Here is a 576,716-nt window from a genome sequence, read left to right on the forward strand (position 1 = left end):
AATTTGCCATTTAGCAGCTGCAGTTATTTAATTCCTGAACTTCATGTTTTGAGACAAGCCTTTATCCAGATTCCTTTTTTCTAGCAATGAAATTGCCACAGCTCTCAGAATAATGGTGACCTCCTGAAATGTGTCCCCTTATTGCCTGCTAGCTATTTCTGGGTGAAAATCAGCCTTTCAAAGAGGTGCAATACAAAGTCTAAGCACTACTTGTGCTTCTCATTTGTCCTTAAAATGTGGACATGTGCTATCTCTTTGCACAAGAATTAAAGATATCTTCTGTAATTCAAACTACCCCTCTCCTTACATCCATTTAATTCTTGGACCGTTGTGTGATGTAAGATTCAGTTGCCAAATGACAAGATTTTGGCTGTCTCAGCTTTTTGTGACCATCTTGAAACATGTTAAAAGAGGCTATTTTTCTGCATTGCACTTTCAGGGGAAAAAAAAAGAGGGGGCTCTAAAAGGTGTTGAAGTTCTGACAGTGAAAATAACTATTCACTTCTGCACATGCAGGCCTTACATATCTGTCAGTTAGTGGTGGCTTGACACCAACATCACATAAGTCACCAAAAGCTTTCACACACTACCAACCCAGACAAGACTTAAATTCATAACCAGTAGATGAAAGGTTGTGAGATTAATTTTAATAACAGATCTCACTGCATGTTTTTCATGGGAAAAGGACAAACGTTTAAACTGCCATAAATATGGTGTATTTTTCCCCAAAGACTAAAGCTGCAAACCACAATGGCAACATTAAACATTAATGGAGGGAATTAGTAAAATAATATGGTGAATTAATCAAAATATATCTCAGAGTAATACATCAATGTCGTAACCATAAGAATTCACTGTTATGAAAATATTCAAGACACTTCTAAAATGGGGGAACCAATAACTGTGTGTGTGTGTGTGTGTGTGTGTGTGTGTGTAGTCAAAATTAGGATATAGTTCCTTAAGGCTGCAACTATGCAACTAAAAACAATACTAACTTAATATAACTGCATTTAATTACATATCTTTTCAGTACGCATTAAAATTAAACAGTGCTTCCTTTGTGTTTCTACTCCTCTGCATAGCATGTGGGTCCAGATGGCTCTCAAAGACTGTAATTTCTGGGAATTTTAAACAACACATTCTTATTCTGTAATAGAAGGCATTTGATCCTTCATTTGATGTTGGTTCCCAGAAAATCCCCACCTTTAAAAATTCATGAGAGGATTTGAGTAGTAATCTAAACAGCTGGTCATTTTCCTGCTCAGTTCACTTAAATCTAGCCAAAAAGGGGGCGGGGGTTACACAAGGTCAGGTCCTAATAAAGACAACAGAGTGTGAAATTTCATTTGTAGAACTTCTTAAAATGTCAGGATTCTCAGATAATGTGGTGGTGCATGAAATGACGACAGTGGTAATTATATTAGCTGGTCTGTTGACAGCAAAAATTTTCAGTTACCTGTAGGCATTAATTTGCTTCATCCAGTTAAAAATACATTACTTATTGGGGACTGGATATCTCAAGGGACTGTTAAGGTGATATGCAGCTTTTTTCCTTTAGCTGACTGGTTTTAACCTGACCCTGATTGGCTATTATCTATCCAGTGGTCTATATGAAATATATGGATGGTCTCATTCCAGGTCAGAAGGATTAACTGCGAATATCACAAAAAATGAATTGCACCATTGTTGGCAGTTGGAGGAAAGAAACCAAGAATGACCAGACACAGAAGCTACGTCTACACGTGAAGCCTACATCGAAGTAGCTTATTTCGATGTAGCGACATCGAAATAGGCTATTTCGATGAATAACGTCTACATGTCCTCCAGGGCTGGCAACGTCGACGTTCAACATCGACGTTGCGCAGCCAACGTTGCGCAGCACCACATCGAAATAGGCGCTGCGAGGGAACGTCTACATGCCAAAGTAGCACACATCGAAATAAGGGTGCCAGGCACAGCTGCAGACAGGGTCACAGGGCGGACTCAACAGCAAGCCGCTCCCTTAAAGGGCCCCTCCCAGACACACTTGCACTAAACAACACAAGATCCACAGAGCCGACAACTGGTTGCAGACCCTGTGCATGCAGCATGGATCCCCAGCTGCAGCAGCAGCAGCCAGAAGCCCTGGGCTAAGGGCTGCTGCACACGATGACCATAGAGCCCCGCAGGGGCTGGAGAGAGAGCGTCTCTCAACCCCTCAGCTGATGGCCACCATGGCGGACCCCGCTATTTCGATGTTGTGGGACACGGATCGTCTACACGTGCCCTACTTCGACGTTCAACTTCAAAGTAGGGCGCTATTCCCATCCCCTCATGGGGTTAGCGGCTTCAACGTCTCGCCACCTAATGTTGATGTTAACATCGAAATAGCGCCCAACATGTGTAGCCGTGACGGGCGCTATTTCGAAGTTAGTGCCGCTACTTCGAAGTAGCGTGCACGTGTAGACACAGCTAGAGAGTGTCTTTAGAAGTAGTCCAGCCCAGGACTGAAAGATATTAGGGGGAAGCTTGCATTGCCACTACCTATGCTGCCCCAGCCTTGGGAGAGGTAAAAAGAGGACTTAATCTCTAAGGAGCTACAGTTATTTAATGACTGCATAAAATACCTGAAAATATGCTGCTACTTTATGGCCTGTATGTACTGTAGTGACACAACTTGATGGCATATACATGTATGCCTGATATGTTATCAGAAATTATGGGCCAAATCCTGAAGCTGTTAGTCCGCTATTACTGTTAATTACCAAGATTTCGTTGAGGCATTGAGTGAACAGGATTTCCTCTTGAGGAAGAACTTTCTAAAGAGTAAGATTCTCAGGTTTTGGACCTATATGCTTAACTGTGAAGGCAGAAGTGATTTAAAACAGCTTTACAATTTTTGTTTAAAAAGAATTGTTAAGATGTGTAAAGTGTTAACTCATATTAACTTTCTGTCTAATAAACACAATGCCAGTTTAAAGTCAGTTTCTACGTACTCAGCCTCACAGTCTGAAATGTGTCCTGTGCATTTTAATGGTTTCCCTTTTGCTACAGAAAACAAAGGTATAAGGCAACTAAAATATTTGAATAACAATATGTAAATATTCCTTTCATCCTCTGTTGTTTATTGTATTTCTGTACTTCTTCTCTAACTAGCCATTCTCTTCAAATTTGCTTAGATTTAATGTCTTGCTCGTCCTAAATTTTCTTTCAGTATTTTTATAATATACCATTTGTTTAAAGATTCCCCAGGAGAGTTTTATCTGCATGTGTTTCCTTCTCCCTCATTTCATTTTTGCTTCTTTGTTTTCACTCCATTCTTTTCTCCTCCCTATTCTGTTGACTAGAATTTTCTTGTGTCTTTGAAACCTGGAAACTATAAGATCTTTGGCAGATGCTGTGCCAATATTCAGAAAACAAAAGACAAGGGGAAAAGAAAAAGATCATGATTTGATTTAACAGTGATTACCATAAACATACATGTGGTACTGCATACTCAAAATCTAATTACCAAAATGAATGGCAGGAGCAAATTTCTTGATAGTTTGGGCTAAATTTATCAAGGGAATTCACATGAAAGAACATCATTTGTCAAAGCATCTTCTTTGTCCTATCTTCCAAGGGACTCTGGCGGGAAATATTTAAAAAGTAAACAGGAGTGGATTATCCACTTTCCTTGGTATCATTTCACTGCACCTTTCCTTCAGCAAACAGAATGGGCTATTGTCTGTCTTCACAGTGATCCTCCAGTGAAAGATGGAAGTGCTGATAGAGCAGAGACAATTTAATTTGCCAGAAAGAATATTTCCTTGAGAAAACTGAAAACTCCTTTTTGAAGGGAATGTGGGTTCCATGGTCCTACACTATTTGGAACAAGTGGCCGAGCTGGTTATTTGAATTGAATGAGTGGATATACAAGAAAAAATAAACCATCTTTTTAATGTTAAGATGATAAAGAGTTAAATTCACAGAGTTTAAAAGAACTCAGGATTTTTAAAATCAGATAGATGTCATATTTTCTGACTGCTGCTTGATGGATTTGATACAAAGGAGCTTATATCTAGCATGGATCATCAAGGACTTTTTAATCTACTATATAATTTGTTTGACTGTCTGTCCATCTGTCTGTCTGTAAGTCTGTTAGTTCAAGAACTTATACTGAATGGTAAGAGCTAGGACCACCAAATTTATATGCACCTTCCTCTTATCATACCTTTAAGCAAGCTAAGGGTTTGATTGTCCGACGACAATGGGATATGTCTGGAATTTGATTTTTTCTCATAAAATGGAAAGGTAGGGGTTTGGTAAAAGGTACAATTATACTTCAGAATGACCACAGTGAGGCAGAAAGTGGCCAGAGGTGAGGACCAGGACAGCTATAACCCCCATTGGACCACCGAGGGGGAGAAAGGGACAGCAATCTATTATATATTTCAGAGGGTTTGTCCATGTGTCTTTCTGTTCCCCTACCGAGGTATATACACCCCTTCCTCAGCTGTACCTGCTGCATCTGCAGTGGTCATGGGCAGGTGTTTCTCACTTGGCTCCAAGCTGCTGCAGTGAAAGAGAGGACTGGTGTTGTCCTCTCCCCAGGGCAGCCCGCATACTGAACCCTGCATCCCCAGCTCCACCCCAGGGCAATTATTTAAATGAAGAAACACAAAATTTATGAGAGTTAAAGAGCCAGGCAATGCCAGGTAAATCTTATAGTTTCATTCAAATATAATAGTGGCTTATGGGTAAATAACAGAATAAATTTCATTTACTAGAATGAGGTAGAAAATTTTATTGAAGTAACACAAACTCTCACATCGGCTTTCAAAAGTGACTAGTGATTTTGAGGAGTTGGGCCTCCTACACTGGAACAGCTTCTCAGAGGGTTGGTGATCAATATTGTTTGCAAATCAGGGCATTTTTGTGTGTCTCAAGCTAAGCACCAAGAATCAAAAGTCGGTTCTGAAATCTTACACTTTATGCCTTTGTCATCTTAAAATATGCTTAATGGAATATGATGGCCTTGCCCTGTCTAAAAGGTGTGTCCATGACTGACCTTAACAAACATGTCTTAAAGCTATTACAGTGTTACAGGCCCGTTGTCTCATACTAGCAGTTCATTTAAGTTCTATTCAAGATGCAATATGTAAAGAGTTAACTGATACATTTTAATAAAATCAAGCAACAACTGAAGTAACACATTTTGCTCAGAACATGAAGGAGAGATGCTTATGTAGGTGATAAAGGATGAAATAAATTAGGGCAAGTCACTTTTCATTAAGGAACTGCTAAGCAAAGCAATGTATTCAAATACTTGCTTTGTTAATAAGCAGGCAGTTCTGCCCCGCCCCCCCATTCCCTCCATCATTGTTAAAGTATAAAAAGGTTTTGTTGATCACTTTTCTTGGAAAACAGTCTCTTTTTGAACCTGAAAGAACATGATGTGGCATATCATATCCACGTGCCTCTGTCATGCAGTATAAGGTTACCTCCTATAATGTGATGATGCTGGGTGATGTGCCAAGACACAGAAAAGGGTAACATAAAGCTTCAGAAGAAGACTCTTAAGATAAGGATGTTGTCTTTGTGGACACTCACTTAAGAGAAACATTTCTATACCTTAAAGCAATTTGATCCACTTTCATCTCCCAAATGCAGCAACTGCTTTGCTTAATTTCAGCTACTTAAGATGCTGAATGAACTTTGTTCTTCTTTGTAAACTGTTCACATGGAGTGGCTCCCTCAAAATGTAACAAGGTCTCCAACACATAAGCTAGCCAGAAAAATTTCTCTACCAAGCTGTGTTTGGGCCAAATGCATTTCACACTCAGAGCTCAGTAACATTGAAAGAGCTTGAGCTACCAATTTTCCCATACTATTTTGTTTTAGAAGTTTAGTTTATCCAGCGTCAGAAAAGTTATTCCTCATCCTTATACTCAGAAAACCAAGAAAGGATTAGATTTATTCCCAGATCAAAATAAGGTGTACAGTGTTCACCACCACAAAGACAGCTAGAGATACAGAGGGATGTGCATTTTCCAGAATATTTCTTCATCTTCTGCTTCACACGACAGAGCCCATGTGGGTGCCGAGTGACTAAGCCTGCCTTTAAAATGAGCTTAAACAAGGAAGATTTTTCCTGCTTTGTGGGCAGATGGCATGCTTATTACAGAAATTCTCAAGTGGCTCCTCTGCTAATTTGGATGTATGGCAACGGAGAGTGAGTTACAGTCAAAGACTGGACTCTTGATCTCTTTGTGTAGAGAAGTTATATACCAATCTCTTTACCTCTTACATGCAGAGATTTATAAAGGGAAATTTTCTGTAGTACAGGGAGTTTTCCATTATGATGAACTAGTAGTTTAAATGAAGTAATGACACACCATTAGACTAAACATTATGAGATCGATTCAGTAATCACTCATCTCTGGCACATTTACTGTAAAATTCGTTGGAACTACCCTGCAGTTCCCAGGATCCATTACCAAATCCCTGGAAGGGGAAAAAATAATTTAAAGGCTAAATCCATTCTCAGGTAAGTAGTGGCCGCCCAATACTGAATCCTCAATAATTTGATAAGCTCTTGGTAATGACGAATATACCAATTGAAGGTGATGAATTGCAACTGCTTTAGACAAGTGAATCTACCCTCTGTGGAGATGATTGCAGGCTTTGAGGAATTGCATTACTCAGTTGCTTAGTCACAACTTGATCTTTTAAAGCTCAAGTAAATCTTTTCTGCTGTCTTCAGAGAAGGAGACGGAAAATGGAGCAGTAGAAAATAAACACTTGGGCTCCACTTTATCTGAACAGCTATCCTTGATGAATTAATTTATCTGGAATTACCCATTAAAGACTCAACCCTACAAGCTACTGAGCACTCTGTCTCTGATCCAGCATGAGTTTAGATTTGCATTTATGCATTGTTTGGGACTTGTTAGATCAGAGCCAGATGGGTCAGCACTTTTCAGGATCAAGCCCTAAAATATCTCACCTCTGAAATTAGTTCCTTTACATTTTTCTCTAAAAGCTTAAAAAAATGCAATTTATACTTTGTGTTCAGTGTAACTGAGTGACTAACACAATGCAAGTATGTATTTAACAAATTCCAATCTCTTTTCCACTCATAGCATGGTGCCCACAAGCAGATGGTGACTTCTTCTAAGGTTCCCATTATTTGAATTTAGTCAGCAATATGATGGGGTGCAGTCAGAGAAGACCCCTTGGGAATATTCTCTGGTATGTTGATGATTCCACTGACTCCTGCCTTCATGCTCTCTGGGGCTCCCTACCACCTTATCCTGCTTGCCCAGGTGATTTGGCCTCCCTCAGCCAAGGCAGAATAGGGACTACACCTCCCTAGCAGAGCAATGCAGATCCTGATTTATTTCAGCTCTAGGAGGATGTAGTTCCAAGGTACAGTACCCACGAAACCAATCCCCAAAAGGGATCAAAACCCCAAACACATCCACCTGTCTGTGCAAAGCTTTGCACAGACAGGGCTAATCGGTTGAGCCCCCTTTAACAATGAAAGGGACATATGCACAGTGGAGCCCCCATATAATAATTACATTGGGCTTGATCATAAACAAAAGAGTTGTATGAAGCACATACAATAAACTCTTTCATATTTAGCATTCTGTATCATAAATCTCAAATAACCAGCATTTTAACCATAACTATATTTTAGTTACATTTTCCATAAGTACAGTATAGCAAAAATAAATACAATAAATACAGCAAATAAAGTATAAGTTTACAGGGTACTAAACTAGTGTTGTTAGTAAACAAAGTACATATTTGTTTGCTTCTTAATATCTAATCTGGTTTTTCTTTCGCATTACTCATTGCTAGGTATGCCTCTCTATTATCCAGAATATTTGAATATCTGGCAAAGTCCCAGTCCTGGGGCTGCCAGCTATGAAAGAGTTTACTGTATGGTAGGATTTAAGTGGTTATGCCTGAAAACACACAGATTAAAGTAGTTACCAAATGGAACTACCTGTGCATTTTCTTTTCATTTTAAATTCCCCTAAGAGATTTCCAGCAGTCAGATTTTTACCTTAAAGAGCTGTTTTCATATCAGCTAAATCTTCATACCAGATCTGTTCTTTTATTCTGATTTGTGTCTAAGCCTTTCATAGTTCTTTGTTTCCTCTTTGGATGTGTCAGGCAAATTCCAAAGCAGGCTGAAGATAAAGAACTGGTATCTTCCTAGTGATTATATAGACATTTCACAGTGCAGAAGATCTTTTTTCTATAACACACCCCCACAACCTCTCATGGAAAAACACTAGATCAAAATGGTTATCAATACCAGGCCATATAGTCACATGTCTTCCTGGCATGAACCATTTTCTAGACATACAGGACAAACAGGGCTGTGTATAAGTCATTAAGTTGATCATCATTGGAGTTGGAACAAGAGTAATGGCTATCATTAGAACACTGAAAACTATAAGCAGATTTAGATTTTATATTTCTAAGTTCACATATAAGAATGATACATGCACCAAAATAGAATATATATAGATCCAGCAGATTGTACCATTAAAATCGATAGGTTACAGGAGGTATCCTGTCCAACACAACTTTGAGTTACACATATTTGTATTCATAAACCAACTTTGCTAAAGCATGGAGGAGGGGGATGTCACAACAATTACATGCATTTTTTAAACAAAAACTCTGTTGGTGGTTAAACATTTGCTATAAATATTCAATACTCATTGCACAAAACTGGAGCTATCGCTTAGTTGTGACTAGTGGTTAGATGAGTCACATGTTATTGTTTCTATTCTCTGACTGGTTGAGTGTAACTCATAACCAGGACGATGGTGTAAAGATGCGACTGCAGCTTTGGATTTTTCAGAATGAGAGAGCAGGATTGAGAAATTTTAAAATAAATTAAAATAATTTCAGGGCTATCTAGTCTTTCCTTAAAGCATTATTACTGGGAAAATTAGGCTCCTCTAATATCTAGAATCAGGGGCAGACTTGATTTTTTTTTTCTCATCAAATTCTCCCCAAGTAGTTGGGTGTATGTTTATAGTCCTAGTTGCAAAGTTGGCTAGCAGCAAATTACTCCATTTTGGGGGCTTCTGGGGAACAGGGAGGGCATTATGGTTAATAACTGCACAGGTCTGTTTTTGTGATATTCATGGAGCATGGAAGCTATATGTTGCCCTGTACTATGGACTGTGTCTCTGACAAAACATAGTCCATAGTAACTGCAGGTCTATCCATGAGGGTCTAGCGCTAAAGTGGGAAATAATTGCTGATGGAGAGGGCACTCCATGAATTTGGTGAGTGGTTGAGGGCTGCACTTTTCCATTATATTAATGGTGGTGGTGCAGGGTCTAGGATGGAGGTTGCATATACAAAGGAGTTCAGATTATTTGCTTGAGGTTCAGGAGAGGACAAGGGTTTTGGGAGAGAGTTTGGGTAATGGGTGGAATTATGGCCTGGGGCAGTGTTGTAGGAGTTTGGATAGTTACCTAGGGCAGGAGGAGATTGTGAGCTGGGGCAGAGGCTTGGGGTGCAGGATCTGGTAGGTCATATGGGTGAAAGAGCAGGGTTGCAGAGGGTTTGCTTTACATGGGGCAGGAGGGAAGGGCTGGGGTGCCAGAGATAGGCTCTGACCAGCAGAGGCTTACCTAGGCAGCTTCTGCTCATCAGCCCAGTAGGTCCCTCAGGCAGACTCTCCGCCTGCTGTATTCCAGCATGCTGCTCAGGGTTGTGTGCTTCTCTGAGCACTAATGCGGGGCAGGGGGGCGTGAAGGCAGAGGTTTCTTGCATTACCCCCACCCCCAACACAATCTTGCCGCTCCCATGGGCTAGTTTCCTACCCATGGGAGCTCCTTGTCCTGCAAACAGGCAGTTCTCATGCTGTGAGATCAAACTGGTAGCACAGGCAGCATGCAAAGCGTCTCCCCTCTCACCCACCCTGGCTCACGACGGTGCTCAGAGAAACACATGGCCCCCACAGCCAGCATGCTCTGAGTGGCACGCAGGGGAGGGGCAGTCAGGGTACCAGACTGAGCCTCCCACTGAGCCAAAGACTGGATGTGGTGGCTTCGCAGGCTGAATCTGGCCTGCAGGTCTTAGTTTTCCTGCCCTTGGTTGAGAGACAAAGCATGTAGTCAGATCCTTGTCTGACTTGTTTTGTCTCTGTGTTTAGGCTAAGGAGTTTTACGAACCCCATCCCATTGCTGTTTAACGCCCTAATACTGCATGATACTTAAGTATGTGCTTAATTTATGGAAATGTAACTTCAGTAGGATTTTCTCATCCAAATACAGATGAGTGCAGTCTTGAAATGAAACTGTCTGTAAGTATAAATCAACCACTTTAATGTCTTTGGAAAGTTAAAATAAAATAAGTGTAAGTGTGGACAAAGCAACTTAAAATTCACATTCAAATGATAAATTGGCTAGGGTATAAAGAATACAATATTTAGAAAAAGAGTACACCACCAGACAGTTGAGATATGAACATTTATGTCAGCAAAGATCTAGTTCATAGTCAGTGATTCTGTCTTGAGTCTTCTAAAAGTTACAAGCTACAAAAAACATAACAAATGCTGATTGGACATGATTCTCATAAGAACTACATATACCCCATGGGATCTGGAAGGAATCTGCTCAATTGCTGTTGCCATGATACCAGCCTGTACCCATTTTCACAAGCCTTTAACTATCTTTTAAGTAAATGAAAAGTCACTCTAGGGATATTTTCAGATGAATTTCTATCCAGTTCTATCTGGGATCGCAATTCTAGCCAGTGAAGGTAATGTCTGTCTCACTGTATCCTTCTCAAGGTATTGAAATAATATGAAAAAGACACAGTTATAAACTTTCTAGACAAGCCAGAAAGAGAGAGAGAGAGAGAGAGAGAGAGGATTCAGATTCAAGTGGGTAAGAAACAGAGAATTTGAAATGTAAAATGGATGAGCTGGAGGCAAAACAATAAACTTTTTTGTAGGTTTAGGAACAGTGATTCATATGTGGCCAGATTCTTGATCAAAATGTGGCCTAAGCTTTTTATCATTGAATCAATTACTCTAATGGGAATGGCTATAAAATGATCTGCTGGGCCTAAAAGAAAGTAAATTTTCTCTTTTAAAGTTAAATTCTGAGGCAGCTCCTGATGCTCCTATGAAAGTCAGCCTTGAAACGTCTTCCTTTCTGTGTCATGATTAAACATATTTTCTTCTGCCTGTGGAATATCAGAGCACTGCTGCTCATCTAGGCGACAGTCAGCCTGAGAAAGCTGCATGTCTGGCCTTGATATTCTGTATAGATTTCATTTTCCTTCCTGCGTTGGCAAATGGTTGACAATCATCTAATTTCTCTCTACACTCAACTACTAAAGTGCCACAATGTTAGACTTTCTGTAATTTGTAATTTTTGTAATTTTGTAATTCTCAATACACTCATAACCCCTTAAGGCTTTCCGAATCAGATACCTCCAAACAGAGATAACCAAAATCATCCTTCTGTGACCCTTGCTCCAAATAACAAAAGTTTTGCCAGCAGGAAAAGCTAAACAGGCTCTTGATTACAATGCTGTTTGGGAGAAATCACAAAGTGGTTGCCATTGTCAATGTTAATTTTGTGCGTATATTTTTTATTCTCAAACCTCTAGAACAAAATGAAGTCAGTAGGGCATGCCATTTCTGATTAGATTTTGATCTGCAAGTGGGAAAATCTGGCTGCAGAGCAGCTGACCCACCTACTTATTGCACCATTTGATACATCAGATAAAAAGGCTGCCCACAGCTTCAGCATGACACATAATGGTGGTAATTATACATTCAGTTATACATAGGCTCATAAGGATAAGAATTTAATAAATGTGAAAGCCGTCAAGGTGATAAATCAAGAAACTTGCACAAAGCTAGATTTTCTCTTTGATCTGCAAATACAAAATCAAAATGAGAACATTAGGAAGCATGGCTTTCAAGTAAATTGCTTCTCTGATAGCAGGCCTGTATGTAGACTTAGCAGGGAAAAAGGTAAATTAAGTACCAAGGCAAATGCTCTCTCCTTGAATATTTATATGGCTTATTTTACCATCTTTCTGACACTACTGGTGTTATGGAATCAGACAAATGCTGAATGCTGTAATGGTTGCCCTTTAAAATAGAGGTCACATAATCTAAAACACCGCTGCTAAAGGATGCCAACAATATAGCAAAATTCAGTTCTACTGAAGAATGCTTGTAGAGATCATCTGTCCCCTTGGTAGCAACCTTACTTTCTTAAAGTAAGTATCCATTTATGCTTTTGCATGGGCCTCACCTGCAATGAGCAGGTTCAGCAGCCATGTGGAAGTTACCTTTTTGATTGTCATGGGTTTTAAAATATGCCAGTGGAAATTGTGCCTTTGAAGTTACTGCATTCCAGTGAAACTTGTAGAACGTGGACCTATATCTATCTCATAGAACTGGAAGAGACTTTCAGAGGTCATCAAGTCCAGTCCCCTTCCCTCACAGCAGGTCCCAATCACCATCTTTAGCAGATTTTTTTTCTTTTTTTAATCAATTTGCCCAGATCCCTAAATAGTCCCCTCAAAGATTGAGCACACAACCCTGGATTTAGCAGGCCTATGCTCAATGAGCTGTCCCTCCCGCCCAGTGTGTAACCTGTGTTTTCCATTAGAGTTGCAAAATGTACTCTCCTCCCCCCTGTGTTAGGCCCACTCCATGGACAGGTACAGATAGGAGGACCTGTTGGTTTGTACCTGGAAGCAGCAATAACCAAGTAATTTGAGTTCACAGGGACTGCAACAATGCTCTGCTCTTGCACAAGCTGTTAAATATGAAGGGAAGTGGGTGAGAATCCTTATACTACACATACAACTCATTAGAAGAATATGATCAAACGTCTGAAGTAAAAGGCTGAGTAGTGTATATATGAGTCAAATCTGCTTGTTGTAACAAGTTCACATATGGTGAGATTTGTGTCTAAGAATAGTGGAATAGTAGAGAACCATTTCAAAGCATTGCAGTATACACATTATGGCTACGTCTACACGTGAAGCCAACATCGAAATAGCTTATTTCGATGTAGCAACATCGAAATAGGCTATTTTGATGAATAACATCTACACGTCCTCCAGGGCTGGCAACGTCGATGTTCAACTTCGACGTTGTGCGGCGCCACATCGAAATAGGCGCTGCGAGGGTACGTCTACACGCCAAAGTAGCACACATCGAAATAAGGGTGCCAGGCACAGCTGCAGACAGGGTCACAGGGCGGACTCAACAGCAAGCCGCTCCCTTAAAGGGCCCCTCCCAGACACACTTGCACTAAACAACACAAGATACACAGAGCCTACAACTGGTTGCAGACCCTGTGCCTGCAGCATGGATACCCAGCTGCCGCAGCAGCAGCCAGAAGCCCTGGGCTAAGGGCTGCTGCCCACGGTGACCATAGAGCCCCGCAGGGGCTGGAGAGAGAGCATCTCTTAACCCCCCAGCTGATGGCCGCCATGGAGGACCCGGCAATTTCGACGTTGCGGGACGCGGATCGTCTACACGGTCCCTACTTCGACGTTGAACGTCGAAGTAGGGCGCTATTCCGATCCCCTCATGAGGTTAGCGACTTCGATGTCTCGCCGCCTAACGTCGAAGATAACTTCAAAATAGCGCCCGACGCGTGTAGCCGCGACGGGCGCTATTTCGAAGTTAGTGCCGCTACTTCGAAGTAGCGTGCACGTGTAGACACAGCTTATAGCTCCAGTTGGAGTGAATCTCCATCTATAGCAAAGATGTTCTGTGGAAAATAAACGAGGATCCTATGTCAAGAACAAATTGATATTGTTCTTAATGCAAATGGCTACTGAACCGTGGCTGGCCATGAACAAATTCAGTCTGGAAAATACAAGACAAATCCTAGACATCATGGGATGAAGTTCTAGAACAGCCTCCCAAAAAGAGAAGTGGAGTAAACAATTTAATTAGCTTTTAGAGAAAATGGGACAAAGTAATGAATGCAACTGAGTGTCATGGTTGTTAGTGACGGTAGGGGACAAACTCACAGTACTGTGGCTCATGTCCAGTTTATGTCATATGTTCCTGAAGATCATGCTACAGGGTTTCAGCCAGCCACTGACTGTGATCAGGAAGGGATTTTTAACCCAATGTATTCTGAGAGGAGTTTTTTAACTCCTTCTACTGAAGCATCAGAGATCAGAAGTCGGACAGGATTGGCCAGAACTCTGAAGTTGTACCAAACATTCCCCATTTCTGGTGCTTGGTTGGTTGATTATTGTTCATTTGCTAAAAGCCTAACTCAGCGGTGGCCAACACGTGGCCTGTGGGCCAGAATCTGGCACATAAAGCCTTTTCATCTGGCCCACAAAGCCAGCAGTGGTGCGATTATATCCAAGCTGGCAACGTAAGTGTGGGGCATGGGATTATCAACCTGTGGCTCTGGAGCCACATGTGGCTCTTTCAGGAGATATTTGCGGCTCTAGGCAATACCGCTGCTTACTCCTTCTTGGGCTCCATGCCATGTTAAGATGAAATAATGGAACTAAATTTAATTGGTTTAAGAGCTGGCAGGCCAGAGGGAGGGGTCCTGCTGTAAAAACCAAATAAATTGAGTCCCATAATTTCAGTACAGCAGGACAGTGAGCCGCCTGCACTACAGGTGAGGAAAGGAAGTAGGAGAGCTGGGGGTGAAGCCATGCAGCTGCTCTGAGGAGGAGGCAGCAGTGGCCACCACAAAGCAGCAGTGGGGTGGAGAGAGCAGTGTGGTGAGAGGGGGAGCAGTACCAGCACACGGAGCTTGTCTTCTGAGGTAGGTTAATCCTGGGTTTGGGGCTGAGAAGGGGTAAATCTGGGAATGGGGGTGGGTTTGGGGCTGAGAGGGGTTAAGCCTAGGGGTGGGGCATGGATTTGGGGCTATTTTGTGTTTGGCCAATGGAACATGTAAAAACATGTCATGTGCCCACCCCCAATGAATAAAGCTTGGCCATCCCTCATCTAACTGATCACCAAATGTGGGGTGAGGAACGAGATTTACCCAATATCAGGTTAACAGTGACTCAGGGGCTATGTCCACATTACAAAAATAACTTTGAAGTTGCTTACTTCAAAGTACAACTTCGAAGCAACAGACTTTGAAGTTGAGCATCAACACACACCCTACTTCAAAATTAACTTCAAAGTTAGTTCCTAGTGTAGACACACCTAGGGAGTTTTTCATCTTTATCTGCAACACAGGGCTGCAGGTAACTTGCCAGGATTATCTTGGTATACCTCACATAGACATTTACATGCATCCAGCTCTGGTGGATTTCAATACCTCCTGTTCTTTGCCGGTGACACATAATAATCTAGTCATCTTTGGGCTGCAATACTTCAGTCTAATTTTGGTTATTGAGTTTTATTTGTTGTTGCTGAGAAGTGTTGGGAGGTCAGACTAAATTATCTAGTGGTCCCTTTTCGTCTAAACCTCTATGATTCTATGTCTGTGTCAATGCTGATCTATAAATTCAACTGGAAGTAAGAAATTCTAATAAAGAATAATATCTCCATTGTTCAAGATAGTACAGGGGACATATGTCCTTAACCCATGTTACATTCTGAGATCCTTATTTTTCATTTGTACTATAACTGATACAGAAAGAACACAGCAATGAAAAATAGCCATGAAATATGTGGTGTTAACGATATTAGTAATGCACATGCAGCTTCCAGAATACTGTAGATAAGGGCTGGAAATATCAAACAAGAGTAGAGATAAGGGGGAGAAGAAAACAAGTGTGATTCAAGAAATAAAGGACGACTATTTCTTATCATCTGAGAACATTTCTATGCAAAATGTATAAGATGAGGGTCCTCTAGCTGAAAAGTACATTTACAATACAAAGTTAAAAACCACCTAGCTGTATTACAATTCAAAACCAAAAAGACACCCTCCTCAAAAAAGTGAGATCTGTATCAAAGATGAGAAAATGACAATTAGATGTTAATTCATGTTCTTGCAAATAAAATTGAACCAGGAAATTACTGATTGTACCAAACCTGTGGGATCTGCTTTATTACACAATAGAAAAGCACTGAATATGTCAACATTCCAAGCTAAGTATCTAGTCAGAAGAAAATGGGTTTAAGAATGAGGAAGCAAATCCAGAATGAGAATTAAGCTGTGATTTTTTAAAAATGTCAGGAATGAACCCCCCAAGTACACTTGCATTATTTCTGCTTGTGGTCACACTACACCTGAATAAACAAGATAAAAAGTGTTGCTTAAGAACTCTGCCATTTGAGTGGGTGCATTAAAATAAAGCAAAGACTAGCATAATAGGCTTATGTTGTTAGCTCAGTGATGAAATATAGCAATCCAGTTGCTCAGATTGTGTGGACTGCATGCCGGTGTTGTGTCCATTCCTGGAAGGCAATTAATTACTCAATAATGCTGTTAAGGATATAAAATCTCTCTGTACCATGTTTAGATGTTACAGCGTAGCACAGGCTGCCATGAGCTTCATTACAATGCTTTTCATTAATGTGTCTTCTCCTATGGGTCATTCATCTCCTCTAGACAGACCCCCAACTTCCATCTCCTACAGCCTCCTATTCCACAATCACTGGACTGTTTGGCTATGGATACACTAGTATGTTTTTCCTGCAAAACCCCAGTTTTGTCAACAGAACTCATGGAGTGTGCACTAACAAAATGGCATCTCAACAAAACACAGCATTTTTGCTGGCTTTGAGGCATAATACTGCTGTCAACAGATTCTGTCAACAAAAAAAGCTGTGTAAATGCCCTGAGGGGGCCTCTGTCAACAGATAGGACATCCACAACAATGCGCAACCCTGTCTGCTGTGCTTCTGGGTGCCTGTTTTGTTGAGAGAGCAGCCAGGCAGCCCAGCTGCTGTATTGACAGAATGGATCTCTCTCCTGTTTTGCTTTTGTGCATGGCCGCACTTTCTCAACAGAAGTTTTGTCAGGAAATCTCCTCCAACAGTGACTTCTGTTGACAGAGTGCTGTAGTGTAACCATAGCCTTATTGTTCTCTGAGGACTGACTGCTCGGAGAATGCAGGCCTGCATTATTCATACGTTTAAGCTTTCCCTTCCCCAATTTTTGTGTATTTCATTGCTTCATAAAAACGGTGGGTTGATTAACATTTGCAATTATGTTTACCAATGAATAGAGAAAATTGCATTTTATAAGATACGATTTATTATGTGCCTAATACAGTTGTGGTACAAAACACTTGATAATTGTGCTTGCAGATAGCTTGCTGATTCCCTAAGGTGTCCAATTCCAGCCTTGATGCACCAGAGTATTATGTAATAATCACTCTCTTCACATGTTGAAGATGATGAATTGATTTGCTAATATAGCTCATGTGGGAAAATGCCATGATCTTCCCAAGTTTTAATCTAGTATTCATCTAGCTATGAAATGATAACTAGTAGAAAGCAAGTTTAATTTGTGGCATGACAGTTAGTTTTTTGAATGTTCACAAACTGACGTGCTCAACCCAAAGTGGCCCAGCTCAACCACGCAGAGATTCCAGCTGACATTCAGTCTGAAGAGAGCCCTCAACTAGCACTCAATTTTCATGCAAACTTTGGAACAGTGAATTGCTCTTTTATTCAAACATTCATTACTAAATATACAGGTGTAGAAACCTGGTGTGAAATCATACTTGTGGCAAAAATTACATCCTTTTCAGTGAAATTATCTGTTTCCAGACATAGATGCTAGTAAACATATGGGCTGCATCTACAATGGCAAGTTGCTTTGAAAGATTTTTTGAAAGAAGGGGGATCTTCTGAAAGATCCCACGAGCATCTACACACAAAGTCCATTTCTACACATGCCACTTTTTGGCATGTTAATAAACAACCCGAAATAGACTAATGAGGCATGGCTGCAAATTCCCCGTGCCTCATTAGCGTAAGGTCACAAGATTTGGAGTCTGGAAGATGCTCTTCCAGACTCCGAAACAATGTGTAGAAGCATGGCCCCCAAAAATTTTCAGGAAGAAGGCACCTCCGGAAGGAGGACTTCCTTCTGGAAGACCCCACCCCACCCCAGGACCTTGCTGCTACACGTTGTTTGGGAGTCTGGAAGAGCATAGGGAAGGCATAGGGAATTTGCATCTGTGCCTCATTAGCATATTTCCAGCCATTTATTATTGAAGTGTACTGATGTTTTAAATAACAATATCCTTAGATCTTTAATGATCAAATTGGTATGAAATCTGAATACATCTGTTTTAAACTTGAACTGCTAGTTAGCTTTCTTGTAACAATGCTCTCTGTAATGGACAGCTCAGAGATAACCAAAAGGCCTGTAAGGTTACCTAAGTCTCTCCACCAGCGGCCAGACACTGCTCCAGGTTTTACCCCCCCAACCTGTGTCGAATATCACGGGACCTGGTCCAATGAGGTTTTCAGGGTGCGTGAACGAGCTGCGCTGTTCCCAGGAAAGGATGACAGACCAAGGATCAACTTTGCCACAAAGATTTTATTAATCAAGAGCCAGGTTTCTCTTGTATTATGTTACTTTCCTTCCTATTTATGCTTGTTTATATTTTGTATTTTGGTTGTTGTAGAAATACAACTATTAATTCCCTTATTCCCTAAGCCTAGCACAGGATTTGATGTTAAAAAGACTAATAGCCTTTAATACACTGTGTTTCTGCAACAATCAATTCTATTCTAAACCCCCTTAACTTACTTTGGGTCCAATGGAATACACAACGAGGTGTTCTTCTTCGTATGCTGTAAGGGAAAATATATCAGAACTGTATATAGGTATTACTCTCTATCCATATGTATTTATATATATGTGTATATGTATATATGTGTATGTATATTATTTTATATGTATTATTTTATCTATATGCCAGGATGTTTATACTGGTAACGGGCTTCCAGTTATGTATATTGTTTATGCCTGATTGTTTATCCTGGTAACGGGCTTCCAGAATTATTTATGTGCCAGGATATTTATACTGGTAACGGGCTTCCAGTTCTATTTATATAGGATATTTTAGTCTAAAAGGACTACAATATAATAGATGAGACTATATTGTCTTCCCTTCACCTTAGCGTCCTATCGCCCAAATGAGTGGGTAGTTTGACTAAAAGGACTACAATACAATAAACTAAACTATATTGTATTCCCTTCACCTCGGCGCACCCGCGCTCTCCTTCCCTTTAAAGGGCTAGGTCGTTCTACCCCAGGTCCCAGCCACCTAGGGGAACAGATAATAATTTAATGTGCCCAAGTGAGATTGCCCTGCTGGCCAGGCAGGGGGCCTCTAAAAGCAGCCGCGGGTCTAACCCTCTGGTCCGACTACTACCTTAGGACTTAATGAACACAGCCTCCTGGAACCGCCTATGTCGCCTCCGAAAGGACCTTTACTGCATCGTCCCAGGCGTGTGTATATAATACCCTCGTCAGGGTCAAAAATAGGTACTGTCTCCTCAGACTAATTTAATAGGTACTTTTGCCTCCTCAGGCTCTTAATACCCTGCAGGGGTTTAAATATTGGGGTTTTCCCTTTACCGGGTTATCCCCTAAAGTATCTTTACATGTATATGTATTTATACGTAAAATCCCTGGTATCGGGGTTTCCCTTTACCGGGTTATTCCCTTAATGCTTCTACCTCAACTCAGGCGAGCTCTACCTGGAAGAGGGAGCAAACAGTTCTGAACACTAACAAAGACTATTGTCAATATTAAATCTATACTAATCTTCTGCTATGAATGCAAAATATAAAGGCTAGGTCTGTTATGACCGCCTCCTGTGCTTTACAAAGTGACTTAGGGAAACAGGGTTACAGAATCTAAGGCGCGCCTATTTTAAACAATGTTAGAATTCCTAGACCTGCCATAAAAATAACAGCAGCAAGGAATGACTACAAATAATGTTACTAATAACAATACAATGGACAAAATAAAGAATATTAAACCCAACTCCATAATAATTAATTAACTAACTAACAATTAAAGAACTAACTAACCTAATACACTATGAATATGTGGAGGCGTGATGTTAAAAATACCTAGCCCTCCTGCTCTGTCTATCCGGGCGCCGGGCCCGTAGGTCTCCTCTGGAGCTAGGAAAGGAAGCCCTCACGGTGCACTTTTTTGGCAGCCGCAGCAGGCAGACAGGAAAGGCAAGGAGAAAGAAGAGGTGGCCAGGGGAAAAGGCCAACGTGGTACACAAAAACCCCTGGCAGAAAAAGCGGCTGCAGTTCCGCCGCCGGCCAGCAAGCACTGGCGGCGTAAGCAGCGAGGCCACTTGCGCGGCTCACCAGGCAGGGCACCAGCCGGCGTGGTCTGCCCGGTGAGCCTGCCTCAGGTAAAGTTCTGAGGGCTTTGAATGATTTCAGTTCAGTCACTGGATCTCTTGACTGGAGCTCTTCAAAAAGGCTTCGCAGCTGGAGCTCTTCACAAAGAAGTTTCTGCGTCCCACGGCGGCTGGGGAGTGTCGATTGACACGGCGGTCCGCTTCAGCTCTCCGCGTCAAATCTTCAGCTACAAGCGCAGTCCAGCTCTGAACGCAGTCCTTTTGGGGTCTTCCGTCCGCTCCTCTTCTCTCGCTGTCCCCCGGCGGACTGAGGGAGCTGGGGCTGGGCTCCAGAATTTATACAGCCAGGGCGGACCTGGTTGAACACTCACAGGTGTCAGGTCCGCACCTGTGTTGCCCCAGCAACCAAGATGCACCTTCCATATACATATTCATGAGCATCCTATTTTGCCCTATCAGAACTCGGTATTTTAAACCTATGCTCATGAATAATCAATTAGCTCATGCATATGTATTACCAACGGGTAACCCTAACGGTTACTCCCTATACCTTGTAATGAACCTATGTCACCTAAGCACTTTAGCACTAATTTATGAAGTAAATCTTTTTATATTTTAGTTCTGTTTTAAAGCGGATTGATGGGGAAGACTGTCAATAAAATAAAAATGAAGCCTTTTAATTTAAAATGCTTAATTTCTCGAGGCTATCTGGTAAAGCGTAGTGGAAGGCACACACAAACCTCACAGCCCATGGCCAGGGACATGTTCTCTAGAAAGAGGAATTTACAACTTCTTGCAATCCCAGTTTTATCCAGTTTTTCACCAAAGACACTTAATTTAACCTTGTTACCGTCTATGTTGTAGGATGGACAGCCATGTAATTACTTAAGGGATTATATTCATATTACTGTAGTATCCTAAACATTTAACGGCTTTTATAGTTGATCAAATGATAAAGTAATGCTAAAGTGGAACTGCCAAGACCTCAAATGTGCTTCAAGGTCATAAGTATTAGTCCTGCTACAGGGCTAAAGAGACAACACACCATAAAGTAAAAAATGTGCCACAGCACATGCATGTCCTTACTAGAATATGAAAGTGCTATGTTGCTTCCCTTTATAATCTCTTAGGGCTTGTCTACACTACCACGCTCCATTGAAGGAAGGATGTTAATTAGGGTGTTGGCAGTTTACTAATGTAGTGCTGCGCTGCATACGGAGCACTCCATTAAGCAAATTCTCCCCTGCGGCAACTGCGAAGTTTTAAACTTCGAAGTACTGGCTTGCGTGTAGCCATGGCTCACCCGCCAGTACTTCAAAGTGCCAGGGCAACTTCAAAGTCCCTTTACTCCTCAAAATTTTGGATTCAAAGTTTACATAAGTAAACTCCAAACACCCTAATTACCATCCTTCCTTCAAAGGAGGGTGGTAGTGTAGACACAGCCTTAATGTTGGCACATTACAAGAGTGAACAGTACAGAATGAGAGAGGTCAGGGCATACTTGGACAGTGAAGGGGAGGTGTCAGAGAACTGAGGGAAGGATGGGGATGAAGGAGCTTGGGAGGCAGGGAAAAAAGGTATCTCAGGGTAGGTGGAGGTATTAAAGTTGCAGTGCTAGTAGAGTAGGGGAAGGAGGAGGAGCCAGAGGAGGATGGAGAGGTCGTGGTAGATTTTGTTCATTTTATCTTTGAAGATGCTGACTGGAGCTTGTGAAGAGAGGGAATATGGAACAATGGAGGGTGAGATTAAGTATGCAGATGAAAATTGCTAATATGCAATGAGGATGGTGGTCATGAATGCTGGCAAGAATGGAGCAATGGGTAGCAGGTTCCTGTGGAAAGTGAAGTTAGATCTTGACTAGGCATGACCCACAGAAGATGGTGCATCTCAGTTCAGTGCCAGCTCAGCATAAACACAGTTCAAAGGGTTGTTTGGTAGGCTGGTGGATACACACACAATTTATGGTTATGTAGATTCAGTTGGTCAAAAATAATGTCGTAAGAAATGTGCAGGCACACTTTTCAAGGGTTGGTTTATGACTAGGTTTGCTAGCTGCCTTCAGGTTGCAAGTGGACTTAATTCCAGTAGTCCAAGCTTATTCAAGAGTAGACAGTCTCTTTGCTCAGATTTTATAAAAAGGGAGAGGAGGAGAAGGCTCACATGGTGCTTAATGGATACATATTTTCTGTGTGCCTGTTCCCTTTTGAATGTTAGTTACACTGTGCATCCCTCTCAACCATAGCCCCCACCTTTGTATTTGGAACCAAATGATGTATGTTTGGCATTACAATAATTGCAAGTGTCCTTTGGAGGAAAAGTCATTTTTATTTACTAAATAGAATGAATGAATAATGAACAGTACAAGAAAATTGTAAAATAATTAGGAAGTGGTTCAAAGGTGCTCATTTACAACTGAGGAAATTAAATATGCAAATACATTATTATCACAGAGGCAGTTAACTGACAATGAGTGAATAAAATATTGTGCCTCTTAATTCATCATTGTTTAAAAGGCACCTGTGAGTGCTATCTGAAAAAATGACAATTCTGAGAAATGCAGATGGTTGCATTTTGCCTTCTATCACTTATTTTTTTACACTTTAATTAGATGTGGGGAGGGGTGAAGATTTCTTTTCTGTATGAAGAAGATATTGGTAAGTTAAATAGTAAAAAAAAAAAAGACTAAATAAAGGCTTGGAAGCCATAATTTTTTTTGTTTCTTTTATTATGTCAACAGGAAGTGCTGGTATCTTCACCGAAAAAAATCTAAATTTGGAATCTGAGCAACTAAATGAGTTCCAGTTTACCGCTGTGTTTCAATACTAGATTGATTAGTGTTGCATAATGTTGTGGCATTGCCAGGTCACAATACACATTCAGGAAGGTTTCACTGTCTGTGTCTCTTAACCAAATACACAAATGATTTTCAAAGGGGTTATGTTTGGTTTTTTTCTTGTTTAAACAAACTATTGTAAAGCTATAACGTTAACAGTACTGAACTTGATTGATTTCTGAGACCCATGCACAGAGGCCATCCTCACTGCTAGCAGAGATGGAGAAGGCAACTTCCTCCATAGCAGTAGAGCTCCAGGCTCCATGGAAAACCCTGTGGGAAGAAAGGGATTCACACATGGCAGATGTGTGTAAGAGGGAAGGGTAGGTAATGACTTCCTTAATGTACTAAATGCCTTAGTGCTCAACCTCTGGCTTTGTATCCTTATACTATCCATTCCTGCAGGTTCCCGTCACAGGCTGCTGCAGCCTGATTAGTCTTTCTCCAGAGTGGATCTAGTAATTTAAAAGTGAAAAGCCTTCCTGCTTGCCAGACCTATTAGCATAACATTGAATCTGTGAAAGAGCCATTGAGTGGTAATAAAGTCATTTAACAGGCATGTGTCAACCCATATTTCCAGCTTCTGAATCTACAGAACAAAGTGGACAAGTCAAAGGGTAGAGACCAGACAAATTTGGGTCATCTGTCTCCGAAGTAAAAGGGGTTGGCTGAGGGTTAACCCTAGCCTTTAAAAAAAAAGGTACAGAAACATCATCTATGTCTACACTTGCCCCCTTCTTCAAAGGGGGCATGATAATCAGGGTGATGGGAGATTACTAATGAAGTGCTGTGAAGCATATGCAGCACTGCATTAGGCAAATTCTGCCCCGTGGAAACTTCGAAGTGTCAAACTTCAAAGTGCCATCAAAACAAAAAGTGCCAGCATGCCACGTAGCCCAAAATTTTGAGGATTAAAAGCACATTGAAGTAGCGCGGGCACTTTCAAGTGCCTACGGCTACACAGCATGCTGGAACTTCTAAGTTTGACGCTTTAAAGTTGCCACGGGGGAGAATCTGCCAAATGAAGTGCTGCATATTCATCATAGCACTTCATTAGTAATCTCCCATTATCCTGATTACTAAGCCCCCTTTGAAGAAGGGGGCAAGTGTAGACAAAGCCATCTACAAAGAAACCTAAAACTACACAATTCTTGGGAGGAGTTGGCAATTTGCTTGGATTGAGTATGAAGCATAATAGAGAAAGCCGAAAGGAAGCTGCCCCACAGATGACCCTTCTCTCACTGAGAACAACAACCCAGTTTGGTACATGGAACTTTCACACCATGTATCAAACAGGGAAGGCAGTGCAGATTACAGCAGAAATGAAACACTACAAGATTGCAGTTTTAGGCTTGTGTGAGATGAGATGGACACAATCCGGGCAGGTGCGCCTGTTAACAGGTGAAACCCTCATCTACTCAGGACATGAAGAAGACAGTGCACCACACACAGAACTTGTGGGCTGATGTTATCAAGAGAAACATCTGGTGCTTTAATTGAGTGCATTATCATCGTGCATCATCACAGCCAGATTCTATACCAAAGTGCAGAAGGTACTGATTTTGCAATGTTATGCAACAACCAATGAAGCAGTTGAGGAATGTAAAACAGACTTTTATGAGAAACTACAAAGTGTTGTGAACTGGACAACAAAGAAGAATATCTTGATTATGATGGGTGACTACAATGAGAAAACTGGAAGCATAAATACAGGCAGAAAACAGCCCATAGGAAAAGAAGGTCTAGGTAACAGCAATTAAAGTGGAGAGTGCTTCAGTGACTTTTGTTCCTTCAACAGATTGCTGATAGGTGGTAGTGGTTCTCCACACAAAAGTATCCATAAGGTCACTTGGGTTTCACTGGATCACCAATCAGAAGACTAGATGGATCACTTCTGTATCAGCAGTTGTTCCTGAAGATCAATGCAAGACATCCATGCTAGAAGAGGAGTAGATGTAGATTCACACCGTCATTTGATCACAATAAAACTCAATTTCGAGCTCAAAAGATACAACAGAATAGTGACCGAACTTAGATTGAGATTCAACATGGAGCAGCTGAAGGATATAGAGACAAGACATGGTTTCTAATTGGAGCTGTCTAACAGATACACACTGCTGACAAACCTCATCCCAAAAGATGCTACAGTGGAACAAATTTGGGAAAACAACAAAACAGCCTGGAAAGAAACATGCAATAAGACATTTGGAAAGAGGACAAGGTGCCACAAAGAATGGATCACAGCCAAAACTCTGAGAAAAGTGAAGGAACAAAAGGGCAGAGAAACAGCAGCCAACAACAGCAAAACAAGAGCGGAAGCTCACAAATTATATTCAAAAGCCAACAGAGAAGTCAAAAAGTTGGTAAGATGGGATAAGAAGAACTTTGTAGTAAACCTTGCACAACAAGCCAAACAAGCTGCAGTGTGGAGAAACTTGAAAGAGCCATATGACATCACACAGAAGCTAGCTGGGTCATGGCATACAGTGGATCAGCCAGTACAGGATGAGGAGGGGCATGTGCTAACAAACCCAAGTGAGCATCTCAGTAGATGGAAAGAGCACTTTGAAGAGCTACTGAACCACCTTGCCCTCTTGGAACCTCAGGAGTTATCACCTGGACAGGTACGTCTACAAATTAACAACAACAGACCTACAAAAGAAGAAATTAGAAAAGCCATTCCTCATTTGAAAAGTGGAAAAGCACCTGGTCCAGACAACATCCCCCCAGAAGCAATCAAGACAGATAGGCTACGTCTACACGTGCACCCAACTTCGAAATAGCTTATTTCGATGTTGCGACATCGAAATAGGCTATTTCGATGAATAACGTCTACACGTCCTCCAGGGCTGGCAACGTCGATGTTCAACTTCGACGTTGCTCAGCCCAACATCGAAATAGGCACAGCGAGGGAACGTCTACACGGCAAAGTAGCACACATCGAAATAAGGGAGCCAGGCACAGCTGCAGACAGGGTCACGGGGCGGACTCAACAGCAAGCCGCTCCCTTAAAGGGCCCCTCCCAGACACACTTTCATTAAACAGTGCAAGATACACAGAGCCAACAACTAGTTGCAGACCCTGTATATGCAGCACGGACCCCCAGCTGCAGCAGCAGCAGCCAGAAGCCCTGGGCTAAGGGCTGCTGCCCACGGTGACCACAGAGCCCCGCAAGGGCTGGAGAGAGAGTATCTCTCAACCCCCCAGCTGATGGCCGCCATGGAGGACCCCGCTATTTCGATGTTGCGGGACGCGGATCGTCTACACATCCCTACTTCGATGTTGAACGTCGAAGTAGGGCGCTATTCCCATCCGCTCATGGGGTTAGCGACTTCGACGTCTCGCCGCCTAACGTCGATTTCAACTTCGAAATAGCGCCCAACACGTGTAGACGTGACGGGCGCTATTTCGAAGTTACTGCCGCTACTTCGAAGTAGCGTGCACGTGTAGACGCAGCCATAGTGAGACATCAGTCATCATGATGTATTTGGGATGATCTATTTGGAACGATCTATTTGGGAAAATGTGGGATACTGAGGAGATCCCATAAAACTGGAAACATGGCTACATTATTGAACTTCCAAAGAAAAGCAACTTGAAGGAATGCAAGAACTGGAGAGCCATCACATTACTGTCTATTCCAGGAAAAGTGTTCAATAGGATTCTTTTGGAGAGAATGAAGACAGAAATTGATAGAAAGCTCATGGCAGAACAGTCTGGCTTCTGAAGCAAGAGATCTTGTACTGACCAAACAGCCACTCTCAGAGTGGTCATAGAACACTTGAGTGGAACTCCCCCCGTACATAACCTTCATAGACTTCTAAAAAGCCTTTGACAGTGTTGATAGAGACACTTTATAGGAACTACTGCAACACTATGGCATCCCATCCAAAATTATTAACCTGATCCATTCAATGTATAAACCATCAACATGCCAGTTGTTCATAATAGTGTCTTGACAGAATTCTTCAGAATACTCTCAGGAGTGCGACAAGAGTGCCTATTTTCACTTTTCCTGGTCTTGATCACAATGGACTAAATTAGAAGCTGGGTAACAGATGGCCATCAAAGGGGCATTCAGTAAACACTTTTCAAACAGCTAGAGGACATTGATTTTGCTGGTGATGTTGCTCTCCTTTCACAGTGACATGAAAGCAGGGAAGAAAAAGGTTTCAACACTAGACAAGACTGACTCACTGACTTGAGTGACCATTAACAAGGGAAAGACCAAGGTAATGAGGCTCAACCAGTCCAACAACACCATCATCACACTGGGAGGGGATGACCTGGAAGATGTGGAGCAGTTCACTACTTGGGGAGTATTATGGGCAGAGAAAGAGGAACACACAAGAGTATTACTGTCAGGAAAGGAAAAAACAACAGCTGTGTTCAAGTCTCTTTGTCCCATATGGAGTTCACATATAATATCTGCAAAGACAAAACTGTAGATCTTCAACACAAATGTGAAGAGTGTGCAAGTTGCAAGACTGATGTAATAAAAAGCCTTCAAATCACAAGCTACAGACATTCATAAATAGATGACTGCAGTACATCTTTCACATCAAATGGCAAGACTTTGTCCCAGATCAGGAGATTTGGAACACAGCAGGATAAGAACCACTTGGGCTACATCTACACTAGCACACTACATCAAAGTAGCCTACGTAAGAACATCGAAATAGGCTACTTCGACAGGTATCGTCTACATATCCTCCAGGGCTGGTGGCATCGATGTTCAATGTCAAAGTAGTGACGGAGAACTTTGAAAGGAGCTGCCCCGGAAGGAAATGCGGAGCTTCCACATACACAAGTGCTCCCTGTCGAAATAAGGGGCCAGCAAAGCCCCAAGCCGCTCCCTTAAAGGGCCCCTCCCAGACACACTCGGCCTGCACAGCACAAAATTCACACAGTGACAACCAGTTGCAGATCCCATGCATGCAGCCCTGGGCTAAGGGTTGCTGCACGCGGTGACCATAGAGCCCTGCAGGGGCTGGACAGAGTATCTCTCAACCCCTCAGCTGATGGCTGCCATGGAGGACCCCGCTATTTCGATGTAGCGGGACACAGATCGTCTACACATGCCCTACTTCGACATTTAATGTTGAAGTAGGGCATTATTCCCATCTTTGGATAGGAATAACGATTTTGATTTCTCTCCACCTAATGTCGATTTCAACATCGAAATAGCTCACGGCATGTGTAGACGCGACGTGTACTATTTTGACATTGTGCCAGCTACCTCGAAGTAGCCGCTAGTGTAGACACACCCTTGGGCTATGTCTACACTAGCCCCAAACTTCGAAATGGCCATGCAAATGGCCATTTCAAAGTTTACTAATGAAGTGCTGAAATACATATTCAGCGCCTCATTAGCATGCGGGTGGCCGCGGCACTTCTAAATTGATGCGGCTCACCACTGAGCGGCTCGTTCAGACAGAGCTCGTTTTTGAAAGGACCCTGGCTACTCCGAAGTCCCCTTATTCCCATCTGCTCATAGGAATAAGGGGAATTCGAAGTAGCCAGGGTCCTTTCGAAAAGGAGCCCTGTTTGAACGAGCCGCGCGGCGGCGAGCCACGTCAATTTCGAAGTGCCGCGGCCACCCGCATGCTAATGAGGTGCTGAATATGTATTTCAGTACTTCATTAGTAAACTTCGAAATGGCCATTTGCATGGCCATTTTGAAGTTTGGGGCTTGTGTACACACAGCCTTGATGTTTAAATCAAGAGAAGTAAGTGATGAAGGTTAGTACACTCTTTCAGAAAACCATCCTTCAGCATCTGGGGTACTCCTAGAGTCAGCTAGAAGTTTTGCCCAGGGACAGAGTGAAGTGGAGGAGACTTGTAGATGACCTATGCTCCATTTGGAGTACAAGGGTGTATGTCAAGTAAGTCTGAAGCTACTGACAAAAATATTTGCACACTACTGAAATACGTCTACAGGATTTGTAGAACTGAATTTATGGGCTAGGGGGTCTGGCTCACCATTCGACACATGTGACCAGAAGATACTTAGGTTCATATCCCAATTCAGTTTACAGAAAGAAAGGAAGATTCAGGGCACATGGCAAGGGCACTCAAACTGAAGATGGTACCAAGTCATTGAAACCTTCATTAAAATGAATGACTGACAAACATTAAAAGCATAAAGTTATCAGAACATACTGCAATTCTAGTACTCCATCTGGTAACATTTGTAAGATAAAATATTACTTAGACTAGCATACTTACACCCCTTCCTGAACACCTGATGTTACAAGATGTAGGACCAGCCTCAGCCCGGTATACCTGATGAAGGTGGAGGTCCCAGCAGTTAGTGTGGGGTGGCTAAGCTAATAGTTGAAAAAAGGTAGAGAAGCCAATCAGTGAACAGTGAACAAATCATGATTGAACAATGAATGTTGAACCCCTTTAGCTCAAAAACATGAATATTTTATAGGGCCTTGGCACTGTTTGATTCTGGCCCAACCTACCATGTCCGCATGTTATTTAGCATAAATAAACCCAAGAAAACCATGTTCCCGTGTGTGGAAGGTAAGCAACTTAACCGTATGGGTTTCAACCTTAATAGTTTAATTTTTTTAAATAGTTCATTAATTTGTTGCTGAAGATTATAAAATGGCATCTCTAAGAAATCCTTGCACAGATTTTTTAGATGCACAATCTGAGTACTCACCTTTATCCTTAAATACTCAGATATTGACACACACATTTTTAAAGTAAATTTTTCAGATTTATACTTTTCTAAAGTACACATTTTAATTTTAATGACTGTAGTACATAAAAACCTTCCAAAGTTTTTCTGTTTTTTTTTTGTCCATCCCTACTTTCCTTTCACGGGTTTGTTACAGAAAGCCCTCAAAGGGATAACTTGCCTTTTTGTATAGCTAACTGGATAGATGAGTTTCTCTTTCTCTACTTATATTTGATGAATCAGTTTTAAGATAAACCCCCCAGCATCACACACACAAAAAACATTACCTTAGTAAGATATAAAATCCTTTGCCATGCCTAAAATCTTTGGAAACATATTTTTAATATAAACATATGTTGAAACTTCATAAACATGTCTATTATTATGAAGATTACACATAATAAATTAATGTCCTTTTTTTCTAAAAGCAATGAACTTTGTTATGAACACACTAAATCACTCTGACTTCTTAATTTAAAATAATGTCTTTATTTCAGGGTGTTAAATATGTAGTAATCTGGAGTGATTACTTTATGAAGGCTTAAGAGTGCGTTTAAAATATAAAAAGCAGCTTAGACAGACAGATTAAGAAAATGTAAAACAGAGAAGAGCTGCATCAGGTATTCAGTAATATTTAAAGCTGTATTCAGGAGGACAACTGACTTGTTCTTACTACAAAGTTTTTGCTGATAAATCTCTGACAACTTCAGGGTATATAAAAAAAGTGTGACTGACATTTTTTTATTCACAAATTTAGTGCTTTTAATTATTTATCTTCTGCATGTCCAGTCTTCAGAATCTGGTATGCAATGGAAAACATTTTCTTTAAAAAAAAAAATTAGAGGAGTGTTGTTTTTTTTCTCAAATGTCATTTGCTACATTTGAGTTCAGGGATTTGTCTGTTAGGGAAGAGAGGCAAGGAGGAAAGAGAAGGTGGGGGAGGGAACAGGACCTGGGCAGAGTGGGGACAGGCTGGGGCAGAGAAAGGGTGGAGTATGGATGGAGCTACAGGCAGCAGAGCTTGCCTCCACAAAAAGCAGTTTCACCCACCACCAATAGATAGGAAGCTTCTGAGGCAGAAGCTGGGAGGATCTTGGACAGGCCCAGCACTTCAAGCCTTCTCCAGATCTTTTGGGGAATCTATGGAAATGTCCATCCACCAAATACCATCATCTAGCTGAACCAGCCAAAATCATTGTGGGCTACGTTCTGCCATGCTTACTGACATAGGGCTGTAATGGGGCAATGCATGTCAATCTGGGGCATGGCTGTTGGCTCTGTGTAGGGTTGGCATGCTTTGTCACCCAATCATTGGGATTCCCTGTTAAGTGGGTGATTTTGGCCAAGTGGGTCACAGCCCCGTGAAGGAGTCATTTTAACAAATATTCCATGAGCTCTGGGTGGCAAAATAAACAAACAGTCTGGAGCTCTGAAGCCTCCTGACTGGAGTAAAACAAACCACCACCTGGAGCCTGGAAGACTCCAGGGTGGGGCATGCAATAATGCCTGGCAGCAATAAAGCTACAGCTCCCAGGTGGGATAAACAGTCCAGAATCGTAAAGCCTCCCCAGGCAGTCGCACTTGGAGAATTAGACCCCTGAGCAGGCCAAAGCAGCAAAAAGCGTGCAGTCCCAGAGTGGGGAAAAGTAAGCAAATATTCTAGAGCCCCACAACCTCCTGGCTGAGGCAGCAGCATCAGTACATGGGCAATTAGCATCCTGGGTAGAACAAAGCAGCAAACAGTCTTCAGTCTCTGTACAAGGTAAGAAATCAAACAGTCGGCATGCCTTACTTCCCTCTGGGCTGGGACATAGATCGGATAGCAGCCTCCTCAGCAGGTGGCAGCTTGGTCTCCCAGGCAGTCTTTACAGTTAGTCTGTATTTTCAGGCTTGACTTCCAGGAACATTGTAGGAACCTCTGCAGGAATTGGTTTTGTGAGTCTTTCCTTCTCCATTTCACCTCCCAACTGAGCTGTTCTACCTTCTTTTATCTGGATTCTCCACCTTCATATGCACAGCAGGGGAAAAGGGGCATTGCCTCCTGGGCCCACCGTGATTGGTCCACCCTCATGAGTGACCCAGTACTGGTTTGGCACGATCCATCAGAGAGACCCACTGAAGTCAACAGAAGTCTTCCCATGGCTTCACTGGGATTTGGATAATGCCTAGGGAGCACGTAGTCTAATTTTCTGAAGTGGTACTACTTATTGGTGGAAAGGGTAATAAACATGAGAAAGTGTGGCAAAATATAACTATTTAATTTTTATTACTACTACAGATATTAGCAAGCACTTTTTAAAAGATGCTGTTGTAATCAGAGTTGGTGCAATAAGGCAAAACGGTATTCATAGATACTCCTGTGTATAAAAATTTTCCTGAGTGGTTTTGCTAGTATATATAGCAGAAGTGGGACAGCTCTGTAATAACTTATTACTATTGCATTGTGACCTGGTTATTGGGGTGTTGTGTTAGCTTAATTTAAACCAAGTGTTTGGAAAAACAAGTAAGTAATGGGACAATGATTTGAGGTAGTCACCTATTTGCCAACACTTAAGGAATAACACAGAGCCATTAGCTCTGTCATTCCTTCAATCCCATGCAGAGCATACTAGACCTACCTGTCAAGTGGGGTTTTCCAAGCTTGTGAACTGAGAAAAAAGGCCTTGTCTACACTGGCAAGTTACAGCACAGTCGATCTGCTGGCAGCGCTGTAACTCCTGAGATGTCCACATGGGCAGGGCACTTAGTGAGCACTAACTCTGCAGTTGCTGCACTCTAGGGAAATAACCTTGAAGGAAGCATAGATCTTGCTATAGCACTGTGCATGGTTCCAGCTCGTCCCTGCACTGTGTGGCTCCGGCTCAGCTGCACATCACCCCTTCCCCCAGCAGACTTAACCCCTCTGCCCTCTTCCATGGCCCAGCCCAACACCAGGCTTAACCCTCCTCAACTTCCCCGCCCCCAACCCTAGGACTTGCCTTTCAAGAAGAGCTTCAGGTGCTCCTGCTGCTTCCCCATCTGCAGAACATGCATGCCCACCAGGGAACTGTCTCCCTGCCCTCCCTCCCGATTTACATGATGTTTGAGTTATGTGAGGGTGCATGGGAGCAATCCCACATCACTTTTGCATGCAGCTCTCATAATTTATCTGGATTTTACACAAGTGTAATGAGGTGACATAACTGGGGAGCTTCTTGGAGGGTACAGTATTACATTTATCGGTGTTACAAAAGAAGAATTGTATGCATTTTTATCTTAGATGTATCCAGAATAAAACACATAGTAGCTGCAGATGCTCTCCTCTCCTAATTACAACACAATGACAGTGCAAAAGAATTCCAGAAGAAGGAGTTTTATGAAGCATGTAATGTAATTTGATCATTACAATGTACCACCAAAGTTTTGTTTCTTTAGGTTTTTTGTTTTGTTTAACCTCAAAAAGTTTCTTAAATTTCGGAAAGTTTCCCTCAAGCATAGGAATCGACATAACTAATCAAATCAAAACAAAAAAGCAGACCCGTAGCACCTTAAAGACTAACAATATTATGTATTAGGTGGTGAACTTTCATGGGACAGACCCACTTCTTCAGATCTGGAGAATCCTGATAACTGTTCACTGAGAGGGAGGGAGTTTTAAAAAGAAGATAGAAAAAAAATGAAAGAAAAAATGAAAGAAAAAACTGATGAATCAGCTAAAGAGGGCAGAAGGAAGGCTGGGGGGGAAGGGAGGAGAAAAAATCCTCTGCAAGTGTCTGTTATGTTAAGTGGGATGGCTGTGGTCACTGTGAATGTCAAGGGTGGGGAAATTAGTCTTTAAGACGCTACAGGACTGCTTTTTTGTTTTGTGAAGATACAGAATAACACAGCTACCTGTGTGAGACTAATCAAATCAGTGGCCCTTCAGATGCGGCACCCTGCCTCCGCTAATAGTAGCAAAAACTTATGAGTAAGAGAAACACAATCATAACGGATAGACACGGAATGATGATTTCAGGCCCAGGGTCTCAGATATGACGGAGTGGAACTTCACACACCTGAACTGGAAAAGACAGGTAAAAGCCACTGTAGGACAGCATTCTGCTTCAGTGATGGTAGGGATGTAAATTTGGGGCACTGTCATTTGCACTGGTTTCTAGTTGTCCCCTTGAAACAGTTTACACCAGCACAGATTGCTAAAGTGATGTGGTCTCCAGCCACACCTTCTTCCATCCTCAAAATGCTCTTGAAGTAACCCTAGGCACTGTGGCTGGGATATCTATAAGCCACTATTTTATACTACACAAGGTAGGGATTCCTTATGCTTATGGAAGTTTTAGAGCCCTTTCATGTCATGGTAGAGCACAAAGAGACCAGACCATAGAGTAAGCTCTGGCCTTATGTATCAGCAAAACTGACAATGATCCATTTCTTCCTCAACATTTTGCCTCTTCCTTTACTTTTTTTTTTTAAATACCATTGCATCAATTATTTTTCTGCTTTATTTACATGAATTAGGATTCCAGCTATGTGTTGCCATGAATATGTTTGGAGGAGCTGAGAAAAAGTGAAGATGTTCGGTGACCATCGTTGGCACAGTTTCACAAGCGAAAACTAATTTGATGGCACACCCTATGCCCTGTTTTTTTACCTCACAAAACTGCCACAGAACTCATTTGGACTGCCCATGGTTAGAACACTTGAGATGCAGTGGCAGACATTTGTGGAAGCTGGACTCACATCAGTGTGATATTTATTCCTCACTTTCATAAGTGTTAATATGTTTCACCAATTTCAAATGATAACAGGTGAGCGACATACATAAAATTACAAGGAAAACAGGTCCCCATTTAAGAAGCAATGTTTGCTGGCAAACAAGAACAATATGTCTTCTGAAATAATATAATATATACTGAACTTCAACTTCAGTTGCCAGCCGTTGAAAGAAACAATTAATGGTTCGGACGATGGAAATTACTGACCTATTCTGTTGATTATATACATTTATTATAAGCTGTGCTATAAACACACCTGCCATGGGAAAAGTCAACTTTCAATCCAGAAAGAAACAACTAAGATGCATTATTTTTTCTAGCACGCTAGAAAAATACTTTTCATAGAAATAAACACATTTTACAGATTTTTCTTCTTTGCTTTAATAAAATAAAAAGTGCATAGCAGGGTGTCCTCTAACTAACTGGTTTTTGAAGCTGCAAGAGAACATTCCATATATGCCTAGTAGCCATTTCGTTTAATGGGATTTTTATTAGTGTACCTTCACTTGTTATTTAAACCACGGGGGTCTATGCAGGTAAAGGCAAGATTTGAACAGAGAAGAAAACTAAATGCAGCAATTTTATTTAAAAATAAATTTGCATTCATATTTATTTATTTATATTACATTTTCCTAAACAATTTGATGAAACTTCAATTATAAGCAAGGAAAAAAAAATTCAATCTGTGCTTTTAACCACAAAAGACAATGTACTAGTTGAAAGCTTGTGCACATGTACATTTAATTAAGGAAAGTCAGCAGACCACACTATAGAAGGACATTAGTTTTGCAACTGAAGCATGGAAGAGAGGCTAACCTTCCAAAATCATTGTTAGCAGCTGTGAAGCGGGGGGCTTTATTCTCTCATGCTTCACCGTACCACATTCCAAATTAATCTGTATGGGGGCTATAAGAGGGGCCATATAAAACTAGCAATAAGATAATCTGAAATATTCCACATGGAAATGCTATGATTCTTCAATTTATGCAGTTGCCATTCCAATTAGCTTCATTTGCAATACCTGAAATTAAAAAAGGTAATTTAAAGGCCTCTTTTATCACTATCATCAGATAGATTGTGTTGCATTTTAATGATCACTTTTCCCTGTGAAATTCACTGTTTTTATCTTATTTGTCCTTAAGATTCCCTTATAACATGACACATAAAAGTGCACTGTAAAACTGCATTTTTATTATTATTATTACTATAATAATAATAATAATAATAATAATAATAATAATAATAATAATGTTATGGAAAGTTTCAGAAGGAAAAAATCAGTGAAAAAGGAAAGGTGCACTTTGTTCAGAAGATTATCTTTTAATTAATAGTGGATTCAAATTAAAATAATCATCCTAAATCTCTCTTCATTCCACACACTGATCTAAAATGTAACTGTTTTGTTTGGGGTTGTGGGGGAAGACTTGATCATTTCTACAGTTCACTGGAAACCTTATTTAGATTGTAAACTCTTTGTGACAATAGTTCTTTACTATTTGTCTCTACAGCACTTCACACAATGGGGACTCAGCCGAGGCCTCTGTGCCACTGTAATGCAATTAATAAGAATAAAAACAATAACAACAATCACCATCATCTCAAGTGAAAAACCTGTTTGTAGACTTTTCAACTCCCCTCCCCCTTATTAAATCTTGCAGTGAAAGTGAAGATGGAACCATACTGGGCAAAAAAGAGGGACAGTGGAGTGGTGATGTTTGTGACATTGTTATAGGCTAATTCTGAATTGGGGACAAATGGTAGCCAATCATTCTAATGGGTAAATAAATAAGCAGCATGGGTTCTGAGCCAGGACCTGCTTGATCCATTGTATCTGACTGTCGGTACTGGGTTGATAAGCTGTAGAGATGGATGGAGGGTATCCAGTTGTAGAGTGTGGTATTGCAATAAAATTCAAAGATTTTGAGATCATGGGCAGGGTTTCCATGACAGTTATTTCATCCATTTAAGATAATGCATCTGCCATTCCTTGTTGTGAAGGGTTGGCAATCATGAAATTGAAGCACGTAAAGAAGACAGAATAGAAACGTTCACTGTTTCAGATGCTGGATTTTCTTCAGCAACTCCACATGCTTGTGACCAATAATAACTTGAACTGGGAACTTAGTACCTTCTGGGAGTTGCCACCACTCTTCATACACAACTTTAATAGTCAATAATTCTTTATCTAGAATGTCATACTTCTGTCCTAGTGAAGTGAGTGTTTGCACTTTCAAGGTACAATGGTGAAGCTGACCATTGGGGCACTCCACTGACATCATTTGATCCAACTGTCACTGAGGCTTGCAGGGTGCTCTGGACCAAACTTGTAAAAGTCAACATGGATGACTGGGAGAGGCTGGAGCAGCCTCTCACTCTAGCTGTGTTCTTGGAAACCCACCATCTCACGCCCACCAATAAATCCTCAGTCATGGATGGCCTATTGCTTGTGCTGCAAAGTCTTTGGCTCAGACCCTGTCACTGTCAGGGTTGAACCTTGGGCAGGGTTTAACGCCCACCTTGCTCACCTTGCTATCCAAGAAGGGGGACCTCCATGAACTTTAGGACTGGTGTCACTGCTCAAAATAGACTACAAGGTCATAGCAAAGGTCAACTTGCTGCATCTGAGGTCCATGCTGGCAGATGTGTTCCACTGCAACCAGACCAACACCATGCTGGGATGTACAATCTTTGATAATCTGTATTGGTCCAGTATCAGAGGGGTAGCCGTGTTAGTCTGGACCTGTAGAGCAACGAAGGGTCCTGTGGCACCTTGTATTGGTCCAGAATCTCTTGGACCTGAAGTATAGGGATATGTTGTCATGAATCCTCTTGTCCCTGGGCCAAGAGAAGGCATACAACAGAAGGAACTAATGGGATCTCCTGGACATTCTCCAGGCATTTGGGTCCCAGTTTGTAGGCTTTCTACAGGTACTGTACACTTCCATGGAGTCTCTGGACAGGCTCATCTGAACCCTGTCTGAGCTGTGCAGGGGGTACATTAGGCTGTGCCCTGTCAGGCCAGCTGTACACTCTGGCAATTGATCCCTTTCTGTGTCTCCTCTGCCAAAATGGTTGGAGCTCTGGGAGTCAGAGTTGCAGCTAGTCCTGTTGGCATAACACTGATGACATTCTACTTGTGCTCCAGGACCCAAGTGACTTGGTGCAGATGGAGACCTGCCAGGTAATCTACTGAGCAGCCTCTTTTGCCCTGGTCAACTGGGTCATGAGCTCTGGCCCAATGTCCAGGTACAGGTGATGGATGCATGCCCTCCCACCCATGCTTCAAGACAGCCAGTGCAGAATGAGTCCATTGCTCTATCTTGTACCGTAAACCCACTGACCGCTACGCCTACCTTCATGCCTCCAGCTTCCATCCCAGACACACCACACAATCCATTGTCTACAGCCAAGCACTAAGATATAACCGCATTTGATCCAACCCCTCCAACAGAGACAAACACCTACAGGATCTCTACCAAGCATTCTTGAAACTGCAATACCCACCTAAGGAAGTGAAAAAACCAGATCAACAGAGCCAGACGTGTGCCACGAAGCCTCTTACTACAGGACAAGCCCAAGAGAGAAACCAACAGAACACCACTAGCCATCACCTACAGTCCTCAGCTAAAACCTCTACAGCGCATCATCAGGGATTTACAACCCATCCTGGACAATGATCCCCCACTTTCACAGGCCTTGGGAGGCAGACCAGTCCTTGTTCACAGACAACCTGCCAACCTGAAGCAAATCCTAACCAGCAACTATACACTGCTCCACAGTCACTCTAACTCAGGGACCCATCCATGCAACAAACCTCGTTGCCAGCTCTGCCCACATATCTACACCAGCAACACCATTACAGGACCTAACCAGATCAGCCACACCATCGTGAGTTCATTCAGCTGCACATCTACCAATATAATTTATGCCATCATGTGCCAGCAATGCCCCTCTGCTATATACATCAGACAAACTGGACAGTCTCTACGTGAAAGAATAAACGCACACAAATCAGATATCAGAAATGGCAATATACAAAAACCCATAGGAGAGCACTTCAGTCTCCCAGGCCACACAGTAGCAGACTTAAAAGTAGCTATCCTACAGCAAAGACATTTCAGGACCAGACTCCAAAGAGAAATTTCTGAGCTACAATTCATCTGCAAATTCGATGCCCTCAGCTCAGGCTTAAACAAAGACTGCGAATGGCTGGCTAAATACAGAAGCAGCTTCCCCTCCCTTGGTGTTCACACCTCCAGATCAACTGCTGGTAGTAAGCCTCACCCTTGGTGACTGAGCTAACCTTGTTATCCCCACCCTTGCTCTGGCTTATTTATACCGGGCCCTGCAGATTTCCAAGACCAGCATCTGATTAAGTGAGTCTGTGCTCACGAAAGCTCATGCTCAAAACTTTTCTGTTAGTCTATAAGGTGCCACAGGACCCTTCGTTGCTGCTCTATCTTGGCATTTACCTTTCTGCCATGCATTCTTCCCAACTGGAGAACTGACAGGATTTGAAGACCAGAATGGATGAGTGGCTGTGGAGATGGGCTGGACTGTTCTGGTTCCTCTTCCTGTGGCAGAGGGCACTAACAGTGAACCAGCTACTCCTGTTCATGCTCTAGCACCATCTCAACAAACTGTGGATGGCCCTGGGGATCCTAGGCCTGCTCTACAGAATAGTTCAAGAGTTCTTCTAGCCACAACTTTTTTGGATATCTGCAGGAGAGACTAGGGCCCAGTTTGTCTGTACAGCTAGGTTCATGTCTTCTGCATTTCAGCCCTTCAGAGTCCTTTATGGTGCAGATAATCCAGCATGGAGCATGTTGGCACTCGTCTTTCTCCTCTACCTCCAAAAATTCTGATATAAATGGCTGCTCTTTTTTTTCTCCACCTGAGGGGTTTTCCACAAGACCTCTCTGAGCTGTTGCTCATCTACTGTTATGTCTTCTAGACCTGGGAACTCTTTTTTGGTGATCAGGTGCATAGTGAAAACGCACAGAACCCCTGCAATAAAATCCACATCTTCCTGCGCAGACAGCAGAATCACCCTCAGTGGACTGGAGATTGTTCCTGGCAGAAACCACCAGGATAGGAGACCTCCTGGCCTATGATGGGGGATTGGTTGGATCCCCAAGCATTTGGCCAGTGCATGGGGATATCCAACATTCAGACTCTCATGAATGTACTCCAGGAGAAGCACTATCACACACCTCTCTCATCTTGCTTAAGTGGGTCCTGCAGGAGGGTGCTCCATGTCCACCCCTTACCCCAAGTCCTCTGGTCATTTTTATCAGCCCTCTGCCCCACAAGCTCCCCCCGATCCCTGCCTCCATCCCTCCATAACCTGAGTTAGCTGCTTACCCTCCAGCCAGTTTGCTTTCCAACTGTGCCAAGGGAGCAACTTTACCTGATTGTTCTCCATTTGTCCCATTTCCTATCCCTGGGGTCATACCCCAACACCAATGGGTACACTTGTGTAAGATAAGGAACCACAGTGAGCCAGCCTCTCTTCCATCCTGGTTCCATAGCCTGCTGGGGATAGCTGTTGGTGGCTCTTTCATGGAGAACAAGCATGGGCATGTATCTGGCACAGTTCAACACCATCCCTGACATCTGCCCCATCTGCAGAGATTTGTATCATCCACAAACTTTACAAGAGGCCTCCCTATGCCACTATATAAATCAGTGATGAAGATATTAGAGAGAATTGTACCTGGAACTGTGGGACTCTGCTTGATTTGCCCTTTCAGCTTGACAGTGAACCTCTCTCTGGAAATGGTTTTGTAAACAGTTATGCACCCACCTTGCAGTAGATATATCTAAGTTGTATTTTTCTGGTGTGGTTATGGGAGAGTCATATAAGACAGCAGCAAAAGCTAAAGTCAAGAATTATCACACATATTTTAAAGATATGAAAATATGAAGTTTTTGGAATTAATTTGAATAATACAGTAGGGATATAGAACCACTAGCATGATAGACAGTGTGATAGTGCTGGCCTCGTTCCTGGGCTCTGGGCCTCTGTTCAGTCCATTAGCCCCAATGCCAGGATGCTGTTGCCCTTCTTGAGAATGGCGGGTGGTAGTCTGGGGGGAACCCAGGCCCCACCCACTCATTCCAGGTTCTGGCCCAGGGACCTTGTGCGGCTGCTAGTGGTGGGGTAGGGCTCCCTTCATTATGGACACCGCAGCTCTTCTCCCTGGGCCACTTCCCCAGAGGATTCCATCCCCATCCCCCTACCTCCTCCAGGTAGTGGCAGCAGCAGCAGCAGCAGCAACAGCAGCTCATCCATGCTCCTGGATTGGTTACCCCTGTGTGATCAGTCCCTTCCTGCCTCATACCAAATCTCAGGGCTGCCTGGGCAGGGGCCTTAGCCCATTGCTGCTGAACACTCCTCCCTTCCTCTTCTTCTTCTCAAGCCTCCCTCGTGCCTTGCTTCTCTCCTCTTGCCTCCTATGCTGTCTTCTATCACCTCCCCCTCCCACTGGGCAAAGGGGTTTTCAAAGGCTGTGTTAAGTGGGGCCAGCCACCCCCAACTGACCCAGAGCAGCTTCCTCCCCAGCTGCTCCCACTCTGCTTATTTGCCAGCCCTGCTTTTCCCTCTTGTACCCGCCCCCCACACCAGCCTTACCCTGTCACAATAGATAGATTAATAATTCAACTGGAAAAAGGAATTTAAATTTGTGAAATCTAGCACCTAATGGTCAGACATAGAAGGAAGTAGGAGTACTTTCTTCTAGTAAGCTGCAGAACCCAGTTCACTAGACATCATAAGAAAAGAAAGGGAAAATAGCTACATTTATTGAAATTCATTATTCTGTTATCATATTCCCATCAAGGATGTCTCTTTTGACTACTTAAAAATACAGATTTCCAGAACTGCTGGTCCCAACAATTCAGAAATCATTAGCCTGGCACCCAAAAATCATGAGACTCACCTAAAACAATGAGGTCAAAAGCATTGTTTAAAAACTGTTGGTCAGATCCTACTGACGAAAACAGAAAGGAGAATAGACTTTGACCAGTCAAGCATAAAAATCTAATTAGGTAGGCCACTGATGAATGTGAGCAGTGATTAGTAAAAAACCATAAAAACTAAGAGTGAAATTATCTTTTTAAATACATCAGAAGAGAAAGACTGGCAAATAGTGGAGGGAAGTCAAGAATTAGATTAAGCCAAGTATGCAAAAGACCCCTATAATGATCTAAAGAATTCCCTTCCCGGTTCAAACCATGTGTTATTGTGTTGAATTTGCATATAAAAGAGAGATCAGCAGCCTCTCTAACAAAGTATTGTGAAAATTCCTCTTCAATAAGACACAGACTCTTAAGTCATTAACAGAATGGCCCACTCCATTGGCTGTGTTTACACTATAAAAATAACTTCGAAGTTGATTACTTCAAAGTACAACTTCAAAGTAAGCAACTTTGAAGTAGAGCATCTACACACACCCTACTTCGAAGTCAAACTTCGAAGTAGGGCATTACTCCATTCCTGGGAATAAAGATTTTGAAGTTGGGCTTCCTACATTGAAGTTAACTTTAAAGGGAAAATGTGCATAGACTCTCTTCTGGCTACTTTGATGTAGTGACTAACTTCGAAGTTAACTTCAAAGTTAGTTCCTAGTGCAGACACACCCATTGTGATTACAGACGATATTGAGGAAATCAGTCTCCATACCAGATTCCTAGAGAAAAACTAATGTAACAAATGTTTGTTTGTTTTTTAAAATAAGTGTTGAGAGAGGTGATCCTGCCAATTACAGACTAATAAGCCTACCAGGAACATTGACTGAAACTATAGTAGAACACAGAATAATCAGACACATCGATGAACACAATGGCCATGTCTATGCTTGCATTCCTTTTTCAGAGAGACATGCAAATAAGGGAAACTGAAAATGCAAATGAGATGCAGACTTACATATCTGGCACCTCATTTGCATATTCTTCTTTCGAAAGAAAAAAAGCAGTGTAGACTCAGCTCTTTCGAAATTAAAACCCATCTTGGAAAGAACCCTTCTTCCCTTAAGAAAAAGGGGAGTAGGGGACAGACCACTCAGTAAAATTGCCCTGATCTGTTTATTCCTTCTGAAGTATCTGACAGTGGCCACTATTAGAAGACAGAATGTCTAATATAGCAGGAGCATTATTATGTTCTAGATTAAAAATAAAAATAGATTTTGGCTTCTTTTTAATTTGCTTTCTGTTTTCTTTGTCTTTATCATACAGTACCTTCATGTTTTCAAGCTGAAATTTTTATGTAATCTCTTGATTTTAAGCAGGTGGGAATTTACAAAAACGCCACTTATTTTGTGACTCTCAGTCGAAAGATAAACACTGAGAACAATGACATTTTTTAAATGTTTATATAGCATTGTCTGCTTCATGCTGATTCCTAATGTATGAACATGAGCTAGGAAATAGCATTCTTTACGAGCACAGTAACAGCAATTTACAGTTCATCAGATATGTCAGCCCTGAAGCCCCCAGTTGCACCAACACTCTGCAGTATATTGGTGTTACTCTCCTACTTCTGAAATAGCATAAAACACCTCAAGCACTCTGGATCAACAGCCTCTTTTTAGGTACACCTAAAACAGACAACAGTGTTCTAAGATGGCAAGTACACTTCTGTAACTGAGGCCATTGGGGGAATGTGGTTTAGGAAGAATGTGGCTACCCAAGTTTCAAATTTGTTTAGATCAGTGTTTACCAATTAATACCCTGGCTTCAGCAAAAGCAAAAAAAAAAAAAGTCACAGGATATTTTACAGGTTGCATGTGTTCATGACCTTTATTTGTGTCCGAAATAAAGAAAATGAAGTGAGGCTAAAGTTCTTTCCAAAATCCAGTCTATCAACAAGTGCTGCAGGAAAGCTGAAATTAACCTTCCTGGCAAATGTACAGCCGCGTGCGTGAAACAGGGATGTTACTAGGTACAGTAGTGTGCAGCTCAGTTTGGTCACCGTGGCAATGAAAATGGTCTTCCTGGATGGTGGTTCATCTAGCAATACTGAATTCAGTGGGTGGTAAAACAAAATTGTAGGACTTAGAGATTCACACAGAGGAAGGAGGGAAACAGGGAAGCAGTCTGTCAGCAGGGAAGAGTGGTGATCACAAATAAGATCCTGGACTAGTCAAGGGAAAGCTATGCTCCAGAAAACATAGTAGCCCATCTCCACTTCTTGCTCACTACTTGCTATCTCAGATACACCTCTGTAGTTAGCCCTATAGTTGAGAAGCAACTGGGGTCTTTTTGTTTTTGTTTTTTTGGGGGGAGATGGTTGTGTGCCTATTTTAGGTCCTGGATCAGATATTAGGCATCTTCCTTGTGAATTGCTTTCTCTTTCGTATCACATTCCCCTTTTCCCATTATGTTTCATAGTATAAACACAAGACACATAAAGGTGAAGTGTGTGTGTAAGCATCCCAGCAATTTGCAGCATATGCAAAATAAGATTTAGGTACCATGGTCTGCTTACATACAGCACTGCTTGCCTCACTTTCACAACATGCAGATCTATGCAAGATCAGAGCCGCGAGAGATTAGAACAAAAGTCTAAATGTTTTCTTGTCGTCCTAATGCAGGTGAAAACAAACAAACAAAACAAACAGAACAATCAAAAGAAATGAACAAAAAACTCAGAGGATTTCCTGACTGAGGACCTGGGAATTGGATCCATTATCTTTACTTTGATTCATCATTTACGTAGAACATCATCGTACTTCATGGTAAAATATAACAAACCACAGAGACTGAAGTTCTGCTCATATCTCTTGCACCAATTTTTTAAAAAGTTTTGTTTAGAGACATATGTGCTCATGTAGCAGACCTGTGCTGCTTTTAGTTCCTTTATTGATTATTATTACAAATCATTTCAATACATTTGGGCATTTTTCTTCTGAATTTACTAGTTCTGCTACTTTTTTCCAAGAAGTTGCCTGTTTGTGACAACACCGTTAACTTCTGAAATCAGCAAGACAGCATTAAAATGTCAAGGGATTGATCTGGAAAGGTGCTGAGTCCCATTGTAAAATGTGTAATGATCTCAATTCTCATTAGATTCCATAGCCAAGATTTTCAAAAAGTGATTGGTGATTTGGGGCGTGTCCATTTGTGGGTGCTCAATATCACATACCATAGGGTATCAGCACCATTGACCTATTTAAGTCAACATACTTACTGCAGTGTCTTACATGAGATAAGGTCAATGGGAGCTGCTCTTCTTATTTTGGTACCATAGGAGTGAGCTCGGAGATTGATTTATTGGGTCTACAGCAGATGCAATAAAATGGTGGCTGATGGATTACTTGCTTCAGCATTGATCCACTGCATAATGTAGACAAGGCTTTTGACACTGAAATATCTTAGAATTTCTGATACTACCGTGTAAACGGTAAAAGTTTCTTTTTCAGTTAAAACTACTATATTGGAAGGGTTATAACCAAGCCAGATTGATATTAAAGGTGTAAGAATTTAGCCCTACATCTTCAGTGTAGTCTGAAAACTATAAATGCAATCTGCTGCAAACTTGTCATCTGGCAAAGGTTCCCTGAAAGATAGGCAGGTAGGCAAAAGCTGGGTGCTTAAATGTGCAAATGGAAAGGTAGTGGAAATATTGGGGAATCATCAGATGAGTGTAAAGGTCATGGTGGAGAGAACAGTAGAATGATTTCTCATCAGAACAGAGAAGATTAAATTTAACAACCTTAAACACCAAAACCGCAATTCAATACTTAATGCTATCAGGAGGAAACATCACACAATAAAAATAGCATCTTTATATGGGATTAACAATAGCAGATAGAACAGGTAGTATATCGTTTCCTAAATAGATTATAAACCATAGATTATGGAAGCAGCATAGCAAAAGCGGCATTAAAATAATCCAGATTAAAAATAACTAGGACATGAACTCTTTCATAAGAATTCAATAACTATGCATTTTTTAAACAAAACACACAGGAAGGAACAACTCAGCTCGTAAGTATCAGAGGGATAGCTATGTTAGTCTGTATCCACAAAAACAATGAAAAGTCCCGTGGCACCTTATAGACAAACTGATTTATTGGCACATCTGACAAAGTGGATCTTTGCCCATAAAAGTTTATGGTCCAACAAATCTGTTAGTCTATAAGGTGCCACGGGGCTTCTCATTCAACTAATAAGGAAGAATGATCTATTTCTATTAAAATACCTCATAATGTTGGTCATTTTAACTAAAAATGGATTTGATAAACATATGTGTTTTGTTCTCCTTGATGAGAGCAATAGGCTAAGTATGGTTCAAGATAGCTACATCTTTCAACAGGAAGAACTTTACTCTTCTTGTAAAATCCATATAACAGAGGACTTGAATTCAAGATTTTCCCCCATCTTTGCTGTGTTTGTCTGAACAAGGCAGTAACCCAAGAACCTTTAACATTTATCTTACTTTTAGATCGTATATAATTTATTATAAAGTTGCTGTGAAAAAGAAGAGCCAAGAATCGGTACGGTTGAATTCCAATGGATCTGTTACTGAGCATCCGTTACCCCAGTTTTTGCCCTTTCTGCCTGTTGACATTTATTGTTCCTTTTTAAAACCATTAGCAAACTGCAAAGCACAGTTACGGCTCCTCTGCTGGACACAAAGGGCACAGAAGACCAGGACGAATCTAAAAGGGTCTTCCCTGATGTGAGTCTGCAGTAGGTTTGGAATTCATAACTATTAAAATGTTTAGTATGACAGGAGCTGAGTTTTTGAACTAGATGATTCTCCACATATTCAGAGAAGGTACCACATTCCTGGGTTAAAATTTGTAGCACTTTTTAGGAAGGTTTTAAGCTCCCATAAATACTAGGACGTGACAGAAACTTTATTTTAACAGTATTGATCTAGAATGTGCAGCCAATAAATAAATATATTAGTAATTAGAGCTATTCTATAATCAATGGTAATGTGACGAATTAGGGATAACAGAGTGTCGTAGTGTTGAAGTGTTCGTTCTAAAGCCAGAACCAAATCAAAATGCCTAAGGTCCTTGAATTTCAGGGGCATTTTGCTTTACATGCCTATCTCCAAAATGAACTCCATAGTTACAGAACAGATGACACTGTGAAGTCTTATTTTGTAATTCCTAATGAGAGATGGTTCTTGCAATAGACCAGTAAAAAAAAGGTGTAAAACACAAAAGTTAATACCAGTTTGTTTTCAACTTCTTTTAAAGTCCCAGTCAAATCAGCATTTTATGAGTTCTTAGTGCTTTTAATCCAGACCCCAGTTAAACTCTGACCTGTATTTTACCTTCATCCAGCTCTGAATCTGGATCAAAACACTGTTTCCTCCTTTGCCCCTGTTGAGTTTAAGCTCAAATACAAGGGCCACATCTACATGAGAAGTAACTGTCAACAAAAGTGATTGTCGGAAGGGATTTCCTGGTAAAACTTTCGCGGACAGAATGAGTCTACGCATAAAAGCAGATCGACGGAGCAAGCCACTCTCTCAACAGAGAGCAATCAGACTGCCCAGCCCTCTCTCGACAGAACGGCTGACCGGAAGCTTTGCAAACAGGGCTGGCGAGTGAACCTGAAGCTCTCGCTCTCTCAACAGAAGGGTTCTGGCTTTTCTACACAGCGGTTTTCTTAAAAAAAACACTGTCAAGAGAGGTGTTATATCTGAATGGGGAGAGTAGAAAGCTGCCGGCTGATGTGCCGGGCTTTGTCAACAAACTGTTGACAAAGCACATTTTGTGTGTAGAGGCTCATGGGTTTTTCTGACAAAAGCCCTTTTTTACTGGAAAAACCCTCTAGTGAAGATATAGCCAAGGGGTATAAAGAACAACTAAGAAAAACTTTAAGCAGTAAGGCTGGTCCTGTGGTTAATGAACTATTAGAACTAATAACTTTTGCATTTCGTTCCAAGCTTGACAACAGATTCTCTGTGTGATCTGAATTTCTCTCTTATTGAGTTCCTCGTCTGTAAAATAAGGAAATAATGTTTCTTTTCTCCACTCATTGTTTGCCTTTTCAGTTATTTAGAGTAGGTATAGTCCTTTCTTCTGTATATGCACAGCTCCTCAGGGCTAATAGATGCTACTATAGTACAATTACATAAACAATATTAATCAATTACATTTGTTACTTGTTGAGAATATGAACATATATGAAACCCATCAAAATGTTAAAATTATGTGGTACAACCTGTACAGTAAAGACGGAAAAGGAAGAGAAATGATGAACTATATAGCAAATCAAAATACCATATTTACCAAGACAGAAAAATGTACTTTGATCATTAAGAAGGTAGTGAAATATTTTGGTCACAGTTACAAGGAAAGGAAAGGAAAGGAAAGGAAAGGAGATCATATTATGGACTTCTGATGTAGAACACTAGAGCTCATAGACAGAGGATAAATATCTGGACCACTCCATATTTGGGACACAAAACTATACTTGTTTTAGGTTGGGGGCTGGGAAGCCTTAGGTACCAGGGCATTTATTTGCTAAATAAACCTAGAAATGAACATGTATCATCACAAAGAGCAATTTTATGATCCAGAATGTGGAGAATTGAACTGGTCTGATTCAGAAGGATTAGATGAAAATGCGATAATGCTAGTGGCTTGAGCACAAGCAGCTTGCATTCTGAAATGGCAGAAATGTTTTCCCAGAGTGTGGTAGTATGAAAGTATTAGATTAAGTAAAAATGAGTCTATTAAGGGGCTGGTCTAACATCTGTGAGTCTGTGTGGAAGTGGATGGATCAGAACTAGTTAGTACATTGAAATAGAGGAAAAGTACAGATAATATGCCAAAAATTAAAATGTCACTGAAAAAAAGGTTCAAGAAGCAATCAACATGGTCTGAAAAGGAAATGTTCAAAGATCTGTGGGTTACAAAACCCCACTATGTTGCAGGTAGAAAGGTTCCAGACGAGCAATTTAGCCAGAACATATAAAGGCTAGAAAGCAATCAAGGCAATAAAAATGAGAAAATACATGCCAGCTAAATAGGGTGGAGTGTGAAGAAAGTATCTACAGAGCAAACAAGCGATAAGAGAAATATGAGAGGAAGGCAGCTCATTAATAAATAAGGAAAAAATAACACCTCAGAAATGAGTGCGAAACTATGGCACTTTTGTAAGATCTGCTTTTTTAAAGAGAAAAAAAAGCGTTAGTTCTAGGAAAAAATGAAAAAGACCTTTGGACAATTAGAAAGTGCTAATGGCTTTGAATATGTATCCTAGTGTGTTTGGGGAATTAGCTAATGAACTTACTGAACCACTCACAATTGTTCTTTAAAGGCCACAGAGAAAAGGGAACGTATCAGAGAAAGAAAAGAAAAGAAAAGAAAGTTGTGTTACCTAGTTCCCAGAAATATAACTTAATCCTTTGTAAAATAATGAAGAGAAAAATATATGGGCAGATTTGTACTTTAGAGCAGGGGTGAGCAAACTTTTTATGCCATCCTTGCAATTAGGAGCCCCATGCCACCCCCCGCCCTCCCCGCCTCATATGTCTAATTCAATTCAAACTGATGGAAATTTCAGTTACGTTCATATGAAAAAAAATCCTCATGTAAGAAAATAAGTATGTAGAAGGCAAATCTTTATTAATCAGTATATAAATGTGAATACACCTACATAAAGCAGTAACATATTTCAATGTTTTTAATGAGATGGAAGTTAACTTCAAAGTAAGGGAAGCTAACTTCATAGTCACTACTTCATTCCCAGGAATGGAGTAGTGGCTTACTTCATAAAATCATAGAATCATGGAGCTGGATGGGACGTCAAGAGGTCATCAAGTCCTACCACCTACTCCAAGAAGTATCAGCTCCAACTAAAACATCCCAGCAAGCCAGGACTAAAAAACCTCTAGGGATGGAGATTCCACCACCTTCCTAGGCAACACATTCCAGCGCTTCACCATCCTCCTGGTGAAATAGTTTTTCCTAATATCCAACCTACTCCTTTCCTTCTGTAATTTAAGACTATTACCCCCCTTGTTTTGCTATCTGTCACCACTGAGAAAAGTTTCTCTCCATCCCTTTTAAAGCACCCTTTCAGGAGGTTGAAGGCTGCTATTAAATCACCGCTCACTCTTCTCTTCTGCAAATAAATAAGCCCATATCCCTAAGCCTTTCCTTATAAGTCATATGCTCCAGCCCCCTAATCATTTTTATTGCCCTCCACTGAACGTACTCCAATGCATCCACAACCTTTCTATACTGGGGGGCCCAGAACTGGACACAATACTCCAGAGGTGGCCTCACTGGTGCCGAAATAATATCTTCTCTAAATCTGCTGGAAATGCTTCTCCCAATACACCCCTATATGCCGTTAGCCTTCTTGGCTACAAGGGCACATTGTTCATGCATATCCAGCCTCTCTTCTACTGTAATCCCCAGGTCCATTTCTGCTGCACTGATACTTAGCCAGTCAGTCCCCAGACTGTAACAATGCTTGGAATTCTTCCATCCCAAATGCAGGATTCTTCATTTTAACTTGTTGAACCTCATCTTTTGGCCCAATCCTCCAATTTATTTAGGTCACTCTGAACCTTATCCCTGCCCTCCAGTGTATCTACCTGTCCCCCTAGGTTAGTGTCATCTGCAAATTTGATGAGAGTGCAGTCCATCCCCTCATCCAGGTCATGAGTAAATATGTTGAACAATACCAGCCCTAGAACCGATGCTTGGGGCACTCCTCTTGAAGCTGAGTGCCATCCAGATATAGACCCATTGATCACTATCCAGTGGGCCCAGCCATCTAGTCAGCTTTCTATCCATCTCGCAGTCCATGTATCCAATCCATACTTCCTTAATTTATAGGCAAGAATGTTGTGGGAGACTGTATCAAAAGCTTTGCTAAAGTCAAGGTATATCACATCAATTGACTCTCCCATGTCCACAGAGTCAGTTACCTCATCGTAGAAGCTAATCAGATTGGTCAAGCATGACTTTCCCTTGGTGAATACATGTTGACTACGCTTGATCACTTTCCTCTCTTCCAAGTTCTTCAAAATGGATTCCTTGATGATAAGTATCTACGGAATAAGCCAGGAACTCTGAATGTTTTGCGGAGAATAAACAAAGATAAAAAAGGTTGTTATATACAGTTATACAATGAGAGATTTAAAGGAATAGCATACAATTTTTGTAAGTACCCATATTGATTTCACTAAAGTACGTAATAGTGACTTTCAAACAATTGCAGAATTAATGCAGCTTTTGTTGACTCTGTGAAAACAGACTGAAAACTGACTGAAGCAAAGATGGAACAGTGTACAATGTCCATCAATGTGCAGCGGGATGTGAATGGTATCACTGTTACAACTGGCCTAATTTAATGTGCTCATTAATGGTCTAGAAGAGTTGGCAAACCAGCACAATAATTAAATTCGCAGACACTATTAAACTGGGAGGTTTTGTAAACATCAGTGTGTCCAGAGAAAGACAAAGGGAACTACAAGAGTTAGAAATAGGGGCCAAAAATAACAATTTGGGATGCCGCTTGAAAAAAAAATCAAGCTTTTCCATTTCTGTATATTTAAGGTATGATAATATGAGAGATTATTACCTGGAAACCAGCACTGATGAAAGAGATCCAAGGAATGATAATGGACAGTAAATTAGATATGGGTTTGCAAGTAAATTTGCAGCAAAAAAGATCAATGTGATTTGAGGAACATATGGAGAATGGCATCACTTCATAGACCAAAGATATATACAGTCCCTCTGTGTATAATTCTAATCCAGTTGCAGCTAAAATATTGCATTTGATTTTGGACACTTAATTCTTAAGAAGATATAGGCTACAGCTACAGTTCATAGCCCTGCTGGGGCATGTGGTGAACATGTAGCTGGCCGCAGGAATGAAAACACACATCATCCATACTGCAGTGTGTAGGTACACTTATAAATGAAAAGCTCTGGAAAAAGTGAGGGAGAAGAAAAGCCAGAGTCTTTAACTGCTACGATGAAAGGCTGCTCCAGAGGGGGCGAGGGAAAAGGAAAAGATTGGGTCTTTCCCTCCTCTGTCTTCTTCACCAGAGTCTTTCCTAGCTGCTGGAGTCTTTCCCTATTGAGGAGAAAGAGCTCCAGCAGTGGAGTGTCAGTGGGACACTATGCTGCTGTGTAGGTGGGGAGGCATAGCTTGGGCAAACAGAGAGCTGGGTAGGGCACCCAAGTACTACCCATATTCTTCAGATGTGTCTTTACTTGCCTTGCCTAAGCCATGCCTCCCCACCGACACTGCTGCTCATACTTGTGTTTTGTACACTAACTCTATTGAAAGAAACATGTAGTGTTGATGACCTATAAATAAACTGAAGTGAGGCAGAAAAGAGATCCAAAAATAATTGAGATGCTGGAGTGACTCTTAAGTGATTAAATATTAAAAGACCTATATTTACATACTCTGGATAAGCAACGACTTTCTACAAGTGTTGGAAAGACAGGGAAAGGAGAGAAAATGTTTATCAGTGAAGGAGGCATCGTAACTAGTTGTGATGGTCTTCGGTTGGGTGATGGCTGGTGAAGTTGCTTCATCTAGTGGTCAGGGCACAGGCACATGGTTTTCAGGGGGTTGATGGTAACTAAGCCCTGTCCCCCAGCCCCCCACTGACATCTGACCCTAGAAACTTTGAGGGCTATCACTGATAGCCAGAGGAGCATAGAGTCATAGTATCCTAGGACAGAATGGGACCCTGAGAGGTCATCTAGTCTAGTCTCTTAGACACATGGCAGGACTGAATATTATCTAGACCATCCCTTACAGCTGTTTGTTTTGCTCTCAAAAACCCCCAGTTATGGAGATTCCACAGTCTCCCTGGGCAATTTATTCCAGTGTTGGCAGGTAGGAAGTCTATCTTGAGAGAAAGGAAGATTTTCCAAATGTTCAACCTAAACTTTCTTGCTGTAATTTAACCTCATTGCTGCTTCTTCAGTCTGCGGACGTTGAGATAAACATTTTTTTCTCTCTCCTCCTTGAAACAACTTTTTATGTGCTTGAAAACTGAAATAATATCTCATCTTTTCTCCAAACTAAACATTTTTTTCAATATTCCCTCATAGGTCATCTTATTGAGACATTTCATCATTTTTCTTGCTCTTCAGATTGTCTTTAATTTGTCCATATCTTACCTGAAATGTGTCACCGAAAACTGGACAAATACTTCAATTAAGGCCCAATCAGCGCGGAACAGAGAGGAAGAATTACTTCTTCCACCTTTCTTACAAGGCTCCTGGAATGAGATTTGCAGTTTTTGCAGCAGTGTTACACTGTTAATTCATAATTTGCTTGTGATCCACTATGATCCCCAGATCTCTTTCTGTGGTACTTCTTCATAGGCAGGCATTTCCCATTTTGTAGGTATGCCTTTGGTGGTTCTTTTATTTTTTAACTCAGTGGAATACTTTGCATTTTCCCTTATTAAATTTCATCCTATTTACTTCAGACCATTTCTCCAGTATGTCCAGGTCATTTTAAATTTCAGTCCAAACTGCCAAAACACATGCAACTTCTCCCAGTTTGGTATCATCTGCGTATTATGTAAATCTATAGCACTCACAAAAATATTCAAAATAACCAGACCCAGAACTGATTCCTTCAGGCTGCATTTGATAGTCCCTACCAGCTTGACTGTGAACCATTGATAATTACCTTCTGAGAATGTTTTTTCAACTATTTATGCAGTTATTTTTAAGGCTGCCCTCCCTGGGCCATTTCTTATCACTCCCTGCAACTGGCTGTAGGTTCTTATCTGTGTGAGGGCATCTTGAAGTATGTCCACTCACCACCAGCTGGCAGCTGCACGTTGCATGAAAACAGTCTTCCTCTTGCAAGCAGCAGCTGCCTCCTTTGTCACTAAGGCTCGCCCTCCAGGGCCCAATCAGTCCTAGGGTTTTCCTCTGCAGGGAGTAGTCCAAACAAAGTAAAGGGTAAGTAACAAAAGTCTGAGTCCATATTAAAAGAAAAAGGGAAATGCAGAAAGTTGATTTTTCCACCCCTTTTCTCTTCCTTTTACATAGCAAGTAAAACTCACTGGCCTGAGAATAATCTCTATCTGCCAACCTTTGGCCAATGAAGAGGATTCAGAGAAAAATACTAGAACCATCAGTCAGAAAAAGGAGAGTCAGCAAAGGAACTAATTAAGCTGTAGCCTCAATTGTGCATTCCTGATCAAGGTGCCCTGACTCACCACAGCGATGGCAGTTGACTTCACCTATCTTGCTGCAGTTGATGGCTACATGGCCAGTTTCACCACGCCTATAGCACTTAACTTTGGTTCAGTCTTCTGGAATATGTCCAAACTCTCCATAAGAATAACACTTCTGCTCGTCTTCATGGTCACCGTCATGAGCCAGATAGCCAGGTTTGCCACAGTTTTAGCAGCACTTCTCTATCCCTCTCCATCTCTGTCTCTCTGTCTCTCTCTCTCTTTTTGGCTCCTTGCAGTCCTCAGCAAAAGGGCCACCTCTGCCACAGTCATAGCAGGCTTCATCCTCCTGAGGATCACTGTGCTTAGCAAGATGGCAAGTCTCCCCACAGCGATAACAGATGTCTGGGAGAGAGGAAGACACGAAGTGGAAGCCTCTGCTATGGCTTTGCATCCCACAGCCATACAATTCCAGTAGGGCATTCCTGAGCCCAATGGCCAGTACCTCCACACTTGAAGCACTCATTGCTGCTCATCACTGCAGTTTGGTTTCCTGCAGGTTCCCACCCCTCCTGCAATAGGCAGCACATGAGGTCCACGGTGGTCCTGGCTCTCTCTCAATCCACCTAGTTACTTCTAGGTCCTCACTGCCTGCGCGACATGAGTTAGCACAGAGTAACACACACACCCCTACTCACTTGCACCCTTCCCTTCCTTTCAGTGTATTGGCACTTTTCACAAAAGTATCACCAAGCACTGAAGCATTAATTCATTACTGCAATGATTTCTTCTTTAAAGGCATAATACATTCAAATATATGCTTAAGGCCTCAAAACATTTTCAGGCAAATCTCTCACAGATTATTTGTTCCAACACATGAAGATAGAACTAAGACTCATCCATGTTGTTGATACTGGAAGGTGTGCAAAGTGACCTCATTTCAAGTTTCTGACAATTGCAGCTTCGTAATCCTTTGGGATTTGGTTGTTGTTGTTTAACTTCTGTTGATTTTGATGGAATTGCATATTCTCGACAATATGCAGGTATCTGACTGCTGCGTCTTATGAGCTTAAAGAGTCACTGTGTTCCATGAGTGCAAAGCTATTGTCGTTTTGCCTTTTGAGTAGCAGGATCTTTGGAATCTGGAATGGAACTCCTTTTCTTCTGACCCAGCATTTGATAGCAAGGAGGAAGTGGCTTAACTTCCATTCTGTTGACATGACTGAGAAATAATTCCTTTCAGTAGGAAGATTGTACTTTCTAGTAAAGTTGGGTGGGAAATGGTTTGCTTATCCCACAAAAGTTTTTTAGATTTAAAAATTTTTCCTAACCTCAATCAGAATGAAAAATTGGTATCTTGAACATTTTTGCGGTCAAAAATTTGATCAAATGGAAGGTTTTGTTTCAATAATTTCAGAATATTTAGTTATTGATCTTCTCTATCTTTCTTTTTGTATAAATTAAAATTTCAAATCAGTAAATCATTTTGAAATGAAAAAGAAAATATTTGATTCTGAAAATGTCAGTGTCCCTTTTCAGCAATTTTGAAACATTTAAAAAATATATTTTAAATTGGAAGCTTCATTCAATAGTTGCCCTTTAACTGGTTTGGCTTTGATGAATCTCTATTTTCTATTGAAAAAAGCCCCAAAATATTTCATTGGAAAATTCTCAACCAGCTCCACTGATCACACTGTCTAGTTACTTGTCAAAATGGTTGACTTGTGCTTCCATGTTACCACCAAAGACTCTGAATAAGTTTCACTCTTTTTTACAGTTCCCTTATTATCCTCAATTTGTGGTTGTTGCTTTCTGCAAGAATTTTGTGAAAATGTGAGCATTTTTAATTCTAAAATTATAGCCCTGTTTTACACTGTCTACATGTGTAATGGAGTTATTTGGTGGCAAGTGATAAAATCTGTTTAGTAAAATGAGAAATTGCTAAACTGATGGTTCCAGTTGAATAATGTCATTCAGTTTCTTTGTAAGTGTCAGTGGCAATTTGTGGTAAAAGATTATCAGATAATGAAACAGCATTTTACTGTAATAGTATAAATCTACTACATGTGTATTTAACTGTCCATAGCTACGTCTACATGGAGATGCTACATCAAAATAGCTTATTTCGATGTAGCGAAATCTAAATAAGCTATTTCGATGAATAGCATCTATACATCCTCCAGGGCTGGTGCCGTCGATGTTCAACGTCAATGTTGGGCAGCACTACATCGAAGTAGGCGCTGCAGGGGAGCATCTACACACCACAGCGGCCCAAATCGAAATAAGGGTGCCAGGAACAGCTGCAGACAGGGTCACAGGGTGGACTAGCACTTCCGGGGCAACAGCAAGCCGCTCCCTTAAAGGGCCCCTCCCAGACACACTCAGCCTGCACAGCACGCGGTCTGCAGAGCCACAGGCACGCACACCCCATCGAAGCAGTATGGACCCCCAGCAGCAGCAGCAGCAGCCAGAGGTCCACACACCCACCCGTGCAGGAGCAGTGCTTGCCCTGCTCAGTGCTATGCAGGAGGCAGCCGATCACCTTTTATTCGTGGAAGAGGAGCTGCCCCCAGGAGATGAGGAAGCAGCCCCAGACCTTGCTGCCCTCCAACCCCGCCTCCCCGGCTGCACATGCCGCCGGCTGTGGAGCTACCCCATGAGCACGGACTGGTGGGAGCAGCTGGTGCTCGGCGAGCGGGACAATGAGCGCTGGCTCCAGAGTTTCCGTATGAGCCGGCAGACATTCCTGGAGCTCTGCCAGTGGCTCACCCCTGCCTTACGGCACCAGGACACCTCCATGTGATGTGCCCTCACAATCGAGAAATGGGTCGGCATCACTGTCTGGAAGCTGGCCACTCCAGACAGCTACCGATCCATAGGGCAGAAGTTTGGTGTGGGCAAGGCCACCGTCGGGGCTGTCCTCACGGAGGTAAGAGGGCCTGGGTGGGGGAGCCCTGGGGTGGAGGGCCAGACACACCCTGCACACCCCTCACTGGTGCTCTCTCATGTCCTTCCCCTGCAGTTCGTCTGTGCAATCAATGCCCTGCTCCTCCACAGGTTCATGCGGCTTGGGTACCCGGATGCTGCCATCGCGGCATTTGACAGCCTGGGCTTCCCAAATTGCTTTGGGGCTCTGGATGGGACCCATATCCCCATCCGTGCCCCGGAGCACAGCGGAGGATGCTTCTTCAACAGGAAAGGCTACGATTCGGTGGTCCTCCAGACCTTGGTGGACAACCGGGGCCACTTCCTGGACATTTATGTTGGCTGGTCTCCACTTTTTCTGCTGAACAAACATGATAGACAGATAGATGTATCTATCTATCTATCTACCTATCTATCATGTTTGTTCAACAGAAAAAAGTGGAGACATAACTATTCCCTAGTTCCTATCCACACATGAGTGAAAGTCATGCCTCTTCATAATTCTTCAGAAGTTGGAAGATGTGAAAATACATGTTTTTAATATTTCAATTCCTGTGTTCTGGTAAAATTAATAAATGCAACAATTGTTTAGGTTTGATAGACTATTCAATTTCCTGGTGTTTACACGAGTAACTAAAAAAAAAAAAGCATTGATCTGTTTGAGTAAGAGAAGTGTTGGCAAAGTAGTATGATGTAAACTCTTCTCTTGACCCATGAAATGCTTGTAAGATTATTATAATTTCAATCTGAAGTCCTTGAGATGGACACTTCTTTCTGCATGTGGCCTGAAATCTATTAACTTAGATCTCTAGGGCTGTGTCTACACGTGCCCCAAACTTCGAAATGGCCATGCAAATGGCCATTTCGAAGTTTACTAATGAAGCGCTGAAATGCATATTCAGCGCTTCATTAGCATGCGGGCAGCAGCCGCGCTTCAAAATTGACGCTCCTTGCCGCCGCGCGGCACGTCCAGACAGGGCTCCTTTTCGAAAGGACGCCGCCTACTTCGAAGTCCCCTTATTCCCATGAGCTCATGGGAATAAGGGGACTTCGAAGTAGGCAGCATAATTTCAAAAACGAGCCCCGTCTGGACGCGCCACACGGCGGCAAGGAGCGTCAATTTCGAAGCGCGGCTGCCGCCTGCATGCTAATGAAGCGCTGAATATGCATTTCAGCGCTTCATTAGTAAACTTCGAAATGGCCATTTGCATGGCCATTTCGAAGTTTGGGGCACGTGTAGACACAGCCTTAGAATGATGAAATATTCTGTATGAGCAAATTTATGTACAGTACATCTCTACAGGATCGAATCCTATTACATTTGTTTATGGCTGCGTCTACACGTGCACGCTACTTCAAAGTAGCGGCAGTAACTTCGAAATAGCGCCCGTCACGTCTACACGTGTTGGGCGCTATTTCGAAGTTGAAATCGACGTTAGGCGGCGAGACGTCGAAGTCGCTAACTCCATGAGCGGATGGGAATAGCGCCCTACTTCGACGTTCAACGTCGAAGTAGGGACGTGTAGACGATCCGCGTCCCGCAACATCGAAATAGCGGGGTCCTCCATGGCGGCCATCAGCTGGGGGGTTGAGAGATACTCTCTCTCCAGCCCTTGCGGGGCTCTGTGGTCACCGTGTGCAGCAGCCCTTAGCCCAGGGCTTCTGGCTGCTGCTGCTGCAGCTGGGGGTCCGTGCTGCATATACAGGGTCTGCAACTAGTTGTTGGCTCTGTGTATCTTGCACTGTTTAATGAAAGTGTGTCTGGGAGGGGCCCTTTAAGGGAGCGACTTGCTGTTGAGTCCGCCCCGTGACCCTGTCTGAAGCTGTGCCTGGCTCCCTTATTTCGATGTGTGCTACTTTGCCGTGTAGACGTTCCCTCGCTGTGCCTATTTCGATGTTGGGCTGAGCAACGTCGAAGTTGAACATCGACGTTGCCAGCCCTGGAGGACGTGTAGACGTTATTCATCGAAATAGCCTATTTCGATGTCGCAACATCGAAATAAGCTATTTCGAAGTTGGGTGCACGTGTAGACGTAGCCTATGTGTCTAGTCCAGGAAATCACAGTGAACCGCAGAAATGGTTTGTATTTTTCCATCTAAATATCTTGACAAAAATTATTTTGCTGGAAAAAATTCAGTTCACTCAAATCAATGTACTTTCTTTTAGGTCAGTTTGACATTGATCCATGTCTTCCCTAGTTGCCAAAGTGACTCACAGAAGTAGTAGTTCAGATGTACTTCATTCTTCCCTATGCACTGGGTTGTTTCATTGAATTACATCTCTAGTGGTGCACCACAGTCTCACAGTGGGCTGGACCACCCTGGAGCATTAGGATTCTGTGGGATGGTCCACCCTGGTGCATCAGTGGTGGTCCATGGCCGTGACAAGTCATGGGACATGTGGAGCCCAACCAAAGCAGAAGAAACAAGAAACTAAAACTAGTACTTCCATGAGGCACAGGGTAGACTTTCAGAAATCTCTGTTCCATGAATAAAAACTGATCTATTGACTTGTCATCCTGATTTCAGACAAAAACAACTGAAATTTTGGGATAGAAAATCTGATTTTCAACCAGCATGAGTGAATGGAATTCTATGCTCTTGACAGCATGGACTATCTGCTACTATACATATGTGTCATCCTTAGCACAATTGGGTTCTAATCTTATCAGAGACCTCTATGCCCTGCCATAATATAATTAATAAATTAACACATAGAGTCTAATACCAAACCCACTAAAAACAATGGATAAGGCTGTAGTGGGCTTTAGATAAGGCTCATAAATTTTGAAGCCCAGTATGCAACTTCAAGCAGTGCTCTAGTATTACAGTTTTAAATTGTAATACTCTACTGTTAAGGAACTACATGACAGCACAGGGCTTCTGAGTGGGTTGCTTATGGGAGGAGTTCTGAGTTATTGGCTTAATACCAAATTCAGAGTAAAGGAGCAATGGAAAGTAGAACAAATTACTACACTGAGGGCTTCTCTACACTAGTCCCCTACTTTGAAGTGACCATGTAAATAAGCCCAAGTAGTGAATAGCAGTGAGGTGCTGTGCTTTGGGAGTAAGGGAGCTTCGAAGTTGTGCAGGTACTTCGAAGTGCCCATGGCTACATGGCTTGCCAGTGCTTAGAAGTTAGCAACTTTGCCATTCGCACAGCGAGAATTATGCTAATGAGGTGCTGCATATGCAGCGCAGCACCTCATTGCTATTCACTGCTCAGGCTCATTTGCATGCCCCCTTCGAAGGAAGGGGCTAGTGTAGACAAGCCCTGAGAGTGTAAGGGCCGAATGCTAAAAGGTGTTCAATTGCGGTTGGTCAGTGCTTCACATCCAGGCACTCATCACACTTATCAACTTACAGTGTGGAAGCAGGTGCTATATGCTTGAATTTAGTTATGCAGCTCTGTGGTGTCAATTGTTTATACAAGCAATTAACTTTCCTTTGATGGCAGAAATTTTTCTTGTATCACAAACTAAATAAGTATTGTATGGCACATGTTAAAGTAATATTAACAATGTTGATTTTAAAAAAATGCTAAGTTTCATAAAAAAAATGCTAAGTTTTATTCAAAATTGATGCCAGGACACAAGATTATCTAGACTTATATTATAAAAGCTAGCACAAATTTGCTTCTTCATTTAAAAAATAGAATATTGAATTACGTTCTGATAAGCTTAGCATTTCTATGTAAATTTTCAGTGTGGTTAAGAATATTTTTTTAGGATTATACGACTAATACCTTGGAATCAAAGTTAGAATGCATTTCTCATTATAAGAGAAATATAAAGTATTTTGCAGGGTAAACATAACTGACCTGTTTTCCTTCTGAACAGTGAAGGATTAGATACCTCTGAGTTCATGACTCATTCTTTAATATTCAGTTCAATCTACTTTTGCTTTATCAGAACTGCAAAATACTTTTCTTACATTTTCATTTTTGTTGATTGCTGATCTTTCTGAGAAACGTATCTGAAGTTCTTTGTGTCCCCGGTTAAGATACAGTAGATGCCCCAAAGCTGCACTAGTTTCTGGACACAGTACACTGTCTGAGCAGAACAAAATTGAACCACAGAGTACACAAGATTTGTTTTGAGGGATATGCATTTAGGTTGTACAAAAACACTTAATTTAGCACTTTATAATGATGGTGAAGGCAAGCTATTTACCACACTGCAACTGAAGTTCTTCAAAATATGCAGTCCGTGGGGATATTCATAAGCCTATCATAAGCAACTCTTCAACAGCAGTGTCCATTGGCTCATGCCTGCATCCAGGCCTTCTGATGAGTAGGTGTGGGAGAACAAAGAGGGCAATTGCCCCGGGCCCAGCCATTCAAAGGAACTCAACACTCTCATCTGCCACCATGGCTGCTGCAGCTCTGGTGGTGGGTGGAGGTCTGGGCCCTTTAAATCATCATCAGAGCCCCAGGAGGTGCACTGCAGAGGCTAACATGGCCTGCTCCAGGCAGCAGAGGGAAAGGGCAGTCCTGGCAGCACTGAGGGCAGGCCGCTGTAGCCCCACCCCTTCTGCTCAAGCCCTGCCTCTTCTGGAGACACGGAGATGCCCCTCCCCACCCACCCACACACCTTGCCCAGAGTTCCAGTGAGTCTCTCAGCTCACCTGCCTGCATCTCCTCCTGCTTCTCCCCAAGGACATAACGAGTGGGATGGATCACCCCCACCAATTCTGATTCTAGCATGAGACAGGTTGACTTGAGTGGAGGGGAAGGAGAGCACAGTGTGAATACCCATAGGGATTTCATGCCTTGAAGAACTCCAATATACCCTGAGCAGATAACAAGTGAGTCATCTCTTTTTCAGTGGAGATTATCCAGCCTGATTTAGTCCCATTAAGGTGTTTGAGTTTGACTTCCATCATGGAGGTAGTAATTATACCTGAATTTCTTCACTGCTATTAGCTACCCTGCCACTACCCCTAAGCTCTTGGTTAGACTGATTAAAAACTGAGACAAATTATTAGTGTACGTGTTGAGATATACCTAGGGAATCTTTAATCTCTGCTTCATCCTATTCAGTGCTTTGTGGTCCCATTGCTTCTTTCCTTGCCTTCTTCTTACTTATTTGGCAACAGAACCTATTACTATTGGTTTTATTTTCTTTTGCAAGGTGCAACTCTGCTTCACTTATGGCAGTTCTCACTTTATCTCTACACTTGCTGACCTCCAAGAGATAGCTTTCCTTGCTGATCCTTCCCATTTTCCATTCCTTGTAGGCTTTCTGCTGTCTCTTAATCACTTGTTTGAGTTACTTGCTTATCTATAATAACCTGCCTATTGCCCCCTTAGTCTGTTCTTACCGATGTATAAATTCCTAGGGCTCTTGAGAAAAACACTAAAGGGCAAGGTTATAAGCACAGACAATATTCTTTCCAAAACAAAGAATTTTTTATTAATGTGACTAATAATCCCTAATACCGTATGTTATAAAAATCTTAAACAGGGCAGAAAACATCATACACAAATCCCTATTGTAAGTGTAAAGATCATTCAAAACATAATTGCATATTGTGTGCAAGATTAAGGATAGCATTTGTTACAAGTGACCAGTTTGCAACAACTCATTGAGAGCAGTTCTTAAGTTATATTTCAAGTTTTACATATGAAAAATAGAATGAACACACACATGCACATGCACACGCACACACACACACACACAATTCAATCATACGCATACTAAATGCTAGTGTTAAACTATACTACTCTAAAGCTATGTCTACACGTGAAGCCTATATCGAAGTAGCTTATTTCAATGTAGCAACATTGAAATAGGCTATTTCAATGAATAACATCTACACGTCATCCAGGGTTGGCAACGTCAACGTTCAACATCAACGTTGCACAGCACCGCATCGAAATAGGCGCTGCGAGGGAACGTCTACATGCCGAAGTAGCACACATCGAAATAAGGGTGCCAGGCACAGCTGCAGACAGGGTCACAGGGCAGACTCAACAGCAAGCCGCTCCCTTAAAGGGCCCCTCCCAGACACAGTTGCACTAAACAACACAAGATCCACAGAGCCAACAACTGGTTGTAGACCCGGTGCATGCAGCATCAATCCCCAGCTGCAGCAGCAGCAGCCAGAAGCCCTGGGCTAAGGGCTGCTGCACACGGTGACCACAGAGCCCCGCCGGGGCCGGAGAGAGCGTCTCTCAACCCCTCAGCTGATGGCCACCATGGCGGACCCCGCTATTTCAATGTTGTGGGACGCGGATTGTCTACACGTGCCCTACTTCGACGTTCAACTTCGAAGTAGGGCACTAGTCCCATCCCCTCATGGGGTTAGGGTCTCGCCGCCTAACGTTGACGTTAACATCAAAATAGCGCCCAACACGTGTAGCCGAAGTTAGTGCCGCTACTTCGAAGTAGCGTGCATGTGTAGACACAGCTTAATAATTAAAAACTGGCATGCTTGCTTTACAAGTATTTTGGCAACCTTTAAAAATCCAGTACCAACCATAACATTGGAATTATGATTGACAACTCTGACCTTTTAAAGCAAGTTATGACTGGTACGAAAGGGCTGTTCATTTAACTAATAGTTCTGTCATCCTGCACTGCACATGCTCAGTAATCACCAGTCTGGCGCATGTTGGCATTTACTGAAGAGTTGTGCTACTGCTGATTACATACGCACACACCTGAATCTTTTCCAGGACACAATTTTATCCCTACATAACGTCTTACAGAGTATGAATACATTCATTTCTCAACATTATCAATAACCAGCATGTGCCTGCTTTCATTTAAGCTCTTACATGATGGTTTTTTGGTGAACCAGAATCATGGTATTCGTGCAGTCCCCTTCACAGCTGGGATTGAGGCATTGTAGTGTCATAGTAGACCTGCTATAAGAGCTCCCAGGTCTCTATTCCTCCTAAAAAAGGCAATAGCTACCAAAAGACACTTTGAAGATCAAGTGCAGATTGGAAGAAAAGGATGAAGATTCAAAAGGTGGTCCCATGAGGACAGAAAGAATGAGGTTCACCTTCTAGGCAGGGACTGGCTCAAAACTGAGGGAAAATATACTTTTGATACTCTTCTGGAACTTTGCTGCAGTGGAATGAATAAAAGTGGAATAGACTTGCTCCTCTCTAACTCAAAACTTTGCTTCCTGCATAGTTCAATCTAATACCATGAGTTTTATATTGCCTTGTGACACTTCTGCTTTCCTATAAACATTTCCCAATAACTCTGAAAAGTGCCACTACTACTGAAAGCATAAATTGACCTTTCGAAAACCTGCTCTGAAGGTCTCCCTGAGTCTATGTCAGCACAGCAGCGTTACTTTGGAATTAGCAATTCCAGAAGAGACCTTATCTCTAGTGGGACAGAGTGGCTGCCCACTGACCCACAGGCAGAGGAAACCCTCTAGGACCCATTTTAGACAGAGTCCAACCCTCCCAGTCACGTCACTGGAAGCCAGGAACTGGGGCCAGGACTATAAAAGTCCAGCCTGGGGCTCAGTCTACCTCCAGACTCAAGAAGAACCAGAGGTCTGCCAATGCTCTTTGCGTGGAAGGGTGAAGCCTGGCTAGGACCCCCAGGAGTGCCTGGCTTGGAGGATGGGCCTGGACTGTCAGCCATGCCTGACTCAGAGGACTGGCCCAAGCACCTGTACTGACCTACACTTGAGGACTAGCTGGGACTTCTGGACCTGCAAGAGACTGAAGACTGGCCTGGACCACCCAGACCCCATCTGGACATGAACCTGGACACCCTTGAGCCCCCAAGAGAGTGGTCTGATGCCCAGATGTGTACTGGGAGTGGCAGGAGAAAGGAAGGTGGTCCAGAAAATAGTGAGGACTGTCAAGGGCCTCAAGTCAGCATGTTGCAATATGGATCCTCACTGACCCTTGCAGCAGACTGCTCTGCCACTAACAGACCCCCGGGCTGGGACAAGTGGAGTGGAGGGACTGCATCCCCACTTCCACCTACCTATTGGGTGACAATCTCCCCCTCTGCACCACTGCAGGCGAATTGCCTACACCCCTCCTGAACAAGGAGACAAACTGTTTTCTACAGGTTACCTGGTTATACCTATAAGTGTTTGTTGCCCTGCCCTGACCTAGGTGCAGGCCTCCATAACTTTGTTGGTGGCCCCATCTGAACCAAGGCTTGGGTGCCTGAACAAAAATAAACTATTGACTGTGTTGTTTATTACCCAACCCTGAACCAGGGACAGGGACTTTTCTGTGTGTTTGCTGCCCCCATCAAAGCCAATGCCAGGGATCTAAAACTTCTAAACTGTGTTTGTTGCTGCTTACCATGAACCAGGCCCCCGGCTTCTGAACAGTTGTGACTTTGTGTATCTGCTGCCCCACCCTGACCTAGGGCTGGGTGCCTGGACTAACTGGGTTTCTTTGCTGCTGCCCTGCCCTAGGGCTAGGACCCTTGAACTGTATTTGATTACCTGTCACCTACCTGGAGCGCTCTCTGGAGTGTGTGGGTGCCTGTAAATTTACTGTAAATTTAGTAAAGAATAAAATTGCAAGGCACATAGAAGAGCACAAATTGTTGGGCAAAAGTCAGCATGGTTTCTGCAGAGGGAAGTCGTGTCTAACTAATCTATTAGAATTCTTTGAAGGGGTTAATAAACATGTGGACAAGGGGCACCCAGTGGACATAATATACCTAGATTTCCAGAAAACCTTTGACATGGTCCCACACCAAAGGCTTTTATGTAAATTAGGCGGTCAAGGGATAGGAGGAAAGATCCTTTCATGGATCGGGGATTGGTTAAAAGACAGAAAACAAAGGGTTGGAATAAATGGTAAATTTTCACAATGGAGGGGGGTAACTAGTGGTGTTCCCCAGGGGTCAGTCCTGGGACTGATCCTGTTCAACTTCTTCATCAATGATCTAAAAAATGAGGTAAGCAGTGAGGTGGCAAAGTTTGCAGATGACACCAAGTTGTTCAGGACAGTCAAAACCAAAACAGATTGTGAAGAACTACAAAAAGATCTCAGCAAACTGAGTGATTGGGCAGCAAAATGGCAAATGAAATTTAATGTGGGTAAGTGTAAGGTAATGCACATTGGAAAAAATAACCCAAATTATACGTACAACATGATGGGGTCAAATTTAGCTACGACAGATCAGGAAAGGGATCTTGGAGTTATAGTGGATAGTTCTCTGAAGACATCCACGCAGTGTGCAGCTGCAGTTAGTAAAGCAAATAGGATGTTAGGAATTATTAAAAAAGGGATAGATAATAAGACAAAAGATATCATACTTCCCCTATATAAAACTATGGTATGCCCACATCTTGAGTACTGCGTACAGATGTGGTCTCCTCACCTCAAAAAAGATATATTGGCATTAGAAAAGGTTCAGAAAAGGGCGACTAAGATGATTAGGGGTTTGGAACGGGTCCCATATGGGGAGAGGCTAGAGAGACTGGGACTTTTCAGTCTGGAAAAGAGGCGATTGAGGGGCGATATGATAGAGGTATATAAAATCATGAATGGTGTGGAGAAAGTGAATATAGAAAAATTATTTACCTTTTCTCATAATACAAGAACTAGGGGACACCAAATGAAATTGATGGGTAGTAGGTTCAAAACTAATAAAAGGAAATTTTTCTTCACACAGCGCACAGTCAACCTGTGGAACTCCTTGCAGGAGGAGGCTCTGAAGGCCAGGAATCTATTAGGGTTTAAAAAAGAGCTCGATAAATTTTTGCAGGTTAGGTCCATAAATGGCTATTAGCCGGGGTAAAGTATGGTGCCCTAGCCTTCAGTACAAGGGCAGGAGATGGATGGCAGGAGATAAATCACTTGATCATTGTCTTCTGTTCTCCTTCTTTGGGGCACCTGGCATTGGCCACTGTCGGCAGACGGGATACTGGGCTGGATGGACCTTTGATCTGACCCAGTATGGCCATTCTTATGTTCTTATGCCTGGGTTTGGGGGTTTTGGGCCTGGGTTTGTCTGTTTATTTGGCGTTTGGAGTGCTGAGCTCTGTGTGTGTGTGTGTTTGTTTGAAAGGCCATGTGCTCAGGCTGGCCATCTGCTCAGTCTGCGTGCCGATTGGCTGAGCGCTCATCAGAGGGAGGGGCTGTCTCAGGTAGGCCAGAGCTCTAAAGCCCTGCTGGCAAGCGACCACGGAGCTTGCGAACAGGGTGGTTGCTAACAAGAGGGAGTTTTGAGAGGGGAGTTTAGAGGGGGAGCTTAGAGGGAGCTAAGAGACCCGCTGCAGCATGAGGAGCAGGGGGGGCGAGATCAAGGGATATCAGTGGTGGGCAAGTGGTTTGGGGGCATCAGGTACAGCTGTGAGGATGGCAACACCCACAGGGGCTGCTTGCGGAGCGCTGGCTCAGATTGCATGGCTTCCAGGCCCAGTCCTGCACTCCTGTATGTGTGCACTGCACCAGATCTGTGGAGCTCCAGGAACAGCCATAGCCAGATGAAGAGTTAATAGCTTCGGGTAGGGCTCAGGGTGCAGCTGAGCAGCGAACAGGGGGCAACAGCTAACAGGGAAGGGAGTTTGCCTCTGGGCAAAGCGTCCTAGAGGAGCTTGGGTAAGTGTGGGATTTGGGGGGCTATATGGTGAGCTGGTGGGTGAATGTCTGTCTGTCTGGGCAGCTATGTTACTTTGCAGAAAAGGGCAGTTTGATCAGCTGCCTGTGTGTCTGAGTTTGTGTGGTGCAGAGAGGAGCAGTTTGCAAGGTGTGAACTGGGGGAGTTTCCTGCCAGGTGAGCCTTCAAGGGCTGATTAGACTGGAGGCAAGGCTTTGAGCCAGGCCTAACCAGCTAGCAGCTTTCCCTATAAGAAGGGAGCTCTCAGCGAACACTGTGAGCAGCGACCAGGGGCAGCAGCTAACAGGGAAGGGAGTTTGCCTCTGGGAGTTCGCCGAGGGAGGAGCCCCGTGTTTGTTGTCCTGTTCAGGTATGGTGTTCGACCTGTGTCCTGCAAGGCACCACTATCAAGAAAAGCAGTCTTTGAAGAGAAGAGCCTGAAGAGCAATGGTGAAAGGTGGACCTGGGGGCACTGAGAGCAGCTGGGGGGAGAGGGGTCAGTGCAGTGAGGAGGGCGGACATGGGAGCAGATGGGGGTAGTGGGTTGGGGAGGGTCCTATGGTGATGGTAGCTGGGGGCGGGGGCAAAAGGTGGGGAGGAGGGTCCCGGGGATATGAGGTCATTGCTCCACAGGGAGCTATGGTGACTCGTGGTGACAGGGAGGTATGAAGTAGTGGGATCCTTAACCACATTCTCCACACCCCACTGCCTTGTGGGTTGTCCTGGGAAGGAGCAAGGCTAAGGGAGTAAACCCTGACAGAAAATCCAGAGGGGAGTCCGAAGGCGGTTCAGTGTCAACTTCTGGCACTGTCCTGGCAACTCCTGCAGCTGAGCTGGTACCAGACGTGGAGGTTATCCTCTCCTTTGGACTATATCAGTAAAGCTGAGAGGGGGACACTGGTGTCTGGGCAGCCCAGAGTCTCCATAATAAGTGCCCAGGATTGCTCCTGGAGAGGTACTCCGGCATCGCTGAACAGCGTTGCATCAACATAGGAGGCAACAGACAACGGTTATAAGCTCTTGCTCGATTGGCGTAGAGAACGAGCCCCAGGGGTTGCCTTCGACGGTGAGAGAGATCCTCGCATCTAACTGGACAGTCACCGCCTGCCTCAAGCTGAGCATCCCCCAGCCAATGGGGTACTGTCCCACCACAGTTCACCTGCCTCGCTGAGTGCGTGAGGCTTAAGGTTCCTGAACCTGACAAGTGACTGGAATTTGGGCACCAGGCAAACCAATAAGAAAATCAACAAGAAATGAGAAACATCAACAATTTAAGCTTGCTTGCTGGAATGTGCGGACCATGCTGACCAGCTTGACTGAAGATCTTCAGGCCATCAGTGACACCCAAAAGACCGCTGTCATCAACGAGGAACTGAAGAGGCTCTGAGTTGATATCGCTGCACTGCAAGAGAAGCGACTCGCAGATTCGGGATCTCTAAAGGAAAGGGACTACACCTTTTCCTGGCAGGGTAAAGCTCAAGAAGAACCCAGAGATCATGGTGTTGGCTTTGCTGTCAGAAACACCCTTCTACAAATGGTGGAATTAGTCATGGGCAGATCAGAAAGACTTCTTCAGATCACGCTTCAAACTTGCGCCGGTCCCGTCCACCTGATCAGCGCTTATGCTCCAACCCTGTACGCCACACCAGAAGTAAAAGACAAGTTCTATGATGTGCTTAGTGCTGCTGTAGCGCAAATACCTGCTCATGAACAACTGTGCATCTTGGGTGACTTCAGTGCAAGAGTTGGAGCTGATTGGGCCTCATGGCCTTCCTGCTTAGGACACTTTGGTGTGGGAAAAATGAATGACAAATGGACAGCGTCTCCTTGAACTGTGCACGTACCACAATCTGTTCATCACAAAAACATTCTTCCAAACGAAGCCACAGCACAGAGTGTCGTGGAGACACCCACACTCAAAGCAGTGGCATCAACTAGACGTGGCCATCACTAGGCATAATAATCTCAAAAATATCCTTCTGACACACAGCTATGATAGTGCTGACTGTGATACAGATCACTCGCTAGTTTGCTCCAAGCTCAAGCTGAGACCCAAGAAGCTGTACTGCTCTCAACCTGCTGGAAGGCCCCGCATTGACGCCAGAAAGACAGCAAACTTGGAGAAAGCTGAAAAGTTCAGAGAGACCCTCCAGGAAAATCTGCACAGCGGCCCTGGGGGCGCCAATGTGACAGCCAAATGGCAACATCTGAGGGATGCAATTTACAACACGGCCTTGTCGGTGTTTGGAAGAAGAGCTAGAAATACGAACGAGTGGTTTGAAGCTAACTCCGATGAGATGATTCCAGTCATTGAAAAGAAGTGTGCTGCACTCCCGGAGTACAAACGCTCACCGAGCCAGAGTACCCAGTAAGCACTTAGAGCGGCCAGAAGAACAGTACAGCAGACAGCCAGGCACTGTGCCAACAACCACTGGCTCCAGCTATGCAGCTGCATCCAGACCTGTGCTGACTTTGGTAATCTCAGAGGAATATACGAGGGTATGAGGAAGGCATTAGGACCCACCCAGAACAAGATGGCACCTCTGAAATCCAAATCTGGTGAAGTCATCGCTGACAAAGCCAAACAGATGGAGCGCTGGGCTGAGCACTACTCTGAGCTGTACTCACGCGAGAACGTTGTGGTTGACTCAGCCCTCGATGCCGTCGAGCTCCTACCAGTAATGGATGAACTGGATCAGGAACCAACTGTGGAGAAACTGAAGAGAGCCATCGACAGCATTGCAGCAGGAAAGGCCCCTGGTCAGGATGGTATACCACCAGAGGTAATCAAGTGTGCTGCAGACACACTCCTGGAACCCCTACATGAGCTACTGTGCCTGTGCTTGAAAGAGGGTGAGGTTCCACAGGATATGCACGATGCTAACATTGTAATGTTGTATAAGAACAAAGGAGACAGAAGCGACTGCAACAACTACCGTGGAATCTCCCTCCTAAGTGTCACTGGTAAACTCTTCGCTCATGTCACCCTTGGCAGACTCCAGGAGATTGCTGAAAAGGTGTACCCTGAATCGCAGTGCGGATTCTGCGCAGAGAGGTCTACTGTTGACATGGTCTTCTCTCTAAGGCAGCTGCAGGAGAAGTACAGGGAGCAGAGGCAGGCACTCTACATAGCCTTCATTGACCTGACCAAGGCCTTTGACTTGGTCAGCAGGGATGGTCTGCTCAAACTGCTCCACAAGGTAGGCTGTCCTCCATGGTAACTCAAGATGATCCAGTCTTTCCACGAAGACATGAGAGGAACCATCCAATATGACGGCACTTTATCGGATGCTTTCAGAATCAGGAGCGGCGTCAAACAAGGATGCATACTTGCTCCAACATTGTTCAGGATCTTCTTCGCACTCTTCCTGAAGCATGCCTTTGGATCTTCAACAGAGGGCATCTTTTTGCACACAAGATCTGATGGGAAACTGTTTAACCTTGCAAGGCTGAAAGCTACATCTAAGGTGTGGGAAGTCCTCATCAGAGACATGCTGTTCGCAGACGATGCTGCTGTACTGTCTCACACAGAAGTCCAGCTTCAAAAACTGCTGGATCAGTTCTCCAAAGTGTGCAAGGACTTTGGGCTTACCATCAGCCTAAAGAAGACAAACGTACTCGGTCAGGATGTTGCTGAATCCCCATCAATCAGCATTGACAACGATACGTTAGAGGTCGTCCACGAGTTCATTTACCTTGAGTCCACCATCACTGACACCCTGTCGTTGGACACTGAACTAAATAGGAGGATCGGAAAAGCGGCCACAACTCTGTCCAGACTCAGCAAGAGAGTGTGGAATAACAACAAGCTGTACACTCACACCAAAATGCAAGTCTACAGAGCCTGCATCCTCAGCACCCTCCTTTATGGCAGCGAGACTTGGACCCTGTATGCCCGCCAGGAAAAGAGGCTGAACGTCTTCCACTTGCGCTGCCTCAGGTGCATCCTTGGAATATCATGGAAGGACAGAGTGACCAACACCGCCATCCTCGAGCAAGCTGGAATCCCAACCATGCACACCCTCCTCAGGCAGCGTCGGCTCCGCTGGCTTGGCCACGTCCACAGGATGAATGATGGAAGGATTCCAAAAGACATCCTGTATGGTGAGCTAGCCTCTGGCAAAAGACCTCCCGGACGCCCCCAGTTGCGCTACAAAGATGTCTGCAAGAGAGACCTCAGAGAGGTAGACATCGAGCTGGACAACTGTGAAGAACTAGCAGACGACTGCAGCAGATGGAGGCAGGGGTTACACAAGGGCCTTCAGAAGGGCGAGATGAGGATCAGACAGCTAGCAGAGGAAAAGCGAGCTCACAGAAAGCACACTAAGGACTTGCCAGACACCCACCACATCTGCAAGAGATGCAGAAAGGACTGTCACTCTCGTGTGGGTCTTCATAGTCACAGTATCACAGGGGTAGCCATGTTAGTCTGGATCTGTAGCAGCAACGAAGGGTCCTGTGGCACCTTATAGACTAACAGAAAAGTTTAGAGCATGAGCTTTCGTGAGTTAACTCACTTCTTCAGATGCTGACCAGCATCTGAAGAAGTGAGTTAACTCATGAAAGCTCATGCTCTAAACTTTTCTGTTAGTCTATAAGGTGCCACAGGACCCTTCGTTGCTGCTATAGTCACAGTAGATGCTGTAAATGAAGCCGTCAATTGAAACTATAAAGGGTCCGATCCATAGTCTATGCAGAATGAAGGATGCCTACTACTACTACTACTACTACTACTACTACTACTACCTGGAGCAAACCTGGGCTTCCAAACTCTTTGCCTCTCACATACAGGGCTGTGTTTATCAGGTTATTGCCTTGAGAGGTTTGTTTTAGTACCCACTATAGTGGGGTGGAGTGGCCACTCACTGACCTGGAGGTGTAGGAATCCCTCCAGGAGGCTGACCCAGATACATCTGAAATAGTTGATTTTGAAAGAGCACATCTACATATAAAGGTTATGTCTACACTACAGAGATCTTTCAAAAGGAGCCCTTTTGGAAGATCTCTTCCAGAAGAACTTCTTTCAAAAGCGTGCATCTGCACACAAAAAAGCAGATTACAAATGTGATCTCCTCTTTCGAAAGAAAGTGTCCACACGGTCCTGCTATTTTGAAAGAACGGACCATGGATCAACAAATCATGTCCCACGAGGAATGCTCTTTCGCCAAAAAATGACCTGTGGAGAGCCTATACGTTTTCTTTTTAAAGAAGCTTTCAAAAAGGGGCATTCTTCCTGAAACAGAAAAGGAAGAATGATTTCTAAAGGAGCACCTCATTCTTTCAATTTACTTTTGAAAAAAAAACACTTTTTGGCTGTTTTACACATGCCACTTTCTCTGAAAGTGGCATGCTAATAAACAGCACAAAATGTGCTAATAAGGCATGTATGTAAATTCCCGATGCCTCATTAGCATAAGGTCATGTGATTTGGAGTCCGGAAGAGCTTTCAAAAGAGCCCCCTTCTTTCAAAAAATCTTTTGAAAGAACTTGCTTGTGTAGACACAGGCAAAATGTGTATTGAAATAGTGCTCAGCTATTCTGAAATACAATGTGCACATACTATAGAGTCTATTTCAGAGTAGACCCCCTTTGAGCACTTTATTTTATTTCAGAATATTCCCTTTCTATACAGTCCTTATTCTGAAATATCTCTTTTGGAATAGGCACTATTCCTTGTAGAATGAGGTTTGCAGAATTCAAAATAAGCCATCCACTATTTCAAAATTATTTGAAAATAGCACATTTGCTGTGTAAATGCTCGCAAAGTTATTTCAGAATAGCAGCAGTTATTTCAAAATAAGTTTGATGTGTAGACACACCCTCAGATCGCAGCCATACTACAGTGATCTTTCAAAAGAAGGTCTTCTGGAATATCTTCTTTCAAATAAGTGTGTCCACACATAAAAAGCAGATCGAAAGATTGATCCACTCTTTTGATAGGAAATGTCCACATAGGCCTTACTTTTTTGAAAGAAAGGCCCAGGGATTGAAAAATCTGGCACCATGGGAACTGCTCTTTCGAAAGAAGGGCCTGCAGAGCAATCTACACATCCTTTTTTTAAAAAGAAGCTTTCAAAAGAAGACACTCTTCCTGATCCAGGAGCAGAGGACAGCTTCCATAAGAGCTTCATTCTTTTAATTTTGGATTGAAGGAGCGAATTTTGTGTATACTCACGCTTCATGTTCTTTCAAAATAGGGCCCAATTTTCCAAAAGCCCTTGCAAGTGTAGATGCAGTCTCAGAGTGTCTATAATCTGGCTGCATCTGAAAACCTCTTTGGTAATTTATACGATTCTGAATAGCTACAATACTCTGCGGTAATGTTTACAATGCTTTACCAAAATGACATAAAATAAAAATTGTAAATAACTGCAGACTGAACAGAATTTCTTCTGTTCTGTAATATGGAGAATATACTCAGGAGAATATTTGTTGCAAAAGACAGTTGGGATATTGAGACCCTTTTACATTTAATTATGAATCTAATGCAAATACATTAAGATATTCAATAGTGAGTGTTGACTGACATTTTAAAAAATAAATGCAATTAAATATTAATTAATAAGTTTAAAGAGATTCAAATACAAAATCTTCACTTCTAAAATGTAGGGCATCATTTCTGCTTAGCAAAACTGAGAGTTTCTATGGTTTAGTGATCAAAATTGATCTTGTTTAGACAGACATTGTTTTCTGCTGTTTTCAGAATAAGTAAACTGAAGGACAAAGGGAATACTTTCTCATACCATAAACATCTGTTGTAAGAATGTTCTATGTCAGAATATTTATTATCTCTGCCTCTGAACCAAAAAAAGCTGTCACTGAACTGATAACAGTTGAGATTTTAATGGCTGCTTCTTTACAAAATGATACCACAGGAGAGATTTCATATTGTCTGAAGTTTGAAAATAAGTTCAGTTTGCTGTTCTAACTACTTTGCTGTTGCAATATGCTGGGTGAGTCGAAATGTTTACTGGGCCTGAGTCTCCCCACACAAGGGATTGGCAACCAAAATAGCAAGAAGAGTCATTTTTTTCAAATTTGGTAAAAACTCAATAATTCAAGATCCGCAATGCATGTGAATACAAGACCGTCCTTAACAAAGAACATCAAACCATATTTTTCGTAACCCCTATTTTAACAACAGCACACACACAATGATTTGAAATGGGATACACGTTTACTGCAGGACATTCACAAATTTTTACATATTCTATTTCCTCACACTTTTCATGTCTGTATTTATACTACTATCTTCCTGACTTTCACTCCTGAACCTATTTTAATTGTGTCAATTTTGCTTCACATTTAATTTCAATTTTCTTTCTAAAAATGTGTGTTGCCTTTCACAGCCTGAATGCCACAAGCTCCCTTTTCCTTTTCAAAATCAAGATGTTATTACCAACACAATCAAAACACAGATACAGTATCATATCCCATAATGCATTGCACATATTAAAGGGGGAGGTAGCCAATGTTTTGATATCACATATAATTTACTATTTAGATATGAGGTGTTCATTGTTGAGTTTTTAGATAATCACCATTTTTTGAATAATCAGGATTTTTTTTTGCTTTGAAATTATAGCCTTGGGAGCCATAAAGAAGTCCCCAGAGAGCTGCATGCAGCTCCAGAGCCGCAAGTTGCAGACTCCTGCCCCACACCTATATAACTCCTAACTTCACCACCACATTTGAGTTATATAACTACATACAGTTACATGAGAAGCAACTCAAGTGAAGTAAATGAAGTTACACTTGATGACTGAGGGAATTATCCCTATTCTCAATAGTATTTGGCTGTATGCTGCTATGCCAGCAAAACAGCATTTATCTCTTCAAGTGTTTATTTTCTATCTAGCTCAGGAATTTATGTTACACCCATTACCCAAGTATTAGAGCATCAAATAATTTTAATGTATTCATCCTCATGTGCAGAGAGACAAAGTGGTATGTCCATAGCCACACAGGAGGCCTGTGCGAGGAGAGGGGGATCAGTTTAAGTCCCCTAAACATAAAGATAGAGCCATAAATACCAGACCTTCTTTCATTTTTGGTTTCATGTAGAAATGGGGTACCACTGCACTGTGATGAAAGCTACAAATTCTCCAACCTGGCCAAAATTAGATGGACTGGTCTTGCGTAATTTCAAACTCAATTTCCAAGCCAATGCAACACAGTTAAATTTAGATAAGCAGCCATATCACTTGATTATCAGCCAGTATTTTGAGAGCCACAAACAGAAAAACAACTTTAAATTCTGAGGTCAGGGACAGGAATGAGCTGGGCCATAGTATTGATTTCATATGTTGTTCAAGGTTGATAAATAAAGGCTTCATTACAGATGAATGAAAGACAAAATATAATTGTAGGAGAACTAACAAGTACTTTACATGTGAAAGATTTGCTTCTGGAGTTTAATCTACAGTACTTACTGTCATTCTCTACAGTATCCTGTGTGCCTCAAAGTCTGTATTTCTCCTCATAGCACACCTCTGAGATAGCAAAGTATTAGCCACTTTCAACAGAGGGAAAAGTGAAATGTTAGATACTTTGGCAAAATTACACAAGTAGTCAACAGAAGAGCAGAGACCTGAACTCCACACCTGCAGGATCAAGACCAGTTCCCTGCCACCAGAACAGTTTTCCCCTCTGCTCTTTTTGCTACAAAAGCTTTGGACTCCCGAATGGGACCCTGGGAGGATCAAAGTTCTAGATTCAAATGTAAGCCCCAAACTTTGAATGAGATACTGCAGCTAGACTTCTGTGTTCTTGTGAAGTTCTGGATGTTTGCACAGGTCTATTAACTTGTTTAAGAATTGGGATTTAAAAGAGAAATGGTCAGTTGCAAAGTTTAAAAAATCACGTTGTCCAAAAGATGAGGATTAAAATGTAAAAATAAACTGGAAAAAAGTATAATAAATTAGGGGAATGCAAATATTGCTGATTGAAATAAACGTATTACACACTATAACTACATAGCAAAATATTTCAGACTCTTACTAAATACAGCAGGGTGGGAAGGCCATTTCCTGCCAAATCAAGTCATCATATTTCATTTTTGTAACATTTTTTCCAAGGCTTGTTGAGATTGCTTATCCACCCCTTTCTAGGTTGTCTGACTGGGGTAAATGCTCTGCACCTAAAAGGTGTAGTGAGCTCCCTGGTGTGTCTGACCCAGTTTTATGAGCATTTGAGCAGTGTCAAGTCCATTTTTTTTCTCGTCTGTTAGATGAAAAGAAACTTTTCTTCCTGCATAGATCTATCAAAAATTCTTTCTTCAACCCCAACTGCAACATTATAAAGGTGACAAAGAAACAAGGTCCACATGCTTAGAAAAACCGTAAAGGGCAATTGTATACTGTGCAATCTGATTCCTGATTATAACTTAAAAAAAGAGAGGAACTAGTTTTACAAAATAAAATCATTTAAGCCAATAACTTTTCTTCTCTTCTGTCTACCTGAAGACATCTCATACTAACTCATAACAACATATCTCCAGTATGGATCAACCCTCCTACCCCAGCCTTTCCTTCAAGACAGAAATTCTACTTGATTCCTGCTCAAATTGGTGGGCTTTAAAGTATTCTCAGAAGGAAGGTCAGGTGTTTCCTGCTATTTCACAATGGTTGTTGGAAGGAAAAGTGTAACATCATAAAACAAGAGTCATCACACATCATGCTGGGCTGTTAGCTTCCTCTTAAGTTCTTAAGTCCAACAAGTTTTAGCTGAAGTGCATCCAGCAATGTCAGATACATTGGTACAGCATGGAGAAGGAATCCACAAATGATTTGATGGCTAATAGTCTGTATTATTGTAATATTTCCTTAACTGTGTTCAGAGTTAAGGGAAGAAAAGGCACAACTTCTCCTTAGCTTAAAGCAGAGGGAGAACTGTCCCACATTCTTGGCTTGGCTTGGGCTGACTGAGCTCTCTCTTTTTTCAACTTAACCACTCTAACCATTCTAATAATTTTCCTTGTACTACTGCTGTTAAATTCAATGTTTGTCAACAATGAAACTTTCTGTGACTAAATTCATCTCAAAATCACAAGTAACTTCTGCTCATGCTTGCATATCTGAAGGCAGAATTGGTCCATTTCCTTAAAAGGGTGACAGAATTTAAACTTTCATTGCCAAATTGTGAGCCTTCAGTCACTGAGGCCGTTTCTACACAGGCCACTTTCTCCAAAAGTGGCATGGTGATACACAGACCGAAATATGCTAATGAGGTGTGGATGCAAATTCCCCATGCCTCATTAGCATACGGTCATGTCATTTGGAGTCCGGAAGACTGTTCTTCTGGACTCCAAAAAGCCATTTAGAAGCACGTCCCTGGGCATCTTCCAGAAGGAAGTCCTTCCAGAGGCCCCTTCTTCCTGAAAAGGCCCCTCTTCTAAACGGGGCCTGAAAATTTTTGGGAAGAAGGGGCGTCCGGAAGAAGGACTTCCTTCTGGAAGCTCCCCTGGGGCTGCGCTTCTACACGGCATTTTGGAGTCTGGAAGAATGGTCTTCTGGACTCCAAATCACGTGACCATATGCTAATGTGGCATGGGGAATTTGCATCTGTGCCTCATTAGCATATTTTGGGGTGTGTATTACCATGCCACTTTTGGAGAAAGTGGCCCGTGCAGAAACGGCCTTCAGGTGCTCCCTTCCAGAAGGAATCCAGAAGAAGGTGCCCCATCTTCCAGATTCCATACTTCGCTGCAGAATCAGGAAGAGTCTTCCGGAAGAAGGCATGTGTAGATTCTTCCAAACCACTTCTTCCAGAAGAAGTGGTCCACCATGGTGGCATCCCGTCAGAGAGCAGAGATGCTCTAGGCGACCTCAGTGGGCCTGTGTGGTCTCTGGATCTTGCGGCTTTTAAAGTCGCAAGGACCCAGACATCCCAAAGCAGGAAGCTGAGACTGTGAGACAGGCAGCCCACGTAGGGCTGCCAGCCACACTCTCCCAAGGCCCCGTGCAACCCATTGAGCCGGGACTCCAACTTGGCTCCCAAACAGAGGGCACCGTCATGGACTAAGCCAGAGCTCCAGGACCTCCTGGGGCTCTGGCGTGATGAAGAGGTCCTCTGGGACACCAGTGGGCACCAGAGGAATGCTTCAGCTTTCGCCCACCTTGCCCAGTGCCTGGCTGCCTGTGGCCACTTCTTCCGGACCCCTGAGCAAGTGAGGTGCAAAGTGAAGGAACTGTGGCAGGGGTACTTGCAGGCCCAGGAGTGTGCCCACAGATCTGGCCATGCTGCAGCCAGCAGCCCGTTCTACAAGGAGCTGTGGGACCTCCTGGCAGCAGACGATGCCTTGTCACCCTGGGTCACAGGGGAGATGGCCACACCAGAGCCCCCTCCCTCACCAGAGGGGGAAGAGGGCCCTGCCACTGTTGACGTCCCATCTGGCGAGGAGTCCTCAGACGGATCCCTCGTCATCACGCTGCCGTCCACCGCCAGCAGCCAGGCCTCCTCCTGTCAGGCATCACCTGACATGCACAAGACCACTTTGAGTAAGTGAGTGCCATGGCAAAGCCATGGGAGGGGGCACACTGGGCTCCACTGCTGGGCCCTGACGCCCTATGGCCCATCCCTGGTTGAGTCCCAGGGTGTACCCATGCCTGCGGGGAGCATCTGGCTCCCTACCCCATGGAGCACCCCACAGAGTGTGCCGAGAGCCCCTCAGGAAGCACGGCTGTGCCCAGACCCCCCCGCCATGGCAAGCCCCCCAAGCCCTCAAGCCCTTTGCTGGGGTGGGTCACCACAGACAGTGCCCCAGCCCCGACACCATGGCCCAGGAACCAGCATAACAAGTGCACACGGTCCCACGTTGTGGTATCCCCGGTACACAGCTGTCCCATGGGTCTGGCAAGGGGGCAACCATCCATGGGGGCCAGGGCCATGCCAGCCAGGGTCTGGATGTGGCACTGACTCCCCCCTCCTCCCCACCCACTCCCTTTTACAGCGGCATCATCCGAGGGGCAGGTGAGCCAGATGAGGAGCCCGGGGGCTGCCAGCCCTGTCCAGGCTGGAGTACCCAGAAGCCCACCAGCCGGGCCCAGAGCAGCCCCATGGTGTGGCACCCACGGGTGCACCGCACCAGGCACCGGGGCTGCAAGGAAGAGGTCGTGGCCTACACTACAGCCCTTCACCAACAGAACACCCTTGCTGAGAGGCGTCTGGCCCTAGATGAGACTGAGCTGCAGGGGAGGTGCGTCACATGAGGGAAGGTGGTGGGGATGCTCTGCATGGTGTGCAGGGTCCTTGAGAACCAGCCCCCAGCATCTCCTGCTCCTCCTCTGCTCCCCCCCAGACCCCCTGCTGCCCTGCTGTCCCTCTGAGGCCCTCCAACTGCTCTGCCAAGGTCCCCATGCTGCCCCCCCACATTGTCTCCCCCTCTGGCTCCTCCACTGGCCCCTCAGCTGCTCCTGTCCCACCAGCCCATGACCCTGAGGCCTTGGTCACCCTCCTGCCCCCGGGCCTGCCTGTAGCTGCCCTGAGGGACCTTGTGGTGTGGCTTGTGGCCATGGCAGGCCCCATGGAGTGTCCCCCAAGCTGCAACCTGGTCTCCCCCTGCAGCCCCTCTCCTGAGGCTGAGCCAGGAGCAGACGGGCCTTATCTGTTGGTGCTTACAGCCCAATCAGTGCCCCGCCAGGGACCACGCACCTGTCGTGTGAGTGGCACTCACAGGCACCAGGGCTCACAGCCCTACACCCTGTCCCTTGATTAGGGCCCCCACCATCTGTGTTCCGGGCCCCATCCTAGTTCAAATGCCCCTGCTCCTTTACCCCCATATGTATAGTTTAGCCAGTTTTAGGTTAATAGAGCTTAGTTTTATTATTTTCTAGTTACTATTTACATTGTTTTCTACTGTTCTATGTTATAAGTGAAATACATATCTACATTTTGCACCCCCCGTGTCCCTGATTATTGTGGGGAAGGGTGTGAAATAGGGGTGTGTAGGGTGTGCACGTGGAGGTGTGTGTGGGGGGCATGTGGGGAAGGGGCAGGAGTTAGTAGCCCCCCCGAGGTGAATACCTCCTGGTGTGCTTCATGGATCTGGAGCCTGTCACAGTTGAGCTGCCTGTCAGGGGTCTCAGTGGGCTGCTGGTACCAGGAGGCCATCTCTGCCATCCAGCCCTGGGGCAGGGTACCCTCATGTGCCTCGATGAGGTTACGGAGTGTGCAGCAGGCAGCCACGACCTGCGGGACATTCTGCACCCCCACATCAAGGTGTGTGAGGAGACACCTGAACTGCACCTTCAGATGGCTGAAGGTGCACTCGACCAGATACTGGGCCCCTGTAAGCAGAGAATTGAACATCTCCTGGGAGGGTGTGAGGTGGCCTGTGTATGGATGCATCAACCAGGGCTGGAGTGGGTAGGCCGAGTTGCCCACATGGCAGAGGGGCATCACAACCTTCCCAATGAGATGTTTCTACCAGCACATGAATGTCCTGTCCTCCATCCTTGCGGAACAAGGCAGAGTTCCGCAGGACCTGTGCATCGTGTGCCCTGCCCAGACAGCTGATGTAAATAACCGTGAACCTCTCATTGGCATCCACCACCTCCTGGAGCACTACTGTGTGGTACCCCTTGCGGTTGACGTATCAGCCACCACTGTGGTCCGGGGACCTGATGCAGATATGTGTCCCATCGATCACCCTGAAGCACTGGTGGAATCCAAGCTCAGTGAAGCCCTCTACAAGTGTGTCCAGGTCCCTGTTGTGCACCAGCCGCCGCACCAGCACATGGTTGATGGCCCTCACTACTTGCAGGGGAATGGGAGCAGGCATACTCGTGGGTGTATGCAGGGGGGTTCCTGCCCCCTTCCCTTCCCCTTCCACCTCCTCCCTCCTTACCAGACCCCCTCCCCTGCTGGCGTACACCTCCAGTAGCAGGAGTGTGGTATCCCTGCTAGGCTAGGCCTGGCTGCCCCCTGGCCTGGCCCCCTCCCACTCCAGTGCCCAGGGTCCCCCCAGCCCATAGGCCCTCTCCCTCCCTCCCCCCAGTGGGGCAGGGCCTGGGGCAGGGCTTACCTATAGGATGACAGCTCTGATGGTGGATGTGCCCACCCTGAACTGTTGCCTGATGGACTGGTAACTTTCCAGGGTGGCCTGTTTCCAGATGGAGATGGCTATGCGCCTCTCTGGGGGAGAAGGCCGACCTCATCCAGGTATCCTGGTATCGGAGCATTGTGGCAAGCCAGCTGCAGATCTCTAGGAAGGTCTCCTTCTTCATCCGAAGGTTCTGCAGCCAGCAGTCCTTATCCCACTCCCCCAAGATGACCCTGTCCCACCAGTCCATACTGGTGGCGTGGGCATCTGTTGCCACAGAAGGCCAAGGAGGGTGGCCAGGAGGATGGCTAGCCTGTGGCTGCTGTGGATCCATGACTGCTGGTCGACCTGCACTGGACAGGGACCTGGGTCTGTTTTGCTACACACAGATGTGACAGGCCTCAGCAGCTTGTGCAGGGAGGGGTTGTTTGGGTGGGGACCTTTTAAGGGCCATGTGGCCAGCAGCCCCAGAAGGCCTCCCTGGCCATGTGACCCCCTCCACACTGTGGACGTGCTCTTCCGGAAGAAGGGGCGACTCTTTTGGTGACCTGTTTATTGTGTAGATGCACTTTTCTGGAAACTGATCCTCCGGAAGACGTCTTCTGGAGGGTCATCTTCTGGAACAAGTGGCATGTGTAGAAACCAACTGGGAGAGGAAGAGGGCAGCCAGAAAAAGTGCTTCATGCTTCTGATTTAACATTGAAATAATGCATTTTGTGTGTAAATGCTCCGCAAGATTTTATGAAAAACCCGGGCTTTAAAAGAAAATTGCTATTGTAGATATAGCCAATGTGTGCACATGAGCAATTCCTTGTACTTCAATGGGATTGGTCACATGAGAGAAATGAAGAAGATGTAGTCACAGTTGTTCCACTTCTAGTCCCTGCCTCTGATTTTTATAGTTAGCTGAATCAATTTTCAAGCAAACAAAAGGTTTTCTTTTACTGTCACTTCCAGAGCAACCTGGGATCTTAAAATCAAACTGTGCTTCTTCCTGCTTCAAACAGCATCTCCAGCCATAAAGATTCCAGAATCAGAATTTAACTGGCAAATCTGCTGATGATGGATGAGACAGAATAGAACAGAGCTTTTTCTTTTTTTTTTTTTTTTTTGCAATACCCAAGCAACAGTTTACAAAGACACTTTTTCTGAGGAAAGCCTTTTTGCAGTCAGTGCATAGGAACTTATCAAAGTTGTCTGTGTGTGTGCATGTGTATTACTGAAATGTATTCCAGGAGATTATTGTCATATTAACCTTTTACTAACTTTTCTGTTTAAAGACTAACATAATAATTTATTAGGTGATGAGCTTTTGTGGGACAGACCCACTTCTTCAGATCATAGCCAAACCAGAACAGACTCAATATATAAAGCACAGAGGTCCCAAAATTGTTATCAGGGATGGCAAATCAGGTAGAAGAGAGGAAGGGGTGAGAGGTGGGGAAGTTAAGTGTTAGGCCAAACATCAAAGTATGTAAAAGAGTCCTTATAATGGGTCACGTAATTGCTGTCCATATCCAAACCAAGTGTGAATGTGTCAAATATGAATGTTAGTTCTGAATACTCTCTCTGTAGAGATCTGTTAAAGTCTCTCTTCTCCAGAACACAAGCTCTCAGGTCTTTAACAGAATGGCCCACTCAGTTAAAGTGCTGGCTGACAGGTTTGTGTAGTTGGAGATTTTTGATGTCTGCTCTGTGTCCATTCATTCTTTGGTGAAGAGTGTTTGCAGTTTGCTCAATATACATAGCATCTGGGCATTGTTGGCACATGATGGCATATGTGACATTAGTTGAGGAACAGGAGAATGTGCCCCTGATTCTGTGATTAATGTGGTTAGGTCCAGTGATGGTATCTTCAGAATAGAGATGTGGACAAAGTTAACTACAGGGCTTGTTGCAAGGAAAAGCTCCAGGATTAGTATTATTGTGGTATAGCCTGTGGTTGCTAGCAGTGCCACTAACCTGGCAGTGTAAGTTGTCCCCAAATTACAAATGATTGTGGGCAAGAAGAAAGTTACATAGGTCAGACACCAGAGTTTCCAAAATAACCCAGACATTATAATCAAGCTAGCTGACAAACAGGGTGCTGTTGTCATCATGAATAAGTCAGACTGTGAACAGGAGGCAGTCAGACAACTCTCCAACACCATATTTTACAGATCTCTCTCCTCTGATTCCACTTTAGAATTCTAAAAGAAGTACACTACTTGAGGAACTATCGTCTTCTACTTAGGACCTTATTTACTCAGACACTCCATCTTAGCCTCAACCTGGATTATGCTATTTTTTTCCTAAAATCCACAAACCTGGAAACCCTGGACACCCTATCATTTTGGGTATGGGCACCCTTACTATCAGACTATCCACTTATGTAGACTTCCTCCTCAACCCCTATACCACCAACACTCCCAGCTATCTCTGAGATACCACTGACTTCCTGAGGAAATTACAAAACATCGGAAAACTTCCTGAGAACATCATCCTTGAGAGGCTCTTTACACTAATATTACACATGACGATGGCCTACAAGCAATCAGAAATACTATCCCTGAAGTTACCACAGCTAACCTGGTGTCTGACCTCTGTAACTTTGTTCTCAAACACTATTATTTTCAATCAGGGGACAAATTATACCTCCATTTTATATGCATACTGGGCAAACTGCAAACACTCTTTGCCAAAGAATAAATGGAGCAGACATCAAAAATCTCCAAATACACAAACCTGTCAGGCAGCACTTTAATGGAGTGGGCCATTCTGTTAAAGACCTGAGAGTTTGTGGGTCTGTCCCATGAAAGCTCATCACCTAATAAATTATTTTGTTAGTCTTTAAAGTGATACATGACTGTTTTTTTGTTTTAATAGAATACAGACTAACACGGCTAGCTCTCTGTTACTATTTAACTTGTCTGTTGCTTCATTTGCATAAAATGAGGAATTATATTCTCAAACTAGTTATTTTTTTTAAAGTTTCAGGTGCTATCACATTCACAAAATTAGGTGTTATTTTTATAATTACAAGGGATCAGAAAACATGATTGCCATAGCCTGCACCAGGGTCAAACAGTTACCAAAAGTAAAACATTTAATGGGATAAATTCAAAATAGAGATGCAAAGAGGGTATAAAATAAATGCATATAGAGTGCCCAATCCAACAAACTCCCTTAAACACTTCTATAACTTTAAGTATGTCAACTACATTTGAATTTAAAGAGACTATATGTGAGTTTGGAATGGTTGCTGGATTGGAGTCTTAGTGATATTTGAGGGTATAAATGCAAGCCAGAATTCTGCAAACAAAATAAGTGAACAACTCTGCAAATCCTGGCTCATATGAGTAGTCCTTACTCACAACAATAGCCCAGTTATAGTCTCTGGGATCCCTCATTAAGTAAGATTTACAAGACTAGGTCATAAGTGATGTGTAGCTCTCAGGAGCAGTGGTGGGGATGAGTAGGAACAATATGACTGATATACCAGAGCTTTTGCACATACTAGTGTGTGGAGGCCAATGGAAAAGGATTTCACTGTCATAGCAGAGAGGGCCTTTAAGAGTCAGGCAGCAAAATCCAAAGGAATCAGAGCACAGAAAGTTAAAGAAACCTTTGAAGATGCTAAATCCATCACATGAAGGCACCACATCAAGAGCCACAAGATTGTCCAGAAAGTAAGAGTTGCTATATGGGAGAAACATATTAAATTACAGTTCTGCTTGATCTTTAGTGGAGTTGCTTCAGGGTGACACTGGTTGAAGCTCTGAATATTGTGTTTGAAATAATATGATATTGGAACCATTTTATAACATGTAAAGAAACATGAGGAATATAAATCCAATTCTGTTCCTAATGAAAAGAATGAGTACATTCTCATTGATATTAATATTTCAGAATTAAGCCCTTATTGATCATATATTAATCATAGTTGTATATTCTGAAATCAGCAATATATTATACATATAAATCCTCTATCATTAACATTAGCTGATAACATCAGCTAAAGAACAATCTAGTGGTACACTAACTGCCCCATTGCTAAGGTGGTACAATAGGAGCAGAGAATCAACCTACACCTCTAACTGCAAATTTCATTGGCTAGGGGAAATTCCCAGCAGCTTCCTATGCCTCCTATTCTGCAGTGTCAAGGAAAGGTAAGAGTACAGTTCAAGGGAAGGGAAATAGCTGTTCACATTCCTATGATATATATCAATATTTCATGCTAGTTTTACAGTGGTGTTAATAAACTTGGGTGAAATGACTCCTATGTTCAAGTGGTAAAAAATACCCTGTTTTTTAGATGGGGAAATCAAGTTCTTTAGGTCAAATTCTGGTCAGCTAAGGGTAATTCAGGTAAGCTAATAATGCATAAGTTTGTGCTATGCAGGGTGAATTTTGACTCAGTAAGGCTATGCTTAGACTGTGCCATTGTTTTGCCATAATTTCTGCAATTTGCACAATGCAAATTGTGTAAATTATTTTGAACTTCCAGATTTCAAACTTGGAGCCATCCAAATGGTGCCAAAGTTTGAAACAAGGGTCTCTTGAAAGTTCTATTACCCCTCTCACAAGGATAGGTAGCAGAACTGGAATAGCACAACCAGACTAGCTGCTCTACTTCAGGTGCTGCAAAAAACCACAATATTGCTATTTAGGGATACCTTTGCATCCCAAAATAGCACCCACAGTCTAAACACAGCCTTGGTGTAATATGTTTAGCTCTGCTGATATGAGCTGAACAAGATTTACCTCAGCTGAGGTCTCTGGCAAATATAAATACTATTCACTGTTGTAATTTTGAACTCCTGTTCCTTTCTCAGTAGCTATGTCTGCACTAGCCGCTTCCTTTTGGATGGGGCATGATAATGAGGGAGTTCAGAAAAGTTTTAGGAAGAAGGGGCTTTTGAAGTCCAGTGGGTCCTTTCAAAAGGCCCCCGTCTACACAGGTGGGGTGTGTTCCTAAAGCAGCACTTTTGAATCGTGCGTGGCCACCATTATGCTAAAGAGGCAGTGCATATCCATGGCAGTGCCTCATTAGCATCTTCTGAATTCCCTCATCACCTTGTCTCTTCCAAAAGGAAGAGGCTAGCGTAGACTTAGCTAGTATGTGTTAGGTGCACAAAGAATGAGAGTTCAGTGCCATCTTTTTTATGTATGTTTATATGCATGTGTATTTGTATATGTATGTTTATTGTGTTGGAAATTATTTGGCTTGGCTTGGGTAGAAAAGAAGTTATTTTCATCTTACTTATGTGAGGCTCAGGAGAAATTGTATCACAAAGGTTGTGTACTGATGTTTTTTATAATAATAAAAAGGCTATTCATACCAAAGGCAAAATGTTTTGTTACCCTATAAGCTTCTTATACTAACTGTAAAGCTGCAATTTCCTGAAATGAGTAAGAACCATTCTATGATCTTAGTATTAACATTTTCATTCATTCCTGTTTAAATTGTAGTATCCATAACCTATACTTGAAAGTAATTTGTATCTGACTGAAATTGAGAAGAGTGGATTGGAAAAACGTTTCAATCAGGTAAAAAAACCCTGAAAACAGAAACCACAGGTGAATTCTGAACAGTACACTTCGGTTCTGTATGATGACAATAAATCTCTTTCTTAGGTGAAGCCAACCATGTAGGTATCCGTTCTACTTTAAATGAAAAAGATGTAACATAACAAAATACATGTTGTGAAATAAACTTGCATGAGACCAAAATAGCCAAACAAACAAGTACAACAGAATATCAAAGCCAAATACATTTTAGAGTAGGTATAATTGGAATGCATGACAAGATCTAAAGAATACACTCTCCTGTTTATTGTTCAGAATTTAAATTGCTCCAACCAAGAAAACATTCTCTGTCTTTTCTGTGGTAATTAGAAGGATGTCTGTGACTGTTTTTAAAAATCTTTTGGCCAGATTTTCTGGTATACATACTCTGGCTGCTTTGTGAGGCTCTAGCTCCTCAAACCAGCAATGAACTCTCTTTAAGCTTCAAGATAAAACACATTCCTGGCTGTTTTGTCTCATAAGAGCTGTGTCTACACGTGCACACTACTTCGAAGTAGCGGCACTAACTTCGAAATAGCGCCCGTCGCGGCTACACGCGTCGGGCGCTATTTCGAAGTTAACTTCGACGTTAGGCGGCGAGACGTCGAAGTCGCTAACCTCATGAGGGGATCGGAATAGCGCCCTACTTCGACGTTCAACGTCGAAGTAGGGACTGTGTAGACGATCCGCGTCCCGCAACTTCGAAATTGTGGGGTCCTCCATGGCAGCCATCAGCTGAGGGGTTGAGAGACACTGTCTCTCCAGCCCGTGCGGGGCTCTATGGTCACCGTGTGCAGCAGCCCTTAGCCCAGGGCTTCTGGCTGCTGCTGCTGCAGCGGGGGATTCATGCTGCATGCACAGGGTCTGCAACTCGTTGTCGGCTCTGTGTATCTTGTGCTGTTTAGTGCAACTGTGTCTGGGAGGGGCCCTTTAAGGGAGCGGCTGGCTGTTGAGTCCGCCCTGTGACCCTGTCTGCAGCTGTGCCTGGCACCCTTATTTCAATGTGTGCTCCTGTGGCGTGTAGACGTTCCCTCGCTGCGCCTATTTCGATGTGGTGCTGCGCAACGTCGATGTTGAACATCGACGTTGCCAGCCCTGGAGGACGTGTAGATGTTATTCATCGAAATAGCCTATTTTGATGTCGCCACATCGAAATAGGCTACTTCGATGTAGGCTTCACGTGTAGACGTAGCCAAGAAGAGGGGAATGCCCAGGCTTAAATATAATGTGTATAATGTTTTATGTTTTTTTTGTCCATCTCTATATCATTTTTCCAAAAAAGTAAAATTAGAAATTCTGGGGCAAGAAGATACTGTGATCATAAGCAGATTTTGGGTCTTGCTCATGCTCAGAAGTTGTAATGAAAGTCTGTATAAATGGAGGATGTTCTTATCAGCTTGGATTTAAATTGTAACAGAGAGGAAGCCGTGCTAGTCTATACACTATCAAAAAAAAAGCAGTCAAGTAGCACTTTAAAGACTAGCAAAATGGTCTGAAGAAGTGGGTCTGTCCCATGAAAGCTCACCTAATAAACTATTTTGCTAGTCTTTAAAGTGCTACTTGACTGCTTTTTGTTTGGATTTAAATAGTGTCTTAAAAATCAATTTGTGTTTAGCTGGTACAGTTTCCTTTTGAGATTTTTCTTCACAAAGACTGAATTCTTTTTTTCTACTTCTCTCTGTCTACATTGATTGCACCCTATAAGATCAAATCCAGTTGTTTGTGATTATGATATTGAAAACTGCCTGGATTGGGCCTCCTTTGGTGCATGTCAAGTCTCAAAACAGTCTCCTAGTAGAATAAAGAAGACTGACATGAAAATGGCATCTCTTTGCTCTTTAATAAAAACTGGAGTGGGAGGGTTAATCCACTTCTCATGCTCCCTGGAGACAGCACAAGGGGAAAAAATTGTTTGCTTGATTTTAAACTCAGGGGTAACTGATCTTGGGAGTTTTTAACATGTGAGTCACATTGATTATAATTTCAATGGATATCTACTTTTCCTCAATGTTTTCCCCCCCTTCTACACTGAAATCAATGGCAAAACTCCTATTGACTTTAATGGTAGCAGAATCAGGCCCACACATAGGAGCATCAATTGTTTCATCATTCTTCATGAGTTTGGGGTGGAGGATCTGTCGAGGAAAAGCTCCCCATAGCACTTCAAGGAGGAAGCAATTAGATTTGGGATTGCTGCAAAAAGTATCCCTCAGTATACAATTTCTCTGGTCTTCCACCCTGCGCCATGAAATCTACCAGTAAACGTGAGATTACTTCAACTATTGAGCTAATGTGACCACTGTGGTGTCCCTCTACAACTGGATCATATCTTGGGGAGGGCAGGATAGTAATTCTAATCCAGCATATTGTTGGGCATTTTATCCAGAGTATTTTATAGCCTTTTTCTCACTGGCCCATGGAGTTGGGATTTTCTATGGAAGGAAGGAGGAAAAAAGGAAGGAAGGAAAGATCTTGTAATAAATTCACCCTACAGTTATCTAGTTTAAAGTAATTCTTTCAAAGTAGAATTTGTTTTCTGTCTTCAACAAAAATGCATATATTTCCTGTAACCTCAACTAAGGAGATAATTAAAACTGTCTCATCATCACTGCAAGGTTATATAAATCACAAAGGGGATTATAACATATTGAAAATCAGAATGGGAAAATGAATTAAAGTGAATAAAAGGATCTTAATCAGGGCCATTTGTGTGTTATTTACTGAACCATGAACATCATCTGCAATATTTCAGATCCTATTGGACTCACTCAGAAGAGCTCAAATCCTTAAACAAGGCTTCACTCCAGAAATGGAAATCCTAAAACTATCTTTTTTCATGCTAGAAGGTAATTATGGAATAATTTTATGATCTCTTGTCTGAATCATTCTGATTTTCTTCTTAAATCTGAGTAGAAATGGCTTTATGCAAAGACAAACAAAGTGGGTGAGGTAGTATCTTTTATTGGACCATTTGCTGTTCATGAGATAGACAAGTTTGTGAGCTTACACTGAGCTCTTCTTCATGACTAGGACATTTAGATAGGCCATGTCTACACTGAAAAATTAAGTTGACCTTATTTAGAGGTCAGCGTACAGCTGCCAGAATAATTATATTGCTTGTGCGTGTTTGCACTTAGCTCCTTGTGTTGGCAGTGCATTTCCTCCATAGGAGCACTTGTATCAATGATAACAGCAGAATAGAGCATTGTGGGATGGTCCCTGAAATCTAATAACAATCGACACAAGCAACACAGTGTCTACTCTGACACTGTGCCAACCTAAGTACACTGACCTTGACCCATGGAGTTATTAATCAACATAGCAGGGCTGTTATGTCAGCGGGAACAAAATGTAAGTCTAGTGACTTCCATATTTAGATTGACATAAGATGCTTTGTGTTGTCTTAATTCTGTATTGTAGACCAGATCTCAGAATGTCACAGCTAAATATAGAATGGACAAATTATTTAACATCAGTAGTTAACACATATTTCAAAGGATCATTCAAGGTGAAGTGGCTCATTAACACTCCTCCAGTCAGAGGAAGAAAAGGGCAGAGGGAGCATTTGGGGGTGTGAGCGGGTTATAGATTACTGTAATAAGCCAAGATCTCTATTGAGTCCGGGATTTTAGTGTGTAGCAAAATTATGAATTTAAGCTCCCAGGCTCAACTTTTAAAAGTGGAGATTTTCTTTGAGGATGAGAACTGATGGATTACATTGGGTGCATCTGCACTAGGAGCTAACCTATAATTTAACTTCAAAGTTAGGAGCTACTTCGAAATAGCCTCCAGAGACTCAACACACATTTTCCCTTACTTCAAAGGGAGACTAACTTTGAAGTCCTTACTCCATTCCCAGAAATGGAGTAGTGCTCTACTTTGAAGCATGGTGTGTGTAGATGCTCAACTTCTAAATCTGTTACTGCAAAGTTGTACTTTGAAGTAAGCAACTTCAAAGTAATTTTTGTAGTGTAGACATGGCCATAGAGTGATTGCTTTGTCGGAAATATTCCAGAATATCAGGTTATGAATTTCTCCAGAAATTCTTCTTCAAGGGGGTTTGCACAGTAGCATCCAGGAAGTGAATTTCTTGTGTGGACTGGTCCAAGCTAAGGTTGATGGTGGGGTGGAAACTGTTGAAATCACGGTGGAACTCTTCAAGAGCCTCCTTCTCATGGGCTCAGATGATGAAGATGTCATCAATGTAGCGCAGGTAGAGGAGGGGCGCTAGTGGATGAGAACTGAGATAGCGTTGTTCCAGGTCAGCCATAAAAACGTTGGCATACTGTGGGGCCATGTGGGTGCCCACATTGAAAGGAGGCTCTTGAAGAGCTCCACCATGATTTCAACAGTTTCCACCCCACCATCAACCTTAGCCTGGACCAGTCCACACAAGAGATTCACTTCCTGGACACCACTGTGCAGATAAGTGATGGTCACATAAATACCACCCTATAACGAAAACCCACAGACCACTATGCTTATCTACACACCTCCAGCTTCCATCCAGGGCACACTACACGATCCATTGTTTACAGCCAGGCACTAAGGTACAACCGTATTTGCTCTGATCCATCAGACAGAGACAAACATCTACAAGACCTTTACCAAGCTTTCTTCAAACTGCAATACCCACCTAAGGAAGTGAGGAAACAGATTGACAGAGCCAGACGGGTACCCAAAAGCCACCTGCTACAAAACAGGCCTCGTAAGGAAAACAAGAGAACACCAGTGACCATCACATACAGACCCCACCTAAGGCCTCTCCAGCGCATCATCAGTGATCTGCAACCCATCCTGAGCAATGATCTTTCACTCTCACAGACCTTGGGAGGCAGGCCTGTTCTCGCCTACAGACAGCCTGCCAACCTTAAACACATCCTCACCAGCCACTACAAACCACAAACCTGTGGCTCTAGGCCCGGAACCAACTCCTGCAATGGTCCTTGCTGACAACTTTGCTCACATATCTACACCAGTGACATCATTACAGGACCTAACATCAACCATACCATCAGGGGCTCCTTTACCTGCATATCTACTAATATAATATATGCCATCATGTTCCATCAATGTTCCACTACAATTTACATTGGCCAAACTGGACAGTCTCTATGTAAAAGAATAAATGGACATAAATCAGACATCAGGAAAGGTAACGTACAGAAGCCTGTAGGGGAACACTTCAATCTCCCTGGACACTCAGTAGCAGATTTCAGGGTGGCAGTCCTGAAACAAAGAAATTTCAGAAATCAAATGGGGAGAGAAATCTCTGAGCTGCAATTTTTTTGCAAATTTGACTCCATTAACTGTGGATTAAACAGAGACTGGGAGTGGTGCACAGCTTACAAAGACAGTTTATCTGCTTTGGGTGTTGATAGCTCCCCATTAGACACTGACAATGGCTCACATCTCCCTGTCTGATCTGACTTGTTTTTTCCTCTTTTGATACCTACTATTGATAATGGCCCATTTCCACCTTGCCGAATAGACCTTGTCAGCTCTGGCCCTCTCTTTTTCTGGGACTCCACTCTTTAAATACCTCTCTGACCGCCCCCCCTGCCACCACCACTACTCATGCATCTGATGAAGCAGGTCTTTGCCCATGAAAGCTTATGCTCCAAAATATCTGTTAGTCTATAAGGTGCCACAAGACTTCTTGTTGTTCTTGAAGCTTTCATAACAGGGAAATTTACCCTACCCTCTGAGATACTACTGAACACTGATCCAAAAAGCGTAATTGAGTACTGTGATATTGGGGATTCCAGTCTTCACTCCCTTCTAACTTACAGAGATAAATCTCAGCAGTACATTTTTTACTGGTTTCCATGTAAAATCATTGCTCCTAGGAGGAGAATCAGGCCTTTTATGTTTTGAATGAGATGCAAAACTGAGATTCATTGTTATTTTGATTACTGAAAATCCCATAGTACTTGTCATCAATGTAGAGTATTCTCTAGTGTCTTGGCCTACTTTTAATACCTTCTAACTAACAATTTTTTCCCTTGTTAAAAAAAAATAGATAAACTTTTTTCGGCCTTTTTATCCTTTCATCTCTCTACATTCAGTTTCTGGTAAGAATGATCTACTTATACATTGTGGACATTTTGGTATGTTTGAATGAAAGGTGTGATGTATAGATACAATTCCTTATTAAATATATTAGCTATTTCATTCTGGCACATCTTTTCTTCCTTCCCACATCTTAAGTACAATTCCCACATACTGAAGTAATTTGTTGAACAGTTCTTATGTATCATCTGTGGTACATATGATATATTGTACATTAAACATAAGTACTGTGCAGGAAGGTAAATGTTCCACTTTACACATTTACATATTTATAATAATTATAAAATAAGGTAGAAAATACCAAAATGAAGACATGGCTTTGAATTTCTATGTAGACTATCACATCCATATGTTTTCCAACTAATTTAATATTTTTGTTTATAAAAACTCTGACTAGTCCAGATCCAATGGAGCAGTGTTAATAATAGTTTATTTAGTTCTGCACTTTTATTCTCTTCTTGGCTGCGTTTACACTACAGCAATCTTTCAAAAGATGTTCTTCCAGAAGATCTCTTCCAGAAGATCTTCCTTCAAAAGAACCCATCAACACTCAAAAAAATGGATCAAAAGATCGATCCACTCTTTTGATTGAGAGCATCCAAACAGCCCCTACTCTTTCAAAAGAATGGGCCAGGTATCAAAAAAGCTGTATGCTTTTCTGAAAAAAAGGGCCCATAGAGTACCTACACATGCTTTTTTTTTAAAAAAAAAAGCTTTCTAAAGGAGGCACTCCTTCTGATTAGGGCATGAAAGAGGGCTTTCAGAAGAAGAGATTCATTCTTTTGATTTCAATCGAAAGAGTGCATTTTGTATGTGGATACTCTGGCTGTGTTCCAAGTGAGGCTTCTTCCAGAAGCAGCATGCTAATGAGCTACCTGGAAGAAGCTAATGAGGAGCAGATGCAAATTTTCCATGCCTCATTAGCATATCGGCCTGTGGTTCAAGGTCTGGAAGAAGCTCTTCCAGACTCCAAAGTACATGTAAAGATGCACGGCCTGCAGAGATCTTCCAGAAGGAAACCCTCCTTCGGCAAGCCCCTTCTTCTCCAAAACCCTCCTTCCAGAAGATCCCCATGGGCTTCTTCCAGACCCCGAACCATGTGCCGATATGCTAATGATACAGAGAAAATTTGCATATGTGCCTCATTAGCATCTTCCAGATAGATCATAAACGTGCCATTTACAGAAGAAGCAGCATGTGGAGACACAGCCTCTGTGTGTTCTTTTGAAAAAGGGCCTGATTTCCTGAAATAACTTGCTAGTGTAGTTTTGGCTTTTGTGAGGAAACTTCCCATTGTACACCTGTATCATTTCCATAAAAATGTAATAAATTTTATATGCCAGGCGAGCATCATAGAGTAAATATAGCAAAGTTAGCAGACAAGTCTTTTTACCTTCTAATATGTATCTTGAATGTGAAATTGCAGGATAGTAAAGTACCTTATTGTGTAAAGGTATAACTGAACTGAAATGAATGATGCCAACTTGGCTATCTGCTCATACAAATTTGTGGAAGCAGTTACTTTATGAAGCAGGTATTTTCTAGATACCTGAAGCAAGTTCAAATGCAGGGGGTGTAAGGATTACTTTAAATAATCTTCAATTTTATTAAACTTAAGGTAATGATTTTAAATATGGATCACACATTCTAATCCTTACATACTCGATTAATCTCTGAATACATTAGGAATTCTAAATTAGATGACTGGTTGCTGTTACTTCGCTCCAGTGTAGATGGTGAGTAGTAGTGATATTAGGAGTACAAAAACTGTCATGTTTTATCAGACCAATGATTCATCTGCTCAAATTTCCTGTCTTTTTTAGTGGCCAAAACCAAGTGACTTAGAAGGTTGAAGAAACACTGCATTGGAGAGTTTCTTTCTATCCTCCCACTGATCTCTGGTACGTAATGGCTTCTATTCTTTATGGTATATAATTTATATATAGTAGGTCTAAAATAAATGCACGTTATAATGTAGAAACTTTGGAAAAATATGTGTATTTTTTAAAGATGTACGGCGTATTCCATCACTAGTCTGCAACCACTGCATGGTAACTACCATGTAATTGAAGAATCAGTAGCTACAACAAATAAGTGAAGAACACTTATATCTTATTTATGGCCCATAGTTTCCGATGCAACCAGGTGCTTTGATAGAGAAAAGTGAACTTCTTTTGTCATTAGTGATTTTAGGTTATTTCCCTAGGGTTATAACCTGTAAAATTTTTATTTATAACATTTATTACCCTCATTTCCTTTGCTCATTGTTCCACTTCTAAGTAAAACACTGCAGCAATTTTGCATTTTATGTTTGAAACCCTCCTGCCGACCCACCACACCACCCATGTCCCTCTAACTTCCAAGTATTTTAGGAAAGATTTCATTGCAATTCAGTCCAAAATGAAAGTAATTTAATACTGCTTGATAATAAGAGATCATCTGGCTTCAGCAAGGCTTGCATGATGGAGTTTAATAAAACATTTGATGAAATCTTGATTAGACCACACAATGCTTGGTATTTGGGAAACATCAAGCATGATTTGGGCTTTTTATATCATTCTAACCCTAATGTCCCTTGTGCTGAATGAAATAATCAGCTTAAATGCATGTACACTAATGATGTGTTTGTCATGAAAACACAGTACACAATTCCTTCATCAATGTCACAGGGAAGTACAATTGATATAATTCACTGCTCGTTACTAAATATTTTGTGATGGGATGCTTTTAAGAGCCAAGATACATTTTAAACAGCCCTTTGTTGTATAATTTCTATAGACTATTGGTGCTTTGTAGGGTTTTGCCCTTAATACCTTTGTTATATTTTGTTGTATATTTCAGTGGGAAGTTAAATGATACATAATTATTTTTAATAAGCAAAGGCCTGTTTAGTTAGAAAAAGGGTGTAAGCTCATGATTGTTGTGGAAAGCAGTACTCTGGCTCCTCAATCAATAGCCATACATATTAGTATTGCAGTACTGTACATGTGTTATTATTATATGATGAAATATTAGTAATAAGTCTTTTCTCCATCAAGTCGGGGTACCCTTGACATCCATGGGAGTAAAATTGGGCCATTTTGACAACTGGACAGATGTCAAACTGTTCAACTAAAAGAAGCGTTAACAAAAGTGATGATTAAAGCTGGTTGAAAACTTTCAGGAGAATTTTTTTTTTTTACAATGGAAAAATCTGTTAGTCAAAATCTAAAATTTCTGCAGAATGTGTTGAAAAAAATTGACATGAAACATTTCAGTAAGATGTAAATCTGCCATTTGACTTCATCAGAATAGAATGTTTTCATTTACCATTTCAAAATTACTTCTGTCTACATCAGTGTTTCCCAAGTTTATTTGCCAACGAACCCTTTTAAACTTGAAAGCTTTGTGGAACCCATAATAACAGTCTTACATATGGTGCTGAAAAAGTAGACCACAAATGAGTAGGGATAATAATGAACAAATGCTAAACAAGGTCATGAGATCAACATTAGCTTATTGCATGTATTTCAAAACAAAAATCTCATTTAATGTGTACAAAGAATGTAGCTCACAAAGCTAATATGCATTATATTGGCAGTGTTCAAAGAGGAGAGCATTTTTCTTCTTTTTGTGGCAAATTCTCTTTATATTTAGTTTAATACTGGAAAATTGGAGTGGTGTATCTGGCGCATCATTCAGTTGATTTCTGTATTTTGTTTTTGTTGCTGTGTAATTCAAAAACCCATTTTTGCACAAGTATGCGCTGGCTAAAGGTAACAACTGATAAATTGCATGTCTCAATAAAGCTGAATATTCTTGACATTAAGGCATCCCAAAATGTAATCAGAGAAACTTCTTTAAATTTTTGTATTAATTGGCCTTCTGAAGTGATTGAGTGAGTATGGGGATTTATAGTGGTTTGTAACAGGTGATTGCTCCACTGACTGCGCACACAGCACTGAATAGAAACATCAATGTCTCCACTCTCTGGATAAGTTGGCATTACACAGGGACACTTGCAATAGCAAACACAAATGCAAATTGTTTCTAATAAACTCCATAAAGACTTAAATATTAATATTTTAATATAAAAATGTTATTGTAATGTAATTTTCTTGCAGAACCCTTATTTTCACTTCATGAAATCCTGGGGTTCTACAGAACACCATTTGGGAAACACTACTCTATATTTATTGTTATATTTTTATTATACAAGCTGATTTATTGGCATTTCTCTGGTCCTTTACTCAATTAAGTTTTCTTCTGTAAATAAAGGGAAAATGTACATGCTTTATTTAAATGAGTGTATATTTTCAAAAATAGAGTGCTGCTCTTGTGAAGTTAATTTTTCTTTGGATTTCTTAAAATATGTCCATTTAATTTTTTAGTAAATTGTTTAAATGGGAATTCAGTCAAGGGTGTTTTCTTCTTCATCTCTATAAACTCTTATCATTCTCTATGTACCCAATTTTTTTTCCCAATCACATTTTCTTCTACTTTGCAAACCTTCACCATTGATTTTGCTGGTCAAAAATAGAGCACTGCTCCAAACTTCTCCATTTTATGTCTTTTTTTTTGAGCTTTATTGAGAAGCAATCCTACTCCATCATCATCATCATTAACCATGGTCTCAGTGCTCAGGGCTCTTTGTTGTCTGATGCCTCCCTCACTTTCCTTCCATCTTTCCTTGTCCAGTGCAGAGTAATTTAGTTTCTGTAGACCAGCTCCGCACAAAACTATTATATCATCTACCCATTCTCTCTGGAGTCTGACTCTTCTATTTGAGCTGCCCACTATGCCAAATACCACAGTCTTGACTTTTTGATCATTGTTCTCTCTGCAGATATGCTTGAGTAGCTGTAGCTTCTGTTGTGTAACCTTTTGGAGTAGGTTCTCTTTCAGCTGTATCTTCCTATATAATTCCTCATTGGTGACCTTCTGCATCCATCCTGTTCTCAGGACCTTTGTATAATAATGCCTTCAAATGCCAATATCCTTCTCTTTGAATCTTTCATTATCTCCCATTTCTCACATCCATACAACATGCTGCTGAATACACACATTTTCATGATGCTCGGCTTCATCCTTAAAATAATCACTTTGCTTTTCCAGATTTTATCCATCACTTTCAAACTCACTCTTGCTGTCATTATTCTAGTCACTATTTCCATCTTACAATCTAGAATATACATCATTTTGCTCCCCAGAAACGTGAACTTCTCTATGTTTTCTTGTTTGATCCTTTCTATACTTATCTTCCATCTTATTTCCTTATCTCCAGACACCGATGTCTTCATTTTATTGGTGTTCATAATCATTCCATACCACTTCCCTTCTTCATTTACCACTTGCACCATTATTGCCAGCTTCTCTTCATCTTCCTCAAACCTCAAGTTGTTAATTCTCATCCCATGTACCAATATCCCTTCTACCTTTTCCTTGGTCTTGTCCATTGCCCTTCCTAGGTGCGTGATGAAGATACTTGGCAATATTGGATCTCCTTATCTCATACTCTACTCATTCTAAACCAACTTCTCAACTCTCCACACTTTCTCACCTCTGCCTCCCCATGTCGTTAATATCTTTCAACAACCATATCAGTCCGCTATCCACTCCATATGACTCCAAAACCACCCAAATCACTTTCTGATCTATACTGTCCAATGCTTTCTGAAAACTGATGAAGCAATTGTAGATGTTCTTTTGTCGAGCTTTCTCCACTATCAATCTTAGTGCCAATATCTGATGAATGTTACTTCTGTCTTTCCTGAATCCCACCTGGTCACCTGCTACATGTTTTATATGTGATCTCAGTCTCTCTGTCAGTATCATCATCAGCACCTTGCCTAAATGACTCATTAGGGCAATCATTCTGTAATTCTCCGACATGCTTTCTTTCTATTTTCACTAGCACAGATCTTGTTTATTCTTTAGGTGCCTTCCCCTCTAATTATTTTGCCTTATCCATTCTGGCTGTTTTTCTTACCTCCTTGCATTTCATTCTAGATTGATGTTCCTCCCTCTCTCAAAAACATTCCTTTTGTTCTTCAATACTCTCTTCTCTTGTCCACCGTCAGTGTCTCCAGTGCAATCCACTTTTTATTGGTCTTCTTCCAGAACCATCTGCTCAATTGCCTCTTCTATCACTGTGGCTATCCCCTCAACTGACTAATCTAGTTCTTTCTCTGTGACTGCATTCCTAATCTTTTCTTTGAGCATTTCTCTGTACACATTCCCTATTTCTTCCTTGCCTAGCCTTGTCAAGAGTCTTCATTTCTTGAGCAGTGTCTTATACTTTTCTTGAGTTTCACCTTGATGTTTGCAATCACTAGACTGTGGTCTGAGTCCATATCCACTTCATGGAAAGTTTGGCACTGATGTACTGATGTTACACATCTTCTTCTCATCAAAATCATATCTGTTATGTTCTTGGACTTCCTGTCGTTTGATTGCCATGTCCACTTCCTACAGTTCTTCTGTTGGAATCTCTTGTTGCAGATCACCATCTCATGATCCGTAGCAAAGTCTAGTAGTTTCTCATCTCGTTTGTTTCTTTCTCCATATCGAAACCTTCCCATGACTGTCTCCCAACTCACATTATCTGTTCCACCTTTGCATTCCAATCTCCTCCAATGATCAACACATCTCTCTTCCATATTTCATCCCATGCCTTTATCAGGTCTTTATAGAATATTTTGATCTCTTCCTCCATGCCGTCCAATGGGGGTGCATACCCCAAATGACTGAGATGTTGAACAGTTTTGCTTCAGATCTTACTACCTTCACTTTTGCACTCACTGGTATGTATCCAACACTGCTCCTCTAGCTCTTTTGCTAAGAAGGAATCCAACTGCTGCCTCATGCTTGGTTTCATTCCCTGACCAAATGACTTTGCAACTGCACATCTCTCCTGATGCCATCCAACACATCTCCACCAGGCCAAGAATTTAACATTAGTATCTCTCCATCTCCTTTCAAAGCAGCTCTAACCTTCCTGTCACTCACAGAGTACAGATGTTTCATGTTCCAATTCACAGTATATGCATTAGAGGTAATTTTCTTTTCATAGCCAACTTATCATCCAACCCCAAACGCTTGATTGTTATCATAGACCTTGCTTATCCAGGTGATGTCTGAGTCAGCATCTTTTTATCAGTTAGTCATACTGGCATCAGATTTCATTCGTATTGTTGGTTTCTGATCAGTGCATCAACACCCATCTGACAAGGCCTCCTCCTTTATGCGGGCTTCGAACTGGCATGGAACCCCTAGAGGCTTCATGGTGGAGTTAATCCTACTACAGGTTCATCCTATTTCTCTGGTTCCTCTTGGTTCAGTCTGTTTCAGTATTCACTCAGCTATGTCCATTTTGAGGACTGTACTTGATAGGATGATTCTGTCCTTTTTCAGTTTGGTTTTATGAGAATCAGTCTCATTCCAGGCACATGCTGTCTTCCAGCAACCAACAGATACTTATATTGCTTGAAGTTACTATGAGAAGAAGCTCTATACTGAATTTTGTGGGCCTAGCTCCTAACATTTATGAGATCTTGATAAAACAGAGAGGGCTTTTCTACACTACCACCTTCCTTCGAAGGAAGGATGGTAATTAGGGTGTTGGGAGTATACTAATGAAGTGCTGTGCTGCATGTGCAGCACTTCATTAAGCAAATTCCCCCCTGCAGCAACTTCGAAGTTTTGAACTTTGAAATACTGGCATGAGTCTAGCCATGGCTCACCCGCCGGTACTTCAAAATGCTGGAGCATCTTCGAAGTCCCTTTACTCCTTAGTTGCTCTCTACGGTCTCTGGGTCTTGTGGCTTTTAAAGCTGCAAGGACCCAGACAGCCTGTGGCAGGAAACTGAGTGTGTGAGACAGGCAGCATGTTCAGGGATGCCAGCTACACTCATCTGAGGCCCTGCATCACCCGCTGAACCCTGACCTGGAAAGATGGCCAGCTGGACAGCACCCTGCACCATCCTGGGGAGCCCTGGGAACCTGGACAAGGGCAGCCAGGACCCTGACCAGGCTCCCAAAGGGATGACCCCCTCATGGACTGAGCCAGAGCTCTAGGACCTCCTGGGTTTCTGGAGCAATGAAGAGGTACTGTGGGACACAATTGGCACTGGAGGAATGCCCCTGCCTTTGCCCACCTCGCACAGGGCCTGTCCACCCATGGCCACCCCTTCTGGATCCCTGAGAAGGTCCAGTGTAAAATTAAGGAGCTGCAGCAGGGGTACATGTGGTTGCAGGACAGCATCCACAGATCCAACAGTGCCCCAGCCAGCTGCCCCTTCTACAGGGAGCTACAGGACTTACTGGCTGCCGACAATGCCTCACCACCCTGGGTCACCAGGGAGATGGAAACACCTGAGGCCCCTGCCACAATGGAGGGGGAGGAGGACCCTGCCACTTTAGACATCCCATCTGGTGGGGAGTCCTCAGACAGTTCCCTCATTATAGACCTGCCCTCTGCCATTAGCAGCCAGATCCCTTCCAGTCAGGCATCACTCAATCTGTTCGAGGCTACCTTGGGTAAGTGCACACCATGGCAAATCCCCAGGGGGAAGGGGGCACACCTGGGCCCCAGTGCCAGCCTCTTACTCCAGATGGCTTGTCCCTGGTCAGGGCCTGGGGGCATGCCTATGCCTGTGGGTGATGTCTGGCTCCCTCCCCCCATGAAGACCCCCCCGAGTGTGCTGAGAGCCCCTCAGGCAGCATGGTTGCACACAGCCAATCCACTCCCTGGGTGACGACCCCCTCCCCATGGATGAGTCCCCTAGCCCCCAAGCCCATTTCCAGGGTGACCCACCACAGACAGTGCCTCTGCCCTGGCACCATGCCCCAGGGGACAGTGTGATGAGTGCATGGGGGCCCACTTCACAGCAGCCCCTGGGACACAGCTGTCCCATAATTCTGGGGTGAGGTTAACAACCTCATGGGGCAGGGTCATGCCACCCAGGGTCTGAAAGTGGCAATGACCCCCCACCACCTTTACAGCAGCACCATCCAAGGCCTGGTGGAGGTGGACAAGGAGCCTGGGACCCACCAGCCCCATCCAGGCCGGAGGATCCAGCAGCCCACCAGCCAGGTCCAGACGTACCACAGCCCCCATGGCACAGTGGTCACAGGAGCATCGGACCAGGTGCTGGGGACATGAGGCTGAGGCCGCAACCTACTCTGCAGCCCTCCTCCACCAGAATGTCCTGGCAGAGAGATGTCTGGCCCTCAATGAGGCCCAGCTAAATTGGAGGCAGGACACATGGGGGGAAGTGGTGGGGATGCGCCTCCTGGAACACCTTGCAGGTCTGGTCCCCATTGCAGTTGAGCCACCTGTTGGGGGCCGCAGTGGGAAGCTGGTACTGGGGAGTCTGGGTCAGCCATACAGCTCTGGGGCAGGGTACCCTCACATGCCTCAATGAGGTTCTGGAGTGTGCAGCAGGCAGCCACAACCCACAGGACATTCTGCACCCCCACAATGAGATGCATGAGGAGACATCTGAACTGCATTTGCAGATGGCCAAAGGCACACTCCACTGGATGCCTGGCCCATGTGAGCAAGGTGTTGAACAGGGTGTGGGGTGCCCCATGTATGGGTGCATCAACCAGGTCTGTAGGGGGAGTAGTCTGGGTCACCCATGGAGCAGAGGGGCATGGCGACTTCCCTGATGGCATGCTCCCCCCTCAGCATGAATGTTTCAACCTCCATCCTGAGAAACAGTCTCAGGATGGATTTCCAGAGCTCAGTATCATTTTTGGTTGGTCCCTTTCCAGTTCAAAATTCTGAATACTGTTATTTAAAAGGCTTGAGCACCAGGATTGCAAGTTCTCAACAGACATCTTACCTTTGGTAGGACAATATGTCATCAGAATGTTGCAGTCAGAAGATTACCCTAGAGAGTGAAATCAAACACTGCTTGCTATTACAATAATGGATGCTATTGAAAATTCAGCATTTACCATGTTAGGATAATTTACTTTACCAAGAACAGGAAACACAACAATTGTTTCAGTAAAGTAAAATACATTGGTAAGGTAATTATGAAGGATTTCTGATCCTATCCAATGTCCACTGAAGTTAAGAGCTTCCATTAACTTCAAAGAGCTTGGATCAAACCTTCCTTGATAACACCTTCATATCTGTTAGATTCAACTTGCAGTATTAGTACTCTTTTTGTATTGAAGCCTAATCCAAGCTCCAGCTGAATCATTCAGCCAGGTCTAGCACAAATAAATATGTATGAAAAAGAAGCTGTGCTAATAGTAGGCATCCTTCAGTCTGCATAGACTATGGATCACGCCCTTTATAGTTTCAATTGTGGGCTTCATTTACAGCGTCTACTGTGACTATGAAGGCCCACATGAGAGTGACAGTCCTTGCTGCATCTCTTGCAGATGTGATGGGTGTCTGGCAAGTCCTTAGCGTGCTAATATACTCTGCAAAATATGAAAGAAAGAGTTTGTCCATTTTAAGATTTATTATGGTGGGGAGAGCCGTTTCTAGAAATCATCCAGTGCTTCTGAATGTTAGTAATAATATGCATCTGCATTATTGTTTTGGGTATATATTTATATTTTAAGTTCCTTTTTTACTTGACAGTCCCAATATATTCTTGCGATGAAATAACATAAAATGACAAATGATTTATTTTTGCTGTATTCCTACTGTTATAATATTGCATAGAAAAAATATTGTTGCATTATTTTTACTGTGAATGTTGTTGTTCATAATTTGTAAGTGTTTATCCCTGCTGGTAAAAGACCAGGCCAACTGAAGGGGCAGGGGAGAGGGCAGTTGCCCCAAGGCCTGGTGATTCAAAAGGGCCCACGGCTCCTGGTCACTGCTGCTGCTACCACAGGACAGGTGGAGGCCAGAGTCCCAGGCCCTTTAAACCATTCCCAGAGCACCATTCAGCCTGCTCTGGGTAGCTATCAGAGGCTGACTGAGATGGTGGGGGCCAAAACATTCCACTCTGGGTGACACTGGCCTTCCATCTGTGGCCTGACCCCTGACCCCTGTCCGTCTGCCCCCCCCCCCGCTTCAGAAGACACGTGCCCCATAACTGTAAATGGTAAAAATGCAATAAAAAAATCCTAAATATGGTAAACGCTCAAAATGCACAGTTTTGAGTTGTGCGTAACTCACATTAATGCAAGTTAAGCACAACTCAAAATCATGTTCCCCTGGCCCTGGCTCAACCCCACTCCAGCCCTGCATGGCCTTGGTTCAACCTCCCCAGGCCTTCGTTCAAATCCCCTGTGACCCAGCTCACCAACTGCGCATGGCTCCAGCTCCGGCTCACCACTCCCACCCTGGCTTAACGCCCCACCCCCGGCCCCATGCAGCCCTGTTTCAACCTGCTCCACCCTGGTTCAAACCCCCTGGCAGCCTGGCTCACCACCCACACCTGGCTCTGGCTCAACCCCACCCCCACCCCAGTTCAAACCCCCATGTGCAGCTCCAGATCACCCTGCCCAGCCCAGTTCAATACCTCTGCATGGCTCTGGCTCAAGTCCACTCCCTTCACCCCCTCCCCACCACTGCAGCCCTTACCCACACTAGGCTTAACACCCCCCACCTTCCGTCCATGGGCCCAACAGGCAGCACCAGGTTTAACCTTCCCCTTCTCCCCAGCACCATGCCCCAGGGGCCAGTGTGGTGAGTGCATGGGGACCAGCATCACAGCCACCCCCGGGACACTACTCCCACCCCAACTCCAAGACATGCCTTTTAAAAGGAGCTCCAGGTGCTCCTGCTGCTTCCCTGGTTGCAGAATGTGTGTTCTGCTGGGGAGAAAAAGCCACCCCCCGCCCACAATTTACGCTAAATTAGAGTTAAGCAAGTGTGTGTGGGGATGCAACCCTCGTGTAACTCATGGGACTAGTGTGTCTTTTTCGAAAGGGCTTGGTGTTCCACTGCGGTTGTTTGGAGTATTGGCTTCAGCAGAAGCAGAGATTGACCAATACTGAATACATTTCAAAAAATCTCATCCCAAAAGTCCAAGGCTACATCTACACTAGTGAGTGTTTTTGAAAAAGTGGGTCTTTTCCAAATAACCCCACAGAGCATCTATTCCTAAGACATGTTCTTTTAATAGTAAATCAGCAGAACGCAGGCTTTTTTCAGGTGTCCCTCTGTCTCTCCCCTGTGGAGATGAGAACCTTTTTAGAAAAAAAAAAAAACGTGCAGATGCTCTGTGGGCCCTTTATTCAATAGACCAGTCCTCCATGGTGCTGGCCAGCTGGAGCCTAGAGACACCCTAGCCAGTGCAAGCAGAGCTCTATGATCTCTGCTTCTAGCCACCCATAAAGGCACAGGGAGCCCTGGTAACCCCATGGCAGGCAGAGGAGAGCATGTGTGTAGCCCAGGCAACACCTGCACTCCTCTAAACCCTTTCAGCTGCACCTAGGAAGCAGATAGCAGCATGGCCAACAGCCAGCAACCATGAGACACCACAGACCTCTCCCAGGGAGTGGCCAGAGGGCTCCCAAGAGTCCCCCCAAAAAACTCTGGGCCCCATTGTGGACAGAGCCCAAGCTCTGGGATCTCCTGTGCCTGTGTGGGGAGAAGTCCATGCTCCTCAACTTGACAAGGAAGAGGAGGAATCCCCCTGCCTATGGCCAGCTTGCAGCAGGCTTGGTGAGATGTGACCACCCTTCTGAGACTCTGAACCAGTTCCAGTCAAAAGTAAAAGATCTGCTCCAGGGCTACGCCCAGTCCAAAGCTGCTCTGACAAGGTCACAGCCTCCTCAGGGGCAACTCCATCTCCAACCCAACACCCTTGTGGGCATAGCAGAGGAGGACTCCTGCACCTGCAGGACAGCTAGAGTCAGGAACAGAGGAGGAGCAGCCTGAGACCTCAAGCCTGGTGCAGCCAGAGCTGAAACCATCCTCTGACCCAGAGTCTACTAACGGGACCGTTGTCATTGCTGTGTCCTCAGTATCCACCAAGGCACATTGAGCAGGGTGTCCCCAGAGCTGTCTGAGGGACCCTCCTGTAAGTACCACATTGCACACCCGGGTTGTGGGGGGTCTGCCCTTGCCATGGCTAGAAGCAGGTCAGCCACACGAACACCAGCCCAACAACAGACACAGCACAAAAGGCCATGGTGCCTGGCTCATGGCCATGCCATCAGTTCACAGTCAGCACCCACTGTCATGGATAGTGCTGCGAGCTGTACATATGGGGAGGGGAAGTCCAGACTATGCCCAGTGCATGCACCTCCCATGCTGGGACCCCTAAGTGCCTGGAAACTGCCTGGGTGACAAGCACATCAGACGAGGTTCCGGGAGGGCACAGAATTATACCCAATCCTACTGGCACTGTGGGATCCCTGAGCGGCAGGGCCTGCCATGCAGGGCACACTAGCCTGCACTCCCAAAACATCCCTGTCCCTTGGCCCAGAGGTGGGAGCTGCTGCCACCCATGGGGGATGACATACCATCTTTCTCTCCCCTCTCATCCATACAGCTGTGCCATCCAACAGCCAGGCAAGCCCCACCAAACTGCTGGGGCCGGCCAGCCCTGTCCAGGTTCTGGAGCTACGCAGTCCGGGAATGGTGGAAGAAAGGGCTGGTGCACCACCACCTCAGCCAGGGTGGACCACACCCAGAGGGCCCATTGGCACACTGAGGATGACACCTCATGGACATACACAGCTGCCCTCAGGCACCAGAATGAACTGATGGAGTGGTGGCTGAGGGTGGAGCAAGAGAAGCAGGCATACCGGATGGAGGCATGGGACAAACTCAGATCATACCTCGGCACCATCATTGGCATCCTGTGGGAATAGTCATGCCAGCCACCCATACCTACAACCCCCCCCAACCCTGCAGCCCTGGCCCCCTTCTGACATCCCCGCAGGGTTCACGGTCATCCCCCACTGGCTGATGGCCACAGTCAGCCCTGCCATGGAAGCTCCCCCTACCCTCCAGACCCCCTGCTCCCACCTACAAATCTCAAGTCCACTGACCCCTCTTACACCTCTACCTCCCTGTTCCCCCAGCCCTAAACACACAGCAGGAAGGGATCCCGCAGTTGAGGCTACTCAAGGTCTTGCTCTCCCACAGGGTAGAGACCTCCCACCCCTTCCCAGGACTCCACCCCCATCCAAAGCGCCCCCCATCCAAGTTGAGATGTCCTCCACTCCCATCCCAAGACACCCCCTCCCCAATGTACATAATTTCCCAGAGTGGCACTCTGTAAATAGTTCTAAGTTGCATTTATTTTTACACAAGTTCAACTAAGTAAATGTTTGGTTTGGCAATACCTCCATGTCCCTTGCCATTATGGAGGTGATGGGTGGACAAAGGAAGGGACCGTGGTGGGGAGAGGGTAGGGCTGCAGGCCTGGGACCCTGCTGAGGGTTTCCTGGGGTGGGGGTCATTGGGGTGTTTTTGTGAAACATACCTGTAGGGCCTTCAGAATCTGTGCCCTGTCCCTGTGGGCCTGGTGGCTATTCATATCCTAGGCCAACATCTGCCATCCACCTTGGAAGGAAGGCTTCCTCCTTGCTCTCCATGATATTGTGAAGGGCACAGCATGCCTCCACATCTTGGAGGACATTTATTTCCCCCATATCCCAGTGGGTGAGGAAACAGTGAAAACATGCCTTCCGCCTGTCAAGGCACATTCAACTGGTGTGCGCACCTGACTGAGGCAGCTGTTAAAAAAGTCCCAGGTGAGGGCCAGGTGTATGGTGTACCGCCTCATGAGCCAGGGAAGGAGTGCATCCCAGGGAAGGCTGTATCCCCCATGATGCACAATGTCATGGTGCTGCCCCCCACTGCCAGGTCATGGTGCCAGATGCAGGTCCCCAATTCCATCCCCTGGCAGAGGCTGAAGTTGCAGAAGACCCACTCATTGTTTGTCCGGCTGACCAGGTGATATACATGTCAGTGAAACATTCCCTGTGGTTAACCAGGCCCTGCAGGACAATGGAGTGGTACCCCTCCCAGTTGATGTATCATCTGGCACTGTGCTCCAGGGCATGGGTGGGGATGTGGGTCCCATCAATGGCCTTGAAACAGTTGGCGAAGCCCAGATAATGAAGCTGGCCGTGATTATGTCCAGGGCACTGATGCAGATGACCCTTCAGAGCAGTATGCTGTTTATTGTCCTCATGACCTGCAAGGGATGGAGACTGAACACACATGTGAACATGTGGAGGGGGATGTCCCTGGGCCCCAGCAAGCTCCCCTGTCCCCACCTAGCCACCTTCCCCCCCACCGAACCCTCCAGGTGGCCCCCCCATGACACCAACACACTGGCAGTAGGCCTGTGCTGGGGTGGGATGGCACAGTCCCCCAGAGATGGACATTCCCTTGCACGCCCAACCCCAGTCCCCAAGGATCCCTTTCGACCCCCTGGGAAAGATCAACAACCTGAGCATGCCTTACCTGCATGAGGACAGCCCCAGAGAAGGATTTCCCCATGCCAAAATGGTTGCCCATGGAGTGGTAGATGGCTGGTGTGGTAAGCTTCTGGGTGGTGATGACTATGCACTTCTCGAGGGGGATGGTGGGCTGCATGCAGATGTCTTCTCTGCTGAGGGTGGGAGCAAGCCAGGTGGACAGGTCCAGAAATATCTCCTTCCTCATGTGGCAGTTCTACACCCAGAGCAGGTCATCCCACTCACCCACGACAAAACGGTTCCACCAGTCCAAGCTGGCGAGGTATCTCCACACCAGCCTGATCACCCTGTGGGGAGGCCATTGGCAGGGCACTGAGTTTATGTTTCTCTCTCCAGCTGTCATGTCTGTCCCGCCGGAGGAGGTAGAACACTACTGCCATGATGGTGAGCCGTAGCCTGACCAGGCAGTGGGTTCGGTGCACGGACAGGTACTGCTGTGGGTCCTTGGCTACCCGACAAGGGTGATGACACTGACCAGTAACTTTTGGTCCTGCACTGGGTCTGCTTCGCTTTGTGCAGCTTGGCACTCCTCAGTGTGTGCAGGGAATGAGTACTTGGGAGGTCATGTGTGGCTGGGGCTCCCAGATGGGCTTGCTAGCCATGTGACCCCATCTGCAACATTTCCTACCTCATTCTGTCAAAAAGGGCAGCTGGGGCTATGTGGCTGCTCTCTTTTGACAGAGTGGATCACTTTTTCAATCTGCTTCTGTGTGTGCACATGATCTGTCAATAGAAGTTTTTCCAAAGGGTCTCCTTCAACAGAACTTCTTTCAATGGATTGCTGTAGTGTAGCCCGAGCCCAAGTCTTTGATTTTACTCTCATTAAACTCAATGATAAAACTCCTAATGACTTCAGCAAGCGGTGGGTCAGGCAGTAAATGCCAAGATGAAGACTTTCCAAAATGGATGCCTGATACTAAGCTCCCAAGCCCTTAAATAAGTACCCAAGATTTTCACATTCACTGAACACCCAGCAATTCCAACTGAAACACTTTTAAAAGAGATTCAGAGTTCCACTTATTTTCTTCATGCTAAGCCACTATGCTTTTTATTATAATTCACAATTACTTTTGAAAGCGAGCAGCATAAATGAGAGAATTTGATTACCAAAGGTGATTAATTAGATTTATATTCATATTGGTAATGAATCTAAAGTGTTTGGACAGAAAATATGCCACTGACAGCTTTGCCAAATTAATTGTTAGTTGAATTCAAAGGGCCAAAGGTGAATGCATCTTTTGACCTACTCTTGATCTCATCAGTGCTAGAACTATTACTTAATTGAAGTGTAAAGCTTTGCCATTTTACATATGCATCAAGATGCTGCCAGAAACTGACTATAGCATATAACAATCTGGGAAGGGGCAGGGTAACACAACCAGTACAAGACATAGTGCTGTGATTTTGTTCTGTTCTCAATGTATATCAACTGTAAAATGTTATTTGGAAACTTGTCCATGAAATAAAAATTTCTCTGCTTGCTCACAGCACCAGCAAGTAGAAAAACAGGATCAAGCATTTTTTTGAAAGTGATGGTTTGTGACACCAAGGCTACGTCTACACGTGCACCCAACTTCGAAATAGCTTATTTCGATGTTGCGACATCGAAATAGGCTATTTCGATGAATAACGTCTACACGTCCTCCAGGGCCAGCAACGTCGATGTTCAACTTCGACGTTGCTCAGCCCAACATCGAAATAGTCGCAGCGAGGGAACGTCTACACGTCAAAGTAGCACACATCGAAATAGGGATGCCAGGCACAGCTGCAGACAGGGTCACAGGGCGGACTCAACAGCAAGCCGCTCCCTTAAAGGGCCCCTCCCAGACACACTTGCACTAAACAACACAAGATACACAGAGCTGACAACTGGTTGCAGACCCTGTGCCTGCAGCATAGATCCCCAGCTGCCGCAGAAGCAGCCAGAAGCCCTGGGCTAAGGGCTGCTGCCCACGGTGACCATAGAGCCCCGCAGGGGCTGGAGAGAGAGCGTCTCTCAACCCCCCAGCTGATGGCCGCCATGGAGGACCCGGCAATTTCGACGTTGCGGGACGCGGATCGTCTACACGGTCCCTACTTCGACGTTGAACGTCGAAGTAGGGCGCTATTCCTATCTCCTCATGAGGTTAGCGACTTCGACGTCTCGCCGCCTAACGTCGAAGTTAACTTCGAAATAGCACCCGACGCGTGTAGACGTGACGGGCGCTATTTCGAAGTTGGTGCCGCTACTTCGAAGAAGCGTGCACGTGTAGACGCAGCTGAGGAGATAGGAATAGCGCCCTACTTCGACGTTCAACGTCGAAGTAGGGACCGTGTAGACGATCCGCATCCCGCAACGTCGAAATTGCTGGGTCCTCCATGGCGGCCATCAGCTGGGGGGTTGAGAGATGCTCTCTCTCCAGCCCCTGCGGGGCTTTATGGTCACCGTGGGCAGCAGCCCTTAGCCCAGGGCTTCTGGCTGCTTCTGCGGCAGCTGGGGATCTATGCTGCAGGCACAGGGACTGCAACCAGTTGTCAGCTCTGTGTATCTTGTGTTGTTTAGTGCAACTGTGTCTGGGAGGGGCCCTTTAAGGGAGCGGCTGGCTGTTGAGTCTGCCCTGTGACCCTGTCTGCAGCTGTGCCTGGCATCCCTATTTCAATGGCTACGTCTACACGTGCACCCAACTTCGAAATAGCTTATTTCGATGTTGCGACATCGAAATAGGCTATTTCGATGAATAACGTCTACACGTCCTCCAGGGCTGGCAACGTCGATGTTCAACTTCGACGTTGCTCAGCCCAACATCGAAATAGGCACAGCGAGGGAACGTCTACACGCCAAAGTAGCACACATCGAAATAAGGGAGCCAGGCACAGCTGCAGACAGGGTCACGGGGCGGACTCAACAGCAAGTCGCTCCCTTAAAGGGCCCCTCCCAGACACACTTTCATTAAACAGTGCAAGATACACAGAGCCAACAACTAGTTGCAGACCCTGTATATGCAGCACGGACCCCCAGCTGCAGCAGCAGCAGCCAGAAGCCCTAGCTAAGGGCTGCTGCCCACGGTGACCACAGAGCCCCGCAAGGGCTGGAGAGAGAGTATCTCTCAACCCCCCAGCTGATGGCCGCCATGGAGGACCCCGCTATTTCGATGTTGCGGGACGCGGATCGTCTACACGTCCCTACTTCGATGTTGAACGTCGAAGTAGGGCGCTATTCCCATCCCCTCATGGGGTTAGCGACTTCGACGTCTCGCCGCCTAACGTCGATTTCAACTTCGAAATAGCGCCCGACGCGTGTAGACGTGACGGGCGCTATTTCGAAGTTAGTGCCGCTACTTCGAAGTAACGTGCACGTGTAGACGCAGCTCATGGGGTTAGCGACTTCGACGTCTCGCCGCCTAACGTCGATTTCAACTTCGAAATAGCGCCCAACACGTGTAGACGTGACGGGCGCTATTTCGAAGTTACTGCCGCTACTTCGAAGTAGCGTGCACGTGTAGACGCAGCCAATGTGTCCTACTTTGACGTGTAGACGTTCCCTCGCTGCGCCTATTTCGATGTTGGGCTGAGCAACGTCGAAGTTGAACATCGACGTTGCCAGCCCTGGAGGACGTGTAGACGTTATTCATCGAAATAGACTACTTCGATGTCGCAACATCGAAATAAGCTATTTCGATGTTGGCTGCACGTGTAGACGTAGCCCAATTGTGGCAGCCTAATGAAAGGGTTTGTAAACAAATTTAATGGCAATGTTTGCGATGTAAACTTGATGGGCTCTAATGTGGATGTTAAGATATAGCTAACAGCTAGGATATGTAGGTGTAGATTCTGATTTGAACTCCTAGAAAGCCCCCTACATATGCATTCTTTGAGGATCCATGAACAACTTTGACCTCATACTCTGCCACCTTAGCAAACGTTGCCCAACATGGAGTTTTTATCTTAATTATATGTTCCTCTTATGCCACTATGGCTTCAATTTGAGAACCCCAGTACTGAAAAGTAGCTCAGTCTGCTTGTTAGGCTCCCATCACCACAGTGAGGAGCAAGTCATATCTCAGACCTTACCATATGCCCATAATAAGGTGTGTAGATCCACTAACTCAGGAAGGGAGACAGCTCCTTGCTTCACCCTTGCTCTATAGGTAAGAAAGCTGCACTAACCCCTTCCTAGCTGATCTTACTTTCTTTAGCTTACTGGATGCATTAGCCAGTTACGTTAGGAAGAACATAAGGCTCCATATAGTTCCCGCCCTTATCTAGCCATTTCCCTCCCACATGCATGTGAGAGGGAGAAGTGTCCCATCTGCAGTGATGGTTTTCCAGTATAGACTGTTCCCTGCAATATGGATAACAAGCTCGGGAGAGTGTATGGGTTCCTTGTGCCACATTACTCTCCTTCACGATACATGGCAAAAGTCCCCATCTGGCCTCTACGAAGTGAGGAGCAGAATGCAGGAATTCTGCGAATAAAATAACTCCTGAACTTCTGCGTCTGTGTAGCTATGTCTACACGTGAAGCCTACTTCGAAGTAACCTATTTCGATGTGGAGACATCGAAAGGAATAACGTCTACACGTTCTCCAGGGCTGGCAATGTCGATGTTCAATATGGACGTTGCGCAGCACCACATTGAAATAGGCGCAGCGAGGGAACGTCTACACGCCAAAGTAGCACACATCGAAATAGGGGTGCCAGGCACAGCTGCAGACAGGGTCACAGGGTGGACTAGCACTTCCGGGGTAACAGCTAGCCGCTCCTTAAAGGGCCCCTCCCAGACACACTCAGCCTGCACAGCACACGGTCTGAAGAGCCGTAGGCACACAGACCTTGGGCGACGCAGTCATGGATCCCCAGCAGCAGCAGCAGCAGCAGCAGCAGCAGCAGCAGCAGCAGCAGCAGCCAGAGGTCCACCCAGCCGCCCCTGCAGGAGCAGGGCTTGCCCTGCTCCATGCCATGCGGGAGGCAGCTGAGCACCTGCTTGCCACACAGGAGGAGGAGCAGCCCGCAGGGGAGGAGGACTCAACCCCCAACCCTGCAGCACCCCGACCCCCCCCGCCTCACACTCCACTGCCTGTGGAGCTACCCCACCAGCACCAACTGGTGGGAGTGGCTGGTGCTTCAGGAGTGGGACGACGACCGCTGGCTCAGGAACTTTAGGATGAGCCGGCAGACATTTATGGAGCTGTGCCAGTGGCTCACCCCCGCACTCAGGCACCAGGACACCGCCATGCGGCATGCCCTCCCTGTGGAGAAATGGGTCAGCATCACTGTCTGGAAGCTGGCCACTCCAGACAGCTACCGATCCATGAGACAGCAGTTTGGCGTTGGCAAGGCCACCGTCAGGGCTGTCCTCATGGAGGTAAGAGGACCCACGGGGGGGGTGGGAGGCAGCCCTGGCAGGGCAGGGGGGCCCTGGCAGGGGAGGGCCACACACACCCTGCACACCCCTCATTGGTGCTCTCCCATGTGCTTCCCCTGCAGGTCGTCCGTGCCATCAACTCCATGCTCCTCCACAGGATCGTGAGGCTGGGGGACTCAGATGCCACCATCATGGGCTTTGCCACCCTGGGCTTCCCCAATTGCTTTGGGGCTCTGGATGGGACTCACATACCCATCCGCGCCCCGGTGCACAGTGGAGGACACTACATAAACCGCAAGGGCTACCACTCAGTGGTCCTCCAGGCCTTGGTGGACAGCCGGGGCCGTTTCCAGGACGTTTATGTGGGCTGGCCTGGCAGCACCCACGACGCCCGCGTGTTCCGGAACTCGGGTCTGTGCCGCCGGCTGGAAGCAGGGACCTACATCCGCCAGCGGGAGATCCCTGAGGGGGACACCACCATGCCCCTCTGCGTCTTCGCAGACGCGGCATACCCCCTCCGGCCCTGGCTCATGCACCCGTACATGGGCCATCTCTCTGCCAGCCAGGAGCGCTTCAACCAGCACCTGAACCACGTGCGCCAGGTGGTGGAGCACTCATTTGGCCACCTCAAAGGGCGCTGGAGATGTCTCCTCACCTGCATGGATGCGGGCCCCACCAACATCCCCCAGACTGTGGGTGCGTGCAGCGCCCTACACAATCTGGTGGAGAGCAAGGGGGAGGCCTTCTTTCAGGGCTGGGCTGTGGAGGTCAGCAGGGCCGATGTGCAGCCACCCGCTGCCCCCAGTCGCCAAGTGGACCCCGAAGGGACCCGGGTCCGGGAGGCCCTGCGGGCCCACTTCGATGAGGCCATGGGGTGAATGCTCGCAGGCCCCCCACTGTACGCCCCCCCTTCCTCCACAACACTCCCTGCCCCTACACCCACACCACGGAGCACCCAACAGCACACCCCCCCACACACTTTTCCTGGACAAATAAAAGCACGCACTTGTTTGTAAAATCAAACTGGTTTTCTTTGTACTGTTATTTTAACTAATACTAAACTATATACAAGAACTTCTAACTATAACTGAATATTAAATAAGTATGCATATATTAACCAAAAAAACCAGGGATTACAAGGAAGGGGAGAACTATTTACATGGGGGGGGAAGGATCAGACTGGGCAAACGGGGGGCACAAATAAATAAATCCAAACTATATACAAGGGGGAGGAGGCCACGTCCTGGGCCCCACGCCCCTATAGTCCGGCACTGGGGGTGGGCGGCTGGGAGCCCCGCCTCTGCCACAGCCCTGTCCAGGGCTGGCTGGGGGCTGGGCGGACCGGCAGATACGTCCAGCGAGTCTCAGCTGGCCCCAGGTCTCCCTCGGCAGAACGGCCCTCGGTGGTGGGTGGCGGGGCGACGGCGGACGGCGCGGCGACGAGCAGACCAGTGGGTGGCGCGGCGGGTGGAGCACTGAGGGCGGGCGCAGCGGTGGCCAGCACGGCATGGGGGGCCAGGTAGTCCACTAGCCAGTTGAAGGTGTCCATGTAGGCCTCCCATGCCTCTTGGTGCCAGGCCAGCGCCCGCTTCTGGAGATGGAGGCGACGTTGCTCCACCCGCAGGCGCTGCTTCATGACCTCCAGCTGCCGGCGGTGGAGGGCCAGCAGCTGGGGGTCCATCACCGTCGGGTGGTGGTGCTGGGTCCGCTGTCTTGCCCGCCGTGGGGCCGGTCGGTCCTCCGCTGAAGGGCTGGCCTGGAGCGATGGCCCCGGAGGGGATTCCGGGACCACTGAAGCCTCGCCAGCGCTCTCCGGTCCTTCCGATGGTGCAGCTGCGGAACACAGGAGGGGGGAAAGAAGAGTGGAGACAGGCGTTAGTGTGGGCCCCAAGCCGTGCCCCTTGTCCCCTCACCCCTGTGCTGCAGGTTCGCCATCCCCGTCCCCGGGAGATGCTGCTGTGATGGGGTTCAAGGGTCCCCCTGCACTGCACCCCGTCCCCCGGCGGCAGTGACTCTCACTTCACTCAGCAGGGTCTGACAGGAGAGGTTTCTTAGGCAACAGATGCCCAGTTTCTCCCAGAAGTGACAGCACCAGCTGTCGGAAGAGACAGTCCTTCCAACCCATCCTGGGGAGAAGACCCCAACGGGTGCCCCTCTGGGGTGTAGCTTTCCCGCTCCTCAGGCTGGCTGCCTTCCAGCTCTCCCTTCCCCTAGCCTCTACCTGCGCCCCCCGCCCCCGATTCAAAGCCAGCTCAGCTCCTCCCTCCTCTTTGTTCAGGGCAGAGGTGTAACCTGCCAGTTGTAGCCCCAGGATCATCCTTAGCCACTGGGAGCTATTCAGCTTGTTGCCCATATCTAGCCTGAGACTCGCATTTGCACTCCCCCCACTCCATCACATGCTGCTGCTGCTGCTGCTGCTGCGGGGTGTCCCACCCCCTCCTCCCGGGGGACCCTAGAGGTTCCGCTCCCCAGAGCCCCGGGGATGGGGCATGGCACTGTTGTGCTGGGGGCGGGGTGCAGGGGCTGATGCACTCCTGTGAGGGACATGGCACTGCTGTCCTTGGGACCATGGCTATCTGGGCATATGGAGGGCCCTGGCCACATATCTATTACCTCCACCCCTCAACCCCGGGGGTGTACACCGGGGGGGTACATACCTGTAGGTCCACTCCCACGGTCAGGGGACACCCAGGGGGCGGACGCCCGGCTGCTGCTCCGGGATGGCAAGAGGATCTGGAGCCAGGTGTTGGTGGAGGAGGAGTCCCCCTCCTCCTCCTCCTCCTCCTGCTCCGGTGCCCTGGGGGTGGGCTCCGGGGGGGCCCCTGGGGTGTGGGGCTTACCTCCGGGGTGGACTCTGCCTCTGAGGCCTGCTGGGGCTCCTCAGCTGAGGTATCAAGAGTGGCCAGAGGGGAGGAGATGTGCCGGGGGCCCAGGATGTCCCTGAGCTCCCTGTAAAAGGGGCAAGTGACGGGGGCGGCCCCAGATTGGCCGGCCGCAACCTGGGCCCGGGTGTAACCCTGCCACAGCTCTTTGACTTTACTCCAGACATGGTCCGGAGTGCGGGCAGGGTGACCCCGGGCGGCCAGGCCCTCGGCCAGCCGAGCAAATGCATCCACGTTCCGCCTCTTGCTCCCCATTACCTGGAGCACCTCCTCCTCACTCCAGAGCCCCAGCAGGTCATGAAGCTCAGCCTCCATCCAGGAGGGGCCCCGCTGCCACTTCCCGGCCTGGCTGCCAGCCCGCGAGCCCTGGCTGCCCTGGCTCCCCCTGGGGGGTTCCCCTGGGGGCGCCGGGGGGGCTGCCAGGTGGCCATCGCAGCTGGGGTGGCAGACAGTGGTGGCTCAGAGACGTGCAGGCTGGCTGCGTGTCTGGGCTGCCGCCTGCACGTTCTCTCAGCTTCCTGCACAGGAAGGGAGGGGGCGGGGACCTTTAAGGGGCCGATCCACACGACCACCATTGAGCTGAGGGGCTGGAGAGAGCATCTCTCAACCCCTCAGCTGATGGCCACCATGGAGGACCCCGCAATTTCGACATTGCGGAACGCGGAACGACTACACGGTCCCTACTTCGGCGTTGAACGTCGAAGTAGGGTGCTATTCCCATCCCCTCATGGGGTTAGCGGCTTCGACGTCTCGCCGCCTAAAGTCGATGTTAACATCGAAATAGCACCCAACACGTGTAGCCGTGATGGGCGCTATTTCGAATTTAGTGCTGCTACTTCGAAGTAGCGTGCACGTGTAGACATGGCTTGTCTGTGACAAAAGACAAAACCTATGCAAAGAGCAAATACAAGAGAAGAGGGAAAGAAACCCAAACCCTGAGGACCCACAAATCTGTACCCACACACCAAAAAAAAAAAAAAAAAAGAAAAAAGAAGCCCTCAACCTCCAAAGAGAAGCCTCAAAAAGGCAGTTCATCTCCTCTTTCAAAGAACATAGAGGTAGAAATTAATTACCTGACTGGTATGCATTGCCACTCACTTTTCAACTTTCAAACAATATCACTAGGAATGTTTTCTTTAGTGTTCAAACTAAGAGACAGAGAGAGAAGTGTGAATTCAGGGATCTGAGTCTGAGGTCCTAGGTGACCCATTCCTTCCCTCATGCTTTTATAGCGAATACAACATTGTCACCATAAAGAGTCATTTTAGAGTATCTGCAGTCTGATTCTTTATTTAGACTTGTTTTACACCAACCTAAGCTAGTTAGCATCAGTGGCATGTCTCCTGATTTATGCCTAAGTACCTGAGAGGAGAAACAGACTAGAGAGTTAATGCTTGGTCAATCATAATAAAGAGGTACTTTCAGCCTGGATGCTTTAATATTAATTTATATAATTATAAATAATTTTAAGCACATTCAATGGTTATCTTGTATCTGAGCCTATTTCTCAGCCTCATTCTGAGATGTCTTTCTTCTGGCCCAGTTGTGTCATTTCTGATGTCCTTAGATCTATTTCAGATTTCCTAGCTGTAGAAATGGTTAGATGCTACTCTAAAGGAAAAAACAGTACTTCAGCCTCTCTTCTACTCTTCACCAGACTGAAGACTCACACAAAGGCCTCAAAACATATTCATATAACAACCAATATGAAGTAAGAGCTCTCCAAACTGACAGATAGATCACACTAACCAAAGTTTTCTCCCAAAATGAGAGAAATTTAAGGTAGAAATTGATATTCTGTTGTAGATATGACACGAAAGCTGTGTCTACACGTGCACGCTACTTCGAAGTAGCGGCACCAACTTCGAAATAGCGCCCGTCGCGGCTACACGCGTCGGGCGCTATTTCGAAGTTAACTTCGACGTTAGGCGACGAGACGTCGAAGTCGCTAACCTCATGAGGGGATCGGAATAGCGCCCTACTTCGACGTTCAAAGTCGAAGTAGGGACCGTGTAGACGATCCGCATCCCGCAACGTCGAAATTGCTGGGTCCTCCATGGCGGCCATCAGCTGGGGGGTTGAGAGATGCTCTCTCTCCAGCCCCTGTGGGGCTCTGTGGTCACCGTGGGCAGCAGCCCTTAGCCCAGGGCTTCTGGCTGCTTCTGCGGCAGCTGGGGATCTATGCTGCAGGCACAGGGTCTGCAACCAGTTGTCAGCTCTGTGTATCTTGTGTTGTTTAGTGCAACTGTGTCTGGGAGGGGCCCTTTAAGGGAGTGGCTTGCTGTTGAGTCTGCCCTGTGACCCTGTCTGCAGCTGTGCCTGGCACCCTTATTTCGATGTGTGCTACTTTGGCGTGTAGACGTACCCTCGCAGCGCCTATTTCGATGTGGTGCCGCGCAACATCGAAGTTGAACATCGACGTTGCCAGCCCTGGAGGACGTGTAGACGTTATTCATCGAAATAAGCTATTTCGATGTTGGCTTCACATGTAGACGTAGCCCATGAGAACATAAGAATATCTATGTGCTGGTCAAATCAATGTGCCATGCAGCCTACCCTCCTGTTCTGCAACAGTGGCTAGTACCAAGTGCTTCAGAGGAAATGAAAAGAACAGCACAATAATTGAGTGATCCCTCTGCTGTCATGCAAGCTCAACTTCTGGCTGTCAAAGACATAAGCATGAGTTTGCATTTCAACTTCACTTGTGTAGTAATTTCCGTTGTACTTTTGAGGTTAAAACACAAGTTTATGCTTGCGATACTGCAATTTACACACACATGCACACACAAAACCTTAATTACTCACTTTTATAATAATTCCCAAAAAGTCAGGCTTGAACTTGCTGTTGCTATTATTTGCTGTCTATTTATATATCTTTTATTTTTTAAATAAAGCTACCTATTTCCCAAAATATTTCAAAAGATGTTCTCAGCAGGTTTTTTCCCCCCATAATTCTAATTTTGCTCAAGGTTTTTTATCACATCCATCCCTATGTTATTAGAATAGCATTTAGTACCTTCTATTCTATACATCTCAGTGCAGTAATTCATTGTCACAGTGGAAAGAATAGTTCAGCACATTAACTACTTATATGTCATAGATTAAGCAGATACAGTTATTCCCCAAGGGCAAAGATGAAGTATGATATGTAAATAATATATCTTAACTGAGTGAAACTTCCACAAGAAGTTGCAATGGCTAAGCATATTAGCGTGAAGATGTTTTAATGGTACCTTATTGTAAAAGTGATCCTAATGTTAAAGTCTTTTTTCCCCCAAGGCTGAAAAATGATCCCGTTTCAACCCTCTTTTTTTTCTATCCTTAGTATGTGATTCATACAGTATTTCTTTTACAATGAGTTATAGGAAACACAAAGGGCCATATCCCAACTCCGTGGCATGGTTCTGGGTAATTAACATCCCTATCACATAACAGGAATGATCATCAGCTATCTGCAGTTCAGAGCAAGTAAAAATGTGATAAGTATTGTCAGAATGTTTTGTTTCTTTCAGAAATGTTGACTGCTTCGGTTGCTATTACAGAAGGTGATGATACATGTATATCACTGGCAAAGGCACTGCAAGGTTCTCTGTGGAGTACCTGACACATTAAAGAGAGATGTAAGGGGCTATCTTTCCTAGCTGCCTGTGTCAACCCCAAGTCTTCTTTTTCGCCTTGTACTGCAAAACATAAGCTCACTGACAATGTACCTGGTTGCTTCAAGACAGACTTAATCCAAATGAAATGTGTCATCATGCTACTCAGAATCACAATGCTGGCATAGTATCAATGGTGGCTGTACAGTTGTGCAGAAGTTGGTGGGGAGGAAAACCTGGAAGTCTTTGGGCTTTTAGCTCTACAGCTAAGATGAAGCCTCAAGATGTATCTATATAAAACAGGGTATGGTCCCTAGTAAATAATAGACACAAAGCAGAACTCAAATAGTCAAGGGCTTGGAGTGGGAGGGGGAGTCTGTGCATTTCCATGTGTGTGTGCGTGCACATGTGTGTATGTGTGTGCATGTGTAAGCAGTTTCTTTTTTGAGGAATGTGATTCTGTATGTTAGACCATACAGATGGTTGACGGCTATCTTTAGATTCAGGTTATACCTGAATATACCATCGTATGTTCATAAATGCAGACCCTTTACTCCATTGACAGCTGAAAAAAGATCCATGGGTGAATGTTTTAAAATACAATGCATCAGATTTTCAGCTAGTGTATAGTGGTACAGATCTGAAGATAACAGACCATAAACTATTTTGCACTAGGTTAGGATCTGTTGAACTTTTACAGATCATTTCACAGGTTCCTCACACTAACTAAAGCCATGTTACTTAAGAACAATGTCAGAGACTAAGTTAGTTTTAGGATTTAAAAATAATAGTGCCGTACATATATTCTTAAAAGCTGAGGTCCCATCTCTGAAATCAAAAAGCCCATATTTTGTCACACCAAACCCCACTATAAATATCATATTGTTTTTAGATACATTTCAGTCTCTATTTTGCTCACTTCTTATCATATCAGTAAAAACACGTCTCCTTTTTTGTGTCAGAACTCTCATGTCATCAAGTCTGCCATGTTGAAAGGTATAGACATTCAACCTGTGTGCATTACTCAATGTTGCAATTATGGGGCTAGAGAAGAGGATAATTTTGATGTTGATGTGGAGATGGAAACAGAGATGTATACACCATAATATTTTTAATCACAGATATCATAGATTTATTTAAAAATTTTACCTAACTGGGGTAACTATCCCAAACTGCCTGATGGAATAGTTCTACTCTTATTCTCAGTTGGCACCATGGGATTCTAATCCTTACATTGGTTCAGGTAACCATGTTCCCTCTATACCCGCTGGCTTGCCCAGAAACTCTGACTGAGACATCCATACCACAGAAGAGATTAGATGAACCACAAGCAGCATATGACAGAGGCAAAATCCACAGCGGGTTGTGCCCTGCTCAGGAAATATATCCAGGCAGCCTGCTGAGTTACACAGACCCTATGGAGACACCTTTTAAGCATTCAACAAGCCCAGAACTTCACTGAGGTGTGACAGTTGTAAAACAAAACCTCCAAAATTAGATCTTTTGGATGAGAGGTAGAAGGTGAAAATTACACACACAATAGTTTCCCAATTTTCCCATGTTGGAAAATTTCATACAGAACCCCAAAGTAACTATCAGCCTAGCCCCTGATATCAACAGAGACCCAGCAACTAGATCAATGGTTCCTAAACTTTTTCATAGAATCATAGAATCATAGAATACTAGGACTGGAAGAGACCTTGAGAGGCCATCAAGTCCAGCCCCCTGCCCTCATAGCAGGACTAAGTACTGTCTAGACCATCCCTGACAGACATTTATCTAACCTGTTCTTAAATATCTCCAGAAATGGAGGTTCCACAACCTCTCTAGGCAATTTATTCCAGTGTTTCGCCACCATGACAGTTAGGAACTCTTTCCTAATGTCCAACCTAAACCTCCCTTGCTGCAGTTTAAGCCCATTGCCTCTTGTTCTATCCTCAGAGGCCAAGATGAACAAGTTTTCTCCCTCCTCCTTACGACATCCTTTTAGATACCTGAAAGCCACTATCATGTCCCCCTTAATCTTATTTTTTTCCAAACTAAACAAGCCTAATTCTTTCAGACTTTCTTCATAGGTCATGTTCTTTAGATCTTTGATCATTCTTGTTGCTCTTTTCTGGACCCTTTCCAGTTTCTCCACATCTTTCTTGAAATGTGGCACCCACAACTGGACACAATACTCCAAAATACCACAGTTTTCTTTCAGCTCACCTCTGTTGCTGTGCCCCCAGGCTGGGCCTCATAGTTGAGAGCAATCCCACCCTGCCAAGACACCTGCAGAAATGTAGCAGGGGAGGGGAGGGGAGGGGAGGGGGGCCCTGGCGGGGGAGGGCCACACACACCCTGCACACCCCTCATTGGTGCTCTCCCATGTGCTTCCTCTGCAGGTCGTCCGTGCCATCAACGCCCTGCTCCTCCACAGGTTCATGAGGCTTGGGGACCCGGATGCGACCATCGCAGGCTTTGCCACCCTGGGCTTCCCCAGTTGCTTCGGGGCTCTGGATGGGACTCACATCCCCATCTCCGCCCCAGAGCACACTGGAGGATGCTACTTAAACAGGAAGGGCTACCACTCAGTGGTCCTCCAGGCCTTGGTGGACAGCCGGGGCCGTTTCCTGGACATTTATGTGGGCTGGCCTGGCAGCACCCATGACGCCCGGGTATTCCGGAACTCGGGCCTGTGCCACTGGCTGGAGGCAGGGACCTACATCCCCCAGCGGGAGATCCCTGTGGGGGACACCACCATGCCCCTCTGCGTCATCGCAGATGCGACATACCCCCTCCGGCCCTGGCTCATGCACCCTTACACGGGCCACCCCCTCCGGCCCTGGCTCATGCACCCTTACACGGGCCACCTGTCAGCCAGCCAGGAGCACTTCAACCTGCGCCTGAACCACACACGCCAGGTGGTGGAGCGCACATTTGGGCACCTCAAAGGGCACTGGAGGTGCCACCTCACCCGCCTGGATGCGGGCCCCACCAACATCCCCGAGATTGTGGGTGCGTGCAGCACCCTCCACAACCTCGTTGAGAGCAAGTGGGAGGCCTTCTTTCAGGGCTGAGCTGTGGAGGCTGGCAGGGCCGATGTGCAGCCACCCGCTGCCCCCAGTCGCCAGGTGGACCCCGAAGGGACCCGGGTCCGGGAGGCCCTGCGGGCCTATTTCGATGAGGCCGTGGGGTGAACACTGGCAGGCCCCCCACTTCCCCCCCATCCTCCACAACACTCCCTGCCCCTACACGCACACCACAGAGCACCCAAGAGCACCCCCCACCTTTCTTGAAAATAAAAACACACATTTATTTGTAAAACCAGATCTACGTTGAACTCTCCTTATTAATATCTTAACTAACTATTTACAGGCCGAATAAATATTATATATATATATATATATATATATATATATATATAATAAGTCTGATAACATGAAAGAAAAAAAGGGGAAGACAAGGAAGGGGAGAACTATGTACATGGGGGGGCAGGTATCAGCATCATAACAACAACATAACAACAGGGGTCTAATCGAAACTATTTACAAACGAACGTAAAACTGAGGGGAATATATACAAAGAGGAAATGGGGGGCACGTCCTGGGCCCCACACCCCCTAATGTCCAGCGCTGGGGGTGGGCGGCCGCGATCCGCGCCTTGGCCTCAGTCCTGGCCGGGGCTGGCTGGGGACCGGGCAGACCGGGAGATAAGGCCAGCAGGTATCAGCTGGCCCCAGGTCCCCCTTGGCGGAAGGGCCCTCGGTGGCGGGTGGCGGTGCGACGGCAGATGGAGCAGCAGGTGGAGCAGCGGGTGGAACAGGCAGGGCGGGCAGAGCGGCGGCCAGTGCGGCATGGGGGGCCAGGTAGTCCACAATATGCTCAAACGTACGCATGAAGGCCCCCCGTGCCTCCTGAAGCCAGGCCAGCACTCACTCTTGCAGTTCAAGGCGCCGCTCCTCCACCCGCAGACGCTGCTCGGCAACCTCCAGCTGCCGACGATGGATGGCCAGCAGCTGGGGGTCCGTCACCGTCCAGGAGTGGGTCTGGCTCCGCCGTTGTCCCCGCCGTGGGGCTGGTCGGTCCTCCGCCGAGGGGCTGGCCTGGAGTGATGGCCCCGGAGGGCTCTCCGGGACCACTGACACCTTGCCGGCGCTCTCCAGTCCTTCCAATTGTGCAGCTGCGGAACACAGGGGAGGAAGAAGAGTGGGGACAGCTGTTAGTGTGGGCCCCGAGCCGTGGCTCTTGTCCCCCCACCCCTCCGCTGCAGGTTCCCCATCCCCATCCCTGGGAGATGCTGATGATGACGATGATGGATGTCCCACCCCCTCCCTCCGGGGGACCCTAGAGGTTCCACTCCCCCCAGCCCCGGGGATGGGGCATGGCACTGTTGTGCTGGCGGGGGGGCCAGGGTCTGATTCACTCTTCTGAGGGACATGCCATTGCTGTCCTTGGGGCCATGGTAATCTGGGCATGTGGAGGGCCCTGCTCATATATGTTACCCCTGCCCCTCAACCCGAGGGGTGCGCACTGGGGGGGTACATACCTGACGGTCCGCTCCCATGGTCAGGGGACACCTGGGGGGGCGTACGCCTGGCTGGAGCTCCTCGAGGGCAAGATAATCCGCAGCCCCCCATCACTGGAGGAGGACTCCCCCTCCTCCTCCTCCGGTGCCCCAGGGGTGGGCTCCTGGGGGGACCCCCGGGGTGCAGGGCTTAACTCCATGGCAGACTCCACCTCCGGGGCCTGCTGGGGCTCATCGGCTGATGTATCAAGCGTGGCTGGAAGGGAGGAGGTGTGCCAGGGGCCCAGGATGTCCCTGAGCTCCCTGTAAAAGGGGCAAGTGACAGGGCCGGCCCCAGATCAGCTGGCCGCATCCCGGGCCCGGGCGTAACCCTGCCACAGCTCCTTCACTTTACTGTGGACATGATCCAGAGTTGCGGGCAGGGTGACCCCGGGTGGCCAGGCCCTCGTCCAGCCGAGCGAACACATCCATGTTCCGCCTCTTGCTCCCCATTACCTGGAGCACCTCCTCCTCACTCCAGAGCCCCAGCAGGTCCCGAAGCTCAGCCTCCATCCAGGAGGGGCCCCGCTGCCGCTTCCCAGCCTGGCTGCTGGTCTGGGAGCCCTGGCTCCCCTTGTGGGGGGTGCCCTGGGGGTGCTTTGGGGACTGGGGTGCGGCCATCGCAGTGGTGGGCGGCTGTTCTGGCTGCAGAGGAGTGTGCAGGCTGGCCGCGTGGCTGGGCTGCCGCCTGAACGCTCTCTCAGCTTCCTGCACAGGAAGGGAGGGGGCGGGGAGCTTTAAGGGGCCGCTGCACACGGCGACCATCGAGCTCAGGGGCTGGAGAGAGCGTCTCTCAACCCCTCAGCTGATGGCCGCCATGGCGGACCCCACTATTTCGATGTTGCGGGATGCGCAACGACTACATATTCCCTACTTCGACGTTCAACGTCGAAGTAGGGTGCTATTCCCATCTCCTGATGGGGATAGTGACTTCAACGTCTCTCCGCCTTACGTTGATGTCAACTTCGAAATAGCGCCCGCCACGTGTAGCCGTGGCGGGAGCTATTTCGAAGTTGGCACAGCTACTTCGAAGTAGCTGGCACATGTAGACGCGGCCCAGCACAGCCAGTACAGTTATCTTGCCCCTACTGTGAATGCTCATGACAGTCAAGGCTTGAACTCCTTAGCCACATGTGAGTCCACAACCAACGAGCTTGTGCAAGCTCAAGACATGGTCACTGGACACAACAGACCACCGAGACCACACTAGAGTGGGAGGAAAAACTCTCACTAACAAAGCAGGAAATAGAGGAAAACTAGAGCATGGTTCTGATCCACCTGGTGTAACCCAATGAATCCCTTGATAAGCACTTGATGTAGAGACAAGCTGTATAGTTTGGGTCTCCCCCCCACCACTCACACATACACACAGAAGATTTTGTTTTATCTAAATTAGTTCAGCTATTCTTGTCTTAAATATTGACTTATGGGTGAAACCAGACCAAAGTAGTCAGCGATCCTGTCAGCACTCTTTCTGTCACTGGGGTGATCCTTCTAGGGAGTGTAAAGAAGCCAAGGTATTTGGAAAGCAAGCTGAAACAAAAGGAAACAAAAGGAAAAGGAGAGCATAAACCTCCCTTTGCCAAACAGGAGCCCACATCACTTCAACACAGGAGACCACACATCTGGAGAATGACTGGCTACAGTTCTGCAGTGTAATATCACTTCCCAGCCTTTGTGGCTAAAATCAAGCGTTCTCTCTATTCTATTGTTAACGGAGTTGTTTATTTCCAAGTGTAAGATCTCCATTTGTACAAAATGTAAAAGCTAGCACAGGGAGGTTAAAAAGCTGTTCTGCTGTAATAGAGTAATTTGTTTGTTGGCTATTAAATGAGAATGCTGGGATTTTAATTCTACTGTTTGGTTTCCAGCATCTACTATAATTAATTTTCTCTTATTTTGTTGCTATAGAATCAAATGGAAACTAATGATGTGGAACCTAAAGTTGTCAAGGCAGTGATGAGCTTCCTCTACATGGCAGGGAAGCTCCTGCTTCTGACAAAATGGCAGATGACATGAGTGGTTACCGGGAATGGTGGAGTTTTTGCCTGGTGGCTATGTTCTGCATGAAATAGACCACCTAGGGCCTGCAGTTCCAAAGAAAAACAGCTTCAAATCCCTTCCATGCTTTTCCCTGTGCTCTCTTTGCCAACTTCATAACATGATAATTGTCCTCAGAATTCATTTTCTTCAAGGACTCCTTTTAGAAAAGCTACAAACCTGCAATCTACTTAGAAATATTTATTGCTAAGAACATGGTGACGATACAATAGAACTGAAAGGAAACCCCACTGAAATGAATGTAGGGTTGGATTGTGTTAATGGTTTGGATGAAAATCACCATTTGGTAGAGGAGGGTTCTGAGCTAAGGTAATTGACCACCCAAGTAGATCCGTAAGTCAGGGCTATAAAAGCTCTTTGCCATTTCAATCACTGTACCATTCTAAAAAATATATTATTTGTAAAGATCCTTTTTATCAAACAGTATGAGAAATAGTAAATATTAGCTGTTGGCTTTTTAAATGATTTTTTTAAAATCCCTTTTAAACCTTTAAACACCCTGATTTGGTTGGTTTTCTCTCCAGTGTTGCTACAGACATTCCTGGGAAGGGGAGAAGAGTTGATGCAACTTCCTGGCAGACCTTATTAATTGAGCAGAAAGGCTGGTTTAAAAGCAGAGCTCCCCCCCCACCCCCGGCCCCACAGCTGCCCTCTCATTCTGCTTCTCTCTCACCTACTCAGACACCCTCTATCCCTCTTGTCCTCCATGAATGTGTGATTTTTTGGAGCATAAGCTTTCATGGGCAAAGACCCACTTTGTCAGCTGCATTGGAGTCCAAGGCAGCTGACAAATCAGGTCTTTGTCCATGAAAGCTTATGATCCAAAAACTCGGTTAGTCTATAAGGTGCCAGAGGACTTCTTGTTGTTTTTGTGGATACAGACTAACACAGCTACCCCTCTGATACTTGCCACCGGTGCTTTCTGGGCAAGCAGCCCATTCCCAGAGGGCTCAAATGTAACTTAACAGTATACTAAGGTGCAACCTATGGCTCAAACAGTCACAGTTCCTTCCCTGTTCCCTCCTTATGCTGGCATGGTGGGAAGAATGTTACTTCAGTCTTTCTTATGCAGGGCTAAGCAGGATAGTAAGTGAGGAAAGGGAGAAGTTAATCCCCTCCAGCTCCCACGTACATCCAAGTAAGTGCAGCAGTCTAATCTATAGCCAAAAGCTTCGTTAATGTATGTTTGTTCTTATTTCAGCAACAGAGCTAAATCCTTACCTAGGTCTGCAAGAGCAGCAGTGAGGAAAAGCTGTGATTGGTATTTTTTAATGAAAATGGTGTTTAGGTATCTTAAAAGAAGCAAGAGTGGAATCAAATAAAGGCACAAAACTCAGATCTTTTTCAAACCTGCAGGGCCTCTTTAAGCCCTTCTGATGTCACTCAATTGGGTTCCCTGGCTGCTAGGCCCAGGGAATCACTGTCAGTGAGCAAATCACCCTGCCAGGTCAGCTGAGAGGTGGTGGTGGTGGCAATGAACACTTCACCTTGAAGGTTCTCTCCTGCTCATCCTTCCCACTTGGCAACAGCCCAAGCAGGCTATTCTCTTATCTTTAGTGAAAAGTCCTGGGGCTGGAGCTGGGGCTAAGGTAGCCAGATCCAGCCTGTGGCTGGGATTTGGGGCGGTCTTGGGGCTTCCAGACATTGGAGCTGTACTGCCCATCACTTGGAAAGTTGGGGGACTTTGTTCTGCCCACCCAGCGCATGAAGGCTCAGAGGGCCATGCATCCAGCACTTGGCAGGTTGGAGGGAAGGAGCTACAAATCACGTCTTATGTTCTGGGGGACTGGAATTGGCAGCCACAGGGATGAGGTTTCTGGGCTTCAGCAGGCCCTTGCACAGCAGTGTAGGTACTCAGGTGGGAACTAGCCTTCCAAGATGGTGGGTCACCTGCCAACCATATTAAGAATGTCATTGCATCAGTGACTATCTTGCCTAAGAGCCATTGGTGGATTTATCCTTCTTTAACTTATTTAATTCTTTTTTTTTTTGAACAACGTTATAATTTTGACCTTCAGAACAGTCCCTGGCAATGAGTTCCACAGGCTTACCATGTTTTGTATGAAGACATACATCCTTTTTTGCTGTTTGTTCTAATCTTGTTGCCTTTTAAATTTCTGCTGCCCAGTTCTTGTGTTTTGTGCGGAGGATAAATAACACCTGCCTGTTTTCTTTCTCTATACAATTCATAGTTTTATGGACTTTTATCATGTTGCCTGTTAGTCAGCTCTTTCTACCCTGAACAGTTGTAGTCACTTCAATGTCTTGGCACATGGAAACAGGTCCATATCCCCAGTCATTTTTGTTGCCCTTATTTGCACCTCTCCTGACTCTAATTTGTCTTTTTTGAGTGGGATGTCCATCCTTGTAAAGGGGAAATGCCAAAGAAACCCATCACAGTAGCACCAAACTGCAGAAAGAAGAACTACAGAAAAATGAGGAAGCTACTGGTATGAAAACTGAAAAGAAGAGTCACAACAGTAAAACATATTCAAACAGCATGGATATTATATAAAAATACAATAATAAAGGCTGAAGCTAAATGTATATCACAAATAAAAAGAACATAAGTGAACCAAAAAAATGCCACTGTGGCTAAATGGTAGAGTAAAAGAGATGGGTAGAGTCAAAAACGTGTCCCTTAAAAATTGGAAGTCAAACCCTCCTGATGAAAATAGGAAGCGTAACGGGAAGTGTAAGTGAAAGTGTTAAAGAGCAATACAGTTGGCCAAGAAAGACTTTGAAGAACAACTAGCCAAGAACACAATGGCTAGCAGCAATTTAAAACAAATACAGCAGAAGGGAGAAGTCTGGAAAACTCAGTGGGGCTGCTGGATGATCAAGGTTTTTAAGGAGCGTTTAAGTCAGACAAATCTGTTGCGGAAAAGTTAAATGAATTCTTCATCCTAGTCTTTACTGTAGAAGCTATAGAGGAGATCCCCACATCTAAGATGTTCTTTATAGGTTACGTATCTGAGGAGCGGGCACAAATTGAGGCATCAATACAGCAGGTTTTACAACAAACTGACAAATTAAACCGTAATAAAACAATAACACAAGCTGGTATTCACCCAACAGTTATGAAGAGACTCAGATATGAAACTGCAGACCTACTAATTGGGGTGTGCAACCTAACCTGAATTCAAGCTACAGAGAGCACATATCCAGGGTTGAAAACAATAGGAAATGCAGCTAAATGTTGAAGAAGAGCCTTCCCCCTCAATCTAGACTGGTGCTGCCAAAAGGATGACTGAGAACTCCAGCCCCTCTGCCAACACTAGTTCAGTGAAAGCTTCCCTTTCCTCCCTCAGTCTATTTTAACCACTGTTATTATTGCTCTGTGATTGCGTATGTGCCACTCATCTGTTTTGCAATTTCATTATATTACTCTGTTAGCTCCTGGGATTGTGGCATGTGAGTGGCACAGTGATCAGTTTTACCACATGGTGCATACCTACCCCAATACAGAATATTGATATTACAAATTATTGTATTAGTGATAATCAGATTAGTCATTCCATGTGAATCTTCAGATTACCACAAAGAACAGTATTAATTTCCCTTGGGAGGCCATAAGCTGCTCTCCACAGAGTTCCATCTGGGAGAGAAGAGGTTCAGTTATAAAGACTGGAAAGGACGTTCTTTACTGACTCTGCTGGGCATATACAGGACCATGTCATTTTATTAGATCCTCTAGTATACGGAAAAATGAAACATAACGCATACTGCCTGGTGCCATTGCACAGGGTTGGATGTTCTTCATGCAAGGTTGGATGGTGATGTCAGGGCTGAGAAAGAGAAGAAGAAAAGAAAAGAAGAAGAAAAAGGCAGTTAGCCTTGCTCCCCCTGCATTTAAGAAGACACCCAAACCAAGTGCCTTTGGTGCTTAAGCTCACAGTACCAATCAATGAAATGGACCAGGGCAAACCACAGTGGTGCTCTGACCCCACACACTGAAATTTGGCTAGGCAACCAGAGGGGCACACACCTCAAACCTGAGTGACTCCATTCTCAGTAAAAGCAAGAGTGTCCAAAAGGCCAAAAGGGACCATGGTGAACAGGTAGTCTGACATCCTGCATAACACAGGCCAAGGATCTTCCCCAAAATAATTCCCAGTCCATCTCTCTCTCTCTCTCTCTCTTTTTAAGGAAAAGCTCATTTTCATTTTAGAATGGTCAGTGATAGAAAGTCTACCATGATCTTTGGTAAGATGGTCCCATGGTTAATTACTCTCACTGTTAAAATTTTGACCCTTATCTCCAGTCAGAATTTGTCTGCCTTCAACTTCCAGTCATGGGATTGTGCTAGATCTTTCTCTGCTAGACAGAAGTGCCCACTACACTTGAATCGCTTTAATTCAGGAACCTTTGGGAATAGGCTACACCAGATTATGGAATTTTCCAGACCATGAGGAACAGCCATTGGACAAGCACTTCACTGAACTTCTGATCCCTTTAGTGGGCATGAGGTGGAGCAGCAGCACGCAATGCAGCTTCCTTCTCCTCCTGCCAGGGTCCAAACAATGTGTGTTCCCGGTCATGGACACCAGGATAAGGGAGATTCAAATGTATTAAATAATTGTTCCTCATTTAGGAATGTATAGACTATAATCAACTCAACCCTTAAACTTCTCTTTTATTGAACTAAATAGATGAAGTTCCTTGACACTGTCATTGTATTGTATGTTTTTCTAATCCTTAAATTACTCTCATGGTGCTTCTCTGAAACCTCTCCAGTTAATCAACATCCTTCGTGAAATACAGACTGGACAGAATTCCAGGAGCTTCTGTGTTAGTGCCAAATACAGAGATAAATTAAGATCTCTGCTTCTACTTAAGATTCCCTGTTTATGTATCCATACATTACATTAATCCTTTTCGCCACAGTATTGCATTGGGAGCTCACATTCAGCTGATTACCCACCAGTACCTCTTTTTTCTCAGAGTCACGGCACCCTTTCCAGATCACCTCACTGCATAAGTATGACCTGCACTCTGTTCCTAGATGTATAGATTTACATGTAGCCATATTAAAATGTGTGCATAAACTGGATGCAAGTAAACAAGTGTCAAAGGGGACAGTGCTTCTTGCCCAGCTCCAAAGCTGATGCTGTCATGTCCAGGTATCAAGGTCACAAACACATGAATGTAGTTTTCATTCAGTCCTTGATTACAGGCAGCTGGGACACTTCAGGGTTCTCTAGCACTCCAGCTCATAAGCTGGCAGCTTCTCAGCTTCAGTCAACTCTGCCCCTTTCCTGTAGCAGCCGTCAAACAGCTAATCTCATAAGATTCTAGCTCCTTTCTCCGGGGATCCATCATGGCTACATCTACACTAGCATTCCTCTTTTGAAAGAGTCATGCAAATGAAGAAAATTGAAAATGCAAATGAGGCAAAGATTTACATATCTGGCACCTTATTTGCATATTCTTCTTTCAAAAGAGCTTCTTTTGAAAGAAGAAAAGCAAAGGAGACGTGGCTCCTATGAAAGTAACCCCCATCTTGGAGAGAACACTTCTTCCTATTTTTTGAGGAAGGATGCTTCATTTGCAGATGAGGTTTACTTTCGAAAGAGCCGTGTCTACACTGCTTTTCTTCTTTTGAAAGAAGAATATGCAAATGAGGTGCCAGATATGTAAATCTGCACCTCATATCCTTTTTTCATTTTCCCTCATTTGCGTGCCTCTTTTGAAAGAGGAATGCCAATGTAGACATAGCCCATATGAATCACCTCCACTCCAGTCTGTCTGAACCCTGGGAAAGTAAAGCCAATTTTAATAGTTCCTACCTAGAGTTCAGCTTATCTCTTCCTTCTTCCAGCTGCCTATCAGCCATCCTTCTATAGGCCTACTTTTAGGTACATTAGGTTCATCTCAGCTGTGTCTACATTAGCAAGTTCTTTCAAAAGATTTTTTGAAATAAAAGGGCTCTTTTGAAAGATCCCATGGAGCATCTACACGCAAAAAGCTTCTTTCAAAAGTAAATCAAAAGTATCTGACATTCCTTTCAAAAGCACACGTCCTTTCCTGTTTCAGGAAAAGCGCCCGCTTTTGAAAGATTCTTTCAAAAGAAAACTTGAGTAGATGTTCTGCAGGCCCTTTTTTTCAAAAGAGCAGTCCTCACGGGGCCTAATTTTTCGATACCTGGCGTATTCTTTCAAAGGTGTGGGGGGGCTGTGTGGACGCTGTCTTTCAAAAGGCCACATTGGTATTTGATCGGCTTTCTTGCGTGTGGCTGCACGCATTGGAAAGAAGTTCTTTTGGAAGAGGTTTTCCAAAAGGGCTTCTTTTGAAAGATCTCTGTAATTTAGACATAGCCCTCCAGGCCAGATGTGCTGGGCTGAGTCTGTCCAGAGAGACCAGCTACCCTATGACACCAAGTGATCCAGGTCTGTCTGTCTCAAAGACTTGCCCTCTTCATTATTTATCACTCCCCCAATATTTTTCTGCTGATTTTATGTTTTCTTACAGCTCATTAATAAAAATATTAAATGGCGTAGAGCTATCCCTTGAGGGACCCCAACTAGAAACACAACCTTGCCATGATGATTCCCTGCTTAAAGTTACATTTTTGAAATATGTCAGTTAGCTGGCTTTTAAAGCTCTTCTTGTTAACTTTATATATTTTTTCACTTTTAATCAAAGTTTCATGTGATACCAATTAGGTAAGTACCAAATAACAACACAAAAAAATTGACGTAAAATGTAAATATTTTAAGATAGGAGCATGGGAATTCTGTGGCTAAAGCTCTGTATATATTGAAATTAAAGCCAATCTCATTGGCTTCATTTGGGCAGGGAATCTATGATATTACTTTGATGCTACAGATGGACTCTTCTTTCTCATTACACTTAGTAAACATAAATGCACCTTAAAAAGCAAGACATGAATCACAGCTCCCATGAGGACAGTACATGGAGGTGCATCATCAGAATGAGAATGAGCAGGTAACAATAAGAGGGAGAAGTCACAAGAAATCTCACCCCCCCACACACACACCCTGTTGTGCCCCATGCACAGGTCTTAGTCAAAATCCCAGTCCTTGCATTTGCTGAAGGTAAGTACTGCCTAAGGCAAATGAGAAAAAACAGTGACTGTTGTTCAGAATGGAGGAATCTTACACCTCAGTCTTTGAATGGGTGGAACCTGGATGGTTGCTTCAGTAAGCTTTCATTGGGATGATTCACGTCCCTGAATCCCTTGAAGGGAGCAGTGGCTTATATATCTTGCACTTCAAGGTATTTATTTATCTTGTACTACATGTAGTGAGTTTGAAGAGTTCACCTTAATTCCCCCATTAGACAATAGTGTATGACAAAACATCCCAGTACATAGCTGATCATCACCAAGCAAGACGAAGGGTCTCCTTTACTCCCAGGACTTCTGTGTCACACAGCATAATGTATTTCTAAGGGTTAAACTGAGCAAAGCAATGAAGCTCTGACCCAGGGATCGATATGAAACTTACATCTCTAGCACTGTGAGGCTCTTAATCTTCATGTACAAAACGCTGGCCCTCATTTATACCAAAATAAAAGGTCATTGATGTGTTCTCAGAGAAAGATTGGCAGCATTCCTAAACACCTACATTCCTAATCCTTACATTCTTTTAATGAGCAGGAAATGTGCAAGAGGAAGCTTTTTAGACTTAACAATGAAATGAAAACATAAATGAAAAAAGAAGAACAGGAATGTAATGTGGGACAATATCTTCAGAATCTAAGTTACAAAACTTCTTGGAAGAAAAACTTTTGTATCCATATTCTTTTTTGAACCAGTGACATTTTGAACTTATCTTGTGCCTACACGAGCTGCTTTGTTCTAAGAAAACAGACATTGCAGCACGCTCTAGAATTAAAGACTATTAAAACACTTAGGCCGTGTCCACACATAAGGCACTTTAATAAGGCACTTTAGAACAAGTTAATGAGGCACTGGCATGCATATTCAGTGCCCCATTAGCATAATGGCAGCCAGTCGTGCTTCAAAAGTGTTGCTTTTGAAACGCAGACTGGCTGTGTAGACCTGGGCACTTCAGAATAAACCCCACAGTTCAAAATTCCCTTATTCCCATTCGTTTTGCATGTCTGTGCCTCATCAACCTGTTCCAAAGTGCCTCATTAACATGTCCCTTCCGAAAGGGAGGGGTTTGTGTAGACATGGCCTTAAAGTTTAAAGTAATATTCTTCTGAACAAATATTGTGACTCTAGACAGTTTTAATCTTGTTAAATAAGAAACTACACTTTATTTTTCATGCAATCAGTAAATCTCTGAATCATAGCCAGGATATTTGTGTGCTCTTGACAAAATGGTATGATTAAAAAAAGCAAAAAAGCAAAGCAACATGATAAATGATTATGTAACAGTTACGTTAGCAGTGTTTGTAATGGGTTGCAAATTCACTCTATTGGGAAAACCATAAAAATGCTCCTACTTTCATAAAATCAGGACTAACTTTTCAACACCTTCTTCCTATTATTCTCTTCTCACCCATAAGAGTTTTCCATGAGCAGGGATTGGGTTAGAACTTCAAATTCTGATGCAAAAATTTAGAAGTGGAAGAAATACACTGGGCAGTTTGATGAGTTTTAGGACTGGGATGATACGTTGCCACATACTGCTTAATTTCTGGTTGATATCACTGCAAAGGCTTCACTGGAAGAACGTTGTACTCAGTAACTAATACAGGACAAAGATAAAAGGAATTTGTATACATGGCCTTTATTTTATACAGTGCACATAAGGCTATAAACCTCTATTTAATCCACACACTCAGTTTGTCTTAGCCTTACTAGAAGATCATGGACAGAGCACAACTGACCATACCATCTACAAAATAAAACGTGTCTGGCTATCTGCATTTAAGCTAAAGAATAACATGGATTTTGAATAATTCTAATAATGAATTTTAGTGATCATGAAGAGGGGTAGTTAAAGAGTGGAAAGCAACAGAGACAAATGAAGAATGAGAGTATAAAGGAATGAGAGATAAAAGAAGAGAAAGAAAAGCTGAAAAGCAAGTGAAAGGAAGAGGCATAAGGAAATAAAGGGAGATAAAGGGGAACAAATTAAAGTGGGATTTTTACAAGTTTTTTTCCCCACTTATGCTGGAAGCCATTCACCATAATTAGTTAATATATGAATTCATTCATTATACTGTTAATTTCATATAGTTAACAGTAAAGCCCAGATTGCATCTTTAACGTACAAGCTTGTGTTGGAACAGTAAATGCTCACACTGCCCTTGAGGAAGCTTTAAGGAGTTCCACTATCTCCACAGTACACAGAAGAAGGGTGAATACTATGTGAGGCTAACGGATCTCGCTCATAGGCAGGAGAGGATGAACCTGCAACCTGAGGGGCTAAAGCTATGTTCACTACTGCATAAGCTAAAGCCAGCTGCCTCTCAGCCAAGGCTGCTGAGCAGAGACTTAACTCTCCCTTGTCTGTGATCTCAGTGCCTCTGGGATTACCAACTTCTCTCAGCTGAGGAAGTTTGTCCTTAGCTTCTGAGACCATCCAGAAGTTCAGCCCAGAGGAGCCTCCACTTATATGGCAGACAGACCTGGTTGGTTGGCAGGATGAGATAAACTTACAACCATAGGGTCTAAACTCATGTGCTCTACCAAATGAGCCAAAAGCCGGCAAGCTGTAGGGCGGAGATTTCACTCTCCCTTGTCAGTGGTCTCAACATCTCTGGGGTTACAACCATATCATTTCTTTGAATATATCCAGACAGATCTGCAGGTCTCTGTAGTGAGGGGAAAGAAGCTGTGGTCCAGCTCCCCATCCTGTTCAGCATGAACTGAATCCCAGCAGGACTTAGGACTTTAAGCCATCTTTGAAATATTCAGGCTTCATTTCTTTGACAATAAAAAACTATATGGAGCCAGTGGATATATTGTTTAAAAAGCACTGGACAAAAAAAGGCATTAGGAAATAGTGCAAAATTTCAAATCATTCTGAGACATTTTCAGTCTAGAGGTTTAGAAAAGGAACATAATTTCATTTATTCACTACTTTTATTGACTTTTTTTTTTAAACTGAGGGGTGTTTTTCTTATCTCCTCTTCCTAGCTTCACCCTTGGGTTTTTTTCCACTATCTTATGGAAAAGATGTGAGAAAGGAAATCGATAAACTAAAAAAAACCCAAACAAACATCAATAACAAACAAAAATATTGATAATGGTTTTAATTTCTGAATTGGTTTCCAAAGAAATAATAATGTTTGTGAACAGTTTTGAAAAGATTCTGAAAAAAGTTCAGTCAGTTCTATTGTTAAATATATATCAACCTTTCTTCCTGACTCACAGCATGTGAAAATCCCATTGTCATTTCAAATAGAAATAAAGAATCAATGAAAAGGAAAGCTCAGCCATCTAAAGAAGTACATATTGTTAAATGTACATATTTTTTATATTCTTGCATACACACGCACACAAAACACACACATATATATGCAAACAGTATATACTTTATATATATACATATGTATTTCCATGAACTGTGTATGAGCGATTTGGGTGTCACTCAATGTATGAAGTCATTTTGATGAAAATGTTCAATGATCTGATCACTTCTCATCACGTATTTTAAAGGTTGTGCATTGCTTCCTTCATCTGGACTGCTGTCTGTGGCTACATCTACACTAGAGAGTGACAGTACTAGTTTTCAGAACAGGAAGTCTGGATGTTTCCCTCTCTGTTATGTGTTACTTGACAAATGAATTAAATTGAAACAATAGCAGCTGCCAACTGGCCATTTAGGTGGCAATCAGATGGTAGCTAAGGCACAAAATATGACTTGTCTTAAATTTCATCTTTTTGTTTGGTTGTATTGCTGAGCTGCTGGGAAACAAAATGCACTTATCACCCTTTAAACTAAAACCATCCATAAAAAGTTAACATAATCAATTGTGGTTAACACAATCACAAAAGAAATCCAGCAACTGGGCAAGGATGACTTCTGAACAAGCAGCGCACCTAGTTTACAGCCCACAGTTCTGTGACTATCAAAATATGAATTGTCCTCCCTCTGATGGCATCTCTGCAGAGAATCATTTTCACCCGAAACTAATCTTTACAACGTTACCCTCTTAGTGCTGTCAGGGTCACCAACCCTTCTGAACTGCTCTGGATGTTTGCCTCCAAAGGATACAATGCTTCATTGACAATCTAGAGCAGGCATTAATAACTAGACATGCTGGAACATAAATCTATTCCCGTAGGTGACCGTGACCTAGGCCCAGGGCTAGACCTGAAGGATGTCTACTAATAGGTGAAATTGCTGTTGCTGTTGCTCCTGCTTTTTAGTCAGAATACAGAGGGTCGCTACTGACACCTTTTCAGTACCACTGATTTTAGGTTAACTATTTTAGGTTAAAAGGAGATGTTGATCCTTTTATTCTCTTGCTTTTCTTGGTTTTTGTTTGTTTGTTTTTGTTTGTTTTGTTTTTGTTTTTATAACAGTAATTTATGGCCTATGTCCAAGAATACGATACTGCAGGACTCTGTGATGGCTATCTTTGGGGCTTCCATCAATCAAGAAATTCATGGAACAGAGTGTTGTTTTAATGGATTTGTTCCATGCCCCACAAGAGTAGAGGTGTTTGGTAAGAAAAAGGGACTTGGAGGCAGGAAACTAAGTTTCTACTTCCAGCTGCACAAGTGAGTGGTCTGTGAGATACCGTTGGATGTTACACAGGGCTATTTTTTGAAATGATACCCGTGTGCTCATAATTTGCATTCAGTCAATAAAATGGTCATCAGTAACAAAAAATCATTTTTAACTGATTTTTGTGATGCTGAGTACCCACAGCTCAGATTGACTCAGCATCTCTTATTTAAGTGACTAAATGTCATTTTAGGTACCTGACTTCCAGAAATAAAATTCAATGATTTAGTCTCAGTTTATTCATCTATAACAAGGAAAGGATAATATAATGGCTATAATATTTATCTATATTACCTCAAAGTGGTGTGATGACACTTAGTCAACATGAATAAAGTGGTTTACGTGCATTATATGGAAGATCTGAAATATATTAATAATATAAAGAGACCCAACTTTTCACCAGTCTCAACATTTTGTTGTAACACTACATCGTGTCAGTCATGATGCTGTGGTAACATGGTGATGCAAAAATGTTTTCCGAAATCATGTAAAAAGTAATAATCCTGCACTCAGTTGTGGCCTGTAAAGTGCTTTCTTCTTCAGGAAACCACACATCTATGGCTAGGTCATGTTCACCATATATATGCTCACTGAAGGCAGTGGCACAGCTCACATAATAGAGCAAGCCTCATACACGCACAGATCTTACAGAGCTGGAAGGGACCTTGAGAGGACACCAAGTCCAGTCCCCTGCACTCACAGTGGGGCCTATCACCATTCCCTGACAATTTTTGTTTTTAAATCTAACCTGCCCAGACCTTTACAAGCCACCCTCAAGGACTGAGCTCACAAACCTGTGTTTACAAGGCCAATGCTCTAGCCACCAAGCTCTCTCTCCTCCCTTAAAGGTTGAACTCTAATGGCTTGGGAGCAATTACAGTTGCTTGGCTTTTTGCAATGCAACTTTACCAATGAGTTTGGGTTTGTCCTCTGCTTGTGTTGTCAGAGTCGCAGGCCAAATAATGTTCTTGAGACTAGGATATATAAAAATCTGCTTTAAAGGCTTCTCATAACATTTTGCATATTTTCCACTCTTATTTTATTATGTGCTTTTCTGCTCTCCTTCTCTCCTGGTGAAACTCAGCAATGAACAATAATAAGGATGCAGAACCTATTTTTATAAGTGTATTGCAGTCCTGCCTGTGTGATGAAGCTATTAATTTAAAATAGCTTAAAATGCTAAAAAATCACCAATTGTTAATGTTATGCAGTTTGTGAAAACTACATTTACCTCTCAGCTTGTCTCCCTGCATGTAATTGCTCATTGCTGTATGTCGCCTTGTACCTCTTAGATTTCCATATAAAATGAGACAATAAACTCTGATGAAGCTTTGGTTCACAATTAATTAGTACAGTAAGGGGTGTTGCTTTTGGCTTTGTCCTGGTTAGTAAATTGTAATATAACACCTATTTCTTATTTGCTCCATGTGAGGCTTGGCACAGCTGGTTTCCTTGACAGGAAAATTTTGCTCCCAAAGTAATTTTAGAGCAAAGCTGATAGGGTGATTTCAGTGCTAAAAAGGAAAATATTATGACGAACACCCAGGTGGTTAAAACTTGTGTTTATGCGCAAGTAATCTTTTCCTGTATGAGTTATTTATGGTAGTCTTGTATCAAATATTTATCCTCAACTTCTCTAGCAAAGAAGTCAGTCCCAAAATCTTCCAGGGCTTCATTGTCATAACTTAGTTTTTGAATGAGGAATGGGTAGTAGCCCTCATTACTCCTTTGCTCAACTCTGTTTGTATTCTGACTCCAGCAGTGAAGGAAAGAAAAAGCAGTCAAGTAGCACTTTAAAAAGACTAGCAAAATGGTTTATTAGGCGAGCTTTCGTGGGACAGACCCACTTCCTCAGACCAAGCTGGTCTGAAGAAGTGGGTCTGTCCCACAAAAGCTCAGCTAATAAACCATTTTGCTAGTCTTTAAAGTGCTACTTGACTGTTTTTTGTTTTGATAGTGTATAGACTAGCACGGCTTCCTGTTTGTTACTATTCAACATGAAGGAAAGAAGTGAGAGTATTTGCATGATATTCCCTGCTGAAGTGGGGAAATATTTTGATCCAAAAAACATTTTTAGTGAAAAATGCAGCTTTATTGACACTGAAATGCTTTGCAAATTCATAGCGGTTTCACGGGATTGTTTGTTTTGAAATAAAAAGAGTTCCAAAAATGTTTCATTTGGATTTTCTTTTAAATTAAAACTTTCATTTTGGGGAGTATAAAATTAGTTTGAAAAATTGTGTTTTCAGATGGATCAGTAATTACTTGTTTCAGAGCGGCCATGTTATTCTGTATCCTCAAAAACAACAAAAAGCCCTGTGGCACCTTATAAACGAACAGATTTATTGGAGCATAGGCTTTCGTGGGCAAAGACCTGCTTCATCATATACATGAGGTTGGGCAGCTTCAGAGGAGGACCCCACTCTTTAAATACTCCTCTGAAAACTGCCCCCCCCACTCATGTATCTGATGAAGTGAGTCTTTGTCCACGAAAGCTTATGCTCCAATAAGTCTGTTAGGCTGGGGCTACACTACAGTTTTGTTGACAGAAGTCACTGTAGGGACATACTTCCCAACAGAACCTCTGTCGAATGAACATATACACACATAATAGAGTTCCCCCTGTCAGCACGCTGTCTTGCCAGAGAGCGGCCAGACTTCCCAGCCCTCTGTAGATAGAACAACCAACCAGAACCTCTGCAAACAGGGCTGCCCAGTGAACTGGAAGCCCTCTCTGTGTCCCACCGGAGCATCTACACTATCTTTTTGCAACAGAATCTGTTGAAAGAGGCATTATGCCTCGTACAGGAGCTACTTGAATCTCCTCAGAAAACTGCTGCGTTCTATTGACAGTTTCTCGACAGAATGCATCTGTAGTGTGGGCACTCCATGAGTTTTGTTGACAAAAACTCTGTAGTGTACACACAGCCCTAGTCAATAAGGCGCCACAGGACTTCTTGCTGGTTTTGCAGAAATTACCTTTTATTATTTTTCAAAAATGAGTAAGACAGATCCATCCTACTCCCATCTCTACTGCCCAGTGCAAGGGGGGTGGGTAGAGAAAAAACAAGAAATGGGAAGGAGGGATGGTCTCATGCTGCTCTTTATCCAATTTTCATTGGATAATATAATCTCCTACAGAAAATGCTGTTATGTTACACATAAACATTAAAGCTCCTTTAAGGTTGCTTTACCATTCTTTTTGTCTTGCCCACTTTATCCCTAACTTTTGCCATTTTACTATAAATAGACCAGACTTCCTGCACCCATGTATAGAGTGTGATGCTGTGGTAAATGATGATGTTCATAGATTCTTCCATTTCCGTGGGTACTAATGTCACACTGGATAGGTCTGTCACACAGACAACCCACCATTAGGTTTACATTTAATAATATTTCTGCAACATTATTATTTCATATCAGAATTCTGTATTTAAAAAAAGCAACTGAGGACTCTCTTGGCTTACCTATGTACTTGAATAACGTGTGATATGTTACAATGGTATACATCTCTCTATGTGTAATGCCAACAGACCTGCAGTTGCTAGCACCAGGGATAGAACCTGTGAGTATAAGGTCTAGAGTCCTACACTCTACCACATGAGCTAGAGGCCAGCTAGCTCTCAGGCTGCAGAGCAGAGACTTCACTTGTGCCAGATGAGGTCTTAGTGCATCTGGGTACTACATGCTTCCCAGGGCTGAACAAGCATATCCCAAGCTTCGGAGACCTTCCAGCAGTTCTTCCCAGCCAATGCACTAGTTGTAACACCAGCAGACTTTGGTTACCAGCCCCAGGAATAGAACCTGTCAGCTTGAGGTCTAAAGCCCAGTACTCTACCACATGAGCTTATAGCCAACTCACTCCCAACCAAGGCTGCAGAGCAGAGACTTCACTCAGCCCAGATGAGGTCTCAGTGCTTCCGGGTACTACACATGGAAAATAATTAATAACCATATACAGTACATTTATGCAGATGTCCCTTTGATGGTTATTTACGATCCTTTCTTATATGTGGTACCAACAGTACAGACTTCCACTGAACATGTTTTAAAGTTAACTTAGCGATCAATAGGGTCATCAAAGCAAAGTGAACGATAGCATAGGTTACAAGATCATATGTGCACAAAAGCTGATGATGTGCAAAAATGCTTCAAATTCTAAAAGAAGTTCTTAGGGTTATAGTCCTGTATTGTTCTCGAATATGTACACAGAGGTTACAAAAGAAACCAAGGTTATTAATGTTTTACATCAGCATCTGGCAGCAGACTCCAAGCTTTTCAAAGTAGCCTCATGGTGAATTATTTGTAGCATTTTTCAAAATGCTTCTTTTTCTATTTTCATTTGCTACACCTAACAACTGACTAGTACAAGGAAAGGCTCTTTTTACCAGCCAAGAAAAGGCAAAAAGAGCTACTGACAGACGTATGGAGGAATGAAAAGCAGCAACACTGTGTCAGTCCATTTGAGAGCAGATGAATAAAAATACTGAAAAGCCAAGTTAGTAATATTGTCTGACTATAAATTATGCAAAGCATGACATTATTCAAGATTAGTTAATGTAGCTCTCACACAGCCTCTGGGAGTTTTAAGGAACCAGTTTTCCCTCTAAAATAGTCTAGAAACCTAGTAAAGCATTTTTCAAGCTCATTACCAGCCTGGTGAATGTTAAAGGTTGGTACATTGTCTATCCTGAGTAAATCTGAATTCCAGATTAATGAAACTGTGTGGTGCTAGGGATTTTGTACATTTCAGCTTGTAGAGTATGTTATTAAAATGATAAATAAATAGCGCAGATTGTCAGGAGAACTAGATTCCCTCCCATCTCTACCACAGACTACGTGAGGGCAAATCCCAGAGGGACTGATTTTGCAATGGACAATGGATATCAGACTTATTATGGGAAGGTTGTTTAAATCCTAATGTTTGAACAGCAACCAGTTCTCCATAATGAAGACTTTGCTTTGTTATAAGAAATTATTCAAACAACATATTCATGACGCCTAAAAAAACTAATTGCAATATTTAATTGCTTTTTAAAATATACTGGCTGTTATTTTCAATATGAAAACTGAGATGACAAGTTCCTTTGAAGATCTTAATATAAGCATTTCATGCTATTATAGAGTAAGGATTGAAATACTTAGGAAAGAAATCTATTGATTAATGATGCTGATAGCTAGACCATTTATCAGTATTGAAAAATGTCTAGAAGTTTTTAATGTTACATAAAAAGGCAAAGTACAAATGTTAGGCTATTGTGCAAATCCTCAACAAAATGAGATCAAGACCAACCCAAAAAGAAGTTATTAATGAGATCAAAACTAAGAAAGAGCATGGGCAAAGAGCTCCGAACAGATAATAATAGTTATTTTCTTATAAGAAAAATTCCAGTATTGAAGTTAACACTGTGGCTTCTAAGAAATATCCTGGGACTGCTGGAGTATGAGCTGTAACATCCTTTAAGAAGTTATAGACTGCTCTCCCCTTCACTGGCTCCACTAGATTGACCTGGGTAGAGAGCTGTAGGTCCAGAATCCCACCGTTCCCTACATTCTATAGGAAGTCTGGTGCCCTATTTCACTAAAATTTCCTGCTGTTTGTTCTGACAATCTTGTAGGACTGAATTAGGGTTAGCCACCACTCCTTGATGCAAAGGGATAGTTGGACTGAGGGGTCTTTGTGCTTGTGCCCCTTGCACAGGGATGTAAGAGGACATAGACGCCCTAGACTCTTGTCTAAGACTGCATATCCCAGAATGTTGTGATTATTTCAGAATCTCAGCTTCCACTGAATGAAAAATGTAAGTTTCTATCACTCCTGAGTTTAGGAAAAGCTTGAAAATGTGCAGTAAGTACAACTGATGAAGGATCAGTTTGCTTGGAAGGTTATTACACTTCCTTGCCTCAGCAGCTGTTTTCCTCACATACTTAAGATATGTGAGCTATCTTTGTAGAGTTACTGAAAAGAGGGCATGGCTGATGCATTATTTCAAGTGATTTCAGCTGAGAAACGTAATCAGTTAGTCTGCTCTAGTGTTGCATGGGTGGAACATAATTGAAACTGTTTTGGTCACAGTTGGTTGCAAATGCCTTTGACTACTGCATTTGGCCATCTTAACTGTATCAGCGTTTAAGGCACCTTTGAGTTTTGCGAATGATTGTGCTTGGACTTTTGAGCAAGTATCATCTGAATACTTGGTTTGTGGCACTGGGTGAGTGCATAAGTTGCCAAGTACCTGGGGCCAGCATGGAATTTTGGGGTAAGACACTTGTTGTCTGTTCTACTTGCTAACTCTGTTGGCCATGTACATTCAGAAATGCTTGTTGCAGAGGAGAAGGTAAATGATGTTGACTTCTCATGCTACCAGACATCTTGATAATCTGAGTAAGAATTCTGTATGATAGACCCTGTCATATCCTCTGTCCATGTCCAGAAATATGGCTCCTATCTTTAAGTTTTTCCGAAAATATTTCTTAATGAATGTTGCCAAAGCTAGAAATTTATCACATGTGCTCCAACATTTCCAAATTCCTGTTAGCCAAAGACTGAATATCAGCTCTGCTCCTGGGCTGACGTACTGACAAGTTTGATGATGCAGCACCTGGAATGGCATAGTCAACAGCTTTCAGTATGATGTGAATCTTTCCCCAGTTTTGAGACAGCAATGACTCTTAACATGTCTAAGGACAGGAGAACATGCCTTCATGCTGTTAGTACTTGCTTTCTGGAAGGGAGATGTCTCTGCCGCCATTATGCTGGGTAAGAGACACACCTATTTCCTAGACCTGGAAGAGACCTTCGGGGTCACTGAGTCCAGTCCCCTGCCCTAACAGCAGGACCTATCACCACCCCTGACAGATTTTTTTTTAAATCTATTTGTCCCAGATCCCTAAATGGTCCCCTCAAGGGCTGAGCTCACAACCTGGCATTTAGCGAGCCAATGCACAAACCACTGATATCCTTTGGTATAACAGCAGGATACCAGCTGGAATGGGGTCACAGGGCCTCTTGTTATGGCATGCCTAAAGCTCCGGATTACCTTAATCTAGCCCTATACCTTCTGAGCCAGCCACTCTCCCTGCAGATGTGGAGAATGTTGCCAAACAAATGTAGAAGGAGAGCCGTGTCTAACTTTCCAAAAAAATATTTAGCTTTTTGTTCTCTTCTTGGACAAAAGTTTGTTCTGAGAACATTGTGACAGGTTTGCACTCCAATATTCATCTCTCAGCACAGACATTACGTCTGAGCAAGTAGGCATAATAGAACACTGGAGTCAAGATCCACCAGGTGGCTCAGAAAAGAAGGGTTTGGTTTCTCATCAATGCACATTTTCACTGGTGTTAGTTGGAAATTTGTGTGTATAATGAGAAGAGAATAAATTCCATTATGGTAAATTAAAAACCTCTTTTTTTTAGCCAATATACTTTGGAAAGGGAAACATCTGTCTAGCAGTCTTTTTAAAATGCTGGACATTGTTCTTCTGCCAGTTTTCAGCTCTGTTTCAGACAACTGTTGCTCTTTTATATTATGTGTAACTGACTTCAGTGTACATAGCAAAAGTTGAGAAGCTAACAATCTTGGAGACCAAGTCACCACTCACAGATCGGATCCAATATCAACATTGTGTATGTAAGTACAAATTTCCTCACTGGTTGACCTCATAGCTAACCTAAAGTAGGAAGGCAATATCTGTGATGTGGATACCACTCAACTAGATTGAGACCACCAACTTATTAGAATAGGGTGCAGAAGAGAAGAGCCAGTAGCTGTGAGTAACTAGTAACCTAATCAGAATGGAGAAATTTTGCAGTCCTTACTGAAGCAAAGCAGCTCATGACATCAGTGGGAATTCTAATACAGTAAGAACTTCAGAATTTCACCTTGTTTGAACTAGCAACCTAGATTTTCAAGACTCCATACCTTGTCAAAGTGTATTGTGGAAATTTTGTCTCTGTCAGAAGTTCATTCCTGAGCTCATCTTTTTTTTTAATTTATTTATTTATTTATTTATTTTTAAATTTGGTGTAACTCCCTTTCAAAAGCAGAAAAGTAGAAACAGTTGAAGAGTGTAAAACATAGAAACATTTTTGTATCATGAAAAGAAAAACACATTCCAAACTTAAAAGTGCTCAGTCCTGAGATTTTGAAAAAAAATAATGTTAGCTATTCTAAAATAACTTGAACTTTCTCAGTTGTCTTTCTGGGAGGAGAAGAGGTCAAGTTGGATCTGCTTGGAACCACCGCCAGTTAGCTTTGTGTTTGAGACAGTATATGAACATGAAATGAATATAGGGTAAAGCTGTGCATGCACGCAGCTGATTTAGATAAATACTCACTTACCTATATGAGAGACCAAAGCATAAATTAGTCACAGGTTGTGTACTTGAAAATTCACGTCCCTTAAAATATACAAAAAGTTTGCAGCTTTGCTAATTCTCTTTGTTAAAAAGTCAAAGGAAGTGAGGCAGACATAATGGCTGTGTCTACACTTGCATTCCTCTTTCGAAAGAGGCATGTAAATGAGGGAAATTGAAAATGCAAATGAGGATCAGATTTACATATCTGGCACCCCATTTGCATATTTTAATTTTGAAATACCTTCTTTCAAAAGAAGAAAACCAGTGCAGGCACTGCTCTTTTGAAAGTAAATCTCATCTTCAAAAGAATCCTTCTTCCCTTAGAAAAAGGAAAGAAGGATTCTTTTGAAGATGGGGTTTACTTTTGAAAGAGCAGTGTTTACACTGCTTTTCTTCTTTCGAAAGAAGATATTTTGAACTAAGAATATGCAAATGAGGCACCAGATATGTAAATCTGCACTTGATTTGCATTTTCAATTTCCCTCATTTGCATGCATCTTTTAAAAGAGGCATGCAAATGTAGACACAGCTAATGTGTACTATATGCACACTTCAATGTTGTCATGTATAATGTAATTCATCCGTTGTGTACCAGCCACAAAAAGCAAATACAATTTAATAGAAAATTGTATCTACATTCTCAGCTGATGCCTCACACAATAGGGAGCCTAGCATGTCTTACACTGGGACTGCCGTTATCCAGGGAAGCTTCTATATAGACTTGTTTTCTCATCATGCTCACAGGAAAATGTCAGCATGAAAGTTTCTTGTATTTTCTTCTAACTACAGTCATGGGAAGTGAGAAGTTAGAGATGGAGAGGAGTCACCTATTCCATCTTCTTGCCCACACAGACCCAGTGCCTAAGGTACTTTTACCAGTGTTTCCTCCAGTCATAGTGTTCGTGCTTCATATGTGGATTTAGCAGCTTTTTTTTCACGAATTTCAAACACTGCCTCATCTTGTGAGTGCCAGATTTTCAGTGTCTGATATAGTAAGTCGAATGTGAGGCTATTCAGTGTCATGTGCCTACCAAACAGTAAAAATATCAAAATCATGCATCCTGTGGTTATTCTTCCAGGCAAGTTGTTCTTAGTTTCTGAAGGTGTTAGTAATGCAAATCCAAACATACATTGCATCTAAATCCACATGGCTTCAATTTAAATCAGAGAGGTTTAAGTATCTTTTTTGCAATGGAAATTGAATTGCTTATCTCCTAAAATACGCAAGCAATAGGCTGCTGAAAGGTTCTAAAACCAGCGATACAAAAGTAAATTATAGGCTATGGGGATAACTCACTATTAATGTATACAAATAAAGAGCTCTAATAAACTCTGTTTTCTGGTAGGAACTGCATTCTTATTTATCCCACACAGTACTTTCTTCATTGTACAACTGTCAACTTGCTCATGTTGGGTGTCTCTTCCTCTTTCATATTTTTGTAGGCTAAAAATGATCTGCCACTGGAGACCCTCTCTTGTCATGACAGAAGACTTTTGGAAACTCAGCCTTCTAGTTATGAGTATTAATTTGCATTCAAAAGGAGAGCATCTGGCATGTATCTGAAATAATAATTATCTTCTTCTGACACATTTATGAGTTTTCTCTTCATTAATTTTTATCTAGGAAGCATTCCAGTTCTGGTAGGATAGTTTTAGAACAAACACCTGGTTTTTACAACTCTTATTGGAATTCTTCAAGGTATGAGTCCAGAAAGAGCTTACATTTAGTTAGGTGACAAGTTTAACCCTTTGCACCTTCTTTGAGAATGCCCTGATACTGTCTCTTCCAATAGTTTCTACAAGAGAAAGTTTACTTTTATATGTTTATATCTCCTTACCTTACATTATATAACCTAGTGCTGCTTCTTCTAAGACAGAAGATGTAGCAAGTGAATCATGGTATGGAAATCACTCTGTAAAATCTCAAAGGTTTAAAGTCAAAAATTATCCCACATTCATTGTCTTTCCTGCTGGAAAGACAAAATGAATTTACAGCCTTTGAATCCCTCTGTAGCCAAACATCTACAGATCTCCCTGTATGCTTGTTAATATCCTCTTTCATGAAACCTTGAAATGTACTGCTATTTATTTCTTTCTCTGGTGGTTCACAACAGCTGGTAGTGGCTATTAAAGTTGCTGAAGCTAAGTTATTCCCTTAGTGAGTCAAAAGTACTATGTGAAAAATGCAAAATAGTTGTTTTGTGAGCAAAACAGATTTTCGCAAAATTATTTATCTTCCCATAATATATATAAATAGTCGATAAAATTCTTTAGAAACTACCGTAGAAACAATTTTAAACAATGACACAGTGTACTTTTTTTACTTCATCCACCTTGGAAAATATACTGAAAATAAAACCTCTCATAAAGGAATGGTCAAATAAAAAAGAGAACATATTAAAATGACATGTCTTAGTGCTACAGCTTTGTAACACATCAAAGCTATAATAGCATCTATCTATCTATCTATCTATCTATCTGTCATCCTGCCTACAAAAATATGAATTAAAAATATTATGTATTTGTAATGAAGCACTGAAAAGTTAGGAAATGCCAGAATTTAAATTACACAAACAGCCTTAATTCAGTCCCCTTGTGTGTATGAATTATTGTAATGTATTGGCCATCGAGTTCAAGGTAGAGCTAGAAATATAGCTTAGATTGCCCATGTCCTAGTTTAGTGCTTTAGCAATGAAAACTTGTCCTTTGTCTTATTGTAACACTCTGGCTACGTCTACACGTGAAGCCTACATCGAAGTAGCCTATTTCGATGTGGCGACATCAAAATAGGCTATTTCAATGAATAACGTCTACACGTCCTCCAGGGCTGGCAACGTCGATGTTCAACATCAACGTTGCGCAGCACCACATCGAAATAGGCGCAGCGAGGGAACGTCTACACGCCAAAGTAGCACACATCGAAATAAGGGTGCCAGGCACAGCTGCAGACAGGTTCACAGGGCGGACTCAACAGCCAGCCGCTCCCTTAAAGGGCCCCTCCCAGACACACTTGTACTAAACAGCACAAGATACACAGAGCCGACAAAGAGTTGCAGACCCTGTGCATGCAGCATGAATCCCCTGCTGCAGCAGCAGCAGCCAGAAGCCCTGGGCTAAGGGCTGCTGCACACGGTGACCATAGAGCCCCGCACGGGCTGGAGAGACAGCGTCTCTCAACCCCCCAGCTGATGGCTGCCATGGAGGACCCCACAATTTCGAAGTTGCGGGACGCGGATCGTCTACATAGTCCCTACTTCGACGTTTAACGTCGAAGTAGGGCGCTATTCCGATCCCCTCATGAGGTTAGCGACTTCGACGTCTCGCCGCCTAACGTCGAAGTTAACTTCGAAATAGCGCCCGACGTGTGTAGCCGCGACGGGCGCTATTTCGAAGTTAGTGCCGCTACTTCGAAGTAGCGTGCACGTGTAGACACAGCTTTTGTGTCATGGGAAAAATATGTTAAGAATGCAGAACACATGATCATCAATTGTTCTCCACATCCACTGATGGTGAAAAAAGAATTAAGTGGCATAATTTGCAGATGGAGAGATTTAGGTTACATAATAAGAAAAAAATGAATTGAAAGGATAATTAAATATTGGAATAGGTTACCAAAGGAAGTTGTGGATCCTGGTTTACAATGGAAAGCATAACCCTCACTAACATGAAAAGAGTCAAGTAGAGTTAGAGAGCTCAGTTAAATAACCTGGGCTGCACCTTGTGTGTGGTCCAGCCCTAATGGCTGAAAATTTTCAGCTGGGGAAGAATGAGGCTCAGAATGAAAAGAAGAAGTAGGTAGGATACAGGGGCAGAAGGAGACAACATGTACGGCTTCCCTATACTTACTGCCGGATCAGTGCACCAGTGGTCAGTCTTCCTGGGTTCAGTTTAGTGGGTCCAGTATTGAACTGCTAAATCAAATATAAAGGGTACCCTGACAACCCCAGTACTCCTTAACATCACACAGAGTATGGGAAGTTGATGGGAGAGTTTCTCCTATTGATTTGCCAGCATGGGGATGGCAGAGAAATTCAATATAAGGTATCTCAACTCCTGCTACACTAGTCTCATAACTGGAATTACATATCTTAGGTTGACTGTCTCCTGTAGTGTACCTCTAGCCATAGTCACTCTCTGGGATTAGATGGAAGGAAGGCCAGAGGGCAGTCAAGCTGCACAGTCCTCACCTGAGTACAAGAGGCTTTTAAGGGGCGAGGTGTGACATAGAAAAGTCATTACAGGGGAGTAAAATCTGGTGGGAAGCCAGGAAAAAAAGGCAGGAATTGGACTGTAGTGAGAGAGCACAGAGAGGCATTTAATCAAGAGAGATATAAGGTCAATCCCAAGGAGGGCAGAGTTCTGAATTTTATATAGATACATGTGTGTGTGGTTGCGGGTGTGGGTGTGGGTGTGTGTGGGTGTGGATGGGTGGGTGTGGGTGCTGGAATTTTATTAGGTTTTGGAGGAAGAGTTGAGAGTTTTGGCCATGAAATAAGGGTGAATTGGGAGGTTGCAGGTGGGGAGGGGCAGAAGACTTAGAAGAAGCTGAGGGGAAAAAATAGCAATGAGTTGGACTCAGCAGACTTGGTTGCTGTTTATCAGGTCCCTGTAATGGAACCCAGTGTAGACAGAGGGCCCAGGTTGCATAGGAGCCATCAGAGAATGGAGTGTGATGAACGTGAGAAAGGAATAAGAACCAATAGAAAGCCCTGAGAGGAGGGTGTGAGGATCACAGGGCTTGGATTCGGGACCAAAAGTCCTTTTAGAGAAGATGTTTGGATTGCTTATTTGTTGGACTCTCTTGCCTTAAAAGAGCGGAGTAAATTGTGAACTGGCTGGAGGCTTCACTTATGGGAAGACAGACCATTGCAGCAAGATAATGTCTATCAAAGGGAGGTGCCAAATGTGGAAAGAAATACCACTTTACACCAGACCACAAAGAGAGGCTTGAGCTGTGAGTCAACCCCATCATACCCTGATTGCATATTTTTAAGAATATTTTGGACAAAAAACATGTTATGGAGTAAGCGACCAGGGAGCTTTGCGACCGGGTGCTGGCAAACAGGGTGCGTGCTAACAGGAGGGAGTTTGGAGAGGCTCTCCTGGAGGAGGAGAAGGAAGGAGCAAACTAAAGCACCTTGGGGTAAGTGGCTGCTTATATTTGGAGGTTTTGGGCTTGTGTGTTTGTTTGGAGTTTGGAGTTTGTTTGTTTGGAGTGCTGAGCTGAGTGTTTGTTTGTTTGTTTGAAAGGCCGTGTGCTCAGGCAGGCAGGCAGGCAGGCAGGCAGTTGGAAGCTGATTAGGTTTGAATTGAAACACCGTGTGCTGATTGGCTGAGCTGTAGGCAGAGGGAGGAGCTATCAGGGAGGCCGAGCACTTAAACCCTGCTAGTAAGCGACCAGGGAGCTTTGCGACCGGGTGCTGGCAAACAGGGTGCGTGCTAACAGGAGGGAGTTTGGAGAGGGAGCTTGGAGGGAGCCAGTGACTTCTGTTGCCCTTAAACTAAATCCTTTATAACAACCTCTATCTGAAACATTTAATTAACCCTCATATATAACTAGAGTAGGAAATGGAGGCAGAAGCCCAGCAGCAGAGTGGGGGCTATCCTGTTTATTGTGTCGAGTGCAGTATGTATGACTACCTACCCTGTGGGCGGGTGGCGTATGTGTGTGCTCGATGCAAGGAGCTCCTGGCCCTCAGAGACCGAGTGCGTGCTTTGGAGGCCAGGGTGGCTGAACTGGAGGAGCTAAGGAAGGCAGAGGTGTTTGTGGATGAGACTTTCCGGGACATAGTAGGGCTGTCCCACCTCCAATCTGACAGTCCTGAGGCTGTTACGGAGGATGAAAGGCTCAGGGAAGGAGAGCAGTCAAGGGGAGCAGAGGAAAACCATCCCGTAGTTGGGACCCTCCTTCCAGAGGGTGATGTATCCTCTCGTGCCGAGGATACTTCTCCGGGGGAGGGAGCACCAGCTGTTAGGAAGAAGCAAGTTTTAGTAGTGGGGGATTCGATCATTAGAAATATAGATAGTTGGGTTTGTGATGACCGGGAGAACCGTATGGTGACTTGCCTGCCTGGTGCGAAGGTTGCGGATCTCTCGAGGCATCTAGACAGACTTATGGGCAGTGCTGGGGAGGAGCCGGTCGTCGTGGTACATGTTGGTACCAATGACATAGGGAAGGGTAGAAGAGATGTTCTGGAGGCCAAATTTAGGTTACTAGGAAAGAGACTGAAATCCAGAACATCTTTGGTGGCATTCTCTGAAATGCTTCCAGTTCCACGCGCAGGGCCAGATAGACAGGCAGAACTTCAGAGTCTCAATGCGTGGATGAGACGATGGTGTAGGGAAGAGGGGTTTAGATTTATTAGGAACTGGGGACACTTTTGGGGTAGGGGGAGCCTATACAGGAATGATGGGCTCCACCTAAATCAAGGTGGATCCAGACTGCTGGCATTAAACATTAAAAAGGTCATAGAGCAGTTTTTAAACTAAGAGGTGGGGGAAAGCCGATTGGTGCGGGGGAGCACCTGGATCGGACGGAGACTTCTCTTACACGAGGCTCCATAGACAGGGATTCCCTAGAAGTTAGTCAGATAGGGAACGTGGGAAATAATATATGGGCAAGATCAGATGTGAAACAATCGTGCATAAAAAAATCCAACGCGTCTGTGAAAGGCGGACATATAAATAGTGGTAGTTTTCTAACATGCTTTTACACTAATGCTAGGAGTCTGTCTAATAAGATGGGTGAACTGGAGTACCTCATATCAAAGGAGGAAGTTGACATAATAGGCATCTCAGAAACATGGTGGAATGAGGACAATCAGTGGGACACTATCATACCGGGATATAAATTATATCGGAAAGACAGAACAGGTCGTGCGGGTGGCGGAGTGGTACTATATGTGAAGGATAATATAGAATCAAATGAAGTAAAAATCCTAAAGGAATCAAAATGTTCCATAGAATCATTATGGATAACAATTCATTCCTCTAATATGAATATGGCATTAGGAATATATTACCGACCACCTAACCAGGACAGTGATAGTGATGCTGAAATGATGAGGGAGATTAGAGAGGCTATCAAAATAAAAAACACAGTAATAATAGGAGATTTCAATTATCCCCATATTGATTGGGTGCATGTCACCTCAGGACGGGATTCAGAGATTAAATTTCTTGATGCCTTAAATGACTGCTTCTTGGAGCAGCTAGTACAGGAACCCACAAGGGGAGAGTCGATTCTCGATCTAGTCTTGACTGGAACGCAGGATCTGGTCCAAGAGGTAACTGTTACTGGACCGCTTGGAAATAGTGACCACAATATAATAACTTTTAATATTCCTGTGTTGGGAAGAACACCGCAGCGGTCAAACACTCTGGCATTTAATTTCAAAAAGGGGAATTACACTAAAATGAGGAAGCTAGTTAAACAGAAACTAAAAGGTAGAGTAATTAAACTAAAATCCCTGGAAGCTGCATGGAAACTGTTTAAAGACACCATACTAGAGGCCCAACTTAAATGTATACCCCAAATAAAAAAACACAGTAAGAGACCTAACAAAGAACCACCATGGCTAAACAGCCATGTTAAAAAGGCAGTGAGAGAGAAAAGGGCAGCTTTTAAAAAGTGGAAGTCAAATCCTAGTGAGGAAAATAGAAAGGAACATAAACACTCCCAAATTAACTGTCATAATGTAGTAAGAAAAGCCAAAAAAGAGTTTGAGGAACAGCTAGCCAAAAATTCAAAAAACAATAGTAAAATGTTTTTTAAATACATTAGAAGCAGGAAGCCTGCTAAAAAAGCAGTGGGGCCCTTGGATGATAAAGATATAAAAGGAGCAATCAAGGAAGACAGTGCCATTGCGGAGCGATTAAATGATTTCTTTGCTTCAGTCTTCACGGCTGAAGATGTTACAGAGGTTCCTAAATCTGAGCCAGCCTTTTTAGGCGACAAATCTGAGGAACTCACTCAGATTGAAGTGACATTAGAGGAGGTTTTGGAATTAATTGATAAGCTGAATAGTAACAAGTCTCCAGGACCAGATGGCATTCACCCAAGGGTTCTGAAAGAACTCAAATGTGAAATTGCGGAGTTATTACCAGTGGTTTGTAACCTATCCTTTAAATCCACTTTGGTACCAAATGACTGGAAGACGGCCAATATAACACCAATATTTAAAAAAGGCTCTAGAGGAGATCCTGGCAATTATAGACCGATAAGTTTAACATCAGTACCAGGTAAATTAGTAGAAACACTAGTAAAGAGTAAAATTGCAAGGCACATAGAAGAGCACGAATTGTTGGGCAAAAGTCAGCATGGTTTTTGCAGAGGGAAGTCGTGTCTGTCTAATCTATTAGAATTCTTTGAAGGGGTTAATAAACATGCGGACAAGGGGCACCCAGTGGACATAATATACCTAGATTTCCAGAAAGCCTTTGACACGGTCCCACACCAAAGGCTTTTATGTAAATTAGGTGGTCATGGGATAGGAGGAAAGGTCCTTTCATGGATCGGGAATTGGTTAAAAGACAGAAAACAAAGGGTTGGAATAAATGGTAAATTTTCACAATGGAGGGGGGTAACTAGTGGTGTTCCCCAGGGCTCAGTCCTGGGACCGATCCTGTTCAACTTGTTCATCAATGATCTAGAAAATGAGGTAAGCAGTGAGGTGGCAAAGTTTGCAGATGACACCAAGTTGTTCAGGACAGTCAAAAGCAAAAGGGATTGTGAAGAACTACAAAAAGATCTCAGCAAACTGAGTGATTGGGCAGCAAAATGGCAAATGAAATTTAATGTGGGTAAGTGTAAGGTAATGCATGTTGGAAAAAATAACCCAAATTACACGTACTACATGATGGGGTCAAATTTAGCTACGACAGATCAGGAAAGGGATCTTGGAGTTATAGTGGATAGTTCTCTGAAGACATCCACGCAGTGTGCAGCGGCAGTTAGTAAGGCAAATAGGATGTTAGGAATTATTAAAAAAGGGATCGATAATAAGACAAAAGATATCATACTTCCCCTATATAAAACTATGGTACGCCCACATCTCGAGTACTGCGTGCAGATGTGGTCTCCTCACCTCAAAAAAGATATGTTGGCATTAGAAAAGGTTCAGAAAAGGGCGACTAAGATGATTAGGGGCTTGGAAAGGGTCCCATATGGGGAGAGGCTAGAGAGACTGGGACTTTTCAGTTTGGAAAAAAGGCGATTGAGGGGCGATATGATAGAGGTATATAAAATCATGAACGGTGTGGAGAAAGTGAATATAGAAAAATTATTTACCTTTTCCCATAATACAAGAACTAGGGGACACCAAATGAAATTGATGGGTAGTAGGTTCAAAACTAATAAAAGGAAATTTTTCTTCACACAGCGCACAGTCAACCTGTGGAACTCCTTGCCCAAGGAGGCTGTGAAGGCCAGGACTCTATTAGGGTTTAAAAAAGAGCTTGATAAATTTTTGCAGGTCAGGTCCATAAATGGCTATTAGCCAGGGATAAAGTATGGTGCCCTAGCCTTCAGTACAAGGGCAGGAGATGGATGGCAGGAGATAAATCACTTGTCTTCTGTTCTCCTTTTCTGGGGCACCTGGCATTGGCCACCGTCGGCAGATGGGATGCTGGGCTTGATGGACCTTTGGTCTGACCCAGTATGGCCATTCTTATGTTCTTATGTTCTTATGTCTAAGTATACTTGGTCCTGCCTCAGTGTAGTTGGAGAGACTAGATGACCTCTTTAGGTCCCTTCCAGCCGTGTATGTATATGATTCTATTATTCTATCATGATTACACACATGAAGAGGGTGAAGTAAAGTTGTGTTGAGAAATTAAGGAATTTCTGGAGTGGCATTTCATAACTTTTCATTTAGGAAGCACGTCTTTACCCACAGAAGTTTATGCTTCAAAGTATCTGTTAGCCTATAAGTCTCCACAGGAATTCTCATAACTTTTCAGTTCTTGACTTAGAAAATGTAACAGCCTTTTAAAATCATTTTATGATGGAATTTCCTAATTTTTAAGAAACACAAATTGAAAAATCCATCAAGACAATCATGCTTATGTCTTACATGGGATATCAGCAGGACCACAGCCAAAGTGTTTGGGAACAGACTGTCCATCTTGAACAGAATCTACTGATGTTCCATATGAAGGCATCCCTTGTCCTATATGCAAGGTTCTTGTTTAAACCATTAAATATACAAATATACCCAATCAGAAAAATATACACAAATACACATCTTTGCTCCACTGATAAATGCGTTTATTAACTCAGTGGACCCAAAGATTAAGAAATTCATCTTTGCACAGAACAAGGCCTGTGCATTTGTTAAGTTTGCTTAAATCTATTAAATTCAAAACACATTCTATTTTCCAGGCAATAGCTGGCTTGACTTCATTTCAAAACCAACTTACTAGGCACAAAATACACAATCAAAGCACATGCATCAACTCTATGAGACAAAAAATGGCCTTAACTTTTTGTTAGCTCTTCGTTTAAATACACAAAATACATTAAATATAACTCACTTCAAAAGGATGATGCAAAGAGAACCAAAATTAAAGGCTCAGTTTGATGTCACAAACAAATGTTTCTGGCTTCAATTACAAACAGAAAATGTTGCTTTTAAAAGATGTGTTCTTCCCACCAAAACTGTGTTGAAACACAGTTACAAATTCCGCTTTGTTGTCTCTGTTTCAGTGGCTGCCACTGGACTTGCTTTGTATGGTCATTTTGTTTCATGCAGCCTTGTGTGGGACTTAGTGTTCTGAGCAGAAGCACAAAATCCTGCATAAGTAAACACTCATAGTTTTCAAACTGTAAAATGCAGACAAATGGAGCTGGTGCAATTAGAAAGACAAGCTGTCATCTTTTAAAAGAGGCTTATGGTGTATCAATTGGAGGCTAGGAAAACTCATATATTTGGTGTTTTTACAATGTTCAATAAATGTACACACAGCAAATTATAGATAAAATAAGTCCAATTTATTAGAAAACTCAGAAGTTAATACTATCATGCAACAATCTCGTCTAGCAAAAATACGGTCATATATTTCTTGGTATGGCATTCTTTGTCAGCAACTTACCACCTGAAGTTTTACCGCTATATATATATATATATATATATATATATATATATTATAGTAGTGCATAGCAGACAGAACTCGTTTGGGTCCTATAGATCTGTACAACCTCTGTAAAAGGTGCAATTTTTCAGTGTTTGTTAAAATTATTTCCGGTCTACCCCAGTCAGAAATTGTGGATGTTCCAGAAAAAAAAAGCATGGGTACAGATTACAGCTTCTAACACTGGCACACTCTGATTTGGCAACATCCTTCATTCAGCAACACTGGAGATGCTCCTGGACCAGTGAGCCAGAACAGGAAGACAAATCATACCGGACACTCAAAATACATACATGTTGCACCTCTGGCCCTAGCCTCCCTGCTTCAGCCTCAGCCATGGGGGTGGAGGGGGAAGGGCAGTGGGGCTGAGCCTGGAGGTGGGGGGCTAACACCGGAGCTCCAGCATCCCCCCAGGTAGCTGACAGGGTCAGGACTGGAGTACCAACATTCCCCATGGCAGCCACATAGGGTTGGGCTGGGGAACAATGTCCAGAGAGCCAATGAGGGCATTAACCTCCGCTGGCCCTGCAAAATCCCTTATTCAGGACCACTGAGGTCCTGCACCTGCCAGACCAGAGATGCGCAACCTGTATATATTTTTAGCAGAAAACTGGTTTGAGAAGGTAATTTAAAAAACAAACATCCAGGCTGAATACCAGCTATGTGTTCTCCACTTAGTGTATATTTCCATTACATTTTTTAAAATATTTATTCAAGACATGTTACTTTAAAAAGTCATGTTGATTATTTCAATTTTCCAATCAATTCTTAACAAAAAATCACATGCAATTGCACACAATGTGATGTCATATTCCCTCATTGCATTGCCTTCATTCCCTTCCCATGGAAAGCAAACAGCCATTTTTTCAGAAGGATAGAAGGAGAAGTAGGGAATCACAATAATACACATCACATACAGTGATAGAAAGATGTGGCTGGATAGATAACAGAACACAACTATGCAGACCTTTCTAAAGTTCTATTGAAATGGTTGTGTAAATTTTTAGATCAGAAATTATTCTTATGAATTCAGAAAGGTTTAGTTCTTAGGGCATCCATTTTAGTTATGTTCCCAACTCCTTGAAAGTCCACTGTCAGTGCTTGTGAAGACTGGAAGTTTCTATGGATTTGAACATATCTAAATCACAATGAAAATGTTATCGTAGGCCATAGTCTTTTAGACAAACACACATTATATCTCTCTCATGGATTGTGTAATGATATTTCTAGCAAAAAATAAACTAGCATTAATGCAATGCTAAATTTAAGAAATCAAGGCCTAAATCGTTAAAAGTGAACAGGTTTTTCTGGGTGCCTCTGCTTTTGGGAACTGAGCTTGAAATATCTTAAATTATTCAGTTCTTCAGAAGTGCAGAGCACCCACACTCTGATGGTCAGATTCAGATCCATTTAAAGAGTCTAAAGTTGGCAACCCAAAAGCTCAGGACCACAAAATCACTATGTAATCAAAAATTTATACCCAATTCTTCAAAGTCAGATTCTGAATGTATAAAGGAAAAGCAGAATTATGGGTAAACCCTCAGTCTTAAACACAGAAATTTATGCTTAGCTCTGAAAATATGGCTTTGGTGTTTATATTGTTATAATACGTATATTAATTCAAACTGTATATAAAAATAATATAAACCAGAACATTTTACATAACTTTATATATAAAATCAGGTAGTTACACCTCTAAATGCTATTATGGTGAATTGTGGGGTACATAACAAGGTGTGAAAGGAATTTAAATTTCTTACAGGTACTATTGTATTGCCCTTCAGAGGGCTGGGCAGGGACAGCTTGGGGGAAGGGGTTGAGGGGGTGTGATATTACAGTACCTGTAAAAACAAAAGTGTGGGGTGGAGAGGAGGGAGGCTTAACGTAGGGGGTTGGGTGGGTGTGCAGAGTGCAGGAATTGGGGCTGGGGATGTGGGGGCTCAGGGTGACAAGCTGGGGTGAGTGAAGGAGAGCAGAAGTCAGGGTTGGGGGCAGGAGTGAAGAGGGAAATCAAGCAGTGTAGACGTGGTTCTGCTGGCAAACTGCCCCCTCTTCGTAGGCGGCCCCTTATGCCTTCTGGAAGAACCCTTATTCCTCAAACATTTGTTTGTAGATGTGGCCTCTAGGAACAGTGTTCAGCACATATTATGCATTGAACTCCTAACTGGCAAAATAACATGTTTGTTTGTTGTCTTTTCTTCTCAATGACAAAATCTTCACTGATTCAGTCACAGATTTGTTGAAATTGTCTGATGCCATTCCTACTTGGGCTGGTGCAGCTGAACATTTCAGGGCTATTCCTGTGAGCATGGCTTGCTGTATTAAAAGAAGGAGGTACACCAGTAGATTGAATTAGCTTACACTAAATATTTTCTTATGGTCTCCCCTAAGCACAGTGATACACAACTGAAATATCATACCTTTAGAAGTAAAAAATGGGGTGAAGGCATTGAGTATAGTGAGATTATTTTAATTAAAGTAATAGATCTCTAGCTTTGTTCTATATTTGCCATCCCAGAAATAGTATTTTGGTTCTGACTAGCTTGAAATTTCTATTGTCTTTTCTTTGTATTGCCTTTCTGTTCTTTTTACCTCTCAGATCAATATTGTTAGTGCAGAGACAAAAATCTCCTCTAGACATATACCATTTGCAGGGTGGGATTTTCAAAAATCCTGAACATTAGTCTACCTCTGGGCCTGTGGGTGGATGTCAGCGTGAGCTTTAGCAGTGATGGCCATGAAAACAGTGGAAGGCCAGCTGTGGAAATTCCAGCTATAAAGTTTTAATGGCTTTAATGCATGCTTAAATTGAGGGGAAAGATCACACTTATTTAGCATAATTTTAAAACCATCCCATCCAAGTTTTAACAATTAACATGAATGATAACTTAGTTTGACTACTTCTTGTCTACAGGTCACTTACATTCTGAATATTCATGCTTGGGTTTCTCATATGCAAGGAGGACTGGCTTCTATACCAAATGAGAACCAAAAATCCCTCATTTATTGCAAAAGACTACTATCATTCATTTCTGAGGTGATTGTCAGTGCACACGTGTCTTTGTGGTTTATATTGGTTTGTCCCTGCTTCTAAGTTACTGTTCAACAACCTCTTCTCTCTAAAGTTATTCAGAAATGAAGATGGAGGTATTTGGGACATTTGTCAAGAATGAAGTCACAGCATACACCTTGGCAGGTGTGCCTTTGGACAGTTGAAGCAACACACAAAAAGGGCAGAGCAAAAGAATCTCTTTGTCAAACACTATGACTGTGTCTACACGGGCACAAATCTTCGAAATAGCCATGCTAATGGCCATTTCGAAGATTACTAATGAGGTGCTGAATTGAATATTCAGCACCTCATTAGCATTAGGATGCTTCCAGCAGTGGCGCTTTGAAAGCACGTGGCTCAGTGCAGCTACACAGGGGTCCTTTTCGAAAGGACCCTGCACCATTCAAAGTCCCCTTATCCCACTCGCTGATCGGAATAAGTGGATTTAAAAAGGTGCGGGTCCTTTCAAAAAGGACCCCTGTGTAGCTGCACTGAGCCATGCACTTTTGAAAGCAACGCTTTCGAAGCACCACAGCCAGAAGCATCCTAATGCTAATGAGGCACTTAATATTCAATTCAGCACCTCATTAGTAATCTTTGAAATATGGCTATTTCTAAAATTTGTGCCAGTGTAAACACAGCCTATTAGGAGAGGAAAAATTTATGGCATCTTACAACATGGAGGTCATATAAAAAAATATTCCATGAGGTAAGTGGATGCTTGTCCATGCCCTGTGTGATATCTACCATTGTGAGAAGGATTCAGAATGTTATTGAAATCTCTTTCTTAAAACTAAACGTTTTAGTGGAAGAAAGACTGGAGCAAATCTGAGTTTTCATGAGCACAGACTCACTGAGATCCAGACTAACACGGCTACCCCTCCGATACTGGAGCAAATCTGTTTCTCATTTTCTGACAGTTCAGTGTTTGGCCAGTGCTTCCTTGCACAACATTAACAAAGATTTAAAATATCCGCAACTGTGATTACTAATAGTGCAGATCTAGGGTTTTTTGTTTGTTTGTTTGTTTGTTTGTTTCATATATTTATGAGGAAGTGAAATGTAACAAATAACAAAGGGCTGAAATGGAGAAATGGTGCAATTTAATGGGCCATAATTCATCTTCTGTGCCTGCTTTCTACTCCCAGCTCTGCCACTGACCCACCATTGCTGCATCTACACTACAGTTCTGTTTTGAAAGAACGTCTTTTGAAAGAGAACATCGAAAGATGGTCTTTCAAAATGGAGCGTCCACACACACCAGCAGGGACCAAAGGTTGGTCTGTTCTTTTGAAAGGCCTCCAGCACAATTTCGAAAGACAGTGTCCACACATACCAGGGCAGTCTTTTGAAAAAGCAAGGGCAGGAAGTGCCACAGGTGGGGTCACATGGCAGATGAGCCCTTCCAGGGCCGTCACCTGCCATTCCCTTAAAGGAACACCCCTGCTGTACCTCAGCCTGCACACTCCGAGGGACAGCAACCCTGTCTTCAGGCAGTGCGAGAGTGAGCTAGAGAGAGAGACATAAGAGGTGGCATCCCGGGCCCCCCTGGACCCAAAGCAGCACCCCGCCTCCGTTGCAGCCATGGCCAGCACCCTGGCCACGGTCCTGGCTGCCATGCTGCATTGGCTCTGGGTGGTCACCACAATAGCCACCCTCCTGGACGCCATCCTCAAGGTGCAACATCCCCAGCTGGTCCCCTGTGTCATTTGCCACATGTGGAGCTTCTCCACAAGCTGCGACTGGTGGGATCAGCTGGTGCTGGAGGACTGGGACGACGACCAGTGGCTACAGAACTTCAGGATGATCAATGGGACATTCCTGGAGCTGTGCCAGTGGTTCACCCCAGTCCTCCAGCACTGGGGCACACATCTGAGGCTGGCTGTCCCCTGCACAAAAGGATGGCTATCACCCTATGGAAACTGGCCACCCCGGATAGTTACTGATCCATCGACCCCCAGTTCAGGGTGGGCAAAGCCACCATCGGGGCCGTCCTCATTGAGGTAAGCTGTGCCCAGCTCACACCTAGACTGCATGTGGCAGAGTGGGAGACAGCCTGGTTACAGGCAGCATCAGGAGAAGGATGGGCACACCGGGGACAGAGGCGTGGATGGGGATGGGCAGGCACCCCGGGGACAGGGGTGGTGATGTGGATGGGCACAGGTGGGCTCCCCAGGGACAGGGGCGGGGAGGGGGATGAGCATGGGTAGGCAAGCCACACCCCATCCCATACTCACAAGTGCGCCCCCGTATGCCCTGCAGGTCATCTGGGCAATCAACAAGGTGTTCCTGAGGCAGCTAGTTCGCGTCAGGACCTGGACGACTCCATCTGGGGATTCCAGAAGCTGGGCTTCTTCCACTGCTTCGGGGCCCTGGATGGAACTCACATCACCATCCAGGCCCCGGAGCACAGCCGCGGAGCCAACATGAATCTCAAGGGCTACCACTCTGTGGCCCTGCAGGCCCTGGTCAACTCCAGCGGCTGGTTCCAGGACATCTACGTGGACTGGTCTGACCGTGTCCACAGCACAAGGGTCTTCAGAAACTTAGGGCTGGGACATCGTATGGCTGAGGGGACCTTTAGCCCCCTACAGGAGCTCCCCATCAGGGACATGACGATGCCATCCTGCATTGTGGTGGACGCGGCCTACCCCCTGCAGGCCTGGCTGATGGGGTCATCCACTGGGCACATGCAGCCAAGCCAGGACCTTTTTAATGAGCGTGGAGTGGTTGTTTGGCCTCCTCAAGGGGTATTTTAGATGCTTCTACAACAAGCTGGAGGTGGGCCTCCCCAGTGTCCCAGTGGTGGCCAGGGCCTGCTGCACCCTCCATAACCTGGTGGAGGTGAAACACAAGCCCTCTATGTAGGGGTGGGCCGCTGAGGTGGAGCGCAGGTATGAACAACCTCCTGATGCCCTGTGCCACCAGGCCCAGCAGGACGGGGTGCGTGTACGGGAGGCCCTGTGCCAGGCCTTTCAGCGGGGAACACGATAACCCCCACACCCTGCACACTCCTCCCACCTGCACCCTGCATACACATTCCCCCCCGCCCACACTCTGCATCACATGCACACCCACCAGCACACATGCGGGGGGGCACAGGGTAAACCATAAAAATAAACCATTTACTATGAAAAAACTGTGCCCCTCATTATCTAGGGGGAACTATATACATGTGTCAGGGAAAGGTGAATGGGGAGAACTATTTACATGGGATGGGGGAAGGTGAATGGGGAGTCAGGGTCAGGGGCCTCACCCCTCCATGCGGCTCGATGGCCGGGAGCTGGTGGCAAAGAGAGGTAGGGGCCTCAGGTTGGGCACAGTCCCAGCACCTGTGCCAGGCTTGTCATGGGGGGCAGGGCAGGGGCTCGGCCTCCAGCTAGCCAGCCCTCGCCAGCAGGGTGTGGGTCAGGTGGATGAGGCTGGGTGCAGGGATGTAGTTTGGGAGCAGGTCCTCCAGGTTGGCCTCCACGGTGGGGGGGGGCACTGTGGGAGAGGCAGGGGGATGTGGGATTGGGGCGGGGGGGGAACTGCCAGGAGGGAGGTGAGGGTATGCACGGGCAACGGGGGCATGGGGGATGGTGAGGGGGCAACAGGAGGCGTTGGTGCAGGAGTGACCTGCAATGGAGCAGCAGCAGGGGCCAGGTGGCCGACTGCAGCCTGGGTGAGGGAATTCAGGTTGGACCCCACCCGGTCCCATGCCTGCTGCTCCATGGCAAGCCACTCCTGCATGATGCCCATCAGCTCCCTGAGGGTGGCTGTGTGGGCTGTGTCCCCTGCCTCATCCTCCCCAGCCTGGTGGTGCCAGCGGAGGAAACGGCGGTGACTTCAAGCTGGCCCTGTCTGAGGCCTGAGCCGCTCCCCCTCACCCTCCGTCATTGGGCTACCTGGGCCCGTTGCGAGGCTGGTCTGGCTGCTGGCTGCTGGAGCTGTGGAGACAAAAGGGGAGAAGAATGGGCTATTAGGCCTGGTGAAGGACCCCCGATCCCCACCCCTCTCCCTCCCACCCCATCCCAGAGGTTCTGCAGGGACCGCATCCGGGGCTCCCCATCTGGGTTGCAGGAGTGCTGGCTCTCCTCCACCTCCCTTGGTCTCTCTGTGACCAAGTGGCCATGGTACTGTCAAGCCCGCATGGTGCTGGGTGCCACACTTTAGCCCTGTGAGGCCAGGGCGGTGGGGCCATCTGGCCCACTCATGCCCTGGGGCTGATGTCTCTCTGGGCGGGCCGTGGCCCCCAAGGGTGGGACTGTATGACCCCTCCTGAGGCCCTGCAGCCACAGGCATGCACGGTACATACCTGTAGGTCCCTCTAGGATCTTTGGTGAGGCATGGTCGGAAGGGGCTGGGCTGGATGGGCCTGAGGAGACATTGATGACGAGGGGCCCTCGCTCAAGCCCTTGTCATCACTGGTGTCCTGGATCCGTCGGGGGCACCTGTGGGTGGCCAGTGGTCCGAGCCAGTCTTCCCCCTCGGTTTCCATCCCTGTCTCCTCCAGCTCAGTCGGGGGGTCAGCAGCGTCCAGGTACACAGCGGGGTTCCTGCCTCCTTGGGCCCAAGGAGGTGGTCAAGTTCTTGAAAGTAGGGGCAGCTGGTGGGCACTGCCCCTGACCTCCCAGCCACGTCCCAAGCCCGGCAGTATGCCTGCCAGAGCTCCTTGACCTTGGACCTCACCTGTTCCAGGGTCCGGGGGGGTGACTGCGGCAGGTTAGGACCTTGGCCAGGTGCTCGAATGCCTCAGCATTCCAATGCTTGACCGCTGGCTGCTGCAGGACCTCCTCATCTTCCCACAGGGCGAGGAGGTCCTACAGCTCGGCCTCTGTCCAGTAGGGGGCCTGACACTTGAGGGGCTGTCTCCCCTCCTGGGGGGACTCCCCCCCGATCCCTGGATGGGGGTGGGTGGGAGTCCTGGCTGCTGGCCATGATGCTTCCCCCAGGGTGTCGCGGCTGGGCACGGTCTGCGAGGGAGCATGGGCTCCCTGCTTCCCACACGCTCTCAGCTTCCTGCCTGAGGGTTTCTGGGAGCCTGTGTGCTGAAATGCAGCTGGATGCTGGCGCCATAGAGCTCCACTTGTGCTGTGAGCGGCACCGCCCCCTGCCAGCTGATCGTGGCCATGGAGGACCCACTCTTTTGACAGAGTGGGCCATGGAGCATCTACCCTTGCAGTCTTTCAAAATTATCTTTCAAAAGAGGGCGTTTTTCCCATCCTGGGAACAGAGGACCGACTTCGAAAGAATGGGGGAGTTCTTCCTAAGTTAATTTCAAAAGAGCACCATGTCAGTGTAGACGCTCCACGGCTTCTTTTCAAAGAACTCGATCTTCCGATCCTAATTTCAAATGTACTTGCTAGTGTAAACGCACCTTATGTGACCTGTGTGAACACTTCTTATTTTTCTGTTTGCCTTTCTGCTCTTTGTCTGTCTGTTTAGATTGTAAGCTCTCCAGGACAGTTGTTGTCATTTACTTTGTGATGTATGGTGATCAGTACAATGAGCCATTGATCTCATTTTGAGTTTACTAGCCATTACTGTAATACAAATGAATGTGTGTTCAAAATGGTAGAAGTATGTTAGGTGCAGAAGCAAAAATAATGGAGTCAAGGAAATCAAGGAAGTGATATGATTATAGTTCATTTTAAATACTACAAATTGTAAAGAAAACAACAGCTAATGTGTGGTACTTACAAGGACAGATTGGGAATTTTCTACTTCAATGACCTTCCAGTAAAAATCCAGTTTGAGCATATTTGAAATTTTCCTTCTGAAAATATTAATTTTTCTGACAAGTTTTTTACTTTTCTGTCCAAAAAACTAATATGAAATATTATTTTCAGGACAGATCAACCCAAATCAGAGTATTTCATTTTCTGTAAGTAACCCAAACTAGTTCATTCTGAAGTTGAAATAAACATGAACCTGAATTTTCCTAGAGCATTCTTAAAAATCATTTTGTTCGCTTCAAATGTTCCACCCCACCGCTTCCACCTAATATTTTAATCTTCTTGGCACTGCAGTGCAATGTAGACCCAGCTGGTTGAGTTCCAAGTTAAATTGGATGTCATATGACCCTAAGTGCACTTTGCCTGAGATAGTCGAACCAGGGAACTCAATGTATCCATTCTCCTCATATCCCAGGTTCAGAATCATGACATTAGATTTCTTCATTTTATAACCAGAAAACTTTCCTGATCCCTTGTCAGTAATCATTATGCTACAATAACTTCCATTTCTCACAGTAAGTGTTTTTTCTGTGTACATAGATACAAAATAATAATGTTGATGTTGACCAGCTTTTTTCATGTACACATTTATATGTATTTATTCAGTTTGTGAGACGGTTAGATCTGGGCCAACATTTCTGAATCTAAATGAAAGAGAAACACAGATAATAAATAACAGTTCCTAGTTCTACAAATCTAGTTTGCACAATGAACCTTCAAACAAGTTTATGTGATAACAGGGTCAGTTGATGCACACATACATGGATCTGGCTCTAACCCACTGGAATAGTGGGAACTAAGAATTAACAATACCCTTTCTATGATGTATATGAGACTCATAGGAATCTTTTTGTGGCCTTTCCCTTAGTGCAACCCATACACAGCCCCCAGGGCTCATTGCTGATGGTGTATGAAACAAGTACTTCCACTCAATCCAGTCAAATGCTTTTCCTGTTTCTGATTAGTCCTAGTAGCAGAAACATCCAAATCTATCACCATGCATATACTGTCCATTTTATGTTACCCCATATGAATCCATCTAAGTCTTTATCAATAAGGATCAATATTGCCTATTCCAGTCAGACGGTCTCATAATTTAATAATGAGAAATGTCAGCAGGTGTAGTATTCATCTATTTGATGAGCTCCTTTAAAATATATTGTGAAAGGAACATCATACATAGGGGAAATAATTTCCCCAGGGGAAAATATTATTAAACACTGAAAAAGGTTGTTCTTGGAGGCTAACGGCTTATAAAATTTTGCTGTGAACCATTTGAGCTGGCAGCTTTACCTGATAGAATGTTTTTTTTTTATTTACTGTATTAATTAGTTCTTTTACTTCTATGTTCCTACTATATGGCTCACATTATATTGAGGATAATTTAAGTAATTTTAAATTGTTGAGCAGCTCTGAACTTGGCTATTATTAGAAAAATGGTTCTTATGGGATGATTTGTTATAGAAAAAAATTCTTACTTAACCTCCCCGTTAATTCCCCAAATAACATCAGGGTTTTTTACTGAGGATCTTTTTTTTTTTGCAGTTTTTTTTAATCATATAGGTTAGTACCTTAACCACTGGTTTCACAGAAGAAGCTCAATATACTACCATTCTTTAAATTGTCCTATTTATCTCAGACTTATTGATTTCCACTGTAATGATTTTTAAGAGTATACTTTTCTATTTATGTTTTATATGTTAGTTCTTGTGTTACTTTTAATGGAGCTTGAAGTATGGAGGGAGAAGCTTTTCTTCATGCGATGTTAGGTAGATTAGTTTGATTCTGAAGAGACCTTTGCCTCCACACTGCCCACACGTCTATATCTTTTGGTAAATGTGTGTGTCTCAGTATACTGCACCATGGCATGTGGAATAGAAATGGAATCACATAACATTGTTTTCTGTTAACATTGATCAAAGGCTTCATGAGAGTAAGGAAAAAGGACTATGCCCAATAGCTTGTCTTTGTCTCTGCATCACATAAAACCCTATGCTCAGGACACTGACTGTTCTTCCCCTGTACACACACATTGATTTGACCTCCAGCTACAGATTTAAAGAAACAGTGCACATGGTATCAGAGGCTGCATGAGAGCTCAGAATTTTTACTATCCGTTCATGGTCAGTTTTCCCACCACTTCATCAACTGTTATCCTTAAACAACGAAAATGCTATAAAATTGATAAGTATAATGTGAAAAATATTATTCTTAATGACCTAATATAAATCTGAATCGATACCTTTTACCCTACTGTTGATTCAGTCAAGAGTTAATAGGGTCCCAGATATTATGGCATTCTTGGATTATTAATATCTCCTATGCTTATCTCTCCCTTTCTTCCATTCAGCTAAGGAACTATTTTAATGGCAAATCCTAAGGGCCAGATACTCAGACTTAATGGAGCTACACTAATTTATAGCAGCTCAAGATGTGACTCTCTATTTTGTTGCTTTTTATGTCTTGCTTTCTGCTATTAGCGAATCATAGTTTCCATTTTTGCAAATGTATCTTCAGTAACAGAAATTGTAAGTGAACATTTTTAAAAACAGAAATACCATTTAAACATAGTGATTTAAAAATGATAAAATAATGATTTGACCTTTCCCAATTTAAGAAACCCCATTCCAACAAAGGATTTCAGTGAGAATACCCATGTACTAAAAGTTAAGCATGTATTTATGTATGCTGCACTCATGCACTAAAAGTTAAGTGTGTGTGTAAATACAAAGCAGGAATGGCACATAACTCTATATTGTTTAACATCCCTGTGACTATGCATACCTGAAATGTACACAATCAATTTCCCAATACAGTGGTTTATCTTGCAACAAGCTTAGGCTATGCCTACACTACAGACCTAACCACAGCTCAGCTATATTCTGACAGCGTAAGGTAACGCACATTGGGAAAAATAACCCCAATTATACATGCAATATGATGGGGGCAAACTTAGCTACAACAGATCAGGAAAGGGATCTTGGAATTATAGTGGATAGTTCTCTGAAAACATCCACGCAGTGTGCAGCGGCAGTCAGTAAAGCAAATAGGATGTTAGGAATAATTAAAAAAGGGATAGAAAATAAGACAAAGAATATCTTACTTTCCCTATATATAACGATGGTATGCCAACATCTTGAGTACTGTGTGCAGATGTGGTCTCCTCACTTCAAAAAGGATATATTGGCATTAGAAAAGGTTCAGAAAAGGACAACTAAAACAATTAAGGGTTTGGAACGGGTCCCATATGAGGAGAGGCTAGAGAGACTGGGACTTTCAGTCTAGAAAAGAGGAGACTGAGGGGCGATATCATAGAGGTATATAAAATCATGAATAGTGTGGAGAAAGTGAATACAGAAAAGTTATTTACTTGTTCCCATAATATAAGAACTAGAGGACATCAAATGAAATTAATGGGTAGCAGGTTCAAAACTAATAAAAGAAAGTTTTTCTTCACACAGCGCACAGTCAACCTGTGGAACTCCTTACCAGAGGACACTGTGAAGGCCAGGACTCTACCAGAGGTTAAAAAAGAGCTTGATAAATATTTGGAGGTTAGGTCCATAGATGGCTATTAGGAAGGGGTAAGGTATGGTGCCTAGCCTTTTGTCAAAGGAGGGAGATGGATGGCAGGAGACAAATTGCTTGATCATTGTCTTTGGTTCACCTCCTCTGGGTCAGCTGGCATTGGCTACTATCGGCAGACAGGATACTGGGCTAGATGGACCTTTGGTCTGACCCAGTATGGCCATTCTTATGTTATGACAGAAGATACCTCTCCTGCCTGCCTAATTAAATCACACCCAATGAGAGTCAGTATCTATGTCAGGAGGAGACCATCTCCTACCGACTTAGTGCTGTCCACACCAGCACTTTTTTTTAGTGAAACCTAGTCTGTCTGGGTACTGTTTTAAAGTGCTAAAATACACAAACCCTACATTACCTGTTATCCCACATGAGAAGTTTCCCTTCATTTTAACAGCAAATTATATAAACTTCCAATTCTTGTGTCCATCACTACCTCTCAGGTGGCAATGAGCAAACACAATGAATTGCAATTACAAGGACTAAAGCTTTGGCCAATTGTAGCGCTCACATCATTAATAGCAAGCCCATACTGAATACTTGCTTTGCTTAAATGCACTACTTCAATAACTTCTCCTTAAAGGTTCACATTCTAAAAGCCAGCCCGAAATGCCTTATGTTAAATAGTGTAAAGAGCCAGAATTTTTTATTGATGATTCTCCACTACAGTGGATAACAAGCAGCTTTCTTGCAAATTGTTTCAGCAACCCATGAGTTGATTTGACAAATGGACCCAGGACTGCCCTGTTATTATGGAAACAGGTGGTGAAAATCTCCTGCTTGTCAATCTCCCTAAGCCAGGTGGCCTCCAGGATATCAACTGAGTTCTGGGCCAAGGATCTCCTGTTGCTTTACGTGTGTCTTGCTGGTATCCATTTCTCTTCTGATTGGCCAAATGCCATTCTGCAATAAAATAGCTTTGCCTGGAAGGTTTTACATGGATGGGTTTGGTGAGGTGGGTGTGTTAAGACCTAGTAGTATAGCAGTTCTTACACTCCACACACCAGCTGCTCTTAACTTGAGTTCACTCAGAATTTTTTATGCTTCATATTTTTTAGTTCTTTACCTGTGAGATACCTACATAGCAGAAATAATTAAGAAATGAACTATCTGTGGCCTCATCCCCAAGATGGTGGATTATACCATCACTTTGATGGCAAGAAATTTACAGTATGGTATTTTACAGCTAACGACGATTGGCTTACCCTTTTGAGCAACTATGGAGGTGATTATATAACACTTTTTAAAATAATTTTATATGCCTGTTGCAAGTGTAACATGTTATTGGATCAAAACAAATAGCTACTGCTACCACACTGTCATAAAATGTTGCACAATTACAACAGATAATAAATTGTAAAAATTAATTTATTAAGACTGATTTTCCTCTCACACACCTATAAATCAGGAGTAATTCCAATAGAGTCAATGGTAAAACTGGCTGGAGTAAGTGGAGAATAATGGCATGCTTAGCTTTCGGTCACTGGGGCTTGAGTGCAGCTCAAGCAGACATACTGAAGTTGAGGGTAATCTAGCTAGTGTATCCTAGAACTTTGAAGCTTCCCCAGCCCTGAGCTCCCCCAGGTGATTTACTGAGCAAAAATGGTTTCCAGAACCTCATCACCGTGATTTCTTTAACATGCATCCAGATAGTAACCAAAAATGGGTTAAAAATTAATCTCTGCTCTGAATGGAAGTAACTCTACATATTTCCTCTATGCCATCTTATTTGGCTTTATTCTGAATACACTCATTTGATTTTACTTATGAAGCAACCTAATATTTAACATAATAATGTAAGAATTTGGTCCTAAATAATTTCAAACAAATATGCGTTAAAAAAAATGTAAACCGCTTGTGGACAGATGATGAAAAGGAAAAAGGTAAAATTCATCAAAATTGTCCATTATGAGTTAGTCACCCAGCACTAATTATCATCAAAGATTTCCAGAAATCCATTTTGAGAAATACTAAGTAGTTATAAAAAATGAATAGCACAAATACTAATTCAAACTGTAAGTCACCTCCTGTTAACATTTATACATTCATGGTTTAAACTGCTACTGTAAAGTTGTTGTGAATTAAAACTTGAAAGTTTAAATTGAAAACTGGCTTGTATGTTCTAAACAGTTTTTTAAAAATGTAATGGTAGTCCCAGGATTCCACTTAAATGGTTGTTTCCTATGGTGTAATTACCAGTGAAGAAGAATAACGTGGCTAAACTACACTGAGATTGAATTTACAGCTGATAATACCCTTCCAGGGCTGCCCTACTTTGGAGTGCATTGTTGGCTGAATGGCAGGTTTGGAGTCCTCTAAGGCTATATGATTTAAGTCTCAAAGATCTCCAAAGACTATTGCATGCATAACCACCTTTCCAATGGAAAGAGGATTTTTAAACAGCTTAGGGACTTTGCTTTAAGATTAAAATAAGCATAGACTTCAATGATTATTTTAAAATATCAAACGAGAATTAACATTTATGTGCAGGACAAAGTTACCAGTTTCCTCTCTTCATGCCTTCATCCTTTATGTATCATAAGAGTCCTATAGCCTCTTTCCTGTTGCCTGCAATAAACCCCAAATTCAGTGCTGTCTGCAATTTTCTGTTTGTCTATTTATATATGTATATATTTTATTTATTAATGACATAGATCATTGCAAACACAATAATAACAATAATGCAAAAACAAAAAGCAGTCAAGTAGCACTTTAAAGACTAGCAAAATAGTTTATTAGGTGAGCTTTCGTGGGACAGACCCACTTCTTCAGACCATATCCAGACCAGAACAGACTCAATATTTAAGACACAGAGAACCAAAAACAGTAAGCAAGGAGGACAAATCAGAAAAAGATAATCAAGGTGAGCAAATCAGAGAATGGAGGGGTGGGGGGGAAGATCAAGAATTAGATCGAGTCAAGATCAATTCTTGATCTTCCCCCCCGCCAACCCCTCCACTCTCTGCTTTGCTCACCTTGATTATCTTTTTCTGATTTGTCCTCCTTGCTTACTGTTTTTGGTTCTCTGTGTCTTAAATATTGAGTCTGTTCTGGTCTGGATATGGTCTGAAGAAGTGGGTCTGTCCCAAGAAAGCTCACCTAATAAACTATTTTGCTAGTCTTTAAAGTGCTACTTGACTGCTTGTTGTTTTGATAGTATATAGACTAGCACGGCTTCCTCTCTGTTACTATTCAATACTGCAAAAACTATCTTAGGACAGCATCATGTGTTATCCTCATTTAGGATCAGGGAAGGAATTTAGAAGTGATTTTTAAGGTAGAATCATTCAGTAAGAACTCTATAGAACTAAGAGGACCTGATACCTGCTGACCTCCAGATATTGGTGTGCAGGTGAATGTAATGAACTGTAGGTTGCTGTAACTTGGATACTCAGGATCTAGACAAAGGTAAATCTAATGTAATAGTGGTCTGTTTTTCTTGCTATACACATCTATACTGGTCCCTCAGTAAGTAACTTCTGCCAACTTAGATAACTCTGCACTGTGAAGCTGTGTCCAGATTGAAGAAATCCTCAGGCAAAAGATAAGCCAATTGCACAACTCATTTGCTTTTCTCTAGCCAACAGTTATGTTGGGAGAGGCTTTCACAAAATTTGGCCCTTCTACACAGTGCCAAATGTCAGGAGAACCCCCTCTGTCGACACATCCCTTCTTCCTTGTGGAACAAGGATGACCAAGGTGGCAGCAGAAGGCTCCTGGAGCAGTAGACTTCTGTCGGGAGACGTCCAGGCTCCCGACAGAATCCTGCAATCTAGATATAGCCTCAGAGTGAGACAGGTTCAAACTGTGTTTCATAAAGGTGAGAGAGAGTGAGTTACATACTGTCAGGTGACTAGTAACAGAGAGTAAGCTGTGCTAGTCTATATACTATCAAAACAAAAAAGCAGTCAAGTAGCACTTTAAAGACTAACAAAATAATTTGTTAGGTGAGCTTTTGTGGGACAGACCCACTTCTTCAGACCATATCCATACCAGAACAGACTCAATATTTAAGGCACAGACAATTGTCAGGTGAATGCATGTCTCCATAGTGAAGTCAAAGTTAAATCTTAGGGGTTCTTGAGAAAACATAAGTCAGTCCAATGTATCATGAGGGTCAAGGGAGGATACAGTCTATGTAGCCTAGTCTTACAATATTAAAAATCTATCCTCAATCAGACTCACCTCAGAATTTGAGCCAGAAGATCCTGGCAGTTTCTTTCTTAAACTTTGTTTGACTATCAAGCCCTTCCCATGATGTACACTGACAAAGAACAAAGCACATACTAAACTGACAACACACTCCATGTTAGACTGAACTCCTACCCCTGCTGCCATAAGCTATTTTTTCAGTTGGGTCTAAGTCTTTCCTATCCTGGATGCCATTAGTTTTTGAGCTATTAACAGTCTAGAGACAGCTTGAGAGTCCAGACTTCAGAAACTTTGCGGCTGCTGTGCTGTCAATAGAATGATGGCATAAATCCAACCCACTCTATGCAGCTGGTATAGAAGACATGGTTCCATTCACCCTCATGATCTCTGGCTTCCAGAAACAGGCCTCTTGACATCTTTGTCAGCTATTATCAATTAGACCAGTCCTCCTGAAGCTCTTATTTGCATGAGGGAAATAGACTAGGGTATAACCAGTCCAGGGTGAGGAGACCACAGTTTCTGACTTGTGCTGTGAAAGTCTCAGCTCCATTTCAGGATCAGGGTTCTGACTGATTGCAAAAGGAAGAGGAAAGTCCACATATGATTATTTTTATGGATCAAAGAACACATTCAAGCTCCTAACCAAAGAGCTCCTATAAACTTAGGAGCATGGCACTGAGAATACAAGTACTGCAGCTGCTGAGTGTGTTTTTATATATTAGAACATTTTAAGATGGTGGGTGTTATCACAAGCAAATGATTTAACTACAGTCAGCTGTCCCATAAGTTGTTCATAATTACTGATTTTGCTTTTCAGATGAACATAATAAAGTTCTCAATGTAGTTCTTTCAACTGCTGCAGCAGTGCTGACTCTTCAGTATTGGATAGTTCAATCACATAGGCTATTTTCGTATTCCGGTGAAGCAAAATATATATATAAAAAAGGAAGCTACACAGAGGTAATGTCTGGTGTTATTATCAGCTCAATTTCATTTGCCTCACAGTGATGGCTTGGCTCTTTGAAAATCTGAATTTTTAATCACATTTCGAGCAACAACTGCTGTGCTCATATTTCAGTAACTTTTCAGTAATTTTTTCCTTCATATTTTGCTAATTTTCCACTTATAGAGCAGAATCAATCTTTTTTTTTGTAAAAAAAGAGTTAACATGATATAAAAATATCTGAGCTTGCTTGTGCAGAAAATATACATTGCCTAAAGAGCAAAGCAAAGGAGGATAAGATTGTGAAAAGTCTGTCTTGACAGAAAAACTGATCTACACTATTTAGGCTCTCCTAGCATAATGGTGCATGAATGTAACCCCTGGGTGAGTGAGACAAGTCCTCTGTGGTTCCAGTACATACAGGGTGAATTGTTGTAGCCCCCAAACAAAAACTTCAAGTCTTGAGGTATAACTATTCATGTTTTTATTTCTGGAGGTTCTCCTTGCATTGCTAGGATGTCAGCTACCATCTGTTTCCTCTCCCTCAGTAAATTAAACTTTGAAAAAAGTCTCATCCCAATACAGCAAAATATTTTATCTGTTAACTCCATTATAATATCTCAATATCAGTGACCTTGGCTGGATTGCTGTGTACAAACAAAGTTCAAACCTGTTCTATTAAGATGGATTATGTGGGGCAAGTTATGTTGGGTGCCACATGAGATTTGTCCTGTGTTTCCAATTGACAGTATGGGAATATGTATATTTTGTTCTCCCACTTACATATGTTGGTTACAAACATAAAAGAGAGAGAGAGAACAAATATTTTATTTGTAAAATATCAGATCTAAGGGCTATGTATTATTACTTCATTTTGTTCTGTTTGAACAGCACCTAGTACAATGGAACTGTAATCTATTATTATTATTATTATTATTATTTATTATTATAAAATTCCTACTTCCTTTTCTATTAAATGTGTGACAATGGGGTAAAACATTGCAGAATTTTACTCAGAGGTGCAAAATGAAATTCAGAGAGATCTGGATTCATATTAAGCCTATGTGAATGGGTTTTGATGTAAGTTCAGTAAAGCATGTGCTTTGCCTTAAATTCATAAGGATTTATCAGGAAGTCACATGGAATAGATCTTGTAAGCTGCTGAATGCCTTCTATTCTCAAACCCTCTCATAAGACCATTCCTTTCAAGGAAAACTCTTAGGAGAGCATATTTTGTTTTGCTTTTCTTGCGACTCCCATCTCAACTTATTTCCTGTCTATGCACGGTTTTCTTTTGAAATTTCCATCATCCCTTACTTTTGTTGTTGTAGCGGTCTTTGTCTGAGAATGAACCGTTTCTAACCTTCAAATCTGATTCTAGTGCAATCACTTGGCCAACTGTTATAACCACTAAATAAAAAAGCAGTCCTGAAGCACTTTAAAGAATAACAAAATAATTTATTAGATGATGAGCTTTCATGGGGAGACCCACTTCTTCAGATTCTCCAGAATTTCCAGATCTGAAGTGGGTCTGCCCCATCAAAGCTCATCACCTGATAGATTATGTTTTAGTTTTTAAAGTGCTATGGGACTGCTGTTTTATTTTGTGAAGATGCAGACTAACACGGCCACCTCTCTGTTGTAGAACCACAATCCAATCTAGGTGAATTTCATACTAAAATTGACACATTAGTCCATATTTTAAAGTATGTTTAGTGCTCATGAAAGCTGCCAGATTGAAATGCTGGAGTCTGAAATCTTTCATTTATCCATAGATAATTTAAGGATCAGGCAGCACATGATTTGACTGGGGACTTTTTGTGGGGAGAGGATAGGAAAGGGAGATTAAATCCAGGATTACAAGAATATTACAGTTACATTTTAGGGTTTTTTGTTAATGCTGTTACTGGAGCCACTTGTGAAGGTGGTTTTCTATAATGAAGAACACAATCATCTTACCCATAAGAGAAGTGCTACAGAAGTCCAGTGAGAAGGATTTGGCCCAAACTGCTCTTTTCTATGTTTCACTAAATCTGCTTGCACTCATGTACTGTACAGGATCTTAAAACAACATTAAAGTGAAGTGACAACCAATCACTACTGGAATCAATGTACATTTCAATGGGTGTTGTGCTTGTGCAAGAACTGCATGATTTGGCTTGAGAAGTAATAGAATTCCCAGTTCTTCCACTTAGCATGGAAGCAAATTTTAGACTTGTAATAACCTGTGGTGTTGCTGAGTTTCTGATGCGCAAGCATCTTTAGGGAAGCTGTAGTAAGCAGCTAGGGAGTTTTGTTTTCTCCCTCAATCCTCTCTGACAAGCATGAATTCTTGAAGTAGAACTGCTCTCTGAGAATCAGAAAGTAGTGCTTAAGCTGAAACATCTAAAAAAATGGTATGTGTCCAGTGTTTGTGACTTCCTCTGATCAAGGAGTCATTTGTATAATGTAAAATATACAAGGAATAAGTCCAGACGCTATCACTGTTAAGATGAGTTGCAACATCTGCTATCAGCAGAGGGGTAATAATTGTATACAAGTTATATGAGCCTAGCCAACAGATCTACTCTGACAGTAAGACTATCCAACCAATACTACTGGAATAGACTGGAATCTTGGCCTCACTCCCATTGACAGTAAAACAGGTAATTTTCATTCATATAACCTACAGTGAAAATGGTTTCATTTGAATGGCTTTACCCCTAAATATTAAAAAAATAATACATTTCTGACTTCATGTCTACAATATGTATACATTAACATCTTTCTTTCCTGGTATTCATCACTTCTTCCCCCTACTCTCTGAATCCCACTACTGGTTGAACCTCTCTGCTCTGGCACTTTGGGATGTGACCAGTGCCAAACATGAAAGTTTGCCAATCCATAGCAGTTCAGTATTGTCCAGTGGCAGTACCAACACTTCCATTGCTTCCTGGGCAAATTTAGGGATAAATTGCAGCTAAATAACAGCACAGAGCACTGACAGCCAGGACTGGTGGCTGTAAACAAACTTTATGGGACCATGGAAAACTCGGCCACGACAAAGATAAATGGTCTTTCAGCTAACTGAGATCATGCCAGTTTACGGGTGCTGCCAGACAAGAAAATCTTGGGTTAGAGAAGTTCAACTGTACTAAAGCTCAGTGAATTCTTGATTTTATCAGTTAAGTGGAAAAAATGAAAAATCCAAGAAAAAATGTGTTCATGCCAAATTATAATTTCCCTTGCTGTAGGGAAAAATGAAATTTTAATTTGTTTCAAACAGCACACTTAAACATTGTTTCAAGATGATATTGTAGAATCATAAAATACTAGAACTGGAAGGGACTTTGAGAAGTCATCAAGTCTAGTCTCCTGCTCACGTAGCAGGACCACACACAATTTAGATCACCCTAATAGACGTTTATCTCACCTGCTTTTAAATGTAGGGGTAAATTACAACTAAATAGCAGTACAGAACACTGAGGCCAGGACTGGTGGTTGTAAACAAACTTTATGGGAGCACGGGAAACTTGGCCACAACAATAAGTGGTCTTCCAGCTAACTAAAATCAAGTCAGATTACAGGTGCTGCTGGACAAGAGAATTCCAGTGATGGAGATTCCACAGCTTCTCTAGGCAATTTATGCCAGTGTTTAACCACCCTGATAGTTAGGAAGATTTTCCTAATGTCCAACCTAAATGTCCTTGCTGCAGTTTAAGCCGATTGCTTCTTGTCCTTTCACCAGAGGTCAAGGAGAAATTTTTTTCTCCCTCTTCCTTGTAACACCCTTTTGGGTGCTTGATACCCTTTTAGGTACTTATTTTTCAAAAGGCCATTTTCAAAACAAAATGTTTTAAACTGAGCATTTTTGAATTATTTTTACGGAACAAAAACATCAAAACAGCATGTTTTAAAATGTTGAAATTATGCATTTAAACATTTTGACTTGTTTTCTGGGGGGTTGGGTATTTTTTTTTAACTGAAACTATTTGCAAATTCAACCTAAAATGTGGTCCCTCTCCCCCAAAATGCATTTCTTGTTGGATCTGATATTCACTGGAAAAAATTGCTCACTTATAATAATAACTAATTAATGAGTTATTAAATAATGTCATTAAGATCTTAAAAGGTATACCAGGATCTGATATTTACACCCATGTTCGAAGGATCTAATGCCAATGCTTTGTCTAAACTCTACTTTCTTAACATTTTCCTATTCAGTATTTTAATTTAGAGGATAAATTAAATGTTGAAGAGCCATTTATAAAGCTACAAGAAACAGCAGCCATTTTAAACAAATGAACATGTAACAGGCTTACAGCACTGTAACAGCAGGATAGAAGAGAGAAATGTAAAAATAGACACTTCAAAAAATTGTTTATTAAAGCCCTTGTCTCCACAGCAGGAAATAAAAAGGAAAAATACAGAAGCAGCCACCTTAAAAATGATTTATTAAAAAATGCATCGCCAGAGATATACAGAAAGAAAACACTTTACCAACCGCCTTAAAATGAATTTATTCAGCTGCACCCCAGCAGGAAATGCTATAGAAAAAAATAAAGCTGCTACTGTGCAAAACATAAAGAAAAGTGTTTCCAAACAAGGGGAAATTACAAAGATTCTCTTTAAATAAATTCCTAGGAAATGTTTGCATTGTATTCAAGACTTGTAACAGCTCTACTAACCAAAACTTTTTCTTACATGACACTGGGCACTCTGGGCTTGATCAAGCCATGTATTTTAATCATGTGCTTATATTTAAGCAAGTAAATAGTCCTTTTGCATCTTGTAAAATTAATCCCTATTGATCACATTTTGTCTTGCAACCACTCTTTGCAAGATCACTTTTCATGGGCAGGATAGAATTGCCTCCAAAGCTGCTGTAATCTGTGGGTAATGAAAATTGTACATGTGGCCCCTCTTCTCAGATTTGCCTCAAATTATCTCACTGAGTCCCACAGCTTGGAGCAGCTTTTCTGCTCTTCTTACCCACTTGGGGTCCTAAGTTCCATTTTCTGATTCTTGGTTCCTCACTCCCAGGAGACTCCTCGCAGTATGCAAAACACAAGTGGTGCTGCCCCTTGAGAAAATGAGTAATGCTACTACCTGGCAAGGTTTACAAAACCTACTATACTGGAAGCTATAAAGTAAATCAACATGACCTTCATCAGCAGGACAACACACCCAAAATAACAGTATAACAGAGGACGAGTTTATTGAGAGCAGGAAAATACTATTTGGTGAAGGAAAGGAATAAGGACATAGACAGAGTTGCAAGTAATTAATGAATCACCAATTCCCCATTGAGATTCACCTCAGCTGCACAGCTGCCTGGCTGCATGACTTCCCCATTAAGCCCCTCACAGGGGCTTAGGGCTGTAGCTGGCAGATGGATGTCTCCCAAGCCCTGACGCTGCCACAGCTGGCAAGGAAGAGCCAGCTGTGGCATGGAGCTGCTGCAGCAGAGGGAAATGGACCTCTGCAGGGATCAGCCCAAGTAAACCCAAGCCCCAACTCTCTGCTTCACCCTGAGCATCCTCCCTCCCCTGAGCACCCTCCTGCATCCCAAAGTCATCCTCCTCAGCTCACACCCCAAAGGCAGCACACCCATCCATAGCTCTTATATCCCAACCCTTTGTCCCAGACCTCAGCCCCTCAGCCCAGAGCCAGAGCCCTCACACCCCTTCACCCCAAGCCTCTGACCCAGCCCAGAGCCCAATCCCACACTCATAAACTCTTGGCCCCGCTCCCACCGCATGAATGGTTTTATGTGCACCGATATGAAGGTAGTGTGTCGCACATCACCTACATGTCACCCATCAACTCCACCCGGGCGCACATGAGAAACTGATTCTGTTCAGAGGTGGGACAAGTTACAGGAAACGCCACTCAACACCCATTACTTCTCTGAGCCCTCCTCCCCTTCCTTCAAGGGTGACCAGACAGCAAGTATGAAAAGCCATGGTAGGGAACTGAGGAGGTATAGATACATATATAAAACCAATCCCCCAATAGTGGGATAGTCCTGATAACACTGGGACATATGGTCACCATACTGCTGGTATGGTGCTGCTGGCATCTCCCTAAGGAGATGATATGCTGAGGTAGAGTCCTCAGACAAGGGCTGCACTTGTGCCTTACACAATAAAACAGAATCTACGAATTGTCCTTTCCTGGCTCCTACCAGGTTCGCTGATTGGCTTGTCTGGAGTCCTCTGGAGGTTGCTGCTGGCTGGAAGTAGATCTTGTTGGGCTGGATCTCAACCTCTCTGTCATCTGCATGACTAGAGCTGCCCAAACTATGCAACCTTCCCATATCAGTTCAAATTCTCTGGATCAAAGATTCCTTTAATGGGATATTGGAGTTAGAGACTCACTGAGCTGCTCTGCTTCTCTCCCTAGCAGTTCTTAACCTCAAATGCCCCAAACCAAACTTTTCCCTCACTTTCTGCATCACACTGACCCCTTAATGGAGGCTGAACAGCACGGGGTTGTCATTGGTCCAGTAACCTGCTTGTCCAGATTACCCCATGACAAATCCTACCTCTGGGCATCAGCAGGAGTTTCCAACCCATTCTGTCCCCGGCCCTGGCTCCCTGCCTGGTGAGAAGTGGCATTGGGGGCTTTGATAGCCATTGCAGTTTTAGTCTCTTCGGTCAGGTTTCATAACTGCTCAGTCCAGAGCTCCAGAAGCTGGCAAGGCCAGGTGGGGGTTATGTAAGCGATCACTTCAAATTTTTACAGGGTATCCTGGTCGTCTCTGCAGACTAAGGGGCTCTGAAAGGAACTGTGTGATTTGCATCTTTCAGCAATCAGTCTGCAAAGAGACAGCTGGTCTATTTCAGTTGCAGACATGCATTCTGAGATCACACATGGTATTCAAAGTAACATTTTATTTACAGTGGAGGCAGTGTAGTCTAGTGGCTAGCTAAGAGATCTCTTCAGGCCTGATTTTACTGATATGATGCTCATTCAACTGACACTAGTGACATTATTCCTAATTTACATTTGTGTGTAACTCATTGTAGAATCAGACCCCTCAGTAGAATCCCAGCTGTGCCCTGACTGTGTAGATTTGAATACATGCATCAATTCATGGTGCCTCAGTTTATTCATTCTTATAAATGGGTATAGCAATTATTTCCCAACCTCAGAGATGTTGTAAGACTTCAGTATTTAGGATCCTGATTTCTGTGTATGCATTAGTATCCTCTCACTTGCCCCTGTGTTCAAACTCTTTTGAAGCTAGAGTCAGGTTTTCTGCTTCACCTGTACGAAGGTAACTTAAAGCACCTTTAAATGTGCTGCTGAGAATTCCTCTTGTGTCATTGTTATCCTAAGACCCACTTTGCCTTGTTGAGGCAGGCTTGGACCAGCAGAGGATGTGGCCAGAGTGTGCTGGGCTCCAGCAATCCTGAGCCAGGGGAATGGCCACAGGGCTATTCCTTCTAACATAAATTAGGACAGCTCTTTGCTGCACCAGCTACTGAGAAGGTGTGAGGAAGGGGATAAACCAGACACCAGATTTTCCCAAGATGAAAAGTTTGTGGAAACCTGACATAACACCATTTCTGCTCCAAGGAGCACAAGCACACATTGGGATCCAGCCCACAAAGTTACAAGAGACAATCAGTGTAAGATCATAATTTTGAGGAGTAAACCTGTCTCAGCAGTTTTTTTAATGGGAAGTGATCATTTTCCATGAAAAAAAAAATTTTTGAAAAATCCTCATTTTTCTATGGTTTTGTGGATTTTTAACCCCTGAGCTCTATCTCCAATCCATGCTGCTAAACCCGTTGAGAAACCAGTGCCAAAAATCAGTCTCCACTGATTCCTGTTGATATCCATTATCCTGGATGTCTTGCACATATATTTAAGAACAGTCTATGTCTGTGTCTACACTACCTCCCTGCTTCAAAGGAAGCATGGTAAGTAGGGTGATGGGAGTTTATTAATGAAGTGCTGCGGTGCCTATGCAGCACTTTATTAAGCAAATTCCTCCCACAGCAACTTTGAAGTACCGGCAGGTGAGCCACGGCTAGACGCGAGCTGGCACTTCGAAGTTTAACACTTCAAAGTTGCTGCTGGGGTGGGGGAGGGGTTTGCTTAATGAAGTGCTGCATAGGCACCGCAGTACTTCATTAATAAACTCCCACACTGGTGACCATGGAATAACTGTTAGCTCAGAAGTTATAACATTTGTCTCAGAATGGGGAGGTCGCTGTTACTTTCCTCTCTGGTTTGAAGCAGGGTGCTGTCTTGCATATTCTGTGGTCTCTGATGCTTTAAATGTAATTGCTGATGGTTTTATTTTGGTTTGCTTTGTTTTTTTTGCCAGCCAGCCCCATTTAGCAGTCAACCACATCCAACCAGTAGAGAAAACAAATTCCAGAGCTGATTACTTCACTAGAAAGACCGTAGCACTGTCCCCATCAGGTGTTTCCTAGTTAAATTGGGGTCTGAGATCTTAAATGTCTCAAGTGGTCTCAGATATCATGTGGAGACAGAGGTGACACTTGGGACCAATCTCTATCTACAGGCTGAACCTCTCTAGTCCAGTACCTCAGGGCCTGACCAGTGCCCACTAGAGAATTTGCCAGACAGCAGGAGGTCAATATTTTCTAGCACATTACCAACACTGCGACTGCTCATTGGGGTCTTAGAAGACATTTGGGTAAATTGCAGCTAAATAACAGCACAGAACCCTGAGAGCCAGAACCAGTGGCTGTAAACAAACTTTATGGGACCATGGGAAACTTGGCCACACCCACAAAAAGTGGTCATCCAGCTAACTAAAATCATGCTGGATGAGAGAGTGCTGGATTAGAGAAGTTCAACCTGTATGTCGTGGCTACCTGAAATTATTCCACAGTGATGCTGAAAGTTGTGAGTCTGGCACAGTTATTTCTGTATTTACTGAAGATTTTTATGTTCACAGATATGTTAATGGTAACATTTGCTGAAAATACTGCAGAATGAGGTGAATTTAACCCAGAAGGTCCCTCCATCTCTTCACAATTTTTCTCTCCTGGGCTACTATAAATCTGTGGCTTTCACATTGGTAAATACCTTCCCTAGCCTCAGACTAAGGACCCTACCCTGCCTTCCCTATGGAAGCAAAACTCTCACAGGATTTAGCCTGTGAAAGAATGGCAGGATGCAGACCCTTAACGCAGGATACCTTTACTAATAATTCGGGTGTTTGAACTTTTATTTGTAACATTTTTAGTATACTAAAAAAAAATTTGCAAATGTTGAATGTTTTTTCTGCCACCTACTATTACACTTCCAAATTTTGCACGTGCATTCTAGAGTAAAATGAAATGAAAGCTCAATAAGGTGAATGTTCTTTCTCAGCTGAAAGACCTTTTACATCTCTTTTTTTGAAAAAAAAAATCCAGATGCTTCTGTCTCTGGGAAATTAAAAACAATCAGCTATCTAAGATAAAGATAATAAAATGTCCTATGTAAAAAAGAGGATTTTTAATATTAATATGTGCCTTTTATGCCACTTCAGCTGTCATTCTATCTTTAATTTCATATAAACTATTTGGAGCTGATTAACTAGTATATAATCTCTGCCAGCCAAACACATGGAAAGCTGGTGGTATATTTTTAATCATCTATATTCAGAGCTGAAAATTAATTTTACTTTAATTTTTTTAAAGATACCCTGAATTTTTTTTAAAGATTCCCTGATTAAAACTTAAGCAGCCAAACATCTTAGGCATTTAACTTCAGTGTTGTGTCCTCCTCCATCAGAACAAAATTGGGCATTTTCCTATGTACAATAGAGGGAAAAAAAGCAATTACTATCAATCAGTGACTAAGCAACAGATTGGAGTATTTAGAAAGACTCATTCATACACAGATTTGCAGCAGTGTTCAGCTTCTCTGATTAGATTCCATAGATTTTAAATTGTAGCTAATTAGGCTGTCATAGGTTCATTAATGGCTCTACTGATTCAGCACTCCCTCACCTGCATGCATATTAAAGCTCATTAGCTCCCTTGTCTAAAATACCACCTGCATTAATTGTTGCTGATGCACTAGGACTCTTCAGAAGCCTCTTCTGACAACCAGTCTACCTACCTGTAATACCCTTTGCCCCCCAAAGCTCTTCAGCAGATCTAGCACATAAAGTTCATGGTATTTCACATGTGGTGATGCTGCAGCTATTCGGAGGGCAGTCATGCCTGTTTTCTGCTTAACAGCAGGAAATAAATAATTAGCAATGACTGCACAGTAATGTTGAGCACAAGACCAGTTTATTTTCTCCTGAGCCTCTACTTTGTGTTATGTAACTATTTAATTTTTGAAGTACAAACAAAATGCTAAGGAAGACACAAATAAACATAAATCATTTGTTAGGTCTAAGAAGAGTAGCTGACTGTAAGTCAGGAATGGCCAACAAAGGAGAAATCTACACCTGTGAGGCGATGGAGCAACATCACAGGGCACACACTTTGGCTGTCTACACTGTGACCTAGGGCCGACAGTTTGATGCAAATAAGCAGTCTTGAAAATGCAAAATAGTGGCTTATTTGCATATTTGCACAGCGAATGTGTGTATTTATGAGGCTAATTAGCATTTTGGCTGCAGAAATCAAGCAACGTAGACCCGGTTCCGCGGGAAAACCCCACCTTTGTTGGCAACCCTTTATGCCTGATTTTTTTTCCAGGAAAAAGGGGCTGCTGACAAAGGGAGTTTCTGTTGACAGAACCAGGTCTACACTGCTTGAGTTATGCTGCAAATACGCAAATTCACCTCATGAATATGCTCATTAGATGTCCAGTTATGCAAATGAGTCTTTATTTTACATTTTCAAGACTGCTTATTTGCATCAAACTGTCAGCACTAGGCCTCAGTGTGGGCACAGCCTTTAAGTGTTTGTTTCCTTAGAATAGCATGCTCAAACTTGGTATTAATGAAAACACGATCAGAAGCTTGTTGCTCTCCTGGCTACATAAGAAAAACATCTAAAATACAGTAAACCCCCAAGATATGTGAGGGTTGCATTCCATGCAAGCCTCCCATACCCTGAAATTCACATAGGTCGGGGGCTCCGGCAGTGAGTTGTGGTGTTGGAGGGCGGGCAGGGAGGGTTAAGCCTGGAGTGTTTTAGGTCAGTGGTGGGTGTGGGGGGTGGAGCTGAGTTGGTTTCGTGGGGGGTGGAGCTGGGTCTGTGGGAGTTGGGCCCAGGGTGGAGGGGGAGTTGGATCCAGGGCCACGGGGCTTTGGGACAGGTTGTATGGTGGTAGCTGGAACCAGGGACTGCAGTGGTAGCTGGAGTCAGGGCTGTGGCAGAGGCTGGAGCTGGGACACGTGGTTGTGGTTGAAGCTGGGGTACACATCAGTGGCTGGGGACACCCCCCGCCCCCGGCAGCATTCAGGGGAAGAGATGGCTGCTGCCAACTCTGTTCCCCTTTGACAGGGGGATCTCCTCCCTCCTGCTCCTCGGCGGCTGTCTGGGGCTGGAGCCTCCAGGGTCCCCCTCCAATTGCGCTAATGTGAGATACTCGCATGTTGAATGTGGGTATCTCCAGGGTTTACTGTATACATCCTAATTTGACCTTTAGATTCTGATTGACAGCAAAGAGAAATATCATGGTACTCAGTGCTAAGCAAGGGCAGGTGTCACCCTGGGCATAATGAATGCTTTGGGCAACTTGCTCACCCAGAAGAAAATGAAGTGATTATGGATGGACAAGTTAGGGTCTTGGGTTGCTTGGCAGGTCCACATTGGTTTTAGGGCAATAGTATGACTTGAGTATCTCGCACCTGGAGACAAGAGGAGAATAAGATAGTACTGCCAACACCAGGTAGCTTTACACCATTTGAATCATGAAGACAAGCTGGTGGAACCAGCAGAACAAGCTCCACAGCGATTTTCATAGGTGCTTTGGAAAGGTGGAGTCTATGCTCCCCACTTTCCACCACCAGAGCCATTGAGAGTTGTCAGCAGGCCTGAGGTGGGGGGAGCTAAGGTAAAGGACAGTGCCTTTGCTCCTACTGCCTCCAGCTGGCCCCTTTGTTTCTGTGGCACTCTAGTGTCTGCTATAAGTGGGCTTCAGGATCCATCCATCTCTGGAGGTCCATACTCTGTCTGAGTCCTGTCACAAGGCTGGAGAGTGGGGGAAAGGGTCTTCTTTTGCTCTTTTCTCCCCAGATGTTTCCTTCTTCCCTCCCTTTCCCACACTCATGCAGGAACAGTATGAAAAAACCATTGCCCTTAATTCTAAAACTTGTCTTCAGGCACTGATCTTGTTCCAAGGCTAATCAGATTTTACTAAATGTTTTGGATGAAATCCTTCTCTTGTGTCTGGCACTGCTGCAGCTTGTGTTCACATTTGATTATGAAAAAGAAGCAGAGTCAGTACAGATGGGGGTAATGACAGAGTCTCAGGTATTTTTTTTCCTTCAGATCCACATTTATAACATGGCCCAAAGTAATGACTGTTGGCACTGACTGACACCTTCGCTGGCTGTCACAGGAGGGTGACCAAGAGCAAGAGCTATGGTATAGTCCCAGAAGAGGCACATTAATGAGGGCTGTGCAGATGCATTGTCAAGGCTCCATTATTTTTTAAGCCATCCTGCAGGTTTCTGCTAGTAGGACATCTTTATGGCCACAGGCTTTGGTAATACTTTTAAAAGTGACCCCTGTGTAGTCTTTCTTTCTTCAAGCACTAGTAAAGGGTCTTTGAGGGTCCCACAAGCATGGACTGCAGAGGCTGTTGAATACTGGTAGTTTCCCTAAAAGAAACTCTGTAATCCACAATCACAGAAGCTTCCAGCACTGCACAGAAACTACTTTACTATATATCTTATAAGCATATAGAAAACCAAATTGTCAACCTGTACTATGTCAGGAAAGCATAGTCTCTGACAAAACATAAATGCTGGGTTATAAAAAGATGGCACTATGTAGGTGGTAATATGAAGTACTTGCCTGTGTAGGCCTGGGGACTATTTAAATATGGTACATTACTGGTTCCAGCTGTTCATTTCACAAGCACACACTCCTGCAGCATTACAGGAGGGAGCCAAATGACCCATCAAGCCAAGGTAAGAGCAAGAGGCTGTATAGGATGTTCCACTTCTCTCCATATGTCAGCCTCCGAATCCACAAAATAACTGTTGGGAGAAGAGAAAAAAGTGGGAGAAGCTAAGGAAGAGCAGATGTACCTCTGTTTGATATTGATCCCCCTATAGTCTTGGCCTAAGCATCTAGGCAGAGTCAGCTCTGCTCAGAATACCATTTACTTTTCCTGCACACACTTTTAGTTCTGCTGGAGGTGTCTGAGGTCAGTCAGTGGCTTCCAGCCAATGGTAACTTGGCATCAAGGAAGCAGTGATGCTACTGCTGGACTAGGTGTGTGTACACATTGTTGGGACCAGTGATTTTGACAGCTCCTTGGTTCACAAAACCTAATGTGGTCCCACCTCTTGTCCCTCCTCCTGTAATCAGCGCCACAGAAAGAAGGGTATGTCACATCAGAAATTCACCTCATCCTGGATCTGATCAAAAGCGCTTTGAAGTCAATGGAAGGACTCCCATTAACTTCCACAGACTTTGGAGCAGGTCTTTAATCCTGCACACTCTTTGAGATATGTGATTTTGCACCTTTGACTGGGAAGGGAACAGAAGAGCCTCAAATTTCATCTTCTTTGAAGAACAACATTCTCACCAGCGTATTTGGAAAGCAAAGTACAGTTTATGGGGTCAGCTATGCACAGCACAAACAAGTTCTAATGCACATCATATTGCTGTATTTACATTAAATTAACTCAGTAGATCCCTGCTTTCCATCCCTTAAAATGTTTTGTCCATATATTTTTGAAATGGCAGTGTTAGCTAGGAAAAAAAAAATCCTCTCCAGTTATTGCTGCAGCATCTTTTATGAGGCTTACACAAAAGGGAGTGCTAGCAGCTTTGGAGACCTTAAAGAAACCTGACCTAAAGAACAGGCCTTTGAAGTCTAAAAACCATCTATAATCCACTTTTACTTAGTCTAACAGAAGAACCATATTTACCATGCTCATGTCATTATAGATTTTATTTTTTTGTTCTGAGTACGAGGTGTATGATAGTCTGGAGATTATCAATTTGTGATACATTTGAAAGTTGGCTTTGATCTCCTCAAAGCTACAATCTCAGCTTTTGAAGGAACAAAGAGATAAGAGAAACTAGAAACCTAATTTACATCTGATACCTCTGGAAAAAAAAAAGAGAAACAGAGAACTAAATAACTAGAAAGCCAAAAGTCCTGCTCTGTTCACTGCAGGGTCTTTGTAAAATTGCTTGTTTTATAGCCAGAGAGACATCCAACAGACTGTAGTGAGATAAAACCCAGTAACTCAATTATAGCCATGGGCAGCCTTATTCTTTATATGGCTCATAAAACTAGGATTTGTTTTTAATGATGAACTAGAACCTGTATCTCTTCTAAGATGTAAGCCAGAAGCTGCACAACAGGGGCATTTATTCAGACTTCAAAAAGAAGTCAAATGAAAACTGGATGTTAATTATAAAAGAAAATATAGAAATAACACTCTGCTAAGAACTATGTTTGAAAAGCGTATTTTGATTTTTCTTTTGAACCTGTTTCATTCTCTTTCTTAGCATGTTGCACATGGCTCCACCAATGAGTCTAGCCTCATTGTGACACAAACACCACAGAGATTTTTTCTTCACCACTTGTTTGCATGAGAGGCTCTGTCTGAACCAGTCTGAAAAGCCAGTGAGGTTGCCTCATGAAAAGATCTCCAGAAACCTCATGCCTTTTGTGACAGCTACTAGAAACTGAATGAGTCAATGAGCACTTTTTTGACCTGGCCTTCTCCAATATAAACACAAAGCAGCATCAGCATAAGCAAAACCAAAATCCCATCCCCCAGCATAGCATAATGCCATAATGCATACACAGTTCTATCTTGGGTAGTAACAGAGAGAAAGCCGTGCTAGTCTATATACTATCAAAACAAAAAAGCAATCCAATAGCACTTTAAAGACTAACAAAATAATTTATTAGGTGATGAGCTTTCGTGGGACAGACCCACATGATCTGAAGAAGTGGGTCTGTCCCACGAAAGCTCATCACCTAATAAATTATTTTGTTAGTCTTTAAAGTGCTACTGGACTGCTGTTTTGTTTTGATAGCTCCGTCTGGGGGAGATGACAACACAAACCAAATGTGTCAGAGGTTAATTTTGTTGCTTATTGCACAATTGTAAGGCATTCACATACTACAGATGGTATAAAAACCTGCATGGAACAGAACCAGCAAATCACCTACTTAATGATATCATTTATTGATCTCACAAAGCAGCTGCTCATCTGTATGGGAAAAGTCTGCTGAATTCTGGGAAGAGTATAGAGGACTGGATGAAACCTTGGAGCTCCTCACTACCTCTCTTATGTCAATGGGAGTTCTACCATTAACATCTATGAAGCCAGGACTGTACCTACTAAAATTAAAGGTGAAAACTGGTGTGGGATAAGAACAAAAGGGAAAAATTGTCAGAGAAAGGGTGTTTATTGTTTAACCTAAGCAAAATACTTATAATTTATAAGACGTACATTTGTAACCACCATGATTGCTTCACTGATATGAGGTATCTCTCTTCATTTATTTGTGTGCACTTTACATTGCGCATTCCCTGGGATAGCGCCATGTCTTCCACCATGACTCGTTCAGCACTTAACACCAACCATGACCTGGCAGTGCTACAGTATTATAAATAGTATCAGAAAAGCATTGCTGTTATTTAATATAAGATAAAATAAAAAAATTATTACAGATACTAAACTAGCATGGATTCCTTGGACAGCCAAATACCCCTGTGGTTGGATTCCATGATAATTGACTATTTCAATGACCTTTGGACTGCTGAATGCAAAGGTCGTCTGATGTGAATAATGGACTCAAGATTCTCATTCGATCTCTCCTGCCCAATCAGGTTTTGTGTTTCTTTCCTTCTTTGTCGGTCTTCTAGCAGGCAGCCTTCTGTCTTCATTATCTCCTCTGTTCTGTTGCATTCCAAGGATATGCTTCCCCTTCGTCCAACACATCATATGGTACCAGCTCTTATAAACGCACTGATATGCCTTAGGCTGCGGCCTCACTAGACATTCATTTCAAAAGTGATTTTGAAATGAGGGGCAATTTCAAAACAAGCAGGAGAGTGACTACACAGAAATTGCTTGTTTCGAAATCAACTTCATAATTAAAAGGTGTTCATTTCAAAGTCATTATTCCACCCCCATGTTGGAAATAATGCCTCCTTTCAACACTGATTTCAAAATAAAATGTATGTAGTTGCTCCCCGGCTGCCATTTCAAAATGAAAAGTCCTCCACAGAGCCAGTCCCTCCCCAGAGCACAGAGACACCCTGACCAGCAGCCAGAGCTCTATGGCTGTCAGCTATGGGTGCCTTAAAGCTTCAGGGACACAGAAGCCCTGTGCAGGAAGCTGAGAGCATTGCTGGCAGACGTAGGAAAACAAGGTGTCAAGACAACACTCTGAAGCACCCCCCAGAAAGCAACACCCCTCCGTAGTCGGACTGATGACTAGCAGCCAAGACCCCCAGGGTCCCCATGGAGCCAAGGGTTCTGGGCGGCAGGGCTCCCAGGTCCCTGGGAAGCCCCCAAAGAGGAGGGGGGCCCTCTGGCTGGAAGCTGAAGTCCGGGACCTGCTGGCTGTCTGGGGGGACGAGGACATCCTGCTCAGGACAGAGAGGCGGAAGAGAAATGCAGAAGCCTTCGCCTGCCTTGCCAGCAACCTCGCTGCAAGGGGTCAACCCCTCAGGACCCCCAGCCAGGTCTGCTCCAAAGTGAAGGAGCTGCGGCAGGGCTATGCCCAAGCAAGGGACTCAGCCTGGCAACCAGGGGTAGCACCGGCCACCTGCCCCTACTTCAGGGAGCTCCACAAGTTGCTGGGACCCAGGGAGGCTGCACCACCCAAAGAGACCCTGGAAACGGCAGAGCCGGAGTGACAGGGCGAGGAGTCCCTGCCACGACCCTCAATGGCTCCCCCACTGCAGGCCTCGAAGTACCTGCTGGCACGAGGGACAGTGAAGGTGGGAGCAATGGACCACTGTACATAGCCAGGACCTTCGAGGGTCCTAGCCGGGCTACCTCCACCCAGGCCTCCCTGAACCACCCGAGGAACCCTCAGGAAGGATCGGGTGTGGGGTGCCCTGGTCATGCTGGGGGGCAGTCCACGAAAGAGCCAACATGGGCCCGGGCACATGGCCATCGGCCAGGGACCCAGGGATGGCCATCATCACTGCCGGGGGCAGGGTTATGCATGCAGGGGGTCCCCATATGGGGCCATGGTTTGCCATGAGGGTCATAAGCTGGGGAGGGTGGGGAGGGCTGGGGCAGCCACTCTAATGGCTCCACATTGATGGACCCCACAGCAGATGGGCCACCCCAGAGCCCCTCACCACAAGCAGGGTGGGATGGTGGTGGGGACAAGGCTGCTGGCCCACGGTACCTGGGCTGGTGACTAACAGGGCACCATCCTCTCCCTTATGTCTTCACAGCCTCAACATCTGCCAGCCACCCCGGGCCCCTGGACATGCCCAGGAGCCCTGCAGCAGCTGAGGAGGGTGAAGGGGCGACGCCTCCCCAGACTGGGCACCATGGTGGGAGGAGCCACTGCCGCAGCCAGGCAGATGATCTGGTGGCAGCCCACACAGCTGCATGGCAGGAGCAGAACCACTTGCTGCAGGAATGGCTCTCCATGGAGCGGGTGGCCTGGGACTGGGTGGCTGGGTATCTTGACATCCTGACCCAGGCCATCGCCAACCACCTGGCCCAGCTACCCACCCCATGGATGGCTTTTCCCTCAGCCCCGCTCTGCTCCAGCCCCGCCTCCTCCCCGGTTCCCTCCCCTGTCATGGCCCTCCACTCTGCCCCAGCCTCCCCTTCTTCCCCGTCCCCCCTCTTCCCTATCCCTCCACTTGTCCCCACCCCCCTCTTCCCCAGCCCCCCCGCACCCCTTCCACCACCCCCGCCATTGCAGCTCTGCTCCCAGCTGTCATGTCCCTGGCCAAACGGCAGGAGCTGCCACGCTGGTTGTGGCCAGGCAAGCCCTGCCTGTCTGTGGCTCCCCCTCCTTCTCCCCATGAGTCTGAGCCCCTAGATACCCCATTCTGGCCCTACCTTCCCACTCCCTTCCCAGCCCTGCCATGGTCCCTGGACCCAAGGTAGTAGCGTCTCCAGGGGCCATTGTGGCTCCCAACCAGCCACTCCTACCGAGGATTGAGGCCCCCACCTCCCCATGTAAATAGTTCACCTCCACCACCCATGTAAATAGTTCACCCCTGTCCCCTCCCCATGTAAATAGTTACGTGTTCTTTTTTTTCCCAGACATAACAGTTGAATTTATTTAATGGTGATATGTGTCTTGCCTCGGGCGGGGATGGCGTGGGCAGTGCATGCGAACAGGGGTGTTGGTGGGGCGGTTGTGGGAACGGGTAGGTTGCATGGAGTGGGCCAGGCCAGGTCATGGGGGCCCCCGGGCAAAGGCCTCCCAGAGGGCCTCCCACAAGCGCACCCTGTCCTGGTGCACCTGGCGACATGGGACTGCACCTGGTGGCTCATAGGCTGCGTCTACACGTGCACGCTACTTCGAAGTAGCGGCACCAACTTCGAAATAGCGCCCGTCATGGCTACACGTGTTGGGTGCTATTTCGAAGTTGAAATCGACGTTAGGCAGTGAGACGTCGAAGTCGCTAACCCTATGAGGGGATGGGAATAGCGCCCTACTTCGAAGTTGAACGTCGAAGTAGGGCACGTGTAGACAATCCGCGTCCCGCAACATCGAAATAGCGGGGTCCACCATCGTGGCCATCACCTGAGGGGTTGAGAGACGCTCTCTCTCCAGCCCCGCGGGGCTCTATGGTCACCGTGTGCAGCAGCCCTTAGCCCAGGGCTTCTGGCTGCTGCTGCTGCAGCTGGGGATCCATGCTGCATGCACAGGGTCTGCAACCAGTTGTCGGCTCTGTGGATCTTGTGTTGTTTAGTGCAAGTGTGTCTGGGAGGGGCCCTTTAAGGGAGCGGCTTGCTGTTGAGTCCGCCCTGTGACCCTGTCTGCAGCTGTTCCTGGCACCCTTATTTCGATGTGTGCTACTTTGACGTGTAGACGTTCCCTCGCTGTGCCTATTTCGATGTGGTGCTGCCCAACGTCGAAGTTGAACGTCGACGTTGCCAGCCCTGGAGGACGTGTAGACGTTATTCATCAAAATAGACTATTTCGATGTCGCTACATCAAAAAAAGCTATTTCGATGTAGCGTGCACGTGTAGACGTAGCCATAGTGTGGCACAGCCTCGGCCACCCAATGCTCCACAAAGAGCTCCTGCTTGTTCTCCATGAGGTTGTGGAGAGCACAGCAGGTGCCCACAACTGCAGGCACACTGGGCCGGCCTACCTCCAGGCGCATCAGGAGGCACCTGAAATGTGCCTTCAGATGGCCGAATGCCTGCTCAACGGTGTTCTTGGCATTTTTGAGGTGGGTGTTGTAGAGGTCCTGGCTCTCATTGGTGTGTTAGCCTGGCATGGAGAGAATAAGCAGCACCAGTGATGATGCACAGGGGTATGGTCACGTCCCCCACCAGCAGCTCCCATGGGGGAATGTAGGTGCCCTCTGCCACCCTGCAGCCAAGCCACGAGTTCTGCAGGACACAGGCATCGTGGACCCTGCCTGGCCAGCCCACATAAATGTCTATGAAACATCCTTGGGCATTCACGAGGGCCTGGAGGATGACAGAGTGGTAGTTCTTTCGGTTGATGTTCCATCCCTGGCTGTGTGGTGGGGTCCAGATGGCAATGTGGGTGCAGTCCAATGTGTCAATGCAGTTGGGGAATCCTAGCTATTGGAAACCGGCCATGGCAGCGTCCATGACTCCAAGGCGGATCAGGTGGCACAGGGGGATCCTGTTGATGGCAGCGACAACCTGTAGGGGGTAGAGGGCACAGGCGCTCGTGAGTGTGTGGTACCATATGGGGGACCCCCTGCCTTCCCAGGACCTCTCCTCCCTGGGACCCCACTCCCTGGGAGCCCACCATGGGTGTATGGCCCTGGGTGCTTTATCTCAAGGAGGATGACCCTGACAGTGGCCTTCCCCACCCCAAATTGGTGGCCAACCAAGCGGTTGCTGTCTGGGGTGGCCAGCTTCCACATGGTGATGGCTACTGGTTTCTCCAGGGGGGAGCGTGGGCCACATGTGGCTGTCCTGCTGGTGAAGTGCTGGTGTCAGCCAATGGCACAGCTCCATGAACATGGCCTGAATCATCCAGAAGTTGTGGAGCCACTGGTCTTCATCCCACTCCCAGAGGACAATGTTGTTCCACCATTCCCTACAGGTGGGGTACCACCAGAGATGGAGCCAGGGCTGGAACAGGGGGTGTTCCAGATGCACTGTGGGGGGAGCCTGCAGGAGGCTGGCCATGTGTCAGCAAGCACGTAGCCTTCTATGGCATACTGTCAGCATGGCCATCAGGCTGGCCATGATGTCCAGGGTGTCCCTGTCAGTGAAGTGCTGTGGGTCCATGGCAGGCAATGGTTGTGGTGGCTAACCAAGTCTCTGCCAAGTGCTGTGCTAGAGGTCGCATGCTGCAAGCAGCCAGGGTCCTCAGCATGTACACGGGGGGGTGTATTTAGACAGGGCCCCTTAATAGGGTGTCTGGCCCGTGCTCCAGGAAGGGCTTGTCGGCCATTCGACCCTGCCCTTACCATTTCCTGCCCAGTTATTTCAAAATGAAGCTGTGGCTGTGTAGCTGATCCACTTCGAAAGAACGGGGCATCTCTTTGACGTTGCGGATTGCAACGTCAATCCGCGTTTTGTATGTAGTCACTTCCTTTCAAAGCGTCTCACTTCGAAGTGACTGATAGGGATTACCCCTTTTGACATCACTTCCTAGTGTGGCTACAGCCTAACTGTTGCAGGACCTATAAACTGCCATCTGAGGCTTGAGACAGCTGAAGTCAGTTGGAAGTACTTTGTCTCAATGGAGAAATTGTTTTATTTGTTTGGTCTTTCATTTTTGTATAAGTATTCTCCGGATTTAAAAATACGCAGTCTGAAAAATCCTTTTTCTAGCTGCATCTCCTGTTCGGAAGGGGAATACAAATACACCTGACCGCAAAAGCAAATGAGGCACAGATTTAAATATCTTGCACCTCATTTACATATTGTAGAATGAGCTGGCTTCTGGAAAAGCCATTTCCGGAAGCCAAAGCAGCCATGAGGCTGGGGTTCCTTCAAAAGGAAACCCCATTTTCAAAAGCTCTTTTCTTCCTAATATTTTTTTCAGGAAAAAGGGTGATTTTGAAAGCAGGATTTCCTTTTGAAGGAACCCTCTCCACATAGCTTCTTTGGTTTTCAGAAATGGCTCTTCCAGAAGCCAGATCAAGTGGGAATATGCAAATGAGGCATGAGATATTTAAATGCACATCTCCTTTGCATTTCTGATCGGTCGCATTTGCATGCCCTTCTGAAAGGGAGGAGCCATGTAGATACAGGTCATGTATGGCCATATGTTGCTTTAAATTCACAAAATATGAAAATTATTATAAAGAATTAAAGTTCATGAGCTTGATTCTTCACTCACTGCATAGTAAATCCAGAGTAAGTCCAGAAAGGTCAGTTAGCTTCTTACCTAATAATGCCATTTCGCCTAGGCATGTACAGAAATATAAACTGAGTGTAAAATGATTCCATTCTATTAACATTAGTTATTAGTAACCCCTTTTCACTGGTGTAAATGACTACCACATACAGAATGGAAGAAGAAAGTTGTGTGGCTTGAAAGCATGTCTCTCCATCCAACAGAAAATGGCCCAATAAAAGCTGCTACCTCATCCATTTTCTCTCTATAAGGTTTAAGACAGAGGACAAGAAAGCAAAATGTACTTTCACCAATGAAGCTGAGAATAGTGACTATGGGCTGGTTTCTTGGATCTATGTTGATGTGTAGCAACTGAGGAGCTGGGCTGTGAATTCCGGGGGAACAGAATGAAGCAGTTATGAAATGCAAATAATGGCACATCATTTTATCTAGATTAAATACTGAAGGGTTTGATCCTTTGTGACTAATTGCCTTGCTTTTGGTGGAAAGACCTGCAATGAGTCTTAAGTGTAGTTTGATTTCAGCCTCTTTTGGGGACAGGATTATTCCTAATGGATTATACAGTATCCCTTGTGTCAATTTGTCTTAAACAAAACCAGTTCCCCCTTAAAAAAATATTAAGGATCATTTCCATTCAAAGCAATTAAACCTTTCCATTGCGCCTATATTCCATTTCTGCTGGTTGATTTCAGTCAAGCATTAAGTATGCAGACAAGAAATAATGAAAAGTTTATCTCTGAACACACAAGGGGAAAGAGAAGCTGAGGAAAATCTCCTCTTAAGAAATAAAGACCTGCCATGGCGTGGGTTTAACATTTTCTCTTAAACCCACCAATTAGAGGCATCTCTGTGAATTTCCCTACATCTGTGGGTTTAATACAACATACAACCCTTCCAGCATAATTTTGTTTAGGTAAATATTGAATATTTTCCTGCATACTTTGCATTTGTAAGAAAATAACTCCTGGTAATCATTGACAGACAAAAGCTGTGAGTTACGAGCTCTTTCCTGAATAGAATAAACACAGAGTTGGTCCCTTTGGTGACTGAAGTACTTGGTTCTGATTAGTTAATTCATCCCTTCTGATTTTTTTTATTCTTATGTGTTGTTTGCTGCTGCACTTCTTTCCTCTAGCTCCATTGCACCAAAAGCTGAACTAGTCCAGCAGGCAGCCTTTTAGTTTGAACAGCCACCGAAACGGGAAGGGTGCAGTGCAGCAGAAAGTTAGGTGAGCTTTATTCACACCCCCTGTACTAAAACAGATTATCCACCACAAGGACTACAATGTGTGGACCAGGCCTTCCAGAATCAAAATGCACTCACCTCTTCCAGGAAATGAGCATTCTCTTCCAGGGTATCTCCCAATACCCCCTTTTTTGAGTGATGGCTGATAAAAAATACACCACAGAAACCTGTACTGCTGGGTGGGGACCATGCACTGGTGAGTAAGGGATCGAAAAAGACACAAAAAATCAGACTTCCCACTCATCCCTTCCAACAGGATTAGATCTATTTAAAGTTTTGCTCTGAGTGCAAAGACCTACTTGGGAACTACCAACAGCATTAGCCTTCCCAAAATAAGTTAGAGGAAAGAAGCAGTTCTGGCCATTTGACCTGAGTGAATACTGTGTGTGTGCCTGATAATCTTAGGGCCAAGTTCTTCCTTCAATCATACATATCCACCTCCTTTGAAATCTGTGGACTTGCGTGGGTAGTCCATGAAAACATTATTTTAGCCTTTAGAGATGATTTTAAGTAGACTTCTGCATTCCCTGAACAATCCTACTACACACCTCTTCAAAACCGCATCTGCTATGATACCCACACAAGATCAACCAACCAGTAATGGGCAACCCAAGAAGCAGTTGGAGTTAACTGCTTTAAATATATTATTTACAAAATAAAGATACATGAGTAATCTGGGCTCATGCATCATTGTTATCCTCATCTTCCCCATCCATCATCTGCTGCCTCCTATTTTTGTTACTATCACTTGTCTTGTCTCAAATTATAGATCATAAACTCTTTGGCTGTGGTTACACTGCAGCACTAAGTTGACAGAAGTCACTGTTGGAAGAGATTTCCCAACAAAACTTCTGTCGACAGAGTGCAGCCACACACAAAAGCCAATCAGGAGAGTGCTCTGCTCTGTCCACAGAGCAGCCAGACTGTCTGGCTGCTCTCTCAACAAAACAGGCAACTGAAAGTACAGCGGACAGGGCTGCGCATTGTTGTGGATCCCCCGTCTGTTGAGAGATCCTAGGGTGTGTCGACATGAGCCCCTTCCTTTCAGAAGGAGCATGTTAATGAGAGAGTTTGGAAGATGCTAATGAGGCACTGCCATGAATATGCAGCACCTCATTAGCATAATGGTGGCTGTGGCAATTCAAAAGTGCTGCTTTCGATTGGTGCACCACCCATGTAGCTGGGGTCTTTCGAAATGACCCCCCAGTCTTCAAAAGCCCCTTCTGCCCATTTGTTTTGGGAAGAAGGGGCTTTTGAAGTCCTGGGAGTCATTGCAAAAGGTCCCCAGCTACACGGGGGGCACGCCATTTGAAAGCTGCACTTTTGAATAGCTGTGGCCGCTATTATGCTAACAAGACACTGCATGTTCATGGGAGTGCCTGATTAGCATCTTCCAAACTCCCTCATTCGTATGCCCCTTCCAAAAGGTGGGAGCTCATGTAAACACACCCTTACACAGATGTTTTGTTGACAGGAATCTGCTGACAGCAAGCATTATGACTCAAAATTTTGAGGCAGAACGCTGCCAGTGAAGGTTCTGGGTTTGGTGTATAAACACTCCATGAATTTTGCCAATGAAATCTCTCTGTAACCATAGCCTCTGAGTCAAGAATCTTGTCCTCTGTGGTGTTTATGCAAAAACTAATGAAACATGGTCTCTGACTGGACACCACTGAATGGGTGCATCTACACTAGCCGGCTACTTTGAAGTAGCTGGCACAACATTGAAATAATACGTGTTGCGTCTACACGCACTGTGCGCTATTTCGACATTGAAATCGACGTTAGGCAGCAAGACGTTGAAATCGCTATTCCTATCCAAAGATGGGAATAGCGCCCTACTTCGACGTTCAACGTCACAGTAGGGTGTGTGTAGATGATCCGTGTCCCGCTACGTCGAAATAGTGGTGTCCTCCATGGCAGCCATCAGCTGAGGGGTTGAGAGATGCTCTGTCCAGCCCCTGCGGGGCTCTATGGTCACCGCGTGCAGCAGCCTTTAGCCCAGGGCTTCTGGCTGCTGCTGCTGCAGCTGGAGGTCCATGCTGTGTGCACAGCTTCTGCAACCGGTCGTCAGCTCTGTGGATCTTGCGCTGTGCATGCTGAGTGTGTCTGGGAGGGGCTCTTAAAGGGAGCGGCTTGGGGCTTTGCTGGCCCCTTATTTTGACAGGGAGCACTTGTGTATGTGGACGCTCCGCATTTTCTTCCGGATCGGCTCCTTTCGACATTCTCCATTGCTGCTTCGACGTTGAACATCGATGGCACCAGCCCTGGAGGACGTGTAGACGATACGCATTGAATTAGCATATTTCAATGTTCTTACGTTGAAATAGGCTACTTCGATGTAATGTGCTAGTGTAGATGTAACCAATATAAATAAAAATAAGTACATATGGGCTGCGTCTACACGTACACGCTACTTCGAAGTAGCGGCACCAACTTCGAAATAGCGCCCGTCGCGTCTACATGCGTCGGGCGCTATTTCGAAGTTAACTTCGACGTTAGGCGGCGAGACGTCGAAGTCGCTAACCTCATGAGGAGATAGGAATAGCGCCCTACTTCGACGTTCAACGTCGAAGTAGGGACCGTGTAGACGATCCGCGTCCCGCAACGTCGAAATTGCTGGGTCCTCCATGGCGGCCATCAGCTGGGGGGTTGAGAGATGCTCTCTCTCCAGCCCCTGCGAGGCTCTATGGTCACCATGGGCAGCAGCCCTTAGCCCAGGGCTTCTGGCTGCTTCTGCGGCAGCTGGGGATCTATACTGCAGGCACAGGGTCTGCAACCAGTTGTCAGCTCTGTGGATCTTGTGTTGTTTAGTGCAACTGTGTCTGGGAGGGGCCCTTTAAGGGAGCGGCTTGCTGTTGAGTCCGCCCTGTGACCCTGTCTGCAGCTGTGCCTGGCATCCCTATTTCGATGTGTGCTACTTTGACGTGTAGACGTTCCCTCGCTGCGCCTATTTCGATGTTGGGCTGAGCAACGTCGAAGTTGAACATCGACGTTGCCGGCCCTGGAGGAAGTGTAGACGTTATTCATCGAAATAGCCTATTTCAATGTTGGCTGCACGTGTAGACGTAGCCATGAACAGTAGCAACATAGTTTCATCATAGACCTGGAAGAACCATTGCTTGTGATAAGATGGTAATTCATTCTTCAGTGATCATCAAATGTGCGTTGTTTTTTGTGATACCACCACCTGTCCTCTAGGGACTGCACTGAGACAATTAATTCCCTTAATGTAAACTACTAAAACATCCGTGAATGTCAATAACTGCCAGACACTACCAACTTGATCTGAATTTAAACTAGTGACCTAAGGCAAACTCTATACATGGATCATCACTAATGCTGTAAACCATCCTATTACTTTATTCAAACCTCTGAAAATTAGGTTCATAACAAAATGCTGCTGTAATCAACTGCATTGCAGAAAATGCAGGAAAAAAACCTCAGTTAGAAATAAATGATGATTTATCAAGGTGTCAGGTGTCATGCAGTGATGGATGAACTGCAACAGATTTAGAGCTTCAGCTCATCCTAAAGTTTGCATCATTATCAAAAAGCTTATCTTAACACTTTTGGTTTTAGAAATGGGCTGAAAATCCCAGACTGTCAGACTGGTACTTCAACCCCTCTCTTTTAGTCATTCTGTTCCTCAGTCTCTTGATGCAATCCCCTATGCCAACAGCACTGTACCCTTATTCGTCCATCAAATTGCTGGGTCCGTGACTCTGTCCTCTGCTACCTCTCACCCTCAACCTCCCAGGAGAGTCAGAAGGATGGAAATTAGCTTTTATCTCCTATACATTTTAGAGAGTTTGTCTCTCTGTCTGTTCAAGAACTCCTAAACAGTGAGAGCTAGGACCACCCAATTTGATATACAGCTTCCTTTTATCAGAACTTAAAGCAGTGTAGGGGTTTGGTTGTGCCATAAAAACAGGACGTGCAAGGAATGTAATTTCTCTCATAAAGCCAAAGAAGAAAAGAGACAGAATCAGCAAATCAAGTACAGTCCTCAAAAGTGACATAATGGAGTGAATGTTGAAAGAGCTGGAACCAAGATGAGCCAGAAATGTAAAATAAACCTAGAATAGGATTGTCCTGTGGCACCTTATAGACTAACAAATATTTTGGAGCATAAGCTTTCATGGGCAAAGACCTGCTTCATCAGTCTTTGCCCACAAAAGCTTATGCTCCAAAATATCTGTTAGTCTGTAAGGTGCCACAGGACTTCTTGTTGTTCTTCAAGATAGTGACTAACACAGCTACCTCTCTGATACTAGAATAGGACTGGTCTTAATAAACCTTGCAGAAAACAGATAACACAGCAACATTTGGAATAGTGCTGTTTCTGGCACTGCTAAATCAATGCTTACTGTTTGAAAACTGGAAGAAAATGTTATTGGAAACCAAATTAACTACAGGTTGAACCTTTCCAGTTCAGCATTCTCGGGACTTGACTGGTGCTGAATGAGAGTATTTGCTGGACCACGGAAGGTCAATATTGTCTAGCTGCATTACTAACACTTCCACTGCTTACTGGGCTCATAGAAGACATTTAGGAGTAAATTACAGCTAAATAACAGCACTGAACACTGAGAACCAGGACTGGTGACTGTGAATGAAATTTATGGGACGATGGCAAACTTGGCCAAAACTATAATAAATGGATATCTGACTAACTAAAACCTTGCTGGACCATGGATGTTGCTGGATGAGAGAGTGCCAGACGAGAGACATTCAATCTATATAGTCTTAAGATAAAGAAAACAATACATTTGATGGAATTCCCATTTTAAAAAGATTACTAAACAAATTAAATAGACAAATTTTAACAATCCCTTTTCTAAAGAAATCCAAACTAATAATTAGCTTCATAAAAAGAACACCATAGTTTTGAAAAACACAATTATTTAAATAAAGCACATACATTTTCCTTTTATTTTGTAAAAACACCCACCCCACCTTAACTGAGCTAAGTCCCTGAGCAAGGCTGAGTAAATCTGCTAGTTATATTTATATGCCGTAATTCTTCAGTTAGCCCAGTGGTCACAGAATCTCAGTATACATGGAAAACTGATAGATAAGCTATATTTTATGCAATATTCCATTGTTCCTCCTTTGAATTCTAATAAGAAATAAGTAGAATTTTTAGTGCTGCTGAAAGTTATTTTACGGATGCCACAGGGGACTTTATACAAAACCGCTTCACCACAGGTAGTGGCAATCCTGCCAATCCTGTATCTGAGCCTCACAGTGGACCACCCAAAAGTCAAGAGATTAAGTTCTGTCTTTATAGGCCTACCTAAGGAATCTACCCAAAAAGGCTGCAGCCTGTGATGCAGTATTTTTGTGGTAGACATTTTTCAACATCCCTCATTCCTTATGAGCCAAATTTCTCTTACAAAGGACACTGGAGAGCAATCAGATGATAATGTCTTGGTAACTACCAAACAGGATGGATTTATATAAGCGACCTAAGGCAAAAGGCTTCGAGTTCAAACGTCAATCACGTGAGATAAACCACCCTTCCCTCAGCATGCTACTCTATTTAATCATCATCTTACACTGGCTATGGTTACACTACAGTAATTTGTCAACAGAAGTCACCGTCAGAAGAGATTTCCTGACAAAACTGTTGTTGAGAGAGTGCAGCCCTACACAAAAGCCAATCGGGAGAGTGCTCCACTCTGTCAACAGAGCAGCCAGACTGCCCGGCTGCTCTCTTGGTGAAACAGGCACCTGGAAGCACAGCAGACAGGGCTCCCCATTGTTCTGGATGCCATGTCTGTTGAGAGAAGGCCCTGCAGAGAATCCACACAGAATTTTGTCGACAGAATTTGTTGACAGCAGCATTATGCCTCACGGCTGAGAGGAGAACATTGCTGGCAAAAGTGCTGAGTTTTTGTGTGTGGATGTTCCACCAATTTAGTTGACAAAACCGGGGTGTTTCCCCTCACATAAGCAAAGATTGCTGAGGGTATGACACATGATCAGCAGTATAAAAGAACAGCACAAAATGGATGAAATCAGAAAGGCTAATGCACAAAATGAACTACACCCGACAAGGGATTAAAAAGGAAATAAGAGTTCTTTGAATGCATTCGGCATATGAGAAAGAAAGGGGAAAGGGCTGGTACTCAGCATGGTGGGGAAAGAGAACTAATATGTGATGACATTAATAACGCTGTGCGTTTTAATGCTTATTTTTCTCCAGTCATCACTGAAAACGTTAATGATGACCAGATACTCAACACAATTAATATTAATAATCATGGGGAAAGGATGGTAAGGCAATGTACGGAAAATGTAAGTTAAAAATATTTAGCTATGTTAGATGTATCCGAGTCAGCGGGGCCTGATGAAAATCACCCATGGATACATAAGAAACTAGTTGAAGCAATTTCAGAGCCATTAGTAATTACCTTTGAGAATCTCTGGAAAATGGGAGATGTCCCAGAAGATTGTAGAAGCACCTATCTTTACAGGGGGAAACAAAGAGGACTGGGGGAATTATAGACCAGTTGCTGCATGGAAGAAAGTGCAGAAATTTGTGGAAAAAGTAAATGAATGGGCAGCATTGTGAAATAGAAAGGTGAGGACTTCAATGGGGTTACATGCTCAGAGCAAGTGGTCCAAAGACAACGGTAGCAGCTGTATTTTGTATAGATCATAACATGGTGATGTGGTGTCAGGGAGACAGGATAGAAGGAGGTTGCAGTAATGAAACAAGAGGTACTAAACAAATATTTTGTGGATTGGTGTGGATGGAAGGGTCAGATTTTAGTGGTGTGGCAGAGAAAAATGTAGAAAAAGGGTAACATGAAAGTGAAAAAAAGTTAACACTCCATTCCTGTTGTGCTTTTCTGTGTAAAAGCATTTTTATTAATAACATGAAATTGACAGTCATTTAGTCCATGATTTGATATGATCACAGATGTCTAAGATTATGATTTTAGAAAATCGTACTGTGCATGTGGTAACATGTCTCCTAAAGCAAGCTAGGATGTCTAATTAAACATTAAGTACTTTGCAGGAATTCACCAGTGTTGTTCACCAATGTGGAGAGGATAACGTGGAGGATTCTTGCAAATCATATATGCTACGTCCACACTAGAACGATCTGTCGACAGAAGTTAGTGCTGGAAAATATCTTCCAACAAAACTTCTGTCTACAGATCATGGCCACACACAATAGTGAATAGCTCTGTCAATCTGCTTTGCGAGCAGAGAGCAGCTGGACAGCATGGTCACTGACTCAACAGAATGGCCACCCAGAAGCATAGCAGACAGGGCTTCCCACTGACTGGAAGCCCTGTCTGTTGGCAGAGCCCTCCCCGCAGCAACCAAGCTGCAGGCCCAGCACGTGAAACCATGTGCCCAGCAGTATGTCCCACTGAGACCCAGCAGGCAGCCCCTGGCACAGGCTCCAGCCCACTGCCAGGCCCACGGGAGGTCGTACTAGCCACAGGGCCTTAGGAGTAGGGCAGCTCACACACACTTGCCACAGCTGGGAGTGGGCCAGTGACATGGGCAATGGCCTGACCCGACACAGACCACTGAGGAGTGCACCCGTGGCTCTCAAATCCCTAACCAAACTTTTACAACTACAACCTTACAATAGGAGTAATGTGAGCAAACAGCCTAACTCGTTTCAAGACGGAGCTTGATAAATTTCCAAATGAGATTCTATGACAGGTTATCAGTGATAGCAGAGGACTGAACGCAATGAACCTCCTTGCCAGTCCCACCTCCTGTATTTCTATATGATAAAATCAACAGATTCCAGCAGTCGCCCTGGGAGCAGTCACCTCCAGCAGTCACTACCCTGGGAGCAACATAGATCAATCACACTTTTAATAAATGTTGTAGGCCACCAACAAAATCACAACTGTTATCCCCTTCTAGATACTGCTACAGGTCCTCTCCTCCATTCCTGTAGGGCAGGATAAGCAGCACATGCTGATATTTATATCACAGACAGAAAGAAATGTTCCAAAGAATGGCGACTTTTTGTGAAAGAGAGGGCATAAACCAGAAAAAGGAAACTGGAAATAATCTAGCGTGCCTGAGTAGGTGCATTCCGCTTGATCGATATCTGCCATTGTCAGACACGTTACGGCTATTTGCAACTGCACATTGTCACGTGCTATCTAAATGAATCGGAAACAGAACCGAAGCAAAATATGCAAGGCAAACGATGTCTCACCACCATATCTCTTAATTGCTCTTTTTTCTTCTATTCTTTAAATTGAATACATTTAGAGACAAATCAGTACACTCTGGTTTTAAGCTTTATTATTTAAGCTGTTTGAAATTGCATCTGCACCTCACAGGCCTATTTGCTCTTTATCAAAGCGCATGCTGAAGTGTATTCAAATCAATACCAACATACAGCAAAACTCATTGGAAGGATCTAGTAAATAGCCAATACCATATCATAAAAAACACACTTACTTTAATCTGTCCTGATATTCCTCTGTAGCATGTGTGGAAAAACATGAACAATGATTATGATGATGACAATAATACACTATTTATAAGATGTAGCATAATCCTTCTCTTAAACCCGATAGGTTATTTAAAAGAGTGAGGTTGCTACTAAGAGATCCAGTATTCTCTTCTCATCTGGTGATACTTTGCAAACATACAGTAGGGAGGTATAGGCTTGTAACAAAATGCCATCCCCCCACCACACACACACACACACTCCACAACAACAACAACAACAACAACAAAAGAAACTAAATAGAAATTGAATCTCTGGATTGCTATCAGTGGAGCAAACAGAAGAAAGAATAATTGTATCAGAACCTGCAAGAAAAAAAAAGGTGGTAGTAACCTTTTCAGTTTAGAGGACTAAGCCAAAACTGTCATCCTGACCCTAATTCCTTGCTGTTGTGATTGCTGGGGTTTTTTTTTCTGTTGTATGTGGAGACAAGAGATAATGTGACAAAATATTAGCTAACAAAATAATGTTCTTTGTATTTCCTCTAATGAATGAGAAGGGGCTCCTTTTTCTGTGGATCTAAAATACTTTGCGATGTGTTCTAGACCAGTGCTATGTGGAGCCATTTCTTTAAAGAGGAATTTTTAATTCCTTTCTTATTCTGCATAGGATCCACTTTAGCAAAACTTTCTGCCTTAGATTAATTACCCTGATCTAATTCATTTAGTGGAGGACAGCTGTGGTACGTGGGTTGCCCACTGATGTATTGTGTTAAATGATGCCCATCTGTCATTGCAGCATATCAGCATGGATTCAGTGTCATCCACTTCATTGGTTCTGCTGAGATGTGAAGTACAGCTACAATGTTTACTACTGTTGTTAATTTAATATCTACACCTTTAATAACCTGACTGCTGTCATTCTCTGAACAATGATACATGATGGTCAGTGAAGAGCCAGATAGAAGGCATTAACTTGACAGCACAGCAGACCATTTGGTACAGTTAATTAGAGCACTTCTGGGCAAATTTGCTGTTCTGGGTCTTGCAGGGTATTCTCACCATGAAATCTGATATTGAAAAACAAAGGTAAAAGAATCACTGTTAACACTTATTCTGAAATGTCTGATCGTTAACCCATTTTTTGACACAAAACTTAATTATTTTAATGCTCATTATATCTTTTCACAACCTGTCACAGTCTCCTGGTTTTGCTACAACATTCCTCTTGCCCCCAGTTCCCCTCCAATGTTTCAGTATGTTTGTTTTGTTCCCTTGGAAACAGAACACTGCAAATATAGTGCACAAAATCTAAATATTGTAGTTGAAAATGTTGTGATTACATGTATGTTTCCCAGGATCTCATCGTTTGTGGGGCTCTGAGAGTGCATGCTATACCAAGTTATTTCCCCTGCTTTTTTTCAAAAAAATATTTAACAGCTGTGAACATTCATGGATGAAAAGATTGTTATCTATAGGCACATTTTAATATTGATTACAGATTTGGAGACGATGAAATAATTTTTCACCTTCTTAGGAAATGCTACAACTCCAGGTATGTGTGATGTCAGATAGTCTAAGAGACAGTCAGATTTGTACAGGGAAGAATGCAGCATATTGGCTACGTCTACACGTGCACGCTACATCGAAATAGCCTATTTCGATGAATAACGTCTACAAGTCCTCCAGGGCTGGCAACGTAGACGTTCAACTTCGACGTTGGGCAGCACCACATCGAAATAGGCGCTGCAAGGGAACGTCTACACGCCAAAGTAGCACACATCGAAATAAGGGTGCCAGGAACAGCAGCAGACAGGGTCACAGGGCGGACTCAACAGCAAGCCGCTCCCTTAAAGGGCCCCTCCCAGACACACTTGCACTAAACAACACAAGATCCACAGAGCCGACAACTGGTTGCAGACCCTGTGCATGCAGCATGGATCCCCAGCTGCAGCAGCAGCAGCCAGAAGCCCTGGGCTAAGGGCTGCTGCACACAGTGACCATAGAGCCCCACAGGGGCTGGAGAGAGAACGTCTCTCAACCCCTCAGCTGATGGCCGCCATGGCGGACCCCGCTATTTCGATGTTGCGGGACGCGGATCGTCTACATGTGCCCTACTTCGACGTTCAACTTCGAAGTAGGGCGCTATTCCCATCCCTCATGGGGTTAACGACTTCGACGTCTCACTGCCTAATGTCGATTTCAGCTTCGAAATAGTGCCCAACACGTGTAGCTGTGACGGGCGCTATTTCGAAGTTGGCGCCGCTACTTCGAAGTAGTGTGCACATGTAGACGCGGCCATTGTTTGTATAGGAAGAAGCATATTGGACCAATTGTTCTATTTGGCGTGAAGGATAAAAAAGGCTTAGGTGACAGAAAGCTTGGAATGCAGTGCTGGTCAAAGGCAATACTGATGTTTATGTGCCATGTGGGACTGGATCTGCCTTAAACGTATGACTGCCTGATTGTGTGTAGCACAGGAAGTGTGAAAGAGACAGCAGAAACTGTGTGGCTGATACAGAAAGGGACACTGTTTTCATTAATATGTGCAGTGGTTATATATCTACATAAGTGTAGACCTGCCTTAAGTAATTCTTAATTTTCTTTCCCTGCCCTACCACATTTATTGCAACAAAAAAGGCATTTAATGCTTTTAGTCATTGTTGCACTTTCTGTTATTATTGTCCCTCTTCACTGAATAATAAGCCTACCTTTTTCCCTTGTCATCCTTTTGAGGAGCATAACTTTCATTGACTTTAAGCAGGTGGGTCAGTGGGTCTCAGGACACAGGTTTCTGTTTTTAATTCTGCCACTAACCTGCTGTGTATCTCAGTGTCTGTATCTGTAAAATGGGAATAGGAATAATAGCCTATAAACTAATCCTAGGCTTTTTGAAGATCCCACCCTACATGACTGGTTGGAAAAATAAACATCAAAATTTTGGCCATAGTTCCCATTAAAGTTAATACATCCAGATCATCTATGTGACATTAAATACACTTTGACTGCAAGGTCCGTCTGGTATTTCACCTCTGAATTGCCAAAGTTCTGATGAAATGGTAGAACTATAAACTATGCCTCATGTTCCATGAAAATACAGATGGCGGAATGGGTGGTAGCAATAAAGGGATTAAATGTGGTTATGCACACAAATTAAGGGGGAAATAGATTTCTGTCTTGTTTTACCAAGAAAGATCATTGTGCTCCTCTTGTATGTAATTTGAATGACATTCTAAGGTACACAGGAATTGCAAAATTCTTGACTCAGAATACTACTGCTATTCTTTTCATTGAAACAATGAGAAAATATAAAATGAAAGAAGTAGGTGTGATTGGCGACTTCAGTAAATTTGGACATTTTGCCAGTTCCTCAAAGCTTAAAGGTCTACAACAAAATGATAAGGAGAACTGAAAGTAAAAAAGGAAACTTTTCTTCAGAGAGTACATCCTATGTCCAGGGCTGAATCTCTCCCACATAATCAGCAGAGTTTGCAATAACCACACAATGAGCTTGAAAAGGCAGTGAAATTGTATAAGTATCTTAAATATAAATTTTAGGTAACCATTCATCTCAACCTCCCTTTCTACTTCCATGCATGGATACTAATACAAATGTAAACCTCAGTCCTGCAGTTAGTGCAGGTAGACTCCGTTGACTTCAGTATGATCCAACACACATAGGCTGAGTCTACACAAGTCAGATCTTCTGGAAGAGGATCTTCTGAAAGCTCTCTTCAGTAAGATCATCTTCTGGAAGAGAATGTTTACACACAAAGCAGTGTCCAAAAGAGTTTCTAGGTCTTCCAGAAGATTGTGTCCACACATGCGTGGACACTCTTTCAGAAGAACAGGGCAGGAAATGCCTCAGATGGGTCGCAAGGTCTGAAAGCCCTTCTGGAGCATCAGCTACGTAGCCTGTTAAAGGGCCCCCACAACAGCCTGTCCCTGCACTAGCTGCTGAGGCCTGTTGTGATGCTCCCAGCATAGCTCACCATCTCTCTGCTCCTGCAACAGCCAATGTCCTGGCCATGGACCCCAAAGTCCTTCATCAGCATAGGTTCACGCTGACAAGGGTGCTGGGTAGCCTCCTAGCCACCCTCCTCAGCCTGCTGTATGAACACAGGATGAGCTCTGATGGCCCCGACCCACTCTGCCCCTGCCAGGCCCCCAACAGCCCATCCCCAAGTCTGTACCCATGCCGCCAGCAGTGACTGGTGGGACCGGGTGGTCATGGCACAGAGGGACAACGAATTGTGACAGTTCACACAGAAGAGTGAGTTCTGTGAGATATGTGCCTGGCTGCCCCCCTCCTGCTTTGCCACCAGGACATGGGGATGCAGCCAGCCCTCCTAGTGGAAAAGTGCCTAGCCATCACCATCTGGAAGTTGGCCACCCTGGATAGCTACTGCTGTATGGAAAAGCAATTCTGGGTGGGCAAGTCTACCGTCAGGGCTACCATACTTGAGGTAAGCCACATGCTGGGCCCCAGCCTGCCTCAGGGAGCAGGGAGTGGGTTGTCAGGCAATAAGGACCTCAGGAACCCAGAGAGGATCCAAACAGAGGGGCCAGAGGCCCACCACAAGGAACCCCAATGCCACACCCATACACAGCCTGCTCCCAGAGCTGCACCTGCAGAGGGAGGAGCATAGGGAGGGATGGAGGGAAGGAGTGGAGGGCTGCAGATGGATCCAGGATACCCTTGGGCATATGCACGAGTGTGCAAGCTCTCTGTCCCCTGCAGGTCACGAGCGCTATTGGCAATATACTTGTGTGGTGGCTCATGCACCTCGGGGACCTTGATGCAGCTGTGGTGGGTGTAGCAGAGCTGGGGTTTCCCCAGTGCTTCAAGGCAGTGGATGGCACCCATAACCCCATCAGGGCCCCAAAACTGACGCATCTGCTAATATTAGTAGTAGTAGTAGCATCCTTCAGTCCACATAGACTACGGATCGCGCCCTTCATAGTTCCGTTTGGCATCCTCATTTGCAGCGTTGTCTGTGACTGTGAAGACCCACACGAGATTGACAATCCTGGCTGCATCTGTTGCATATGTAATGGGTGTCTGGCAGGTCCTTGTTGTGCTTGCTGTGGGCTCGCTTCTCCTTTGCTAGCTGTCTGATCCTCAACTCACCCTTCTGAAGGCCCTTGTATAGTTCCTGCCTCCTTCTCCTGCGATCGTCTGCCAGCTCCTCCCAGCTGTCTGGTTTGATGTCTACTTCCCTGAGGTCACTCTTGCAAACATTTTTGTAGCACAGCTGGGGGCATCCAGGAGGTCTTTTGCCAGAGGCTAGCTCGCCATACAGGATGTCTTTTGGGATCCTTCCATCATTCATCCTGTGGACGTGGACAAGCCAGCGGAGCCGACGCTGCCTGAGGAGGGTATGCATAGGTGGGATTCCAGTTTGCTCAAGGACGGCAGTGTTGGACACTCTGTCCTTCCATGATATTCCAAGGATACGCCTGAGGCAGCACAAGTGGAAGACATTCAGCCTCTTTTCCTGGCAGGCGTACAGGGTCCAAGTCTCACTGCTGTAAAGGAGGGTGCTGAGGATGCAGGCTCTGTAGACTTACATTTTAGTGTGAGTGTACAGCTTGTTGTTATTCCACACTCTCTCGCTGAGTCTGGACAGAGTTGTGGCTGCTTTACCGATCCTCCTATTTAGCTCAGTCTCCAAGGACAGGGTGTCCGTGATGGTGGACCCAAGGTAAACGAACTCGTGGACGACCTCTAACGTATAGTTGTCAATGCTGATTGATGGAGAAACAGCAACGTCCTGAGCAAGTACATTTGTCTTCTTTAGGCTGATGGAGAGCCCAAAGTCCTTGCATGCTTTGGAGAACTGATACAGCAGCTTCTGAAGCTGGTCTTCTGTGTGCGACACGACAGCAGCATCATCTGCGAACAGCGTATCTCTGATGAGGACTTCCCGCACCTTAGATTTAGCTTTCAGCCTTGCAAGATTAAACAGTTTCCTGTCAGATCTTGTGTGCAGCAAGATGCCCTCTGTTGAAGATCCAAAGGCGTGTTTAAGGAGGAGTGCAAAGAAGATCCTGAACAGTGTCGGAGCAAGAACGCATACTTGTTTGACGCCGCTCTTGATGCTGAAAGCATCCGATAATGTGCCATCATATTGCACGGTTCCTCTCATGTTTTCGTGGAAAGACTGGATCATATTGAGTAACCGTGGTGGACATCCTATCTTGTGGAGCAGTTTGAACATTCCATCCCTGCTGACCAAGTCGAAGGCCTTGGTTTGGTCAATGAAGGCAATATAGAGTGGCTTCCTCTGCTCCCTGCATTTCTCCTGCAGCTGCCTCAGAGAGAAGACCATGTCGACGGTAGATCTCTCTGCGCGGAATCCTCACTGTGATTCAGGATACACCCTCCCAGCAATCTTCTGGAGTCTGCCGAGAATGACATGAGCGAACAGTTTACCAGTGATGTTTAGGAGGGAGATGCCACAGTAATTGTTGCAGTCGCTTCTGTCTCCTTTGTTCTTATACAAGGTTATGATGTTAGCGTCACACATGTCCTGTGGAACCTCTCCCTCTCTCCAGCACAGGCACAGTAGCTCATGTAGGGGTTCCAGGAGAGTGTCTGTGGCACACTTGATTACCTCTGGTGGTGTACCATCCTGACCCGGGGCCTTTCCTACTGCAATGTTGTCGATGGCTTTCTTCAGTTCATCCAAAGTTGGTTCCTGGTCCAGTTCATCCATTACTGGTAGGAGTTCGATGGCATCGAGGGCTGAGTCAACCACAATGTTCTTGTGTGAGTACAGCTCGGAGTAGTGCTTGACCCAGTGTTCCATCTGTTTGGCTTTGTCAGTGATGACATCACCAGATTTGGATTTCAGAGGTACCATCTTGTTCTGTGTAGGTCCTAATGCCTTCTTGATGCTCTCATATGTTCCCCTGAGGTTACCAAAGTCAGCACTGGTCTGGATGCTGCTGCATAGCTCGATCCAGTGGTTGTTGGCACAGCGTCTGGCTATCTGCTGTACTGTTTTTCTGGCTTCTCTGAGCGCTTGCAGGGTATTCTGGCTTGGCGAAGGTTTGTACTCCAGGAGCGCAGCGCGCTTTTTTTTGATGGCTGGAATCATCTCATCAGAGTTAGCTTCGAACCAGTCATTTGTCTTTCTAGCTCTTCTTCCAAACACCGACAAGGCCGTGTTGTACATTGTAACCCTCAAATGCTGCCATCTGGATGTCACATCGGCACACCCAGGGTTGCTGCGCAGATTATCATCGAGGGTCGCTCTGAAGTTTTCAGCTCTCTCTGAGTTAGCCATCTTTCTGGCATCAATGCAGGGCCTTCCAGTTGGTTTAGAGCAGTGCAGCTTCTTGGGAATCACCTTGAGTTTGGAGCAAACTAAAGAGTGATCTATATTGCAGTCAGAAGGACATTTTTGAGGTTAGCACGTCTAGCAATGACCACGTCTAGTTGATGCCAGTGTTTTGAGCGTGGGTGTCTCCATGACACTCTGTGCTGTGGCTTGGTTTGGAAAAATGTGTTTGTGGTGCGCAGATTTTGGTACGTGCAAAGTTCGAGAAGACGCTGACCATTTTCATTCATTTTTCCCACACCAAAGTGGCCTAAGCAGGAAGGTCACGAGTCACGATCAGCTCCAACTCTCACATTGAAGTCACCCAGAATGCACAGCTGTTCGCGAGCAGGTATTTGCGCTATGGCAGCACTAAGCACGTCATAAAACTTGTCTTTTACTTCCGGTGCGGATTACAGAGCTGGGGCAAAAGCGCTGATCAGGTGGACAGGACCAGCGTGAGTTTGAAGTATGACCTGAAGGAGTCTTTCTAATCCACCCATGACTAACTCCACCATTTGTAGAAGGGTGTTTCTGATGGTGAAGCCAACACCATGCTCCCTGCGTTCTTCTCAGGCTTTACCCTGCCAGAAAAAGGTGTAATCCTTTTCCTTTAGAGATCCTGGATCTGTGAGATGTGTCTCTTGCAGAGCAGCAATGTCAACTTGGAGCCTTTTCAGTTCCTCATTGATGACAGCGGTCTTTAGGGTGTCACAGGTGTTCTGAAGATCTTCAGTCAGACCTGTCAGCATGGTCCACACATTCTAGCAAGCAAGCTTAAAGCTTTGATGGTTTCCTTTTCTTGTTGATTTTCTTATTGGTTTGCCTGGTGCTCAGCTTTCTGGTCACTTGTCAGGTTTGGGAACCTTAAGCCTCACGCACCCAGTGAGGCAGGTGAACTGTGGCGGGACAGTACCCTATTGGCTGGGGGCTGCCCAGCTTGAGGCAGGTGATGACTGTCCAGTGAGATGTGACAATCTCTCCCACTGTCAGAGGCAACCCCGGCACTCGTTCTCTACGCCAGTGGAGCAAGAGCTTATAACCGGTATCTGTTACCTCCCGTGTTGGTTCACTGCTGTTAGCAATGCTGGAGTACCTCTCCAGGCGCGAGCTTGGGCGATTATTGGGACCCTGGGCTGCCCAGATGCCAGTGTTCCCCTCTCGGCTTTCCTGATGTAGTCGAAAGGAGAGGATAACCTCTACGTCTGGTACCAGCTCAGCTGCAGGAGTTGCTGGGTCAATGCCAGAAGTTGGCACAGAACCGCCTTAGGACTCCCCTCTGGATTTTCTGTCAGGGTTTACTCCCTTTCCCTTGCTCCTTTCCAGGATAACCCAGAAGGCAGTGGGGCACGGAGAACTTGGGTACGGTCCCACTACCTCTTGCACCTCCCTGGCACCACACGTCCCCAAAGCTCCCCGGGACGACTCTCCTCCCCACCCCTCTGCCTCTCATCGGCTACCATCACTCCCCAAATCCTGCCTCCCTGTCCCCTTTTCCCCCATCCACTCCCATGTCTCCCAACTGCACCACACTGCCCCCTATCAGTTCCTGTTGCCCCCAGGCCCCCCTTCCCCTGGCCTCTCTGCACCTGGCTACACGCTGCTGCAGCCCCACGTCCTCGAGGAAGGCGCCGATCTCGCAGCCCAGCCACACCCTGGGTCCCAGCCAAAGATACCAACTCTTCATCTGGCTACAGCTGTCCCTGGAACCCCACAGATCTGGTGCAGCGCATGCATGCAGGGAGCACAGGACTGGGCCTGGAAGCCATGCAATCTGGGCCAGCATGCCGCAAGCAGCCTCCGTGACTGCTGCCATTCTCACAGCCATACCAGATGCCCCCAAAACACTTGCCCACCACTGACATCCCCCCCCAGCTCCTCATGCTGCAGTGGGTCCCTCAGCTCCAGCCAGCAGGTGAGGAAGATGCTGCCTCTTACACCTGAAGTAGTAACTAGCTCCCTCTAAGCTCCCCCTCTAAACTCCCCTCTCAAGACTCCCTCCTGTTAGCAACCACCCTGGTCGATGCACCTGGTTGCATGCTCCCTGGTCGCTTGCCAGCAGGGCTTTAGAACTCTGGCCTACCTGAGAGAGCCCCTCCCTCTGACTACCGCTCAGCCAATCGGCACGCAGCCTGAGCACATGGCCTTTCAAACAAACAGGCAGCTCAGCACTCCAAACACCACACAAACAGACAAACCCAGACCCAGAACCCCCAAACCCAGGCACCCACACACTCCAGAGAGCCACTTACCCAAAGGTGCTGTAGTTTGCCCCCTCCTTCCCCAGGAGAGCCCCTCTCAAAACTCCCTCCTGTTAGCAACCACCCTGTTCTCATGCACCTGGTCGCATGCTCCCTGGTTGTGAAATGTGAAATACTGGCACAAATTAATTCAACATATATAATAATTTTAAGAGTGAGATTTAGAGGAAATGCACTAAAAAAATACACTAATAATGTTTGCCCAGGCAAGTATATCAGTATCCTGTGCCACATACATAATACCTAGAATTCTGTGCCTTCTCTGTCAGGGGCACAGCACAGAACACGCACCCCGGGGCAAAAGGGTTGCTTAGGAGGCTTTAAGCCACCTTTGCATCTTCCTGATCCCAGACACTAAGGGGCTCCTCATATAACTTCGGCAGCCCTGGGAGTCTGCCTAACTTATGACAACCTTCCTGTGACTATCTTGGGGCCACAGCACTTTCAGGTCGAAAGGACCCCACCTACTTTGAAGTCCCCTTATTCCTATGAGCAGATGGGACAATTTCAAAGTGCCGTGGTCACCTGCATGCTATGTATGTATTTCAGCGCTTCATTAGTAAACGTCGAAATGGCCATTTGCATGGCCATTTCAAAGTCTGGGGCTAGTGTAGACATGGCCCTTGTGTTAGTATAAGTTTTTGCTCACAAATATACTCCAAGATAAGAATTGTTGTGTATTTCCTAATGAGCCCTAGTCAAATTGACAGCACTACAAAAAGACTTCATGCCCAAGAAGAAAAAGATAAAGTTAATAGGGATAATAATGTTTTGAAGTTTTCAAGAGAAAAAAGTACTAGATACTAAAAAGCAAAAAACAAAGAAAAATCATTTCTGAGGGCTGGATGCTTCAGAGCAATTATGAAATGATCCATTCCCAATCATCCAGTCCCAGCTATCAGCAGTCAGAGGTTTAGGGACATCATAATAGAGAATTGCATTCCTCACCATTTTTGCTAGTATTTTTGCTAGTGCTAATACATCATCTGAGAGGAGTACCACTCAGTTGTACTCGAGGTGGTAGTGGATGTTGGGGACCAGTTCACCAATGTCTATGTTAGCTGACCCAGCCAGGCACATGATGCTCGCATCTTTAGGAACTCCTCCCTGTGCCACCAGATGGAGGTGGGTACATGCATCGCCCAATAGGAACTTGTCATCGGCGACATCGCCATCCCACTGTGCCTGGTAGCCAACCCAGCATACCCTTGCAGCTGAGGCTGCTGCACCTCTACATGGGGCACCTGACCCCACCCCAGGAGCTCTTCAATGCCCAGCTGGGATACACTCAGAACACGGTGGAGTGCCTTTGGGTGCCTAAAGGTGAGGTTCAGATGACTCCCGCATCGATGTTGGGGTGGAGAACTTCCCGCAGATCATGGCCACCTGCTGTGCTCTCCACAACCTCATTGAGGTAAATGCGGAGACAGAGCACCAGGATGGCCTGGCCCCGCCACTGCAGGGGAATGAGCAACCCTCTGCGGCTCCCAGCTAGCAGCTCCACCAGGATGGGATCCACAGCTGGGTGGCTGTCCAGGAGGTCTTCACCAGTGGGGACCTTTGAGCTGGGCCCACAGCACAACCCCCCGACCTCCCAGTGAACAGGGACACAGGGGTGCCAACAAAAACTGTGTATAGGTAAATAATGAACTATATATAACGTACTCTATCAACAATAAAACTAGGTTTGATATAAAACAAGGGAGTGGGGTCAACTATTTACAAGAGAGCATCTGGGCAGTGGGGGCATGACAGCCTTGGTGGGGAAAGGGATGGGAGGGGAGAGGGCCCCTACATGAGGCATGGGCTGGAGGCCATGAGCCCTGGTGCCCATGGCTGCCTCTCCCACCCTGGATGCATGGTCCCCATTGGGACCCTGATGGGGCTGGGAGCAAAAGGAGGTAGTGGTGGGCAGCCTGTGGCATGTCCTTGGTGGGAGGGAGGGGGAAGGTTCCTGGGACAGGGGGACCACTATGGGGCCCACCATGGCCAGAAGCCAGGCCCCAGGTCTCGCAGGGCCATCATGGGAAGCCCCAAGTGCAGGAGGACAGCTAGGGCCTCAGGGTCTGGGGTGGCTCGGGTCTCGGGGCAGCGGAGGGGGTGGGGGGGCAACTGGGGGTCAGTGGGGTGATGGGTGGAGGGTGAAAGAGGGGCAATGGGGGCAGTGGGAGGAGGGGCAGGAGGAGGTGGTGGGGGCACAAGGGAGAGAGCCACAAGGTTCCTGCACACCTGGCAGAGCATCCAGACCACCTCCCCCCATATGTTTCAGGGCCACTAAAGGTCCTCCACCTCCAATACCAGGCACTTCTCTGCTATGTCATGTTGGTGGTGGAGGGCAGCCACATACGCAGTTGCCTCCTCCACCAGCATTTGGTGATGGATCCTCCACACCTGACAGGCTGCAGCCACTCATGAGGGTAGTGGCCCTCCCTGGGGGACTTCCCGGTCCTCCAGCCTGGACACTGTTGGAGGGCCCTAGGGTCCTCCGGCGCCTCTCCCATCACCGGATGGAGCTGCTGTAAGATAACTGGGGGAGTCCCCTGGCCCTGCTGGGCACCTCCCCCAGGCTGAACCCGGGATGCCCTTGTAATACAGGCCATGGTCCTGGCACAGTGTCCTGGGCAGCCTCTCACCTTGGGAATACAGCCACCTGTGAAGGGCCCTACTTGGGAACAGGGCACCAGGTAAGAGGGGTGCAGTCGGGCACAGAGGGATCCCTGCCCATGCAATGGGTAGGCTAGGAGTTGCTGTGCACCCTGAGTTCCCCACTGCGTGGACCTTTGTGTGCAGGGATGCCTGAGGGGTGTGTATGCAGGGTGCCCTACAGCTTGCCTGCGGTCCCAGGGAGCAATCTGGTGTGGGGTAACGGGGGAGCATGGTAGGGGCCTCCATGTGCTTCCACTGGGGGATGCACCATGCTACACACTTACCTGGGGTGACCTTGTATAGGTCTGGTGATGCCCAGCTGGCGGTCACCTGGCTGCTCGGCTCTGAGGCCATGGCTATGACCAGAGACCCCTCAGGGAAGGAGTTGTCAGAGGGTCCCTGGGGCTGGCTGGTAGGCTCACCCACCTCCCTGGTCTCTTTGGAGGACTCCCCATCCCCCCCTGCCCCGGTGCAGCTGGGGTGTCCACGGCTGCCCCGTCCATGAGGTGGCAAGGTGGGGAGGTGTCATCCCCTGCCAGGCTGTCCCACAGCTCCCTATAGTAGGGACACCTGGCAGGGCCAGTCCTGGAGCGGTGGCTGCTGTCCCTGGCCTGCACATATCCCTGGCGTAGTGCCTTCATCTTGCACCAGACACAGTCTGTGGTCTGGGCAGGATGGCCATGGGCAGAAAGAGCTGCGGCCAGGTGGGTGCATTTCACCTGTACCCCAATGTGTCCCTTAGGATGTCTTCCTTGGGCCAGAGTGCAAGGAGGACTCACAGGTCTGGCTCCATCCAGGCTGGGTCCCTTCTTTTTCTGTGGCCCCTCCCCTTCCGGACTGCCATCACCTGCGTATCCAGGGCTGCCCTGTAGGTACAGGGGGGCTGGCTGCTGGCCATTCAGCTACTGGCCATCGATTCTTGGGTGGCAGCAGGCTGGGTGCTGCAGCCCAGTATGTGCTTCCAGCCTCTGCAGCCCCTGCTTCCTGCTCCAGGGTCTCTAGGTCCTTTTAGCTTTAACTGCTGCTGAAACCAGACACCATAGACAAAGAAGGGGGCTCTTCTGAAAGAGCCCATGGAGCATCTACACACACAAAGCATTGTTTTCAAAGTAAATTGAAAGAATCCAGTGCTTCTTTCGAAATCACTCTTCCTTTCCCATTTCAGGAAAAGCACCCCCTTTCAACACATTTTCTTTCGAAAGAAACTTTTGAAAGTGGGTGCTCTTCCTGAAATGGGAAAGGAAGAGTGATTTCGAAAGAAGCACTGGATTCTTTCAGTTTACTTTGAAAACAATGCTTTGTGTGTGTGTAGATGCTCCGTGGGCTCTTTCAAAGAGCCCCCTTCTTTCGAAAAATATTTCAAAAGAGCTTGCTAGTGTAGACACAGCCACAATGTTCTATCTAGGTACATTCCTTTGCATGATCAAGGTCTTGGTTTGCTGTATTCTTTTGTCTTTCAATACATTCCAGACAACCACCCTCATTCAAAAATCCCCAACCATGCCCTAAACACTTAGCATTCATACAACACTAATTCAAAGAAGTCAAGTACTCTCAAATCTGGATATTTTGAGTCAGTTTGAAATCTCAACCTTACCTTTTCCTCTTTATGCTTGGATCTTAAAAATGCTATTTTTTAATCATTCCACATTATATGCAAATTAATTCACAGAGATCCTGCCCCATGGGAGACAGTATAGTATCTCCTTTTATTCAAAACTTCTTCCAGCCTCATAGACCTACAGACTTTAAAGTCAGATTGGACTATCATGATCTTTTTCTCTGACCCTCTGCACAGTGCAGAACACATAAACTTGCCCACCCAGCCCTGTAATAAACTCATCACCTCTGGCTAAGTTACTAAAGTCCAGCGCTACAAATAGACAAACGTTCTTACTGGAATAGTAGGGGGAGGGCATACCAGTTCAGAGGGGGTGGCCTGTGAACACCCCACATGCACTCCACATGATTCTGTCCTGTCCCCCTCCCCTCCTTATCCTACATTACCTGATGGGGGAGAGGAGCTGGGAGCAGTTTGGCAGCCAGGCACTGCTAATGTTCTTCCCTTTCCTTGCAGCCCTCTCCCAGCACAGAAAGGATCAGAAGTATCAGTCCTTCCTGGTGCCCTTCTGCAGAGCTACTGTGCTTGTGTACAGAGCTAGGGGCAAGGGGTGAGAGTTCTGCTGCTTTCCCCAGAGGGAGGTGCAGTGGGGAAAGGAGCAGTATGCCAGCAGCTACTCCAGATGCCATAGTGCCCCAAGCCCCCCCCACCCCCAAAATTCAGCCCTGTGCACAGAGATGTGGCAGCCAGTGTAGTGGATGCGGGTGGCTGGCAGGCAGTCTTTTGGGTACCCCATACTGCCTGTAATATTACGAGGATTCTCGGCACAGCTGAGAGAACCAATCCCGGGCAAACTGCCTAAAACCGGCCCACTTTCAGCCCAGGCTGTGATTTCCTTCTCACTAAGGCAAATCAAACCAGCCACAAAACACCTCTGCCACCTCTGCTGGCCAGTCAGAAGCTATATAAGCAAACCCACAGATTCTCCAGCTGCTCTTAATGCCCAAACCAGCAACTGTCCTTACTCATGTAAGGGGCTATGAAAGTCTATTACACCAAATCCACACAGATTCTTCCAGGCCCCAAAGAGACTGGCCACATCCCCAGGTCAATATATACTTAGATCTTACCCGAAACAGCACGCTGGGCCAATCCTTTAGAATCTAAAATCTAAAGGTTTATTAACAAAGAAAGAAAGAACAGGGTGAGAGAGAAAAAATGTTAAAGTGGTACATTACGGACATTAATTAATGCTATAGATGCCGGATACAGTTGAAGGTATATGGTGCTTTCTTAAGCGTCTCTGAAAATACATCCTTTTAAGGGATGGACCATCAGTTACATAGGCTTACTTCATGAGGACTGAAGAACAAAGATGGTTGATGCCAGAGCAGTGTTTATAGCCTGCTTTGCGGAGGGAAAAATTCCCTTTTTCTTCCATAAGCACTGGAGAGTCACCTGCTCAGGTTGTCTGTCGTGGCATCTTACCTTGGTTGCTGGGTTAGCCAGCATATCCCAATCCATTTCCAAAAAATGTGGAATCGACATCTGAGTATCCGGTCTCTGTTCCTTTGTTCACCCCATGTCACCTGACTGGGGAGGTGATCACACCTCCTATTGTGAATCTCAACACTAAAAGATTTCTAATGCAGATATAAAACCAATATCTATAACTTTACATACAAACCTGGAACAGATATACAAGTAGCATGAACAGACTTAGGGCATTACCAGCTTTCATTAGACAGCTCACTTGGCCCACCTGATGCAAGATTTGGTTCAAACCAAGTAGAGTGAGCACAGAAATAGCTTTCATAATTAATTTAAATATCCAGTAATGCCAAATTGGCTAAAAATAATTTGCTGGTACAGCATACAGCAACATACTGGCCCACCTGACCCTTGCCGAAGTCCTCAAATCATGAATTAAATGTGTCATGTTACAAAGAATCTAGCATGTACTCCAGCTTAAACCTTCAAGAGGCTCATGCCCCAGGCTGCAGACAAAGTGGGAAAAAAATAAAAGCTCTGGCAATCAAACAAGGGAGAAAGTCCTGGTGGAACCAGAGAAATGCAGAGGGGTGAAAATAAAATAATATTTAATCATGAGTTTAATAGAAATAATAATTGATGTGATCATGACTAGGGCTATATTACAGCGATCCTCATTAGCATGCCAGCAGCCGTGGCACTTTGAAATTGCTGCGGGTCGCCGCCGCGTGGCCCGTCCAGACAGGGGTCCTTTTCGAAAGGACCACAGCAACTTCAAAATTCCCCTTATTCCTAACAACAGATTGGAATAAGGGGATTTCAAAGTTGCCGGGGTCCTTTCAAAAAGGAGCCCCATCTGGATGAGCCGCACAGCAGCAAGCCGCGGCAATTTCGAAGTGCCACGGCTGCTGGCATGCTAATGAAGCACTGAATATGTATTTCAGAGCTCCATTAGCAAACTTCAAAATGGCCATTTGCATGGCCATTTTGAAGTTTTGGGCTAGTGTAGACAGGGCCAGGGGCTCCAGAACTTCCACACGAGGAGGGAGACATACCTGGAGCTCTGCAGCTGGCTGGGCCCCGCCCTCCAACTTCAGGACACCCACATGCAGTCTGCCCTCCCACTCAAGAAGCAGGTTGCCATCACAGTGTGAAAGCTGGCCACCCCAGGCTGCGACTGCTCCATGGTACAGCAATTCAGAGAGGGCAAGTCATCCATTGGGGCTGTCCTCATGGACAGCAGACCCAGCACAGGGAGTGGGGAGCTGATTCCTGGACAAGGGGGACACTCAGGGACTGGGATCAGGGGTGCAAGGGGTCAGGTTGGGGGGTGGAGAGTCCTAACTCTGGGGGACCGTGCTGCCCTACCTCCCCACAGGCCTGCTGTTGGAGGGGCAACCTTGTGGGGGCCAGGCTCAGAGGGCTTGAGGAGGCAAGAAGGGGCCTGGAGAGGACAGGGGAGCTTGCCAGGACCAGGAGAACCCTTTCATGCACTCATGAGTGTGTTCGCTCTCCCTCTCGCTCAGGTCATGAGGGCAGTCAACACCATCCTGCTCCAGAGAGTCATCCACATTGGGGATCTAGACCTGGTCACTGCCGGATTTACTGTCATTGACTTCCCCCACTTTTTGGCACCATGTATAGGACCCATAGAACCATCCATGACCTGGACCAGAGTGTGGCCCACTATATCAACCAGAAGGGCTACCACTTGGTGGTACTGCAGACCCTGGTGAACCACAGAGGATGGTTCAAGGACATCTACGTGGGCTAGTCAAGCAGAGCCCACCATGCATGGGTCTTCAGCAACTCCATCCTCTGCTGGAGGTTGGAGGTGGGGACCTACATCCCCCATTGGGAGCTTGCAGTCAGGGACATCACCATGCCATTGTACATGGTGGGGGACATGGCCTACCGACTGCAGCTCTAGCTTATGCGGCCATACACAGATCACACAGACCCCACCCAGCACCTATTCAACAGCTGCCTCAACCAGGCACACAATCCCATGGAGTGCGCCTTTGGCTGCCTGAAGGCTTGGTTCAGGTGTCTTCTCACCCACCTGGACATTTGGATGTATAGTGTCCCCCAGGTTGTGGGGATGTGCTGTGCCCTCCACAACATAGTGGAGGGAAAGGAGGAAGCTGTAGTCAGGTGTCTACTGGAACGGTGTTCGGACATCCAATCTGCTCCATTTGATGTCAATCACCTTGGCCATGTGCTTATGCTGTCTTTGGACAGCAGTGTACACTTTGCAGTTAGTCAACACTGCAGACATCAGAGGGCCCCCAAGAACCACAAATCAAGCAAGGTACAAAGGAATGGGATCCATATTTATTGTCAATAGCACAGAGGCTCCAACACCCCCATGAGACTCCACTATGACTCAACAGTTTACATTGGTACATGCGTATGCTGTGACAATGGATGCAACTTAGTTGATGACAAGGGGGCTCTGTCATATCCTAGGTCACTCGCCACAGCCCCTGTTACACACACGTTTATACACAGGTATAAATAAGTTATGTGGACATTACATATCCAGGTACAACCTCTAATTGTAATAAGTCAACCCCCTAATCTTGCCTATTAACATGAGCAATCAAAACAACACTATCGATCATGCTTCTTATAACATCCTGTTCCTGAACTTGGGTCAGAATGTACCTGGTACAAAGCTGTTATCTATGGGGAGGATATGGGGAGTGGATGGTACTGAGCAGAATGTGTTCATGTGTATCACTGAGTGTCTGATGCTCGTGCTTTTAGGTGTTTTTATGTGCTTTTAGGCCCTGTTTCTTATTAGCACTGTCTCTTGCTGCATTCCTATGAGCACAATCTATTTAACTCACAGTTTTTGCTTTAACCCTCCATTATTCAGGTTTTAGGCTTTTAGCTTTGCTGTATGTTAACAAAGCATTGGCTGCTGTTTGGCATTAGTCCTTTAGCCTTACACCAAGTCTGAACCCTTAAAAGTGGCTGGATGCAGGGAGCATAGAGCTCCGCTTGTGATAGCCAGGGTGTCTCCCAGCTCCAGCTTACTGATTCCACGGAGCACCGCTTTTTTGACCCACCCCCCACCCCCCCGTGCCTCTACACACATTTTTTTTTTTTCCCAAAGTATCTTTCCGAAAATGGAGATCTTCCTCATCTGAAAGCAGAAGAGTGCCGTCGGAAAGAAGTTCTATGTTTTTGTGATTTAATATCCATATAACTCATTTTGTGTGTAGGTTCTCCACAGGTTATTTCAAAAGAGCCACGGCTTCTTTGGACAAATCTCTCTAGTGTAGACATAGCCCATATGTTTCAGATTCCAGTGCCAGCTCCAGGTGGTATCAAACACTTTTCCCTTTTATTTCAAAAGATTTTGTCGCTATCTTGGTCATATCTATTAACATAAAATATACAATTTACTGGGTTGGCTTGGATCACCTTGAAAAAAACAAACATAATTAAATCTATACCAGCAAGAAAAAAAGTTCAGCAAGAAAGAATTGCTTTGTTTTTTTAAAAATTCTTATACATTAATAATAACATCACTGTGCTATATGTGTAAGCATATTGATTTTGTCCATCTCATATGGGCAGAGCAAAAAATCCCACTTCAAAGTACAAATGATGAAAGTTCAGATTGACAAGAAGGAAGAATGACAAGAGAAAAATGATGTTGCGTATTGATTTCTTTCATTCTCTTCATCTTGATAGCAATGGGGATAAAAATCCCTTAAATATAGCTTTAAAAACAGTATCCTGGCTAAATTTTGCTCCTTGATTTGTACAGGAAGTCAGTGACAGCCATCTTGGATGTATATCTATATACCAGGGCTCAGCAACCCCCTCCCCCCCACACACATACACACCACCATGTATGCCAAGAGTAGCTTGTGAACTTATTTTCATCAGCACACAAGGCAGGAGCTCAGCCCTGCCCTTCCTCCCCTATGCATCCAGGAGCTTTTTTAAAGCCAGCCCGCCTGTGGATTGACAAAAGACCAGCTCATGATATCAACCACCACCTAAATGGTAAAGCTCTGCATCTTAATTTATTTATTAATGAAGCTGTTGCAACTAGGACTATTAGTGACTTTAAAAAGTATCACCAGTACTCACTCAGAAAGGCTGCTGACCCCTGCTATATACACTACCTCACTATGAAGGGGCACAGCCTCTGTGAGCATAATTTAACATAAGTCCATTATTGACATCAAGGAAACAGTTCTGTTTTATGCTTACTTAAAACCAGGTTTAAATAGTGTAATTTAATTTGTAGAAGATTTAAGCAGGATCTTTTTTTTCTTTTTTCTTTTTTTAACTCCTCACAACTTGCAATATACCTTTGACACAATGACTGAGTCTTGGAGGAGTGTTTTCAACTCTGTAACATACTGGTAATACTAATTCCATCTTTACGGAATCACAGGGTATATGTTACATGACGTGAGCAGATTCTATCATTTTTTAAAAAGATCCTGTTAATGAATCTATTGTGCTATAAAAATGAAGTATATTTATAATGATGTGGAGTACATTTCCTTTTCCCTGGAATATATTTCTGATATATGCCATCTTTTTGCTCTTTGTGATTAAATATACTGCAAACAGGAAAATTATTAAAGGTTAAGTACTGTATTTTTCATTATAAATTTTCACTGCAAGTAATGAAAACTGAATAAGCAGATTAAAAACTGATTTAAAATTAATCCACAAATCTCTTCTTCAAGAGATTTCAAGCTTCAATTAGTAACCCAAGATTTAAAGAATTCATATTCAGCACACCAAAATTTATGTTATGGTCATAGCTGTTGTTGCAAATAACCTGGATACACAGGACATAAAAATGGAAATATTCTTTCTTCAATGCTGTTGTAAAATGGAACTTAATGAATAAGAGAAAAAGAAATTGCATATTAATTAGCATAGACTACTATTGGTAAGTAAAAGAGTGCAGTTACACTAACTTACAGCTATAAAATGCCACTATCTAAATTGTAATCTATTATAGGTGAGGGCTTAGAAAGAATTATAACAGGAAAAAGTTGGGAAAAACGGTTTGTGGAACACATTTGATATTATATGTGATATGGCAATACTGTCAAGGATTTCACTGGGGCAAGGATATAGTAATTTATATAGTTATAAAAAGTCTATTGTATAGGAAAACACATAATATTCATGGTCATTACTGCTCATTTGGTATTAACCTTGAAGTAAAGAAACCAGTCTCTGTGCATTCACTACTTGTTCATTACCATAATATTTTTTTTCTGATAAGAGCCCCACAAATACAATAAGTAGAAGAAGAAAACATATATCTTTTTTTTAAAAAAATGAAATGCCTCTTTTTCAAAGGTCTAAATAATTAAGTGAAATGTTAAATTCAAATTCTATGTGATCACCTGTCCTGCAAGAATTCTTTGTTCATCTTCAACTATTTAAATGGTTCTATGTACTATCTGCAGATATAGGTTCTTTCTGAAATCAGGTTCTCTCTCTTCTGGAAACATCCATCATCCAGCATGACCATGAGATGAGGGGAGACAGCAGTGGCTGGTGCAGGACACCCCCACAGAGCTAGGAGCCAGATCCCTCACCATTCCTACAGCAGTACGCTGCCGCCCCACAGAAGCACGGGGCTGGGACAGAGCCCCTGCCAGTATTGTAGCACCATGGGGACCAGGACTGCAGCCCAAACCAGTTTTGTTCTGCAGAAGGAGAGGGCGGGCGGGGGGCAGGATCTGGGAAGCTGTTGCAGGGCTGGGAACTGGAGCCCCCTTCTGCTCTGGAGCAGCCAGTGGGGCAGGGGCTGGCTGTAGTCCCATGGCAGCCTGAGCTGGGAAGAGAAGCTGCAGGCTGGAGCTGCAGCCCCCCCGGATAGCAGGGCTTTCTGCCTGCACAAGCCCTACACCTCCCCTCATCCAGCCAGTTTTCTTGTCCAGGACAAGTTAGATTCTGAGCATGCCAGATAAGGGAGATGCAACCTGTACTTAAAGAAATGAGGGGGAAACACAAAGTCAAATGTTAAACTTTTTGAATATTTGTGGGAAATTATTAAAAACTGCTCCAATATTTTATGATCTGTAGAAAAACACTTCATTACAGATGAGTGCAGTGAAATTCCTATGTATCAATTTTTACTAGTGTGACTTGCTGCAAAAAAGAAAATGATATGAGCAACAACTATGTAATTTGTCTTGCAACTTCTTAGGGGAAGCATTCTAAATGAAATTTTAACTGTTTATGAAATACAGTGCAAACTGCTGATGAAGAAAAACATGGTACGTGGTTATTTACTGCGTGGAGAGCAAGTTAGGAATCTGCAAATGGTATGCAGCATCATTGCTTTAGAATGGTTAGAGAAAACTCATAACTGATGAGTTGCAGTAGATTTCCTTCAAAATCTCTGAGTCTGAAAATGAATCTATAGTGATGTGTAAGTAATATAACAGGATCTACTTTGCCTACTTAACATTTCCCATGAGGAAGATGCAAATTGAGTGCAAAGACAGATTTCTTCTGAAGCTCTTCAAAGTTTTCTCCAGCATGTTATGAATTTGAATTTAAATAGTTGAAGATGAACACAAAATATTATAGGTTTTCCTATACCATAGGCTTTTTGTTTTTCAGTAATTATGTAAGTAACTGTGTTTTTTCTGTTTTCCTACCAACTTTTAGCAATATCCTACAATACAGATAATACACCTAGAAAATAATTAGCATGCTTACTGCATAAGTGCTCTCCCTCCCATTCTTAATCATATGAGGTCAATTATTTTTTATACTCAGGGACAATGTTGGGATGTAAAATACTTTTTCTTCTCACATCCATCTGCTTTTTTCAACCATTTCCGGATACTGAATATTCAGGAAAACACTAGGAAAATCTCACTCTGCAGGATACAAATAAATTGCATAAAGTCAACTGAAGTTATTCATATTCTGCAAGAAAATAGGATAAATGCTTATCAATTACAATCAATATGTCACGAATTAATCACAAACTTCCTATGAAATACATGTTCCTTAATAGGTAAATTAGGTTACATTTTGCTCTGAAGACCAACCCAGTCACCATCATTTATTCGCACCTGTGTGGTAGGGAAACTCTTGTCAGAATTTGGCCCAAAGATCTAAAGATGCAGCTGTTTTGCTCACACAAAGAGAGTAAAAGATTTTGAGGGTAAAATATCTGAAACAGAATAACATTGACCAGGCTTTACGCAGTAGTGATCATCCCAGTGCAGAAGAAATTAAGGAGTGAAGTGGAAATGGCAGAAGTCATATTACTAAGGAATTAGAAGCTTTGTCTGAAGATAAGGAATGGGAAAGTGATGGAAAATTGTCCAGTTTCTTTGCAACATAAAGGAGGCTGATCATGAAAAAGAAATTGGCAGACCCTGAAAAGGAAAGTAATGACAAAGAAAAACTGGTTTACATGAAAAGGAGAGAAGTGATAAAGAAGAATCAGCCTCGCATGATGACAGAAAAAACAGGGAGAAAAATGGCACACCACAACTTGATATACCAGATCCTGCTTTATGGCCAGCAAGCCTAAACTCTGCCAGTACTGATTGTACAGATTTGAATGAGCAAGCCAAAACTGAATATATGATGTTTCTAGTAAACAGGTAGAAGTGACCCTTCTCAAGTCACACCGTGAAAGAGTGCTCAAGAATGGCGAGGAACTGAGTCTGTACTGGTTAGTTTACTTGAAAGCAAAGTATTCTGTCTCTGTGGCAAAATACCTGAGAAGAATGCCAAATCATTTCTTGTGCTTTCTGACTGCAGTTACTGACATAATATACTGGAAAAGGCCTCACAGAACTGTTTATGAAAGTTTTGAATGAAAATAAAATAAAGCTTCAGGATTTCCATGGTCAAAGTCACAACAATGTTGTGAATATGAAGGGAAGAAACATTCGCATCCAGGGAAGGATCCTTGATCTGAATCCAATAACTTTATTTATCCATGGTGGCTGCCATTCCCTTAACATGATTTTGGCAGAGGTAACATCATCTTCTTTAGATTCAGTATCTCATCTCAGAGAACTGCAAAGGATACAAATCCTGTTTCCAGTATCAAATCTCAGGTGTATCTTCACAGTCACTGTCACAAACCATGAAGCCCCTAAGTAACACTCACTGGGAGAGAGCGGTACCTAAAGCCAGTGAGGTACCAAATGACTGATATTTATGACACCCTGGTGAAATTTTGTGGTCAAGTAAAGCCAACTCTGGAATCCTATACTAGGTGCAAAGCCAGTTAAACCAGATCAGTATTTTTGGTGTCAGTTGTGGTTTAGGATGATACACAGTTCCAAGCAAATGTTGTAAACAAACCATTACAAACTCAGATGATGAGCATCACAACTGCTAATACCCTGATAAGATTTTGTAGCCGTGTGCAGAAACCACAGATCTGAAGGCACCTTCACTGCTGCCAAACAAACAGTGGAAACCTTAAGGAGATGAGCCTGTGTTCAAGGAAACTTGTATTCATCAGAAGATGAAACAGTTTGGTTAAAATGGCAGAGCTTAAAAGCTTGGAAGAAAAATTCAAGAGAGAGGGGCTTTCTTGGTTGTTTATTTTGTTTTTTGCCTGCTGATTGACACTGCCTAAGTGTCCATCAAAGAAAGGTTTGGACAAATGAAGCTCCACAAAAAGACCTGGATGGGGAGAGAAGTTACCTATGACCTTAATAAGCTGCTAACAGAAAAATGCTCCTAAAAATTGTACTGACCTTCACCAGATGGTAATATATGGGAAATATTCAGACAATGATAAAGACCTCTGAGTCAAACTGTACAACATCTCTCTCATTTTGCTACTTGGGAAGCACACTCCACTCTAAGTTTTCCAATTCATTCAATACCCTTGGGAATTCTACTCACACCACCAGTTTCAGTTCTGAGTGGTGAGTGCAGCTTTTCAAAGCTCAGGCTCATTAAATTATATCTTCCATCAATGATGGCTTATGAGAGATTGACATCTTTTACTATTTTATTGTTTGAAAATGTCATTGGCCAATCTTTGTCTCTCTCTCTCACAGACTGCAAAGGTGAAAGCAACGTGACCTTTGGAACTAAAGGAGTAGGCTCACTATTCTAAAGTTGTCACCTATTGTGGCACTGTTTAATGCTGGTCTACTGAATGTTGGTCCACATTTCGCTTACTTGAAATTAGGGCATTTCAGTTATTCTTAAAATTAAAAACAGATTCTGTGAACACAGAGTAAATTAATTTGTATGTGCTTATCTATGGCAGGAATAAATACAGATTTACGGTTCCTAGCATGGTCCAAATTAATGATGGTCATGCATAAAGTGATTAAATAAGCTACAAATGCAATAAAAAATAAAGGTATTGAAAAGTTTAGCAAATGAAGGTGCTCCAAAGATGCTCCTCTCCTGGAGTGTCATTTGGTCTTAGGCCTACCTTGCCAAGAATAAGAAAAAGAAGGTAGGAGAGAAAAGTTCTTATGGTTACAATGGTAAACTGTACAATCATGGATCCAGACCAAAGAAACAAAACAAATGTACACCTTGTGTCTACCAGCATACCACTCACAAGAATATGCAAGATGGAAACACTGTTTCAGACTACTTTTGGGAAACACGTGAAAAATATGCAGAAGGAACTAGGATTTAAATCAATGTCCGCATTTTTTTTTTACTGTAAAAAAAAAGGCAGCCTACAGCTAAAACTATAAATACTATATTTGTGTGCTAAGGTCCCCCAGCTCCAGCAACCACATGATTACATCAGAATTTCATCTTTCATTTATAATAAAGTGTGTTTCAAGCCATCATGGTTGGAGAAGAAGAGTTGGGGCAAGCCTATCCTTGTAACACTACATTAGCATAGCTGTACCAGTGTAGCTCCACTGCTATAGTGCTCAAGTGAAGATGCTCCAGTGGGAACAGTAGAGCATCTCTCATCACCATAGTTAATCCACTTCCCCAAAAGGAGGTAGCTAGGTTTACACAAGGGCAGAGGAGTTGTAGGTTGGTATAACCATATCACCTTTGTTCATACCTCGTAGGCTACGTCTACACGTGCACGCTACATCGAAGTAGCTTATTTCAATGTAGTGACATCGAAATAGTCTATTTTGATGAATAACGTCTACACGTCCTCCAGGGCTGGCAACGTCGACGTTCAACTTCGACGTTGGGCAGCACCACATCGAAATAGGTGCTGTGAGGGAATGTCTACACGCCAAAGTAGCACACATTGAAATAAGGGTGCCAGGAACAGCTGCAGACAGGGTCACAGGGCGGACTCAACAGCAAGCCGCTCCCTTAAAGGGCCCCTCCCAGACACAGTTGCACTAAACAACACAAGATCCACAGAGCCCACAACTGGTTGCAGACCCTGTGCATGCAGCATGGACCCCCAGCTGCAGCAGCAGCAGCTAGAAGCCCTGGGCTAAGGGCTGCTGCACACGGTGACCATAGAGCCCCGCAGGGCTGGAGAGAGAGCGTCTCTCAACCCCTCAGCTGATGGCCACCATGGCGGACCCCGCTATTTCGATGTTGCGGGACGCGGATTGTCTACACGTGCCCTACTTCGACGTTCAACTTCGAAGTAGGGCACTATTCCCATACCCTCATGGGGTTAGCGACTTTGACGTCTCGCCACCTAACGTCGATTTCAACTTCGAAATAGCGCCCAACACGTGTAGCCGTGACGGGCGCTATTTCAAAGTTGGCGCCGCTACTTCGAAGTAGCCGGCACGTGTAGACACGGCCTGAGTGACACAGTTTTACTAATGGAGGTCTGTAGTGGAGACCTGGTCTTAGAAGCCTTGTTTTCCTAAGCCTGAGGAGAAATCTGAATCTATAGCTTCTAGGTTAGTGAGGGAGATGATAAATGCTCCATGCAGTTCTTGGTGGTGATCATGTTAAATCCTTACTGATCTGAAGGCCCTGCCATCACCAACCTAACAGTGGGACTTTCATATCCAGGTACCCCTCTATCTCCCTTTTGTTTTTATGGCCAAATCTGATTAACTGCTCTTCTTCTCGGGCAGGGGAGCCCTGAGAGACAGTATGGCTCTCCTGAGATTCCGTGGGCCACAGCCTTGATGCCCATGTCAGTGAGGAGTCTCTGTACATATAATGACTAGAGTATGTGGGAGCTGTCCTTGGATTTAAGGCAGCATGGCCTACCAGCTGGAGTCACTAGTACCACCCGCCAGCACACAGAGATATGGCCTAGTGACTGACATCAATAAGGATGTTCTTCTGCGCATGGCAGCATGGCCTAGTGGCCAGAGTCAATGGGGCTGCTTTTCTATGCAGTTCAGTGTAACCCACCAGCTGGAATCAATAGGGTGTTCCTTCAGTGTCAGGCATGTGAGCTATCAGCCAGAGTCAGCAGGATTGTCCTTCTCTGTACATCCGTAAGTCCTGCTGGCCAGAGTCAACAGTGCTCCCTTTTATGCAGAGCAGGGTATCTCGTGGCCTCAGCCAATAGGATGGTGGCCAGAGTCAATAGGGCTGTCCTTCTGTAGAGATCTCTGTGGCCCCATGGGCAAGAAGATGGTGGCCTACTACTCAGGGAAAGATTATAGTTACATTAGAGGGACCTGAGCCATCCCTACTCTACTGAGTTCCACCTCAGGGCCCTATCACCAGGGAGCGTAATCCACAGCTGGGTCACTGGGGATCCCACAAAACACACAAACTATTCCTAGCTCCACAACCAGATCAATGTCTGATCCCCTGGGACTACTTCCTACCCTGCTTCTCTTCTCCCCCAGAAGGGGAGGGGCTGTAGGTGGAAGGGGTGGGGCAAACAGCCCTCAGCAATGCCTGGACCACAGCACCCACCCCAACCCTAGCCCTTAGTGCTGTCCGGGGTGAACTGCATGGTGCTCCAGCAGGGAATATAAGTGCCCAAGTGCGCCACACCCATTTATGTCATCAGGCTTTGGGCCAATTGCTTCCTTTGCCTGCCCCGCTCTGTTCGTAGGCCTGCTGTTAAGTATGTGCTTAAGTAAGTTCATGTATTGGGGCCTATATCAGTGGGAATTACAGGAACACAGCCCTTTGCAAGAGGCTTTGACATCTTCCTAGGATGACTCCCTTAGGCTAAAGTTTCATATACTTTTAAACTGTTTAAATAAAATGTGTGTTTTCTTTTGCCTGTGCTATAATGTAATAGCTATACTGTTTCATTCCATATTATATAGACTATAGAGAAATTACTAATGCAAATCTATATATTCTCTAGTTAGAAGGGTAACTGCTATTGATGATAAAGGGAAGTCCCTGTCTGGGAGGAAAAAGGGAAATAGACTGTATTTCTTCGAAAGTGGCAAAAATTATATTTTGCAATATCAGTTCTTCCTACCGATCCTTCCCTCCTCTGCCAATCCATGGATAAATCAAGCACTTCCTAAATGTTTGTGCCAGAAGTTACATTCATTCTTACTGCTTTACAAACCTGTGGGTGGTCCTTGCTGTCAAGATCTTTTTTCCTCTCTCTCTTTCTGCTCAAGGAGGTGTTACGTGGTGTGGTCTTTATTTATTTATTTATTTTCAAAGACAACTGGAACTCTAAAGAATGATTGTCAAGCTAAAGGACTAACGACGATGACGTTGACATGAATTATACTGCAGGAAGATTTTAAGCAGTTCTAAGGGATACTGTTTTTAAAGAGCACTGAATCATTTTACCTTTCCCTGTAAATTCTGATCATCACAAGCCTTCTTCTTCCTTTGACCTAACACTTGTGCATTTCATCTTACCCAGGATTTCCAACAGATCAAGAACATTGATTGAAATCCTGGAATCTACCACTGGTTCCGTTGCCCTTTCATATTCTGACAGAGAAAAAAAATCCCATTTCCTGATGTGCTGTTTTCTGTGCATAAATGATAAAAGAAATTAAGATTTGTAAATGTTATTTATTCCAAGAACTCGGGAAGACATAATGGAAATGAATACAAATAAGATACCTCTAAGCAAGCTCTGTACTGCAAGTATGGAAAACACAGGGTACCTCATTATCACAGAAATAGACAGCAATATATGCCTAAGGTGGTAATGGTTCTTTTTAAGGTCTCTTAAAATTCAAACACAAATGTCAAACTAGAATGTCTTTCAAGGAAGCAGTGCGTTACTTGGAATTTATTCATACAACTTTTAAGAAGTATCCCTCAGGGAAAGAAAGACTCAATTTTTCATTGGTGTAGATAAAACAGAAGGCTATCTAAGGTGTGAGGAATGTATGGCACAAAAAAAAGTAATGGAAGGCCATGCAAAAGGTGTTGAATCTGGAAGCAGGCAAATCTCAAAAGGTTGATATTCATTTTGGATTCACTTTAACCTTCTAATGTTCTCTGTATTTCACAGCCTGAAATACAACCTTTGTGTTTTTTAGCAAAGCACTGAAAGCTTTATGATTTTAATAATGGTACTCAAGAGCCATTTACATGAATGCAGATCTTACAGGTGGGTGAACACATGGTTTATGTGTTGTGAATAATTTGCGGCAACCTTGTAAAAGTAATTTACCTAATCAGTAGAACTGAGTAGCAAGGGCACCATTGTAACAGCACTAAAACTCCCCACCATCTCACCACAAACTAAAATACTAAGGGGTAAGAAGTTGTATACAATGAAAGAAGGACAAGTGTGACAAGTTTTCAAAGTGAGTAGAAATTCTAAAATCCTCATATTCCAGATGTTCAACTGGAGATTGCTGAAAGATATCTAGTTTCCAGGAAGCGGTGACCATAGATATGTGTAAAGAATAAGAAAAAATAATCCAGTTTACACATGGGTAACAATAGTTTCTAAATTAGTTGTTATCACTCCAGAAAGAGATTTTGAAGACACTCTGGATATTTTAAAAAGAGTCACAAAGTCTGGCAGAATGTTAGGGGCTGTTAGGAAAAGGATAGCAAAAAAGGTTAAAAAAAAAACCAGTAATGCCATATAAATGGATGGTGTGTCTACATTTACTAGTTTTGATTATTCCCTTTCAAAACAGATATAATAGAATTGGAAAAGGGACAGAGAAGGCAACAAAGATGGCCAGACAGGTATGAATCAGCTGGCATACAGGGAGATACTTAGCTTAAAAAAAGAGAGGGCCAGGACAGAGGCTTATCAGATCCTGAATTCTATGGAAAAGTGAATAGTAAAGTGTAATTCACACTTTCCTGTGGTACAAGAGCCAGGGGTCATGTGATGAAATTAATAAACCTCAGATTTAATGCAACAGATCCACCAACAGCAATTTACAGTCCCAGGGTGGAAATCAATGAGCCCACTGCCCCAGTCCTTTGGCCACAATCAAAAGTCCTCTCCCACCTGCCTGGAGAAGCCCCATGCACCCCCTCACCACTGGAGCTCTGGCCTGGCTGCATTGCATCCTTCTGTTGCTTCCCTGCCCTACACTAAACCTGCCTACTTCAGGAAAAGCCACAGCAGTGTCTCTTGACTGAAAGATATTTTTATATGCCCCATGAACATTCTGGGACTAAGTAACCCTGTCCTAAAACCTACATGGGGCATATCAAGTCACTTCTTAGCAGAGCTACTCCAGCAGTGACTGGGGGCCCCCAGGCCCGTTTATATTTCTGGGACCTGGGCAACTGGCTCCTTTGCCCATCCCTGTTGGTAGACCTGAATACAAACTGTGGTCAGAAGTCACCACTGCTTTGTCCTGACACATATCTTGCTCAGTCCAGTGAAATAACCATTCAGGTGTATGGGTATATTCTGCCTCTATGTTGCACTGTCTCTGCATAGATAGTCAGCACAGCAGACTCCAAGAGACCTCCTCTAAGACCACAAAATCAAACAAGGATTAAAGATACTAAGTCAGGTTGCTTCTTAATGAAGCACAGTCCTAGTATTCAGTAGACCGCACCAGACCACTAACACATGATGCCCTTTGAGTCAATCCTAAATCTCCAACAGCTAAAAAAACAACAGGAAAAGATAAGGTTGGATCACTCCAACTGCTTTGTCAAAGACTAGACACTGCTGTAGATAGACCACTGATTCAACCCAATATGGCATTTGTTATTTCTGATATTCTTAATGAGGCACTATTCACCTTACTCTCAATTTGGCCTTGAGTAAGATACTATTCAATGTAAGGGTGGAAAGATCAGACCTCAGGCTGTGTCTACACTAGACATAGCAGTTGACAGTGGATACGAGATTTTAGCTATGCCAATTGCATAGCTAAAACTGATTTTTAAGCCATCGACTTCCATGGCTGTGTTCACAGAAGAAGGTCGACAGGAGTGCTCCTCCCATTGAACCTTCTTAATCCTCGCAGCTTGCAAGGACTTACAGGGTCAATGTTGACCCCAGAAATCATTGTTTTGTGCATGTATGAAATGGCACCCCAGAAGATAGATCCTGAGCAGGATGATCTTCCAAGGTAATGTAGCTGTAGCCTTAGTGAAAATAATATTATATTTATTCTTAAACATTAACTCACAATGAACTGATTAGCATGTGTATAAACCAAGAGCTTTAATGGTGGCATTTTCATTAACTATACTGCTGAAATGTGCAGGTGTTCTGCATTCTTTGATGGCTTTATTTTGCCTGTAAAATTTTAAAACTTGCTTTAATATTATGCACTATTACACTCTCTAAGCGCTCACGATTTGTTTGAAAAACTAGTAAAAAAGTTAAAATGAAAAACAAAATGGAAATTAATCAATGATTAATTTACAGTCAGGTGACCTGCTACTACAAAGCTGTGCACACAGAAAATATTTCTTATTCTCATGAGTGCTACTGAAGCATATTTCATTTTCTGTCTTCTTTCTATTGTACTTTTAAATCAATAACACTTTTATTTAATCAAAAATGAACAAGTACTAATTATTATTTGGACTATTCCAGGACCAAATTGTTAGGTATTCATTTTCAATTCCATGAGAAAGTAATAGAGTAAAAACGAGCAATATTCAATCTGTTATTTGTTACTGGGAAATTACTATCTCATGTGCCAAAGACTGAGCTTGTATAAATTGTCCTTGCAGAGACTATTGCACATATCCAGCAAATCACTGAACTATATGTGTAATATTAAGCATGTGAGTAAATATATTGATGCTAAGCACATGCTGTAGCCAGAGGCTGGACATAACCAAGGCATAGACTAAGTTAAAAAAAAAAGTCCCATATTAAATCCTCTACAGGATTTAGTAGCACAACCCTGTATTTTTTAATCTGAGTTTCTATAGTACACAATAGGAATAATACTAAAACTGCATCGCTGAAGACCATGACCAGTGTAGAACAGAGACGATAAACATGACCAAGAGGTAGTTTTGAACTACTGAGAAAATTAATCCAGGCAGTTTTGTGCCATACGTAGCCAATAGTCATTCCAGGGGCCATCAGACCACAGCCTCAGAGTTAAGGACAAAGATCAACTTTATTATCCACCGAGCTTTGTAAAATTGATTCTGTAAAAGGCCAAAATAACTAAATTTGCATAAACATTAGCAGTTCAATTTACTCACCCAATTATCACTACAGGATAGGGAAGATACACAAGAACTGAACTGGCTTACATTAGCCATGAAAATAGAGAATGACCAAGTGCTGGATTATAGTGCTACAGTTCATCTGAGTACAGAGGAGAGCCAGAGGGGGGTAATTTCTATCTCAGTTTCATGCTGGTAACATGGAAGAATTGGAAATATTGTGTTTTTTATTACCAAGCCCTGTGTCTACACGAGTCCTTTCCTTTCGAAAGGGGCATGTTAATGCACGGGTTCAAAAGATGCTAATGAGTCACTATATTCATTGCAGCACCTCATTAGCATCTTTCGAACCCGCTCATTAACATGCCCCTTTCGAAAGGAAGGGGCTCGTGCAGACCCAGCCGAGATGTCTCAGTTGGTGGATTACTCCTTAAAAAGGCTGAGTCGCAGAGAAGAGAGCCAAGCAATCTCTGAGATGGTCCAGATCAAAGGTGAAAGTAGGCTGGTGCTCTCCTGTGCTCTGCTTTGATAAGAAATGGGCCAGTAGTGGGGGGCAGATTGTGTTCCCAACCTGGTTTCTGGGGGGTCCCACTGTTCTGACGTACATACTGCTGCTCTGCACTAAGCAGCAGGCATGTGAAAGACTGCCGTCAGTGGAGGTTTGTGTACTCCTAGACAGGCTCCTCGTGTGGTGTCTGCATCCTGGCATATCTTTCTACCTCCTCATCATGTTGATTGGATTCCAGGGAGTGTGGGCACGTGCCACCCCTGGGGTGGAAGAGGGGGTCTCAGGTAAGTGGGTCTACACATGGCTTTCACTTGTTTGCCTGCATTCAGTGGGTGACCCTGCACAGTCACAGCTCCCTTGGCAAGGAACAGGGACCATCAAAAGTGGCAACCAGAACTGCCTTAGACCAGCCCTGAGTCTGAAGACTGGGGCTTTCCCAGACCCTAGTCCCTGCCCCCTATAACCCTTGCCCTGAGTTTGCCAACCCTGATTCCTGCCCCCGGCATCTCAACTTCCTGCTCTGAGGCCACAACATCTCAATTCCTTTCCCTAGACCTTCCTACACTCATTTCACGCTGAAATTTATTACAGATACTGTTATATCACAACCCTCCCCTACAGCCTTCTGCCCTGAGAGCCCTCCCCCTCTCAGGTTGTGATTCGACAGTACGTGTAAGAAATTTAAGTTACTTTCACTCCATCCAGGTTGATGAGAAGAGCAACTTTTGATTCTAATTTGACTAAAGAATCTGAAGTGAGATTAGTTATTTCTAGACCTCATCAGTTAGGGGGCTAATCCAAAGCTCATTGAAGTAAACAGGAGTCTTTCTCTTTGTTTCATTAGGTCTTGTGTCTTGGACCTGTCCTTCAGAGATAGGGATCAGGAAAAATGTTTACTGTATGCCTGACTTTGCTTTCATTGTTTCTTGGGTATAGTATCAGAGTGTGAAATAGGTGAAAATGCTTTTTAAATACTTGCAGATTTTGTACAGGTTGAACCTCTGTGATCTGGAACTCTCTCATCCACCAACATCTATAATCCAGCATGATTTTAGTTAGCTGAACGACTACTTATCTTGGCCAAGTTTCCCACAGTCCAATAAAATTTGATTGCAGCTACCAGTCCTGGCTCTCAGTGTTCTGTATTGTTATTTAGCTGCAATTTACTCATCAATGTCTTCTAAGAATCCAGAAAGCAGTGGATTGTGAAGTGCTGGTAATGTGCTAGACAATATTGACTTCCTGTGGTCTGGCAAATTCTTTCATGCGGCATTGGTCAGGTCCCCAGGGTGCTGGACAAAAGAGGCTCAACCTGTGCCTCTATCTCTGGTTTGAATAAAGCATTTCTCTCTACTTTGCACCTCAAAGTATTAAGGGCAAAGTACAATTAGCTAACATGCTCTAATCCTCCTGTAAATTTAATCTGAAATACCCTTTTGATAAGCAATAGTTGTAGAAATCAGATTATAACTGGTTTAGCCATATCATTATAATCTACAAGTATTTCAGATCACTGATGAAAAATAATTTGCTGCAAGACTGGTATTCCCACTGACTCCGTGACCATAATTGTGAGTATTGCAGGTATCTAGCTTGGAGAAGACAGGGAGTAACAGCAATGATACCCTGTATACAAATGGGTTACAAAAAAGTGTTAAATTAATTTTAAAAGGGGATGGTAACAGAGGGGTAACCATGTTAGTCTGCTTTCTAACAAAACAAACCAGGAGTCATGTAGCACTTTAAAGACAAACAAAATAATTTATTAGGTGATGAGCTTTCATGGGACAGACCCACTTCTTCAGATGTCTGTCCCACAAAAGCTCATCACCTAGTAAATTATTTTGCTAGTCTTTAAAGTGCTGCATGTCTGCTGGTTTGTTTTGTCTGAAAGGGAATAGGCAGTACAATATATGTAATAGCTTAATAAACCATAATCTCCAGTACCACTCTTAGCTGAGGTGAGATGGCTGTCAAGAAGGCTCCAGAGCATTGTCAACCATTTATTTGACATTTACTAAAAACAGCTTAATGATAATGACATTTTAGCCCTGTGCGTGTTGAATATTTTTCATTAAAATGCTTTGTTTAGTTGGATTTTTCATATATCTCTCCTATTCTCTTTTTTTCTTTTTAGTCTATTTGCTGTTAGAGGAAGTAATCTCAAACCTGTATAGTGCCATTGGAAGAACACAATTATTATCGTTATAAAACATCTCTGGATTTTTTTTTAAAAAAGTAAGTAATTAGAATTTTGTGGGATTATTTTTCCATTTGTTACAATGACAGTAAGTCATTAAGTCTAAGATAACTGTTCAGATGACTCCATATGTCTATGCCAAAGGTCATCCTGGAAACAAAATCATATATTATTATGAAACTGCAATTTATAATGCATATGCCTCTCAAAAAATCTTTAGTAATGATCTTCTGTAATGAACATGATGAATTCGATTTTCAGAGGAGTTTTTGTCTCAACATCTCCCTGCAAAACAACCAGAACTCATGCAGTGCAATAAGGATGCTGACAAATTAAGATGTAACTGGCTGTAAATTACCTAAATAGGCGATAGAAGGATGATGTTGAGGCTAAAGCCATGTGCACACTGGAGACCTTAGTGTAGCACAGTAGTATCACTGCAGCTGTGCCACTGGTAAGTATCCCATGCAGCCACTCTGTGATGATGGGAGAGAGTTTTCCCATTGCATAATTAATCCTCGCCTCCTACAATGGTGGGAGAAGGTGTTCTTTTCATACCCCAACAGACCAAAGTTTTACTGGCAACCTTGCTAGTGTAGACATAGCCTAAAACACTGAACAAGAAACCAATAGACTGGGATTCTATTTCCACTGCTACCGAACATAACTTGTGCAACTGTTAGAAATACAGATGTTGATGGTTAGGCCTAGTGGTTAATCTGGGGAGCAAGCCAGAGATCAGTGTCCAAGATCAGAGTTGGAATACGGCTGGAGCTGGAGCAGAGCAAGAATATGCACACACTGGAACAGAAGCAGGAACAGTCTATGAACATCGACAAGGAAAGGGGGATATTCTGGTAAGATAGCAATGCTGAGCACATGGGAGTGGCTGCTCTCATTGGGACCCCATCACTGGCCCATGAGTCACATGGTTAGATATTTTTCTGTGGGTTGGCTGAGTCCTGATTGATTGACATGGAACCCTTAGGTAATCAGTCCCGGGGATGACACAACAGGCCCAGAGATGGCTCATTACTGCAACTTTAACAGGTCACTTAGTTCCTCTATGGCTTTTTCACCATAGAATGGGGATAATTATTCTTCTTACCATGTAGGTATGTCTATATTGGAGTTGGACATCAGCCTCCTAAACATGGAATGTAGACTCACATTAGTTAAAGCTCATGTACTAAAAATACCAATGTAGATGATGCATTTGGGTGGAAGCTCAGGCTAACAGCCCTACCTTGGTCCCAGGAGGTCCAATGGGCTTTGCAGCCCGGGTTGAACCTGAGGCACAGCGGGTAATCTGCAGTTTTTGGTGTGACAGTTCAATTATTTCTACCCAGCCAGAGACTCCCACTCCCAGCATACCCATAGGGTCATTTTAATGGTAGATCTCTTGATTTACAATGACTGGCATTGCAGTAAGAATTCACTTGCTGACCTCTGAGAAATAGGTGACTGCACTTCCTGTTCGGAGGTGGAAAAAGCTCTAGAGTCCTGGATGCTAGTCCATGTGTTACTTAATATTCAACAGACACCTTTAATTTAAAGAAAGAAAGAAAGGAAGAAAGAAAGAAAGAAAGAAAGAAAGAAAGAAAAGGCCCCATAAAAAGGGACGTTAAATGATACAGGTTATGTCTACACTACAGCGGTCCTTTGAAAAAAGTTCTTCTGGAAGATCTCTTCTGGGAAAAAAAATGATTTTTGAAAGATCGCAGCCACGCACAAAAAAAAATCAGTCTGCTCTATTAAGAGAGGGAGGCCACACAGCCCTGGGAACTCTTTCAAGAAAGAGCCAAGAAACACTGCAGATGGGGTCACATTGCTGTCAAGTCTTCTGGGAGTTCCGGCCAGGCACTCCCTTCAAGGTGCCTTCCAAACACCCCCTTCCTGCACATACTGAGGCATGCCTTGCTGCACAAAGCAAAGACGAGCCAGTGCAGGAACCAGAAGCTGAGAGCTGAGAGCTATGGACCCACAGCAGCTCTCAGGCTGGCACTGGATCCATACCATGGGCAAGCTGCTGGACACAGTGATTGCAGCCGCCCTCCTTCTCCTCCAGTGGGACAGACCTGCCGCTGAAGCCGAGGACCTGAACCTTCCAGTACCTCAGCCACTCCCCTCCACCCAGGGCAATAAGGCAGGTTTTGAACTACCCTGCCAGCTCAGACTGGCGAGACCTGCAGATGATGGGCGAGTGGGACAACATGCATGAGGAAGAACACGTTTGTGGAGCTCTGCACTTGGCTTGCCCCCACCCTCCAAAGCCAGGACACCTGCATGAAGCCCGCTTTCACCCTCGAGAAGCAGGTCACCATCATAATACAGAAGCTGACCGCCCCAGACAGCCACTGCTCTGTGGGACAGCAATTCAGGGTGGGAAAGTTGACTGGTGGGGCTGTTCTCGTGGAGGTAAGGAATGCTTGGCTCACAGACCTGACATGGGGAGTTGGGGAAGAGGACTTCTAGGCAAGGGGGATCCTCAGGGATCAGGTTCAGGAGTGTGAGGGGTCAGGGCAGGACGGATGGGGAGGCTATCCCTGGGGGACCATGCTGCACTACCCCCCAACAGGCCTGCTGCTGGGCAGGGCCTCTTGGCTGGGGGAGCCTAGAGAAGAAGGGGACTGGGAGGGGAAAGAGGAGTCCACTGGCCATCACCAGATTCACTGCTCTCAGCTTCCCCCACTGCTTTGGCACCATTGATGGCTCCCACATTGCTGTCCATGCCCTGGACCACAGCATGGCCCACTGAATCAGCCAGAAGGGCCTGCTTCCTCTCTCTCAGATTCCTGCCATGGGGTTTGTGGGGCTCCCTGAACCTTTAAGGGCAGCCAGAGGCAGAGAGCATAGAACTCTGATTGAACTGGCCATGGCGTCTCCCAGCTTCAGCTAGCCAGCACCATGGAGGACTCCTCTTTTGAAAAAAGGGTCCCCAGAGTGTCTACACCTTTTTATTTTATATTTAGCTCTATATTTTTAATTACTCTTTTTCTGTAACTGTCAAATGTTGGATTAAGTTGCAATCCTACACAACACGGTAGATTTTTCTTATCAGTTATATTGATTCCATTAGGAATATTAAATGCTGTATTTCCATAAGGTAATGTTTGCTTTGTGCATGTAGAGCCTGAGTCTCATCTTACTCCTACTCACATGAATCAGGAATATCTCTGTGAAAGTCACCTATGCCATACTGCTGTGAGATGAGAATCAGGATTAGTAAAACAGGCCTAACTCAGCAAATAACCCAAGAATATACTTCATTATAAGCAAAGGACTGTTCTCATGGGTTTGAAAAGAAATGCTAAAATAACTTGAAAAAATGCTTTGTAAACACTGATGGTATACAGCAATGTATATAGCTCAAGAACCTCAAACATCCACTGAACTAACACCTTGATTTTTTAGTTCTAATTACTGAAGTACAGTAAAACGCCAGTAATCTGACATACTCAGGACTAACTGATGGTCCAATACCCAAAAATGTCAGATAAGCGGAGGTGGGGTGTCATGGAGGGGGAGGCCACTGTGGAGGCTGCTTGGGCCTCTTTTGAAATGATGGCAGCTGGCTCCCTGGGGCAGGCAGCAGGATGCAGGCTGCTGTAGAGTGGCTCCCCAGGGCTGTCTCCCTAGGCAGGCAGCCCGCGCCAGTCCTGGGGAGCTGGGATACAGCTGGTCCCAGGCCAGAGCAACTGCCAGCTGCAGGAAGAAGAGCCCTGGTGGCCAGGGCATGGAGCCTCAGTCATCCCAGGCAGGGAGCCCCCATCAGCCCCTGGGCGCAGAACCCCGGCTGATACTGGGGCCCAAGCCATGGCCAGCCCTGGGGCACAGGTCCCTGGCTGCCCTGGGCTGGCTCCCTGGGGTCAGCTCCCTGGTGGTCAGCCGCTGCTTCTGGGGTGCAGAGCTACTGGTGGGCCTGGGGCATGAAGCTGCCATCTGCCTAGGGGTAGGGAGCCCAGGCTGGCCCCAGGTGGGGAGCCCCGGCTGGCTAGGGACAGTCTGCCAGCTGCCTCCTGGCCAGTTACCTAGAGCTGGGTTCCTGGGCAGGCAGCTGCTGCTGGCTCAGTCAGGGAGCCCCAGCCAGCTTGGGCAAAGAGCCACTGCTGGCCCCTGTGGGGCTACTGGCTGCCCAGGGTGTGCTGCCAGCTGTGCTGTGCTGGGTGAGATTATCCAACCCCCAGTTATCAAACGTTCCATTTCATCCCATGCTGCCTTACACGGTGTCGGATAAAATGGAGTGTTGGTTAACTGGTGGTCGGATAACTGTGGTACCATCTTTATTTTCTACATATTGGAATTTTGGATTTCCCATATCACATCAAACAACTGGTTCATTAAATCTGTTGTTCTGAACCCAGCAATGGCCAATGATAGGTGCTTCACAGAAAACCAAAACTTCCTTTGCTCTGAGTTCCAGCATGTCCCTGAACAATTGGGCAAAGCTGTATTGATGTCATAGAATCATACAATCATAGAATGCTAGGACTGGAAGGGACCTTAAGAGGTCATTAAGTCCAGCCCCCTGCCCCAATGGCAGGACCAAGTACTGTCAAGACCATCCCTGATAGACATTTATCTAACCTGTTCTTAAATATCTCCAGAGACGGAGATTCCACAGCCTCCCCAGGCAATTTAATCCAGTGTTTGACCACCCTGACAGTTAGGAACTTTTTCCTAATGTCCAACCTAAACCTCCCTTGCTGCAGTTAAAGCCCATTGCTTCTTGTTCTATCCTCAGAGGCCAAGAAGAACAAGTTTTCTTCCTCCTCCTTATGACACCCTTTTAGATACCTGAAAACCACTATCATGCCTCCCCTTAATCTTCCTTTTTTCCAAACTAAACAAGCCCAATTCTTTCAGCCTTTCTTCATAAGCCATGTTCTCTAGACCTTTGATCATTCTTGTTGCTCTTTTCTGGACCCTGTCCAATTTCTCCACATCTTTCTTGAAATGTGGTGCCCAGAACTGGACACAATACTCCAAGTGAGGCCTAGCCAGAGCAGGGTTGAGCGGAAGAATGACTTCTTGTGTCTTGTTCACAACACACGTGTTAATATATCCCAGAATCATATTTACTTTTTTTGCAACAGCATCACACTGTTGATTCATATTTAGCTTGTGGTCCACTATAACTCCTAGACCTCTTTCATCCATACTCATTCCTAGACAGTCACTTCCCATTGTATATATGTGAAACTGATTTTTCCTTCCTAAGTGGAGCACTTTGCATTTATCTTTATTAAACTTCATCCTGTTTACTTCAGACCATTTCTCCAATTTGTCCAGATCATTTTGAATTGTGACCCTATCCTCCAAAGCAGTTGCAACCCTCCTAACATGGTGTTATCTGCAAACTTACTAAGCATACTTTCTATGCCAGTATCTAAATCGTTGATGAAGATATTGAACGGAACTGGTCCCAGCACAGACCCCTGTGGAACCCCACTTGTTATACCTTTCCAGCAGGATTGAGAACCGTCAATAACTACTCTCTGAGTATGGTTACCCAGCCAGTTTTGCACCCACCTTATAGTAGCCCCATCTGAGTTGTATTTGCCTAGTTTATTGATAAGAATATCATGCGAGACCATATCAAATGCCTAACTAAAATCTAGGTATACCACATCCACTGCTTCTCCCTTATCCACAAGACTCATTATCCTATCAAAGAAAGCTATCAGATTGGTTTGACATGATTTGTTCTTTACGAATCTATGCTCACTGTTCCCTATCAGCTTACCACCTTTCAAGTGTTGTCAGATGATTTCCTTAATTACTTTTTCCATTATCTTTCCTGGCACAGAAGTTAAACTGACTGGTCTGTAGTCTCCTGCATTGTTCTTATTCCCCTTTTTATAGATGGGCACTATATTTGCCTTTTTGCAGTCTCATGGAATCTCTCCTGTCTTCAGTGATTTTCCATAGATGATAGCTAATGGCTCAGATACCTCCTCCATCAGCTGCTTTTAATCAGACCCTGGTGACTTGAAGACAGCTAACTTTCCTAAGTGATTTTAACTTGTTCTTTTATTTATTTTTTCTTCTAAACCTACCCCTTTCCCACTAGCATTCACTAGCTGTGTCTACACGTGCACTAACTTCGAAATAGCGCCTGTCGCGGCTACACGCGTCGGGCGCTATTTAGAAGTTAACTTCGACATTAGGCGGCGAGACGTCGAAGTCACTAACCTCATGAGGGTATCGGAATAGCGCCCTACTTCGACATTCAATGTCGAAGTAGGGACCGTGTAGACGATCCGCGTCCCGCAACGTTGAAATTGCCGGGTCCTCCATGGCGGCCATCAGCTGGGGGGTTGAGAGACGCTTTCTCCAGCCCCTCAGCTCACTGGTGGCCATGTGGAGCGGCCCGTTAAAGGTCCCCTCCCCCTCCCTTCCTCTGCAGGAAGCTGAGGGAACGTGCAGGCTGCAGCCTGCACACGCGGCCAGCCTGCACCACCCTCAGCCCCACAGAGCTGCGATGGCTGGCCGGCAGCCCCCCCAGCACCCCCAGGGGACCCCCCCAAGGGGAGCCAGGGCAGCCAGCCCAGCCAGAAGGGCAGCCAGGCTGGGAAGTGGCAGCGGGGCCCCTCCTGGACGGAGGCTGAGCTGCGGGACCTGCTGGGGCTCTGGAGCAAGGAGGAGGTGCTCCAGGTAATGGGGAGCAAGAGGCAGAACGCGGATGCATTCGCTCGGCTGGCCAACGGCCTGGCTGCCCGGGGTCACCCTGACCGCACTCCTGACCACGTCAGGAGTAAGGTCAAGGAGCTGCGGCAGGGTTACTCCCGGGCCCGGGTTGCGGCCAGCCAATCTGGGGCCGCCCCTGTCACTTGCCCCTTCTACAGGGAGCTCAGGGACATCCTGGGCTCCCGGCACACCTACTCCCCTCCGGCCACCCTTGACACCTTGGCTGACGAGCCCCAGCAGGCCCTGCAGCCGGAGTCCACCCCGGAGGCAAGCCCCGCACTCCGGGGGCCCCCCCCGGAGGCCACCCCCGGGACATCGCGGCAGGAGGAGGAGGAGGAGGGGGGATCCTCCTCTGCAGAATCCGGGCTGTAGATCCTCCTCCTGCCATCCCGGAGCAGCAGCAGGGCCTCCGCCCCCCGGGGATCTCCGTACCATGGGAGCGGACCGACAGGTAGGTACCCCCCTCTGGTGGACACCCCTGGGCTTGAGGGGCGGGGGTAAGAGATATGTGTCCAGGGCCCCCCACATGCTCACATGGCCATGGCCCCAAGGACACCAGGGCCATGGCCCTCACAGCACTGCATCCATCAGCCCCTGCCCCCCCCACCCCGCATGACAGTGACATGCCCCATCCCCGGGCCAGGGGGGAGCGGAACCTCGAGGGGCCCCCGGGAGGAGGGGGTGGGACATCCCGCAGCAGCAGCATGTGATGGAGTGGGGGGAGTGCCAAAGGGAGACTCAGGCTACATATGAGCCACCAGAGCCGAGGAGCTCCCAGGGCCAAAGGAGGATCCTGGCGCTACAGCTGGCAGGTGACACCTCTGCCCTGAACAAAGAGGAGGGAGGAGCCGAGCTGGCTTGGACTTGGGGGGTGAGGGCGGGGCCCACAGATAGAGGCTAGGGGAAGGGAGAGCTGGAAGGCAGCCAGCCTGAGGAGGGGAAAAGCTGCATCCCAGAGGGGCACCCCTTGGGGTCTTCTCCCCACGACGGGTTGGAAGGACTGTCTCTTCCGACAGCTGGTGCTGTCACTCCTGCCAGAAACTGGCCATCTGTGGCCTAAGAAAGCTCTCCTGCTCTCAGACCCTGCGGGGTGAAGTGAGAGTCGCTCCCACCAGGGGACGGGGTGCAGGGCAGGGGGACCCCTGAACCCCATCCATCAAAGCAGCATCTCCCGGGGACGGGGATGGGGAACCTGCAGCACAGGGCTGGGGGGACAAAGGCCACGGCTCGGGGCCCACACTAACGCCTGTCTCCATTCTTCTTCCCCCGCTCCTCTCCTGTGTCCTGCACCTGCACCATCAGAAGGACCGGAAGAGAGCGCCGGCGAGGCGTCAGTCGTCCCGGAGAGCCCTCCGGGACCATCGCTTCAGGGCAGCCCCTCAGCCGAGGACCAACCGGCCCCATGGCGGACTAGACAGCGGACCCCGTGCCACCAACCGCCGACAGCGATGGACCCCCAGCTGCTGGCCATCCTCCGTCGGCAGCTGGAGGTCACAGAGCAGCACCTGCAGCTGCAGGAGTGGGCGCTGGCCTGGCGCCAGGAGGCATGGGGGGCGTACATGGACACATTTAACTGCCTAGTGGACTACCTGGCCCCCCATGCCTCACCGGCCGCAACATCGCCCACCCTGCCTGCTCCTGCAGCCCCAACACCAGCTGCTCCGCCCGTCGCCGTCCCGTCCGCCGTCACCCCGCCACCCACCGGCGAGGGCCGGAGCGCCGAGGGACCCCTGGAGCCACCTGACACTCGCTGGCCACCGTACCTTCCGGTCCAGCCCGCTCCCACCCAGCCACGGACCAGGCTGCGAGCGCGGCAGGGCTCCCGGCCGCCAACGCCCGGTGCCGGGCTATAGGAGCAAGGGGCCCGGGATGTGGCCCCCCCCTTGTATATAGTTGGACCCTGTTTTTTTCGGGCCCCCGTTTGCCCCGTCCCCCCCATGTAAATAGTTCTCCCCTTTATCCTCCCTGGTTTTCTTTTTATTATTGCGGACAGTTGTTTCTGTGTATTGTTTTATTTTTGTACATATTGCTTTTGTTCAACGTTTGTACATAGTTTTTGGTTTGTGGTTCACATATTTATTTACAGTCATAAAAAAAAAAGCTTTGGAAAGAAAAAAAAAAGTTTACGTTCAGCCACAAGTGCGTGCTGTCATTTGTCCAGGACAAATGGGGGGGGCGGTGGGGTGCTCCATGGTGTGGGCGTTGGGGCAGGAGTGTGGGGGAGGAAGGGGCGGGCAGTAGGGGGCCTGAGCAGAGTTCACCCCGCGGCCTGTTCATTGAAGTGGGCCCTCAGGGCCTCCTGGACCCGGGTCCCCTCGGGGTCCACCTGCCGACTGGGGGCAGCAGGTGGCTGGACGTGTGCCCTGCCGGCCTCCGCAGCCCAGCCCTGGAAAAAGGTCTCCCCCTTGCTCTCGACCAAATTGTGCAGGGCGCAGCAGGCACCCACAATCTGGGGGATGTTGTTGGGGCCTGCATCCAGGTGGGTCAGGAGACATCTCCAGCGTCCCTGCCCTGCCCTGGCCTCCCCTCCCCTGCCCTGCCCTCCCCCCGTGGGTTCGCTTACCTCCATGAAGACAGCCCCGACGGTGGCCTTGCCGACACCAAACTGCTGGCCCACGGATCGGTAGCTGTCTGGAGTGGCCAGCTTCCAGACAGCGATTCCGACCCGTTTCTGCACTGTGAGGGCACGCCGCATGGCGCTGTTCTGGTGCCTGAGTGCGGGGGTGAGCCACTGGCACAGCTCCAGGAATGTCTGGCGGGTCATCCTGAAGTTCCTGAGCCAGTGGTCGTCGTCCCACTCCCCAAGCACCAGCCGCTCCCACCAGTCGGTGCTGGTGGGGTAGCTCCACAGCCGCCGGCGTGTGAGGCAGGGGGGGGGGGGTGCTGCAGGGGTAGGGGTTGAGCCCTGCTGCCCTGGGGGCATCTCCTCCTCTGGGGCAAGGAGGTGCTCAGCTGTCTCCCGCATGGCACGGAGCAGGGCAAGACCTGCTCCTGCTGGGAGGGCTGGGTGGACCTCTAGCTGCTGCTGCTGCTGCTGCTGCTGCTGCTGCTGCTGCTGCTGCTACTGGGGGTCCATGACTGCGGCGCCCGGGATCTGTGTGCCTATGGCTCCTCATACCACGTGCTGTGCAGGCTGAGTGTGTCTGGGAGGGGCCCTTTAAGGGAGCGGCTAGCTGTTGCCCCGGAAGCGCTACTCCGCCCTGTGACCCTGTCTGCAGCTGTGCCTGGCATCCCTATTTTGATGTGTGCTACTTGGGTGTGTAGACGTTCCCTCGCTGCGCCTATTTTGATGTTGGGCTGCACAACGTCGAAGTTGAACATCGACGTTGCCGGCCCTGGAGGATGTGTAGACGCTATTCATCGAAATAGCCTATTTCGATGTGGCGACATCGAAATAGGCTACTGCGATGGAGGCTTCACGTGTAGACGTAGCCACTGTGTTAGTCATTCCTTCTTCAGACTTCTCAGTGAAGACAAAAACAAAGAAGTCATTAAGCACCTCTTCCATATCCAGGTTTCCTGTTACTGTTTCGCCCTCCTCACTGAGCAACGCGCCTACACTATCCTTGGTCTTCCTCTTGCTTTTCATGTATTTATCAAAAAGTCTTCTTTTTTCCCTTTATGCCCGTAGCTAATTTGAGCTCATTTTGCGCCTTTGCGTTTCTAATCTTGCCTCTGCATTCCTGTGTTGTTTGCCTATATTCATCCTTTGTAATTTGTCCCAGTTTCCATTTTTTTTTTTGAGATCATGCAAGATCTCCTAGTTAAGTCAATGTGGTCTTGTGCCATATTTTCTATCTTTCCTATGCAGCAGGATAGTTTGCTTTTGGGCCCTTAATAATGTTCCTTTGAAAAACTGCCAACTCTCCTCTGTTGTTTTTCCCCTCAGTCTTGTTTCCCACAGGACCCTACCTACCAGCTCTCTGAGTTTACGAAAATATGCCCTCTTGAAATCCATTATGTCTATTTTGCTGTTTTCCCTTCTACCCTTTCTTAGAATTGTGAACTCTGTAATTTCATGATCACTTTCACCCAAGCTGTCTTCCACTTTCAGATTCTCAATCAGTTCCTCCCTATTTGTTAAACTCAAATCTCGGACATCTTCTCCCCGGTACATTTTTCAACCTTCTGAAATAAAAAAGTTGTCTCCAATGCAGTCCAAGAACTTATTGGATAGTCTGTGTGTTGCTGTGTTAGTTTCCCAACATGTATCTGGATAGTTGAAGTCCCCCATCACCATCAAATCCTGGGCCCTGTATGATTTTGTTAGTTGTTTAAAAAAAAACCTCATCCACCTCTTCCATCTGGGTAGGTGACGTGTAGTAGACTCCTAGCAGGACATCACCCTTGTTTTTTACCCTTTTTAGCTTAATCCAGAGGTTCTCAACACATCCGTTTCCTATGCCCATCTCCACCTCAGTCCAAGTCTGTACATTTTTATTATATAAGGCAACACCTCCTCCCTTTTCCCCCTGTATGTCCTTCCTGAGCAAGCTGTACCCTTCCATGCCAACATTCCAATCATGTATTAGCCCACCAACCTTCTGTGATGCCAACAATGTCGTAGTTGTATTTATTTATTAGCACTTCCAGTTTTTCCTGCTTATTATCCATACTTCTTGCATTTGTATATAGGCATCTAAGATACTGATTTGATCTTGCCTCCCAGTTTTGCCCTGACCTTCCTTTTTCTCTGCCATTATAGCCCGTGCTCCCTCCCATTTCCAATCCATCTCCCAGGTCTCCATCTTCTCTACTTACCTGTGGGCTTTGCTCCCCTGTCCCCGTTGAACCTCGTTTAAAGCCATCCTCACTAGGTTAGCCAGTCTGTGTTCAAATAGGGTCTTCCCTCTCCTCAAAAGGTGAACGCCATCTTTGCCTAGCAGTCCTTCCTGTAATAGCATCCCATGGTTGAGGAAGCCAAAGCCCTCCTGGCAACACCATTTACGCAGCCAGGGATTCACCTCCAGGATGCACCTGTCTCTGCCTGGGCCCCTACCTTTGACAGGAAGGATTGAAGAGAATACCACCTGTGCCCCAAACTCCTACACCCGTACTCCCAGAGCCCTGTATTCAATCTTGATCTGCTCAGTGTCACACCTTGCAGTACCGTTAGTGCCCACATAGATGAGTAACATGGGGTAATAGTTAGAGGGCTGGATAATCTTTGACAACACCTCCATGACGTCTTAGATATGAGCCCCCGCCAGGCAGCATACCTCCCAAGATGAAATGTCAGGGCAACAGATGGGCGCCTCTGTCCCCCTCAGAAGAGAATCGCCAACCACCACCACTCTATGTTTCCTCCTCACAGTGGTGGCAGCTGACCTCCCAGGCGTGGGGGTACGAGGCTTCTCCTCTGTTGTGTGGGGTGATTCCTTGTCTCCTGTATCAAGTACACCATATCAACCACTGTCTTTCAGCTTTGTAGATAAAGCAGACTCAAATGCTCCAATGTTGAAATATAGTTCTTGCTATGGCATTCCATAACTACACAAAACTGACTGAATCACCCTGGTTCAACTAGTGCAGTGGTTCTCAACCAGAGGTACATGTACCACTGGAGATATGCAGGAGTCTTCCAGAAGGCACATCAACTCATCTAGATGTGTGCCCATTTTCACAATAGGCTGCATAAAAAGTGACTAGCAAAGTCAGTACAAATTAAAATTTCATGCAATGACTTGTTTATACTGCTCAATATACCATACCCTGAAATGCAGGTACAATATTTACATTCCAATACATTTATTTTATAATTATATAGTGGAGGGAGAGAGTACACAATTTGTCAGTAACAGCGTGTTGTGACACTTTCGTATTTTTACGTCTGTTTTTGTAATCAAGTAGTTTTTTTAAATGAGGTGAAACTTACAGATACGCAAGACAAATCAGACTCATGAGAAAATTACAGTAGTCAGGAAAGGATGAGCTGAACTAGCATGAGGTCTATCTCTTGTATTCTATTCACTGAACAAGAGTCAGCAAAATGGCTATTATTACCCTATTAGCACATAAACATGTATTTCAGATTTCCACTCTACTCCAAAATATAATCAAGAAATCACTTGTAACTGTTGCATAACAAAAGTTTGTGTGACCTGCTGCATGACAACAGTATTCATAAAATCTCCGTTAGATAAATATTCCCTTCTACTGAGCAGTTAAAATACTACCATTATTTCATGTTTCAGCTGTAGTTTCATGTGGATTCCAAACCATTATAGGCACCAGAGAGATTGTTAAAACTCTACTCAAATGACATAAAAGCTTCTGCCTCAGGTTCACTGGTGACTGTTGTAAACAAGAAGTATCTTGAGAACATTATTCTTAATTAAAACATGGATTAAATGTATAGCAGAAAAGATTGCAGGGATTTGTTTTATTTTTTTGGAGAAATCTGTTGTGCATTTCAGTCCATGGCTTTCACCTGCAAAAAAAAAAATGAACCTCACCATGGCATCCAACTTAGAAATGTACATATAACAGTACTAATTAATAATTAATTCTAGAAAATGTCTCCTATCAGCCTTCTTATAGAGGTATTATTCTGCACATATCAGTGTTTCTCTTACATTCTATGGAGATTTGAAAGACTTTGTGTTGCTAAATGACTCTCACAAATGGCTTAAATTCTGAAATGAAAATGTGTTTATTATTATGATCATTGTCATCCTTATTAATTAATAATTAGGCACATGCAAAGTGGTGTAGATAACATGGGAAGGAATGGAGCCAGTTTCTTTGACGTTAACAGTTTTTGCAGACAGAGATCCTGATCCAAAACCCATTGAAGTCAAGTCCCATCAATATCAATGGACTGTAGTTCAGCCCCAAAGGGGAAAAGAATATATCATAAAGCATAAGGGTTGACACAAACTACCAAATAAGGGAATCTTACATCACCCAGAGCAAGCAGAAGAGGGAGCTAGAAGACAGCACTGTTTACCAAAACAAATAGACCGGGGGAGCACTCCCTCCATCTTAGCAAAGCTGTGATGGACATGGATAGCAGGTTATATACTGTGCAAACCTATTGAAATTAGTTGGGTTGGAAACAATAGAGCTCAACATGGTTTAATGTAAGCACAGTTTACAACTGTATTCTCACCAAAAATATTTTAAAACATCTCATTTCAATACTCTTTTTAAAAATTATATGTTTTCTTTGCAGAACTGCCATTTACAAAAAACAAAAGGGAAAGATGACATGCTTATTTTTGAAGCTAATCTCATTAGGTCAGTTGTTAAACACTTTTTATGTATATGGTCCTGGGGAAAGTAATAAGTTGCCATTGTTCATTCAGACACGGAGGACCACTTCACTCCTGAATTCATTCTAATTTTCCAAGAAACTGATCAAATGAATCCCTCTTGCTGAACAAATTAAAAATATTATCAGTCATGACTACAAAAATTAATTAAGAAATGCAGTGAATATAGGGACAAAGATTAAAAATGTATCTCCCTTAATTTTGAGTCATTATATTGCATAATCACTACCACTCTTGTGATTGAAGGCACTCTCAGAAAATCATGCATAGCATTTAACAAGTGGTCTGATCTAGACATCAAAAATGATTAAAGATTGAAAACCAAGACTGATTCCATAAAAGATGTGAAAACACAGACTGATCCAAGCAGCTCTGGAGATGTTAAAGCAGTGGAGTGGATGGAAATGTGTGTGATTCTTTCCAAATCTGGGGACTGATCCTGTAACCCTGATTCGTGCACATTCAGGCCAGCATACTAATTAAGGGTGAAATTCATCCCATGCAGGTAGCCAGTGCAGAGTCCTTGCCTAAGTGACACTTAGGTCCTATTTTGAGGCCCCTGTGTGGGAAGGAGGTTGGGCATCATTCTAATGTTGGCAAAGCACTTTAAGATCTTCAGGTGAAAAATGCAGAAATGCAAAGAGTTTCTGCTTGTGGGAAATAAATACTGTGGGGGATAATTTGGGCAAATTTTGTGGTGAATTTGATGGCACCCCAAATTATAATACTGCGAAGTGAAACAGCACAATGAGAAGGAGTGAAGCAGTTTCACAGTGTTGATACAACACTTCTGGGTCTCCTTGGAGAAACAAACTGAACATAAAGGCAGAGAGAAGGCCATCACCATTCCTACCCTTCCTCCTTCCCTCTCCCCACCCCTGCCTAAAGGCCTATTACAAAACAGAAAGCATAGCTAATACAGATGATGTTTGCTGAAATATAAACTAGGCGTAAGTACTGAAGACACCAGTGTTACTCCAGGTTTATGCCAGTTTAACTGAGAGGCGAAAAAGGCCCATTGAGTATAATTGAATCAAGGAGTTTCCTATTATGTTCAAATGACTTTCACAGCAGGGAACTCCCGAGAACACTAAGGACAGACATGCTTTTCAAATACTAATGTTTATAAGGGTATTTTGTTCTTGGTTTTTTTTTCCCCAGCATTTAAGTTTTACTGTTTAGTTGAGATGTTTTACAATTCAGCCAGGATTTTATTTACATTACCAGTGCTTGATGGTGAGATTTTCTTATTAATGATAAATGGAATTCCAGGACAACTCTGCTTCTTTCAGTTTGTTTTCCTACAGACATTTATTTCTCTTCTCTGTCATGTCAGTCGGATCACTTACCATACTTTTGTCATTTATATTCAATCAGGTGTCGAGTTTGTTACTTATTTTCTACCATAATCTCTGTCCACATGTCAACTGAGATTCAGGGAAGTTTGAAAAAAATCTGAAGATTAAAGATAGCAGAGCAGGCAAAAATTGAAATAGTTACATATTTCTGGGGATGTGTCTAAGACCCTTCCAGACTATTATTCTTTGAGGCAGTGATTCAAACACAGAGACAAAACAGCTGAAACCAAAGTTAGAAAGTAATTAACATTGTGTTTTCCTTTTTAATTGAAAAAGAAAATGCAGTTCTGGTTCAGCAACCATGATTCCATATTCTGTGGTTTTTTGTGGGTTTTTTTTTGTTTTTTTTTTGGTAAAGCCTCCTCATTTGGCTGATGGAGATAGTGGGTTATGCAAACCTGAGTTAATAAGCAGAAAAGTATACAACAAAAGCATTAGATTTCCACTCCTAGAATCAAAATCTACTTTTTCATATAGGTTAGAATACTGGCCCATTCATTTTACTGTCACAAGCAGCTATGGAAAATATCCCTTATTGCATTTGTCAATAATTCAGTGTATAGTTGATTTCTCCTCCTTACTTAAGCAATTTAACCTTAAGTTACAATTTTAAATGCATTTATTTATAGCACCATTTTCGGATACATTTTCCAATTTTCTGGATTGATTGATTTATTTTAATCTCCTTTTTTTCACTCATTTAACTTATTTGTTAATATGTTTTTAAATAGCTCCCTTTTTCCTCACCAACGTCTCATCCCCCCAAAAAGAGAGAAGAGATGCATGAAGGTCACCAGTGAAGATTCATAAACCATTGTGAATAATGTCAGAACTATAATTTAATTAGTAGCCCATCTGTCACTTTCTGTTTGACGAGCACTAAATGTCCAATTATCATTTAATATCTGCTCTAATCAGTTCTGGCAAATTTCGCAGGCACACAAGAGATGACATTAATAGATGGAAGTGAAGCTACTTTTGCCACATTATCGGAGAGAGAGAGAGAGAGAGTGAAAAAGAGCGTGTGCAGTTTTGACTTATGATGGGTAAGGTATGAATTCATTCCAATTAGTAGTAAAAGACATTTCATGTACACTGTGTTGCTGTATGTTGCTAACTAAAGCTTCTCCTTCTTTCAAGAATTTATCAAAATATTTATTTATTTATTTTGGTGCACGTGGAATTTACATTCTGGCATATGCCTAGAAATAACATACCCAATACAGAACGTGCTCTATCTGGCTATGTCTAGATTAGAGAAATCTATCGACAGAAGTTTTTGTCAGATGACATCTTCTGAGAAAATTTCTGGCAACAGATTGCGGCCATACTTCCAAGCGGATTGCAAGAGTGATCTGTTCTGTTGACAGAGAGTGGCCAGACTGCTCAACTGCTCTCTCAACAAAATGGCCACCCAGAACCACAGCGTACAGGGTTTCAGGGCTCCATTTCCTTTCGAGAGCCCAGCCGAGATGCACCCATAAAGGGCCCCACCCAGACACCCCATCACTGCCCATGCTGAGACATGCCTACCTCCACAAGGGACAGCACAGCTTCTAGATCAAGACTTGGACTCTTCCTGGGAGACATGGCTATTTCCAGTGAGCCATGGTGCCAGAGCAGTCCCCGGGCTTGTGCCGGCCCAACATAGAGGTGCTTTGGCATCTGCTGCATCTCCTGATAGCTGTCTTTCTCTTCCTCAGGGCTGGATGGTCACACCTGTGCCATGCCCCCACATGCACAGGTAGACCTGAAGGCACCACACCAGTTCTGAGGCAGTGGGATGACCAGCAGAGGCTCCAGAATGTGTGCATGTTAAAGGACACCTTTCTGGAGCTCTGTGCCTGGCTTGCCCCAGCCCTCCGGTGAAAGGACAACTGGATGTGGCCTGCCATCCTCGTGAAGAAGCAGGTCGCGATCACCCTCTGAGAGTTCAACAACCCCAACAGCTACCACTTGGTGGGAAACCAGTTTGGCATAGGGAAGTCCCCTGTCAGGGCCCTCCTCATGGAGATAAGGCATGCCCAGTCTGCAGTGCCTGAATGGTGGGGTGTCACACTAAAGGGGGACACTCAGTGTTAGGGTGCAAGAGGAATGCTTGGGGGGGGCAAACCCCAACCAGGGAGACCATGATGTCCCACTCTCACATAGCCCTGCTGCTGGAAGGGTGGACTCATAGGGGAGATCCTAGACAGCCCAGGGGGATGGAGATCCCCCCCAGGGCCCAGGGACTCTGTCCCTCAATCCCTGATGTATTTGTTCAGTCTCCTCCCATCCTGCTGTGGAGAGTCATCCACTGGGGAGACATGGATGCAGTTGTGGCCAGATTCACCACCCTGGGATTCCAGAACTGCGTCAGGGCTATTCATGGGACCCACATCCCAATCCATGCCCCAGAACATAGTGCAGCGAAGTGTATAAACTGAAAGAGATACTTCTGCATGGTGCTGTAGTCCCTGGTTGACCAACATGGACAGTTCATAGACTTTTCGTCAGGTCAGCACAAAGGCCAGCACACAACACCCATGTGTTCCACAATTCTGGCCTGTGCTGGAGGATAGAGGCGGCACATCTGTCCCTCATCATGAGCTGGCAGTCAGGAACTTGCAGATGCCACTGTGCATCATGAGGGATGTGGCCTGGCTCACGAAGCCTTACACCAGCCAGCTGGGACCCAGCCAGGAACTCTTCAATACCCACCTCACCTGGGCCAGAATGCAGGTCAGGTGCACCTTTGGCCACCTTAAGGCATGCTTCAGATGTCTGCTCACCCACCTAGATGTGGGGAAGTACAATGGCCTCCAAGCTGTGGCCTTCCTCCTGGCGATGGGGATGTATGACAGCCACTAATATGAAGAACCAGGCACAGCACCAATACACCAGGCTTATCAAGACAGGACGCGTATCCAGGAGGCACTGAGGGACAGCTTCTCTCATGTCCCCTAATAACCCTCCCCAGGGCCCTCCAGCAGGAGCATCAAGCCCACAGCCCTACCTCATCCCCACCACAACTCCTCCCTTTGCACCCTCACCCTTCCCTGAACCCTGCCCAATAAACATGGATGCATGTGTGGTGAACAAAGGACTAGTTTACTGAATCAAATAAAAATGTGTGGAAAAGATAATGTAACGACAAACTACAATAAAGTGAAGTGCAAAACCAATGAACTATGTACAGTGGGCAGATTAGGGACAGGTGTAGGGAGCATCAGAAGTTGGATGGAGGAGTTTTGGACAGGGAGTGAGGGAGCTTCAAAACATGGAGGGGGAGGAGGTCCACAAACGTATGGGTGAGTGGGACCCCACATGGCATCAGCCTCAGAATCCCCTTCTGCCATGGTTAGTGGCCCCTTTCAGAGCTGGGTTGGGGCTGAGAGCAGGGGAGGTACAAAGGATGTGGGCTGCAGTAGGGTCTGTGTGAGCAGAGGGAGACGGGGGTCTGGGGAGCAGGAGGGGTTGGGGAGCACTGGAGGCAGGAAGTCTAGGATGCCCTACAGCATGGTTTCCCAACCTGGGGGGTGTGCCCCTCTGGGGAGGGTTGAAGAAATTCCAGAGGGAGCATGAGGAAACCAAGCCCCCTCCCTCATCATTTGTCCCACCCAAAGAAAAAACCAATCTTTACTTTTGGTTCTCAGCCCCTGCCCTTTTACGTGGGCTGCCCTGCACAGCTGCTATAAGAAGAAGGCAGCCAGTGAAGACCCATGTGGCGCTAGCTGTCTTCTGCAAAGGTTAGTGGGTATAGGTTGGGGATGGGAGGGAGAGGTGGAGGGGGGCTGGTGGTGCCTGCCTTTGGGGGAGAGACGGGAGGGGCTCAGGTGATGGGTCGTGGATGGTGGGCTTGCGGGGCTTATGGGGCTTGGATGGCTGGCCCCAGCATCATGGGGCTCAGGCAGCTTGGGCTGGCAGGCAGGCAGCTGGTCCCAACAGTGCCTGGCTCAGTGGCTGGCAGGCAGGCAGCTGGCCCTGGCAGCACTGGGCTTGGGTGGCTGGCTCTGGCAGTGTGGGCCTTGGGCAGGTGGCTTGGATAGCTGGTGGCTGGCTGGCTGGCCCTGGCAGCACAAGCAGCTTGGGTGGCTGGCCCATGTCTGGGGCAGCTGGTGAATGGGCATCTGGCAGGTGGGTGGGTGGGCAGCTCTGGCAGTGCAGGCTTTATGAGGTTGGCGGCTGGCATGGGCAGCTCTGGCAGTTGTCACGGTAAAGAAGAGGTGGGAGGGCATGAGGGTTTCTCAAAAATCAAAAGAGGGGGCGTGATGCTGAAAAGTTTGGAAACTACTGCCCTACAGGATGGCCGGCAGGGTCTGGGTGGCAAGGGCAACACGGGGCAGTGGAGGCAGCGGGGGTGGGGGGCAGCAGCTGCAGGGAGCTGATCCTTCATGTTGTGCCAGATGCCAGTGGCAGCATCAAAAGAGCCCATGACTTCCATTCCCTGTTGTCCTGCATCTGCCGCTCCATTAGCTCCATCAGCCTCCAGAGGGCAGCGCTGTGGTCCCTCTGGAGGTCCTCCTGTATACAACATCACCCCCTCCAGCTGTGGGCTCACCCTGATGGCTGAGTAGGGAGCTAGTAGACAAGTAGGGTTCCAGCTACACAGGGGTCCTGTCATGGGTGGTGGGTGAGCCGGGAGCAGCCTGGACCTCCCGAGGGCCCCCACACATACCTGTGGCTCATAAAGCTGTCCATGGGAGCAGATGCTGCCTCTCGCCTACGGGCATGTCTGTGTGCCAGGAGCTGCACTCCTTGGCATGTCTGGGGTCAGGCTGGCACTCTGTGTCTATCTCACTCCCCTGGGGCTTGTCTGACCTCCTGTGAGGCTGGCAGCAGTCTGGAATCTGTGCTCAGGGACTGTCTGCTTGGTCCAGCTGGTACACACTACCTTGTACATGGTTCCACATGCCAGAACTGTAGCGTGAGGTCCTGCCCAAGCTGGCTGGATGATGATCACAACATGACCCATCTGCACCTGATCCCCCATCCCCCCACACACCCTGGTGTGTGTGACGTATGGAGTACTCACCAGAGGGACTCTCACCCAGCTCTGAGGATGCCCAGGAGGTGGCCTAGCTGGTGGGGACTGGCTCCAGGTTGATCATAAGGGTGCTGCTGCTCACCTCTGAGGTTGTGTCTGCCTCCAGCTCCAGTAGAGGTTGGGATTTGGAGGCCTGATCCTCCTCCTCTTCTGGGGGCTCCAGCTGTGGTGTGAGGGCCTCCAATGCTGTGTTGATGGTGCAGGTTGAGGTGATGTGTTGTCCCTCCCCACCCCAGGATTTCATGGGGCTTCTTCTAATAGGGGCATGTGGCAGGTCCTGTCCCGTAAATTTGGGCAGTGTCCCAGACCTGGCTGTAGCCCTGCCTGACCTCCTTTAGTTTGCCTGGACCTGCTCCATGGACTGGGAGTGGGTCATCCCATTCCACCAGGGCAGCGGCCATCTGAGTGTAGACAGGGGTGCAGCCATGCTTTGCCTTAGGGTCCTGCCGTATGTCCTCCTTACCCCATAGGTCCAAGAAGGCCTGGACCTTTGGCCTGGTCTAAGAAGGGCCCTGCCTCTTCGAGCCCCAGAATTGCTCCTGGGACTCCTCAGTCTACTCCCTTGAAGGCCCAGAGGGGTATCAGGGAGGCTGGCTGGCTATCATCTGGGATGGCTTGGATAAAAGGAGTGACTACAAGGTTGTGGGGGAATCACAGATGGTATCTCTGTGCTTCCATGCTCTCAGCTTCCTGCCACAGGGTTTCCTGAGCTCCCTGTGGCTTCAAGGAGGTGCTGGAGGGAGGGACCATAGAGCTCTGATTGCTGTAAACAGGGGATATCCTGGGGCACCTGCACGGCACCCTGGATGCCTTTTGTGGAGGTCCCCCCACTCCATCCACCAGAACATCAAGACCCATATTTTTTGACAGATCTCTGTCAACACAGGCGTTCTTCTTCATGGGGGGTGGACTATGTCTGTCGACAGGATGCCTTTGGCAATCTGGAGGCTCCCCGGGTTTTGTTGCCAAAACCCTCTATTGTAGACTTATCCTCTGCCTATACTTTCACAATCTCTCTCTATAATGTGTCCATGAATTAGTTTGTACATTCTGTATATGTATTCCGATTGGATGCAGACATGAACAGAAAATGCAATTGATCCACAGGGTGCTTCATAAAGAAAACAGATGGTGAATTAATATTAGGAGTTGCTGTTTAATTGTAACACAAGATCCAGTATCGTTTAACAAAAGATTCACTGACATTTCTAACTGCCAGTCTAAATACTTCCTTTTCTCTGGCAAAGACAAAATACGAAAATATATACCTTAATGAAAATTCACTGTGTGTTTTAGGCAAATATAGTGCTTATGTTTTAAAGCTGGCTGTTGCCTGCATTTATTTCCACATCATGTTACTAGGCACATGAAAACGTTCTGATAAGATCGATGAGCTTTGAAACAAATATTGATGACATCATAAAATGGACTTCTTCAATGATAACAAAAGGTTAATAACATGACTTGGACATACCTAGGGTCAAGGGCAGAGCAGCCCATTTGCATTCAGACTCCAGATCAATATTGGAGCAATCTTTGAAAAGGGCTTTTGTCTTGACAAGGAGCTTCCTGTAATGAGATAGTGCTTTTCATGTGACATTTTAGATTTAGTTCCCACCTCTGATGCTAAGTAAAATGCTTCAGCATTCATAACAAATAAACACCCACTGAAAATGTTTGTAATGTGGCTGCTTAGGTTGGCTGCTTAGCAGCTAACAAGATTGGGGAGTAACTTGGCAGGCCCACTGTAGTGGGATTTCAAGTAAAGCCTTCTGTGATAGTTTTTGGGTGTATTTCTAGTTCTAAAATGTCATTTCTGATACATCCATATTTCTACTAATAAGATTGAATCTGAGATTTCACAGACTGCAGCTTGAATTTAGTAAGAGCTTGTCAGGTGGCTGTGACCCTGCTTGCCCCTTCGTTATTCTACCCAGCCCAGCACACATTATAGCATGGAATATTTAGAAAACAGAAATCTGCTCTTTGATAGCTTGGTGGTTCATCTCCAGTGCATGAGGAGAAATTCTCATTATATACATCTCTGTGTGTATCTGATGACCTATAACCACTAACAACCTGCTGCGCTTATGAGGCAGTTATTTAACTGCCAGCTTTTAAAACTGGTGTCTGGAAACTTGTGAACAAAGAGACAACAAAGGGGTTTCTGATAAAGAATAGCCAACAAAAACACATAGACACATAAAAAACCCCTAATATTGCACCAGGGGGAAGAAAATGCAGAAGAAGGAGGTTTAGAGTGAATAGGCATAACTGATCCTGAATTCACCCGCTACCTTTAACTCCCACAGCTCACAAAAGTCTGATCCTGCCGTAGGTCTCTGCTGTAAGAAGCCCTGCAGGAGAGCTATGATATACAGCTGGAGCAAAATCCACAAAGCCATTGATACAAAAATGGCTAACAACAGTGCTCTGCAGCCTGGTCATACATTACCTTCCTTCCTGAAAGAGTTCTTTAACAACCATTTAGGAAGTGGCAGACCAGATCAACTTATTTGCTAAGGGAGTAATTATGCACCAAAAAAGTGTGGTCAGACGCCTGTAGAGCTGATATCAGGACACAAAATAACGAACAACTTGAGTTTTTTTTTCTTTTAATCAAGATGGAGAACCTGACTTCAGATATTTTTATAGTGAAGAAAAAATCTTGATACAGAGAGAATCTTGTAGCCATTTATGATTACATTATATGTTACTCCCTTCCTATTTACGATCATGTAACATCCCTGTGACCACCTACAGCAAGGCGGGGTCTAGCCTGTGGGGAACTGTGGGCAAAAGATAAGCAAATTGCACAGCACAATTTTCATATCTTTTGCTGATAGTTTGGTTGGAAGAGGCTTTCCCGACATTTGGCCCATCCACACAGAGCCAAATAACAGGAAAAGCCCCTCTGCCAGTACATCCCTCTTGTCTCATGGCATGAGACATGTTGGCAGAACACATCGCTTTCCTGAGAGTGGTCTCGGAAAAGCAGACTCATTGTTTGGACACAGCAGACTTCTTCTGAGAGAATCTCTGGTCTCTCAGAAAAAGTCTGCAGTCTAGACATAGCCTGACAGAAGAATAATTACAGTACAACCTCAGAGTTTTGAACTGACTGGGCCACTACATGCTTCATTTAGAACCAGAAGAAAAAACAATCACGCAGCAGCAGAAACCAAAAGAAATACAATTAAATGCAGTCCAGTGCTGTGTTAAATGAAAAATACTGAAAAAGGGTGAAAGTTTAAAACAAAGATTTCACAAGGTAAGGAAGCTGTTGCTGTGCTTATTTCATTGAAACTGAAATGGTTAAAAGAAGTAGTTTTTCCTCTATGTAGTAAAGTTTCAAAGCTAATTAAAAGTCAATGTTCAGTGGTAAAGTGTTGAAAAACAATAACCTTTGTTCAGAGCTATGAACAACCTCCATTCCAGAGGTGTGCATAATGCTGAGGTTCTAGCGCATAAGGAAGTCAGTCTTTTTAAACTGTTCTGCTGACAGTTCTAGTCCTTCAGGGTAGTTTCAGTTTCCTCTCCTCTTATGTATCTGTGGGGACTGTTGGAGGTAAGTAGACAATCTCCTTATTTGTCCAGCTGCTTTCACGGGTATCCAAATTGCTGTTTACAATAATAAGCCTGGGCATCTGTGGAAGCAACTAGAAGCTGAAAACAATTCTGTGTGACCTGCCCTTTCTCAGATGGAAGATGACCTGGAGGAAGATTTCAGGGAGATCAGACCTTGGAGTCAGCACTTTCTTAAGGGTTGGGGCCCTGCTAGGAAATTGCCTCCATGAATTACTGCCCATGTTGGTAAGGAAAAATACCTTGCTCTTACTTATGGACAATATGAAATGGACTTGGGAGCTGGCACTGGTTCCTTTTGGGATAATGAGACAAGACAAGCCTATAACATGCTTTATATTGATTTAACTGGTCAAGGGCAATCTTATGGAAAAGCATAGGGTCTACCTTGACCAGGTAAATCACAGTAAATGACAGTCAGCTACACCTACACTAAGTAAAAGCTCATGATTAGGTTGGGGGTAGGTAACATGTATTAGCTGGAAACAGCTGAGCCAGCCAGTTATACTAGGCCAGCTGCACAGGGATATGTTCCCAGCTTTCAAGAAGCTGAGATGGTAGGTCTAAAACACACTCAGAAAGACAGATTCCCCTAAGGGAGCTGTGAGTTCTAAGGCTCCCTTTGTCAAAGCCACTGTCTAGCATTCAGTAACAGAGAGAAAGCCATGCTAGTCTATATACAATCAAAACAAAAAAGCAGTCAGGTAGCACTTTAACAACATAATTTATTAGGTGAGCTTTCCTGGGACAGACCCACTTCTTCAGACCATAACCGTACGAGAACAGACTCAATATTTAAGGCACAGAGACCCGAAAACAGTAATCAAGGTTGACAAATCAGAAAAAAATTGTCAAGGTGAGCAAATCAGAGAGCGGGTGGAAGGGGGGTAGGGAGTCAAGAATTAGATGAAGCCAAGTATGCAAAAGAGCCCCCATAGTGTCCCAGAAAATATGCATCCTTGTTCAAACCACGTGTTAATGTGTTGAATTTGAATATGAAAGAGACTTCAGCAGTTTCTCTTTCCAAAGCAGAGTGAAAAATTCTAGTGTTCAGTAACATAACATAGCTCTTTTGGGTGCATTACTAGTGTACCACTGTCACAATTGTTTTTGAACGCTTCACAGTATTTGAGGGTTTTGTTTTTTTTTCTTAAAACTCAACTGGAATCCACATGATTCTATGAAAACCTTGACTTTGATTTTTCAACGTCTCATCCTTGTGGTTGAAGGGCTGAAAACTTGAACTCAAAAGACTCAAAGAGGCAGAAGGCAAATAACTAACTATGTGAAAAGTCAAGTAGTCCTGTAGCACTTATCAAATTTAGGCATTAAATAGCAAGCTTTCTACTGAGCTGGTAAACCCAGAGTTGTGAGTTCAATCCTTGCCAGGGCCCTTTAGGGATCTGGGGCAAGTAGATTAAAAAAACTTTGGGGGATAGTGATAGGCCCTGCTGGGAGGACAAGGGACTGGACTTGATGCCCTGTGAAGGTCCCTTCCAGCTCTGTGAGGTAGGTGGTATAGGTCCACATGAGTACGACTCACTTCTGTAGATTAGGGACTAGACAATTAGAATCCAGGTTTATATAGTAGGTAGGGGAAAAGGGAGTTGGTTACCTATCCCTAATAGGACCAGTGGAAGAAGCTAATTAAGTTATGTGTTGCTCCTGCAAATATCAGAAGTAGGGAAATTGTACTTCATAAGATAATTGAGATCTTGGTTAAGGCTTAACTTCAAAGTGTCTGTTTTCCACATGATTTCTAATTAAGATGTCCTCTGTAATCCTGAGATAAAATCCTTTTGTATAAAAATGGCTACTACTAAATCTTGTATTGAATGTTCGAGGAGGTTAAAGTGTTACCCTATAGGTCTATGTTTATTCCAATCCCTAATGTTGGATTTATGTCTATTTATTCTTTGGCATAAAGACTGTCTAATTTGTCTAATGTATATGGCAGAGGGGTATTGCTGGCACATGATGGCATATATCACTTTAATGGATGTGCAGGTATGAGCCCCTGATGGTGTGGCTGATGTGAATAGGCCCAGTGATGATGTCACTAGCACAGATACATGGACAGAGCTGGCAAAAGGATTTGTTGCAGAGATAGACAAAAGGTCTGTCCTCTCCCACAGATAGCCACCCAACCACAAGAAAATACTCACCAGCAGCCACACACCATACCACTGGAAACACCAACAATTTCTCCTTGCCGATTCTAGATCTCTTCTGCAGTGTATCAAGTTCCTTTTGATATCTATTCTTGTCCTCTACAGTACTAGTAACCTATCCCATCTGGGCATCAGCTGCACATTTTGTCAGCATAAGCTCCACTTCAAGTTATTAATAAAAATATTGAGCACTCTAGAATCTTCAATAAAATTTTATTCTCGCATAGCAAAATAACACCAAATTCTTCACTTGGGGCTGAAACCAGCAGTCTTGACTCAGCCAAAACTCTTGTTTTGGTCAAATACTTTAGTTTTACTTGAATAAGGAATGCAGGTTCTGGGTCATTCTCATGAAACCAACAATCTCTCTCAATTTAATTAACAACCATGCCCCATAAGGAAGACCCTTTAATACCAATTGTCAGCCACACGATTCTATGGAGAAAATCAGAATGGTAAGCTACATCACTTACAGTGTAAAAGGACAACTATTTTTATGTTCTTAGCCTGTAATTTACCTTAAATAGCTCAATAGTGCATCCAAATTATTTCGTATTTGCTAAATTGTGGTTATAGTCTGAAAACAGTTAAGGTAGTTTAAATAAAAATACTTCTGGTGGAATATGGGTTCTCTAGTACAAAGGAGGAGAAAATAAGGAGAACTACATAAACTAATGTAGATTTTCTATATCTATGGCTCTAGTTAATTTGAAGACCTTTGGATTAAATAAAGAGGTGTCTGGGTGAAATATAGTAGCCTGTGATGTACAAAGGGTCAGACTAAGTGATCTAATGGGCACTTCTGAAGTAACTTATATGAAATTATAAGGCTGTGTCTACACTGGGCCTTAGTGCCAACAGTTTGATGCAAATAAGTAGTCTCAAAAATGCAAATGATCGCTCATTTGCATATCCACACAACTAATGTGCATATTCATATGACTGATTTGCATTCCCATGTCAAAAATCAATCAGTGTAGATGTGGGTCTACTGACAAAACCCCCCTTTTTTGGCAGCTCCTTATGCCTGGGAAAATTCGGCATAGACACAACCTAAAGGTGACCAGTGAGGTTTTAGCTTTTGGATGATTACTGTGTTACTGATGATGGTGGTAATGATGATTTATTTGTGTTGCAGTAGTGTCTAGAAATTCTGAGTCATGAACCAGGACTACTTTTATGCTAAGAGCTGTATAAACACAGAAGAAAAAGACAGTCCATGCCCCAAATGGCCTCAATGAGGGTGAAATTTATCCTTACATAGAGAGCCAGCTTCCTAAAGTGTTAGGTACTGCATAGGTTTAGGGAGGGCTCAGTTGAAGTGCAGGCTCTCTGCACAAATGTGAATTTCAATGAAAGTTGCTGCTGAACAGCATCACTGAAAATCAAATCACTTCTGTGACCCTCCATGTTCCAACCCTTTGTCTCATTGGCTTCACTGAGATTTTTATGTGCAATCGAAAGGAGAATGTGCCCAAAATGAAAATCCAAAAAAATATTCATCTCCTCATCTTTACTCTTTCATACATTTAGAATTTCATGGAAGGGGAGAGCAGCCAGCACTGGGTTGCTCTTGCTCAGTAACAAGTGCATAGCTCATTACCGAGGAAGTTCAGAAACTATTGCCTCTCACTCATGACTGGAATTGTCAGGATGCCTACTAGCAATGGCTCCTTAACTAGCCGTCAAGTCATCATCATTACAGTGGCAGGAGTGTTTAACTTTTAAAGTGAAACTCAACCAACATTTCATTGTTGTAATGGACTGGAAAGTGCCACAGGCACCAAAAAAAACAACACAATTCCTCCTCCCAGCTGCTTGCAACCAAACCTTGTGTTATAGCAGTTCAATTTGCAACTTAACCAGTGTGTTAGGCTAAGCGGAATGGGGCTTGGGGAATTTCCTTGCTGCATGCTGAGCTGTAATAATATTTAAATAAACCTCTAGACACTAGTTCAAAGCAGACCCTCCTTCTTTAAAACTCTGAATGGACTCCACCTTAACTTTACTACCAAACACAGATCGCTCATTCCCTCATCCCTTTTTGGTGACTATGTCTCTTTTACCCCCTTCAGTTCATCTACCCTTTTTTCATCCCTCTCTAGTGACTCTGCTTCTTTGCCTCATTTATCATGAGGCCATATTAATCAAGTGCACGTGATACTTGGGTAAAGCAAGTCATTTTTGGTGAATCTTGGTTTGGAGAAGCAGTGATGATGGTTAAGGAAATGTGAGGAATGGCTGTCCATACAATGAGAAGCCACAAATGGGCGGTGATTCCTGACTTGGAGCAGAGAAGCCTTGTCCCTCTTAGGTAGAGGGAGAGCACAAAAACGGGCTTGGGAGGATACCTTTGAAGACTAGAAGGAAGATAACTAGGAGCTATAGAAGTGGCTGGGTGAAGACAGCTCTTTAGCTCTTTAAAAAGTGTGATTTGAATGCTACAGGTTTTTGGTTTTGTTGTGTGGTTTCTGGCTTGCCAAATAGATTCTAAGCGGGTGGATATGGATTACAAATATAAAGATAGATTGATCTTCCCCTTCTTACTACGTCAGGTTTGGATGCCAGCAGAGTCTGAGACCTCTGTCTGCTACTCCAAACCATGCATGAGTGGTTCCCTCCTCACACTCACAGCTGCCACATGGTGCTGTGGCTATCATTTTAAGTGCTGGTGGGAAAGATAGACAGATATGTTTGGGCTGGAAAAGAAATTGTGATTGTCATGCTCCTTTTCATCAGAACTATACCAAGAAATCTTCTGAATTGAAGAAAGGTTTGGTGAGATTCCTTGTCCCTTGGTGGTCTTCTGCTTTTCCCAGTCATTACAATAGATTAGTTATATAATTCCAGAAGTGTGTTGGAGTCTTTCTTTATAATGACCTGTTAAACAGGGAATATTCCTTCCATAACCCTACTCAGATCTCTTCATGTGCACCACAGTGGATGGAGCCTTCTGATAGTTTGGAGGCTAGGAACTTCTGGGGTCCTCCAAAGCATTTTTTCCTCCCCATCCACCTTCCACACACACATTACATATTGATATTAAATAATGCTCATAGTGGGCAGTTTGCAAATTTTGACCCTCACTTGTTTGAAATTGGAGGTCAGAGATAAAGAGACGAGATGCTTCAGTACTTTAAATATTGAAGCTTGCATACTGAATAATAGGAAGCTAGTGTTGTCTGCATGACTCTTGTGGGAAAAGGCTCTTGAGCAGTCATGTTGCTGCATTCTACATTAGCTGTGACCTGTAAGTGGCTTTCAAGGGTAACACCAAAGGAAGTGCATTACGGTAATTCAGCCTCCAGGCAAAGATCAAAGCAGAGAGATGGGAACATATAAATACTCTTTCCTAGCAAATGACCAGCTGCTTCTTGAGCTGTCTGCCTAACTCCTTTCCAAATGAGGTAACAGAAAATAGTGTAATGACATTAATGAAAACAGCAGAACCCCTTTAATATTATCCCAGCCTTTGGTACTACGTACTGGCCGCAAAGTATCTACACATATGTTGGCTTCTCAAGTTCCGGGCAGAATAGTTGTCACTTTTTGCTATGATAACTACTTGTTGCTTAACAAAAGCTATCCTTCAGACTGTATTTCTTGGACCTGTCTCATCTAATCTGGGTAGCAACAGACAAGTACAGCTAATTCAGTGAAATATATAACTAAGAAAAGTTGATGCCCTTCTTTTATATGTACACACACCTTTTCATTTCTGAGAACTCTGCCTATCTGGCGTGTCCACAGCCATTTTCAGTTTGGGTTCAAAGGACACACACAATGTGTTCTCACATGAATCCTTTATTTCTTCTTTCTTGTGTTTGTTAATTTCAAAATCAAAATCAGTTAGATGGAAAGTGCATTCTATGGAAAAAACATGACATGTTCCATCGTATCCCAAGTTCTGTTAGAATTAGTGGCTTTCTTAGTGGCTTTCTCAAGACTGAGGTCAAGAATATGTGGAATCAGTCCATTGAGCAACTAAGCAAATATATTTTGTAATTAAGTTCTTTCCTAGTGTTCCTCCTCCACCAAGCCAATTCTGTCAAACACATGACGTAGACCAAGAGAGGGAAACTAAAGTGTTTATATATGATGAATTACAGTATTCAAAATTCCATAGGTCAGGTCTATTTGCACATTGACTGCAATATGGTTTCCTGTGTTTGCTTTTTGTCTGTCAAAGATACATATGATGGAAATGGAGTTATTAACTGGCATCTGTTAGTAGCAAGGTGAGTTATTTGATGGATTCCCTTGCTTCCCATGCAGCTATATTCACAGAGGAACATGAAGAATTAAGTTTTCAAACAAGTTCTTCAAAGGATAAGGCAATCTTGAATTTGGATGTTCAGATCAGGACATTGACAAACAATTGCCTGTTTAGTGTGCTAATCAGAACATCTTGGAATTTGAAAATCCTTTTGAAAAGTACACACATAACACAAATCACGAATAAGGTATACGCATATTCCACAAATAATATAATACCACCCACTTTAAATGGGTAATGGACTCATGTTTCCTATTAATGCTTGCCACCTGGAGTCCTTGTAGTCCTTCATTCAATCCTTTAGTCTGCTTTGTAGGACTCACTCCATTGAGGTAGAGGTTACTTCAGCTACATTTGAAACGTTCCAAGTTTGCCAGTTAGTTAATTTGCTTAAAAGCTCCTGGAGAAAATACTGGGGTTGGTTACATTTTTTGTCACTAATCAAGGAACATGTTTACAGATACCCCTTTGGTTTCACATGCCCCAAAGAATGCAACATACATTAGATCCCACAGCTAAATTGGAGCCTGTAAGAGTTTTGGCTTGTTTCAAAGCACAACTAATAGAACTGCTCAGGTATTTTTCAGTTAAACTTTTTTGTTAGAAAATATAGGTTTGTCAAAACCAAAACTTTTCAGGGGAGTATAAATAGTTTTAAATTAACTTTCTTTAGACAGGTTTCTCAGGTCCAGGATGGAATTTCTGGTCACAACCAGAGGCAGAAAGAGTTACCAACTCGAATAGCCACAGTTCAATAGCTACAGTACTAATGCAGGACACCTAGGTTCAGGTACCTGATATGATGGAATCAGAGTTCTCTAACCCCTCAGCTATTAGCATTTCTGCATTAAGTCTCTCACTAAGGTTCCAGTTTCACTAATTTTTTCAAAGGGTCTAAGTTTTGTTCTGATATAGAAAGATGCCAAATGCCAGGATTTTCAAGTTGTTCATCAAATGCAGTTGTTGTGTGCTGACCAGCCTTAATAAATATCACATGCATAATACTTAGCTCCAGCCACTGATAATTTTGTAAAAAATATAAATGAAACATCAATAATTCTTTCCACTGAAAAGGGAACATAAGAAGTGAGAGGTAGGGTAGTGAGACCATTGGGACATGCACAAAAATATGTGTCTAAGGTCCTCCAGGATTTTTTTCTATGTTACTGTACAGTTTTACTTGTTTTCACACTTCATGGACTTCAAAAACTCTGATGAGCTCTTCCTACTACTCACCTAAGACTTAATATTAGAAAAAGAGAACTGAAGTGGTCTTATAAGGCTTCATTATTTTTGCATAATATACAGTACTGAAGTACTTTTATTAGTAAATTTTGAATTTTGAAATAAATAATGAAACCAAAACTATGTAATAAATGAATGTTTGTTTGTGTTGCATTGTGCTTGCTTTTTATTGTTTTTCTTCACATGCTTGTTCATACAGAAAATTCAGTAATTAGCAATGGGTCCCTCAGTCATTATGTGAATTAGTGAGGCTCTACTGTGATCTCTTTATTAAAAATTACAAATTAGTACAGGAGAAAAAATGTAAACTAGATGATTGCACATTGCTTGTATGTTGTGATACATAAAATGGAAAGTGAAAATGGAAACTTTCATGCGACTTCAAATTATACAAAAACCGCAACAAATTCCATCCCAGTAATGCACTCTTCCCCTGTAACAAGGCACTATTGTTTAACATATCTCTTTGTTTACATTACTTACATCAATTTTACCCTTTGACCAGGTTCATATCCCAGATAAGCTGAATTTTTTTTGCGAGTAGATTTCCACGGGGCTGGATTGAACACTGTTAGAAATTCCAAATCTTTTTCATCTACTAATTTGTAGTTCTTTCAATTGCAATACTCAAATTTATTTTTCCTTATATTGTGCTATTGCCTTGCTCCATCATCTTCTAGATATCTATATATTTAATGAGGGTTGGTTTTTTCCCCTCTCCCTTTTAAAATACATGATGGTTTCACTGTCATTATGGTAGAAGCTTTCTATGAAGCAAGATTTGCTCTCCCCTACTCTCCTATCATGGCTCCTACCCACATCCAGCAATGGTGTCTGAATTCTATCCAAGAACTAGTTAGTTCTGTTTGTACTGTAGAAGATTTTGTGATTCCCTTGGATGAAATCTATGGCCAATAGAACAGAAATAGAAATATTGGTCATTGCAACAAAAGTCAATTCAGTATGCAGAGATCCAAGATCAGTGGAAGCTGAATTGCTTCTGTTGTCTGCACTGGCAGATGATTAACAGTTATTAATTGAATCCCCACACTACAAATGTTTATGTCCTCGTCAGGACGAGGAGTTTTTCATGGATCACACTTATTTCAGATACTTCTGTCCAATAGCTTTGTGGTTTTTCAGCTATCAGTGTTTTCAGATACATAATAATGAGATCCTGGAAGCTATTCACATAGTCCATTATAATAGTTGCTGGAAGTAACCTTCATACAGCTATGTCTGTACTAGCCCCCCCTCCCCTTTTGAAAAGGGATGCTAATGAGATACTTTGGGATATGCTAATGAGGCAGCGCAATGAATATGCAACACCTTGTTAGCATAATGCTGGCTGCGGCGCTTTGAAAATGATGCTTTTGATCACGCGTGGCTTGTCTACATGGGGTACTTTTCAAAAGGACCTCCACAGTTCGAAATCCCTTTATTCCTATAACAAAATAGGAATTTTGAGGAGTAAAGAGACTTTGAGGGAGCGCGGGCACTTCGAAGTACTTGCAGCTGACCCATGGATACATGCAAGCCAGCCCTTCAAAGTTTCACATTTAGAAGTTGCCATAGGGGAGATTTAGCCTAATGAAGTGCTGCATATGCCCCACAGCACTTCATTAGTAATCTCCTAACACCCTAATTACCATGCCCCCTTTGAAGTTGGGGGCTGGTCTAGACACAACCTTGGGGTGCATCTACGTTAGGAGTTAACTTCGAAGTTAGGCACTACATTGAAGTAGCCAGCAGAGAGTCTACACCCACATTTTCCCTTACTTTAAAGTCCTTACTCCATTCCTGGGAATGGAGTAGTGACTTACTTCAAAGTTTAACTTTGAAGTAGGGTGTGTGTAGACACTCAGCTTCGAAGTTGCTTATTTCAAAGTTGAACTTCAAAGTAAGCAACTTCGAAGTTTTTTCTAGCGTAGACACAGCCTTGGTGTAGCTTCCTTTTGCTTGAGCAATTCCATCTTGGGTGACCTTTGCCTCACATTGTGTGCAGATGTTATGTGGACTGGAGTCCCAGGGACAGTCTTTCTCATCAGCCCCACTGCATGTCTGTGACTAGTTTACACCAGGACCACTTCCAATTTTTAAGTCACTTTTTTAGAAAAATTTTCTCAAAGAATTGAGAAGGATCAGGTTGGTGGCTGGCAATTAACACCAGTTTCTGCTTCCATACTTTGTCTTGTGTTTATATCCTGGTCTATAGTTTCATCCAGTGTGTTATCCTCCTTCGTCGGTGGGTTATGAAGTCCACCCACTAAGCCTTTCATAAACTGACCCAGGAGTCTCACAAGTCTTATCACTGGGCATTGACAGTTTCAGACTCAGTACAGCAAGTTCTGCTTCACTTGAGACATTTCTCAGCCAGGGCAATGCAAGTACTCTCCATAAATCCACACAAATAAGGAGACAGGTGTTCCTCCTGCTGTTGCCTATTGAATTTTCAGAATCCAATATATCAATGAGTGGAGATTTGATGAATATGAAATATATAAAGGAGAATCTCTTTTTCTTTAACTCATGCATTGTATAAATTTATTTTAATATTAGCTGATATATATATACACATGTATACATATGCTAATATTAAAATAAAATTATATAATAAATAAAATAATTTTTGTATAATATTTATTTATATAATAAATAAAATAAAAAAATAAATAAAATATATATATCAGCTGGTCAAATCCCTGTCATATCGATTTTAGCCAAACAGTCTATTAAAATCACAATCTGCTGATATATATATATATATATATATATATATATATATATATATATATATACACACATATATATATACATATGCTAATATTAAAATAAATTTATATAATAAATAAAATAAAAATTTTATATAATATTTATTTACATCGAAATTTATATAATAAATAAAATTAAAAATTTATATAATATTTATTTATATAATACATAAAATAAATAAATAATATATATATATCAGCTGGTCAAATCCCTGTCATATCGATTTTAGCCAAAGAGTCTATTAAAATCACAATCTGCCTTGGAATGCTGCTGGTAAAATAATTCGGGATCACAAGCCAAAAAACATTATGGTAGTGTGCTGTTTTCTTACCAGTCCATGCATTCACATACTGAAACAACTTAAAGGCTGTCAAATACTCACCAGTTCGAATTTCATCTTCATGACTCGTAAATTCCTTCTCAGGCAAAAGAGTTTTTGCCATATTAAAGCCACTCCAGGCAAACAGAATCACAGAGATTTAATTCAATACTGCAAGTACCATTTCCAGCACCCACAGGGGCCATGTCTACACTAGCCCTCTCCTTTTGGAGGGGCCATGTTAATAAGGGATTTTGGAAGATGCTAATGAGGTGCTTCTATGAATATGCAGAACCTCTTCAGCATAATGACAGCTACACACGATTCGAAAGTGCCATTTTCTCAATGCATGCTGCTCGTGTATACAGGTGCCTTTCAAAAGGACCCCTTGATTTTGAAAGCCCCTTCTTCCCAAAACCAAATGGGAAGAAGGCACTTTCAAAATCCAGTGGTCCTTTCAAAAGACCCCTGTCTACAAGGGCGGCGTGCGTTTAGAAAGTGACACTTTGGAATCATGCACGGCTGCCATTATGCTAATGAGACACTGCATATTCATGGCAGTGCCTCAGCAGCAACTTCCAAAATCCCTCATTAACATGCCCCCTCCAAAAGGAGGATGTTAGTGTAGACAGGGCCAAGCAGGACAGAACTTTCTACTACATTACTCAGGTCAAATACATCTGTCAGAAGGGATTTTCCAGCAAAACTTCTGTCTACAAATTGCATCTATGCATAAAAGCAGATTGAAAGAGCAATCTGCTTTGTCAACAGAGAGCAACCAGACTGCCCTGGGGTGCGTCTACACTAGCAACTAACTTCCAAGTTAACTTCAAAGTTAGACACTACATCGAAGTAGCCAGCAGAGAGTCTAAACACACATTTTTCCCTTACTTTGACGTTTATTTCAAAGTTTACTTAAAAGTAGGGAGCCCAAATTCAGAGTCCTTACTCCTGGAAATGGAGTAGTGCCCTTCTTCAAAGTTTGACTTTGAAGTAGGGTGTGCGTAGACACTCAACTTCACAGGTATTTTTGGTAGTGTAGGCACAGCCCTGACCATATCTTGACAGAATGGCTATCCGGAAGCTCTGCAAATAGCCCTGCTCGATGACCCGGAAGCCTTGTCTGTCAACAAAAGGGCCCTGGGGCATTTACACATCTGTTTTGTCTACAGAACGCTGTCAGGAGAGGTGATATACCTGAACTGGGAGAGGTATAATGCTGCCAACCAATGTTCCAGGTTTTATTGGCAAACTGTTGATAAAGAGCATTTTGTCTGTAGGCATGCCATGGTTTTTCATGGCAAAAGCCCAGTTTTTCTGGGAAAAGCCTCTCATCTAGACATATCCTGAAATAGCAGTTGCTAACAATTTGAAAATACTGTCAGACAGCTGCTTTACATCTCCAGTAAACCTGGGTACCAAACTAGTCATCTGAATAAGTTAATATTTTCTGAAGTGTGCCCTAACCTGCCCTTTACCAGTATCTATTTTTACAAGATCTTAATAACTTCTTAATAATAAACCCCACCTTTTTCATGTTCAAAATGGAGTTTACTTTCTCAGACATCTTTCAAGTTATTTACAACATTATTTCCTCTAATTTATTAAAGGGTCTGTTTTCACTTTCTTTTACCCCCTCTCTGAGACACATTGTATCTGTCATTCTCTTTCCAGTTTCACTAATTTTAGTGCTTTTTTGCTTATTTGCCTTTGTATTTATTTTTCTCTGCAAGCCTTTGCAGATTATATTTTACTATTATATTTCCCATTCCTTTCACCATTTCCATTACAGATGTTGATAATGTCAGATCCCTGGGCAGTATCTTTCGTAACCATAGTAATTGTTTGTCTTCCCCTGTTTTTTTCTTTTTTTTCCTCTGAGAGGAAATTTAGTAAGTCCTTATTATGGCAACACAAGCTCATCCATACCACGGTCCTTTTAAGCTTATAGCTTTTAAATATTTCTTTCTATTGTATTTTATTTTCTAGAATTCTTAATACTTCACGTGTTATGAAAAATACTTTTTGGGAGAGAGCTACATTTTTTTAGAACAATTCAGATAATCTAAAGCTCCTTCTTCATGCCTAAGTTTTATGCTGCTCAGACTTAAGTATAAGCACACTTGCAGATTTACCCAGCATTGCTCAGGTCCTTAACTCAAAGACGTTAAAAACAGATGACACAGGGAGTTTTGTGAACTGGGGTTCATACTCAAATTCAACAGATTAACACTTGGTATGAACGAAGGCAGCAATTATCTCACGCATACAAGGACTGCTTCCCCTCTCGTGTTGCTCGTAATTGTCTCAGGCAAAACACTTAACATCCCCCCACCCCACTCCCCCCTCCTTCTGTTCTATGTATTTGATTTGTCAGTTCTTATTGCAGTTTTTTTGGACCTCTGTGCTATATAACTGGATCTGGACTGTAAATACTATAGATCTGAAGAAGTGGGTCTCTCCCACGAAACCTCATAACATAATTATTTTGTTAGACTTAAAACTACTACATGACTGATGTTTTGTTTTGTTAGAATACAGACTAGCACAGCTACCTTTCTGTAACGTACCTCTTTTCTGTAAGAGAAATAATCCTATTCTAAGTTCATCCTATTTTTTTCTGGCTCATTTTGATTCAGTCTCCTTCAACATTCTTTCAGTTATGTTAGTGAGGACTGTACTTAATTTGGTGATTCTGTGTCTTTTCTGTGAGGTTTTATGAGAAGCAATCCCATTCCAGACACATCCCATTTACCTGGAACCAACCAAACCCTTACTTTGCTTTAAGTTATGATAAGAGGAAGTTATATACTCAACTTGGTGAACTTGGTGAATACTTTTACCATTCAGAAGGAGTTTCTGATCAAATAGGCAAACTCTCTAAAATATGTAGTAGATTACTTTTTTGGATTTTGATTTTTAAATTATTACAATTCAGGTGGAAGTGGCAACTTGAGCAATTTAAGCTCTCAAGACATTCACCTCATGTCTTCTTCCCCATCCTTCCTCAGTGCATTAGCTAGCAATAAGAATCACTTCTGAAACTGCAGAAGTTTATATGTGCCTCAGTGAGGAGTTTGAGGCCACTTGTAAATGAGCAAGCCAACAGCAGCTCAGCTATACCAACGCAGCTGTACTGCTGTAAGATTCAGAGGGGTAGCCGTGTTAGTCTGGATCTGTAGCAGCAACGAAGGGTCCTGTGGCACCTTATAGACTAACAGAAAAGTTTAGAGCATGAGCTTTCGTGAGTTAACTCACTTCTTCAGATGCTTCCAGTGAGTTAACTCACGAAAGCTCATGCTTTAAACTTTTCTGTTACTCTATAAGGTGCCACAGGACCCTTCGTTGCTGCTGTAAGATTGTTTCTGTAGCTGCTGTATGCCAACAGCAGAGAGCTCTTCCATCAGTATAATTTAACCAGTTCAGTGAGTGGTGGTAGCCATGTCAACAGGAGAGCATCTCCCAGCAAAACAGTGATGTTCATGCCAGCTCTTCTGATGATGTAACTTATGTCTTTCAGTGTACGTCTCCACTTCCTGCAGGTCCCATGCATCACGATTGATCCACCAGAGTTTGGTTTTGCTGTGTTAGTGAAAACGTGGAGTAAGGTACATCGGTGGAAGCCTGGAAAGCCCTGATCTACACTAGGGTACAAAATCGATCCTGATACATTGATTCTAGCTATGCTAATGGCATATGGCAATTGTGTATCTGGAATCAAGTTTGCTCCCTAGTGTAAACTAGGCCTTAGGGTGCAGAGGGTTACACTGTTGAGTAACATAATCTTTGTTGACTTAAGTGGTAATTTAATAGTAGTGTAACTACATTTGACTATTCTTTCTCTCTCCAGAAACCCATCTTGTTAATTTCATGATCAGTTTTGTTGATCCTGTGGAGCTAAGTTGCTCCTAGAGAGTCATTAGAGGGTCTGCCTTTAAAACATTGGGCAATGGATTTTCAGCTACCAGGTTCACTTTGTGCCATATGAAACAGGTTGAAAATGGCCTCGGAGAGTTACATAGGGCTGATCTTCACAGACATGGAGGTGGACTAACTATGTCCTATACCTGCTGCCTTAAGCACTTAAGAAGGAAGTAGAGGGCAGCCAGGGCAAAGCTGGAGATGAGCAGGGAATTGACGGAGATGTGATGGTACCCTACACCTGATTTTCCAGTGGTAAACCTGCTAATGACAGCAATAGATGTAAGAGTTACTTTAACTTCCTCCAGCACTGAACACCTAAGGACAAGGGAATTTGAATGGGGTCCTTATGGCCACCAATTTTCCACTAAGGAAAATCAGGTCCTAAACATTTACTACCTATAGTAGTGACACCTATTGTTGCACTTGTGGGCTGCGTCTACACTAGCAAGATCCCGCAGAGTGCCTACACTGAAAAATGATCTTTCAGAAGCAAATCAAAAGATGTGGCACTCCTTTCAAAAGTGCTACTCCACTCCCCTTTCAGGAAGAACATCTTTTGAAAGCAGACATATGTAGACACTCCTCAGAGCCCTTCCTATGAAAAAGCAGTCCTCATGGCACATGACTTTTCAGTCCCTGGTCCTTTCTTTTGAGAGAGTGTGGTCTGTGTGGCTGCTCTGTTTAGAAAGAACATATCACTCTTTTGATCCACTTTTTTTGTGTATGGACACACTCTTTTGAAAGCAGTTCTTTTGGAAGAGATCTTCCAGAACAGCTTCTTTTAAAAGATCTCTGTAGTGTAGCCATAGACATGATGGGTACGTCTACACTTTCATTCGTCTTTTGACAGAGGTATGCAAATGAAGTGAATCAAAATGCATATAATGCATACATATGCATATTTGGCACCCCATTTGCTTATTCTAATTTCAAAAGCACTTCTTTCGAAAGAAGAAAGCCAGTGTAGATGTTGCTCTTTCAAAAGTAAACCCCATCTTCGAAAGAATCCATCTTCCCATTAAATAAAGGGAAGTAGGATTCTTTCTAAGATGGGTTTACTTTCTAAAGAGCAGTGTCTACACTGGCTTTCTTATTTCTAAAGATGCTCTTTTGAAATTAGAATATGCAAATAATGTACCAAATATGCAAATTTATTTCTCATTTGTATTTTTGATTGGCCTCATTTGCATACCTCTTTTGAAAGAGGAATGCAAGTGTAGATGCACCCAATGTGTCTTCATATGCAAATATGAGAGCTACCGCAGTTATCGTAAATGCTATGGTAGGATAAATGTGCATGTACAAAAGGCTCTCACACCACTGACACTATCTTCTGCCCATAACACAACACTGAAAAACCTGTTAATATGCTTAAAAATAGAAAATAAAAAACCAGAAACCACACCCAAAGCAGAGCTTTGTCACCCCAAGGCTACGTCTACACGTGAAGCCTACATCGAAATAGCTTATTTCGATGTTGCGATATCGAAATAGGCTATTTCGATGAATAACGTCTACACGTCCTCCAGGGCCGGCAACGTCGATGTTCAACTTCGACGTTGCTCAGCCCAACGTCGAAATAGGCGCAGCGAGGGAACGTCTACACGTCAAAGTAGCACACATTGAAATAGGGATGCCAGGCACAGCTGCAGACAGGGTCAATGGGTGGACTAGCGCTTCCGGGGCAACAGCTAGCCGCTCCCTTAAAGGGCCCCTCCCACATACACTCAGCCTGCACAGCACGCGGTCTGAGGAGCCATATAGGCACACAGACCCCGGGCGCCGCAGTCATGGACCCCCAGCAGCAGCAGCAGCAGCAGCAGCAGCAGCAGCAGCAGCAACTAGAGGTCCACCCAGCCCTCCCGGCAGGAGCAGGGCTTGCCCTGGCCCATGCCATGTGGGAGGCAGCTAAGTATCTCCTTGCCCCAGGGGAGGAGATGCCCCCAGGGCAGCAGGGCTCAACCCCTACCCCTGCAGCACCCCGCTCCACCCCCCGCCTCACACACCGGCGGCTGTGGAGCTACCCCACCAGGACCGACTGGTGGGAGCGGCTGGTGCTTGGGGAGTGGGACGACGACCACTGGCTCAGGAACTTCAGGATGAGCTGGCAGACATTCCTGGAGCTGTGCCAGTGGCTCAGCCCCGCACTCAGGCACCGGGACACCGCCATGTGGCGTGCCCTCCCTGTGGAGAAACGGGTCGGCATCGCTGTCTGGAAGCTGGCCACTCCGGACAGCTACCGATCCGTGGGGCAGCAGTTTGGTGTCGGCAAGGCCACCGTCGGGGCTGTCTTCATGGAGGTAAGAGAACCCACAGGGGGAGGCCAGGGCAGGGCAGGGGGGCCAGAGCAGGGCAGGGCAGGGGGGCCAGGGCAGGGCAGAGCAGGGGGGCCAGGCCAGGGCAGGGCCACGCACACCCTGCTCACCCCTCATTGGGGCTGTCCCATGTGCTTTCTCTGCAGGTCGTGCGTGCCATCAATGCCATGCTCCTGCACAGGCTCGTGAGGCTGGGGGACCCACATGCCACTGTTGCCGCCTTTGCCACCCTGGGCTTCCCCAACTGCTTCGGGGCTCTGGATGGGACTCACATCCCCATCCGCACCCCGCAGCACAGTGGAGGACGATACCTCAATCGGAAGGGCTACCATTCTGTCGTCCTGCAGGCCTTGGTGGACAGCCGGGGACGTTTCCAGGACATTTACGTGGGCTGGCCTGGCAGCACCCACGACGCCCGGGTTTTTCGGAACTCGGGCCTGTGCCGCTGGCTGGAGGTGGGGACCTACATCCCCCAGCGGGAGATCCCTCTGGGGGACACCACCATGCCCTTCTGTGTCATCGCAGATGCGGCATACCCCCTCCGGCCGTGGCTCATGCACCCGTACACGGGCCATCTCTCCGCTAGCCAGAAGCGCTTCAACGAGCGCCTGAACCGTGCGCGCCAGGTGGTGGAGCGCTCATTTGGCCGTCTGAAGGGACGCTGGGGATGTCTCCTGACCCGCCTGGATGCGGGCCCCAACAACATCCCCCAGATTGTGGGTGCCTGCTGCGCCCTGCACAGCCTCGTGGAGAGCAAGGGGGAGACCTTTCTGCAGGTCTGGGCTGTGGAGGCCGGCAGGGCACACGTGCAGCCACCTGCTCCCCCAGTCGGCAGGTGGACCCCCAGGGGACCCGGGTCTGGGAGGCCCTGCGGGCCCACTTCGACCAACAGGCCGCGGGGTGAACTCTGCCCAGGCCCCCTACTGCCCGCCCCTTCCTCCCCCACACTCCTCCCCCAACGCCCACACCATGGAGCACCCCACCACCCCTCCCCACTTGTCCTGGACAAATGACAGCATGAACTTGTGGCTGAACGTAAACTTATTTTTTGTCTTTCAGAAACTTTTTTTTTTTTGGTCAATAAATATGTAAAACACAAACCAAAAAGTAGGGACAAACGTTCCACAAAAGCAATATGTGCACAAATAAAACAATACAACAAAGCAAACAACTGTGCGTCATCAAAAAAGAAAACCGGGGAGGAGAACGGGGAGAACTATTTACATGGAGGCGACGGGGCAAACGGGGGCACCAAAAAAAAAGAGTCCAACTATATACAACAAGGGGGGGGGCATGTCCCGGGCCCCTCGCCCCTATAGCCCAGCACTGGGCGTGTCCGGCCGGGAGCCCTGCCGTGCCTGCAGTCTGGTCCGCGGCTGGGCGGGAGCGGGCTGGACCAGAAGGTATCGGTGCTGGTGAGTCTCAGGTGCCTCCAGGGGTCCCTCGGCGCTCTGGCCCTCGCGGGTGGGTGGTGGGGAGACGGCGGACGGCCCGGCGACGGCCGGAGCAGCTGGTGGTGGGGCTGCAGGAGCGGGCAGGGTGGGCGATGGCTCGGCCGGCGCGGCATGGGGGGCCAGGTAGTTGACAAGCTGGTTAAATGTCTGCATATAGGCCCCCCATGCCTCCTGGCGCCAGGCCAGCACCCGCTCCTGCAGCTGGAGGTGCTGCTCCGAGACCTCCAGCTGCCGGCGGAGGATAGCCAGCAGCTGGGGGTCCGTCGCCATCGCCGGTAGTAGGCGCGGGGTCCGCCGTCTAGCCCTCCGCGGGGCCGGTCGTTCCTCGGCCGAGGGGCTGCCCTGGAGCGATGGTCCCGGAGGGCTCTCCGGGACAACTGAGGCCTTGCCAGCGCTGTCTTCCGGTCCTTCGGATGGTGCAGGTGCAGGACACAGCAGAGGAGCGGGGAAAGAAGAATGGAGACAGGCGTTAGTGTGGGCCCCGAGCCGTGGCCTCTGTCCCCCCCGCCCTGTGCTGCAGGTTCCCCATCCCCGTCCCCGGGAGATGCTGCTGTGATGGATGGGGTTCAGGGGTCCCCCTGCTCTGCACCCCGTCCCCTGGTGGGAGCGACTCCCACTTCACCCCGCAGGGTTTGAGAGCAGGAGAGCTTTCTTAGGCCACAGATGGCCAGTTTCTGGCAGGAGTGACAGCACCAGCTGTCGGAAGAGATAGTCCTTCCAACCCGTCGTGGGGAGAAGACCCCAAGGGGGGGCCCCTCTGTGATGCAGCTTTCCCCCTCCTCTGGCTGGCTGCCTACCAGCTCTCCCTTCCCCTAGCCTCTACCTGTGGCCTCCGCCCTCGTCCCCCAATTCCAAGCCAGCTCGGCTCCTCCCTCCTGTTTGTTCAGGGCAGAGGTGTCACCTGCCAGCTGTAGCGCAAGGATCCTCCTTTGCCCCTGGGAGCTCTTCGGCTCTTGTGGCTCATATGTAGCCTGAGTCTCCCTTTTGCACTCCCCCCACTCCATCACATGCTGCTGCTGCGGGGTGTCCCACCCCCTCCTCCCGGGGGCCCCTCGAGGTTCCGCTCCCCCCTGGCCCGGGGATGGGGCATGGCACTGTCATGCAGGGTGGGGGGGGCAGGGGCTGATGGCTGCAGTGCTGTGAGGGCCATGGCCCTAGTGTCCTTGGGGCCATGGCCATGTGAGCGTGTGGGGGGCCCTGGACACATCTCTGTTACCCCCGCCCCTCAAGCCCAGGGGTGTCCACCAGAGAGTGGTACCTACCTGTGGGTCCGCTCCCACGGTCCGGAGATCCCCGGGGGTCGGAGGCCCTGCTGCTGCTCCGGGATGGCAGAAGGAGGATCTGCAGGCTGGATTCTGCGGAGGAGGAGCCCCCCTCCTCCTCCTCCTGCCGCGATGTCCCGGGATGGCCTCTGGCGGGGGCCCCCGGGGTGCGGGGCTTGCCTCCGGAGCGGACTCCGGCTGCAGGGCCTGCTGGGGCTCGTCAGCTGAGGTGTCAAGGGTGGCCGGAGGGGAGGAGGTGTGCCGGGAGCCCAGGATGTCCCTGAGCTCCCTGTAAAAGGGGCAAGTGACAGGGGCGGCCCCAGATCGGCTGGCCGCATCCCGGGCCCGGGCATAACCCTGCCGCAGCTCCTTCACCTTACTTCTCACATGATCCAGAGTGCGGGCAGGGTGACCCCGGGCAGCCAGGCCATCGGCCAGCCGAGCGAACGCATCCACATTCCGCCTCTTGCTCCCCATTACCTGGAGCACCTCCTCCTCGCTCCAGAGCCCCAGCAGGTCCCGCAGCTCGGCCTCCGTCCAGGAGGGGCCCCGCTGCCGCTTCCCAGACTGGCTGGCCCTCTGGCTGGGCTGGCTGCCCTTGGGGGGGGTCCCCTGGGGGCGCTGGGGGGGCTGCTGGCTTGCCATCGCCGCTGGGTGGCTGGGTGGCTGAGGGCTGTGCAGGCTCGCCGCATGTGCAGGCTGCAGCCTGCACGTTGCCTCAGCTTCCTGCAGAGTCAGGGAGGGGGAGGAGACCTTTAAGGGGCCGCTCCACGTGGCCACCAGTGAGCTGAGGGGCTGGAGAGAGCGTCTCTCAACCCCCCAGCTGATGGCCGCCATGGAGGACCCGGCAATTTCGACTTTGCGGGACGCGGATCGTCTACACTGTCCCTACTTCGACGTTGAACGTCGAAGTAGGGTGCTATTCCTACCTCCTCATGAGGTTAGCGACTTCGACGTCTCGCCGCCTAACGTCGAAGTTAACTTCGAAATAGCGCCCGACGCGTGTAGCCGCGACGGGCACTATTTCGAAGTTAATGCCGCTACTTCGAAGTAGCGTGCACGTGTAGACACAGCTCAAAAGTGAGAAATTCCAAAGTCTCCATTAGATACTACACCAGTGAAAATTATTTTAAATAGCTTAGCTACCACAGTAATAGGCTGTAGTATAAAACCCATAGTAGATAAATGTGTTTTTAATAGTGTACAATGTAATTATTCCTATTGAGTCCTCCGCATCAACATGTTATCCTTGCCATAAGGTCAGTCAATTTATTTTGAATTCTTTTGCTGCAGTAGTGGTCCATTGTATCTTTACAAACTATTCAGCAGAAGCACTCAAGTATGATGTGTTATATTTTCCAGAAATCTCTACCAAACTGAGTAAATTACCATTATGTTCAGTGAAGAACACATCCAACAGCCCCATAAAACCAAAAGATTCTGTGCCAGGAAAAGGGTAATTGAGGTCAGACACTTCAGCATGTTTCTCTGGTGCTAATTTCTATATTAATAATGCACGGCTTTTCTGCGTCTGTGCAATTATGCAGCTTGAGCCTGGACTCAACCTCCATCCATGTGCTGTAAGTAATGAAATGGTCAGGGGACTTTTCATGTTGCTTCACAGCATCATCTATGGTATGCCAGTAATTGTGGCCAGAAAATAAGAACATAAGAACATAAGAACATAAGAATGGCCATACTGGGTCAGACCAAAGGTCCATCAAGCCCAGCATCCCATCTGCCAACGGTGGCCAATGCCAGGTGCCCCAGAGAAGGAGAACAGAAGACAAGTGATTTATCTCCTGCCATCCATCTCCTGCCCTTGTTATGAAGGCTAGGGCACCATACTTTATCCCTGGCTAATAGCCATTTATGGACCTGACCTGCAAAAATTTATCAAGCTCTTTTTTAAACCCTAATAGAGTCCTGGCCTTCACAGCCTCCTCGGGCAAGGAGTTCCACAGGTTGACTGTGCGCTGTGTGAAGAAAAATTTCCTTTTATTAGTTTTGAACCTACTACCCATCAATTTCATTTGGTGTCCCCTAGTTCTTGTATTATGGGAAAAGGTAAATAATTTTTCTATATTCACTTTCTCCACACCATTCATGATTTTATATACCTCTATCATATCGCCCCTCAATCGCCTTTTTTCCAAACTGAAAAGTCCCAGTCTCTCTAGCCTCTCCCCATATGGGACCCTTTCCAAGCCCCTAATCATCTTAGTCGCCCTTTTCTGAACCTTTTCTAATGCCAATATATCTTTTTTGAGGTGAGGAGACCACATCTGCACGCAGTACTCGAGATGTGGGCGTACCATAGTTTTATATAGGGGAAGTATGATATCTTTTGTCTTATTATCGATCCCTTTTTTAATAATTCCTAACATCCTATTTGCCTTACTAACTGCCGCTGCACACTGCGTGGATGTCTTCAGAGAACTATCCACTATAACTCCAAGATCCCTTTCCTGATCTGTCGTAGCTAAATTTGACCCCATCATGTAGTACGTGTAATTTGGGTTATTTTTTCCAACATGCGTTACCCTACACTTACCCACATTAAATTTCATTTGCCATTTTGCTGCCCAATCACTCAGTTTGCTGAGATCTTTTTGTAGTTCTTCACAATCCCTTTTGCTTTTAACTGTCCTGAACAACTTGGTGTCATCTGCAAACTTTGCCACCTTACTGCTTACCTCATTTTCTAGATCATTGATGAACAAGTTGAACAGGATCGGTCCCAGGACTGAGCCCTGGGGAACACCACTAGTTACCCCCCTCCATTGTGAAAATTTACCATTTATTCCAACCCTTTGTTTTCTGTCTTTTAACCAATTCCCGATCCATGAAAGGACCTTTCCTCCTATCCCATGACCACCTAATTTACATAAAAGCCTTTGGTGTGGGACCGTGTCAAAGGCTTTCTGGAAATCTAGGTATATTATGTCCACTGGGTGCCCCTTGTCCGCATGTTTATTAACCCCTTCAAAGAATTCTAATAGATTAGACAGACACGACTTCCCTCTGCAGAAACCATGCTGACTTTTGCCCAACAATTCGTGCTCTTCTATGTGCCTTGCAATTTTACTCTTTACTAGTGTTTCTACTAATTTACCTGGTACTGATGTTAAACTTATCAGTCTATAATTGCCAGGATCTCCTCTAGAGCCTTTTTTAAATATTGGTGTTATATTGGCCGTCTTCCAGTCATTTGGTACCAAAGTGGATTTAAAGGATAGGTTACAAACCACTGTTAATAACTCCGCAATTTCACATTTTGGCAAATGTATCAAATATTTTGCAAGAAGAGCAGACTGCTTTGATTTCAAGTAAATTAGCCAATCTTGATTTAGTTTTTCATGATTCTCAAGTGCTTTTGCAAATTATGACTTTGAGAAGTGTCCCTTCTGCTTAGTTACTGGAAACGCCATAGCCTTGTTTTTTTTCAGCCTGTTCAAATTTGTGCAATCAATATTGGAAGAGTTTAGCCTTACCAGTCATAAAGCAGGATTTGATTAATCGATTTGTGGTGTGCAATTTTTCCCACTGCTGTTTCTGCCACCATCTGAGGCTGATTCCTCTTGATCATATGCAGCAAGGGGCAATTTTGGTGAGAAAATATCTGAAACAGAACAGGAAAGACCAGGCCTTAGGCAATAACAAAATCTTCCCAGTACAGAAAAAATTGAGGGATGAAGCCTAAATGATGAAAGTCTTATATCTATGGAATTGGCAGGTTTACCTGAAGATAAGGAACGGAAATGTGAGGAAAGTGATGGAGAATTGTCCAACTTTCATTGTGGCATTAAGAACAGTGATGATAAAGAAGAATGTGGCTCACGTGAAAAGGAGAGTAATGACAAAGAAAAATCTGGTTTACATGAAAAGAAGAGAAACAGATAACATTAGATAGAGCAAAAATCTATATTCCAAAGTCTTAGAAAGTTATCAGATGTTGCATGTTAAGTATGAAAAAAGAAGTAACAATATTTTGTTTGTATTGTTGCATAATGGTTTGATAGATACCCCGGCATCACATTAAATAATTTAATCTGTCACTACTTGTACTTTTCAAGGCTTAAAAACAATTACATATCACAAGAGTCACAATATTATAGCATACCTGTCACTTCATTCTTACATCTCACTGACTGACTGGCTATGCTCCACCTTCTCATATATTCATGAGGGCGTGGCTAACAATATAGTAGTATGTTTCAGGAAAATATAGTTCTCATAAAGAATGGAAAGTTCCAAGAGACTCTGCAAAGTCCCAGAAAATTCTAGAAGGTTAGTGAAAAATGACTCCATTTACAGAATACTTGAAATGTTTTACCTCAAATTTCTGTTTTTTCCTTTTGTCACTAACAGCAAAAACAATGCCCAGATCACCTGCCCCAAAATCTGGCCCTCATAGCAGATACATAATACTTCCAATGACACTTAGATTAGGTTTGCTAGGGTGTTCCATTTACTAGGCTATGATCTTTGCATTACAGTCTTCCCCCACCATCTGAGGGTAATTCGTTCCTGAAAAACTCCTCTTAGGGCAAATTCTTGAAAGTCGAAAATGTAATTACTGTTAATTTCAATGGGAAAAATTTTATGCATTCCTGAGCCCCAAAATTTACACCCATTTACACTAAAACAACACCAAATCCCATTAAAATGAACACAATTACTTCAATAGTTAACATTAGTTATCATAACACAACCTAACAAGGCATTTTCCCTTCATTAGTTACTCTACAATATGTCTGTTTACCTGCAGAGGCGAAAGTTTGTACTCCAGGAGCGCAGCGCGCTTTTTTTTGATGGCTGGAATCATCTCATCGGAGTTAGCTTCGAACCAGTCATTTGTGTTTCTAGCTCTTCTTCCAAACACCGACAAGGCCGTGTTGTACATTGTAGCCCTCAGATGCTGCCATCTGGATATCACATCGGCACCCCCAGGGTTGCTGCACAGATTCTCCTCGAGGGTCGCTCTGAATTTTTCAGCTCTCTCTGAGTTAGCCATCTTTCTGGCATTGATGTGGGGCCTTCCAGTTGGTTTAGAGCAGTGCAGCTTCTTGGGAATCACCTTGAGTTTGGAGCAAACTAACGAGTGATCTGTATCGCAGTCAGCACTATGGTAGCTGTGTGTCAGAAGAACGTTTTTGAGGTTATCACGTCTAGCGATGACCACATCTAGTTGATGCCAGTGTTTTGAGCGTGGGTGTCTCCATGACACTCTGTGCTGTGGCTTGGTTTGGAAAAAGGTGTTTGTGGTGCGCAGATTGTGGTACGTGCAAAGTTCAAGAAGACGCTGACCATTTTCATTCATTTTTCCCACACCAAAGTGGCCTAAGCAGGAAGGCCACGAGTCACGATCGGCTCCAACTCTTGCATTGAAGTCACCCAGAATGCACAGTTGTTCGCAAGCAGGTATTTGTGCTATAGCAGCACTAAGCATGTCATAAAACTTGTCTTTTACTTCCGGTGCGGCGTACAGGGTTGGGGCGTAAGCGCTGATCAGGTGGACAGGACCAGCGCGAGTTTGAAGTATGACCTGAAGGAGTCTTTCTGATCCACCCATGACTAATTCCACCATTTGTAGAAGGGTGTTTCTGATGACGAAGCCAACACTATGCTCCCTGGGTTCTTCTCGGGATTTACCATGACAGAAAAAGGTGTATTCCTTTTTCTTTAGAGATCCCGAATCTGTGAGACGTGTCTCTTGCAGAGCAGCAATGTCAACTTGGAGCCTTTTCAGTTCCTCATTGATGACAGTGGTCTTTAGGGTGTCGCTGATGTCCTGAAGATCTTCAGTCAGACCTGTCAGCGTGGTCCACACATTCCAGCAAGCAAGCTTAAATATTTGATGGTTTCCTTTTCTTGTTGATTTTCTTATTGGTTTGCCTGGTGCTCAGCTTTCAGGTCACTTGTCAGGTTTGGGAACCTTAAGCCTCACGCACCCAGTGAGGCAGGTGAACTGTGGCGGGACAGTACCCTATTGGCTGGGGGCTGCCCAGCTTGAGGCAGGTGGTGACTGTCCAGTGAGATGTGACAATCTCTCCGTCGGAGGCAACCCCTGGCACTCGTTCTCTATGCCAATCAAGCAAGAGCTTATAACCGGTATCTGTTACCTCCCGTGATGGTTCACCGCTGTTAGCAATGCTGGAGTGCCTCTCCAGGAGCGAGCTTGGGCGATTATTGGGACCCTGGGCGGCCCAGATGCCAGTGTTCCCCTCTCAGCTTTACTGATATAATCCAAAGTAGAGGATAACCTCTACGTCTGGTACCAGCTCAGCTGCAGGAGTTGCCAGGTCAATGCCAGAAGCTGGCATAGAACTGCCTTAGGACTCCCCTCTGGATTTTCTGTCAGGGTTTACTCCCTTAGCCTTGCTCCTTTCCAGGATAACCCACAAGGCAGTGGGACATGGAGAACGTGGGTACGGTCCCACTACCTCTTGCACCTCCCTGGTGCCACATGTCCCCAAAGCTCCCCGTGACAACCACCTCGCCTCCCCAGAACCCTCCTCCCCACCCCTCTGCCTCTCATTGGCTACCATCACCCCCCAGATCCTCCCTCCCTGTCCCCTTTTCCCCATCCACTCCCATGTCTCCCGACTGCACCACACTGCCCCCTATCAGTTCTCGTTGCCCCCACGTCCCCCTTCCCCTGGCCTCTCCACACCTGGCCACACGCTGCTGCAGCCCCACGTCCTCCAGGAAGGCGCCAATCTCGCAGCTGAGCCACATCCTGGGTCCCAGCCAAAGCTACCAACTCTTCATCTGGCTACGGCTGTCCCTGGAGCCCCACAGATCTGATGCAGCGCGTGCATGCAGGGAGCGCAGGACTGGGCCTGGAAGCCATGCAATCTGAGCCAGCACACCGCAAGCAGCCTCCATGGGTGCGGCCATCCTCACAGCCATACCAGATGCCCCCAAACCACTTGCCCACCACTGACATCCCTCGATCTCGCCCCCCCCGGCTCCTCATTAGGTGAGATGAGATGATTCCAGCCATTGAAAAAAGCGCGCTGCACTCCTGGAGTACAAACATTCGCCAAGCCAGAATACCCTGCAAGTACTCAGAGCAGCCAGAAAAACAGTACAGCAGACAGCCAGGCGCTGTGCCAACAACTACTGGATTGAGCTATGCAGCAGCATCCAGACCTGTGCTGACTTTGGTAACCTCAGGGGAATGTATGAGAGCATCAAGAAGGCATTAGGACCCACCAAGAACAAGACGACACCTCTGAAATCCAAAACTGGTGAAGTCATCACTGACAAAGTCAAACAGATGGAGTGCTGGGTCGAGCACTACTCCGAGCTGTACTCACGCAAGAACATTGTGGTTGACTCAGCCCTCGATGCCGTCGAACTCTTACCAGTAATGGATCAACTGGACCGGGAACCAACTGTGGATGAACTGAAGAAAGCCATTGACAACATTGCAGTAGGAAAGGCCCCGGGCCAGGATGGTATACCACCAGAGGTAATCAAGTGTGCCACAGACACTCTCCTGGAACCCCTACATGAGCTACTGTGCCTGTGCTGGAGAGAGAGAGAGGTTCCACAGGACATGCGTGACATTAACATCATAACCTTGTATAAGAACAAAGGAGACAGAAGCGACTGCAACAATTACTGTGGCATCTCCCTCCTAAGCATCACTGGTAAACTGTTCGCTTGCATCATCCTTGGCAGACTCCAGAAGATTGCTGAGAGGGTGTATCCTGAATCACAGTGCGGATTCCGCGCACAGAGATCTACCATCGACATGGTCTTCTCTCTGAGGAAGCTGCAGGAGAAATGCAGGGAGCAGAGGAAGCCACTCTATATTGCCTTCATTGACCTAACCAAGGCCTTCGACTTGGTTATCAGGGATGGACTGTTCAAACGGCTCCACAAGATAGGATGTCCACCACAGTTACTCAAGATGATCCAGTCTTTCCACGAAAACATGAGAGGAACCATGCAATACGATGGCACATTATCGGATGCTTTCAGCATCAGGAGCGGCGTCAAACAAGGATGCGTCATTGCTCTGACATTGTTTGGGATCTTCTTCGCACTCCTCCTTAAACACGCCTTTGGATCTTCAACAGAGGGCATCTTTTTGCACACAAGATCTGACGGGAAACTGTTTAATCTTACAAGGCTGAAAGCTAAATCTAAGGTGCGGGAAGTCCTCATCAGAGATATGCTGTTCGCAGATGATGCTGCTGTCATGTCACACACAGAAGACCAGCTTCAGAAGCTGCTGGATCGGTTCTCCAAAGCATGCAAGGACTTTGGGCTCTCCATCAGCCTAAAGAAGACAAATGTACTTGCTCAGGACGTTGCTGTTTCTCCATCAATCATCATTGACAACTATACATTAGAGGTCATCCACAAGTTCATTTACCTTGGGTCCACCATCACTGACACCCTGTCCTTGGAATATGAGCTAAATAGAAGGATAGGTAAAGCAGCCACAACTCTGTCCAGACTCAGTGAGAGAGTGTGGAATAACAACAAGCTGTACACTCACACCAAAATGCAAGTCTACAGACCCTGTATCCTCAGCACCCTCCTTTACGGCAGCGAGACTTGGACCCTGTACGCCCGCCAGGAAGAGGCTGAACTTCTTCCACTTGCGCTGCCTCAGGCGCATCCTTGGAATATTGTGGAAGGACACAGTGTCCAACACTGCCGTCCTTGAGCAAGCTGGAATCCCAACTATGCACACCCTCCTCAGGAAGCAGCAGCTTCGCTGGCTTGGCCACGTCCACAGGATGAATGATGGAAGGATCCCAAAAGACATCCTGTATGGCGATCTAGCCTTTGGCAAAAGACCTCCTGGACGTCCCCAGCTGCACTACAAAGATGTTTGCAAGAGAGACCTCAGGGAAGTAGACATCAAGCCAGACAGCTGGGAGGAGCTGGCAGACGATCGCAGCAGAAGGAGGCAGGAACTATACAAGGGCCTTCAGAAGGGTGAGTTGAGGATCAGACAGCTAGCAAAGGAGAAGCGAGCCCACAGCAAGCACAGCAAGGACCTGCCAGACACTCATTACATGTGCAACAGATGCAGCCAGGATTGTCACTCTCGTGTGGGTCTTCACAGTTACAGCCGACGCTGCAAATGAGGATGCCAAACGGAACTACGAAGGGAGCGTTCCATAGTCTGTGTAGACTGTAGGATGCTACTACTAACTGCAGAGACAGGGGAATGGAAATTGAAGAGTGCTTGGGAGGGGGGGCGCAAAGCCAAATAGCTTCCCATGGCTTCAGAAGCAAGGCCGGTGCAATGGGGCGGGCAGGGCAGAGCAGGGCATGGGGAGGCACGGAGAGGCAGCCCGTCCTGAGCGCAGCTTAGGTTAAGTGGGGAGGGGGCAGTGTCAGTGGCTGGCCGCACGGGGAGCTAGGCAGGCACAGGAGGCCTCCAGTTGGCAAGGGGCAATGCCTCACTCGTGCAGGGCCGCGTGGCGAAGAAGTCCCACCAGCAGCCGCCAAGGCGCTAAATGCAATGGAACGCCACAGGTGGCAAGCGGCGCCCGAGGCACAGCTAAGCAGGGTGGGCAGCGGAGGCCCCTTAGCCTCCCGGGGAGTGAGCGGCAGGGGCAGGGCCAGGATGGGCTGCGCGCCCAGCAGCCACATCTCGCAGGAGCACCTGGGAGCCCGCGGCCGCCAGCTGGGCTGGGGCACACCGCTGCTGCAGAGCCAAGGCGGAGACCCAGACCAGCCACAGGTAAAAGCTGGCCCAGGGGCTCCGGGAAACCGCCACCTGGAGCTGCGGAGAGATGCGCCACAGCCTTTCTCCCACTGCATGGTGTCCGTGTCCCACTGAGGCACACAAAATTGAAATCGGTCCTCGTAAATTCAAGAAAATGCCTTATAAGATGAGGTACGGGTTTTAAATCAAACTCCTCACAAACCTGAATTCTCATAACCCAAATGGGTGAATCTTGGGGTATGACTGTATTGGATTGAGAGAAGTCCGTTGAGAGCAAATCTGCTTCTTTCTCAGCACCAAGTCACAATGTGATATATTTGTGGATAGAGGGAATAAAGATGTCTTTTTAAGCTTTTAAAGGGGATTTACATTGAATGGAAAAAAAGAAAAATCTCAAAACCTTTTACAAAATTATTTGGTGCCCTCCCAACCGCTGATAAGATGTGTGAGTTTTTTTTTTGTTGTTGTTGTCTGTCCACAAGAGCATGAGTTAAGGAGGGAGGTCCAGCTTTCACTTGCATTATCTGTCTTTTGTAAGCTTAACACAGAACAATTCCCTGAGCAGAAGGTGGAAAATGCTCACTTTTGTTGCTAGAAATTGTATCAGTGGTGGTCAAAGAATGAGAGAAGTCGGAATACTTGATAATTTGCCTGCAGTGGTGCTTGTACTCCTTGGGAGTTGTTTGAATTAAACACTGCCAACCAGGAAAAAATCAATAAAGTTGTTTAAATGGTTTCACAGGGGCCTTTGTGATGATTGAATATTACTCTTCTTACAAGACCAATAGCTTCCTGACCAGTAAATACAGTTATTTAGGCTGGGTTCAAATGATGGCTGAGGGTCTTCTCTGTTTACTTTTTTTTTTAACTAACAAATAATTTTCACTTCCTTTTTGTAACTTATGTAGACTAAATCAATACATTTTCCAGCATCAATAACATTATGTTCAATATTAGTTCCCTTTATCAGTCACATCTACAAAAAATGAAGGACCAGAATTATGCCAGATTTCTACCAGGTAGACCCAATTAATTTTAATGGGTTGAATGATATCCTAATGTCTGCTGATTGATGTAAAGAACACTAAACTTTAGTGGTTCTCGATGTATGGAATAATGTAAGGTTTTATTAAGTTAAGGTTATTTTAGTCTTTCGATAATAAATGTCAAGCTAAAGAGCATCCTAAACAAAACCTTGTATAGGATATTGCCTTGAAAAAAGTAATAGATCAGAGGCAATCTGCAATGTGTCTGCTTTCATAGGCCATGTCTACACTCGCCCCAAACTTTGAAATGGCCACGCAAATGGCCATTTTGAAGTTTACTAATGAAGCGCTGAAATGCATATTCAGCACTTCATTAGCATGCGGGCGGCTGCGGCACTTCGAAATTGACGCACCTCACCGCCGCGCGTCTTGTCCCGACTGGGCTCCTTTTCGAAAGGACCCCGGCTACTTCAAAGTCCCCTTATTCCCATCTGCTCATAGGAATAAGGGGACTTCGAAGTAGCTGGGGTCCTTTCAAAAAGGAGTCCTGTCTGGACGAGCTAGGCGGCGGCGAGCCGCATCAATTTCGAAGTGCCTCAGCCGCCCGCATGCTAATGAGGATCTGAATATGTATTTCAGTGCTTCATTAGTAAACTTCGAAATGGCCATTTGCATGGCCATTTCGCAGTTTTTGGCTAGTGTAGACATGTCCAAAAAGAGGTTTGAAAGATCAGTCCACTGTACCAAATGATTGTTCCGTTCTTTCAAAAGAGCACTGCTATGTACACCTGAGCACTCTTTTGAAAGAACAGGCCAGGAAATGCCATGGATGGGGTTGCAAGGCCAGCAAGCCCTTCTGGAAGTGTCAACCAGGCGCTCCATTAAAGGGACTCTCCAAAACACCCACTCCCTGGACATGCTGCTAAGGCCTGCTGAGCTTTTCACAGTGAAGCTGAGCTTGTGCCTGGTTCTGACCCTCACATCACAGATCCATGGACCAACAGAAGCCCCAGAGCTGCCTGCTCGCCCTGGCAGAGCTGCTGGGCACTCTCTTCATGGCCACTCTCCATCTGTTCTGGTGGCTGAGCCCAGTCTTTGGGATTCCAACCCTCCAGGGACCCAGCTGCCCTGCCTCCTCCCCTGCCCCACAGGGTCTGCCAGCCTTTCTGGAGCTACCCACCTGCTCTAACTGGTGGGACCTCCTGGTCTTGGCCAAGTGGGCTGACATCCACTGGCTGCAGAACTTCTGAATGAAGAAGGACACCTTCATGGAGCTCTGCAGGTGGCTTGCCTCCCTGATCCTCTGACACCAAGATGCCCAGATGCAGCCTGCCCTGACCTTGGAAAAGCACGTAGCCATTGCCATTTAGAAGCTCACTACCCCAAGACAACTACTGCTTCATGGGGCAGCAATTTGGGGTGGGCAAGTCAACTGTTGGGGCCATCCTCCTTGAGGAAAGTCATGCTTTGCTCGCTAACCTGGTACAGGGAGCAGGGAGGAGGCTGCTGGGGAAGAGGCACCCTCAGAGGCCAGGGCTGGGGGTGTGAGAGGGTGAGGCAGACGGGCAGGAAAGCCTGGCCCCAGGGTACCATGATGACTCACCCTCATACAGGCATCCCTGCCAAAAAAAGGCAGGGTGAGAGAGGGAAGGGAGAGGATGGGTGAAGGAGGTATGGTGAGGGGGAGCTGTGGAGCCCACGAGGACCATGGGCACCCCTTCATGCACTCATGAGTGTGCTCACTTTCCGTCCCCTGCAGGTCTTGATGGCAATCAATCAGGTGCTGCTCTTGAGGCTAGTGTGCATTAGGGACCTGGATGCAGCTGTTGTTGGCTTCACCAGCCTATGCTTTCCCCACTGCTTTGGTGCGATCAGTGGTACCTACATTATCATCTGAGCCCTGGACCACAGTGCTGTCAGATATATCAACCACAAGGGCTACCATTCTGTGGTCCTGCAGGACACAGTGGACCACAGGGACTGGTTCATGATCATTTGCATGGGCTGGTTGGGCCAGGCCCATGACATGCAGGTCTTCCACAACTGCAGCCTCTGCTGGAGGCTGGAGGCAGGGACTTACATCCCACAGCAGAAGCACATGTTCAGGGAGCTTGGTGGACAACCAAACCTACCCTGTGCTTGATGGGTGACCCAGCCTATCCCCTGAAGCCCTGGCTCATGGGGCCATACACAGGCCACCCCAATACATCCCAGAAGCTGCTCAACAGCCATCTCACCCAGGCATGTACGTTTGGGTGCTTGAAGACGAGGTTCAGGTGCTTCCTCATGCACCTCAGGGTTGGGCTGTAGAATATCCACCAGGTCACGGCTTTCACCCATGGGCCCCAGTGACCCCTCCCTGGGCACTCCCTGCTGGCTCCTGGGGCCTGCAGCCCTACTCCATCTCCCCAGGATCCCTCTCACCCCTCCATCCCTCACCCTGTTCCCCACAATAACAAGGGACAGGGAGGTGCTGAGACAATAAATCACATTGGCTGTGTCTACACGTGCACGCTACTTCGAAGTAGTGGCACCAACTTCGAAATAGCGCCCGTCACGGCTACACGTGTTGGGTGCTGTTTCGAAGTTGAAATCGACGTTAGGCGGCGAGACGTTGAAGTCGCTAACCCCATGAGGGGATGGGAATAGCGCCCTACTTTGAAGTTGAACGTCGAAGTAGGGCACGAGTAGACGATCCGCGTCCCACAACATCGAAATAGCGGGGTCCGCCATGGCGGCCATCAGCTGAGGGGTTGAGAGACGCTCTCTCTCCAGCCCCTGCGGGGCTCTATGGTCACCGTGTGCAGCAGCCCTTAGCCCAGGGCTTCTGGCTGCTGCTGCTGCAGCTGGGGATCCATGCTGCATGCACAGGGTCTGCAACCAGTTGTCGGCTCTGTGGATCTTGTGTTGTTTAGTGCAACTGTGTCTGGGAGGGGCCCTTTGAGGGAGCGGCTTGCTGTTGAGTCTGCCCTGTGACCCCGTCTTCAGCTGTTCCTGGCACCCTTATTTCGATGTGTGCTACTTTGGTGAGTAGACGTTCCCTCGCAGCGCCTATTTCGATGCGGTGCTGCCCAATGTCGATGTTGAATGTCGACGTTGCCAGCCCTGGAGGATGTGTACACATTATTCATCGAAATAGCCTATTTCGATGTAGCGTGCAAGTGTAGACGTAGCCATTGTAAAATAAACCAGAATGTTTGCAAAGAGATAAAGAGTCTCTGAACTTAGTAGGGGTGGGAGTATGTGAACTAAGTCGGGGGGAATTCCTGGGGCAAGGGTGGGGACACTTGAACTAGGACAGGGGCCTGGGATGTGGGTTGAGGGGTCTCAGTCCTCAGTGGGAAAGGAAGCCCACAAGCCACAGTGGTCATGGGCGTGGTGTAGGATCCCTTTCAGGGCTGGGGTTGGGCCACGAATACAGGGAGGTAGGGGTGTGGGTGGGCAGTGGTATCTGCTTCAGCAAAGGGGATAGGGGACCGGGGGGCCTCCCACAGCTGGGCCTGCTCTGGTCATAAGCCATTCAGTGAGGCCCCACAGAGTGGCAGGGGGAAGGTTGGGAGGGAGCAGGGCTGTTCAGGCCATGGGGGTGGCAGTGGATAGGACATTGGGGGGCAGCATGTGGGGCAGCTGGGGGTGGGTGGCAGCACTGGCAACTCTGCAAGGACCTGCAAATAGTCCAGATCATGTCCACAACCTCGCCCCAGGTCATATCCACAACCCTGCCCCAGGCCTCCCAACAACAGGCGTGGCACCCGGAGCAGCTGGTTCTGCTCCCACAGGATGGCTGTGTAGGCAGTGGCCTCATCTTCCTGGCTGCGGTGATGGTCCTTCTGGCTGCAGGCTTGTCCAGCTGCTGATGGTGGAGGTGACCAAGGCAACTTGGCCGCCAACAGGGGACTGCCGAGCTCCATGTGGTGGACAGGGCTCTCCCAGCTGTTGATGGTGCAGCTGCAATGATGGAAGAGGAGAAAGAGAGATAGTGTGTCAGCCCTGCAGCCCAGTCCCGTGTGCCATTCCCCCTGATGCCTTTGCGCAGCAGCTGCCACTTCTGGGCTGAGGGATGGGGATGTCCCAGGCAGAATGGCTTGTGTGCCCTACACAGTGGACCCTGCCACACATGGTCCCTGCCTTGCCTTGGGGATGGAGCTGACTGGTGGGGGCCCCCACCCCTCCAGGGAATGCGCTAGTGGGCAAGTGGGGCTGTCTGCCCACAGAGCTGTCCCCACATGGATGACAGGTGAATCAGGCACAGCCTGGCCTTTCCAACCCCTGCCACAGGCCTCCAGCATGCACTGCTGTCCATGGGAGCAGGCTGCCCCCCCACTCCAGGGCATGAAAGGCACCAGGCACTTATTGGACAGTTTCAGGGGGTGTCTGGGACACGCAGCTGGAGGCTGCCTGGCTGGACAAGCCCAATGGGATGGTGATGATGAGGGTCCCATCAGATGACTCACCATCATCCAAGGGACTCTCAGTCTCTGGCCGTAGTTGACTAGGGTCTATGGAGGGCCTGGTGGCCCCGGTTCCTCTTTGAATGCTGTGGCAGGAGGCTTCTTGGCCACCATGTCAAGGATGGTGGATGAGGGGGAACTGTCCTCTGTCCCCAAGGAGGCCATGTATCTCCCTGTAAAAAGGGCAGCTGGATGGCCCTGCCCCCCAAACACGTTGCACTGTCCTGGGCCCTCATTTATCCTTGCCACAGCTCCTTCACCTTGGAGCAAACTTGCTCCAAGGTGCATACAGGGAGGCCTCAGGCAGTGAGCCCCGTGGCCAGCTGGCCATAAGTGGGGGCATTCCTCCTCTTGCCCATAATATTTCAGAGGATTCCCTCCTGCCAGAGCCCCAGGAGGTCTTTGAGTTCTGCCTCGGTCCAGGAGGGCACGCTTTGCTTGGTGCTCAGGGCAGGCTCCTGGAACCCCTCTCAGGGGTCTGCTGGTGGCCCCTGGGGGTTGTGGGAAGGGTGGCTGGTGGCCATGGATGTAGTCTTGGCTGCAGAGCATGGTCATGAGAGTGTGCTGCAGGAGGCTCATGTCTTTGCTGCCAGCATGCTCTCAGCTTCCTGCCACAGGGTTTCATTGAATCATAGAATCATAGAATTCTAGGGCTGGAAGGGACCTCAGGAGGCCATCAAGTCCATCTCCCTGTCTAAAGCAGGATCAACCCCAACTAAATCATCCCAGCCATGACTATGGCAAGTCGGGACTCAAAAACCTCTAAAGATGGAGATTTCACCACCTCTCTTGGTAACACATTCCAGTGCTTTACCACTCTCCTGGTGAAATAGTTTTTCCTAATATCCAACCTACACCTCTCCCTCTGTAACTTCAGACCTTTGCTCCTTGTTCTGCCGTCTCTCACCATTGAGAACAGTCTCTCTCCACACATTTCTGGGTCTATGCAGCTGTAAACACATCTGGATGCAAGAAGCATAGAGCTCTGCTGGTGCTGGCCAGGGTCTCTCCATGACCGAGCTGGCCAGTGCCATGGAGGACCCCTCTGTTGGAAGATGGCCCCATGGAGTGTCTACACATACTTTCTTTTGAAGGAGTCTTTAGAAAGAAAGTGCTCTTCCTGACCCAGGATTGAAAGATGGCTTCCAGAAGAGGGGCTGCGTTCTTTTGATTTGGTATTGAAAGAGAGCATTCGGGCCATTTTTACACAGGCCACTTTTTTTGAAAGTGGCATGATAATACAGAGCCCGAAATATGCTAATGAGGCACGGATGCAAATTCCCTGTGCCTCATTAGCATACAGTCACATGATTTGGAGTCCAGAAGACCGTTCTTCCGGACTCCAAAACACTGTTTAGAAGCGCAGCCCCCAGGGGGTCTTCCGGAAGGAAGTCCTTCTTCTGGAGGCCCCTTCTTCCTGAACATTTTTGGGAAGAAGGAGCCTCTGGAAGAAGGACTTCCTTCTGGAAGCTCCCCCAGAGCCCCACTTCTACACAGCGTTTTGGAGTCTGGGAGAACGGTCTTCCGGACTCCAAATCATGTGACTATATGCTAATGAGGCGCGGGGAATTTGTATCCGCACCTCATTAGCATATTTCAGGCCGTGTATTACCATGCCACTTTCAAAGTAAGTGGCCTGTGTAGAAATGGTCTTTGTGTGTAGATGCTCCACGAATACTTTTGAAAAAGGGCCAGGTTTTCTGAAAGAACTTGCTAGTGTAGATGCAGCAAGAAAGAAAGAAAGAAAGAAAGAAAAAGAAATTTTCATACTTGTGAGGAGAACTGACACAATTCATAAAAGTTTTGTCTTTTGTCTTTTTTCCTACCATTTCTTATTAGGCTAGTTGAAAGGATATTTCAGTTTGAGCTGGCAATTGTTTTTTTCTACTAATATCTGCTACTGTTCAAACACCCTCACCAAAATTTCTGGTATAGCCCTCTCCCTTAGGTCTCTGAACCAAATCATGGAAGCTAGAATTGTTTACAGTAGCCAATATACTTAACAGAAGTCAAAAATTATCAAATTAAACCATGCTAGGAAAAGTGTTTAATGGGGCCCCCAGGATTTAGTTATATAGTTTAGTTACATAGTATATATATATATATATATATATACAGAGCGACAGAGAGAGAGAGACAGAGAGAGAAAGATCGAGAGAGAGAGAGCTATTAATAATATCACTATGTTACACAGGGTGCGTCTACACTAGCCGGCTACTTCAAAGTAGCTGGCACAACATTGAAATAGCACACGTCACATCTACATGCGCTGTGAGCTATTTCAACATTGAAATCAATGTTAGCTGACGAGATGTCAGGTTGGTATTCCTATCCAAAGATGGTAATAGCGCCCTACTTCGACGTTCAACATTGAAGTAGGGTGTGTGTAAATGATACATGTCCCGCTACTTTGGAATAGTGGGGTCCTCCATGGTGGCAATCAGCTGAGGGGTTGAGATGTGCTCTCCAGCCCCTGCAGGTCTCTGTGATCACCATGCACAGCAGCCCTTAAAGCACCATATACTTGGATTTCCTGTGGCAGGAAGCTGAGAGGGTGCAGACAGCAGCACACGCACGTGCTAGCCCTGCACGCTTTCCAGAGGCCCCGAACATCCAAATTCAGCCATGGCATCCAGCCAACCCATTGAGCACCCCCAGGGTTCCCCCCCGAGGGAACTCAGGGACCCCCGGCAGACATACAGGGGGGCCAAAAAGCAGGGGGCCCCTCCAGCTCGGAGGCTGAGCTCCGGGACCTGCTGGGGCTCTGGGGTGAGGAGGAGGTGTTCCACGTGATGGGGAGCAAGTGGTGGAATGCGGAAGTGTCTGGCCGAGGGCCTGACTGCCCAGGGTCACCCTGCCCGCACTCCAGATCAAGTCCGTAGCAAGGTGAAGGAGTTGCAGCAGGGTTAAGCCCAAGCCCAGGACTTGGCCAGATGGTCTATGGCCACCCCACTGCTTTCCCTATTACAGGGAGCTCAGGGCCATCCTGGGCCCCCGGGACACCTCCTTCCCCGAGGCCACGTTGGACACCACACCCGAGGAGTCCTCACAGGCCTTGGAGCTGGAGTCCAGTCCAGAGGCCAGCCCCGCATCCTGGGGCTCAACCGAGAAGCCACCCCTCAGGATGGCAGAGGAGGGGTCCAGCAGTGAGGAGGGGGGCTCATCATAGACCTCCCCTCCCAGAGCACCAACTGTGGCAGTGGATGGTCAGGTACGTACCCCACAGGGCACACGCCCCCAGGCCACGGGGCAGGGGCACGAGACATGACCAGTGGCCCCCCTACCGCCCTAGCAGACCTCACCCCGCAACTGCCCAGCCAAAGCATGGTCCCAGGACGGCAGCATGGCCATCAGCGCCCATAAGCACCCATACCCAGGGACAGCACTGTGCCCTAATCCTGGAGGCGGGGGGACCATGCAATGGGGCCATCCAACAGGGACACCACACCCACTGATGGGGGATGGAGACTCAGCATCCAAGGGGGGCCGGGGGGCATGGGCCAAGGGCCAGGGCACAGTACTAACAGCCTTCCCCTCCGTCTCTCCCTCTCCGCAGCTGCACCATCCGAGGCACCAGGCAGCCAGGCACCCTCCATGGTCCCTGAGAGCCCACCGGATATCAGGCACCACCAGCACTGCCATCCTCTGGGGAATGGAGGTCCCCACCTCCAGCTGGCGGCACAGGCCCAAGTTCTGGAAGATGCAGGTCTCGTGTGTGCAGCCAGGCCACCCCATGCAGACATCCTGGAAGCAGCCCCGGCTGTCCACCATGGCCTGCAGGACCATGGAGTGGTAGCCTCTCCAGTTGATGTATCTTCCCCTGCTGTGGTCCGGGACACAGATGGGGATGTGGGTCCCATCTAGGGCCCCGAAGCAGTTCAGGAACCCCATGACAGCGAATCCGGTGATGGCTGCATCCAGGTGCTTGACTCAGATGACCCTCTGGAGCAGCATGACATTGAGCACATGGGACACGAGAGCCCATGAGGGTGTTCAGGGTGCTCCAGGACCCTCTCCCCCTCCTGGGCACCTCCCCATGCACCCCCCGCACCCACCTCCTCCCTTCCAGGGCACCTCTCTCCCCCTGGCCCCACACCTGGGCCCCCTCTGTGGCCCCCCCACCCTCCCAGTGCGTGCATGCCCAGGCCTCCTTACCTCCATGACGACAGCCCCGACTGTGGCCTCTCCCACTCCAAACTGGTGTCCCACAGAGTGGTAGCTGTCTGGAGTGGCCAACTTCGAGACAGCTATTAAGACCCTCTTCTCGACAGGGAGGAAGTGCCACATCCGGGTGTCCTGGTGCCTCAGTGCAGGGGTGAGCCACTGGCAGAGCTCCAGTGAGGTCTGCCAGCACATGCAGAAGTTCCATACCCACATGTCATCATCCCATTCACCCATGACCAGCTGCTCCCACCACTCGGAGGCAGCAGAGCACCTGGCGAGGGAGGAACAGGGGAGCCTGGTGGTCAGGGGTGTCCCCGTCTGCCCCTGGGGAGGGCACCTCTGCTAGGGGGTGCTGTGTGGCCTCCTGTGAAGCACCTAGCAGGGCCCTTGCTCCCGGGGTGACAACCTGGAAGGCTTCCAGGAGCTGCTGCTGCTGGGGGTCCATGGCTGCTGTGTGTCGGTCTATGAGAGTGTGGCTAGAGGACTTCGTGCTGTGCAGGCCAGGTGTGTCTTGGAGGAGCCCTTTAAAGGAGTGGCTTGCTGTTGCCCCGGAAGGGCTAGTCCAGCCTGTGACCCCATCCATAGGCTTTCCTGGCCCCTTATTTTGAGGGGGAGCACTTGTGTGTGTGGCCGCTCTGCATTTCCTTCCAGGGCGGCTCCTTTCGACATTTCCTCATTGCTACTTCGACATTGAACATTGACAGCACCAGCCCCAGAGGATGCGTGGGCAATGGGCATCGAAGTAGCCTGTTGCGATGTGGTTACTTCAAAATAGGCTACTTTGACATAGGCTGCGTCTACACGTGCACGCTACTTCGAAGTAGCGGCAGTAACTTCGAAATAGCGCCCGTCACGTCTACACGTGTTGGGCGCTATTTCGAAGTTGAAATCGACGTTAGGCGGCGAGATGTCGAAGTCGCTAACCCCATGAGCGGATGGGAATAGCGCCCTACTTCGACGTTCAACATCGAAGTAGGGACGTGTAGACGATCCGCGTCCCGCAACATCGAAATAGCGGGGTCCTCCATGGCGGCCATCAGCTGGGGGGTTGAGAGATACTCTCTCTCCAGCCCTTGCGGGGCTCTGTGGTCACCGTGGGCAGCAGCCCTTAGCCCAGGGCTTCTGGCTGCTGCTGCTGCAGCTGGGGGTCCGTGCTGCATATACAGGGTCTGCAACTAGTTGTTGGCTCTGTGTATCTTGCACTGTTTAATGAAAGTGTGTCTGGGAGGGGCCCTTTAAGGGAGCGGCTTGCTGTTGAGTCCGCCCCGTGACCCTGTCTGCAGCTGTGCCTGGCTCCCTTATTTCGATGTGTGCTACTTTGCCGTGTAGACGTTCCCTCGTTGTGCCTATTTCGATGTTGGGCTGAGCAACGTCGAAGTTGAACATCGACGTTGCCAGCCCTGGAGGACGTGTAGACGTTATTCATCGAAATAGCCTATTTCGATGTCGCAACATCGAAATAAGCTATTTCGAAGTTGGGTGCACGTGTAGACGTAGCCATAGTGTGCTAGTATAGACATAGCCACAGTGAAAACCCTTGAGCTAATTGATAAATGAGTATTTCTGCATGTAGTATTGGTAAAACCAAATATCAGACAGCTGCTCCCTTCTGTTAGATAGGCCCAATTTTGCAGATTTTCACACTGAGCACAACTGCAGCTTGGCATTTTTGAAAACCAGGGCTCAGATGTTGAACTGGTGTCAATTATTGAGCCTATTCCATGGTCCACTAAAGTACTAATGTAAAGAGCATTGGATTTAGCTCAAACACAGCAACTTCTAGAGTGCAAGATGAAGGTTAATTTTTTCTGCTCCTGTAGGTGTTTGCATGTCTGGAGCCTTATTTTGCTTTCCTCAGTGGTTCCCAGCCTTTTCCTGGCAGGGACCCATTTTAACAATTCAGAAAGACTTGGTGACCCAAAGCAATTCAAAACTGAGGGTGGGGAGATGAGAGCCGTAACTAGCTAATTTTTTGCCTGAGGCAAGAATATAAAATTGCACCCTCTCATGTTTATATATTCATAGTAGTTATTTCATAGAAAAGAGGAAATGCATTATAATAATAATAATAATAATAATAATAATAATATAACACTACATTTATTATAGTTTATTATTATTTTATTACCATAGTTGATCTGAGATGCAGTGGCCTCATCCCCAAACTGCTCCCCCAGTTCCTCCAGCTTAAACCCTACACTCAGAGGCTGGAGTTGCTGCGGGGAAATCACACTCTGGGACTTTGGGGGTTGAGGGCGGTCACACTCAGGAGTGGTGGGGTTGGGGGCTGGGGCAGAGTCCACACTCCAGGGCTGGGGAGCCTGGGGGGTTCACACTCAGGGGATGGGCAGTCATACTCAAGGGCTGGTGGTCTGGCGACTGGTGGAGTCACTCAAGGGCTGGGGAGTCACATTCAGGGGTTGGGGTCACATTTGGGAGCATCACACTTGGGCTGGGGGGACTTGCAAACATAAAATGAAAACTGACAAATCAACTACGTAGAACAGAAGGGTGGGCAAAAGGATGAGGGGGGGCAAAAATTACTATTAAGCAGCTTACTGCAATGGCTACAAATATCAAAGGTGGGGAAGCTGTCCTTGTAATGCATAATTGTTTCTGTATTGACAGAGATAGCTGCTGGATGTAGCAGCGCTAAGGAGCTGCAAATGGCTTCTTTAAGACTGACATGCAGCTCTGAGCTGCTGGTGACAGTAAGAAATCTAATCGTGATGTTTGGGTCCCAACCCACAGGTTGGGAATCCCTTCTTTATACTAATGTAAATTAGGAGTAACTGTGCTGAAGCTGGTGAAATGTCAGTAGTGTATGTGAGGTAAGAGTTAGGTCTCCTGTGAAATAAAAAGAGGTGGATCCAAAAGAGGTTAGAGCCATCAAAAACTAGAGTAGAGGCTTTCTGGCAAGATTTCCAATTTCACATTAGCCTCTAAAGTGCCTGAATATACTCGAAAAACATCATTTCATAGGGTATTTTCTCACTTTATTTCAAGACTCTTACACATCTGAGAAAGTCAGAGAGATGCAGCAAGAAAAATAAATGAAGAAAAAATTACCCAGGGTTTCTTTTTAATATTAATAAATAAAGTTGAACCAACTTAATTCATGGAGAGAGGAACACTTGTGTCACTCCCTATTTGATCTAAACCAGTTCATCTAATAAGTTTCTTTGCAACATATTCTGTATATGTGTGTCACAGGCCCTCTGCTGGAAATGCAACAGCCTTACTGATGTATATAGACTTGTCTGCTGTACTGTGCAACATGCTGGAACTGGTTCTTCAGCTGGCTTGTAGTACTGAAATCCTGAGTTCTAATCCTATTGCTTTCCCTGTGTAGTTAAGAGAGGACCTTGTTTTTGTGGCCATGGATTCTTGAATTCTTCAACATCCTGCTACTAACTATTATGTTTAAAGAACTTTACATCACACACTACTTAATAGTTCTGCATTTGAGGAAAGTCCTTTTCATTAAAAATGACTATGTTGATTATTTCCCCTTCCAAAGTTGACAATAAATTCAAATATTAGGATTGTCTTATATGTGACATTTGCTTTCATAAGCCTTGCAGTTATCAGTAGCTAATCCTGTAGAGAAACTAATCAAGGAAGGTGTTACACAAATGCAAAACATATGATTAAGGAGGGGGGGGAAGGCAAATCTCCTGCAAAGAACTGAATATTGTAATGAAATTGCCCCTGAATGGAGATGTGAGGACTTTGAGCTCAGTTTAATTAGGCCACTGAGTGGAATCCCCTAAGCTTCACAAGAACTGAACAGCTAATAATCAGTGTGTTCTTTACTGATTACTAGCTAATCATGTCCCAAACACAGCCCTGGTCCCCTCTCTCATTATGAATATATTTGCAAGCTTTCTGTTAATCCCTGCACTTTCATGGGCACACAAGTCCTAATCAGCTAACTTCAAGAGGTTTAACAACCCAGTATCTTTAAAAGCCCACCTATTGTTTATGGAGCAAATATTTGCATCTTTCTGTGTCAGGGTGGTAAACACTTGCTTTGCTTGTGTGGAATGAGAAACCAATTATGCAAGTGCAGCAGATTTTGCTAGTCAGTTTTCAAGAGTTAATTTTCACTTTCAAACAGTTGATTGTAGTGCTGCCTTCATGTATTACTCAGCTCTATGTGCAAAACTCAGTAGAAAACACATTTGCATACAGAATTCTTTAAATATCTTGTCAGTGGCTTCTTTTGCACAGTAACTACTGCAAACAAAAAACGTTTACATGTTCAGCATTGATGGTAATAAAGTAGCAATTAAAACTTGAGTCCATTCATAAGGCTGGATATAAACCCCTCTGAAAGTATTTGTAAGATGTTTATTAACTTCAGTGAGGTCTTCACCCCAGCCTATAATGATTCACAGAACTAATTACAGAGTGAACCTCTCTAGTCTGCCATTCTCAGGACCTGACTGGTGCTGTTTGAGAGAATTTGCTGGACCCACAGGTGGTCAATATTGTCTAGCACATAACCAACACTTCCACTGCTTACTGGGTTCTTAGAAGACAGGGGTAAATTACAGATAAATAACAGCACAGAACACTGAAAGCCAGGATTGGTGGCTGTGAACAAACTGTACGGGACCACAGGAGACTTGGCTACACCCAAGATAAGTGGTTGTCCAGCTAACCAAAATCATGCTGGATAAGGGATGTTGCCAGACAAGAGAGTGCCAGACTAAAGAAGTTCAACTGTAAACTGGTTACAACAAACAAATGATCTCTGAGATTGATAGAACATAAATATAAGGTAGAAAATGTGGGTGACTGACACTAAAGTCAACTTTGAAATCCCCTTATTCCTATCTGCTGATTGATATCTGCAATTTCAAAGTTGGCAGAGTCCTTTCAAAAGGGACTCCTGTCTGGACAAGCTATGCGGCAGCGAGATGCAGCAATTTCGAAGAGCCATGGCTGGTGGCTTGTTAATGAGGTACTGAATATGTATTTCAGCACCTCATCAGTAATCTTTGAAATGGCCATTTGCATGGCCATTTCGAAGATTTGGGCTAGTGTCGATGTAGCCATTAACTTCAAAGGGCATTGGACCAAGCTCTTGAAAACAACAGATCAAGGGGGATGGGATGCAACTCAGGAAAATGACTCAACTTGCTGATGCCGCAATTGTGTTTTAGTTATTTTTTGGAATTAATTTTCTATTAACATTCCTTTGGACAGGACCACAGCTTAGATTAAGATCTTTTTTGCTCTTATTACAATAGCACAGAAGTACATGATGGATTTGGGAGTATATTGAACATAAATGTTGGAAATCAATTTCATTTGGATTGACTCAGTATGATATTTGCATCTTTTACTAAAAAGTTTAGTTTTCACTTATTGGACTGCATTTGGATACAAGTATGCCTATAAAACTAAACTGACAGATTAAAATGGGTATTGATAATGATTTTCCTCAATAAGTAGGTAAAACTCAAGTAAATCAATATTTCAGTAGAGGTTTTTAATATTGTTCGTAACTTATGTTCTGTCAAACAGAAGAGAAGTTCTTTGTATATTACCATGAGAAAAAGGTAGATAGCATCTAACTATCAGTCTAGATATTTATACCAGACTTATCACAATGTGAACAGAAAGCTAACAACACAATGCTGTTTTACTGTTTAGTAAAAATGTGTCTGTTAAAATGAACAGCAAATATATACCTAAGAAAAGGCTTGAAATGATACCTTCTGCTTCTGTATGCATAGGTAGAGCTCTAAATTTACCCCAGTAAGAACAACCTATTTTTTCTTGTGTATGTATGTATTTATTTAAAATCTATCTGCTCATATAAAATGTAGTCATATAAGATCCAGTGATACTAGGAGACAGTTATGATCAATGGAAGTCTAGATTAGACAAATGCCTCAGGAAATAAAATTATATCTGAGCAAGAATTTAAGATATGCATGAAACGTTACTTAAAAGGTATGTGGATGCTTTGCAACAACAAAACCATCATGTAATAGGGGGATCAGCCCCTTTCATGGCCTTGGAATACAAGGGCAGTGAGCAGTTGATTCTGCTCGAGAGAGAAGCCCAGCAGGCGTGTGTTGGGAATGAGCCAACAGCTGAACTGCACCTCATGATACACGCAATCTCTAAACTGGCCGACAACTCTCAATATAAAAGAGAAACAATGAGAAGTCCTGTGGCACCTTATAGACCAACAGATTTGTTGGAAACCCACTTGGTCAGATGCATGCATGAAAGCTTATGCTCCGATATATCTGTTAGTATATAAGGTAGCACAGGACTTCTCATTGTTTTTGCAGATATAGATGAACATGGCTACCTCTCTGATAATATGAAGTAGAACTCCAGTACATGAGAGGCTGGGGATAAGCTAGGTGAGAGTAGGCAATATGCTTTCCTATAACAAGAGCAGGAGGCTCCAGGCAGGTGGGCCCATTTGAACCTACATCAGACAGCAAGTTGTGTTACTTTGGCATATTTTTCTTTCTTTCCTTGTGGATCTAACGGCTACGGCTACACAAGAGAGTTTTGTTAACAAAATGAGAGCTTTGTTGACAAAACTGATGGAATGTCCACACACACAAAATGCATTTTGTTGACAGTAGGTCAACAAAAGTCTATACTTCAGCAACAACCTTCTGCCTTCCCCAGCTGAAGAGCACCTTTGTCAACAGATTCTGCTAACAAAAAGCTGTGTGGATGCTCCAGGGGCTCCTCTGTTGACAGGCAGGTGTCCCAGGACACTGGGCAGCCCTTTGTGCTGTTCTTCCAGGTGGCTGTTTAGTCAAGGCAGCAGCTGGGCAGTCCAGACACTCTCTTGACAGAGTGGATTGCTCTTTCGATCTGCTTTAGTGTATGGCCGCACTCTGTTGACAGATGTTTTGTTGGAAAATCTCTTCTGACAGAAGCGTCTGTCAACAGATGATTCTAGTGTAACCATAGCCATTTTAGAAGACTCCTGAAGAAAGGAACAGAAACATCATTTGGTGTGACTATTTGAGTTCAGCTGGCAATTAGAACTTTAGCACGGGCATATAACATACTAAGATGGGGGCAAACTTTCCACTGTAGATCTTGATCCCTATTTGGTACATTTCACACTTTGAAAGTTTTCGGATCTGGGACCATGCTTCAATCTAGCCTAGAGATACAGACTAACTATGGCACATGAAATCCATGTTTGGATTTCAATGTACTCAGATGTTTTACTCTATCCCTTAATGCTTGTCCTAGGAGTAACACTTTATTCTTCTGTTAGAATCTCATGCAAGAAGCTATGACTTGCAATTTAGGGATCATTAGGTCTAATTCTCCATTGCCTCACTCCAGGCACAGTCATTTATACCTTCACAGAATCTATGCAAAATGCTCCCGAATCAGGATGATTTTTTTTTAATCTTGACTTTACTCTCACAGTACTAATATGCAGCTGGTGTAGACTAACAAAGCCAAACTTGAAACAGCTGAGGAACTAGCCCACTTTGTACAGGTAAAATTGATTTCACAATGGTAAATCAAACCCCATAAGTGAGCATATCTATGAGGATTTAATTTCAAATGTAAACCTAACAAATCGTAGTTCCTGTTGTTAGAGACTAGACATTTTGTTAAAGAAGGAACAGATTTTATCAGAACAAGTAGAGCAAGAATTATTTTTTTTTCAGTTCAGCATTACTTTTGTTGCCTTGTAGAGTGGCATATTGGAGATGTGAAAAGTTACACGAGGTAAACACACATCTTCTCCAAGAAAAAGGAAGTAAAAAAAAATTAGAGGGTAGGAAAAAAGTGTAAAAGATTTTGAAACCCCTTTTTATCAATCAAATTGGATTTGACAGTATGCAAACATGGATGTGATCGTGTTTGTGCCAAAAAAGCAGCTGATATACCTTCTACTGAAAAATACATCTGACTACACATCAATGAAGTAGGGAAATCACTGGTCTAGCAGGTAAAATAATTGCAGTGCATGACAGCCAGATCACACAATGAAACAGAATCAGTCACAATACTGTTGGATAATATATAAATAAACAGGCATTATTCTATAAATAGGAATTGATTGATTGATTGATTGATTTGCTCCAAAGTGCCTAGAAGCCCTAGTCAGACTCCATTTTCTTATTGTGCCAAATGCTGCATTCTTCTGAGGCTTGAGAGAGCAAAGAAACTCTGTTTTACAAACCATTCAACAAATATTCTAAATTGTCAGAACTGAAATTGTGGAATGGAGGCAGTCTCAATATTACAGAGAATTTTCAACTCAATCCTGGATTTCTATTGTTCTTCCTAGCTACAAAACCTATTGTGACACCTATGGCAATTTCTTGCTAGCTCCTTGAAAATGGTTACTGAAGTTTAAGCATCTTTAGTGTCCATTGTACTGAACACAAGTTTTATATACAATTGGGAGGCAAGAATTCTATATAAATTCTCTGGAGCTGGTGAGGGAGAAGATGTGTAGAACACTTTGGATGACCAAATGAACAATGTTCTAGACAAGACTGGGCTCTTGAAGCAGTATTTATAAAGTTGTTTTTCTAGCAAATGTGGAGGGACAGGTGAATGCAAATCCCCCTCCTGCAGTTTTGTGGTGCCCAGCCCTTAAAAATTATGCCCTCCAGATCAGGCCTTTTTCTACTGATCACCCATTATGACTACATCTCCATGAGAGGTTTTTCCTGGCAAAACTGGGCTGTGATTGGAAAGAAGACAATTTGTCTATACACAAAATGTTCTTTGTCAAATGTTTGTCGACAAAACCTGGCACATCCATTCGCAGCATTATGCCTCTCCCTGTTCAGGTATAATACCTCTCCTGACAATGTTCTGGCAACAAAACAGCTGTGTAGATACTCCAGGACCCTTTTTGTTGACAGACAGGGCTTCTGGCTCAAGGGCAACCCTGTTTGCAGAACTTCCAGTCAGCCATTCTATCGTGAAAGGGCTGGGCAGTCTGGCTGCTCTCTGGCGACAGAGCAGATTGCCCTTTCGATCTGCTTTTAAGCATGGATACAATCTGTTGACAGAAGTTTAGCCGGGAAATTCCTTCTCACAGTGACTTCTCTCGACAGAAGCTTCTCCTGTAGATGTAGCCTTCATGAGCCAAGATCAAAGACTCAAACTCAGGCCAGTCAATGGGGTGGAATCGGGGGGAGCAAGGAGGCAGTTGCCCCAGTACCGGGCAATTCAAAGGGAGTCAGGGCTCTTTAAATAACTGCTGGAGCACTGCATAGCATGCTCTGGGCTGCTCTGAGGGCTGCTGGGTCAGAGGAAGTGAGGCATGCTACAGATGGCACTGAGGCTGGCTGCCCTCCACCCTGCCACTTCTGCTTGAGGTCCTGCCCCTTTCAGGAGCTTGGAGCCAGGCTCCCCATGACACACTTTGCCTAGGGGCCTGGAAAATTGGGGTTGGAACTGGGATGTCCTCTGATAAACTCAATAGGTGGACAGGTACTTTGTGTTGTTTTAAATATATATTTTTCTATAATGCTTCAACTTAAAACTTAATGCTTTCTCTTCAAAGGCTATGAAGAGTTCAGTGGCTTGCAGTTATAAATTACATAGGCAAGCACAAGGTGAAAGCACTGGCCTGGTTAGTCAGTCTGGCTCCTGGGGACTATTACAGTCAGAGCAGGGAACTGTGCAGCCTGAAAAAACAAGGCAGGAGACAGGTATGGGACTCTGCCCTAGACAGGTGGTGGCTGAAAAGCCAAGAACCTAGAGTGGGTGCCCTAGGTTTACCATATTAGTGGTACACAGGTGCAGTTGCCTTGAACTGCGACTCTTGCATGATCAATTCTAAAGCCAGAAACATATGTCTTTTATCTCTTTCATACCTTTGTTGTGTCCTGTCTGTCTTGCAAATTGTGGACTGTGAGCTATCTGAATTAGGGATTACCATCTTTGTTATGTGTCTGACAAGCACCTAGTGCAATAGCACCCTGATTCTTGAATGGAGTTCTTAAGCTGTACTGTATAAATAATAATAAACTTTGTGTTAATTATCAATACATCTGGGAATTTCATTCCCACTCTGCATAATTGTTGCGTTTTGTTTTAATTTTTATCGTGGAAATAGCTTAGAATTTCGTACCTGAGTATTTGAAAAGATAGAACACCTTTGCCATACACCTTTGCATATATTAGAGGATAGATTGTATATCATCATCTAACAACAGTTATAGGATGAGCGCACATGAAAGTCTATTATCTGTATAAATTTGAATCTAAAACCTAATATTTTCAGTTTGAAAAGTCAGTAACTGCACTGTGCTCTAGCAAGCACTATTTTAACATCTAGAGTGAGCACTATTTTGTGCGACTTATGCAGGGGGCCTCACAGATGATATCTAAGAGCCTTCAAAAATAGTCCAGGATGAACCTTTTTGTCAAACAGTTGTTATCTTGGCCCAAGCAAGCTTGTAAGTTATATGTTGAAATGACTAATCAAGCAGATTGTTTCTAGTTTCTCAATTGTTTGTTTTTTTTAAAAAAGGGGAATCAGAAAATTTAAAAACTTTACATTTATGGATAATACCTTATTGAGAGTAAACATGCAAGAAGTTTGAGGTTATTGGGACACTATTAAAATATAAATGAAATATTTATAATGAGCCCAGTCTAATTCCCATAGAAAGGGACATGTAGCCCCAAATGCCTAATGCTACTAGTAGCATTGACTAGTAGCATGGAGGCTGAGCGCATTTTTTTCTAGCTCTGTGACTATGACCAATCAGTATCTCCTTCTTTTCCCGGGTCAAGTGATACGGTAAAAGGTGATTATCAATTCTACTCCACTGCCCGTACAGGCCACTTGTGGATCTTCTCAGGCTGCCACTTTCAACAATCCTGTCTTTGGTCTTCAGCAGCAAGCGTTGTCTCCTGCAGTGTCCTCCTTCAGTTGATTATGTCTTGAATCTACAAATACTTACACACAGTACTTAACCTTAAGCATAAAGCATCCCTTTGATTTCAACAAAATGACAAGAGTGCTCAAAGTAAAGCATATACAGTTTGATTTCCACATTTAAGAAAGCAAGGCCATTCAGCAAACCATGCAGCAAAACTATGCATTCTTATGCCTCCTGGGGGTTTCACTTACATTATTTCTAAAGTAAACATTACACAAGTGTAAAATTATGGCACCAGTTCTCCTGACATTTCCACATAAGCTGAGGTGTGAAAGCCTGAGTAAACCCATTAATTTACAGGAATGTAAGTGAGAAAAAATCTCTATAAGAAACTTATAAAATTTCATTAAAAGAAAACTTAATAATAATTAAGCTAACAATTATTTTTGGGTTTGATTTTAGAAAAAAATACAATAAAATCATGATTTTTCAGAAAAAGAAAGAAAGAAAATCCTCTCTGTATACAAAGAATACAGAGAGTATTTATACCAATAAAAAGATTACTGTATTTTCTAAAAATGTACTTCACATTTTTGTAGCATGTATAACTAAATCTAAAGGGGTAATCCAAAATTAGATTTTTAACTGGAAATAATGTGTCTCTGCTGTAAGTCTTTAAATAAGTAAATAAAACCTAGAAAGTGAGTATATTAAGCAATTGATTGATGTGCTGCTTTGTGATGTTCACCAAGCCTTTCTCTTGAGAAATTTTACTGGTTTATTGGAATTAAATTTTCAAAACATATATTTCTGATGCATAACAAGTCTGTTGCATTACATCAGCCAACTTAGAAAAGTAGAATCTGTGAAACACAGGTCATTCAGAAAGGCTACTAGTGGAGAAAACTCTAGAAGACACATTATAGGAATCCAAAGTTATACGAAGGTTGGACTACCACATAGATGATGATAAAAATTGGAAAGAATGCATCATATACTTACATCATATATTTTCATATTGCTTAAAATATCTACATGGGTAGTGTCCAGACCTGCAAAATCATAATTTTAACTAGAACATTCAAATAGCCATTAAAATTATTTTTGAAATTCTATAATCACTAATAGTGCTGCAGGTGCACTAAGACTACTTTACTGTACTATGCACACTGAACCACATGCCCTTCCGGTTGTTCAGTTACATATGTAATATAATCAGGATAATGAAATAAAGAAATAATATCACAAGACCATGCAACTAACCATGGCAACATAATTATGAAGCTTCAGTTCACAATTTGAAATCCACTCACCTCTATTTGTAATCTTTTAACCTGGGATTATGTGTATAAGGATCAAGTTTTCTTAGAAAAGAGGGCAATATACTGGCTTATATTTTGAAAGCCAAATGGACACTGACTAATGGGGGAAATATTATGACAAAATTCCCAAATGAATATCACCTAGAGAAAAGATTTTCCCCGTGACATATTACACTGTCTGAAACCATGATTTACTACTGGTTTAACCTCTCTAGTCTGGCACCCTGAGAACACGACTGATGCCAGAGAAACCAAGAGAATTTGCCAGACCACAGGAGGTCAATAGTGTCCGGCAGCATTACCAAAAGTTCCACTGCTTAGTGATGTCTTGGAAGACATTTAGGGGTAAATTATAGCTAAATAACAGCACAGAACACCGAGAAGCAGGACTGCTGGCTGCTAACTAACTTTAAGGGGCCACAGGAAATTTGGCCATATCCAAGATAAGTGGTCACCCAGCTAACTAAAATCATGCCAGATTATGGATGTTGCTGGATGAGAGCATTCCACACCAGAGAGGTTCAACCTGTAATGTGGTGATGCCATTCCCAGAAATGATGCAGACGAAGTGCAACCTAAAATTAAACCAAACTGCGAGAGGTAGGGAAAACAGAAGGAACATAAGAAAGCATAAAGGTAATAATAAAATTTAATCAATATATTCAATACTTCAAGAGAATAAAAACCCGCCACATTTAAACAGGGGGATGGTTTTTTGCACAGAGAGGCCATCTCCAGTTCATCCAGCTGCAAAATGGGTACCTGCTCCATCAGGCAATAGCAATTGAAGGCAGTTAGATGTGATGCTGGCTGTATACTGTTGGCTATGGAACTTATGCACACTGGTTGCATCAGCCCAGTGAGCCATTGGCTCAGGGGAATTCTGACTTTGGCAGATTCTACAGGAAATTGCATGCTACCTATTTCCCTCATAATTGGACCCCATAGTACATCCAAAGACTGTCAGAGGCCATGAGTTGTTCTGCTGTCAAAAATCTGACAAGTTATTCTCTGTTAAACAAAACCGGCATGTGAAAGTAAGGGATACTTACAAATGACAGGCCAAAGCCATGAAATTCTATGATACAGGAAGGAACTTATGCCTGATTAAAACCATTTATTTTTTGTCACTTCAAAGGCATCTCCATGGGATACCTTTAATCTTCTCTAGCATCTGAAACACATGGCTCAACACGGTGTCTTTGTAGAAGTGACCGTGAAAGCACACAGCAAGTGAAGAGAGAAACAGATTTATCAGGATGCAGAATATATATTGCCGTCTAAGTCAATTATTGATGTAAAATGTAATGTTGGACTTAGGGAACAGTGAGAAAAAGAAATGTTATTTGTTTTAAGAAATCCATCTATTTGACTCTTCTGTTGCCTGCTTACAATTGCCCACCACTCTGAAAGGTCTTGGATTGATGAGAAAATGGGGCCAATTTTTAAATCAAAATTAAGTATAAAATTACTTAAATGTGTATCTATTAATGTTCATTATGCTTATGTTGCCAAGTTACAGGGTCACAAGACATAAACAGATCATTAAAGAAGTCAGAGATTTGTACACTTCAGGTGTATCTGAAATGTTCTGGTCTGGAAACCTTACCAAAACAAATTCAAAACATTTCTTGGCTCTCTTCTTTTGGAATCACTATGGTATTTGCAAGGTATTTCTTCTTTCCAATTTGGCTGTACAAATAAGCTAGTTAATGTGAACTGATTTGTATTTCAACTACTCAAAATACATCACACAACTTCAAAATGAAGGTTTGAATCATTTCTCACATTTTCTGACTTCATGCACCCAAGTTCTACAAAACTTTCCATTACAAGAGTTATAGTTTTGTGCTTTTTTTGTGTATCCTGATAGATTTCATTGGTTTATAAAAACTTTATTAACCTCTGCATTATAATAATGCAGATACCATTTGAAGGTAGAAGATAGCTTCAAAGCAGGGATTGATTGTGTCAGCTTTGCAGTATTATGGGCATGTATTACCTGAGGACACAGGTTAATCATTTGAAGTAGAATATAAGGAGATCATTAAAGTTTTAAACACTATGCACCACAGTTAATGACCGTGATTTTTTTCTGCCTGTATATTAATAGCAGAAAAGAAAATGTATTATATTACTCTTACAATGATAAAAGGTAAGGATTTAGGGAGATGTTAGCTTGATGGTCTTGTACATACTTTCCCAGGGTGAGAAACAGCAAATTATATGTGTGATAAATGATCATAAATGAGCTGTCCTCAGGTATACCCATATGCATGTAGGGGCTCATGGATTTTCCGCTTATATCCGTATACTAGAATCACCATTCCCATTATAGACCAGCTGTAAAACTAGTTGCAGCATTTGGTGTTTGCATTGATTCATTTTTCTTATTTAAAGAACTACCAAGATAGAAGAGAACCTTTTCATCTCTTTCAAATTAAAACAAAACAACACCACCAACAACAAAACACTTTGCACTTGGCAAAATTGTGGAGAGAAGTTAGCATTTTGTTAAGAACTTATTTTTTCAAGGTTGCAGTATCTGAGTCTCAGGGAATCCTGGGATCGTTCATGAGCTAGTAATTACAGAACTAACCATACGCTGAATAGCAGGGTATTTGTTACAGTGAAATTCTGAATTAATCTTGTGATTCTCCAAAGCCGAATAAAAAAATGGATTGCTGTTAGTTACAGTTAGCAAGCCTCAAATAAACCATTCTTCATTTTATTACATGCAGGATTTAATTGAAGTACTAACTAGTTCTATAGTGTGACTATGGACGATAATTGATTTTTTCTAGGCTTTTTTTTCACTGAAGCTAGAGCTTCTTTATGAAGAGACAATCCCAGGTGGGAGCTCCACAATGCTCCAGCTCCACTAAAAAGTGGTGAGCAAAAAGAACCTACTTTCAAGAGACAAAGGTTCAGGGGTGAAGAGACATCTTCATTTTTCCTTTGTTTTACTCAGATGGTGAGGATTTGGGGTATTGATCAAAGTGCCAAAAGCATCAAATCAGCAATTAACTCAGCAACCACATGAGGCAGCACACGCACCAGGTGAGGATGGAGTAAACAGACTTGCTGCAGTAATCTTGAGTAACCCATAATCTCATTGTGACTCAATTTCTTTAGCTATAAAATGAGGATAATTATTATTATCTACCTAATTATTATCACATTATTATTATATTATTGTTAGTATTATTTATTATCTATTATGATATATTTATAGGTGGAAGTTGTTATAGAGGCAAAAAATAGTAGGTTAGGTTAGGTCCCAATACATTAGGGCCTCCCAAGGAAAAAAAAAAAGTTATACGGGAAGTAGAAATGGTTTGAGGAACTAGAATAATACTTTCACTCCAGAAGCAATCAAAGAAATCTGACCACAAAATGGCACAAAGCTTTGGTGTCTTGCTGTGTTTATCATTAATTTGGATACACAGGTGGCCACAATGTCAAAAAAATGCCACCTTATAGCTTCAACTGGTGAGGTCAAATACCTAGTTGCATTGATCCATGCTATCTTCTTATATATTCCCAGGTTAGCTGCAGTTCCCTTTACCTGGGGCTAAGTGAAGTTGGTAATACGTGGATCACATACCACCATCGACACATCACATGTGGTTTGTAAATTCCACTGGCCACTCTTTACTCCTGAACATAATTCCAATACCTTACTGAATGGGGAACTGCTGTCTTAGGCTGTCTACATGGTAGTGCTATTTTGGGATACCTTGGTACCCTGAAATAGCTACTGGATGTCTTTGAAAGGTGCCCATTATGTCAAAATATTTTTCAAAAATAACGAGTGCACTATATTGGCATGCCTATATAACTTGTTGCAGGAGGAGTAAGGGATGCCCCAAAATAGTGTTTTATTTTCACATTTGGCACTGTTTAGACAGTGCCAAATGCTGAAATAACCTATTTTAAGTTTAGGCTTCATGTAGACGTAGCCTCAGAGACCATCTCATCTCCTAGAACCCTCCAAGATACTCATCAGAGATGATGCAGCCCTACAGAGACAAGATTAGCCTATTGGTCACTTGATCAGTCTTGCAGTGATACTCTGGCTTCAGAGCTCCTCATAAGAACAGGTCACAATAAGACAAGTCTGACTGTATTCAGACTGCTGTGTCAAATGTGGTTTTGATAAAACCTTGCCCTGAGAACCGCCTGTCAATGTAAATAGAAGCGTATTTAACTGGAGATAGACATCTCCTAGAACTGGAAGAGACCATGGGAGGTTATCTAGTTTCATGCTGTCACCTGCCCTCTTGGCAGAGTCACACATCATCCCTGATATCTGCTTACTCCCAAACCCTGAATAGCATGCTCAAGGATTGACCTCCTAACCTTGGTTTTTTGCAGGGCAATGCTCAAGCCACTGAGCTACCCATTCCCCTGAAACTCAGAGCACAAATTCACCTATCTCTATAATCCAGACTCATGGGGCGCAAACTCAACTGTGGCTATGGACTTTTCTTTCTTTATCATTTTGTTTGGAGGTTAGGTGCTAGGATTATAGGTGTCTGTTATATGTTTAAGATAAACAGAATTTCCAGATCTGAAGAATTAGGTCAGTCCCATGAAAGCTCATCACGTAATATGTTATTTTGTTAGCCTTCAAAGTGATACAGGACTGCTTTTTTTGTTTTGGGAACATACAGACTAACATGGCTACTTCTCTGTAACTAGGTAGAAACAGGTCATTATTTCCATTCATCTGCCCTCCTCCATGACCCTGAGTTTCATAAGAACATAAGAACGGACATACTGGATCAGACCAAAGGTCCATCCAGCCCAGTATCCTGTCTGCCAACAGTGGCCAGTGCCAGGTGCCCCAGAGGAGGTGAACCAAAGACAATGATCTCCTGCCATCTATCTCCAGCCTTTGGCTAAAGGCTAGGGGCACCATACTTTACCCTTGGCTAATAGCCATTTATGGACCTAACCTCCAAAAATTTATCAAGCTCTATTTTAAACTCTGTTAGAGTTCTGGCCTTCACAGCCTCCTCCAGCAAGGAGTTCCACAGGTTGACTGTGTGCTGTGTGAAGAAAAATTTTCTTTTATTAGTTTTGAGCCTACTACCCATTAATTTCATTTGGGCTGTGTCTACACGTGCCCCAGACTTCGAAATGGCCATGCAAATGGCCATTTCGAAGTTTACTAATGAAGCGCTGAAGTGCATATTCAGCGCTTCATTAGCATGCGGGCGGCAGCGGCGCTTCGAAATTGACGAGCCTTGCCACCGCGCGGCGCGTCCAGACGGGGCTCCTTTTCGAAAGGGCCCCGCCTACTTCGAAGTCCCCTTATTCCCATGAGCTCATGGGAATAAGGGGACTTTGAAGAAGGTGGCGTCCTTTCGAAAAGGAGCCCCGTCGGGACGCGCCGCGCGGTGGCAAGGCTCGTCAATTTCGAAGCGCCGCTGCCGCCCGCATGCTAATGAAGCGCTGAATATGCACTTCAGCGCTTCATTAGTAAACTTCGAAATGGCCATTTGCATGGCCATTTCGAAGTCTGGGGCACGTGTAGACACAGCCTTGGTGTCCTCTAGTTCTTATGTTATGGGAACAAGTAAATAACTTTTCTGTATTCACTTTCTCCACACCATTTCATAGACTTCTTTCTATTTTAACCCTCATGCTCATGTCTGATAGTTGCCAGTATTGGTTTAAATCAGTTTTGTGGTTAATCAGTTCCATAATATAAATCTAGGTAATGATTACTAACCTACAGTATCTCTAGAAGAATACCTGAAAGGAGTGGCTTTTTAAAAGAGGGCCATTTAAAAAAATCCATGCAGAGGATGGTAAGCTACATACATAAACCTTCATTTAATTCTTCACGCATTCATCTTCTCAGAGTAATGAAAGATAGCTGTAAAGCTTCTAACATTGCTAGAGAAAATAAAAAATATTAGGCTTTCAGATGATTCTTTAAAAAACATGATGGTCCAGAGTCTATCATTCTTATTTACGTAAAATAGTACTTTACTTCAGAAATACCCCCATTGAAATCAATGGCATTACTCACAGGCAACTATTCCTTACTTTGAGGAACCGTGGCAAAATCTGACCCAGAATAGTGCTCTCTTTTTAAAAAAAAAATGAATGTCAGCACTAAGCATATGGTCCATGCTAAAGGTGAGAGAAATAAGACAATCAGAAAATAGTGCTCTCCTTATAAATAGTGGTTCAAACACTGCACAGACATTCTTCTGAATTTTTAATTGTTTAAACGGATAATTTTTAAAGTTACAGTCAAGTTATATTACAAACAGCAATAAATGGATTTATATTCTTTGTGATTTCTTGAAAAGAAAACACTCCAAGACAAAAAATGTAAAACTTGCAAAAATATTTTATTTCTTTGCAAATGTAATTAGCAAATTCTGTTTACCCATTGAAATGGTCTTTGTCCTGTTCCTCAGCCTCCAGTAGCTGTACTGTCTTTCAAATATCTGTCAATTATTTACTAAAGTTAAGGCGATGATGATTGTACTATAAAACTAGTCCTCTTTAATATATTTCATCACCCTCTGTAACTTAAACAAACTTTCCTAAACTAGCAACACTTCAGCAGTTTGAAATTTCGGGAGAACATCAAGTCAGAGGAACTTGTAGCACATAAGATCTGTGATTCCCTGCATTTAAGAATATGCTAATTGTTTTCAGTGGTTTCTATCCGCCATCATAATTATTATGACAAGTGTTAATACTATTCATCAAAGAGTACATACTGAATGTACCCTTTGTTGCTACCATGGGAATATTTGAATGCATAAATGGTATCATTATTCATTAGCTGAAATGAGTGACAGAGTATTTTATACCATACATATTTCATTATTCAGCAAGTATTAAAGGCTGAGTGAAATTCAAAAGGAAAACTTTTAATGATAGCTAAAATGTGACTTCCAACAGATCAATCTTCTTATATCTTTAACTGACTCTACATTAGATCACCTGCATTATCGTCAATAGCATAACTTAGTTAAAATGTCATATTTTACATTTCATTTCCCTGATTGATTTCAGCCCTTTAGAAGTAATGGCAATATGATAGGTATTGCAGCACTGCAGGCTGTGTAGTTAGAACTGGAGGTTGTTTTTTCAGCCGTGATTGTTTCCTCATAAAATAGTAACATTTGAGAACTTGCCTGCACCAATAAACATAACTGAACAATTATTTATCTTTAACAATACATTATGTAGTTTAGAGATGGAACCATACTCTCTGTGAAGGATGCTGGCTGATATAAGGGATTAATGATAGCACCACTCTCTCCTTTAAATCTGAATCCAGTGGAAGTTGATGATAAATGCATGAACCCACAGGCTTTATTCATTTTTCCTTGAAGTCAATGGGCTATTCCCATGTGCAAAGATTACACCTACAGATCAATGTTACAGCCATCTAGGCCTCTAAGAACACACCTACATGCCCTTATAAACTGTATTTATGGTAATGGCCAAGATGGGTATAACTCACACAGGAGATATCTGCTGGACTTATGTGTAGAGTGCGGCTAGGACCTCCCTTTTCCTGGAGCCACTCAAATGGGCTAGGGTCTGGTCTATCTTGGAAGGAAGACTCTGCCCAAATCCACCTGAGGAGAAGATATTGTAAGTGACCACAGCAAACAGTTCTCACGTTACTTCAATCTCAGGATACCATCACAATACCTGCTGTGAATATAGCCATGATGAGCTCTCCAGTCCTTTGTGAGAACCCTATGTAACCCAGACACAGTCCTGTCCTGGACTAGTTGGGTGTGAGGTGGACTGTCAGGGCATTTCCTCCCTCCTCATTCAGGAACTCTTGCTCAAAGGGGCAGACAGTGTTCCTGGTAACCTTTTTCTTTTCTTCCCTTGTACATAAAATGAAAGTGTGGCAGAGCTCATATTTAGCACCTTTGACTCCAGCCTCTCTCATCCATAGACCCTAGCTGTATCCTTTCCTTCTTCCTATATTTCTAATCATTGTTCTGTCTATCATCTCAGCTGAGAGGGAAAGGGAAACATGGGGATAGAAGGGCGAGACAGCCTAAGTGTAAGAGTCATGGTGAGACACAGAGATAAAGACAGGGACATACAAGAGGAATGGACAGCAGCAGATCTGGATCAATAGCAGTGGTGTCCCGCCCACTGGTCCTCAGTCATAGGTGTTTGGCCAGCTTCATTTCCTCACCATGTACATTTTTAGAGGTGTATTCCAGCGCTGTGATGTGGGAGCAACCAAATAGTCTTCTCCGTCCCCATTCCCTGGTTTTGATACAAGCTATTTCATGTCTTGCAGGATCATGTGAAGACATCACATACATTGTCACATGATCTGATTGCCGTATGACACTGGCTTTTACCAGTTAATCCAGACCTTCCTTTTAGTCAATCTTTTTCTTAAATTTATTTTTTTCTTAAGGTTAGGGGCTCAGGGGCATTATAGTTATTTTGAAATTTAAGTGACTCTTTTCTATTTGTATTGGTTGTATAGGTCACAAAACCCACCTCCACGACTGACATTGGGATGTGAAAATTTGGTTGGGCAGTGTAGGGGAGGTTGTGTTTACTGATGACTGTGTTTGTAACAATGGGTACAGCATTAGGTTCACATCATGGAGTTAATTTCCACTTTGGGAAAATTTGGAGACTGAAAAAAACAGATCAGTTGAATCAAAACCACCTCCTGCAAAAAACATTTTGTCTAGATATAATGACACCTTACCTCATAGGAGTACTGAGATACAGTGAGTCAATATTTGTAAAACCCTTTAAATTCGCAGATAGCATGGCCATGGAAGTGAAAAAATATGTGTGTGTTTTTTATTATTTTTGGTTTTTATTATTAGTTGTTTTCATTGTAGTGTTGTGCTGCTACCCAGCAGCCAGGTTTAGGAATTGGATATATTCTGTAGTCAACATAGCAGAGAAAAATCAAGGTACATCACAAGATAATCTGCTTGACTTTCAGGTAATGGATTTTTAAGAGCATTACTTTCACATAGCACTTTTCCATTTATCCCACAGACTGACATTTCCACGGCCTGCCAAAAACTCTTGCACCACCCTCCTTAGGAAACAGAATAAAAGTATCTGTGATACCTGACAATACGATGCATTCTCAAAATTCCCCTTGCACCTTACAAAACCGTTAGATAGTCCCCTTTCCTTTTTAATCATTCTAGTCACCTCTGAGCACTTCCCTGCACTATTGTAATAATAATAAAAAGAAAATATTTTTAACTAGAGAATATTCATTTGACATTTTGAATGCTTTTATTACATTATTTAGGGTGGAAACAGTGTTTCTCACTAAGAAAAAATATTTCAAATACAGTGGATTCAACACAAGGTGGCAAAGAGCTTTGATTATGGTATTTCGGCAGCATGAGAATCAACTGCAAAAGCCAAAAGAGAATTATATTTCTCTGTGGGAGAACAATCTGCAGAACAAAGACCTCTTACTACCTAGTCTTACCAAGTTTTAGATGCTGATTTCCCTTGCTTTTCTTTTCAACACCGGAATTTCTCTATTAGTGCCTTTTAGGCTAGAATGTCATACTGGGAATTAAAAGGCACTGCAACCTGGAAACTGGTATCTATTATATAGATTGCATGCACCACAATTAATTACAAAGTTATACTTATTCACATATAACCATCATCCATTACAACCATGAAAATGAAATACCAAAGGTGCTTCATTCAAAATCAGTGGCTGAAAACACAATTTTTTCCATATGTGTTATAATTACATAAATACACATACTATTAGTGTATTTTAGGCCCAATTCAGAGAAGCACATAAACACATTTAATTAATTTCTGTTATGAAGTAAATGCGTTTAGCACTGAACTGAAATGGGACTTAAGCTCATGCTTAACTTTAAGTGTGAGTTTATGCATCCTTTCAATATAAATGCTTTCCTGAATTTGTGGTTGCACATGCTCACTCAAACTTTAATGTGCCATTGACATGGTCTCACATAATATACTTATCGATAACTACGCAGATACAACTTAGATGGGGCTACTAAAAGGTGGGTGAACAACTGGCTGGATAACCGTACCCAGAGAGTAGTTATTAATGGTTTTCAATCCTGCTGGAAAAGTATAACTAGTGGGGTTCCGCAGGGGTCTGTTTTAGGACCAGTTCTGTTCAATATCTTCATTAAAGATTTAGATAGTGACATAGAAAGTACACTTATTAAGTTTGCAGATGATACCAAGCTGGGAGGGGTTGCAACTTCTTTGGAGGATAGGGTCATAATTCAAAAGGATCTGGATAAACTGGAGAAATGGGCTGAGGTAAACAGGATGAAGTTTAATAAGGACAAATGCAAAGTGCTCCACTTAGGAAGGAACAATCAGTGTCACACATACAGAATGTGAAAGAACTGCCTAGGAATGAGTACAGCAGAAAGGGTTCTAGGGGTTATAGTGGACCACAAGCTAAATATGAGTCAACAGTGTGATGCTGTTGCAAAAAAAGCAAACATGATTCTAGGATGCATTAACAGGTGTGTTGTGAACAAGACATGAGAAGTCATTCTCCCGCTCTACTCTGTGCTGGTTAGGCCTCAGCTGGAGTATTGTGTCCAGTTCTGGGCACCGCAGTTCAGGAAGGATGTGGAGAAATTGGAGAGGGTCCAGAGGAGAGCAACGAGAATGATCAAAGGTCTAGAGAACATGGCCTATGAAGAAAGGCTGAAAGAATTGGGCTTGTTTAGTTTGGAAAAGACAAGATTGAGGGGGGACATGATAGCAGTTTTCAGGTATCTAAAAGGGTGTCATAAGGCAGAGGGAGGGAACTTGTTCTTCCTTGCCTCTGAGGATAGAACAAGAGGCAATGGACTTAAATTGCAGGAGGGGAGGTTCAGGTTGGACATTAGGCAAAAGTTCCTAACTGTCAGGGTGATCAAACACTGGAACAAATTGCCAAGGGAGGTGGTAGAATCTCCATCACTGGAGCTATTTAAGAAGAGGTTAGATAGATGGCTTTCAGGGATGGTCTAGAAAGTGCTTGGTCCTGCCATGAGGGCAGGGAGCTGGACTCGATGGCCTCTCGAGGTCCCTTCCAGTCCTACTTTTCTTTGATTCTATGATTCTATGATTTATTGATGTATCCAAATCAGATTACTAATTGTCCTTGTCTTTCAGTCCCCCGTTATAGTTGTCCACAAAATGTGTGCAGTTATTTAGGTGTGGGCTTCTTTTGTCTTGGGTTTTTTTTTTTGTTTGTTTGCTTTTTGTTTTCTGTTTTTTTTAGCATTAACAACAATTTTTTCAAGGGCAGCACATCAATACCCATGAAAGATACAAGCAAAATCCCCGTGTGTGTGGAGCATGCAAGAGCAATAGAAAGATTTTAGTAAACTACACTGGACCTAGGTATGTTTTTGGATACTGAGATACTAAAATGAATATGGCCCATTGAAAAATAATTGTGATTAAAAAGCTGTTTTAAAAATATTCTATCACGTGCCTGAATTTAGGCAACTGGATATATAATTAGGCATCCAAAATGAAAGCTAGGCTTCAGTGAAAAGAATGGCTACATTTCTATTGCCTTCATTTCATGTCTAAATGGGAAGTATATTTAAATAAGCAGGCCGATACGCCTAATTTTAGGAAGAAATCAGTGTTTCTACTAAACATACTCTAAATGCAAAAACTTTTTAAAATATACCTGGGCAATTTGAAATTGAAATAGAAACAGATCAAAATTTGGCTTTGAATTCAAAAAGGCATATCTTATAATACATTATAATCAAGAGAAATAGACAGTAGTTCCTTATATAAAAGTAAAGAAGAAACTTAAATGTTAAGGGGTTTCGCCCAAGCTATTTGGAGCACACATATCAGTCTTAGTTGTACATTATAATCTGATAGTGCACTGCCATCACAGAGAGGTCCCTAATGATATGGGCTCCGTTATACATATTTGGACTGTAGTCAGTCCATGGGGTGGTGGGAAACAGTCATGTAAAAGGGCTGATTCTCCACTCTGTTGCACTAACTTTAAGCTAACATGGCTGCATCCACACTGGTAAAGAAGTCAGTATGCTGTGAAGCAGGCATCAAAGTATCGAAGTTTAAAGTTTTATAGCTAATGCATCTCAAACGTGTACCACAATGCTTTATTTACTTGTTTTTTCAAACATGCAATTTTGTGTTAGCATGTAGACTGGTGAACCTCTGGAAGTTCTGCATTCAAGATCAGTTTAAATAAGCCCCTAGAATTTCATCTGTTTGTTCACATTATTCAGACTATTGAGATCTGCAAAACTGGGCTGGAATTTTTGAAAACTTTAAAGAAAAGAACTGTTTATGAGAACTGTAGCATTTACTGCTTTTGGTTAAACCAGGATCAGCAAAAAATAGACAGTCAAACTTTATTATGGCATTTCAAAGCATCCTCCATTTGCAGATGGAACCGAGAAAGGGAGAAGTATATATAAATGAAAAATAATTAAAAGGTTTTTTTAACCTAACACATTGTCTAGGTTCATTTCAAGTGTAGCATAAAGGTTAAAAGAATGTGGCTAATAGTTTTATTCTATTCATAATATCACCTGATAAAGGCAAATTTCTAGTTAATGTAGTATAGTATACAACAATTTAGCTGTAAATCTGTGTAATGAATGGGTTTCATTTTTGCCATTTACTGTTATTTCAATTTGTTGCAAATTCACTTTATTTTCTGTTCTTAATACAATGTTAATAATAAGGGTTTTCTCAAAGAGTGTTAATACTTAATACATTAGGTAAAATATTTTGCAAGAATGTGAATATGTTGACCATTATACCCTATGGCCATGTCTACACTAGCCCAAAAACTTCAAAATGGCCATGCAAATGGCCATTTTGAAGATTACTAATGAAGCACTGATATACATATTCAGTGCCTCAATAGCATGTGGGCAGCCATGGCACTTCGAAATTGCTGCAGCTTGCTGCCTCATGGCTCATCCAAATGGGGGTCCTTTTCTAAAGGACACTGGGAACTTCGAAATCCCCTTATTCCTATCTGCTGATAGGAATAAGAGGATTTTGAAGTTGGTGGGGTCCTTTCAAAAGGACCTCTGTTTAGATGAGCCATGTGGCAGCGAGCCACGGCAATTTCAAAGCACCACAGCTGCCCGCATGCTAATGAAGTGCTGAATATGTATTTCAGTGCTTCATTAGTAATCTTCGAAATGGCCATTTGCATGGCCATTTTGAAGTTTTGGGCTAGTGTAGACGTCGCCTATGTCTTCAGTGACTGGAAGCTACTCCATCTGTTTCCTCCTAGGTTAGAGAGGCTGTAAAATACTATAATATGTAGAACTGATCAACAAAGCAATGTAGTCAGTCACACTGAGGAATATTGAAAAGGTCAAAATAGTCAAGTCTACGACTGTGATTTATAAAACATATGAGGTGCATCTACATTAGCCAGCTACTTCAAAGTAGCCAGCACAATGTCAAAATAGCACGTGTCTCATTTACACACACCAGCCGTGTCTACACGTGCCTGCTACTTCGAAGTAGCGGCACTAACTTCGAAATAGCGCTTCTCACGGCTACACGCGTCGGGCGCTATTTCGAAGTTAACTTCGACGTTAGGCGGCGAGATGTCGAAGTCGCTAACCCCATGAGGGGATAGGAATAACGCCCTACTTCGACGTTCAATGTCGAAGTAGGGACCGTGTAGTCGTTGCACGTCCCGCAACGTCGAAATTGCGGGGTCCTCCATGGCGGCCATCAGCTGAGGGGTTGAGAGACGCTCTCTCCAGCCCCTCAGCTCAATGGTGGCCGCATGGAGTGGCCCCTTAAAGGTCCCCTCCCCCTCCCTTCCTGTGCAGGAAGCTGAGGGAACGTGCAGGCGGCAGCCCAGACACGCGGCCAGCCTGCACGTCCCTCAGGCATCCAAACCAGCCACCCCACCTGCGATGGCTGCCCGGCAGCCCCCCCCGCACCCCCAGGGGACCCCCCCCAAGGGGAGCCAGGGCAGCCAGCCCAGCCAGTCGGGCAGCCAGGCTGGCAAGCGGCAGCAGGGCCCCTCCTGGACGGAGGCCGAGCTGCGGGACCTGCTGGGGCTCTGGAGGGAGGAGGAGGTGCTCCAGGTAATGGGGAGCAAGAGGCGGAACGCGGATGCATTCACTCGGCTGGCCGACGGCCTGGCTGCCCGGGGTCACCCTGCCCGCACTCCTGATCATGTCAGGAGTAAGGTGAAGGAGCTGCGGCAGGGTTACGCCCGGGCCCGGGGTGCGGCCAGCCGATCTGGGGCTGCCCCTGTCACTTGCCCCTTTTACAGGGAGCTCAGGGACATCCTGGGCCCCCAGCACACCTCCTCCCCTCCGGCCACCCTTGATACTTCGGCCAATGAGCCCCAGCAGGCCCTGCAGCCGGAGTCCGCCCCGGAAGTAAGCCCCGCACCCCGGGGGCCCCCCCCAGAGCCCACCCCCGGGACATCGCGGCAGGAGGAGGAGGAGGAGGGGGAGGGGGGGCTCCTCCTCTGCAGAATCCGGGCTGCAGATCCTCCTCCTGCCATCCCGGAGCAGCAGCCGGGCCTCCGCCCACCGGGGATCTCCGGACCGTGGGAGCGGACCGACAGGTATGTACCCCCCTCTGGTGTACACCCCTGGGCTTGAGGGGTGGGGGGTAATAGATATCTGTCCAGGGCCCCCCACATGCTCACATGGCCATGGCCCCAAGGGCAGCAGGGCCATGTCCCTCACAGCAGTGCATCAGCCCCTGCCCCCCCCCACCCTGCACGACAGTGCCATGCCCCATCCCCAGGGCAGGGGGGAGCGGAACCTCGAGGGGCCCCCGGGAGGAGGGGGTGGGACACCCCGCAGCAGCAGCAGCAGCAACAGCAGCAGCAGCAGCATGTGATGGAGTGGGGGGAGTGCCAAAGGGAGACTCAGGCTACATATGAGCAACAAGAGCCGAATAGCTCCCAGGGGCAAAGGAGGATCCTGGGGCTACAGCTGGCAGGTGACACCTCTGCCCTGAACAAAGAGGAGGGAGGAGCCGAGCTGGCTTGGAATTGGGGGGGGAGGGCGGGGGCCACAGGTAGAGGCTAGGGGAAGGGAGAGCTGGAAGGCAGCCAGCCTGAGGAGGGGGAAAGCTGCATCACAGAGGGGCACCCCTTGGGGTCTTCTCCCCACGACGGGTTGGAAGGACTGTCTCTTCCGACAGCTGGTGCTGTCACTCCTGGCAGAAACTGGGCATCTGTGGCCTAAGAAACCTCTCCTGCTGTCAGACCCTGCAGAGTGAAGTGAGAGTCGCTCCCACCAGGGGACGGGGTGCAGGGCAGGGGGACCCCTGAACCCCATCCATCACAGCAGCATCTCCCGGGGATGGGGATGGGGAACCTGCAGCACAGGGCTGGGGGGACAAAGGCCATGGCTCGGGGCCCACACTAACACCTGTCTCCATTCTTCTTCCCCCTCTCCTCTCCTGTGTCCCACACCTGCACCATCAGAAGGACAGGAAGAGAGCGCCGGCGAGGCATCAGTTGTCCCGGCGACCCCTCCGGGGCCATCGCTCCCGGCAAGCCCCTCGGCCGAGGACCAACTGGCCCCACGGAGGGCTAGACGGCGGACCCCACGCCACCACCAGCCGACGGCGACGGACCCCCAGCTGCTGGCCATCCACCGTCGGCAGCTGGAGGTTGCGGAGCAGCACCTGCAGCTGCAGGAGCGGGCGCTGGCCTGGCGCCAAGAGGCATGGGGGGCCTACATGTAGATTTTCAACCGCCTGGTGGACTACCTGGCCCCCCATGCCACACCGGCCGCTGCAGCGCCCGATGTGCCTGCTCCACCCACCGCACCACCAGCTGCTCTGCCCGTCGCCGTCCCATCCGCCGTCGCCCCGCCACCCACCGCCAAGGGCCGGAGCGCCGAGGGACCCCTGGAGCCAGCTGAGACTCGCCGGGCATATCTTCCGGTCCGGCCCGCCCCCAGCCAGCCCTGGACAGGGCTGCGGCTGCGGCGGGCCTCCCGGCCGCCCACACCCAGTGCCGGACTTTAGGGGCGAGGGGCCCGGGACCTGGCCCCCCGCCTTGTATATAGTTTGAAGTTATTATTTTGTGCCCTCCGTTTGCCCCGTCCCCCCCATGTAAATAGTTCTCCCCTTTATCCTCCCTGGTTTTTTCTTACTATTGGTTTATTTGTACATATTACTTTGGTTCCACACATTGTATATAGTTTGTTCTTGTTTTATATATTTATAGTTAAAAAAAAAAGTTCTCAAAGGAAAAGCAGTTTAAGTTCAGCCACAAGTGCGTGCTGTCATTTGTCCAGGAAAAGTGGGAGGGGAGTGCGGTTGGGTGCTCCATGGTTTGGGCATTGGGGCAGGAGTGTGGTGGAGGAAGGGGCAGGCAGTGGGGGGCCTGGCAGAGTTCACCCCGCAGCCTCATCATCGAAGTGGGCCCGCAGGGCCTCCCGGACCCGGGTCCCTTCAGGGTCCACCTGGCGACTGGGGGCAGCAGGTGGCTGGACATGTGCCCTGCAGGCCTCCACAGCCCAGCCCTGGAAAAAGGCCTCCCCCTTGCTCTCCACCAAATTGTGCAGGGCGCAGCAGGCACCCACAATCAGGGGGATGTTGTTGGGGCCCGCATCCAGGCGGGTCAGGAGACATCTCCAGCATCCTTTCAGGCGGCCAAATGAGCGCTCCACCACCTGGCGCACGTGGTTCAGGCGCTCGTTGAAGCGCTCCTGGCTAGCGGAGAGATGGCCCGTGTACGGGTGCATGAGCCAGGGCCGGAGGGGGTATGCCGCATCTGCGATGACGCAGAGGGGCATGGTGGTGTCCCCCAGAGGGATCTCCCGCTGGGGGATGTAGGTCCCCGCCTCCAGCCGGCGGCACAGGCCCAAGTTCCGGAAAACCCGGACGTTGTGGGTACTGCCAGGCCAGCCCACATAAATGTCCTGGAAATGTCCCCGGCTGTCCACCAAGGCCTGGAGGACCACAGAATGGTAGCCCTTGCGATTCAGGTATCGTCCTCCACCGTGCTCTGGGGCGCGGATGGGGATGTGAGTCCCATCCAGAGCCCCGAAGCAGTTGGGGAAGCCCAGTGTGGCAAAGCCCGCGATGGTGGCATCTGGGTCCCCCAGCCTCACGAGCCTGTGGAGGAGCATGGCGTTGATGGCACGCACGACCTGCAGGGGAAGCACATGGGAGAGCACCAATGAGGGGTGAGCAGGGTGTGCGTGGCCCTGCCCTGCCCTCCTCTGCCCTGCCCTGCCCTCCCCCGCCCTCCCCTCCCCTCCTCTGCCCTGCCCTGGCCTCCCCTCCCCTCCCCTGCCCTCCTCTGACCGGGACCCCCTCCCCTGCCCCGCCCTGCCCCCGTGGGTTCTCTTACCTCCATGAGGACAGCCCCGACGGTGGCCTTGCCGACACCAAACTGCTGCCCCACGGATCGGTAGCTGTCGGGAGTGGCCAGCTTCCAGACAGCGATGCCGACCCGTTTCTCCACTGTGAGGGCATGCCGCATGGCAGTGTCCTGGTCCTGAGTGCGGGGGTGAGCCACTGGCACAGCTCCATAAATGTCTGCCAGCTCATCCTGAAGTTCCTGAGCCAGCGGTCGTCGTCCCACTCCCCAAGCACCAGCTGCTCCCACCAGTCGATGCTGGTGGGGTAGCTCCACATCCGCTGGCGTGTGAGGCGGGGGTCGGGGCGGGGTGCTGCAGGGTTGGGGGTTGAGCCCTGCTGCCCTGGGGGCAGCTCCTCCTCCGGTGTAACAAGGAGGTGCTCAGCTGCCTCCCGCATGGCATGGAACAGGGCAAGCCCTGCTCCTGCCGGGAGGGCTGGGTGGACCTCTGGCTGCTGCTGCTGCTGCTGGGGGTCCATGACTGTGTCGCCCGGGGTCTGTGTGCCTATGGCTCCTCAGACCGCGTGCTGTGCAGGCTGAGTGTGTCTGGGAGGGGCCCTTTAAGGGAGCGGCTAGCTGTTGCCCCGGAAGTGCTAGTCCGCCCTGTGACCCTGTCTGCAGCTGTGCCTGGCATCCCTATTTCGATGTGTGCTACTTTGGTGTGCAGACGTTCCCTCGCTGCGCCTATTTCGATGTTGGGCTGCGCAACGTCGAAGTTGAACATCGACGTTGCCAGCCCTGGAGGATGTGTAGATGTTATTCATCGAAATAGCCTATTTCGATGTAGGCTTCACGTGTAGACGTAGCCATCATGTTCTATTTCAATGTTGAAATCGATGTTAGGCAGCTAGACATCAAAATCACTATTCCTATCCAAAGATGGGAATAGCACCCTACTTTGATGTTCAACATCGAAGTAGGGTGTGTGTAGATGATCCGAATCCCGCTACTTTGAAATAGCGGGGTCCTTCATGGCGGCCATCAGCTGAGGGGTTGAGAGACTCTCTGTCCAGCCCCTGTGGGGCTCTATGTTCACTGCGTGCAGCAGCCCTTAGCCCACTGCTTCTGGCTGCTGCTGCTGCTGCTGCTGCAGCTGGGGGTCCATGCTGCAGTCACAGGGTCTGCAACCGGTTGTCGGCTCTGTGGATCTCGTGCTGTGCAGGCCAAGTATGTCTGGGAGGGGCGCTTTAAGGGAGTGGCTTGGGGCTTTGCTGGCCCCTTATTTCGATGGGGAGCACTTGTGTGTGTGGATGCTCTGCATTTCCTCCCAGGGCAGCTTCTTTCGACATTCTCCGTCGCTACTTCGACATTAAACATTGACGGCACCAGCCCTGGAGGACGTGTAGACGATACGTGTTGAAGTAGCCTATTTCGATGTTCTCACGTTGAAATAGGCTACTTCGATGTTGTGTGCTAGTGTAGACATAGCCATGAAGAATTGGAATTTTAGAACCTAATTCTACTGAGAAAAATCATTATGATATCTGGAAACAGCACAGTGAACAGAGTTTGGAGATGGTAATTTGAAATTGAATTAGTGATAGAAGTCTGCATTCTCCACTAAAACTAGGTTCATTACTGCGGTCTGTAGCTACCTTTGGGTGAAATATCAGTTTATTTCTTTTCATCACAGCCTCAGTTATACACACCAGGAAGGGCTCTTTGTACTTCATACTATTTCAATTGTTGAATTTCCAATGGAATCCATTAATACATGTGTAATTAGGCTTCAGAACCTAAGCTTGCATTTTATAAGATGGCTCTAGCCCTCCTGTTTGTGAAGAAAATCTTCCATACAAATCCCAAGTGTAAACTGATGCTGTGACATCTTCCTGAGACAGCCCAAAACTATGGCTCTGCACATTGTGAACTGCTCCTCTCAAAGCCAGGAAACCTAATGATGAAAATTTACATTTTAACACACCCAGCCACTGCTGATCAGTTTAGCAGAAACACACAGCTAAAGCATTTATTCAGCAGTTCCGAAGAACTCGGTTCTGCAAAGTGGTCCCGGGAGGCAGGATGTTACTTCTTTGCTTGTGTAGATTTATTAACAGACCCGGGGCCAACATACCTGAACAGGTGTCTTATACTCAGATATCAAAACTCCCTGCTACAGCCTTGCTCAAATTTCTACAATTTGTCGACACTGAAATCTCTGTTACACTGAAAACTGGGGGAAAAGGAAACTTTAATATCAGCAATATGAATGCACTGTGCATCTTGTATTATGCATCTTCTCAGCGAAATGAAAAACAACAGCGTTTTCACACTGCCATGCTACACAATCCAAACACCTTTCTATAGAATGTATGTTCCGCTTGCCACAGAATACACAGACCTAGATTCCAGTTTGAAACTATAAACATCTGTGTCCTACAGTGTTCATGGAGAATGTAAAGGTGATATCTACCATGCATGTAGGCAAAGCAAACTGGTCCTACTGTCATAGGGACTCCTGAAAATGTGGTGCCATCCAAAAGTGTTATTTTGGTGTTTTCTCTGACATAACCCACCCACACATTCGCCATTTACCTCCTTATTTTCTTTGGCTTTCGTCATTTTAAAAATAGTAATTTCATAATATATTGACAGACTGTCACATATTTTTATTATTTATATTCATTAAAAAAGATAACTTGAAATATCTCAGAATCATTCTTTATCAATATAAATGACTCTATGTTTTTCTTGCCCTGTCCATTAATCCGTGACAAACTGTGAAATTTTCCATTTTTGCCATGACCAATCCATAAAATCTGTCATCTTCCCACATGATGGTTTTCATGATTTACACGGGGTCCTACTTATAAGGTCACTTGTGAAAATGCTCATGAAAATTAACATTAAATAAATGGGTAAGTCTTGTAACTGGGAAAAATCACATAAGCATTATTTGAATCTTTCAGCTTTTTGCATACATAATGAAAAATTCAGTATTCCTCTTCCTGTATTACTTTTATTGTCTTGCAGAAATAAAATAGTCAATCAACTTCTGGCTGTAGAGTCTATAGCTACGTCTACACGTGTATGCTACATTGAAATATCTTATTTCAATGTAGCGAAATCGAAATAAGCTATTTCGATGAATAGCATCTACACATCCTCCAGGGCTGGTGCCATCAACGTTCAACATCGACGTTGGGCAGCACTACATCGAAGTAGGCACTGCAAGGGAGCGTCTACACACAAAGCGGCCCACATCAAAATAAGGGTGCCAGGAACAGCTGCAGACAGGGTCACAGGGCGGACTAGTACTTCCCGGGCAACAGAAAGCCGCTCCCTTAAAGGGCCCCTCCCAGACATACTTGCACTAAACAGCACAAGATCCACAGAGCCGACAACTGGTTGCAGACCCTGTGCATGCAGCATGGATCCCCAGCTGCAGCAGCAGCAGCCAGAAGCCCTGGGCTAAGGGCTGCTGCACACGCTGACCATACAGCCCCTGAGGGGCTGGAGAGAGCGTCTCTCAACCCCTCAGCTGATGGTCGCCATGGCGGACCCCACTATTTCGATGACGCGGGACACAGGTGGGCTACATGTGCCCTACTTCGACATTCAACGTTGAAGTAGGCCGCTATTCCCATCTCCTGATGGGGATAGCGACTTCGATGTCTCGCCACCTTACATTGATTTCAACTTCGAAATAGCGCTCACCACGTGTAGATGTGGCGGGCGCTATTTCGAAGTTGGCGCGGCTACTTCGAAGTAGCCGGCATGTGTAGACGCAGCTTATATTATGCAGTTGAGCATCAGGTGAGATTTTCATGCCATCATGTAAATTGGATTGTAGATAGTTGCTTTTGAGAAAAGCAGCCAATAACAGGAAGGCACCAGAGACCAGTTAGTTTAGGGTGTAGCTATCTTTGACGATGACTGGAGAGCTTCCAGAACTGAATACCTGCGTCCATATTTAGTGAACAACTTTTAGATCTCACCCACTAAGGGGGAACTTTGTTCAGAGAGAACAATGCCCAGATCTTGTTTTGAGATGAGTGCATTAGGGAAAAAGATTCTGAGTATTTTGAAGCAATTGGTGAATACAAGCTGCTCTTAATGTTTTTTTAAGATGTAGTGTAATATTCATCCCAAGTGTACTAAGATATGTGGTGTACACAATACAAGCAGAAAAATTTCATACTGACCATTGTGAGGAAGGTATATATAGCAATTATTCATATCTTGCCATATTCGTATTGCAACTAATCATATTTCTTTCATTTCACTGAAATAGGTTTTGAGGGGCTGGAAGGTACCACATGAAATTAAATATAACATCTCTACTCTCCAATCCCATCTTCTGAGATAGCATTAACCAGTGTGATACATATGTACTGTGTCAGGAATACCACCATATAAGGAAAGAAGTGGGTAACTGCCTGAAGGCAGTGGCCATGTTGTCATGGTGGGATATTCTACCATGGTAGAAAATGGTAGGATATTCTCTACCAACAGGAGAGATATAAACGTAATTGTTTCTTCCCAGTGATAGTTGTTTCTTCTGGCTGACACCCTGATATTCCCACTCACCAACATCAACTTCCAGAAATCAGTCGTATGTCCTACATACAGAGTTATACTGAGTCACTTGAGCTAAAATTCCCTTCCACAATCTACATTCACTCATGTCAAGCTACGTGCTTGTCCTGTCGATCAATTATAATGACCATTCAGGCATATCCAGGCAGTCATACTCTATTTTACTCAGTTAGGATGGCATTTTACTCAATCACTATCAGTCATTTCCGCCCATCTGCACTAAAGCCTTGATTTTGCACACATAGAATCTTCAAATATGCTCAGAGATGGGAAATTATCCCCCCTACAGCATTCAATTAGCATAGAGGAAGTGACAGACAAACATTAACACCTTTAGAAATTTAGGTGCAATAACTATCCATAATCTGGACTATCTGAAGTTTATTCATCTGTTTTAGGCCAAATTAAAGTCACAAAAAGATATCCAAGTCAGACCCTCAAATATACACATATATACACACATGCACAAACAGGCCACTTCTACACATGCACAATCCTCCAGAAGAGTGGAGCCTTCTTCCAGAAGATCAGTGGAGTGTCTATACATGCCAGGCTCTCTTCCGGAAGTCCATACTCCTCTGCGGAAACCAGGAGGAGCACCTTCCAGAAGATTCTTCTGGAAGAAAGCATGCGTAGACGCTCTCAGACCAATTCTTCCAGAAGAAGCGGTCCATCATGGTGGCCACCCATCGGAGAGCGGAAATGCTACAAGTGGCCCCCACAGGGTTATATAGTTTCTGGTTTCTGCAGCCCTTAGAGCTGCAAGGACCCAGAGACCCCATGGCAGGAAGCTGAGGGTATGGAAGCAAGTCGCACGTGCACCCACACTCCAGTGAGGCCTTCCAGCAAAGACTGAGCCCTGATCCTGAGAAATGGCCAGCACACCAGAACCCTGCACCCCTCCAAGGCAAACCCCAGGAATCCAGATGAGGGCAGCCAAGACCACGACTGGCCTCCCAAACAGAGGGCCCCCTTCTAGATGGAGCCAGAGCTCCAAGACCTCCTGGGGCTCTGGTGTGTTGAGGCTGTCCTCTGGGACACCAGCAGGCACTGCTGCAATGCCCCTGCATTCGCATGGTTCACCCAGGGCCTGGCTACCCGAGGCCACCCCTCCCAGATCCCCGAGCAAGTCCGATGCAAAGTTAAGAAGCTGCACCGGGGTACATGTGGGCCCAGGACAGCACCTGCAGGTCCAGCTGTGCCCCAGCCAGCTGCCCCTTCTTCTGGGAGCTGCGGGACCTCCTGGCAATGGACAATGCATCACCACCCAGGGTCACGGTTGAGACAGCCGCATCAGAGGCCCCTGCCACACCAGAGGAGGAGAGGTGCCCTGCCACTGTGGACAACCTGTCTGGTGGGGAGTCCTCAGCTCTCTTGTCATCGAGCTGCCCTCCACCACCACCATCCAGGCCACCTCCAATCAGTCATCACTTGACCTGTTTGAGGCCACATCAGGTAAGTGCGCACCATGGCACATCCCTGGGGGGCTGGGCACACCCGGGCCCCAGTGCGATACCCCAACACCAGATGGCTTGTTCCAGAATATGGCCTGAGGCCATGGCTACAATGGTAGGCAATGTCTGGCACCCTCCCCCATGGAGAGCCCTACAAGCGCACCAGGGGCCCCTTGGGCAGCACAGCTTCAACTAGCCCATCTGTTGCCGAAGCAGGGACCCTGCTAAGGCTGAGACCCCCAAAGCCTACCAGTCTATTCCTGGGGGGGCCACCATGGACAGTACCACCACCCTGGTATCGTGACCCAGGGGCCAGAGTGACAAGCATGTGGGAGCCTGCATGGTGGCATCCCCTGGGATTCAGCCATCCCATGGGTCCAGGGTGGGGGTAGCCATCCAGGGGCCAGGGTCATGGTACCCAGGGTCCGTATGCAACCCGAACTCTGCCTCTCCTCCCCACCCCTGTCTTACAGCAGTGCTATCCAAGGGGCAGGAGAGCCAGACAAGGAGCCCAGGGTCTATCATCCCCATCCAGACTGGAGTACCCAGCTGCCTGGCAGCTGGGCTCAGACCAGGCCCAGCTCCCATGCCACGGTGGCCATGGGTCCAGAGGGCTCAATTCTGCGGCCACAAGGATGAGGCTGTGTCTTGCACAGCTGCCCTCCGCCACAAGAACACCCTGGTGGAGAGGTGGCTGGCCCTCGATGAGGCTGTACTAAATTGGTGGTGGGACATGTTGGGGTAGGTGGTGGGGATGCTCTGTATCACATGCAGGGCACGGGCTGACCATCCCCCAGCTGACCCTGCCTCCCCACTACTCTGCCTCACCCCAGGCCCCCTGCTGTCCCCTACCTCCCAGAGGCCCCTGCCCCCTCCTTCTCCTGCACCCGCCAAGATCCTGGGTGACTGTGAGGTGGCCTTGTACAGGCATATCAACCAGGGCTGCAGGGGGTAGGCTGTGTCACCCATGATGCAGAGGAACATGGTGACCTCCCCAACAATGTGTTCCCGCCAGGACATGAAGGTTCCAGCCTCCATCCTGCGGAACAGAATGGAGTTCTGCAGGATGCGTGTGTTGTGCACAGTGCCCAGCCAGCCCACATAAATGTCCGTGAACCTCCCCTACATGTCCACTGCTGCCTGGAGCACAATGGAGTGGTACTCCTTGTAGTTCACACAGCGGGCGCCGCTGTGGCCCAGGGCCCTGGTGGGGATAAGCATCCCATTGATCACCCTGATGCACTGTGGGAACCCAAGCTCTGCAAAGCCCTTGACAAGTGCATCCAGGCCCCCATGTGCACCAGCTGCCACAAGAGCACGTGGTTGACCTGTGGGGGAATGAAAATGGGTGCACACATGGGCATGCACAGGGGTGTTCCTGCCCCCTTCCCCACCCCCCCAGCTATGCGCCCCCCCACGGTGGCTCCCTCTGGCAGTGGGCATGTATTGGTCCTCCGGGCTATGCCTACCCACCCTCAGGTGTGTTCCCCCCATCCCCCGACTCCTGGGTTTCCCCCATGCCCGCCAGCCCCGTCTCTCCTCCCCAGCTGGGGTGGGGCCTGGGACCAGGCTTACCTCTAGTATAAGAGCCCTGATGTTGGAAGTGCCCACCCTGAAATGCTGCCCAGTGGACTGGGGTGGACAGTTTCCATATGGCAATGGCCAGGCGCTTCTCCACAGACAGGGCCAGCCTGATGCAGGTGTAGTGGCATCGGAGCATGGGGGCAAGCCAGCTGCAGATCTCCAGAAAGTTCTCCTTCTTCATTCAGAAATTCTGCAGCCAGCAGTCATTGTCGCACTCGTCCATGATGACCCTATCCCACCAGTCAGTGTTGGTGGCATGGGTCCAGATGCACTGGGCGTCCTGGCAGGGAGCCTGGCAGGGGCTGTGTGGGGTAGGGACCCATGGGACTGGGTCTCCATCTCCACAGGAGGCCAAGAAGGGTGGCCAGGAGGATGATCAGCATCCAAGTTGGGGCAACCCTGGTGGTCTGCAGCTGCTGGGGGGGCGCGTCCATGTCTGCTGGCTGGGGCAGTCAGGGCTGGGAACTAGCTCAGCCTTGCTGTGAGCAGCATGGCAGGCCTCAGCAGCTGGTGCAAGAAGGGGTTGTTTGGGTGGGGCCCTCTAAAGGGCCATATGGGCCGCAGCCCCAGAACGGCTCTCCAGCCATGAGACCCTGCCCATGGCATTTCCTGCCTCATTCTTCCAGAACAGCCTCTGTGTATGTGTAGATGCAACCTTCCAGAAGATGGAGCAGCTCTTGCAGATCATGTTTTACATGTAGACGCGATCTTCCAGAAAACGATCCTTCAGCAGCTGTCTTCAGGAGGAGCATCTTCAGGAAGATTGTGCATGTGTAGAAGTGGCCACAGGGACCACATCTGGGTTTTCTGCAGATATAAACTCTCTTCCCTTATTTTTCCCAAATCTGACCTTTTAATTCTCTTTTTTTGTTCTCATTGGCTGCTTCTCTCTTCATGTTCCTCAGATTCACTTTCAGCAGAATTTCTTCTTGAAATAATCCTTTCTTCCCCTGCAACTTTATACTCCTTAATTGGGTTCTTCTCTGTACTAAGGCAAGGTTGGGGACCAGGCTATCATGACTTTGGAAACCATCTTCATCTAATCTGGGATAAAATATTAATTAAAATGGAATAATAAATCCAATGGGAATTGTATGATGTCATTACAGAACAAAGGTATAGTTGTTTAGGTGCCCTAACTGTTTTTTTCAGTACTTTTGCTTGTTAATATTTCTTTCAAGTTTAACCTAAACTCTGAATTTTCTGGATTTATATTGCTTGATTGGGGATATCTCCTACATCCCTACATACATTTCGACCATTATGTTACTGATACATATCCCAAGCTCTAATTGTATGGGTTGCCATCTATGTTATATTCCATTATATATTTTATTTATTGTCCAAATATTATGAAGCAGAAACTGTAAGTGCAAAGGTGACCAAAGATGGAAAATAACATATATATCAAAGATAAATTGTTTAGTTTAATATATGGGTAACGTGTTGTGTGTTGATGCACATGTTCTGGAGTAGCTGTGAAGATGAAGGGCTAATATTTCATCTACAGGGGCTCATCTGTTCGTTGGATTCTCCCAGTTGTAACTATACATTTCATGGATGGAGAAAGGGACTATTTTAAGATCCTTTTATTTTGAATCCAAAAACACAAAATAAGGAAATAAATAGATTATTGTAATTTACCTTAGCCATTGAGAAGAGTAGTAAGGACTCCTTATAACACATCAATGCCACAGAAACCATCTATTATATTATTACAATAATCCTATACAGTTTGCCATCTGTGTTTCTTTGTATTCTCAGTGAACATCAAGTATTGGTTTTTGCTTTACTTTTAATAGGAGAAAGCATCGAATCAGCATAAGATTAAAAAAAAATGTTTCTAGCACTTCAAAGCACTTAATATAGGGACATTTCCTAGACATAACGACATTTAATCTCCGAGTCACAATATAGCACCCAGAAATCATCAAATGCTGATGGCGTATCCTCCCAGACCAACTTTCTTAGTTCCTGATTTGGGGAGAAACACTAAAATTAATTTAACTTTTTCTTTTATAGCGGGGGGAAAATGGAACAAAAACATACCTTTTACTCCTTATCCTTCCCATATTTTCATTTCCACTTCCCAGCTCTTAGTTTAAGAAAGGTTCTGTACTGTAATATATTCCAGGAGTTCCTGCAAGATTACTAATGGATTTGCATATTTTAACCATACTGAAACGCAGCTTATATGATGAATATTTCAAGCAGCACTGCATCTTTATAAGAATTAGGATAGTTTAGTCCTGATCTTCTTTCTCCTTATGTCACATCACATTATAAATAAAAATAATTAATAATTACTATTATTATTCACAATTTGCCCAACTGTTCTCTTACTTGTATTGGTGAAGATCTACTCATGCACACATCCTTTTGACTTAAGTCAGTCTCTTACTTGGTCCTTATACAGGCTGATCAAGCTTGGGAAATAGCTTGTGGTAATGTCAACAGGTGATGACAAAATTATGTTGGAACATTTCCCTGGCACAGACTGGATGCAAAGGACTCTAATAGTTTAGCAGCCCCCACGCAGTGTTCTGTGGAGCACTTACTGGTCACATGGTACTAGCACTCTAGCTTGTTTCTGGCTGCTGAGTAACATGAGAAGAAGCTATCTGTGCATTAAATATTAATGTTTCCCATATAAGATATTGGCACAATTTATCACGTAGGTATCATGTGATGATAACTTAGAGAAGTGTCCTGCATGATGTATGATTGGAGAGCAGTTGTCCACATGGCAATCTCCAAATCATGATGTGGTCCATGGAACAAAGAAGTTCGAGACTAGTCAAAGTGGAATCTAAATTAGCCCGATCTCCAAAAAGAATTGAAATAATGGGAAGTACTAAAGTAAGACTGAACACTAACAACATAATGGCTACGTCTACACGTGAACGCTACATCAAAATAGCTTATTTCCATGTAGCGACATTAAATTGGCTATTTCGATGAATAACGTCTACATGTCCTCCAGGGCTGGTGCCGTCGACGTTCAACATCGATGTTGCGCAGCACCACATCAAAATAGGCGCTGCGAGGGAATGTCTACACACCAAAGTAGCACACATCGAAATAAGGGTGCCAGGAACAGCGGCAGACAGGGTCACAGGGTGGACTAGCGCTTCTGGGACAACAGCTAGCCGCTCCCTTAAAGGGCCCCTCACAGACACACGCAGCCTGCACAGCATGCGGTCTGCAGAACCATAGGCACGCACACCTCGAGCGACGCAGTCATGGACCCAGAGCAGCAGCAGCAGCAGCAGCAGCCAGAGGTCCACCAGCCGCCCCTGTAGGAGCAGTGCTCGCCTTGCTCCATGCCATGCAGGAGGCAGCTGAGCACATCGTTGCCACAGAAGAGGAGCTGCCCACAGGGGAGGAGGACGCAACCCCCGACCCTGCAGCTCCCCACCCCACCCCCCGTCTCATATGCCGCCGGCTGTGGAGCTACCCCACCAGCACCAACTGGTGGGAGCGGCTGGTGCTCGGAGAGTGGGACCATGACTGCTGGCTCCAGAACTTTCGGATGAGCTGGCAGACATTTCTGGAGCTATGCCAGTGGCTCATCCCCACACTGAGGCACCAGGACACCTTCATGCGGCATGCCCTCAGTGTGAAGAAACGGGTTGGCATCGCTGTCTGGACGCTGGCCACTCCAGACAGCTACCGATCCATGGGCCAGCAGTTTGGTGTCGGCAAGGCCACCGTCGGGGCTGTCCTCAAGGAGGTAAGAGGACCCATGGTGGGAGGGTGAGGCAGCCATGGCAGGGGCAGGGAGGGGAGGGGAGGGGGGCCCTGGCAGGGGAGGGCCACACACACCCTGCACACCCCTCATTGGTGCTCTCCCGTGTGCTTTCCCTGCAGGTTGTCCGCGCCATCAACACCCTGCTCCTCCACAGGCTCGTGAGGCTTGGGGACCCAGATGCCGCCATCACAGGCTTTGCCACCCTGGGCTTCCCCAATTGCTTCGGGGCTCTGGATGGGACCCACATCCCCATCCGCACCCCAGAGCACAGTGGAGGACGCTACTTAAACAGGAAGGGCTACCACTCAGTGGTCCTCCAGGCCTTGGTGGACAGCCGGGGCCGTTTCCTGGACATTTATGTGGGCTGGCCTGGCAGCACCCACGACACCCGGGTATTCTGGAACTTGGGCCTTTGGCTCCGGCTGGAGGCAGGGACCTACATTCCCCAGTGGGAGATCCTTGTAGGGGACACCATCATGCCCCTCTGTGTCATCGCAGATGCAGCATACCCCCTCCGGCCCTGGCTCATGGACCCTTACACGGGCCATCTGTCAGCCAGCCAGGAGCGCTTCAACCCGCGCCTGAACCACACATGCCAGGTGGTGGAGCACACATTTGGGCACCTCAAAGGGCGCTGGAGGTGTCTCGTCACCTGCCTCAATGCGGGCCCCACCAACATCCCCCAGATTGTGGGCGCATGCAGCGCCCTGCACAACCTCATCGAGAGGAAGGGGGAGGCCTTCTTTCAGGGCTGGGCTGTGGAGGCTGGCAGGGCCGATGTGCAGCCACCCGCTGCCCTCAGTAGCCAGGTGGACCTCGAAGGGACCCAGGTCTGGGAGGCCCTGCGGGCCCATTTCGATGAGGCCTCGGGGTGAACGCTGGCAGGCCCCCCACTGCCCCCCCATCCTCCACAACACTCCCTGCCGCTACGCACACACCACAGACCAGAACAGACTCAATATTTAAGACACAGAGAGCCAAAAACAGTAAGCAAGGAGGACAAATCAGAAAAAGATAATCAAGGTGAGCAAATCAGAGAGTGGAGGGGTGGCGGGGGGGAAGATCAAGAATTAGATTGAGCCAAGTATGCAGACGAGCCCCTATAGTGACTCAGAAAGTTCCCATCACAATTTAAACCATGTGTTAATGTCACGAAAGCTCACCTAATAAACTATTTTGCTAGTCTTTAAAGTGCTACTTGACTGCTTTTTGTTTTGATAGTGTATAGACTAGCACGGCTTACTCTCTGTTACTATTCAGAATGCAGATCAAGAGGGAGGTGAGACAATGTTGTGTATTGTTACCAAATGTACTCAACATTTATAAGGAGTATTTGATTAAATTAATAAATGAAACAGAAGATTCAGCAGAAAGTTTAATGAAGTTAGTTTAGATTTTACATGAATATGACAAAAACTGCAGTTTGGAGATGAAAGTGGACATAAAAATAACCCACACCAGGCTGCTGAGAAAACATGCAAGATTTTAGCGAATGAGCCAGCCAGACAAAAAAGCTGTGTCTACACGTGCAAAAAACTTTGAAATAAGTGGCCCTTTTTCAAAAGAGCAGGAGGAGAGTCCGCATGTGTAAACCCCTCTTTCGAAAAAATATCCTAACGCCGATCCCATATCAGGAAGATCAGCCCCTTTCAAAATACTAAATCGAAAGAGTACACGTGTAGACGCTCCACAGTCCGGTCTTTCGAAATAAGGGTCCACCGTGGCACCGATCAGCTGGAGCATGGGGCTGCTCCAGCCAGCAGAAGCGGGGCTCTATGCTCCCTGCATTTGGCTGCCTTAAAGCCGCACGCATGCAGGAAACCTGTGGCAGGAAGCTAAGGTCATGCTAGGAGCAGCCTGCGCACATGCTCCAGCACCTGCAAGGCCAGCAGCCAGCCCCCGCCTCCCCCCGTGAGCTCTCCCCCCTGAAGCCCCCCAGGGCTCCCAGGGGAGGGAAAAAAAAGGTCACCTTCCTGGACGGAGTGGGAGCTGCGTGACCTCCTTGGCCTCTGGCAGGATGAGGAGGTCCTGCGCCACATGGGGGTGAAGCAGCACAATACTGCCACCTTCAGCCACCTGGCACAGGGCCTCCACATCAGGGGCCACCCGGACTGTACTGCAGAGCAGGTACGCTCCAAAGTTAAGGAGCTGAGCCAGGGATATGCCCAGGCCAGGGACCAGGCCAGACACTCTGGGGCGGCTCCAGCTATGTGCCCCTTCTACTGTGAGCTCCGGAGCATCCTGAGACCCCAGGAGAGCTCACCACCCCCGATGTTCCTGGACACCTCTGTGGAGGAGCTGCAGACAGAGGAGGAGCAGGAGCACGCTGGACCGGGGACCCAGGAGGGCAAGGGAACCATGGACTGGTCGAGCAAGGAGGGGGAGCTGACCATCGTGATCTTCTCCCACTCCCCCAGCCATGCGACCGAGGGCCGGACATCTCTGGATGTTGCCAAGGGACCCTCAGGTACGTACAGGGAGGGGCACAAACCTGCTCCACAGGGTGGGGACATCGCAACAGTTAGGCGCCCGCATACAGGACTGGTGGTCCCGGGCCACTCACAGGCCAGCCCCCACATGGGATGAGGCACCCCGCTGTGGCACACCAGTGATGCCCAGCACCCACACTCAGTGGATAGCGCCATAAGCCGTACAGTGTTGGTGGCCGGTCAGTGCTGGACAGCGCCTGGGGCCCACACATTGCAGGCTGGGAAGGGTCACCTGCAGGACAGACCCCTGGATGCACACCCAGACTGGGAGGCCCAGTCCGTGGGGGGTGGGTCAGTGCTCCCTGGGGGCTCAGTGTCCCTTGGGGGGATGGGGGCCCCATGGGGTGGGCTCGGGCGGGTAGGCCACAGGCGGGTCCCCTCTGTGCGGGGCACACTATTGACATGCTTTCCTCTTCTCCACACAGCCACATCATCCGTGGGCCAGGAGTGCCCCATGCCATCCCTTGTCCCCAAGAGCCCACCTGCAGCCATAGGAGGTGTCCAGAAGCCACAACAGGCAGCGCACCATTGGGGTTGTGGCCGGAGGGCACCCCGCCAGGTAGAGGAGGACTCAGCCTGTCAGCGCTAGGCTGAGGTGTCCGAGGAGCACCTCCAGCTCACCTGGGCCAACATGGAGTGGCGGAGGGTGGCCTGGGATAGACTGCTCACCACCCTGGAGGGCATTGGCCATGCTGTCTGGGACCACACAGCCACTGTGGCCCACCTCCTGGATCCCTGGCGGCTCCCCCTATTGGTTCTGCCCCCTCTGCCCCCACTACAGAGGCTGCCCCCTCCGCCCTCACCAGGCCCACTCATAAGCAATATTTGGTGGTGATACCCGCATGCTCCCCTCCCTGATGGTGACCACACCTCCGGGGATGGGCAGGGGCTCCAGGGGCCGACGGGACTCGCGGCCCACCACCCCTGACCCGGAATGAGCACCTTGCCCCCTTCCATGTTAGGTGGCCCCCAACCCCCCTTCCAATTGAGGTTACCCCCTCCAAGTTAGGTTCCCCCATACATAGTTACCAACACCCAGTTGTATAAATGTTTCTTTATTATTCACCTCTCTGTGCTGTGCTCCTCGGGGGATGGTGGGTGGTGGATGTGCGGGTGCGGTGCTGGTGGGGGTGGGGTGGCGGAGACGGTGAGTGATGGATGTGTGTGGGATGCAGGCAGGTCAGAGGCGGCCATTGGCAAAGGCCTGCCTGAGTGCCTTCCGTATGCAGTGGCCATCCCGGTGGGCCTGGCACCTGGCTGCTCATAGACAGGGGTGGCCAGAGGCCCCCACCACCCCCAGGGACATAGGCATCCCCCTTTCCCTCCATGATGTTGTGGAAGATGCAACAGGTTCCCACCACCTGGGTCACATTGGTGACCCCAACCTCCAGCCCCTTAAGGCGCCCGAAGGCCCACTCCACCACATTGCGGGCATGGTTGAGACGCTCATTGAACACCTCACGGGTGGGGTCGACATGTGTGTAGGGCCTCATGAGCCACAGATGCAGGGGGTACACTGCATCTGCCACCATGCAGAGCAGCATGGTGACGTCCTCCGCCACAGGGATCTCCCACTGCGGGACGAAGGTGCCGGCCCCCATGCAGTGGCAGAGGTCGGCATTCCAAAAGACCCAGGCATCGTGGGTGCAGCTGGCCCAGCCCACACAGAGGTCGGTGAACTGGCCCCTCATGTCCACCAGGGCCTGCAGCACCACCGAATGGTAACCCTTCCAGTTGATGTACTGGCTAGCACTGTGTGGTGGGGCGCAGATGGGGATGTGCGTGCCATCCAAAATGACGATGCAGTTCGGGAAGCCCAGGTCCTGGAAGCCGGAGATGGTGTTGTCCAGATCCACCAGGCGGATGACCCTCTGGAGGAGCATTGCTTTGGTGGCCCTGATGACCTGCAGAGGGGGAAGGGGGACAAGTGCTATAGTGTGGGTGTGGCAGCCATAGCCCCCCACTGTGGGCCCATTCTGGTCCCCTCCTGTCCGGCCCCTGGCCCGTGAAGCCCCTGCCCCCCCTCCCATCTGGCCCCTGCCTCATCCGGCCCCTTGCAGCAGAGGGTTCCCCTTGTCCCAGCCCCCCCACCCACCCTGCCCCACCTTACCTCCATAAGTACAGACCCGACAGTGGTCTTGCCCGAACTGCTGTCCCATGGAGCGATAGGAGTCTGGGGTGGCCAGCTTCCACATGGCAATCGCGACCCGTTTCTCCAGGGTGAGGGCTGGCCGTATGCGGGTGTTGTGGTGCCGGAGTGCGGGGGCGAGCCAGTGGCAGATCTCGTCGAAGGTCTGCCTCGACATGCGGAAGTTCTGCAGCCACCTTTCCTCGCCCCACTCCCCTAGCACCATGCGCTCCCACCAGTCACTGCTGCTGAGGTGGGTCCAGAGGCGTCGGGGCATCGGGGGGGGCACCAAGCGGTGCCCTGGGGAGGAGCCCCATGGCCCCGAGGGGACTGCCCAGCCACCTGATGAGCTTGGGTGCAGCTGCAGCTATGGTGCACAGCACTGCCAGCAGAACGTCCATGATGAGGGCATCTTCCTGCAGAAGCTGTCACTGGGCCTGCATGGTGGGCACGAATGGGCTCTGCTGGGCTGGGACAGGCTGGGTAGCACTCGGCTCATGTGGAGGGGAAGGCAGAGGGAGGGGCCCTTTAAAGGAGGTGGCTGGCTGCAGCCCCAGAAGGGCTTGTCGGCCGTGGGAACCAGTTAGCAGCATTTCCTGCCTCTCTTCTTTCAAAAGAGAGATTGGAGAAGTGTGGACACTCTCTTTCAAAAGACCTCGACAGCACTTCGAAAGAGAGGATCGAAGTGCTGATCTGAAAAATGGTGGCAGGTGCTCTATTTCGACGGCCTCTATTTCGACCACCAAACTTCGATTTTCCCCCTTTCGAAACTGCATTCACGTGTAGACACAGCTCAAGAGAGAAATTATTTCTACTTAGAACACATCAATATAGAAAATGAAAGATCAGATATTGAAGTCAGTATCAGAATAGCAAGAGTAAAAGGGGAATTCTGAAAAATAAACATTTTTTGAAAAGGGACATAAATCTGAAGACTTTATTCTAACTCTTGAAAACTTACAGTTATGTATTAGATTACAGCTATGAAACATGGGCATTCAAACAATTGATAGTAAAGAAACTACAATCCTTTGAATTATGGTGCTTCAGAAGAATTTTGAGAATATCATAGATAGACCTGGTAATCAATGCAAAAGTATTGGCTGTGATTGCATCTCAGGAAACATTGATCAGAGATCTTATGAAAAGAAAAAAATGATTTTCAGGCCATATTTTAAAGGGTTCAGTGGTGATGCATGTTAACAGGCACTGGGAAGGAAAGTTGATGGCAGAAGAAAGTGGTGACGACTATGTCTACACTAGACAGAGAAGCTCATTGCCAATACATGATTTTAGCTAAGCCAATAGCTAAAATTGATTTATCAGCGGTCGACTTCAATGTCTGCCTACAAGGAGACAGGTCAATGGGAGCATTTCTCTCACCAACTTTCCTTAGTCCTCGCTGCTCGCAAGGATTTCCAGGGTCAATTTTTACCCAGAAAGCACCTTTTTGTGCATGGGCAAAAGGAAAAGCCGAAAGAAATTCTGTGGTAGTGTGGCTGTAGCCGAAGGAAAAGTCTTTGGATGGATGACATAGTAACCTGGATATATCAAAAGGATTATTCATCTGTAAAGAGATTATTAGATGACCAGACAGAGTGGGCTGCTGTGGTCGAAAGCCTTCAGTAAAGAAGCAACAAAAGAAGAAAAAAACAGCATAAATAATTCCTGACAAAATATGTAGAAATTAAGAAAGGTCAGGCATTGAACACTAGATGGGGAAGCAAACTTGTCTGAGAATATCTGTTGGGCGGGGGGGGACAATGCTACCAAAGAAAACACTATGCTGCACATACTATCCTCTGTCTGGGGAGAAGGTAAACAAGAGAAGCACCTGTGAGAGATGTTAAGCACTGCTGGAAGCCACTCAGATACCACAGTGAAGAATAAGAACCTACTGAGATGAGAAGAGAAGAACATAAAGACCCATTTACAATTAAATTTAAATCTAAAGGAGTCTGTGGGCTCCTAGAAACCCCTTAATGTTAAAAAGTGCAATATGCAGCCAGACTGCTACATTTTCAGAACCCACAGGGAACTGATTGTGAAGACAAGCACAATCGTGGGGAAAATTCCATTGTAGGTACTGTTGAAATCAATGACAAGCCTATAATTTTCTCAGTAGGAACAGGATTGATCTCATAATCTTCCAGTAATTTATTATGCATGTATTCCCATTGTCATTAATTACACTAAACTTGGCCCCTCCATATGAAGTGATGTGATCATTTTCAAACTCTGTGAAAACTTATCTTTAATTTATTTTCTGTAAAGTTGGAAGACAAGAACTATTTCATCATCTCTTTTGTTTTTGTGTTTGTATTGAAGACGATCAGTCCTAGAACTTCCATCCACAGTAGGTCAACACAGCTTTTCATCCTGGCTCTTGATTTTTTAAAAAAATGAAATATACTAATTTATTACAGGTTGAAAAGTGGTGAAATATTGATTATTAAGTGTCAAAATGTTTCAATTCATTGGAACAAAACCCAAAATGCTTCAGTTCAGGTAAACCCAATCCAGACAAAGCATGGTGTTTTGAGTTTTCTGATGAAAATCAAAAAAATGACGACAAGAAAAATGATGGTTTTCCAGAAACCACACTTTCTATCCAAGGGAGCTGACAGCTTCCATGGGCCCCTGAGCAAGATTTGTGGGAGAACTGGCTCCTTGCCCCAGAAGGGGCAGGTCCTTGGGCAGAAGGGGTGGCACCAGGGCAGTTATCCTTCAGTACCACCCAAAGCATGTCACTGCCCATCCCCCAACCACTCAAAGCCACATGGCTCTTGCTGGGAAGTGCTCCAGTGGTGATTTTAAAGGCCGAGACTCAGGCCACTGTTGCTAGCAGAGTAGCAGGTGCAGCCAGGAGCCCTGGGCCCTTTTGAATCACTTGACCCCAGGGCAGTTGCTCCCTTTGCATACTCCCCACGCCCTACCCCATCTCAGCAGGCCGGTTTCAATCAAACAACAAATCCAACAAAACACTCCAAACCAGCTCTAGTTTGCAATTCATGGGCAGCTATGTCCATGCTATGCACCCATACTCCCTATGCAGAGGTGTTAGAAAGGAGGCCACTCTGTACATCAGAATCACTAGAAATATCTTAGCTCCTGTGTTCGGGGATGTACAGGGTCTGTTATGGAGTTACCCCTCCAGCCCTCCCTTATTAAAAGGAAAGATAGATAGCTGGCTTGTCAAACAAGGGAAAACATGTTGTACCCCTTAAAGGATAGAGCATACTTCTCTGCCCTCGTATCACCATTGATGGGGAGCTCCAGGATACAATGCCTCCTGCTGTTTCCCACTGGGTAATATGATGGTTTCTTCAGGTCATCTGTGTGGTTGTCTCTTACCAATAGATGTTGGTTCAATAAAATATTTTACCTCATCCACCCTATGTCTCTAATAATCTAGGGTCAACATGGCTACAACAACACTGTGTAACCTTTCTGCCAAGTGGAGACAGAAGCAGCCAGGACAGGTTCAATATCTATGGGCTCCTCTCCATCCATCCAGCACAGAACTGGCTCCAACTCCAAACCCAGTAACTTGGGAAATTCACACACCACCTTTGGGTGCCTCTGAGAGGTAATTCTTTCCCCCACTCACAACCACAGAGTCTGAGCATAGGAAAGAAATGCTTAATAAAAGGGAGGGAAGTAAGTTGGCATTAATTTGGGAAAACACCACAACCAGAGTTCACAAACAAAATCTGTAAGTAAAAGTCCCACCCCAATCAGGTTGGGTAATGTCCTTTTCCTCTCAGGTTCTTAAGTCCAGCAATCAAAATGTCCCCTTCATATGACTGACCTTTCTCTGAAGCCACCACACAGTTCCTGCCCTGGGTCAGAGCAAACCCAGAGTTCAGAGGTGCATTCGCAAAGTTCACCTCCCATCCTGAGGGTGGCGGGGAAGTAAAGAGGCATCTTACTCATTTGGCTGGTCGCCCACCATCTGTCTGCTCACTGCTCCTGCACTGTTGGTCACTCATCTCCCCTTTCTGCTGCTGCCCTGTTGGCTGCTCATTACACCTCTCCAGCAGGCCTGCTGGTGCTGCTGATGTTCTGCTGCCACCCATCACATTTCTCCTTTGCTACCATACTGGCTACGTCTACACTAGCCCCAAACTTTGAAATGGCCACACAAATGGCCATTTTGAAGTTTACTAATGAAGCGCTGAAATGCATATTCAGCACCTCATTAGCATGCGGGTGGCCGCGGCACTTTGAAATTGACACGCCTCGCCGCCGCACGTCTCATCCAGACGGGGCTCCTTTTCGAAAGGACCCTGCCTACTTCGAAGTCCCCTTATTCCCATCAGCTCATGGGAATAAGGGGACTTCAAAGTAGGCGTGGTCCTTTTAAAAAGGAGCCCTGTCGGGACAAGTCGCGCGGTGGCAAGGCGCGTCAATTTCAAAGTGCCGCGGCTGCCTGCATGCTAATGAGGCACTGAATATTTATTTCAGCGCTTCATTAGTAAACTTCAAAATGGCCATTTGCATGGCCATTGCAAAGTTTGGGGCTAGTGTAGACACGACCACTGACTCTCAATCACCATCTACTTCTTGCCTGTGACTTCTGCACCTTGGAACGTTTCAGCTCCCAGGGATTTTAACCCTTAGCAAGCAGGGAAGAAGAAACACAACTCTTAATACAATTAATGTAAGCAAAGAGGCATATTTAGCTCTGCTTTATGAACAGTTAGGAGGAAACCATGTAGTCACCTAAACAAAATACCCTTCCCTCACCCCTTCTCCTCACATTCCCTGCATTAGCAAGACTCTTTCTGCTGTGAGCCCTTTCGTTTGGAAGAATTTAGCACAGGCCTACTTTTCCATATTCCCACAAAATTGCAAACATTGGTAACCCTATTTTAGCTATCCCTGCATTCAGTACTAATGTAGCTGGCATTGGGTTGGTTAAGTTGATTACAGTCAACAAATTAACACCCTATATACTAAATATCTAACAAATCCAATCAAAGTAAGAGCATGTTGTATTTACATAGACACACCCACTTCAGGCTACCTGTAAGAGATTCATTCCTTCAGATCAAGCTCACAAGTGAATGTATCTTACATTCACAATTGAGTCCTTAGGATTCTTATTGAGGCACAGCTGAGCTCATGCTCCCTTTTTGTGGGTTTGATACACACATTGTAAAATATAGCCAGAAAAAGCAAGTTAAGTATGATCCTTTTTAGGTATGACATAAATAGGAAAGAAATCTTCTGGTTGTTCAAACTGTCATTTATTAAGGCCCACTGTATCCAGAGCATTAACATAAAGACCTATTTTTAAAAGCTGTGAAAGCTTCAATGTGAAGTAAGTAACAACATTACTTATCCAATAAAAACAGGTATTTAAAGGAGCAAAATTATATTGATTGCTTAACTGCATTTGTGTGTCAAGGTTAAAGCTTGCAATAAAGATTGCAAAGTGTGACCCCCACAGTTGTTTACAAATGTAACTCTGAGAAGTTTCTCTCCAAGACCTGTTTGTGCAAAATTGGGGAACATTCTGTAAGAAAAGCCTCCTGTGGTTTTAGTTTAATAACTCACATGTGAATAAGTGGGATCTTTTCTCTTGGTCTCTGCCTCCAACTTCCTTTATACCTGTAGGAAATGTGGCAGCAGGAATGCAAGGTTACTGAGGCTGGGAGGAATGTGTCTCCCAAAGATCATTTGCATAAGAATGCAAAGGTGTGCATGTGGGATACCTTTCAGGCAAAGCCTAATGGGTAGCAAGTAAGCCATGAGATTTGGTCTATTGTAAACATGTTGTTGTAGAATCACAATTTAAGCTGACACTCAGTGAGGGAGTTGTGAGATCTCACCAATGCTCTGGATTGCTGTGGGGGACAGGGCAGTCGACATGGCTGCATAAGACATTGATTGCACAGGGCTCCCTGGTTTAAAGCACTGTAAAGGGGGGGGGGGAAGGAGGATGAGGATGAGGATGAGGATGATTAATAGTTAAGATAGCTTGTTGGGTGCTTGGGCCCTGCTTATGCCTTGGCTATATAGCTATGAGCCTGGTTTGACTAGTCCTCCCCAACTGTTGAAAGATAGAGCTGGTTACTAGGGTGTTCATGAAACCTACTGGAGGTAAAGTGCTGAAATCACAAAGTGGCAGCTGAGGCCATGCAGAGCTGAAATCACAGGGTTCTGCCTCAGGGTGATTCCCTAGCAGTGTGACTGGTAAGGGAGTAATGATGGTAGGCAGAGTGGCGGACGACAGCGGGTGGCTGGTAGGAGCACCAGCGGACGATGGCAATGGGTGGGTGGTAGGAGGAGTGGCCAGCAGGTGACAGCAAGGGGATGCTGCAGACAAGTGGGCAGCTAGCACTGCCCTGATGATGTATCTGGGCTCTGGGTTCGGAACTGCACTGCAGGAGGTACACCCTGTAACTGTGTGTGGGGTAAAGGGCCAAAAGCCCCAGCAAGAGACTTGGTTCTACTGCACATGGCGATAGTATCTTGCTAAAGGGGTTTGTCTCTTCTTTGCTTAGATATACTGCATCTGTCACTGTAACCTTGGGGTAGGTTATGGTCATTAAACAAGCTGTTTCTATCTCAGACTCTGTGCTTGCGAGAGGGGGAGAACCGCCTTACAGGCACCCAGCACGTAGGATAAAATTGTCCCAGGCCACTGGGTGGGGGCTCAAGGCGGTTGGTTGTATCCTTGATAGGAAACCCCCCAGGAGTTGAACCCGACCCTTCTGGCAGGCATATGGCATTAATAGAAGGGTTACATTATCATTGCTGGCAACACCACCAATCCATTTGCCATGCGCTTTCATAATGTGGGGCTCAGTTTTAACTCCTCCCTCTCATTTGCCCAACATAACCCGTCAATATCTAAATCCCTCCACTTCTTCCTCTGCGACATCTCAAAACTCCAACCTTTCCCTTCTGTTCATGTAGCTCAACTCTAATCCAGGCCTTCATCTTTTCCCATCTTGATTACTGCCTGTGCCTTGACTCTGGCTTCCCTGACATCTATATGGAGAGCCCCAAGGCTTCTTCCAGAGAAAGCACAGAACAATCCAGACAAATGATATGACTCCCATTCAAATTATTCCCTCAGGCCCAATTTTGTTGTCTGCTGTAAAGCCTACAGGAAATCAGCCAGTCCATGATGACTGGGTTTTGTGGATTTTAAAGATAAATGAGATCATATCTTCTGATGGCTTGGAAACATCAAGTTGATAATTAGGTGACCTACGTAACTTATCTTATTATCATTACCCTGATCCTCTTTCCCAGATTCCCTTCTGTTTTTCACTTTCACATGTTCTGTCTGATTTCAAAGGTGATGATAAGCTCAAGAACCAAGGTGTTTGGACAGAGTCTATAACAACGGAGCCTGGAATCTGAGGTTTTTGACTGGTACTGAAGTACAAATAATAAATAAAAAGCAGCTTTATCCTTCAAGGAAAGTGGTGTATTATTATATTTCTCTCTCTCTTTTTTTTTATGAAGTTAGAGAAGCATTAAGGTGTATCAGTTTCAGTGGCATGACTCTTGAATAAGGCTAATGGAATTTGGCCAGAGATATCTTGCAAGGTCAAACAGTAAATTAGTAGAAGAGCTGAAATTAGAACCCAGGGATACCATAACAAACTGCTGAACTTTTTGAGGCACAACCTGGATGAATTAAATATGCTGAGACAAGATTTGTCAAGTAGTCTAATGAACTAAAATTAAAAAACAGTATGAGCTGCTCCATAATCCGTATTTAATTACTTGATGTAGTCATCAGCTAGTCCAGTACATGAAGTTATTCTCAACCACTTGCAGCCCCTATTACTCACAGATCTAAAGCCTAAAGGCATTTTTCCCCTGGCTCCTATTGGGGTGAAAGTAATTATAATATTTAGTAGATAAAATACAAGTTGAATATTGAGGCCTTTTTAAGACTGCTGCAGTGACAGACAAGCCAGGTGGAATTTGCATGTGTACAGCTGCAGTAAAAGATGAAGCTGGCATCTCTGGCAGTTCTCATGGGCTGTGTCTACGTTACCACTTTCCTTCGAAGGAAGGATGGTAATGAGGCTGTTTGGAATTTACTAATGAAGTGCTGCTGTGCATAGGCAACACTTCATTAGGCAAATTCCCTCCCGTGGCAACTCTGAAGTTTTAAACTTCGAAGTACTGGCGCACTTCGAGCTGCGGTGCTCCTGCCGGTACTTCGAAGTTCCGGAGCATCTTTGAAGTCCCCTTACTCCTCAAAATTTTTTTAAATTTTAAAAATTTTAGAGTAAGGGGACTTTGAAGATACCCCAGCACTTCAAAGTACCAGTGGGAGCGCCACGGCTAGACGCGTGCCGGTACTTTGAAGTTTAAAACTTCAGAGTTGCCGCAGTAGGGAATTTGCCTAACGAAGTGCTGCCTATGCATGGCAACACTTCATTAGTAAACTCCAAACAAACTCATTACCTTCCTTCCTTTGAAGGAAAGTGGTAATGTAGACACAGCCATATACTCTGATGACAGTGGGGTTCTCATCCAGGCTATGTCTACAGTACAGAGATCTTTTCAAAGAAGCCTTTCCAGAAGATCTCTTCCGAAAGAACTTCTTTCAAAAGAGTGCACCCACGCAGCAAAAAGTGGATCAAAAGAGTTATCTGCTGTTTCTAAAGAGAATATCCACACAGTCCCCCACACCCCACAACTATTTTGAAAGACCAGGCCAAAGATCAAAAAATCAGGCCATATGAGGACTGGTCTTTTGAAAAAAAGGGCCTGTGGAGCGTCTACACACGTTTTCTTTCAAAAGAAGCTTTAGAAAGGGAGCGTTCTTCCTGAAATAGGAAAGGGAGGAAGATTTCAAAAGGAGCACTGCATTCTTTCTATTTAGTTTCGAAAGAGCACTTTTAGTGTGTGGATGCTCCATGGGATCTTTCGACAAAGCCCCCTTCTTTCGAAAAATCTTTTGAAGGATCCCTTGTAGTGTCTACACACAGAGGCCGGGTCTACACGTGCCCCTTCCTTTTGAAAGGGGCATGTTAATGAGCAGGTTCAAAATATGCTAATGAGGTGCTGCAATGAATGTGCAGCGCCTCATTAGCATAATGACGGCCGTGGCATTTCGAAAGTTCGGCTTTTCAAATCACTTGCGGCCCGTGGAGATGGGACCTTCCAAAAGGACCCCCTGCCAATTTTCAAAAGCCCCTTCTTCCTATCTGGCTTTCGAAAACTGGGGGGGGGGTCCTTTCGGAAGGTCCCATCTCCACAGGCGGCACGTGATTCGAAAAGCCACGCTTTTGAATCACCGCACCCGCCGTTATGCTAATGAGGTGCTTCATATTCATTGCAGTGCCTCATTAGCATCTTTTGAACCCGCTCATTAACATGCCCCTTTCAAAAGGAAGGGGCACGTGTAGACCCAGCCAGAAAGTGTTCTTTCAAAAGTAAATCAAAAGAATGCAGTGCTCCTTTTGAAATCTCTTCCTTTTCCATTTCAGGAAGAATGCCTCCTTTCGAAGTCTTTCAAAACAACTTACTAGTGTAGACGCAGCCCCAGTGTTTAGTCTCCGCTTTTCTATTTCTTTCTTTCTCTCTCACACAAAACATTCAGACAGGCACACTTGCTCAGGCACCCTCAGGTATTGATTCACAAATCAGATATTTTGAAACAACTCTGTTTTGCAAAAGAATTTTTTATGTTTCTTTTAGGGTGGGACAAAACCAAAATTAGAAGCCTTGAAACGTGAGGAGAAATAAAACTGTTGTCTTCCTGTTGGCTTTACCTCAGTGTATGTTTAGTGTTGAACGCTTTTGACAAGCTGGACCTAAGCATTCTTCCCTAGTCACTCTTTAGCTACCTGTCCATCAGGAAAGTGCTCTAAAACCTCCCTCTTATGTCTCATTCTGAATTGCCCTTGCTGGTTTATGATTTATGATCCAAAGTACACTTATATCTCTAAAAAGATTCTATTGTACTTATCTAGTAACACCTTTGTTGAAACTTACATGGTAGATCACCACTCATCTTCAAAAAGTCTATCTTCTAAACATAACCATAAAAAACAATCGCATTATTTATAAAGCAATCAGTGGTTTCCACATTGGCCTTGTAAACCCAGCCTTCTGAGTTCAACCTTTGTGGAGGCCATTTAGGGGTCTGGGGCAAACAGATTAAAAAAAAAATCTCTCAGAGATGGTACTTGGTCCTGCCAAGAGAGCAGGGACCTGGACTCGATGACCTCTCAAGGTCCCTTCCAGTTCCATGAGGTATGTATATGTATGTATGAAATCAGAATACATTTTACTATCTAAAGATCTGCTCCCTATGAGACAGTTTTGCTGAAAAATTGTTCCTTTTTTTCCTTTCTCATATCAAAGCTCTGTATCCCTCTTTGTCCACCAGCCTTGTTTCTGGAACTCATATCTTACATTTTATTCCATAATTGCATTTCATTATGTTGTGTTTGCTGCCAAGTAGCACCATTTTGAAATTAGCCTCATTTGTTTCCTTTGGTGTAAGTATCAAACCTTTTAGCATTTGGCCTAGCTCAACTGTATCCCCACATACAAAAAAGGTGACTGGGGGTTTTACTTATGCTCTCATTCAAATCCCCACATCTCAGCTTCAAATACAAGTATTATGTGTTGAGGGATTACTTCTTGCTGCTTTCAAAATATTTGTTACTTGTTTGTTATTTGTTCAAGTCAATTTATATTTTGTCATTATGTGTCATAACGACATCTGTTGCAGTGAAGTGAAACAAAATCAGACATCAATCATTAATATTTTCCAAATTATAATCTGAAACTCAGAGATAAAATGAGTGGTTCATTGGTTTGAAGTTGTCAGGCCTATAGAACTCAGGAAATTTCATGCTACGAATCTGAGTAAATGATCCCTTAGAGCAACCGTTTTAAAATATCAAGTGAACTGAAATGAAAGTGTGTGTGTGTAAAAATGAAGTATTGTGATTTCACAAAGGGAGAGTATATATAATTGGCAAAAAATATATGTGTACATGTGTGCATGCATGTTTGTCGCTGCTATTTAGGCCTCAGCAGCCCCACTAACAGTGGGGGGAGAGGAGATAGCTGCCCTGGGGCTCAGTAATTTCAAAGAGCCTGATGTTCCCCGCAGCCACTATTGTGGCAGTGGCTGGAGCCCCAGATCCTATAAATCACCACCAGAGCCCTGAGTAGAGTGTTCTGAGTGGCACTGGCTGGGGTGAGGGCTGGAATTGTGTGGCTCAAGCAGTGCTCAGATCTGGCTGCCCAAGCCCCGCTCCTTTCTCCCCAGGGTCCCACTCCTGCCATAAGTGTGGTGCCTCCCCTAGCTCCTCTTTTGCCTAGGTGCCCAGGAATTCTGTTGGTCCTCCAGGGCTCTAGCTTGGGTTGCGGGAAGCACCCTCATTGAAAAGTTGTCAGATTGTCTGATTCAGAGCATTTTCCTTTTCCTCCTTCAAAAGTGAGGCAGGAACTTGAAAGGAGTGTCCATTCCAGTGCTCTGCCCTCAATAATGAGTAGGCTATAGAGTGTGTGAAGCTGTCTGTCCTGGCCTTCCCCCACCCTCCTGACTTCTGTCTGTGACCAGTTTTATTTGGTCGAAAACGTTCTGTCAACCTCTATGTCCAATGATCTCGGCTCTCCTGAAAATCCAGCCATTTATGTAAGTACCTAGGTGGAGCAGAGACTTTTTTTCACAATCTATCTCTGTGAAAGCAGGTACTGTACTATCCATTTTAGAGATACCTAAGAACTCACAACCCAAACAACCTGGGTTTAATTAACAAGGTTTGCTGCTCCCCCCTGAGTCTGGCCTATTTTAACAGGAAGCTGAGTGGGAGAAGGGAACTAGAGACTATCCAAGTTGCAAGGTGTTGTTCTTGCTTGCTCACTCACTGTCTTGTTCTGGAAAACTAGTCTAACCAGGTGCAAAGATTTTCTGGGGGGTCTTTAAACTGGGGAATCTCTGAATCAGGATTCAAAAATAAGATCCCTTGAATTATCACTCAAAGTTCTTCTTGTGCTTCTTCTGTGAAGTTTTATCAAAGCACACATACACACGTGTATTAGTTTGTTTTAGCTTCTTGTCCTGTGACAATGAACACCTTGAGGCCCATTTGGGAGGTAGTAAATTTGGGTTTATTTATAGTGCCACACCTAGCCACAAGGGGGTTGAGTAAGGACAGCCCAGAATAATACAGGGCCCAGCAGAGAGCACCAACTCCTACTGGAAATTATTCTCATGGTGGTGGTCTCCTTAAAACAAGGATGGACATATTGCTATAAGGCAGTGTGGGAAAGCTTGTATTTCTACAGCCAATGTTTCATCATATCTATGATTAAGAAATAATATAATTCCCAAGGTGTATCCATCTAGTATTCTACCCTCATCAATTCTTGAATATTAAATTAAGTGGCAAGGTTTACAAAAGAAAAATACTTTATGTTCTTTATATAATTCAACTGTCCGTTACAAAACTGTTTCTGTTTTGCAAAGAAAAACTAATTTTCACTGGTGAAAACTCATTTTTGGTTATGAAAGTTACCAGTGTTTGGAAAAACTACGCAATATCAGTGATACTGAATCATAAATTAAAGAGCCAGACAATTCCTCCTGGGTTCCAGTTGACTTGAGTCCAAAGCCTGAATTACAGAGGACAAATCCACGACAGCAGAGTCACACTTGACATCTATGTGCGTAAAGAAAAGCAAGTTCTATCTGAGAATGTTAGCACCATGTTCATATCCAGTCATGACTACTTTTATTGATTCTGGGTGACATCCTGATTGCACTGAAGTGAATGGGAGTTTTGTCAGAGACTTTAAGGAGGCAATGATTTTACTCCAACTATCTAGAAACAAATACAAAGATGGTGCATTTTTTATCCTTCAAACACCAAACCACAGCAGTTGAGGTTCTGCCAAGATGCATCTGGGAGTGAGGAAGGAAATATTTGGCAGGACTGAAAGAGGAAACATGCCCCTTGGTGTCCTAGCCAGCATAAGAAGGAATGGCAATCCATCATCTTCACTCAGAAATCTGTTGATACATATGTGGGGTTGGCAGAATCACAACCCAACAGCAACTCATTTGACCCCTATTGGAGGAGCTTATATTGCTCCTTTTCAGCATGAACTGGCATTCTCACTTTTTTTTTTTGTCCCACCTACCTCTGCTAAGCATTTGGGTTTTCTCTGTTTTAATCCTTAATCACCAAAGCTCATTAAAGGAGCTAGGAAGGACTTCATTCCATCACGAAATGATATTTAATGGTGTGGGGGTGGTTGCATATCTCATCACAATCAATAAATTGTCTGGGGAGGGTGTAATGTATTATTATAATTTTTGTTGCAAATGTACTGTAGGCATCTGGTGCAGGTTAATTGAGGTAGCAGTAGAACAGGAGGAACTGCTATAGTTCGAGGTACTCACAGGGTGACATCTTGCTGAGCCTTTGCTGTGCACTGCAAGTTAAATGGGTAGCTTGAATATCTAGTGCATAAATACATGAGAAGCGGGGCATCTGGAAGTGTCTTGATCCCTGGGTAGATTTTGCAGGACTTGATCCGGAAGCAATGGTATCTCCAATGATGAATTACATTGAGAATTTTCCACGTAACACTTTGTTATTTCATTAGGAGCCTAAAAAATTGCTTTTCATGTGTGTGGGCCACTCTTTGTTAAATTCATTTTTATACCACAAGGATAGTTAAATCTACTTTATTCTAAAACCACTGTTGACAAAATTAGATTGTTTAAATTGCTTACCTGCCCTATCATCCTGTGATATGTTGAACAAGTCACATCTAGTTATGAAATGGTGTTGAGGTATTTGGCTAGTAGGTATACGTGCTCAGAGCACAAAAACGAACAAAAGAATCTCTGGAGGTAAGTAGCAAAACTGTTCCAAATAATTATGAAGTAGTCAGTTTGCCCTCAAAAGTCAGTTTGGTCAAGATGGAGGTGTTCTCATTGAGTCGGCACATTGCCCTGGACAGTCGTCTTGGAAGGTAGGTGGTCCTTCTCTGGTGATGAATTTCTTATTCAGGCACCTCCTTTCCCTTCAACAGAAAATCAGTCTAGCTCCATTTCTCTTCCAGCTTCTCAGAAGATTAATGTTCAAACTCACTTGTAGTGAACACCACAGGAAATATGAAATGTCCATGCAAATGCCATGTAACCTTCACATTATACAGATCAATGTGGGGCAGGGGAAGAAAAAAGTGAAATAAGACAATTGGCCAGTGACTGCATAGGTTTATCGAGCTCTCTCCATTGATAATCAAAGGAATTTCCTTCTCTCTTTTTATTTTTTAAGTTACTCATGGCTCATCAACCCTCTGACAAGTAATATGATGATTCTGTATTGCTCCGTGTTCTCCTTTTCACAATGAACTGAATGAGATGGAATACCCAGGAGATACAGCAAACTTCAAAGCCTGGTCCCAAGTAATGTGCAGAAAAGGAACAGTGTGAATACCAACAGAGCCAGAGCTTTATGTTCAAATAAACTTTTAAGAGGCCTCCTATGAAAATAACATTTTAACGAATCGACATCATCTCCAAGGTTTGAAACTGGAAAGAGCAATGTAAAAGTAGATCCCAAATCTGACTAGCTCTCCTCTTATGCACACTCTTTGTTGTGGCCTTCATAGCAGCATGCCAAGTCAAAATTACTCAGGAAAAAAAAAAGAAAGCAGAATATATAACCACGGAAGTCAAAAGGGCCCTAATTAAGGATTTATCGCTAAGCTTAATAGGGAAAAAGTTGTTTTTGAATGTCAAGGCACTGACATAGAATAGAAGCGTTTTTCCCTCAGTCCATCAGCCTGAAACCAAACACTGTGCTTACATAAGATGTAGCCATTTTAGGGGGGAGCATAAAGGGGTGTTAGACTACTGTGTTAATATGGAGCTATACCCATCTCATAAAACTGGAAGAGATCTTGACAGATCATTGACTCCAGGCCCTTAGGGCCTATCACCATCCCTGGCAGATTCCTTTTCACTCTGTTTGCCTTAGATCCCTAAATAGCCCCCTCAAGAATCCAACTCACAACCATGAGTTTAGGAAGCCAGTGTTCAAATCACTGAGATCTCCTTTCCCCTTAGGTTACCCGCCCCCCCCCCAAGTCAATACACTTTTATTTTTGTCCTGTATTTTAAAAAGTCAAGTAAAGTTTATGCTCTTGTGGCCAGAATCTCCACTTTCATATGGCCATTTGACCATGCTCTGGTGCTGGAAAGGGGCTGTTAAATCAGATTGTCTGACTAGCTAAGGTTTCCTCCAGCATTGGGAGAATCCCCAAATTCAATAGTGTCCTAACAGAGCTCCTGGAATAGGGGTTTTGGCAAGTGAAAGGGGAACGGCTGGACGGCCCTTCTACTTCAGTGATTACCAGATGCCAGTAGGGAAGATTGCTATGTAGACATACCTAAGAAGGGAATGCCAGAACAGCTCTTTTTTTGGGTAGGAGTACATTGCAATCTCACCTCCTTTCATGCTATATATCTTTGTCCAACTCCCTCAATAATCCACACTCAAACTTTTCAAATGGATATCTAAACATTTAAGTTGGATCTACATGTGCACAAAATGTGCCCCTACTTCTGGGAGCTCCAGAGCATCCTGGGGCCCCAGGACAGCTCCCCACCCTTGTCACTCCTGGACTCATCAGCCAACAAGCCACCTCCAGAGCAGAAGGAGCAGCCCAGACCAGAGACCTAGGAGGCTGAGGGCACCATGGGGTGGTTGAGCTTGGAGGGGGACCTCACCATCTACATCTCCTCCCACTTGTCCAGCTGGGTCACCAGGAGCCAGGCATTTCTGGACATCACCGAGGGATCTTCTGGTATTGACGTGACAAGACGCACACCTGCTACGTCGGGTGGAGGCAACACACAGGCCAGCCAGCCGCACACAGGACCAGTGGCCCTGGGCCGCACACATGCCAGCCCACCATGGTATGCAGCACCCAGTGGTGGACCACCAGCAATGCCCAGCACCCACCCCAGTGGACAGTGCCACAAGCTGCACACAGGGTGGCAACCAGTTGGTGCTGGACAGCACCCGGGGACAACGCACCACAGGCTGGGAGAGCCCACCTGCATAAGAGACCCCTGGCTGCATCACTATCAGGTGGGATGCCCAGCCCATGAGGGGTGGGTTGGTACTCTGTGGGGTGGGTACTTTCCTCAGGAGGGAGGCAGGTGCCCCATGGGGGGGACAGGTGCCTCAGGAGCGGGGGGGTGCACTGTGGGGGGCATCTTGTGGGGGGGCCTTGGAGGGGTGGCCCTCAGCCAGACCTGCCCCCAGCCGTGGCACATTACCAACACGCTGTCCCTCTCTCCTTACAGCTGCACCATCTTTGGGTGGGAGAGCCCAGCACCCTCGCTGGTCCCCGAGAGCCCCCGGTGGATGTCAGAGGTGGCCAGGCACAACCCCACACCATGTGACATTGGGTCTGCAGCCACAGGGCCCACAACTGGGCCAAGGAAGACCCAGCCAGCCAGCGCCAGGTTGAGGTGACCAAGCAGCACCTGCGGCTCATGGAGGCCAAACTGGAGTGGTGGAGGGTGGCAAGGCAGAGATGCTTCAGGAGCATGTGGCCAGTGTTGCCCACCTCCTGGCCCCCCCAGCAGCTCCCCCTGCTGAGCCTGCTCCTACCATGCCTGCTGAACCCCCACCCCCCAGCCTGGTGTTACCTGCTGGTACTCCCTGCACCCTCCCCTCAGGAGCCCCCTGTCTGACTCCAGGTTAGGTGCCCCCCATGCCCCCTTCACTCCACATCCCCTCACCTGTACATAGTTCAACATACTGTCCCATTCTTGACAAATGTTTATTTTCAATTCACCTCCCTGTGCTGTGCTCCTCAGGGAGGGATGGTGGGTGGCAGATGTGTGGGTGCAGTGCTGGTGGCGGTGGCGGTGGCGGTGGGGGTGGGGGTGGTTTGGATGGCAGGTGGTGGATGTGCATGGGGGTGGGGGTGGGTTTGGGTCACAGGCGGCCATCTGCAAAGGCCTGACTGAGGGCCTCCCTTATGCTGTGGCTGTCCTGGTGGGCCTGGTGGTTGGGGGTGGTGCCCAGTTGCTCAGAGCCAGAGCCAGCCACAGGGCCCTCACCCACCCCCAGGGGACAGAGGAGTCCCCCTTTCCCTCCACAACATTGTGGAGGATGCAACAGGCGCCCAGCACCTGGGGCACAATGAGGACCCAGACCTCCAACCGCATGTGGAGGTACCTCCACCACTCCTTAAGGTGCCTAAAGGCCCACTCCATGACATTGCAGATGTGGTTGAGGTGCTGGTTGAATGCCTTCTGGGTGGGGTTGAGGAGTCCCGCATACGGCTGCATGAGCCATGGCTGGAGGGGGTAAACTGCATCTGCCACCATGCAGAGCAGCATGGTGACGTCCTCCCCAACTGGGATCTCCTCCTGGGGGATAAATATGTTGGCCCCCATGTATCAGCAGAGCCTGGAGTTCAAAGGAGAACTTGGAGCTGTGTGGACGCTCTCTTTCAAAAGACTACAGAACCACTTTGAAAGGGCATATCGACCTGCTGATCCGCTAATGGCATGTGGTCGCTCCCTTTCGATGGCTGCTATTTCAACTGCCGAACATCAATTTTTGCCTTTTTGAAAGGGTGCTTACATGGAGACCCAGCTTTACTGTACCCAAACACAGGGCAAAGTATGTATGGAGCTATGACCCACATGTCTAGCTGCACACTTTGCAGCATGTAAAACAAAAGGTTTAAATATCTTTTCTCAAGCCAAGAAACAGTGGGTTATGTGACACAAGCCATCAACATTCAGAACAACTTATATGTGCATTCCATTGTTGGAAAGAAAGCCTACGGTGATGGGCAAGTGGTTAAATATCAGGGCTGTGTCCACACTAGCAAGTTCTTCAGAAAAATTTTTCAAAAGAAGGGGGCTTTTTTGATAGATCCCCTGGAGTGTCTACTCACAAAAGGTGTTCTTTCAAAAGAAATTGAAAGAACATGGTGCTCCTTTTGAAATTGCTCTTCCTTTCAAGTTTCAGGAATAGCCCCCTCTTTTGAAAGCTTCTTTTGAAAGAAAACGTGTAGGTGCTCCACAAGCCCTTTTTTTCGAAAGAGCAGTCCTCATGGGACCTGATATTTTGATCCCTGGCTGTTCTTTTCAGAGAGTGGGGGGCTGTGTGGTTGCAGATTGTTCTTTTTTGTTTGTGGACACACTCTTTTTTGAAAGAAGTTCTTTTGGAAGAGATCTTCTTGAAGGGCTTCTTTTGAAAGATCTGTGTAATGTAGATGTAGCTCAGGAGTGGTGACATGTTGTATTTGTATATCTGCATGTAGGCAGCCTACAGGAGTGTGAGAGGGAAGCCAGGCAAGGCAGGGGTTAAACAAGGCCAGTAAACCCAATCAGGCCCACCCTGGTTCACCTGCGGCCACTTTCAGGCCTGCAGGGATATAGGGAGGGAGGGAAGCTAGCTCAGTTTGAGGCTGACCAGCGAAGAGGCAGGAGCTGGTTCTGCGGTAGGAGGCCCCAGGCCAGAGCTGCCACCCGGTTAGCTGCCGGAGGGCATAGCCCAGGACTCTCCCCCAGATACTGAGGGGAGCGGGGAACCCCTCCCCAGGGAACCCCTCTCAGGCCAAAAGGGGGAACTAGATTCTTGGGGCAACGTTCCAAACTCAGTTCATAGATGCTTGGGTGGGGGCTGTGGACCCACCCAGCAGGCCCTGGCCAGGGGGCCTAGCCACTAGGCCACCTGGGCTCAGGTGCAAACGTCTCACACAGCCCATGACACTGGTCAATTGGTTCTGTATGTGGAAGTAGGAGAACCATTAAGCAATATCCTTGGGTACCTGAGCAGCTCTGTTCAGGATTGCCCTGCTTACCCTATATGGGAAAGGCAGTAGAAGAGGTGCCCTAAAATTGGTCTGCTTTCTTAGACCCTTATCAGATCACCGTATCTGCAAGTTCATGCACCTATACCATCAGAAAATGAACAAACTTAATAGTTTTGTGAAATGTTAGTATGGCAGGTGACAGTCATAGCACCAGCCAATCTGAAAGAGTCACAGCAAATATTGCAAGAGTCATGGGCAGGTATAGAGTTGACATTGTGGCACTGCGTGAAACCAGATTCAACAGTGAATAACAACTTAATGGCCTTGTCTACACTAGCCAAAAAATTCGAAATGGCCATACAAATGGCCATTTCGAAGTTTACTAATGAAGCGCTGAAATACATATGCAGCGCCTCATTAGCATGCGGGCGGCTGCGGCAGTTCAAAATTGACGCGGATCACAGCCACGTGGCTCATCCAGACAGGGCTCCTTTTCGAAAGGACCTCGGCTACTTTGAAGTCCCCTTATTCCTATGAGCAGATGGGAATAAGGGGACTTCGAAGTAGCCGGGGTCCTTTTGAAAAGGAGCCCCGTCTGGACGAGCCGTGCGGCAGTGAGCCATGTCAATTTCAAAGTGCCATGGCCGCCCGCATGCTAATGAGGTGCTGAATATGTATTTCAGCGCTTCATTAGTAAACTTCGAAATGGCCAGTTGCATGGCCATTTCGAAGTTCTTGGCTAGTGTAGACATAACCAATAAGACCAGTGCAGGTGTTCATTCATCTAGCAAGGCCATTCACCTGCAGCACTACTACAGTCAGGGGTTGGTTTTGTCAGCTTCCCTACTATCAGGCTGACAAGCCTTTCACACTGCATAAGTGATCATCCTATGTTTTATGTTCCCACCATGACACATGCCAACAACATGAAAGAAACATTCTACAGCCACTTGAGCAAATTCGTCATGTCTGCAATGGTGTCAGAAAAACCAATCATTATGGGGGACTTGAATGCAAGGCTTGGAAGTAATGTGGTAACCTGGAAGCATGCTATCAAACAGCACAAGACTGGAATAACAATAAGAAAAGCCCTCTCCCACCTTCCAGACAAAAAGAAAACATTGTGAGTACACCCAGGTCCAAACAATAACATCTTATTGACCACAACTATAGTATCACCCGGCAATGAGACCCACAGAATGTACAAATATCTGCAACCATGCACCAAACTGACTCCTGAGGAGCCCATCACCTGATCCGCTCTGTTTGAACTGTTTAAAAGATGAAACTACACAAGCCCAGGTCTACAACAACATTATAGAAGCTTGGTCTGATCCTGTTGTCTTAACTACCAGCACTAATGTAAAGAGTGAATGGGTGACTTTTCCTGATACTGTATCAAGCCTCTCTCACCAAACTGGATTCAGTAAATCAATATCACCAAGACTGGTTCAGTAAGAAAGACTCATAAATCCGAAAGCTACTCACTGCAAAATATGAACTGTACTATCAAATTCTTACAAACCTAATTCCTGAAGGCATGGAAAGAACATACATGGTATCACCTCCAATTTTACCTTCAGCTACATGTGAATTTTACCTTCAGCTACCTTCTCCTAAACTGTCCATCTCAGCCTTAGTGCAAGGGATTCATCAAATCAGGAAGAAGTTAGGCACTACCTGGAAAAAAAATGCCAGCCTGCTTGCAAGCAACATGCAGCCTATGTCACCAACGATGCACCACATATTAAGTCAGACAAAAAGTGTAGCTGCTGACAAAGCATTTCTGCATGAACAAGCTCTTGTACAACTTAGACTTCATTTCCTTGGCTCTTATCTAATCCATTGCCAAGATAAATCTTTTACTGTTGAACACATCTTGGCCAAACTTCTGAAGAGACACATGGTATTTCACATGTCCCTCCTGAAATCATATATTGAAAAATCATAAAATCATAGAATGCTAGGACTGGAAGGGACCTTGAGAGGTCATCATGTCCAGCTCCCTGCCCTCATGGCAGGACCAAGTACTGTCTAGACCATCCCTGAAAGACACTTATCTAACCTGTTCTTAAATATCTCCAGAGATGGAGATTCCACAACCTCCCTAGGCAATTCACTTCCCCACATGACCTTGCCACCGCCAGTGCTTATACATGACCATGAGGAATATGTAATACATGAGATCTCGGAGTCTAAATACCAGCAAAACAAATATTTATACATGATTGACTAGGAAGTATATGGCTCTGAGGAGCATACGTGGGAGCTAGTACATAAACACATAAGAAAGGCCATACTTATGTATGGTCCATCTCCTGACAACCAGCAGTGTCAGATGCCCCAGTGGGAAGAAACAGAACTGGTAATCATCCATTCCCTGTCATTCATTCTCAGATTCTGACAAGCAAAGGCTAGGAACACTATCCAGCCCTACCCTTGCTAATAGCAATTGATGGACCTACCTTCCATGAGTTTATCTAATTGTTTTTCTGAACCCTAGTATAATCCTTACCTTCACAACATCACCTGGCAAGGAGTTCCACAGGTTGGCTGTGTGTTGTGCTAAAAAAAACCTCATTTTGTTTGTTTTAAAACTGCTGACCATTAATTTCACTTGGTGACTCCTAGTTCTTGTGTTATGAGGAGTAAAACATGTTTCCTTATTTACTTTCTTCATACCAGTCATGATCTTATAGACCTCAGTCATATCCCACTTTAGCCATCTCCTTTCCAAGCTTAAAAGTCCCCATCTTATTAATCGCTGCTCATATCCATTGGGTATCCATTCCATACCCATTCTGATCATATTTATTGCTCCTTTCTGAATCTTTTCCAATTCCAATATATCTGTTTTGAGATACTCTGACCTTATCCTCAAGCAGTATTCAAGATGTGAGACTAACAAATTTACATAGAGGCAAAATGATATTTTCTGTCTTACTATCTATTGATTGCCAACATTTTGTTTGCTTTTCTGACTGCTGCTGCACACAGAGCGGCTGTTTTCAGAGAACCCACTACAATGACCCCAAGATCTTTTTCTGGAGCTAATTTAAATCCCATTATTTGATATGCATAGTTGGGATTATGGTAGGCAATGTGTATTACTTTGCATGTATTAACATTAAATTTCATCTGCCATTTTGCTACCTAGTCATCCAGTTATGTGAGATGCCTTTGTAATTCTTTGCACTCTTCTTCATACTTAGCTATATTGAGTAGTTTTCTATCATCTATAAATTTTGCCACCCCACTGTTTTCCCCCTTTTCCATATTATTTATGAATGTGTTGGATAGGACTTGTCCTAGAAAAGGCCTCTAAGAGACACCACTAGTTACCTCTCTCCATTCTGAACACTGACCATTTATAGCTACGCTTCGTTTCCTATCGTTTAACCAGTTACCAGTCCTTGAGAAGATCTTCCCTCTTAGCTCATGGCATCTTACTTTGCTTAAGAGCCTTTGATGAGAGACCTTATTGAAGGCTTATGAAAATCTAAATACACTATATCCACTGAATCCCCCTTGTCCACATGCTTATTGACCCCTCAAAGAATTCTAGTAGATTAATGAGGCACAATTTTCCCTTATAAAAAACTAGGTTAACTCTTCACCCACAAATTAGGTTCATGTAAATGTCTGCCATTATTGTTCTTAACCATAGTTTCAGCCAGATTCTTTGTACTGGTCAAGTCTGCTGGTCTGTAATTGCTGGGATAACCTCTGGAGACATTTTTAAAAAATTGTCATCACATTAGCCCTTCTGCAGTCAGTTGGTACAAAAGCTGATTTAAAGGATAGATAACCAAACACAGTTAGTAGTTCTGCAGTTTCACATCTGAGTTCCTTCAGAACTCTGGGGTGAAGGTCATCTGAGCCTGATGACTTATTACTGTTTAATGTATCGATTGATCCAAAACCTTCTCTAATGTCACCTCAATCAGGGACAGTTCATCAGATTTGTGTCCTAAAAAGAATAGCTCATGTTTTGGAAACTCCCTCACATCTTCAGCCATGAAGACCAATGCAAAAATTAATTTAATGTCTCTGCAATGGTCTTATCTTCCTTGAGTGCTCTATTAGCATCTTGATTGTCTAGTTCTTTATTTGACTTCTGATTCTGATGTACTTAAAAAAATTGCTATTACTTTTTAAGTCTTTGTCTAGCTTTCTTCAATTTCTTTTTTGGCCTTCCTAATTATATTTTACACTTCATTTGCTAGCATTAATGCTCCTTTCTATTTTCCTCACTAGGTTTAACTTCCAGTATCTAACTAATGCCTTTTTGCCCCTCACTGCTTCTTTTACTTTGTTCTTTAGCCAAAGTGGTACCTTTTTGGTTCTCCTTTTATATTTTTCAGTTTTGGTATACATATAAGTTGCACATCTATAATTATATTTTTAAATTCCTACAAGCGTGGATTTTTTTTTAACTTCTGGCTCTGTGCATTTTAATTTCTGTGCTACTAACCTCCTCATTTTTTTGTATAGTTCTCCTTCCTGAAATCAAATGCTACCCTGTTGAGCAGCTGTGTTTTTTTCCCCTGCCACAGAGATGTTAAATTTAATTTTATTATGGCCATTATTACCAAGAGGTCCAGCTATAATCACCTCTTGGCCCAGATTGTCTACTTCTCTGAGGACTAGATCAAGAATTGTCTCTCCTCTTCTGGGTTCCAGGACCAGCTGCTCCAAAGAAGCAGTCATTTAAGGTATCAAGAAACTATATCTCTGCATCCTGTCCTGAGGTGACACATAACCGGTCAATATGGGGGATGGCCGAAATCCCCCATTATTATTGAGGCTTTTGTTTTTGTTTTTGTTTAATTTTAATAGCCTCGTTAATCTCCCTGAGTATTTCACAGTCATTGTCACCTGCTGGTTAGGTGGTTGGTAACACATGCCTACTATACTCACAGTATTAGAGCATGGAATTGCTATTCATAGGGATTCTATGAAACAGTTTGGTTTATTTAAGATTTTTATTCATTTGATTCCATGCTTTCTTTTTGAAAGAGTGCCACTCACCACCAGGATAACATGCTGTCCTTCCAATATATTGTATACCCTGATATTACTGTATCCCATTGATTGTCCTCATACCACCAAGTTTTTGTGATGGCTATTGTATCAATATCCTCATTTAATATGTGGCACTCTAGTTCACCTATGTTATGTTTAGATTTCTAGCACTGCCATATAAGAACTTTAAACACTTTTTTAGTGTAGGAAATGTTCACACTACCACCCTACTAAAATCCTTCCATGAGGACCAACTCAAGAAGCCTAACTTTCAGATGGATGATTTCAGGCTTACTGGTCTTGAACCCAGGTCTAGGGAAGCCTTGGAAGTTGTCGCAGGGAAATTCTCCATGCAGGAGCTCATAGACAACAGCTGGGACCCGGATTTATGAAGCCTAATTGGGACATAATCTCTGTCCTTGCACTGTACACCAACAATTCAGATGGGGCCACAGTTCCTATATAAGCCACAGGAGGAAACACAAAGTTGTCTGTAAAACTGGGTTCTATTGTGTGCGGCCAGCACTTCTTGTCAGTCTTGGAGGAAAATGACACCCTCTCACTGTCTCATTCCTAGAAAGACAATCTGGAACAGGATAAATTAGCTGTCTCTGGTGCCCAGGCCCTTTGAGCTGGAGTGGGCAATTAATCAGCATCTTAGGCTTGCACTCTCAGGCAGAATGGAGATCCAAATAATTTAAGGCAGGACAGCACAACAATCCATTTAGAAGCCCAAGATTTCAATCATAGTATGGCACTAAACAGTCTAGAGGGTCTTCGGCCCTCAGGTGGACAGAGCAGTAACAATTATGGGCTCCATCCCTCAGGTAGAGCATATAATGGAATAGTCTGGGTGCCCAGGCCCCGAGGCATGGTGGGGGGCCACATAGTCTAAAGTTCCAGCCCTCAGTTAGGGGAAAAAGGAAATAGTCTAGGGATCCATACCCTCAGGCAGGTCAGGACACCAAGCAGTTTAAGGCCCCAGCCCTCAAGAGGGCAGACTAATAAAGAGTCTAGTCTCCTACCTCTAGAAGATGGTAGACTAATGCAGGCCTGCTGGAATAAGGAGGTGAAGCTACCATCCCAGGAATGGGATGGCAAGGGGAAGGCGGATCTGGACTCACTCTATTCTACCAGGTCTCTGCCCAGAGTCCTAACAGGCATGGAGGTCAGGAGGGAATTCAGCCACAAAATATTGATCTGGATTGAGACAGGAGTGCAGTCAAATCACAACTAGTTATCCCTGGACTACTTCGTAATCCCTCTTGGCGTACCTGGATCCTGGGGTCATCCAGTGTATCTCTCTAGGATACACTGCCCATGGTAATCCTAGCAGATTCTTGGGATCTGGCATATCTGGTAGCTCTGGGAAGTCTGGAAAATCCTCAGTACAGCAAAAATCTTCTTTGGGCTATGGCTTGTGGGGAACATCTGTCTCACTTGGCATCTGCAGCTCTCAGTTGCGAAGTCCACCATTTGTATTTCCTGTCCTGCCCCTCATGCTGTGTGGGAGGCATGGCCTTCATGGCTTCACACACCACAGCTCCTCCCTTTCATTCTCAGAGGGAAGCCACAAACCCTCACTACAGAACCTAAATCACTTTTGAACATGTGATTTATCTCTTAAGTGGCTTGGATGTGTGTTGAAAGTTTCACCCTTCATACTTAGTACTTGTGCAGGAATACAATGTCAGGTGTTTACGTAGATAAAACAGTTTATAACATGCATCTGGCATGATAGCTACATTTGCTTAGCATTTCAAAAGTGCTGCAATTGTTAGGAAAAACACTGTCACTGGATTCTACTTCTTTAGAGGTAAATTTTATTTTTATTTTTGAAGACAATATCGACTGTCTGTCTGACATCTAGCTGGCTTTACAAACATCCTTGTCCTAATCAGAATGACACCGTAAAAAATGAAATAGAAATTTCTGCCTTTTAGAAGTACTTAAAATTTTCAGGATTGTGTTTTTATGGGAGAAAAGTGTTACAAAAGATTTAAAAAAAAGTCTGCAACAGATTTTTTCAGGAGCTTTGTGCCTTTTTAAATGGCTGTGTCTGTGAAGCCATGTGCTGTACAAACAAAAACCAATGATATTCTGTATTAATTTACAATCCATAGGAGTTGAAGTTGCTATCAGCTGTAGAGTCCATATTGAAAGACTTACCTAGCCAATATTCAATGTGGGCTTTGTGACATGAAATGAAGGATTATGAATAAGGCTGAGTATTGCAGGTCCCCAGTCTAGCATCTCCTGAGAACAAAAGACTCATTACCTGTTGGGTACTGAACAGCTATTAGATGGTAATGGCTTTAAGTTGAACTGAATATCAGCCTTGGCTGCATTTAAACTGGCACCCTACTGGAGAACAGCTCCATAACCCATTATCAATGCTCAGTCATTAACTCCCACTCATTCCTTCTTATTTCTTCTACATCCATTTCAGGTGAGAATTAACACAGCAGTTCACATGAGCCAGCTTGAGTATTAGCCAAGATAACTATGTGTTAAAGACTAAGGAGGCGCTGGTATCCAGATAACTAGTTGCGATACAACAGAGGAGTTATGGAACACCTATAGTTTTAGGGCTCTAATAGCCTGTACTCTCATGGAAATAGAGCTGGGCTTTCATCACCCTTCACTGTGGGCACTGCAGAGTTGCACTGACCCAGAGTTCCAATGGGTCTTGTATTTGAAGTAGACCCACTTTGCCGAACCCACTTGTTGGCAGCACACGTCATCAATAATGCTGAAATGCTGGATTTTCTTCCTGTGTTTGGATAGCAGTTGGACAAAATGCAGAAAGTATTGGTACTCAATACAAATACGATGGGGTGAAATTCTCAAAATACCTACATGATTTAGAAGCACAAATCCCACTAAGAGTCAGTGGGACTTGTGCTATCTTTGAAAATTCCATCCTTTTTTCCTGATCACCAAGACCCAGAATTTGCTGTAGGTAGAGTCCTAAACAAGCAGGATTAGAGACCAGTGCCTGCTTTCTACTTGCTTGAATTTGGTGCTATATGAATGACTGGCCTTCTCCTCCGTCTACCTGGCATTGTCTCAGCTACTCAAGCCTCCAATTTAATGGGATGGAGCTGAGGCTTGATCCATTCTACATTTCTCCCTGGTTTAAGGAAGCAGTAAATAGGAAAGTGGCCACACAAATTCCTAGACTCAAGGTCCAGGTAAGCACATGTTGAGGACATAAGGAGAACTCAAGCCAGACTCTAGCTTTTTTATTGCCCTCAGGTTAATGTGTTTCTGGTGAGTATGGAACATTATTTATGAAGAAATATTCAATACTGGTACACTCCACCTTGTCTATCAGTGTCTTACCACAGTTGTTTCAGGTAATAGGGTACAGCTCTGTTTAAAAAGAAAAAGACCCGTGTTTTTACTCTCATACTTTTGTATACATGAAAGTATGTGATGTATAACCATTCATAACACTTCAGCACTAATTTTTTTCTTAGTAATGGATTTCATCTTGAAACTTATACACATAAAATTAAAATACCAAATTAAAACTTAAAATACCAAACACCTTCTACAACAGTTCTTTGAATTAGCAGGTTTTACACAGCATCTCAGAGAGGTTTCCCAAGCATTTTCCTCCCCCTATACTTTCCAAGGTACCAGTCTCAGATGATGTTCATTTCTCTGACCCACAATATACTTTCTGACTCTCTAGGCTCTAACCCAAATTCTTAAATATATTTTGAAAGGCACAAGAGAAATTATCTTTAAAAAATCTATAGCTCTTGTTGAAGAAAACTAACCATGGTAGGTTGAAGGGGTGTTTGCTGTTGCTGTTGTTGTTTGAGGAGTTGAGATTGTGAAAAAAGGATTTACAAATGTGACAACATCACAAAAGATGAAGTGGAATGTTGTGATTTAGGCGATGAGCTTTCATGGGACAGACCTTCTTCTTCAGGCCAGTATTCTTCTGCTGTGGTAAAAAGAGCTTTATTAATAAGATCTGGAAATTATAAATGTAAGGCTTATCCTGTCTTACTCGTAATCTATTAGAAGGCAGCATATTTTTCTTGCCAGACACAGATAGAGAAGGCTATCTTTGATAGAAATGACAATCTGAGTACCCAAAAGCATGAATACTGAAACTGTGGATTAGTTTAGACTATGTGGCTAGATACCTTCAATGAAGAGGATGGTTAGAAGAGGTGGTGAATTCTTCAAAATGATGGCCTTTCCACTCCCTTATCACCATTAGTCTGCCACTTAGCCACGTGCTGATTTCAATCAAGCCCTTCAATGTGTGATACTTTTCGTATCTGTTGTAAAAGCAACAAAGCAATGGGTATCATCTAATAGTGCTGGCATTTTAGTCCATGCAGTTTGTCTCCCACCCATGGTTTGCCTGAAGATGCTGAACAGGGGGAGAACAAAGAACTCAATTTATTTCCCTAACATGGATGGATGGTTAAGTTGACCTTGGATGGTGCCTCCAGAAATCAAAGTAACCTAGACCTTATGTTTAGAATGTTAAGCATTCCCCTCCTTATTTGTGGCCAGCAATTTGCAATATGACTTTGTGGTAGTTCCTTACACTTTCTGAAATTCACTTTCTCCATCTATAAAATAGGAATAGCAATTAATTGTTTCATGTGGATCTCATACAAGCAAATTTGTTAATGCAGAATGTTAATGTAAAGTGCTTGAGATTTTTGTATGATTTTTAATTCTAGAATAGATCGAAACAATCTCTCAGAATATGAATGGAAGATTCAGTGAAATTGAATCTTGATCCAGAGATTAAATATCTTCTCCTGAGCCTACATCTAATGATTATAAACAATACAAACCACTAAATTTGGAGGGATTTCAGTTTCTTTTTGGTAGCTGGACATGCATCCCATAAACATTTGTACCTCTAGACATTTCAACAAAGAAAACATGAAAAGGTTTCTATAAACAAAGACTACTTGATTGCGAAAAAAAAATTTGACTGACATCCAGCTAAAAAAAAGACATTCTCTTTCACTGGTATGACATCTTTTTTAATATTATACAACTTCAGTGATTTTGAAAGAAAAGGTCATCCTAGAAATTTAATATCTGACTAGGAAAGATCTCTTCATCAGTTTTTCCTCCTTTGGTCATTTAATTGCCTGTATTCTCATTAATATTTCTTAAAAGAATAAAATAGATCAGTGAAGCTCAATTTCATTCTTTTGGCCAAGATCTGAGCAATTAAAAAGATCTGTGCTATTTTTAATATCTCCTGATTCCAACATTTGCCCGGTTAGAATGTCTGTATTCTGTTATATGAGATAATGAGAAAGCTCTGTGTGTAGTAGTGTACATCTTCTTGAATTAGAGAAGTAATTTATTCCTGCCTACATACATGCTTTTATTGTTGTCTTGTTATTGCACACACTGGAAGGCTCACAGAATGAAGTTTGATCTAGTATGCCGTGGTTAAGGAAATTAAGCATATGTATACCTGTATTAACTCTAATCTGTTTAAACATCTCTCTGGCTGCAACATGCTATGCTATAGATAAGCCAAATCAAAGCAGGATCTGTTCATAGTCATTTTCATCCCCAGCCGTCAGGTAAAATGGCCATTTGTTCCATATGGTGTTCATCCTAAAATGAAACGGTATTTTATATTAAAATTCGGTGTGCATATTGCTTTCATAACAACTCTCATATAGGGAAAGAAAACACAAATTTCATCAGCAGCATTTTATGACCTTTTGAGATACAGTGTGATAACATAGCCTTTAGTGACGATATCAGGCCAGAATTTCCAGTCTGATATAATTCAGACGCAGGAATTATATTTTCCGTATATATTTATTTAATTACAGATATGCTGGATACATAAAACCACCGAGGCCAGAGCTAAAATCAAGGTGTTTTCTTTTTACAACTGGCTCCTTAATCTCCTCCTTTAAGAAATGTTTAGTGACCATAATACCTGTAATGTGAAAACATGGAATTAATGCTCATCCTAAACATTTCTCAAGCTAAGCATTTCTGAAACTGAGTCTGCTCTATCAATATAGTCTTTATCTCTCAGGACTAGATATTTCCTTTGAAGATGACTTCTGCAAATTTATAGGCTGGCAGGTAGCTTTACTTATGGGAGCAGCAAATGGGTTAGTAGTTGAAGCCTATGGAACCAGTAAATTTACTCATATTCATAAGGGTTTGCAGAATCAAGGCCATTGTGCTATTATGTATTATGAATGCTTCTTTTAATAACTTTTATCCATTGTGTGTATTGCCATACATCGTACATTTGTGTATGCATCTAATCATCGTACAGTCCACACCTTCCCTTTCAAAAGAGTGTTCTTCTGTACATTGTGCTCTATATGAGAAACTATACTTGTCTGGCATAGTGCATTTACCTTGTACATTGCAAATGCATACTCTTAAACTTCAATATCTTGTCTGCTTCAAACTGATGTGGCTGACATATGGTTCCTACATGACTGGTTTGTAAGCAATATAATATATTTCTAATTTCTTTTTTAACATGATCTTATAGTTCCAGTACTTTGGTGTGAAACCTCTGAGTAAAAAGGGCATTTTGGGTACAGCTGTGCAAACTTCAGTCGGTTTGGCTCATTGGGGATTATGCCAATTTTTGTCATGGTTTCAACTTGGCAGGATTCACTCTGTAAATTCCAAATGAATACTGCATATCCCTTTAATTCAGGATCTTAAGATTTATGGACAAGGAGAGAAAGTATTTCAAAATGAATTTTTCTTCACAAAAAATTGAACATTTTGTTCCTTTCTGCTCATAACAAGAGTCCTATTTCAATTTAGGCATTAATGTGCAACTTTAAAAATAACCTGTTTGTAAATATAGTTTCTGTATGTTTAGGGGACAGGGAAGGGTGATAACATTAATAATGGTCGGTTTCCCTTCAGTTTTGCATGTTGGCAAAATAATTGTCAGTTTCTAAGCATCCTCCATGGGCATAACAAGGTGGAGCTGAAGTAGTTAGTCAATAAGAAACATTCAAGGGCATTGTAAGTTGACTACAAGGTTTTTCACACTTTGTAGTTTTAACTGTTCTGTTTATACCAACTAAGGAATTGTTTGCTGGGGAAAAGAGCAGACAATTGAAATTATATAACACACTTTTCTCAAAATTGTTACCTTAGCTGTTCCTATGACTATGTATTTAATTTGTAACAAGATTAGCTTCTATTTTACTATACTGCATTTGAATTAAAGTAATTTTATTACTTATTTTTATATAAGCAGTCAAGTATCACTTTAAAGACTAACAAAATAATTTATTAGGTGGCTATCATGGGACAGACCCACTTCTTCAGACCATAGCCATACCAGAACAGACTCAATATTTAAGGCACAGAGAACCAAAAGTAGTGATCAAGGTGGACAACTCAGAAAAAAAAATGATCAAGGTGAGCAAATCAGAGAGTAGAGGGGCAGAAGGGGGGAGGGATCCAAGAATTAGATTAAGCCAAGTATGCAAATGAGCCCCTATAATGACCCAGAAAATTCCCATCCTGGTTCAAACCATGTGTTAATGTGTCAAATTTGAATATAAAAGAGAGTTCAGCAGCCTCTCTTTCAAAAGTGTTCTGAAAATTCCTCTTCAGTATGATGCAAACTTTTAAGTCATTAACAGAATGGCCCACTCCATTAAAATGCTGACTGGCAGGTTTGCGGATCAGGAGTGTTTTTATGTCTGTTTTGTGCCCATTAACTCTTTGTCTGAGAGAGTTTGAAGTCTGTCCAATACACAAAGCATCTGGGCATTGTTGGCACATGATGGCATATATGATATTAATTGAGGAACATGAGAATGTGCCTGTGATTCTGTGAATAACCTGGTTAGGTCCAGTGATGGTATCTCCAGAATAGCTATGTGGACAAAGCTGGCAGTGGGCTTTGTTGCAAGGAAAAGTTCCAGGACTGGAGTTCCTGCAGTATAGACTGTGATTGTGAGAGAGAATCCTCATAAGGTTGGGAGGTTGTCTGTAGGAGAGAACAGGCCTGTCATCTTGGGCCTTCTGGAGAGTGGCATCCTGATTAAGAATAGGTTGTAGGTCTTTAATAATACATGACCGTGGTTTCAGTTGGGTGCTGTAGGTAATGACCAGTGGTGTTCTGTTCATGGCTTTTTTGTGCCTATCTTGGAGCAGCTGGTCTCTGCGTATTCGTCTGGCCCTGTCAATTTGTTTTTTTCATTTCTCCTGGTGTGTAATTCAGGTTTATGAATATTTAGTAAAGATCTTGTAGTTTTTGGTCTCTGTCAGTAAGATCAGAGCAAATGCAATTGTACCTAAGGGCTTGACTGTAAACAATGGATCTAGTTATGTGTGCAGAATGGAAGCTAGAAGCATGTAGGTAAGTATAGTGATCAGTGGGTTTCCAGTACAGTGTGGTACCGATCAGGCCATTCTTGATTTGTACTGTAGTGTCTAGGAAATATACCTCTCGCATGGAGTAATTGAGGCATAAGTTGATGGTGGGGTGCAGATTGTTAAAGTCTCTGTGGAATTATTCTGGAGTCTCTATACCATGGGTCTAAATCATAAAGTTGACATCAATGTATCTTAAGTAGAGGAGGGGTAATAAGGGACGAAAGCTGAGGAATCGTGTTCCAGGTCAGCCATAAATATATTAACATATTGTGGGGCCATGCGGGTGCCCATAGCAGTTCCACTAATCTAGAGGTATAAATTGTCCCCAAATCAGAAATAATTGTGGGTGAGAAGTTACAGAGGTCAGACACTAGATTGGCTGTGGTGACATCAGGGATGGTATTCCTGATTGCTTGTAATTCGTCTTCGTGTGGAATATTAGTGTACAAAGCCTCTACGTCCATCGTGGCAAAGACGGTGTTGTCAGGAACATAGTACTAATTAATAAATATGTCTGTCTACTGATTATGTCTCAAATAGTTAGGTAACAAAAGATGCCAAAAACCACAAGAAGTCCTGTGGCACCTTATAGACTAACAGATATTTTGGAACATAAGCTTTTGTGGGCAAAGACCCGCTTTGTCAGATGCCACAAACTTACAGAACTACCAACCTTGGTTTTTGTACACTGCTAGAAGAGAAGGTCCTGATGTTGATATCAGTAAGAAAAAACTGCCCACCAAACTGGCCAAATGTGATATGTTAAAGAGGCAGCTGAAATAAAGTCATGAAAAGACTGAGATTCAGAACAGAGTTTGACTCAAGGCACAGTTGGACTCCTAAATGCTAACTCTCTGTAATTAAAACAGAATTGCAATGCAAAAGTTCAGTCTAAACCTTCTTTCCCTGGGATTTTTCAGGATCCAAGTGCATCCAGTTTGTGGTCTGGTAGAAGATGGGTTTTGTTTATCTCATTGTATTTTAGAAAGAAATCCCCTGGAAACTACACAAATGGCTGGGCATTATGGTATCCAGGATTTTACTATTGGACCCTTTATAATGGAGCAAACCAAAATCACAAATGTGAACATTCTTCTCTTATGTGTGTCTGACATGTGGATCCAGACCTAGAATTTCTGATGAGCTCAGTTTTTCTAAGACATTTAAAATGCTATATTCTGTAGTCTGGTTTGCTGTGATTAATTCCTGAAGCTGAAGCTGCAGCAATTCTACAGTGTAGTGATTCCCAGATCCTTCTTGTAATAACAGCAGAGCAAATGATGCCCTTTCCACATATGTAGAACAGGCTGTAGGTAAACTTCAATATCTCCTTATGATTATAGAGAGCACTTGGCAAGCTGGAATCCTGGTATACTCAAGACCTTCCTTTGCCCTTTCACCTATGCACTCAACTGATATTAGCTGTGTTTTCTGTGTTTGCTATTGCAATATTCAACCTATTAATAGATCAGACTGTGTGAGACCTTCTCTGTGATGGGGCCTTATACATAGAAAATGTGGCTGTACTCATAACTTATCTCTAGATGTATGGGGTGCTGGAATTTCTATGGTGGTAATCTTTGTTGGTTGTTTATTTATAGAATTTGGAAAAAACCTCAGTTGAGCTGGTCAGGAATTTTCCATTGCAGTTATTTTTCTTCAGCAAATGCAGTTTCTGCAAAATCAAAATTTTCCGTGGGAAATTTTCTATGTCTATATTCATAACTGCATAGTTATAAATAAATGGGGAATCATGCCCTGGGTCTTTAATGAAGAAAGTACTGTAAAAAAATCACCAAAGCCTGGCACTGCTTGTATTCTCTGTCCATAAGGCAGAGGTTTTTCAATGTAGAGACATTCGCAGCTGCTGCAAGCTGTGTCTACACGTGCACGCTACTTCGAAGTAGCGGCACTAACTTCGAAATAGCGCCCGTCGCGGCTACACGCGTCGGGCGCTATTTCGAAGTTAACTTCGACGTTAGGCAGCGAGACGTCGAAGTCGCTAACCTCATGAGGGGATCGGAATAGCGCCCTACTTCGACGTTCAACATCGAAGTAGGGACCGTGTAGACGATCTGCGTCCTGCAACATCGAAATTGCTGGGTCCTCCATGGCGGCCATCAGCTGGGGGGTTGAGAGATGCTCTCTCTCCAGCCCCTGCGGGGCTCTATGGTCACTGTGGGCAGCAGCCCTTAGCCCAGGGCTTCTGGCTGCTGCCGCGGCAGCTGGGGATCCATGCTGCATGCACAGGGTCTGCAACCAGTTGTCGGCTCTGTGGATCTTGTGTTGTTTAGTGCAACTGTGTCTGGGAGGGGCCCTTTAAGGGAGCGGCTTGCTGTTGAGTCCACCCTGTGACCCTGTCTGCAGCTGTGCCTGGCACCCTTATTTCGATGTGTGCTACTTTGGCGTGTAGGGCTGCGTCTACACGTGCACGCTACTTCGAAGTAGCGGCAGTAACTTCGAAATAGCGCCCGTCACGTCTACACGTGTTGGGCGCTATTTCGAAGTTGAAATCGACGTTAGGCGGCGAGACGTCGAAGTCGCTAACCCCATGAGCGGATGGGAATAGCGCCCTACTTCGACGTTCAACATCGAAGTAGGGACGTGTAGACGATCCGCGTCCCGCAACATCGAAATAGCGGGGTCCTCCATGGCGGCCATCAGCTGGGGGGTTGAGAGATACTCTCTCTCCAGCCCTTGCGGGGCTCTGTGGTCACCGTGGGCAGCAGCCCTTAGCCCAGGGCTTCTGGCTGCTGCTGCTGCAGCTGGGGGTCCGTGCTGCATATACAGGGTCTGCAACTAGTTGTTGGCTCTGTGTATCTTGCACTGTTTAATGAAAGTGTGTCTGGGAGGGGCCCTTTAAGGGAGCGACTTGTTGTTGAGTCCGCCCCGTGACCCTGTCTGCAGCTGTGCCTGGCTCCCTTATTTCGATGTGTGCTACTTTGGCGTGTAGACGTTCCCTCGCTGTGCCTATTTCGATGTTGGGCTGAGCAACGTCGAAGTTGAACATCGACGTTGCCAGCCCTGGAGGACGTGTAGACGTTATTCATCGAAATAGCCTATTTCGATGTCGCAACATCGAAATAAGCTATTTCGAAGTTGGGTGCACGTGTAGACGTAGCCTAGATGTACCCTCACAGCGCCTATTTCGATGTGGTGCCGCGCAACGTCGAAGTTGAACGTCGACGTTGCCAGCCCTGGAGGACGTGTAGACGTTATTCATCGAAATAGCTTATTTCGATGTTGCTACATCGAAATAAGCTATTTCGATGTTGGCTTCACGTGTAGACGTAGCCGCAGTGATCAGTAATTCTGAAGTCACATGACAACATGCAATATTAGACCCAACAAATACTTAAAGGTTTTCATGTTAAGATCTTATTTCAGATATAACTATGGTTTTGATTTTTAACAAAAAGGAATGAGATGTTTCAGCACAGACAGGGTTTTTGATGGTTTTTTTTTAATTTTCTGATTTATGGCATCAACAATGGTGCTCGACAAATATAATGTTCCAGTACAATGATACTATGTCACCTCTTATGAGCTTACAATAGGTTAAATTTTTACCTAACTAGAGTTATATTTCTAAAGTAACTTGTTATTCTTTTCATGTATTGTTTCATTCAGTGTTCACTGTAATTAATTATTTGCTTAGACTACAATGACAATTAACAAAAATACCCACATATTAGGGTATGGACACCCCTAATATGTACCATCTTGAGCATAGTCCTACAGGCTCTTCAATTTTTGGTTCCGATACTTACCCTATTGCTGACTGCATTCTGCTGTGAGATAATTGTTCAGCAGATGGAGAGGTTTATAAAACAGCCGCCATGTTTATTGTCAGCCACAGGTTCCATTCTCATACAGAAGCCAGCAGCAGTGTTGTTTTTGTTGTTGTTGTTTTCCGCTTTGGACTGAGTGCAGAGATGGGAAGGTTTGTGAGGACATGACGAAAAGGAAGAGGCTGGGAAATACAGCCTGGATGGAGTTACTATAAAATGGGTGCATAACTTGTTGGAAAACCATTCCCCAGAGGGCGGATATCAGAGATTCACAGACAAAATGGAAGGGCACAAAGTGGGTCCCTCAGGAATTGATATTGGATCTGATAGTCTTCAATGTGATCATAAATGATTTAGATAATAGCTTATGGAATCCATTTACAAAGTTTGTGAATGATACAAAGCCAGGAAGGGTTGTAAGTGCTTTAGAGGATAGGACTAAAATTAAAATGTTCTGGACAAACAGGAGAAATGGTCTGAGGTAAATAGGATGAAATTCAATAAGGAGGAATACAAAGTACAGTAGGGCTTCAATTTATGTGAGGGTCGCATTGCCACTCCCCCTTGCATAATTCAAATTTTGAATAAATTGTGGGGCTTTTTTTTCCCCCAGCAGAATACATGTTCTGCAGATGGGGAACCCAGAAATTCCCATTGAAAGGTAAGTCCTGCATGGGGGGGCAGTCAGGGAGGGTTAAGCCTGGGTGGTGGGTTGGGGCCACAGAAGGGGCACTGGTGGGTTAAGCCCAGGGTGGGTTAGGGCTGCAAGGAGGTGGTGGTGGGGGTGAAGTTGATTCAGAGCCACATGCAGAGGGGTGGCAGTTGAACTGGAGTGGGGTAGTGGGGGCTGAGCTACAGCCATGCACAGGGGTGGTGAGCCAGGGCTGCAAGTGGGGTGGTGAGCTGGTGGGGGGTTTGAAGCGGGGCAGGAGGGTTGAGCTAAAGCCACGCATGGAGGGGTGGTAAGCCAGAGCCAGAGCTGGGCATTGGGGTGGTGAATGAGATGGAGTTGTGTGCGGGTGGTGAGTGGGTCTTGTGGGGGTTTGAACTGGAGCCACGCAGGGCTGGAGGGGTTAAGCCAGGGCAAGGGAGAGTGGGATTTTGAGTTACGCATAATTCGCGTTAATGCAATTTAACCACAACTCAAAATCACGCATTTTGAGGGTTTACTTTATTGTTTTAGCAAGGCACAGTCAATTGCACACATACAAAAGAGGAAATAATTGCCTAGAAAGAAGTAATGCAAACAGGAATCTTAGGCTATGGTTACATTACAGCACTCTTTCAAAAGAAGTCATTGTTGGGAGAGTTTTCCCAACAAAACTTCTGTTGGCAGAGTGCAGCCACACACTAAAGCAAACCAGGAAATTACTCTGCTTTGTTGAAAGAGCAGCCAGACTGCCTAGCTACTTTCATGACAAAACAGGCACTGGAAAGCACAACAGACAGGGCTGGATGCTCTGTCTGGTGAGAGAAGCCCCCTGAGGGGCATTGACACAGCTTTTTTGTCAACAGCATCTGTCCACAGAAGTGCTGTGCCTCAAAGATTTGAGGTTTTGCTGGCAAAACTTGCTAGTGTAACCATAGCCTTAGTGGTTTAATGGATCGCAAAATAAATATGAGTGAACAGCGTAATGCTGTTGGAAAAAAAAGCAAACATCATTCTGGGGTATAGTGGCAAGAGCAGTGCAAGCAAGACATGACAATTCTTTTCCTCCGCTCCCCCGATAAGGCCTTAACTAGGGTATTGTATCCAGTTCAGAGTGCCACATGGATGATACAAACTGCAGAAAATCTAGAAAAGAGTATCAAAGATTAATAGAAAATGACCAGTGAGTAGTTGTTTAAAAAAATGGATTTTTTTGGTATGGAGAAAGAAGACTGAGAGGAAGAGGAGTTAAATTTGACTGTGGAGAAAAATAAGTTATTAAATTAATTCAGATGCCAACTGACTGGGTTAAAAGTATGGTCACTGTAAAAAAAACACAGAAGTTAAATATTTGCATAAAGCCATAAGATTTGAACAAAACTTCACTAACAGTTACTATCTCACAAGGTCAGTTGATGAAATCGTCTCTTGATTTTACTTGCCTGTGTATTTTCAATTTTGGATGCAAGTCATGGATGCTGGTAGTTCTACTTGATACTGAGAGTGCAAAACCCTTATCTAAAACTTTTTCTTTTTTGGCAGGAAAACATATAAGAAACTTCGATTTGGTAGCCAAATGTAATAATCTTTTGTCAGCCATTAAGAGACACACAGTTTAGCTTTATTACAAAACTCTGACATATGTTACCCAATGATCTAACCTGTGATTGGTTCCTTGAAAAGAAATTTCATCCTTAGCAAGTAGTTTGTTTTGTTGTAGATGTGTTGGTCCTGGGGTATTAGAAAAACAAGGTGAGTGAGGTAGTATCTTCTTAACTTCTAAGAATAGGACTAGAGGCAATGCGTTTATATTGCTGCAAGGGAAATTTAGATTGGGCATTAAGAAAAAATCCTTTCAGGATAGTTAAGCACTGGCATAAATTGCCTCAGAAGCTTGGAATCTACATCACTGGAGGTTTTTAGAACAAATTAGACAAATATCTATCAGGATTGGTCTAGTTATTATATAGTGCTGCCTTGAGTGAGGGCACTGGATTAAATTACCTACTGAAATCCCATCCACTCCTACATTTACAGGATTCTGTGGTCTCAGTTACAGTTAATAATAATCATTCCCTTGTCACTATCCATTGACTCCACTGGTTATGGTTGCAGTTCCTCAACAAAGCAAAAGTACTCATATGCAAATACCAGATCAAAGTACAGTACTGACCACAGACTGATACTGGCAAATAGTAAATTACAGCAATGGCAGTGTCAAGAAAAGAGGTTCATGTACATGACCTGACTCCTGACAGATGAAAAGACTATTCTAACATTTTATTGCATGTCTGTTACTAGCCACTCTCTGGATTCCACTGGGCATTCTAATCACATGGTTGTTTTTTTATCCTCAAAACAATTATCTCTACATTAGCCAGTCTGGCCTCAAGGCAGACCAATTTCTGAAGGCTAGGTGGTACTTTTCACTGTGATTTCTTGAACAGGGCTTTCAAAGGTTTGTGGCCTTTCTTCTCTGCTAACAGCCAAACTCAATTATCAGCAATACTTTTCAAATTTGAATACAATTTAGTTGTGCTTTAATCTGTGCTAAAGAAGCTCTTGCCACTGGATGACCAACCTGCACAAGGATGGCTTCAAACATATGTGAGTTTACATCAGCTAAGTTCTTCGGCTAGGCTCCTCATTAATCTCAAAAAATTTTAGTATTGTTACTTCTGTTCTCATGGGTGTGGTTTTTTAAATATCGGAATGCTTTCTTCTTTCCCATTATCTCAGTGCTACTCCATCTTGTCGTGTACTTTTGCACAATAACCGGAGCAGTCAACTGAAAATGGGGTGCATTTACTTAGATGTATGACAAAATGAGAAGTACTGTGGCAACAGATTTATTGGAGCATAAGCTTTTATGGGCAAAGACCCACTTTGTCAGATGCGTAGAGACCTACAGAGGCCAACATGCATCTGACAAAGTGAGTCTTTGCCCATGAAAGCGTATGCTCCAATAAATCTGTTCGTCTATAAGGTGCCACAGGACATCTCTTTGTTTTTGCGGATATAGACTAAAATGCACACCGCCCCCATTAGATGTTTGACCTGCTGAAGAATCTTGATAAGAATTTCTTGCTGTGGGGGTCTTTCTTTCTGTACAATCAGCTCTCCCTTTCTTGCCTCTAGCTCGATGTTTGTTATGGCCTCTTTGTTTAGCTGACTAATTTCAGGCAGCCTACCCTGTGATAGCCCAACCTATTTAATTCAAGGGTTTCATTTTTGTTCCATTGCTGAACACTGCAGTCTTTTCTTGTGGTATTCATAATTTTTTGCCCCAATCTAGTAAATCATCAAATACTTCCATTCCATCCAGATAGTCAAAGATCCAGTACATGTTGTTTTGCTACATGTTGAACTAATGTTCTGCTGTCACTGGGAAGTAAAGTTTGAGTTGAATTCGACTGTGTAGAAAAATGTTATTAAATTACTTCAGATACCAACTGATTGAGTTAAAAGTATGGTCACTGTAAAAATCACACAAGTTAAATATTTGCATAAAGCCATAAGATTTGAATAAAACTTCACAAACAATTACTATCCCATAAGGTCAATTGATGATGTCTTCTCTTAATTTCAAAATGCCTGTGTATTTTCTTGCATGGTGAATAGTCACAGAGAAGTACCCGTGTTATTCTGTATTTTCATAAAACAAAAAAGCCGTCATGTAGCGCTTTAAAAATGAACAAAATAATTTTTAGATGATGAGCTTTTGTGGGACAGACCCACATTTTCCAATCTGGAAATTTGTGCTACATGACAGCTTTCTTGTTTTGTGTATTTTCAGTTTTGGATGCATGTCATGGATGCTGGCAATTATACTTGATACTGAAAATGCAAAACCTTTCCTCTCCAACACTTTTTTCTTTCCTCTTTGGAAGATAAATGTTTAAGAAACTTTGATTTTGTAACCAACATTAATAATCATTTTTCAGCCATGCATATTCACACAGTTTAGCTTTGTTACAAAACTTTGACATATGTTACCCAATGATCCCACTTAAAATTGGTTTATTATGAAGAAAAGTCTCCCTTCCCAAGTTGTTTGTGGTGTTGTAGCTGTGTTGGTCAGTAGGATGGTTGCTAGGTGAGTGAGGCAATATCTTTTGTAGCTCCAACTTCTGTTTGTGAAAGAGACAAATTTTGAGCTTACACACAGCTCTTTTTCAAGTTTGGGAAAGGTACTCAGAATAGCCTAGCAAAATGCAAAGTGCAACAGAGTCATGAGCAAGCAGAGTTAACACATGATGCAAGACCATTCAAAGACAAAGAGGGATTAATGGGTTATTAGACTAACTCAAAAAAGTTTTATGGCTCATTACAGTATGTAAACCACTAATACTTCTTAGTCCCAGACCTGAAGACAGACACTTGGTAACCCCAAAACCTTGTCTCTTTTCCCAGCAGAACTTGGTTCTGTAAAATATAATATTTCACCCATCCACCTTTTCCAAGTGCATAAATCAAAGCATTCTTGAATTTTTGAATAACTTTGCATAGAAGTTTACAGCTTCCTTGCACCATCACTGAAACGTATTGCAAATCTTGAAAAACCTCTTGGCAGCCAAATGAAGTATGAAGGTTTCATTCTTTCTAGTTTCTCTTCAATGATACATTCTGCTAGAAAATTTATAAGGGTAGATACCACCTCCTCAATTTCTCTGCCAGGTTTCCTCCCATGTACTGTGTTTTCTTTTTTGGCTCAGTGAAAATATTGGTAGGAGCCCAAAAAAGGGGTTTTGCTTATATTATGTGACCAGGATCAATATCCACTGCCTTTACTTTCTACTACAGCAGCCAACAGTGGAAGAAGGATTTCCAAGACTAACCAATAGTTAATTTAGGGATCAAAATGTGATGTCAAGAGGAGAACCAAGCAACAAAGAAATGTAAACTAAATATTAACATGGTGAATTCTTCAAGAACTGGAAATTGTGATTCTGCCTGGCATATTTGTTCTTCATAATTTGCTACTCCTGGGCTACGTTTACACGTGAAGCCAACATCGAAATAGGCTATTTCGATGAATAACATCTACACGTCCTCCAGGGCTGGCAACGTTGATGTTCAACTTCGACGTTGCGCGGCACCACATCGAAATAGGTGCTGCGAGGGTACGTCTACACGCCAAAGTAGCACACATCGAAATAAGGGTGACAGGCACAGCTGCAGACAGGGTCACAGGGAGGACTCAACAGCAAGCCGCTCCCTTAAAGGGCCCCTCCCAGACACAGTTGCACTAAACAACACAAGATACACAGAGCTGACAACTGCTTGCAGACCCTGTGCCTGCAGCATGGATCCCCAGCTGCCGCAGAAGCAGCCAGAAGCCGTGGGCTAAGGGCTGCTGCCCACGGTGACCATAGAGCCCCACAGGGGCTGGAGAGAGAGCATCTCTCAACCCCCCAGCTGATGGCCGCCATGGAGGACCCAGCAATTTCGACGTTGCGGGACGCAGATCGTCTACACAGTCCCTACTTCGACGTTGAACGTCGAAGTAGGGCGCTATTCCAATCCCCTCATGAGGTTAGCGACTTCGACGTCTTGCCACCTAACGTCGAAGTTAACTTCGAAATAGCGCCCGACGCGTGTAGCCACGACGGGCGCTATTTCGAAGTTAGTGCCGCTACTTCGAAGTAGCGTGCACATGTAGACACAGCTCTGATGTGCAATTCGTCATCTAAGTCATATGGTATAATTTCTGCTCCCTGCGTATATGATTTCGGCTCCCAGAGCCTATGTCTAGATTAGATTGACTGTCAACAGAACATTTTTGTCGGAAAATATCTTCCAACTAAATTTCTGTCAACAGATCGCGGCCAGACTGCCAAATGGATCATAAGAACCATCCACACTTTTGACAGAGAGATACTGGACTTCCCAACCCGATTTGTCGGCAGAATGGCATACCAGAAGCACAGCAGACAGGGCTGCCCGGTGTCCTGGAAGCACTTTCTGTTAACAGAAGGATGCCCCGGAACACCCAGATTGGCTTTTTGTTGACAGATGTCAGTCAACAAAGGCATTCTTCCTCATGGCAAGGGTGGGTATGGCTATTGACAAAAGTGCTGCATTCTGTCACAGTACTGTCAACAGAACACCCTTTGGAATCTGAACTCTCTGCCAGTTTTGTCAGCAAAACAGCAAAACCCTCTAGTCTAGACATTTCCAAAAGAGCAGCTTTCATGATTGTCAGGGTAGGCTCCTAGTAAACATAGTTATGCAAATAGTTTTTAGCAAGAAAAATCACAATGCTACATGCGAATGAAAACTTACTCGTATGAATGTTTGCAGACAGTGAATAAAGGGGGCTATGAATTCTGTCAAAGTAAATTTGCTATTTTTATTCAAGTAATATAAGTTTAGCAATCTTTGTGTACATTTAGCTGTAACTCATAATCGGTGCTGACTCTTTAATGGCAGCTACTGCATAAATTGAGTTGAAGTGCTTATGTATCTGGGCTTTTCATTTGTTTACCTTTTATACTTCCCTTTATGGTTTAGAATACAAGGTCTTTGGGGCACAGGCACTATCTTCTGTATAGTACCTAGAAAACTAGTGGTACAATATAAATAATATAATATGAATGTTATCTACATTTGACGAAGTGTGTCTTTGCCATTGGAAGCTTATGCTCCAAATTATCTGTTAGTCTATAAGGTGCCATGGGACTTCTTGTTATTTTGGAAGATACAGACTAACTCGGCTAACTCTATGATAATAAGAATAGTAATAGAAAAGAGAAACTAATTACAGTGCCTTTTTCATATAAAATAGTAGGTCACGTAATACAATCCACTCTCCTGCTAGTCCAGACTCATAAATAAAACTCCTACAAGTATCTGTCTCTCTCTCTCTCACACACACACACACACACACACACACACACACACACACACACACACACACACACACACACACAAATCTAGGACAGTAACAGACAGGGAGCCGTGCTAGTCTATATACTATCAAAACAAAAAAGCAGTCAAGTAGCACTTTAAAGACTAACAAAATAATTTATTAGGTGAGCTTTCGTGGGACAGAGCCACTTCTTCAGACCAGAGCCATACCAGAACAGACTCAATACTTAAGGCACAGAGAACCAAAAACAGTAATCAAAGTTGACAAATCAGAAAAAAATTATCAAGGTGAGCAAATCAGAGAGCAGAAGGGAGCGGGGCGGGGGAAGTCAAGAATTAGATTAAGCCAAGTATGCCACACAGCCCCTATCATGTCCCAGAAAATTTGCATCCCGGTTCAAACCACATGTTAATGTGTTGAATTTGAATATGAAAGAGAGTTCAGCAGCTTCTCTTTCTAAAGCAAACTGAAAATTCTTCTTCAATAAGACGCAGACTCTGAAGTCATTAACAGAATGGCCCACTCCATTAAAATGTAGACTAGTTTGGTAGAGATCTTGTAGTTTTTGGTGTGCTCTTTGGCATACTTGGCTTAATATAATTCTTGCTTCCTCCACCCCCACCCCTCTGATCTCTGATTTCCTCACCTTGATCATTTTTTTCTGATTTGTCCTCCTTGATTACTGTTTTTGGTTCTCTGTGCCTTAAATATTGAGTCTGTTCTGGTATGGCTATGGTCTGAAGAAGTGGGTCTGTCCCACGAAAGCTCACCTAACAAATTATTTTGTTAGTCTTTAAAGTGCTGCTTGACTGCTTTTTTGCTTTGATAAATCTAGGACAGTACAGTTGAATTTGTTGCTAACATATGAACTGGTTATTCATGCTATGTAAAACTTCTATTATGAAGATTTTAAAATCTCAATTGAAAATAAGTGATTTAATCCCAAAGCTACCAATGCCTTGTGAATTTATGCCCACACCTCACTCTTTGATTAGAGTAATGCTTCTGATAGCATCAGCACAATAATTAATAGCAGGTTTTGTCAATTTTCTGCTTGACAAAATCCACCCTAAGCCTTTCCTCCATTTTACCACATCATGAAGGATTAAATTATTTCCTTCTCTTTTTAACCTCTTCACTTCTTCTTGGCTGTCCTAGATATGCATGCAGACTCCAATCCTAGAAGGGCAGAGCTTCTCCATCCCCAGCTGAAGTAAATGGGAGGAGCAGAGGTTCTGCACTCTGAAAAGTCAAGCTGTAGCATTTTGCCAGCAATGCATTCCCTCATATAGAATAAGAAGGACACCTTGGCATAATTTACTTCTGAGATATACCTTTTCTGCAGTCAGTTTGCTATGGGTTAGAGGAAGCTATTGACAACTACAGTTTACAACAGGTTATATAGAAATTATTAATACAGGGAAAAGAGAAAATATCAACAGGAAGTCTCCATTATTTTACAGATTATTTGCTTTCAAAATACATTAAAATTGTGCAGTCTTAGCAGGCCTGTCTGTATCAGAGCACTTACCTGCCTCCTGGCAACAGAGTTACAAAGGCGGAGTGTTTGTCTCGTTCCACTTGTGATATTATAATGAGATGTGAGCCTACATTAAAGAGTAGCATGTTTGTTTTCTGAGGGAAATTCCCCAGGTAATACAGAATGCCAGGCAGCCTTCCTATCTGTCTGCTTTGTAGTTGGTATGTTTCATAAATGTAATTCAAATGCAACTGAATGGTTTTCATTTCAAAGCATCATGTTTTGAAGCTAGAAAGACATGATATACATATGGTGCTTTATTTTGATGCGTATTAAAAAGAAATCTTAGTCTAGATCATCTGATGTTCTATAAGGGACAGGATCATTTAAGCACCCTCAACAACGGCGGAAAAAAGCATTTCTGTTCTCTGCTTTGTTTCCATTTTGAGTGTGAGCTGCCTGCTGCTTATTCTGCATTCAGTCTTCTAAAAAGCTTATTAACGTGGTCTAGAGGGAGACTGTCAGAAATGGCAGACTGAATCAAGGGATTTTCCTTCAACATCCAAATGACATGCTGCAGTGAGAGAATTAAACAGATGACTAACCAGTGCCTTTTTTGTCTGTGGATGAAGATGGGATTGCCAACTTGTAAACCAGAGACTGACATTTGGGTGGATTAAACCGTCCTGTTGTTGTACTGCTAGTTTCTAATCACTAGTGCTTTCTTGATCTCAAGTGTCTCAGCTGAAAGCCTTCTCAGTTCTCTGAGACTTGTTTGCTGAAACCCACAGCAGAGCTTTTGCTGTAAACATTTATCCACAGAGAAGCACTGCTCTGACACTGACTGAGGAGAATTGTTGGCTTCTAGGTATTTAATTAAAACATTAAGCAGAAAAAGCTTTAGTGTCAACATTCACCAGTGCTCTGCTCTAGCTGAGGGTTGCTATAATTGAGTTTTCCAGCCAACACTTGGACACCCCCCTCCCTTTCCTCCCTCCCCCTCCCCCCCCCCCGCACACATACACTTTCTTCTCAGAGAGCTGGAATAGCTTGAGGTTCGCTTAGCCTCATGCTGTTAGTTGTGGCTCAGAGACTATGCCCCATGCTGTCATCCTCCTGATTCTTTCAATCTGCTTGTTAGCTTTAATTTCTAAAATCACGATTGGATGGCAACAAGGGGTTCTAATGAAAAGTGAAAAACAGTCATTTGTTAAACAACGTTAAGAATACTTATTTGCAAGAGAACATAATGTGGTCAAGCTGAATGTTCTCCGGTTTTGTGAAGCAACAAATTCCCTTTACCATGTTATTAATGTTAATAAAAATAAATCACTCTTTGTGTCATAACAGATATATCATTTCAATTCACGTTCCCTGTGTGCCACCATTTTGATTTACACCTGTGTCAAAACTCTATACCATTACCTTGGCATTTCACTATTTTGATTTTTTTTTTTGTGTGGGGGTGGTGGGATATTTTTAGGCTATTTGGTTCATGATATTATAACTTACAAAAGAACAGCTTCATTTAAAAAATCCTATATTTGCCTGCTTGGAGTAACAGAAAGACATTTCATAATACTTTATTACTTCACTTTCCTGAACTGGAGTAAGCTTAAAGAACACTCCTTTTGTTCAGATATTCTGTGCATGGACCATTGAATGTAATAAAGTGAGATTGCTCATGCAATTCTCTACAATGCATTGAGTCAAATGAGAGGGTGTTATCTCTTTGAGAAAATAGAAAGATATAGATTTCACATAACATCCTGAAACCATCAAGATGGCATCTCAGAGATGGAAAAAAACAATGTCTTCTCTTGAGAGATTAACTTCTAATAGTCTGCATTCAGAAAAAAAAAAACCTGATGACTAAACTTCTCCTATGGGGATCATGTTTTTAAGAAATTTCATTTTTTCGTCCCTAACTTCATTAACAATATCCTTGTCATCACTCATTTCTTTGTGAGCACAAGTCAAAAAGCCCATTTCTAAGTGAAGCCAGTTATGGATTTGGTGCTCACAGAAGGCAATGTAATAATTGCTCCTATGTTCCAGGGACAATACAGAGAGGAAAGTCTGGTTTAGGCTAGTGAAAAACAGCTGGTTTGTCTTTGTACCCGCCAGAGCTTTTGGGCTACTCCCATAACCATGCATCTTCCAAAGCCCTCACCAGCTCCTAGTTTACAAATGGTGCCAGGTCCTCTGCTCCTGTTGCTTTACTTCCCTTCAGTTACTGCTTGATACACCCAGGCAAATACTTGTTTTTCTCACCACAATTAGTACTTAATGATGCCATGGTAAACAGAATGTAGAACGGTGTGGAACAAAACATCTCATTTCATTTAAAAGCCTTTAAAAACTCATCTACAAGCATTGCATGGGAGGAATTAGCATGATCTAATTATTGAAATATCATTGAGCACTTTGAGTTCCATGTCACCAGTCTAAAAGTAGGGCTGAAGCAGTAAGGGCAGTGTAATGGCCACATTCTGACAAATATTATGACAGTAACATGGCTACTCTGTCTTGTGTGAGGAGCTAATTATTCTGTACTGGGGTCAGAATAACCATAGTTCAGCATTAGCACAAACACATCCCCTCTTTTTGATGCTTGCCATTTCCTTTCTGTGTAGTAATATTCATATTCATGCCCCACATCATAACTCTTTAATTGCTTGATTTAGTTGCAGGCTAACTGTGATGCAAACCCAAACCCATCAGAGGAATTTTGTATATAGTCCTTAAGATATGAAATGGTTACACAAATGTATTTAATACAACCAGATTCAACACCTATCTCTATTTGAGGAGAAGGGAATAGTAGACATCAATACTGGAATAAATTTTGGGGAAAAGACATAATTTTGGAAAAGATTCTTTGGAAAGATTTCTTTTCACCTGTAACAATAAAGAAACAACATCTTAATTCATGCTATTTAATTTATTTCCTTAAGAATGTGCTTATGCACACACAGAGATATGTATGTTGTACCTTCAGCAACACTTATATACTTTTTCATCTTGGGAATTTGAGATGTCATCACCTATACAATTAAAACTAGAAATTATTGGAAAATGTTGACTTTTCATCAAAAAAATGAAAATAACGCCCCCCCACCCCAAAAAAAATCTTCACCTAAAACTTTCTGACAATGTTTAAAAATGGTTTTCTAACTTTTGAGCTGTTGATAAAAATAAGATTTTGGATGAAAATGGAACTCTTCTGTGGGCATTTTAGTTAAGTTAAAAACCAAATGTTACTACAAAAAAAGTATTATCAGACATTTTCCAACAATGTAATTAATAATTGCTTTTCATGACACTGTGATTTTAGTGTTCTGTGACTTAAAATATAAATTAGATGAGAGAAAAATATAACAGACATATATAAAAAACATGAAATACCTTTAGGAAAGTGAGTTAATATTATTAATTGAAAAGCTTAGAAACTCCACAGTGATTAAAAACAAAACAAAGCAGGCAAAGATTTACAATGTTATTGTATACTTTCACCATTTTGTAGCAATTTTGAAGGCACTATCTAATGTTTGGAAGTGCTTTAAAATTCATTAATAAAAAATTACAATATCCCTTTAAAATTTCTGTTCTCAAATTGGAGAAGCAATTAGTATATGGCTGCACCCTTAAGACTGTGGGCTTGAAAAGACTGTTTATTTTCTGCCTTGCAGCTGTGTGTAAAACCCACTGAGAGAAACTTGTTACCAATTACCAGTTTAGAAGCTTGAAGTGAAGACAGCAGGTACCCAGAGAGTAAAAAAGTGTAACCCACAAATAACTATATAACACTGAGATTCCTTAAGACCAGCTGTTAGCAGAGCAAAGGAAAAAAAATACTCACTGAGATGCAGAAAATGCAAAGGAGAAATGACGGGTTAACTGTGACACAGAAGAAAGGGTTCAGACCACGAGGTTCCAGTGACATAGCTGCAGTCCAGAAGACCAATACATTTTAAATGATGTTTGATATGTGCAAATGTTTAATCAGAAAGTCACTTCCGTTGGATAAAATGGACACTGAATATAGTATTTCAAAATGGTTCAGTTTTTAAAAATGAAGACCACCCCTTACTGTCATCTGTTTTGAGGAAAATAGTCCACATCTGAGAGGGTAAAGAAGTTTATCCATCATTTTAAATAATTTGGTAGTGTTGACCAGGAAAAAGGAAAGAGCTGGAGCTATGCTTGGAGACAAAAAGCATTTATTAACTAGTATCCCAACGAGCAAATGAGCAGGGAGACAGAAACTAAGCTTAGGAAAACTCTGGGATATGTAATCAGCTTTGGACAGGTGGACCAGGCCTACTACATCCCAGGATAGTAGACTGCTTTCTTTTTTTTTGTCCACTGCAGTCTTACCTCTTACTCCCATACTGCGATGTGACTGTAGACACCCATTGGCTCTCATCCTCTGCAACCAGTGCAGCTCTGTGCTCCTCAATATGTTTGCCTGCTGGTCCTTCAGCATAATTTTGAGCGGTTAGATGGGTTCTCTGTCACCTAACAATGGCCCGATACGTTGATAAAACAAATGAGGATCACCACCAGGTTAGGAAGCCACAGACACGTCTCCTCGGTCCTTTGCACCAGCCACAGCCTACAGAGAGGAATGAGCAGCAGACATTGTTGTGCCATCAAAAGAGCCTTCCACACTGGAGTGATAATCTGCCTGTGGCCAGTCTTAAAGCAGCTCCAGTTCAGTCCAGAATCAAGACTACTGATTCTAAACGTGTAAAAGATATGTATCCTGTGCCACTATGATGTACCAGATGGCATAGTGTCATGACCTGCTTCTTCCTTTCCTTCCTACTTCATTTGGTGAGTCTGTGACTCCCAGTTTCATATAGTCCTTGCATCCAGATAACCAAAAGTCAGATATACTTTGCTCAGATATGATGCAAGAGGGAAAATTTCCTTCCCTTGTACCCCCCCATAGTAGCAGGATAAAGTCCAGCTACCACAGTGCACTGTGCTTATCTCAAGCACTTTACCTCAGAGAATTTCAGAACACTCTACAAATATGAACCTCAGGATATCTTGTGAGGAAGGTAAGAAAATCTTTCTCTTGGTATTTAAAGCTGACCAGAGACAGAAAGTAAGAGAAATGTCATGACAAAGCATGTTCTCTTCTTTCTAGCCATATGTATCACACCTAAGAGAGAGGGCTACTATGGTGAAAGTTCTAAAATCTATTTCCACAAAGGGATTTAGACACCTGACTGCCGTTAAGTCCAAATTGTATGCACCGCTGAGATCCTTAAATGCCTGCTCAGTTGCCACTAAACCATTAAAACAACTAAATATCCTAGAAGTGTAAGTTTCTCTTAGTTTCAGAGGGGTTAGCCTGTAGCTTTACAAAAAAAGCTTGCAGCTCTGTAGCACCTTAATCACTGAAGATTTTATTTATTAGGTAATGAGCTTTCATGCGTAAGAATGATGAAGTGGATCTTACCCACACAGGCTTATTTCCTAATAAATACTACTGTTAATCTCTAAGGTACTACAGGACTGCTTTTTTTTGAAAGTTTCTCTTAGTGGACTTGTGCAAAATTACCTAGTTCTGATGGTGCCAAGAAGCTTTACAGTGTAGTGTGAGCAGGATTCAAAAACTAGATACACCTGACTCTCCCTTCTGCAGGACGTGCTCTACTAGGCTTGTTCTGCAAATGCCTGACCAGCAGAAATGGGATCTTCAGGCAAACAAATTGGGATTTAGTTTTTGTGTACTCCCATTTGCCTCAGTTTGAATCTCCATGATTTGGAGCTCCCACATCCCAGGTCAGTGTCCTACCCACGCGGTCATAAGGGATTCCAGGATGGGAAGCTCACTCTTTGAAGCTTTTCCATTTTGGTCCAGAGTGAGAATGAATTGTAAACCAGAACTTGGATAACCATCTGTAATGTGGTAAGCCTGTGTGTAAATTGATGCTACATATCAGGTAGAATAGAGAATTGAAAACAGGACCCATATATCCTAGCTGCGAGGACTAAGCAGGCTATTGACTATAACAAAATTAGCCTCTTTCTTTCTCACCCTCATTTCATCTCCCTAGTTGTTCACAAGGACAGGTAACCTGCTTTAGACACCTAATTCCCTGAGGTTTATGTCTGAGAATCCCAAAAAAAGGAAGGTACCTTTCCCAAGCCTGGAATGAGGGAGCTAACTATCTTAGCAGGCCAAGATGTAAATTTCTCTCTCCTCCTGCAGATTTCGAGCTGACTGTTCAAGGAGCTCCCCATTCAGCTTGTTGGCTTCCGGGAATTCCATTCTCAAGCTCCTAACTCTCTCTATGCATTGTGTAGGGAGACTGGGCTCCTAATTTGAAAGTCACTGGGGTATTAGCAGACCTAAAGGAGAGGCATTACAATGCCTAAATCACTTTGTGGATCTACCCCCAGTTATCCAAACTTTTATGTGTTTATCCCTATTTCTACTTTATGCAGTTCTTTATATATGTCATAGTGATGAAACTGGGAAAGACCAGGCTTAAGAGTTTTGAACTGCTGGCAAAGTGAAAGCCTGGATCTTTTGAAGTCATGGAGTTTTTCCACTGAGTTCCACAGAACCAGGATTTCACATATAAAGTAGCCAAGATTCAAAGATTACTACATTGAAGAGACTGGGTTTTGGATCAGACCCAAGCACAGAAAACGTTTGAATGCAAGAACAAAGCACTAATTTAATTTTTTACAAAAGTAGAATATAAAAGATTTTTGCATATTGGGTATTTTTTTCAGCTTTCAGCTGTCTATAGTTTTTTATTTTTATTTATTTATTTATTTATTTATGTATTTGGTCGTGAGTTAATAGCAAAATATTAAGCAATTACAGCTGAGAAAATGCAAGTTCTTGTAGTACACACTATTTAAATATGGGTTACTGAATACAATACATCATATCAGGAAACATCCCCAAGCTTAATATCAACTGGTGTTAATCTGACAGAAGAACATTGTATTTTATTATATGTTGTAATGGTTCTGGTGTCATTAATTGAATTATTTCCAATTCTAAACAAAATTTGTTAAAAATCAAAGTTGCTTACTAATGTTTCATTCTAGATATTTCTTGCATATTATACCTTTAAAACAAAAATTGTGACTATATTGCTTCTAAAGACTGATAAAAGGATATTCCAATGAAAAGCCTTTGTTTACTTGAAAGAGGCAGCTTAAATGTTTAACGACATTAGCTCCTTGCAAACGGCACTCATTTCCTGAATATGCAAATTTTCTTAATGTGAAACCCCCATAACAGGTAGAATGTAGAAAGTTAATGAAGCCATGTAATTACAGTCACTATAGTGACTGCAGTCCCCAGAGAACAATAATGTGATAATATACATAGGTTTTGACTCTTTTTGGAAACAACAGCTTATAATTTGAAAATAGTAAAATATTTTCATTATCTTCTAACATCTACAGCAAATGTCAGGTATACATAGACTACACTTTTCATAAAAGCAGAAATCATGAGATAATACAAGTGGGCAAAATTTAATTGTTTGTTTTTCAACTTTCTACAATTGACCTTGGTCTCTGTTTAAACCCATCTCTCCTTTCATTCATAAAGGAGAGCCAGAGCTGCTCTAGATCTGGACTACATTACACCTGGGAACCTTACCTTTGATGCTTGAAAGATACACAATGAATATGTTCAAAATGATATAATGGCCAATTTCAAGCCACGTAACAAGGAAATAAAATATTAGGAACCTGAGAAGCCGTTTTGCAGAAAATTAGAGGAAAGGTTTTTAGGGATCTGTGCTGAATGATAACATTTCCAATGTGATTGCTTACAGTTTTCTAATGGAGTGGGAAACAAACACTCACAATGAAGGATTTAAGCAATATTCTTATGGCCAGATTGTTCTTGGAGCATCTCTAGTACCAGAAGGCAAAGGAGGAAGATGGCACAGAGATCCCTTCCTCATCTGTATACTCATGCAGCTGCCAGCCATAATGAAAGTCCTCAAGCTCTGGAAATACAAGGATTTAGAAGGAATCAGGCTGCTGTCAGTAAAAGATGGATACAGCTCATGGATGGAATTTTTACACTTTCCATTCTTTTAAGACTGGGACAGAAAATAGGCTTTTTCAGGAGTTCTGGGAGATTCACTCATAAACAACAATGCCCTCTAGACCTTGCCTTGGGAGATGTGGACTTCACCTCCCCATCCCTTACAATGAATGAGTGAAAGACACTATCTTCTCCTTAGCTCCTGGTTGAACAAGGTTCTTAAGTGCACACAGAACTGCAATCATGATTATTCCTATTGCAGTCAATAAGACTAATCACATTCTTAAAATTAGACCAGTGCCTGTGTACCTTGCTGAGTCAGTGCCTTATCTCATTCCAATTAACTTGAATCAGAAAAATGTTTCAGAGGCAAATATGAGCCAAATCCTGATCTCAGTTACACTAGTGTAAATTTGGAGTAATTCAGTAGAATTACTCCAGTTTCATACTGCGTAAATAGAGATGATAACCTGTTCTTATGTTCCCAGAGGTGATTGTACTCTAGAGACTGCAATTCCTGAAATAAGTCACCTGTAAAATATATAATTAATATATATCTAACAATTATTTTCATGTATGTTGAATTTATTTTAAAAAACATTGAGATTCCCTGTGGACAAAGGCTATAAAACATGCAAAATATCAGTATGCTAATTAACAAGAAAATATGTGTTCACATGTCCACAGACTGCACCTGATCTGGGCACTGTATGACCCTACAGAAGTAAAAATAAGTAGCTTATGGAAGCCTTTTTTTTTCTCCCCTTCATTTGTTGAACCTCTCTAGTCTGGCACCCTTGAGAACTGACTGGTGCCAATCCAAAGAATTTGCTGAACCATGGGAGGTGAATATTGTTTAGCAGCATTATCAACACTTCCAGTGCTCACTGAATTCTTGAGAAACATTTCGGAAGAAATTAGAGCTAAATAACAGCACAGAACACTGAGAGCTAGGACTGGTGAATGTAGACAAACTTTATGGGACTGCAGGAAACTTGGGCACACCCATAATTGAGTGGACATCTGGCTGACTAAAATCATGCAGGACCATAGATATTGACAGACAAGAGGATGCAGGATTAGAGAGGCTCAACCTGTACTTAATACTTCTGTTAGAACTGGAGTAGTTATACCAGCATAGCATATTGATGCTGGAATTTTATAATATTGCCTTTTACAGGAGGAATTAGTTATGCATCATAGATATAGATATATATATAGATATAGATATATGGAAATTTACATGAGTGAGTTTTTTCCTTAACTAACATTTATGGTTCAAATTTTAAAATGTGAAAACATACACAGACAAAACACACCAGAAAATTTTGCCTGTGCAGAAATACATTTAGGTTCAATGGTACCTGACTTCCACATGCAGTATGAGGTATTGCTGCTGTCCCCATATTTTACAGGCTGTGTCACCATAATTAGAACCTTAAAACTGAAAATATTCAATGAAACACATGATTTCTATTTGTTCCATTCATTGTCTGCTGTCAGGGGTGGGATACATCTCAGCACTGAACATATCTGATATTTGTCATTCTATTCAGAATATTTTTAAAGGGAGACAGTTAATTACTTCAATGCTCGTTGGGTAGCTAGAGTACATTCAGAATTAAAACATTACTGCAAATTCCTAGTATTCCCTTTTCCTACAATATTACTGTTGGAAGTAGCACAAAGATCCCCTGTCCAATTGTGACTTAGTGCCCTTTCTGCTTCACTCCAATGTATCACTCCCCACCTGTCTGAAGTACTCATATACAGAAATTAATTTTACTCGATCATTAGTGGGTTTGCTCTGTGGCATTGTTGCTACCAATGTTTCAAAGCATGAAATCTAGAATGCTGGGACAGATTTATGTAAAGTAGGTGCAGGAGTAAATGGCACTATCCTCCATCAGCAAAGACCCTTGTGCTCCAGACTAGACTCAGACTCTGGCATGCAATTTTAGCCTGGATTTATGGGGAGGAGCAGCTTTAACCCTCACTGGATTCAGAGACAGTTACACTAGCAAATTTTGGCAACAAAACTCCAGTTTTGTAAATAAAACTGGTGGAACAGCCATACAAAATATGTTTGATGACAAGTAACAGAGAGGGAGCCGTGCTAGTCTATACACTATCAAAACAAAGAGCAGTCAAGTATCACTTTAAAGACTAACAAAGTAATTTATTAGGTGAGCTTCCAGTGGGACAGACCCACTTCTTCAGACGATAGCCAGACCAGAACAGACTCAATATTTAAGGCACAGAGAACCAAAAACAGTAAGCAAGGAGGACAAATCAGAAAAAAAAAGATCAAGGTGAGCAAATCAGAGAGTGGAGGGGTGGGGGAGGAAGGTCAAGAATTAGATTAAGCCAAGTATGCAAACGAGCCCCTGTAGTGACTCAGAAAGTTCACATCCCGGTTCAAACCACATGTTAATGTGCTGAATTTGAATATAAAAGCCAGCTTGGCTGCTTCTCTTTTAATACTGGTGTGAAAGTTTGTGTGTTACTGAAAAAAAACTTTCGCACCGCTATTCAAAAAGAAGCAGCCGAGCTGACTTTTATATTCAAATTTGGCACATTAACACATGGTTTGAACTGGGATGTGAACTTTCTGAGTCACTACAGGGGCTCGTCTGCATACCTGGCTTAATCTAATTCTTGACCTCCCTCCCCACCCCTCCACTCTCTGATTTGCTCACCTTGATCATTTTTTTCTGATTTGTCCTCCTTGATTACTGTTTTTGGTTCTCTGTGCCTTAAATATTGTGTGTGTTCTGGTCTGGCTATGTTCTGAGGAAGTGGGCCTGTCTCATGAAAGCTCACCTAATTAATTATTTTGCTAGTCTTTAAAGTGCTACTTGACTGCTTTTTGTATTGCTGACAGTTTGTTGACAAAACTCAGCACTTTTGCCAGCAACGGTCTGCCTTTCAGCCATGATGCGTAATGCTGCTGTCAGCAGAATCTGGGTCTACGCCACAGAGCTGGGTCTACAGTACAGAGTTCTGTCCACAGAAAAGGCCTTCTGTCAACAACACCAGGGAGTATCCACACTACAAATGAGTTCCGTTGAGAATCTGTCGAGAGAATGCAGAAGCTTTCCCAGCACAGTTCTGTCTTGACCATACGAGGCATAGCACCTCTGTTGACAAAAAATAGTTTAGATGCTATGAGGGAAGAGGTGGGGGCTCTGTCGACAGAGAATGCTTCCAGTTCACTGGGCTGCCCTGGTTGTAGAACTTTGGGTTGGCTGTTCTGTCGACAGAGGGCTGGACAGACTGTCCTCTCTCTCTCAACAGAGGACGTTGACAGAAGCAGCTTGTATTAGGTGTGGATGTGTTCTGTAGACAGAGAGTCCATCAGGAAATAGCTGTCGATGCTGACTTCTGTTGTCAGAACTCTATAGCATAGAGACAGCTTTAGTGTGTGGCCACACTCTGTCAACAGAAGCTTTGTTGGGAAATCTCTTCTGACAGTGACTTCTGTTGACAAATCACTGTAGCATAACTGTAGCCAGAGAGTTTAAGGCCAAAAGGGAATACCAGATCATTTAGTCAGACCTGCACATCACTGGCCACTGAATTACTGCACTGAGCTCAGCTGAGTTCCTGTCAGTTACATAGGCAGGAACCAGTGTAGGAATATGATACATCCAAATACTCTGCCTGGCTGGGCATTTCCCACTACCAGCACAAGGAAGATTGCAGTTATTTTTTCCTCTGCATCCTACCTAACTAGAAGACATTTTTTCAGAAGCTGAAATAGACCCTGGAGCAGGTCTCTTCCACTTTATGATTATTGATTTATAAATACTATATACACCATATGTTACTGGCAGCTTGGGGCTTGCAACATCATACTGCTCTTCTGGGAAATAGGAACTGGTGTGGGTAGGATGAAACATGTTCGTAGAATCATGGAATCATAGAATAGAGCTGGAAGAGACCTAAAAAAGCCATCAAGTCCAGCCCCCTAATCTAAGCAGGACCAAACCGATCAGATCAGCCTTGCCAGGGCTTTGTCGAGGCGAGACTTAAACACCTCCAGGGATGGAAACTCCACTACTTCCCTGGGTAGACCATTCCAATGCTTCACCACCCTCCTAGTGAAAAAGTTTTTCCTAATGTTCCAACCACAACTTGAGACCATTGTTCTGTGTTCTGTCACCCGTGACCACTGTGAACAGCCTCTGTCCAGCCTCTTTGCAGCCTCCCTTCAGTAAGTAGAAGGCTGTTATCAAGTCCCCCCTCAGTCTTCTCTTCTGCAGACTAAACAGTCCCAATTCCCTCAATCTTTCTTCATAAGTCATGTGCTCCAGCCCCCTAATTATTTTGGTCACCCTCCACTGGACCCTCTCCAGTGTATCCACATCCTTCCTATAATTGGGGGTCCAGAACTGGACACAGTACTCCAGATGCAGCCTCACCAAAGCTGAATAAAGAGGAATAATCACTTCTCTGAATATTCCATTCCTTTTCCACCTGGCTTCTCTTGGGTACCTCAAAGCACTGTTAAATACAGGTTGAACATCTCTACTCCAGCATTCACTTGTCCAGTAACAGCCGAAGGCCAGCATGATTTTAGTTAGCTGGATGACCACATATCATGGGTGTGGCCAAGTTTCCCATTGTCCCATAAAGTTTTACAGCCAACCATTCCCGGCTCTCAGTGCTCTGTGCTGTTATGTAGCTCTAATTCACCCCTATATGTTTTCTGAGAGCCCAGCAAGCAGTGGAAGTGTTGGTAATGCTGCTAGATAATATTGACCTCACATGGTTTGGCAAAGTCTCTTGTTCAGCATGACTCAGGTCCCAATGCTGTTGGACTAGAGACGTTCAACCTACAGTTAATACTGAGGAAAAGAGCTAGATCAGAAAAAAAACCTGTTAATTAGCAGGGAATGAAAGCTAATAAAAGCTCTGTTAAAAAGATCTTAGGGCCTGAGGTTTTTTTTTGTAGGGAGCAAATGGGCCGATGGCCAAGTGCATTCAACTCAGGCTGAGAAGGGAGTGCTGAGAAACATAGCTGGGACAGCTCTGCTGGGCAAGTATGCAAACAATATCAGCCCATGTTAGTGCAATTATTTGGCTCTTACTGATCACTGAGGTCACAAAACAAATCCAAACCCAGCCTGATCTTGGCTAAGGTTTCTAATTCTTATATGGCCCTTACACACACATTCCGCTTTCTATGGCTACGTCTACATGTGCACACTACATCAAAATAGCTTATTTCGATGTAGCGACATCGAAATAAGCTATTTTGATGAATAATGTCTACACGTCCTCCAGGGCTGGCAATGGCGACGTTCAACTTCAACGTTGGGCAGCACCACATCGAAATAGGCACTGCGAGGGAATGTCTACACGCCAAAGTAGCACACATCGAAATAAGGGTGCCAGGAACAGCTGCAGACAGGGTCACAGGGTGGACTCAACAGCAAGCCGCTCCCTTAAAGGGCCCCTCCCAGACACAGTTGCACTAAACAACACAAGATCCACAGAGCCAACAACTGGTTGCAAACCCTGTGCATGTAGCATGGATCCCCAGCTGCCGCAGCAGCAGCCAGAAGCCCTGGGCTAAGGGGTGCTGCACACAATGACCATAGAGCCCCGCAGGGGCTGGAGAGAGAGCGTCTCTCAACCCCTCAGCTGATGGCCTCCATGGCGGACCCCGCTATTTCGATGTTGCAGGACGCAGATCGTCTACACGTGCCCTACTTCGACGTTCAACTTCGAAGTAGGGCGCTATTCCCATCCCCTCATGGGGTTAGTGACTTCGGCGTCTCGCCACCTAACATCGATTTCAACTTCGAAATAGAGCCCAACACGTGTAGCCGTGACAGGCGCTATTTCGAAGTTGGCGCCGCTACTTCAAAGTAGCGTGCACGTGTAGACGCAGCCTATGTGTTTGACAGAATCTATCAACTAGACACTGGCAGAGCTATGTATATAAATTACATCTATTATTAATAATATTGAAGTGTCAGGGTTTATATAGTAAGTCTATAGTATTCAGAACCAGGAATCTACTCTAATGTATTAATCGTCAAACTAAAGGCAAAAGACTTTGACGTCTGTGAGTTTGAGCAGCTCATTTGGCGTCTTTACCTCATTTTCCTCATCTGTAAAATAGAGATACTACTTATAATTAGAAAGGGGAGGATTTTCCGAGCATGACTTTCTCTAAATATGTCAACAAATATTAAATTAAATTTGCTTCAACTGTACTAGCCACTCTTTGTTTTCTGTTAACATCCAGTTGAGTCAAATGTTCACAGAAATGTGCAAGGAACGAAAAAGACTCATGTATTCATCATATACTCACACAAAAATTCATACGGGAAAGGTTTGCCTAGCCATCATCAAAAGTTTGTCCATCAGGCAATAGAGTCAGTAAAATATGATTATGTGACCAAGCACACACCTGCATAGCATTCTGCAAATAATGAAAAGGGAAACACTGGGATCAAAGACAGGTGCCTGTAGAAGTGTGTGGCTGTCCATTTGACCATGCCCCCCTCAGTACAGTGCCAAACTCTCATTGAAAGTGACTGGAAGTTGTGCATCTAACTCCAAGTCTCCCATGAAAACCAAAGTCACAGGGGCCAGTGGACAGGAAATCCAGGAGCATAAATTGCAAGCACAGCCATTATGAAATGTGAACAAATCAACAACATTTGTGGTATGTCCGTGGGCTCTTCACAAATAGGAAAAATAAACTAATTTGCCAAATACGTTAATTCTTGTAAATTATTTGCCCAGTGTAATTTATTACCTATCTATCCATAACATATTTATGAAAATAAGCATTTAGAAAGTATGCCTATTATGAATCTGATCAAAATAGTTCTTACACATTAGCAGAAATATCTGTCTTATTTGTGTTCCTTTTCTTTCTATACCAAAACTAATTTTCCCCAGCAGTCTCCTTATTCACGTCCTCCTCCTCCACCTGCAAATGACCTTTGTTAAAAGGGACATTGGCAAGTTGCCTGCTAAACCAAACTTTTATTTTAAATTTGATTCTCAATCCCTAGCAGATGTTGAGGATCTGACACACACTATTCATGTATTAAGATATAATTTTTTTGTGAGTAGGTCAACTTTCACAAAGATAATTTCTGAGGTGTCTGAAATTCTAACCACCTCTAAATCTTGTATGCAAGTTGCTACGTAGGTGTAAACTAAGGGAGATAAAGATCCTGTTGAATGCAAATAGTCAAATTATACCTTTTTTTCGTGAAAGAACATAGAAACTAGAAAGTCTACTAATTTCACTTCATTTTTTTCTGAGTAATCTCATCGCCAAAATAATTTCATGGAAATTGATTTTCTATTCCTTTCATCCTCTCCTGGGGAAGATGCATGTAACAGTTCCAAGGTTTTAATAAAGGAAATTTGCATGTACGTGTGTGTACATCATACCCTAAAACCAGTCACCAATTCCTATTTGTTTCCTGATACACATGATTTCTGAAACAACTTTGAAGTGAATAGTGAAGGAAAATGTTGAGCCAGAGTGACCATCTCATACATTCCCTCTGGAGACCTTGGTTTTCTTTTTAACTTTCCGCAGGGGACATTGTAATCTCTTCTTTATATAATAAAGGAAACAGAAAGCGATGAACTGTTGCTAAGAGTTAGCAGGTTATAAGATTGCATTTGCCTGAACCTTTAGCTACCCTGGGATAGCTAAAACGTCTATATTACTTCAAACTTTATTCTAGGACTTGCAGTGAAATAATGGGCAATTTAAGTCCCTATTTTCCTTAATATTTGAAGACCCTGATCCAAAGTCTTTGGGCAATGAAGAAACTCCTACTGATGACTGTGGATTTTGGATTTGTTGCTATATGTGCACAGGTTTCACTGATGTTAGTAAGAGTTGCACAGTCATATCTGGAAGGAAGAATTTGATCCTCAGATGGAACACTTAAGCAATGTCTACACTACAAAGTGTTATTGACCAAAAAGGCTTCTGTCGACAAAACTAGGGAACATCTGCCCTACAAATGCATTCTGTCTAGAATCTGTTGACAGAACACAGCAGTTTCCTCACCTGGGTTCTGGCTTGAAAATTTGAGGCATAGCTCCTCTGTATACAGATTCTGTTGGAAGAATAGTAGCGTAAACATTCTTCTGTCAACAGAGCGGTCCTCCATGGCATTGGCCACCTGGGGCTGGGAGACGCTCTGTCCACCCCAAGCAGAGCGCTATGCTCTGCTCCTCCAGACATCCTTAAAGGTACAGCAGCCCTGGAAACCCCATACCAAGCAGTAGGAAGCATGTGAGCAGCTTAGGAAGTATAAGTGTTTGCAGTCTCCCACCGTCATTTCATGCAGCCATTCCACACTGATGGTAGCAGCTTGGCCCACCAGGAAGCAGGAGGAGGAGCTCCAGGACACACTCCCAGCCAGGAGAAGGTTTGCCCTGTCCTGGATGGACCCTGAGGCCCAAGACCTGCTCAGCCTCTGGGACGAGGAGACAGTCCTGCTGGACCCTGAAGCCAAGAGGAGGAATGCCCCAGGCTACAGCCGGGTTGCCGCAGACCTGGCAAACCAGGGACACCCTGCTTAGACCATGGAGAAGGTCCAGGCAAAAATTAAGGAACTGCAGCGGGCTCAGGACAATGCTCGCCACTCAGGGGCATGACAGCCCAGCTGTACCTATTACTGGGAGCCACAGGAGCTCCTTTGGGTGGAGGATACCTCCCCACCCCACAAACTTCCAGGACAGATCTGGGGAGGACCCCCATGGAACCAGAGTCCCATCCAGGGGAGCAGCAGGCTGAAGGCGAGGGTGACACCACCTCCCTGGCAAATGATAGGACCCTGACCATCAGCCTGGAGTTGGGCCCCTCCTCCAGCCAGGACACCTCCTGGGCCTCACTGGATCTTTTTGAGGTCTCTGCTGGTGAGTACCCCATGGGGCATACACCCCAGGGCTCAGGAGGGTGGGTGAAGTTGAGGTATGTTGCGATCTTGACCAGGCTGGCTTGGGCAGGATTCCCCCGACCCTCCGTTAACCCAACACCTCCACATGTGCTTGAGGTACCATGGTCCACCTGGTCTGACCATGCAGCTGCGGGGCACGGGCACGGGCACCAATCTGCTGCCAGTAACATGGGAGGCTGACAGGGCCCCAGGCCCTTCCAGCAGGGAGCCTGCCTGCTCTGACATGGCTGGAGGTGGGACAGACACACAGACAAGGGCCCAACCCCAGACACACCACCAGGGACCATGACCCAGCACTCTCAGGCGTGCCTGCTGGACACAGGCAGCACCCAAACCCATGGACAATGCCCCAAGCCACATGTGTGTGGGAGCAGAGGTGGGGGGAGATCCTGTGGGCCATGTGGAAGGAAGGACTTACCATCTCACTTCCTTGTTTCCCCTCCAGCTGGACTGTCAGTGGACTGGGCTGGCCTCACCTCTTCACCAGGGCCAGCCAGTGCCCAGGAGGAGCCAGAGATGAAGCCCACCACTTCCCCTCGTCTAGCCATCCCCATGCCCCCTGCTTCCACTGCCTCCACTCCCCTGCTCCCAACTGCCCCCCACTCCCCCCACCGGCCTTCTCCAACCAGAACTGCCCCCAGCTGTTCTGGCCTCGCCTGATGGATCCTGTCCTCGGCCACCCCCTCCTCCACAGGCCTCCACACTCTCTCAACTGCACCCAACCCCCTGCCTGCCAGGCCACCACAGCAGAGCCTGACTCTGTCATGGCCCCTCCCTGCCCACACCTACCCAACCCTGACAGGAACCCCGAACCAGAGGCAGGAGGAGATCCTGCAGCCAAGGCTGTGAGGGGTCCCACTCTCCCACAAAGTTGTGCTCCCTGACCTAGCATGAGGCCTGATCCCACCCATCCCCCATTCCAAGCCCCAACCTCAGTGTGCATAGTTTGGCACCACTGCACTTTGTAAATAGTTCTTTTTCTGGTTTTTTTGCACACACATTCATATGGTAAAAGTCAAGGATTATTTGTTCACAACCCCTGTGTCTCTGGTTATTGGGGAGGGGCCATGGTGCGCTGGGTGGGCAAAGGGAGGGGCCAAGGTAAGGCAGCAGGCCTGAAACCCCCACATGAGGTGCCCTGGGAGAGGGCTATTGGGGTCCCTGGGAGAATCGCTCCCACAGGGCCTCCCAGATGTGCAGCCTGTCTCAGTGGGCCTGATGAACAGGAGCTGAACCAGGATCCTCATAGGGCACAGCTGGCAGGTGGGCCCCCACCCCCCAGCGGGAGCAAGGCCTCCCCCTTCCCCTCCAGAAGATTGTGAAGGGCACAGCAGGCCCCCACAACTTGGGGTACCTTGCCCTCCGCCACGACCACGCACATGAGTAACCAATAGACCCACGCCTTCATATGGCTGAAGGCATGCTCTGTGAGTAAATGGGCCTGGCAGAGGGGTGTGGTAACGAGTTCTGGGGTGGGGTCCAGGTGTCTAGTATAGGGCTGCATGAGCCAGGGCATTAGAGGGTAAGCAGTGTTCCCCAGCATGCAGAGAGGCATGTCCATGTCCCTGAGGGCTAGGTCCTGGTAGGGGATGAAGGTGCCCTCCTCCATCTTCTGGAGGAAGCTGGAATTCCAGAACTTCCTCGCTTTGTGTGCCCAGCTGGCCCACCTTACATACACGACAACGGCATGGCATCCTCCTCATGGGAGGAAGCAGGGTAGTCCCTCCAGAGGAGGAGGACGCGAAGGACAGCAGGGATGACACGTTGCAGAAGCTGCAGCAACCATGGGTGTGGCCAGCGCAAGCCCAGGGTCTGATCTGGCTGCATAGCAAACTGGAAAGTCCTAAGTCTCTCTCAGTAAGCCTGGGAGAGCTGCACTAGCTTTGCTATCCTTCCAAGAGTTATGCGAGCCTCAACATGGTCAGGGAATATGGGCCAGGGGGTGCCCTTTAAGGGCAGGCTGGGCTGCTGCTCCAGAAAGGGTTTGTGTCCATGGAACCCTAATTTCTGGGTCATTGGAGCCCACTCTGCCAACAGAGTGGTCAGGGTGTGTAGATGCTCTCTGTCGACAGAGGAAGTCAACAGAGTGAGCCTGTATTAGGTGTGAATGTGTTCTGTAGACTTCTGTCAACAGAGTGCTGTAGTGTAACTGTAGCTAGTCAGGTGAAGTTTTGTTTCACCCTTTGAAAGAAAGTATTTCATTACAAAGGAGTTATATTGTACAAAACTCATGGAAACTAATTTTCATACTACCTGGTAACATTGCTTGTACCACATCTCAATATACCCCATTTTCATGTTGTAATAGTCTTCACATGGAGGGAATGTAGTCTGCTGATGAGAGGAGGAGACTAGAAGTCAGTAAGAATGTGTTCATCTGTGTGACCTTGAACAAGTCACTCAATTTCTCTGTGCCACAGTTTTTCACTCTGAAAAGTAGGAAGGATAATACTTCTCACACTTAGGAGAGTTCTGATGCTGATATAATTACTACTTGAAAAGTGCTTTGAGATGAGAGGGCTGCTGGTACCAATTCACAAGCTTTAAAAAAATCAAATTGGAAAACTGAACTGCTTATTTAACAATTTCATGAGTTTTCCTATAGATTAAAAAGAGCTGATTGCACAGTAAATTATTATTTAACTGATAATTTAGTTAGCATGTGCAATGTGGGGTGAACTGATTCCACTGCTGGAACTTCTACTTGCCTACTGTTTGTCATTTGTTCAAGATACATTTGAATTCCAGCACTGAAAATAAAAGCCAGGGGTCCCTTTGACCAAATCAGAATTATTTCAGAACAATACACTTGTATGGACATCATAGATGAATAATAAACTGAGGGGAATGTACTGAACTTGTATGACTTTCTAGAATTTGATCCATAATAACAATGTTCTGTGCAAATACAATGTGTGGCATGCTTCAGAAGAATGCCTGTGTCAGGAGTCATTTGGAATAGATCCACCCTGGTGAGAAGAAATTAGCAAGAACAAAGAATAACAAAATATACTGTGCTGATAATCTTCTAGAATATTGCATTTATGTATTAGACTTAACACAAAACTTCAGAAATGTTTAGGGCAGCCAGTGTGAACTTTCACAGCATGATTTAACAAAATTGCAGTGTATGAATATACAAACAAGTGTAAGAGTCATTACTTTCATTAAGAATATTATAGTGAATAAATTAACCTAAACAATAAAAACAAGGCAACAGATATATGTAAGTCATTTACATCTTGTTGTAGACTCATTTGGTGTAGGAAAGAATGAATGTGTTATTGTAGAAGTTTCATTAGCTCTTGCGTTTCAATTGACTTCAAAGCACACCACAAGAATGCAAAGACAATAAATATAATCCATAAACCAGAATACTATACAGTACTTTTATTTAGCAAAATGTTCTGTGCCATTACATTTTAACATTCATGTTACATTTTCAATATGAAAAAACTGTATAAAGTGCTGCAGGGGTGTCATCAATGAAATCTGCAGTCATGTTTTATATGGCTTTATTATATACCTCTACAGTCAGTCCCATGAATGTGATATTGTCTCATGAGACATACAGAAGCTACTGGGATGAAAGCTTTAACATACTGTAGTAAAGTCATGGTATACAGTATCTCTCTCAAAGAAGCTTGCTCAATCATTTTCTGAACTTTTTTTGTACTAAAATAGCACATGGAATCAAACAGCATGTCTAAACACCTTGAATTATTTACAGCCATAGACATTTTAAGGTGTTTACATTAGCATCTTCTTAGTATTTTGGTTTACAGACTGTGACAGGCTGTTGACCACAGTCTGTAGAGTAGAATAAGACTAATGGAATTTCCTCTGACATCTGACCATGAGGCTGAACTATTTACAGGCAAGATCCTTTGGGAATAAGATTCAATATAGATTGGTCTCTGAGCATGAATTACTTGTATCTCATTTTGCATCAGAAAAGACTGAGAAATTGGAGTTTTATTATGTATATGGATGTTGCTTATTAGTATGCTGAAATATGTGATCTGTGATTCCGGGTGTGAATATAACAAACTATGCTTATAAGAGCTTCATGTTGGGGATCTTGCAGGACATGAGGCAAAAACCTAACTACCTTCTACTATCAAACTAGTCTATAGCAAGCTATTTCTAACAGTTGACTAACCTAACCAGATGTGTGATATATTTGAGTATTTTGTACTTTTTGTATCCCAAAGGCCATTTGTGATAAATTTTGAGAGACTGAGAAGTGTAAGTATTGCTTACGGACCTTTTTATGTCCTCTTTGGAAAAAAAAAAGCTAAGGAGTGTAGAGCTTATATTTAGTGATGTATATCGTATTGCATGGTTAGAAGAAACAGACCATCTCAGTACATTAAGTACTTGCTAATTAGACATTTTAACTAATGCACTAATAAATCACATTGTAAATATGAAGGATTATACCTTCACTCACTTAGATTTTGCAAATTATACACAGAGCTCCCAGTCATACGTGTAGTTTAAGGTTAAAGTAGTGACTTTAGTAGTGTTAAAAGTTGTTGAAAGTGATCTATTTGTAATAATAATAATAATAATAATAATAATATGGTACAAGCAATGATAATAATGATGATTCTCCATTTCTGCTGCATTTCTAACATGACAGCTCTTAGGCTATAGAAAGGGGCATTGCACAAACACACTGTAGCTGTGTCTACACGTGCACACTACTTCGAAGTAGCGGCACTAACTTCGAAATAGCACCCGTCGCGGCTACACGCGTCAGGCGCTATTTCGAAGTTAACTTCGACGTTAGGCGGCGAGACGTCGAAGTCGCTAACCTCATGAGGGGATCGGAATAGCGCCCTACTTCGACGTTCAACGTCGAAGTAGGGACCGTGTAGACGATCCGCGTCCCGCAACGTCAAAATTGCTGGGTCCTCCATGGTGGCCATCAGCTGGGGGGTTGAGAGATGCTCTCTCTCCAGCCCCTGCGGGGCTCTATGGTCACCGTGGGCAGCAGCCCTTAGCCCAGGGCTTCTGGCTGCTGCTGCGGCAGCTGGGGATCCATGCTGCAGGCACAGGGTCTGCAACCAGTTGTCGGCTCTGTGTATCTTGTGTTGTTTAGTGCAACTGTGTCTGGGAGGGGCCCTTTAAGGGAGCGGCTTGCTGTTGAGTCTGCCCTGTGACCCTGTCTGCAGCTGTGCCTGGCACCCTTATTTCGATGTGTGCTACTTTGGCGTGTAGACGTACCCTCGCAGCGCCTATTTCGATGTGGTGCCGCGCAACGTCGAAGTTGAACATCGACGTTGCCAGCCCTGGAGGACGTGTAGACGTTATTCATCGAAATAGCCTATTTCGATGTTGCTACATCGAAATAAGCTATTTCGATGTTGGCTTCACGTGTAGACGTAGCCTGTGGTTACAGATACTCTCGAGAGTTTTGCTGACAAGACCTCAGTTTTTTTGAGAAAACTGGCAGAGCATCCACCCCCAAAAAGGCATTTGTCAATAGTAATTGGACAAAATTCAGCACTTTCACTGGCAGCATTCTACCTCTCAGCCATGAGGCATAGCACCACTGTCAAGAGAGTTTGTCGACAAGAATGCTGTGTGGATGCTCTGGAGGCCTTCTCTCAACAGACAGGGCATCCAGAACAATGGGAAGCCCTCTGTGCTGTGCTTCTGGGTGCCTGTTTTGTTGAGAGAGCAGCAGGGCAGTCCAGCAACTCTGTCGACAGATTGGAGTGGAGTACTCTTCCAATTGGCTTTTGTGTGTGGCCACACCCTAGAAGTTTTGTTGGGAAATCTCCAACAGTGACTTCTGTTGACAGATCATTGTCGTGTAAGCATAGCCTGTGAGGCGAAGGCTTTGCCTTTTTGGTGATAGGGCTATTGAAAATAGGTTAGCAAGTACAGTTGGGTCGCAACATTCATGAGGATTCAATGTTGAGAACCCTCGCGAGTGTTGAATTTCCTGACTATGGTGAAGCGGCAGCCACCAGCGCGCCCTGTCTGGACCCCCAGCTGCCACCACTCCTGCCTGTAGCCCTGTCAAGGCGATAGCTGCTGGCTCTCCTGTCCGGGGCCCCAGGGAAGTGGCAGCTGTGCCAGGAGCCCCAGGGAAGTGGTGGCTGCCAGAGATCCCTGACCCAGGACCCTGGAGAAGCAGCTGCTCACTAATAATTGAATATGTGAACATTAAGTTTGTGAATGTGGGGACCTTGCTGTATTTCCTGTTTTCACACCTATCAACATGAAGAAGCCGCTATTTATAAAAACAGTTGAATATTCAGAGCTGTAATTTGATTTAATGAAGTGTAAATCTGAGGACATTACTATCCAGAATGAGAGGGTTAGAAATGTTCATCCAATCGAATATTCTGTATTGCTGAAAACTCTTTGGTGCCTCATAATTCTAGATATGAACATGGATACATAGGACCTGATCCAAAACCTATTGCAATCAATGGGGGTCCTTCTATTTGCCTTTCAAGAGCTGTGGATGAGATCCAGAGGCGTCCAATACTTAACTCTGTTTGTAAACATCTTTATGAAAACCTGTTAATATGATGTGAAAATCTATTTGATCAGCAGTTTTCTGTTTCACCATCTTGTCATATTATAACATGACCAGAATACTCTAACATCCTGGCAGTTAAATGATACCTTGCTTATCACTGATCATTTTCTCTTAGTCTTTCTTGTGGGCTGCCTTGGGAACCTTTGCCTTCTTTCTTGCTGAAGAGCTAATTTTGAAAGCCTGCACTGCCCTCTCTATACCTAGCAATCAGGGATCTATGATTGTCATCAAACAATCTCATAACCGAGATTCAGGGAAAATGCAGAGAAAACAGTCTCACAGCTGAGATGCATAAATTTTTAATCAAATAATATAAGGCAAATCAAATGGCATGAAAAGTTGCTACTGAAAATCCTCCAGATTATAAATAAGTGTTAGAGTGCTTTGACTGTTGAAAGGCTTGAGTTAATGTTATTGGATTTGCTTTTGTGACAATATTAGAATTCCTTATATTGATGGAGTAACTTATGCTGGGTGAAACTTTTATTACAAAACTAGTAACTATGTGAGGATATAGCCTGATTTTGTGTTTCATTACCATACCAACTCAGAAGCTCAGGTCACGTTTATGGAAAAGTTCGCTGCATTTTGAAGCACTCTTGGACTGTACTTGGAGCGAATGTTCATTAATTTATAGACTCGCTTTAACACTGGGCAAAATGCTTCCATGTTGATTCTGTTTCATGTTGTGTGAGTAGGTTAATTCAAATCTAAAGTTCAGCCTGAAAGTCAGTGGATGAGAGCCCCCTTTTTTATCAGCTGCAGATTCTCATGAAATGTGAACTGCAACTAGTGCATTTCATATAGGTCTCATCTAATGAGGAAAATTCAGACTTGGATTAGGAAGTCAAAATCCCATCCCTTGCACTTTTAATATACTGACACCAGCAGCAGGCAAGATATGGCCCATGGGCCAGATTCAGCCTGCCAAGCCTTTTTAGTTGGCCTGTGGCCGACCCTGAAGCATGGAGCAGTGCAACTCAAAACAGCTGGCCACTCTCTGTAGCACTCTGTGCTGCAGGTTGGGGAAGGGCTTTGCATGCTGACCCTGTCCCCCAGCAAAATCTCTCAACTCCTATTGGCCTGACACCAATGCAGAGTGCAGAGTACAGTTGACCCCACCCTCTGACTTAGGTGTAAGTTGTGTTCCGGGGCAACCATACCTAAGTCAAATTTTGTACAAGTCAGGACCAGGTGGGGGAGCAGAGCAAGTACTAGTTAATTGAGCCTGCTGGTTATTGGAATACCAGATAACCCAGCATTTTCTGTAGTTTTTAAGCACAAGCAGAGTTTTAGTGTCCAAGAATTGTGGTGGAAAGAAGACTCCTTTCTCACTGATACTGCAGAAGCTGATCCAAACCCCTTCAAGTCAACAACTTCCCATTCATTTCAAACTATGGCTCAAGCACTTTAAAAGGCAGAGAATGTAAACCTATATTTTCCCCTGCCATGTCCACTGCCAGAAGCCAGCTGGCAAGTACTCACCTTGAAAGGGCATGATTCCTTAAGGTGCTGGAGAGCTGTCAGGCACTAGTCAGACTTACAGCTCCAGGTAGTGCTAAGTTTGCATTATAGTCATCTTCCCAGCACATGTGCTGATGGAATGCAAGAGCCTTTTCTTTCACACAGCACCTTTCAAGAGGTAGGCAGCATTTAACGCTCGTGCATTATAAAAATAGCATTTTTTTTGACTGTCATATTCAGTCTTCCTCCGGGTAGGGAGCATTTGGAAGTATATGAGCCGAGGTAGGCTGATTGCATGGTATACTCTCTAGTGCCTTTTATTTGTATGACTTTGGAGCTGGAGAGAGAAGTCTTTTTTATTGCTCTGTTTTTCCTCTTCTTAGTAGCAGATCTGCAGTATTTCTATAACTATAGCAGTTTTGCTGATCTGTTATATTTTTCAGTCCATTGTAAAGGTCAAAAATATGCATGTTGAATTGCACCAAATTATATCTAAAATACTCTTCACCTTCACAGGGCTGCTTAATAGCAATATTGTATGTTTACTTCCAAGGAGTCTGATTATAATCAATAACTAATCAGAAAGTAATTTACACAAATGAAGTCAGGAATAATATTAAACTGAGTCATAACTTCCCCAAGAATATAATTATAAAGTCTTTTCCAAATTCTACTGAGCAAAAAATAAGTGTATCTAGCACATTTTTCCACTGTGACATCTGTTTTAAAAACAAATTAAGAAGGAAACTTTCAGCAGAAGCCTCTACTTTAAAAAGAAGGGCCTTCAGGGATACACCCTGTACCTATCGTAGTAGGAGCCACTTAATCAAAAGAATTGGAAAAGTGTCCTATCAAAGACACGGAGTGTGGGGATAATATGCAGACTGAGTTGACTGGAGCAAAAGGTCTGAAGGGAACACACTCTCCTCAGAAGGATATCTCTGTCACGGTGCTTAATTTGTGCCAGGGCTGAGCTCCGGCTCCCCTAGGCTTGGCAGTTCATATCTCTGACATCTCTTAGTTGCCAGATAATTTATGAAGGTTCAGTAAACCCTCAATGTAATGGACCCCAATTTAACCAACTTCAGAAATAACAGATGCTCTCCGACAGCCTGCCCCTCCCTCCCAAATAAATGTCAGCTACTCACCAGAGCTGCCAGAGCCATTACTGCCGCTGGAGCTACGGGGCTGAAGGAGCCGCCAGAGTGGCTGGGGACGTTGGGGCTACCACAGCAGCTGGGGCCTCAGGAGCCGGAGGAGCCACTGCCACAGGGTAGGTGCCTGGACCAGACAGCTTGTGGGCATCCTGCAAGCCAGAGCACTGGGCAGAGGCACACCTGCTCCAGGGAAACAGTTTCCGCAGGATTGCCCAACCTTGGGTGGGTGATGAGTGGCTTGTGGCAGGCGAGCCCTAAAGCTCAGTTCTATAAACAGTGCAAAGAGACTGGTGCTGAACTCTGTCTCGCAAGCCCACTGTGTTCCTCCCAGGTTCTGGACAGAGCACTCCCTAGTGCACCTCGCGAGGTGCCTCCAGTCCTGCAGATTCAGATTTAATGGACATTCGGCATTAACAGACACTCCTGTCCCCCATTAGTCCATCAAATCAAGGGTTTACTGTAAAAATAAAATTGTTGGAGTTCTACCACTTCTTTCCTTACAAATTCAGCACCGCTCTTTGAAATGGACAGAAATGAAGGAAGGATGCCTTGGGAAAACATTCAAACCAAAGTTTCTCTGGTTCCTGAAAAGTAACTCTTGCCCATGGAAGAAAAAGTGGGGTCAATAGTTGTTTATGGGTATCTGTGGTTGAAAGCTTTGCTTAGATAGAATATCCACAGACAGCACCTGTGAAGAGAGTATCAATAATGTAATAAACTTCAGTGGTACCACCACAAGAGACATAAATGGTCAGGTTTTCTGATCACATTTCTGTAGTGAGATCAAATTACAGGAATGAACTTTTATTTATTAAGGGATAATTGGAGGTACACATCTCCTAGAGCTGGAAGGGACTTTGGGAGGTCATCTAGGCCAGTCCCCTGCCCTCTTGGCAGGGCCAAGCACCATAACCAACATCTATTCGCCCCAGTCCCTAAATGGCTTCTTCAAGGATGGAGCTCACAACCCCAGGTTCGATAGGCCCATGCACACATCACCAAGCTATCCCTCCCCATCTACTTTGTAGTGAATACAAAACATTCTGAGGCAAATACACCTCTGGTGCACAATTAAGTTTATGGCGTTACACCAGGGATGAATGTGTTCTGTTCTTTTTAAATATCTGACCTATAAATACAGTAGCACCTGTGTGTTGAGTTTGAAGCCACACATTTCAGAATCCAAAAATGGTGTTCCAGAAAAACCCAAAAAAAGAAACGGAGAGTTCAATTCAATTTTGAATGATTTGAAACTGCGTAATAATCTGGAAGTAATTCCAGTTTCAAATGAGTCCTGAGAAATTACTCCATCCTGTCACCCAAAGCTGACTAGCAAACCGAAAACATTACACCATCAGAAATAACTCTGACTTCTTTCAGTCTAACCTGGAAGTGTCTGGAAGCTGCTGAGTGCACTGCCACCTGTAGAAAGTGTACTGGGCTATAATACATCTTTTATGAAGACAAAGGATACCAGACTATCCCACTACTGTTCTTATTCCTTTAAGATGAAAGATAAAATCAAGCTCTGTCATCGTTTAATGTGATACTTTTAGCAAGAGCAGAAAGGCCATCTCTGGCATTCGACACAAATTCCACTTTCAATTATTGTTCCCCATCCACCTCAGTTTTCCTTGCACTCTGGACATGGATATGAATATGAGATTTTTTTCATTTTCAACCTTAATCTGATGTGCAGATTGTTGCAATTTTACTTGCTTGCTGTGTTGCATCCCCAGAGATGGCTATGACGCAGTAGAGATGCATTATTTTGATTAGCAAAACATTTTGGATTCCTTCATGACAGAAGGTAGTAGCGTGTTCATCTGTGAAATGTGATTTGTTTATTATCTCATGCAAGTTCCCTGGATTGAAACTCTCTCGTGGCTTTTAAGCAGAGATTCATGTTGGGGGCAACACAAAGCAACATTAATCGAGTAAAATCCCAAGGACATGCGATGACTTGCAGAGCTCCCCAGCATGCAGGGGGAGCATATTCACAACCAGCTGAGTTCCCTCTCCCACCCCTCTGCTCTCTGATTTGCTCACCTTGATCATTTTTTTCTGATTTGTCCTCCTTGATTACCATTTTTGGTTCTCTGTGCCTTAAATATTGAGTCTGTTCCCCATTCCCCATTCCCCATTCTCCATAGCCATTGCTATGGCTATGGTCTGAAGAAGTGGGTCTGTCCCACGAAAGCTCACCTAATAAATTATTTTGCCAGTCTTTAAAGTGCTACTTAACTGCTTTTTTGTTTTGATGTTCACAACTATATCCCTTAACAGAATATACACCCTGATATCTTTAGCTTCACTGGCAGGAAGGAGCAGGGGACAGAGGGGCTTTTCACTTCACCTCCTCTGCATGCATTTTTCAGATCGCTAGAACACATCCAGGAATTAGTCTGTGCTTACAGAAGAGCATGGGGGCTGCAGCAGTAGCTATTCCCTGCACACACATATAGGCTACGTCTACACTAGCATTCCTTTTTCGAAAGAGGCATGCAAATGAAGGAAATCAAAAATGCAAATGAAGCACAGATATATATATCTGACACTTCATTTGCATATTCTTCTTTTGAAAGAGCATCTTTCGAAAGAAGAAAAGCAGTGTAGACGCTGCTCTTTCGAAAGTAAACTCCATCTTCGAAAGAACCCTTCTTCCTCTTTTTTTAGGAAGAGGTGTTCTTTCGAAGACGGGGTTTATTTTCGAAAAAGCCGCTTTTCTTCTTTTGAAAGAAGAATATGTGAATGAGATGCCAGATACATAAATCTGTGCCTCATTTGCATTTTCAGTTTCCTTCATTTGCATGCCTCTTTCAAAAAAGGAATGCTAGCGTAGATGTAGCCATAGAGAGAAAGGAGGCAGGGTTTCTAGTGCCATCCACCTCTCCTGTGTGTCCACAGTCAGGCCCACTGTATATGTTAAGAAAGCTACTACCATATGTACACCCTATGTCCGGAAGGTCCACAGAGTAAGGCGCTCTCCGCTCCTATCTGCCAGAGACCAGGGAGAGAATGGCCACAGCACCAATCATCTTCATAAGCTATTTGCCCAGCTATCTACATCAGCAATGGGGAACCTAGGCTAGTGAGTGGGCTGCATTAGAGGCCCTCCTTCCTCACAGTGGCCCCATAACTAGTTATGTTGTCATAACAGTCTCCTGGGATAGGATAGTTTTGCTAAGTGTGCTTGTGTTTGTAGGGCGTACTGACTGACCGGTGGAAGTGCTCTGATTGGATGTGTAGTGTGTGCAAGGCTCTCATAGCCAATGTTGTGTGCAAGCAGCACACACCTCACTCACGTGCCCTTGCTTTATTTGTGTGTCACTTTAGTAGTACTGGGAGGAAATGAACTACAGGGATGAAAACCAGCAGAATCTAGCAAAGCTGTGCCTGGGAAATAGTAAACAGCCGCACATAGAACCCTGATGGGCCACCTGCAGCCCAGGAGCTACAGGTTGCCCACCACTGTTGTAGATGTACAGAAGCTCCAGATGTACAGAAACTCTCTGCCCTACCTCTTGGTGAACAGTGGGGGAGTGCAGCCAGAGTGAGCATTGTAGTAATTAATTTAATATCCAGAATTCCTCCAGTGATGCATTGGGAGTCACCAGAATAGCACACAAACACGCAATTGGTTTGGTAGGGAAACAATACTAAGGAGGGACAGAAGGAAGGGGGTTCCCACCTTCTGGTAAAGAGTCTCCTGAATGGTTCTGTATATTGCTGGCTTCCTCTTCTAAAGATCTTGCATTATTAGGAGGATTTTGCATTGGGAGGTGATGCAAAGGCAAACAGGATACAATGCAGAGAGGGCTCTTTACCAAAGTTATAAAAAACAGTAACAAAGTTAAGTGAATTGGGCTGAAGTTTCTCCTTTGCCAGGCAGTGAGAGAAATCTCTCTAGATGGGCTAGGTGGTAGAGGCTCGGGGCAGAACAAAATGGCACTACCCAAGGGACTGGAGCCCCTCCTTTCTGGTTCACCTCAGTACTCTGGAACTATGCTACCTACTAACAATGAATAGAGAGTGGGGTTAGTGGAAGAAGAAAGGGGAAATGACATTATAGAGTGATATTTTGCCTATTGGATATTCATGCCAGCAAGTGGGAACTCGAGTTAATGGACTGCTGCAGACTATCCCCGTGGGATTTTTTTTAATCATTCATGAAGCTAGATTGTTGCCATTTTCCCAAGTTGATGTTGTATTCCCTTTCACCACCATAGTTTTTCTCACTTAGTACACAGCCTCACTGCTTGCCATTGGGAAAGTATTGCGTATTAAAGCTTCCCAGGGAAGGTATTTAGTAATCCCAGAAATTGTGGGTGAAAGCTCCAGCTGGTGATGTCCATTCATTTTAAGAGGGCTCTCCTAGCTACTTGAGCCCAGTCCCCTTGTTTCATTTAGAATTAAATATTTTGATCATGCAGAGAGGAAACTTGCTGTGGATCTCCCCTATTCCTTGTTGGTAGGAGGTAGGACAGAAAATGCTGGCCACTGCTGGCAAATTCAACTTTTCTCCAAGAAGGGAGAAGGTTGGGAAATTAAGTCCAACCAATCATCCACCCCAACCCTTTGTGTACAGTTATGGGGGTGCAGAAGAATATTCACCAGAATCTGTTTTAGGTAATGCTGACTGCAAAACAGAAATGCCATCTGTAAATTTACAACAGAATGTTGGCATTTGTGTTCTTTTTCAGGGGGAATGAAGATGAGACTTTAGGGCTGCGTCTACACGTGCACGCTACTTCGAAGTAGCGGCACCAACTTCGAAATAGCGCCCGTCGCGTCTACACGCGTCGGGCGCTATTTCGAAGTTAACTTCGACGTTAGGCGGCGAGACGTCGAAGTCGCTAACCCCATGAGCGGATGGGAATAGCGCCCTACTTCGACGTTCAACATCGAAGTAGGGACGTGTAGACGATCCGCGTCCCGCAACATCGAAATAGCGGGGTCCTCCATGGCGGCCATCAGCTGGGGGGTTGAGAGATACTCTCTCTCCAGCCCTTGCGGGGCTCTGTGGTCACCGTGGGCAGCAGCCCTTAGCCCAGGGCTTCTGGCTGCTGCTGCTGCAGCTGGGGGTCCGTGCTGCATATACAGGGTCTGCAACTAGTTGTTGGCTCTGTGTATCTTGCACTGTTTAATGAAAGTGTGTCTGGGAGGGGCCCTTTAAGGGAGCGACTTGCTGTTGAGTCCGCCCCGTGACCCTGTCTGCAGCTGTGCCTGGCTCCCTTATTTCGATGTGTGCTACTTTGGCGTGTAGACGTTCCCTCGCTGTGCCTATTTCGATGTTGGGCTGAGCAACGTCGAAGTTGAACATCGACGTTGCGAGCCCTGGAGGACGTGTAGACGTTATTCATCGAAATAGCCTATTTCGATGTCGCAACATCGAAATAAGCTATTTCGAAGTTGGGTGCACGTGTAGACGTAGCCCAGATGTTTTTGTGTGTGAAGAGAGAGAGAAACTCACTCTAACTTAACAAGATCAGGGAGTTGAAGCTAAAATCACGTGAGGAACCTAACTGCTGGGCTATGGAGGCCTCTTGCACTGGCTTGTCTTTGTTTAGGAAAGGAAATAAAAAAGTGATGGTGTTCTAATGGAGAATGTAACCAAATTCTGTGGCCTCAACATTTTTCAGAAATGGAATTCTTGTTTTCAGGCCAATTCTAATTCTAAATTTCTTCACCCTTCATTAGAAAGTTTCTTCCTTACTCCACATGTCTGAAAGTAATCTCTGATTTCAAGTCTCTTCAACACTTGTCACAATATTATAAATTCTTTATAATACTTTTATATGAGATGCTTAAAATAAAACCTTCACACAAAACTAATATTACTACAGTTAGTATAGTCATAGCAAACTGAAAAATGGGGACTTTGTATTGAATTTTTGATCGCCTTCTCATGTCCTCTCTCCCAACATTTAACACTGGGAGCAGTTGCAGGTTCTTATTTATTGTTCCAAAATCTATTGGACCAAATATTGAGTGACATACATTGCCTCCAAATCTATTACTAGTGATCTCTCATAGGGTGCATTTGAAAATCAGTAGCTGGATTCTGGCCCTTTCCCCAGTTCCTTTAGGTACTTTAGCTATGTATAGGGGTCATAAAGGGATGGAACAGTCTGCGGGTGAAGGAGCTGGATTATACTGTTCCTCAGATGCAGGAATTATATAAGGGTGGGATAATCACGGCAGGGCTGGAGCAAGTGCTGAGTAGGGGGTGTGTCCAGAGAACTCAGTGCTATATCCAGTTTGAGCTGTGAAGCAGCACATTAGCAGTTATGGTTAAGCACAGCTGTGGCACTTGGTACCTCAAAGCAGCACCCTGAAACCCTTACAGTCATCATTGGTATATAATTATGATCTGTGTTGTACAAAGCATGCCTTGTAAGGTATCATTTTAAAAGTCTTGCTCTGTTGAATATCAGTATCCTCTTGAATTGTATGTGTTGTCCTTTTATGTGAGGTTAGAAAGCTTTGCTACTTGCGCATTACTGAAATACGTGATGAGGTGGAAACAGTCACAAGCAGCCTTTCAGATACAACCGTAGAGAAGCCAGAGGCACTGATGACCCATTAAAGGGAAACCACACTCATATCCCAAAAGGCTTCTCAGATAGCAGATAGGCAAAGCGGGGAAGACCCCTCTGCCCAACAGGTCACAAGCATAGATATTTCTGGCAAACTGTAAGAAACTATAAAAGACAAGAAGTCACTTAACTTACCGCCCCACCCTACTCAACACCTGGAAACGCATCTGGAGGACAAAGACTTTGAATAAAACAAGCTGGTCCTAGGGCTGGAAGGCAGTTCTAGCTTGTGAGACACAGCTTGATTCACATCCTGTTTAGTTAATGGAACTCACCTCTGTGTGTGTGTCTGTGTGGCTCTGTTCTTATAATCACTCACAATCGCTTTCTGTATTTAATTAATCTCTTTTGTATTTTATCTAAAAGTGTGGGTTTGGGCTGAAGGGCTTAGGAAAACACAGCTCAGTTTGCACAGGCTTGGAGCAGACTAGGTCGTGAAATTACACTGGCCAGGCTTTTGACCAGGACAAGATGGGACAGTTCTGGGGTGCAGAGCTGGAAGGAACTAGCTGGGGCCTCTCTCTTGTTAGTTCATGAGTGGTTGGGGAAAGCATTCATATAACTCAGATGACTGTGTCTTGGCCTGCAGATTTCTGCGTAAGTGCAGTATGTATCAGAGGTTTGTAGCTAGGCAACAGCATCACAGAGTTAGAGGGATTCCCAAGGTTGGTGGGAAAGAAGGCTCAGTGGTCCCCCAGCCCAGGTTGAACCCTAGGAACCTCCTCACAGCAATGTGGGGCACTCCACTGGCCTCAGAAACAGACAGAAACTGAAAAAGGCAAAGAGAAATTAAAGTTACCTTGTGTATATCAGTATGCTAGTAATTTTGCCGATAGGTAGGACAATGGTGCAGCTTTAATTCAGTGGTTCTCTCACTGCTTTCTAAGAGACATGGCTCAGTTCAAACAGGAGGTGTGCTTTTCTCCCTGTTTAAGTATGCACACCTCTGGGCCTCAGAGACTGGAATGACTTCACTCCATCTTGTCAGCAAAGTAAAAGGAGAATTCTTCACAGTGAGCAGTGACTGAGTCTGTGGGAGAAATGAGGCAGTCATCAAGACTTGGAACACCTCGTTCCCTCAGCTTATGTCAGATACAGTAAACGCTTTCATATCCAGCAACCTATGGAGCAAGAGGTTGCTGGATATTCAAATATGCCAGTTAACAGAGAACAGCTGGGAAGGCACAGACAGTGGGGAGAGACAAAGCCATGGGATCCCCAGCTGGCGCCAGAGGAATGCTGGCAACTCTGGAGCCGCAAAGCCAGCTGGGACTGGGGGAGCATGGGTGGGGGTAGGGAAACACAGGCAGGATGGGGGCCAGGGACCCTGCTGGGAGACAGGGCAACAGTGGCAACTCCAGGACCAGGGACCCTACCAGGACCTGGGGCAGTGGCAGCAACTATGGGGCTGGGACCCTGCTGGGGCTAGGGCTGGGGGAGTGCTGGCATCTCCGGGACCAGGGACCCAGCCGCGGCTGGGGGAGAGCTGGCAGTGCCAGGGCCAGGGACCCAGCCAGGGCGCGGGGAAGCACCAGGAGGGCCAGCAGCTCCAGGACCAGGGACCCTGCCAGAGCTGGGGCTGGAAGAGCGCTGGCAGCACCAGGGCCTGGAAGGTGGCCAGAGCTCTGGCAGCGCTGGTACTGGGAAGCTGGCCAGGGCTGGCAGAGTGCCAGCAGTGCCACTGGAGCACCCGCAACTCCAGGGCCAGAGTCCCCGCCAGGGACACTCTTGCAGTGATGGGCGGGAGTCAGTTTTGCTCTCAGAAGAAGCAGCACGTTTGTGCTGGTTAGCAGAGAGTTCCGGTTGAAAGGATACCAGATACATGGGAGTTTACTGTATAAAGGTCATGGAATGAAGTGGCTCACTGCCATGTCCAAGTTTCATGCATATGTACTGTGATGTATGCATTCCTGAGTCATGTAGTGTGGGTGCGGTAGCTCCTACGGCTACCATTTTACCTCAGTGTGGTGGAGGAGCATGACCACTCTGGTTGAGTTGGGTGGGACCATGACCATGTGACTTGGTCCCATGCACTGGCCAGTGATGCGGAGTGAGTGCTTCATGCCTTTCCAGGGTGGCAGCTCTTGCTAGCTACCACTGCTGATATTTCCTAGATACCCCCCAAATGGAGGCAAGGTAGTCTAGTGGACCAGGTATTGAACTAAGATTCGAGAGTCCTGGATTCAGTTCCTGTCTTAGCCACAGATTTTCTGTGTGACTTTCGACAAGTCGCTTAACTTATGCTGTCAGTACCCTCTCTGTAAAGTGAATTTTTATTGGTACAAACTCCAATAATAATTGTGAAGCACTCAGATGCAGTAGTGATGAGAGCCAAATAAGCACATTACTAGAGAAAGAGGATGTTTTCTGAGCTAGTTAGAGCTGTGCAGAGTAGTCCCTTTAAATGGCTTTAGATATGGAACAGTGCACAATGTAGTTCAGATTTAGCACAGTATTCTCATCACCCATACAAAAGAGATGATATGAATGGAATCTTTGAGATAATAGCCTGCATAAGAAACCACATAAAGGAGATGCAAATCCTAGGAATAAACGAGGCATTTACATATGTAAGAGTTGCTTATTGAAAACTGCATTTGCATAGGCCAGGACATGAGTACAGACAATACTGACTTTCCCACACATCCCAACCTATATAGTTCTACTTTGCTACAGGTGATCCATCATGCTAGCGATAACTAACCAGGGTGCAGTCACAGTGCAATTGCAGAAACATTTTCTGTGATGTTCACTTGTGTACGCAATGAACAGAGCCCATCGATTCCTTTCCACCGCTACTAACCAGGATAAGATTCAGATCAATGTCTTAGCTATATATAAACTGAAAAGGAGAAAGGGGAGACTTCCTAGTAGCTATTTTGTTGTGCTGCAGCCACTATATTTGCAATACCATTTGCCCTGAAATTGTGCTCTAGAATCCAAGCTTAATTTTTTTTGTAATCATTTCTAGCCTTTGTGGTTGAAAAGATGATTCTGGAAAGATAAGTGGCAAACTGCAGCCACAGAACTGTGAAGGGCCATACTTGTGGATGGTCAATATTTACCAAATGCCTTGTGGCTTACCAGCAATTACCTTAAAGAGCCAAATGCTGAAGGCTGCCAGTCGTATAGTTTTCTTGAGCCCACACATAGCCCAAAAGAAGAGCTCTGTGAACTTTCCCGTTCATCTTAATAAGGTATTAATTCTGAATCTTAAAGATGCTATTTTAGGCATCAGTATGGTTAATTGTTCATGGCTGACCTTTTTAGCAGAACCAGCTGCCTGATTTATTCATACCATAATCCCTAAAATTGTCTCCAGTGCCTCCCTGTGGCCCAAATGCTTGCTTCTGCCCCTGCTTAAGTGCCTATATTTTGAGTTTTGGCTCTCATACCTTCTATGATGAAGCTCTGAATTTTTGATACTGCAATCTTCGGAATATTGACAACTAAAAATATGTTTACAGTGTTCACTTAACTTACCTTTAGGTTAAAAACTATACTAGGAGGCTGTGCCCTCTGCTTGCTACGCTCACCAACCCTCCTCGCTTCCTGGGTGTGATGGGGAGCTGCATGGCCAGCCATAGCCTTCCTGGAGGGATGATGAGCCAAGCAGCCAGGCCTGGCCTTCCTGGGCCCAGGGCAGTGGGGGCAGGAGAGGGGCAGGGAAGATAGGAATGGAGGCAGGAAGAGGGCCCAGGGTAGCGGGGTTGTTGCAACAGTTCTTAACTAACAATTTTTTTCCTGCCTCCCAAAACACATACTCCCACACATTTGATCAAAACCAAAAAGCAGGTATGTAGCACTTTAAAGAAAAACAGAATAATTTATTAGGTGATGAATACTCAAGGAGCTGATAGAGGAGATATCTGAGTCTTTATCTATCATCTTTGGAAAATCATGGGAGACAGGAGAGATTCCAGAAGACTGGAAAACGGCAAATATAGTGCCCAGCTATAAAAAGGGGAATAATAACAACCCAGGAAACTACAGGTCAGTCAGCTTAACTTCTGTGCCAGCAAAGAGAATGAAGCAGGTAATTAAAGAAATCATTTGCAAGCATTTGGAAGGTGGTAAGGTGATAGGGAACAGCCAGCATGGATTTGTAAAGAACACATCATGTCAAACTAATCTGATAGCTTTCTTTGATAGGATAATGAGCCTTGTGGATAGGGGAGAAGCGGTAGATGTGGTATACATAGACTTTAGTAAAGCATTTGATACGGTCTCGCATGATATTCTTGTCATAAAACTAGGCAAATACAATTTAGATGAGGCTACTATAAGGTGGGTGCATAACTGGCTGGATAACCGTACTCAGGGAGTATTTCTTAATGGTTCTCAATCCTGCTGGAAAAGTATAACAAGTGGGGTTCCGCAGGGGTCTGTGTTAGGACCGGTTCTGTTCAATATCTTTATCAACGATTTAGATATTGGCATAGAAAGTACGCTTATTAAGTTTGCAGATGATACCAAGTTGGGAGGGGTTGCAACTGCTTTGGAGGATAGGGTCAGAATTCAATATAATATGGATAAATTGGAGAAATGGTCTGAGGTAAACAGGATGAAGTTTAATAAGGACAAATGCAAAGTGCTCCACTTGGGAAGGAACAATCAGTTTCACACATACAGAATGGGGAGAGACTGTCTAGGAACGACTACAGCAGAAAGTGATCTAGGGGTTACAGTGGACCACAAGCTAAATATGAGTTAACAGTGTGATGCTGTTGCAAAAAAAGCAAACACGATTCTGGGATGCATTAACAGGTGTGTTGTGAACAAGACATGAGAAGTCATTTTTCTGCTGTACTCTACGCTGGTTAGGCCTCAGCTGAAGTATTGTGTCCAGTTCTGGGCACCCCAGTTCAGGAAGGATGTGGAGAAACTAGAGAGGGTCCAGAAAAGAGCAACAAGAATGATTAAAGGTCTAGAGAATGTGACCTATGAAGAAAGGCTGAAAGAATTGGGCTTGTTTAGTTTGGAAAAGAGACGATTGAGGGGAGACATGATAGCGGTTTTCAGATATCTAAAAGGGAGTCATAAGGAGGAAGGAGAAAACTTGTTCTTCTTGGCCTCTGAGGATAGAACAAGAGGCAACGGGCTTAAACTGCAGCAAGGGAGGTTTAGGTTGGATATTAGGAAAAAGTTCCTAACTGCCAGGGTGGTCAAACAGTGGAATAAATTGCCAAGGGAGGTTGTGGAATCTCCATCGCTGGAGATATTTAAGAACGGGTTAGATAGATGTCTATCAGGGATGGTTTAGACAGTACTTTATCCTGCCATTGCGGCAGGGGGTTGGACTCGATGGCTTCTTGAGGTCCCTTCCAGTCCTAGTATTCTGATTCTATGAGCGTTCATGGGACAGAGCCTAGCTCTCTGTCACTATCCCACACATTTGGCATTTATACCTGAATTTTTCACTGTGGCAATTTTTGGTTAAGTTATTTAGTCTGGTGGAAAAAAAATATCTTGAAAAGAAAATCTCGTCCTCTTGCGCCAAATAGCAGAAGGCAAAAAGGGTCCAGAGAGACGCATGCAAAGGTAAGAGACATAGGATACAAAAACAGCTAAGATGTTATATAATTGCTTAAGCTCAGCCTGTACAAATGCAATCAATGATCATTTACATCTATCACAAATTAGATTTACCAGAAGAAAAGAGGAGAAATTAGAAGGTATCTGGATCACAGAGTTAATAGTCATTAAAACCTTGGAAACTTACAAATGTAAAAGCTCTAGGACCAACGAACACACATCCAAATCTAACAGCACTAAAGGAAAATGGAAAATAAGTTGGAGTAATTTAGTGGATATTTTTGAGTTAATTAAACCCAAGAACTAGGGGTAACCAAATGAAATTAATGGGCAGCAGGTTTAAAACAAACAATAGGAAATACTCTTTCACACAACACACAGTTAACCTGTGGAACTCCTGGCCAGAGAATGCTATGAATATCAAGAGTATAGTAGAGTTTTAAAAAGAAATAGATAAATTCAATGACTATTAGCCAGGATGGGCATGAACAGTGTCCCTAGCTCTGTTTGCAAGAGCCTGGAAATGGGCGACAGGGAATTGATCACTTGATGATTACCGGTTCCGTTCATTCCCTCTAGGGCACCTGGCATTGGCCACTGTTGGAAGACAGGATACTGGGCTTGATGGACCTGTGGTCTGACCCAGTATGGCTGTTCCTATGTCCTTAAGAGAAAATATTAAAGGTGGAAATATGGGCAAAATAATTACTTAAAATAGGTCAAAAGACCTATTTTCATAGGAATTTTCATATGTTATAAAGGATCATACCATTATAAAGGATCATAAAAAGTGTGTCAGTTTGGATAACTATAGATGCCTACGCCTCTCTTTCTAAGAAAGATATGTCCTTGATAACTGGAGTAACTGTCTGTCCTGTTTTTACTAGGACAGTCCCTTATTTACACTGTCTTACAGGCATCCTGACTTTTTAAAGAAGATGGGCAAATTGTCCCATAGTTTGTGGGACTCCAGTTTCCCGGCACTCAGTGTCTCAAGACAACACCCCCTGCTGCAGGCAACTGCCCAGGTCTCTGGTGCCCCATGCCTTGGGGCAGCAGCTTCTGCTGCAGGGGAGCTCCTCCATTGGGCAGCTGCCCCATTCCCTAACCATGGCAGCAGCCTCTTAGGCGAGAGAGCTCCCCCACGAGACAGCTGCCTCATTCTTCAGCATCCCGTACCTTGGGGAAGGCAGCTTTTGTTGTGGAGAAGCTCCTCCAGGTGGCAGCTATCCTGTTCCCCAGCTTGGCAGCCCCTGCAGCCAGGGGTCCCTGCCGCAGGGCAGTTGCTGCATTCCCTGGCCCCTGCTTCCAGGAGGCTGCAGAGGCCCTATTTTTGGCACCCTCCCGCCCACCAGGAACTTGTGGAGCTCCCATCCTCCACTTCTTTTCACTAGAAGGGTGTGGAGCCCCCATCTCCATGCCTCAACAGGTGCAGTAGCCCCTATCACCAAGGAGCCCTGACATGGTACAGCAGCCCCACATCCCTGGAGGCTGGTGTCCCATATTTGCCATAGAGCAATGTGGTCACCCTATTGTTGGCTTTCCTCTAGCTGTTCTTACCATTTACACATATAACTCGATTTTCCCATCTCTATGCTTCGCTCACCATGGGGGACAGGCAGTAGTAATGGAAGAACTTGTAACAAACTATGGCTCTGATTCTGTGCTAGCCCCAGTCTTGGCATATTATCACAGTACATAGTGCTAGTCATGAGCCAGGACCTCACTGTACCATGCATTATACAAACACAAAGGAAAAAAAAAAGAACAGACACTGCCCCAAATGTTTCTTTTGGCATGGCAGCTGTGTTGGTTCCAAGATACTGAGTCTATTCCTGAAATGTTTAGAAACTTTCCATCTACATGGCTTCACTTGAGGTGTAATATAACAGACTGATGTCTCTCCTATGCTTCCATAGGTGCTGGAACTAGGGAGTATGGAGGGATCTGCCCTTCTCCCCTGGCCTTGAAGCAGTATGCCGACCCTCAAGCAGAGAACAAGGCAGCGAGAGGCCTTTCGCCTCCCTGAGGGAGCATTGCATTCCTTCCTAACATTACAATAACAGGGCCCACATCATGTGTGTTCTCTCATGCAGGACATAATGGATGAGATTCTCTGCAGCATAAAAGTCCAAACATCAAAAACACATAGCTAAGAAAGGAGGAGTAAAGGTTCAAAGCTCTGTACTAACTCTCCCACCCTGGTTTAAGGCCTAATTTAGGATTGCTCATAACTTTATTATAAACTATGAGGTAGTACGTGCCGGACTCTGCACAGAATCACACTGCAAAAAACATCTCTTCACCATAGCATTTGCTAAACAACCAGAACAGACAAAAAAATTGATCAAAAGCTACAGTCTAAGATTGAGCTAGGTATTAGTTCAGCAGAGCACTTGAGCAGTGAAAAATACTTAACTCTAGATATCTGCTTAACTTTATCCCTATTCAGTAAAGTACTTAGGTACGTGCTTAACTCTAAGCACATACTTAAGTTTCCTTGAGGCCAATGGGACTTGTTCTATGTCAATTAGGAATAGACGTACTCAAGTACTTAATGATAAACATTATAACACAGAACATTATAACACAGAATACACAGCGGACAGTGCTCACTTATTTTTACTACAAGTATTTGCAGTGTGAAAGCAAAAGAAATGAAATTTCTCAATTCACTTAATACGGGCAGTGTGGTTCAACCTCTGTCATGAAAGTTGAACTTACAAATGTAGAATTATGTACCAAAAATAAATATAAAACAATGTAAAACTTCAGAGTGTACGAGTCCACTCAATCCTACTTTTGTTCATACGATCAGTCATTCTATCAAACAAGTGTGGTTACATTTCCATGTAATGATTTTTTGCTTCTTGTTTACAATGCTCCCTAAAAGTGAGAGCAAACATTTGCATGGCATTAGTGTTGCCAATGTTGCAAGGTATTTATATTCCAGATGTATTAAAGTTGTGTTTCTTAAACTTTTTGAGAGCACAGAACACCAAGCAATAATATTTTTAATGTGGACCAGCTACGAAAAATTTCTTTAAAAAACTGTCAGACCAAAAAAAAAAACAGAAAACAAACAAACAAACAGCAACAAATACAGAAAAAAACAAAATGAAGTAATTTAATCAGACATCATAGCAATAGTAATATTGCATCTGGTTTTAATACGGGAAAATATAGACCATCAGTGTATTTTTCCAAATGCTTGTGGCACACCTGCGAGTTATTAATGGAACACCAGTGTTCCATGGAACACAGTTTAAGAAACACTGGGCTAAAGAGTCATATGTCCCTTCACATCTCAACCATCATTCCAGAGCACATGCATACATGCTGATCACAAGTTCTATTTGAGAGCAACCCAAAGCAGTTCAGACTGATGCATATCATCTGAATCAGATGCCACCAGCAGAAGGCTGATTTTCTAGTTTTGGTAACTCAGATTCCATAGTTTCTGCATCAGAGTGTTACTCTTTTTAAGACTTCTGAAAGCATGCTCCACCCATTGCCCAACTCAGATTCTGGAAGGGACTTCAGATTCTTAAACTTTGGGTTAAGTGCTGTAGCTATCATTGAGTCTGTTCTGGTAAGGCTATGATCTGAAGTGGGTCTGTCCCATGAAAGCTCATCACCTAATGTATTACTTAGTTATTCTTTAAAGTGCTACATGCTGCTTTTTTGTTTTGATGAATGTTTAGTACATCCAGCACATAAATATCTTGCAAAGTGGTCTACAATAGAGTCATGGGAATGCCTATTCTCACTTTCAGGTGACATTATAAAGAAGAAGCAAGCAGTATTATCTTCCCTAAATGTAAATAAACTTGTTTGTCTGCAGGATTGGCTAAACAAAAGATATGACTGAGTGGACTTGTAGGGTCTACAATTTTATATTGTTTTGTTTCAAGGTGTACTTGTATGACAAAAAAACCCTACATTTGTAAAGTGTGCTTTCATAATAAAGAAACTGCACTGCAGTGCTTGTAGGGGGTAAATTGAAAATACTATTTCTTTTGATTATCAGTTTACAGTTCAAATATTCATAATAAATAATAATAATAACATAAAGGGAGCATTTTGTATTCTGTGCGGTAACAGAAATCAATAGATTGAAAAATGTAGAAAAGCATCCAAAATATTAATAATACATTTCAATTGGTATTCTATTAACAGTGGGATTAAAAATGCAACTGAGCACAATTAATTATTTTAATCACCATTAATTTTTAGTTAATTGCATGAGTTAATTGTGATTTATCGACAGCCATAATTCCAACTATATACTCTAAAAGAGTCTTACTAGAACTTTGGCACCTGTGCTAAGCAGATATTTAATTGTTATACTTTCTATTTAGCTGTGGCAACTTGCCATGCTACTAACGCTACTAATAATTATTGGGGGGAGGGGTAGTTCAGTGGTTTGAACATTAGCTTGCTTAAACACAGGGCTATCAGCTCAGTCTTTGAGGGGTCCATTCAGGGATATGGGGGCAATAAGTTAATAAATAAAAAAAAAGGGTGGGGGAAAAGGTTCTTGGCCTTGCAAAAAGGGCAGGGGACTGGACTCAAGGACCTCCCTAGGTCCCTTCCTGCTCTATGAGATGCACATCTCTATGTATTTACTTTAACTGACAAAATAAATTGCTCTAATGGAAATGGAATAGTGAATACATTTTACAGAACTCTAAAACAGAGCCCTTGATTCAGCAAAGCACCCAAGTATGTTCTTAGCTTTAAATGTATTTAATTCCATTGGCTGCCAAATTTAAACCTCTGCTGAAGAGCTTTGCTGAATAGATTTCACTTAAGCTGACTTAAGCAAATGTTTAACATTAACACACAACATACATCAGTGAATCAGAGCCAGAGGCTGTCAATTATTAAATAAAATATAAAACACATATTACATTACATTATTCAAATTATGTTTCTATCTCTTTTTGATGCCTTATTTTGTTTTCATGCCATCATTTTTTCCCTAAATATGGTTGTTCAATTTAAAATATGTTTCTTTTAAACGTCTTTAGTTGAAAAAATTCTATCTACAAAAAGTCTTTTTTTTTCAGCATGGAAAAAAATAGAGTAGTGAACACATAGTGTTCTGATTAGTAAGTCTTCAGTGGTCAGTTTGTGAAGTATTTGCATTTATAGATCTCTTTTCATGTAAATGAAATTCAGTTATCTTGGTACAGTGAGTGGACCCAATCATATCCTATGCAATATCTCTTCCTAATAATGTATTTTAATTATTTGGTACAAAAATAACTTCCGCAAAATGAACTTAAAGGAAATTAAATATGACGTCTCTAATCATGAGAAAATGATGGTCGCAACTGGGAGAGTGGACAAAATGCCATGCAGAAGGGTCTAAAGGAACAAGGCTAGCTTATTATTTATCCCATGTAAGGTCTAGCATGGCTGATTGTTCAGGGTAGTCTGCTGCTCCTAAAGAAGAACCGTGGCTAATGAGGATGGATGTATCCCCTAAGTGTATTAGAAATGGCTGCAGCAAAAAAAGGAATTGTGACGCACATAGAGTGCTCTTTCTTTGTACAGCTGCCTGGTGTAAGGCTGCCTTTGAAAACAGAACTTTATTTTTGCACTGTACATTTGATGAAATGGTATAACAGGAACAAAGGTTATCCTGTCTTTAAAACGGTCCAGTTTTATATGTTCTTTCTCTACGCGCAGGAAAAGATTTCAAATTGTCCAGCCTTAATTCAGGAAGAAAATAAATCCTTTAAGAGATAGTGAATTAGATAAGGTTGTAATAAAGATGAGATCATGCAGATCAGCAAATTATTTTGTAAACGGATAACTGATTTACTTACAAACTATTATTATGTTAGTAACATTGATGTTCAAAAGTCAAATTTTATTGTGGGCTATAGACGCAGAGAAAAAAGCAATCAACTTATGAAAATCAAGCTGTCTGCCCTCCTGTTCAAAAACTAGGAGATACATTGCTGTAAAATTGAAGAGAATTTTCTCTACGCCATTCTGATGTGCTCAGCAATATAAAATGGGCACTTGGAACAGGTGTTTGACATGACAGACAGTAAAATAAATATCTAACATATTTGTAGCCAAGAAACAGCAAATTTGAAAGGGAAACACTATTTCTGTTCAATTCAGGACAGTAAAGGGAAGCTTCATCAGCTAGAGCTTTTGTTTGTTTGTGTAAAGGTGTGTCAGAATTCAAAATGGACAAATTGTCGTACCCTTAGGCTGTGGCCACACTAGAGAGTGATTTCGAAATGGCTTATCCCTATCCGTTATTTTGAAATAAGTGGCATGGAAGTGTCTACACATGAAATGCGGATCGACATTGCGATCTGCAATATTGAAGTGACTCCCAGTCATTTCGAAATGGAGCAGCTACACAGCCACAGCTTCATTTCTAAATAACAGGGCAGGAAATGATGAGGGCAGGGTCAGATGGCCGACAAGCCAATCCTGGAACACGGGTGAGCCAACCCCTTAAAGGGCTCCTACCAAACACATCCCCTGTGCACTTGCTGAGGACACTGGCTGCTTGCAGCACGCGACCTCCAGCACAGCACTCGGCAGAGCCTTGGTTAGCCACCACACCATTGCCTGCCATGGACCCGTAGCACTTCACTGACGGGGACACCTTGGACATCGTGGCCAGCCTCATGGCCATCCTGACAGCATGCCATATGAGGCTACATGCTGCCCAACACATGGCCAGCTTCCTGCAGGCTCCCCCCATGCTGCATCCGGAGCACCCCCTGTTCCAGGCCCATCCTCACCTCTGGCGGTACCCCACCAGCAGGGAATGGTGGGACGACATTGTCCTAGGAGAGTGGGACAATGACCAGTGGGTCCACAACTTCCAGATGACTCAGGCCACCTTCATGGAGCTGTGCCATTGGCTGGCCCCAGCACTTTGCCATCAGGACACCCGGATGTGGCCCTTGTTGTCCCTGGAGAAACGAGTGGCCATCGCTCTATGGAAGCTGGCCACCCTGGACAGCAACCACTCGGGTGGCCACCAATTCGGGGTGGGGAAGGCCACCATCAGGGTTGTCCTCCTTGACATAAGGCACCCAGGGCACACACCCACGGTGGATTCCTGGGTAGGGGGGTCCCAATGTGTGGGGCCCCGGGGAGTGGGGTTCCTGGGAGGGGGTTCCCAGGGAGTGAGGTCCCTGGGAGGGGGGCCCCAGGGAGTGGGGCCTCGGGGAGTGGGACTGCCATCAGCTACCACACACTCATGGGCACCTGTGCCCTCTAACCTACAGGTTGTCACCGTCATCAACCTTGTCACCTTGGGGACGTGGACACTGCCATGGTTGGTTTCCAACAGCTGTGATTCCCCAACTGCATTGGTGCATTGGACAGCACCCACATTGCCATCTGGGCCCTACCACACAGCCGGGAACGGTACATCAACCACAAGGGCTACCACTCTGTCATCCTCCAGACCCTCGTGGATGCCCGAGAATGTTTCACCGACATCTGTGTGGGCTGGCTGGGCTGGGTCTATGATGCCAGCGTCCTATGGAACTCGTGGCTCAGCCACAGGATGGCAGAGGGCACCTACAACCCCCTACGGGAGCTGCCAGTGGGGGACGTGACCATGCCCCCATGCATTGTCGCCAATGCTGCCTACACACTCCAGCCCTGGCTAACGTGCCCCTACGCAGGACACACCAATGAGCCAGGACCTCTTCAATGCCCGCCTCAACCATGCCAGGAATACCGTGGAGTGGGCATTTGGCCATCTGCAGGCACATTTCAGGTGCCTCCTGATGTGCCTGGAGGTAGGCCTGCCCAGTGTGCCCATGGTTGTGGGCACCTGCTGTGCACTGCACAATCTCAAGGAGAGCAATCAGGAGCTCTTTGTGGCACACTGGGCAGCCGAGGCCATGCTGCACTATGAACAGCCAGGTGCGGTCCCGTGTCACCAGGTGAACCGGGATGGGGTGCACATGTGGGAGGCCCTCCAGGAGACTTTTGCCCGGAGGCCCCCATGACATGCCCCCGCTCACTCCATGTATCTAGGGGGCTCAGACTCGCGGGGAGGAGCGGGGAGCCATGGACAGGCAGGGCTCACACAGCCACAGCCAGCAGAGCTGCAAGGGCCGTGGGGGCAGAAGGGGCACGGGGGAGGGGGTTGGGGAACATGGAGGAGCTGAGGAAGAGGGAGGTGGTGGGGAAGAGGGAGAGGCTGGGGTGGAGGGGGGTGGTGGGGAGGAGGAGGGTACCGGGAATGAACGTGGAGCTGGGGCAGAGGGGGGTGCTGTGGGAAAGGCCATCTATGGGGCAGGTGGCTGGGCCAAGCGGTTGGTGACGGCCTGGGTCAGGGTGTTGAGATACCCGGCCACCCGGTCCCAGGCTGCCCGCTCCATGGAGAGCCATTCTTGCAGCAAGTGGCTCTGCTCCCGCCATGCAGCTGGGTGGGTTGCTGCCAGATCATCTGCCCAGCTGTGGCGGCAGCTCCTCCCACCATGGCACACGGCCCAGGGAGGTGTCACCCCCCTCGCCCTCCTCTGCTGCTGCGGGGCTCCCAGCCATGTCCAGGGGACTAGGGTGGCTGGCAGATGCCGAGTCTGTGAAGACATAAGGCGAGAGGATGGTCCCCCATCAGTCATGAGCCCGGGTACCGTGAGCCAGTGGCCTTGTCCCCACCGCCATCCCACCCTGCTTGTGTGAGGGGCTTTGGGGTGGCCTGTCTTCTGTGGGGTCCATCTATGTGGGGCTATTAGAATGGTTGCCCCAGCCGTCCCAGGCTTCTGACCCTCATGGCAGCCCATGGCCCTGTGCAGGCCCCAGCCAGCAGCGACGACGGCCATCCCCGGGTCCCTGGCCCGTGGTCGTGTGCCCAGGCCTGTACTGGCTGTGTCAGGGACCGCCCCCTCCCCCGCATGACCAGTGCACCCCACGCCCGGTCCTACCTGAGGGTTCCTTGGGTGGTTCAGGAGAGGCCTGGGTGGAGGTAGCCCAGCTAGGAACCTTGGAGGACTGGGCCAAACACAGTGGTCCCTTACTCTCACTGTCGCTGTCCCCGGTGCCAGTAGGTACTTCAAGGCCTGTAGTGTGTGTGTGGGGGGGGGCATCGAGGGTCCTGGCCGGGGCTCCTCGCCCTGCCCCTCCGGCTCCCCCATGTCCAGGGTCTCCTCAAGTGGTGCAGCCTCTCTGGGTCCCAGCAGCTGGTGGAGCTCCCTGAAGTAGGGGCAGGTGGCCAGCACTACCCCTGATTGCTTGGCTGAGTCCCTGGCTCAGCATAGACCTGCCACAGCTCCTTCACTTTGGAGCGGATCTCATCAGCGGTCCAGAGGGGGTGGCCCCTTATGGCGAGGTTGCTGGCGAGGCGGACAAAGGAGTCCACATTTCTCTTCTGCCCCTCCATCTTGAGCAGGATGTCCTTCTCCCCCCAGACAGCCAGCAGGTCCCGGACTTCAGCTTCCAGCCAGAGGGCCCCCCTCCTCTTTGGGGGATGCCCAGAGTCCTCAGAGCCCTGCCGCTTGGACCTCTTGGCTCCACAAGGATCCTGGGGGTCTTGGCTGCTGGCGATCAGTCCGGCCATGGTGGGGTGTCACATTCTGAGGGTGCTAGGGAGAGTCGTCTGGCCACCTCATGCTCCTGTGGCTGCCAGCACACTCTCAGCTTCCTGCATGGGGTTTCTGTGTCCCTGCATCTTTAAGGCACCTGCAGCTGACAGCCATAGAACTCTGGCTGCTGGTGGGAGGGGCTGGCTATGTGGAGGACTTTTCATTTCGAAATGGCAGCCAGGGAGCAGTTGCACACATTTAATTTCAAAATTAACATCAAAAGGAGGTGTTATTGCCAAAACAGGAGTGGAATAACCATTTCAAAATGAACACCTTTTAATTTTGAAATTAATTTTGAAATGAGCAATTGCTGTGTAGCTGCTCTCCTGCTCATTTCGAAATCGCCCCTCGTTTCGAAAATTATTTCAAAATGAGCTGCTAGTGTGGCCACAGCCCTAGACATTAACTCAGCTATTCAGAGAGGGGACCCGAAATTTATATATTTTCTTAATTTTTTTTTGCATGTGATGTTTCTCCATTTGTTTTGATCTGCATCCCTCAATAATTAGTGCATTTACACAGAATAAGGTTAAAAAAGCACTTGGTAAATTAAAAAAAATAAGTCACTCTCTTTTTTGTGCCCTATTTGAATGTGCATCATTTAGTTATTTTTATTATGGCCAGGGGCTTGAAAATCTGGAAGTGGCACAGCCCCCTCTGGACCTTTGAGAGGGCCAAGAAACTAGTGAGTTTGTTGCCCTTTTAACAACATCAGGAATTTGTATATCCACTCACCTCCTGGCTATGCAAACTTTTCTGCCTGTAATCTAGCTGAAGACAGAATGTGAAAGCATTCTTCTATGGACAAGTACTTGCTGTCATTGGGCTCTGCACATGAGAATCTAATGATGTAGGTTTCGACTTCACCTCTAGGAATAGCCCTGAGCAAGTGATCTAAGTGCACGAGATCAGAAAAAAAAAAAGTAAAATGCACCTCCTGCAGAGATGTTCAGGGAGCCACTTAGAGAAACACACCATTGTTTCCTAATTCCTCTGTGCTTCCTCCTCTCTCTGGAAAGTGCTAATAATTTGCTCTTGGCCTACAGCAGCCATACACATTGCCAGCTCAACTCTACTGGCTGGCGTGTTTGCGTTCAAGGCTCCGTCCAGTCTCTGCTCCTCCCCAATCACTCTCCTACATGCATGAGCTAGAGGTCACACACCCATTTACTGTTACATGCTTGCAAAAAAGAGCCTTTGCAAGAGTTTAAGGTTGGGTGAAGTAATGCATACTCTTCCTTAATCCTGATCATGGGCATGTAGCTGAAGTTACTGTCTAGCACTTTCAATAGGTAATCCTCAAACAATATATAGATGAGGGTCAATTAATCAGGAGTAACTGTTCCAAGACATATATTGATACTGTTAGAATACAGTTGATTCACCTGCTATTTTTCTTGGCCTTCAGCTAAAATAATCAGAATGACCATTCAGCTTACCAACAATCAAAGAGCAACCTAAATAACCAAATGCAGCACTCTTCCACCTTTCCTAGTGTGTGCATGTGTGTATGAAGTTGGGCTCCCCGCTTCCGTCTGTGTGCGGGTGTAAGTGTGAGTTTGGATAGACTCCTCCCTTCCCTCCGTTGCGGGTGTGTGGCTGGGCTCTCCCGTTTCCTACTTTGCACATGTGTGTGTGTGGCTGTGTGGCTGAACTGGGCTGTGGCTCTGCTCTCCTCTTCCCTAGTGTGGTGGGGGACTGGGCTCCCCTTTCCCTCTGGGTGATGGTGGAGGAGGGGTTGCAAGCCTGTTTAAAAATACCTCCATTAGTAACTGATGGGTGTGGTACCATGCTGGCACACATCTGATGAAGCACATACGACCTCAGAATTGGTGCATAAAACAAAACTCACTCCACCCATGGATGAAAAATCTTAGAGGTAACATCCCAATCCCCTGCCTTCTGAATTCACACACACACTCACACACACCATCTATCTGCCCTGGGCCCCCGCACTGCAACCAACACTTACATTTTTGACAGGCACTGTTTTATTCCAGCATCCTGGGGTAGGTTGTGATAGTCCACTACAGCTACGTCTGCACTGGGATGCTACATTGAAATAGCTTATTTTGATGTAGCAAAATCGAAATAAGTTCTTTAGATGAATAGCGTCTACACATCCTCCAGGACTGGTGCCATCGACGTTCAACGTCGACGTTGGACAGCACTACATTGAAGTAGGCACTGCAGGGGAGCGTCTACACACCAAAGCTGCCCAAATCAAAATAAGGGTGCCAGGAACATCTGCAGACAGGGTCACAGGGCAGACTAGCACTTCCGGGGCAACAGCAAGCCGCGCCCTTGAAGGGCCCCTCCCAGACACACTCAGCCTGCACAGCATGCGGTCTGCAGAGCCACAGGTAAGCACACCCTGTGTAAGCAGCATGGACCCCCAGCAGCAGCAGCAGCAGCAGCAGCAGCCAGAGGCCCACACACCCACCCCTGGAGGAGCAGTGCTTGCCCTGCTCAGTGCCATGCAGGAGGCAGCTGACCATCTTTTATTTCAGGAAGATGAGCTGTCCTCGGGGGATGAGGAAGCAGCCCCAGACCTTGATGCCCTCCCAGCCCCGCCCCCCACCCCCCCCGGCCACACACGCCGCCAGCTGTGGAGATACCCCATGAGCATGGACTGGTGGGAGCGGCTGGTGCTCGGCAAGTGGGACAATGACTGCTGGCTCCGGAACTTCTGAATGAGCCATCAGACATTCCTGGAGCTCTAGCAGTGGCTCACCCCTGCCTTACGGCACCAGGACACCCCCATGCAACGTGCCCTCACCGTAGAGAAACGGATCAGCATCACTGTCTGGAAGCTGGCCACTCCAGACAGCTACCGAGCCATAGGGCAGCAGTTCGGCATGGGCAAGGCCACCGTCAGGGCTGTCCTCATGGAGGTAAGAGGACCCACCGGGGCAGGATATGGGGGGGGAGCCCGGGGGGGAGCCCTGGGGGGAGGGCCAGACACACCCTGCACACACCTCACCGGTGCTCTCTCATGTCCTTCCCCTGCAGGTCGTCCGAGCAATCAATGCCCTGCTCCTCCACAGGCTTCTGCAGCTTGGGGACCCAGATGCTGCCATCACGGGGTTTGCCAGCCTGGGCTTCCCAAATTGCTTTGGGGCTCTGGATGGGAGCCATATCCCCATCCGTGCTCCGTGCATCTGTGCTCCGGAGCACAGCGGAGGACGCTTCCTGAACAGGAAGGGCTACCATTCCGTGGTCCTCCAGGCCCTGGTGGACAGCCGGGGCCGCCTCTTGGACATTTATGTTGGCTGGCCTGGCAGCACCCACAACGCCCGGGTGTTCAGGAATTCGGGCCTGTGCCGCTGGCTGGAGACGGGGACCTACATCCCCCAGCGGGAGATCCCTGTGGGGGACACCACCATGCCCCTCTGCGTCATCGCAGACACGGCATACCCCCTCCAGCCCTGGCTCATGCACCCTTACATAGGCCATGTCACAGCCAGCCAGGAGCGGTTCAACACACGCTTGAACCATGTGCGCCAGGTGGTCAAGCGCACTTTTGGCCACCTCAAAGGGCACTGGAGGTGTCTCCTCACCCGCCTGGATGCAGGCCTCACCAACATCCCCCAGGTTGTGGGCACATGCAGCGCACTCCAAAACCTGGTGGAGAGCAAGGGAGAGGCCTTCTTCCAGGGCTGGGCCGACGTCCAGTCACCCGCTGCCCCCAGTCGTCAGGTCAACCCTGAGGGGATCTGGGTCCAGGAGGCCCTGCGGGCCCATTTTGACCAGGCTGCAGGGTGAACGCTGGCAGGGCCAGCTGTGGGTGAGCCACCCACTGCACCCCCCCCCACCCTCCACAACACTCCCTGCCCCCACGCCCACACCACAGAGAACCCGAGAGCACACACCCCCACACACACCTCTGTACAATAAAAAAATTGATTTTTTTTTTAAACAAAACCCTGCAACCTTTTGTATTATTAATATGAAAACAGAAGAAGAAGGAGGGAACTATGTACATGGGGGGGCAGGTACAAAACAGGAGTAGAACAAAAACTATTTACCCAAACATGGGGGGAATGAGTCCAAAGGAGGGGGCCTTGGGGGGCAACATCCTCGGCCACGCACCCCTATTGTCCTGCGCCTGGTGTTGGGGGGCGCAACCCATGTGTCGTCCGGAGGCCCAGTCGAGGCTGCGTGGGGGCTGGGAGAACCAGCAGATACGGCCGGGTGGTGTCCGGAGGCCCATGGTCCCCCTCAGTGGCAGGCCCCATGATGGCCAATGGTGGAGGGACAGCAGGCACAGCAGCGGGTGGACGGCGGGCAGAGCAGCGGGTGGAGTGGCGGGGGGGCCAAGTGCCGCACGATGTCCTGGAACGTGTGCATGAAGGCCCCCCAAGCCTCCTGGCGCCAGGCAAGCGCTCGCTTCTGGAGGTGGAGCCGCCGCTTCTCCACCTGCAGGCACCGCTTGGACACCTCCAGCTGCCGCCAAAGGGTGGCGAGCAGCTGGGGGTCCATGGACGCCCGCAGATGGCCCCACCGCTGTCAGGCTTGTCCTGGGGCTGGTCCGTGCTCCGCCAAGGGGCTGGCCTGCTGGGATGGCCCCGGTGGGCTCTCCAGGACCACAGACAGCGTGCCGGTGTTCTCCAGGCCCCCTGATGGTGCAGCTGCAGAACAGACGGGGGAAGAAGAGTGGAGACAGCCGTTAGTCTGGGTCCTGACCCGTGGCCCTTGTCCCCCCACCCCTCTGCTGCTGGTTCCCCATCCCCATCCCCATCCCCCAGAGATGCTGCTGCTGCTGATGATGGGTGTCCAACCCCGCCCGGGGGACCCTAGGTTCCGCTCCCCCCATCCCCAGAGATGGGGCATGGCGCTGTCCTGTTGGGGGGCAGGGGCTGATGGACTCTTCTGAGGGACATGCCACTGCTGTCCTCGGGGCCATGGTCATCTGCGTGTGGGGAAGGCCCTGGTCATGTCTCTTGTCCTCGCCCCTTAACCCCGGGGGTGTGCAGCCGGGGGGTACATACCCAATGCTCCGCTCCCACGGTCGGGGGATAGCCATCAGGCAGACGCCCTGCTGGAGCTGCAGGAGGGGAGGGCGATCTGGAGCCCCCTGTCACTGGAGGCCCCCTCCTCCACCTCCTCTGGTGTCCCATGGGTGGGCTCCTGGGGAGGCACCTGGGGTGCAGGGCTGGCCTCCGGGGCGGACTCTGTCTCTGGGGCCTGCTGGGGCTCGTCGGCCGATGTGTCAAGGGTGGCCGGGGGGAGGAGGTGTACCGGGGGCCCAGGATTTCCCTGAGCTCCCTGTAAAAGGGGCAAGTGGCGGGGGGGGGTCCCAGATCGGCTGGCTGTGTCCTGGGCCCGGGCGTAACCCTGCCACAGCTCCTTCACCTTACTCCTGACATGGTCAGGAGTGGGGGCAGGGTGACCCCGGGCAGCCAGGCCCTCAGCCAGCTGATCGAACGCATCCGCGTTCTGCCTCTTGCTCCCCATTACCTGGAGCACCTCCTCCTCACCCCAGAGCCCCAGCAGGTCCCAGATCTTGGCCTCCATCCAGGAGGGGCCCTGCTGCCTCTTCCTCTGCTGACTGGCAGGCTGGGAGACCTGGGTCCCCGGGAGGGGTGCCCTGTGGGCACTTGGGGGGCTGGCTGGCTGCCATGGGGTGCAGGGTGCTGGCTTGAGGCTGCGGAGGGATGTGGAGGCTGGGCACGTGGCAGTGCTGCTGCCTGCATGAGCTCTCAGCTTCCTGCACAGGAAATAAGGGGGTGGGGAGCTTTAAGGGGCTTCTGCACGCGGCGACCATAGAGCTCAGGGGCTGGAGAGAGTGTCTCTCAACCCCCCCAGCTGATGGCTGTCATGGAGGACCCCATTATTTTGATGTTGCGGGACGTGGATCGTCCACAAGTAGGGTGCTATTCCCATCTCCTCATGAGGATAGCGACTTCGACATCTCATCGCCTTACATCGATTTCAACTTCAAAATAGCGCTCGCCACGTGTAGACGCGGCGAGCGCTATTTTGAGGTTGGCACGGCTACTTCGAAATAGCCGATTAGTGTAGACGCGGCTTACCTGTGAGAAATTTGTTACTTTCACCCCAGGTAAAAATAAATGCGAGGGATTGGAAGGAGGTTCCAATCCCAGTGTTCCTTTAAGGCAGTGTTTCCCAAATGGTGTTCCATGGAATAAAAATAAGGGTTCCATGAGAAAATGACCAGAGGTCAGCAACCTGTGGCTCCAGAGCTGCAAACAGTTCTAAGGAGTCATTTGCTGCTCCAGACACTGACATCACTGACTCCTATGGGGTTCTCTGCCCTGCCACTGCTGAAGCAGTAGAACAACATCTAATTGGTTTAACAGCCAGCAGAGCAGAGGGAGGGATCCGGCCTTTAAACCAACTGAATTTAGTTCCATTATTTCAGTGGCAGCAGGGCAGGAAGCCACAGAGAGCCCCTCACTCACAAAGTAGCCTGTGAGTGCAATAGGGGTGGAGCAAGGGGAGCCAATGGGTATTTGGAAGGAGAGCCAGAGGGGTCCTGCAGTTCCTGCATTGTCCTTGCCTATCATTGGCTGTGACTGGCCTCTCATGTTGCCATAGGGCAGCCAATGAAATCAGGCCCTCGGGACTAGAACCAGAGGAGCAGCAGTGGCTAAAGTAGTTTGCCTGCTATGTTGGGTGAGGTAACGGGAGGCGCTAACTTGGGCAGAGTTTGTTTAGGAAGGGTTAGGCTGGGGGCCTCTTTGGGTGGATGGATTACTCCTGGGAGCCAGTTTGGGGCTGAGGCAGGTTAATCCTGGTGATGGGGTGAGGCGTGGGGCAGAGAGGCGTTAATCCACATAGAAGACTGTTATTAGGGGTTCTGCAAAATTCTTTCACATTTAAAAGGGTTCTGTGGCCAATAAAATTGGAAACACTGTTCTAGAGAATTCTCCTGCGCTTCACCTAAAACAAACCAAGTGTGCCCATGCATAATTATCATGACATCACTAATTATAATATCAAAATAATTACTCTTGCCTGATAATTGTCCTTGCATTATTTCAGTGATTATATGTCAAAGTAAAAATATCAGCAAAGCAAAGTTTATAGAAAGGAGGTTGCTAATCTACAATTTAATAGCTGTTCAAATGTTTTGGTCTGCTGTTTATCTGTTTTCCTACCAAAGCAAACTCTAACAGTCTGCTTGTGAATAATTCACTCTAAATTATTCAAATGTGATAGCATCGTACATTCTAAAAAGGAACTAATTACAAGAATGGACTGGAGTCTTCAATAATCTGAAATATTGTTTTTTAATCTAATTCTCCTTCTAAAATAATTACTCAGAATCAATCACTGTCAGGATTATAACAATAATCAGATTGCCGTTAGAGGCGGTTGATAATATCTCAGAGTCCAATTTCTTCCCATGATAAGGAGATCAAATCATTTCAGCATCTGGGAATTGCAGTGCTACTATTCTAAACATAGTTTAAATGCATCCTTTTACATTTTTGTATCTTTGGTCTTTTGTTCACTTTATTTGTGAAAAGTATGTACACAGTGGACTTTATATGGTATTTTAAAAAATAATTACAACCCTTTTCAACTTATCTAAAGGGAAGCTTTCATTGCAGGAACTAAAGACTTCCTTCAATTTCCAGCACTGTTTATTGATCTGTTCAAAAGGATGACAACCAATTCAGTTTAAAATGTTTCCTTTGAGTCCTGAAATAAGAAAAGCAAAAAAGAAAAGTGTCTGTGAAGTCAATCAACTGCCAGGTATTAGCACAGAGCTGATAATCCACTATTTTTAAGACTATAACACCTGTATATAATTTTTATCCTCATCTAAAATACATAATAGCCTTTCTCCCTAAAAGTGATAAAGTAAGCATTTAATTTACCTTTGAATATGAATGACAGGCAGAGTTTGAACAGTTATTCAATAAAAGAATAAAAATTCCTCCAGGCTAAATTTGGCAATTGCCCAAGATTTTCCAGTAAATGTCACCTCTTTTGGAGTTTACTGCTTCCTGGAACCCACCTTTAAGCTACGTCTACACGTGAACGCTACATCGAAATAAGCTATTTCGATGAATAGCGTCTACATGTCCTCCAGGGCTGGTGCCGTCGATGTTCAACGTCAACGTTGGGCAGCACTACTTCGAAGTAGGCGCTGCAGGGGAGCGTCTACACGCCAAAGTGGCCCAAATCGAAATAAGGGTGCCAGGAACAGCTGCAGACAGGGTCACAGGGCGGACTAGCACTTCCGGGGCAACAGCTAGCCGCTCCCTTAAAGGGCCCCTCCCAGACACACACAGCCTGCACAGCACGCAGTCTGCAGAGCCACAGGCACAAACACCCCATCGAGGCAGTATGGACCCCCAGCAGCAGCAGCAGCAGCAGCCAGAGGTCCACACAGCCGCCCCTGCAGGAGCAGTGCTTGCCCTGCTCAATGCTATGCAGGAGGCAGCTGACCACCTTCTATTCGCAGAAGAGGAGCTGCCCCCAGGGGAGGAGGAAGCAGTCCCAGACCTTGCTGACATCCGATCCGCCCCCGCCGCACACGCCACCGGCTGTGGAGCTACCCCATGAGCACGGGACTGGTGGGAGCAGCTGGTGCTTGGCGAGTGGGACAACGAGTGCTGGCTCCAGAACTTTCGCATGAGCCAGCAGACATTCCTGGAGCTTTGCCAGTGGCTCACCCCCGCACTGAGGCACAAGGACACCTCCATGCGGTGTGCCCTCACAGTTGAGAAATGGGTTGGCATCGCTGTCTGGAAGCTGGCGACTCCAGACAGCTACCGATCCATGGGGCAGAAGTTTGGCTTGGGCAAGGCCACCGTCGGGGCTGTCCTCATGGAGGTAAGAGGACCCACCGGGGTGGGAAGCCAGGGATGGAGCCCGGGGGGGGAGCCCTGGGGTGGAGGGCAGCCCTGCGGGAGGGCAGCCCTGGGGGAGGGAGCCCTGGGGTGGAAGGCCAGACACACCCAGCACACCCCTCACTGGTGCTCTCCCATGTCCTTCCCCTGCAGGTCATCCACACTATCAATGCCCTGCTCCTCCACAGGCTCGTGCGACTTGGGGACCCGGAGGCCACCATCGCGGGGTTTGCCAGCCTGGGCTTCCCAAATTGCTTTGGAGCTCTGGATGGGACCCATATCCCCATCCCATGCTCCGGAGCACAGCGGAGGACGCTTCCTCAACAGGAAGGGCTACCATTCCGTGGTCCTCCAGGCCTTGGTGGACAGCCGGGGCCGCTTCCTCGACATTTATGTTGGCTGGCCTGGCAGCACCCACAACACCCGGGTGTTCAGGAATTCGGGCCTGTGCCGCCGGCTGGAGGCGGGGACCTACATCCCCCAGCGGGAGAGCCCTGTGGGGGACACCACCATGCCCCTCTGCGTCATCGCAGACATGGCGTACACCCTCCGGCCCTGGCTCATGCACCCTTACACGGGCCATCTCTCAGCCAGCCAGGAGCACTTCAACACGCACCTGAACCATGTGCGCCAGGTGGTCGAGCGCACTTTTGGCCGCCTCAAAGGGTGCTGGAGGTGTCGCCTCACCCAATTGGATGCAGGCCCCACCAACATCCCCCAGGTTGTGGGCGCGTGCATCGCACTCCAAAACCTGGTGGAGAGCAAGGGGGAGGCATTCTTCCAGGGCTGGGCTGTGGAGGCTGGCAGGGCCGATGTGCAGCCACCCGCTGCCCCCAGTCGTCAGGGGTACCCCGAGGGGATCCGGGTCCGGGAGACCCTGCAGGCCCATTTCGACCAGGCCATGGGTTGAATGCTGGCAGGCCACCCACTGCACCCCACCCCCATCCTCCACAACACTCCCTTCCCCCATGCCGACACCACAGAGCACCCAAGAGCACACACACCCCCACTTTTCTTGCAAATAAAAATGGACCTGTTGTTTCTGAAACCAAAAAACAGTGAATTATCTTATTAATACAATATATATATATAGAGAGAGAGAGAGAGAGTAGAACAAAAGTGGGGGAACTATTTACATGGGTGAGCAGGTACCATAAAAGAAGAGGGGTCCAACACAAACTATATACAAATAATGGGGGATATGTACAAAGGGGGGGCCATGTCCTCGGCCCCGCACCCCCTACTGTCTGGTGCCCAGGGTTGGAGGGCGCGACCCTCGCCTCGGCCTGAGCCGTGGCCGAGGCTGGGTGGGGGCCAGGCGAAGCGACAGATACAGCCGGTGGGTGTCTGCAGGCCCCAGGTCCCCCTCAGCGGAAGGCCCCAGGGTGGCAGACAGAGGTGGGATGGTGGTCGGAGTGGCGGGTGAAGCGGCAGGCAGAGCGGCAGGCAGAGTGGCATGGGGGGCCAGGTATTCCTCTATGCGCTCGAATGTGCGTATGAAGGCCCCCCATGCCTCCTGGTGCCAGGCCAGCGCTCGCTCCTGGAGCTCCAGCCGCCGCTCCTCCACCCTCAAGCGCCGCTCCTACACCTCCAGCTGACACCGGAGGGTCACGAGAAGCTGGGGGTCCATCACCATCCTCTGGTGGCTCCTCCTCTGTCGGCCTCATCCTGGGGCTGGTTGGTGCTCCACCGAGGGGCTGGCCTGCTGGGATGGCCCCGGTGGGCTGTCCAGGACCACTGAGACCTTGCCGGAGCTCTCCAGGCCCTCCGATGGTGCAGCTGTGGAACACAGGGGGGGAAGAAGAGTGGAGACTGCAGTTAGTGTGGGCCCCAACCCGTGGCCCTTGTCCCCCCACTCCTCTGCTGCTGGTTCCCCATCCCCGTCCCCGGGAGATGCTGATGATGATGATGGGTGTCCTCCCTCTCCGGGGGACCCTAGGTTCCGCTCCCCCCATCCCCAGGGATGGGGCATGGTGCTGTCCTGCTGGGGGGCAGGGGATGATGCACTCTTCTGAGGGACATGTCACTGCTGTCCTTGGGGCCATGGTCATCTGGGCATGTGGAGGGCCCTGGTCATGTCTCTTGTCCCTGCCCCTTAACCCCAGGGGTGTGCACCGGGGGGGTAGATACCTGACGGTCCGCACCCATGGTCGGGGGACACCCTCTGGGCAGATGCCCTGCTAGAGCTTTGGGATGGGAGGGCGATGTGGAGCCCCCCGTCGCTGGAGGAGGATTCCCCCTCTTCCTCCTCCGGTGTCCCAGGGGTGGGCTCCTGCGGGGGCACCTGGGGTGCGGGGCTTGCCTCCGGGGTGGACTCCATCTCTGGGGCCTGCTGGGCTCGTCGGCCGAGGTGTCAAGAGTGGCCGGAGGGGAGGAGGTATATCGGGGGCCCAGGATGGACCTGAGCTCCCTGTAAAAGGGGTAAGTGGCAGGGGCAGCCCCAGATCGGCTGGCCGCATCCCGGGCCCGGGAGTAACCCTGCCGCAGCTCCTTGACCTTACTCCTGACGTGGTCAGGAGTGCAGGCAGGGTGACCCCGGGCAGCCAGGCCCTCGGCCAGCCAAGCGAATGCATCTGTGTTCCGCCTCTTGCTCCCCATTATCTGGATCACCTCCTCCTTGCCCCAGAGCCCCAGCAGGTCCTGGATGTCAGCCTCCATCCAGAAGGGGCCCCACTGCCTTTTCCCAGGCTGGCTGGCTGCCTGGGAGCCCTGGCTCCCCTTGGGGGGGGTGCCCTGGGAGCGCTTGTGGGGCTGGCGAGCGGCCATCGCTGCGGGGGTGGTGAACTGGGGCTGCAGAGGGGCGTGCAGGCTGGCCGCGTGGCAGTGCTGCCTCCTGCACGAACTCTCAGCTTCCTGCACAGGAATGCAGGGGGCGGGGAGCTTTAAGGGGCCGCTGCACACAGTGACCATAGAGCTCAGGGGCTGGAGAGAGCGTCTCTCAACCCCTCCGCTGATGGCTGCCATGGCGGACCCCGCTCTTTCGATGTTGCAGTACGCGGATCGGCTACACGTGCCCTACTTCGATGTTCAATGTCGAAGTAGGGCGCTATTCCCATCCCATGATGGGGATAGCGACTTCGACATCTTGCTGCCTTACATCGATTTCAACTTCAAAATAGCGCTCGCTACGTGTAGACGTGGTGGGCGCTATTTCAAATTTGGCACAGCTACTTCGAAGTAGCTGGCACGTGTAGACACGGCTTTGGACTACAGCACCAGTGGTTCCAGAGCCTCTGGACATCATTTTTCAGCCTGTCTAAAGTGCAAAGTGGGCACAGAATAGATTGGGAAATTGTATAAAAGCCAGTGGAGAGTTTTGCAGAGTGTGATTTACCTAGACCCTTTGCTGATTTGTTAGAGCCCATGGCTACCGGCTTGGGAAAGGGAGTTGGCAAAAGGGGTACTACCCTGTGGCCCAGCAATTTAAAAAGAGGCCAGAGCTCCCAGCTGTAACTGTCACCCCATGGTGCCAGCAGCAGCAGCTGGAGCCTTAGGCATTAAATTGCTGCTGGAGCCTTGAACGGCATGATCCAGGCAGTCCTGGGGAAGTATAGCCTCCCCTTCTTCCCAAGGCCATGTCCCAGCAGGGAAGCCCAGTGCCAAGTCCCTCCTTGACCTTGTCCAGGGCCCCAACAAGTCTGTTGCCTGCCCTGGAGGAACCAGAACTTCTCTGTCCCTTCAGTGGGGGAGGAAGAGCCTGCAAGCAGAGGAGGTTTGAACCATGCTTTCAAAGAGGCTCTACAATAATACTAATAATTACATTGGATTTGTGGCATTGTAAAAGTAAAATCCACTCCAGGAAACCAGGCAACAAAATTATTTTAGGTTCACCTTTCTTTTCCCCTTGTCCATGCGCTCTAGTTTATATTTGCTGATTGGCTTTTTAAGGTGACGTGGAGAGGTCCTCGTGAATTTATTCATACTTTTAAGTCTTGAATCCCCACATTCATGCAATTACACATTCCTACAAAACTCATGAACTGTGAGTAACATTATGTTGTGTTATTATTATATCCTGAAAGGAATAAACCTCAGAAAAATCAGACTTAGCTTTTGTGTACTCAGTGCAGCAATGCTCAGTACTGGAGAGGACACGATTTTTAAGTGCACTAACATGGTGCACACTCACTGGAATATTAAAGCATTCTAGGGAAATTTTAGTTCAGCACCAGCAGGGTCTATGGACCAATTACCATGCAACACCCTAATGCTTTTTAGCAAGCACACTTACCTCATGGCATAGACAAGTCGTTACATTATTTCAAACCCACTTCTGTTTTATCTGTTTATATTTTTGCTTCAGAATGGAATGCTGTTGGGGCTCAGTCTTGACAATGAGTACCTCTAACCATACGCAGTCCAAATGACCTCAGCAGAACTGGCTTGCCCATATACAGAGCCATTCCTAAGTTAGCTTTCTTCATACGACAGACTTGGAATGAAGAACAGAGTGGAAACAGAAATACAAAACCCCAGTGATTAAATGTAGTGAATAATTGAGATAAAAGAGCAGAAAGGAAAAAAAATACAGAGAACTTGGCAGAAGGAGTTGAAAGACTGCAAGGAAGACACATTCTAGTGAACCAATACAACACAAATGTATTTATTATGTATTTACTGCATACAGGATATTCAGTGCAAAATAATACAACCTATAGGAGGGACCACAGCTAATACCTAGCACAAGCATCCACACATGCAAACAGACCTTGGTGCTGACTATGCCAGCATGCCCATGTTGGTGATTCCCCTTTGGTCAAGGGCTATTGACTTCAGTAAGGCTCCAGGCAGGAGCAAGGATTCTACTCATCGACATCAACATTCAAAAATAGGATTCCACCTACATTGCTTAGAAATTCTAGTCAGGTTCAGGTCCTCTTGTGGGTTTTCTCTGCCCCCTTTGCCCTTCTCTGCAGTGCATGAGAGCAGGTCACTTGCTAGGACTATCATAATAATTTCCATGGCATTACAAGGCCTGGGTACTTGTGCACCTCAACTCCACCTAATCTCTGCCTGTGTCACATAGTACAGTAGTGCTTCGATATATGCAAGGGTCGTGTTCCTTCACTCCCTCATGTAACTCGCAACTTTCCTCAGCAGAATGCACGTTCTGCAGCTGGGGAAGCAACAGGAGCACCTGGAGCTCCTATTGAAAGTTAAGTCCTTGGGGTGGGTGTAGCCAGACAGACCCCCCCAGCCTTTTGCTCTACTCCATCTTGCCTTCCCTATACTTATCAAGCCCTGGGTCCAATCCACCCCGATGCCCCATTTCATTTGTATCTTACTGTAGGAATCACAGGAATGTCTTATGCCCTATGGCAAGAGAGTGACACTGCACCCTGACGCCCCATTCAATCCGGTTCAAAGTCACAGCAGGGGTCACAGGCAAACTACACTCCATATGGGAAAGTGCTCCTGGCAGCCTACACAGCTTTAAGGGACACTGAGGAACTGACTCAAACTCAAAACATAACTATTCACACCCCTCTTCCAATTATTAAACCCATATTGGAAGGAAAGGAGCTACCACCAGCTGTGGCACAGAAAATGACAATTCAAAGGTGGGCACTCTACATACACCACAGGGTAGGTGGTGCAGACACTGCAAACCCCCCCGCCCCATGATTAAAGAATCTTTACGGAAGGTGGGCATGCCCGAGGAATACCACCTACCCCCATGACTGTCTCCTACCTGAGACGCTGCTCCATTTAACCCCTCTCACCCTGAGGGAGTATGGTTCACTGATGGGAGTGCTAAATTAGTTAAGGGAAAGTGGAAGGGAAAAGCTGCAGCAGTGTCAGCAGATAGCTCCACCACACCCTTAACTACTGAGATTGACGGCTCCGCCCAACTTGCAGAACTGATAGGAATTAAACTTGCTTGTGAAGCTGGTGCTCACACTGTATATACTGACTCGTATGCTGTATGGACAGGAGCCACTCAGTGGGTAACTAACTGGAAGAATAATAACTGGGAAATAGGAGGAAAGCCTGTATGGGGACTGGAATACTGGAAATGGCTTTATAATCATGCCACCCAGCAGCCCCTAAGCATAGGACATGTGTCAGCCCACCAAAAGAATAACACTCCAGCTGCACAGCTGAATAACCTGGTTGATGCAGCAGCCCAGATCTTTACCACCCAAGTAGATTGAGAACGCTTATACATCTGGTTACATGAAACTCTGGGACACACAGGGAGTGAGGAACTGGTACGGCAAGCCCATACCAGGGGGTGGCCCATTACTCACCAACAAGCCAGAGACTTCGTACAAGCCTGTGCCCCATGTGCTGTAACCAGGAAACACATAACTAAAGGGCAACGATTTGCCAGACTAAGAGATGAAAAGACACTATGGGCAACGTGGCAAGTCAATTATGTTGGTCCACTACCCACCACGGGTGGAAATACATCTTAACTAGGGTAGAAGTCATATCAGGAATTGGTTTTGCTTACCCAACTCGATTAGCAACAGCACTGTCAACCATTATGGGACTAAACCACCTAACAGCAATCGTCCCAATACCCCGAGAAATCCAATCAGACAATGGCTCACACCTTAAAAATAAACTTGTGCAAGAGTGGACCCTCCAGAAAGGAGTTCATAGAATCATAGAACACTAGGGCCGTGTCTACACTAGCCCCAAACTTCGAAATGGCCACGCAAAGAGTGACAAGAAAAGAGTGACAAGAATGATTAAAGGCCTAGAGAATGTGACCTATGAAAAAAGGTCAAAAGAACTGGGCTTGTTTAGTTTGGAAAAGAGATGATTGAGGGGAGACATGATAGCGGTTTTCAGGTATCTAAAAGGGAGTCATAAGGAGGAAGGAGAAAACTTGTTCTTCTTGGCCTCTGAGGATAGAACAAGAGGCAACGGGCTTAAACTGCACCAAGGGAGGTTTAGGTTGGACATTAGGAAAAAGTTCCTAACTGTCAGGGTGGTCAAACAGTGGAATAAATTGCCAAGGGAGGTTGTGGAATCTCCATCGTTGGAGATATTTAAGAACAGGTTAGATAGACATCTATCAGGGATGGCTTAGATAGTACTTGGTCCTGCCATTGGGACAGGGGGCTGGACTCAATGGCCTCTCGAGGTCCCTTCCAGTCCTAGGCTATGTCTACACTAGCCCCAAACTTCGAAATGGCCACTGATGGAGCTGATGGGAAAAAGGGACTTTGAAGTAGGCAGGGTCCTTTCGAAAAGGAGCCCCGTTTGGATGAGCCGCGCGGTTGCGAGGCATGTCAATTTTGAAGTGCCGTGGCCGCCCGCATGCTAATGAAGCGCTGAATATGCATTTCAGCGCTTCATTAATAAACTTTGAAATGGCCATTTGCATGGCCATTTCGAAGTTTGGGGCTACTGTAGACGTAGCCTAGGACTGGAACGGACCTCGAGAGGCCATTGAGTCCAGCCCCCTGCCCCAATGGCAGGACCAAGTACTATCTAAACCATCCCTGACAGATGTCTATCCAACCTGTTCTTAAATATCTCCAGCGACGGAGATGCCACAACCTCCCTTGGCAATTTATTCCACTGTTTGACCACCCTGACAGTTAGGAACTTTCTCCTAATGTCCAACCTAAACCTCCCTTGCTGCAGTTTAAGCCCGTTGCCTCTTGTTCTATCCTCAGAGGCCAAGAAGAACAAGTTTTCTCCTTCCTCCTTATGACTCCCTTTTAGACACCTGAAAACCGCTATCATGTCTCCCCTCAATCGTCTCTTTTCCAAACTAAACAAGCCCAATTCTTTCGACCTTTTTTCATAGGTCACATTCTCTAGGCCTTTAATCATTCTTGTCACTCTTTTCTAGACCCTCTCTAGTTTCTCCACATCTTTTTTGAAGTGCGGTGCCCAGAACTGGACACAATACTCCTGCTGAGGCCTCACCAGTGCAGAGTAGAGCGGAAGAGTGACTTCTCACGTCTTGTTCACAACACACCTGTTAATGCATCCCAGAATGAAGTTTGCTTTTTTTGCAACAGCATCACACTATTGACTCATATTTACCTTGTGGGCCACTATAACCCCTAGATCACTTTCTGCTGTAGTCATTCCTAGACAGTATCTCCCCATTCTGTATGTGTGAAACTGATTGTTCCTTCCTAAGTGAAGCACTTTGCATTTGCGTGTATTTGTTCAATGGGTCTTTCACCTCCCATACCGACCCCAATCCAACGGCATAATTGAACAATGGAATGGGCTACTAAAGCACCACCTACAGCCCACAGACAGTACATGGGAGAGCAGACTAGACACTATAGTGCAATGACTGAACAATTGGCAAACCCCTATGGGTAGCCCGATAAGTAAATGATTTTTCTCTACAGGAAAAGCTTCTCTGACTCAAACACTGCTCAAGGATTCTAAGTATACACCTGGAGACACTGTTGTGATTAAACACCCTAGCATGGGTACACAAACATGTTTACTCAAGTCATACAGGGGAAAAGGTGTATAGACCACCTTGGGCTCTGGAAAGGTGCCAATAACAATCACTGAGGCTTGGATTGTATCCAAGACCAGCTGAATTTATGTTCTCTTCCAGGGGAGATAAAAGCAATTCCTAGCTCGAACAGATAGACCTCAAAAACTCTTATCTTATCTGTGTAGCAGACCTCAACCCGGACAACAGCATGACGCTCACGTTTGTTATGGTGCTACTGGTAATCCCAGAGGTCTCTGCTGTGCCCAAGCATCCCCTCAAGAATGCTATCCAGAACATCGCTTCTGCTGCTGGTGCCACAAACTACTGGATGTGTACCTTGTTAAACTCCTCCACAGGACTGGGAGTCGAATTTGTTCCCTGAAACCTGAATGACTGATGGAACAAGAGCGACATCTTCAGGTGGGGACCAGCCTGGTTTAATGATGGCAACAACCTTCGAAATGACTCTGGGGGAAAATCAAAGGGGCAGCGCGGACACTGGCAATCCACTGTATGGGGCCAGCCATTAGAATAAGTTACTGGAACCTCTAAAGAAATATATCCTATTTGTTTTGAAAAAGGTAATGGTACTGGACCTCACCTAGGGTGGCTGGAGGACCAGCAATGCATTCACATTTTGGCTTCCAGTAACAAACTGGGAATTTGGGACATTTATCCAAACTCAGGCAGTACAACCCCTCAGGGACACTTAACCTGTTGGGGACTTCTTGTAAATGTGTCTCTTGGAGGTATAGCTGTACATAATAATGTTACCATTGTTCCCCTGAACTTTAGCCAGTACCCCGAGGGGAAAACCTGGCATAATAATTCTTTGTATATAATTCCTACTACTGGATAACAACTCTGTTAACCATTCTAATTGTTGTAATCGCTTGTTGCGTTATTTTGTGTATTGTTAAATGTGTAGTTAATGTAGCTATATCCTCTGCACATGTCCGATATATGGCTTTGACAAGTGATCCTGATCAATCCCTTGACTGTAAATCAGCTAATCAGGCCATCCCTATGGGCTGATTTTAGTTTCCTCCAAGGAGGGCAAGAGGTGCTGGCATCACCACCACCTTGAGGTCTGGGACACAGTGAGGCAAATCAAGGGGGTGGAATGTAGCCAGACAGAGCCCCTCCCCCCCTTTTGCTCTACTCCATCTAGCCTTCTCTAGGTGTTTCAGAGCACGAAAGGGTTAAAAAGGAATATCCCAGCCCTGGAATGCCCGAGAGCACAAATGGGCTTATTTTAGCCAGAGCCTTTGAAGCTCCGGAGCAAATAACAATCAGCTAATTAACAGCTGGGCCTCAGACCGCCCTTGGCTAATTACCATTAGTTGATTCGCCCAAACGGTCCCAGACATGAGGAGAAAAAATCTCTGGCCCGTTAAAACACAAATGCCCCTAATTATCTACCTCATAGGTGTAAACTACTCCCTTGAACTGCCTGTGAGAGTCAGCATCAGACAGTTTAATTCAATTAAACCAAGGAAGAAGTCTACATGACCCAATGGGTATAAAGAGGGGTCCAGCAGACCCCCTATTTGAGCTCCAAACATCTTTCCTGCTGGACAGAAGGGTGAGGGTCTCCCCAGGTCCCCGAGGATGCTCAACTCCTGGGGAAAAAAAAGGACAAAGGACTTCTTCCCAAGGGATTGAGGGAAATTGGCCAAGCCACGTTGGTAATGCAGGGGTGAGGATAAGACCTGCTAGGTATTTTACTCCTTATTTCTTTTGCGTGCATTTAAAAAGTATAGATCTATGAACTAGAGTGCATGCTAGCTATTTGTAATCAAAGTATAAACCTTGTAACAATTGTAACCACAAGAGCTTAACTTGCTAGGTAACAAATAAAGCAACATTGTAACAGTAAGAGATTAACTTGTTAGGTAAATGAACAAAGTAATTGATTAAGTGGTAACCTGACTCCTCCTGTTACTGTGCTAACCTGAACGCAAAAACAAAAGAACCTAGCTGCTTTTCAGCAGCTCTTAGCCTGGTCACTGGTGAGCTCTGCTCTGGCAGTTAATATCTCATATTAATACAAGGACATAGTGGCATCTTACCTGACCATCAGCTAACAGTGGGGGGGGGGGGGCGTTGGGGAGGGTTAAGCCTGGAGGTGGGTTGGGCCTGTGGGGGGAGGGCTAAGCCTGGGGTGGGTTAGGGCTGCAGCAGGTGGAGCTGAGCCAGAGCAAGCACGAGGGGGTGGTTGAACCATGGCAGGGGCAGGTTGAGCTAGAGCCACATGGAGGGGTGGTGAGCCAGAGCCATGCTCAGGTGGTGAGCCAGGCCGCCGCGGTCTGAACCAGGGCCACACATAGGGAGGTTGAATGGGAGCTGTGAGTGGGGGTGGTGAGCCTGAGCCGCGTCTGGGGGGACGGGGTAGAGCTGGAGCTGCATGCGGGGGGTAGTGAGCTGGAGCCATACTCGGTTGGTGATCCAGGCCATGCGGGGGGAGATTTGAACCTGAGCCAGAGGGGTTGACCTGGAGCCACGCAATGAGAGGTTGTGGACTGGAACCAGAGCCAGGAATGGGGCTGGGGGTAGAGCTGGATCCAGAGTCAGGCATGAGGGTGGGAGGTGAGCAGGAGCTGTGCATGGGTGGTGAGCAGGGCTGGGGGGGAGCGGGTTGAACCAGGGACGGGGGGAGACAAGATTTTGGGTTATGCTTAACTCATATTAAAGCAAGTTAAATACAACTCCAAGTCGCACATTTCGAGGGTTTACTGTAGTCTAGTTTCCTGCAGGCTGTAATAGCTGTACAGGTTTGGTTGTGGGCTTCACTGTATGGGTGATAGTAGTCTGTGGTGATGGTGGTCTGTGATATACTGGATGTTCACCAGGTCAGACTGGATGATCCAAAGGTCCCTTCTGAGCTTAAACTCTATATTGAGTAGTACATATTGCATAAGCCATTCCCTTGATGTCAATAGGACTATCTGAGAAGGAATATATTGCTCAGTCTGAGTAAAGACATTAGTTGGCCTATGGATGGCACATGGGTATATTTTCATTTATTTAGTTTTACCTGCAGGAGCTTAGGTAACAGATGTCTGCATAGATCCGGGGTACAACCTTTAGTTCCATGATTCACTTATAGGTTTCTGCAGAAACATACAGACCCCAGTTCTCATTTACAGTAAAGGTTTTGCTCCTGCTCTGACACTGTCAGATGCCCTTGAAGAGCAAGTAAATTATATTTATACCCATCTCATTTTAATGCCCCATTAGACAGCCAGAGTTATATCAAGGGCTCATGGTATCATGAGAATTGGGCCCTTAAAGCACACCTTTTTATTAACACAAGTGCCACTCTAAAGTTGGAAAATGATGGAAAGTAAAACAACAGAATAATTTAAACAAAATTTGTTAGAATGTATAAGCTTCCTAGTCTGTCTTATGGCATTTGTTAATTATTAGATTATATCTCACTTATGAAAGAAATTGCACACCTATAAAATCATTATATGTCTTTCTGAAGGCAAGTAGACTGTGGTATATAGAAGGCATAGATGAGTACCCAAATTACAGTTGCATTTTTAGCTTTCCTTTTAAAATGTTCTTTTAAAATGACACTTAAAAAACTAGACATCAGGATGATTGAACAGGAGAACATTGTCAAGGAAAGAGCACTATTCACATGCTCATGATAAGCTATGTTTAAAATATGTTTGAGAGCAAACTACTTGCATTGTTAAGTTCTATTTTGGGCCTCAACTGAATTCATATTTATACAAAATTCCCATGGCAATCAGTGAGCCTTTGGGCTCTAATGCAAAGGAAAATGGGGATGGGAGTGAAATGTTCCCTATTATTTTCCCAATTTTGGGCAGAAAATATCAAATACTTTTACCTGTTCTCATCAGACCCATTCAGAATAAAGGCTGTAGAATCTTCCCTTCTAAGGCTCGCCTGATGACATAGTTAAACCTGCTCTTTGGGGATGGAAGTCTTTTTTTGTTTCTGGGTTTGGTTTTTTTTTTGGCATATGTGCCAACCAAAAGCAATGACATGTGCAGACTTTTAGTGACAACCAGCAGACTTGCCAGGCCCCTGAGCAAGATAGCAGGGGGACCGGCTCCATGCTCAGAGAAGTGCCAGGTGCTTGGGCAGAAGGGGAAGGGCTAGAACAGCCAGAACTCGGTGCCATCCAGAGCGTGCTGTGGCATACTCACCCTCCTGCCCTTCCAGGCAGACCTGAGAGCTGCCCAGTGTTTGCTGTGTGGCACTCCGATGGTGATTTAAAGAGCGTGGGCTCTGGTAATCACCACTGCCACAGGCCCCTTTGAATCATCAGGCTTTTGGACAGTTGCTCCATTTGCCTCCGCTCTACCCTTCAGCATGTCAAGGCAGCCGTATCACTAACAGTTGCATAACATAGACATACCATACGAAAAGACTGATTTTCATCCTGGCTGTAATTAGATATCCTCTTTTGCACCAGAAATTTACACACTCTTTCAGGACTTCTTTGTGGTTCACAACACTATAATTGCAAAATAAAAATAAATAAGTAAATAAATAAATAGCCCTTCTGATTATTTTCGATAAATAGCGAACATCTACAAGCCCAAAAATGAACAACTCAGACCTAGATAGCAAGTGACATTTGATCTCAAAACATTGGATAACTCTCCCTAGAATCCCCCACAGACAGAAAAGATTCAGGAATGAAAGTCAGGAAGACAGTGGAACAAACACACACAGGACATGTCTTTTTGGGCAGCTTCTGTCGACAAAACTTGCCGAGGGTCTACATAGTTAAAGCACTCTGTCGAGAGTTTGTCCACAAAACTCCACTGTTCAGCCGGCAGCTTTACACCTCTCCCTGGTCAGGGATAGCACCTCTGTCAACAGAGTTCTGTTGACAGGGTGCCCCTGAAAACACTCCTATTGACAGAGAGGCCTTCCAGCTCCCCAGCAACCCTGTTTGCAGAGTTTCCAGTCAGACATGCTGTCAAAAGAGGGACAGGTAGTCTGGCTGCTCTTTGTCGACAGAGCAGATTGCTCTTCCGAGCCACTTTTATGTGTAGATGCAATCTGTTGACAGAAGTTTTGCCAGGGTTTCTCTGTTGACAGTGACCTCTGTCAACAGAAGCTGCCACAAAGTGTGAGGAAATAGAATAGTAAAAAGTTTGTGAACATTACAAATCACTAAAGCTGTGTCTACAATTGCAAGAAACGTTGAAACATCCGGCCCTCTTTCGAAAGAACAAGATGAGCATCTACACATGTAACCCAGTCTTTCAAAGAAAATCGAAGGAACATTGTGCAGAGGTTGAAATCTGAAGCCCAATCCTGTATTAGGAAAAGCATCCCCTTTTGAAAAACTATCTCAAAAGGGCACCCATGTAGATGGTCCACAGCCTGCTCTTTCAAAAGAGGAGTTTGCCATGGCACTGGCCAGATGGAGCGTGGGACTGCTCTAGCCTGCAGTGCAGGGAGGGGGTGCTGTTCATGATACCTACATCTAGCTGCCCTTAAAGCAACACGAACACAGGAACTGCGTGGCAGGAAGCTGAGAGCATGCTAGGAGTAGCCCCAGCATGCACTCCCACAGCACTCCCTCAGAACACCCTTGAGCATCAGTGGTGAGCCATGGCCAGCAGCCAGCCCCCACAGGAGCCCCAGGGCCCCTCCTCAGAGCCCTCACAGGGCTCCCAGGGGTCCAGAGACAAAAAAAAGAAAGGGTGGAGTGGGAGCTGAGGGGCCTCCATAAGTACGGCCCTGACAGTGGCCTTACCCACCCTGAATTGGTGTCCTACGGTGGGGTAGGAGTCCAGAGAGGCGACCTTCCAGATGGCTACTGCAACCCACTTCTTGAGGGAGACAATGGGCTGCATGCAGGTGTCCTGGTGCCAGAGTGCTGGGGCAAGCCAGATCTCTTGGAAGGTCTGCCTGGACATGTGGAAGTTCCTGAGCCATCATTCATCATCCCATGCCACCAGCACCAGGCTCTCACACCAGTCGGTGCTGCTGGGATGGCTCCAGAGGCACCAGGGCACCTGGGAAAGAACCATTGGTGTTGTGGGCAGGGGGGGCCCACAGCCCCAGGGGGGCTGCTCAGCCACCCGAGTAGCTGGGGAGCAGCTGCAGAGACAGTGCAGAGCACTGCCAGTAGTGTCTCCAGGATAAGGGTGCCCTCATCCACGAGCTACTGCTGGGGTTCCATCCCAGGGCAAGAGTGGACTCTTTTGGGCTGGAGACAGCTGGGCAGCACTCTGCTCCTGCAGGGTGGAGGGAGAGGTCCTTTAAGGGAGCAGCTGGCTACAGTCCTGGAAGGCTTTGTCAGCCATGGGACCCTGTCCGCAGCGTTTCCTTTCTCCTTCTTTCAAAAGAGTACCTGGAGCCATGAGGCTGCTCACTTTTGAAACAGCTCAGTGGCCCTTCAAAAGGTTGGATCGACCCATCGATCTGCTTTTAACATGGGGTTGCTCTCTTTCAAAAGCTGCATTTTCGAATGCCCTCTTTCAATTGGTGCCCTTTTGAAGGGGTGCTTACGTGTAGCCACTGCTCTTGAAATAGGGGTTACAAAAAGCACAGTTTGATGTTATTTATTAAGGACCTTTTTCTATCCACATATATTGCAGCTCTTGAATTATTGCACTTTTTACCAAATTGGAAAATATGGCTCCTCTTGGTATTTTGGTCGCCAAACTCTGTTTTAGACAAGCACATACTTAACGACAAGATCATGCATAGTGTCAAGGCCTTCATGATTCTCAAGTGCAGTGTCCTTAGGGGTCATTCACAACTGAGATTTTTTTCCAAAGGGAAGAAGGAAACTTGCTGTCCTCTTTCGAGCAGTGTTAATTGGAGTTAGGAATTTGGGCAGGAATATCAATTTGGATAACAGCTCACCAATCTGACCTAAGAATCTCCAGGTTTGCCCTCCAGCCTGGACTACAGCTATTAGGAGCTAATAGAACTCTGTGTCCAGAGGTAGGTCTTGGTACCCAGAGTAATCACACATCCACTGTGAACTATAGCACAGAGGCACTATCAGATATGTGCCATGCTCAGACTCCCGCCTGAGAACCCAAGGAGTTGAAGGACCAACTCACTCTGTTGAAGGTGAGAAGTGAGAGAATATTGTAGCACAGGAAACTAAATATTTAAAGAAAGACGAGTACTACAGGTTGAACATCTCTAGTCCAGCAACATCCATTCTCCAGCATGATTTTAATTAGGTGGAAGTCCCCTTATCATGAGTGTGGCCAGTCCTATAAAGTTTGTTTACAGCCTCCAGTCCCGGCTCATTGTTCTGTGCTGTTCTTTAGCTCTAATTTACTTCTAAATATCCTTTAAGATTCCAGTAAGCAGTGGAAGTGTTGGTAATGCTGCTAGACAATATTGACCTCCCATGGCTCAGCAAATTCTTTCGTTAGGCACCAGTCAGGTCCCAAGGGTGCTGGATTAGAGCGTTTCAACCTGTAAGATAAATTAGAGATTTAGAGAGTTTTAAGAAGATGTTTAGGCACCCTTAGAGAATTTCTCTTCATGCTGTTGGCAGTGGGAGTGTTTTAGGGCTCTCTGTTACACTCTGGCCTAGGCTCCCAAAACCAAAACTGGATTTATACATCCTAAGATTTTGAGCGAACACACATCTGAATGGGGATTAAATTATGCATTAAGTATCAGTTCATAGCCTTGTGGACAAATACCTTGGGATGATGGTTAGTGACCCTTGCTTCCACTTTACAATAAAGAGGATGACCACTCTAACAGGGCCATTGTATTTTTGGCACCTGCTGATATCATACAAGCTAAATACTGCCTTTTGTGTCAGAATGCCAGTCTGATTGTGGTTAAAATAGCCAAGCTGAGAAGTCAGATATGTTTACACTTAAACTGCATCTAGGCTGTGGGGAACTGTCAGCAATTGCAATTTGCATATCTTCTGCCAACATTTCAGTTGGGAGAGGCTTTTTTCAGCATTTGGCTCGTCCACACACAGCCAAATGTAGGAAAGAAAAAACGTTTGTCAAGACATCCCTTCCTCTTCGTGGAACGAGGTGTACAGGGATATCGACGGAATACCCCGACCAGCAGATCTCTTCTGAGAGATCTGCAGTCTGGATGCGCTCTCTGTTGACAAAACATCTGTTGACAGAATATTTGTCGACAGAAGCCGGTAGTCTAGACGTAGCCTTACATATACACACACACACACATCACACATGTATGGAAATTTCCATATACTATCACCTACCTAAAAATAAAAATAATGCTAAAGCTAAAATCTTACAGAGTATGAGCCCCATGGACCTCTTTCATTACTACTAAGATAGAATAAAACAACAAAATTAGGGAGAATTGATAGACTGTGTATAGGTCTACAAGTTATAAACCCAACACATACATTTTTATAGGCAACAGCTGGCAATTCTGCATCAGCATGTCAGACTTCAGGATGATTACTAAAGCCTATAAAGTTAAGTATGTGCCTAAGGTTTGCCGGATTATGGTCTTTGTTTTGATCTGTGGGAACAAATATCTCATTTGAATATCACCAATACTGCAACAGTTCAGAATAGGGAGCCAGAGTGTTAAAGAGAATAATGCTGTGAAATGTAGATCCAGCCTGTTGCAGAATACGCAGGTTGCATGACAGAAAGCTGTAGGGATATCCAAATTTACTGGTAACATGTTGTATGGATTTCTAGAATTGTGGACATGATTCATGTTTCAGTTTAACCTTTTATTCCCGCGAGGAGGAGATAAATTTCTTAGCTGACAATAGGAATTTCCACAGGATTTTTTTTTCCAGTTCATTTTAATCATTTTAAGCCTTCTATGAACATGCACTATCTCTGAGAGTACGCTGAACAGTGGATCTCCAGCTTTCGGATTAATTCCTCTCCTGTGCAGCCTCTCTGAATGTCTGCTAAGGCTTAAGAGGATAAGAAAAGCAACATGCCTTGTACTTTCCCTTCATCAGTGTCCCAAACCTAAAACCTTTGCCTACCCCTTTTCAGGACTTTGGCCTTATCAGCATACCCCCTCTCTCAGTGCTGTTCCAGTGCTTATCTCCTGATTTTTAGTAATTTATTTTCTTCTGTGTACCCCTTGAAATCCTGTTAGGTACCACTGGTGGTGCATGCATGCATACCACACTTGGGGAAACATTGATCTGCATTATAGGCATGGAACAAGTGAATGCTGAAAACCTTGGTTTCAAGCCCAGTACCCACCTAACATGCTAGCCAGCAAGCCTGACTGATCTTGTGTGGCTGACAGGGGAAGTAACCTGTTCCTGATGATCCAAGAGTAAATTACTATCCTCTAGGGCAAGCATGTCAAACATGCAGCCCCATCATTTTTATTTTTTTTAAGGCCTAGGGCTGGGAGCGGGGAGGGGTGCAAAATACCTTAAATTTATATTTAAATTAAAAATTAGTATATATGAGCAAATAACAGTTTACACATTCTAAATTTTATGAACTATTAATAAAATTATAAAACAAAATTCATATTAAGTATTAAATCGTATTATATTCAAACAAGACCTGAAAGAATATTTTAAAATATACCTAAAACATAATCTATGATAAATAATTATAACTTTCCAATAGAAGTACATTTTCTTTGGCCCTGAAAACTATCAGTTTTCATTTGTGCGGCCTTCATTAGGTACTCATTAGCATAATGGCAGCTGTGCACGCTTCGAAACTGACAAGATGGGAAGAAGGGGCTTTTGAAATTGGGGCCATTTGTAAAAGCCCCCTGGCTACACAGGCAATGAGAGTTTTGACACTGGCAGTTTCAAAGCATGCGAGAGCGCCATTATGCTAATAAGGCACTGCATATTCATGGAGCTCCTCCTTAGCATATTGCAAAGTGCCACATTACTATAGCCCTTCTGAAAGGAGGGGCTAGTGTGGCTACGGCCGATGAACAGGTTCATATCTGCAAGGAGTTGGTGCTTTCTGCCAAAGAAACATGGTAAAAGGCAAGATGTGCAGTCATCGCTTTATTGCACAAATATTAGAGTTGGTCACATAAAATGGAATTTCTGTACCCAGGGAAACTGACATTTTGATTTGTCCCAAATTCAAATACAAATCTGAGATTTTCTGGTGATATGAAATATTCCAAAATATTTTATTTTTATCAATTGAAACAAAATTTAGAATTTCCTTTGGGCTATGGTAACACAGCCCAAAGGAAAGAAATAAAAGACAGTTTTATGTTCTGTTGTGATTAAAAATAAAAAAATCAAAACAAGAAAGTCAGGATAAAATATTTCAACTATACCAACATGAAATGTGTTGATAATTCATCATCCAAAAAGTTATACTTTCCCAAGAAACGTTTTGATTTTGTCCAGTTGTCATTTTCCAGAGGGAAAACTATTCCTTTGGAAAAAAATTGATCAGCTCTAATTAGTATTTCCAGCAATATTATTGGAACTACTTTCCTGAGTAACTGCCTCTAAGCCTGAGTAAGAGATGTGAAATCACACCCCGAATTAGTAACCTGGCCTTGAATTCATTATAGCTCAGCCTTGAAAAGTGACTACATGAAACTGTCTTACTCACCGTATCTGCTGCATATAGGTACATGGAGTCAGTTTAGTGACAGAACTAAACATTTACCCCTTTGAACAGCTAGAGGCTATGCACAATCTGAACAGCTAAGACACTAGGGCTATGTCTACACTAGCCAAAAACTTTGACATGGCCATGCAAACGAATGCGTTAATTCACTCATGAAGCTCTGAAATACATATTCAGCACCTCATTAGCATGTGGGCAGCCGCGGCACTTCAAAATTGACGCGGCTTACCACCGTGCGGCTCGCCCAGACAGGGCTCCTTTTCAAAAGGACCCCGCCTACTTCGAAGTCCCTTTATTCCTATGAGCAGATGGGAATAAGGGGACTTCGAAGTAGCCGGGGTCCTTTAGAAAAGGAGCCCCGCCTGGACGAGCTGCGCGGCAGCGAGCTGCATCATTTTCGAAGTGCCATGACCGCCCACATGCTAATAAGGCACTGAATATGTATTTCAGTGCTTCATTAGTAAACTTCGAAATGGCCATTTGCACGGCAATTTCGAAGTTTTTGGCTAGTGTAGACACGGCCTAGCTCTCTGGACTTCTCCTTGGCCGTGTCTACACTAGCCCAAAACTTTGAAATGGCCATGCAAATGGCCATTTTGAAGTTTACTAATGAAGTGCTGAAATACATATTCAGCGCCTTATTAGCATGTGGGCGGCAGCGGCACTTCAAAATTGATGCTGCTCGCCACCGCGTGGCTCATCCAGGTGGGGCTCCTTTCTGAAAGGACCCTGGCTACTTTGAAGTCCCCTTATTCCCATCTGCTCATAGGAATAAGGGGACTTCGAAGTAGCCGGGGTCCTTTCGAAAAGGAGCCCCATCTGGACAAGCCGCGTGGCGGCGAGCCGTGTCAATTTCGAAGTGCCGCGGCCGCCTGCATGCTAATGAGGCGCTGAATATGTATTTCAGCACTTCATTAGTAAACTTCAAAATGGCCATTTGCATGGCCATTTCAAAGTTTGAGGCTAGTATAGACACAGCCCTTGTTTCTACAGACCTAGCTAGCCGCAATCACACAAAATGCTGTTTTCTACGTGTTGGGTTCGAACTTTGACAGGCTGCTCTATGCATTTCTGACTTCCATGCCTGATAGCTGCAATTTTCTGTCTCTAGATAGGACATCACCAACTTTTAAAGCTACAGTAAGTTCTGAAAACAGCAGACTACTTGCTCATGCCACAGAGCCTAAGCAGCACATCACCCTTCTGTTCTGCTCTTAAACTGTCCCCATGGACTAAGAATAGCTGCTGAAATTCAATGTGTCTAAATTCATTCCCAAAATAATAAGAAGTAAGAAAAAAGAAGGCCTACAATATGATTTATGCTAAATCCCTCTGCCTTAGCATGTCATAGGGGTAGCTAGGACAGTGATAATTCACCAATTTACACGCTACACTAAGCAGGTTGTTAAGTATTCTGCAGAAATATCCAGAAGGGTTAGCGACCAGTGTTGTCTGTAAGCTGAGTACTGGGACAGTCACCCATGAGATTCAAAAACCAGCCACCTGATTATCAGAGTGCCTACAGAGCCAACAGCCAGCAACACCTGTTTCTTCTAGTGGTGCACATCTGTGCCTGCCTTGGTACCTATAACAAAACCTATTCCACGAATGGGTGGAAAAAATTAGAGGGAACACTGATGGCAAGTTTGTTTCATCTAAACAAATTCTGATGTTTGGCATATGCACATTCCTTTATCCTTCCTAAGGATTTGGTGTGTTAAAAGAATTCTGTAACCTTACCAGTGAACTTGAAAACTCCTATCCAAATAGTTTTAGTTCAAACATGCATTTCACATCATTCCTTCAACTCCACTGTTTCTCCTCTTCATGAAAAAAAATACATTATGTGTGTTGTTAAAATGATCTTCCCTCTGCCTTTCAAGTATCAGAGGGGTAGCCATGTTGGTCTGTAACCACAAAAACAATGAGAAGTCCTGTGGCACCTTATTAAACTAACAGATTTTTTGGAGCATAAGCTTTTGTGGGCAAAGACCCTTTTCCTCAGATGCATTCTTCCAGCTTTCACTCATTCTAAGCAATCTGAAATTTCATCTTAGGGTTTGGTTCAGGTCAATATCTAAGTTTCACAGACAGTTTGAGCAGCCCCAGGGAAGTTTATGATGCTGCAGTTAAAACATCTGTAATTTCTCATCATTTTAAGTATCAAACCAAAAGAAATCCAACAGTTTTGACAGCGTTTTGGCCAGACAACACAAATTTCAAAATTTGGCAGATGTTAATCTAAGTGTATCAAAGCCAAAGGAAAAAGCAGTCAAGTAGCACTCTAAAGACTAGCAAAATGGTTTATTAGGTGAGCTTTCGTGGGACAGACCCACTTCTTCAGACCATAGCCAGACCAGACCAGACTCAATATTTAAGGCACAGAGAACCAAAAACAGTAAGCAAGGAGGACAAATCAGAAAAAGATAATCAAGGTGAGCAAATCAGAGAGTGGAGGGGTGGGGGGGAAGGTCAAGAATTAGATTGAGCCAAGTATGCAGGCAAGTCCCTATAGTGACTCAGAAAGTTCCCATCACGATTTAAACCATGTGTTAATGTGCCGAATTTGAATATAAAAGCCAGCTCAGATGTTTCTCTTTCCAAAACAGTGCAATAATTCCTTTTCAGTAACACACATACCTTGAGGTCATTGACAGAATGCCCCATTCCATTAAAATGTTGACTAACTGGTTTGTGGATCTGGAGTGTTTTGGTGTCTGTTTTGTGCCCCTTGACCCTTTGTCTAAGGGAGTTAGAAGTCTGTCCAATATACAAAGCATCTGGGCATTGTTGGCACATGATGGCATACATGATGTTAGTAAAGGAGCATGAGAAAGTGTCCCTGATTCTGTGAGTAACCTGGTTAGGTCCAGTGATGGTATTTCCAGAGAAGATATGTGGACAAAGCTGGCAGTGGGCTGTGTTGCAGGGAAAGGTTCCAGGACTGGTATTCCTGGGGTATAGACTGTGGCTGTTAGTGAGGATCCTCATGAGGTTGGGAGGCTGTCTGTAGGAGAGAACAGGCATGTCACCCAGGGCCTTTAGTCAGGATGCCACACTCCAGAAGGCCCTGGGTGATATGCTGGCTTTTATATTCAAATTCGGCACATTAACACATGGTTTAAATCGTGATGGGAACTTTCTGAGTCACTATAGGGGCTTGTCTGCATACTTGGCTCAGTCTAATTCTTGACCTCACCCCAACCTCTCCACTCTCTGATTTGCTCACCTTGATTATCTTTTTCTGCTTTGTCCTCCTTGCTTACTGTTTTTGGTTCTGTGTGCCTTAAATATTGAGTCTGTTCTGGTCTGGCTATGGTCTGAAGAAGTGGGTCTGTCCCACGAAAGCTCACCTAATAAACCATTTTGCTAGTCTTTAAAGTGCTACTTGACTGCTTTTTGTTTTGATAGTGTATAGACTAGCACAGCTTCCTCTTTGTTACTAAAGCCAAAGGAAGTGTGTGTGACCCCTGCAAAGCAAAATTGCCAAGTGTCACACAATTTCAAGGTAGTACCACTTCCTATATATGCAGCCACAGTTAATACTTACTGCATCTACACTATAGTGTTTTTTTGACAAAATCAGGGTTTCGTTGACAAAACTCATGGTGCATCCACACTACAAATGCATTCTGTCCAAAAACTGTCAACAGAACACAGCAGTTTTCTTGGGAGAGTTAAGTCACTCCCCATACAAGGGAGAACACCTCTGATGACAAATTCTGTGGACAAAAAAGTAGTGTAGACACTCCGGCAGTCCTCCTGCCCACAGAGAGGGCATCCAGTTTACAGGGATGCCCTATTTGCAGAGCTTCTGGTTGGCTGTTCTGTCAACAGAGGCCTGGGCTGTCTGGCCACAATCTGTCAACAGAGGGCGTCAACAGGGGAAGCCTGTATTAGGTGTGGACATGTTCTGTCATCAGAGATTCTGTTGGGAAATATGTCCTGACAGTAATTTCTGTCGACAAATCTCTGCAGGTGTAACCCCAGCCTTAGATATCCAAAATCCATGCTACCATATTTTCAGAGTTATAGCTATACAATATTTATTCTAAAATAACTATACCTTTGAGAATATGGTAGTATGGACTTTGTATATTTATATGGCATGGGAACATTTTCATTACCACTAAGCAATGGCAAAATTATACTGTCTCTTTCAGATAAAAAGAAAACAAACACTAAGGCTGTCTCTACACTTCCATTCCTCTTTTGAAAGAGGTATGCAAATGAGGGAAATTGAAAATACAAATCAGGCAAATATTTGCATATCTGGCACACATTTGCATATTCTTAATTCAAAATAGCTTCTTTTGAAAGAAATAAACGAGTGTAGACACTGCTGTTTTGAAAGTAAACCCCATCTTTGAAAGAATCCTTCTTCCCTTTTTTATGGGAAGAAGGATTCTTTCGAAGATGGGGTTTACTGTCGAAAGAGCAGTGTCTGCACTGGTTTTCTTCTTTTGAAAGAAGCTATTTCAAAATAATATGCAAATAATGCACCAGGCATGCAAATCTGCAGCTCATGTACATTTTGATTTCCTTCATTTGCGTACCTCTTTCGAAAGAGGAATGCAAATGTAGACACAGCCTAAAACAAAAATAATCCACAAAAGGCCTGAAAAAGAAGCTTATGTAAGTTAGTGTGCATATATTTTCATCAGCTCTAGGCCTGATTCTATTTCCTCGATGCTGCCAATGATGAGAAAAAATAAAAAAAAACCTCCCATCTCCTTCAATAAGAAGAGGATTGGGCTCTTTCTGTTTTAGTTATGAAACACTGACTGATTTTTTTCCCCCATATATTCACAATAATGACTATGGAGGATCTTATAATGTGGGTATCTACACTAGCAGAGATTGCTTTCATTACTGACAGGATATAGCCCTTGGTATCCTTGCAGGGCTTTTAATCATGATTAAGATTTGAGTAAAAGCCTTTTATTTAGGGCTGTCAGTTTAAATAGAGGGGAATGAGACTGATCAACACATCTGACAGAAGAAGTCTCTTCTTGGAAATTGCATTGTACCAAAGTGTCAGGTTCAAACAGTGTGACAACTCTCTCACTTCTGTACTGAATCACAAATGGGGAATCACTGTGTGCATAGTCATACTGACACCTTTTAAAAGGAAGCATTTTGCCTGCATTGTTTTCATACTTAAATACTTTTGTTGAAAGTTGTTACAATGCAAACTAAGGCTCCCGTCCTGAAAGGAGGCCAGTATAGGTAAACCCCCTGAGTTAAGTGAGGCCCTAGGGCTCATCAATCCACCTGGCCAGAGCAAATTGCAGGGTCAGGAACCTAACAGAATAGTTCTCCAGCTTCTTCACCCCTTTAAATTGGGGAATTAAAATAACGTTCTAGAAGTTGACTGGCTTTAATGTAGGTACAGAGAGAGAGAGAGATGCTGTCTATGGTATTGATACAGCCTCCATTACACCTGAGTGCTTCACAGTTGCTAATAAATTTATCCTCAGAGCATTCCTGGGAGGTAGGGCAGTGCTACTATCCCCATTTTAAAGATATTAATTGCAGCACAGAGAGGCTAAGTGACATGCTGAGGGCTACAGAGAAAGCAGGAAGTTGAAATCAGCTTCCTCAGAGCCCCAGTGTGTCCCCTAACTACAGGACCATCTTTCCTCTCCTTTAGCCTTTTTTTAAGTTGAAGAGGAGTAGGGAGTAAGAATTAGAAGTAAGAAAAATATGTAGCTTACCTATTACAACCCAGAAGACTCCGTCAGTCTTCAATAAATCCATCCATGTTATCTTATTAAATCACTTTCGCCAAAAGAAAAAGGTATTTTTTTCCTCATTTAGTTCAACTGCCATACAAGAAAGGGATTCTTCTTCAGTTGCTCTCTTCCAAAGTGTATATACCCCACACTGGGTGATGGGGTGTACATGCCCTGCAAAATGCAAGCTGGTGGCTCTTTTTCTCATTTTGATTCATGATATCTTGCATTTCTTTTACTTACTAAAATCTCCTCTGACAATAAATTGGCCTTAATGAATAGTGACAGAGAGCTAGCTGTGTTAGTCTGTATTCTATCAAAACAGAAAAGCAGACATGTAGCACTTTAAAGACTAATGGAGTAATTTATTAGGTGATGATCTAAAGAAGTGGGTCTGTCCGGCAAAAGCTCATTACCCAATAAACTATTCTGTTAGTCTTTAAAGTGATACTTGACTGCTTTTTGTTTTGGCCTTAGTGACTTATCCTGGGATGGGTTCAGGTAATGTGATCAGTATATTTTAAAAAATTCTCACAAAAATGGACGAATATTATTTTAAATTAAAAAAAAAAGTTAATAAAGTAGTTCAACATGAGCAACAAAACAAACAATAATTAACTCATTTCAGGAGAAAGTATCTCATTATGCTGCTGGCTGACAACACAGGGAAGGCTAGTTTCATCCCCAAAAACGAGACCCAGATACTCACAATTTCTCTGTAAAGAGAAGGGGGAAGTTTCTGTTTAAAAAAAACAAACTTCTTTATTGCCATTTATAATAAATTATCTGCCACAGTTATTTGTGATGAAAGAAAACAAACTACAGTTGACTTTCAATAGCTCACTATTCATTTTACTCATTTCTGGAATTCTCTATAGCTGCTTCATCTTTGCTAATGTATTTATCCTCACATTCTCAATTATCCATTTTTCTCCCATCAAACCAACTTTTTCATAGGTGGTAAAATATCTTCTAGATTCGCCATAGTTTTAAAAAAAACACATATGAGGCTAGCTGAATGTTTCAAACCTACTGAAATCTGATCTCTTGAAATCTCACGTTTGGAGACTGAGGAATATCTGAAACACCAAAGCAGTCACAACCTGGATACCTGAGATGCTTAAAAATGTCTCTGGTGGAGGCATGGCTGTATGGACTTGATACTATATTAGCAAAACATTTTTTCCTAGTGTGAGAGAAAGAGAAATCCTGGAGCACTGAGCCTGGTTCAAGATCTGAGGCCTGAAACAGAGGCTGTGAACAAAGCTGGATCATGTATTAACATAGATGTTTATAAATTCATTCTATGACTTTGGCAAAAGTATTTCTAGTGTGGATAAAACCCAGCCCGTCTAAGGGTTAACAGGTACTGGGTATGTATAAGAACTCACCCCACAAGATTGGCTCAGGGACAGCCTGGTTGCACACTAGATAACAGAGTCTGCACGATGTGATGACCAGGGGTGTTGTGCCTGGGACACCTGCAGCATGATGATATGAAATATATAAGGTGGTGTGAGAGTTGTTTGCCTCACTCTATAAAGGCTGGATTGTTTTGCCCCAATCCTTTCAGTGGCCTTGGGGACAGCAGGAAGATGTGTTGCTTACTGAGCCATTCCTTGCTCCAGAAACACTTGTGGTAGTGTACTGTAGATCGTATTTGGTCCTGGGACTGTGTCTTGAGGGCAGTAAACCTGGCTGAGTGCCTGTGTCAGTGAACCATGCCAGTCTCTGGGTAACATTATCAAGGTCTGCTTAACTAACTATCTGCACAGGGCTGGGACAGTATGGCTGTGTCTACACGTGCACGCTACTTCGAAGTAGCGGCAGTAACTTCGAAATAGCGCCCGTCACGTCTACACGTGTTGGGCGCTATTTCGAAGTTGAAATCGACGTTAGGCGGCGAGACGTCGAAGTCGCTAACCCCATGAGCGGATGGGAATAGCGCCCTACTTCGACGTTCAACATCGAAGTAGGGACGTGTAGACGATCCGCGTCCCGCAACATCGAAATAGCGGGGTCCTCCATGGCGGCCATCAGCTGGGGGGTTGAGAGATACTCTCTCTCCAGCCCTTGCGGGGCTCTGTGGTCACCGTGTGCAGCAGCCCTTAGCCCAGGGCTTCTGGCTGCTGCTGCTGCAGCTGGGGGTCCGTGCTGCATATACAGGGTCTGCAACTAGTTGTTGGCTCTGTGTATCTTGCACTGTTTAATGAAAGTGTGTCTGGGAGGGGCCCTTTAAGGGAGCGACTTGCTGTTGAGTCCGCCCCGTGACCCTGTCTGCAGCTGTGCCTGGCTCCCTTATTTCGATGTGTGCTACTTTGGCGTGTAGACGTTCCCTCGCTGTGCCTATTTCGATGTTGGGCTGAGCAACGTCGAAGTTGAACATCGACGTTGCCAGCCCTGGAGGACGTGTAGACGTTATTCATCGAAATAGCCTATTTCGATGTCGCAACATCGAAATAAGCTATTTCGAAGTTGGGTGCACGTGTAGACGTAGCCTATATGGAGAAAGCACACTCATACCTAACTGGTGACACCTAATAACCGTACTGTTGCTTCCCAACACTGCCTACCACCGCAGGTAACTAATAATAAAATAATAATAATATATGGAGATACAGATCTCATAAAACTGGAAGGGACCTTCAAAGGTCATTAAGTCCAGTCCCCTTCTCTCTTGGCAGGACCAAGCACCATCCTTTTTAAAAAAAAAATCTATTTACACCAGGTCCTTAAATGGCCTGTTTAAGGATTAAGCTCATAACCCTGGGTTTAGCAGGCTAATGCCCAAACCACTAAGCTATCCCAGACAGCAAAGAGGGTTACTTAAGTGGACCCTAGCTGAAGTGAATGAGGCTACAGATGGCTGCAGGTACCCAGCCACAGAAAGGTCATTGTGGCATATTTTTTTAAATACCTCATCCTTTTTTCTATGCAATTTAGGCACTATTTTTTTAACCATAGTGACAATTTACATTGTTATAATTGGTGATGAAGGAATCCAAGAGCAGTGATTCTTTGGTTTGATTATCACAGGTATTACATGGTACAACTGTAGGATGACTATGCACTGACATCATTTTTCAGACCATGGTAATCTTTGCTGCTAGGATAGGAAGTACCCCTGAACTATTCGTTTCTGTCTATTACACTATGAAAAATATACTGAGAAACTTGAGGGACTTCAAAAAAGACTAACAATACTTGGGTACTGAAGGGATTGATTTATGAATCAAATACAGTGGGCTAGATCCTAGGAATTGTAGGTCACAGTGACTGAACTGACTTCAGTGAAATACACATACACATTTTGGTGTAAATACTTTCATTGCTTACCCTAAATGCTTTACAGAAGGAGAGAGCATGAAAAGAATCTACCCATTTTCATGCAGAACGAATACAAAGAAAGGGATATTACTGTGGTCATCACTGGAAAGATTTAATTGGCCTTTTCTGAACTTTGAAAATGATTCAGTTTGGGGTCAATGTGAGTCTCGGCTGATAATGTGGATTGAGTGTTTTATCCACATCTATTTGTCAGTCTTAAATTGCAGACCCTAGAATAATTCCTGCTCCCCTGTAGCTTTACATTCACAGTGAATTACATGAATCACTTATCTGCCTATGAGCTTAATGTAGTCACTGAATGTCTCTGTTCTATTATATTTCTCCCTCCCCTATCATTTGCGTCATCAGCAAATTTTGGCTATTTTTAAAATGTATTTTATTGCATTAACTATCCTCCTCTACTGTGTCCTGCGTGCTAAGCTTTTAGATCTTAGAAGCAGGCTTGCCTATGAATTCTAATAATTGAAATCATATTCCAACCCACATAAACTCAGTTTCTAAATTTCAGATGGCACAAGTGTAGGGTTCACCTGTTTTAAGGATTAATTTTTCAACTCTAGTGCCAAAATCAATGGATGTTTGACTTCAAAGATTATTAAAGGATTTGATAGACAGAGCAATACAAAGGTTTAGTAGCTTAAATCATTATTTGACCTATGCTTGGATTTTTGATTCACATGTCAGCAGTGTCTATAATCTTTAAAACAAACATGGATTACAGCAAGCTTGAATGAAAATTGATATTGTGGTATATATTGTCAGTGGAACTGTTTTGCAAGCTCATTGGATTTCCAAGAAGTCTGATGTCAGTAAAACACTTCCCTTGTTTGTATTGATCTTAACTCGACACAATTTATTTTTATAAATTAATATTTATAGTCATTTTAAAGAGTGGACTGAAACCAAATCAAATTTTTTACATCTTTGCATTTCTAAATAGTGACATGGTATAACATCAGCATTTTGTGTGCTTTATTTTGTCGATAATTTAGTATTTGTTCTCATTAGACAATGGATATTTAGTTTTAAAACAATCCTATATTGCTATGGACTTTTATTGGATACAGCTTGGTCTGGCTGTTTTGAGTAAACTACTCCTGAGATATAGTCCCAGTTTTCCTATATGAGCTTGGGCAATCACAGGCTTTCCCAGGTCTTTGCTTTCCTCACCTACAAAATGGAAACAGTACCTATCTGATCATGCCCATCCTGTCTGTAAGACTTAGTCTACTGAAATCTAAGTATTTTTTTATATCAAAATGTTCACAAAAGTCAATAAATTTTAGTCAAAGTATTTTTGTTTCAAAAATGTTGAAATGCATTTGGAAAGAAATATTAAGTTCAAATCCACTTTCACTGTCATATAACTATTAGGTGATGATCTGTACCTGCACTTAAAACCAGAGTTTATATCTATGGAAGTTGTCCATAATTAAAGTTATGTCATTTTACCATCCCTTTAAGAAATATTTATTGTTTTTAGAGTCTGTGTATTTTTAACATTCCTGTAGTGAAGCAACATATTGCCTTAATTAAAATAACTCACATTAATTTATGAATCTCTGATGGGAATTTGTCAAATGGTGATTAAGGTGTAATAGAAAGATGCAATCACAGCTACCAGGAATTCAGCAGTTGTGCCTCAGTAAGGATCTCTTGACCTTACAACTCATTTACTCTTCAGCATGGCGTGGTAATCTCTGCAAGGAAATGATGTGGAACTCATGAGGATTCGGGTCAGCATCTTGTTAGAGGCAGTGTAAAAGAGCAAAAGATTATTAGGACTCAATAAATTATGATTGTAAATTACTTCAAGTGAAAATTATGTCAGGTTGCAAGAGGAGAGTAAATAAAAATCAAATCAGGGATTAATCTGTTTTCACTCTAGTGAAATTGTACCAAGCCTGATGTATGTTAACATTGCATAAAATGCATACTGAGAAAAAACATGTAAGACTCGTATATATTTTTGTTCTTCACCACATCTAATTGTGAGAAGTCAGAATGGGAAGCATTCCGAATATGAACCTATCTAAATATTCCCATTCTTGTAACTTCCATTAAGCCTTACAGTAATGACATTCACTAGTTTCACCCCAAAATCACAGCTGAATCAAACAATTGAAACTAGTTGCAGTCCCAGAGGAGCAACCATCACTCCCTTGCTATCGTTCAAAAAGACTCCTGTAAACTCATTTGTGTCTCGTGCTGCACAAACTATTTTAGTGTCTTTTTTTTTTCCTTGCAGAATGTATAGCGGAGTCTCTGAAAACATGCAGGCAAAACTGACACTGAAATGTGCATTCAACATCGATTTATAGTAACTGGTAAACATCAGACTGCCTCTGACCACAATTAGGATTACCTGTTCTGAGAAGTCTTTTTTGGATATGGTGGTGCTTTGTGTTTTTCCACCATGTCCACTTGCACTGTTAGCAACTCCAGCGTAGGGAGTTTGTTCTTTGTTAGGCACAGATCTTAGGTCTATATTACATATTTGAATATTTTGTCAAAAAATAGAGAGAGAGAGAGAAATCAGACCCAGACATTTCATAACCTAGAAGCTGTGCCTTAAGCCATTTAGGTTTCACTTTGCACATGATAGACCTTTCCCAAACATTTCAGCACAGAGGGAGGTGCCAAGAATGGAGCTACCAGCTCTACACTGCATCTGCTTTGTTTCCTATTCCCACCACATTGCTTCCCCAGCTATATTCTCACAAAGACACTGCCCTCCCTGGGGAAGTAACAGAGAGGTAGCCATGTTAACCTGTACTCCAAAAAAACAAACCAGCAGAAATGTAGCAGTTTAAAGGCTAACAAAATGATTTATCTGGTGATGAGCTTTTGTGGGACAGACCCACTTCATCAGATCAATTTGATCAATTTGATTCAGATCAGGAAATTGATCTGAAGAAGTGGGTCTGTCCCACGAAACTCATCACCGAATAAATCATTCTGTTAGTCTTTAAAGTGCTACATTTCTGCTGGTTTGTCTCCCTAGGGAAGTATCCCTTCCTCTTGTTCTGCAGGGCTTCACACAGTAACCTAGTAATGCACCACCACTGAAATTCTCCTTCATCTTTCTGCAATAGCCTTCCCCACAAACACACACCCACGTTCCCTTTCTCCAGTTAACTCCTCATCATGATACCCACCCCAATCAACTTCCAGCATTGAAGAGTGCCCCATCCACTGTTTTCTGTTTCTTCACCTTCTCGGCTAGCAAAACAGTTATGGTTCTCCAGCTGAAAGTCTCAAACTGATACACATTGGCAGGTCATCAGCCTGGGACTTGCAAAGATCCATTCTCTGTAATTACATGCACAAAGCCCGCTCTTCGCAGAAGACCAGCACTCATGTCTCTCTGCCAGCAAGTACATTATCTCCTTCTATCCTGACCTCAGCTCTTCATAAGAAGAAATGCACACTAACATAGATACATCATTTTTCAAGTTCGCAACCAGCGAACACTGCCAGGCAGGAATCAGTATTTGGAGGCCATTGTGGATGTTACTGGCAGCCTCAGACTTGAGGGTGGGACAGTGTTGTTCTCCCTTTCCTGGTGGCAGAGCGGCTGGCAAAGGTCCGGGACATAGTCAGTGCCTTCCCGCAGGCCTATCGCCCTCCCCATCAAGGAGAATCTGGGCCTGGCCCTGTCACACCTCCCAGCTGGGCTTTGAGATCCACAGCTGGGAAGGTGGTCCAGTCACGAGGTGCTTGGCAGCTCCACTTACCTGGTGGGCTAGGCTGGGGGCAGCAGGATCCAGCAACTGCAGATGCAGGGGAGGGACCAACTGGGGTTTGGAATTGCCACTTTCTGTGCTACAACATCTGCATTGCAAGGAAAAATCTCAGATATTTCCTCTTATTTGGAAAATCTGCCCTGATGGAGAGACAGGAAGACCAAAAAGAGACCGTGTGCAGTAAAAGTCAGATATAAGTCAACCTAATACTAATACAACTAAATAAAATACAAATACAATGAAGCTTGTCTTAGGGTGGATTGACAAGAATCAGTTTCTTAAAAGAGGAAGTCTTCTGTTAAAAGCAGGGCAGAATAATGTATTTCAGAATACTTTGTGGTGCTTACTTGAAGCAGGAGCTGTCTGATGGAAAATGCCCTTTTGTGTGGATTTCACTGTAACTGCAGCTAATAGCTACACATATGAACTGACAAATAAGTAAAAATACTCGTTGATAAGAAGCAGAACCATCAAATGTGCATGTGATTCCCACAAGCTGCTCACACTAACATTTCAGGATAGCTAATTCTTATTCTTGGATGTCCAATAGTCACCATCAGGAAGTCATTCATTCATCCATTTACCAGTGATTCTTCTCGGGGATATCACCAGTAGTAAGGTCGTGATATGGAAACTACAATACTACCATTAATAAGAAAGATATTTACTCCTCCCCTTCTCCATCACAATGTCTGCCATAGTGTAAGAAACCAGGAGATGAGTGACTTGAAATATGTCTTATTAATAATTTCCTAGGATTACATCATGTTCTGTCATCTGTGTTTGAATCTGGCTTTATGTCTGACCTCTGAAGTCAATGACCCACAATGAATGAAACAAAAGCATTTATCACATCTGCAGCTTGTACCTGTTTCCTGGCCCAAAGTGTAAAACAACTGCAGATTATTTAGACCTGCAAAACTCTGTTCACAATATTTCTTTGTTCTAACTTATTTCTCTTTCACCTACTGGTTTAACAAGCTGTATAGTGTCTGAATATTACAAGCCAGATAATTTATTCTTTTTACTATTCTATTTATAGGGCAATCAATCTTAATATCTGTAGCAAACCAGTTTAGTATACAACAAATAAAGTACCTCAGGCAGAAGATGAGAACCAAGACAACTTAAAAGACTCACAATAAAACTGAAGTTTTCATTTGGTATTGTCATAGCACTGCACTTATTTCCCTCCATGTTTTAGCACTGCTTCAGTCACAATAAAATGCTTATATAGCAATTGAATGCATTCCCTTGTGGCCAATGTCTCATTCAATTTAACTAGGGTATGTTTTTCTCAGTGTTACATATTCCTTTATTACTTATTTTATATGACCCACAAAATATTTCAGTGCCCACATAAGTTATTTGTTCAGTAATTATTGAAGGATATTCATTATGTATTACTATTCTTCACTATGTTTTTCTCAGATACCAAAGTCAGTGGCAAGAAGTCCATTGTTGTTAGGTCCCTCCATTTCACCAGTTGCCTGTATATCATCAATGGTATCATTTACAGTTTTCCATGTTGTTTTACATTTTCCTTGTACAGTACTATATTTCAAACCATGGTGTACATGAGCTCTTGAAAATCTTGCTTAAAAATGCACACATTGATTGATGTGCAGATGCTTGCAGTTCTCCACGTAAAACTGGGTATTTGTACATGCAGATGATCTGTCAATGTACATAAATTAGGAGTCTGAACTAAAGTTACCTAGAATTAATTGAAATACTCCCATTTGCTTCAGTGGACTTTAGGTCAGACTTTAGGCACATAATTGTTTGCAATTGGTGTACCCTTGTAATGGCTACTGCAATCATTCAAAATTATATATGCAAAAGCAGTCCCAAAGTGGTCATAGGGCTGAAAAGACAGATATTGCGATGGAAATCACTGAAATAAACAGTGAATTTTTAATGGCTGGTACCACCTGCGATTAATTACCCAACAGAGACTAGGCTATCCCATTCTTGCACTGCAAAAACTGTTGTCTTTGCAAACTAGAAGTGTGGAACTAGTGTAGTATTTCTCAAAGGTGGAGCTGTGAATTGTAGTTGCTACATAAAAATCAGGAAAGGAGAGGTAAAATATACCTTTTTTTAATTAATATGTTCATTTTACATGCCACAGGAAAGACAGGCTTTTGCTTTCTGTCAGAAAAATAATATAATTCATGGTTAAGTCACAAAGGAGAAACAGGACATTCCAACTTACTATCATTTGAAAAATAAATGCAGAAAAAAGTGGGACTGTGATTAGTCATGAAGGAGATGTGGGAATGTTGTGCCTGCCTGGGGAGGAAGCATAAGGTAAAATAAACCCAGGAATAATAAAGCTTACTCAGCCCTACAATCTAATGGTAATACAACATGAAGATTCTAGACCTGAGTTCTGACTTCTTGTACAGCAGCTATTTCTGTAGTATTGAAACCCTGCTTGCCAGAATGGAATATTTCACCCTACTAGGGTTTAGTTAGATTGTACTCAGTGGTGTTGCACAACATTCTTTCTTCCTCCACACTATCCCTCCAAACAAAACTACAGAGTCACTAAGTTACAGCCATAGATGTGCACGCAATTTGGTTGCTTGCACATGCAAATTAGTATTTGCAATTGTCCATATACAATGCAATCACAGGTGCATTATTTGCAGATGCAATTTAGGGCCCTATTTTGAAAGTGTAAGTCAAAGATCATTATGGATACATTTTCCAAAACTTCTAAGCTGTCATGTGTTGGTAACTACATAATAAGGAAAAAGAATTCTTCCAGAAGGGGGATTTTCTTCCAAGAGAACCCCATCTACACAGCTCTTTTTGCTTGGGTAAAAGGCTCTTCTGGAAGAGAGATAGTGCAAGAGTATGCAAATGAGATACGAGATAAGTAAATCCATGCCTTATTTGAATCTTCACTCTCACTCATTACCTTGCCCCTTCCGGAAGGGCAGTGCTGTGTAGACACGGCTTTAGAGACTGGAGATGATCACTTTCCAGTTATGTCTATATTGTATCCTTTGTTTGTTGTTGTGGTATGATTAAATTATTACAGTGCTATATTTAAAAACGGAGCTTTACACAGTGTCTTAATATGATTTTTATATAAGCAATACCACTTCTGATTATTTTAAAAATAAAGTATGAATTTAATATTTGGAGCAGTAATTTGCCTAGCCATTTAGCTAGTCTGATAATGGGACAACTAAAAAATCATGTCAGATATCTGAAAAATGTTTTCATACTTTTTATATAGTCAACAATTATTTATTATTTGTACGTGTCACACATACAACAGGAGAAAGTCACTTTGTGCTTGGTCTGAGTAATGTCTGATGGAGGTGGTACATGGAATCCATATGCACTCTGACCAGCAGAACAACTGTATGTCCAGAGAAACACAGAGATTTGTTCTGAAGTGTCAACACCAATTTACAAGGAATATCTTCTACTCATGTTGAGGTGGTGATGGGGAAGGTCTTAAGAATTTCCTAATTTCAACCATGCCCAGATCAATCTTCACTCCTGTGAGGGGACTGGATTATTGTCTCAGTTCAATGCTAGAGTTCAATGCTAATCCACCAGAGGACAGTAATAGAGAACAAAGTAAGGCGTCACATCTCTTCCTAGCAAAGGATGAGCTTATTGCCTGTTCAGTTGTCAAAACTCCTGCCACCCAGGGTAGGAGAACTCCAACTCAGAAGCTGAATGCTACTCTCCTAGGCTACATCTACACGTGCCCCAAACTTCGAAATGGCCATGCAAATGGCCATTTCGAAGTTTATTAATGAAGCGCTGAAATGCATATTCAGCGCTTCATTAGCACGCAGGCTGCCACGGCGCTTCGAAATTGACGCGCCTTGCCGCCATGCGGCGCGTCCTGACGGGGCTCCTTTTCGAAAGGACGCCGCCTACTTCAAAGTCCCCTTATTCCCATGAGCTGATGGGAATAAGGGGACTTCGAAGTAGGCGGCATCCTTTCGAAAAGGAGCCCCGTCTGGACGCGCCGCACAGCGGCAAGGAGCGTCAATTTCGAAGCGCCGCGGCAGCCCGCGTGCTAATGAAGCGCTGAATATGCATTTCAGCGCTTCATTAGTAAACTTCGAAATGGCCATTTGCATGGCCATTTCAAAGTCTGGGGCACGTGTAGACACGGCCCTAGTGAGAGAACATTTAACTCCCACAAAACCACTGAAGTAGATCTCACTTTGCTCACCTCAGAAGCCAGCATCTCTGAGAACTGTTCCAGAATTCCGTACCAATAAAAAACATAAAATTTAAGAGCTCAGCTTTTATGAAACATAAACTGAATTTGAAAATAAATGAGCTATTGTCACAGTAACTGGAAAATAATGACATGTAAGTTTAGTCTTTACAATCAGCAGAAAGTTTGACAGTGAAGAATATTTGTCTGGGCAAAATTGTTTGTGCCTTGTTACAATGGAAGAGCCTGAATTACAGTATGATTTGATAAGGTTTTCTTTAGAAATGGATATCAGCTGGCCATTGGTAATTAAAGCTTGAAATTAGAGAGGACAGCAGCACTGGAACAGCCTTTGCAGGGGAGTAGTGAGAGCAAACTATTAATTTGTTTGAAGACTGAACTGGGTAAGTTTTGTGACGGTGCTGAGTGTCTGAGCCACTGAAGATGCAAGATTGTCACATCACAGGCACCGCTGGAATTACTGAATCAAAGATCGTTGGAGATTAGTACAGTGATCTACAGAAAGAAGTAGGTACAATTCCACACTCTTGATATCGGACCAACAGCTGGCTCTGTGTGTCTGGTACTATTGGCAACCGAAAAAATGAGTGGACACAAGCCTGCCCACAGTTATAACATCCCCCCTACAGAGGGGATCCTCAAAACCCTTGAACCCAAATAAAAACGGGGGACAACTAAAAAGAAAAATAGAGACAAGTGTGGAGGTCATAGGGAAAAAATGATGGAGGCAGAAGGGGGCAGTACTCTGGTCAAAGATAAACATATGGGCCACTGATGAATAGTCTTCCGTTCCCTGAGGGTAAGTCTACACTACAGAGATCTTTCAAAAGAAGCCTTTCCAGAAGATCTCTTCTGAAAGAGCTTCTTTTATAAGAGTGCATCCACACACAAACGAGCAGATCAAAAGAGGGGTCTGCTCTTTTGAAAGAGAACATCCACAGAGTCCTGCTTGTTCAAAAGAATGGGCCAGGGATCGAAAAATCAGGCCCCATGAGAACTACTCTTTCAAAAAAAAAAAGGGGGCCTGCGAAGTATCTACACGTTTTCTTTCAAAAGAAGCTTTCGAAAGGGGGTGCTCTTCCTAAAATTGGAAATCAAGAGTGATTTCAAAAGGAGTCCTGCATTCTTTCGATTTGCTTTCAAAAGAATGCTTTTTGTGTGTAGACCTCCGCTGGAGCTTTCAAAAGAACCCCCCACCCCGCACATCTTTTGAAAAATCTTTTGAAAGAACATGCTACTGTAGACACAGCCTGAGTGACCAGGGCAAGGGCTGCTCCAGAGCTATCAGCAATGTACTCGAACCAATTAAGGCAGGCAGCTACCATGAGAGACCTGGAGCCAATTAAGAATGTGCTAGAACCAAATAAGACAGACAGGCTAATTACCACATCTGCAGCCCATTAAGGACTTGCTGGGACTAGTTTAAAAGGCTTCCACTCAGGGAGGGTGGTATGTTATGAGTTGGGAGTTAGTTGGTGTGTTATAGAAGATCTGGGAAGATGAGCCTAGTCAGGTTCTAGGAGGAAGGTGCTGGAAGGGGCTTTTTGAGGAAGTGGCCTAGGGAAAGGCTACAGTTTTGGTAGCGAAGGAAAAATGACCTGTTACTCCTGTTATTAGAGTCCCTGGGCTGGAACCTGGAATACAGGGTGAACCTGGGATCTCCCCAACACCACTACAGAGACATTCTCTGACACAGAAGTCTGGGACTAAGGAGGCTTCTCACACCAAATCCAATGACTGGCCTATGATGAAGACTGAGCCTTGTATCCAGAAATGGAGTGAGGTTGGTTGAGGGTCACTGTGAGCCTCAAAAACAAGCCTTAACCTCTAAGAAATGCTGGACCTTCCCCTCCCCTTTGGCAAAGCTGGAGCTCTGTCACATATTATATAGGTCTTCAGACAAAGAACCCCTCTTTTCCCCAAGAAAGGTATGTTGTCATTTTTTTTCTATATAGTCTCATTTTCCCTCATTCATGTGTGAAGGTATAATTACTTACAGCTGAGAAGACTAAAAATTCAACATAACTTTCTATTGGTCCTTTGTACCAATCAAAGAATAGAGTTTTATAGATATGATGGCACCCTGCGTTATCAGCTACATCCTAATGCATAAAAATCCTGAATAGGGTTGATTATTGATCAAGGACTAGTGCTCTGGGTCTTAGGATTCAGATATGTGCTGTGTTGGAGGTAAAGATTTTAAAGAGCATCCAATATATACGTGAATGAAATATACAAGGAAAAAATGACTAAAAGGTTTAATATTTACTCACGGACACTACCATAGAGGATGGTAATATAAAGTTGCCTAAAATGGCATTGTGGCCCACCCACAAATTCAATGATCAAGTATCACAAATGGCCAAAGCTGGGACATGAGACAGGGGCGACGTCTGAGTTACTATATTTTTTTCCTAACGCCAGGTTGGTGGGTCTCACCCACACGCTCAGGATCTAACTGATCACTATATTTGGGTCAGAAGAAATTTTTCTCCTGATCAGATTGACAGAGACCCTGGGATTGTATAGGGGGGAAAGGGAGGTTAGAGTGACTTTCATGAGCAGCATGAGGAATGGGTCTCTTGCTGGTTTGAACTATGGAGTTGTGAATTATTTGTAATTTGAAGACTTTACATCATGATTTGAGGACTTCAGTAACTCAGCCAGAGGTTAAAGGCTTATTACAGAGCACGTGTGTGAATATTCTCTTGCAGAAGGTCAGAGTATATGCTCAGGGTAATCCTCTGTGGCCTCAAGTGTATGAGCATTTATATGGATCTCTACAATAACATAATAAAGTTATAAAAGGGATGTCCTCTTACTCCTCCTCCTCCTAACATTATAGAAATATTTTAAATTAATATGACTCCACACAGGTATTTGAGTAAACACCTATGTATAAAGAAGATAAACATTTGAGTCAGACCTACAGCAATACTACATTAGGGTGTATTGTGTTTTCAGAATAGTTTCAGAGATCTCTAGTGCAAAAGTCCTTCAAATGATAGTACAACTTGTTCTTCATTTCCGCATGGCATTTTTTAAAGTTTCTTGTTTGTATTTCAAGACAAAAAAGACAACAGCTTAGGGGATTATGTAAAGGGGTGAGTGTTGTCATTTATTCTTTGAATCAAAACATCACCTACCTCCCATTGTACTAAGATGAAAATCCCAGCTGGTTATGTCATAGGCCCTTTCATGGTGTCCTGTTTATTGGTTTATACCATTAGCTGCTTTAAGAGAGTTTTTCACTTGCAATTTTTTAACATTCTGCTCTGATCTTTGAGACCAACTATATTTCCTTTGCCTACTCATCCTTGCTTCTCTCTATCTGCTTCCTCACACTTCTCCTAATGCTCCAGCCGTCTCCTCTGCACCCTCAGCTTCAAATTTTTTCCCTCTGTGGAAGCAAATATCCTGTTTCAAGAAAGAAAAAGATTAAAATGAACAGAAATCATTCATTGCCCTACCAGATTAAAAGCAGTTATTATAAGTGATTAAGGAAAAGGAACACATCCAAGAAATGTCATCAACTAACTCTCAGTAAACATGAAAGCATCTATTCAAAGCTATATGAACTAAGCCAATTGACTTTCATTATTGTGATTGTTTAGTTTTAGTTCCACACCAGTACCAATCTGACTGATTAGGTATGACAGAAGAGCACCCTGATCATCACTTTGGGAAGCTGCATAAAAACCACCTGAAATTTGAATTCTAATCTAGCAAAGGGCTCTGAGTAATGCCCACACCTGAGGGAGAAGTTCCAGGGTTCAGCTGGGTAGCCAATCAGCATCACAAATGATTTGAGGCTTGGAAACATTCTTTACAATGGAAGACTTAAGTAGTGCCATATGTTTAGCTTATCACAGGGCAAGTTAAGTAACATAATCCTGGCAGATATTTATTTACACTGAGTCAACAGGGGATGGAGAGTGCACCACCAGAAAGTCGTCTTTCCTCTGGAAATAGTGTTAAGTGAACTTTGGAGAAATGTAAGGAAAGAAAGGCAAAATTCCATTTTGTTTTCCGTCACCTCAGGATCAAAGGGAAAGCAGCACCCTTTGAATTAATGAAAGGGGGATCCTCTTGGCCCAGGAGAACAGAGAATCTGGAAAATGATGATTGGGGAGAAACTACATTTTTAATTTAAGGAAGTTAAGTTGCTACCAACAAAGCATATTTGTTTTACTTTTAACCATACCCTTCTCTTCGGTTCTTACCTATCACTTATACAACTTCTCTCTGTTCATAACCTTCATATTTTAATTGCACAACCCTCTGAGTGCGTGTTTCAACCTGCAGGGTAAAATCCTTAGTGGAAACAACAGGCTGGTGAGTGTTCTGTCTCTTTGGAAATAGTGAACTCGAGGAACTTTGGGAGGGCCCAGTGAGAAGGATTGGACACTGCAAGGGAGACGCTTTTGGGGAGACTTGAAACTGGGGGGTGGAAGTGTTCCTGTCACCCTGCTAAGATTGACTGGGCTGCCGGTGTCCAGGCTGTGCTCCAAAACTGCACAGCGCAGAAGCATCTAGAGTTACCAGACAGGCTGAATCAGCCCTAACTGGTCTGGATGACCCCTCAAAGCATCACAGTGATGGGGAAGTATACCACCCTAGGAGTAATTGGCAGAGGAGTGCTGCATGGACTCCATTGCTCAGCTAGGTAGCTATTGCAGAAATGTGGAGGCAAGGGGATAGAGTTAGGATTGTGTCTACATCCAACCCCCACAAATGGAGGGAAGCATTAGATGCTTTGCACTCCCTCAGATTTTTGAAACGGCAGGCCAGGAAACCCTTAAAGTGCCACACATACGAATAAGCATAAGCCCTCCTTTTCTCCAGCATTGCTATTTAGCTTTCAGTGTTTTACAAAGTGTTTACTACAGTCCATGCATCCAATATCTTGTCAAGACGGCCTAGTGAATCAACTGTTTAGTTTTCGACTACCATGAAAGGTGGTGCTGATGACAAAAATGGGTCTTTGTACTACAAACAAATTGTTCTAATCCAACTTGATGAAGTTTTAATCTATTACCTTTGAACAGACACCAGCATACAGATTTCACAGCCATATAAACCTACAAATGTCACACTAGCTATGGTGGGGTTCCCTTGTTGCCTGATTGCTACCAAAATATATTGAGAATTACAGTAATACAAGAGAAAATAACTAAAATAATAAAAGGGTGCTCAAGTGTTTCACAGTCTTTATCAAGAGCCTCTTACATATAAACGTCTCTGCCAATCAAGTTAATTTACCGTATGTCTTGTTTCTTCAGTGAAAAAGTAGGAAAAAATTCATGCATTACCTATGTCACCAGGAGCAATGCACCTAGCTTCATTATTTTGTGTGCTTATTAACTGTGTCTAGTGTTTGTTATATGATTAAACTGTATGTCAGAAGATATTCTTCCTCCTCCTTCAGCTAGGGATGAATTTTGCCAGACTGACATCCCTTCTGCCAGGTGCTCACTCTCTTTTTTTACTGTTTCTCTTCCCTCCAGGATCAATGGATGCCTCTTTGTGGCTTGGTTCTCATGCCAGGTCATGAGTAATCTTTACCCTTTGGGGGCAGGTGGGGAAAAGGAGGTGTGTACTAAAGTGGCTCTATACTAACTGTCCCAGGAAGTCTGCCAGTTCATTACCCCCTATGATTCTACTTCTTCAGTGGCTGGTAGGGGAACCTCAGTCCACCCTTTTCTCCGACTGGCAGTCCTGGGACACTATCCCCAGAAGCATAGAGCTGCAGTGTTCTACCACTTCAACCTGTTTCCCTGCACTGTTTCCTACATTGCTTTCATCTGTCTCCTTCACCACCCTCTTCTGGCAACTGCCTTCCCCCCAGGCAAAGCTCCCACCTCACTTTAACCACAGAGAGTAACCATAAATCTCCTCACAACAGCCACTTTTTGCCAGCAGCTACCTGGCTTTATACAAGCTCTGCCTGTTCCAGTTCAGGCGTGCTTCATCCTTTAATTAGCACCCATTGTTTCCTAGCTGCTCCTCCAGCTACACCCTAGGCAATTAGCTGGCCCACCTAGCAAGCTAACCCCCTTATTAACAAAGTTGTTTCATATCGTGAAGGCAAAATCCCTAATTTCCCCTGAGTCTGGTTCTGTGCAGAGAGTAGGTGCCCTGTTCCGCACCTGGCTAGAGTCAATAGTCTGACTTAGAATTGCTATTTACTTTCTTGTTGCTGTATGGAACATACAAACAACAAGAATAAACACACTTCAAAGACTACTGCCATCTTCCCGCAACCCACTATTCTAGGAAAATAAATCACCATCCTTCTGCAATGCACAATGCTATATAACCTAGGCAATCTGCCAAGACCTCCCTGGTTTGTAACATTGGATCAGATAGAAAACAATCAATTTAGAACAAAAAAACTCCATTAACAGTGGGCTCAAGCTACTTAACCAGGACACAAAATTATTTTTAAATTAGACACAGACTCTTAACTGACTTTATAGATTGTTAAAACAAAAGAAAGGAGTTGAAAAGATGGAATGTATCATTTCACTGCTGACTTCTTCTAGCCTGACTTTTCTCTTAAAAGAGCAGTGGAAGAAATGCAATTTTATTTCAAAGCCACAGACTCTCTTGTTTAAATTGCTCTTTCAAGCCCTTCAAAACAAGCATAGTGCATCATTATATGACAGATTGCACCATGTACTATGAGAGTATTAGTGTTCAGTGTTATCCACACCATGTAAACTATATCTTACATAACTACTATAATAGCAATCGTGCAAATCTCAATCTCTGTTTTCATATATGTGAAGCAACATGCTTATAACATTAACATAGGCAGAATTAATCAAAAAGATACATTTAAAAATCAATTGACAAAGCAGTGTTCTTAGGGCTACTCAGATCAGCGAATCTTGTGTTCCGACTGAAAAGCCAAGGCTTCATTGTGCACTTGTAGTTTACAAACAAGCATAACTGTGAGTTCAATTTTGCACATGCAATTATTTGAAAACTCAGTATAAGCCTCTTACATGAACCTAATTTGTGGGAATCGTTTGCACATGAGAGAAGCTAGCAGTTCACTCTACCTTAAACTGAGTATTTGCTGCTGCTATTTTTCATCTTCCAAAAAACATATCCTTAGGTCCACATGTTTTTCATATGGAAATTGAAAATGCAAATGAGGTGTAGATTTATATATCTGGCACCTCATTTGCATATTCTTGTTTTGAAAGAGCTTCTTTCGAAAGAAGAGAAGCAGTGTAGATGTGGCTCTTTCAAAAGTAAACCCCATCTTCGAAAAAACCTTTCTTCTCTTTTTTGTGGGAAGAAGGATTCTTTCAAAGATGGGGGTTTACTTTTTAAAGAGACACATCTACATTCTTTTTCTTCTTTTGAAAGAAGCTCTTTCAAAACAAGAATATGCACATGAAGTGCCAGATATGTAAATCTGCACCTCATTTGCATTTTCTATTTCACTCATTTGCGTGCCTCTTTCAAAAGAGGAATGCAAGTGTAGATGCAGCCCAAGACTGATTTGTCTGTGTACCACAGTGCCAACTTTGTTTCACAAGGCCCCATGCCGCCATAGCCAGGATGGCCACCTGGTGGAGCTGAAATCCCTGAATCTGCCAGTGTTGTCATCCTCCAGAATCAGCAGGGTCCAAATTTAAATAGCATGTTTGGGACAATGGTTACTGGTCCCATGCAAATCTCACAGATCTGGCTGCACCTCTGAGGCTCTCATAATGTCATGAAGCCGCTTGTGATGGAAAAGAAAGCAGGGCAGTTTCAATGGACTTACTGTGAACACCACCTAAAAAGTAGGGACTGATAGAATCTCCCCTCCGACCAACTGACCAGGGCCTTGAGGGCACATTGTTTCTGGTCAGCAGCTCATCTTGAGTTCTTAGATGGCTTCTTAGTCATCTGACCCTTTCTGGTCTTTCCAGGTGCCTAACAGCTGGGCATGCTATAGCTCAGTGGTTTAAGCATTGGCCTCCTAAACCTAGGGCTGTGGATTCAACCCTTGAAGAGGCCCTCTAGAGCAAATATACCCTTTAAAATAAATCTGTCAGTCTCTGCCTGCCAAGAGGGGCAGAGGACTGGGCTCAATGACCTCCTGAGGCCCCTTCCAGCTCTGAGTTGTGTATCTCCTCATTCAGAGATATAAGGGCAAGTGTCATTTCTCCTTGTTTCATTCCTGGCAAGCCCACTACATAACATGTCAGTGTAGGGACAGTGAGCTGCTTGGAAGAAAGCAAGATTTGGCACTTTCAATGAGAGAGAAAAAGATCAACAAACTAATGCCAGATAAATGTTCCTTATTCTACTACCCTCTAAAATACAGATACTATAATAAATCCATGCATTCTACCAGTAAAAAACATGAGTGTAAAATATATGAGAAGACGAAACTTACAAGGTTTAGCTATAAAAGTCTTCAATATATTTACAAGCCACCACTTAAAAATATGCATCTGGGAGACAAGTGTGTAGCTGATGAGCTGGATGTGATATGGATGTAAACTCCAATAGACCCCTCTCTAATGGAAGGTCCAGTGCTACTGTTATTATCAATAGCAATGAATTGTTTCTGGTAACACTCACTGGCTACGTCTACACATGAAGCCTACATCGAAGTAACCTATTTTGATGTGGCGACATCGAAATAGGCTATTTCGATGAATAACGTCTACATGTCCTCCAGGGCTGGCAACGTCGATGTTCAACATCGACGTTGTGCAGCACCACATCGAAATAGGTGCTGCGAGGGAACGTCTACACGCCAAAGTAGCACACATCAAAATAAGGGTGCCAGGCACAGCTGCAGACAGTGTCACAGGGCGGACTCAACAGCAAGCTACTCCCTTAAAGGGCACCTCCCAGACACAGTTGCACTAAACAACACAAGATCCACAGAGCCGACAACTGGTTGCAGACCCTGTGCATGCAGCATGGATCCCCAGCTGCAGCAGCAGCAGCCAGAAGCCCTGGGCTAAGGGCTGCTGCACACGGTGACCATAGAGCCCCGCAGGGGCTGGAGAGAGAGCGTCTCTCAACCCCTCAGCTGATGGCTGCCATGGCGGACCCCACTATTTCGAAGTTGCAGGACGCGCAACGACTACACGGTCCCTACTTCGACGTTGAACGTCGAAGTAGGGCGCTATTCCCATCCCCTCATGGGGTTAGCAGCTTCGACGTCTTGCGGCCTAACATCGATGTTAACATCGAAATAGCGCCCAACACGTGTAGCCATGACGGGCGCTATTTCGAAGTTAGTGCCGCTACTTCGAAGTAGCGTGCACGTGTAGACACGGCTACTATGTGCTAGGTGCTGTACAACTATATTGAAAACAAAGCTCCGTTCCTGTCCAAAAGAGGCTTACATATGTTCTTGGTGGAGAAATGATACTGTGTCCCTGTGATGGAGCATATCAAGCTCACATGGGTGCAGCAAGAGTTAATGCTGCTCAGCTAGATGAGGAGGCTCCCACCCCTTCAGTTCTGCTGGGCATGCTCCAGCTGGTAGCCAGTCAAAAGGCCTGCAGTCTGGGCTGACTGCCCCTGGAGAAGGAAGTGCTGCACTGCTTCTTGAGGAAGGAGTGTTTGAATGTCATGGTGCTGACCCCAGCCAGGGGAGACAAATGTTAACACACTGGCCTGGGATGCTACCAAGAGAAGAGAGCTGGAGAACCCAGAAGCAGAGACAAATGGAGAGTTGAGTAGGCAGCGACCCAGGGGAATTTTGTGGGGAACGGTAGGCATACTGGAACATCTTGGCATGTGTTGGTGGGAGCTGGGTTGAGATGATGACAGGCAACCCTGCCACTGACAGCACCCTGATTGGGATCTGGTGCAGAAGGTAGGTTGAGTCATCCTACCCTCACCCCCTTCAAGGTGTCCCCGCATCATTTTCTATTGAATCTGGCTCATAGGCCTCTCTGGCCTGAGAAAGAGGGGCTTTTCCATTGACTCTGTCTCTTGGTTATGTTGTTCTGGTAGCTGGAGCTGTGGAGAAGAGGCAAAAATTGAATCACATGGTGTTGAGCCCAACCATGTGGCTGAAGAGTACTAGTGCCCACCCTGAGAGTGATGGGCATATCAGCCCAGTGACAGTCACCCATTTAGAAGCAGAAAAGAGGAACTAATTGCTGAAGTTTAGCAAAAAGGAGTTCCTGAAGTGTCATCCACGCCTGGACATGAGGCTGTGGTTTCTGATGGACAGCAGACGTGTTACCAGAAGGCAAACCAGAAATCTGTGTGGTGATGATGGTACTGGGTGTTTCTGACAGTGATCAAAATCACTCCACTTTCAATTTAGTCTGTCAATGAGGTCACTACAGATTTACACTGAGGACACAATCTGGGTCACTGAGCTTTGTTCCATTTGTTTTGTGATGGATAACTGCACTAGTACATAGAAGATCAGGGTGTGAAATGCTGTAAATAAGCAGTGGAGAAGGACTCTGTACAGTCTATGTTAAGGAAAGAATGAATGGAGGGTATCCTGTCATATACAGGAGTGTTTCCGGAATCTTGCCTCTCTCTGTGTAGACAGAGAACAAGGCAGCTGGTGTAAAGTTTTGGCAGACCAAGAGGAGGAAATATTTCAGTAATTTGCCTAACAGCAAATGCAATAAACTTTGCAGAACTTCCAGGAGTCCATCGTTTGAAAGAGTGAGAGAGAGTCCTTGCTCATGTGGCAGGCTCAGCAGCAAAAAGGCCTGCATGAATTTATGAGCAACAAAGGCCATGTGCAAGAACAATTCGTACAAAATGTTGTCAGTCTTGCAGCAGGGACCAGCGGTCAAGTTCAGGGGGAGGTATACCTCTGCAAGCTGAGCTCTGTGGCTGACCCTGATACATTTTGGTCATGTCTGAGAGACTCGCAGTATGGGGAAGGATGGACAAGAGAACCTCAACCTTAAAGCTAAAACCCTATTTAATAGGGGAAGCTCAGGCAGCCTACATGGCTCTCAGTGATGAAGAAACAAAGTATTACAAAGAAGTTAAGGTGGCATCCTCATCTCAGTGGTCCTTTGGACCACCCGCAAAAATATCAAATTTCAATCCATAACATGGACTGAAGGCTTATAGCACCAGGCATTGCTACTGATGCCCTACACCTAAGATGTGGCTCATATCATGAACACCATCATTCTTAAACAGTTGCTTCTGAGTCCCCAAAGAATACTTAAGGGTCAGCCAGGCCCCAGGTCAACCCATCATCCTAGATGCAGCAAGTAAATTAGCAGAGGAGTTTGTATAAGCAGACATTCACAGACAGGGCTGGATCTAGGGAAGAAGATCAGAGAAACTACTTTCAGAAAAAGTACAGAGGAGAAGGGGAATTGCCCAGTGCAATTGTTTGCTACCAGGGTGGGTGGCAGGGACATACACAAAATGGACTGTCCATATATGGAATGTTTATCTAATTGCTTGGTGGGGTTGGGTGGGCATTCCACACAAGGAGAAACAAGGAAGTCACTAATTTTTTCTGCTATGGTAAGGAAGAGGTCTCCAAGGGATCTGGTGGACACTGCCTCATCCTGCATGCCACTCCAGCTGGAGTAAGTGAAACACCGCTGGATATTTCCTGATGTAAGAGTGAGGCTCAAATGTATGCATGGGGGTAAGAAATTCATCCCTGCAACACAGTGCCGTGCGAAGTGTGGCAGAAAGTTTAAATGGAAGGGATTGGGATAATGGATGGGTTGTCAGCAAAAAAAACAAATACAGCTGTAGCTATCATGTATATATTTATGGCCAAGAGAGGGGTGGGTGTGTGTGTGTGTGTGGGTGTGTGTGTGTGTGTATACACATATCTCCTGGCCGTAAATATATACGATAGATACAGCTGTATTTGTTTTTTGCTTATTTGCTTTTAAGCCACATGAAGTTAAGGCCTTCTGGTGTCCTCTGCCTGGCACTGTTGTGGAGTTTAGCTGTAAAGCCAGAATTTTCAATCTCCGAAATATCAATACCATCCTTAGAGACTTCCATGTCACCCCAATGCAGCTGACTCCATGGAAAGCATGGCCAGAAATAACAGATTGATTCATAGGTGCCATTTTGGCTCCATAAGGCTTTAGCTATCAGATCTAAGTTCTGAAGGTGGAGCTTCTCTTGTTTAGGTACCATTGAGCAGTTTTTTTACAGTATTACACTCCACCGCCTTGTAAATATTAACATAATCACAATATTTACCCTTTACTCTGGTTTTACTGCCAGTTCTCCAAAATGCACAGGAGAAAAGGCATCTTTTTATATATATATAAGCTGATTTTCAGAAATGCAGAGAACACAACCATTATGCAGTGGTTTAGAAAAGTGTTTGCCAAACATGATAAAGACAGTGCAAAGCCAGTTAAAGAGATAAGACTGGAGCCCTGCATACCTGTCTCTCCATCTGGTGTGCCAGCTACACCACTATCCTTATACATGCTTTCTTTTCTTATAAGATTTGATCTATGTGAAGAATGGGTGAGTTTCAGAGTTCACGGTTCTCAGGCCAGGTCTACACTGGGGGGAGAAAGTTGATCTAAGGTACACAGCTCCAGCTACGAGAACAACATAGCTGGAGCTGACGTACGTTAGGTTGACTTTCTCTACCATCCCCATAACAGGAGGTTGACAGGAGAAACTCTCTTGTTGACTTCCCTTACTCCTCGCAACTGTGACTGCTTGCAGTGCTGGTATCAATGGGGACACACTCAATGTTTGATTTAGCATGTCCCTACTAGATGCACTAAATCAAACCGCAGAAGATTGATCTCTGCAGTGCCAATGCTTCAGTAAGTGTAGACATACCTTAGGTTGCTGATATAAGATCTCATGTGTTCTGCATTTATTCTCATTAATTCTCACAGGTATTTGACATCTGTAATGATATGGGAGACAAAAGAACTGCCTTCATATAAAATAGCATGTCTTTCCAATCCATACACAGGAAATATTTTTCTCTGACGTGCACCTTTTATATTTAAAAAATGAAAATTATTCTATGGTGACAAAACTGTACATGTTTCGCAGAGAATGTTTACTTCTAATGCAGGAGACTATCAGTGCTGGAAGAGGTAGCAGCTGGTCTCACATAGTACATTTTAATCTATACAGTAATGAATTTAAGACTGCTAAACTCAATTGCTCCTTGAAACCATTTTTGCTTGGACTTTATCTTGTTAAGAACCTTGTACTAAAATCATATCAGCCAGATGGTAGTATAATTGTAGGCCACAAGAGGATACTCTGACTCCTTCAGGTAAAACATTTTGAGCCAAGATATATCATTGGGGGCTCCAGTTACTGGTAAGGTTTTTGGTTTTTTTGGTTTTTTTTTTTAATTGAGGCCAGTAGTCTGATTAAGGATATAGTTTGGTCTAAGTCCAATATTTTATTTAATAGTCTATAATGAGTTCTGCAGACCAGTTGCGACATTCTGCTTCACTCTTGCAAGCAACATGGTTGGAATCAATGCAAAGGAATTATTGGTGAGCTTTTTAAGAAGCTTTATAGTCAGTATGAGCTATGTCCTCAGTAGTTATGGGTTTGGAGGACTTCTGATATTTAAATACTTTATGTTTCAGTTGCTAACAATATTTTAAAATCAACCTGCTTTTAACAGTTTGTTGCTTTCAGAAAATGTATCATTTTGTTTCACTGCTCTCAGAAAAATATTGCGATTGTCTATTACAATGCATGGAGTATTCTGCACACCTGTGATGCTTTCGCCAGAAGAGTCTTGAGAACCCTAGAAATATGCTAAACAATAAATAACCTTTGAAATTGTACCAGCAAACATTATACACGTAACATAGATGTTAAATACCTTAATTTTGAACAGGGCTGCAACATGACCTCCCTTTTTGCTGACACAAACAGCTATGGGAACAAGTTTTCAACCACAGTCATCAAGTGGTACAATCTATGTCGTGTAATGCTCTGCCTATGTGACTGTGTTCAAGAACTAATGAGTCAGATACCTAAAAGATTCCGTCTGATCTTGAAAGTAATAGTGAGTGGCAAATGGGAGATTGAATAAAAACAGCCTAAGCACCCAGTATCGGGAAGGAAAGGGGGGCGGAGGATGAACATGCAAGTGGATAAAGTGTAATTATGTTCACACAAGTGCAGAAAGCATTTCAAAAATAATTGGACAAAAGATGCCAGTGGGAGCATTTCTTTGACAAATAAATTCCATGTATTGGCCCTTGTGAAAATGTAGAAAATAGCAATAATGAAATCACATCAACAAACAAAGAGTACAGCAAAACCACAAAAACATAGTGAAAGTTCTAATGAGATACTTGTAGAGTAAGAAAAGGTAATGGTGCTAGTGTAGTCCGCCAAGAACTGAGGACCAGAATTGTATTTAATTCATCTCAGGCTCCCCCAGTTTCCAAGAAAGCCCCGGTCTAGGGTTGTAAGCATCAGCATAACAAAATGACTGACTGCTGAAATGATGGTTCCTAGCCTGCCTTTCAGAGTCTGAAAAGTTTCAGATTTGGCTTAGCTGAAAAAAATTAACCTCTTCTAATTACTAGAAGGATGACTGTTGTGCTGTTGCAGGCCTACATAATCCAAAGGAGCAGACTCTTTATTCCCGACCAGGTCACTCCATCCAGGACCGTCAATTTAAACATAGGAAACAGATCTTCAGGTAAATGGGGTGGGGGGTTGAAAAGTTTTATGCTGTAGGCAATAAGGGGGGTATGCTAGTGCAGGGCATATAGTTAACTAATTTCAAGATGTTAAGAATATGGGACACTTTGGCTCATCCTCATTTAAGAGCTTCAGGGCTGGAACTCTGAAAATAATAATGGAAAAAAAAAACAGACGTAGTTTAGAAACTATCGGCAGTTTGCCACAGCATCACTTTCTCTTCCTTAGCAAAGGTGTACCAGTCACTGCTTCTCTCGTCCTCTTCCCTGAGCCACAACAGAATGTTGGACCTTTGGGTTCAACAAGCTAAACTTAGGCAGTGCACAGAGGCTAATAGGCAAACAATTCTTATAAATTCACTGGCCATCCACAGGATATAATAATTAAATGGAGGAATGTCCAGATAGAAAGTAGCCCCTACATTCAAAGCTTCTAAAGCAAGTAAGCCTACACTATTCCTGTTTTTTTCAGGAATTAATCTCTGTATACAAATTATTTATTATGTAAATGAACATAACTCCTTGAAAATCTCAGTTCCATCCAAAATGTTGTCTTGTCATTAGCACAAATCACTCCTGATATTAGTGTCATGGAGGAAGATTAGAGAAAATGTTTTATTTTTCTCATTTTTTGTCAGTTTGTTGGCCTCGCTTTATATCTGACAGCCCTTTGTGGACAGCAAATTTCACAATTCTGTGGATGCACATCTCTACACACAAAGGGTCAGCAGCACCTGCAGCAGAGCTGGGACTGGAAGTCAACAGACAGCAAGAGTCAGACACATGTGTTCAAAAAACAGACTAAGAAAAACATATGAGCATTTTTGCAATTCTTATTTTTTGGCCTGTTATAAAAAGCCTTCCTTATATAAAATGAGCTGTCCAAAACCTCATATAACTATGTTTTAACAACTAATATTTATTTTAAAAGGTCAATCATTTTCAGGCTGCTCTATCATAAAATTTATATTTTTAATTAATCAATTTAAAAATCATTTTGTTTCATATTTCTTGAAGGTTAATTGTCCATGCAAGAAATGCTGCCCACATTAATAGTGAACGTCAATAGTTTCTAAAGCAAAAATAATCAGTGCAGTTACAGAATTGAAGAGTACAATAGTTGTAATTCTTATTCTTTGGAATACACCATCTTTTGTTCAGGAACAACAGTCTCCCTTGTACTGAAGATGGCAATGGTAGATCATCTTCCTGACACACACACTGAGTTCCACTCCAATTTCTGAGTTTTAGAGGCAGGATCAGCTCTTAATTCCCTGAAGCTAAATCAGAACATAACACAAACTATTTTTGTTCCAATTTCCAGCTTCTTACAAGTTTTTCTCAGTTTTCTTTACAGCTTTTATATAGTCAGTCTATCTGTGCCTAAGACCTTTCAATTCCATAATCCTTCTGCATGCTGGGTGCTTTATAAACTCTGAATGCAAATGAAAGGACCTCAGCTGGTCATTCTGACTGGCTGTTAAGCAGTCCTTTCACGATGTCTTTCAAGTCCCCTTGCCACATTTCCACTGGTCTTCTGCCCTAAAATTACACAGAAACTATCCCTTAATTCACTTACACTTTAAACAGGAAAGGCTGAAAAAATCAGAATGAAACCATTTTATCTTTGAATAACCCATGTAACATTGAGTTGGAGAAGGCCCTGAATAAAAATCTTGCATCCACAAAACTTGAAGAAGGGTGTTGATGCAATATGGCGGTCTCTGGCCATTGTCTGTCATGGGTTATGATGCCCAAGCAAGGCACTAAGTCCATAGGAAAGAATGGGGACATGAAGTGATCAGACTCCAGTGATATGCCATTAAACTATTTCCATATCAAAGCATTTTGATATGTGGCCAAAATATTCATTTTCAAGTGAAACCTTCTGTAGAAAGCAGACATTATGGTGAGGAGTTTTGTTTAGTCAAAAATCCTATTTTCTGCACCACAACATTAATCTTGACTAAAAATTTTGACCAGCCCTATCGCCAGCCTATGATTTTCCACAGGATATCTTTATCCTTAGTTATAAACATATAAAGCTAAATGCATGTTTCTAGTAGGGATGCAGGCTGTTCTCTGCCCTGGCTCCAGACTGAGTTCTCTGGATGGAGACCCTATGGACCAGTGGTGGGCAATATGCATCCTGTGGGCATCACGTGGTCCCTCAGGGTAATCTGTTGGCAGGCCATGATACCTTTTGTTGATGTTGACTGGCAACAAGGTACATCACCCCCACAGCTACTAGTGTCCATGGTTTTCTGTTCCCAGCCAATGGGAGATGTAGTAAATGGGTGGCCACAGGGACATACTGACCACTTCTTCCTGAAGCTCCCATCGGCCAAGAATGGCAATTTGCGATGAGTGGAAGCTAAGGGGGTCCATGCCTGTGGAAAATCAACATCAACAAAATGTCTCACAGCCCACTAGTGGATTACCCTGATGGGCCTCATGCAGTCCATGGGCTGCAGGTTGCCTACTGCTGTCACGGAATAAATGAACACTCTGGTCTGGATCTTTTAAGTGGTCTCTGCCACCCCAATTCATCTGTTTTCTACATGAAAACAGGTTTATTTTTCAGCTAAAACTGCTGCCCCTGCCTTCCAAACACTTGCTGCTGTCATAATAGGCTTGGAAGCAAGCTGGAGTGACATCTTCCTAAAATCAAAAGAAAGCAAATCCTTTACGCTGAGGCCCAAAATGATGCACATAATCAAAACTGATTTATATCCCATACTGAATCCAGTTGCACTTTAAAACTTCCTCACTTCACTCTGGAGTAATAAAAAAACTGGCCAGAGATGTTGGAGACAACAATTAATTGAAAACTTCAGGGATAGACATAGTTATCTGGTGGTGCGCTAGCTCTTTAGAACTGTCTTGTACATTCCTTTAGGAAATATTAATTGCATAAGCTGGCAGCCCTATCCACCAATCAGACAGCAGCTTTCATCTAAGCCAATTACTATGTGCATGGAAGACATTTCTCTCTGCCTAATTTAGTAGAGGTTGAACCTCTTTAATCCAAAACTCTCTCATCTGTCAACATCTATAATGCGGCACGACTTTAATTAGCCATATGATCATTTATCATGGGTGTGACCAGGTTTCCTGTGGTTTCATAAAATTTGTTCACAGCCACCAGTCCTGGCTGTCAGTGTTCTTTTGTTATTTAGCCGTAATTTACCGTTAATTGTCTTCTAAGAGCCCAGTAAGCAGTAGAAGTCTTGGTAATGCCATTAAACAATAGTGACCTCCTATGATCCAGCAAATCTCTTGTTCAGTACCGGTCAGGTCCTGAGGGTGCTGGTCTAGAGAGGTTCAACATGTAGTAGTATTTCATTTGTGGTCCTGTTTTACGCTATTTTCTGGTAATAGGTTTAGAGTTATGCAAAAACTGAATGGATTAAAATATTAGAACAAGCTGTCCAGGTGTCAGCATTAACTTATTATGTGCTTAAGATTTTGAAAATGTCAAATCAAAGACATAAACTACCTGGAAACAGATTTTTGATATTTTGCTGTATCACCAAACAGCTCTTTCTCCTGCATTATTTTTCTTAGTCTTCATAGACTGCACACACCTTTTGTGTGAGGAAAAGCCCCCGATTGATTTGTTACTGTTGCTAACATCATTTAAATAGAGGTTAAATTAGGCGTCCTATACAAATGCCCATCTAGAGCTCTACATTAATACAATTTGGAAAGCAGTGGGATTCTCTTTTCACCTGCCATTTATGGGTGCATGAGTTGGAATGTTAATTTTCCTGCATTATCAGCAAGATTTTGTTCCCCAAACAAATAATATTCCAGGATAGAGGAGTGGCGGTGGTGGTGATGATGATGATGGTGATGAGTATAAGACTAAATAATGCTAAGGCAATATTTGTTCTTTTCTTTTCTTTCTGAAACATATTTTCATTTATTTTGCCCACCAGTGTTTTATTTCCACCCATTAAAATACAATATGTAAAATGCAACAACGCTCTTTTATCTGCTCAAGGATTTAGGATTGTTTGTTTGTTTTTGTTTTTGGATTATTTTAGGTTTTTTAGGCATTGATTTTTACTTTATTTGTGCTAGCAATTTCAGTAAGATAAAAATGAATATTCACTCTTAAAGGTGGAAATGATTCTGTGCTTTTAATATCTTTCTGAAGTAACAAACTGTCTAGCACAAGAATGTTGCTTAGCATTACTGGTCCTGGCCTTAGGGAATGTTACTTTATTACCTTTCCAAACCACACTTCAGAGGAATTAATTAATTGATGCTCTTAGCAGCCTCATCCTGACAAAAACATATGATACTCAAATGTTAAACATGGAAGCTAAGATGAAACTGTCAGGAGAAGGCTGAAAGTGGTTATTAATATGGGTTTTGATAAATATCTTCTCAGGCTCACACTGTGCCTCGTCTACTTTCATCTCAGAAAGTAGTTAATCTGATTGATGAAGATCCTGTTTCAGATTGTCTCCATGCTGAGTTTAATAACTGTGCTTTTTTCTCCCCAAAATAAAAAGAAGTCCCATATTGCCAAGCAGAAAGCTTTGCACTGTCGCGTCTTAGAATCATGTAAGAAGCTTAGCAGTGAAACCCCAGTTTTTGTCATGTCTGTTTCAGTGTGGTGTTCCTTAATTGCCACTCCATCCAGCACGTGAGAGACTACAGTCCACCTTATCCCTGTGTGCTTATGAGGCAGAAGTCTGATAAGAAAGTTGTCATATGCTACTAATGCTAAACCCTTAGGCATGGAAGGGAAAGCCCATCATGACATCGTATCTGGCCTCAAGCACAAAGAAGCCACACAGCAAGGCAATTTAGCATCATTACCAGCATCCTGGACATAAAATTGATAACAGTGCTTTTTATAATCATTTAAAAGCTTCTATTGTATATTAAGTGCATAGTCACAGTTATGATTGCTGAGCTAAACTGAGAGGGATATTGGTGTCATAATGTAACATCTGTAGATGAGCTATTGTACAGTATACAATTATATATGTGATAAAGACAGTTGTTTTAAAATACAATATATACCTAAATGGCAGAAAACATCACAGAACACAAATTATTACAATAGATGGATCCGGTTTGATTTGAAGGCACTGGGGAGGCGCTTTAAGAGTTCTGAGGGGCCTGAGAGAAGTACATGCCTTTTCCACTGACGTATGCCATGGCCCCACATTCTTTCTGTTTATTTCTTGGTGTACTACCCACCAGAGATTCTAGACAGGAGTAATCATAAGGATTGCAACTGAAGCCAGACAATGCATATTCTGGCCACATATATTTCAGGTAAATATACCTTCAAGTATAAAAGCAAATACATTTACCCTTTTTAAAAGCCAACAGACTGAAAAAGCATCTAAGATAGTTTGAAGCAAATTGTGCCATCTGGTAAAATCTAGCAGTAGTCAAAGATCGTGCATTGGCTGTTGTGCACATCTGATGATGATTGATTAATCCTTTGGGCTCCTAGTGGATTATAAGGCCTCCACAGTCATTCTCCATCTCTTCATTCTTCATCATCTTCATTCTTCATCACAGTCATTCAGTCATCTCCATCACCCATCTGGGGCTATTCTACCTACTACCCAAGATCCACAAACCTGGAAATCCTGGACGCCCCATCATCTTGGGCATTGGCACTCTTACTGAAGGACTGTCTGGTTATGTGGACTCTCCTCAGACTCTATGCCACCAGCACTCCCAGCTATCTCCGAGACACCACTGACTTCCTGAGAAAACTGCAATACATTGATGACCTACCAGATAACACTATCCTAGCCACCATGGATGTAGAGGCTCTGTATACCAACATCCCACACAAAGATGGAATAAATGCTCTCCGGAACAGTATCCCTGATGATGCTACGGCACATCTGATGTCTGAGCTCTGTAACTTTATCCTCACACGCAACTATTTCAGATATGGCAATGATATATACCTTCAAATCAGCAGCACAGCTATGGGTACCCTCATGGCCCCTCAATATGCCAATATTTTCATGGCTGACCTGGAACAGCGCTTCCTTAGCTCTCGTCCACTAACACCCCATCTCTGCTTACACTACACTGATGACATCGTCATCTGGACCCATGGGAAGGAGACTCTGGAGGAATTCCACTGGGACTTCAACAACTTTCACCCCAACATCAACCTCAGCCTGGAACAGTCCACACAGGAGATCCACTTCCTGGACACCACAGTGCTAATACACGATGGCCACATCAATACCACCCTGTACCGTAAACCCACTGACCGCTACGCCTACCTTCATGCCTCCAGCTTCCATCCCAGACACACCACACGATCCATTGTCTACAGCCAAGCACTAAGATATAACCGCATTTGCTCCAACCCCTCCAACAGACAAAAACCTACAGGATCTCTACCAAGCATTCTTGAAACTGCAATACCCACCTGAGGAAGTGAAAAAACAGATCAACAGAGCCAGATGTGTGCCACGAAGCCTCTTACTACAGGACAAGCCCAAGAGAGAAACCAACAAAACACCACTAGCCATCACCTACAGTCCTCAGCTAAAACCTCTACAGCACATCATCAGGGATTTACAACCCATCCTGGACAATGATCCCTCACTTTCACAGGCCTTGGGAGGCAGACCAGTCCTTGCCCACAGACAACCTGACAACCTGAAGCAAATCCTAAGCAGCAACTATACACCGCACCACAGTCACTCTAACTCAGGGACCCAGCCATGCAACAAACCTCATTGCCAGCTCTGCCCACATATCTACACCAGCAACACCATTACAGGACCTAACCAGATCAGCCACACCATTGTGGGTTCATTCAGCTGCACATCTACCAATATAATTTATGCCATCATGTGCCAGCCATGCCCCTCTGCTATATACATCGGACAAACTGGACAGTCTCTACGTAAAAGAATAAACGCACGCAAATCGGATATCAGAAATGGCAATATACAAAAACCCGTAGGAGAGCACTTCAATCCCCCAGGCCACACAGTAGCAGACTTAAAAGTAGCTATCCTACAGCAGAAAAATTTCAGGACCAGACTCCAAAGAGAAATTTCTGAGCTACAATTCATCTGCAAATTCGACACCCTCAGCTCAGGCTTAAACAAAGACTGTGAATGGCTGGCTAAATACAAAAGCAGCTTCCCCTCCCTTGGTGTTCACACCTCCAGATCAACTGCTGGTAGTAAGCCTCACCCTTGCTGACTGAGCTAACCTTGTTATCCCCACCCTTGTTCTGGCTTATTTATACATGGCCCTGCAGATTTCCAAGACCAGCATCTGATGAAGTGAGTCTGTGCTCACGAAAGCTCATGCTCAAAACTTTTCTGTTAGTCTATAAGGTGCCACAGGACCCTTCGTTGCTGTGACAGATCCAGACTAACATGGCTACCCCTCTGATACTCTCCATCTTCTGTGATCCTTGACAATAGTCTTGATTTGATCACATGTTAAGCCAGCTGCTTTTAGTTCATCCAGGAAACTTCACCACCATGTTTGCTTGGGACATCCCCTTTTCTTCTTTCCCTTTGGATTTGATTTTAACACTTGTCTCGTGATATATTCCTCACAGTCCTTAACCCAGATATGGCCTGCCCATTGCCATTTTCTTGTCTTGATCTGGACCTCCATTGACTTCTGATTTGTTTTGGTCCATAAGGTTTCATCTGACATTCTAGTGTACTGCTTTATGTGGAAAATACATCTAAAGCATTTATTGACAAAGTCTGAATTTTCTTAATGTTGCTCTGGACAACATGCCACATCTCCGAGTCATACAGCAGCACTGATTTCACATTGGAAGTGAAAATATGTAGTTTGGTTCTACGCACATAGATCTAGAGTGTCCAAAAATACAATGCTGCTTAATAGATTCTACAGTGACAGGCCATGAAATGCTAATGTGTCTGCATATAATTAATTAGTAAGCCAGCTTTGGTGGGTGATGACATAATAGCAAGTCTAGAGGAAATTTCCCAAGCAGTGTGGCCCAGCTTCTCCAAGGTACAGTCTTCTAATTTTCATTGATTTTGATGGAAGTTAGACACTATAAAATACATTTGCAGATCTGGGTCGTTGTAACTACCATGCTTGACACATAAGTTGCTTCACATGTAATTCTTCTATTGGTAAAGTTGAGTGGGAAACGTAATGCTTTGTAGGTGGAATTGTTTAGGCAATACGGCATGCCAAAACAAAATTAGGAGAATCTCCGAGAAAAGAAGAGAAAAATATCTGAATGCCCACAAAACAAATATTCCCTTCCAGGATGGGATCAGATTTACATGACTGCATTGGTTTTCATGAAATAATGGCAGATTGAAAATCAATTTATAGTAAAACAGTGGTTTCATCCTTATCTATGAACAAGTAATGACAATTCACCTGCACTGAGAAAAATTCTCAGTGGTGCATTAGGAGTTCAAACAATGAAACAAAGGGCCCAATCCTTCAGTCCTTGTTCATTTGAGTAGTCCTGATGAAACTGGAAATAAGAGCAAGAGCTTCACAGTGTCACCAGTCAGCCCTCCAATGACTGGCAGGAAGCTCTTTGTGGACCATCAGAGATCCACAGAGAACAGCTAGAGAACAAAGGACCTAGAGTCTTTTTTTTAGTAGACCCATACAGGCTGTACCTTGGAGATGCTTCTGTAAAAGAAGGTGAAATGAAGGATATGTCAATAAGTGTGCAAATGTTCCTGTTTTTAAATAGTGAAGGCAATACAAATTAAGTTCACCTTAACATTAGATTATGTTTCACTGCCAAATTACCCATTGTAATACCAGCTAACCTACCCGTATCCTACAAGTTGCATGAAAGCAACATTTTCTTTATGCATTTCTGATGGGATGGTCCATAGAAAACTGTTACCAGTGATATTCCAGAGAAGTATGGCAAATAATGTATCTGTAGACTCTGTACCCAAATGCCTGTCATACACAGTAAGATCTGTGTGACAATCATAGGAAAAATCTCTGAGGGAAAAAATCACACATTGCTTATTGTCCCTCAGAGATACAGATTGTGTTTCTTTGTCCAAAGGGCAAGCTAATGCTTTCTCTGATAAGTAAATACAATATTTTTTATTTTAATCTATTTCGCATTGCATACGTACATCTACCAGATATGGCCCCTGTGAGTTTCTCAGGACACCCAGGGCTCAGAGTTACATTGTAGCCACTTGCCTTCACTGTGAGAGATTCTTGTCTGTGATAGCTTTCCGATATAAGGAGCCTCTTAGGCTGGGTCTACGCTTACCTTGAATATCGATGGCTGCTACACAATTTTAGGTATGCCAATGGCATACTAAAAATCAGTTTTGCAGCCACTGATATTCGTCCCTGTCCTCAAAGCAGAATGCCGACAGGGGCACTCCTCCCATCGGCATTCCTTAATCCTTGCAGCTCACAAGGAGTTCTGGGGTCGACATTGACCCTGGAATGTGTTGTTTCACACATGCTCGAAACGGCACCCTGGGAGAGCAAACCTGAGCATTCGATCTTCTGCAGTGACTGTAGACCCAGCTTCAGCCTCTTCGCTAGGCTACCCCAGCCAAGTCTTTGCCCTGAAGGTTGACAATAGTATCTCCCCAGCTAACAAATTCCTTCAAAGTGTCCCCCCTGTGGTGTCTTGCACCAATCACTGGATATCCACGGAAATCCCAGACTCACCATTCCCTAAGTCAGCATACCCCACGTAAATATCTTGGTTTACTGCCCTTGCACTTGAACCCAATTACAGTAAAAGAAAAAGAAATTTATTTCAGAAAAAGCAGAGATTCAAACTGAAAAAGGGAGACTAATGGCTACACAAAAAAATCATAAATTGAAGGCTAGGATCTATATTTATCAATAGTCATCTTCCATATCTAATAAAGTAGATTCTCACCCCCAAAGTTCAGTCTTTTAAAGGACTTGCTACTCCACAGAAGCTAGGACTAGTGGGCCCAACAGGCCCCGGGGCAAGGTGCGGGGACCAGGGTTTCTGCCTCCCTGGAAGGGCAAGGCCTTGGGTGGGAGGGGCCAGGCTGCGGGCAGTCACTGCCCAAACTATGCACTCACACAGCCCTCAGACACATGAGGTGTGCCCAGTGTGAGGCTCTGGTGGCAAATCAGAAGGGCCCAGGGCAATTGCTGGGGGGCCTGGCTAGAACCCAGTATTTCATGGAGCACCCCCTTTCATCAGGGTACCACCTTCAGTGAGTGGATGCAGAGCAGGTTTTCTATCGTGTGGCATGGTGAATCAGTCTTTTGTCTTTACTCACAGACAGTGATCCCCTTGCTCTCCTATTGCTCCTTTTCGCTGTCAGGTGGTTCTGATGTTTAAAGTTTGTTGTTGACAGTTTTCTATTGACTTTTTTGCATTGGTGCAATGCTGGACAATTGAGCAATACATACATGATCAGCTAGCCAGAGAGGGGTGATAACTCCCTCCTTTTTGAATGGGCCATTACCAAGATATATTATTCCGTCATGACTCATTTTCAATCCAAGACTATAAGGGCATAATTTTCATTACAGTGACATTGTTCCTTAAATAGCACTTTTACACACAATTCATTATGAGTATCAGTTTGTTGCAAGCTTTCTGTAGTGACCTCAGATGCTTGCCTTTTAAGATAACATGAAAGTAGTCTATTAGGTGTAGTGAGTTTGCCAGGTCTGAAACAGGAGTTCTGTGTGAACTTTTTGGCAGTTGGCATCAACAGCCCATCCTAGTTAAAATTGTTACTTTGTTGAATTTTAAATGCTGAAAAGACAAGATTTTAAACTAAATACTTAGGATCTGTTTTATAAACCATTAATTGTGTTCACTAGATAAGCCCCTGCTTGGAAGTTACAGTTTATTCTGAAAAACAAATATATGCTGGCATTTTGCCCAATTTGAGCACTCATGAAAATAGAAGGAGTTGGACTGGATCCTGGTCTTAATTACTGCCAAAGAAATGGGTTTACATTTTTCAGAAGGCTGAAAGGAAGGTTGAAAGGAAAGACAAGTTTTAGGATGTATTGGGTGGAAAACAATGGAAGGAAAAATAAAAGTAAAATGCCTGAGTCTCTCTGCCTGATGCTGCTGTAACATCTGTGACTATGTCTTAGATTTTCACCAGCTAAGTTGGCACTCGTTAAAAGCCATTAGAAGCAACAAACAAAACAAAACACAACAAAAAAAGTCCTAGCCAGTTAATCTATTTACTGTAGTTTGTTCTCTCCTGCTGCAAAACCTGAAGAAGTATAAATAAAACAATAAATCTTTGTGTAGCAGTGGAGCTGATCTTTCCAGCGTTATTGGTGCACAAACAAACAAGAAAATTATAGAGATTATTGTGGCATAAGTGCTGCAGGAGACACAAGGCAAAAATTACACTCTTCCAAATGAAAATAGGCTCAGCTGGTGGAGAAAGAGATTTGATAACACTTAGCATCCCATCCCCCTCAACCTGTGAGGCTGCACAGTGAGAACTGCAGCCCCTCAGCTCAGGAAAAGAGGAGGGCTGTTACTAAGTGGTTCCTTCCTGGAAGCAAAAGTGGTGGGAAGAAACAGGCAGTAGGTGCTCCAATCACCATGTGATCACCAATGGCACTGTCTGGCCATAAGGTAAGGAGTATGCTGTATCCTTGAAAGGGCTGTAGCACATGATGGGAGGCATTGCCCTCTGTAATGCATAATTATCTTCTGGTGTTCCACCTAGGGTCTCCACCAGGACCAGTTCTAAAGGTGAGTGAGTAGAGTGCCAGCTTCAGAGGGACATGAGCTCTTGAGCCACTCAGTTCTCCTTTTCTTCTCCGCTGCTCAGAGGAAATAAGGAGGAAGTGTGAAAATGTTTGACACCTTGACCAATAAAATGACTACGGATACTCCTCCCCCTTGCAACAATTTATACCTAAGGGGCTGACTTAGTAAGTCTTATATTTTGCCATTCTTATTCAGGTGGAGTCGTACCTCTTTGCGCCAGGAATGACCCCAAAATGATCAAAAGAAATTATATTTTTAGTAACTCATTATAAAAGTTGCTCCTGCCTGGGGGAACCATATGTCCTGATTTTATAGGAACAATCCTGATATTCGGGCTTCATCTCATATTGGAACCTATTGCCCCATACTTACCTCATCATGATTTTTCACACCTGCTATCTGGTCACCCTACTCTTCATGTTGCACCCAAGTGAGTAAAATATTTTTATAATACCTGTTACAAAGCACTCGCAAATGAGAATTCACACTGCTTTTTATGTGTGCTCTTAAAACATTTGTTGGATGTGCTGTATTGCAAGCCCTGTATTAAGGGCCACAGAAGACATGCACTCTCCAGAGGGAAACATCAGGACGTATTGCTCTCACTTCCTCCCATGGCCCTTTATTACCTTGTGAGGAAAGTGAGGAGTGTAGCAAATTCCCCTTTCTAGAGACTTCCAAGATCCAGGACACCCAGGTTAGGATGAATGCCGCAGGGTCTTTATCTTCTGTTTAAATAAAGACTGTTATCTTTCTTACTACATGTCCCCAACAAGCTATGAACATTCACAGTGTTCGCTATATGGCAAGCCAGTCATTGCAGGAAACATCAGAACACCACTGGGGGAAAGGTCATATGGCTTCACCAACTCCTAGTTGTTCATTATAGTTTCCTGAGCAACTGGGCTGCAGTGGTTTACATGGCAGGTGGGATATCCTTACTTCTACTCACATGCAGTGCTACGTGAGGACAAATCACATAGGCCACATCTACGGTAGGAAGTCCTTCTGGAAAATCAGGCCCTCTTCTGAAAGAATATGCCGAGTGCCAGCACATAAAATACACTCTTTTGATCAGAAATCAAAAGAATGCGGCTCTTCTTCTGGAAACCCACTTCTGCTCCCATATCAGGGAAAGCACCTTTTTCCAGAAGATTCTTTTGGGGAAAAAAGCACGTGTAGATGCTCCAGGGACCCTCCTCTCAAAAGAGCAGTCCTCATGGCGCCAGATTTTTCAGTCCCTGGCCCATTCTTCTGAAAGGGCAGCGACTGTGTGGATACTCCCTTTCAAAAGAGCAGATTGTTCTTTTGATCCACTTTTTTATGTGTAGACATGAGCTTCAGGAAGATCATCTTTTGGAAGATCACTATGATGTAGATGTGGCAATAGTATAAAGTGTGCTTAAGTTGGTTAGCACATACTCACACGAGCAGGTCCATTATGAGTAGGTACTCACTATTGGGGGTAAGCACCACACAGTCCAGCCCAACTTACTAACAAAGTCAGTTGAGAAATAGGAGAAAAACTTTTGCAACAATTTTTGGATTTTTTCATCCTTGCTTTTTCCATCAAAATTTTGAAATTCCAAACATTTGAACCAGTCCTAGGTATTAGTAATGTTAGTTTCAAAATAACAGGTTGTCATAGCCAGAGTATAGTAACCTGAATATTTTAAATAGTTGTCAGAAAGTCCTCAGCATGACACCTTCTGATTAGTTAAGTCAATAATTACAGCTTGTTGAGAAATTTTTAAACAATTTTCTATCAAGAAAAGTATATTTGTTGAACTGAGTGGTCAGTTTTGATGGGTTTTGTGTTTCAACCAATTCTAAAAAAAGTGTCAGAATTATCAAAATGTTTCCTTTTGCCCTTTTTTGAAATGGGGAGCCCCTTTTTCAGGTCAAAATGGATTTTTGTTTTGAAATTAAAATTAATTTCTGACAAATAAAAAATGTTGAAAGCACGGTGAAACATTTTGAAATTATTGGAACAAAGCATTTTGATTCACCTGACCAAAATTTTGTTTGGATTTTTCATATGTGAAAAATGTGAGAATTTTGACTTTTCCTCCTGATTTAGGATGGGACTTTTTTAAAAAACTTAAAAAATTCTGGGAGAAAGGACAATCTTTTCCTGCTCACCCCTCTTCAAGAGACGTATGCCTGGGAGAATAATGTGCTATGTAATTGATAAGACCTCCATAATATTATAAACAATAAGAAGTCCTGTGGCACCTTACAGACTAACAGATATTTTGGAGCATAATCTTTTGTGGGCAAAGACCTGCTTCGTCAGACATCTTGTTGTTTTTGAAGATACAGACTAACTCGGCTGCCTCTCTGATGCATAATACCGAAGGTCCAACACCTATAAAACTATCAGATTAGGCTCAGAACCAGATATTTCTATATACCTTTTTAGGGTATAATGTGTATTAGTCCACTTGCTAGCCCGGTTCCAGAGGTTGGCGTAAAAGGGGCTGGGAAGTTCATCTAGTGGATTGACACTCAGGTGATTTGGAATCAGTTTCAGCTGAGTCATGGATTTCTTCAATGACTTTGGGCAAACCAGTCTTGGAAATAGTGACCACAATATAATAACTTTTAATATTCCTGTGTTGGGAAGAACACCGCAGCGGTCAAACACTCCGGCATTAAATTTCAAAAAGGGGAATTACACTAAAATGAGGAAGCTAGTTAAACAAACTAAAAGGTAGAGTAACTAAACTAAAATCCCTGGAAGCTGCATGGAAACTGTTTAAAGACGCCATACGAGAGGCCCCACTTAAATGTATACCCCAAATAAAAAAACACAGTAAGAGACCTAACAAAGAACCACCATGGCTTAACAGCCATGTTAAAAAGGCAGTGAGAGAGAAAAAGGCAGCTTTTAAAAAGTGGAAGTCAAATCCTAGTGAGGAAAATAGAAAGGAACACAAACACTCCCAAATTAAGTGTCATAATGTAGTAAGAAAAGCCAAAAAAGATTTTGAGGAACAGCTAGCCAAAAATTCAAAAAATGATAGTAAAATGTTTTTTTAAATACATTAGAAGCAGGAAGTTTGCTAAAAAAGCAGTGGGGCCCTTGGACAATAAAGATATAAAAGGAGCGATCAAGGAAGACAGTGCCATTGCGGAGCGATTAAATGATTTCTTTGCTTCAGTCTTCACAGCTGAGGATGTTACAGAGGTTCCTAAATCTGAGCCAGCCTTTTTAGGTGACAAATCTGAGGAACTCTCCCAGACTGAAGTGACATTAGAGGAGGTTTTGGAGTTAATTGATAAGCTGAATAGTAACAAGTCTCCAGGACCGGACGGTATTCACCCAAGGGTTCTGAAAGAACTCAAATGTGAAATTGCGGAGTTATTAACAGTGGTTTGTAACCTATCCTTTAAATACGCTTCGGTACCCAATGACTGGAAGACGGCCAGTATAACGCCAATATTTAAAAAAGGCTCTAGAGGAGACCCTGGCAATTATAGACCGATAAGTCTAACATCAGTACCAGGCAAATTAGTAGAAACAAAACTAAAGAATAAAATTGCAAGGCACGTAGAAGAGCACGAATTGTTGGGCAAAAGTCAGCATGGTTTCTGCAGAGGGAAGTCGTGTCTAACTAATCTATTAGAATTCTTTGACGGGGTTAATAAACATGCGGACAAGGGGCACCCAGTGGACATAATATACCTAGATTTCCAGAAAGCCTTTGACACGGTCCCACAGCAAAGGCTTTTATGTAAATTAGGCGGTCATGGGATAGGAGGAAAGATCCTTTCATGGATCAGGAATTGGTTAAGACAGAAAACAAAGGGTTGGAATAAATGGTAAATTTTCACAATGGAGGTGGGTAACTAGTGGTGTTCCCCAGGGGTCAGTCCTGGGACCGATCCTGTTCAACTTGTTCATCAATGATCTAGAAAATGAGGTAAGCAGTGAGGTGGCAAAGTTTGCAGATGACACCAAGTTGTTCAGGACAGTCAAAACCAAAAGGGATTGTGAAGAACTACAAAAAGATCTCAGCAAACTGAGTGATTGGGCAGCAAAATGGCAAATGAAATTTAATGTGGGTAAATGTAAGGTAATGCACATTGGAAAAAATAACCCAAATTACATGTACAACATGATGGGGTCAAATTTAGCTACAACAGATCAGGAAAGGGATCTTGGAGTTATAGTGGGTAGTCCTCTGAAGACATCCACGCAGTGTGCAGCGGCAGTTAGTAAAGCAAATAGGATGTTAGGAATTATTAAAAAAGGGATCGATAATAAGACAAAAGATATCATACTTCCCCTATATAAAACTATGGTATGCCCACATCTTGAGTACTGCGTGCAGATGTGGTCTCCTCACCTCAAAAAAGATATATTGGCATTAGAAAAGGTTCAGAAAAGGGCGACTAAGATGATTTGGGGTTTGGAACGGGTCCCATATGGGGAGAGGCTAGAGAGACTGGGACTTTTCAGTCTAGAAAAGAGGCGATTGAGGGGCGATATGATAGAGGTATATAAAATCATGAATGGTGTGGAGAAAGTGAATATAGAAAAATTATTTACCTTTTCCCATAATACAAGAACTAGGGGACACCAAATGAAATTGATGGGTAGTAGGTTCAAAACTAATAAAAGGAAATTTTTCTTCACACAACGCACAGTCAACCTGTGGAACTCCTTGCCGGAGGAGCATGTGAGGGCCAGGACTCTATTAGGGTTTAAAAAAGAGCTCGATAAATTTTTGCAGGTTAGGTCCATAAATGGCTATTAGCCAGGGGTAAAGTATGGTGCCCTAGCCTTCATAACAAGGGCAGGAGATGGATGGCAGGAGATAAATCACTTGATCATTGTCTTCTGTTCTCCTTCTCTGGGGCACCTGGCATTGGCCACTGTCGGCAGACGGGATACTGGGCTGGATGGACCTTTGGTCTGACCCAGTATGGCCATTCTTATGTTCTCCCCAGGCCTCCACTCCTTACCTGTATTAATACTTTCCTACCTCACCAAAGTATTAAGGCTATTGTTCATTAATGATTATGTACAGTAATAAGGGTCATATAAGTACCTAGATCAGTATCGCCAACTCTCATGATTTTGTTGCAAGTCTCACAATTATTGATCTATTTTGTAAGCCCAGCTCCTGAAGTAAAGAGGCTGAATAACAATTTTATCTGTTATTTCCCCTCCCCGCACCCCGAAGGATACGTCTTCACAACCCTTCAATTTTACATGCCTAGTGGGAATGCATGAAATCGAACTATCAGGGGTCAAGAACTGACCCCTGTACTCTTCAGTCTTGGGAGGCGTAAGGGAAGTCAACAGGAGTGGGTCCTCCCTTTAACCCCCCTCATTGGCCATGTCTACACTAGCCCCAAACTTCGAAATGGCCACACAAATGGCCATTTCGAAGTTTACTAATGAAGAGCTGAAATGCATATTCAGTGCTTCATTAGCATGCAGGTGGCCGTGGGACTTCGAAATTGATGCGCCTCGCCACCGCATGGCTCATCCTGATGGGGCTCCTTTTCAAAAGGACCCCGCCTGCTTCGAAGTCCCCTTATTCCCATCAGCTCATGGGAATTAGCCGCCCGCATGCTAATGAAGTGCTGAATATGCATTTCAGCACTTCATTAGTAAACTTCGAAATGGCCATTTGCGTGACCATTTCGAAGTTTGGGGCTAGTGTAGACGTAGCCATTGAGGACAGCCAGGTAAATCAATGGTAGATAAGTTGATTCCAGGTGCATAATTGCCATAGCTGGAATTGTGTATCTACAATGGACTTTGAGATGTAGAGTAGACCTGGCCTAAGCTTCTGTCCCTCTTGGATGCAGAGAAAAGCTTGAAGCACTACCAGTATATCTTAAGAGCTTAGGCACAAGAAAGCAAATAAAGAAGACCCCCATATTTATGAAGAAAATCTCATGATATTTAAGCCAGTCATGTCATGTTTGGGGCCTGACTCAAGATTTTTGAATTCTTGAGGTGGGCAGTGTTGCTAGATATAGAAGTATGGCTATGTAAAACTACTGATGGAGCCCCGACCTTTGTTTGCTGCGACTTGCAAAGACTGAGCTTATTCCTGGCCCTTGCAAAAAGAGAGAAAAGCGCTTCTCCCCATCTCCCAAATTGAGATAGCACCAATCTGGCTGTATCTGAGCATAGTCTATAAAAACTAAAGTGACTGAATCCTTCTTTCCTTAAAAATGCATTATTTGATTCATAAACACTTCATAGCATCACTATTAAGTCATCAGTTTATGCTGCTTCTTGCAAATCTAAGTTGCATACAAGCACCTTGGGCATTGCATTACTTTAGAAAGATAAAAGGTGCACTGTCCTACAGACGTAGTAACCTGAGCCAATGAGGAAGTAAATCAGGAACAAGAAATTTGCAAGAAGGATGGAAATAATTGGGCTGCCTAGCCACATAAAAAGCAGCTCATGGATTTTCACCCCTACTTTGGCTGCCTCTCAGTTTCTTTTTAAGTTTCTTGAATTACGTTGCAAAAGTAGAAAGACTGCAGCAAGGAGAAATCAATTCATTCCAAGGGGGCAATGGACATTATTTTGGAACAGCATGGAAAATAAGACACAGCCCCTTAGCTTAAGAAAATAAATTAGAGTATTTTTGAGGTCATGGGTCAGATGAGTCTCTTTTGCAATCCCTTTCCCTTACCTTATCTAGGAGTGCAAGAGCCAGCAGGAAGTTACGAATTCACAGGCAGGGATTCTCCTGCCATGAAGATGCCTCCTGCAGGAGCAGTGCAGCTGTGCATTTGGCATACTCCAGCACCATCCCCACTGCAGACCCAGTAAAGGAGGGCTATGCTGAGGACGTGTCCACACTACAAAATTACGTCAATTTTATTTAATTCTACTTTAAGCATCTGATACAGACATGCAATTTTGCATGTCCCCACTAGGTGGCTGTAGTCAAAAGAGCACATCCTCACTGCCCGGAGACATATCCACTCAAGGGCTGTTTCTACATATGCCAATAAACAGCCCAAAATATGCTAATGAGGCACGTATGTAAATTCCCCATGCCTCATTAGCATAAGGTCATATGATTTGGCATACGGAAGACGCTCTTCCAGACTTCAAAACAGTGTGTAGAAGCGCGGCCCCTGGGGGGAGGGGTCTTCCAGAAGGAAGTTCTCCTTCCAGAGGCCCCTTCTTCCCCAAAATTTTTAGGAAGAAGGGGCCTCCAGAAGGAGGACTTACTTCTGGAAAACTCCCTGGGGGCTGCACTTCTACACTCCATTTTGGAGTCCGGAAGAGCATCTTCTGGACTCCAAACCATGTGACCCTATGTTTATGAGGCACCGGGGGCACAGAGCTGCTCTCCCCACACCTTGCCCAGGGGCCAGCAAGTCTGTCGGCCCTGCTGCCCCCAGACAGTAGTTTTGTAATTTGTTAGTCTTGAGTTTAAAGGCACATTCAGTCCTTTTGTAAGTGGCAACAAGTCTACTGACTTTAATTAAATTCTGCTTGCTTGCAGCAACTTTACACTGGGCCTTCAGTTTCTAAAAGAATCCTTCATTAGTCAAGAGACAGAACTCTTATAGTCCATTCTTCTATCTAAAGCCACAATCACACAGGAAATAATATTCTGGCTATGTCAGGGTTGATGTTTTGCTTATTTAAATAAAGGGAGAGAAAAAGTCCACTCATGGTGTGATGAGCTCCATCCCAGAAGACAATAGCTTTAGGAAAAAAAATCTGTTGTTGAAAAATGAGGATTAAACAGTGCAATTTTAATAGCAACACTTGACTACAAGAGAGAAATTTTGAATCAACATTATTTGGCCTACCATCTAGGAAAAAAAGGTGCCTGGGTTTTGTTTTTATCAATCATTGTGACTGTGAAAGAGATAAGTATGTCTGACAAGTTTCATTTCAAAGAAACCTCTTTCAGACTAACAATGAGTTGATCTCATTACCTGGTCCTGGTATTGGTCTGGTGAAAGAGTAAATCTGAAGATCAATTTGTCAGTCTTTTTTCTTAATAGGTCTGTAGAAAGAACACAAAAACCTTTGAAGTAGCTGTTTTTTTAAAAAATAGCAACTAGATCTTACTAGTCATTGAAAATCTTTTAGCCCTTACTTTTAAGCAAAATTTTTCTACTAAAATAGCTTGTCTCCATGTAAGAAATTAAGAAGACTAAAAAGAACATTTATCAAAACTGGATTTGGTCTCCAAAAAGCAGTTAGATCTGAACTACATTAAATTAGTCAGCAACAAAACTTGGTGTCACAGTGAAGCCATGTGGGAATTTTCAAAGCCAGCACATGACAAAAGCATATAAGATGTAATGATTCATTAACTGAAGTTCTGAGCATTCAGAGAAAATGTCATTATATAATTACAGTTAAGGGTGCTCAAGTTTATTTCCCAGCAAAGTAAATACTAGAATCAAGGAAATCAATACTTCAGATACCATTTGCAGGCAGAGCAACCTCCGTTCATCTACCTCCACACCGTAACACCTAATAAACTACTATAGACCCCTCATGTCCAGCACAAGCACACTTTCTTTTCCTGTCATCTCAAAACTGAATAGTCCCAATCTGCTTCATCTCTTCTCATATGGAAGCTGTTCCCATACCCATAAACATGTTTGTTGTCCTTCTGGGTACCTTTTGCAATCATAATTAGGGCTGTCAAGCAATTAAAAATGAATCATGATTAATCACATGATTATCTCACTGCTAGCCAATAATAAAATGCTATTTATTTAAATATTTGGGGTATTTTCTACATTTTCAAATATATTGATTTCAGCTACTACCCAACACTCAAGGTGTACAGTACTCACTTTATATTTGATTACAAATATTTGCCCTGTTAAAAATAAAAGCCATAGTCTGTTTCAATTCACCTACTACAAGGACCGGAGTGCAATCTCTTTATCATAAAACTTGAAAATTTACAAATTTACAATTCAAAAAAAAAAAAAACTTCATTCAAACACCAAAAACATAAAACTTTAGAGTGTTACACTTGTGGGAGATAATACAGTTCGATTCTCATTTACAGAGTTACCTGAAAGTGAGAACAGGAATTTGCGTGGAACTATTGTAGCCGGCACGGCAAGAATATTTATATGCCAGTTTTGCTAAAACGGGTGAGAAAGGTATCAGCAGTGGGCCATGCAGCTTCTCTGGATCCAGCTCTTGAGGTCTGGGGCTTAGCCCCTTCCCCCACCCTGGCCTCATACACACTGTAGCAGGGAACCCAGGCTGGAACTCCAGCTCTGTAGCCCATGTGTAAGGCTGAAGCATTAGCACCATGTCCTGGCAGGGGCGGAGGTGTACCCTGAGGGGCTGGATTGGGCCCACGGATTCTTCCTGGCCAAGGGTGGAAATTCTGCACCTGCTTCCGCTGCCTCTCCCACTTTTCTCAGCTGAGGAAATGGGAGCACAGAAAAGTGCTGCCTAGAAGCTCTTCCCTCTGTCCATGGCTGCTCCCATTGGCCAATCCTGGGTGTCTGGGAATGGCAGTGGGTGCACAGCCTCATGTACTCCTCCTACTGCCCAAACCCCACACCCTCAGTCCACTTTGCCTCTACCACCTGTCCAGACCAGCCCCCAAATTCCCCACAGCCCACTCCTGAGAGCTTTACTCCCACCAAGACGCTCCACCCTTAGCCCGTTCCTGCACCCTCCCTCCTTCCCAGCCTGACCTCACACTCCCAACCTGCTCCTGATACCTCCCACCCACCCAGACCCCACACCCTAGCCTGCTCCCTGGCAGCCCCCTCCTATGCATTGAACCCTGAACTCCTCATCTTTAGTCCTGCCCTGAGCCTCCTGAAGAGCTAATCTGGCCTGTGGTAAGCCCTGAAGCTTTGTCCACCTTCCTAATCCTCTGCCCTTGGGGATGGAATATGAGGGGAGTGAGGTGTCTCAGTGAAGGACTGGGGGTGGGGGTTGGGGTTCTTTGTTTGTTTGTTTGTTTGTTTGTTTGTGTTTTTGTTTTGCTTCACTTTTATGTGGCTCCTGACTGATTTCTGTGTGGATCACTGGTCCCTGACCCAAAAAGGTTCCCCACTTCTGTGCTAAGGATTCTATCCCTCTATACTTGAACCACTATGCCAGAGGACATGCATCCATGTTGATGATGGGTTCTGTCTGATAATGCTCCAGATCAGTGTGGACCCATGCATGCTCATTTTCATCATTTTAAACAGAGGCCACCAGCAAAAGGTTGATTTTTTTTGGTAGTTTAAGTTTTATAGTTTCTGCATCAGGGTGTTGGTCTTCTAAGATATCTGAAAGCATGTTCTGCATCTTCTTCATCTCATATTTCGTAAGGCACTTCAGTTTCTTAAATTTTGGTCATGTGCTGTATCTATCTTAAGAAATCTCAGATTGCTACCTTTGCATTTTGTAAAGTCTGAGAAGAAAGTATTCTTAAAATGAAATATGTGCTGGGTCATCATATGAGACTGTTATAATATGAAGGCCATGTCTACACTGGCACAAATCTTCGAAATGGCCATGCAAATGGCCATTTTGAAGATTACTAATGAGGCATTGAAATGCATATTCAGTGCCTCATTAGTATGCCACCAGCTGTGGCTCTTCGAAATTGCCATGTTTTGCTCCCGTGTGGCTCGTCCAAGCAGGGTCCTTTTTGAAAGGACCCCACCGGCTTCAAAATCTCCTTATTCCTATCAGTTCATAGGAATAAGGATTTTGAAGTTGGTGGGGGCCTTTTGAAAAGAAGCCCCATTTGAACAAGCTGCGCAGGAGCAAAACACGGCTATTTCGAAGAGCAATGGCTAGCGGCATGCTAATGAGGTGCTGAATATGCATTTCAGCACCTCATTAGTAATCTTCAAAATGACCATTTGGATGGCCATTTCAAAGTTTTGTGCCTGTGTAAACGTAGCTGCAATGTTTACTAAAATGTAGGTAAAACAGAGCAGGAGATATGCAATACCCCCCAAGGAGTCCATTCAAAATTTCATTAACACTTGTTTTAAATGAGCATCATCAGCATGATAGCTTTTCTTCTAGAATTCTGGCCTATGCATGAAGGAGCATATGAATGTTTAACAAAACTGGAAAGTAAATATCTTGCAATTCCTAAAACAATAAAAATAGGACTAAGGGACACAGGCGCTAAAATTTTTACACAGTTACGGTTTTGAGTGAAGTTACATAACCAAAAAGTAATCTGTTTCTAAGGTGTGCTATCACAATAAAGAGCTTGCACTGTAGTTCTTGTATGAGGTGAACTGAAAAATACTATTTCTTTTGCTTATCATTTTACTCTGCAAATGTTTAATATAATATAACATAATATAATATAATATAATATAACATAAGAAAAGAACAAATTAAAATTTACTTAGAAAAATTAGATGTCTGCAAATCACCAGGGCCTGATGAAATGCATCCTAGAATCCTCAAGGAGCTGATAGAAGAGGTATCTGAGCCTTTAGCAATCATTTTTTGTAAATCGTGGGAGACGGGAGAGATTCCAGAAGACTGGAAAAGGGCAAATATAGTACCCATTTATAAAAAGGGGAACAAGAATAACCCGGGAAACTACAGGCCAGTCAGCTTAACTTCTGTGCCAGGAAAATTAATAGAGCAGGTAATTAAAGAAATCATCTGCAAGCATTTGGAAGGTGGTAAGGTGCTAGGGAACAGCCAACATGGCTTTGTTAAAAACAGATCAAGTCAAACCAATCTAATAGCTTTCTTTGATACAATAACGAGTCTTGTGGATAAGGGTGAAGCGGTGGATGTGGTATACCTAGACTTCAGTAAAGCATTTGACACAGTCTCACATAATATACTTGTCAATAAACTATGCAAATACAACTTAGATGGGGCTACTATAAGGTGGGTGAACAACTGGCTGGATAACTGTACCCAGAGAGTAGTTATTAATGGTTTTCAATCTGGCTGGAAAAGTGTAACTAGTGGGGTTCCGCAGGGGTCTGTTTTAGGACCGGTTCTGTTCAATATCTTCATTAACGATTTAGATATTGACATAGAAAGTACACTTATTAAGTTTGCAGATAATACCAAGCTGGGAGGGGTTGCAACTTCTTTGGAGGATAGGGTCATAATTCAAAAGGATCTGGATAAACTGGAGAAATGGGCTGAGGTAAACAGGATAAAGTTTAATAAGGACAAATGCAAAGTGCTCCACTTAGGAAGAAATAATCAGTGTCACACATACAGAATGGGAAAGGACTGCCTAGGAATGAGTACAGCAGAAAGGGTTCTAGGGGTTATAGTGGACCACAAGCTAAATATGAGTCAACAGTGTGATGCTGTTGCGAAAAAGGCAAACATGATTCTAGGATGCATTAACAGGTGTGTCGTGAACAAGACACAAGAAGTCATTCTCCCACTCTACTCTGCACTGGTTAGGCCTCAGCTGGAGTATTGTGTCCAGTTCTGGGCACTGCAGTTCAGGAAGGATGTGGAGAAATTGGAGAGGGTCCAGAGGAGAGCAACGAGAATGATCAAAGGTCTAGAAAACATGACCTATGAAGAAAGGCTGAAAGAATTGGGCTTGTTTAGTTTGGAAAAGAGAAGATTGAGGGGTGACATGATAGCAGTTTTCAGGTATTTAAAAGGGTGTCATAAGGCAGAGGGAGGGAACTTGTTCTTCCTTGCTTCTGAGGATAGAACAAGAGGCAATGGACTGAAATTGCAGCAGGGGAGGTTCAGGTTGGACATTAGGAAAAAGTTCCTAACTGTCAGGGTGATCAAACACTGGAAAGAATTGCCAAGGGAGGTGGTAGAATCTCCATCACTGGAGCTATTTAAGAAGAGGTTAGATAGATGGCTTTCAGGGATGGTCTAGAAAATGCTTGGTCCTGCCATGAGGGCAGGGGGCTGGACTCTATGGCCTCTCAAGGTCCCTTCCAGTCCTACTCTTCTATGATTCTATGATTCTATGATATAATCTAATCTAATCTAATCTAATCTAATATAATATAATCTTTGTAATTGAAATCTATATATTTGCAAATATATAAAATATTTAATAAATGTCAATTGTTATTCAGTTATTTAACAGTGCAATTAAAACTGCCATTAATTGCAATTAATTTTTAAGCACAGTTAAATTTTTGAGTTTATGTGAATTAACTATAATTAATCAACAGCTCTAATTTTAATCTTTTTGAGACGGGTTAAGCAAAACTGTACAATTTATTCAAGATGCAGGAATATCATGAAATTATATAGCAGTATTATGTTATTTTCTATCTTATTTTTTATAATTTCATTAACTTTTTGACTGCCAGAGGACTTTCAGCAAATATTTTCAGAGAACTATCCACAATGGATCCAAGTTCTTGTTCCTCAGTGACAACAGCTAATACAGGCACCGTGACCTTATATGAACAGTTTGGATTATGTTTTCTAGTGTAAATGAATAAACATTAATATATTAAATACAACATATGTGGAGTTAGTTACGTGGTTTCACAACTTACTGGATAACTGTTCTGAGAAAGTATTGATAAATGGTTCACAGTCACAGTGGAAGGCCATAACAAGTACGGTTCTACAGGTATCAGTTTAGGACAAGTTTTCTTCAATAGCTTCATTAATTAATTACATAATGGAATTGAGAGTAGTCTTCTTAAATTTGCAGATGAAAATATCCTGGGACAAGATGCACATATTTTGGAGGATAACTTTTTAATTCAAAATTATCTGGACAAACTGGAGAAATGGTAAGTAGGATGAAATTCAATAAAGATAAATGAAAAGCTCTCCACTTAGTAAGGAGCTATCAGTTTCACACATGCAAAATGGGAAATGACTGCTTTGGAAAGAGGGCTGTGGAAAGGGATTTTGGGTCATAGTGGACCAAAGATAAATATGAGTCAACAGTGTAACTGGACTTATTTGACCTAAACTCTTGTACTCCAAGTGGAGCATAGGTCATCTAGAGATCTCCTCCACTTCACTATGTCTCAGGACAAAACTTTTAGCTGACTTCAAGAGTACCATAGTTGTTGTCCTTTAGTCTCAGTAGATTTTCTCCTTGTTGTCCAAGGTCTTCCTCTTTTGCACTTTCTTTGCATGTTCCATGTGAGAGCTTGATGGACTATGCTGGATAATGGTTTTCTGAGAGTGTGGCCTAGCCATCCCCATGTTCTTCTCTTGATATGAACATCAAGTGCTTCTTGTCCTGCTCTATTCCAAAACTCCTCATTTGTGACAAAGTCTTGCCATTTGATGCAAAGGATGTACCTCAGGCATCTGTTTATGAATGTTTGTAGCTTGCGTTTGAAGACATCTTAGTATGCCCGGTCTTGCATCCATACAAGAGCACACTCTTCACATTTGTGTTGAAGATCCGCAGTTTCATGTCTGCAGATATTATTTGAGAATTCCATGGCTACTTCTACACTATACTCTCCTTTCAAAAGGGGAATGCAAATCAGAAATGCAAATGAAGTGCCAATTTACATATCTCAAATTTCATTTGCATAATTGCATTTTTGAAAGAGAGTCGTTCAAAGGAAAAACAAAAGCATAGATGGGGTTCTTTTGAAATAAAGCCCTGTTTTTGAGAGCACTCTTTTTCCTGAAAAAAATTAGTGTAGTGTAGACATAGGCCATAGGGGATAAAGAGTCTTGAATGTAGCTGTTGCTTTCCCTATCCTGACATTGATATCCTTGTCTGCTGTTCCATCGCTGCCCATAATACTCCCCAAGGAGGTGAATTGCACCTCATCTTCCAGGTCATCCCTTTCGAGAGTGATGGTGTTGTTGTTGGACTGATTGATCCTCATTGTCTTGGTCTCATGTGTCTCAACAACCCTGAGAGCTATACCAGTGGGAGCTACAACTCCTGGAAGGGTCACTCAAACTGGACAGATCAAAGGGTAGAAACCAGGCAAATTTGGATCACCTCTCCCCAAGGTAGAAGGAGTTGGCTTAGGGTTAACAGCCCTATTCGTTAAAAAAAAAAAAAAAAAAAAAGGTTACACAAACATTTACAAAGAAACCTACCCATACACAAGTCTTCGGAGAAGTTGGCAATCAGCGGAGATTCAGTATGAAGCATGGTAGGGAAAGCCAAAAAGAAGCTGCCCTACAGATGATCCTTCTCTCAACCAGGACAACCGCCCAGTTTGCTACCTAGAATGTTCAGACCATGTATCAAGCAGGGGAGGCAGAACAGTTTGCAGCAGAGATGAAAGAGAACAAGCTTGCAGTTGTGGGCTTATGTGAGACAAGATGGACACAATCTGGGCAGCTATGCCTGGCAATAGGTGAAACTCTCATCTCAAAAGTATAACACAGTTTTAAAAAAAGCAAACATCCTTCTGAAATGTATTAGCAGAAGTTTTGTTAGCACATGAAAAGAGATTCTTCCACTTTTCTCCATACTGATTAGGCCTCAACTGGAGTATTATGCTCAGGCACCTTTTTTTCAAAAGAGCAGTCCTCATGGCACCACATTGTTTGATCCCTGGCACATTCTTTTGAAAGGGCTGGGGCTGTGTGGGTGCTCTCTATCAAAAGAGCAGATTGATCTTTCAAGCCGCTTTTTTTGTGTGTGGATGTGCTCTTTGGAAGATCTCTTCCAGAAGAACTTCTTTCAAAACATTGTTCTAGTGTAGACATAGCCATTGTGTTTCTCTTTAAAAAAATGTAATTTTCTTCATTTCTTTTCTTGTTTAATATTGTGCATTTTACTGGTGTCATCAAACTCAACATATAGCTTCATATTGAGAAGGTTATTGTCATTATTTATTCTTATAAAGTATACACCCTTTCATTGAGTGTTTTTGTATTTGCCTCAGTCACATAGAGTTTTTATATTGCATGGAATGGCAGTTTTAGTCATTTACTGGAATCTGTGAGTCACTGCATCAAAAAATGAATCAACCAATAAATGAATCACTTTTTTTAGAAATCAGATTTTTGGAGATGAAGATAGAATAAATTTTATAATTTCATGGTGATTTCCCAAGGAATGTGTCAATTTCATGGCAACTGCCATAGAAATGAAGTGATTTCATGCAGATACAAACAAAAGGATGGAAAAATGAATTCCACAAGATTTTGGGAGACCAATTAAATTTTATAAAACTTGTGAATAGGGACCCATTTAAAAAAAGAAAGAAATTGGATATGAATTTTTGTGTATTAAGAAAGGATGTAGGAAGAGAATTTTCTTATATTATTTGTGTCAATTCCATTCACTCTCAGCATATACATGAAAATTATGACTCCTTAATTTTAATTTGGGTTTAAAGTGTTTATTGTTTGGCTTGTGTCCAGTGTATATTTTGGGACTGAGAGAAGCCTTTTTTTCTATTACAACTCACATGTGAAGGGGCAGCATGGATAAGGCATCCTTTTAAGGATAAGCTATCCTTTTAGGATATAAGTTCTGACATAATGGCATGGAGACTGACCCACACCAACCCACCCACCTATATCTCTCAGCTCAGCATGCCAGGGGCTCATTAGTTAAGTCTACTGAGGACATTTTTGGATTTCATACTAGATTCATTGAATAGCGTGTCTTGTTGAATTTCAATACAATTGCTTTGAGATGTCTCACATGCTCAGACTTCATGAATATCATGTCCTATAGACTCAAATCCTTTAAAGTTAGAAAGGGCCATTAAGATTATCTTGTCTGACCTCTTTATAAAAAATGTAATTTCAGGTCACAAAACCTCCCCCAGCCACTCCTGTAATAGACCCCCACCTCTGGCTGTGTTCCTGAAATCCTCATGTCATGGTTTATCTCCGGGAGATAGTCTTTGCCTACTTTCAAATCTAAATTTGTAGGTAGTCAGTTTATGTCCGTTTGTTCTTGTGTTCACATTCGTGCTTAATAACATACATATCTCTTCTCTCTCCTTAGTACTTATCATTGTGATGTATCAACCAATGAATTTCAATAGCTAATTTCCATCTTTTTCTGGTTATGGTCTGGAACAGCATTTCCCAAAGTGTAGTCCGTGACCCAGTGCTGGACCTTGAAAAAGAAGTACCGGTCCTTACAAAATATACAAATTATCATCATGTATTCTTATGATTGTGAATAAATAATAAACAAGGAACATTTATTCATTTTTCATCTTTTATATGCATTTATATTTTCTAGTCCACAAAAAGGTACTGAAAACACCAGGTCCCAACTATAAGAAGTTTGAGAAACCCTGGTCTAGAAAATAGGTTCATAGCCCAGTCAACCTCTTCTGACACAGTTCAGGGCTATTTTATTTCTTGATATAGCAGAGGACCTACAATGAGCAAACTAGCAAAATGTGCCCTAAATGAAATTACTTTTAAGTTAGTAAACAACTAGTTGTAAACAACATAATTAAAGGGTAGTTATCAATGGTTTGATATCAAACTGGGAGGATATAACTTTCAGGGTTCTCCTGTATCTGGTATTATTCAGCATTTTCATTAATAACTTGGACAATGTACAACAGAATATGTTTATTCAATTTGAAGATTACACCAACGTAGGAGGAAGACCAGATGAGAATTTGGAAGGCTTTTGAAAAATTGGAGAATTGGTCTGAGATCAACAAGATGAAATTTGATGAAGACAATTGCAACGTGCAACATGGAAGCTGTGTCTATACATGCCCCTCACTTTGAGAAGGTGCATGTAAATAACATAGATCGGAACTGGTTAATGAGGCACTGATATGAATATTCAACACCTCATTAGCATATTGGTGGCCAGTTATGCTTTGAGAGCGCTACTTTCAAAATGCAAACTGGCTGTGTAGATGCAGGCTGTTTGAAACAAAACCCAGACTTCAAAATTCCCTTATTCCCAATTTGTTTTGGGAATTCTGAAAGTATGCTCCACACCTTGTCCCAGATTTTGGAAGGCACTTCAGATTCTTAAACTTTAGGTTAAATGCTGGATCTATTTTTAGAATTCTCACAATGGTTCCTTCTTTGCATTTTGTTAAATCTGCTGTGAAAGTGTTCTTAAAGCAAACAGCATGTGTTGAGCCATCATCCGAGACTACTATAACAGGAAATATATCTCAGAACATGGGTGAAACAGATCAGGTGACACACAGTTCTCCCCTGCAAGGAGCTCAGTACAAATTTAATTAACGCATAATTTTTTAATAGGTGTCATCAGCATGGAAGCATAGCCTCTGGAATGCTGGCCTACGCATGAAGGGACATACAAAGGTTTAGTAAAACTGGTGCATAAATACCTTGCAACGACAAGTGGCTACACAAATGCCATGTGAACATCTGTTCAGGTGACTTTGTAAATAAGAAGCGGGCAGTATTTTTTCTTGTAAATGTGAATAAGCTTGTTAGAGTTCACAACTGGCTGAAAAAGAAGTAGATTTGTACACTTTGAAGTTTTACATTCTTTTGTTTTTGAGAGCAGTTAAGTAACAAAAAAACCCTACATTTGTTAGTTACATTTCATGTTAAAGAGATAGTACCACTGTACTTGCATAAGGTGAATTGAAAAAAATATGTATTTTGTTTATAATTTTTACAGTGCAGATATTGATAATCAAATTAATATATATTGAGCCCTGGGCATTTTGTACATTGCGTTGTACCTGAAATCAATATATTTGAAAATGTAGAAAATTCTCCAAATTATTTAATTAATTTCGATGTATATTCCATTGTCGTACAGCGCAATTAATTGAGATTAATTTTTTGAGTTAGTCGCCCTAGTTAACTGCAATTAATCAACAGTCTACCCCCAATCAAACACCTTGGGAAGTGTCCAGCCAGAGAAACAACCCTAACATGGTTGTGTGTGTCTGATGTCATGATGCATTTTTATGTTGTATTTTTATGCAGTTAATCGCTTCTAGCTGACATCATCCAAGAGATCAATGTACCAACTGCCATATAAAGAATTGCAATAAATACATAAATATAATGAGGCTGGTGAATCACTGGTGAACTGATGCACCAGCTGATCCCTGAAAGATTGTTGTGTAACTACATTATTCAAAATGATTACAAATAGAGTCATCTAGTCTTGCATTGAACAGACATTGAATTGCCAGGCTCATAGGGATATATTACTAAGCCATGAATTGCAATGTCCTTGCCTTATAGGTGGTACAGACCTCGAAATGTACAGTTCTGATTCTTTCAACAGCTATAAAAAGTTTATCATAATTTAATAAGAAGACCTAGTATTTTGCGTAAACAGGCTGAAACAGAAGCACTATTAATGTGTTAATATAATAAACATGTTACTTGTACACCTCTTCCTTGATTTACGACAGTAATTCATTCCATGAAACCTGTTTGTAAGGTGAAAATCCATAAATCTAAAATGAAATTCCCATTAATTTCAATGTAAAAAATTCTGACTGGTCCCCAGCTCCCAAAAAAATCACTCAATATTTCTCTCACATATGTTACAATACTATACAATCATAAAAATAAGAACAGTGCTACCTTATTGCTTTTTTACGACATTTATTATCACTAGTCAGTTCTTAGATAGTGGTGAAGAAGATAGTGTTGATGTGAGTTTCATGGGATCATCTACATCATCATTAGAATCAGCTCTGTAGTACTTCAACCTCCTCAATTTGGATTTTATCCTCAGCTTTTGAGGTTGAGGGTTGAGGATCAGCTGACTGTGATGAAGGTTTAGGAGGTGATGAGTCTGAGGATTGGAAAAAAATGTTAGAATTGAAGTTTGTACTGCAGACCTCTTTTCCCATCATACAACTCCCGATACCATTGAATAGTTTCATGAATTTGTTGCTTGCTTGCTGCACTCTATTCTAAGTTTGGGTCATTGTCATCAAGAATTTACATATCAGCCTCCAATGCACTGAAGAATTTTGAATAGTAACAGAGAGGAAGCCGTGCTAGTCTATACACTATCAAAACAAAAAGCAGTCAAGTAGCACTTTTAAGACTAGCAAAATGGTTTATCAGGTGAGCTTTTGTGGGACAGACCCACTTCTTCAGACCACAGCCAGACCAGAACAGACTCAATATTTAAGGCACACAGAACCAAAAACAGTAAGCAAGGAGGACAAATGAGAAAAAGATAATCAAGGTGAGCAAATCAGAGAGTGGAGAGGTTGGGGGGAGGTCAAGAATTAGACTGAGCCAAGTATGCAGACAAGCCCCTATAGTGACTCAGAAAGTTCCCATCACGATTTAAACCATGTGTTAGTGTGCTGAATTTGAATATAAAAGCCAGCTCGGCTGTTTCTCTTTCCAAAACGGTGCAATAATTCCTTTTCAGTAACACACATACCTTTAGGTCATTGACAGAATGCCCCATTCCATTAAAATGTTGACTAACTGGTTTGTGGATTTGGAGTGTTTTGATGTCTGTTTTGTGCCCATTGATCCTTTGTCTAAGGGAGTTAGAAGTCAAGAATTGTGAGAGTGTTTTAGTGTCCAGCATTTTTGTCATTCATCCAATTCTTCCTCCTCCTTTTCTGATAGCCTTTCTGCATCCAGCTGAATTAATTCTTCATTAGTCAACCTTCATTGGGTGACAATAACAGGTCTTGAAAGCCATCTGTATCAACCACATTGAATCCTGCTTGAGTTGCCAGTTGCACAGCAGAATTTGAATGTCTTTCACTTCACCATCAAAACCCTGGAAATTTGTAACTTTCAAATTTTGAAAAAGATATAAATTCTCCATTTATGCAATTTATTACCATTTCATTCTATGTTGTAAACATCCATTGAAGAAAAAGACTACACTGGCATATTTCTTTGCTTCTTACCATCTGTTTTATTCTTCACTAAAAGAAAATGAACTAGACTTATGACCTCCATGATTGTCAAGAGGCAGTGGCTGTAAAATGGTATGTTTGATAACAGTCAAGAAGTTGATTAGACCATCTATGAAATCATGGATGGTTACTAACCATTTCAGGGTATGTGGCCAGTGTAGTCAATTACTAATCTTAGAAAGAATAAAATTAATGCTAATACCCCAGAATTCTACTGCAAAGTAAAATTAAATGAATAACCATCTCAATGTTTGGATCCTATTTGAAATGTACTGCATGGCATTTTCCAACAAAAGACACAATTAATGTCATAGCTGTTGCTGTCATATTGCATTGTAAACACTTCAGTCCTTGTCTATCAAAATCAAAGTAGCTGTCACAATTCAACAATAAAAAGCCCTACTTTATTGAATTTCCTTACACTTGTGCTAAAGTCAAACTAGTAATTATACAGATAGTAGTCATACAGACAGAGTAGAAAATAACTGTATAAAAATGAAAGAAGCAAGTTTTTCTTGTGAGTTTTAAAGGTATGATTATAAAAAGGGAGAGGTACCTGAGATTAAAATATTGTTCTCTGATGTTAGAAATTTGCACTGTATGTTAGAACATTTTATTTATTTACTTACTTTAATCAAATCTTCACTGAATATATTTCCCCAATCGTCATACTTGTTATATCCTCCGAGTAAATCTCACATATTTTACCATAAAATACTGACCTTGAAGAGTAGGTAGAGGAGGGATAGATCAAGGGGCTGAATTTATATTCATAGAATTTAGAGGGGAAAGATGAGGAGGTAGTATCTTCTATTGGATTAATTTTTATTGGTGAAAGAGACTAGTTTTTTGAGATTATATAAGCAACAAGTTGGTTCAGTCAGAAATATTACCTCCTCCATCTTGTTTCCCTAATATCTTTGGACCAATATGACTACAGCGATACTGCAAGCTTCATAGAATTCAGTCAGGGCCTGCACCAAAGGAACTGCCCCTATAAAACAGCCTAATCCCAGACATAAAAGCAATTAATTGAGCCACAAATTATTTTACTGCCCCAATGCATCTACAACCCAGCATAGCCCTGTAACTTGGTGTGAATGTGATGAGAACGAATGAAATTGAAACTTTTCATCAAGCCAATAGATTTTACAGTGGCCTAGTGTATAAGAATGGTAGCTTGGTCATGGCCTAAGAAGAGAAAGGTTTATTTTTTTTCTAAAATTTTCCACATTTGCACCTGTTCCCTGAAAGGGTCATCCCTGATAGTGGCTTCTTCCAGCCTTTTTCATAGGCCATATCTACATGGCCTGAGTCATCAGCTCTGCTGCCAGCAGAGCTATGCTAAGCAGGTTTCTGGAAATTGCAAATGGCTTTCCATATGCATACTCATGAGGCTAATTAGCATAGCCACACAAGATTTCGCTCTTGGCAGTGAGGTCTGCTGACAGGAAAGAGGCCGTGTAGACATACCTCTGCTTGCTAAACCCCCTGAATTCAGGCATAAGGGACTGGCAACAAAGGGGGGCATTAGCTGGCAGACACCCACCTACATGGCCTCTTTCCTGCTGGCAGGCCCCTCTGCTGAGAGCTAAATCTTCAGTGGCTATGCTAATTAGCTATGTGAGTACGCAAATGGGAAGTCATTTGCAATTTCCAGAAGCCTCCTTAGCATAGCTCTGCCGGCAGTGGAGCTGACGACCAGGGGAGAGTAGACGTGGCCATAGTAAGAGGTATGTTCATGCAGTGAGAAAGCAAAACTATTACCACATGACAGCTGGGCTGACAACCAACATGGGCCCCAGGGCAAGGTGATGATGGCTTTCATAAGCAATCAGACCCTAGCACTGCCCAGACCTAGGCATGCTGCACCCCCAACCTCCCACAGCCCTCAGAGCCACATGGAAATGTCTTCTGGCAGCAATTCAATGGGTACAGTAGCAACAGTCTGGAGCTTCAGACCCCTTTGAAACTCCAGGCCCAATGCCATTTGCCTCCTCTGCCGTCACATGTCGGCAGGCATACCACTTGATTTAGGTGAGTAATCATGAACTTCCATCGCTCAAAGGAGTAAACACATTTATTGTTTCTACTTTGTGTTGTCTCTGTGTGTCAGAGGGAAATGGGCTCAAAGGAATAAAACAGAGTATATCCAAATAAGCGACCTGATTTTCAGAAATGTTGAGTTTGTAGCTCTTGTTAGCGTCAATATGGCGTTGACTCTATATACCGCATTCTCTTTATATATGAATGCAAATCAAATTGACAATAGCATCATACTACAATATTTCATTAGGAAGCAATAAAAAAGAGATTCCTAGTCAATGTAGATTACCAATCAACTGAAAGTAAGTATCAAACTAAAATTCCAATAATCCATAGTGCTAATGCTCATCATTGATTTCCAGACTTCATTCTGGAGAATTCATTTATGTATGCCCTGAAATGAAACAAGCACTCAGAAGATAAATGCCACATACAATGTCTGAATAACTGCCCATGACCTGCCTGAGAACTTTGTCAATCTTCTTTCTTAAAGGTAATATTATCAAAATAATAGATTTGTGTCCTTCACTTACTACAAGGATAGTTCACCTGCAAAATCTAGTCACTGTTACTAAAGGGCTTATTTTGTTTTGTCGTGTCACTCTTATCATACTCAAAATCCCATAACTACCTTTACCTTAAGGCTCTTACTGGATTATAAACTGGAAAAATCGACATCCTAACTCTGTTAACCTTTGGCAAAGCTTGGGGAACTATTCCTTGCTCATGAAAAAGCCATCTAATTGCTAATCTATAATCCTTTTAATATGCTCCAAGTTTTGGATTGATCTATTGCCAGCTGACCCAGCAGCGCCTGTAGCTATATTAATCCTATTATTCACATGTTCCAAAGGAACTCTTTAATGAAGGCTGAGAGGCTTGTGCACTACTAATATTAAGGATGGTTACACTTGTATTGTACTGCACCTAATTACACAGTGTTCTATTGTTCTGTCTAATTGTGCAAATTACATTTTGGTTTTTTTTTTTTCCCCAAGGTTTAATTTATTTTGCTTACAAGCATTACCATACGTTGTTACGCAGGATGTTATTTTTTAAAGGAGAGGTTAGCACTTTATGTTTTCATTACTGTTCTTTTCCATATCTAATAGAGACAGTGTTTGGACCACACTCTAACAAAATCAATGCTAATATCTGAGAAGATCCAAGTAACAAATAATAATAGGATTTGCTTACTGGTGCTTACCTGAGGTTTCACAGACTTTTCAAAACAATAATTACTAGGGCTTTAATCACTTCTGTGAGGAGAGTCTGTGGAATAATACTATATATTGTCACAGAGAGAAAAACTCTCAAATCTCTCACAGAAGATGAGATCAGTAAGAATATGTGACTGGATGGATATTAGATTCAGATGATATTCAGAGCTGGGGTCCACAATTTTCAGCTTATCATACCCCTCAGATCCTTGCATATAATCCAGATCTGAATATCTGTCATGAGCCTTTCTTTCAGATGAGACATTACTAGAGACTCACAGCCCCCAAGAGGTCCCAGAGCAATAGGTCTATTGTTTCAGCCTCAAATGTCGCTGCAGAATTTGGGTCTCATTTTCAAGGTTTTCTTGGAAACAATGACAGCTAGACTGTTGTTGGTATTTATTACCATGACACACACTAAAATTTCTGTTGTAAAGATGTGATTGGGCTATCACTCATAGCACACTATCTACCAGCCAAACAGATGCATCACTGATAAACACTGTGTTCTTGAAATGTGCCCCTGATTTTTAATAGGACTGACATCTTTTAAGTTTATTACTTTCTATGGATTTCTATTTTGGAAACCTTAAGTGAGCCAGAGCAGTCAGTTGTCTGGTATTGCATTCATTCATTTGATTTGAGGATGATCTCTACCATGAATTTACATATGGGTCTTGAGATGACACAGGAGTCTGATTCTAGAACCATAAATCCACCAACTGTAAGTACAGATATTTCATGGCAGGCCAGCTTCCTGCTGGGAGAACGTTCTTTCTTTTTCCCTCCTTTTCTCTCTCTCTCTTTTGATCAGTATTGTTGGATGACTTGCTCCTCCTAGTTTGGGATGTTTACATCAGTTTTTGTAACATACATTTCCAGTGTATCATGTAGTGTTACTTCTGACCATGGATCTCTGACCATATGTGAGCTGAGAATAGAGGAATTGTTTTGACAGGAAAGAGTCTGACACACAAACACAGTGTCCAGTCCAGGGAAGTCTATATATGAATATCATTGCTTCAATGCTGGTGACATTGGCATTAGCTAGGATGTTGGCATTAGTGAAGTGTTCTTGCTACTTGATTTGAAGGATCTTCTTAAAGCATTGTTGGTGGTATCTCTCCAAACCATTGAGGTAACATTAATAAGTGCCATAGGTTTTGCATCCATAAAGAAGTGTAGGACCAACAATTGCCTTGTAGACCTGGAGCTTGGTATCCTACATAGGTCACCGGCTATAGAAATGCAACACAGCAATTTCCCAAAGGTGTGCAGTGGATCCTGTTTTGGACCTTTCTGTTGATTTTTCTGATTTGAGAAAGCTGGCTATTGAAGTAGCAAAAGTGCTCAACTCTCCCCCAGGTCTGATCTTTGAGGATGATTTGTGGTAGGCAAGGCTGGAAGCAGGCTGATAGAGCTCTGCAGTCTTCTTAAGATTGAATGAGAGGCCTAGGCTTCAGTAAGTTTGTGCAAGGAAATCCAGTATGCACTGAAGGTCATTCTCAGTGAGTGTGAGTATGACACTGTCATGAGTGGATGACCTGAAGACTTTGGACATCAAGGGATGATGTCAAAGATTAAAGAGTTGCCCATCCGTTCTATATTGAATGTCAACTCCATTGGGAGGTGATCTTTAATGAGGACCAAAATGACTGCTATGTAGACAAACAGGTTGATGCAATTATACATCCTTGGATTACCCCAATTTTGATGACATTTCAAGGCCATTACAGAGCAACTTAGCAGTCATCTGATCATGGAGACTCTGGCCATGCCTAGCAATGAATCACCACATAGGTGGGGGTAGTAAGATGGTCATCTTGCACCTGAACTGAGACAGGGTTTCAGTTTGGCAGCTACTATTGTGACAGAGCAGTCCTCGTTAGTATCCTTTCTGCTCACCCACACTCATGGCTGAATTACAGCATGCAATGGGATCACTCTGCCTGCAACTGAAGCTATAGAAAGAAAATAACTTTTCCTGCATGGAATGGTCACTTCCTGTTGAATAACAAAGATAAGGGAAAACTGGAGAAAAAGCACTATTGTTATCACCAGGGAATGTGTAAGATACAAAATCAATGTCGCTGCACTGAGTGGCTATGTCTACACTGGCACAAAACTTCGAAATGGCCATGCAAATGGCCATTTCAAAGATTACTAATGAGGTGCTGAAATGCATATTCAGCACCTCATTAGCATGCCACCAGCTGCGGCTCTTCGAAATTGCCACTTTTCACTCTGCATGGCTCATCCAGACGGGGGTCCTTTCAGCTGATAGGAATAAAAGGATTGGAAAGTTGGTGGGGTCCTTTCAGAAAGGACCCTGGCCTGGACGAGCTGTGTGGGAGCAAAAAGCGGCAATTTTGAAGTGCCACGGCTGGCGGTATGCTAATGAGGCACTGAATATGCATTTCAGTGCCTCATTAGTAATCTTCAAAACGGCCATTTGCATTTCCATTTCAAAGTTTTGTGCCAGCGTAGACATGGCCAGTGAGGCAAGGTGCTCAGATGAAGGCCATATGAGAGAAGAAGGTGGAAGCTAGCTTTTTTTAAGAAAATCTGGAAAGGACAGGCACATTCATGATATTGGTTTTGCAACTGAGTCGTTTGAGTTCTGCCATTGACTTCAGTACATAAGGACATAAGAACGGCCATACTGGGTCAGACCAAAGGTCCAGCTAGCTTAGTCTTTCAACAGTGGTCAATGCCAGAAGCCACAGAGGGAGTGAACAGAATAGGTAATCTTTGAGTGATCCCTCTCCTCTCACCCATTTCCAGCATCTTACAAACAGATGCTATGGACAGCTTTCCTACACATCCTGGCTAATTGCCATTGATTGACCTAACCCCCATGAATTTATCTAGTTCTTTTTTGAACCCTTTTAAAGTCTTGGTCTTCACAACATCCTCCGTCAAGGAGTTCCATAAGCCTACAATGAGCTGCATGAAGAAAACTTCCTTTTGATAGTTTTAAACCTGCTACCCATTAATTTCATTTGGTGACCCCTAGTTCTCAGGACAGACCAAGGGGAGTTCCAGGACTCCTTGACACAGAAGTGTCCAAAACTACAGTCCATGTCTAGGCAATCCTGTTTAAGGTGCCCAAAACAGCCACAGTTAAAAACAAGGCCCTATTTCTGATTGACATGGTCGAAAAGAATTGTCCTGCGGGGTAGTTTGATGACTGCTCCAGCTTCTGATTGGGCCCCTGTCTAGCAGCTGTGGGCCTGGAGGTCTTACCTGTTGGGTGGGACATCAAGCTCAACCACTCAGAATCCACGAGCTGGGACAGCCTTTGATTTTGGGTTTGGCCTTCAATCTTATTGTGGGAGTAGCTGGTCTGGAGAGTTATGGTTCACACTTTGAACCCCAGTCTCTCCAACCAATGCGTCCTAATAGCAGGTCAAACAGCAAGAAAAGGAGGAGAACATTGCCTTATTATAACTTTTTGCACACCACAGCAGGCAACGCAAGACTGAATCCTACCTCTCCTGAAAGAAAAGAAGAAAGAAAGTAATATAGCATGGCCAAGCTAATAAGATAGACAACTGGGTGGAGAGAAAACATGGAGCTAGAGTGCGGAGTCACACTAAATAGCAATGACTCCTCAGTAAACTCATTGACAGGAGTGGAGCAGTCCACAAAATAAAGTAATATTTAACATCAGGAAGGGTTTGACAATATATCACATAGGAGCTGTGTCTACATGTGCACGCTACTTTGAAGTAGCGGCACTAACTTCGAAATAGCGCCCGTCGCGGCTACACGCGTCGGGCACTATTTCGAAGTTAACTTCCACGTTAGGCGGCGAGACGTCGAAGTCACTAACCTCATGAGGGGATCGGAATAGCGCCCTACTTCGACGTTCAACGTCAAAGTAGGGACCGTGTAGACGATCCGCGTCCCGCAACGTCGAAATTGCCGGGTCCTCCATGGTGGCCATCAGCTGGGGGGTTGAGAGACACTCTCTCTAGCCCCTCAGCTCACTGGTGGCCGCGTGGAGCGGCCCCTTAAAGGTCCCCTCCCCCTCCCTTCCTCTGCAGGAAGCTGAGGGAACGTGCAGGCTGCAGCCTGCACACGCGGCCAGCCTGCACCACCTTCAGCCCCACAGACCTGCGATGGCTGCCTGGCAGCCCCCCCAGAACCCCCAGGGGACCCCCCTCAAGGGGAGCCAGAGCAGCCAGCCCAGCCAGAAGGGCAACCAGGCTGGGAAGCGGCAGCGGGGCCCCTCCTGGACGGAGGCCGAGCTGCAGGACCTGCTGGGGCTCTGGAGCGAGGAGGAGGTGCTCCAGGTAATGGGGAGCAAGAGGCGGAATGCGGATGCGTTCGCTCGGCTGGCCGACGGCCTGGCTGCCCGGGGTCACCCTGCCCACACTCCTGACCATGTCAGGAGTAAGGTCAAGGAGCTGCGGCAGGGTTACTCCTGGGCCCGGGATGCGGCCAGCCGATCTGGGGCCGCCCCCGTCACTTGCCCCCTTTTACAGGGAGCTCAGGGACATCCTGGGCTCCCGGCACACCTCCTCCCCTCCGGCCACCCTTGACACCTCGGCTGACGAGCCCCAGCAGGCCCTGCAGACGGAGTCCGCCCCGGAGGCAAGCCCCGCACCCCGGGGGCCCCCCCCCCGGAGGCCACCCCCGGGACATCGCGGCAGGAGGAGGAGGAGGAGGAGGGGGGCTCCTCCTCCGCAGAATCCAGCCTGCAGATCCTCCTCCTGCCAGCCCGGAGCAGCAGCAGGGCCTCCGCCCCCCGGGGATCTCCGGACCGTGGGAGCAGACCGACAGGTAGGTACCCCTCTCTGGTGGACACCCCGGGGCTTGAGGGGCGGGGGTAAGAGATATGTGTCCAGGGCCCCCCACATGCTCACATGGCCATGGCCCCAGGGACATCAGGGCCATGGCCCTCACAGCACTGCATCCATCAGCCCCTGCCCCCCCTGCACCCCGCATGACAGTGCCATGCCCCATCCCTGGGCCGGGGGGAGCGGAACCTCGAGGAGCCCCCGGGAGGAGGGGGGTGGGACACCCCACAGCAGCAGCATGTGATGGAGTGGGGGGAGTGCCAAAGGGAGACTCAGGCTACATATGAGCCAGAAGAGCCGAATAGCTCCCAGCGGCAAAGGAGGATCCTGGGGCTACAGCTGGCAGGTGACACCTCTGCCCTGAACAAAGAGGAGGGAGGAACCGAGCTGGCTTGGAATTGGGGGGGGAGGGCGGGGGCCACAGGTAGAGGCTAGGGGAAGGGAGAGCTGGAAGGCAGCCAGCTGGAGGAGGGGGAAAGCTGCATCCCAGAGGGGCACCCCTTGGGGTCTTCTCCCCATGACGGGTTGGAAGGACCGTCTCTTCCGACAGCTGGTGCTGTCACTCCTGGGAGAAACTGGGCATCTGTGGCCTAAGAAACCTCTCCTACTCTCAGACCCTGCGGGGTGAAGTGAGAGTTGCTCCCACCAGGGGATGGGGTGCAGGGCAGGGGGACCTCTGAACCCCATCCATCACAGCAGCATCTCCCGGGGACGGGGATGGGGAACCTGCAGCACAGGGCTGGGGGGACAAAGGCCACGGCTCGGGGCCCGCACTAACGCCTGTCTCCATTCTTCTTCCCCCCCTCCTCTCCTGTGTCCTGCACCTGCACCATCAGAAGGACCGGAAGAGAGCGCCGGCGAGGCGTCAGTCGTCCCGGAGAGCCCTCCGGGACCATAGCTCCAGGGAAGCCCCTCGGCTGAGGACCGACCAGCCCCACAGCGGGCTAGACAGCGGACCCCGCGCCTCCAACCTCCGACGGCGACGGACCCCCAGCTGCTGGCCATCCACCGTCGGCAGCTGGAGGTCACGGAGCAGCACCTCCAGCTGCAGGAGCGGGCACTGGCCTGGCTCCAGGAGGCATGGGGGGCCTACATGGACACATTTAATCGCCTGGTGGACTACCTGGCCCCCCATGCCACGCCGGCCGAAACATCGCCCGCCCTGCCTGCTCCTGCAGCCCCACCACCAGCTGCTCCGCCCGTCGCCGTCCCGTCCGCCATCGCCCCGCCACCCACTGGCGAGGGCCGGAGCGCCGAGGGACCCCTGGAGCCACCTGACACTCGCCGGCCACCATACCTTCCGGTCCAGCCCGCTCCCACCCAGCCACGGACCAGGCTGCGAGCGCGGCAGGGCTCCCGGCCGGCCACGCCCAGTGCCGGGCTATAGGGGCGAGGGGCCCGGGACGTGGCCCCCCCCCTTGTATATAGTTGGACCCTGTTTTTTTTGGCCCCCCGTTTGCCCCGTCCCCCCCATGTAAATAGTTCTCCCCTTTATCCTCCCTGGTTTTCTTTTTATTATGGCAGACAGTTGTTTCTTTGTATTGTTTTATTTTTGTACATATTGCTTTTGTTGAACGTTTGTACCTAGTTTTCTGTTTGTGGTTCACATATTTATTTATGTAAACAAAAAAAAAGTTTCGGAAAGAAAAATAAAAGTTTACGTTCAGCCACAAGTGCGTGCTGTCATTTGTCCAGGACAAGTGGCGGGGCGGGGGGCGGTGGGATGCTTCATGGTGTGGGCATTGGGACAGGAGTGTGGGGGAGGAAGGGGCGGGCAGTAGGGGGCCTGGGCAGAGTTCACCCCGTGGCCTGTTCATTGAAGTGGGCCTGCAGGGCCTCCCAGACCCGGGTCCCCATCGGGGTCCACCTGCCGACTAGGGGCAGCAGGTGGCTGGACGTGTGCCCTGGTGGCCTTAGCAGCCCAGCCCTGGAAAAAGGTCTCCCCCTTGCTCTCGACCAAATTGTGCAGGGCGCAGCAGGCACCCACAATCTGGGGGATGTTGTTGGGGCCCGCATCCAGGTGGGTCAGGAGACATCTCCAGCGTCCCTTCAGGCGGCCAAATGAGCGCTCCACCACCTGGCGCGCGTGGTTCAGGCGCTCGTTGAAGCGTTCCTGGCTAGCGGAGAGATGGCCCGTGTAGGGGTGCATGAGCCACGGCCGGAGGGGGTAGGCCGCATCTGCGATGATGCAGAAGGGCATGGTGGTGTCCCCCAGAGGGATCTCCCGCTGGGGGATGTAGGTCCCCGCCTCCAGCCGGCGGCACAGGCCCGAGTTCCGGAAAACCCGGGCGTCGTGGGTGCTGCCAGGCCAGCCCACGTAAATGTCCTGGAAACGTCCCCAGCTGTCCACCAAGGCCCGGAGGATGACAGAATGGTAGCCCTTTCGATTGAGGTATCGTCCTCCACTGTGATGCGGGGTGCGGATGGGGATGTGAGTCCCATCCAGAGCCCCGAAGCAGTTGGGGAAGCCCAGGGTGGCAAAGGCGGCGATGGTGGCATCTGGGTCCCCCAGCCTCATGAGCCTGTGCAGGAGCATGGCGTTGATGGCACGCACAACCTGCAGAGAAAGCACATGGGACAGCCCCAATGAGGGGTGAGCAGGGTGTGCGTGGCCCTGACCTGCCCTGCCCTGCCCTGGCCCCCCTGCCCTGGCCCCCCTGCCCTGCTCTGGCCCCCCTGCCCTGCCCTGCCCTGCCCTGCCCTGCTCTGGCCGCCCTGCTCTGGCCCCCCTGCCCTGCCCTGCCCTGCCCTGCTCTGGCCCCGCCCTGCCCTGCTCTGGCCCCCCTGCCCTGCCCTGCCCTGCCCTGCCCTGCCCTGGCCTCCCCTCCCCTGCCCTGCCCTCCCCCCGTGGGTTCGCTTACCTCCATGAAGACAGCCCCGACGGTGGCCTTGCCGACACCAAACTGCTGGCCCACGGATTGGTAGCTGTCTGGAGTGGCCAGCTTCCAGACAGCGATGCCGACCCGTTTCTGCACTGTGAGGGCATGCCGCATGGCAGTGTCCTGGTGCCTGAGTGTGGGGGTGAGCCACTGGCACAGCTCCAGGAATGTCTGCCGGCTTATCCTGAAGTTCCTGAGCCAGTGGTCGTCGTCCCACTCCCCAAGCACCAGCCGCTCCCACCGGTCGGTGCTGGTGGGGTAGCTCCACAGCCGCCGGCGTGTGAGGCGGGGGCGGGGCAGGGTGCTGCAGGGGTAGGGGTTGAGCCGTGCTGCCCTGGGGGCAACTCCTCCCCTGGGGCAAGGAGGTGCTCAGCTGCCTCCCGCATGGCATGGGTCAGGGCAAGCCCTGCTCCTGCCGGGAGGGCTGGGTGGACCTCTAGCTGCTGCTGCTGCTGCTGCCGCTGCTGCTGCTGGGGGTCCATGACTGCAGCGCCCGGGATCTGTGTGCCTATGGCGCCTCAGACCGCGTGCTGTGCAGGCTGAGTGTGTCTGGGAGGGGCCCTTTAAGGGAGCGGCTAGCTGTTGCCCTGGAAGCGCTAGTCCGCCCTGTGACCCTGTCTGCAGCTGTGCCTGGCATCCCTATTTCGATGTGTGCTACTTTGGCATGTAGACGTTCCCTCGCTGCGCCTATTTCGATGTTCGGCTGCGCAACGTCGAAGTTGAACATCGACGTTGCCGGCCCTGGAGGACGTGTAGACGCTATTCATCGAAGTAGCCTATTTCGATGTCGCCACATCAAAATAGGCTACTTCGATGTAGGCTACACGTGTAGACGTAGCCAGGCTGTGTCTACACTTGGCCAAAACTCCGAAATGGCCATATTAATGGACAAATCAGAGAATATCAATGAGGCACTGAAATGAATATTCAGTGCCACATTAGCATGTTGCTGGCTGCAGCACTTCAAAAGTGTCACATATTGCTCTTGCACAGCTCGTCTACATGGGAGTCCTTTCCAAAAGGACCCTGCAAACATTGAAATCCCCTTATTCCTATCAGCTGTTCGAATAAGAGGATTTCAACATTTGCAGGGTCCTTTTGAAAAGGACCCCCATGTAGACAAGCTGCACTCAAGAGAAATGCGGCACTTTCAAGGTGCAGCAAGTGGCAGCATGCTAATGAGGCACTGAATATTCATTTCAGTGCCTCATTAGTATTCTCTGATTTGGCCATTAGCATGGCCACTTTGAAGTTTTGGCCAAGTGTAGATACAGCCATAATGAATGACCAAAACTGTGTAAACAGACATATGTAGAAAAAAAATGAAAGAAAGAAATAGATGATTCCACCCTTGGCAATGCATGTTATTAATGTAAGCATCCTCATTAGTATGCTAATAGTCTAACAAGCCAAGAGCATTTTTTCTTAAAAAAAAATTGTATGAAGAGTAGAGATGACCAGCACAGTGTGTAGCTGGTATTTAGGTTAATCTACCGTCACCTTAAATAGAAGAAACACATCTATTGTGTATATATATTTTTCCTCCCATTTAAGAAATATCCATTTAAGGAACCAAGCTGATAACTGGACATCAGCATTGGTCTGGTGACATCCTGTTTAAAGTTGGTTTGGCTGGAGGCAAACAAGCGATGACCATTGAAAGTAACAGTTACTAGAGTTTATGATCAAATTATAGACACATTATTATGTGTGAGGAAGAGTGAGGGTTAGAAAGAGGGCTTATTGAGCCCATTCCCTCAAAAAACTATTGCATTTATGAATAATCCCAGAACTAAGGACAACCTTCTTCTAGAGAAACATTTCTAGATGTTGGTCTTCCCTTTCCATGACTGAGTCTTGTGATTCTTCTCCATTTCTTAATTTCAGCTCATTCAGATAATATTCTACAGTTGAAAGAAAGGCCCTAGCTAGTATTTGAAGTGAATGGAGGAATCTTGGAACCTTTATCTTTCCCAAGCCGTGTCTACACGTGCACCCTACTTCGAAGTAGCAGCACTAACTTCGAAATAGCACCCGTCACGGCTACATGTGTTGGGCGCTATTTCGATGTTAACATCGACGTTAGGCGGCGAGACTTCGAAGCCACTAACCCCATGAGGGGATGGGAATACCGACCTACTTTGACGTACAACGTCGAAGTAGGGACCGTGTAGTCGTTGCGCGTCCCGCAACATTGAAATTGCGGGGTCCTCCATGGCGGCCATCAACTGAGGGGTTGAGAGACGCTCTCTCCAGCCCCTCAGCTCAATGGTGGCCGTGTGGAGCGGCCCCTTAAAGGTCCCCTCCCCATCCCTTTCCTGTGCAGGAAGCTGAGAGAACGTGCAGGCGGCAGCCCAGACACATGGCCAGCCTGCACGTCTCACAGCCAGCACAGCCAGCCACCCCAGCTGTGATGGCTGCCCGGCAGCCCCCCCAGAACCCCCAGGGGACCCCCCCCCAAAGGGGAGCCAAGGCAGCCAGGGCTCCCACGCTGGCAGCCAGGCCGGGAAGCGGCAGTGGGGCCCCTCCTGGACGGAGGCCGAGCTTCAGGACCTGCTGGGGCTCTGGAGTGAGGAGGAGGTGCTCCAGGTAATGGGGAGCAAGAGGTGGAAAGCGGATGCGTTCACTTGGCTGGCCGAGGGCCTGGCAGCCCGGGGTCACCCTGCACGCACTCCGGACCATGTCCGGAGTAAAGTCAAAGAGCTGCGTCAGAGTTACGCCCGGGCCCGGGATGCGGCTGGCCAATCTGGGGCTGCCCCCGTCACTTGCCCCTTTTACAGGGAGCTCAGGGACATCCTGGGCCCCCGGCACACCTCCTCCCCTCCGGCCACTCTTGACACCTCGGCTGAGGAGCCCTAGCAGGCCCCAGAGCTGGAGTCCGCACCGGAGGTAAGCCCCGCACCCCAGGGGCCCCCCCTGGAGCCCACCCCCAGGGCACCGGAGGAGGAGTCGGAGGAGGGGGACTCCTCCTCCACTGAGACGGGGCTGCAGCTCCTCCTCCCATCCCAGAGCAGCAGCCAGGCGTCCGCCCCTCGGGTGTCCCCCGACTGTGGGAGTGGACCTACAGGTATGTACCCCCCCGGTGTACACCCCCGGAGTTGAGGGGCGGGGGTAATAGATATGTGGCCAGGGCCCTCCACATGCCCAGATGGCCATGGCCCCAAGGACAGCAGTGCCATGTCCCTCACAGGAGTGCATCAGCCCCTGTCGCCCCCCACCCGCAGCACGACAGTGCCATGCCCCATCCCCAGGACTGGGGGGAGAGGAACCTCTAGGGTCCCCCGGGAGGAGGGGGTGGGACACTCCGCAGCAGCAGCAGCAGCAGCAGCAGCAGCATGTGATGGAGTGGGGGGAGTGCAAATGCGAGACTCAGGCTAGATATGAGCAACAAGCTGACTAGCTTCCAGGGGCAAAGGATAATCCTGGGGCTACAACTGGCAGCTTACACCTCTGCCCTGAACAAAGAGGGGGGAGGAGCCAAGCTGGCTTTGAATCGGGGGGGGGGGCCGCAGGTAGAGGCTAGAGGAAGGAAGAGCTGTAAGGCAGGCAGCCTGAGGAGGGGGAAAGCTACACCCCAGAGGGGCACCCCTCAGGGTCTTCTCCCCAGGACGGGTTGGAAGGACTGTCTCTGACTGCTGTACTGTCACTTCTGGGAGAAACTGGGCATCTGTGGCCTAAGAAACCTCTCCTGTCAGACCCTGCTGAGTGATGTGAGAGTCACTCCCGCCGGCGGATGGGGTGCAGTGCAGGGGGACCCCTGAACCCCATCACAGCAGCATCTCCCGGGGATGGGGATGGGGAACCTGCAGCACAGGGGTGGGGGGACAAGGGCCATGGCTCAGGGCCCACACTAACGGCTGTCTCCACTCTTCTTCCCCCCTCCTGTGTTCCGCAGCTGCACCATCGGAAGGACCGGAGAGTGCCAGCGAGGTGTCTGTGGTCCCGGAAACCCCTCCGGGGCCATCGCTCCAGGCCAGCCCCTCGGCGGAGGACCAACCGGCCCCACAGCAGGCAAGACGGCGGACCCAGCACCCCCACCCGACTGCGACGGACCCCCAGCTGCTGGCCATCCATCGTCGGCAGCTGGAGGTCGCGGAGCAGCATCTGCAGGTGGAGCAACGCCGCCTCCACCTCCAGGAGCGGGCGCTGGCCTGGTGCCAAGAGGCATGGGGGGCCTACATGGACACGTTCAACCACCTAGTGGACTACCTGGCCCCCCATGCCATGCCGGCCGCCACAGCGCCCGCCCTGCCTGCTCCACCCGCCGCACCACTTGCTGCTCTGCACGTCGCCGCGCCGTCTGCCGTCGCCCCGCCACCCGCCAACAAGGGCCGGACCACCGAGGGAGACCTGGGGCCAGCTGAGACTCGCCGGACGTATCTTCCGGTCTGCCCAGCCCCCAGCCAGCCCCGGACAGGGCTGTGGTCGAGGCGGGGCTCCTGGCCGCCCACCCCCAGTGCCGGACTATAGGGGCATGGGGCCCAGGATGTGCCCCCCCCGTATATAGTTTGGACTTATTTATTTGTGCCCCCCGTTTGCCCTGTCCCACCCCATGTAAATAGTTCTCCCCTTCCTTGCAATCCCTGTTTTTTTTTTGTAAATATATGCATACTTTTTTATTATTCACTTATAATAGTTAGAAGTTCTTGTATATAGTTTGGTATTAGTTAAAACGACAGTTAAAAGAAAACCAGTTTGATTTTACAAACAAGTGCGTGCTTTTATTTGTCCAGGAAAAGTGTGTGGGGGGGTGTGCTGTTGGGTGCTCCGTGGTGTGGGTGTAGGGGCAGGGAGTGTTGTGGAGGAAGGGGGGGGCGCAGTGGGGGGCCTGGCAGAGTTCACCCCGTGGCCTCATCGAACTGGGCCCGCAGGGCCTCCCGGACCGGGGTCACTTCGGGGTCCACCTGGCGACTGGGGGCAGCGGGTGGCTGCACGTCGGCCCTGCCGGCCTCCACAGCCCAGCCATGAAAAAAGGCCTCCCCCTTGCTCTCCACCAGATTGTGGAGGGTGCTGCACGCACCCACAATCTGGGGGATGTTGTTGGGGCCCGCATCCAGGCGGGTGAGGAGACATCTCCAGCTCCCTTTGAGGTGGCCAAATGAGTGCTCCACCACCTGGCATGCGTGGTTCAGGCGCTCATTGAAGCGCTCCTGGCTGGCAGAGAGATGGCCCGTGTACGGGTGCATGAGCCAGGGCCGGAGGGGGTATGCCGAATCTGCGATGATGCAGAGGGGCATGGTGGTGTCCCCCACAGGGATCTCCCGCTGGGGGATGTAGGTCCCCACCTCCAGCCAGCTCCACAGGCCCGTGCCCTGGCTGTCCATCAAGGCCTGGAGGACCACTGAGTGGTAGCCCTTGCGATTTATGTAGCGTCCTCCACTGTGTTGCGGGGCGCGGATGGGGATGTGAGTCCCATCCAGAGCCCCGAAGCAACTGGGGAAGCCCAGTGTGGCAAAGCCCGCGATGGTGGCATCTGGGTCCCCCAGCCTCACGAGCCTGTGGAGGAGCATGGCGTTGATGGCACGCACAACCTGCAGGGGAAGCACATGGGAGAGCACCAATGAGGGGTGAGCAGGGTGTGCGTGGCCCTGCCCTGCCCGGGCCCCCCTGCCCTGCCAGGGCTGCCTTCCCCCCCCTCCCCCTGTGGGTCCTCTTACCTCCAAGAGGACAGTCCCGACGGTGGCCTTGATGACGCCAAACTGCTGTCCCACGGATCGGTAGCTGTCTGGAGTGGCCAGCTTCCAGACAGCGATGCCGATCTGTTTCTCCACAGGGAGGGCACGCCGCATGGCGGTGTCCTGGTGCCTGCGTGCGGGGGAGAGCCACTGGTACAGCTCCATAAATGTCTGCCGGCTCATCCTAAAGTTCCTGAGCCAGCGGTCGTCATCCCACTCCTCAAGCACCAGCCGCTCCCACCAGTCAGTGCTGGTGGGGTAGCTCCACAGGCGGCAGCGTGTGAGGCGGGGGGGGGGTTGGGGTGCTGCAGGGTTGGGGGGTGAGTCCTGCTCCCCTGCGGGCCGGTCCTCCTCCGGTGTGGCAAGGAGGTGCTCAGCTGCCTCCCGCATGGCATGGAGCAGGGCGAGCACTGCTCCTGCAGGGGTGGCTGGGTGGACCTCTGGCTGCTGCTGCTGCTGCTGCTGCTGCTGCCGCTGCTGCTGCTGCTGCTGGGGGTCCAAGACTGCGTCGCCTGAGGTCTGCATGCCTATGGCTCTTCAGACCGCGTGCTGTGCAGGCTGAGTGTGTCTGGGAGGGGCCCTTTAAGGGAGCGGCTAGCTGTTGCCCCGGAAGCGCTAGTCCGCCCTGTGACCCTGTCTGCAGCTGTGCCTGGCACCCTTATTTCGAAGTGTGCTACTTTGGTGTGTAGACGTTCCCTCGCAGCGCCTTTTTCGATGTGGTGCTGCGCAACGTTGATGTTGAACATCAACGTTGCCAGCCGTGGAGGACGTGTAGACGTTATTCATCGAAATAGCCTATTTCGATGTCTCCACATCGAAATAGGCTACTTCAAAGTAGGCTTCACGTGTAGACGTAGCTCCAAGGTTACTGGTTATTCCTATCAGTCAATTTCCACATTAATTATAAGATGCCTATGGTGATTTATAGAAGACATTTCTGATGATCTCTCTAATGTTCTGATTTCTTACCATGTGTGGAGTTAGCTGAGATCAACTAAGTCTTCCAAAGTCTCCTAGCCTGGGTCTATATGGCACAGCTTTCCCAGCAGGTCCATGCTAATGAGCAGCCTCAAAATTGCAAATGGCTGCTCATTAGCATGGTCCCACAGCTCATTAGCATAGCCGCGCCAGAGCTCGGTCCAAGCAGAGGGGGCTGCTGTCAGTAAAGAGGCCATGTGGATGTGTCCCTACCAGCAAAAAGCTCCTCTGTCACCAGACCCTTATGCCTGAAAAATTTCAAGAACAGTTGTTAATAAAAATTCAGGCATAATGGTCTGGTAGCAGAAGGGCTTTTTACCGCCTCCTTACTGCTGGCACACCCCTCCGCTGAGACCAAGACCAAGCTTTCGCACAGCTATGTTAAAATGCTGCAGGACCATGCTAATAAGCAGTCATTTGCAATTTCAAAGCTGCTTATTAGCATGGACCTGCAGGGAAAGCCACACCATGTAGACCCAGGCTTAGTGTCTTAATACCTCTTTTGAGGGGGCGGATCTCTTTTTGGGCATTTTGAAGTGTTCTTTGGAAATTTATTATTGATTGCTATTAAGAACTTATATAGTTTCTAATGTTTTAAGGCTAAATATGTAACTTATTTGGCTTTGGCAATATTTACCATATTATTAACTTTGAAGAATGACATTTTCACGTTAGTGTTGCTGCAATGGACCTTAGACACCTTGGCATGAAGGTATTATAAAACTGTAAATTTTAAAGTCAGGCCATATGAGAAGTTTGGTGGAGGAGACTGGCATTTTTGCCAGTTTTATTAATGATCGTTCTTGAAATTATATGATTCACAAAAAAAGCACTCTAACAGAACAGGACTAACTTCAAACCTGATGTAAACTAGCAGAATTCATTGAAGTCAATGGATCTTGAACTCCTTACTTAAACTCATGGATGAATTTTTGCACAGAGGTAATGTGCAATTTTTCAGTTGCCACAAAAAAAATTAAAACTTCGCAGCATTTCCTGTACTTTTGCAATATAGAATCAGTAAATCATTTTCTGTGATGTTTGATTGATCACATCTGGTATTTACTTTTCCTAGCAATATCTATTAAAATTCACATATTTTAAGTGCATCACAAAAAGTAATTATTAATTCATAATAATAATTTGCAAACAGAGCATAGTACTTTTCATCCAAGAAGTACAGCATACAGTACAAACTTTAATTAAGCCTCTCATCATTCAACCTACTAGTCCCTGTAAAATTTTTCTACCTATTTCACTGCAACCCTCCTGCCTACACTCAAAGAAGTTTAGAAAACACAATGAACAGATCAACAGATTGCCTATCCATTGAGGTCAATAAATCAATAGATTATGTTAAAACATGCATCAGATATAATTGTAAAGGTCCGCATGAAAAGTTGTTAGTAAATTAGTAAGACTGATTTGGGAATTGATCGATCTAACAAACTTAAGCTGCATTATGTTTCATTAAAAAATGTTAGACCCTTGAGGCAACGCCATCAAACAGAAATAGCAACATTAATCAAAAAATGGATCTCTGAAATAAGTGAAGCTTTAATAAGGCTAAGTGTACTGAAGCAAAACTTTGTTAACCCTACGAGCTCTACTGAATATGCAAACTATTCTTGAGAACTATGGAAAGTATTAACTCCTCTGTTGCCAACACCTTATCGTAATCATATGGTTAATCTAAGTTTACAGAGGAAAGAGAAAAGCCCTTTTTTTTTGTTAACACATAAGGAACAAAGAAATCTTTTTTCTTACTCTGTTATGCAAAAAAAGTGTTCCACCTGTGGACAAACTTAAATTGTTATCACAAATGTCTTGAAATTAGGGTTATGCTATTTGAGCAACACAGTATGGAAAGGGGCTGTGGCTGCAGTTTTGTGTAAATACATGCATGCTTTCACAGAAACTGTTCTTGGGCTGAAGATAGGCAATTGCACAGCTGAAGTGAAATTGTTATCCAATCGTTTTACTCTCCTGATTCCTTTGTCCAGAAGACTGAGAAAAGTGCTCATTGCCATGGCTCAAATCTCCACTGACTTCCTTACAAACTGGGATTCTTGAGCAGCAGATAACACTTCTTAGCTGCATCTACATTCGGCAATTTTTTCGAAAAACCGGGCCCTTTTCCAAAGGCGCACGTGGCATGTCTAAACACAGTGCATGCTTTTTCGAAAATGAAATCGACAATAGGTGCCACAAGAATTGAAATTACTCTTCCAAACAGGAAATAGGGAGAAGACCCCCTTTGACACCCTTTTTTGAAAAAGGATGTGTGTAGATGATCTGTGTCCCGATCTTTCAAAAGAATGGGATTTGCCATGGCCGTGATCAGCTGTTAGGTGTAGACGTGCTGCCCAGCGCCTGCGGGGCTCTATGATCCATGTATGCAGTAGCTCTTAAAGCCACACGGACCCGGAAAGCCCATTGCAGAAAGCTGAGGGCATGCAGGCAGCAGCCCTCACACATGCTGCTCCTGCTCACCTTGGTGACAGCCCGAACAGCTCCCTGACAGAAATGGTCAGCACCCAGACAAGTCAGGAGTCCCAGGGCCCCCCTTCTGAACATGTCCAGGGCTCACAGGTGTCCAGCTGGGTGGGGGAAAGAGTGCCCCATCCTGGACAGAGCATGAGTTCCAGAACCTGCTGGGCCTCTGGGAGGAGAAGGAGGTGCTCTGGGTCATGGGTACGAAGTGGTAGAATGCAGCCACTTTCGCCTGGCTGGCCAAGGGCCTGAGTACATGGGACCACCCTGCCCCCACTCCAGACCAAGTCAGGAGTACAGGCAAGGAGCTATGACAGGGTTACTGCTGGGCTCAGGACTCAGCCAGCCTGTCAGGGGCTGCCACAACTTCATGCCCTTCCATAGGGAGCTCCAGACCATCCTGGGCCCCTGGCACACCTCCACTCCCCCTGCCATCCTGGACATCTCCACAAGGGAGCCCCTGCCAAGAGATGTGGAGGAGCTGGGACCATTGGCCAGCCCCGAACCACCTGGGACAGAGCTGGAGCCATCCTTAGCTGGGGACTGGTCAAGCAATGAGGGGGACCTTGTCATCAACCTCCCCTCCTGCATCCCCAGCCGGGCATCCTCCAGCCTCGATGGTGGACCCTCAGGTATGTACCCAAAAGGGCACACGCCCCAGATCATAGGGCAGAGGCACCATACTCAACCAAGGTTCCTCCATGCCCCTGACAGACCCTGGCCCACCAGGATGCAACCAGACCATGGCTCTCTGGATGACAACATGGCCACCAGTGCCCATCAGCACCCATTCCCATGGACAATGCTGCCCCCGCCCCCTGGGGGAGGGTCGGAGGGCCAGACCACACAAGGGGGCCACACACAGGGCCAGCATGCCCACAGTTGGGGGATGGGGGATGGGGACCAGATGACCACAGGGGAACAGGGAACATGGGCCACGGGGCAGGGGTCGTACTCACAGCCTCTTCCTCTCTTCCCTCTTGTTTCCACGGCTGCACCATCTGAGGGCCAGGAAAGCCTTGCCCTGTTGGCAGTCCTGGACAGCCCCCTGGAGGCAACAGATGGTGACTGGCCAGAGCCACCCCCAGCACCAGGACGTCTCCAGTTGTAGAGGGGCCAATGGCAGCCAGCAGAGAATCCCCACCTCACTGCCTCCATCCAGCAGCATGTGGAGCTGGCTAAGTTGTTTCTCTGTTTTGAGGAGGGGGAGGCCACCTGGCATCAGGCAGCCTAGGAACAGTTTATGGGTACCTTCCAGGACGTGCCGGCCACCTACCAGGAGCCGCTGGCCCGGCTGCCCCCTCCTGTTGCCTCTCCTGCTGCCCCCCGCACCGCTCCTCCTGCCCCAGCTCCATCCACCAGCCCCTCAGGAGAGGGCCTGCTGGCCCAGACCACTGGACTGAGGCTGATCTCTGGCCCTACCTCCCCATCTTCTCTGCCCCCTCACAGCTCCGCTGGGGACCCCAGACAAGGGGGGGTGCATGGATCGTGGGGGCCAATACAAGTTGTGGCCTTCCACCCCTACCCTGGAGTGATGGTCCACCAGGAGGGCTACGTAGGTCCTCCTCCTCCTGTAAATATTTAACATTTCCCTATAAATAGACGGTGGTTATGTTATTCACAGCAGGTATTAAGCACACATTTTTGTAGTGCAGAATACAACTATTTATTTTTCCAGCAACCGTGTGTTGTGTGGTCTGTTGGGGGGCAGTGTGCAGAAGGTAGAGGGGCGCTGTGTGGGAGGTGGTGACATGGGGTGAGAAGAGTGAGGCCCACTGGGGGTGGCCGTGGTGGTGCTCACTGGGGCCACTGGGCAAGGTACATACACAGAGCCTCCCAGATGCGGACCTCCTCTTGGTGGGACTGGCAGTTAGGGTCAGCGGCCACATGGGGGTAGCCCATGCCAGACTTGGCCACCCACCCCTGCATGAAGGCCTCCCCCTTGCTCTCTACAATATTATGCAGAGTGCATCAGGCACCCACCACCTGGGAGACATTGAGGACACCCACCTCCAGGCAGGCTAGGAGGCAGTGCCGTAGGCTCTTCAAGTGGCCGAAGGTTCACTCAACCACGTTGTGGGCATGGTTGAGCTGAGTGTTAAACCACACCGGGTTGGGGGTGAGGTGGCCAGTGTACGGACACTTGAGCCAGGGCTGGAGCAGATATGTGGTGTTGGCCACCAGGCAGAGGGGCAAAGTGGTGTCCTCTGCGGGATCTTGCTCTGGGGGATGTAGGTTCCCACCTCCAGCCAGCGGCACAGGCCCATGTTCAGAAACACCCATGCGTAATGGGTGCAGCCAGGCCAACACACATATATGTCCTGGAACCAACTCTGGCTGTCCTCCGCGGCCTGCAAGACAACAGAGAGGTGACCCTTTTGGTTTATATATTGTCCTCTGCTGTGCTCCGGAGCGTGGATAGGTATATGGGTCCCGTCAAGGGCCCTGGAGCAATTTGGGAACCCAAGTGCAGTGAAGCCAGCGATACGCACGTCCAGGTCCCTGATGCGAATGACCCTGTGGAGGAGCATGGCACTGAACGCACGCACCACCTGAGGGGGGGAGGACAGAAACACCCATGAGAGTGTGCAGGGTGTGCCACGCCCAACTCCAGGCCCACCATGGCCCCATCCCAGGCCCACCTCAGCCCCGCCCCAACCGCAGCCCTGATGCACCTTTGGAAAGAGTAAGCTAGTGTAGACATAGCTCGTGTTACCAGTTTGTGTCTGAGTTCCGTTGTGCCAGATCTAGACGGATAGGATAAATACATGAAAAAAGCCAGGGAAACATATCCCATCAGAACATGTTTTACCTCAGTTCATAGTTCATAATTAATGTGTTTTCCCTCTAACAATTGCTAAAACAGACTTCAATATAAACCCCAAGGGAAAATATACTGGGTGAGGGTGGGGGAAGCATACACTGTCCAAATGCCCTTGGATTAGATGATTAGAAACAGAAACTGAGAGCAAAAAATGGGCAAAGATAAGATATTTTCACATGTACCTGGGGTTCCTGGGGTTGTTCTGAGAGATATGGCAGTTATTGAAACATTAAGTATGAAATCCTGACAGGAGGGGCAGGAGGTGCCTAACAGATGGGGGGAGCCAGTGACCATGGCCCTGCCCCCTTCATGCCATCTCTTCTTTCTGAGGCCATGCCCCACATTTGCTTTTCTCCACCTTGCCTTCCTTTTTGGTCTCATGGCTAGTAAAAAGTAGTGGATCATGGTCCCTTTCACCTTTTTAGGGTGACATCACGGCTCCACTGAAGTTAATTGCAAAACTCCCACTCACTTCGCTGTGGCCAGGATTCAGGGGAGCTAGAATGGGGGAGGGGAATGCAGGAGACCATGGATATGGGTACACACATTTAGGGATGGGAGCTCATAGGGTATCTGGGGGAACATAGGAAATGGTAAGGTAAGTGGGAGATAATGCAAAGAATCATATGACGAGCTAAGAGATCTTACAGGGAAACCTGAGGAGCTAAGGAGCTGAAGTTCTAGATTTTGGAGATAAAGAGGAGCCTACTTTGCCCCAACAGTTTGCCAGGTGAGACCTGCTTCTGTGCACATACGCGCGCGCGTGCACACACACACACGCACACACTAACTAAGTGGACATCCAGAATTCATATGACACTTTCTAAAGGGACCTGAATTCTCAGCTCAACGCAGTCTATCACATCTCCATTCAACCACAGCTAGAGACTGCAGGCCATCTCTGATGCTGCTACTGCTGTCTCATTCAACTGCTGGCACCACAGGCATTCAGAAATGCCTTCCTGACAGACTTCATTTCCTTCTTTGTCAGGGAGACTTCACCCTCCCAGAGAACACAGTGGGAAGAAAGCTACACTAGTTCAGGCACAAGTAGAGAGATGTTGAAAACTCAGCAAGGTGCTTTTACTGCCAATGAAGCCAAAACCACCTGCCTACCCTCTGTGGTGGGGCACGGTGGGAGGAAGGATAAGATTCCAGGAGCACTTAATTCATACAGTTTAAGGACAGAAGCTGCTATTAGATCATTTAGTCTGACCTGCATATCAGAGGCCATTAACTTTTCTGGCTGATGGTGCAATACTGACCACAGAAGGCAGGAAAGTAGGTCATGCTTCTTCCTGTTTGTATTGTAACGTGGTATGTTCACTTGTTGCTTTAAGGAGACATGTGAGAGACTTATTGGTGTATTTTAAACTTTAAAAGTTTGCCAGAGCTTTACAAATCCTTCTTAATTCTCCCAAGGTGCCAGTAAAAAACTTACCATCTATTTTTCCGTAACACTAAACATCTTCACCAAGATCTTTCAAAAAGCCCATACCACCGGTTTTTAAAGATAACAATGCTTGAGAAAAAATGTTTCAAAAACATCTTTTATGATGCCATGTTTTTCCTGAGTACCATTTGCATGCAATAGTTTAGAAAAAGGGTGCACAACCTGTGGAAACAACTCTAACTACAGTGAGAGTATCACTAATTCCTAATTGTGTATGCTTTAGCAATTGACATCCACATAAAAGCCTGTTGCAGCATTCATTGAAATCTGCAAAAACAGTACCATTGATTTTACTGGGCTTTGGATCACTAGGCTGAATTTTTTTAAATTAATACTGTTTTTATTAGTAACATCCAGTGTTTGTACAGATGATCTCAAAGTTTCAACCCTGTCTGCTACATAGGGAAAAAAAAACAATTATTTGCCTGGCTATTTTCAAACATAAAAATAATTGGAAATAATAAAAACAAGCAAAAAATACAATTTGAGCATAACAACCATCTCCAATCAAAAAAACCTGTTCTGTTCTGGAATAATTCTAATTTTCCTTTTTAAACAGTTCCCACCTAGTGTAATGCAGAAGTCAATTTCCAGGACAAGAGAGATAAAACATTGGCACTGGTAATGGATTTTAATCTGAAATGGAATAAACTAAAAATGGGAGCACATATTAAAATATGTTAATGTTAGTGTTTGCATAATATCATAATATGTTTTTAATGTACTTTAGGCAAACTGGAAACAACTAACATTAACAGCAGATAATAAATGTTGTTACTTTGTGCATCCAGATATAATTTAAATGCAGCGATCATTTTGTTTCTTGTCATGCACTGGTAATAAAACTAGCAATGAAGTATATTAATCTAGTACTGTGGAGTGGGCACTGTGGTTCAGTTTATCAGTTGTTCTGTGCCTAAAAAGAAATACACCAAACATGTAACATGAACAAAGAGGATCCACAGTTCTATACATACTAGTCCATACCAAAGAGTTCTCTTAATGCATGAAGCAGCGGCCAATATGTCCTTGGAAAACATATTGCATTAAACATGTCAATAGCAAACTCCATCAACTTAATGGAACAGATGTTCAGATTCAAAGTGGATTGAATGACACTGATAACTTCATTCACAAGTAATAGTCAATATAAAATATGATTTTCTTAATAGAGTAGGGCACAGTATTGATAATTAAATAAACTTTTAATAATGAAACTGTCACAGAGCAAGAAGTGCTATGAATCATTCATAGTTACATGCTTGAGGCAAAAAGTGAAAAATGGCCGATTTTTTCACTTTTTTCTCTGATGGATTTGATCTTTTAAATTAGCTAGTCAAACCATCTGAATAAGAAGGTCAATTTTTATGACAAGGTTAAATCATTATGAGTTATGGGTTATAAAAATAATTGATTTAAACAAGGAGACAGCATGGCTTTATAATGCTAAATAAACTGATCAGGATTTTTTTTTAATAACAAAGTTACAAAAGCTACCAAAATTTCCTACGGCAAATTTGCAATTAATAATATATCCCCTATTCATATTTTCCTTCAGGTGCTTCCTCAGATTAATAGTTTCGGGCCAAATCCAGCAGTCTAAGTGCTACAGAGTTCAAAGTCAGTGAGAATTTTGCACAAGAGCTGAGGCCCAGAACAACTCCCAGGTTCCTAGATTTGTCCACTAGCATTCCGCACATGGCTCCAACCTGCCTACATGGAGGAGGCTGATGGTTGCTGTCACAGCATCAACATTTTTTTTAAGTACAGAAGTGTCTGAAGATGTCAGGCAAGATTGCTCTTTTGCAGTAGGCACCATTCAAAGACACAAAAGCCGCGTCTACACGTGCCACCTACTTCGAAGTAGCAGCGCCAACTTCGAAATAGCGCCCGTCACAGCTACACGTGTTGGGCGCTATTTCGAAGTTAACATCAATGTTAGGCGGCGAGACGTCGAAGTCGCTAACCCCATGAGGGGATGGGAATAGCGCCCTACTTCGACGTTCAACGTCGAAGTAGGGAAAGTGTAGTTGTTGCACGTCCCGCAACATTGAAATAGCGGGGTCTGCCATGGCGGCCATCAGCTAAGGGGTTGAGAGACGCTCTCTCCAGCCCCTGAGCTCGATGGTGGCCGCATGCAGCGGCCCCTTAAAGCTCCCCGCCCCCTGCCTTCCTGTGCAGGAAGCTGAGAGAACATGCAGGCGGCAGCCCAGACACGTGGCCAACCTGCACGTCTCTGAGCAGCCACACACACACCCCACCACTGCAATGGCCACCCGCCAGCCCCCCAAGCTCCCCCAGGGGACTCCCCCCCCAAGGGGAGCCAGGGCTTCCAGCCCAGCAGCCAGGCGGGGAAGCGGCAGCGGGGCCCCTCCTGGACGGAGGCCGAGCTTTGGGACCTGCTGGGGCTCTGGAGCGAGGAGGAGGTGCTCCAGGTAATGGGGAGCAAGAGGCGGAACGCGGATGCGTTCGCTCTGCTGGCCGAGGGCCTGGCCGCCCGGGGTCACCCTGCCCGCACTCCAGATCATGTACGCAGTAAAGTGAAGGAGCTGCAGCAGTGTTACTCCGGGCCCAGGATGCAGCCAGCCGATCTGGGGCTGCCCCCATCACTTGCCCCTTTTACAGGGAGCTCAGGGACATCCTGGGCCCCCGGCACACCTCCTCCCCTCCGGCCACTCTTGATACCTTGGCCGATGAGCCCCAGCAGGCCCCGGAGGCAGAGTCTGCCCCAGAGGCAAGCCCCGCACCCCGGGGGCCCCCCCAGGAGCCAACCCCCGGGGCACCGGAGGAGGAGGAGGAGGAGGGGGGTCCTCCTCCAGCGATGCCGGCCTGAGGATCATCCTGTCATCCAGGAAGTCCAGCCGGGCGTCCGCCCCCCGGGTGTCCCCCGACTGTGGGAGTGGACAGTCAAGTATGTACCCCCCCGGTGTACACCCCCGGGGTTGAGGGGCGGGGGTAATAGATATGACCAGGGCCCCAAGGACAGCAGTGGCATGTCCCTCAGAAGAGTGCATCAGCCCCTGCCCCCCCCCCAGCATGACAGTGCTATGCCCCATCCCCAGGACTCGGGGGAGCGGAACCTCTAGGGTCCCCTGGGGGGAGGGGGTGGGACACCCAGCAGCAGCAGCAGCAGCAGCATGTGATAGAGCGGGGGGAGTGCAAATGCGAGACTCAGGCTAGATATGAGAAACAAGCAGAATAGCTCCCAGTGGCTAAGGATGTCCCTGGGGCTACAACTGGCAGGTTACACCTCTGCCCTGAACAAAGAGGAGGGAGGAGTCGAGCTGGCTTTGAATCGGGGGCAGCAGTTAGAGGCTAGGGGAAGGGAGAGCTAGAAGGCAGCCAGCCTGAGGAGGGGGAAAGCTACACCCCAGAGGGGCACCCCTCAGGGTCTTCTCCCCAGGACGGGTTGGAAGGACTGTCTCTGACTGCTGTACTGTCGCTTCGGTGAGAAACTGGGCATCTTTTGCCTAATAAACCTTCTGTTGTACCTGCTGAGTGACAGTCACTCCTGCCAGCGGATGGGGTGCAGTGCAGGGGGACCCCTGAACCCCATCACAGCAGCATCTCCCGGGGACGGGGATGGGGAACCTGCAGCAGAGGGGTTGGGGGACAAGGGCCATGGCTCAGGGCCCACACTAACGCCTGTCTCCACTCTTCTTCCCCTGTGTTCCGCAGCTGCGCCATTGGAAGGACTGGAGAGTGCCGGCGAGGCGTCAGTGGTCCCAGACAGCCCCCCGGGGCCATCACTCCAGGCCAGCCCCTCAGCGGAGGACTGACCAGCACCATGGCGGGGAAGACGGCGGACCCAGCACCACCACCTGAAGGCGACGGACCCCCAGCTGCTGGCCCTCCACCATTGGCAGCTGGAGGTCTCCGAGCAGTGGCTGCGGGTGGAGAAGCGCCGCCTCCAGCTGCAGGAGCGGGCGCTGGCCTGGCGCCAGGAGGCATGGGGGGCCTTCATGCGGACCTTCGATCGTATCGCCAACTACCTGCCCCCCCATGCCGTGCCAGCCGCCGCTGAGCCCACCCTGCCTGCTCCACACGCTGCTCCACCTGCCATTGCACCGCCACCCGCCACCGAGGGCTCTTCTGCCGAGGGGGACCTGGGGCCAGCTGACACCCGCCGGCTGTATCTACCGGTCCGCCCTGCCCCCAGCCAGCCCCGGCCAGGGCTGAGGCCGAGGTGGGAATCCCGGCCGCCCACCCCAGCACTGGACATTAGGGGGTGTGGGGCCCAGGACATGCCCCCCCCTTTGTATGTATTCCCCCCAGTGTTATGTTCTTTTGTAAATAGTTTGTATATTTGACCCCTGTTGCTATGCTGATCCTTGTCCACCCATGTACATAGTTCTCCCCTTCCTTGTCTTCCCCTTTCATCTTATCCATATTTATAATACATATATATGTTAGATTTTGCCTGTAAGTAGTTAGTCTTGTTGATAATAATTATAAGAGTTCTACAGATATTTGATTTGATGAACAACTGTCTGCTTTTATTTACAAGAAAAGTGTGGGGGGGTGCTCTTGGGTGCTTTGTGGTGTGGGCGTAGGGGCATGGAGTGTTGTGGAGGATGGGGGGGGCAGTGGGGGGCCTGCTAGCGTTCACCACACGGCCTCATCGAACTGGGCCCGCAGGGCCTCCCGGACCCGGGTCCCTTTGGGGTCCACCTGGCAACTGGGGGCAGCGGGTGGCTGCACATCGGCCCTGCCAGCCTCCACAGCCCAGCCCTGAAAGAAGGCCTCCCCCTTGCTCTCCATGAGGTTGTGCAGAGTGCTGCACGCGCCCACAATCTGGGGGATGTTGGTGGGGCCCTCATCAAGGCGGGTGAGGAGATACCTCCAGCGCCCTTTGAGGCGGCCAAATGTGCGCTCCACCACCTGGCGCGCGTGGTTCAGGCGCTGGTTGAAGTGCTCCTGGCTGGCTGACAGATGGCCCGTGTAAGGGTGCATGAGCCAGGGCTGGAGGGGGTATGCCGCATCTGCAATGACGCAGAGCGGCATGGTGGTGTCCCCCACAGGGATCTCCCGCTAGGGGATGTAGGTCCCTGCCGCCAGCCGGCGGCACAGGCCCGAGTTCCGGAATACCTGGGCATCGTGGATGCTGCCAGGCCAGCCCACATATATGTCCAGGAAACGGCCCCGGCTGTCCACCAAGGCCTGGAGGACCACTGAGTGGTAGCCCTTCCTGTTTAAGTAGCATCCTCCACTGTGTTCCAGGGCGCGGATGGGGATGTGAGTCCCATGCAGAGCCCCGAAGCAATTGGGGAAGCCCAGGGTGGCAAAGCCTGCGATGGCGGCATCCGGGTCCCCAAGCCTCACGAGCCTGTGGAGGAGCCAGGGCATTGATGGCGTGGACGACCTGCAGGGGAAGCACATGGGAGAGCACCAACGAGGGGTGTGCAGGGTGTGTGTGGCCGTCCCCTGCCAGGGCCCCCATCCCTTCCCCTCCCCTCCCTCCCCCCACCAGGGCTGCCTCCCCCCACTCCCTGTGGGCCCTCTTACCTCCATGAGGACAGCCCTGACGGAGGCCTTGCCGACGTCAAACTGCTGGCCCACGGATCGGTAGCTGTCTGAAGTGGTCAGCTTCCAGACAGCGATGCCAACCCATTTCTCGACGCTGACGGCACACTGCATGGCAGTGTCCTGGTGCCTCAGTGTGGGGGTGAGCCACTGGCATAGCTCCAGAAATGTCTGCCGGCTCATGCGATAGTTCTCGAGCCAGTGGTCGTCGTCCCACTCTCCAAGCACCAGCCGCTCCCACCAGTCAGTGCTCGTGGGTTAGCTCCACAGCCAGTGGAGTGTGCGGCGGGGGGGGGGCGGGGTGCTGCAGGGTTGGGGGTTGCGTCCTCCTCCGCTGCTGGCAGCTCCTCCTCTGTGGCAAGGAGGTGCTCAGCTGCCTCCTGCATGGCATGGAGCAGGGCGAGCACTGCTCCTGCAGGGGCGGCTGGGTGGACCTCTGGCTGCTGCTGCTGCTGCTTCTTCTGCTGCTGTTGCTGGGGGTCCATGACTGCGTCGCTCGAGGTGTGCATGCCTTTGGCTCTGCAGACCGCGTGCTGCGCAGGCTGAGTGTGTCTGGGAGGGGCCCTTTAAGGGAGCGGCTAGCTGTTGCCCCGGAAGCGCTAGTCTGCCCTGTGACCCTGTCTGCAGCTGTTCCTGGCACCCTTATTTCGATGTGTGCTACTTTGGCGTGTAGACGTTCCCTCACAGTGCCTATTTCGATGTGGTGCTGCCCAAAGTCAAAGTTGAACGTCGACGTTGCCAGCCCTGGAGGACGTGTAGACGTTATTCATCGAAATAGGCTATTTCGATGTAGCGTTCACGTGTAGACGTAGCCAAAAAGGGATATTCCCTGAGTAGTTTACACTCTAAGTAGATATGAAGACATTGTGTGAGAAGGGAAACAAAGGAACAGACATATGAAGTGACTTGTCCAAGATCACACAACAAATGTCAAAATGAAGCAGTAAATCCATTGCTTGACTTCCATTCTAGGGCCCTGTCCACTGGATAGCACTGCCTATCTTGTCAACAAAACTCATAGAGTGTCCACACTAAAAATATTTTCTGCTGACATACTGTCAACAGAACTCAGCACTTTTGTCAACAGCCTTCTGCCTCTTCCCCATGAGGCAGAACACCTTTCTTGACAGAATCTGTCATAAAAAGATGTCTGGATGCTTTGGCCATGTCTACATGGCCCTTTAGCACAGCACTGCTGCCGGCAGCGCTATGCTAATGATGGTTCAAGATATTGTAAATGGAGGTCCATTTGCAAATGCACATGCCTAATTAGCATTCAGGCATAAGGAGCTGGAGACAGAGGCAGGGTACAGTCAGCAGAGGCATGTCCACAGTCTCTGTACTGCAGGCACCACCCTCTGGCGAGGGTGAAATCTCATATGGCTATGCTAATTAGTTAAGCGAGTTTGCAAATGGACCTCCATTTGCAATTTCTTGAACTTTCATTAGGATAGCACTGCCAGCAGCAGCACTGTGCTAAAGGGCTGTGTAGGCATGGCCTTTGGAGGGCCCTCTGTCCACACACAGGGCTTCCAAGTCACCAGGCAGCCCTGTCTGCTGTGCTTCTGGTTGGCCGTTCTGTTGAGAGAGTGTCCAAGCACTCTGGCCACTCTCTGTTGACAGGATCAACAGAGCAATCCACTTTCATGTGTGGCTGTGATCTATTGGCAGAAGTTTTGTTGGAAGATATCTTCCAGCGGTATCTTCTGTCAACAGATAGCTGTAGTGCAGACGTAGCCAGAGGGTGGGAGAAGTTAATAGTAGTGAATACAAAGTAGAAGGCAGGAACTGTAAAAAATTGACAAGGGAAGTAAAGATCGTTCTGATAAGGCATACAAGGAAACCTCTGCAGGCAGTTGTGTGGGATCACAAATTTCATATCTGGCCCATGGGTCCTCAGTGTTGCCCAGATGGCAACCACCACCTACTGGCTCCTTTAGACCAACATGGGAAGATGATAACAGAGTCTTACCCACTAAAGGCTCTGCTATGAAGTTTCTGACTGGAACATCTGTTTGGCCATACTGATTAGCCCAGCTGAATCACTTTAGTCAGAAGGCAGCAAAGGAAGTGGAGTCGGTTTCGAATGGGATCCTGACTCTGGCTTGACTGTGGAATAGGATCCTTGACTCTCGTTTGACCTTTGGTACTCCTGTCTGACTTTGATTTTAGCTTAAACCAGCACTGCTGCCTGGTTCCTGACTCCAGTTCAGTGCTTGGCATGGCTATTGGACTCTGACTTCATTCCTGACCTTCATCCTGACTTTAGACACTGATTTTTGGCTTAGCCTTTGGTGAAACTCTGACCCCATCTCCAGCCCTGATCCTTGGCATAATGTTGATTCCAACTCTAGCTCTGGCTCTGGCTTTGGCTCCTGATGCCTGACCCTGGCTGCAACAACTAGGCCTGACGCCCATGGCCTGATTCCTACAGCAGCAGATTTAAGGACAGCAATAATACAAAGAAAAGCAGACATGTTAAATAGTTCCCTATTTGGGTAAAACCAGACAATAAAGTTACATGAAATGATACATCTTTTTCCATTCTACTAGCAACTCAAAAGGACTTTAAACAGCAGTGACTGAAATTAAATATAGTTAAATCAGCAGGTCTGGGCAACTTGTGTCCAAGAATTTTGACAAAGTTGGGCTCTTAAGATTGTTGAACTATTAATATTTATTTTCAATAAGTCTTGAGGTGCTGGGGGAAGTTCCAGAATACTGAAAGAAATCTAATTTCATGCCAATACTTAAATGGGGCATAATGAGGTGGGTCAATCAATAGGCCAGTCAATCTGACAGATTCTGACAAGTTAAAGGAGCAGTTGATCAGACTCAGTCAACTAAGAATTAAAAAGGGCAATATAATTAATGCCAATCAAATTGGGTTTATAGAAAATATAGCTTGTCACACTAACTTCATATTTTATTAAATTATGAGTTTGGTTGATAATATTTTTTATTTAATATACACAGGCTTCTGTAAGGCATTTGACTTCATATTGCACAATATTTTAACAAAAAAACCCTAAAATAATATTAAATTTGTATGGCACACATTAGAAAGATTAAAATTTATCTCATTCATAATTTCACACTGTAATTCATAAATGGGAAACCATCATGAAGCAGGGGAATTTCCATGGAAGTCCTGAAGAGACTAGTTCTTGGCCATATTAGTTAGTTAGTTAGTTAAACCCGTGAACCCCAAGTGGGGCATAGGTCATCCACAAGGCTCCTCCACCTGGTTCTATCTTGGGCAGTGGCTTCAATCTGGCCCCATGAATATCCCAGTTCTTGTGCTTCCATGACTGTAGATCTCCTCCATGTTATTCGGGGTCTTCCTCAGCTGCGTTTCCCCTGAGGATTCCATTTTAGGGCATGTTGAACAATGCTGGATGGGGGTTTACTCAAAGTATGTCCCAGCCATCCCCATTTTCTCCTTTTTATTTGGATCCCCACTGGCTCTTGGCCTGTTCATGTCCACAGATGTTCATTCGTGACTTTGTCTTGCCATCTTATTTGCAACATGTACCTCAGGCATCTATTCAAAAACATCTGCAGTTTGTGTGTTGAGGACTTTGTGCTGCGCCATGATTCACAGGCATACAGCAGGACGGACTTTACATTTGAATTGAAGATTCTCAGCTTTGTTTCGACAGAGATGTTGTGTGATCTCCATACTGGCCACAGAGTTTGAAATACTGCTGTGGCTTTGCCAATCCTGGATTTGATGTCTAGGTCAGTACCACCATCTTTATTCACAACACTACCTAGATAAGTAAATTGTTCAACATCTTCGAGGGTCTCTCCCCCTAAAGTGATGTTGTCTTGTTTAGTGTGGTTGACCTCACAGTTCTAGTTTTACATCTACTGATTTTCAGGCCTGCCTTTGAGGCAGCGCTATCCAGTGCTGCAACTTTGCTGTCCATATGCTCATGCTGATGTGGCAAGATAGTGTCATCAGCAAAATCGATATCCTCTAATTGACAAGAGAAGGTCCAACGCATACCTCTCTGTGTCCACTTGTTGTTGTATAATCCAATCCATAACCATAAGGAAAAGGAATGGTGAGAGTAAACAGCCCTGTCTCACACCTGTTCGGACAGTGAAAGATTCCATCAGAGTGCCATTATGTACAACCTGGCAAGTGGAGGGTTTGTAATTGGCTCGAATTAGATTAATGATTTTCTGGGGAATGCCATCATACTGCAACAGTCTCCACAGTGTATTTCTGTCTACACTATCAAAGGCCTGTTCAAGGTCTATGAAAGTTATATACAGTGGGGAGTTCCATTCCAATGACTGTTCTATGATGATTCTCAAGGTCGTTATCTGGTCTACACATGATCTCTCACTACGAAAACCAGCTTGTTCATTCCTCAGCAGCCTGTCAATCTCTGCTTTCATTCTCTCCAACAGGATCCTGTTAAAGACTTTCCCAGGAATAGACAGCAGAGTGATACCTCTCCAGTTTCTGCATTCATTCAAACTTCCTTTCTTGGGTATTTTAATTATATGTCCATGTTTTCAGTCTCGTGGTATTTCCTCAGTGTCCCATATTCTGCCAAAGAGTTCATACAGTATGTCCGTGGAGGTTTCAAGGTCCACCTTCACTGCTTCTGAGGGAATGCAGTCTGGCCCTGGAGCTTTTCCACTTTTCAGCAGAGAAATGGCCTTCCTTATCTCCTCTTTAGTTGGTCTGTCTGTATTTATTGGTAGTGGTATTGGAGCTGAGGGTAAGTCTGGTGGATCTATTGGTGCTGGAGGTTTAAGAGATCCTTGAAATGTTCTTTCCGTCGAGTAAGTTGTTTGGCTAGATTTGACAAGACTCTCCCATCCTTGTCTTTCACGGGGCGATCTACTGTTCGTCTTGCACCTGCTAACTTCCTTGTGATATTATACAGTTCTTTTAGATTCTTCTGGCCCACGGCTTGCTCGGCTTGTTGTGCTAGTGCTTCCATGAAGTTCTTTTTATCCCTCGTTATACTTTTCTTCACTTCCTTGTTAGCTTCTGCATACAATTGCAGCACTTCTGCTCTGGTCTTGCTGCTATTGACAACTGCCTTCTTGTCTTTTCTATCCTTTATCTTCCTTAGAGTCTCTGGTGATATCCTTTCTTTGTGTTGTCTTGTTCGTTTGCCCAGTATTTTCTCACAAGCTTCTTTCCATGCTGATTTAGAGCTTTCCCATACTCGCTCTACCGCTACATCTTCTGATCTTAGATCTCTAAGGACTGTATATCTGTTTAACAGTTCTAACTGGAATTGTGATCTTGTTATCTGATCTCTCAGGAGTTCTGTGTTATATCTCAGCCCTGGCCTGTTTACTTGCATGTGGTGCTTTTTCAGTTTCAGCCTGAAATTTGCTAAGACAAGGTGGTGGTCAGATCCCACATCCGCCCCTCTTCTTGCGCGTACATCTTGCATAGAACGTCTGAAGGTGCTGCTGATACAGCTATGGTCAATTTGATTTTCTGTCCAGTGGTCTGGTGAAACCCATGTTGCCTTATGGATTCTTTTGTGTGGAAAGATACTCCCATCAAACACCAATCTGTTAAATATGCAGAAGTCACTGAAGAGATTGCCTTTCTCATTGGCTTTTCCTAACCCTTCTGTACCCATGTACTGCTCCTTTCCTGTGTTGTCATTTCCGATTTTGTCATTGAGGTCACCCATTAAAATCAATATATCTTTCTTACCTTTCTTGTTAATAATACTTTGGAGAGTCTCATGGAACCCTGTTTTAATATTTTCATCAGCATCATTTGTGGGGGCATAGCACTGTATAATCAGAATATTGCTTATCTTGGTGTAACACCTGGCTGTAATGATGCGTGCTGACACTGCTATCCACTCAATTAGGGATCCAATTGCATCCTTGGACAACAGCATACCTATTCCTTCCATGTGTGGTGCATCATCCTCCTCATGCCCCAAATAAATAAGGGTTTCATCTGTTGCTAGATGCAGTTGTCCTGATTGCATCCATCTTGTTTCTCACAGCCCCAAAACTTCCAGCTTGTATTGTCACATTTCTGCTGCTATTTGTGCTGTCTTGCCAACCTCATATATTGTTCTAACATTCCACATTCCAATCTGAGTTGTAGTTCTGGGTGAGAGAAAGGTCATCTGCGATGCAGCCTCCTCTCGGCTTTCGCTGCCCCACTTCATAATCATTCCGGCTGGATTTCCTGCTCTTCCCCAGACATGGCAAGTTAAGGTTTTCCTTGTGGATGTTTCTGTAACAGTTTTCTTTTTATGGGCAGGGTTGTTAGCCCTACGCCAACCCCTTATCCTCAAGGATAGGTTGGATCACTCTTTGTCTGGTCTCTACCCGTTGACCTGTCTGACAAGGGAGACCCTACCAAGAGCGTAAAGCTCCAGCCAGCATAGCTCTCCAGGTCATTGAGACACACAAGCCCCCCAACCACGACAAGGTGATGATCCATTTGAAGGGTCTTGGCCATATGCCATATAATATTTTTATTAATGACCTGGAAGGAAAAATGCATAACTGATAAAATCTGTAGATGACCCAAAAAATTGGGCAGTGATAAATAGTGAACCGGACAGGTCACTGATATAGACCTATCTGGGTTGCTGGTCTTCTGCAGAAAAGCATGCAGTTCTGTGGGTAGAATGGCAAATGTTAGTCTTTGGTGCATAAACAGAGGAATCTGAAGTGTATGACACTGATGCAACCACTGAAGGGGTACTCTGTCCATTGCTAGTGTCTGAAATATAAGAAAGATATTGATGAGTTAGAGAGGGTCCAGAGAACAGGCAGAAAAATGATTAAACGATTAGAAAGCATGCCTTACACTAATAGACTCGATGAGTTCAATGTATTTTGCTTAACAAAGAGAAAGTTAAGTGGTTGCTTGATTATAGTCTGTAAGGACCTACATGGGAAACAAATATTTGATAGAGGGCTCTTCAGTCTAGCAGAGAAAGGTGGAACATGATCTAATGTCTGGAAACTGAAGCTAGACAAATTAAGACTGGAAGCCAGCTGTACATTTTTGACAGTGAGAGTAATTAGCCATTGGAACAATTTAGCAAAGGTCATGGTGAATTTTCCATCACTGACAGTTTTTAAATGAAGTGTGGATGTTTCTCTGAAAGATATATCCTAGGAATTTTGGGAAGGCGAGTTCTATGGCCTATGCCTATATCAGATAGGAAGTTAGGATAAATGATCTCAATGGTTTCTTCTGGCCTTGGAATCCATGAATTTATGAATAGCAGAACAAAGAGGCTATGGCCACACTAGGCCAAAATTTCAAAATGTCCATGCTAATGGTCCAATCAGAGAATACTAATGAGGCACTGAAATGAATATTCAGCGCCTCGTTAGCATGCTGCCGGCCACGGCACTTCAAAAGTACCGCATTTCACTCGTGCACAGCTCAGCTTCACGGGGGTCCCTTTATAAAGGGCCCTGCAGATCTTGAAATCCCCTTATTCCTAGATTTCAAAGTCTGTGGGTCCTTTTAAAAAGGACCCCAGTGTAGCCGAGCTGCACATGAGTGAAATGTGGCACTTTTGAAGTGCAGTGGCCAGCAGCATGCTAATGAGGTGCTGAATATTCATTTCAGTGCCTCATTAGTATTTTCTGATTTGGCTATTAGCATGGACATTTCAAAATTTTGGCCTAGTTTGGCCACAGCTATGGTGTTTTGTTTCAATATAACTTCTAGCTACCCTGGAACAGCAGTGAGCTACTTTCTTTTCTTTTGTTCATAGACATGTCTTACACATTTATGCCTAAAATATCTCATTTTCACCTTTATTTTTGTCTTTAACACTGAATAACATCATAGCAGAGTAGGAAGAAACTCAGTGGGAAGAAAGAATAATTTCCTTTAAACCCCCTTTAAAAATTAGGTGGGAGCGGGGGTTCCTCTCACAGACTTTTTCAGTATTTTTCCTTCAAAAATTACATTATGACCGAGTCCTAATAACATATATTCCATGTGAATAGATGGGTAAAATTAGATTTATTTTCTTCCCAGGACAGAAAGGGGTTATTTTTAAAAGCACCTACAGTATTTAAGAGAATAAGTTCATTTAACATGAATGGAACTTGTACTCCCAAACCACCTATGTGTTTCTGAAATTTACCCCCTAGACTACTGTTTTTTTTAAATGAGGAAACTATAATTTTGATGAAAAAATCAGTGTTTTGTGAACGGTATCTTAGGACATTTTATGGCTTGGTTTCTTGCATTTTAGACCCTGTAAAGAGGACACCACAAGTGTCCTCTAGCTTTCAGTGTCTTGTAAGCTCTTTGCAGGCACCGAGGCCTATCCTAGGTGTTTGTTTTGTGGGACTGGGGCTTTAGAGACCATATTTCCATTTATGCCTTATCATACCAGAGCTGAGATCATCTGTGACTCTTGAGCTGACCTCTAAGAAGCTGGGTGTGTATGGAGTTGAGCCCCCCCATATGGAAAACTTACATTCTTAAACTATCACAAAAGTATAACTGTTTGTATGATCATGGAATTGTCATTTGTGTTTATTTCACTATTACTATAAGGGACCGTAAATTAAGAGAATAATAGAATCAGTGATAACAGGTAATAGAATCACTAGAATCATGTTACTGATGTGACTTTGGACAAGTCAGGCATTCCTTGGTCTCAAATAATCCTAACTGAAAGCTGGTTAAAAAAGCATCAGATTGCCTAAAATCATCACTGTTTCCTCTGAGATTTTTTTTTCTTGGTTAAATGCAAAAATGTCACATAAGCTGTACTTAGCTTCTCTGAAGCTGTAATTGATGTAATCATTGGACAGCTGATGTTTGGGAAGATAACATGTTACACTTACATTCAGTTACACCCAGAGAAATTACTGTATAATGCTATCATACTGAAACACATCTGTTTTGAAAAGCAACATTCAGACCGTGCCTAGTAGTTTAAACAGGAATGTTCTTTAACAGGGCTCATTTCAACAACTTCATTTTACCTGCCTCACCTACCCAGGTATCTGAACACTATTAAAATGTAGATTTGTTTTCTGGGATGAGCGAGAAAAGAGGATGAGTAGGACAATGATACTTCAATAAATGTACAGATCTAATGTCTGAGGCTATGTCTACACTCGAGGGTTCTGTCGATAAAACTGGTGTTTTGTTGACAAAATCCAGGGAGCATCAGATTCCCCAGGCATTCTGTCAACAGTAAATTGACACAATACAGCACTCTTGTTGACAGCCATATCCCTCACCCCATGAGGCATAATACCTCTGTCAGCAGAGATCTGAGCCAGTCTGGACACTCTGGGGCGGGAAGGCCTCTGTCAACAGACAGAGCTTCCGGGACACTGGGCAGCCCTGTCTACTGTGCTTCTGACTGGCCGTATTGCCAATGGATCAGCTGGGCAGTCTGGCCACTCCCTGTCGACAGAAGTTTTGACGGAAGTAAAAATAAGTTTTGGGGAGTAAAGGCACTTTGAAGTAACGCAGGCACTTCAAAGTGCCAGCGACTACACTGCATGCCAGCACTTCAAAGTCTGACACTTCGGAGTTTCCGTGGGGGGAGAATTACCTAATGAAGTGCTGCATATTCATCGTAGCACTTCATTAGTAATCTTCCATCAGCCTGATTACCATGCCCCCTTTGTAATATGGGGCAAGTGTAGACATAGCCATAGATAGTTGTATCTAGAACTTTTAGCACTTTAAAGCTATGTCTACACTAGCCCCCACCTTTCAAAAGGGGGAGCCAAATAAGACACTTTGGGATATGCTAATGAGGTACTTTCATGAATATGCAACACCTCATTAGCATAATGGCAGTCACGGCAATTTGAAAGCGCCACTTTCAAATTGTGCACCACTCGTGTGGATGGGGCCTTCTGAAAGGAACCCCCAGACTTTAAAAGCCCCTTATTCCTAAAACCAAATAGGAATAAGGGGCTTTTGGAGACTGGGAGGTCCTTTCTAAAGGCTCTCATCTACACAGGTGGCTTGTGATTCGAAAGTGGCACTTTCGAATAACCACTGTCACTATCATGCTAATGAGGCACTGCATATTCATGGCAGCACCTCATTAGTATATCCCAAAGTGTCTTATTTACATCCTTTTTCGAAAGGCAGGAACTAATGTATACATAGCCTAAATGTTCAAGAGGGGGTTTTCTGGTCCAGCTTACGGGCTAGGGGGCTAAGACTTGCAGGAGCAATCACTTGGTTCTTGCAATGATCTGAATTTTCTGAAATAAAGTAATGTGTTGCTCTTCCTCAAAAAGAATTCTATGTGGTTTGTCTAACTTCTGTGTATGTGTGTGCTGTGAATACACCTGAAATTAATTTTTACAAACGGATCATTAAAAAACTAAGTATAGATGTTCTCATTCTCCTAAGTTTTGGAGACTATAGTTGTTGTGAGCAGAGTGTAGAGGGAGGAGCTGTCTTCAAAATTCCTTCCTGGCTGTGCCAAATTAGCAAAGCTAGTATTATCACAAGTGAAAAAGTTTTGGTATTAATTTCCCAGACATCTCAAACAGGATTTTAAAAATGAAAAACTATTAGAAAACTTACTCATTTGTAATAAAATTGTTAGCTGCTCTTGACAAAATTGTGTTAGAACTAAGACTTTGAAGCTTGTCACAGGTCTTAAAAATAAAATTGCTTGAGTAGTTGAGGAGAACTGTATTAAAATGCAAATTTCCAGCTGTTAATATTTCTTCAAAAACCAATAATCCCTCAAGGCCACCAATATGTCAAAATACTTAATGGAAAAATATCCCTTAGGCAGAATGGCCTTTCTAAGTTGACTTTTGATTAAACTTAAAATACTATATAGCGAAAAACTTAAAATCAAATAAGGGATATAAATATAGTGCTAGACTAAAATGTCATCCAAAATGCATTTGGAGGGGCACATTTAAGGTCACTAATTTTTAAATAATTTTCCATCCTTTTTGAGGATTAGCCAAGGAAATAATTGCTAATGTTAAGGTATAGCTACCCTATTGCACATACTTATAAATGGACTTTGGAGAAACCTGGAGAAAACAGAATCTTTGGGCTTCTAATTCTCTATAACTAAAGTAACAGAGATCTCATGATAATGTTAGGGTATAACTGGTAGACATTGCATAAGATACACAAAATTCATTGCAGTGAATGTTCTCATTCTACATGTGACAGAAGATCAGCATTTTTCTCTATTTTGTACTCAAGGACAATACTGTGCTTCAAATGGAAAAGAAACAAGATTCGTTTTGATTCCTATTAACAATGCACCATACATAGACCTGATTCTGATTCCACAGCAGCTCCTGGAAAAATACCTATGGACTGAAATGGCAGCAGGATTGGGTCCCTTTGCACAAATTCGAGTGTAAGATATCTGAGCGCACTGATAATTCAAGGCCAGCAGATAAAATGCTAGTTTAAACAGCTAATTAATCTTGGCACCAAGAGCAGCCGACATCTTGAATTACATCATTCCTGTAAGCATCACCCTATAAAAAGGATTTATGAGAAAGATGTTGAGGACAGCTCGTTTCCGATCAGCATATTCCGTGACATCAACACCACTGAAATATCACCTTATGGAAATCATTCTGTCTGTGATCAATGTAAAAAAACATGGCTTCTCTACATTTTTCGAGGTGTCCACAATTAAAAGGAAAACTTTGTTGAAATAAAAACAAAAGAACTGCCCAAATATGGGAACAATAGGCTGAATTCTCAATTGAGGTAAATTAGCATACCATGGACTTCACAGAAACTATGCTGATTATACCAGTTATGGGTCGGATTTCCTACATTTTGTTTTCAGAAGATCTGGTTAGCTGCTTTTAACCTGTAGTAACATGGTACTAAATGGTGAAGAATGTAAACTGATGCTATGGTTATTCTAGTGCCCCAGTTATAAATATTTGTGTACTTTAATGTTTCAGTCTTGGTTCACCACAGCATTACTGCAGTGACTGTACCTCCACTGAAATTATTTAGATCACCTTAGAATAAAACATAATGACTAAGTCTACACTAACAGAAAACTTTGAAATGGCCATACCAATGGCCAAATCAGAGAGTATTAATGACGCAGCTCATCTACATGGGGATACTTTATGAAAGGACCCTGCAAAAGTCGAAATCCACTTATTCCTATCAGCTGATTTCAGGGTAAGGGGATTTCGATGTTTGCGGGGTCGTTTCAAAAAGGACGCCCATGTAGATGAGCCACGTGTGAGCAAAATTTGACACTTTCGATGTGTCACAACCGGCAGCATATTAATGAGGGCTGAATATTCATTTCAGTGCCTCATTAATATTCTCCGATTTGGCCATTAGCGCAGCCATTTCAAAGTTTTCCACTAGTGTAGACGTAGCCAGAATGGGGGTAAATCAAGCCAAATCTTTTAATAT

The sequence above is a fragment of the Carettochelys insculpta genome, chromosome 2 (genome assembly GCF_033958435.1).
Source record: "Carettochelys insculpta isolate YL-2023 chromosome 2, ASM3395843v1, whole genome shotgun sequence".
Taxonomy (NCBI): Eukaryota; Metazoa; Chordata; order Testudines; family Carettochelyidae; genus Carettochelys; species Carettochelys insculpta.